Consider the following 576716-nt stretch of genomic DNA (forward strand, 5'->3'; position numbering starts at 1 on the left):
TTTTAGCACATATAAAGAATTAGAATTTTTAAAACTGCTATGTCAAAGCAGTTTTGAACGGTTCTATTTGACTCTCATATATCATGTGCATGCACCAAATTGACTTTTTAGTACCTAAAGAATTAGAATTTTTAAAACTGAAATGTAAGCACATTATTTGACGGTTCTATTTGATTTTCAGATATGAAGTGCAGGCACCAAATTGACTATTTAGCACCTAAAGAATTTGAATTTTTAAAAGTGAAAATAAGCACAGTATTTGACAGTTCTATTTGACTCTCAGATATGAAGTGCAGGCACCAAATTTACTTTTTAGCAGCTAAAGAATTTGAATGTTTAAAACTGTGCTGTAAGCACAGTATTTGACAGTTCTATTTGGCTCTCAGATTTGAAGTGCAGGCACCAAATTGACTTTTTAGCAACTAAAGAATTTGAAATTTTAAAACTGCTATGTCAAAGCAGTTTTTGATTGTTCTATTTGACTCTCAGATATGATGTGCAGGCACCAAATTAACTTTTTTGCACCTAAAGAATTCGAATTTTTAAAACTGCAATGTAAGCACAATATTTTACGGTTCTTTTTGACTCTCAGATATGAAGTGCAGGCACCAAATTTACTTTTTAGCACCTAAATAATTAGAATTGTTAAAACGGCACTGTAAGCACAGTATTTGACGGTTCTATTTGACTCTCAGATATGAAGTGCAGGCACCAAATTTACTTTTTAGCACCTAAAGAATTAGAATTGTTAAAACTGCGCTGTAAGCACAATATTTGACAGTTCTATTTGACTCTCAGATTTGAAGTGCAGGCACCAAATTGACTTTTTAGCACCTAAAGAATTAGAATTTTTAAAACTGCTATGTCAAAGCAGTTTTTGACGGTTCTATTTGACTCTCATATATCATGTGCAGGCACCAAATTGACGTTTTAGTACCTAAATAATTAGAATTGTTAAAACTGCTATGTAAGCACAATATATGATGGTTCTATTTGACTCTCAGATATCAAGTGCAGTCACCAAATTTACTTTTTAGCACCTAAATAATTAGAATTGTTAAAACGGCACTGTAAGCACAGTATTTGACGGTTCTATTTGACTCTCAGATATGAAGTGCAGGCACCAAATTTACTTTTTAGCAGCTAGAGAATTTGAATGTTTAAAACTGTGCTGTAAGCACTGTATTTGACGGTTCTATTTGACTCTCAGATATGAAGTGCAGGAACCAAATTAACATTTAGCAGCTAGAGAATTTGAATTTTTAAAACTGCTATGTAAGCACAATATTTGATGGTCCTATATGACTGTCAGATATCAAGTGCAGGCACCAAATTTACTTTTTAGCAACTAAAGAATTAGAATTGTTAAATCTGAAATGTAAGCACAGTATTTGACGGTTCTATTTGACTCTCAGATATGAAGTGCAGGAACCAAATTGACATTTAGCAGCTAGAGAATTTGAATTTTTAAAACTGCTATGTAAGCACAATATTTGATGGTCCTATATGACTCTCAGATATCAAGTGCAGGCACCAAATTTACTTTTTAGCAACTAAAGAATTAGAATTGTTAAATCTGAAATGTAAGCACAGTATTTGACGGTTCTATTTGACTCTCAGATATGAAGTGCAGGCACCAAATTGACATTTAGCACCTAGAGAAATTGAATTTTTAAAACTGCTATGTAAGCACAATATTTGATGGTCCTATTTGACTCTCAGATATCAAGTGCAGGCACCAAATTTACTTTTTAGCACCTAAAGAATTAGAATTGTTAAAACTGCACAATAAGCACAGTATTTGATGGTTCTATTTGACTCTCAGATATGAAGTGCAGGCACCAAATTTACTTTTAAGCACCTAAAGAATTCGAATTGTTAAATCTGAAATGTAAGCACAGTATTTGACGTTTCTATTTGACTCTCAGATATGACGTGCAGGCACCAAATTAACTTTTTTGCACCTAAAGAATCAGAATTTTTAAAACTGCAATGTAAGCACAATATTTTACGGTTCTTTTTGACTCTCAGATATGAAGTGAAGGCACCAAATTTACTTTTTAGCACCTAAAGAATTTGAATTTTTAAAACTGCTATGTAAGCACAATATTTGATGGTTTAACTTTAATCTCAGATATGAAGTGCAGGCACCAAATTGACTTTTTTGCACCTAAAGAATTAGAATTTTTAAAACTGCAATGTAAGCACAATATTTTACGGTTCTTTTTGACTCTCAGATATGAAGTTAAGGCACCAAATTTACTTTTTAGCACCTAAAGAACTTGAATTTTTAAAACTGCTATGTAAGCACAATATTTGATTGTTTAACTTTAATCTCAGATATGAAGTGCAGGCACCAAATTGACATTTTAGCACCTAAAGAATTAGAAATGTTAAAACTGCACTGTAAGCACAGTATTTGACGGTTCTATTTGACTCTCAGATATGAAGTGCAGGCACCAAATTGACTTTTTAGCAACTAAAGAATTTGAAATTTTAAAACTGCTATGTCAAAGCAGTTTTGACGGTTCTATTTGACTCTCAAATATGAAGTGCAGGCACCAAATTAACTTTTTTGCACCTAAAGAATTAGAATTTTTAAAACTGCAATGTAAGCACAATATTTTACGGTTCTTTTTGACTCTCAGATATGAAGTGCAGGCACCAAATTTACTTTTTAGCACCTAAACAATTAGAATTGTTAAAACGGCACTGTAAGCACAGTATTTGACGGTTCTATTTGACTCTCAGATATGAAGTGCAGGCACCAAATTTACTTTTTAGCACCTAAAGAATTAGAATTGTTAAAACTGCGCTGTAAGCACAATATTTGACAGTTCTATTTGACTCTCAGATTTGAAGTGCAGGCACCAAATTGACTTTTTAGCACATATAAAGAATTAGAATTTTTAAAACTGCTATGTCAAAGCAGTTTTGAACGGTTCTATTTGACTCTCATATATCATGTGCATGCACCAAATTGACTTTTTAGTACCTAAAGAATTAGAATTTTTAAAACTGAAATGTAAGCACATTATTTGACGGTTCTATTTGATTTTCAGATATGAAGTGCAGGCACCAAATTGACTATTTAGCACCTAAAGAATTTGAATTTTTAAAAGTGAAAATAAGCACAGTATTTGACAGTTCTATTTGACTCTCAGATATGAAGTGCAGGCACCAAATTTACTTTTTAGCAGCTTAAGAATTTGAATGTTTAAAACTGTGCTGTAAGCACAGTATTTGACAGTTCTATTTGGCTCTCAGATTTGAAGTGCAGGCACCAAATTGACTTTTTAGCAACTAAAGAATTTGAAATTTTAAAACTGCTATGTCAAAGCAGTTTTTGATTGTTCTATTTGACTCTCAGATATGAAGTGCAGGCACCAAATTAACTTTTTTGCACCTAAAGAATTCGAATTTTTAAAACTGCAATGTAAGCACAATATTTTACGGTTCTTTTTGACTCTCAGATATGAAGTGCAGGCACCAAATTTACTTTTTAGCACCTAAATAATTAGAATTGTTAAAACGGCACTGTAAGCACAGTATTTGACGGTTCTATTTGACTCTCAGATATGAAGTGCAGGCACCAAATTTACTTTTTAGCACCTAAAGAATTAGAATTGTTAAAACTGCGCTGTAAGCACAATATTTGACAGTTCTATTTGACTCTCAGATTTGAAGTGCAGGCACCAAATTGACTTTTTAGCACCTAAAGAATTAGAATTTTTAAAACTGCTATGTCAAAGCAGTTTTTGACGGTTCTATTTGACTCTCATATATCATGTGCAGGCACCAAATTGACGTTTTAGTACCTAAATAATTAGAATTGTTAAAACTGCTATGTAAGCACAATATTTGATGGTTCTATTTGACTCTCAGATATCAAGTGCAGTCACCAAATTTACTTTTTAGCACCTAAATAATTAGAATTGTTAAAACGGCACTGTAAGCACAGTATTTGACGGTTCTATTTGACTCTCAGATATGAAGTGCAGGCACCAAATTTACTTTTTAGCACCTAAATAATTAGAATTGTTAAAACGGCACTGTAAGCACAGTATTTGACGGTTCTATTTGACTCTCAGATATGAAGTGCAGTCACCAAATTTACTTTTTAGCACCTAAATAATTAGAATTGTTAAAACGGCACTGTAAGCACAGTATTTGACGGTTCTATTTGACTCTCAGATATGAAGTGCAGGCACCAAATTTACTTTTTAGCAGCTAGAGAATTTGAATGTTTAAAACTGTGCTGTAAGCACTGTATTTGACGGTTCTATTTGACTCTCAGATATGAAGTGCAGGAACCAAATTGACATTTAGCAGCTAGAGAATTTGAATTTTTAAAACTGCTATGTAAGCACAATATTTGATGGTCCTATATGACTCTCAGATATCAAGTGCAGGCACCAAATTTACTTTTTAGCAACTAAAGAATTAGAATTGTTAAATCTGAAATGTAAGCACAGTATTTGACGGTTCTATTTGACTCTCAGATATGAAGTGCAGGAACCAAATTGACATTTAGCAGCTAGAGAATTTGAATTTTTAAAACTGCTATGTAAGCACAATATTTGATGGTCCTATATGACTCTCAGATATCAAGTGCAGGCACCAAATTTACTTTTTAGCAACTAAAGAATTAGAATTGTTAAATCTGAAATGTAAGCACAGTATTTGACGGTTCTATTTGACTCTCAGATATGAAGTGCAGGCACCAAATTGACATTTAGCACCTAGAGAAATTGAATTTTTAAAACTGCTATGTAAGCACAATATTTGATGGTCCTATTTGACTCTCAGATATCAAGTGCAGGCACCAAATTTACTTTTTAGCACCTAAAGAATTAGAATTGTTAAAACTGCACAATAAGCACAGTATTTGATGGTTCTATTTGACTCTCAGATATGAAGTGCAGGCACCAAATTTACTTTTAAGCACCTAAAGAATTAGAATTGTTAAATCTGAAATGTAAGCACAGTATTTGACGTTTCTATTTGACTCTCAGATATGACGTGCAGGCACCAAATTAACTTTTTTGCACCTAAAGAATCAGAATTTTTAAAACTGCAATGTAAGCACAATATTTTACGGTTCTTTTTGACTCTCAGATATGAAGTGAAGGCACCAAATTTACTTTTTAGCACCTAAAGAATTTGAATTTTTAAAACTGCTATGTAAGCACAATATTTGATGGTTTAACTTTAATCTCAGATATGAAGTGCAGGCACCAAATTGACTTTTTTGCACCTAAAGAATTAGAATTTTTAAAACTGCAATGTAAGCACAATATTTTACGGTTCTTTTTGACTCTCAGATATGAAGTTAAGGCACCAAATTTACTTTTTAGCACCTAAAGAACTTGAATTTTTAAAACTGCTATGTAAGCACAATATTTGATTGTTTAACTTTAATCTCAGATATGAAGTGCAGGCACCAAATTGACTTTTTAGCACCTAAAGAATTAGAAATGTTAAAACTGCACTGTAAGCACAGTATTTGACGGTTCTATTTGACTCTCAGATATGAAGTGCAGGCACCAAATTTACTTTTTAGCACCTAAAGAATTAGAATTGTTAAAACTGCGCTGTAAGCACAGTATTTGACAGTTCTGTTTGACTCTCAGATTTGAAGTGCAGGCACCAAATTGACTTTTTAGCACCTAAAGAATTATAATTTTTAAAACTGCTATGTCAAAGCAGTTTTTGACGGTTCTATTTGACTCTCAGATATCATGTGCAGGCACCAAATTGACTTTTTAGTACCTAAAGAATTAGAATTTTTAAAACTGAAATGTAAGCACATTATTTGACGGTTCTATTTGATTTTCAGATATGAAGTGCAGGCACCAAATTGACTATTTAGCACCTAAAGAATTTGAATTTTTAAAAGTGAAATATAAGCACAGTATTTGACAGTTCTATTTGACTCTCAGATTTGAAGTGCAGGCACCAAATTAACTTTTTAGCAGCTAAAGAATTTGAATGTTTAAAACTGTGCTGTAAGCACTGTATTTGACGGTTCTATTTGACTCTCAGATATGAAGTGCAGGCACCAAATTGACTTTTTAGCAACTAAAGAATTTGAAATTTTAAAACTGCTATGTCAAAGCAGTTTTGACGGTTCTATTTGACTCTCAAATATGAAGTGCAGGCACCAAATTAACTTTTTTGCACCTAAAGAATTAGAATTTTTAAAACTGCAATGTAAGCACAATATTTTACGGTTCTTTTTGACTCTCAGATATGAAGTGCAGGCACCAAATTTACTTTTTAGCACCTAAATAATTAGAATTGTTAAAACGGCACTGTAAGCACAGTATTTGACGGTTCTATTTGACTCTCAGATATGAAGTGCAGGCACCAAATTTACTTTTTAGCACCTAAAGAATTAGAATTGTTAAAACTGCGCTGTAAGCACAATATTTGACAGTTCTATTTGACTCTCAGATTTGAAGTGCAGGCACCAAATTGACTTTTTAGCACATATAAAGAATTAGAATTTTTAAAACTGCTATGTCAAAGCAGTTTTGAACGGTTCTATTTGACTCTCATATATCATGTGCATGCACCAAATTGACTTTTTAGTACCTAAAGAATTAGAATTTTTAAAACTGAAATGTAAGCACATTATTTGACGGTTCTATTTGATTTTCAGATATGAAGTGCAGGCACCAAATTGACTATTTAGCACCTAAAGAATTTGAATTTTTAAAAGTGAAAATAAGCACAGTATTTGACAGTTCTATTTGACTCTCAGATATGAAGTGCAGGCACCAAATTTACTTTTTAGCAGCTAAAGAATTTGAATGTTTAAAACTGTGCTGTAAGCACAGTATTTGACAGTTCTATTTGACTCTCAGATTTGAAGTGCAGGCACCAAATTGACTTTTTAGCAACTAAAGAATTTGAAATTTTAAAACTGCTATGTCAAAGCAGTTTTTGATTGTTCTATTTGACTCTCAGATATGAAGTGCAGGCACCAAATTAACTTTTTTGCACCTAAAGAATTCGAATTTTTAAAACTGCAATGTAAGCACAATATTTTACGGTTCTTTTTGACTCTCAGATATGAAGTGCAGGCACCAAATTTACTTTTTAGCACCTAAATAATTAGAATTGTTAAAACGGCACTGTAAGCACAGTATTTGACGGTTCTATTTGACTCTCAGATATGAAGTGCAGGCACCAAATTTACTTTTTAGCACCTAAAGAATTAGAATTGTTAAAACTGCGCTGTAAGCACAATATTTGACAGTTCTATTTGACTCTCAGATTTGAAGTGCAGGCACCAAATTGACTTTTTAGCACCTAAAGAATTAGAATTTTTAAAACTGCTATGTCAAAGCAGTTTTTGACGGTTCTATTTGACTCTCATATATCATGTGCAGGCACCAAATTGACGTTTTAGTACCTAAAGAATTAGAATTTTTAAAACTGAAATGTAAGCACATTATTTGACGATTCTATTTGATTTTCAGATATGAAGTGCAGGCACCAAATTGACTTTTAGCACCTAAAGAATTTGAATTTTTAAAAGTGAAAATAAGCACAGTATTTGACAGTTCTATTTGACTCTCAGATATGAAGTGCAGGCACCAAATTTACTTTTGAGCAGCTAAAGAATTTGAATGTTTAATGTTTGAATGTTCTATTTGACTCTCAGATTTGAAGTGCAGGCACCAAATTTACTTTTTAGCAGCTAAAGAATTAGAATTGTTAAAACTGCGCTGTAAGCACAATATTTGACAGTTCTATTTGACTCTCAGATTTGAAGTGCAGGCACCAAATTGACTATTTAGCTCCTAAAGAATTTGAATTTTTAAAAGTGAAAATAAGCACAGTATTTTTTTTTTTTTTTTTTTTTAAATTCTTTATTTTTATTGTGCTTAGAATAACAAAACACGCTTATATTGCCACAACAGCAAATACAAGCCGATGGAATGAAACAAGAATATCAATAACATGGCAATCATTAACAGCACATTTTTTTTTTAAAACAAGAGGAGTCAGGCTAGGTAAAACAAACTGTAGTTGTAGGTTCGTTCATGCTGGTAACTTTGTGAAGCAATATATATACTCGCTTTTTCGAGTAGTATTTACAAACACCTCTAAAGCGTGCAAGTATGTATAAACGCAGGTACATTAAACAGTGGCACGGTTTAATTGCACATTTCAGTTGTATACACACATATGTATCTTGTCTGATATGTAGGATGCTTGAGTAGCCTATGTAGTAGGATTAGCGAGACCTGTGTATGGTGTACTAGCGAAATGGCGTATGTAATGCAAGTTAAGTGGATCAGGCTTGTACCACGTGAGGTCTATCTGTGGTGTCCTATTAGCGTCTTGTATAGTAGCTTTGACGAGTTGTAGGGTCGGATGTATGTGCCTAAGTGTACAATAAATGCTAGGCTCGTCGTGCTTATATACATAAACGTGTGACAATAGGCTTATGAAGCATGCTAGACAGGCTCTGTACAAGCTTAACGAAGTTGTGCCGCGTATTAATAGCAGGTTAGCTCTAAAACGCTTATTACAAGGCAATGTATACAGGTTTAAACTAATAATAAAACAGGCGTATACGAGTCAAGAACATATGGTGGGTTGAACAAGCTTGTACTATTTATGACTTATTAAGAGGCAAACAGGCTGATATGTTCTGTGGCATGTTTAGATATAGGGAGATAGAGGGTGCCTTCTCATGTCTAATAGCTAACAGGATATTAGCGTCCATGAATCAAGTACAATTCGGTCATGCATGCACTACAGAACTGCAGGAACGCGGCAGAGATAGGGACGGGCAGATCACTTTCTTTGGGCTGACCGGCAGAGAGATGAGTTGTCCTGGTTCCACGGCAAGGTGTAGTGTGCTGCGGTCGGTCTCCTGGTCGTGACCCCAGGTGAGTAGTTTGCTTGAAGTTTTCCACCTATGCCTTGTTGGGGCTGTGCTGGTCCCTGCCTCGGGTGCCGATGCTGTCGCGTGTCCCTGCAGTGAGGCTGAGGGCGTGATGGATGCCGTTTGGGTGAGTCAGTAGACAAGGCGCTCATACAGACAGCTTGATCACGGTTATGCTTTACATGCATAACCTCCGTGGGCCCCTCTCGCCGACGCTTTCCTCCTTCTCCATCCCCATCCCGCTCACCATGTAGGAAGGCGGGTTCGTGTGCGGGCTTATTTGGGTAGGGGTGATGCTCAGCCAGGTGGTTCCGTCTGCAGACAGGAGAGGTTGTGTCGGCCATTGTGGATCGTGGCGCCGCCATTTTAGTGCCCTGGCTCGTGGCGCCTAACGCTTGTTGTAGGGCGGTGTTTCCCTCCGATGGGGACCGGGATAACCCCCCCGGTCCATGGGGGGGGAAGCGAGTCCTGCGAGGCGCATCCCAAGGCTGTCGCACAGCGGCCAGGCTCACAAGCAGGACGGCGGCCGTCCGTCCCGCTCTCCACCCCCATAGGCCGCAGGCCCCAAAGTCCCATGTCGCTCACTGGGGGCACTGGAACTCCCGATCTCAGGGACTGCGGTGGCCCTGGCTTCTGCCTGGGTGCTTAAGACGGCCTCTGGTCACTCAGGTTGCTTTGATGGTCAATTTTTGCGCCATTGGGGACCAAAGTCGTCAGGAGCCCCTCCAGCCTGCGACCGGTCAGCATGGCGGTCAAGCCCCGCCCCCCCAATAAGCACAGTATTTGACAGTTCTATTTGACTCTCAGATATGAAGTGCAGGCACCAAATTTACTTTTTAGCAGCTAAAGAATTTGACTGTTTAAAACAGTGCTGTAAGCACTGTATTTGACAGTTCTATTTGACTCTTAGATATTAAGTGCAGGAACCAAATTAACTTTTTAGCACCTAAAGAATTTGAATGTTTAAAACAGTGCTGTAAGCACTGTATTTGACAGTTCTATTTGACTCTCAGATATGACGTGCAAGCACCAAATTGACTTTTTAGCACCTAAAGAATTAGAATTTTTAAAACTGCTATGTCAAAGCAGTTTTTGACGGTTCTATTTGACTCTCAGATATCATGTGCAGGCACCAAATTGACTTTTTAGTACCTAAAGAATTTGAATTTTTTTAATCCATAAAGGGCAGAAATCACCTAACATTCCTAAATCACAATGGATATGGATTGACACCTTGACATATGGATTGACACCTGTCCTCAGAGACCCTGATGCACACGGACACAGAGCAGAATAGGGACTGTTCCCACTACATAGGGTCACTTGGCAGTTATGGATTGACACCTGTCCTCAAAGCCCCTGATACACACTGACACAGAGCAGAATAGGGACTGTTCCCCCTACATATTGTCACTTGGCTGATATGGCGTGGTCGTGGGAGGAAGAGGATGACTTTCACCTCATCCCCTGTTAGATTCCCGTTGTGTTGTGACATCACCCTTATACGCTGTATAAAGCATACTTTTTAATTTATTTTGCAAATGCTGCATCCTTTCTGACTTGTAATTCGGTAACATTTCCGCCACTGTCTGCTTATACCGGGGGTCTAGTAGCGTGGACACCCAGCACAGGTCGTTCTCCTTCAGCCTTTTCATACGAGGGTCCCTCAACAGGCACGACAGCATGAAAGACCCCATTTGCACAAGGTTGGATGCCGAGCTACTCATTTCCTGTTCCTCCTCCTCACACAGAGCAGAATAGGGACTGTTCCCCTTACATAGGGTCACTTGGCAGATATGGATTGACACCTGTCCTCAGAGACCATGATACACACTGACACAGAGCAGAATAGAGACTGTTCCCCCTACATAGGGTCACTTGGCAGATATGGATTGACACCTGTCCTCAGAGACTATGATACACACTGACACAGAGCAAAATAGGGACTGTTCCCCCTACATAGGGTCACTTGGCGGATATGGATTGACACCTGTCCTCAGAGACCATGATACACACTGACACAAAGCAGAATAGAGACTGTTCCCCCTACATAGGGTCACTTGGCAGATATGGATTGACACCTGTCCTCAGAGACCATGAAACACACTGACACAGAGCAGAATAGAGACTGTTCTCCCTACATAGGGTCACTTGGCAGATATGAATTGTCACCTGTCCTCAGAGAACATGATACGCACTGACACAGAGCAGAATAGAGACTGTTCCCCCTACATAGGGTCACTTGGCAGATATGGATTGACACCTGTCCTCAAAGCCCCTGAAACACACTGACACAGAGCAGAATGGAGACTGTTCCCCCTACATAGGGTCACTTGGCAGATATGGATTGACATCTGTCCTCAAAGCCCCTGATACACACTGACACAGAGCAGAATAGGGACTGTTCCCCCTACATAGGGTCACTTGGCAGATATGGATTGACACCTATCCTAATGATCCCTGATACACACTGACACAGAGCAGAATAGGGACTGTTGCCCCTACATAGGGTCACTTGGCAGATATGGATTGACACATATCCTAATGATCCCTGATACACACTGACACAGAGCAGAATAGAGACTGTTCCCCCTACATAGGTTCACTTGGCAGATATGAATTGTCACCTGTCCTCAGAGAACATGATACGCACTGACACAGAGCAGAATAGAGACTGTTCCCCCCACATAGGGTCACTTGGCAGATATGGATTGACACCTGTCCTCAAAGCCCCTCATACACATTGACACAGAGCAGAATAGAGACTGCTCCCCCTACATAGGGTCACTTGGCAGATATGGATCGACACCTATCCTCAGATTGTCAGGATCGGGACAGGGATCCAACACGCAGAGTACAGACAGTAGAAAGGTACGTATACCGGACCTTAGAATGGCCGGACTAACGTACGGAGATAGAGAGAATGGTCAAAGGCAAGCCGAGGTCGAGGGAACGAGAAGACAGGTAAGTGAGGAACAAGCCGAGTCAAAGGGTAACAGAGATAAGCAGAGTAATACAAACAAGCCGGGTCGGAACCAAAGGGATAACTGGAATACAAGAGCGCTGAGTGACTAGACAGGCTAGAACCACGACAGGGCAATGAGCAAATGAGAGAAGCACTGTTAAATACCATGGCTCAGGAGAGTAGACACGCCTCCGACGAGTCCTGATTAGTTTCCAGACAATTGAGTGACAGGTCGGTCCGGGTTGGCGTCATGACGTCGACTACTGAGCGTCGTGTTACAAAAGGAAGTGGATCCCTCGCGGCCGGCGTGTAAATGACCGGGAGGACCGCGAGGGACGGAGGAAACAGCCCTTCTGGACGGATAAACTTCTAAGTCTCTACCTCTCTCAAAGGTAGAGACTTCAGGTACCCTGACACAGAGACCATGATACACACTGACCAAGAGCAGAATAGAGACTGTTCCCCCTACATAGGGTGATTGACACCTGTCCTCAAAGCCCCTGATACACACTGACCAAGAGCAGAATAGAGACTGTTCCTCCTACATAGGGTCACTTGGCAGATATGGATTGACACCTGTCCTCAAAGCCCCTGATACACACTGACACAGAGCAGAATAGGGACTGTTCCCCCTACATAGGGTCACTTGGCAGGTATGGATTGACACCTGTCCTCAGAGACCATAATACACACTGACACAGAGCAGAATAGAGACTGTTCCCCCTACATAGAGTCACTTGGCAGATATGGATTGACACCTGTCCTCAGAGACCATGATACACACTGACACAGATCAGAATAGAGACTGTTCCCCCTACATAGGGTCACTTGGCAGATATGGATTGACACCTGTCCTCAAAGCCCCTGAAACACGTGGGCAAAGATAGACTTTCTCACGCTTCCGCCCTCTCCACTCTACAGAGACTGCCCTTATCAAAGTCACTAACGACCTAATCGCAGCTAAATCCAAAGGCCACTACTCCATACTAATTCTTCTTGACCTCTCAGCGGCCTTTGACACCGTTGATCATGCTCTCCTTCTTCAAACTCTTCAATCGCTTGGTCTCTGTGACTCTGTCCTCTCGTGGTTTTCCTCTTATCTCTCCCAACGCTCATTCAGTGTCTCCTTCTCTAATGATACCTCCTCCCCTCGCCCTGTCTCGGTTGGTGTCCCCCAAGGCTCCGTCCTTGGTCCCCTTCTATTTTCTCTTTATACTGCCTCTCTTGGCAAACTTATTACCTCTTTTGGATTCCACTACCACGCTGATGACACCCAGCTATATCTCTCCTCCCCGGACCTCTCCCCTGCCGTCCTGCAACGTGTCACTGCTTGCCTTTCTTCCATCTCTGACTGGATGTCCTCCCGCTTTCTGAAACTCAATCTCTCAAAAACTGAGCTCCTTGTCTTTCCTCCTCCTAATACTGATCCTCCTCTTTCGCTCTCCCTTCAAGTTTGTGGTACCAACATCAGTCCATCCTTGCAAGCGCGCTGTCTTGGCGTCATACTTGACTCTGGTCTCACCTTTGAGCCTCACATCCAGCATGTTGCCAAATCCTGTAGATTTCATCTTAAAAACATAGCCCGCATCCGCCCCTTTCTTGCACCAGATACTACCAAGGAGCTTGTCCATGCTCTAGTAATTTCCCGCATGGATTACTGTAACCCTCTCCTGATTGGTCTTCCCAAAAGCCGTACTGCACCCCTACAGTCCGTAATGAACGCTGCTGCTAGACTGATTTTCCTCTCTAGTCTTTTCTCTCACACCTCACCCCTCTGCCAGTCCTTACATTGGCTTCCTGTATGCTATAGGAGTCAATTCAAGGTACTTACTCACACCTATAAAGCACTGAACAACTCTAGCCCCTCTTATATCTCCTCACAGACCCATAGGTATGTCCCTTCTCGGTCTCTCCGCTCTGCCCGTGATCACCTCCTGTCCGTTGTCCGCACTCGTACGGCCAACTCGCGCTTGCAGGACTTCTCGCGGGCGGCTTCCTTCCTATGGAATAGCCTGCCTACCGCCATCAGACTCTCCCCTAGTCTTGCATCTTTTAAGAAGTGCCTTAAAACCCATCTCTTTAGGAAAGCTTATGGCCTCCAAGACTAACCAATACCTCACATACCTGTCTCTTGCCCTCTCCTAAAGGGCAGTCCACCTTATTTGATTGCAAATTCCTGTCCTAATGTGTTTTACACCCCACCTCCTATAGAATGTAAGCTCGATCGAGCAGGGTCCTCTTCAACCTATTGTTCCTGTAAGTTTATTTGTAATTGTCCTATTTATAGTTAAATCCCCTTCTTAATATTGTAAAGCGCTACAGAATCTGTTGGCGCTATATAAATTGCAATAATAATAATAATAATAATCACGCCTCTGTTTCTCAGCTACCGTTGAACGATGAGATTCCCGTCCAATGCACCAAACTATACCGGAGAAAATGACGGAAGCCAAGCACATAGAGATGGACACAGGTTTCTTCAGGAAGGAAGAGATCTTTATTCGATTCACCGACCGGGACTCAGAGGGACTAATGTCACCAAAAACTGCTAAAATCTGAGTCCTGATCGTACAGTGTAGGTCCCTTATATACACATATAGCTCCTCCTATAATCAGTTCCACCTACGTGTACTCTAACCCAATCAACAGAATAAAGACTAAATTTTCTGTTTGACCACTTGGCTTGCCCAGCACAATGGAGGAGGGGAATACTCGTATATCCTGTATTCCTGCACATGCTCCTTACACTACTGATTGTATCGTTGCCACGTGCAACCAACCGACCGATACATCAGCATATGCACGTGCACATACCACGTGGCAATCTCGGCCTACTAAATTTATTTTTACAGAGATTCCACCACAATTTATTTAATTTTCTTCGATAGTTAGGTTATTTAGTTCATTTTGACTTAGTTTATTTGTATTTTTATTTTAATGTAATAGTGCACTTCCAATAACCTCCTCATAAATAGATACACCAATTGAGAAAATGGTGGCAATAGGTTAGAGGAACAACATTAATTGTACAAATTATGATAACATCTGAATTATTCCCTTGTCCACTAAACAAAGACAGAGCTTTGATGGAGTAATAAAATTGTTTATTATATTGGAAAGTGCATCTGTAAATTATAACTTAGTTATTTTTAACAAAAAATTGTTTATATACTGTACTTAGTTACAATTTGAATACATAACATACATATATTGTATTCTCTTGTTGCTATAAGCTTGCTCGATGTTCCCCCATTGTTAGATTAGCTTGTAATGACTTCATTAATTAGTTAGAAATTATATATTATATACACATGTGGCGAAAATAACCTCGCCACTGGGTTTTGGAGGGGCCTGTTTGCCAGCCTTTTGCCCCAGGATTATGGGCCCTGCAAAAAGACATGCTAAAATGTCTATTTGGGCTTAATGGATTTTAAAACACTTTGTATGCCCCTTTAAATCCATGGGAAAATGTGCCTCTTCCCCTCCCCCTTTTTCCTGTCCTATTGTTCTCCAGCAGGGCGTTGTCCCAGGGATACTGCCAGTTGTTATCCTTACGTGGGGTTGCAATATTTAAGGACACCAAATAAGGCAGCTATCTACTAAACACATACAAAGAGATACACATAATCACATATATACACAAACACAATCACAGACCCACAATCACATACACACACACAAACATTACATACATACACACATTTAATAATTAAGAGGTCCAAGCCTGGCCAGCCCTGGTGGCACCCCCCTACCTGATGGCACCCCCACTCTTGTACATGTTTTATGGTGTTTTCAAAAGTTACAGAGTCAAATATAAGGCTTGCGTTTCTGTTTTTTCACATTGAAATTCGTCAGATTGGTTACGTTGCCTTTGAAACCGTATGGTAGCCCAGGAATGAAAATTACCCCCGTGATGGCATACCATTTGCAATAGTAGACAACCCAAGGTTTTGCAAATGGGGTATGTCCAGTTTTTTTTAGTAGCCACTTGGTCACAAACACTGGCCAAAATTGGCGTTCAAATTAGTTTTTTTAATTTTTCACACACAAACAAATATTAACACTAACTTTGGCCAGTGTTTGTTACCAAGTGGCTACTAAAAAAGACTGGACATCTTGGGTTGTCTTGTATTGGAAAAGGTATGCCATCATGGGGGTTATGTAAAAAATTGAACATGCTATATTTGACCCTGTAACTTCCCAAAACACCATAAAACCTGTGCATAGGGGGTACTGTTTTAGACGTGAGACATCGCAGAATACAAATATGTGTATTTATTTGCAATAAAAGCAAACCGTATTGACATTCACAGTTAAAATGTCATGCAGAGCTAAAAATATTTTTTATTTTCTTCCATTTTTTTATATTTCATTCATATTAAATTGTTTCATACCTAAATATTTGATGTTAAATGAAAGCCCTGATATAAATATTGACCTGAATAAAAAGATGTATAATAAGTGTGGGTGCACTTAATTTGAAAGAGGGGAATTACGGTTTAACCCCTTAACGCCGTTACGGCGTTCTATGCCGTCGCGGCTTTAAAGGGCTTTAAAGCCGTTGCGGCGGCATAGAACGCCGTAACGGCTTGCAGCCCAGGAGGTCCGGCGGTACTCACCTCCGCCGCGATCCTCTTCTGGGGGGCTGCCTCAGAGCCCAGGCAGCCCCCCCACGGCAAATCAGGCCCCCGGGGGCCATGTGATCGCTCTCAAAGAGCGATCACATGGCCCCCTATAGCTGGCTGTGGATCTGCCAGCAGGGGGGCTGTCTGAAATATCAGACAGTCCCCCTGCTGGTGGGAAGAATTAAAAAAAATAATAAGACATGTGTAAAATTAAAATAAATGCATTTTTATATATATAATATATGTATATATATTATATATATAATATATATACATATTATATATATGTAACGTCATGCATAATGTATTTTAATAGTAATATTAGTATATATATTAGTATTAAAATACACTTAGTGACGTTACATATATATAATATGTATATATATTATATATATAATAGATATATACACATATATTATATATATATATACATACAATTACAATAATAAATAAATACAATTATTAAATAAATAAATAAAATATTGAAACAAAATTTAAAATAAATTATATATTCATATGTAATTTTATTCTAACTGTATTTTGTTATTAAAAGATATATATTGGTAACAAAATACACTTAGAATGACATTCTATATGTATCTATCTATATATAAAATACAAATAACCGCAAATATATATAGAGAGATAAATACATATAATTACATAATAGATTACATTAGTATACACGTAGAATTTAAATACCTATAAATGCATGTATATTAAAATTCTACGTGTATATTTAAGTAATCTTTTAACATAATTATGTCATTTGATTAATTAAAATTTGATTGACATGCCTGACAACACAGGGAGAAAGTGCAGAGAATTTAATTCGCAAGCACTATATTTGACCCTGTAACTCTCCAAGACATCATAAAACCTGTACATAGGGAGTACTGTTTTACTCAGGAGACTTTGCTGAACTCAAATATTACTGTTTAAAACTGGTAAATTATATTACAATGATGATATTTTAAGTAAAAGTGAAGTTTTTTGCATTTTTTACAATCAAACGGCACTTTTATGGACTATATTATTGTTGTAATATGTTTTACTGTTTTAAAACACTAATATTTGTGTTTAGTGAAGTCTCCCGAGAATAACAGTACCCCCCATGTACAGGTTTCATGGTGTTTTGGAAAGTGAGAGAGTCACATATAAGGCTTGCATTTCATTTTTTTCACATTGAAATTTGCCAGATTGGTTATGTTGCCTTTGAGAGCGTATGGTAGCCCAGGAATGAGAATTACCCCCATGATGGCATACCATTTGCAAAAGTAGACAACCCAAGGTATTGCAAGTGGGGTATGTCCAGTCTTTCTTAGTAGCCACTTAGTCACAAACACTGGCCAAATATTTGTTTTTTGCTTTTTTAACACAAAAACAAATATGAACGCTAACTTTGGCCAGTGTTTGTGACTAAGTGGCTACTAAAAAAGACTAAACATACCCCACTTTCAATACCTTTGGTTGTCTACTTTTTCAAATGGTATGCCATTAGGGGGGTAATTCTCATTGCTGGGCTACCACACCGTCTCAAAGGTAACATTACCAATCTGGCAAATTTCTATTTGAAAATGGAACATTCTATATTTGACCCTGTAACTTTCCAAAACACCATAAAACCTGTTAATGGGGGATACTGTTGTACTCGTGAGACATCGCTGATTACAAATATGTGCATTTTTGTGCAGTAAAACTTAACATTATTATGACATTCACAGCTAAAATGTCAGACGGAAATACAAATTTACAAAAAAAATCTTATTTTCTCACATTTTTTTTAATTTTATTCATAATGAATTATGTTCCATATATGAATAGTTAATGATAGATCAAAGCCCTGTTTCTCCTGAACAAAATGATATATAATAAGTGTGGGTGCATATAATATGAAAGAGGGGAACTATGGGTGAACAGACATATAGCGCAAATTCCAGTTTTTGTTTACGTTTTGTTTTGATCAGAACGTGCACTATTGACTCCGTCCTGAAGGGGTTAATAACCTTTCAAATATTTTACCAGCCACAGAAGTTAAGCTCACAGGTCTATAATTTCCAGGCAAGCATTTCGAACACTTTTTTTAATATAGGAACCACATCTGCCTTCCTCCAATCCTCCGGAACACTTCCTGAAAGAAAAGAATCTTGAAATATTAAAAACAGAGGTTCACTTATTTCTACACTTAGTTCCTTAAGTACACGTGGATGGATACCGTCAGGCCCTGGAGCTTTGTTTATATTAACTTTCTTTAGTTGCTGCAGCACCTTGTCTTGAGTTAACCAATTACAATTATTCTGCAAGTTTTTAGTAGCAATCATTTGCACATCTATTGCCATGGGTTCTTCCTTAATATATACGGAGGAGAAATAGTTATTTAAAATTCCGGCCTTTTCCTGGTCTTCATTAACTAACACCCCAGTTTCAGTTTTTAGTGTACCTACACTTTCATTTTTTTTTTTTTTTTTTATAATTTATGTACTTAAAAAATGCTTTGGGGTTGGTTTTGCTCTCTATAGCTATCATTTTTTCATTTTGAAGTTTAGCAAGCCTTTTTGCACGCATTATTTGCTTCCTTATATCTTTTATAAGATGCATCTGATTTGTCCGATTTAAATGCTTTAAATGCCCTTTTCTTATTTTTAATCTCTTGTTTTACTTCTCTACTAAGCCACATTGGTTTTAATTTGTTTCTTTTATATTTATTTCCCAATGGTACATACTGAGAAATGTACCTTTCTAATATTTGTTGGAAGATGATCCATTTATCCTCAGTATTCTTTTCACTAAAGAGTTTATGCCAGTCAATATATTGTAAAGCTTCCCTTAACTTATTGAAATTGGCCTTTTTAAAATTATATGTTTTAGTATACCCCATGTGCTTTTGTTTTTTTGAGTTTATTTCAAAGGACACTATATTGTGATCACTATTTCCCAAGTGCTCACCTACTTGAATGTTTGTCAAAAGATCAACGTTGTTTGTTAAAACCAGGTCCAGACAAGCGTCCAATCTAATTGGTGCTTGTACTAGTTGTGACATGAAGGTGTCATTTAACAAGTTTAAAAACCTAATTCCCTTTGCTTAGCTACTAGTCCCTCTGTCCCAATTTATGTCCGTTTTTATATATGTTTACTCCTGGTTTTTGTATTAGACTGTGGTCGTTTTGCTTTTTTATATTTTCTATTCTGAGCTCAGAGATTCATTTTAACCAGTTGTATAGGAGATATATATATTTATCAGACCATTTTTTATTCCCTTCTATCTTGTTGACCGAGAGGGATTATCTGTTTTTCTATACATTCCCTCTCTGGTTCTACAAGTTATTTATTCACCTTACTTTCATTATTTCTATTTTTTTAAAAATTATTTTTATTGCCTAATAAATTCCTTTTGTAATTGATTTAGCTCTTATCACATGTGATGCAAAACTGGTTCTTAAGAAAATATCTTTTTTTTTTTTTTTAACTGACCATTTCATGTTACCCTTATTACCATATATGACATATATAACATAATGTAAAATTATTTAAAATTACTTACAGTGCTCTTATGTCAAACAAAAATATGTTACAGATCAAAATGATTGTAAGTCTTTGTATAAAATAAATGTATTTAAGCATAGGAAATGCACATTGGATGTTAATGCAGTCTCCCTGTGTAACTATGCTTCAGTTTGTTCCAGTTTCCTTTATTACTGTGCGAGCATAGTTAAATCACAGAGGGGACATCTGGTATCACCAAAAGGTGGGAGCATTCATATCATCTGCCATATGGCTTATAATATGCTCTGAAATCATCTGTTAGACATATTCTGAAGTGAACCTGGTGGGTGGCATTATGTTGATGCTAGAAGTCTTACAGAAAGTCACAATATTTGTTGCAAATTGATATTTAAGGCATTTTGATTACATTGATGTAGCATAACATGATTATTTTTAGATGTTACATTTTGTATCACTGACACAGAAATTGAAAGAATAAACTAATTATTTCATTAATGCCCTTTTTTACCATATTGCAATGCATGTTTGCATGTCTAAAACATAAATGGAGCAAGCCAGATGACAGAATTAAATAATGCCAAAACAGCAACACAGAAGGGTAATGTTAACGAATATGCATTCTTATAAGTTATGAAACATTACTTAGTAGATGACAATGTAAGGCTATCATAACATGTATATATAAGCTATTATTGTTCTTCATTATTTACTTTGATTAACCCCTTAGTGACCAGATCGTTTTGAAATTTTTTTTTACCATTAAGGACCAGGGCTGTTTTTACATTTCTCCAGTGTTTGTGTTTAGCTGTAATTTTCCTCTTACTCATTTACTATAGCCACACATATTATATGCAGTTTTTCTTGTCATTAAATGGTCTTTCTAAAGATACCATTAATTTCAGCATATCATATAATTTACTTTTAAAATAAATAAATAAAATATAATGAAAACATTTCAAAAAACACACTTTTTTCTAACTTTGACCCCTAAAATTTGTTGGGCATGTACAACCACCAAAAAACATCTGTGCTTAATAGTTTCTAAATGTTGTCCTGAGTTTAGAAATATGCAATGTTAACATGCTCTTAGCTTTTTTTTTGTGTGCTAGTTATAGGGCAATAAGTAGCACTTTTTTTTTTATTTAACGAAAGTTACATTGTAACACTGAAATCTGTCAGGAATGCCTGAATGACCCTTCTCACACACACACACACACACACACACACACACACACACACACATATATATATATATATATATATATATATATATATATATATATATATATATATATATATATATACATATATATATACCATCGAGATTATAAAACTAATCAAGTGAGAAGTTGTTCTAAATATAATAAGTACTCAGAGAGACATAATGAGGAAAAATAAGAAATACAATTCCAAGAGAGAGAGCCTACATATATGTTTTAAAAGAAGACAACGTACAATATTGAACTTGGAATATTTTCACTCTTTTCATGCAACCATTTACCATCAATCTATGCCAAATGTAAAAAAAAAATATATAATTGGTGATATTTTTGACACACATAGCAATTTAAGAATACATGTACTGAGAACTTTGAGGGTTACTTCCAAAGAACACCCCAATATGTTTAAGGTATTTTAAAATGCCAACCTTTGATAAAGATATAATGAGCTTTATGGATGAATGGAATATTATGCTGGAAGGGTTTGCTATAAATACCATAAACCTGATTGTTAAAAGACGAAAGGAAAATTTAAAAGAACTTGATACAGAAATAAGTAAATGCCAGAATGACATATTAAATGTGTTAAATCAAGAAGAATTTAATGAAGCCACCCAGGAAATCAAAGATAATTTGGATAAATTAGAAAAAGAGGTAATAGAAACTAAAAAAGCAAATACCATTGAGATATTAGAGATTATAAAACTAATCAAGTGAGAAGTTTTTCTAAATATAATAAGTACTCAGAGAGACATGAGGAAAAAAGAAGAAATACAATTCCAAGAGAGAGAGCCTACACCTAAAACATTAAAAAGACAGGAAAGAAAAAAGACTCCTACTAGACAAATACAAACACCTAGGAGAAATAAAGATCTGAGAGTTAGAGAAAACCAATACAACCATTTTAATAATAATAATAAGTATCATTACCAAAATTCCTGTCCATATAATACTTGGAAAAATAGGAGAATTCCCTAATGGCAACAAAAAGAACAAAGAAAGAGAGTATAATATGAAAGGGAAAGACCAGAAATGAGAGACAAGAAAGAAGATACGAACATAGACAGGAAAAAGAAAGATTTCATACTAACTATCAATATAACCTATAGAAAGGAAGAACCAATCAAAGTAAGTAATCAATTCAAAGTATTATACGAATATGAAGACCAGGATTTTTGGAGGAGCAAGGGAAGAGAAAGACACAAACGGGAGGAAGAACATCTGAATACTACCTATTCCAAAAGAAGAAGAAATTCGAGTTTAGAGGCACAAGAGGAGGAAAATATACCCAAGAAAGAAAGAAGAGAAAGAGCATCTAGGAATCTACATCAATGAAAGGGATACATAATCTAAGTAATAGGATTCTTACAGAAGACCAAAAGAAAGTTCTAAAAAAGGTCTTAAATTTGCCCCTAATAAACCCCTTAACCAATTTGAATTCTATGTGGACCTTAACAGATTTAAAAGAAATGTATGCCTAAATTTTTTTTTCCATTAAAAACTCTATAGAACATCAATTAACTTCAGAAAATAAAACCTATACTGATCTAAAACAGAAATCCCAATTTTATCTAAAACAAATGATCTCAGAAAAGATGACCATGTTTGAGACTATGGTAATAACAGATGTAAAAAAATTGGAAAAAAGATAGTACTTATAAAAATTTCAACGAGAATTTGACTATAAAAGAACGTAAGGCACTTAAAGAATTAAAAAAATGATTCAGATCTAATTATAAAACCCGCGGATAAGGGAGGAGGGATAGTCCTAATGTCTAAAGAATTTTATCAGAAAGAAGCAGAGAGAATTTTAAATGATGAAAGCACATACAAAAAGTTGAGTAATGATCCAAGTAACGAAATTAAGATGTTTACTACATATTTTAATAAGGGACTACACTTAGAAATTTTAAATCAAAAAGAGTTACATTTTTTAAACAATGTATTCCCAAAGATTCCTGTGTTTTATTTTTTACCAAAAGTACATAAAGATACGACTAATCCCCCAGGAAGGCCGATTGTGGCAGGTATCGATTCCGTATCCAGTAGGCTGTCACAATATGTGGATGTACATTTACAGCCTATTGTTAAAAAAAATAAAGCATACATTAAAGATACTATAATGGTATTGAAGTTATTGGAAAATTGTGAATGGAATGATAAATGTATCCTAGTTATGTGTGATGTAGCATCCTTGTACAGCAATATTCCCCACAATTATGGAAAGGAAGCAGTAAAATACTTTTTAGATAACCATTCAGACCTTATCCCCATAAAAATAGAATTTATCATGGAAGGGATAGAACTGATTTTAACTATTTCTGCTCCCCTCCCCCTTATTTTATTGATACCCACCCGAATGTCTTGCTTGTCCAATCCTCACTTCTCTGTGCATCTCCATTCCATAGCTTTTATTGCAGTCCTGTTTCGACCCTATCATCTGTCTTCCACAGTCAGAGTTTTAAAAGACCACTTCCAGCAAACCTGAACAGTGCTCAGATTCCTGCCCACCCCTACCCTCACCACCCCAACCCAAGTTCCTTACTACATTTATAGATAGAATCACACACACAACTTTAGATAATTCCAAATAACAGCTGCAAACACTACCAGTAATGAGCACAATCCACCTTCTTAACCCCTAACACTCAGTCCTTCTCCTTACTTCTGCTCATTCCTCTAATTACCTACCCATCAGAGCAATGCTCTATATACTCCTCCTCTCCTTCTCTCTCATCTCCCTCAGGATCAAAATATCCCATTCCACCCACTTCCCTCAACAACACATTCACATTTACATTAATTCCCCTTTGCTACTCTCCCCCCTTCTCTCATCTCAAGCCCTGCACTCATTTCTCTATTCTCTCTCTCCTGCTCTAAACCAATCTCACCCTAGTCGCCGCCCATATAAAACCCATTCACACCTCCTGTCACTATCTCTCCTCCTACTTCTGGCAGCTGGTGACGTCTCTCCCAATCCAGGGCCCCTCACCTCATCTGCTCACACTAAAATAACCAGAAACCATGCAAACCTCCTCCAAATACCCTGCAGTTTATCCTCCTCTACGAAAATTCAGTGTGCACTTTGGAACGCTCGCTCCATTTGTAGTAATATCAAATCTACAGCTATACATGACCTCATCATCTCTAACTCACTCACAATACTGGCACTCACTGAGACCTGGCTGTCCCCATCCAATACCGCTACTCCTGCTTCTTTATGTTTCGGTGGTCTACAGTTCTCCCATACTCCTAGACTCGACTGTAAAGGAGGTGGTGTAGGTATCCTTCTCTCCCCTCAATGTACCTTTCACCCTATCCTCCCTGCCCCTGCCCTATCCTTTACTTCCTGTACGCCTTTTCAAGACCACATCTTTAAGAATTGCCATCATCTGTCACCCCCCCCCCCCCCCCGGTCACCCTAAACTATATATTGAACACTTTTCCTCCTGGTTACCCCACTTTCTTTCCTCTAGCACTCCCTCTCTCATACTTGGGGACTTCAATATCCCTATCAACAATCTCAACTGCTTCTCGTCTGCTCTCTGTAACTTCCTCTTTTGGACTCACACAGATTTCTTCCTCAGCAACTCACACTGCAGGAAACACTCTTGACCTCATCTTCACAAATCTCTGTACCACCTCTGATCTCTCCACTGTTCCATTTGCTTTGTCTGACCACCATCTGCTAACATTTAACATTTGCATACCCCATACCAAAATTTCACCACCATCAACTCTCCAACCTCGCAGAAACCTCAACTCCCTCGATCTCTAGCACTTCTCCACCAAACTCCAAACACTCCATTTACCCATCTCAAATCTCAATTGCCCTAACTCTGCAACTTCACTCTACAACTCCACTCTCTTCTCTCAACTTGACATCATGGCACCTCCTACAGTTAAATGCAGCAAGCGCCCCCAACTACAACCCTGGCACACCAAGCTGACCAGTTACCTCCAAAAATGTTCCAGAACTGCTGAACGCTGCTGGAGAAAGTCTCACTTTGCATCTGACTTTGTCCACTATAAATTTATGCTGCGCTCCTACAGCATGGCTCTTTCCTCTGCAAAAGTAAACTACTTCAAAACCCTCATAAGCACACTGTCCCATCAACCCAAACACCTTTTGATGCTATTCTTCGCCCTGTGACTCCCCCTCCTTCCACCACCTTGTCCGCCACAAACTTTGCATCTCATTTCACTGAGAAGATCTCTACAATCAGGAAAGAGATCTCTAATCTCTCTCCTACCCCTATCAATACATCACCCAACCCCACTCCCCCTGCCATCATATGCTCATTTGCACCTGCTACAGCACAAGAGGATTCTGCTCTGCTCCTGTCCTCCCACCCCACCACCTGCTCCCTCGATCCTATTCCTTCGCATCTCATCCACACTTTGTCTTCCTCTCTTGCTCTTGCTCTCGCTAGCATTTTCAATCTCTCCCTTTCCTCTGGCACATTTCCCTCACCCTTCAAACATGCAACCGTAACCCCGATTCTGAAAAAGCCCAACCTTGATCCCAACTCCCCATCCAACTACCGCCCTATCTCGCTACTGCCATTTGCATCCAAGATCCTCAAGAGAGTTGTGTACGCCAGATTGACAGACTTTCTCGAATCCAACTCTCTGCTTGACCCCCTTCAGTCTGGATTCCACGCTGGTCACTCTGTCCAAACTGCTGTTACCAAAGTATCCAACGATTTAATTGCTGCTAAATCTCACGGCCAATACTCTATCCTAATCCTCCTTGATCTTTCTGCTGCCTTTGACACTGTTGATCATCAACAGCTTCTTCACATTCTTTGTAACTTTGGTCTACGGGATACTGCTCTCTCCTGGTGCTACTCCTACCTCTCCCAGCGCTCTTTCAATGTTTCTTTCTCTGGTTCTGCCTCTTCTACCCAACCCCTCTCTGTCGGCGTCCCCCAAGGTTCTGTCCTCGGCCCCCTGCTGTTCTCTATCTATACTGCCTCCCTTGGTAAACTCATCAGCTCCTTTGGCTTCCAATATCATGTATATGCAGATGACATGCAAATCTACCTGTCCTCCCCTGATCTCTCTCCGCCCACCTTGACTCGTGTTTCTGACTGCCTCTCTGCTATTTCCAACTGGATGGCTGCTCACTTCCTTAAACTCAACCTGTCCAAAACAGAACTTCTAGTTTTTCCTCCCTCAAGTGCTGCTACTCCTGTGTCTGTCTCCATCCAAGTCAACGGTGCTACTATCACCTCTACCTTGCAGGCTCGCTGCCTAGGGGTTCTTTTTGATTCTGACCTCTCTTTTACTCTCCATGTCCAATCGATGGTAAAATCCTGTTGCTTCCAACTCAAGAACATAGCGCGCATCCGCCCATATCTAACGCCGGACGCGGCTAAGATACTGGTTCATGCTGTTGTTCTCTCTCGCCTCAACTACTGCAATCCCCTTCTCACCGGTCTTACATGTTCCCAGCTTGCACCACTGCAATCTATAATGAATGCGGCTGCAAGGCTTATTTTCCTGTCCGGTCGCACCTCCCACGCCTCCATGCTCTGTCAGTCCCTGCATTGGCTTTCAGTTAGATATAGGGCCCAATTCAAAATTCTGGCGCTTGCTTACAAATCCCTACATAATGCTGCGCCAACATACCTATCCTCCCTCATACACAAGTATGTCCCGGATCCCCATCTCTGACGCTCGCCTTCAAGACTTCTCCAGGGCTGCACCTATTCTGTGGAACTCCCTTCCCTCCTCAATCAGACTTTCACCCAGCCTCCACTCCTTCAAAAAATCTTTGAAAACTCACTTCTTCATTAAAGCGTATCAATTAAACTGTCAGCAGGCTTCTCATTACCCACCCCATGACTCCTTTCCTGCAACTGTCAAAAATGACCTACCAAGCACTCAATAATCCCTTCTCTAACTGTGATGAGACCAATCTCGCCACATTGCATTGGAGGAGCCTGGTTGCCCACCTGTTGCTGCTGGACTATGGCCCTGGGAGATTGGGCCCTTTAAAGACAGTGTTCTCCCATACCAGAATGTATGTCACTCATTCTGGCCCGTTAAATACTGTTGGGGAAGGTTTGGCACTTTTTATATGGCACTTCGGATTCAGCCGAAGTGCTGAAGTTGTCGGAGTTGTCGAAGTGGCCGCCATTCGACAAAGGAACACGTGGCGGCGGCCATTTTAATTTAGTCGAACGTGGTCAGCGGTGTATGCCAAAGAATCTGTGGAACTAAAATCGGCTACGCAAATACACGAACACCGCCGACGCTTACCGTCGCATCCACTTCAACACTTCGGTAAAAGTTGAAGTACGTTCGACAAATCGAACATCCTGTTTTAATGTGTTATTTGCACGAACGGACCTACTCGTGCCTTCGAATAGGACTTAGCCGTTTTTCTACAGGAAATTGACTGACCGTAGAGCCCAAATCTATGGAACTGTTTTGGGCAGGAAAATGTGCTTGCGGTCGGTCATAAAGGACTTCCGGCAATCTTTTTGTCCACCGGGGGGATTTGTATGATTTTTGAAAGTGTTTATGTTTAACGTATGCTGAGTTTAAATATGTAATTTTTATGGAGATTGGGTGTATGGTTTTAAAGTTACAGGGTATGTGGAAAAACTGTATTTTTACTGCCTGTGATAATTATGTTAAAGCATTGTGTAACATAATTGTATCACAGGCAGAGGGGAGGATTTTGTGTGCAAATGCTGGGAGTGTCTTCTGTAATGTACGTGTATGATTGGTTATTTTGTAACACCCTGTGGGTGGTCCTACCTAAGGGAAACTGTCATAAAAGAAGGTTCTTTTGGTGCCATTAAACAGACCACTGCTTGACCCTCAACACGGAGCCTTGTCTCATTCTTGGGGGGGATTCACTGTATGCTATTAGAGACTGATTGCCAGGAGTGTAAGCTGATTGTCTGCTTTTCCTGTTCGTCTGCTAGCAGCTATTTGTTTCCAGTTCGGGAGGTGGAGTGCTATTTTGTATCCAGTTCGGGAGTTTGTAGTTCTGCAGTAGCTGTGCCTGTGTCTCTGGAGGTGGAAGATCTCCCAAATGGCGGTTTAACCCCTTTTATGCCCGGGGTGACGTTACACTAACAAACTATTTAATTCCCCTACTTTAACCCATTGTGTCACTATACCCCACTCCCCCTAGCATGTAAGCTCATCGAGCAGGGCCCTCAACCCCCTCTGTTCCTGTACGTCCAGTGGCCTGATCTCAATTATGTGTCTGTTAGTCCACCCATTGTACAGCGCTATGGAATTTGTTGGCGCTATATAAATAATAAAATAATAATAATAATAACGAAAAATTTCTGGTATGGGGAAGAATTCTTCCTTCAAACTAAAGGGTCGGTCATGAGGACCAAGTTTGCCCCCAGTTATGCAAACCTTTTTTATGGCCCATTGGGAAAACACATTTATATATGGGCAGCATGACTGGGTGGAAAACTTGGTCACCTATGGCCGGTATATAGATGACAACTTTTTTATATGGGAAGGGAGGGAGGAAGATTTATCCTCCTTTTTAAACTATATAAACACTAACACATGGGGGATTCAATTAACATGTACATGGAGCAAGCAAGAAATATTTTTTTTAGACCTTCATATATATATTGAAAATAATATTATTAAAACCAAAAACCACTTTAAAGCAGTGGAAGCAAATAGCTTTATAGGCAGAGACAGCTGCCATTTTTCATCGTGGTTAGAAAATGCACATAAGGGGCAATTCCTGAGGATAAGGAGAAATTGCACCGATATAGAGAACTTCAATGTACAGTCTTGTAACGGATCGCCTGGCACCCCGACTGGGCACCTCCGTTAATGGATGCTCCTAGCGTTTCCTGAGGACTCCAAGCACTCTGGCAGACACCACAATCACCAAACCGGAGAAGCATATGAATGCTGTAGACCGTTTAATAGGAACCATACGAATAGGCTTACACTCCTAGCAGTCAACTGGAACAGCATGCAATAAATCCTTCCCCCAATAATGAGACGACACTTCACTTTGAGGGTAAAACAGGAACTCTGGACTGGCTCATCCAGCCTGGCTTTTATTACACTTGTACACTTACAGGCCACACCCAGGGGGAGGCATAAAATAACCAATCACTTACATGGTTCAACCCACACATCCCCTCCCCTCAGATAACAGTAAACCCAATTATACGGTACACATTTTTAGCCAAGTTCTAGATGTACCCCAAAAACAGGGGTACACCTTTAAATCCAGCATCGCTGGATAGCCCTTATTCAGGGGGACAACATATCCAAGAATCAGTTCATTCGGATAAACGGTTCGGGAGATATGGGGTTCCAAAGATTTGACCGACCGCATGGGTAAAGTATCCGAAAACAGTTCCATGCATTTTGGCCCTGCGGTCGGTCACAGACAAGGGAATGAAAACAGACGAATTGCCTGGGTTATGGAGCCTAAGGGGAATTCGAATGAATCCCCTTGTTTGTGGGGTTCTTTCTACCGAACGGCGGGCCATTCGGTAGTTTCTATACGAATTTCTGGAAGTATGGAGGTCTCAGTGGTGTTTGCCTAGTCGAGTGTCCGATTTTAGTTCCAGACACTCGACGGCAAAACACCGCTGTTCGGGAGTTTAAGATGGCCGCCGCCACGTGTTCGTTTCCCGAATGGCGGCCACCCAGAGGACAAAGAATACATTACACTGATTGCCAATTACCCGTTTGCAACATTGTTGCAAACGGTAATCCGTTTGCAACATTGTTGCAAACGGTAATTGGAGGCACACTTATTCCTGGGTGGTCTGGTTGTTCGGTAGTTTCACTCAGTATAATGAATGGAGTGATTCTACCGAACAATCAGATGAATGCTGCATACATATAGCCCAGGTTAACTGAACACATAAATACATACATGATATTAAAGGCAGTATTACTGTAATATGCTTCACAGTCTTAAAGGTACAGTATCCCAAAAGTCCCAATATGTCCACAGATGATTTTAAAAGGGCCAGCAGCAGCAATATAAAGTACAACATGCCCAAATATAGTGCTTTAAACGTACCAATATTCCAGGGGCCATAGTCAGCAGGTAAGAGGCAGGCAGCCAGGCCCCTCCAATACCCAGTGGCGAGGCGGGTTCCGCCACATTTCTCCCCTTTCCCATTTAGACTATCCAGACTCCAGACCTCCAGTCGGTCTGGGGCTCTGATAGTCGGCTGGCCTTTCTCACAGGGTGTAGTTGTCCAGATGGCCCCCTGCCACTTGTGTCCAGTTGTAGGTCCATGGCTTGGGGAAAAAGTAACCAGGGTGTCCTCTCCCCTGGTTGAACAAAGCTGTTGTTGGGGAAAAACGACTGTCTCCCCTTCCGATATTTTGTCTGGCTGTTGGGGACCAGGACCGACTGTCCCTATCCCCAGTGGTGTAGGTGCAGAGACTACGGTTCCATCTGCACGGTTGTGGGGCTTACTGTCTCCCCTTGGTGTGCTAATCTGCCGCTGGGGAGAGGGAATAACAACCTCCTCTCCCTGAACCGTAGACTGCCGCTGGGGAGCAAGGACGACTCCTTCAGCTCCCTGTAACTTGGGCGCAGAGACCACGGTCCCATCTACACTGGTGAGGGGCTTACTGTCTCCCCTTGGTGAGCTGTGCTGCCGCTGGGGAGAGGGAATAACAACCTCCTCTCCCTGAACCGTAGACTGCCGCTGGGGAGCAAGGACGACTCCTTCAGCTCCCTGTAACTTGGGCGCAGAGACCACGGTCCCATCTGTGCTGGTGTGTGGCTTACTGTCTCCCCTTGGTGTGTTAGGCTGCCGCTGGGGAGCAAGGATGGCACCTTCAGCCCCCTGTAACACACACTGCCGCTGGGGATCTGGGCCAACTGCCCAGCCTCCCTGTAGGGCCGGTAGAGAGATCTCAGTCCCATCTCCACCTGCCATCTGTGGGTCTTCCCAGGACCAGTCGATAAGGTCCCTCATTTCTGGGGCTGGTTGGGTAGTAGGAGGTACTAAATGCAGGTCTCCTACTGACGGGCTTAGTTGTTGGGGAGGGGAAACAAAACTCACCGCTCCCAATGGTGTACAGTCCATAAGCCCCATCAGGTTAGAGACAGGCGGTGTCACTGGATCATATAAGTCCGCATAATTCTGTTCGATCTCCCACTGCTCTGGTGGTACTTGCGGGGTATAGGGTAACTGACTGGCGCTGAACAGGTGCTGGTAATCCTGCTCCAGCTCCCATTCCTGGACAGCCAGTTCAGTCAGGTCTAGCCTTAGGTCCTCGGCCATAGGGAGATCCAGCACGGCTTCTCTGTAGTCAAATATGTCCCAAAGCCGTGACTCTGCCGCACTCCCAAATTCCGGTTCTGCAAATGTCCCCCATAATAAGCCAGGGCCATTATAATCCATGCCCTCGGGTTTGTCAAATTTGGCCATTCCAGGAACCCGCTGAACCGCGTACCAACGTAGCGCTTGGTATGCATCCTCGAGACCCAGTTCTCTCCATGTCAGTGAATCAAGTTGTATCACCCATTCCTCCTGAGCCTGTTCTCCCAGCATAGGTATCCGTAGGGCCACTCTGGCTTGTAATCGCTGCGCCTTGCTGGAAAGACGCTCACCTCGCCAACGCTGGACACCCTCTAGGGTTTCTTCCCACATCTCTTGTCGGGCGCTCTCACTGCAGTCCAACCTGGTTGCCTCTACTATTGGCTTTACCAGTGGCGCCAAGAGGTTCTGTAACCTCCGGTTAAACTCCTCTTCCACCTGGAGCACTGTCCAGGGACTCGCTGGTTCTATGCCACTCCATAATAATTCCTGTGTCTCCAGGGTGTTGTTCCTCTCACACCAGGACGCCATCCCACCGCTTGCCACCAATGTAACGGATCGCCTGGCACCCCGACTGGGCACCTCCGTTAATGGATGCTCCTAGCGTTTCCTGAGGACTCCAAGCACTCTGGCAGACACCACAATCACCAAACCGGAGAAGCATGTGAATGCTGTAGACCGTTGAATAGGAACCATACGAATAGGCTTACACTCCTAGCAGTCAACTGGAACAGCATGCAATAAATCCTTCCCCCAATAATGAGACGACACTTCACTTTGAGGGTAAAACAGGAACTCTGGACTGGCTCATCCAGCCTGGCTTTTATTACACTTGTACACTTACAGGCCACACCCAGGGGGAGGCATAAAATAACCAATCACATACATGGTTCAACCCACACATCCCCTCCCCTCAGATAACAGTAAACCCAATTATACGGTACACATTTTTAGCCAAGTTCTGGATGTACCCCAAAAACAGGGGGTACACCTTTAACCCCTTAAAGACACATGACATGTGTGACATGTCATGATTCCATTTTATTCCAGAAGTTTGGTCCTTAAGGGGTTAAATCCAGCATCGCTGGATAGCCCTTATTCAGGGGGACAACATATCCAAGAATCAGTTCATTCGGATAAACGGTTCGGGAGATATGGGGTTCCAAAGATTTGACCGACCGCATGGGTAAAGTATCCGAAAACAGTTCCATGCATTTTGGCCCTGCGGTCGGTCACAGACAAGGGAATGAAAACAGACGAATTGCCTGGGTTATGGAGCCTAAGGGGAATTCGAATGAATCCCCTTGTTTGTGGGGTTCTTTCTACCGAACGGCGGGCCATTCGGTAGTTTCTATACGAATTTCTGGAAGTATGGAGGTCTCAGCGGTGTTTGCCTAGTCGAGTGTCCGATTTTAGTTCCAGACACTCGACGGCAAAACACCGCTGTTCGGGAGTTTAAGATGGCCGCCGCCACGTGTTCGTTTCCCGAATGGCGGCCACCCAGAGGACAAAGAATACATTACACTGATTGCCAATTACCCGTTTGCAACATTGTTGCAAACGGTAATTGGAGGCACACTTATTCCTGGGTGGTCTGGTTGTTCGGTAGTTTCACTCAGTATAATGAATGGAGTGATTCTACCGAACAATCAGATGAATGCTGCATACATATAACCCAGGTTAACTGAACACATAAATACATACATGATATTAAAGGCAGTATTACTGTAATATGCTCCACAGTCTTAAATGTACAGTATCCCAAAAGTCCCAATATGTCCACAGATAATTTTAAAAGGGCCAGCAGCAGCAATATAAAGTACAACATGCCCAAATATAGTGCTTTAAACGTACCAATATTCCAGGGGCCATAGTCAGCAGGTAAGAGGCAGGCAGCCAGACCCCTCCAATACCCAGTGGCGAGGCGTGTTCCGCCACAAGTCTACTAAAAAAGACTTCCTAGAAAAGCGATATGAAGAAAACAAATTGGAAAAATCAAGACTAGAGATTAAGGAAATAGAAAGGAAAGATCTTATACAGTATAAAGAAAAAAAGAATGATGAAATGGGTAAAATCCCATTTATATGCACCTTCAGCTCCGATAATCATAAAGTAAGGAAAACCGTATCGAACTATTGGTTAGAGAAAAATTTATGAAGCAGTATATAAAGTAGCTGGACAGAAATATTAGGGGTTAACCCATAGAACCTTTTTTTTACCCCTTGAAGAGCCGCATACAGGCGAAACGCGCTTCGGGGCTCCTTATTGTAGCTTTATTTTACTAGTTGCTTTCGATTATTTCTAGTTAATCATCCCATTCAGCATTAGACTAGCTATTAGATATCCCATATTATTTATTTCAGGCTTAGTTAGTCTAGTGTTTCTGTAATCCGGCAATCTTACGCTAGATCAGCTCTCCCTATCAGTGAGATATTTTAGGTTAGAGAGCTTTGTATCTAAGTGATGAATATCTTCCGTTTTTAAGTTTAGCAACTTGTAATCATACTTACCTCAGGCTCTGGCAGGTATTATAGCCACGGTTAGGAAATAACGGCCATTCTCCTCTCTCTAACCCAGCTTGATCGTTTATATATTACAGCTACACGTTATTAGCTAGTCCAGGACAGATTAGTAATCCTCTCTGACAGGGTTAATTTATTACTAATTTATTACTATCTTATTATTAGTATTGATATTATTATATCTTAGTATTTGTACTATCCTGGGCTACTATATATTTAATTTATTGATTTTTTTCCAGGTCATTAGTCTAGGTCTGTGTAACCAATTTTGCTGCAACCCCAAGTCACTGTTTAGACATTCGGGGCCACCTTTGCATAGGTTACAGTCAGACTTAGCTTCTACTTGGGCATTTTTTATTGTCTCAGTCTGACACTAAGATATTGGGAATTTAGAACTGTCAATCTCTCGTTTTTCCTCTGGCTAATCAGATACTCTGTTTAGAAGATTAATGTCTCTAAAAACTGAGACTTTGTTTCATCTTCTATTTAACAGCATATAACATTGTAGCACATAGGGAATTAGACATTACCTTTTTCTGTTTCTATTTATTAGTATAATAGAGACAATACTTACAAGATTTTTGTTTTATTTTATATTAATTTCTCCCTTTCTATACCCTCTCTGTTTTCCCTTCTCTCTCTGATTGGGTCTATGCAGTACCTAATATACGTATTTGTCCTAAACTAGGTATTTTTCCAGCTTTTTTAAATTTTGAATCTAATAAAAGTTAATTTGTAAGCACAATTTTGGTCACTGGACAGCTTAGTTTCCTTCTGTTTGTTACGTATCGAAATATTGGCCAATTTTACTTCCAGACTCTATTCTCAAAATCTTTCTCCCCGATAAACCTCATTTTATACATAGGGGAATTAACAATTTAAAAGATTCCCTAACATCAAGTTATATAAAAGAAAAACCTAAAAACAATAGCACTCTTTTTAACACAGAAAAAGGGTTTTACAGATGTGGGCAATGTCTAGCCTGTAAAAGAACCAATAACAAAAAGGCAAATACATTTTTTTTTAAGTCAAATGAAGGTACAGAATATAAAATTAAAGAATTTATTACTTGTTATTCCAAGAATCTAATCTACCTCATACAATGTCCCTGTGGCCTAAATTATGTAGGAAAAACTACTAGACCATTACATATAAGGATAGAGGAACATGGCCGCAATATAAGTAAGGGATTTGAAAAACATAGTGTGTCTTTACATTACAAGAACCATCATGATTGTGAATTAAAAGGTACAATCTTTTTAGGAATTAACAAAATAACTAAAGATTGGAGAGGAGGAAATTTTAATCAAAAGCTAAGTAAAATAGAAATGGAATGGATATTCAAACTTAATAGTCTCATTCCAAATGGTCTAAATGCAGACTTTGAAATGTGCCATTTTCTCTTTTAATTCATAAACAATTGTCTTATATATTTTTATGTATCTTTTACATATTTTTCAGTATATAATACCAGCTCTACATTATATTATAACCTTTACTCTTTTTATAGTTCTCATATTAGAAACCCCTATTTATATACATTTATTAAATATATTTATCCTCTTTTTTACATATTATTATAATATATTCACTCTTAATTAAGATATACTCAATTGCCACCTTTTTATTCAAATATTTTTTAGAAGTATATACATTCCTTTTTTAATTAATGTATTCAGCACAGTTGAATACTTTTGGGATTTTAAATATTAAGGAACTACATACTTTTAGTTTAATTTTGAATATCTTATCATCAATTTAAATTAAGAACCCCTCTATATATCCCTAAATAATCCTATAAAATGTTTGATGCTATTAAAATACCAGAATTATGTTATTACACTAGAAGGTTTTTTTATTGATGTAAGCTTTTCATAATGAATGTCTCTTTAAATGAATTAATGAATAATGTTAAAATAAATGCAACGTTAAATATAATATATATCATTTTATATAAATATTAACAGTGTTAATAATGAAATTACTTGTGTGATGAAGATTCAAATAATTGATAGATCTCTAATACACATTTGTTATCTTGCAAATGTTATAAAAAAAAACATCGTTAAGCAATCAAGGACAGACAGCATACTGAATAACGCATAGCACTGAAAAAGCCGAAACCGGAAGTGACGTATCAGCTTTCAATGAGGAAGTAAAAAATGGACTGAAGAGAAGCTTGGAACGCACGGTATCTCCATTACCATGGAGAATACCCGCGAAAATCTAAGCACACACAGCTGTTTCTACAATCAAGATGGAGATTTAAAGCAGGAAAGAGGTCCATAGAAGTAACACAGATTTTTCCAGCAGAGACTTTTTTGGACTCTATTGGACTTTTAGCCGAATAAGTGTTTAGTTATATATACTTTTTAATATATTTTTTATTGTTGAATAAATTTTAAATAGTCAATAAATTATATATTTTGATACACTTATGGCTTTTTTTCCTGCTAATATAAAGAGGGAATGTGGTCCTTAAACCACATATGCGCACTGAAGTGAGCCTGTATATCGGCTCTGGGTTTGTGAGTACCTAATTCACTATTTCACATATATTGTTTATAGTACAGACAATACTGCACTATATACCCCCTTCTGTACTTATATAGGATTGGATTGCAGAAATAAGAAGGTAGAGGATCGCCTACACGGACCCTAAGGCGCTAAAATCTGAGCTAGATTCAAAAGCTCAGAAAAGTGTGAGTTGCCCATTTGCATTTATTCATAAATATATTTATTTTTTATATACAGTTTGCACTATGTTGTGTATCTCTTTTTGTTTTATTTAAAGGTTAACAAGAAACTATTGACAACGTAAAAAAAGAAAAATAGTTGGGTAAAAGGTTTACATTCTCCCATATTTATTTCATTTTATATATAAGCGCTTCACCGGTACTCCTTTCTATTTTTTTCACCCTTGTTTAAAAAAAAAAAAAATAATAATAATATTCATGGTGATATAGCAGCTACTCAGATTCTATATATATACTAAAAATACACACTACTCAAATAGCGCTAATACATTCCTATTTTTTACACCCCAATATGTGTTCAGCAACATCTCCTGAGTACAGTGATACCTATGCATAGTTTTGTTGGGTTGTTTGGGGGGGGTACAATGCCAAACCTCTGACATGTGTTTTTGAAATTTTACATATCTTCTTTGCCTATCTTCTTTTTGTGGGCCTTTTTACATATCCCTATTTATTTTCTTGCCATGAACGTGCATATATTTGAAAAGTTGACACCTCAAGGTATTGTATATGGAGTGTTTTGATGCCTTGGTGCAACCGATTTAGCCAAAACAAATGGAGAAAATGTGTGGATGTAATTTTTTTTTTTTTTTTACACACACATTTGTGTGTGATTTATTGCAAGAAAACACTCCAGGTTGTTTTCTTCAAGGCATCCTAAAAACATGCATGCCCCCATGCATAGGTTGAACTTGATCATAAAAATAGTATGGCACAGTAAAAGTAAAAAAAAAATAAACTCAGGAACAGTAAACATAACCAAAAAAAAACTGAACAGCAAATGTAAACAAAAAATAAAAAACGGGCCAGTGTGTGATATCGCTTGAAGAGGTCCCCAATGCAGAATTCAGGCTGTCCAGGGCAATCAGGACAGTAAAAGACGGTGTCCTTTCTCTGCCCCCTCTTAAAACAGAGTCTGCATCTTTTTTTTGAGGATTCTGCTTTGCAGCAGTAGGGGGGATTGTAAAAATAAAGTGGGTAGCCCCAACTCTGCTCTCTTCCATCACCGACTGGGAAGCAGGCTCATCTTGGTACAAAACCACAAAATTATCTGGAGCTGAAACTGTAAAAAAGTAAGTTTCATTCCGGGGCTTTCTTATTTGAACAACAAAAAAGTGTTGTGGGTTGCAATCTGCATTAAGTAAGTTGCAACCTTTTTGTACCAGGCCGTTGTCTTCCATGTAATTAGGTAGGGCTGCGGCAGCTGATCTGCCAGATCAACCCCACCCATATGCTGGTTATAGGTGTTGATGCACACCAACTTCCTTGTGCTCTCAGCTCTGCCATGTTCAGAGACCTCCACAGTCCTCTCAATGTGGATGGTGGTAAGAAGGTACACATCCTTCTTGTCTCTGTACTTAACTGCCAACAGCTCCTCTTGGCGCAGAGCTGTGGTCTCCCTTCTTCGTAGCCGGGTGCTTGCAAGTTGTCCTGGGAAACCTGTGCGGTTCTTTCTGATTGTACCGCAAGCTAATGTATCAAAACAATACAGTAGCTTGAACAAAGGGACACTTGTATAAAAATTGTCTTTGTTCATCAGGGGGAATATCAGGTGTAACGGAGCTCCGTGTACTCCGACTGAGTACCCTCCGTTGATGGATGCTCCTAGCGCTCTCAGAGGACTCCAAGCACTGCAGACGACACCACAACCACCGCAGGCTCCACAACCGCCGTAGCTTAACTGGAGCCGCGCCGTCTTCCTTCCACCCTGGATCGGCTTCTGTCCTCCAGGACCGTGTGGGGAAGACCTCTCCTCCAGGAGAGCGTATCCGGAACGAGCTCTTACAAGAGCTAAGTGATTAAGAGCTCAGGGGAATATGCAGCGCATAGCAGTCCCCAGTGAGATATAGCAGTTCCCTCCAATAACGAGACACGGCTACGTATTGAGGGTCAGAAGAGGTCTGAGGACTGGAACACCCAGCCTGCTTTTTATTAGGATAAGGTACACACAGGACACTCCCAGGGGGAGGATGAAATTAACCAATAACAGCATAGTACCGCCCACTCATCCCCTCCCCTCAGATAAACAGTTAAACCAATTATTACATACAATAAAAATACAGTTTTTACACACACACTGTAACTTTAAAACCATACATCCAATTTCAATAAAAGTTGCATATTCAGACTCAGCATACATCAAACATAAACACTTCCAAAAATCAGCCAAATCCCTCCAGTGGATCAAAAGTTAGCTGGAAGTCCTTTATGACCGACCGCAAGCACAATTTCCTGCCCAAAACAGTTCCATAGATTTGGGCTGTGCGGTCGGTCAATTTCATGCCGAAAAAACGACTAAGTCCCATTTCGAACGGGACTTAGTCTCTGGAGCTGCAAGTTCCGTATGGGAGAAGGTAAGGGTCAGCGGTGTTCGGCAGAATGTGTAGCCGATTTTAGTTCCACAGAATCTTTAGCATACACCGCTGACCGCATTCGAGGAAACCAAGATGGCCGCCGCCACGTGCAATTGACCGGCAGTAACCTCACAGCCTGGGAGGTAAATTGCCTGCACACTTTAACTTCTGGGTGGTCTGCCTGTGTGGTACTTGGTTCAGTAAGCCCTATTTACTGAACCAAGTGGGGGAAAGCCAGGGGCAAGTTATTTTACCGGTCTGGGGACATAGTCTTAAAGGGGCATTGTTCAGCAAAGTCACAATATGTCCCCAGACGGTTCTTAAAGGGCCATACACACCCAATTAAAGTTAATACATTTTCAGGGGCACAATCTTCCAGGGGCCATAGTCATGAGGCAGGAGGCTGGCAAACATGCTTCTCCACAATCCAGGGAAGCAGGGCACTTTCTCATTTAAAGGGCCAGTTACAAATAGCGATTTGTAACACATCTCCCCTTTGGGGGGAAGACTAACCAGGCACCTGACCTTCTGTCGGTCAGTGCCTCCGTTAGTCGATCCACCAACCCACAATAACCAAATGCCAGAGTAGCCCACCCACAACAAACAGGTACAAGGGTGACCCACCCACAAGACACAATTACTGCACCTGGGTATTTTGCTGTGGTGATGTGGTAACATGCTGTGGGGACTTGTGGGAGGGCAGAGGCCAGCGGCGCTCTGCCCTGATGCCAGCTCTTCTGCTGGGGTAGCCTGCAGGACATCAGGCTCTGGACCAGGGACAAAGGTAGGGCAGAGGCCGACTGCACTCTGCCCAGCTGCCAGTTCTTCCGCTGGGGTAGCCTGCAGGACATCAGGCTCTGGATCAGGGACAAAGGTAGGGCAGAGGCCGACTGCACTCTGCCCAGATGCCAGCTCTTCTGCTGGGGTAGCCTGCAGGACATCAGGCTCTGGACCAGGGACAAAGGTAGGGCAGAGGCCGACTGCACTCTGCCCAGATGCCAGCTCTTCTACTGGGGTAGCCAAGGGAACATGGACGTCAGTAGGGGTTAACATCGCCTCTGTTAACCCTGGTGCCACGCTAGGAGTTACCTGGGGAGGGGAATTTGTACTTACCCCCTCCCCTGGTTGTCCCGGTGAGGGTAGTTGGGGATCTGGAAAGGCTGTCCAGCATCCCTGTAGGTCAGGCACAGAGACCACGGTCCCATCTGCGCCGTCTGGGGGATTGGTGTCTCCCCTTGTTAGGGTAAGCTGCCGCTGGGGAGAGGGGGTGCTGTGCTCCTTTCCTGGAAACACAGGCTGCCGCTGGAGAGGGAGACCGCCTGTCTCCACTCCCGTAACATTGTCCTGTTGCTGTAGAGAGGGACCAACTGTCTCTGCTCTCTGTAGGACACACTGCTGCTGGGGGGGAAGGTCGGCACCTTCGGCCCCCTGGGGTACCCACTGCCGCTGGAGAGGGAGACCGCCTGTCTCCACTCCCTTACCATTGTCCTGTTGCTGTAGAGAGGGACCAACTGTCTCTGCTCTCTGTAGGACACACTGCTGCTGGGGGGGAAGGACGGCACCTTCGGCCCCCTGGGGTACACACTGCCGCTGGGGAGGATGGACGACATCATCAGCTCCCTGGGTTACACACTGCCGCTGGGGATCTGGGCCGACTGCCCAGCATCCCTGTAGGGCCGGTAGAGAGACCTCGGTCCCATCTCTACCTGCCATCTGGGGTTCATCGCCGGACCAGTCAGGGAGGTCTGGTTCTGCTTGTCGGGTAGGTTGGGGCTGCACGAAGCTGAGTAGGTGTATGTAGTCCTGCTCCAGCTCCCACTCCCTTGTTGCCAGGTGGGTCATGTTTTTTCTCACCTCGCGTTCGTCAGCCCAGACATACATGCCCATCCGGTAGTCGTAGATGTCCCAAAACCTAGACTCCTCCGTGCTGCCGAAATCAAGATCCTCCTCCATGGCATCCATAAGTAGACCAGGACCATCATAATCATCCCCCTCCGGTAGGTCGTGCTCGGCCGTCCAGGGAGTAAGTCGAATGGTATGCCACCAGAGGGCCTGGTAGGCGTTGTCTAGCCCGATCTCTCGCCATACCAGGGTCTCTAGTCTTGCCACCCACTCATCCAGGGGCTGCTCCCCCAATAGACATATTCGCATTGCCACACGCTTCTGTAGCCGCTGCTCATCACTGGGGAGGCCCTCACCTCGCCGCCACTGGGCGTCTTCCAGGGCATCATACCAGATTTCCTTTCTGGCTGCATCCCTGTAATCTGCGGCCTCCTCCTCCTCCTCATCATGGAACGCTGTCCGCAAACCAGCTGATTCCATCCTGCTGTAGCCAGGGGCGCTGCCCAATGGCTAGCGTTGCCCTCAATTGGAACTCCAAACGTTACCAGTGTCTCTGAGCTGCTTCTCCTCGCACTAGGACGCCATCCCACCGCTGCCACCAATGTAACGGAGCTCCGTGTACTCCGACTGAGTACCCTCCGTTGATGGATGCTCCTAGCGCTCTCAGAGGACTCCAAGCACTGCAGACGACACCACAACCACCGCAGGCTCCACAACCGCCGTAGCTTAACTGGAGCCGCGCCGTCTTCCTTCCACCCTGGATCGGCTTCTGTCCTCCAGGACCGTGTGGGGAAGACCTCTCCTCCAGGAGAGCGTATCCGGAACGAGCTCTTACAAGAGCTAAGTGATTAAGAGCTCAGGGGAATATGCAGCGCATAGCAGTCCCCAGTGAGATATAGCAGTTCCCTCCAATAACGAGACACGGCTACGTATTGAGGGTCAGAAGAGGTCTGAGGACTGGAACACCCAGCCTGCTTTTTATTAGGATAAGGTACACACAGGACACTCCCAGGGGGAGGATGAAATTAACCAATAACAGCATAGTACCGCCCACTCATCCCCTCCCCTCAGATAAACAGTTAAACCAATTATTACATACAATAAAAATACAGTTTTTACACACACACTGTAACTTTAAAACCATACATCCAATTTCAATAAAAGTTGCATATTCAGACTCAGCATACATCAAACATAAACACTTCCAAAAATCAGCCAAATCCCTCCAGTGGATCAAAAGTTAGCTGGAAGTCCTTTATGACCGACCGCAAGCACAATTTCCTGCCCAAAACAGTTCCATAGATTTGGGCTGTGCGGTCGGTCAATTTCATGCCGAAAAAACGACTAAGTCCCATTTCGAACGGGACTTAGTCTCTGGAGCTGCAAGTTCCGTATGGGAGAAGGTAAGGGTCAGCGGTGTTCGGCAGAATGTGTAGCCGATTTTAGTTCCACAGAATCTTTAGCATACACCGCTGACCGCATTCGAGGAAACCAAGATGGCCGCCGCCACGTGCAATTGACCGGCAGTAACCTCACAGCCTGGGAGGTAAATTGCCTGCACACTTTAACTTCTGGGTGGTCTGCCTGTGTGGTACTTGGTTCAGTAAGCCCTATTTACTGAACCAAGTGGGGGAAAGCCAGGGGCAAGTTATTTTACCGGTCTGGGGACATAGTCTTAAAGGGGCATTGTTCAGCAAAGTCACAATATGTCCCCAGACGGTTCTTAAAGGGCCATACACACCCAATTAAAGTTAATACATTTTCAGGGGCACAATCTTCCAGGGGCCATAGTCATGAGGCAGGAGGCTGGCAAACATGCTTCTCCACAATCCAGGGAAGCAGGGCACTTTCTCATTTAAAGGGCCAGTTACAAATAGCGATTTGTAACATCAGGTTCCAGACAATTTTGCCACTGTTTTCCCATATGTTCTGGGCAATCTGGATGGTCGAGTTGGCTATCCTTTCCCTCAAACACCCAGAAGGCCTTAGTATACCCAGTCTCACTCTCACAGAGCTTATGCACCTTTACACCATACCTGGAGTGCTTGGAAGGAATATACTGCTTGAATCCCAACCTTCCCTTATACTTCATCAGGGTATCATCCATGCATATATTCCTTCCAGGTGTATAAAATCTTGCAAACCTAGCAACAAAGTGGGTAATCAAGGGGTGGATTTTATACAGCCTGTCAAAATTAGGATGCTCCATAGGGGGGCACAGACTGTTGTCACTGGGTAATTTCATACCTCTTCCTCAACATACACTGGGAGTAAATTGGCGTAGAGCAGATAGAGCATAATCAACGCCCAGATTTTTTTTTTAATTCTGGCACATCGATGGGGGCCCATTTCTGCTTTGCGAAAAAAGAAACAGGCTTTGAAACACAGAACTGATAGGCATATAAATTAGTTTGTGTGGCAATGTTCCCCAATACATCATCACCCAGAAACACCTCCATAAACTGTGGGTGGGCTAAATCCTGCAACATCCACCTTGATGCCAGGATTTGCAGTGAAGGGTGGAATATCTGGCCTCAGGCAATGAGAAACTACGCACTTCTCAGCAGCACTGCCAGCTGGAGCAGCACGTCTCCTTCTGGCAGCTGAGGTATGTGCTGCTCTTGACATGGAATTGTGCCGAAACGCGCATCGTGCTGACTTTTGCGATTATTTATTGTGAAGGATTCTAGTTATGCATTTTCTTGAGACTCTATGATGCTGTTTGATTGTTTTTTCTAATTGTCTGTTAGATCAGGGGGACTGCCTTGAAGCAGTAAGCATTGGGGGAGGACTGGTTTGGCTGTTATATTCATTAGTTCCATTCAGTGTTGGTACATCTCTCAAAATAGACTACTTTTTTTTTCATTACTGCAGTTATGGCTTATGACCACTCATTTTTTCTAATAAACATCACCTACTTGTAGCAGGCTGAATAGAAGATGTGCACCTTAATTGCTGGCTACATTTATGTAATCAAATTAATTAGGGATAACCACAGATCTAAATTCATGCCTTGTTGTTATTGATAACTGATATATCAAAGCTTTTGTCAAGATTTGATTATTTTTATATCGTGGTTAAACTAATTAACAAACTAATTGTTAGCTTTTCCAGGACTTTTATGTTCTCTTAAAGGGGTTTGGAATATGCTGCATTTTCTAGTCACAGATGCTTCGCTAATGTGTAGTCACTTCTAAGATCCCCTTTGTAATATAAGAAATCAAATAGTAGTATCTATTTGACTCATTCAGGAGTTATTGTGTCTCAGTTAATGTAAGAGAGTATTCTTTTATCCATATACAATTTATCACTTTAAATATGTGTGACGGACTGCCTGGTACCCTGACTGGGTGCCTCCACCAATCGCTGCTTCCTAGCTGTCGCCGAGTACCATAAGCACCATAGCCCCTTAGCTTCTGCAACCTGGCTAGGGTCTTGCTGTCCCTTCTCACCCTGGACCAAACTCCTGGATCCAGCTCCCAGTGAGAAGATCTCTCCTCCAATAGAGTATAGCAGGTATAGCTTTGTAGCTCTAACAAGAGCTAGTGATTATAGAAATCCAAAAAACAATCCCAAGAGCAGGGATTGTAGCTGGTATAGCTTTCCCCTACAGGCACGAGACGAGGCTCTGTGTTGAGGGTAAACCGGAACTCATTTACTGGTAGCCACAACTGGCCTTATATGCAGGTCCCCATGCAAGGGGCACTCCCCCCTTGACCTTAGAGTAGACTACAGTAAAAACATACACATGATTTTATTGGCTCTCAGGTCCAGGGCACTCCCACATAAAACAAGATAATCTCTCCTCTGTGCCTGGGAGATAATTGAGTCAAGCACTGTATTAAACTCAATTATCCCCAGGCACAGAAAACATAAATTTTTAGAACCCCCCAAAATACCTCTAAACACACAAAACCCGCACAAAAGTTACATCCCCTGATAGTCCCGATCTGGGTAACCAACATATCCAAATATCACCCAGATTGGTTCACGGGTTCAGGAATGCCTGCATTCGCAGGAACAAGATGGCCACTACCTCATGGTCATTCATGCGAATAGCTGCCACCCAGACGAACACTTAGAACACTGGGGTGGAAAGTGTTACAAACTGTCAGTTAGGCTTAACAAGCTCCCAGGTGGTCTCGGTTTGTGGGCTGTTCAGGAACCGTACCATGTAATCCCAATTGCACAAACAGAGCCTTTTTAAAGTATTTTAGCCAGGTCTATGGCAGGGGGCCATAGTCCTGAGGTAGGAGACTGGCAAGCAAGCCCCTCCAAGAACACGTAGCAGAGGCATTTCTGCCACAATATGTATTAATAGAAATATAATGCGAATAAGGTATATGGGTCTGTAAATTCAATTTTAGAAACTCTCTACTGCTTTTGTGGATCCCTTGATTTTAATTTACACTGGATCACTTATTGTTTTTTCTCAGTGGATTTTGTTTTCATTTAAATTATGTTTAATTATTAGTGTCTTTTTTTCAACAGAAGACGAAATTGAGGGCCTGAAACAAGGCCTCCAAGCACTAGGGGAGACGATACAACACCTACACTCCACACAAGCAACCCTGTCCCGACAAGTCAACCTACTAGATGACAGGGGACGATGTAAAAATGTAAAGATCAGAGGGGTCCAGGAGTCAGTGCCGCTGGAAGAGCTACCACACTTCATCAGGCGCCTAGCTAAATCCCTGCAAGCACCTAACAAAGTTATAAACAATACACTTAATGTGTTTCTCCTTGGATAGGCTTTATCACTATTTTATAACTTTTTTTATCACTATTTTGTTTTATCATATATTGTATTACTTCTATTTTTTTTTAACATTAAAGTACTTTTTAAGTTGGACGTAACTTTGGATTGTTTGGAGCTACATCCCTGGTGGGGATCATACCACCCAAGCGCTTTAGATTGAGCAAACCGGAACTTGCTCTTTAGCTTATAACTTAACTTATAACTTATTTATTTCTGCTTACACTTCTTTTTACAGTGTACACTATTGTGGTTCTGTTTGTTTATCTCCTCATATATTATTTGTGGACATTGAGATATATGGACTATATATCCTGACATTCATGTGTGGTAAAGATGAAGGGAGGTTGATGCCGAGTTCCGACACATCACTTCCGGCAAACATCGAGATGGTCAGATGCCCTTGAGGAAAATGGCCACGACGAAACCGGAAGTGACGGAAAACGGTACCACACATATCGTTTCTACACAGACACCCGTAATTGAAGATCATTAAGAGCAACAAATTTGATCATATGTTAGGGTAATGATCAATTTGAACAGACCAATGAGAATACAAGATGAAGGCATGTTAAAATAAAAGGAAGCGGATGAAGGTGCACACTGATTGAGAAAGCCCAAGGTACTACGAGAAACGTGTCTCTGCGAGAGGAGTCTAATCTGGGACATTTCAGTTTTACTATTTTATTTTTGTTTATTTGTAATATAATTCTTAGTCCTACTCAGACTACCTGTACTACTGCCTTCTAAAAGAAGGGTGGTGCCCTCTTTATAGGCACCTAAGTGAATACACCCAGAGCCAGGTCATATAGGCTCTGGAAAAGGTGAGCACACCATTTATTTGTCTATTGTCATCTTTATATAAACACTGTATACTTCACTATGGAGGTTTTCCATTTCTGTGTTTTTTTCTGAGGGCAACTCTCCACGTTATCAGAGGGTAAGGTGCCACCAGACGGCACATAAGCGCAAGAGATTTGAGCCTGTCCTAACAGAGGCTCTTCTTAATGTGAGTTGACATTATTCACTCTTACCACTTCTTGCATAAATTCCACACAGATATATGCTATGTTATATTTTCTCTTTTCCATTCATGTTATGAACATATCCAACGTGTATTGGGTGTAAGTGTATATTATCATTCTATTCACTATCTCCAGCACTCCACTTAATATATGCCACAGGGGAGAAGCTAATTCATAACCTGGGCATATATAATATTACATTTTATAGTTTTTACCTACCTTTGCTTCATAGCTCTACATACTTCACCATATACATCTTTTATTTTACCTATCACCACTACAGTTTTAAATACTACATTATTATTTCTTCTCTGGTTCTCTTCACATATACCTTGTCAAGGATTACTGAAGTGCTGCACCTACCACCCTGTTTTTATCAAGTTTTCTGATCAGAAAAGAGAGAGAGACTCTGTATTGGTGTTCAAGCTGCTTTTGGACTATTATTAATTTGCTTCCGCGCTGAATTAATTTTTGTGTGATTGTGTATATATTTATACACACACACACACAGTTTTATTTCCTATATATGTATAATGTATTATAAAATGATTTAATTATTTTATAATATATTATACATATATAATACAGACACTCCTCACTTACCGACGAGTTCCCTTCCTATGACCCGGTCTTAGAATTAATCGATCAGTAGGTAAGGAGTTAAGGGATTCCCTGCTCTGGTGCATTCGTCTATGTTTCAGGAAACTTTCTCGAACATAGATGACCCTTTTTTGTTGGACGTAACTAGTTCGTCCTCGGTCATTAAAGGGAAATTATACATAGATATAGATATATATAATTTAATTCTAAGTGTATTTTGATATAAATAAATAAATAAATATATATATATATATATATATATATATATATATATATATACATACATACATACATACATACAGATGCAAGAAAAAGTATGTGAACCCTTTGGAATGATATGGATTTCTGCACAAATTGGTCATAAAATGTGATCTGATCATCATCTAATTCACAACAATAGACATTCACAGTCTGCTTAAACTAATAACACACAAAGAATGAAATGTTGCCATGTTTTTATTGAACACACCATGTAGACATTCACAGTGCAGGTGGAAAAAGTATGTGAACCCCTAGACTAATGACATCTCCAAGAGATAATTAGAGTGAGATGTCAGCCAACTGGAGTCCAATCAATGAGATCAGATTGGAGGTATTGGTTACAGCTGCCCTGCCTTATAAAAAACACACACCAGTTCTGGGTTTGCTTTTCACAAGAAGCATTGCCTGATGTGAATGATGCCTCGCACAAACGAGCTTTGTTGACTTGCATAAAGTTAAGAATTGTTGACTTGCATAAAGCTGGAAAGGGTATCTCCAAAAGCCTTGCTGTTCATCAGTCCACGGTAAGACAAATTGTCTATAAATGGAGAAAGTTCAGCACTGCTACTATTCTCCCTAGGAGTGGCAGTCCTGTAAAGATGACTGTAAGAGCACAGCGCAGACTGCTCAATGAGGTGAAGAAGAATCCTAGAGTGTCAGCTAAAGACTTACAAAAGTCACTGGCAAATGCTAACATCCCTGTAACACACTAAACAAGAATGGATTTCATGGGAGGATACCACAGAGGAAGCCACTGCTGTCCAAACGAAACATTGCTGCACGTTTACAGTTTGCACAAGATCACCTGGATGTTCCACAGCAGTACTGGCAAAATATTCTGTGGATAGATGAAACCAAAGTTGAGTTGTTTGGAAGAAACACACAACACTATGTGTGGCGAAACAGAGGCACAGCACACCAACATCAAAACCTCATCCCAACTGTGAAGTATGGTGGGGAGGGCATCATGGTTTGGGGCTGCTTTGCTGCATCAGGGCCTGGACGGATTGCCATCATCGAAGGAAAAATTAATTCCCAAGTTTATCGAGACCTTTTGCAGGAGAACTTAAGGCCATCTGTCTACAGAAGCTCAACAAAAGATGGGTGTTGCAACAGGACAATGACCCAAAGCATAGAAGTAAGTCGTGTTGAGTCCTGACCTCAACACGATTGAGATGCTGTGGCATGACCTCAAGAAAGCGATTCACACCAGACATCCCAAGAATATTGCTGAACTGAAACAGTTCTGTAAAGAGGAATGGTCAAGAATTACTCCTGACCGTTGTGCATGTCTGATCTGCAACTACAGGAAATGTTTGGTTGAAGTTATTGCTGCCAAAGGAGGTTCAACCAGTTATTAAATCCAAGAGTTCACATATTTTTTCCACCTGCACTGTGAATGTTTACATGGTGTGTTCAATAAAAACATGGCAACATTTAATTATTTGTGTGATTTAAGTTTTAGCAGACTGTGATTGTCTATTGTTGTGACTTAGATGATGATCAGATCATATTTTATGACCAATTTGTGCAGAAATCCATATCATTCCAAAGGGTTCACATACTTTTTCTTGCAACTGTATATATATATATATATATATATATATATATATATATATATATATATATACACACATATATATATATATATATATACACACATATATATATATATATATATAATATTAATATCAAATATTAATATTAGTATATATATAATTTTTTACAATTATTTTTACAGTTTATTTTTAATTATTTATTCATTATAATACATATAGTTATTATATATATTATATATACGTGTGTAATTTTACTCTTAAGTGTATTTTTATAATAATACATGTATATATTAATAAAAAAAATACTCTTAGTATGACATTATATATAATGTCAGTTCAGGCAGTCCCCCTGCTGGCAGCACAATGTACACCTATGGTGGCCATGTGACCACTCTTTTAGAGCATTTAAAACCCTGACTTCAATAGGCCCTAATTATTATGATCTCAATCCGTTATTATAGACATTGTCATATTGGTTTTAATTTTTGGATTTTAACTATTTTTTTGTTTTTGCAGATTATTCTTAGTCTGTGATACTGGTGCTGGGGACATATCTACTAAATGCACATAAATGATTTCTGGACCAGTCAGGTCTTTATCTCTTAAAATTGAATGACTTTGATTACTTAATATAGATCTCTGATAGATTTATTGAATAAATTCTTTAATATGATCGTTTTTCACTTTATGCACTTTATCTAAGAAAAATGGGTTTTACACCTGCTTTTTATATTTGGTTATATAGTTACTTTTTATTGTGATATTTCATATAATACACTTCAACACTTAAAATATAATTATGAACTAGAACTACTCACAGCTTTGGAATCTGTCTATTAACATGTACACTGTCTATCCAAATTCTGTAGACCTTTCTATATATACAACACGTCTCTTTATGTGTGTACATATAACTTTTGGAACACATATACTGATTGTTTATCTTTATCACTTTTATATATGTTCTTTTTTTTTTTTTACATTCGTATATATTCTATATTATATATGTCAGAGAATCAAATATTATCATACTAAAGTTATTAATAGTAATGCTTGAGGAGAAATTGGACTCGATCTGGCTTTGATTCATTTTATTGTTTATTACTGTGATATTTACATTTTAATTTTTTTCTAATTCTGTCTCCATATCCCAGGGATGGTACTGATTGAGAAAGCTTCCAATTGAGTTAATTGACACTCGTGACACAGCTGTTAGCCTTTACTATCAATGTGGCCATTCTGGGGGTTGTAGATGGATGTCATTTTAACTAATTGTTTGATGCGATATTGTTAATCACTTGTATTCCTATAAAAATGAATGTATACATGCACTTAGTAGCTTGACAAAGACCGTGTAGGTCGAAACGTTGCGATGGAGTGGGTTCAATAAAATTGCCTGATTTGTACCTTGGAGTGCCTCGACTTTTCTATTTTGTTATTCAGCATTTTGGTCTCTGGTACTGAGACTGTCTGAGTTGCACCCAGCTACATACTGCTTAAAGGGATAGAGTGCAGTTCCACACCCTACCATAACCACTCTTTTAGAGCAGTCACATGGCCCCTGGGGGTCCTAAATTGGAGAGGGGCTCAATCCAGAGAGTCCCCCAGAGAAGTAGATTGATCGGCGGTGATCGGTAAGTACATGGGGGGGAGGGAGGGTAGGCGTTAATTTCTTTCTTTATTTTTTAATTACATTTTTTTTTTTTACTATTACTGAGTGCCTCAACCCCTCGAGGCACTCAGTAAAGGTAAGAGCATCTGAAGCCTGCGGATGGCTTCAGATGCTCTTCCCTACACTGCCAGGAATCAGGTGCTGCAATCTGTAAGTGATCACTCGGGTCCCCGGCAGTGTGGGGGTTATTACACGATGCCTCAATATCAAGGCATCGTGCTTTCAGAGCTCAAATTCTCCATGGATGTATCTTTTTTTTTCCACACAAATGTATTTCTTTTATATCTATTTTTATATGGAATTTTTATCCCAGTAGTTAATTTGCAGTATCACAAATTGTTTTGATATTTATGTATTAAGGCTGTTAGACCTGTATTTGTAGGAGGAGTTTAACCTATAAACCTCCCATACACCCTCTTACCTGGGCAGTTCTGCTCCAGGTCATCCTCACCTGATCACCTCAGACTTCTGCTCCAGTTCCCCGTCTCTTGCAGTCCCCCCGACCGTAATTGCTGCGGATCGCTGGTCCAGGGCTCCTAATTGTCGGGGTTCCCCATTTTCTTCAAACCAAAACTCTCCAGATTTGCCTTCTTTGCTCCTCTCTTTGGATAATTTTTTTTACATTCAACAATTTTACCCTTTTCACTAAAAACTAAAAGACAAATCTAATTTAACTGACTCTGACAACCCCACACATAAAAAAAAAAATAAGTGAATTGCTCAAAATAAATTGTGCCCTTTCAGAAAACAATTTATATCACTGTACACCAGTACAGTACAAATTTAGAAAAAATATACACTTCAGATGCCAGCAAAAATAGAACCATTTCAGTTTGCTATTCATATTTATTAGAAAACAGGAAACAATTTGATTCAATGATTGTTTGGGAAAAAGATTTAAAAAATAATTGGATATTACAGAATTGTTTGAATGTGCGGCTGCACTAAGTGTGTGGCAAATTTAAAGTCCCACTTCAAAGTCATTCATTGGTATCTCAACCCTTCTAGACTACATACATTTTAATGATCTAATTCAGACAAATGTTGGAGGGCGTGTGGACAAGTGGGCTCATTAGTATCTGTAACAAACCACTGGGATTGTGTTCCTTGTATGTATATAGTGGGGAATTGTGATGCAGCCTAGAACAAAAACTAACCCCATTCAACCCCCCAATAACGACAGACCACTTAATATGGATGAACAGGCCACAGCATTTATTATCACAAACTAAATTGCTGCATAACACATCCATAACTTTATTTATTACATTTCTTTCTTTTTCTGTAACCAAATAAGTTAGACATAAATAAGCATAAATTAACATATATGCATATATAACTCCACACAGTGTTATACAGTGACCCAACCGTCCTTGCCAATAAACATACAGTGGTTCCTAATCACCACTTCCTCTCACCTCCCCCCTCGTCATTAAAATCATATCTTTCCAATGCCCGCCATCAGCCGACCTTATCCACGCTCGATGGGCACGACACCTCAGGCAACCGAATGTTAACCTTTTGAAGCAGGGGGAGGTTGAGACCTTAAAAACTTGTTCATCTCATTCCATATACTTAAACATAACCCCTCAAACTCAATTGGCAAGGACATACCCCCGGCTAGCTGTGACTAAATATACTAATAGGGTGGGCGGTAGGGAAGCTGTTTTCTGGCCCGAATCCCAAGTGGCACTGAGGTAAGACCTCCCCCACACTAACTTACACAGAACATAATCCCACCCACACACTGTTTCCCAACCAATCCCATGCATCTATCCCCACACTCCTACATGTGCCCTTGTCCGCTTAGCTGCGCTATCTCCCCTGGGCCTTGTATGTATGTAGTGGGGAATCGCGATGCAGCCTAGAACAAAAACTAACCCCATTCAACCCCCCAATAACGAAAGATCACTTAATATGGATGAACAGGCCACAGCATTTATTATCAAAAACTAAATTACTGCATAACACATCCATAACTTTATTTATTAAATCTATTCTTTTTCTGTAACCAAAAACGTTAGACATAAATAAGCATAAATTAACATATATACATATATAACTCCACACAGTGTTATACAGTGACCCAACCGTCCTTGCCAATAAACATACAGTGGTTCCTAATCACCACTTCCTCTCACCTCCCCCCTCGTCATAAAAATCATATCTTTCCAAGACCTTAAAAACTTGTTCATCTCATTCCATATACTTAAACGTAACCCCTTAAACTCAATTGACAAGGACATACCCCCGCCACAACCCCGCTGTTTTACACCTAAAATCAGCGGGGGACCCCACCACAACCAGCCATGGCCTGTTCCACCACCTCTTGCAGCGCTAGATTAACATAGGCCTAGTCCGACCTCCAGCAAGTGCACCCATCCCCTCAAGATAACTAGGCCATCCTAAGGCGAACTGGAATCCCCCAAGCCAAACCTAGAGACCCATCTCGTTCGATTACCGACAGCAGCGCACCAGGGCACCCACATTGCTGAGCGCACTGCCAACAGGAACTGGCGATAGCCCCAGCCCAGCCCTTGAGAACATCCGAGAAGAAAACAGAACGTGTAACATGTCCAGATTTAAGATCAATCCCAAATCCCAAATGATCACCGAACCGAGGTCATTCCACCCAGATGGATGACAAAAAAAACCCAGTACCCTCAGGAGGCGGGACAGCTGACCCAGGACGCGTAGGAGCCACACCCCTTCAAGCATTTGGTGCCAGAACACCGAACCTTCGCTCAAGAAGGCGTAAGATCCAACCACTCGCCGCCCGCCTCCTGGCCCAAATGACATATGAGCATCACACCATCCCTATTCCGGGGGGGGGGGGAGGGGACCGTAACTGCAGAGAAATCAATTCCGGAGCTGGCAAGGTGAACCTAAGGAACCTACCACCCTGGCTCCTCGCATTTGAGCCTTTGAACCATCGGCGCTGGCTTGCCAAGCCTAACAGTGTCAGCAGCTGCCCCTACCGGTGTGAATGCCCCTTGAACTCCGCACCATCCCTAAATAGGAACTCGAGCCATAAATGGAACACCCCAACGAAACTGGGCAGGAGAGAAAATCCGTCATCGAGAACCAAACAAGGGGTGAGGAGGCTGAATAATCCAGGGGACGGAATAGCACTCACCTAAGGAAAACCGGACAAATGTCGGAACCCGGCACCACCCCCAATCGGAACGGTATATTTCAGATCATCCTGGGTACCTAGCACAACATGCTAGGAGCCCAACTATTACCCTGTGCATTCCATCTACCTCTGGAGAATGCGGAAGGGCCAGGTTATGTCAACCCCGCAACTTCCAAGAAATGAACAGATGCTATTGATGGATCAGCCAACCGCAACCAACTCACCCTTCCCAAAGACAGCCGCCGTCGAGCGGCAAAACCTGAAGGAAGTCCATTCCGATGCCCACTCAACCCACAAAAAACACCCTCCCACCTGCAGATGACCGTAACATGAACGGGAAACCAAGCCCTGCAAATCGAAGAACTCACCAATGAGGACTACACCCAGCCCACAACGCCCTTAAGGGACGGAACAAAACAGGTAGACGAGCAGTCTAATCCTGGAAGCCCGATCACTCGCACCTTACTGTAGCGGGCCCCCCTGCGGCCTCAGAGATCGACCCACGGACCAGCCTCATCAGACCGCTCGACCAAGCGACCACATCATCACTGCCCTATAATTAAGCCCCTGCCTGAAGTACGTCCCACAGTGAACAAGATAGAGCATCACATCGTGAACCCCTGGGAAACCCCACCTGACCAGACATCAGCAGACTCAACGGCGCCGAGCCAGGCGCACGACCAGAGTACCACTAGGGTGGAGGACACCGTCATATGACAAACAGACTGCACCACCCCAAGATCGCCACAAGGGAAGAACTACCCACCCTATCGTGAGTTGGGTACCCCCTGCCTACCATGCCACCAGAATGGGGGAAGAGCTCCAAGACAGCCTGAGGCTGCAAGAGCCCTGATGCTTGCCATCTAACTGGGCAAGAGCCAGCACACCATTAAGAGCCCAAAATGGCCCCAAACCCCCAAAACCTGTTGCAGCGGTAAACAGGCGGAAGTCAGAGGAAGGGACCTACGGGGCCTGCTGCACAAGCTACCGTTATGGAAGGCCAAGAAGGAACCCCATACCATCCCAAGGGCAACTTACCAGCTTACCCAGGATAGCCCACGGGTAGCGCAGCTGAAACCCAGAACACCCCCAAAACCACCGACACCTCCCGTCCGATGTCGTAAACTTAAGTCAGGGGCACCCGACGGTCCCCCGCCCTGGAATCGAACCCACTATCCAGGAAACCACAGCCCATATCCCGCCGAACCACTACCCCAATAAAACGCAGCAGCAGCAGAGCGCGGACTTGCAACACTGACGGCCCCACACAGGAGTGACATCGCAAGCAACCCTTGTGGAGGCACATAGTCGCCTAACACAGACCGTCAGAAATATAGCCTGGAAAACAATAACCCGCCGGGCGCACCGGCAGCAGCCGGAAACCCGATCCCACGGTTGCTGTCGTCAGCAAGGCCCCAGGGCCCCGCTGCCCTAACCACTCGGACCGCTATGTCTTGCCACACCACCCCATACCTAACCCCATGGAGGGAACGACAAATTAGCAAATAAGGAATCAGGCAAAATCGCCCCCCCCGCTCCTAAATGGGCACCATATCCCAAGGGACTTCGGGGGCACACTAAAAACGGTCGAGAGGTAAGCTCATCAAGCTTCTCAATAGGCTGCTCCCGCACCGATTGAGGTCACATATGGACTTAAGGTCTTGCACAGAGAGCACCCATGTCCCCCCTGCAACCGGAGCCCTCGTGCTGGAATGGCACGAGGGGCCATAAAGGAAAACCAGAGGCCTAAGTCCATCCGGTCTCAGGCCAAGAAGGGTTGCACGCCAACCGTGAATGAAAGTGCAAGATGTACATTCACCAACCCAGCTCATCCTAGGGACGACAAGCAGAACAACGCTCTCACCCCGACAATGCTATCCATAACATACGATGTCCGGACACAATTCCCGCACGTCATGGGGTGTATCCGGGTACGGTACACCTAACTCCAATAACCCTTCCCCAATCTGCTCCCTAGTAATTTGCGAGAAGCGCAAATCAAGCGGGCCATACTAGCGCACATCAGCAGCGCCCAGAGCCACATGAAACGTGTATATGGGAGGCATCACCAGCGCTATTAGCTGCGCAGGACGCTGCAGGAAACAGTACTAAAGCATACAATAACTATTGAGAAGGAGGAGGGGTAACCAGAGTGGACTCCCTGGTAAGCGGTGTCCGTGTACTGTTTCTTTCATGTTTTTTTTTTATCGATTCATTTTCTTTTCATTTATTTATTTTATGAATTTTTATTTTCATTTATTTATTTATTTATTTTATTTTTTATTGTATGTTTTCGGTGTATAGCGCTAAGACCACCCCACCCTCCCAGGGACCCGATTGGAGAAAAGAAGGAAAAACATACTCATCAGCCAATGCTCGGTGTATCGCCTGCAGCATAACAAGCGGAAAAGGTCCAGACAGAAGACACTGAATTCAGCTTCCACCGTGGTCTTCCAAGGGGCTCCAGGCGCCACCTTCTGGGCATTTCTATGAATTGCAGCCAGGATCTGTGAGAAGAGCAACGGTGAGAAGGTCGGATCAACAGGGGGCTGGGGGGGGGGGGGGGGACAGGGGAGCCTACCTAACAGGCCGAGGAGGCTCCCGGCCCACCAGAGGTCCTCCCCCTGTCCTGGACGGCGGTACCGGAGTACCCTGCGCGGCCCTGTCGGGCCTACTCATAGTTGGGAGCCCTTCACACAGCCCCGCCGTCCCACCCGCCGCGGGTGGATTAAAACGGGCGATGGGCAGCCGCACGCCATTGAGAACGTGCAGCCCACCATCCGCCACCCCGGCCATGGACGCAGGCCGGGTAGGCAGCACTTCCCGCGCGGTACACGAAGGCTGCGCATCCTAAGGTAAAGATGCAGGCCGCGTGTCTGGAGCCCCCAGACACGCGGTCCTGGCAATGCCTCGGGTCCGGGCTCCCACAGCTCAACCAGGCCTGAGGAGGAGTGGCAGGGTATCCCCTGGAAGAGGCAGGATACCCCCTTTGGATGTGGCAGGGTACCCCCCTTTGGATGTGGCAGGGTATCCCCACGCAGTCCTCTGGCCTTGAATGCCAGCCAGGCCGGCCCCCAGGAGCAGGGGCAACAGGGAAGGACCCCACAGAGACACAGGCCGCGGGGGGGGGACCCACGCCGGCAGCCATACCTGGGGTGAGGATATCACCTGGATCATGGAGTCGCCGGCAGCTCTGAAGGAAGCCAGAAAGCCTCAACCTCCATCCCTCAAGCTGTGTAAATCTGCAGGCTCAGGCAAACAGGAGCAGGAGGACAGGAAGCTGTTTGCTGGCCCGAATCCCAAGTAGCTATCTCCCCAGGGCCTAAAACTCAGCTGCAGTAACAGCTCTCACTTACAAGCACAATCTACAGAGATCCTGAGGTTGAGAACAGAATTCTGTTGGTTCAGTGATGGCACGGGGGCTTTAATAAAAAATAACAGAAAAAATCCAATGCAAAGGTATCCGAAGAAGGGTCAGGCAGAAATCAGAGTCAGACGGTCCAGAGGTCAGGGCTGGCGGCAATTAGCAAACTCCAGAGAGCAGGCAAAGTCAGAAAACCAGCATGGACCGGAAACACAGAGAAACAAATGCTACGAGTTCTGAGGCAGGCAACAAAACAACCAAGCACTGACTGAAAGGTGTGCTCTGCTTATAAAGGTGTGGCTCAATCACATAACCTGGTCTCACCTGTAGGAGGAGTTACCTGAGGTCAATGTGACTGACTGTGGGACTTAGCCCTATCTTGGATGCATCATTGTCCTGGCTCCGCTCCTCAGCCACACCTCCTCCAATTTCTGTCCTGCAGACCAGTCTCCTAATGCAGTGGCTGCCATCTTGGAATGCTGGAGCAATAATGTGAATTGAGGTACAGATTAAGAGAAATAGTGAAAACTGAATGTGGGGAACACTCACATACAATGAGTGTGGACCAAATCCGTCTTCATGAATTATATACCTCAAAATAGTGGAAGTCACATATAAAGGGAGGGGGGAAGGGAAAAGTGGGTAAACCTTTATTAAGAAGACAAATACAATTTAAAGTTAAAAGATGGCCACAAAAAATGGCCACAATAAGTGCCAATACACACTAGGACCTAAAAGGTGGGCAAATAAATTGTCATAGAGTTGATACTAATGAGGGGCCAAAAGCTCCAAGGTATAGATATCTGAATAAAGGGAAACCAAAAGGGGGGCAGGAGAGAAAGAGCAAAAAATTATTATATTCTTATAAGTACTATAAGCCCCTGTCTCCGGGGTGTTAACACAAAAATTGTGTATATAGCACTATATACATGAAAGTACATAAACTTGTCATAAGGGGTATAGAGGGCTATGGTTACTGCCAAAAGGCAGGTGTGTAGAAAGTGGGATACACAGGAGCGAGGGAAATGCTCCAACAAAAGGAGACACAATCTTACTGCTACACAATGCAGCTAGTGTCCATACCTTTCCCACAAACCCCACAAAACGTCTCAAGCTTGCCCTAGGATAGCTGTCTAACTCACATCTGTGAGTATCAGGACTAACTGCTACTTCGAGGCAGCCTCAAGATATCCCTATATCCCCATATATTAATACCCTTTTGGAGTAGCTATTTAATTCCTGGTTGAATCCAGTATTTGAAATTCTACTATATTGAATGATTTGTTATGCTTATGTTTATTTTCAGTAATTCTACTATATTAACGTCCTCATCAGATATACCTTCTTGGATAGAAGATCCGTCAAATTAATGTATTTTTGTATTTTCTTATTATAAAGAATTTTTGTACACATCATATTTTTGGGGGGATTTTTTCTTCTCTCACTATAATTAGTGGGACCATGTTTGATCGGGATTTGTTTGGTTTCCTTCTCCCATATAATTTTTGGCAACATAATATTTAGGCTTTTGCTTATTCCCTATTTTGCTCTCCTTTGAGTATCACTATTACCCCTTATTGAAAGTACAAATAACAGTAAACATGGGAATAATATTATCTATCCGTTGCCTATGGGTTTGGTACATCCACATTGTGCGCTTTGTTAATAAAATCGTTGCACGACATATTCGCGCATCTTTTATGAATATTTTAAAAAAACCTTTGGTTCTCCAAGTCTATTAAATACCGCCCACACTATATATTATATACCTACCGGGATACATAACGTATTATACCATTAGATTGATGGCGTCAGGCACTATACTGAGCCATTTTTCCTCACCTCAAAAGACTAATTCCACTAAGGAGTTAACTAATATAATTTCTGAGGCTTGGCCCGATTAGCACTGTTTAGGAGATCTTTACCGGTTTCCCCTGTGCACATTTATGGTCCGATGTACTTTGGATCACTATTTGCACACCGAGACCTCTCTTATGGCTTTATATATCGAGTTTAATATGTATCTAATGCGATTCTAACTAATGTAAATGTGTATAATATATTGGGATTTACTGGTATACTTATTCTAACTTTAGATCCAAACAGAGTTTTTGATCTCTCCTCCCCCGCCCCTCCCTTTCTCCTTCGGAGTGGCTGATACCTAAGGGAGGAGGGAACCAGCACAACGTGGTGTAACCCCGTAACGCCCCCTACACACTGATTGGTGAGTTTCCACCAATGGGAGGGCATGTGCGAGGGAACCCACGTGGGGCGCTTTGGGAACGCCCCCTGCACAGTGATTGGCGGCTTTCCGCCAATGGGAGCACATTTTCCCCTTCAAAACCGGCAACTGGCCTGCCGCCTTTTCAGCTCTTGACAAAGGCGTGTAGATACGCCGAAACGCGCGTTGAGCGTTTATTTTGAGCCGATGCTCACATCTAGATTCTCTACTTTAAACATGGAATGATTTGAGCCAATGCTAACTCCTTAGATTGAGTCTAATACCTTATTTATACCTTTTTATTTCCTATCTGGATGGGCCAATATCCTGAATGTTTGAAATTTCCACTATGTGGTTTATCTACTAAGGGGTGGGAGAGATTTTGATATACTTTTGCATGTCGTACTGTTTGGGGATATAGGGATATCTTGAGGCTGCCTCGAAGTAGCAGTTAGTCCTGATACTCACAGATGTGAGTTAGACAGCTATCCTAGGGCAAGCTTGAGACGTTTTGTGGGGTTTGTGGGAAAGGTATGGACACTAGCTGCATTGTGTAGCAGTAAGATTGTGTCTCCTTTTGTTGGAGCATTTCCCTCGCTCCTGTGTATCCCACTTTCTACACACCTGCCTTTTGGCAGTAACCATAGCCCTCTATACCCCTTATGACAAGTTTATGTACTTTCATGTATATAGTGCTATATACACAATTTTTGTGTTAACACCCCGGAGACAGGGGCTTATAGTACTTATAAGAATATAATAATTTTTTGCTCTTTCTCTCCTGCCCCCCTTTTGGTTTCCCTTTATTCAGATATCTATACCTTGGAGCTTTTGGCCCCTCATTAGTATCAACTCTATGACAATTTATTTGCCCACCTTTTAGGTCCTAGTGTGTATTGGCACTTATTGTGGCCATTTTTTGTGGCCATCTTTTAACTTTAAATTGTATTTGTCTTCTTAATAAAGGTTTACCCACTTTTCCCTTCCCCCTTCCCTTTATATGTGACTTCCACTATTTTGAGGTATATAATTCATGAAGACGGATTTGGTCCACACTCATTGTATGTGAGTGTTCCCCACATTCAGTTTTCACTATTTCTCTTTTTTTGACTTCCCTGGGGTTAAGCCCCTTATATACCTCTAGTAACCTATTTGGAGTGTGTGGGAGCTGGTGAGTCCAACTACACTCACTCCTCTTTTTCAATTTATGAGGTACAGATTATGCAGACTGGGCTGCAGCAGCAACAGGCACTATAACTGCTGCAGACTGACTTCCAGGGCATTGTGAATGCCCTGGGACAGGTGAGTACCATCGGGGAATGTGACAGTCACATACTGTGTGTGTGTCCCAAGGTGGGCTCATATTGGAAATCAATTCACAAATGAATATATACAATTACTGATTAAATTCCCCAACTGACCCCTGAAATGTGTCTCTTTAAAACACATCATTCATTCAGCCCAGCTATTGCTTATCTCTTTATTTTAGTTCTTGAAACTGCATGTATTGTCAAGTTATTATATGTTTGTCACATGATTTTATACTTTTACTTGTTTCACTGAAATAAATTTTAGGTAATGTAATCCATTTCTGGACTAATAACAATAATAATTGTCTAGTGCATCAATGCACATTGGTATTTATTTTTCACTCCACTAAATGGGTCCCTGTTACTCACCCTTTTAGCTTTACAATATATACTTTTCTGCTTATAACCATTGTAACGGAACCTTCCGTTGATGGATGCTTCCTAGCTTGCGCCGAGGACCACAAGCACCGCACTGGACACCACAACCACCACATACTCCACAACCACCGTAGCTTAACTGGAGCCTCGCTGTCTTCCGTCCACCCTGGATCAGCTTCTGTCCTCCAGGACCATGTGGGGAAGACCTCTCCTCCAGGAGAGCGTATCATGAACAAGAGTTCTTACAAGAGCTCAGTAGCTAAGGGGCAGAGCATAGCAATCCCCAGTGTGATTATAGCAGCTCCCTCCAATAACAAGACAAGGCTACATATTGAGGGTCAAACAGGATCTCAATTACTTGGCACCAAAGGGCCTTCTTTTATGCAGGTTTTCCCTACATAGGATCACCCACAGGGTTTTACAGAACAACCAATAACACACATTACAGAAAACACTCCCAGCAATTATACACAAAATCCTCCCCCTTTGCTGCCTGTGATATAATTATGGTACACAATGGGTTAACATAATTATCACAAGCAAGAAAAATACAGTTTTTATACATGTACTATAACTTTAAAACCACACATCCAATCTTCATAATATTATGAACATATTATTAATTAGCATACTTGAAATGTGAACATACTCAAAAAATCATGCAAATCCTTCCATTAGTTCAAAAGTTAGTCGGAAGTCCTTTTGTGACTGACCGCAAGCACATTTTCCTGCCCAAAACAGTTCCATAGATTTGGACTGTGCAGTCGGTCAATTTCACACTGAAAAAATTACTAAGACCCATTCTAATGTGTGTTCGAATCTTCGAACGGGACTTTTTCTCTGCAGCTGAAAACAGAGTGTAGGAGAAGGTAAGGGTCAGTGTGTTCGTTGAAATGTGTAGCCGATTTCAGTTCCATGGATTTGGCTACACATACCGCTGACCTCGTTCGAATGAACAATGATGGCCGCCGCCACGTGTTCGTTTGTCGAATGGCAGCCACTTTGACTACTTCGGCACTTCGGCTGCATCCGAAGTGCCAATTTAAAGCTGCAGTTCCAATACAATTTAAAGGGGCAGCAAGAGTCTTTTAAAATCCAATCTGCTAAAATAGTCTTTAACAGGCAATATCTTCCAGGGGCCATAGTCTTAAAGGGGCATTGTTCACCAAAGTCACAATGTGCCCACCACCGAAGGGCCATACACAGTCCAATAAAAGTCCATAAGCCCAAATGCTGGTTTAAGAGGGTACAATCTCCCCGGGGCCATAGTCACAGGGGAGGAGGCAGGCAAGCTACAATTGTTTGACTTCACTCAGTATGGCTCAGGCTTTTCTCTACTGTGACTTTGCAGTTGTTATTGGGTTAGTATCCTGCTTTGTTATTACGCTGTTTCAGAGGTAATGGTAGGTAAATATCTTAAAGGTTACTATTATTTTAGTTACAATTGCCTACTTTTTGGTTTATGTTAACATTGTATAATCCCCCTCTCTTTGATCACTCTTGCAAGCACGCAACTACTTCACTATAGGTTAGTTAATTTCTTATATATCAGTTTCTTCACCTTTTATTAAGACATTAGTTAATACTTATATTTACATCTTTAGGTGTCTTCCACTTCACATTACCAGCACCAGTGATCCTCTAGGTATATACCTTCCTCTTGTTAAGTTTCTATGTTTTCAGCCCTTGTATAGGGAAATTCAACTGGCTTTGATGGTGAGGTACTTGCCCTTAGTTTAGCTTAACTTATATTCGGTCCATCAAGGCCAACTCCATACCTGAACACAACCTCAACATGAGTTTTTCACCAATCGGACCCATGCCATATTTATTGCCTTGCATTTACTCTTCTTGATGGTCATAGTCAGGGCCTCACCTGTCACGGCCACAGGTTTTGTCACCAAGAGGCCAACATCCACCTCCAGGTCCTGCACTTCCCATCATGCAGGGTACTACTTCTTTTTTTCCTCCCACTCCCTCTACATCATTACTCCCACTCACTAGAACCCTCCTTGTATTGGGAAAGACCTTTTAGATGGGAAGGATGTTAACCTTGCATCTTTGCTCAATGCTTCACAGGACTTGGTGGAAAATAAGCCATGCAGCTATGGTTGGATACAGAGCTGTTCTGCTGGCATTTTGCAGGCGTGAAGCCTCCTTCTTGCTCCATCTTGTGCCATTTGTTTATCCCATTCCACCAATCTGTCTCCTGTAAAACAGACCCTTCCACTTCTGGTGCTTTCCCTAGGTCCTCTAACAAGCCTGAACAACATGGCTTGAAAGACAAACTGAGATGCCCCATTGGAATCTTGGGCAAAGCACAGGTTTACAATAATTTGAACGCTGGCACGTGCACCTTAGGTGCCTGTATATTGTTGCACATCTGCTCACAATGTTTCAGAGGTCATGCAAATCCATGTGCCCAGCCAAGCTATTTCCGGTAGGCACACTGGAATGTTCCAATGTACTGTCAGCCATGAACTCACGTTTGACACATTAGTCGAGAATGAAATTCACCAGGGTTTTATGCTAGGTCCCTTTTCACCCCCTTTACTCTTCCTAGCGGACAAACCCATTGGTGTAGCCACAAGTAAATTTTTAAATAATAAAATATTGTTCATTGATCTCTCCACTCCTTATTTATCACTCACACCCAGCATTAGTTAACTGATCCCTTCTCATTTTTAGTTTTTGCTCCAGTATGCCACCATTGATAATGCCATCCAGGCAATCTTGAGGGCAGGTGGAGACGTATGGCTTAGTAAGACTGACATCTCCAATGCTTTCAAGTTACTTCCTATCACTCCTGCTTTGTGGCATGTTCACGGTGTTAAGTGCAGATAAAATTATTCTATTGCTACTAAACTCACCATCGTTGCAAAGAGTAACCCAAAGCTCTTTGACATATTCAATGATACACTCTGCTGGCTGCTCCTTAATGTTGCCAGATGTCCCACAGTGATACACTACTTAGATGATTTTCTGTTGGTAGAGGAAGCTAGTGTCACTCCACAAATTATACACAGGACCACTGCACTTTTTTCCACACTGGGGGTCACACGACAAGACCATAGGCCCTGCTACCAAATTGGTGTTCTTGGGTAGTTTTTTAGACTCCTTTCTCGTGCAGTCCAACCTCCCCAATGAAAAAACGAATACGCATCTACGAAGATTTGGACAGATTCCTTAGCAAAGATTCCTGTACAAAAAGGGATCTACAGTCCTTATTAGGTTCACTAAATTCACAATGCGGATTATTCCACAAGGCAGATCATTTATACTGTGTCTTTTGCTCGGACTGATGGACAATATGCCAATTTTAATGGATCCCCCCGCTAAACCTGATTTGATCATGTGACCCAGTCAGACTTCCATCTAAGTCTCACAATTCACAACATTAAAAAAAATCACAGACTATTAAGTAATCATTCTTAAATATTATAAAAACAATCAAACCAGCCAACCATTGGAATTACCAATATATCCCACCATGAATCATTGGTGCCCTTTCAAGATTTTAGACATGTATCTGGAAAAGTTTAAAGAAAAACTTAAAGAAACCTCACAATACATCACTAGTCACTCTTCATGGATACCCACTCGCTTCTTCAAACTGTATGTTTTATATCAGGCCTATGCTATTAAGACTTGGCCAAAACCCTTCCTCTTTCTCTGGTCATTCTTCTAAAACCGGGGTAGCATCAGCAGCTTTCAAAACAGACACCCCGGTTCATATAATTAAAAGATTAGGGTGATGGAAATCATCAGTTTATAATAGATGCCTACCTCATCCAGAGAAAGAGTTGCGGAAAGCATTTAGGAAGCTTGCTATATAAATTGTATAATAAAGTGTGCTTTTCTTTTGCATCCTTTCCCCTTCTTTTATTTACAGGCCTACTCGGACATTGTTTTAGGCACACCACAACCGACTCTAGTTTGATAATTGCACATTATGGCTTTATATTACCAACCACATGTATTAAGGATGTTAGGCCTGTATTTGTGTGAGTGGTTTACCTATTAACCTATAAATGCCCCATACACCCTCTTACCTGGGTTGTTCTGTTCCAGGTCATCCCACTTCTCCCCTTTTTCAAGTACTTCCCTCGTGGGCCATCTTTTATTTACCGGCCTACCCAGACGTTGGTTTACGCACACCACAACCCGCTCTTGTTCGATAATTTCACGTTACATATATATATATTTGTGCTCGGAATTTTAATATGTAATGGATAGTATCTGTGAGCAAAGTTGGTTGTGGTGTGCCGAAACCAACGTACGAGTGAGCCTGTAAATAAAAGAGGGCCCACCAAGGAGAATGTAGTTATAACTGGGTGTAGGTGGGTGGGGACAATCAGCTGAACGGCAGAGGTGAGTAGGGCCTGGGAGTTTAAGTAGGGGACTTACTCCTCCCACAAATTCAGGCCTAATGGCCTTTCTACTTGTGCTCGGAATTTTAATACGTAATGGATAGTATCTGTGAGCAAAGTTGGTTGTGGTGTGCCGAAACCAAAGTACGAGTGGGCCTGTAAATAAAAGAGGGCAAAAGATAAATTTCGAGAAAATACACACTTTATTGCATTTTTACAAGACCAAGTTCCTGAAAGCTTGGCAAAGTTCTTTCTCCGGTTGTGGAATATATGCGTTATATATGGAGGATTTCCATCGATCCAGTCTCTTGATGATGTGGACCGGTGTGTTTGTGCTAGAGGCTGCTGAGGCGGCTCCTATATGGAAGGAGTGCCCGGAGAATGCAGCCGGGTTGTGTCCGAGCTTAGATAACAGAGTTCTGACATGCAACATCAATTTTGCCGTGGTCAGTGGGTGCCCTTGTAGTGTTAAGAGCGGAGAGTCTGGTAGGTGTGCTTGAAGAGTTGACCGTAAGTGGTCTAGTACCTTTACCGGACACCAGGCATTATCAGTAGGGAAGAGAGGAATTATTGTAGGGTGTAGTGACTGGTTGTTTTTTATTGTAAGGATCGAAAGTAGGTAGTGATCCTCTATCTTAGTGAGGTGTGATTTTTTAAGGCTTAATGTGATATCTCCTTGACACACCACGGTGAACTCTCTAGGTCTGAGAAAACCATAAAAAGCGAGATATATAGCAGATTTGATCACCGTATTAGTGTTGCTATTGAATGGGGCTGTGTCAAGGAGGTTGCTAAGTGACCTGAAGATATGCCCGTCTATAGGTAATCTAGTGATAGTGAGTGGAGGTGAAACCTTAGATATGCCTTTCAAAACCTTTTTAATGGGGTATGATGACAGGAAAGGAGTGTTGTTAGGAAAAGTGGTGAGGCTGTGGTGCTGAACCCCGGTGAGGTAAAGTTTAATGGTGTTGTGAGAAAGTTTAAGGTGTAGGTGGCAGGGCCGCCATCAGGGGGTGACAACCATAACAGTTGTCACGGGCCCGGCGGCCCTGGGGCGCCCGGCCGCCCTGGCCCCACGTGTGGGGCCCATCGGGTGGCCCACACACTTAGGGCCACCCGATGAGCCCCCTCCTTCAGGGGCCCGGTCAGCGCTGTGGCCCTTGTATAGCGCGACCGGGCCCCTTTAAAAAAAAAAAGCAGCCGCAAGTGCTGCTGGGAGGAAGTGCTCACGCCCAGCCGTGAAGAGGGAGAGCCAGGCAATGAAGAGGGAGCAGCGCCGACTCCCATCATCCCCAGCCACCCTCCTGCAAAGAAAAGGTAAGAGACAGGAGGGTGGCTGGAAAATGAGCTGTGTGTGTGCATGTATGTATGTATGTATGTCTGTGTCTGTCTGTATGTATGTATGTGTATGTATGCATGTCTGTCTGTCTGTATGCCTCTCTGTCTGTATGCATGTATGTCTGTCTGTATGCATGTATGTCTGTCTGTATGCATGTCTGTCTGTATGCATGTATGTCTGTATGCATGTATATATGTCTGTATGCATGTATGTCTGTCTGCATGTCTGTCTGTCTGTATGCATGTCTGTCTGTATGCATGTCTGTCTGTCTGTATGCATGTCTGTCTGTCTGTATGCATGTCTGTCTGTCTGCATGTCTGTCTGTCTGTCTGTATGCATGTATGTCTGTATGCATGTATGTCTGTATGCATGTATGTCTGTCTGTATGCATGTATGTCTGTATGCATGTATGTCTGTATGCATGTATGTCTGTATGCATGTATGTCTGTCTGTATGCATGTATGTCTGTCTGTATGCATGTATGTCTGTCTGTATGTGTATGTCTGTCTGTATGTGTATGTCTGTCTGTATGTGTATGTCTGTATGCATGTATGTCTATGTATGTATGTCTGTCTGGATGCATGCATGTCTGTCTGTATGTCTATGTCTGTCTGTATGCATGTATGTCTGTATGTATGTATGTCTATGTACGTATATAGCTCATGGTGGAAATCCAGCAGGTTTAAGTTTTATGGCTATCGAGAAGGTAGAGACCAATTGGAGGGGAGGTGATCTGGAAAAAAGTTTAGACCAAAAAGAAGCTAAATGGATCTTTACTCTGAACTCCCTAGTACCCAACGGTCTTAATATTGACTTCGAGCTTAATGCTTTTTTATAAAAAATGTATAAAAAAATTTAAAAACTTTTTTTTTTTTTTTTAGGTATATTTGCTATTTTAATATATCCTGTTTTTAGCTCTAACTCTAGTCTTGGTAGATATGTTCCAATTTTAGAGGGTTTTGATAACACTTTATTCTCCCTTTAGCATGTATGGCTCTCTTCCCATGGAGAGTGTCCCATAATAATCCATTAAGTGTCTATTATCTATTCTATTTCATCTTATTTTTCTATTTCTATCTCTATATTTATTTTTATTTATTTTTATTCTTTGAATGACCTTAAATGTGCCGAGTATATTCTTTAAGTTAAGGGTGCCGGTTGGTCATTCAGTTATTACATTGTTGCTAATGTGATGGTCTCAGTCTAATGAGTTTAATAGCTCTAATCAGCACCTCCTAAGTGTGTGTATTTCTTAACCAGCCAATTTTCTCCCGATATTTGTCCTTTTAATATGGTCTTTGTAATATGGTCTTTCTAATATGGTCTTTTTAATATGGTATTTTTAATATGGTCTGTCTAAATTAATATTATCATAATATGTATGTTATATTCCATTTATTAAGTTTGATGTTCCCCAAAAGGTATGCTTAATTATTATTATTATAATATGAATGTTATTTTCATTCTGTTTAATTAGAGAAGAAGTGAAGATAAGTATTAAGTTTCCATCTAGGTCCTTTTGATGTTATTCTCCTGAGCCACAGGGATGTGTTACATTGCACTATTATATTTATATGTGATTTACACTTAGTGATAAAATGACATATATCGCATCCCTGCACTGTTTATGGCTTATTATAAGCTGATCATGTATTTTTGATTTCTATTCTTATTTATTTATGCCTAATACTTTTTATTTTTATTTTATTTTATGTTATATCTAAATTTCTTTATTTCTTTATTTCATCTATGTATGTTTTTTTCCGCATTTGATTGAAATGTCTTATTTGCAAATTGCTATTTCTTTATTTCATCTATGTATGTTTTTTTCCGCATTTGATTGAAATGTCTGATTTGCAAATTGCCAATTACTGACTTGTAGGTTTGTAGATATATATACTGGTATTAAGCAAGGTACTGATATGCCTCTGATGAAATTGGGCAATACCCTTTGAAACGCGTAAGGCTACAATCCACATTGGAAAGGTTTGAGAACTAAGGCCTGTTTGGAGAAAGCATCTGTTGGCTATCTACTGTTTCTGCCTGACATCACCGAGATGGCTCACCTATCGATGTGAGGTCGGAGGTGGACTAACCAAGACTGCGGACGCCGTCCTCACCGGTTGCTGCAACACCCACTTGGTAGAAGACGAATATCATCCACAGCCATCCAGTATCATCAGTCAGGTTATTTAGCCAATTTTGCTTGCTTTCTTCTTTTTTGGAGCAGTTCTATAATATTTTATTCACCTATATTTAGATGATTTACCTTTTTTAATTAAATAAAATAACACTCTATTTTTCACCTACAAGTTTTTATCTTTTATTGGCATTACACGGATTATACACGGATCCTGTCACGACTTTAACACAATATATTTTTTATCTTTGATTGCTACAGCCACAATTATCACTCTCAGGCTGTCAGCCCAGATTTTTTTTTCGGTGAGAGACTAAGCATTTTGGCTGTTAGTCAGCAATACTAATTAGCCCTTATTTTATTTCCATTTACATTTTTATGTTTTGGTTTATTTACTGACATTTTGGATCTATTTTTTTGAATTATCACTAATTTTCTACTTTTGCACTCGATCTTTCTTGTATTGAAAGTATATAAATTCATAAATACCCCAGTTGATCTTGCTATTTCATCCAGCAGATCAAAGGTGGTTTATGATACACACTCTAAAAGACTGGTATATATTATTCATCCAATTTGGGACTTATATATTTATACTTGGACTATTTGCTGCTATGAAACATAATGCTGTGATTTTATACTGAGTATAACTTTGTCTGCCTGAGTACACACATTTGCATTTTAAGAATTTCCTCATTTTTAGAAGTTAGAATTTTATTGTGTAACTATAAGGCATTCTCTTCTTTTTATTGTAAAAGCTCCTGGATAAATTGTATCTTTTCTACGTTAATCCTTGGGATTTGGTGAAACCCCACTCACTCAAGTTTTCGAGCTTCCACGTATTACTCTGTCTTGTTCCCTCTTGTTTTCTGATAGCCATTACTTTTGTCTTTCAGTTTTGTTTATTTAATGTATATCTGTATGTCATTATATATGTATGTCTGTATGTCCGTATGAATGTATGTCTGCATATTATTATGAACGTAGGTCTGTGTGTATGTGTGTATGGATGTCTGTATGTATGTCTGTCAGTATGTCTGTATATATGCATGTATGTCAGTCTGTATGTCTGTATGCCATTATGAATGTATGTGTGTATGGATATCAGTGTCTGTATGTATGAATGTGTGTGTATGTATGTATGTATGTCGGTGTCTGTATGTATGTGTGTCTGTATGTATGTTATTATGTGTCTGTCTGTCACTATGTATGCCTGTGTGTATGTCTGTTTCAGTATGTGTGTCTGTTAGTATGTATCTGTCCTTTTGTATCAGTGTGTGCGTTTGTGTCTGTGTGTGGACCCAGTGGGCGGTATTTGGAGGCGGGCCCCAGGGGGCCCAGGCCCTGAGCTGAGTTAGGGGCCCCCAAATTTCTGGTGGCGGCCCTGGTAGGTGGCAAAAAGAGGCAAAAGCCACCATGGTTTGGATAGAAAAGTCACCTTGTAGACCGAATTCTGCAGTGAATTTGTTAAATATTTTAAGTGCCCTATTGTAAGTGATAGTGGTGTTGGGTGATAATGCTTGGTGAGTGAGTGTTCTAGCGTGATGCAAGAGTGTGCTTAATCCAAGATTAGTTTGTGAAACCGTGGTGTCCTGGATGGATGTTGGTGAGCCGTTGGGAGTGCCTGAGAGAATGCCTGGAATTGAGAACGAGAGAGCGTCAGCGGCCGTATTGTGAATACCCGGGATGTGAAAAAATACTAAGTGAAACTGACCGGATGCTGCCAACCAGGTCAGCTTGCAAATCAGACGCATGATGGTCAGGGATGATGAGCACCCTTTGTTAATGATTTTGCAAGCGGCCGAGTTGTCTGAGTAGCATTTTACAGCCATGACAGACCAGAGATGACCCCAGGTGTGTGCGGCCGCCACAATGGGATACATTTCGAATAGTGCTGAGGTCTCCCTGAATCCTGGCAAGGCATCCGTCTCAGTGGGCCAGTGGCCCCTAAACCAGTGGTTTCCAAAAATGGCAGCAACACCGGTGTTGGCTGCTGCGTCTGTGTGGATGATGGGTGAAGAGGGGGATAAACATGGGGGGATAAACATGGAGATACCATTCCAGTCTCTCAAAAACTTCCCCCACATAGCTAAGTCAGCCTTGGCGTGGGGGTCCAAAGAGACTGTGCCGGAGTCCGGAACTCCATGGAGCAGGCAAAGAAGTCTGGATATGAAAGACCTTCCCTGCGGGATGATGCGCATGGCGAAGTTCAGGGATCCGAGAAGTGACTGAAGTTCTCTCCTGGTGCAAACATCATTCCGCCGGAACATGTCTATCTCCCCTCTCAATCGTGACAGTTTGTCGTGGGGGAGGCTAGCTCTGTGGTGAACAGAGTCCAGCTCCATCCCCAGAAAGGTCAATTTAGTTGTGGGGCCTATAGTTTTGGCTGGGGACAAAGGGACACCAAGTGTAGAAAAAAGTGCTGTAGTACTTCTGATTGCTGTGGGTGTTGATGACCCTGGCTCTATCAGTAGAAAGTCGTCTAGGTAGTGAATAACGGAGTGACACCTGATGACGTTCAGAAGCAGCCAGCATAGTGACTCGGCGAAAATGTCGAACAGTTTGTGGCTGCTTCGAGAACCGAAAGTGAGTCGTGTTGAGAAGTAATATTTCCCTCACCATTTAACACCGTGTAAGTGCCAGAGTGAGGGGTGCATGGGTAGTAATTTAAACGCGTTTGTAATGTCTGTTTTGCTGAGCCAGGGTCGATTACCAGAGGATATGATGGACTGTATTGCGTCGTCGATGGTTACGTACTGAAGTGAAAATTCATCTGCTGGAACGAGTGCGTTTATGCTTGGAACAAAAGAGGAGTGCGGTGCCGATAAATCAATAATTAGACGTTTTTTATTAGAATATTTGTGGATAGCAATACCAATGGGGTTTGTGCACCAGGAGGAAAATGGTGATGAGGTGAAGGGCCCGATCATGAAACCGTTTGTGATTTCAGAGGAAATTAGAGTGTCTATGGAGACTGGGTCTAAATGTGCTGACTGGAGATTAGGACATTCGAGTGTACCTGGGGGAACATGCCCGTGAGAAACCCTTGTGTGAACCCTGTGGTGAGATATTCCACCAAGTGCCTGCTAGGGTGAGACCTTAGGTAAAAAACCAGGTTTCTAAAAAAAAAAAACCAATAGATTCTAATAAAGTTTTGTTATTTTGGCTACTATACTACTGCTGAGATTGGACTGGGTCTTTATCCTTCTTGGTTTTCTTCCTTCTTTATCTACAATTTCTAGGGTTATCCCCTTCAACCCAGTCTAGGTGACCTTTGTACTCTGGAGGCACGGGAGTGGGGTACGGGGGTGTTTTTTATTCCCTCCCCACTTTCCGGCCCCTTGAGTTTCCCTTTTTCGTTATTTTATTATATTGGTGTTATTCACCGTGTGGTCACCATCATTATTAATTATCAATTTTATAATTTTTTTCTAAACCATAATGGCAGGCTTTCTATCCAATAAGCCTAGTGCAAGTACTTGGTGTGCGGACATTGACTCTGTGTTCAGTACTGAAAGTACATTAGATACACTGTCTCCCCCAAATATCCATACTAGTTTTAACAAGCTTACTAAACTGTTCAAACAACAGATTAAGATAAGCTGGGAAGTCTCTACCCTCAAAAAGTACATTTCTAAAAATATTATACCAAGAGGGCTAAGATTTCAGATGTATCCAGCAAGACAAGTTGAGATGGAAGAATTTTATAAAGAATGGGATGAGGCAGCTACTAAATGCTCAAATACCTTTATGAGTATCATTTGTAAATATGAGTCCATAAAACTATCCAATGTCCAACTAGAATTGGATAAAGAGATTGAGGTGGCCCAGGGGTTTAAAGTTGAACCACAATTTGAAACACTAGAGATAAAACTTAAATCCAATCAGGACAAATTCTCTCACATTATAAAAGTGAGGAAACACCAGAAATATATGAGAGACATAAAGGACTTTGAACAAGGCAGAGTCTACCTTTCCTTTAAAAAGAGGTCTAAAGTAGACTCTGATCAATTCAGTACATCTGAATACAAATCAACTGACACCGTAACTGAAAAATCCCAAACCCCTACTCCTAGGAATCCAACCAAAAGTATTCTTAAAAAGGGGGTGGATTTTTTAGGCTTAAGACAAGCGGACCTAACTCAGGGTCCGCACACCAGATACAGAGGCAGGGGTCAGAGACGACGCAGGGAATGAGAGCATCCTCTCTGCGTATTATTAACCTCTCAGACACTATCCTTGGTCCGACTAAGCTTAGCGTGTTGGAGAAGTGGCTTTAATTTGTACCCATTCCGACATTTAGCAAGTTCAACTGGACTAAGGATGTAAATCTTTTTGTGAGAAAGTTGGCCTTGTATAAATACCATGCAGTACGAAAAGAAACAAAGGCCCAAAGTTTGGGTTTATCACCAAACGATCTGGAGTGCTTAGACACTCTTGTGGAGTTACTTAACTCTGGGGATGGTACTATACAACACGATATTCCACATACTAATTTGAAACCCAAGAGTAAGTTCACCCCCCATTTTCAGGATTATAAAAATTTGGAGGTATTTCTTGAAATGGTTACTAGGGAAATAGAAAAGATAAAAGTGGATGATTTTGATCTATCCCCCAGTGGCAATCTTAACACTCAGGAAATAATAGCCCTGAAAAAACTACAGGGCTATACGAATTAGATTTTTAAACTCTCCGATAAAGGGGGCAATGTGGTGATACTCGACAGAGACCACTATATTTGTATAGCTGAAAGACTGTTATCCGATAAAAATACTTACCGTATACTAACAAAAGACCCTACAAAAGTGTTCCAAGTTGAGTTAAAAACTATACTTACTAAGGCTGTGAATCATCAACTCATCAATCAAGATGAGTTTGCATTTATGTGCACCAAACAACCATGTCTATCTACTTTTTATTGTTTGCCCAAAGTGCACAAATCATTAACAGACCCGACCGGTAGGCCGATAGTCTCCGGCTGCGATAATCTAACTCAAAATGTAAGCATTTATGTGGATACAATCTTGTCTCCAGTAGTACAGAAGCTACCATCTTTTCTTAGAGATACTAAGCAAATGCTTATTGACCAACTTAACTTTACCTCCAAATGCTATCCTGTGCAGCCTCGATGTGGAGGCCCTGTACAGTTCTATTCCCCATAACCTAGGTATCAAACATACCCGTGAACTGTTGAACCTTGAAACCGACCTACCCGAACATTATGTGAACTTTGTGATGGAATTACTTGAATTTATTTTGACTCGGAACATCTTTCTTTTCAATGGAAATTTTTTCCATCAGACCACTGGTACAGCTATGGGGACGTCTTGCGCGCCCTCATATGCTAATCTCCATCTAGGCTGGTGGGAGAGATGTATTAGGGCAGACCCCAAGCTGAAATCATACATCAATCAGATTTTTTATTGGAAAAGATACATCGATGATGTGTTTTTGATTTGGCTTGATACATCAGAAAGATTCAATGAATTTGTATGTCTGCTGAATAGCAAGACTTTAACTTACGATTGACCAGTGAAGTAGGGGGTCAAAACCTTTGCTTTCTGGATCTAACACTACAGGTATCTAAAGGAGGCAAAATTGAAACAACATTGTACAGAAAGAAGACAGCCTCAAATAACCTGTTATGTTGGTCCAGTCATCACCCCATATCACTCAAATCCGGTATCCCGATAGGCCAATATTTGCGATTTCGCCGAAACTGCTCCACTATGGAGGAGTTTAAATCAAAAGCGAATGTTTTGCGTCATATGTTCAAGGCCAAGGGTTACCCTAATAGGGTTTTGAAAAGAGCCTATCTTAGGGCAATCCATACTGAACGGGAAACCCTAATCACGGATGGGGGTCGTAAGACCAAGGAAATAAAATACACTGTATCGGTACATATGATGCAGGATGGGATACTATGTTGAATGTTTTTCAAAAGTTCTGGCCTATCCTTCAATCAGATAAGCATCTAAAGGAAGTTTTGCCATCATTTCCTTCGATTACAGCATGGAGGGGTAAAAACCTGAGAGATATTTTAGCACCCAGTCATCTCTCGACTACCTCTCCTTCAGGTTATTTCCAAAAATACTTACCAATGGGTACGTTCCAATGTGGTCATTGTAGTGCATGCCCGTTTATCAATCTAAGAGGGCCTCTGACAGTAATGATTTGAAGAATTTCAAACCTCGTTCCTTTTTCAACTGCAATACAACAGGAGTAGTTTATCTACTGTCTTGCTTCTGTGGCCTAAAATATGTAGGCAAGACTTTTCGCCATTTTAGGCTAAGGATACGAGAACATGTTAACTCTGTCAAAAGACATTTGGAAACGCCTGTTTCAAGGCATTTACATCTATACCACAATCATTCCTCGGCATGTATTCATTTCATGGGTCTGGAACATGTACCACAACCACCTAGGAAAGGGAACTGGGACCTAAGACTAAGACAAAGAGAGACGTTTTGGATTTATCATCTCAAAACGCTGTCTCCACTGGGGCTGAAGGGTTTTCATACTCCCCGTTCATTTAATGTACTGCCATAATTCTGATATGAAATGGTATCTCGAGTTAAGCCTGTATATATGTATATATTTCTTTATTAATTTCTATTAGTTTCCCGGTGGTAATATGTCCATCATGCAGTGTTGGTGGTATATCCACTTTACTTGTGTGCTTAATATTTATCCCTGTTTAGATCCAAGAGGTGGTTGATTTTATGTCTGTATGTATACATTGTTAACAGGCAAATTGTCCATCTTATATACGGATACATTTTGAGTAGTAACAGAATGTTCTATTTGTTTGCTCTCACAAATATTTACCCATATAGCCATTTCACCCATTCTTTATAAGTTACAACTTATATGAGTGGTTTCTTTAATGTATTACAGTGCATTGTTGGGCTATGGATATAGTCATTTGGGCATTGTAAGAGTTAATCCACCTACACTTTGATCTGTGAGATACATCGTTTGGGCATTCTAAGGGTTAATTGTTAGGCAATTGATGCAGCTACTTTCCGTGCGATACAACGTTAGGGCACTCCTAGGGTTAATCCCCTTGTGCTTGATTGAGTTCGGTGTTTTCCGGCCACCTATGACGCGGTAATGTGGGTGGGTACTGTGATGAGCTACACCACACCCCCACAGCCCCATTCGCAGGATGACCTGGATTGCTCGAGCACAAGGATTGGCTGGCACAAGGATTGGATTGCAATAAGTTATGGATATAAATTTACCGCCGGGACACCCTCTCCTCTCTGTTGATACCCCTGAGGACGGTGTGTGGTCACGCCGAAACGCGCGTCGGGTTTAGCCTTGTTTTAAAGCACTTTGCTTTGAGCACTTCTACACTTATGTTTGTTTAGCGTTTTTGTGTAACTGGGACTTCAGATGTTTAGACAGTTTACAGATTAGAACACCCACGAAGGTGTTACATAGGAGATAGGGGATTAGTATAGTGAGACAGTATTTGTTGGGAGTATGTTTTTCTCCCTCTCCTTGATTTCTCCTACTGCCTCTGTACCCTGAGCAATGTATGGTGGTACATACTGTATCCCCTCCCCTCTTTTTCCTGTGAGGGCTTTTCTACTATTGGGCTTATTATGAGCCGTTTTTCCACCATACATGTTCCTCCTTATGTGATTCTGTCTATCACTGTTTTTTCCCAGAATTTTTAATAGATTCTAATAAAGTTTTGTTATTTTGGCTACTATACTACTGCTGAGATTGGACTGGGTCTTTACCCTTTTTGGCTGTCTTTTTGTAAGATATCCTTCTTGGGTTTCTTCCTTCTTTATCTACAATTTCTAGGGTTATCCCCTTCAACCCAGTCAAGGTGACCTTTGTACTCTGGAGGCACGGGAGTGGGGTACGGGGGTGTTTTTTCTTCCCTCCCCACTTTCCGGCCCCTTGAATTTCCCTTTTTCGTTATAAAAAAAACAGGTTGTCGATGTTTATGTCGGTTAGTCATTTGTTTGGTGACAACCTGGCCGGACACATGGTCTTAGTATGTGCCCTGAAACATATGGAGCAGATGTGCAATAATCTACAGGCGCTGAAACTGCAGGAGCCTGCATTGAAATTATTGCACACCTGCACTTTACCTAAAAAGGAGATGGGCCTACCCAGCTTATCCCTTAGACCACCCGCTGGTTTGTTGTGAGGGGTGAAAGTAGAGTGAGGTGTGAAAGTGGAGTGTGGGGTGGGAGTGGAGGTGGTGGCATCTTCTTCGACGGGAGATAAGTCCGCCATGTGGGATGTCGAATTACATATGGCACAAGCCGGGGGCCTGAGTCCAGCGAAGTGGCGACAGAAGAGTTCTGTGTCCATCTGACCCCAGTTAATTTTTATATTGAACTGCTTCAGATGGGTCACCGCCTTCGCTGAAACTGACTTGTGATAGTCATAGAAAGAAGAGCCCCCGTACTTGATGCCTAGATCCTTGTGAAGATAGAGGTCTAACTCTTCTCTCCTGTGGGGATATACCATGCAAATAACGTCACGGTATATCCCAAAAGCTATGACGAACTGGGGGATAGACAATTTGTTATTGAGCCTGGGATCCCTCGTTTTGAGCACCACTGAGATGTCACCATAGTTGTATGCCTTATTCTCGAGTATATCCTGAGAGGCTATGAGCAGAGACACCAGACACACGTCCTTCCCATCTAGGATATCTTTCCTGATAGAGTCTGGGACAGAGTGTGCTGGTGACTCGAAGGGTGTAATAACTGTGCCTGGTGCTGGAGGGGGGAGTATAGGAGGGCATGATGGTATAGCGGGTACAGCCGTGGTGGAGACTGGGACTTCCATGGTAGTACCTGGGGAGGAGATGGCGCTCTCCACCTTAGATAGCCTGCTATTGAGTGTCTGCAGGTTGGCCAAGATAGCTGCCAGGGTATCCTGGGTGGCCGTGCTGTTGCCTGGTGGTTGTCCTTGAGAGCTTGTGCCTGGCCTAGGCTCGGGGGCTTGTTGGGTAAGCAGCCTGTAAAGTTCTGCCTTTCTAGCTGTGGCCGGAAAGGGGATTCCCCTGAGCCTAAGCTCAGCCGTAATTTTGGGAATAGTCCATGCTCTCAAGGACGTGGGGGTTGAAAGGGTTAGTGATTCGCCTGGAGATTGCCTGGTGGTTGTCCTTGAGAGCTTGTGCCTGGCCTAGGCTCGGGGGCTTGTTGGGTAAGCAGCCTGTAAAGTTCTGCCTTTCTAGCTGTGGCCGGAAAGGGGATTCCCCTGAGCCTAAGCTCGGCCGTAATTTTGGGAATAGTCCATGCTCTCAAGGACGTGGGGGTTGTAAGGGTTAGTGATTCGCCTGGAGACTCGGGTCTGGTTGGCGTGAATAGTATCTCTTCTGTCAATTCTTCGGTTGGAATTGGTTCTTGGGACATTCTAAAAAGGAATTATGTGAAGATATATTAGCAAGGGAGTTAGGTAAGTTGGTGGTGTATATGGACTGTAATGCTGGATGCCGAAGCGAAAAACTTAACTGTTGAATGTTTGGGTAGGTGAGGCCCTGCTGATGCCAAGTGGCGGTGAGAGGCTCTACCTATGATTTGGCTTATGACGTAGTTGCCACAGACGTGGTGGCGGGATGTTGGCCTCTCGGTGACAGTAAAGAGAGATCAAAAACGTGTGGCCGTGACAGGTGAGGCCCTGAATAGAGCCCTAGTAGGGCATGCGAGGCTTATAACTATGATTTGGGCGTGGGGCCGTACCTCCGTGTTGAGGTGGGGTGGGGGTGGAAGGCCTCGCGGCATCGGATTTCCTAATAGGGTGAGCCAAGGCATTAGCCTAGACTCTGTAGCCAGTTCGATTGTATACTAAAGGGTATAGTGAGAGGACTGGAGTGGTGTGTGGATACTAACCTTGACTGGTTGCAAATGGTCTCTGGAACCTTCTGGTAGTATTAAATGTAGTGAGTCTTGTCTTGTTGCTGGCCTTGAGGAAGAATCCTGGGGATTAAGACAGGTGTTGATGTATTTATGCGTATCATGGTGGCGTATGATTTGTATTGGGAGTTGGTTTGTTAAGTGCGCAACGTGAGATCCTGCGTTGAGGGATCTGGAAGGTTTAGGGTGTGTGAATGGGATGATTTAGATATTTGTTGAGAAGGCTGAATGAGGCCTTGGGTTGGACAATGGAAGTATTTGGGTAAGGACGTAAGTACTTGAAGGTATGGCTGAGTACCGGGTCAGGTTTTGGTGTTTTTTCCAGAGCCTGAAGGCCGTATGACCGTATGTCTGGGTAGAAGATAATAAATAGTGATGTACCGAACTGTCCGCCGGCGAACAGTTCCCGGCGAACTTAGCGTGCGGACACAGGCGCAGTTCGATCCGCCCCCTATTTGTCATCATTGGGCAAACTTTGACCCTGTGCCTCTCGGTCAGCAGACACATTCCAGCCAATCGGCAGCACTCCCTCCCTTCCACACCCTCCAACCTCCCTCCCAGCATCCATTTTCGATTCATTCTGAAGCTGCATTCTTAGTGAGAGGAGGGAAAGTTTAGCTGCTGCTGATTAGATAGGGAAATTGATAGCTAGGCTAGGGTATTCAGTGTCCACTACAATCCTGAAGGACTCATCTGATCTCTGCTGTAAGGACAGCACCCCAAAAAGCCCTTTTTAGGGCTATAACATCAGGCTGCTTTTTTTTCCCTGTGTAATGTAATTGCAGGTGCCTGCCTGCCAGCTTCTGTGTGAGGTTCACATTGGATACTGTGCCTACTTGCCCAGTGCCACCACTCATATCTGTTTTTACAATAGGTTAAGCTTTACATTTAAAATAAATACCTTTTTTTCACTGTAATAGAAGAGCAGTTGCCTGCCTGCCAGCTTCTGTGTCAGGTTGGATGCCTTGCCCATTTGCACAGTCAGTGCCACCACTCATATCTGTTTTTACAATAGGTTAAGCTTTACATTTAAAAGAAATATTTTTTTTTCACTGTAATAGAAGAGCAGTTAGCTGTCTGCAAGCGTCTGGGTGTCAGGCATACTTCAGCGTGTGCTCTGCAGACCTGTGCCAGCGTGCTTTGACAGTTGCCAATCATATCTGGTGTCTCTATAGCGTGCTTTTACAAAGAAAAAAGGTTTCCAGTGTAAGCTAATAGCAGCCAGTCAGTGTCCTTTTAAGCGGCTCTGTCAGGCCTTCCTTCAGCGTGTGCCCTGCACAACCCTGCCAGCGTACTTTGACAGTTGCCACTCATACCTGGTGTCTCTATAGCGTGCTTTTACAAAGAAAAAAAGTTTCCAGTGTAAGCTAATAGCAGCCAGTCAGTGTCCTTCAAGCGCTCTGTCAGGCCTTCCTTCAGCGTGTGCTCTGCAGACCTGTGCCAGCGTGCTTTGACAGTTGCCAATCATATCTGGTGTCTCTATAGCGTGCTTTTACAAAGAAAAAAGGTTTCTAGTGTAAGCTAATAGCAGCCAGTCAGTGTCCTTCAAGCGGCTCTGTCAGTCCTTCCTTCAGCGTGTGCTCTCCAGAACTGTTCCAGTGCACATTGCCAATCATATCTGGTGTCTCTATAGCGTGCTTTTAAAACCCAAATTTTTTTTTCACTGTTATAGATTGAATAGCAGTTACTTGTCTTCAAGCGGGTGTGTCAGGCCTACAGTGTGTGCTCTGCAGAACTGTTACAGTTCACATTGCCAATCATATCTGGTCTCACAGTAGCTTGCACGCATAGTACCACTAATCCCCCAAAAAATGACAGGCAGAGGCAGGCCACCCCGCAGGGGCCGTCGTGGTGCTGTGATTCCCTTTTGCCCTAGAATAATGCCCAGTTTTCAGAAGCCACGTACCCTGAACTTGAAAAGTTCTGAGGACATAGTTGACTGGCTAACACAGGACACCCAATCTTGTACAGCCTCCGCTCGGAACCTTGACGCACCATCCTCCTCCAGCTTAGCTTCAGGCACCTCTCAAGATACCACTCACCCGCCTGCCGCCACCACCAAAACTAGCACCACAGCCGCTTTACTTGGTATGTCAGAGGAGTTATTCACACACCCGTTTGAAGAAATTAGTGATGCGCAACCATTATTGCTAGAGGATGTAGATAACAGGGATATGTCTCAGGCAGGCAGCATTAAACACATGGAGGTACGGTGTGATAATGATGATGTTGTACCCGCTGCTGCTTCCTTTTCTGAGTTGTCAGATACAAGCGAAGCGGTTGATGACGATGCGTCCATGGATGTCACGTGGGTGCCCGCTCGGCAAGAAGAAGAACAGGGCGAAAGTTCAGATGGGGAGACAGAGGAGGAGGAGACGAGTTGGAAGCAGGGGGGGGTCGTCGCAAGGAGCTAGTGGCACAGTCAGACAGCATGCATTGGCACCCGGGGTCAGCCCGACAGCACGCCAATCAACGCATGCTGTGTCCACCACCAGAATGCCGTCATTGCAGAGCTCAGCAGTGTGGCATTTTTTTTGTGTGTCTGCCTCGGACAACAGCGATGCCATTTGCAACCTGTGCCAAAGGAAACTGAGTCGTGGGAGGTCCAACACCCACCTAGGTACAACTGCTTTGAGTAGGCACATGATCTCACATCACAAACGCCTATGGGATCAACACATGAGTACAAGCAGCACGCCTACTCTAAGTCGCCATCCTCCTCCTGGTCTAGCATCTTCAGCCACGTCAACCACTGCTGTCCTTCTTGCCCCCTCTCAACCATCCGCCACTCCGTCTCCCGCCTTGAGCAGTTCCCGCTCATCTGCCCACAGTCAGGTGTCTGTCAAGGACATGTTTGAGCGTAAGAAGCCAATGTCACCAAGTCACCCCCTTGCCCAGCGTCTGACAGCTGGCTTGTCCGAACTATTAGCCCGCCAGCTTTTACCATACAATCTGGTTGAGTCTGAGGCGTTCCAAAAATTTGTAGCTATTGGGACACCGCAGTGGAAGGTACCCGGACGGAATTTCTTTTCACAAAAGGCAATCCCCAACTTGTACTCGATTGCGCAAAAGGAAGTCATGGCATGTCTGGCACACAGTGTTGGGGCAAGGGTCCATCTGACCACTGATACCTGGTCTGCAAAGCATGGTCAGGGCAGGTATATCACCTACACTGCGCATTGGGTAAACCTGCTGACGGCTGACAAGCAAGGAATGCGTGGCATTGCAGAGGAGTTGGTGACACCGCCACAAATTGCAGGCAGTCCTGCTGCCACCTCCTCTACTCCTCCTACTCCATCCTCTTCCATAACCTCCTCGGCTGAGTCCTCTTGTGCTGCTGCGTCTTGCTCCACATCAACGGCACCCCCCCAGCTCCCCAGGTACTATTCCACATCCCGGATACGGCAGTGTCACGCCGTCTTGGGTTTGACTTGCTTGAAAGCAGAGAGTCACACTGGACAAGCACTCCTGTCCGCCCTGAACGCACAGGTGGAAAAGTGGCTGACTCCGCAGCAACTGGATATCGGCAAAGTGGTGTGTGACAACGGAAAAAAATTGATAGCGGCATTGAATTTGGGCAAGTTGACACATGTGCCGTGCATGGCACATGTGTGTAATCTGATCGTACAACGCTTTGTGCATAAGTACACAGGCTTACAGGACGTCCTGAAGCAGGCCAGGAAGGTGTGTGGCCATTTCAGTCATTCCTACACGGCCATCGCTCACTTTGCCGATATCCAGCGGCGAAACAACATGCCAGTGAGGCGCTTGATTTGCGACAGCCCTACACGTTGGAATTCAACACTCCTAATGTTCGACCGCCTGCTCCAACAAGAAAAAGCTGTTAATGAATATTTGTATGACCGGGGTGCTAGGACAGCCTCTGGGCAGCTGGAAATTTTTTTGCCACGTTACTGGACGCTCATGCGCAATGCCTGTAGGCTCATGCGTCCTTTTGAGGAGGTGACAAACCTAGTCAGTCGCAACGAAGGCACCATCAGCGACATCATACCATTTGTTTTCTTCCTGGAGCGTGCCCTGCAAAGAGTGCTGGATCAGGCTGTAGATGAGCGTGAAGAGGAAGAGGAAGAGTTGTGGTCACCATCACCACCAGAAACAGCCTTATCAGCATCGCTTGCTGGACCTGCGGCAACGCTGGAAGAGGATTGTGAGGAAGAGGAGTCAGAGGAGGATTGTAGCTTTGAGGAGGAGGAGGAGGAGCAAGACCAAACACAACAGGCATCCCAGGGTGCTCGTTGTCACCTATCTGGTACCCGTGGTGTTGTACGTGGCTGGGGGGAAGAACATACCTTCAATGACATCAGTGAGGAGGAGGAACGGGAAATGAGTAGCTCGGCATCCAACCTTGTGCAAATGGGGTTTTTTTTATGCTGTCCTGCCTGTTGAGGGACCCTCGTATAAAAAGGCTGAAGGAGAACGACCTGTACTGGGTGTCCACGCTACTAGACCTCCGGTATAAGCAGAAAGTGGCGGAAATGTTACCGAATTACAACAAGTCGGAAAGGATGCAGCATTTGCAAAATAAATTATAAAGTATGCTTTACACAGCGTATAAGGGTGATATCACAGCACAACGGGAATCTAACAGGGGGAGAGGTGGAAGTCATCCTCCTCCTCCTCCTCCCACGACCACGCCGGCAAGGACAGGACGCTTTAAAGACGTGTTGTTGATGGAGGACATGCGGACCTTATTAAGTCCTACGCATCGCCACAGCCCTTCGGGATCCACCCTCAGAGAGCGACTCGACCGACAGGTAGCAGACTACCTCGCCTTAACTGCAGATATCGACAATCTGAGGAGCGATGAACCCCTTGACTACTGGGTGTGCAGGCTTGACCTGTGGCCTGAGCTATCCTAATTTGCAATAGAATTTCTGGCCTGCCCCGCTTCAAGTGTCCTGTCAGAAAGGACCTTCAGTGCAGCAGGAGGTATTGTCACTGAGAAGAGAAGTCGCCTAGGTCAAAGTCTAGATTACCTCACCTTTATTAAGATGAATGAGGGATGGATCCCGAAGGGACTGACACTGGGCGATACATTCGATTAAAAAAGGCCTGATGAGATGAGCTGCCTTGGGCTAAAAATGGTCCACACGCTGCTGTATTTTAGCTCTGAATGACGTTTGACTTGCGTGACTTATCCGCCACCAACTAGGGTTCAAGCCGCCATGTTTTAGGGCACTTTCTGCCTGTGAAACAAAGAAATTTTTCTGGCAACAATACCAAATTTTTCAGGCATGTGTACATGCCTATTTTTTAGGCCCACTGGTGCAGCACTGTGGCTTCAAAAACCAAACCAAAAAAAAATCCTCCAAGATGGCACCAATATACCAGTGGTCTAAGCATCTTCCCACCTTGGCCTAAAAAGGGGAGGTGATTCAACAATTAAAAATCTCTGCCATTTACACGTCCACTGATAGGAGACGCGGAAGGTATTAAACTGATATGAACAATACTAATCTCACCACTCCTATCTGGTGGCACATTAGCTTGCCCGGGCAGTGCCCCCAATTTCAAGTAAGAGGACCGACCAAGCATCTTCTTCCATCTCTCTGTTACATAAATCAATGCCGTATCCATAGAAATTGTAGAGCATATCCAGGATAGTTTTACAGGGCCAAATCATGTCGCCTGTTGAAAGAGGTGACCTTGCTCGGGTCCCAGTTGTGCGGTTCCTAAAATGGCTGCCATATACATGTCCACTGATAGGAGACGCGGAAGGTATTAAACTGATATGAACATTTACTAAACTCACCACTCCGAGTGCTGTTATTTATTTAATTTTTTTGTGGTGAGGCTTTACAGGACAGAGTGCTTCTCCACGGGACATGTTAACTCACGGGCAGCTGGCTCATCAAGGAACCAGAGCAGCTTGAACGAGGTGACCTTGCTCAGGTCCCAGGTATGCGGTTCCTAAAATGGCTGCCATATACACGTCCACTGATAGGAGACGCGGAAGGTATTAAACTGATATGAACAATACTCCACTCCTATCAGTAGGTCCGTCCCATTGTGATTTATGCCCCCCACGCACCGCGCAGGGATGGGGGCCGGGGGGGAGGAAAGTAGGCCCCCCCATTGTGATTTATGGCCCCCACCCACCGCGCCGTCCAAGGCATTGCCAGCAGAGGGAGTGCCTGTAATGACAGGTACTCCCCATGTTGCCTAAAAAAAAATTGTAGATTATGCTAGCTTTAGTGTACCTATAATCTTCATTTTATTAATGACAGGAGGCGAGTATTTGCTTAAGACTTTCTTTACTTAAGCTTCACAGCAGCACTTTTTACTTAGTAACAAGTTAACCAATCAGAAAAAAGGGATAACAAGGTATATAGGTATAAGTCCCTCCCAGTGATGTCATTTCCTCTTTCTGGCTGCGAACAAAATGAACCGGAACTGAAGGGACCAGATGAGGGATTCAGGATGCCAGATGAAAAGCGTGATGCTTGAGAGGGAAACAGGAACGTAGACTTGAATTCTTGAAGAGTAGAGAAGAAGCCTGTGGTGGAACAGCAACTAGGCTTGACCTCTTAAGGGAGCTTTATGCTGAAACTAGAGAGCAGAGTCGAAACCAAGGATTAATCCGTGAATTGGACTTTGAAATTATGATAACCAGTTGATATGAAACATATATAATAGTTCACTAGATGTTAAACTATACATCATAGAAAATAACTCCCATGGAAGAAAGGCATAGAGTGTTTGTTTTCATCTTAGAAACTTACCTACAGAGGCGACCCTAGGGTGGGAAAAAACGAAGATAAAAGTGGTGGGAAATACTCGCCTCCTGTCATTAATAAAATTAAGATTATAGGTACACTAAAGCTAGCATAATCTACAATTTTATAACATGACAGGAGGCTTCTTATTTGCTGTTTTAACGCTCCCCGAGAAGGGCCAAGGAAGCGTGCACAGCCGGACGAAAATAGAAGTTGCGGAAAGTCTGTTCTCGGGACCAATCTGCGGATTGAAGAATGTCTCGAAGCGAGGCTCCAGCACTGAATGCCCCCGATGCCGCCGCCCCTCTGATGGAGTGGGCTCCGAAAGAGGCTTCAATCCCGGCTAGGGAGAGCAACCACCTAACCCAACGGGCAAGGGTTGTGGTTGACACTGGTTTATGAGGCTGGATGTATGAGACCAATAATTGGCTGGAAGACGTTGGACGAAGAGAGGAGGTGAGTAATAAATAACGAGAAAGGAGAGACACCACACACAGCTTCGGGTGGTTAGGGAAGTAGGGGTAAAATATAGAAGAGGAGTTCGATTTTGTCCATCTGGAGACGGTAAAGGAGACAGCCTCTGGAGAGAAATTGATAGCATCATGGTCAAATGCCCGAACATCCGATACTCGTCGGAAGGACACTAAGCAGAGTAATAGGGTGAATTTTGCCAAGAGTTGACGGAGGGATAGATCCTCATTGCTCGGCCAAGTCTCGAGGAAACGAATCATGACATTAACGTCCCACAGATGGGAGTATTTTGGTTTAGGGGGGCGAGCCAGTTTGATGCCCCATAACAGTCTACAAACCAGCTGGTCTTGGCCCACCGGAACTCCGTCCAGAGGAACATGGGCTGCCGAGATGGCTGAACGGGAAACGTTGATAGATCTGTAGGAACGGCCTAGATCGAATAAATGAGAGAAGAAATTCAAAATGAACTGTCTAGGGGCCGTAAGGGGATCGGTATTCCGTTCCAGGCACCAATTGCACCAAGCGTTCCAGGAGGATAGGTAGCATCTTCTAGTTCCAGGGGCCCACGAATCCCAGAGGAGTTCTTTAGATCTCTGCGATAGTCCTCCGAAGTGCCAGGTTCCCCTGAAAGAGTCCAGGCTACAAGGTGGAGGTGTCCTTGTGATATCATTGGATGAGGGTTCCCTTGAGTGTCCTCTAGGAGATTGGGCCATGGAGGCAGGAGGAGGGGATCTTGGCAGGAGAGATCCAGAAGATCCGGAAACCATGCTTGGCCCCGCCAGAGTGGGGTGAGCAGTACAAATGTGATCTGTTGTCTGCGAACCTGGAGAAGGATTCTGGGAATCATCGCAAATGGAGGAAAAGCATAGGCTCCCATCGTCGGCCAACTCTGCAGGAAGGCATCTACAGCCAAGCATTCTGGGTCTGGAAGCCAGCTGAAAAACCATGGGACTTGAAAATTCGTCCGGGAGGCGAAAAGGTCTAGGGTAAAGGGGCCCCTGAGTTTGGAGATGTGAAGGAAGATCGTCCTGTGAAGGCGCCAGTCGCTGCCGTCTCTCCAATGTCGGGAGAACCAATCCGCGGTGATGTTCGATTCCCCTGGGAGATATTCTGCCCGGAGAGTAATGTTGCGTTGGAAGCAAAACTCGTAGATGTCTTTTGTCACTTCGGAGAGGATGCGAGATCTGGCCCCGCCCAATTTGTTGATGTATTGGACAGCTGAGATATTGTCCATCCGTAGGAGAATACAGCAGTTTGAGAGGTGATTGATCAAACTGCGAATCGCGAATGAGCCTGCGATTAACTCCAGACAACTGATGTGGAGAAAGTGTTCTGAGGTGGTCCATGGTCCCCCGGTGGAGGTTGTATGACAGGTTGCGCCCCAACCCTGGAGGCTCGCATCTGATTCCACTACATAGTCTGGAGTGGGACCGAAAATTGCCTTGCCGTTCCAGGCCGACATGTGACGGAGCCACCAAAAGAGTTCTTCTCTCACCTCCGAAGTGATCGGGACCCTCTGGTCGATTGCTTGCAAATGTTGGTCTTGATTCGAAGCCTCCATAGTAACAGTGTTGGAACCTATGGGGCAGAATAGGCCAGTGTTAGAGTGTATTTAAGGCCGTCACTGAATATAACAGTATGTTATTATTTCATATTGCAAGCTGGAATTGGGGGTCACCCAATATAAATCACCTCAGGGAATACTTTTTCAAACCCTTATAGAGGTATAGCGGCACAGACAAAGTGGGCCAATCATGGGCTGTATATGCAAACAGCAATCATAAATTAGTTTTATACGTTTAATCTTATACACATGCACAATGCAGATATTAGTTGAAATAATCCCAAAGTATATTTGGAAAAATGTCTAATAAAACACTTCAGGAAAAGTGGATCCAGTTATAAGTTGGAATATATATTGAGTGGATAAAGGTAAAAATACCTGCAGTATATATAATCCTCCACTAGAGGGAAGCAGAGTGGGACCGTGATTAAATTGTGTGGAGTTAAACTCCTTCCTTAGTAGAAGGAGTAAGTCGAAATACCACTCTTTTATAAATAAAACAAACGAACATCGTTATAGATGAATTTGTAAATGAATTTATGAAGGCTTATAACAGACAAAGAACGTAGTTTGTAAGTTATTTAAACCGCTGTGATAAGCGGTGTAATGGCCGCCGCACGGCCGGAGTAAATGGAGATCGCGGCTCCAAGAAAATGGCCGCCGGGATCTCGCGCATGCGCACAAGTGAAGGGAGGCAGCCGTTTGGATCCCGCGGAGGAGCGCGAGATCCAAGATGGCCGCCGTGCGCGCTGGGGACCGTTGGAGGCGTACTCCACGGACCAAAAAGCCCGGGAAAAACGGGGCAAGAATGCCGCCGAAGAAACCGGGCTAAAGAAGGTAAAAACAATAATAAAACGATCAGAAATGTTATAAAAAACTGAAAAGAGAAAGTAACGAAAAATCAAAGTGTTAGAAAGGTGTGGAAAATAAATTTTTATCAGATGTGAGGTAAAGTAAATATATAGAAAATAAATAAATAAAAGCAAAGATATAATATATAGAGGAAAATATATATATATATATATATATACATACTGTAAGGAAATATGAATTAAACAAGTGACAGATACAATAATAGGTAAACCACAGAAAACACAGAAGTAGACAGTGCCACTCTGACCTGTACTGGTGTGAAGCAGCAAAGAAAGAGGAAATGACATCACTGGGAGGGACTTGTATACCTTGTTATCCCTTTTTTCTGATTGGTTACCTTGTTACTAAGTAAAAAGTGCTGCTGTGAAGCTTAAGTAAAGAAAGTCTTAAGCAAATACGAAGCCTCCTGTCATGTTATAAAATTATGTTTAAAACAGTGTAAAATGTAATTATATATATACTGATATCATATATATATTTATTCTATATATGATCTAAGTATATATATACACATATACATACATACATACATACACATAAATACAAATACACTGTCACAAGTGTATTTTAATATTAATATATATATATATATATATATATATATATATATATATATATATATATATATATATATATATAGTTCCAATTGCTTGCACTCCTGGATTAACAGAAAAAAAGCCTGGTGCTTCACAGCCAAATAACTGAAATAAAGGAAAGTTCCTTAGAGAACTGAAACGTTGATCTTCTGTGGCAGATGCCTGAATAAAAAGCTACGTTTTTTTCACGATATTTTTGAAGTCCTTGGAGTGCTATCATTACTATATATATATATATATATATATATATATATATATATATAATATCAAAATACACGTAGAATTATATTGATTTTATATATATATATATATATAATTATCATTATATATATTTATATATAATATGAAATAAATAATTATGCAATTATGCAAATACGTAAAAAAATGAAATAAACAAAATAATAAAAAAATATATATGTGTGTAATTTTGTTCTAACTGTACTTTAAAATTTATATATATATATATATATATATATAGATATCAAAATACACGTAGTACGAAATAATATATATATCTATATACATAAGTATATACGTATATATCACTATATATATACGTATATACAAATAAAATAATTTTTTATATATATATATATATATATATATATATATATATATATATATAATGTGGTGAAGGCTTGGCACTCTCCTTACAAAAAAGAAGAAACATAAATCTATTGCCTGGGTGCAGATCGCTGGCGTCCAATATATAAACAATAGAAAAACAAGATGCACTCACAGGTCTTCAGATACGTGAAAAAAAATGGTGCTTTATTAATCCATAGAGTATACAAAAAAATCAACCTATGGTATGTATGTATATATATATATATATATATATATATATATATATATATATATATAAATAATTCTACGTATATATTTTTGTAATCATTTTACATAATTAGGTCATTTTATTAATTACAATTTTTTTGACCTGCCTGACAACCCAGGCCGAAAGTCCAGGGAATTTACCGTATATACTCGAATATAAGCCGAGGCCCCTAATTTTACCCCAAAAAAACTGGGAAAACTTATTGACTCGAGTATAAGACTAGGGTGGGAAATGCAGCCGCTACTGGTAAATTTCTAAATAAAGTTAGATCCTAAAAAAAATATATTAATTGAATATTTATTTACAGTGTGTGTGTGTGTGTGTGTGTGTGAATGCAGTGTGTGTGTGTATATGAGTGCAGTGTGTGTATGAGTGCAGTGTGTGTAAGAGGGCAGTGTGTGTAAGAGTGCAGTGTGTGTAAGAGTGCAGTGTGTGTATGTATGATTGCAGTGTGTGTGTATGTATGCAGTGTGTGTGTATGTATGCAGTGTGTGTGTGTGTATGTATGCAGTGTGTGTGTGTAGGAGTGCAGTGTGTGTGTGTAGGAGTGCAGTGTGTGTGTGTAGGAGTGCAGTGTGTGTAGGAGTGCAGTGTGTGTAGGAGTGCAGTGTGTGTAGGAGTGCAGTGTGTGTAGGAGTGCAGTGTGTGTAGGAGTGCAGTGTGTGTGTGTAGGAGTGCAGTGTGTGTAGGAGTGCAGTGTGTGTAGGAGTGCAGTGTGTGTGTGTAGGAGTGCAGTGTGTGTGTGTAGGAGTGCAGTGTGTGTGTGTAGGAGTGCAGTGTGTGTGTGTAGGAGTGCAGTGTGTGTGTGTAGGAGTGCAGTGTGTGTGGGAGTGCAGTGTGTGTAGGGGTGCAGTGTGTGTAGGAGTGCAGTGTGTGTAGGGGTGCAGTGTGTGTGTGTGTGTAGGAGTGCTGTGTGTGTGTGTGTGTGTGTGAGATGTAGAGTGTGATGCAGAGCCTTGGTGGGGGGGGGCATTTTTATTATTTTTTTATTATTGTAATATTAATAGTTTTTTTGTTATATTATTTTTTTTTAAATTATTATAATTTTTTATTTTATTATTTATATATTATTATTTTTATATTTTTTTTCGTCCCCCCTCCCTGCTTGATACATGGCAGGGAGGGGGGCTCTCACTCCCTGGTGGTCCAGTGGATGGGCACTGTGTAGGAGGGGGGCTGGCAGAGCCTTTACTTACCTTTCCTGCAGCTCCTATCAGCTCCCTCCTCCTCCATGCCGGTCCGGTCAGCTCCCTCTGCAAGTCCCACTTTAAGTCTCGCGAGAGCCGCACTATGACCCCGCGGCTCTCGCGAGATCTTCACTGGGAGCTGACAGGGGTGCTGAACGGACCGGCGCGGAGGAGAAGGGAGCTGACAGGAGCTGCAGTAAATAAGTAAGTAAATGCTCTCTACCAGCCCCCACAGCCCCCTGTCTGAATTATGGCAATGTAAATTGCCATAATACAGACAGCGACTCGAGTATAAGCCGAGTTGGGTTTTTTCAGCACAAAAAATGTGCTGAAAAAACGACTTATACTCGAGTATATACTGTAATTTGCTTGCACTATATTTAACCCTGTAACTTTCCAAGACACCATAAAACCTGTACATGGGGGGTTCTGTTTTACTCTGAAGACTTCGCTGAACACAAATATTAGTGTTTCAAAACAGTAAAATGTATTACAATGAGCCAAATGTACACGTTGTGATCAAAACAAAACGTAAACAAAAACTTGAATTTGCGCTATATGTTTGTTCAGGCGTAATTCGCCTCTTTCATATTATGTGCACCCACACTTATTATATATCATTTTATTCAGGGGAAACAGGGCTTTCTTTTACCATCAAATATTTAGGTATAAAACAAAATTTAATATCAATAAAATATAAAAAATTGAGAACAAATAATTAAAAAAAAAATGTTTAGTTCTACGTGACATTTTAACTGTGAATGTCATAATACTGTTTGCTTTTACTGCAATAAAATACACATATTTATATTCAACGATGTGTAAAACAGTACCCACTATGTACAGGTTTTATGGTGTTTTGGGAAGTAACAGGGTCAAATATAGCATGTTAAATTTTTCATTTTTTTCACATTGAAATTCGCCAGATTACTACTTTGTTGCAATCCTTAGAGGTCTGGGAGGAAATTAAGAAAATTCTGTGTTTTTGTCAACTTATACCATGATCGACTAGACTTAAGCTATTAGAGATAAATATTGAACATCTTTCGTTAAGCCACTGGGAAGATACCAAAAAGATAAGAATTTCCGACCTCTTGATAGCTGACAATATAATACCTTTCCAGCAGATTGTTGATACTTTACATATTTCACGTCGGGAAATGTTTACCTACCTTCGAATTAAAAATTATATTGATAAAAATGTCATAAGAAGTTCTTTGCCACTTTCAATTCATATAGAACATATTTTCAATTATAAGTCTTTAAACAAGGTTACTTCCGCTGCAAACCATATGGTAGATTTATTAAATATCATTCCCTATAAACTTATTAAAACATGGGAACAGGAGTTAAACATTGAGATTTCTGAGGTGGATTGGTGTATTTCATTAACTCATATTGCCAAACATATCCATTGTTTAAACTTGGTGGAATACCATTTTAAACTTCTCTTTAAATGGTATTTCACCCCAGTAAGAATTGCCAAGATGTATGAGAACTATGACCCCACATGTTGGAGATGTGGAAGCCACACAGGGTCTTACATACACATACGGTGGTCCTGTCCGATAGTTCGCCCTTTATGGGCTTGGGCTTTTTCTATTTTTCAAACATTGTCTCACAGATCATTAGAGCAAAACCTTTAAATTAACAAAAGATTTTTCGATTGCTACCCATTGTTTTGTGGCCGTTAAAATCTTAATTGCCAGAAATTGGAGATCATCTACTTATTTCCAAAAATCTCTCTTAATTAAGCAAATTAGGTTCCAGTTGACAATGGAAAAAGGTTTAATAAATAATATAGGACTTTGTTCAAAAAAAGAAGATATGTACTCTGGACTATTATCAAAGCTCTCCTAAATACAAGGCCAATTGGTTTTGATAACGGTTTATTTGTGGGAATCGATTAGGGACGTAACTATTATAAACAACTATATTAATTCTCGGCCACATATATACTTATTGGTGACAGATGTGATCTCAAGACATATGGTTGGTCGCAACTGGTATGTGAATTACTTGTCAGTCTGTGGATAGAATCTTGATATGACATACTTAGCCATTTTCTCCTGCTCTGATGGGGTGTGGGTGTGTCTGTTTGTTTAGTAAAAAAAAAAAAAAATTGCCAGATTGGTTACGTTGCCTTTGAGACCGTATGGTAGCCAGGAATGATAATTACCCCATGATGGCATACCATTTGCAATACTAGACAACCCAAGGTATTGCAAATGGGGTATGTCCAGTCTTTTTTAGTAGCCTCTTGGTCACAAACATTGGCCTAATTTAGTGTTAATATTTGTTTGTGTGTGAAAAATGCAAAAAACTAATTTAAACGCCAATTTTGGCCAGTTTTTGTGACTAAGTGGCTACTAAAAAGACTGGACATGCCCAATTTGCAATACCTTGGGTTGTCTACTTTTGCAAATGGTATGCCATCATGGGGGTAATTTTCATTCCTGGGCTACCATACGGTCTCAAAGGCAACGTAACCATAGGTGTGCGCAGCCTATTGCATTAGGGTGTGCACCCTCAAGCACAAGCACACGCGGCGTGTGTATATATATATATATATATATATATATATATACACACACACACACAGCTGTGTGTGTGCTGTGTGAGGGTGCTGTTAGTGTGATGTGTGTGTGTGCTGGTAGTGTACTATGTGGGTGAGGGTGTTTGTGTGTGCGTGCTTGTGAGGGTGCTGTGAATGTACTGTGTGTCAGGGTGCTGTTTGTGTGTGTGTGTGCACTTGTGAGGGTGCTGTAAATGTACTGTGTGTCGGGGTGCTGTTTGTGTGAGAGGGTACTGGTAGTGTTTTGTGTGTGTGTGTGTTTGTTAGGGTCCTATTTGTGTTTGTGTGGGTGCTGTGTATGTCTGTGGGTGTGCTGTGTATGTCTGTGGGTGTGCTGTGTATGTCTGTGGGTGTGCTGTGTATGTCTGTGGGTGTGCTGTGTATGTCTGTGGGTGTGCTGTGTATGTCTGTGGGTGTGCTGTGTATGTCTGTGGGTGTGCTGTGTATGTGTGTGGGTGTGCTGTGTATGTGTGTGGGTGCTGTGTATGTGTGTGGGTGCTGTGTATGTGTGTGGGTGGGTGATTGTGGGGGTTGGAGGTTGTGGGGGGTGGAGGGATACTTAATATCCCCCCTCCCTTCTTACTTATGTGGGGAGGGGGGATTCTTGTTCCTTGTCCCTGGTGGTCCAGTGGAGGTGGGGGCAGATCAGTTATCCCCCCTCCCTTCTTACCTTATGCCTGGGAGGGGGATCCTGCTGCCGCCATCCATCCCTGGTGGTCCAGTGGAGAGTGAACTCTAGCCCCGCAGGGCTAGAGTTCACTCACGCGAGATCTGAGCGTTGCCGCGGCAACGCTCAGATCTCGCGAGAGGAACCCGGCGGAGCTGCTGGCAATAGCTCCCTGGGTCCTCTCCTGCCTCCCTCCCTGCCTGTGAGCCGGTGAGGGGAGGCTGAGAGCAGAGCCGGCGCTCGGATAGCGCCGGCTCTGCATGAGCCGGCAGGGGAGATCCTGAGATCTCCCCTGCCGGTCTCACTCCATAGGCGTGCCGCGGGGATTAGGGTGTGCCCAGGCACACCCGGCACACCCCGTGCGCACGCCTATGAACGTAACCAATCTGACGAATTTCAAAACTGAAAATGCAAGCCTTATATATGACTCTGTAACTTTGGAAACCACCATAAAACCTGTACATGAGAGGTACTGTTATACTCAGGAGACTTCGCTAAACACAAATATTAGTGTTTCCAAACAATAAAACGTATCGCAACAATTATATCATCCGTGTAAGTGCCATCTGTGTGTGAAAAATGTGACATCATTGTTGTAATACATTTTACTGTTTTGAAACACCAATATTTGTGTTCAGCGAAGTCTTCCAAGTAAAACAGTACCCACCATGTACAAGTTTTATGATGTCTTGGAAAGTTACAGTGTTAAATATAGTGCTAGCAAATTAAATTCCCTGGACTTTCGGCCTGGGTTGTCAGGCAGGTCCCGCATATTGTAATTAATAAAATGACCTAATTATGTAAAATTATGACATAAATATATACGTAAAATTATTATAAAAAAAATGTTTGGACTGTAATAGATTGAATAGCAGTTAGTTGTCTGCAAGCATGTGTCAGGCCTACAGCGTCTACTCTGCCAACTTCTGTCAGTGCACAGTGCCACTCATATCTGTTGTCACAGTAGCTTGCATGCATAGTACCACTAATAGGAAAAAAAAATGACAGGCAGAGGCAGGCCACCCCGCAGGGGCCGTCGTGGTCGTGGTGCTGTGATTCCCTTTGGCCCTAGAATAATGCCCAGTGTTCAGAGGCCACGTATCCTGAACTCAAAAAGTTCTGAGGACATAGTTGACTGGCTAACACAGGACACCCAATCTTCTACAGCTTCCACTCGGAACCTTGACGCACCATCCTCCTCCAGCTTAGCTTCGGGCACCTCTCAAGTTACCACTCGCCCGCCTGCCGCCACCACCAACACTAGCACCACAGCCACTTCACTTGATCTGTCAGAGGAGTTATTTACACATCAGTTGGAAGAAATGAGTGATGCACAACCATTATTGCCAGAGGATGTAGATAACAGGGATATGTCTCAGTCAGGCAGCATTATACACATGGACGTATGGTGTGATGATGATGATGTTGTACCCGCTGCTGCTTCCTTTGCTGAGTTGTCAGATACAAGTGAAGCAGTTGATGATGACGATGCGTCCGTGGATGTCACGTGGGTGCCCGCTAGAAGAGAAGAAGAACAGGGGGAAAGTTCAGATGGGGAGACAGAGAGGAGGAGGAGACGAGTTGGAAGCAGGGGGAGGTCGTCGCAAGGAGCTAGTGGCACAGTCAGACAGCATGCATCGGCACCTGTGGTCAGCCAGACAGCACGCCAATCAACACATGCTGTTGCCACCACCAGAATGCAGGCATTGCAGAGCTCAGCAGTGTGTCATTTGTTTTGTGTGTCTGCCTCTGACAACAGCGATGCCATTTGCAACCTGTGCCAAAAGAAACTGAGTCGTGGGAAGTCCAACACCCACCTAGGTACAACTGATTTGCGAAGGCACATGATCGCACATCACAAACGCCTATGGGATCAACACATGAGTACAAGCAGCACACAAACTCAAAGCCGCCATCCTCCTCCTGGTCCAGCATCTTCAGCCACATCAACCACTGCTGTCCTCCTTGCCCCCTCTCAACCATCCGCCACTCCGTCTCTCGCCTTGAGCAGTTCCCGCTCATCTGCCCACAGTCAGGTGTCTGTCAATGACATGTTTGAGCGCAAGAAGCTAATGTCACAAAGTCACCCCCTTGCCCGGCATCTGACAGCTGGCTTGTCTGAACTCTTAGCCCGCCAGCTTTTACCATACAAGCTGGTGGAGTCTGAGGCGTTCCAAAAATGTTTAGCTATTGGGACACCGCAGTGGAAGGTACCCTGTGCGAAATTTATTTGCACAACAGGCAATCCCCAACCTGTACTCGATTGTGCAAAAGGAAGTAATGGCATGTCTGGTACACAGTGTTGGGGCAAGGGTCCATCTGACCACTGATACCTGGTCTGCAAAGCATGGTCAGGGCAGGTATATCACCTACACTGCGCATTGGGTAAACCTGCTGATGGCTGCCAAGCATGGAATGCGTGGCTCTGCAGAGGAGTTGGTGACACCGCCACGACTTACAGGCAGGTCTGCTGCCACCTCCTCTACTCCTCCTACTCCATCCTCTTCCATAACCTCCTCGGCTGAGTCCTCTTCTGCTGCTGCGTCTTGCTCCACATCAACGGCACCCCCCCAGCTCCCCAGGTACTATTCCACATCCTGGATACGGCAGTGTCACGCCGTCTTGGGTTTGACTTGCTTGAAAGCAGACAGTCACACTGGACAAGCACTCCTGTCCGCCCTGAACGCACAGGTGGAAAAGTGTCTGACTCCGCAGCAACTGGATATCGGCAAAGTGCTTTGTGACAACGGAACAAATTTGTTGGCAGCATTGAAGTTGGGCAAGTTGACACATGTGCCGTGCATGGCACATGTGTGTAATCTGATCGTACAACGCTTTGTGCATAAGTACACAGGCTTACAGGACGTCCTGAAGCAGGCCAGGAAGGTGTGGCCATTTCAGGCGTTCCTACACGGCCATGGTGCACTTTGCAGATATCCAGCGGCAAAACAACATGAAACAACGTAAGGCGCTTGATTTGCGACAGCCCGACACGTTGGAATTCAACACTCCTAATGTTCGACCGCCTGCTCCAACAAGAAAAAGCCGTTAATGAATATTTGTATTACCGGGGTGTTAGGACAGACTCTGGGGAGCTGGGAATTTTTTTGCCATGTTACTGGATGCTCATGCGCAATGCCTGTAGGCTCATGCGTCCTTTTGAGGAGGTGACAAACCTAGTCAGTCGCACTGAAGGCACCATCGGCGACATCATACCATTTGTTTTCTTCCTGGAGCGTGCCCTGCGAAGAGTGCTGGATCAGGCCGTAGATGAGCGTGAAGAGGAAGAGTTGTGGTCACCATCACCACCAGAAACAGCCTTATCAGCATCGCTTGCTGGACCTGCGGCAACGCTGGAAGAGGATTGTGAGGAAGAGGAGTCGGAGGAGGAATGTGGCTTTGAGGAGGAGGAGGAAGACCAACCACAACAGGCATCCCAGGGTGCTCATTGTCACCTATCTGGTACCCGTGGTGTTGTACGTGGCTGGGGGGAAGAACATACCTTCATGGAGATCACTGAGGAGGAGGAACGGGAGATGAGTAGCTCGGCATCCAACCTTGTGCAAATGGGGTCTTTCATGCTGTTGTGCCTGTTGAGGGATCCTCGTATAAAAAGGCTGAAGGAGAACGACCTGTACTGGGTTTCCACGCTACTAGACCCCCGGTATAAGCAGAAGGTGGCTGAAATGTTACCAAATTACAACAAGTCGGAAAGGATGCAGCATTTGCAAAATAAATTAAAAAGTATGCTTTACACAGCGTATAAGGGTGATGTCACAGCACAACGGGAATCTAACAGTGAAAGTAATCCACCTCCTCCCACGACCACGCCGGCAAGGACAGGACGCTTTACAGACGTGTTGTTGATGGAGGACATGCAGAGCTTTTTAAGTCCTACGCATCGCCACACCCCTTCGGGATCCACCCTCAGAGAACGACTCGACCTACAGGTAGCAGACTACCTCACCTTAACTGCAGATATCGACACTCTGAGGAGCGATGAACCCCTTCAATACTGGGTGTGCAGGCTTGACCTGTGGCCTGAGCTATCCCAATTTGCGATAGAACTTCTGGCCTTCCCTGCTTCAAGTGTCCTGTATGAAAGGACCTTCAATGCAGCAGGAGGTAATGTCACTGAGAAGAGAAGTCGCCTAGGTCAAAAAAGTCTAGATTACCTCACCTTTATTAAGATGAATGAGGGATGGATCCCGAAGGGACTGACAGTGGGTGATACATTCGACTAAAAAAGGCCTGATGAGATGAGCTGCCTTGGGCTAAAAATGGTCCACACGCTGCTGTATTTTAGCTCTGAATGCCGGTTGACTTGCGTGACTTATCCGCCACCAACTAGAGTTCAAGCCGCAATGTTTTAGGGCACTTTCTGCCTGGGAAACAAACATAAATTTTTCTGCAACAATACCTATTTTTTCAGGCATGTGTGCATGCCTAATTTTTCGGGCCTCTGGTGCTGCACTGTGGCTTCAAAAATCAAACCAAAAAAAAGGCACATAACAGGGATTAAACTGATAGGAATAGTACTACTTAACACTCCACTCCTATCTGGTGGCACATTAGATTGCACGCGCAGTGCCCCAAATTTGAAGTAGGAGGACCGACCAAGCATCTTTTTCCATCTCCCGGTTCCTAAAATCGATGCCATATACACGTCCCCTGATAGGGCACCAGCTCGTTATTCTCTTTGGCGCCAGCTCGTTATTCTCTTTTTCACTTCACTAGGGACACTTTACTGCACTATGGGCACTTAGACCCACTCTTTGTCTTGCACAGTGTTATTCCTAGCCAGCATCTGTGATAGGAAATCAGGCAGTCATCTAAACGTTTAGATTGAGCTTTAGCTTAGAACACCCTTGAAGGTGTTTAAGGAGATTAGGGCTAGTTTAGAGGATTCTTCTTAGACCTCTGAGTCTTTATAGCCCTTCTACCTATACAGCATTTCTGGAAACTAGAGAAAGGGTGGCTGTGTGTCTGTGATACATTTAACTTGATATCACCTTATTGACACTTTTTATGACCGCATCACTCCGGTCTCCATACTCTCTGCATATACCCATCTATTTAGAGGGAATTTCCTTGCCCCTGGCAATATTATATAATAGGTAATAGTATTACCATTATTACACAATTAGCCACTATAGGGGAATGAGTATAGTATCCCTTTGTTATTTATAGATGATACAATAAAGACTTTTGTCCATTACTCAATTTACTTTAACAAAGGGTACTAACCACGGTATTAGGAAGCATTACTCTGCTTTCCCTTTCTCCCTCTATTATACACCTATGCTCACTAGGATTTGTAGGTATCACTTTATTATAGTTGTCTCACCTTTTCCTATGCCAGTTTTAGATCTCCTTCTTGGGAGATGTTTTCTTTTTTCAGTTTATTAGCATACCTGGGTACAAGCCCTCAGTGGGGCTGGCACCACCACCTGACCACATTTCCTCGTTTCTTCCACTCATACCGCTTTTTCCATCTTTGAAGGGGTTTGGCGAAACAAGGAAATAGTCCTCTACTCGTAACAGGGATTAAACTGATAAGAATAGTACTACTTAACACACCTTATAATAACACAGAGAGAGGCAACGCAGAGAAAGGAGTCTGAAGAAGAGGAGTCAGAGGAGGAAGGTGGCTTTGAGGAGGTGGAAGACCAAACACAGCAGGCGTCCCAGGGGACTTGTTGTCACCTTTCAGGGACCCTTGGTATTGTACGTGGCTGGGTGGAGGAAGAGACCTTTAATGAAATCAGTGAGGACAAGGAACGGGACATGGCTAGCTTGGTATCCAACCATGTGCAAATGGGGAGTTTGCGGTTGTGCAAATGGACTGTTTGCGGTTGTTTGCGGTGCGTTAAACGGGGAGTTTGGTCTGTCACTGTGAAGCAGGCGGAACCCTTACACTACCTGATCAATACAACATCATACAGTAGGTCCCCCCCCTCATTATTTTTATGGCCCCCACCCACCGCTCACGGGTGGGGGCGGGCGGGAGGAACGTAGGTCCCCCCCATTGTGATTTATGGCCCCCACCCACCATGTAGGGGTGGGGGTCGGGGGGGGGGGGGCAGTAGGTCACCCCCCTTATCCTTATTTACTGAATATTCCCCTGTATAACAATGTTTGGCATTTAGTGAATATTCCCTATTCTGCTCTGTGTCAGTGTGTATCAGGGTCTCTGAGGACAGGTGTCAATCCATATCTGCCAAGTGACCCTATGGAGGAGGAACAGTCCCTATTCTGCTCTGTGTCAGTGTGTATCAGGGTCCCTAAGGACAGGTGTCAATCCGTATCTGCCAAGTGACCCTATGTAGCGGGAACATTCCCTATTCTGCTCTGTGTCAGTGTGCATCAGGGTCTCTGAGGACAGGTGTCAATCCATATGTCAAGGTGTCAATATGTGAAATGTCAGGTGTCAATCCATATCCATTGTGATTTAGCAATGTTAGGTGATTTATGCCCTTTATGGATTAAAACCAGACTCTGCATCAACTGTGTAATTTTCCATGGGAGATTTGCCATGGATCCCCCTCCGGCATGCCACAGTCCAGGTGTTAGTCCCCTTGAAACAACTTTTCCATCACTATTGTGGCCAGAAAGAGTCCCTGTGTGTTTTAAAATTCGCCTGCCCATTGAAGTCAATGGTGGTTCGCCCGGTTCGCCGGTTCGCGAACATTTGCAGAAGTTCACGTTCGCCAGAGCAGATTGAACTTTAACCCAGGTATCACGGATGGAAGCCAGACGGTCATCCAAAGCAGGAATAGCCGTATCAGAAAAAACAGCCGTTAGGTTTGACGGTAGTAATCTGTATCACCGTCCAATATTCCCTTTTTCCCAATAGTAGAATATTCCCAATAATCCACAGGAATAAATATTGCTGGTATCGCCAAATAATCCACACATGAGCCAAAGCTTAATGCTGGAACAAGACTGATTTACTGGAAGCAACAGGCATTAAATGTATACAATAGCAGACTCCTCCTCTTGGCCAGGCTAGATAATTGAGTTTCAGCAACATACTAAACTCAATTATCTGCTGGCCAGAAATATTACAATTTTTAACATTGTTAGAAAAGTACTTTCTGCATAACATACAAATATAACAATTACATCCCTGGGTAGCTGAGGATACTGGGAGTCACATATCCAAATCTCACGAAAATCTGTTCGCTTGTTTCCGTGTCGCATCATGTTGAAGTTTGACTGGCTCACCATGTGGTGGTATCTGATTTAGAGTTCCATGAAATCAGCAGTGAGAGCCGGTCTCCGTTCGCGCCTAATTACATGAAAACTACCAGACGAATGTTGAAGCTTATTATATGAAAATGCTCCCCTTGTTCGGTAGATTCAAACTCCTGAATGCCGGTTTGATTTGTTGAATGGAAAGTAGTCAGCCGGGACTTCCATAATGACCGGTCGTTCACGTGGTTGCCATGCTGAAAACAGTTCCAGGCAATTCATGCGTAAGTCCCGCTGACCGCATTCGGGAGATTTAAGATGGCCGCCTTCCTTTGTTCTCGCCACGTGTTTGTATGCCGAATGGCGGCCACCTAGGAACATTGAATTAAGTTGCGGTTTTCTCAATGTTCCAAATTCTGATTGCTACCCAGGGTGGTCTCCGTTCGGTAGAACGAATACATTTCTCGAACACATAGTAAAAAAAAAAAAAAAACGGTTGAAAGCATTTAAACAGCAGGGAGAGGATATAACCGAAGGCACACAGGTAAGTGTATGGAAATCCTTGACAGTAGGATGCCTACCATTATTGACAAAAAATGGACTATGCCCAGAGGAATCATGGTCAGCATTGATCCTAGCAAACTCGGCCCATGGTAATAATTTGGACCAATTGTCTTGAGTGCTATTAACAAAACAACGCAAGTATAACTCCAAAGACTGGTTAGCCCTCTCAGCTGTACTATTAGTCTGGGGGTGGTAAGAGGATGAAAAAGACAATTCAATCCCCAATTGCTTATTAAAAGCCCTCCAAAACCGGGATACAAACTGAGAACCTCTATCAGATACAATATTGTGAGGAATGCCATGCAGACGGACAATCTCACGGATAAAGATCAGTACCAGGTCTTGAGATGACGGTAATTTCTTGAGAGGAATAAAATGAGCCATTTTAGAAAAACGGTCCTCAACCATGAGAATGGTGGTATAACCGTTTGAACTAGGAAGTTCAACAATGAAGTCCATGGACAAGTGGGACCATGGGACCTCAGGAATAGGAAGAGGTTGTAACAAGCCACAAGGGAGTTTATGAGGCACTTTGGAAACCGCACAAACAGAACAAGCCTGCACATATTCCTTTACATCCTTCCTGAGGGAATCCCACCAGAATGACCTCATGACAGCAGAAGTGGATTTATTAATACCTGGGTGACCAGCAGACACATTGTCATGAAACATCTTCGTGATATTAACCCTTTCCCCCAATGGAACGAACAGTTTGTCCCGAGGTTTACCGCAGGGCGCCTGAGACTGAGCCTCCATGATGGAGCCAAGCAGTAGAGAGGACAATGAAAGGACAGTGGACGCAATGATACATTCTGGGGGAATGATATGGGACGTTTCTTGCTCTAGTATAGCCTCAGTATCAAACTGCCTGGACAAGGCGTCGGCCTTGACATTTTTAGAACCAGGTCTGTAGGTGATTAGAAAATTAAAGCGAGAAAGAAATAGAGACCACCTAGCTTGTCTAGAAGATAATTGCTTAGCATCTCCTATGTAAGCAAGGTTTTTGTGATCAGTAATGATCAAAAGGGGGTCCTTGGAACCCTTTAAAAGATGTCGCCACTCCTTGAGAGCTAGAATAATGGCCAACAATTCTCTATTGCCAATATCGTAATTGTGCTCAGCAAGAGACAACTTTCTAGAAAAGTAACCAGAAGGATGTAACAGAGTTTCCTGGCTCTCCCTCTGGGAGAGAACTGCCCCTACCCCTGTCTCTGAAGCATCAACTTTTCCGCTCTCTGGCTTGATGTCGTCGCCGTTCGAGATACGAATTTAGCCCGCCGTGAAGGGGCACTTAACCTGCGGTTAACCGCAACATCCCACATTCTAATTGAGGCCACATGTGTCACGTTTAACATTTGTTATGAAGGAACACAACTGCAGGTTTCTTAGAGCTTGAATATTTATTAGAACAAATTAGAAGATATTGTGACTTTGAGTTCAGAATTACAGGCACTGTAGCTTTAAATAATAAACGGTTGCTTAAGTCCAGAATTACAGGCACTGTAGCTTTAAATAATAAACGGTTGCAATTAGCAGGTTCTGAATCATTTAGAGTCTGTTAGTTGAGTTAACAAGTTAGGTGATAAGCAATTACAATAGTTTGTTCCATTAGCATTTATCTGAAGCAAGACAGGTGCAGCTAACTTGAATAGTGGAGAGGTTGAAGATAGCTGTAGCTGGTTTGGTTGATAATAAGACTTTGGTAACAGGCAATAGAGGCTTTAGATATGTAACTCTTATCACAGAGGTTTAATGTTACTTAGCTTCCGGTAAAGAGTAAACAGGTTCCCAAGTTCTCCTCAGAGGCGGTTATATCCGATGATATGTGTGTAGAGAGTTCAGGCTTTAGTCGAGGATGAGGAGAGGTGAAGGGGACGTGAGTAGTCTTCCCGTCCGGTCCGGTAACAGATGGCTTTCACAGAGAAGTTTGTAGCCGGTTCGTGAGTGCGGTACGTAGTTCAATAATCCAGCATCTATCAGCTGGTGCGGTCGCATTAAGTAAGGAGACCGTGTCATAAGGGGGTGTGGCTAAGCTCCGTGGAACCCGGAAGTAAGAGGATACCAGGATTAAGGCATGACAGTACCCTCTCCTTAATGAGCAACCTCTGGGTGCTATTGACATGGTTTAGAAGGGTAGCGTTTGTGGAAAACGGAAATTAACTTGTCAGCATGAATGACAGAGGAGTTTTCCCAAGTATCGTCATCAATTCCATATCCTTTCCATCTAATGAGGTATTGTAAAGAGCCACGATGAATCCTTGAATCCAGTATTCTTTGAATTTCATATTCTTCTTCACCCTGGACCAATACAGGATCAGGAGAAGTAGTGACATCTCTATGGAAAGGGTCAGGATGATGAGGTTTAAGCAAGGACACATGGAAAACAGGATGGAGTTTCAAAGTAGGTGGAAGCTTCAATTTAACAACATTACGGTTGATAATCGATATTATTGGAAAAGGACCAAGAAAAAGGGAACTTAACTTCTTTGATGGACGGTTTGTGGAGATGTTTTTTGAGGAAAGCCAGACAAGATCACCAATTACATAAGAGGGAGGAGGTTGTCTTTTTGTATCAAAAAACTTCTTTTGATTGGATGACGCCAATTCCAGATTTTCATGTAATTTCTTGAATAAAGAGGACATGTGAGAGATTTGATTCGAAACGGAGGGGTTAGATGAAGAAACTGTCTGAGCAGGAAATGAGGAGGGATGAAATCCATAATTGGAAAGAAATGGAGTAATTTTGCTACTGGTATGAAAAGAGTTGTTGTATGCAAATTCTGCCATGGGTAACCATGTTATCCAATCATCTTGTAAGTGAGAACAATAACATCGTAGATATTGCTCTAAGCATTGGTTGACTCTTTCAGTTTGTCCATCAGTTTGAGGATGATATGCGGATGACAGTTTACGTTGGATATGAAGAGAAGCACATAATGCGTTCCAAAATTTAGAGGTAAACTGAGTTCCTCGGTCTGAAATGATTTCGTCTGGCAGTCCATGAAGTTTCACTATATTGTCGAGGAATATTTTTGAGAGTTCAGAGGATGAAGGTAACTTCTTTAACCCCTTAAGGACACATGACATGTGTGACATGTCATGATTCCCTTTTATCCCAGAAGTTTGGTCCTTAAGGGGTTAAAGGAATATAATGAGACATTTTCGTGAAGCGGTCCACTACCACTAAAATGGTGGTATGATATTGAGAAGGGGGTAGTTCCACCAAGAAGTCCATAGAAATGGATTGCCAAGGCCTTTCAGGAATCGGTAGATTCAATAATTGACCGAATGGGTGATGATGTACATGTTTGGATCTTTGGCAGGTAGAACAAGATTTGACATAAGATTCAATGGTTTTGTCTTGGCGAGGCCACCAATAGTATCTCTTAGACAATTCAAGGGTCTTTTTTATACCTGGATGACCTGCCAGAGGAGAATCATGAATATTTTCGAGTATTTTTGTTCTGAAAGAGGGAGGTACGTAAATCCGGTCATTGAAATAGTAGAGACCGTCTTTCTTGGATAATTGAACTGATTTAGGAAGTTTAAGAGCATCTTCACTGAGGTCTTTAATGTCGTCAATAAGGGAAGATAAGATTCCAACGACTGTATGAGCAGGAGGTTCCAATTCAGTGTCTTTATGGATCCTTGAAAGGGCATCTGCCTTTTTGTTCCTAGACCCAGGTCTAAAGACGATTTGGAAATTGAACCGGGAAAAAAAGAGATTCCATCTTACTTGTCGAGCAGAAAGAGTCTTGTTGGAGTGAAGATATTCAAGGTTTTTATGGTCAGTATACACAATTAAAGGGGTTTGAGCACCCTCAAGAAGGTGTCTCCAAGTTTCTAAAGCCACTTTGATACTTAATAATTCTTTTTCCCCTATAGGATAATTCTTTTCGGCAGGAGATAATGAGCGTGAGAAGAAGGCGACTGGATGAAGAGGTTCTTGAGGAGTTTTATGTTGAGAGAGGACAGCTCCAATTGCAGTTTCCGAAGCATCCGTTTCAAGGACATAAAGATATGAAGGGTTTGGAAGTTGAAGAACAGGAGCTGTTGTAAACTTTCTCTTTAATTCATCGAAGGCAGTTTGAGTCTTCTCGTTCCAATTGAAGGGATGTTTTTTACTGTTAAGTTGATTGAGTGGGTGAGCTACCTCCGAGTAGTTTTTAATACATTTTCTGTAGAAGTTGGCGAACCCTAGAAACCGCTGCAATTCTTTTACTGTAGAGGGAACAGGCCAATTGATTATACAATCGATTTTTGAATTATCCATGCTTATTGAATGAGGGGAAATAACGTAACCTAAAAAGGTTATTTCATTGACGTGAAAAATACATTTTTCGGGTTTAGCGAATAGTTTATGAGTTCTGAGTCTGGATAACACCCATCTGACATGTTTTTTGTGTTCGTCAGGAGTGTTGGAGTATATGAGAATGTCATCTAAATAAATGATAACACAGACGTCCAATAGATCTCTAAAGATGTCATTTATAAAATGTTGAAAAGTTGCAGGGGCATTGCAGAGGCCAAAAGGCATCACCAGATATTCGTAGAGGCCATATCTTGTTCGGAAAGCAGTTTTCCATTCATCGTTAGCCTTTATCCTGATGCGGTTATATGCCCCGCGAAGGTCAAGCTTAGTGTAGATGGTAGCAGTTTTTAATCGTTCAACCAGTTCATTGATCAGGGGAAGAGGATAACGATTTTTAACTGTTATTTTGTTTAAAGCTCTGTAATCAATGATGGGACGTATAGTCTGGTCCTTATTTCTCACAAAAAAACATACTTGAGGCAGCAGGTGAACTGGAGGGTCTAATAAACCCTTTCCGTAGGTTTTCATCCAGGTATTCTTTGAGAATTTGTAATTCAGACTCAGAGAGAGGGTAGATGTGCCCGAAAGGTACGGGGGCACCAGGTATGAGGTCTATAGGACAATCGTAGGAACGATGAGGTGGGAGCGTTTCAGCTTCCTTTTTACTGAATACGTCTGAAAAGTCTGAATAACAAGAAGGTATAGTTGGTTCTTTTGAGATCTGAAAGATTGGAATTTGTTGTAAGCATGTTTCCTTACAATAATTGGAGTTAAAGGTGAGAGAGAATGGAGACCAAGACATTTGAGGGTTGTGGTTCCGTAACCAGTTGATCCCTATTATAACGGGATAGAGAGGTGATGGAATAACATCAAATTTTAGATATTCAGTATAAATATGATTGGTGGTTACTTTTAGAGGGATGGTTTCATGAAGAATCGGTCCCGGGGAGATAAGGGAGCCGTCAATCACTCTAATAGGAACAGAAGTGTTTTTACGAACACAAGGAATTTTATTCTTTGTCACAAAGGTTGAATCGATGAACACACCATTTGCACCAGAATCGATGATGGCCTCAGTCATAATTCTTTCCTTATCCCACTGTAGTATGAGAATTATAGGAGTGAATTGAGAGGTTGGTGTAGATGGGAGTGCACTTAGGATAGCAGAGGCATAGGCTTGCCAACCGCCCTTTGTCCGTTTCAACAAAGGACAATCAGGGACTAAGTGAACTTGAGAGGCACAATACATGCAGAGGTTTAATAGACGTCTTCGGTTCTTCTCTTCAGGAGTAAGAGGACTTCTAATTACCCCTATTTCCATAGGTTCGCTTGGTAAGGATGTTTTATCAGGAGTCCTTGAAGGAGTGAAAGGTTTTCTTTCTTTTGAACTTGAGAGGGCTTTTTCGGCCTTTCTTTCTCTAAGTCTTCTGTCAATGCTGATTGATAGGTGAATCAGAGCGTTCAAAGTAGTAGGGAGTTCTGTTCTAGATAGTTCATCTTTTACAGCTTCAGATAAGCCGATTCGAAACTGGTTGCGCAATGCGATGTCATTCCATTGCGTTTCTACTGCCCATCTTTTAAATTCAGCAATATAATCTTCAACGGGCCTATGTTTTTGTAGCAAGGTTCTAATTGTTAATTCAGCAGTATTTTGTTTGTATGGATCTTCATAGAGAAGAGACATGGCTTTAAGGAATTCCTCCAGTGAATCTAAGATGGGGTCATCATTGTCCAAAAAGGAATGGGCCCAGGACATAGGTTCACCTCTCAGAAATGAGAACTGAAAAAACCTTAGATCTTTCTGTGGGATAAGATCTAGGTTTTAAAGCAATCAATAATTTGCAGGAATAAAAAAACTCCTTATATTTGGAACGATCACCATAGAATTTTTCAGGGTTACATACAGCAGGATCGCTAAGTGAGTGCAGAACAGTATGAGGAGGATGTCTCTGTAAGTCTTTGACATAAGTGAGAATTCTTTCATTAGTAACTTGCAGGTCTTGCACACCTTGGGCTAGTGTATCGACTCGTTGATTCAGCGTAGTTATCGTAGAATCAAAATCTGCTGGATCCATTACAAGGGCTGGATTATTCTGTCACGTTTAACATTTGTTATGAAGGAACACAACTGCAGATTTCTTAGAGCTTGAATATTTATTAGAACAAATTAGAAGATATTGTGACTTTGAGTTCAGAATTACAGGCACTGTAGCTTTAAATAATAAACGGTTGCTTAAGTCCAGAATTACAGGCACTGTAGCTTTAAATAATAAACGGTTGCAATTAGCAGGTTCTGAATCATTTAGAGTCTGTTAGTTGAGTTAACAAGTTAGGTGATAAGCAATTACAATAGTTTGTTCCATTAGCATTTATCTGAAGCAAGACAGGTGCAGCTAACTTGAATAGTGGAGAGGTTGAAGATAGCTGTAGCTGGTTTGGTTGATAATAAGACTTTGGTAACAGGCAATAGAGGCTTTAGATATGTAACTCTTATCACAGAGGTTTAATGTTACTTAGCTTCCGGTAAAGAGTAAACAGGTTCCCAAGTTCTCCTCAGAGGCGGTTATATCCGATGATATGTGTGTAGAGAGTTCAGGCTTTAGTCGAGGATGAGGAGAGGTGAAGGGGACGTGAGTAGTCTTCCAGTCCGGTCCGGTAACAGATGGCTTTCACAGAGAAGTTTGTAGCCGGTTCGTGAGTGCGGTACGTAGTTCAATAATCCAGCATCTATCAGCTGGTGCGGTCGCATTAAGTAAGGAGACCGTGTCATAAGGGGGTGTGGCTAAGCTCCGTGGAACCCGGAAGTAAGAGGATACCAGGATTAAGGCATGACAACATGCCAGATTGAAGGTGGTCCCCGTTCGTGCCTCTTTCGGTAGTTTAACCATCGGTAGGTAAGGCACGAACGGATATATACTAGGGCCGTCAATTAGCCTGCGGTTAACCGCAAACCGCAACCCCTGGGTGATCAATTGGTGGCACACGCTCTCAGCTGGGTGGTCGACCGTTCGGTAGTTTGAGAGGTGACCGGGGTTAAGTGGCGGCACACGTCAGGAGCCGGATGGTCGGTTGTTTGTTTGACGAACTAGGGGAATATATATTCCAGTCGGGAGAGGGTGCAGCATTCAAGTACCGAAGTCATAAGATACAAAATAGTCAGTATAATCCTGGTTGGTAACAGTCTTGTAACATTACCATCAAAATGCAGGGGAGGAGATAGGGAGATAGTAGGTGCCTTGTGTACTATAGCTGGAGGTACACAAGGTGGAGGTGAGGCCGCAGGTTGCAGATGCGCTGTTCGGGTAAGAAGCATACTGAAGGCCTCGGCAAATTGATCCATGCAGTGATCATTATCCTCCAGTTTCCTTTCACAAGCAGCTATGTGCTTACACAATTCTACAGGATCTATGGCCATGTCGTAATGTCAGGATTACAGAATGATCCAGCATGTAGAATTGTGTAACACAGAGTACTGATAGATCACGTATACCGGACCTTAGAATGGCCGGACTAACATACCAAAGAATAGTCAGGAATAGCCGAGGTCAAGGAAAACAGAAAGAGACACAACAATAAGGAAAAGCCAGGAGTCAGGGATGCCAGAAAACAGGAAAGTCAAAAACAATACCAAAGTCAAATAACCAGAATAACCAGAATCAATAACGTGCTCTCGGACAACCAAAATGGAAACCACGACAGGGCACTGAGCAGGATGAGAACTGGGCCTAAATACCCCTCCTCTAGATCTGATAGGCTGTAACCGGCCTTTGACCCCAAAGGCAGTTACCAGGTTCCCATTTGCATAATTGCTGCTCAGCATTAACCCTTCTGTGGATTTGGTTGCTGCTCGGCACAACTTTTCATGTGTGGACAGTAAATGCCATTAACCACATTTTTATAAGTGGATAAATACGTGACAGTTCCCTATTAAGGGTTAATAAGTATATAGGGGTTTATAAAAAAAAAATACCCCTCTCTGTCTCATTAGAGATATCTTTGCCAGAAGCTCAAGGAAGCAGGCTGAAGGGTTAGTGTAGGACCCGCTTTAGGGGGGTCTGGCTTGACCTTGGCAGGCGCGCATTCCCCCCAATGGCCATTGGAGCAACTAAATGAGCTCCATAGTGCAGGTAACTTTTTATTTTCTTTGGTTTTTACTATATATATATATATGGAAGGCGTGGCCTGAAGTTGTGGGAGGGGCTTGGTTCCCCTTCTTAAGGAGCACCAACCCTTCCCTCATTACCTCTTAATTCTGGCGAATGGTGTGGAGAGAGGTCGTCACTTCCGGTCTGTCCTCACGCCGTTCTGTTTCCTGTATCGCTGTGGTCTGCTTCCAGTGTACTGTTTTTCCTCCGGTTTCGTCTGACTGGTTTCATCCTTAGGCTGGGCGGTCACGGTGTTTCGTTGCGGCTAATCGTGAGTTATACGGCCGTCGTAAATTTTAGTCGTGGCCGTGTTACGTCATCTTAGTACGGCTATAATAAACACAGTAGCATTTCGGTAAAAGTACACGAACGACGGCATTCGGTTACGGCGCTTATACAGCATATAACTATGTTAAAATGTATTTATGCGGGGCAATTCGTCATGTTTGCATATAGCACAATTCGTTCACATTTGGTCACCTTATGACCATTTGTTTGCCGAATCTCATTTCAATTCTATTGTATACTTATGATAGGCACTAGGGCGACCTCTGGTGGCTGGTTTCAGTACTGATTTTTTATTTATTTATTTTTTGTTTGTTACACAACCGCTGGTGGTCAGAAGGGTTATACCCACGGCATAAATGGCATTTTTTTGTTTGTTTGTATGATTACAGTATTGGTAGACCTGTGTTATGTGCACCATATGAGTATCAATATATACGGGACATATTGTCACAAACATGCTTAACGGTCAATTGATTATGGACCTCTTGTGTTTGCAGTGTTCTACAGCAATTCCACTGTGTTCTGCTACTCCACCAACTTTGTCACTCGACATAGGTCAGTAATCACTATTTAATTATACCTTAAGGGGCACGCTAGACCAGAATCCTCATATGTATTTTCTGTATTACTAGGTATAGGCATCCTAGCACTTTTGAGTATTTTGGTTCCAGTCCCCTAACTGTTGGAATAATTACTGGTAGGTATCTGATTAGCAGGGGGTAGAGGGCTACTGTGACGAAGTGCCCTTCGCCACTTTGTCCTGGAGAGGCCTGCTTGCCTGCCTCCTCCCCTGCGACTATGGCCCTGGAAGATTTGGCCCTTTAAAAACAGTATTCGGCCCTAACAGAGAGCATGTCACTCATTCTGGCCCTTTAAATACAGTGGGGCCATTCGGTACTTGCCCTGTGTGAGCGGTGATACCCCAGATAGCTATGCCATGGAGCCTATTCATATAATGAAAGACTATGGGAAAGACTTTAGCTCCATGGCAATTGAACTGTGTGAATAGGATCTGCGCGCTATTCGGTAGTTTTGTGTGCTCAGATCCCAGCTATCTGGGGATATGTGAAATGTCTGTGTGTTATGTGTAAAAGGGGACTTTATGTATTTTAAAGTGTTTTACTGTCTTTGTGTCCCCATGTGCTCAATGGAGTCTGTCTCTGTCCTGGGAGGTAATTGGATTACTTCTACCTTGTCTCCAGGAGAGAAGACTCTTTAAAACCGGTCTAAACTGGAAAGCCATGCTGACAGGGGTTTTAAAAGATACTTTACTAACTTTTGAACCCCTGGTCTGATTCATGCCATTTTTTAATATGTTGTTCCCCTGAATGGATTGATTGTGGATATGTATTTTTATGTGAATGTGATGTATGGTTTTAAAGTTACAGAGTATGTGTGGAAACTGTATTTTTACTGTATGTAATAATTATGTTAATTGCTTATCTGAGGGGAGGGGATGTGTGGGTTGTACTGTTACTTGATTGGTTGTTTTATGCCTCCCCCTGGGTGTGTCCTGTATGTGCACAACTGTAATAAAAAGCAGGCTGGGTGTTCCAGACCTCAGACCTCTTCTGACCCTCAATACGTAGCCTTGTCTCGTTATTGGAGGGAACTGCTATATCACACTGGGGATTGCTATGCTCTGCATATTCCCCTGAGCTTAATCACTTAGCTCTTTTAAGAGCCTGTTCTGGATACGCTCTCCTGGAGGAGAGGTCTTCTCCACACGGTCCTGGAGGACAGAATCCGATCCAGGGTGGAAGGAAGACGGCGAGGCTCCAGTTAAGCTACGGCGGTTGTGGAGCCTGCGGTGGTTGTGGTGTCGTCTGCAGTGCTTGGAGTCCTCTGTAAGCGCTAGGAGCATCCATCAACGGAGGGTACTCGGTCGGAGTACACGGAGCTCCGTTACAGCTACATATTTTAACCCTTACAAACTTATGTTACTCTCGTAGGTTACTACAGATCACCTGGGTCACGTTGTCATACTTTCTGCAAACTTCACTACTAGTGAAGAACTACTGGTAGGTATCAGATTAGCTGGGGATTTAGGGGCATATATTTTACCCATACAAACGTCATTTACTCTTGTAGGTTACGACAGATCGCCTGTACACTCCTTTTCATACTATCTGGCAACTTGCTCATCAGGTACGTCACGTTTTCTCGACTACTTCTCCCTCCCTACCTACCCTTTCGGGTTTTATACAGATACTGGCATACTAAAATAGGACCCACTAGGTATGTTTTTCTGGCCTTCTACGCCTTACGTTAGTGGTCCCGCGAGGCCAACATCCATCCTCAATTCGGAGGTACGGCATCCCCTCGGGCCCATTCATAACTAGCCGCTTCGCTTGGTTGCATAGGGAGGGCCTCACCTGTCACTCCCATTCTGTCTTATGCTTTTACAAGTCACAGAGAGGCCATCACCCCGCCATAATGCCAATGGCCACGTACCCCACACGAGCCAAATCATAGATAGTGCCTCGCAAAGCCGCGTGGCTACTAGCAGGGCCTCACCTGTCACGTTGCTTAGTAATTCTTCGCCGCTTGGCATTAGTAACAATAGCCAGATGAGTAGCACCCCAGGTAACATATTATTTTATGTTGTAGCATGTCACAAGTTCCTGAAGAAAGGGAAGATGTGTCCATAGCCAGTACACCGGCTAGATCGGTCACTCCATCTCGGGGTGACGACAACGCGAGCCCTGCATCACTCAGGGCATGGACTATTGCAAGGATCACGGCTGAATTAAGGAAGATAAATATTCCTTTCCCTGCTACGGCTAGGAAAGCTGAGTTGTACAGACTATTGAATACACAGACTGATAACGTTGGGGTGGGGGAAGGGTTCAGCGGGAACCAGTCTTCAGATCTGCAGTCGGTTTTGTCCTCAGTCCTGACCTCTTTGGGTCGTATTACGGACAGACTCAACAAAATGGATGCAGATAGCCAGCAAAGGTCGCCTGCTGCTGCAGGGAATCCGGTTGCTTCTGTGCGCTTGGACCCCCTACCTGGTAATTTACCAACTAGTTTTAAAGACCCGCATATAATTAACCCCGCACACATGGTGCCTGCTAAAACCAAAAAGGGCATCTTGGAAGGAAAGGATATCAATCTGGTATCACTTCTGATAGCCTCACAAGATGTCCTTGAGAATAAGACCTATGCATATGGGGATGTGTCGGTGGTTTTAAAGTCCAGAGATCCCAGGTTGAATCAGAAGCTATCGATTCCAGAATTTGTACTGGCTTTTGGGATATACAGGGATGTGCTATGCTCAGTATATCAGAATAGGAGGGAGGAATTGGACCTTTACCTCCACAAGCTGGTGGATTTGGGGCACAAGTACGGTGGTACCTCTTTTTACGACTACCACCGCGCTTTTTCCGCAAAGGCGTCGGCCACGCTATCATAGTTCAATATTCAAGCTGATTGGGGTGTGCTTGATACAGAGCTGTTTTTCCGGCACTTTGCGGGCCTAAAAACTCCAGCTTGTGCCATTTGTTCGTCCAATTCCCACACGGATAATTTGTGCCCTAATTCTCCTGAGGTGAATGCTGTTTTTTCACCTATTAATGTGGTACCCACAGGGAGATCTGGCAGGGTGCTTGAAGACAAACTAGGCCGTGATATAGTGTTCTTGGGCAAATCGCAGGTCTGTAACAATTTCAACACCGGCACTTGCGGTTATAGTGCCTGCAGACTTCTGCATGTCTGCTCAATATGTTTCAGGGCTCACGCCAAGGCAATGTGCCCCAATAAATTATTCCCTAAGCAGTATCTATCGCCTCTTCATGTCTCCCTACTGAAAGAACTTTTATATGATCACCCATCTCGTTGACTTTTTGGTGGCAGGGTTTACGATGGGGTTTCACACGGGTATTGTTCACATGCCTACGGGGATCTTGGAATGTAAAAACTTACAGACAGCCCTAGCAGCACCCGACACTATTGACCTACTCCTACAGAAGGAAATAGACCAAGGTTTCTTGTTAGGCCCTTTTGACTCCCCGCCGTTCACGGTCTGGAGAACTAATCCCATAGGACTGGTCACTAATTAATCCTCAAATAAACAAAGGCTAATTCTCGACCTGTCAGCCCCCCATGCATCTCCTACTCCAAGTCTAAATTCACTAATACCATCTGAAGAATTTTCCCTCCAATATGCCAACATAGATAATGCAGTCACAGCCATCCTCTCGGCCGGGGTAGGGGCATGGCTAAGTAAAATGGATATTGTGAACGCTTTCAAACTACTCCCTATTCATCCATCCCTATGGCATTTACATGGGGTTAAGTGGCAAGGCTCGTATTACTTTTTCACACGTCTCACATTTGGTTCAAAAAGCAGCCCCAGGATTTTTGATATATTTGCTGAGAAGCTGTGTTGGATGCTACTTAACGTTTGTAAATGCCCCACTGTTATCCATTACCTGGACGATTTCCTGACCATAGAAAGTAACTTAGCACCTCCTACTAGCCTCCAGTCAATCACACGACTGTTCACACAATTAGGAGTTTCTGTATCACCAGCAAAGACTGAAGGTCCAGATACGATAATCAACTTCTTAGGGGTAGTGCTGCACTCTGTGAACATGCAGGCTAGCCTCCCCAGGGAGAAGATTGAACGCATCCTGGCAGCCATCAACCTTTATTTGGGAGGAGGCTCATGTAATAGGAAGGAATTGCAATCCCTGTTGGGTTCATTAAACTTCGCAATGAAAATTATTCCACAGGGAAGAGCATTAATTTCCAGGTTACTTAGCCTGTTTCCAATGTTGCAATCTGACGCATCCCGCATTACCTTAGACGTACATGCCACCGCTGACCTACATATGTGGAAGGAGTTTTTGCTAAACTGGAACGGGAAAAGCATTTTTATCCCGGTTTGGTCAGAGAAGTCGGTATCACTCTGGACGGATGCCGCAGCCACTTCAGGATTTGCTGCTATTTGGGGCAACGAATGGATGTATGGTAAATGGCCAGGGGAGATTGCTGAGATCCCCAGGTTTAAAGAAACTTCAGCATTATTTGAGCTCTATCCTATCGTAGCGGCAGCAGTTAAGTGGGGAGCAGGCTGGTCTGGGAATACGGTTAGTTGCTTCTCGGACAACATGGCTACATGCCATGTTGTAAATAAGGGACGTTCCTCTTCCCTGGCCATCATGCGGTTAATGAGGACTCTCACATGGATAGCCGCTAAACACAGTTTTCTTTTGTCTTGCATTCATGTGCCTGGGGTTCTCAATATTGCAGCTGATCACTTATCACGGTCTCGGTTTCAGGAGTTCCGGGAAGCTCTACCAACAGCTACCCTAATACCAACTCCGGTACCACAGTGGCAGGAGATGGTCTGGGACTAAAAGAACTGCTATGTCACGGGCAGCAACTCTCACAGCTCGGTGTTTCTGCTAACACTAGGAAGGCATATGGTAGAGCTTGTTTCCAATAAATTCTTGTTGGACTTTAATGTCATTGACCAGTTTTCCATGGAAACCATTATTGCTTTCATTTCTTTTTGCCACCTTCGTCTAACATTATCGTACAACACCATTAAATTGTATATCACAGGTATTCAACACCACATACTCACTATTTGGCCTAACAGACAACGCTTTCTGTCATCCTACCAAGTTAAGGCTATTCTTAAAGGTATCAAAGACTCCACTCCTATACCCGCACCAGCTAAACTACCCATCCACGATTTATTATTCCAGGCACTATCAAATCTACTAGACACCTCACCATTTGAAGCCCATACCAATTGTGTAATTAAAACAGCCATCTATCTGGCGTTTTACGGTTTTCTGCGGCCCAGAGAATTCACCACTACTAGCGTTAACTCGCCCACCTTCTTCACAAGATCAGATCTGGTAAAGGTTCAAGATCACTATTGTAGCGGAGTAGAGGTATTATCCAAGGTATCTCCGCTGCTAGACAGGAAAGGTAATCCAAGACAGGTACAAGACAGGTAGCGTAGTTACAATGCCTTCCCTCCAAGAACTAGACAACACATAGCTTGGAGGTCAACTGATAATTTTTATTCACGGCTCCAGGAGTAAACTGCCAACTGTCAACTTTTAAATGTTCTGCAATGCAGTAATAGCAAGACGCCATAGACCTGCAATACATTACACACGCATACCCTTGGTTCTTAAAGTGGTACATACATATTAACGAAAATACAGTTTTAAAGATGGCTGCTGCTGCCACAATGCTCCCCCAGAACCAAGCCGGCATACACAGTCTGATCTCAACGGATCGGCTTGGGGATGTCCAAAGGAGTACCCACAGATCACTTGTCCAGTTAAGTTTGTCGGGATAACCCGTCTGCATTTCCATTTAGCTTTCCTGGGCGATACTGGATGGTAAAATCAAATGGCTGCAGCGCTAAACTCCAGCGCAGCAGCCTGGCATTGTCCCCTGACACCCGGTTCAGCCAGACCAACGGGTTGTGATCCGTGAGTAGCAAAAAAGTTTGTCCATACAAATAGGGCTGCAGTTTCTTGAGGGCCCACACCACGGCAAGGCATTCCTTTTCGATGGAGGTGTAGCTTACTTCTCGGGGTAAAAGTTTTCTGCTTAGGTAAGCTACCAGATGTTCGCCGCCATCTGCTCCGACGTGGCTCAGTACTGCTCCCAATCCAAACATAGAAGCGTCTGTATGAACGAGAAAGCGTTTAGTTGGATCAGGAGCAGCAAGAACAGGTGCGTTAACCAGAGCAGTTTTCAAGAGTTGGAATGCCTGTTCACACTCTGGGGCCCATTCTACTAACTTAGGGAGGTTCTTGTGGGTTAGATCGGTGAGGGGTTTGGCTAGGGTACTGTAATTAGGTACAAACTTCCGATAATACCCTGCGGTACCCAAAAATGCTAGAACCTGGGTTTTAGTGTGGGGGTTGGCCATTGGGCTTCTGGTTCTGGCTTCTGTCGGCCACTGCCTACTCGGTGTCCTAGGTATTGGACTTCTGCCATCCCTATATGGCATTTACTGGGTTTAAGGGTTAACCCTGCCTCCCGGATACGGTCCAAGACGGCCCCTATATGGCTCAGGTGATCAGTCCAGGAATAACTAAAAATCGCTATGTCGTCCAAATAGGCGTACGCGTATTCCTGGAACCCATCTAATAGTCGGTCCACCATCCTCTGGAAGGTGGCCGGGGCATTTTTCATCCCAAATGGCATGACCCTAAACTGGTACAGGCCAAATGGGGTGACAAAGGCCGACTTGGGAATGGCGTCCTCGGCTAACGGGATTTGCCAATACCCCTTGCAAAGGTCAATGGTGGTTAGATATTTACCCCTGGCCATCTTGTCTAATAACTGGTCTATCCGGGGCATGGGATAGGCGTCGGACACTGTTTTATCATTGAGCCTCCTATAATCTACGCAGAAGCAGGTTGTTCCATCCCGCTTCGGCACTAGTACCACTGGGGATGCCCATGGGCTATCCGAAGGCTCAATTACTCCTAACTGCAACATTTCCTTAAGTTCTTTGTACATATTCCCCCTAACTGCTTCGGGAATGCGGTAGGGCGGCTGACGGAGAGGTGTTTGGTCTGGGGTTTCCACCCAGTGGGTGGCTAACTGGGTATATCCGGGGAGGTTGGAAAAGGTAGCTCCTTTTTCCCTAATTAACCTTTGGGCCTGAGCTTTCTCCTGGGGGTTCAAGCGCTCTCCTAACTGTACGGCGGCTAGATCCTCCTGGTGGGTTTCCCTGGCGGGAAGGTCAGGCAGGGGTAGGTTATCTGCGTCCTCTGCGGCCGAGGCACAGATGGGGGATACCTCCTCCGTGCGCTCGTGGTAGGGCTTCAGCATGTTCACATGGAGCATGCGTCTGCCCCCTGCCCCGGCGCAGGGGCCAATTATATAGGTGGTATCGCAGACTTGCTCTACCACCTTGAATGGGCCCTGCCAGGACGCCTGCAGCTTGTCAGTAGGGACAGGTCGTAGAATTAATACCTTCTGGCCGACCTGAAAGCTGCGGTCCCTGGCTCCCCTATCATACCATCGGCGCTGTCGTTGCTGAGCCGCTTGGAGGTTGGTACGTACAGCCTGGGTTAAAGCCTCCAAGCGGTCCCGGAATTCTAGCACATAGGGTACAATAGGAGTACCATTAGTGGTCGTTCCCCCCTCCCAGTGTTCTCTGATTAAATCTAGGGGGCCCCTCACTCTCCTTCCGAACAACAATTCGAAAGGGGAGAACCCCATGGATTCTTGGGGGACTTCTCTGTAAGCAAACAGTAAGTGGGGTAAAAACCGCTCCCAGTCTTTTTGTGTGTCTACGAACGTTCGGATCATTTGTTTCAGCGTTCCATTGAAACGTTCGCAGAGACCATTAGACTGAGGGTGGTACGGGGAGTTAAGGATAGCTTTCACCCCGCATACTTTCCAAAGCTGGTGAGTGACCTCGGCCGTGAATTGGGTGCCTCTATCCGAAATAATCTCCCGGGGTAATCCCATGCGGGAGAATATGCGCATAAGGGCATCCATTACGGTCTCGGAATGTACATTGGTTAGGGCCACCGCTTCGGGGTACCTGGTGGCGTAGTCCACTACGGTCAAGATATACTTCTTGCCGGAGGGACTAGGTTTTTTCAGCGGTCCTATTATGTCTACTGCTATTCTACTAAAGGGCTCCTCTATGATGGGTAGGGAGTGGAGTTTGGCCTTGTATCGGTCCCCCCTTTTCCTGACTCTCTGACAGGTATCACAGGTATTACAATAGTGTCTAATATCCTGGGATATCCCTGGCCAGAAGAAATTTTGCGTCAGCCGATGTTTGGTTCGGCTGATTCCTAGGTGACCTGATAGTGGTATGTCGTGGGCTATTCGCATTAGCTCCTGCCTGTACTTCCGAGGCACAATTAACTGTTTTATAGGAATGGGGATAGATCCAGCTACTACTTTCTCAGCGTACCGGTATAATAACCCCTTATCCCAAGCATCTCTCTCCCCTTCTAGGCCTGCCTGGTTCTTATCTATCCGGTCTTTGTAAACCTGCAGGGACGGGTCTAGGGCGACCTCGCTACCAAATTCTAACGGGGCATCCCAGGGTAGGACAGTGTGATTAAGAGGGGCCGGGCTTACCTGAGCCTCAGAGTTGGTGGGTGGTGCCGTGGTGCGAGCCTGTTGACGGGTGATGACTGGGTAAGCCTCCTGTGGGGTTGGTTGTGTAACAAAAGCGGAGGTTAGCTCCCCCAAGTCATTCCCCAAAATAACATCCGCAGGCAAGTCCTGCATCATCCCCACTTCCACTTGCCCTGCCCCTGCTCCCCAATTCAAATGTAGTTTGGCAGTGGGGACCTTGTAAATGGCTCCCCCTGCCACCCGTACTGCTATACAGTCTCCCGTGAGATGTTCCTTTGCCACTAGGTGGTTCCGGACCAAAGTGATGGTGGCCCCGGAATCTCTCAACCCTTCCATCCACTTTCCTTCGATATGGACCACTTGTCGATGACCTTGGCGGTTGTCAGAGGCCGCTTGCACCGGGTTCACTTTGTGGAGGGTGCCTAGTGGTTCTTCCATCTGGGTGGGGGTGGAAGGCTGGACAAATGCTCCTGTCTGATAGCAGTGTACTGCTGCTCGAGGGACAGGTGGTTGTCTTTGATGGGGCCAGGATGGTTGGGCCCTGTTTCGGGGACAATCCCTTTGTACATGTCCCAGCTGGTTGCAGGTATGGCATCGAATATGTGCCCGGTTGTTGTATCTGGGAGGCTGCTGATGGTAGGTCCCTCCTGGCCAGGGAGGATCGACCAGGGTAGGTCGGGGAAGGATTGGCTGAGAAGATACTTTATGTGATGAGCGCTGTTCCCGCCTGGTGTCCTGGTGCTCATCAGCTAGTTTAGCGGCTTCTTGTAAGGTACAGGGTTTACGATCCCTTACCCAGTTCTGTAGTTCTGGTAATAAGCTCGTGTAGAACTGTTCCAGTAGCAATAACTGCATGATATCCTGCTGAGTGGTGGCTTTTGCTGCCTCAACCCACCCGGTGGCTGCTCGCTGTAGACGGTGTGCGAACTCAGCGTGTGAGTCCTTCTCCTGTTTTTTCAGTTCCCGGAACTGCAGTTGGTATGCCTCAGGTGTAATGGCATATCGTGCTAGGAGGGCTAGTTTTACCTTCTGATAGTCCCTGCTGTCCTCTTCAGGCACGGCTCGGTACGCTTCTGCTGCGCGGCCTGATAGGTTACCAGCTAGCAAGGGTACTTGATCTTGAGGGCTGATCGCATGCAGCGTGCATAACCGTTCAAAGTCCTGCAAATAGCCATCAATGTCGCCCTCTGTATCCGTAAAGGCTTTAAACGCTTGGTATGGAATCTTTGTTTTCCCTGGCAGGGTAGGGACAGGCGTTGTGACTCCCTCCCCCGCTTGCTGGTTCATCTGCGACCTTCGAAGCATGATGTAGTCCTGCACATCTGTATAAACCCTGTCAGCCATCTGTTCAGCTAGGGCTGGTGGGAATAAAGCCATCATGCTCCTATATTCTTTAGCAAATTCGGTTTGCTCCGCCTCCCTTGGAGGTGCTGCAGAAGCTGCGGCTCTGTCTGACTTCCATGAGCTCTGCGATTAGAACAGCCTTTGCTTTGTTGCTTGCTATTCTCCCTCTCGCTTCCAGTAATTCCTTTAATGTGTTCCGTTTCAAAAGGGTATAATCCGTTTCCATTCACCGGCTGTTCGTGTGTTTCTCTGTATTCCCGGTTTCATCTGGTTTCATCCGAATGGTTTAACTCACGGATTATTGCTTCTTCCTTTCAGTTCTTTTAAATTCCTGCCGAACGCTTCTTGCTGTGTAGTTAAGATCCCGTCACTTGCCACCAATTGTAGCGGAGTAGAGGTATTATCCAAGGTATCTCCGCTGCTAGACAGGAAAGGTAATCCAAGACAGGTACAAGACAGGTAGCGTAGTTACAATCCCTTCCCTCCAAGAACTAGACGACACATAGCTTGGAGGTCAACTGACAATTTTTATTCACGGCTCCAGGAGTAAACTGCCAACTGTCAACTTTTAAATGTTCTGCAATGCAGTAATAGCAAGATGCCATAGACCTGCAATACATTACACACGCATACCCTTGGTTCTTAAAGTGGTACATACATATTAACGAAAATACAGTTTTAAAGATGGCTGCTGCTGCCACAACTATCAACTATCCCTACACCATACCAAAACTGGCGCCAAAGGTCAGACAGTCATTATCCCCTATTTCCCCACTAGTAATACATGGTGTCCGGTGGAAGTTTTCGACACTCTTCTGGCTTTCTGTAATATGGCTCCGTCACAACCACCCCTATCCTTGCACGGTGATAAGCTCACTACGAGCAAATTCATGATATATGTTAGGATGTTGTTGATCCGGTTAGGTATGAACCCGGCCAGCTATTCTGGACACTCTTTCCGGATAGGAGCCGCCACTACCGCTTCAAAGAAGAATATACCGGCTCACATTATTAAGATATTAGGCCGATGCAAATCCACAGCATACACCAGATACATCCCTCAGCCTGTCATTCAAAACTATGAATATGTAATGTGTATTGTTGGGTTATAGAACGAATAAATGGTTATATCTTTTTGCCCTCTTTTATTTCAGGCCTACTTCCACGTCAGTTCCGGCACTCCACAACTGACATTTCCATTCTATGTTTGTCTTATGTAAATAATACTACGGCTTATGACATGACCACAAATGGAAGGCATGGCCTGAAGTTGTGGGAGGGGCTTGGTTCCCCTTCTTAACCCCTTAAGGACCAAACTTCTGGAATAAAAGGGAATCATGGCATGTCACACATGTCATGTGTCCTTAAGGGGTTAAGGAGCACCAACCCTTCCCTCATTACCTGTTAGGTCTGGCAAATTGTCCCACCCACCACACCGCTTTCATAAGCTTTTATAAGGTAGGCCCTCTTTTATTTCAGGCCTACTTCCACGTCAGTTCCGGCACTCCACAACTGACATTTCCATTCTATTTTTGTCTTATGTAAATAATACTACGGCTTATGCCATGACCACAATATATATATATATATATATATATATATATATATATATATATATATATATATATATATATATATATATATATATATATATATATATATATATATATATATATATATATATATATATATATATACGTGATGACGCGTGTGCGTGCGTCGTTGCCAAGCAACGAACCTAAAACAAAACATAACCTCCGATGGAATGTATATTCCGCAAGCTGCAACCAGCTCTAGGGGGGATCAGAAGTGATCGTAAGTGCCCAGTGACTAGGTGTTAAGCGCCAATGATAATTGGCAAAACCAATCCCTATTACCCCATGGAGGAATGAGAAAAATCGTAATCTAAACTGTCGGAGAGGAGAAAGAGGACTATAAAAACTGAACCTAGTGATGTCACCCGTGAGAAATTATTGAAGTGAAAGTGCTGATGAAAACATTGACTAATAAGCAAAATAAAAAGTCCTACCGGATCCTCCTCGGACAGTTATACTAAATCTTACTCTAAGAATACTCTAGTGCCTATTCTGTAATATGTGTTGCTATGTGCATATATAATGCAACTTTCTTACCCATGTTTTTTCGTTTACTAGTAAATAACCGGAGCATATATTACGTGCCAATATATAATACCAACTTAATACACATATTTTTACAGATAGTAACTAACTAAAACATATGATATTACCCATACAACTTTGTAAAAATAAATATCAACCTATCGTACTGCAGAGTACATAATCATAAACAATATTAGGCCATAATTCAATTCTATTGTGTGCCTGCTGAATATATGATCATAGACACAATTAAGCCATACTTCAATTCTATAATATACCTGATAAATACCTCACTCGTTACATAATTTTGTTACTTGAGGTATCGAATCAATTATTAAATCAAGTAATAAATTATGGTACAAGGGACTTGGATATTGGACCCACTGCGTCCTTGTACTTGTGATCTCATAGATGTATAAATCATAATACTTCATCCCACATAATACTCAAGCAAATCGCTATAGTTACAATACTGTCAAATGTTATTACTGGACTGAGCATGCCACAAACATCTATATTACCAGGTTATTTTCAAACATAAACCAAGAGTGGCGAAATTTCTGGTAACAAACGGGACTCCAATGCTGAACTAAAATAGAATACCAGAGATGCTTGCTTATAATTTACAGAAACATAGAATATGTATTATATTCGTTCAAGCCTCGAGGTGTGACTGTGTCCAAAGTAAAAATCCAATATGCTTCCCTTGTATTATGTGGTATTATGTGGGATGAAGTATTATGATTTATACATCTATGAGATCACAAGTACAAGGACGCAGTGGGTCCAATATCCAAGTCCCCTGTACCATAATTTATTACTTGATTTAATAATTGATTCGATACCTCAAGTAACAAAATTATGTAACGAGTGAGGTATTTATCAGGTATATTATAGAATTGAAGTATGGCTTAATTGTGTCTATGATCATATATTCAGCAGGCACACAATAGAATTGAATTATGGCCTAATATTGTTTATGATTATGTACTCTGCAGTACGATAGGTTGATATTTATTTTTACAAAGTTGTATGGGTAATATCATATGTTTTAGTTAGTTACTATCTGTAAAAATATGTGTATTAAGTTGGTATTATATATTGGCACGTAATCAGTGGTGTATCCTGGTTTTGTGCTGCCCTAGGGGGTTATTTATTTAACCCCCCCTCCCCCCCCAGCCTCCTTACCTTTGGGAATGCTGGGGAGGGGGGTGTCTCTTCCTCCCTGGTGGTCCAGTGGCTGCTGGGCGATCGGGCGGGCGGCCAGCCGGCGAGGGAGCACTTCCCCTGAGCTGTCTGCTCAGCTCCCTCGCGCGCCTCAGAGTGAGGCTGGGAGCCGGAATATGACGTCATATTCCGGCTCCCAGCCTCACTCTGCGGCTGGCGAGGGAGCTGAGCAGACAGCTCAGGGGAAGTGCTCCCTCGCCGGCTGGCCGCCCGCCCGCCCGGCAGTGCCGCCCAATCGCCCAGCAGCCCGCCGGCATGTCTGTTAGCCGCAAGGCTAACAAGACATTTGCCTTGGGCATTTGGGGGCGGCTTTTTTTGCCGCCCCCTGGAAAATGCCGCCCAAGGCAAATGCCTTGTTTGCCTCGCGGCTAATACGCCCCTGCACGTAATATATGCTCCGGTTATTTACTAGTAAACGAAAAAACATGGGTAAGAAAGTTGCATTATATATGCACATAGCAACACATATTACAGAATAGGCACTAGAGTATTCTTAGAGTAAGATTTAGTATAACTGTCCGAGGAGGATCCGGTAGGACTTTTTATTTTGCTTATTAGTCAATGTTTTCATCAGCACTTTCACTTCAATAATTTCTCACGGGTGACATCACTAGGTTCAGTTTTTAGAGTCCTCTTTCTCCTCTCCGACAGTTTAGATTACGATTTTTCTCATTCCTCCATGGGGTAATAGGGATTGGTTTTGCCAATTATCATTGGCGCTTATCACCTAGTCCAGGGGTAGGCAACCTTTTAACAGCGCTGTGCCGATATAGGATTGTGATGTCCCGTATCATGCCGGTCCTATTTTTTTTAAATTGAGGTGTGTATGCTGCCGTATTCTGCTTGTGTTATTTTTTACTGTAATTGCTTTGTATCGTTGTATTTGTGCGTATATGAGCTATTATATTGTATATGTTCAGGAGTAGTCTGTGGTATCGTGTATGATACCTATGAATGTGGGCTGTGTATGAGGGCTGCTTGTGGGATTGTGTGTGTGGATGGATATGCCACATTGTGTGTTTGGTAGTGTGTGTATGTGTGGGGGCTGTTTGGGGTATTGCATGTGAGAGGCTGTGGGGTTGTGTGCATGTATGTGGATTATTAGCGGGTTACGTTTGTGCGGATTATATGTATGTTTGTTTGTGGGCTGTTCGTATTATTTGTATGAGGGGAGGGTTATTAGGCATTTCTGTGTAAATCTAGCAGTGTGGGTGGCTTCCCTGGCTTCCAGTGGAGATCAGGCTGGCCAGGTACAGGTGAAGGACAGGAGCTGCAATATCCGCTGCAGGCTGCTCTACCACAGTGTGGATTCCCATTCACAAGTGCTGGGAGGATGTGATCTGAGATCCCTTACTCTATATCCTGCAATGCATAAATTGAGGATTGACCTTCACCACCTTTTCATATAAGCAGATACCTGAAGTTTCACTGTAGCAGCCTTGAGTGCCGTGTAAAGACACCTTGAGTGCCGTGCATGGCACTAGTGCCGTAGGTTGCCTACCCCTGACCTAGTCACTGGGCACTTACGATCACTTCTGATCCCCCCCTAGAGCTGGTTGCAGCTTGCGGAATATACATTCCATCGGAGGTTATGTTTTGTTTTAGGTTCGTTGCTTGGCAACGATATTTTCTTCACATGTAATTCACTTCTCAGAATAAAAGTAAGTTATTGAAAAAGTCCTGTGAGTGCACCTTATTACAACATTGGAATATATATATATATATATATATATATATATATATATATGTATTAAGGCCTTTTGGCCTGTAATTGTGGGAGGGGCGTATGACACACCTCTTCCCTACTTAAGGGACACCCCTTACCTGGCTCCATATCGTTCGAGGTCAGCGCTGCATCATTTCCACTTCCGGGTCATCCAGACGCCATTTTACCTGATTACTCCATGAGGTTTTTTAAGCAGAGCTGTGTCAGGAATCCAGCCACAGGCTTTTCCGGCCTACCACCTTCTTTCTTCAATCCATCGCCGTGGATGGTGTCCAAGTGACTCACAAACTGTAAGTCAACCTACCCGTTATGCCAGGCATCAGTCCCACGGCACCATGCACGGGCCAGGTCCTCACTTTACGGCTGCATTTTGTCTAAGTCTGTTCTAAAACCATTGCATGTTCATGCATATCATTCGTTTAAACCCCCTACCGGTCTTTGGGTGTACTACAGGCTTCTTAGACATTATCGCATTTCATGTACAAACCAACGAACCACTGCATTTTCGCCTACACACTGACCCCTACCGGTCATTCGGTGTACTACAGGCTTCTCAGACATTATTGCATTTCATGTACAAACCATCGAACCACTGCATTTTCGCCTACACACTGACCCCTACCGGTCATTCAGTGTACTACAGGCTTCTCAGACATTATTGCATTTCATGTACAAACCAACGAACCACTGCATTTTCGCCTACACACTGACCCCTACCGGTCATTCAGTGTACTACAGGCTTCTCAGACATTATTGCATTTCATGTAAAAACCAACCTTGCTTCATTTAAACGATTGTCATTTCGGTTTGTGTTTTCTGGTCGGCACTTATTCATAGTTTATTCTATGCACGATTGCTGTTCGCATTAAAATGCATACGGTTAAGCTATTCATGCTAACTTCTATTTCCCTTCATACTAAGATTCGGTTATTCTGCTATGTATTCACATAGATCTTTTTCGTGAGTTACATTTCATCATTTCATGTATTTACATTTGGTTAAAAAGTTGCTTGGTTAAATAGACAGACCATTTTCATGCTATTTTTAAGGTATCACTTATTACATCAAGGGTATGAAACCAGCTAACATTTCTGTATAGACATTGGACTCCCACGCTTACTGGAATTTTTTTTTTTTTTATATAATTATCCATTTCATTACAATTAAATCAGCCTACGTTACAGGCCTCATTTCTTTGTTAACCATGACACAAGGATTTAATTCCTTTTCATGCATACTCGGGTTGAATCACACGTACTGATCCAACCAATCATACGTTTCCTGCACAGTAATTGGTTAAACTTTCAAATACTTATTTTACACGATCTTAGGTTGTCTATTTTGTTTCAGTTTGCTTATTATATATATATATATATATATATATGGTTTTAATAATAATAGTTATTTTATTTTACAATGCAGATATTACATGTATATTACTGTTATGGTTAGCCTACATTACGGCTCCTTTTTCTGTCATGCTCGTACGACATACCACGAGTTCACATACACACGGTCCTATTTTCAAAGAGTATAATGGAGATATGATGTTATTACAACCATGTACATTACGATTACATGGCACTAACTATTCAGGCCATTTCTTATCATGCTCATACGATATACCACGAGTCAGGGCTGCCATCAGAAATTTCGGGGCCCCTGACACAGTTCAAAGTGTGGGCCCCCTGGGCCCGCCCCCGAGGGCCCATTCTGAGTCCACCCACAAGGATGGCCTGTGTGGTGTGTAAAATGGATACAGATTGCACATTTGTATAATTAATGTAGTTTTGTGTGTTTTAGATAAACTGTGTGTTTGTGTGGTGAATGCAGAGTGTTTGTGTTGTGGTTTTAGTGTGTGTGTGGTGAATGCTGTGTGTGTTTGTGTTGTGGTTTAAGTGTTTGTATGGTGAATGCAGTGCATGTTTGTGTTGTGGTTTAAGTGTTTGTATGGTGAATGCAGTGCATGTTTGTGTTGTGGTTTTAGTGTGTGTATGGTGAACGCAGTGCATGTTTGTGTTGTGGTTTTAGTGTGTGTATGGTGAATGCAGTGTGTTGTGGTTTTAGTGTGTGTATGGTGAATGCAGTGTTTGTGTTGTGGTTTTAGTGTGTGTATGGTGAATGCAGTGCGTGTTTGTGTTGTGGTTTTAGTGTGTGTATGCAGTGTGTGTGTGTGTTGTGGTTTTAGTGTGTGTATGCAGTGTGTGTGTGTTGTGGTTTTAGTGTGTGTATGCAGTGTGTGTGTGCTGTGGTTTTAGTGTGTGTATGCAGTGTGTGTGTGTTGTGGTTTTAGTGTGTGTATGCAGTGTGTGTGTGTTGTGGTTTTAGTGTGTGTGTGTGTTGTGGTTTTAGTGTGTGTATGCAGTGTGTGTGTTGTGGTTTTAGTGTGTGTATGCAGTGTGTGTGCTGTGGTTTTAGTGTGTGTATGCAGTGTGTGTATGCTGTGGTTTTAGTGTGTGTATGCAGTGCGTATGTTGTGGTTTTAGTGTGTGTATGCAGTGTGTGTGTTGTGGTTTTAGTGTGTGTATGCAGTGTGTGTGTGTTGTGGTTTTAGTGTGTGTATGCAGTGTGTGTGTGTTGTGGTTTTAGTGTGTGTATGCAGTGTGTGTGTTGTGGTTTTAGTGTGTGTATGCAGTGTGTGTGTGTTGTGGTTTTAGTGTGTGTATGCAGTGTGTGTGTGTTGTGGTTTTAGTGTGTGTATGCAGTGTGTGTGTGTTGTGGTTTTAGTGTGTGTATGCAGTGTGTGTGTGTTGTGGTTTTAGTGTGTGTATGCAGTGTGTGTGTGTTGTGGTTTTAGTGTGTGTATGCAGTGTGTGTGTGTTGTGGTTTTAGTGTGTGTATGCAGTGTTTGTGTGTTGTGGTTTCAGTGTGTGTATGCAGTGTTTGTGTGTTGTGGTTTCAGTGTGTGTATGCAGTGTGTGTGTTGTGGTTTTAGTGTGTGTATGCAGTGTGTGTGTTGTGGTTTTAGTGTGTGTATGCAGTGTGTGTGTGTTGTGGTTTTAGTGTGTGTGTTGTGGTTTTAGTGTGTGTGTGTTGTGGTTTTAGTGTGTGTGTGTTGTGGTTTTAGTGTGTGTATGCAGTGTGTGTGTGTTGTGGTTTTAGTGTGTGTATGCAGTGTGTGTTGTGGTTTTAGTGTGTGTAAATGTGGGGGCTTTATGTAAAATAGGGGGCTGCATAACAGGGTGTGGGGTGAGAGGGGAGCTTTTTTGGTGGCATTTTATTCCCCCCTCCCTGCTTCTTACCTGGCCAGGGAGGGGGGAGATCGCATCCCTGGTGGTCCGGTGGTCTGGTAGAGGGAGCCAGCCGCTGTAGAATGCAGACGGGGACCAGCCAGCACATCCTTACTCTCCAGCAGCTCCTGCTTGTAAGTCTCGCGAGCTGTGCTTTTGCCGCGCGGAGCGTTGCCATGGCAACCCGTGACGCTCTGCCGGCCGCGGAGCTCGCGAGAGTTACGGGCAGGAGCAGCTGGAGAGTTAAGATGTGCTGTCTGGTCCCCGTCTGCATTCTACAGGTAGCCGGGGCCCGAGGTGAACATATAGATAGCGATAATCGCTATCTATATGTGCACAAATAGAATGTGGGGCCCGGGACTCCCAGAGCAGTCCGGGCCCCCCAGGACCGCCGGGCCCATGACAACCGTTATGGTTGTCATGCCCTGATGGCGGCCCTGCCACGAGTATATAAGAACACGGTCCTACCTTCCACAGAGGGTTTCGGGTTGAATCACACGCATTGGTTCAACCACTCATACGTCACGTTACAACATTTTCTGCATAGATTGTCATTTCACATGGCATTTACAAACTCAGGCCTTTTCTTGACACACTCAGACGACGTAACACGAGTATTCAAGAACACGGCATATACGTCTCACAAGACTTTCGGTTTTTGAATCACACGTTCTGGTTCATACATTCATACGTCACTTTACAGCAACATTTATGATTCTGCATATTGTCACTTCACATTAAAAAGTCCCTTGCATTCCCAGATCAGTTTAGTGACATGCATATCATCTGATCACCTTCCATATATACACATTACACGGCCAATCCCCCTGCTGCCAGGTATCGGACTCAGCGTAACGCTTGTCACCTAGCATTGGCAGTCATGTCACTATCATACTCATAGATTTTACACCTCCCACACATACTGCTAGAAGCCCTAATCCCAGCCTATACAGATTACACAGGTCTCACAGGATCCATTCTCACTCTATCCCTTTTTAGGTTTATCCAGGTTTTCATACCTGTCGAATCTCAAAACTTCATACATACTACCAGGTACGTAAGCCTGCTCACGTTGTAGTTCACATACGTTTCATTCTTCTAGGCCATAGAGTACTGGCAAGTTAGGGGTATAGGCCCAAATAGGTACCTCCCTTCTTGGCATTTCTGCCTATCGTTTAGTGGTCCGCGAGGCCAACACCCCGCCTCAACGTTTTGGAGGCAAACGCCATCGGGCCACACGTGAGTTAGCCGCCTCGCAATATTATAGAGAGGGCCTCACCTGTCACTCCCTCCCCCTGTTTTCTTTTACTATCACTGAGAGGCCTACGATTCCTGCCACTACGACCGGTGGCCTCAATAACCCCTCGCGCCAACTCATAGAGCCTCTCATAGCCACTTGGCAACTAGCAGGGCCTCACCTGTCACAAAACAAGATTAATTTTTCGCCTTTCAGGCCTAGTTAGCCTGCCAGTATCACCCCTGGGGAATCGGTCACTACACCCCTTACCATGGCTGGGTCGGCCGCTGCGACCCCTCCAGCACTGGTTGAGTTGCAATCACTTTCTCCAGCCATCTGTTTCAGGGCACATGCTAAATCTGTGTCCAAATAAAATGTATCCCAAAACTATACGTAACATCAATAAACATTTCTGTACTTACGACATTACTGCCACATCATCCATCTAGACATTTGGTGGAATTCATTATCTCGGGTCTATCAGAAGGATTCACACATGCCTTCCGGAATCCTGGAATGTCCTAATTTACAATCCGCACAACAAACCCTACAGCGGTGGAGACACTCATAGCCAGGAAGTGGCAGAGGACTTCCTATGGGGGCCCTTCCAGTCCCCTCCGTTCACCACATAGCGGACAAACCCCATCGGTATTGTCACGGGGAAATCTTCTCACAAACAGAGACTTATCATTGATCTATCAACACCTCACACCTCTGACACTCATCTGAACTCCCTCATACCCTCTGAGGAATTTTCACTGCAATATTCCACCATAGATCACGCCATTACGGCTATCATGCAGGCAGGGGCCGGAGCATGGCTCAGTAAGACTATCACAATGCTTTCAAGTTACTGCCTATCCACCCTACACTGTGTCACCTGCATGGTATCAAGTGGGCAGGGAACTACTGTTTTGCTCACGTTTAACATTTAGGTTCCAAAGTAGTCCGGCCATTTTCGACGTATTCGCCGAAACCCTATGCTGGTTTTATTAAATATAGCCAGACGCCCTACAGTTATACATTATCTGGATGATTTCTTACTGGTCGAGGAGAATATTTCCCCTCCCAGTAGCCTAAAAGAAACCATCAGTCTATTCGAACAGGTGGGTGTCCCAGTCTCCTCCACCAAGACTGAAGGACCAGATACCTTCATCACATTCCTGGGTATCATACTAGACTCAGCCACCATGCAAGCTAGCCTGCCACGCCCAAGGTAGAAAACATTCTGATCAACATAATCTCTACATACAACTCGGTACTTGCAACCGCAAGAATTACAGTCTCTGCTTGGGTCACTGAATTTTGCCATTCACATCATACCTCAAGGCCGGGCTTTCATCTCACAACTCCTTTCCATGTTTCCCACTTTTAGACATGATGGACACAGGTCACCCCTGGATACCCAAGCCACGGCAGGCGTAATTATGTGGAGAACATTTTTAACCACCTTGAATGGTAAAAGCATGTTCCTTCCAAAATTGTCTGACTCCTCACCTACCATTTGGTCAGACGCGGCGTCTACCACAGGTTTTGCAGCAATTTCTCAGGAACGAATGGCTTTGGGGCAGCTGGCCTTCAGAAGTTTCAGGACCTGGAGGGTTTTTCCACTACCTCAGCTCTGTTTGAGATATATCCCATCGTGATGGTTGCCGTGGCATGGGTGCATTTATGGGCAGGTTCGTCTGTACGTTGCTACTCAGACAACCAAGTAACTTGTCACATTATAAACAAGGCCGATCCAAATCACTGACTATTATGAGATTCTTGAGGAAACTCACTTGGCTGGCTGCATGTCATAATTTTCTCTTGTTTTGTATTCATGTTCCAGGTGTATGTAACACTGCTGCTGACAATTTGTCTCGCTTTCATTTCCAGGCTTTTCGTCAAATACTCCCGTCAGCCGCACTCACAGCCACGAACACCCCACTATTCCACCATCTAGTAATGGACTAGATGCTATTATGCAACATAGCAGAACATTGTCCCAATTAGCACTGTCTACTAATACCCGGGAAACTTACGATAGAGCTTTCATTTGATTTAAAGATTCCTTTCTGAACACAACATCTTACAACCTTTCATCGTGACATCATGGTTGGGCTTTGCTTCTTTTTGCCACCTCAAACTCAAACGATCATACAACACAATCAAACCATATCTGACAGGCATCCAACATCACATGCTAACTTTACAACCAGACAAATCAAGTGTCCTCCTACCAATTAAGAACATCCTTAGGGGTATTCAGAGATCCGAACCCCCACGTACGGCCCAGAGGCTACCCATAGATTTCCATATTTTTAAAGACTTATACAATTCACTAGATTTAAACCCTTTGCCAACAACACAAACCTCATCGTTAAAACCGCCATATACGTAGCCTTGTTTATGGTTTCTTGAGACCAAGAGAATTTACCGCCATCAGCACAACACAGTCCACTCACATCCTACTTCATTCACACTTAACAAAACACATGGACTATTATATCTTGACTCTGCCTCACTCCAAAACCAGTCAACATGCACTTTCAGTAGAGGTTAAGTACTATCCTACTCACAACAGGTGGAGCCCCGTCAAACTACTGGACTCATATACCCAGCATAACAACGAACCACCATCTCAACCACTTTCAGTCTACAAGGTTCGGTACTCACTACCACCACCTTTACTTACACAGCTGGGCCTCAAATCAGCTAACTATTCGGGCCACTCCTTCCGCATAGGAGCGGCCTCCACAGCATCCAGTGCAAACATTCCAGTTCATGTTATCAAGTCACTAGGGCGCTGGAAATCATCGGCTTACTCTAGATACATACCTAACCCGGTACAAGAAGTAAGAAATGCCTTTCAAGACATGTCTGGTTAAAGTATGTATATTGCTGGTATGTAATAAATTTGATTTTCTACTTTTGCCCTCTTTATTTACAGGCCTACCTCATCGTCGGTTCCGGCACACCACAACCGACTTGCTCTTTTAATACCATCCTACACTTATCAGTGTTTGTATCTTCTGTACTATCATGAGCCCTTAACACAAATATATATATATATATATATATATATTTATTTATTTTTCTTTAAATGGGGTAGCCCCCAAAATATTGGGACATATAAAAAAAGACAACTCTGTTCCCGCAGAGCGACTGACCCATGTGTGCCGCAGCTGAAACTCCACTATCGCCTGCTGCTGCTCGCAAAGTCTCATGAGGCAGTGAGCGGGAAGGCTGAAGTTACGCTGCAGCGCAGACAGGTGAGCAGCAGCAGGAGATGAGGAGGAAGTGCGCAAGGTGGTGTAACGGCACCTGGCATATAACCTGGCATATCACCCTCAGAGGTGATTGTCAGCAGGACCCTTTTGGAGGTGCAAGCCTTGCCAATAGACAGAGGGTGACCTCCATGAACCCAGATGAAGGAAGAATGGAGCAGAGGGTGCCAGGAAGCACATCCACCCAAGAACACAAGCTACCATACAATGCCTTCACAGAGTTCAAGGAAGCAGAAGAAGGCATTGATTACTTTTTACAAGACTTTGAGCGCAAGTGCCTACTCCAAGACGTGGACCCCAGCGACTGGGTCACCATCCTGGCCAGCAAACTAGTGGGGAAGGCAGCAGATATTTACCGAGCTGTACCAGAAGAGCAGATCACTATCCCTTTATTATCCAAATCCTCCTGGCCTGGGATGCGGTCACCCCCGAGCAATACCGCCGAAAGTTTAGGGAGACCCGGACAGGGGATAAGGACTCCCATGCAGAGTAGGCATGCCGCATCACAAGGGCCACCCAGAACTGGCTCAACTCCCATCAAGCCAAGTTCTCAGAGGAGATCACCCAGCTCATCATGCTAGAGCACTTTTTTAATGGGCTCCCCGACGACAAGGCGACGACGCATTCGTATGTCATCCATATCAACTTTCGATGCCAATTTCTGCGCCTACCATGGTGAACACGGGTAACGGGGAATCAGGGTTGGATTCCGGAGAGGGAATCTGAGAAACGGCTACCACATGCAAAGAAGGCAGCAGGCAGGCAAATTACCCACTCCCGATGCGGGAAGGTAGTGACGTCAAATAACAATACAGAAATCTTTAGAGGCCCAGTAATTGTAATGAGTTCACTTGAAATCCTTTAACTCTGATCAATTGGTGGGCAAGTCTGTTGCAGAGTGACTGACCCGTGCGTGCTGCAGCTGAAACTCCACTATCGCCTGCTGCTGCTCGCACAGTCTCTCCAGTATGTGCAAGGTGGAGTTCCACCTTGTGGGCACGTTGCATATGAGGCAGTGAGTGGGAAGGCCAAAGTAATGCTGCAGCGCAGACAGGCGAGCAGCAACAGGGTGAGAACTCCGAAAGCGCGCACAGCCGCTACAGTGAATGTCACATCCTGTTCCAAGTTGCGGATCAGTCTGGTGATGGCTTTTGGTATCCAGTACTCTTTTTACTGAAGCTGCATCAGGGTCCTTGTATGTGGCCACACAAACGCTGGTGCTCAACACCAGGGGGCGAGCGGTTACCCTGCACCAGACCCTGCTAATCCATTTCACACTGTGACTCCTAATACTGGGTCACGGTCGTCCGACGCTGCCCAGACAGTGTATGGGTCCCGGTCACCGGACTGCACTCCTGACTGTGAAATTGCAAATAGCTCGTTAAATCAATTATGCTTCCTTTTATCGCTCCATCTGTTACTTGGATAACTGTGGGAATTCTAAACATAATAGATGCCGTCGAGCGCTAGGGGCTGGCCGCTCCGCTTTTGCACCCTGCTCCTCTTATGCTGTACTGGTGCCTCTGTGCGACCAGTGCCTCTTCCTCCAAACTGCACACGTCACTCGCAGACCTTGATTCCATGTGGGGACTAGGACCACATCATCCTCCACATCATCTTCCACCCACTCCTCAACCCTGCCCTCCTTGATAGTCTGCACACTGCAGAAAGCCACAGCAGTTGACACCTGTGTTTTTCCAGCATGTAAACTCTGCTAAGGACATATGGAATTGTTTTAGAATTGTATCCAGGCAACAGTTTTCCCTATAAACTGACCTCTCAGTTTGACTTGTGAGGGTATTGCCCTCGAATTACAATATTGTTATATTGGTATTTGACACTTCTATTTGACTGTCAGATATGAAGTGCAGGCCGCAAACGTACTTTTTAGCAGTTTAACACCAAAACAATTAAAATGTTTACAACTGCGCAGTAAGCGCACTATTTGACGCTTATATTTGACTCTCAGATATGAAGAGCACACCGAAAATTTACTATTTAGCACTTTAGTAGCAAAACAATTAGAATGTTTACAACTGCACTGTAAGCATACTATTTGACGCTTCTATTTGACTCTAAGATATGAAGTGCACCCCCAAAATGTACTATTTAGCACTTTAGCAGCTAAAGCATTAAAATTTTTACAACTGCACAGTAAGCGCACTATTTGAAGCTTCTATTTGACTTTCCGATATGAAGAGCACGCCGAAAATTTACTATTTAGCAATTTAGCAGCAAAACAATTAGAATGTTTACAACTGTGCTGTAAGCGCACTATTTGATGCTTCTATTTGACTCTATGATATGAAGTGCACCCCCAAAATGTACTATTTAGCAGATTAGCAGCAAAACAATTAGAATGTTTACAATTGAGCTGTAAGCACACTATTTGACGCTTATATTTGACTCTCAGATATGAAGTGCACCCCCAAAATGTACTATTTAGCAGTTTAGCACCAAAACAATTAGAATTTTTACAACTGCGCAGTAAGCGCACTATTTGACGCTTCTATTTGACTCTCAGATATGAAGAGCACACCGAAAATGTACTATTTAGCACTTTAGCAGCAAAACAATTAGAATGTTTACAACTGTGCTGTAAGCGCACTATTTGAAGCTTCTATTTGAAGCTTTTGAGTCTTAGATATGAAGTGCACCACAAAAATTTACTATTTAGCAGTTTAGCAGCAAAACAATGACTGTTTATATTCGGGGTGGGTCTATTTTGTATTGGGAAGTTGGGGATTGGCAATGGAAGATCACCTGATCTTTGCCTTTTTTTAGAACAACCTCGAAATACCCTATTTGGTATTCCAATTATCATACCTGTCCAAATTTGTGCAAATTATATTTGGTATATAACAGAGGACTCAAACTCAGTGGAAACATGCACCTGAGGATGCCTGTTCCTGGCCAAAACAAGTTGTGCTTATTATTTTACCCCTTATCCCAAGATAAGTTACAAAGGTCTATTCTTACCCATATATTTTTGCAGTTAAAATTTGTATAGCCAAGGCCTGGAAAAAAACAACTCCTATTCCATGGAGGTAGATTATGGATTAGATCGATTTTCAATATAAGATGGGGCATAATTTTGTTCTAGCTCAGGTACTTGGACATCCTACTCAAAATTGTGGTTAGCCTTGGCAACCTATAGAGATAGCCTATTATAGATTTCAAGGCTGAGATTTGGCCCCATGTCGAGCTCTTGCTATTGGTTTTGTCAAAATAAAAAGAGAAAAGGAGAAAGGAAACTTATGAACTTTATATATCTGTCTAAATATGCATGATGGGTACTTAATATTCCAATATTCTGTCTCTGACTTTTTCAGATTGTGTTTGTGTTTATGTTGACTGATTACATTTTTTTGCAAGAGCCGCGCGCGCATTCCGTCAGTCCATAGGAAAGCATTCTCAATGCTTTCCTATGGACGCTGGCGTCTTCTCACTGGGAAAATCACAGTGAGAAGTGCCTCTAGCGGCACTTTGCAATGAAACTGCAATGTTTACAGCAGGCAGGGTTAACCCTAGATGGACCTGGCACTCAGACCACTTCATTAAGATGAAGTTGTCTGGGTGCCTATAGTGGTCCTTTAAGGAAGTTTGCCATGAGTTCTTGGAGGGGCCTGCTTGCCCACCTCCAGCCCTGTGACTATGGCCCCTGGGATGTATTGCCCTTTAAAAGCGTTATTTGGGCATATTGGATTTTTTATGGGAAAGGATTTGTACTTTTGAAATTGCACTTCGAATGCAGCCGAAGGGCCGAAGTAGTCGAAGTGGCCGCCTTTCGACATACAAACACGTGACGGTGGCCATTTTAATTCAGTCGAACACCTTCAGCGTGTTGGGCCATCGAGTTCATGGAACTCAAATCGGACACTCAACGGCACGAACATCGCTGAACTTTACCTTCTCTGAACTTCAACTCTTCGGCTAGAGTCGAACGCGGTTCAACAATTTGAACTGCATTTAACATTGGAAATAGACCAGCCGCACAGCCAAATTCTCTGGAACTGTTTTGGGCATGACATCATGTGTGCGGTCGGTCAAAAGAGACTTCCACAGTACTTTTGAAACCCTGCTCTGATCTGGGTGATCTTTGGATATGTTTTTCACCCAGATCAGGGCTATCCAGGGATATAAATTTATGGGGAAATGTTGTATTTTGGGGTACTTTTTGGGGTTAGTTAAAATGTATGTTTTTTTCTGCCTGTGGATAATTGTTATTCCAATAGCTAGCTTAATTATATCACAGGCAGGGAGGAGCGCTTGCTGACTGTATATGGGAGTGTTTGGGTGTTAATTATTGTTTCTATTGGTTTTTGTAACTTTGTGTCCTGTGTTCCAAAAGGTCCACGTGGGTGGTAACCTTGTGGGGAAAAACTGTATAAAAGCAGCAGCTGTATCATTAAACCTTCAGTTCTACTTCACCCTCAATTTAGAGTCCTGTCTCTTATTGGGGGAAAACAGCTTCAAAAGATTGCTATGCTCTTTATACTCCCTTGGATAATCACTAAGCTCTTTTAAGTGCTTGTTCCTGCTTCACTCTCTGGGGAAAGATAGGTTCACCCACTGGAACCTGGAGCCTCGTCGTAGGTCCAAGGTGGGTAGGAGACGGCGAGACCCCAACCAAGCTGCGGCGGTTCTTGGGGTCTGCGGTGGTTATGGTCTCTGGTGGAGTGCTTGGAGCCCTCAGGAAGCGCTAGGAGCATCCTTCAACTGAGGTACCCAGTCAGGGTGCCAGGTGATCCATTAAAGGAAGTGTATTCAGAATTATGGGGGTGTGGCCGACTGCTGAACTGATTGGCCCTGCAATAGCTCAGCTCTCACCTACTCGAGTAGCCCATCCATGATAATCGGAGACAATCTACACAAATGGGGAATGCCAAGAAGCAAAACAACCCCCACAACAGTTCGGGGAAGACCCCTGCTGGAAAATCTAGCGCTTTGTCAAAGTTTTTCAAGGATACCTCGGAGGCTGAGACCAATGAATCTAAGATGGCACCAACGGCCTCCCAATCGGACTTCACTCCTGCGAGTCCAGCGCCCTCTTAGTGCTCAATAGCCTTTCAAGATCTGGACATCAGGGACCTACTAAGAAACCTTCCCTCGAAAGCAGACCTTGCCAACATACTATGTAAGTTATAATCGTCCTTACAATCAAAATTTGCTTTCACTGGCTCAGCTGGCTGAAAGCAATATACTCCACTCCCACAGCTCGCATGCACATAAATGGACAGCTTTCCAACCCTGTCAAGAGCTATAATGGCACGACACAGGGGTGCCCCTTGTCACCATTTATTTTCATTTTAGTGCTAGAACCTTTTCTACAGGGAGTCAAGGACAACCCACACACTTGGGGCTTGAGGGCAGGAGATGAGGAACACAAAATCTCCACGTTGCAGATCTACTCTTTACAGTATCCGACCCGGTACACTATTTCCCATTTATAATGGAAGAGATGTCTCTATACAAGAGCATTTCCAACTTCCAATGTATCTAACTCCCCCCTGGACCTGGGAGTAAACCACAGTATGAACAATTACACAACCACATTGGCCCTCAGATCCAGAACACTCCCATACATAATCAGATAATCCCTCCTCTCTACCTGGGAGATAATTGAGTCATGGACTGTACTAACTCAATTATCTCCAGGCAGAAAAACAAACATTTTTATTAAAAACCCAAAATACCTTTAAAATATACAAAACCCCCACACAAGTTACAGCCCCTGATAGCCCTGATAGTGCGGTTGTTCAGTAGTCGAACGGGGTAATGTTAGAATAGGAGGGGAATGCAATCTAACGAACAGAATAGCAAAAAGGCATAAACTTGGTCTTTTATGAGCCTTTTTGCATAGCCTATAGTCCTGCGGCAGGAGGCTGGCAAACAGGCTCCTCCAAGAACTAGTGGCAAGGTTACTTTCGCAACAGACCTCAGTATGGTTGGTTCTGCAGACTTAACATTCTGAAGATGAATGTACTGCCAAGATTATTATATGTGCTACAGGCATTACCGATTACGCTACCCACATACTTCTTTACCAACACTAGAAAGATGATCACAACCTTTCTATGGTTGCATCAACAACCACACCTATGCAGGCACCACTTGGAGGGGGGTCTGGGACTCCCCAATGCAGAGCTATAACACAAAGCAGTACACCTGATCAGACTCTATGAGTAGACAAACAGTAAAAACACCCATCAATGGGTCAAAATTGAAGCCTCATTTTTAAATGTCCCCTTCCTACAATCCTGTGGCACGACTCCCACCAACAGTTATTGCACCATAGGGCTCACTCGACCATTGTCACCACTTTATGCATATGGTCGCGCATGAGACAAATGGGGAATATATCTCCTAAGCCCTCTCCCCTTTACCCTCTCTCACACAACCCACTACTAAGGGAGGACGAGTCAGGCAGATCCTACAGGGACTATCACTCCACTACATACCTCACACTACAGTCGATCGCTGATGATAAGGGGATTAAACCACTGACGATGATTCTTAATAACCTCGAGCCTACAGGCCTACAACACCTCAACAACCAATTGATCAATTTTTTTCAATGTAATAATCTGTGGGTCAGGCCCCAAACTTGAACAACTCTGCTCAACCAATGCCCTGAAGAAGAAACTATTCTCCACAATGCACAACTTAATACAGTTAATACAAGACCAGGCCCTCCCACCTTGCATGTCCAAATGATTGAAGGAGTTGCCAATCACCCTCTCGGTGGAGCAAAGCAAACAATATTTCTCCAGGCACATAAATCCACCACAAACCTAAATACACAAGAAACAACTACAAATATCTAACACGCTGGCACTATACACCGGCGAAAATCCATAAACACTACCCTCACACTGATGACTCCTGCTAGCTATGCCACCACCCTGATGCCCACAGCTCACATATATGGTTGGCAGTGCTCTCTGATTTCCAACTTCTGGAAACGCATTCACACTTTAATCCAATCCATTACCAACACACAGATCCCACATACGCCGGAAAGCATGATGTTCCTCATAATGCCCCCGTCCATAGCAAGGTGGAAATTGCTCCTGGTAATGCTTCTTCTCACAACAGCAAACCTGCTCATCCCTTCTCAATGGAAACGAGCAGACATTCCATCATTAAGGGTGGACAAAATGTGGAATCCATACGGGTGGTGGAATATATTGCATACGCGTCTCTAAAAAATATACTAGATACACAGATATTTGGGGACCCTGGTTGACCTTTAAATGCTGTAGTATCTGCTCTAATAATGCAACAGATACTTCCTAATACCTCACCTTATGTCCCCCCAAGCTCACATTCCCGCATACCTAACTACTTCGCATAGGGAGATGCCTTAGGCACATATTGTATAACTGCCACCAAAAATAGCTACATTGAATCCTTTTTGTTAGCTGCACTTTATCCAGAGGTTATAACTGTTTAGTGGAATAGCACATGCACCATTATTTAAAGGTGCACTACCCACTCTTTACAGATACCTCAATTAAACTAATTTCCAATGCAGCTATTTGTTCCAACAAGCCGGTCTTTGGACATTGCTGAACATTGTGGTATATGATGTGCATATATAGGCGATAAGCCCTTATCACGCCATCACGACGCACACAGCATATTCCAACAATCAGGCATTTTTATAGTGACCAGTTTCCCAGTGACCGACCTCACAAGCTCAGAGCGACTAGACTTGACCATATATAGTTAATTAAAGTCTCTAGTCAGCCGCCAAGGAAGAGTATAGTGAGTTCGTACTTATCACTGGGATAGCTGGAGGTAAACCACTAAGGCTCAGATTACACTTCACCATTGTGTTTCAGTACATTGGTACATTGATATATTTACTTGCATTATCTAATCTGCATTATATTCCAGTCTTCACTCAGTGAGGTTGGCTTTCCCAACTTTCTGAGCATATAAACCTTCCTATAGTTTTGCACAAATGTTATCGTTCATTGCTGTACTAGGCGATAAATGTTCATATGTCATGTATTATAAATAGCAATGTACTGTTATTGCAAACTAACATTTAATAAAAAATAAAAAAATAAATCAGAATTAATTCCAGAATCCAGCCAGACTTGCATCAAAAAACTCCTATAAGTATAAAACACAAAAGCAACCAAAAGTATTTTTTTATAGTGAAACATGTCAGCGAACATTGGAGCATCCTGGTGAGCTGTTCAGAGCGACTATTGTCCCCATCCCAAAGGCAGATAAAGACCCAGAACTGATTGGCAATTATAGACACATTTCACTAGTGATGTACCGAACTGTTCGCTGGCGAATAGTTCCTGGCGAACATAGCGTGTTCACGTTCGCCACGGCGGGCGAACACATGCACGGTTCGATCCGCCCCCTATTCGTCATCATTGAGGAAACTTTGACCCTGTGCCTCACGGTCAGCAGACACATTCCAGCAAATTAGCAGCAGGCCCTCCCTTCCAGACCCTCCCACCTCCTGTACAGCATCCATTTTAGATTCATTCTGAAGCTGCATTCTTAGATAGAGGAGGGAAAGTGTAGCTGCTGCTCATTAGATAGGGAAATTGATAGCTAGGCAAGGGTATTCAGTGTCCACTACAGTCCTGAAGGACTCATCTGATCTCTGCTGTAAGAACAGCACCCCCAAAAAGCCCTTTTTAGGGCTAGAACATCAGTCTGCTTTTTTTCCTGTGTAATCTAATTGCAGTTGCCTGCCTGCCAGCTTCTGTGTCAGGCTCACAGTGGATACTGTGCCCACTTGCCCAGTGCATTTAAAAAGAAACATTTTTTTTTCACTGTAATAGATTGAATAGCAGTTAGTTGTCTGCAAGCGTCTGGGTGTCAGGCCTTCAGTGTGTGCTCTGCCAACCTCTGCAAGTGTACTTTGCCACTCATATCTGGTGTCTCTATAGCGTTCCTTTAAAAAGAAAAAAAGTTTTTCACTGTAAGCTAATAGCAGTCAGTGTCCTTAAAGCGGGTGTCAGGCCTTCAGCGTGTGCTCTGCCAACCTCTGCCAGTGTACTTTGCCACTCATATCTGGTGTCTCTATAGTGTGCCTTTACAAAGAAAAAACGTTTTTCACTGTAAGCTAATAGCAGTTAGTTGTCTGCAAGCGTCTGGGTGTCAGGCCTTCAGCGTGTGCTCTGCCAACCTCTGCAAGTGTACTTTGCCACTCATATCTGGTGTCACAATAGCGTTGATTTAAAAACAAAAAAATTGTTTTCCCTGTTATAGATTGAATAGCAGTTAGTTAGCAGTTCACGGTCAGGCCTTCAGCGTGTGCTCTGCCAACCTCTGCAAGTGCACTTTGCCACTCATATCTGGTGACACTATAGCGTGCCCTTAAAAATAAACAAAGTTTGTCACTGTAAGCTAATAGCAGTCAGTGTCCTTCAAGCTGGTGTGTCAGGCCTTCAGCGTGTACTCTGCCAATCTCTGCAAGTGCACTTTGCCACTCATATCTGGTGACACTATAGCGTGCCCTTAAAAATAAACAAAGTTTGTCACTGTAAGCTAATAGCAGTCAGTGTCCTTAAAGCGGGTGTCAGGCCTTCAGCGTGTACTCTGCCAACCTCTGCAAGTGCACATTGCCACTCATATCTGGTGTCACAATAGCGTTGATTTAAAAACAAAAAAATTGTTTTCACTGTTATAGATTGAATAGCAGTTAGTTGTCTTCAAGCGGGTGTGTCAGGCCTACAGCGTGTACTCTGCCAACCTCTGCCACTGCACAGTGCCACTCATATCTGGTCTCACAGTAGCTTGCATGCATAGTACCACTAATCCAAAAAGAAATGACAGGCAGAGGCAGGCCACCCCGCAGGGGCCATCGTGGTCGTGGTGCTGTGATTCCCTTTGGCCCTAGAATAATGCCCAGTTTTCAGAGGCCACATACCCTGAACTTGAAAAGTTCTGAGGACATAGTTGACTGGCTAACACAGGAACCCAATCTTCTACAGCTTCTGCTCGGAACATTGACGCACCATCCTCCTCCAGCTTAGCTTCGGGCACCTCTCAAGATACCACTCACCTGCCTGCCGCCACCACCAACACTAGCACCACAGCCGCTTCACTTGGTATGTCAGAGGAGTTATTCACACATCCGTTTGAAGAAATGAGTAATGCGCAACCATTATTGCCAGAGGATGTAGAGAACAGGGATATGTCTCAGTCAGGCAGCATTACACACATGGACGTACGGTGTGATGATGATGATGTTGTACCCGCTGCTGCTTCCTTTGCTGAGTTGTCAGATACAAGTGAAGCGGTTGATGATGACGATGCGTCCATGTATGTCACGTGGGTGCCCGCTCGGCAAGAAGAAGAACAGGACAAAAGTTCAGATGGGGAGACAGAGAGGAGGAGGAGGAGACGAGTTGGAAGCAGGGGGAGGTCGTCGCAAGGAGCTAGTGGCACAGTCAGACAGCATGCATCGGCACCCGGGGTCAGCCCGACAGCACACCAATCAACGCATGCTGTGTCCACCACCAGAATGCCGTCATTGCAGAGCTCAGCAGTGTGGCATTTTTTTTGTGTGTCTGCCTCTGACAACAGCGATGCCATTTGCAACTTGTGCCAACACCCACCTAGGTACAACTGCTTTGCGTAGGCACATGATCGCACATCACAAACGCCTATGGGATCAACACATGAGTACAAGCAGCACGCAAACTCAAAGCCGCCATCCTCCTCCTGGTCCAGCATCTTCAGCCACGTCAACCACTGCTGTCCTCCTTGCCCCCTCTCAACCATCCGCCACTCCGTCTCTCGCCTTGAGCAGTTCCCTCTCATCTGCCCACAGCCAGGTGTCTGTCAAGGACATGTTTGAGCGTAAGAAGCCAATGTCAGAAAGTCACCCCCTTGCCCAGCGTCTGACAGCTGGCTTGTCCGAAATATTAGCCCGCCAGCTTTTTTTTTTTTTTTTATTCTTTATTTTTGCAGTGCAAAAAATCATAACAGCAGGTGTGTGGTGCCCCAATAGCATTCCTGACGCTGATCATCAACATTTTTAACAATGTGGTTTTCATAAATCCGTGCACATTTTTTAGTTATTTATGTCGAGATTGTCCACGTTTACACATTACACTGGGTATACAATTAAAATGTGGTCCTAGTTTAGCTGAGCAGGTCTAACGAAACCTTGGCGGCACAATGCGTTATAAACTTTATGGAGCATTCAATCTAGGCACTGACTTATCTAACTGATCTAGGACACTTGAATACAAATGTAACATCGCTAACTATAGTATAAAATATTCAAAGATCTTGTTACCCTGACTAGGCACAGGAAAAGCATTGAAAAGTAGTTAACAGCTGACTGATGATTAGTATAGTAGTACCTAGTTGGAATAATACTTATAAAAGTTAAACTATGTGTACACAGCTAGGGGGCGTCATACAGCAGTTAGCATTGCTAATTGTGCATAGGGAAATCACAGCTGGCTTTCAATACCATAACAGCTAGGAAAAGCATTTTTCGTTGATATGCATTTTTATTTCTTCTTAGATAACCAAAAAATTCTGAGACGACATTGGCAGGGCTATTCACTTGTGTGATCTGTCATGAATTGTAATTTGAATGTTAATTTGAACTGTGGGGCACAAGAACTTGAATAGAAAACATATTTAAGCCAACTATGTTTTCACTAAGCTTAGTGAATAACTAACATTAACGAGTTAAACGCACTCTGCACTCGAGGTATGATCTGTTCAAATGACCCCACTCTGGGCCCTAAATGGTAAAAGGTTTCACATGGGCATACGAAAGGTACACATGTCAATTAAAATCAGAAAATATGTAAAACATTTTTAGATATACTGGAAATTAGTACAGCAATACGATTAAGCACGTTGATTAATAAAATAAAGAAATGTTAATCTATCAAAGAGGCTTGAGAAAATAAATGTTTAAAAAGATACAAAAATATCAAAATCTGCCTATAAAAAAGAAATACTGCCTTAAAATTCAAAATGCAAGTATGAATATTAGCACACACAAGCTATCTACCAAATGTGAAAACTATTATTTAGCTTTTCTGGCAACTAAAACTAACATACTACAGAGTTTACTATATTCATTGCAATATTTAAAGGAAGTACTGGCTAAAAAATTCAATGCAAAACTAGCAAAGTTGTAAAAAAACTGTATTAAGTTGGTTGTTTTCTTTTTATCTGGTGAATAAAATGTTTCTACATTATATCACACAGCTATTTGTCGTCTTCAAAAAATTCTTCTTGTGATTTTGTCTTTCTGTACTTTCAGGGTTAATGTTTGCAGGGTTTTTTTCAGAATTTGCCAGGAATCTATTTTTGAAGTTGTTCCCCTCCTCTTGACACGATCAATGACCTGAGAGTCTCCGTAAGCAGGGTTGACCTGTTAGTCCCGTTTTCCATTCAAGTTGCGCATGATGTCCCGGCTAGGTTTCTAGGGACAAATGTTGGAGCCTCGGCGTTGCCCCAATATGGAGGGAGCGTGGAGTTTGTTGGAGGCTTCGATGTGAGTAGCGAGTCCGGGGGGAGACACAGTTGCCCCAGGATTCCCTCTGCCTCCTGCATATTGCGTACGGTATGCCTGGCGTCATCCTTGGAATGCGTGGCTCTGCAGAGGAGTTGGTGACACCGCCACGACTTGCAGGCAGGCCTGCTGCCACCTCCTCTACTCCTCCTACTCCATCCTCTTCCATAACCTCCTTGGCTGAGTCCTCTTCTGCTGCTGCGTCTTGCTCCACATCAACAGCACCCCCCCAGCTCCCCAGGTACTATTCCACATCCCGGATACGGCAGTGTCACGCCGTCTTGGGTTTGACTTGCTTGAAAGCAGAGAGTCACACCGGACAAGCACTCCTGTCCGCCCTGAACGCACAGGTGGAAAAGTGTCTGACTCCGCAGCAACTGGATATCGGCAAAGTGCTTTGTGACAACGGAACAAATTTGTTGGCAGCATTGAAGTTGGGCAAGTTGACACATGTGCCGTGCATGGCACATGTGTGTAATCTGATCGTACAACGCTTTGTGCATAAGTACTCAGGCTTACAGGACATCCTGAAGCAGGCCAGGAAGGTGTGTGGCCATTTCAGGCGTTCCTACATGGCCATGGCGCACTTTGCAGATATCCAGCGGTGAAACAACATGCCAGTGAGGCGCTTGATTTGCGACAGCCCGACATGTTGGAATTCAACACTCCTAATGTTCGACCGTCTGCTCCAACAAGAAACAGCCGTTAATGAATATTTGTATGACCGGGGTGCTAGGACAGCCTCTGAGGAGCTGGGAATTTTTTTGGCATGTTACTGGACGCTCATGCGCAATGCCTGTAGGCTCATTCGTCCTTTTGAGGAGGTGACAAACCTAGTCAGTCGCACCAAAGGCACCATCAGCGACATCATACCATTTTCTTCCTGGAGCCTGCCCTGCGAAGAGTGCTGGATGAGGCCGTAGATGATCGTAAAGAGGAAGAGGAAGAGTTGTGGTCACCATCACCACCAGAAACAGCCTTATCAGTATCGCTTGCTGGACCTGCGGCAACGCTGGAAGAGGATTGTGAGGAAGAGTAGTCAGAGGAGGAATGTGGCTTTGAGGAGGAGGAGGAAGACCAACCACAACAGGCATCCCAGGGTGCTCGTTGCCACCTATCTGGTACCCGTGGTGTTGTACATGGCAGGGGGGAAGAACATACCTTCATTGAGATCACTGAGGAGGAGGAACGGGAAATGAGTAGCTCGGCATCCAACCTTGTGCAAATGGGGTCTTTCATGCTATCGTGCATGTTGAGGGACCCTCGTATACAAAAGCCTGAAGGAGAGCGACCTGTACTGGGTGTCCACGCTACTAGACCCCCGGTATAAGCAGACAGTGGCGGAAATGTTACCGAATTACAAGTCGGAAAGGATGCAGCATTTGCAAAATAAATTAAAAAGTATGCTTTACACAGCGTATAAGGGTGATGTCACAGCAGAACGGGAATCTAACAGGGGTAGAGGTGAAAGTCATCCTCCTCCTCTCACGACCACGCCATATCTGCCAAGTGACCCTATGTAGGGGGAACAATCTCTATTCTGCTCTGTGTCAGTGTGTATCAGGGATCCTTAGGATAGGTGTCAATCCATATCTGCCAAGTGACCCTATGTAGAGGGAACAGTCCCAATTCTGTCCCTATTCTGCTCTGTGTCAGTGTGTATTATGGTCTCTGAGGACATGTGTCAATCCATATCTGCCAAGTGACCCTATGTAGGGGGAACAGTCTCTATTCTGCTCTGTGTCAGTGTGTATCATGGTCTCTGAGGACAGGTGTCAATCCATATCTGCCAAGTGACCCTATGTAGGGGGAACAGTCTCTATTCTGCTCTGTGTCAGTGTGTATCATGGTCTCTGAGGACAGGTGTCAATCCATATCTGCCAAGTGACCCTATGTAGGGGGAACAGTCTCTATTCTGCTCTGTGGCAGTGTGTATCATGGTCTCTGAGGACAGGTGTCAATCCATATCTGCCAAGTGACCCTATGTAGGGGGAACAGTCTCTATTCTGCTCTGTGTTAGTGTGTATCAGGGATCCTTAGGATAGGTGTCAATCCATATCTGCCAAGTGACCCTATGTAGGGGGAACAGTCTCTATTCTGCTTTGTGTCAGTGTGTATCATGGTCTCTGAGGACAGGTGTCAATCCATATCTGCCAAGTGACCCTATGTGGGGGAACAGTCTCTATTCTGCTCTGTGTCAGTGTGTATCAGGGATCCTTAGGATAGGTGTCAATCCATATCTGCCAAGTGACCTTATGTAGGGGGAACAGTCCCTATTCTGCTCTGTGTCAGTGTGTATCAGGGATCCTTAGGATATGTGTCAATCCATATCTGCCAAGTGACCCTATGTAGGGGGAACAGTCCCTATTCTGCTTTGTGTCAGTGTGTATCAGGGGCTCTGAGGACAGGTGTCAATCCATATCTGCCAAGTGACCCTATGTAGGGGGAACAGTCTCTATTCTGCTCTGTGTCAGTGTGTATTCGGGATCCTTAGGATAGGTGTCAATCCATATCTGCCAAGTGACCCTATGTAGGGGGAACAGTCCCTATTCTGCTCTGTGTCAGTGTGTATCAGGTTCTCTGAGGACAGGTGTCCATCCATATGTCAGGTGTCAATCCATATCCATTTTGATTTAGGAATGTTAGGAGATTTATGCCCTTTATGGATTAAAACCAGACTCTGCATCAACTGTGTAATTTTCCATGGGAGTTTTGCCATGGATCCCCCTCCGGCATGCCACAGTCCAGGTGTTAGTCCCCTTGAAACAACTTTTCCATCACTTTTGTGGCCAGAAAGAGTCCCTGTAGGTTTTAAAATTCGCCTGCCCATTGAAGTCAATGGCGGTTCGCCCGGTTTGCGAACGTTTGCGGAAGTTCCCGTTCGCGAACCGAAAATTTCGTGTTCGCGACATCACTACATTTCACTGATTAAAACCGATATCAAAATATTATCCTCTATTCTTGCTGACAGAATTGAAATAGTTATACCACAGTTAATTAATAATGACCAAGTTGGTTTTATACCAGGGAGGTCCTCAATCAATACTCTCAGAAAAATAATTAACATACTAGAAGAAACAGAGAACAATGGAACCCCTCTAATGTTACTGTGAATAGACACAGAGAAAGCCAGGGTTTTATGGGGTTTCATGTTTGGTATCACTGGTCCAATATTACAAGCTATGTCCATTCTTTACAGCTCTCCATCAGCAAAGGTAATAGGGTCAGGTTTTACATCACAAAATTTCAATTTTAAGAATAGGACTAGACAAAGGTGCCCTCTGTCCTCTTTATTGTATATAATGGTGCTAGAACCCCTTACGATTTCAATAAAGCAAAACAACAAAAAATAAAGGTTTACTAATGCAGTAGGACAAATAAAATTAAACATATATGCAGACGATATCTTACTAACATTAGACATCACTGTGCCTAGATACATATCCTTCTCCCTCAGCTTTACTCTATTTCCGCTCTGATTCTGACTGACCTCTTACCCCTCCCTTCTTTTATTGATATGTTTGTTTTTATTTGAATAACCATGCCTTCATCTCTGTGCCTAAATACATATCAGCCTCCCTCAGCTTTATTGCAAGCCTATCTGACCCTCACATATCTTCATTCAACAGCCTAATTTCCAAACTATCAAGCCCCAATACTGCTGAAAGAAATCAGTGCTCCATTAGCTGATTGTCTGCAATAAGCAAAGCCTGATTTCCAAACTATCAAGCCCCAATACTGCTGTAAGACAGTCAGTGGTCCATCAGCTGATTGTCTGCAATAAGCAAAGGTAGCCTTCTGGAAAACATTATCCTGCACAGCATCATTTATATTTAATTTAACCACCCTGTACATTTTTTTATTTCACATACTTCAAGCCCTAATACTGCTGTAAGAAAGTCTGATACCCACCCTCCCCTCCCCTCACTACCCCACCTCATGCTCATTATTACATTTATGGATTGTCTGTCACACCCAAATTTTAGAAAAGTAAAAATAACAGGTGTACACACTGCCTCTTATTAGTACACTCCTGCACTTTCTTTTCCCCTCACTTACCAACATTCAGTGTGCTCTCTGGAACACCCGCTCCATCTGCAGTAATTTAAAATCAACAGCCATACACAACTTTTTCATCTCAAACTCACTCACACTACTTGCACTTACTACTTTCTGTCCCCCTCTGATAGCGCTACTCCTGCCTCTTTTTGTTTTGGTGGGCTACAATTTTCTCACACTCCCAGACTCAATGCAGCTTTCAATCAATCATAACCCCCACTGCCCTATCCTTTTCTTCACACTGTCCGCCTAGTTAAACCCACTCCTATGGAATTGCTATCATCTAGCACTCTTTCCCTTATTCTTGGGGATTTCAATATCCCAATCAACAATCCCAACTGCACTGATGCCTCTCGTCTGCTCTCTGAAACCTCCTCCTTTGGACTTATGCAATGGTCCAATTTAGCAACCCATACAGCGGGAAACACTCTTGATCTCGCCTTCACCAATCTCTGTACCGTCTCTAATCTCTCCAATATTCATTTTCCTCTATCTGACCACCAACTGCTGACTTTTGACATTGGCATACCTAAGACCCAATTAACACCACTGTCTGAAGATCAATCTCACAGAAACCTCCAATGTCTTGACACCCACTACTCCTTCACAGCACGTAATCACAAGCACATAATACAAAAGTGCAAAGTGCAAATGTTAAAAAGTCCGCTTTTACCAAGTAACAAGGTTCTTTGATAGGGCTCTACGTGTTTCGTCGAGCCAACTTCCTCAGGAGCCTCTGTCTTCTTCTCGGTCTTCTTTCTTTTAAATCTGCCGGTTCATGCGTCTAATCACGTCACTGCGCATGCGTCGGACGCAACGTCACACATCATGACGTACGGGTGGCTAATTTGCGCATGCGCGGTCAAGCTGGAATGCACCTAAACTTTATTGATAATCTACACAACCGCATTCTGAACATCTAAACGTTTGTGTTTACATTCCTGCCTTATCATATCTATATTCTAATAAAGGAGAAACTAACAGCCCAAAGCATAAATCCAGAAATATATAAATAGGACTCAATGTGAAAAAGACAAAAGAAATATATATATAACAATTATTATAAATGGATTAAAATATGAAATATGTGTTGTATGAAAATTGTCCATTTATATACCTATACACAACAGCTAAGATTTGTACCTTAATTTATTGGATCACATACCCATAAAAAGGGGTGTTAACATATTTAACAGGATCAAATATATTTAAATGAAACATTCTAAATATTTAGTGTTTCCATTAATTCGAAAATGGATGCTAATCTGGTTTAGAAAGCCACGACACTTCTCCGGTGACCCGCCATAACGTACTGGTGGGGTAATACGGGAAGAAGCACCTACAGTGGCTACCTCTAGACCTGAGACTGCAGGAGAGATAGAAGGAGTACGTGTCTCCTCAGGTGGATTACTAGCACGAGACAAAAGTGCCTGTAGTGCCAAAGCCATCTGATCCATCCTATGTTCCATGGCGTCAAACCTGGGATCCGAAGAACCAAGCTGACTGTTTGTACCTGCAGGATCCATTGGCCCTGTCGTAATGTCAGGATCGGGACAGGGATCCAACACGCAGAGTACAAAGAGTGGAAAGGTACGTATACCGGGCCTTAGAATGGCCGGACTAACGTACCGAGAGTAAAGAATAGTCAGAGACAAGCCGAGGTCGAGGGAAGGAGAAGACAGATAAGCGAGAGACAAGCCGGGTCAAGGGATAACAGAGAAGCAGGGTAGTACAACGAGCCGAGTCAAAACCAATAGAGCAAACTAGAATACCAGAGCACTGAGTGACTAGACAAGCTAGAACCACGACAGGGCAATGAGCTGAAGTAAGGAGTAAGCTTAAATACCCTGGCTCTGGATGGAAATCACGCCTCTGACAAGTACCGATTGGATATCGGACACTTGAGTGACAGATCGCTCGTGATAGCGTCATGACGTCACGTATTGAGCGTCCTGCTAGAAAAGGACGTGGATTCCTCGCGGCCGGTGTTTAAGTGACTGGATGAACCGCGAGGAACGGAGGAAACCGCTCGCCTGGACGGATACACCACCAAGTCTCTACCTCCCTTAGAGGTAGAGGCCTCAGGTACCCTGACACCCGCACATCATAACGTGTGACATTGCTTCCGACGTACTCTGTGCATGCGCAGTGACGTAATTAGATTCACAAATTAGCAGATTAAAATAAAGAAGATCGGGAAGAAGACAGAAGCTGCTGAGGAAGTCGGATCGATGAAACGCGTAGAGCCCTATCAAATAACCCTGTTACTAGGTATAAGCAGTCTTTTTAACATTTGCACTTTTGTATTATGTGTTTGTGATTACGTGCTGTGAAGGAGTAGTGGGTGTGAGCTGCTATTATAGCAACTGTAACGGAGCTCCGTGTACTCCGACCGAGTACCCTCCGTTGACGGATGCTCCTAGCGCTTCCTGAGGACTACAAGCACCGCACTGGACACTACAACCACCGCAGACTCCACAACCGCCGTAGCTTAACTGGAGTCGCGCCGTCTTCCTTCCACCCTGGATCGGCTTCTGTCCTCCAGGACCGTGTGGGGAAGACCTCTCCTCCAGGAGAGCTTATCCGGAACAAGCTCTTAAAAGAGCTAAGTGATTAAGCTCAGGGGAATATGCTGAGCATAGCAATCCCCAGTGTGATACAGCAATTCCCCCCAATAACGAGATGAGGCTACGTTTTGAAGGGTCAAGAAGAACTGAGGACTGGAACACCCAGCCTGCTTTTTATTACGGTTGTGCACATACAGAACACACCCAGGGGGAGGCATAAAATAACCAATCAAATAACAGTACAACCCACACATCCCCTTCCCTCAGATAAGCAGTTAACATAATTATTACAGACAGTAAAAATACAGTTTTCACACATACACTGTAACTTTAAAACTATACATTCAATCTCCATAAACATAAACACTTCCAAAAATCAGCCAAATCCCTCCAGTGGATCAAAAGTTAGCTGGAGGTCCCTTTATGACCGACCGCAAGCACAATTTCCTGCCCAAAACAGTTCCATAGATTTGGGCTGTGCGGTCAGTCAATTTCATGCAGAAAAACGACTAAGTCCCATTTTCGAACGGGACTTAGTCTCTGGAGCTGAAAAACGAAGTGTAGGAGAAGGTAAGTGTAACGGACCGTTTCACTTACAAGAGGATAAAACCCAGTTTAAGCGATAATCCCCTTTTCTTAGAAAGACACAGCTCCTGCAGAACATCAAAACTCACGAACTGAATATAGGTGAATAAGGTAGCACTCCAGCTGGAACCTCACAAATAGCTCCCCCTTTCCAAAAAGACTAACAGGGTACCTGACCTCCTGCCGGTCGGTGCCCTTGTTAGTCCAGCAACCCACCCACAAAGCAAAAAAAACAGTACAGCCCACCCACAATAAATAGTTACTACACCTGGGTAGAGGAGAAGTCTGTCCATGTCCAGGTGCCTCACCATGGCTGTGTAGGGGACTGGTAGGCTGCCTTGGTGGTTTGCTGAGTGGGCAGAGACCAGCGGTACTCTGTCCTGGTGCCAGCACTACCACCGGAGTAGTCTGGTTGGAGCCCGGTTGCTGGAGACGGACTGTCTCCCCCTTAGTTGCATAGCTCTGCTGCTGAGGGTGGAGACCGGTTGTCTCCCCCTTGGATACACAGCTCTGTCGTGGGGGGGTAGGACCGACCATCCCTACCCCCTGTGTGGTAAGTGCAGAGACCACGGTCCCATCTGCACTGGTGCAGGGTTTACAGTCTCTCCTCCCACTGGGGTGGGAGGAGTTTCGCTACTGCTGCTGGGGAGTGGAGCTGTGCTTGCCTGCTCTGGGTGTTCCCAGGAACTCTGAGTGTGTTTGTATCAGTTTTTTGAGCTCAATTACTGGGCTAAGGACTACTGCAGCAGGGGGCTCTGCCTGGGCCTAGGCAGCATGGCCCTCGGGCCTTCCTCCCCAGCCTGGGGATGGAAGGTCAGGCTGGACGAGCTGCAGGCTGAGCTGGCCTTTGGGGAAGGTAAGGCAGATACCAGGGGCCTGTCCTGGACTGAACACCAGGCCCTCTCCCGGCAAGTCCGGAACCAGGTCTCCCTGTTGGAGGAACTGGCGGGGGGGATGTCCAGGAAGCTTGGTGCATGGAAAAGGGGAGTGGTGGTCCCCCAGGGAGCCACGGCCCACACCAGGGCCGATATCCAGCTGCTCTCTGGGCTGCTGGCTGAGTGCCGTGAACTTGCCAGCAGTGGCCTCCACTTCCTAGAGCAGCCCCCCCCCCGTCCCTGGAGGTGGGAGAGGGTACCGAGGAGAATGTAGTCCCTGAGACCCCCCCTGAGGTGGCTAGTACCAGCAAGGCCCCTCAGGCCTCCCTCACCTATGCTGAGGCTGCAAAAGGTGAGGGGGTTGAGGCTAGGGTCTTTTCGGGGCTACCTTCTGACAGGCTCCGGGGTCTGCTTGTGTCCCTGAAGGCCCAGCATGCCGAGGCAGACTCGGGCCTAGCTGGGGTCCAGGCGGAGCTAAGGGAGCAGAGGGAAATATCAAACAGGACCTCTAATTACAAAAGACGTCCTTTGAGGGCCGCTATAGCTGAGAAAAAATTAGTGGAGCAGCATCTATCCTACACCCTGCTCCAGACTGAAAAGAAAATAGCAGACATCCAGGCCATCCTGCAACAGAGAGCCAAGGACGCTGCGAGGTCCAGGAGGCAGAGGGCTATGGAGGGCAGGAGGGAAATGTCCCCAGGTGAGGAGTCCAGCAAGGACTTGGATTCCATCTCCCATCACTCACCTGGGGAGCCATGTACCTCTGTCCTTGCTACTCCAGGGGGCACTGCTGAGACGGAGAGGAGGGCCAGAGAGAAGGACAGTGAAGAGGAGTGGGACGGAGAGAAAGGTGAAGAGTGGCAGCTGAAAGTGCAGGACAGAGGTCAAGGGCTGATTAAGGAGTCTCTCCTCAAGTTTGGAAACGAACTTGGGGAGGGCTCCGTAAAGGACAAAAAGAAGAAAAAGAAGAATAAGAAAAACATCGCCCGGCGTCAGCCTGAGACCTCTGTCAGGGGGTCTGGAGATTCCACAGAGGAGGGTGAGTGCTCAAATACTGAGTATATGTACAATGATGATGTTCAGGCCTTGCAGAAGCCTGGGGCCAGGGATACTAACCCTATAGGTGGCAACACCTTTATGCCCCAGAAACCTGCACAACCTGCCTCTGTGGAAGTATCTGGGCCCCCCGCCGCCCTCCATGGTGACAGGGAGACCATCCCCGCCGGTACTATGGCGTGTACCGGTGATCCCATGGAGGGGCCCTTCCCTTACTCCCTTTCCACTCCCTCCCTTACCTGCCTTCCCTCTGACCTTCCTCTCCGTGTGGTTGCGTCCCCTGGGGTGGCTGGTACCTCTGCCTCCTGTCCTCAGGCGGCTGCTGGGCAGGATGGCACTGGATGGAACAGTCTGGAGCAGGGTGTAGATGGCTGCTCCATGAAAGGTGCTGCCGCAGTTCCCGGCGCTATGCGGCCTGTTGGGGGGGAAAGACGGTGTCGCTGGACCCTCCATGGTGGTTGCTCCTGAAGCGGGGCGTCCCTGTGGGGGAATAGCGGCACTGTTGGACCTTCCATGAAGGTTGCTGCAGCTGCTGGGGCTGTGCAGCACCAAACATTTCTGAGTAGTGGCCCTCCTTTTCCCTCTTCTCCCTTGGAGCAAGCTCCACTGCTCTCCCCTGCCAGCAAGTCTCCTCCCCTGTTTGTCTCCCAGTCTGTTTCCCTGGATGTGTCCAAGTTTGTCTTCCAGTCTGTTCCCCCTGCTTCCCTATGTGTTCCCCTTATGTCTGCATGTGTAACTGGTCCCCCTGTTGTTCCTGGTGCCCCTGGTGCCCCTGTTGCCACCGGTACCGGTGCCGCGGGTGCCACTGGCGCTATGGAAGACAGGACTGCAGGAAACTCCCATCATCCTCAGCCAGCAGTCCATACTGAGGAAACCGCCAGTGGAGGTAAGAAAAGTATGACTAACATTGTGTTTGACTCCACTGGTGGTTTGGGGATGGCTGAGGATGATGGGAGTATGGATGTAACTGTAAATGTAATGATGGGACCCATTGACCTTAGTAAAAAGGTCCACAGCCAGCCTGTTTGTATTAATGATGTTGCCCCTGCCCCTGGTGTTGTTGCCCCTGCCCCTGGTGTTGTTGCCCCTGCCCCTGGTGTTGTTGCCCCTGCCCCCGGTACTATTGCCCCTGGTGTTGATGCCCCTGCCCCTGGTGTTGTTGCCCCTGCCTCTGGTTATGTTGCCCCCGCCCCCAGTACTATTGCCCCTGGTATTGTTTCCCCTGCCCCTGGTTATGTTGCCCCCGCCTCAGGTTATGTTGCTCCTGCCCCTGGTTCACTGGAGTTAGTTGATACACAGGTGGCGGGCACGAGCACGGGTACAGGCACCCTAACAAAGGGTGCCGCGGTTATAAATAGTTTAGACGCACCAGCAGGTACACGGGTTCCCCTTAGGCACTCCCAGGTTGTCACCCAGGGTTCTGGTGTGACCGAGGCCTCTGGTTCAGCGAGGGGAGTCCGCCCGAATCATTCCCAGACGGCGGGTCCCGGTGCGCCCAATGCTTGGGCATCTGGGCCACCTCGCCTATCTGCGGACGAGCCTGCTACGCGTCCTCAGGTTTCCTTTGGGAACAGGAGGAACATGGTATGGCTCGTCTGTGGGGGTGAGACCCAGGTGCCTGACAGACGGTGGCTGGTGACCCGGCTAAAGGATATGGGATTTGCGCCCGTGGACCTGTACGCGCTCATCCATGCCTCGGGCACCCGGGAGTTCGACGTCTCCTTTATGACGTCGCAGCTCCTGGATCGCTTCTGGGCTGGGTGGGAAGCGGCCAGGTCTGCACAAGGTACAAAGTGGGCAGGATTCACCGCTGTGGCCATTTCTCGCCAGGGTCTTAAGAAGGTCACCTTCCTGGTGAGAAATGAATCCATCCCCATAGCAGACATCCTTGTTTGGACTAAGAGGTTTGGGGATGTTAAATCCTCACCAGTTAAGATTTTAGATGAGGATGGGATTTGGACAGGCGGATGGACTGTTTCAGTGTTGCTGTGAGAGATTCAAGGTGTCACACAGCATATGCCTAATAGTTTTTTTTATCGGGGCTGACCGGGTATCCTGTTTTTACCCTGGTCAGCCCAGGGTATGCCACAAGTGCGGATCGTACAGGCATTACAGCTATGCCTGTACGGTCCTCAAATGCACTATGTGCGGCGCTGTGGGGCACCTCCGGTACAGCTGCAGGGAGATCCGGTGTCATCTATGTTCAGAGATGGGCCACACGTACCGCACCTGCCCCGAAGCCCAGCACAATATCGAGTCCATCTGGAGTCAGGAGCCGGTGGAGATGGACTCTGCTGGGTTAGGGGTTCAGGTAGTGAGTTCAACTACGGTGCCCATCTTTGGCACAGGGGTTTCCCTGCCCCAGCAACAGCCCATCCTCCCCTCGGTCTCTGCACCATCTCAGGACCCTGGGAAGGCAGCAAGTTCACGTCCCCTCACGAAAAGTATACGTAGAGAAAGCACTACCTCCACAGCCATTATGGCTCCCCCTAGGCCCCCTCCCCCTAGGCCCCCCCCTCCTAAACTCTCCACGGTGAAGGTTACCCCCACTGAGAAGTCCCCAGATGCACATTCCTTAGATGCACAGTCCCTTGAGTGGAGCACGGTGAAAGGTAAGAAACCCCCCCCCTCCAAGACCTCGACGCTGCCCTCACCCCGGAAGACCGCCATACCCCCTGTGGCGAAACCCCCGAAAGGGGGAGACGCCACTTATAAGGGTGGTGTGGCAAGGGCGTCATCCTCCTCTTCGGGCTTGCAGGAGGCCCCGGTGCCCGTATCTAACAGGTACGAGGCACTGTCCTCCAGCTGGGCCGACTGTGAGTTCGAGGAGGAGATGGCGAACCTCCCCGAGGTGGTGGCAGAGGTTGAGGTGGGACAGGAGGTGCTTCTGAGAGACGACGGGCCACTATATCCCGGAGTCTCAGTGAAGAGGTTCCTCGGTTCTGACACGGAGGAGGAGGGGTATCGCAGAAGGAAGGGAAAGTCTCCTTATACTTAATGCCCTTATGGCGACTTTTCCTGTACTCTCTGTGGCTACGGTGAATGTAAACAGCATTAAGTCCAGCAGGGCCCGCTTTTTGGTTTACGACCACCTCAGCCGGGCTCCGTACAATGTCATCTTGGTACAGGAGGCCCGGCTGGAAGCCCTCGCGGCCCTGCACGCTGCAAAGCGGGACTGGAGATGGGGGCCCTCCTACTTCTCTCTAGCCACAGAGAGATATGGGGGAATCGCCATCCTATTTAAGGACGTTGATGTTAGCATCAACAGGGTTATTGAGTTGCAAAAAGGAAGGTGTGTGGTTTTAGATGTCTCACTGGGCAGGCAACCTTTCAGGATAATTAACATCTATGGCCCCCAATCTAAGTGGGAGAGGAAGCGCCTGTTTATTGAGATAGAGCCTTACCTTTATACATCCCAGCAAATCCTGTTTGGCGGTGACTTTAACACCATAACTAGGCCTCAAGACAGGAGAGACGCCACTCAGAGGCTGGGGTATGACTCCTATTTTTTAAATAAGATGGTTAGTCAGGCTGGATTGGTCGATGTGTACCTTCATCACACTCCCAATCCCACGGGTGGGTACACTTATCACAGAGGTAGCTGTCAGAGTAGGATAGATAGGTTTTTCTTTAAGGAGAATTTCCTGGTGGCGGCACCCGTGCTTACACCGGTGGAGTTCTCCGATCATCACATTTTGTCTTGCGAGTTGAACGTCCATAGTACCCCACCTAAGGGTAGGGGGATCTGGCGGCTAAATTCAGACCTCCTGGTGGAACAGAGAGTTCAGCAAGCCTTCATGGAATTCTTTCACGATCAGATGACATTGGCCGACTTAGGCCAAACGAAGTCTGAGTGGTGGGAGATGGTGAAGGCCAGAACTCAACGGCTGTTTCGCAATCTCGCCCGAAACATGCAGTCCTCCAGGTACAAGATGTATCTGGGCCTGCTTGGGAGGTTAGACATCCTGATCTCGCAGGGAGGTGACCCCGAGGACATTGCGGCGGTTAAAGACCTGATGAGGAGTTATCAGTATGACAGGTACGCCTCCCTTGTAAAAGAGAGGGATCATGGGCCGTACCGCTCGCCCGATCCTTGTCTTAGCTGCAAGCGGAAGGAAGGTACCAAGTCCATCCCTAGTCTGCGGGGCACCGACGGGACCCTCGAGGAGTCTCCTCGCGGGATTCTGAAGGTGGTCCGCGACTACTATATTGAGCTCCTTGGAAAGGGCAGCCCCCAATGTAGCGAGGCGGGAACCTCCCACGGGAGAAGGGTGGATGACTTCTTAAGCGAGCTCACGCTCTCTGAGCATAGCGACCTCTCTTTTGACGAGTTGGTCAGCGAGATCACCATAGAAGAGGTCACAGAGAGTATCCAACAGCAGAACAAGTGTAAGTCGCCAGGTCCTGATGGTCTGACGGCTGAGTTTTACCAACAGTTCTGCGACCTCTTGGCCCCTCATCTGACCGAGGTGTTTAATGAGAGCTTGGCTCAAGGATTATTGCCACCCTCGATGAGGACTTCTGCCCTGATCTTGCTGTCCAAGCCGAACGTGCTCGACACAGCAGATGTGGGGAACTGGCGCCCCATATCCCTGTTAAATGTCGACAGGAAGGTCCTGGCAAAGATTTTGATGAAACGAGTGCAGGGCCTAGCGAGGCGTGTCCTATCCACCTCCCAGTACTGTTTAATCAGGGGCAGAACTGTCTTTGATGCCGTTTTCGAAGTCAGGGAAGCCCTCGAGAAGTGCAGGGCCGGAGAAAGGGGGATATACCTTCTGGCACTTGATCAGTCCAAAGCTTTTGATCGGGTAGATCACCGTTATCTGTGGTCAGTCTTGCGGAAGTATGGCTTGCCGGGAAAATTCATCAATTGGATAATCACCTTGTACAGAGGGGCCGAAAGCTTCGCTCTTGTGAACGGTTGGAGGGGCAGGACGTTTAGGATCCGATCCGGGGTCCGGCAAGGCTGTCCTCTCAGCCCACTCTTGTACGTGTTTGCAGTCGATCCCTTCATCCGAAGGGTCGAGGCGAGCACGTTACAGGGAGTGGCTAGGGCTCCGGAGAGGCCTTTACGGGTTGTTGCCTACGCTGATGACATCTCCATAGTGGTCTCCGATACTCGGGAGGCCACGGAGGTGGATGATTTAATCCTAGCGTATTCTGCCGCTTCAGCCTCTCGTGTCAACAGGGACAAGAGCGTAGTTTTCTGGTGCGGGAAGGAGGGGGACCAGTTCCCTCTTCCAGACGGTTTCCCGAGGGCCCAGCCTGAAATTAAGATCTTGGGGGTGGTGTTCGGATCAGGGGATCTGGCTCTCAGGAACTGGACCGAACGGCTTGCCATAGCGTCCAGCAAGGTGGAGGAGAGCCACAGGTGGAAACTGACGTTCAGAGAACGGGTGAACTTGATCAAAACCTATGTTCTGACCGTATTCGGCTACGTCAGTAACATCTTCCTTTTGCCCAGGTCCCTCCACGCTCGGATGTTTGCGCTGTTCTTCCGCATGTTGTGGGGGAACAGGCTGAACCTCATCAAAAGAGAGGTCACTTACCTGGCCAGAAAAGACGGGGGTCTGGCCATGGTCAACCCCATCGTCTTTTTAACTAACAACTTCCTGAAAAGGAACTTTGGGGCTCTCCTGAAGGATGAGCAGCCTGGCTGGGTATGTATATTCAGGGAGTGGGTCACACCTTTCCTGGTAGACTGGTTTCAGGGTGGGAGGGTGAAGAGCATGAGAGTTCGACATTCTAGCTATCTTCCGACTTCGGTCATCGAGGGAGTGGGAATTCTGCGCAGGTGGAACGTCACGGTGGAGGAGGTTCGGGACACTCCCAAGAAGCTTCTCGACGGGAGGGTCCTGGCCACCCACTTTGGCATTCAGCTTGCTTTGAAGGACTGCCCGCCAAGTACTCTCGCCTCGGGGTTGAAAAACATCAACTCCAGGCGCCTTCCGGAGAAATACCGAGACGTGGCGTTTCTCTCCTTCCACGGTAGACTTTACGTTCGAGGGAACTTGAAGTACAGGAACATAACGGATCGCGGTTGTCCTCGGGTGGAATGTTCCGGGGAGGTGGAGTCCATGGACCACTTCCTCCTCGAGTGCCCCTTTAACGTACAGGTCTACAAAGAGGTCTCAGCCGCCTTGGGCATCCCCTGCTTATCCCGCTGGACTTACGCGGAGTGGGCGTACGGGACGTCCAACTCACGGAGGAGGACTTTTGATTTGGGCACTCTTTATGTAGTCAGTTCAGTGGTTAAGTATTTCACTTGGATGGCACGGTGTCAGGTTTCCCTTCAACGTAAAGACCTTTCCTGTCAGGTGGTGGTAGCAGACATTCTGAGGGCGGTTCGTGGGATCTATACCACCGAAAGGGCCTCTATGGATTCGTCCATTTGGCAGCGTTTGTGGCGAAATCTCAAGGTCCACCCGCCTTGAACCGCTCCATGGGCGCCCTTGTCTTGGTAAAGAGAATTCCAAATCTGTTTTCACCTTTCCCCCTTAGATTTTGAACTGTTTTTTCCTTTTCATGGAAGGCTACCACACTTTAGCAGACGAGTACCTTCCTCTGCGTATAGGTAGGGTAGTGTAGGGTAGTTAGGTTATGGTAATGGTTTTGCACGGTTTTTGGTACTGTTTGGGTTAGGGTGGGTTTTGTGTGTGATTTTGTAATATGGACAATTGAACATTCTGCTTTTGGGTGGGGGTAAAACACTAAGGGTGTCTTATGGACGGAGGGATGGACTCCTTGAGGGTGATGGGTTTGAACAAAATGGTTTTCATGTGGGTGGTGGGTTTATGGACAAGAATTTCATGCGGGTGGTGGGTTTTGTGTGTTTTGAACTGAGAAATGGACTCCTTGCGGGTGGTGGGTTTATGGACTTGATTTCATGTGAGTGGTGGGTTATGGGTTTATGGACAAGAATTTTCATGTGGGTGGTGGGTTTATGTGGTTTGAACAGAAAAATGAACTCCTTTTGGGTGGTGGGTTATGGACTTGTTTTCAGGTGGGTGGTGGGTTGTGTGGTTTTGAACTGTTTTGAACTGAGAAATGGACTCCATGTGGGTGGTGGGTTATGGTGATGGACAGAGAAATGGACTCCAAGTGGGTGGTGGGTTTTACTAGGTTTATTATTATGTCTATTATTATGTTTTGGTATGTGGTTATGTTTAGCTGGCTGTGGACTTGAGGTCAATTGGGTCCTGTCCCCCCCTTGTCCCCTTGTTATGTAGACCCCCTTAGAGACATTTTCAGCCTTTCTCCTCCCCTTCCCAGTGCTCCATGATGTAATGGAGCCCCCCGCCTTTTAAATTTCTCCCCTTATGATTTAGTCCCCCCCCCCCCCCCCTTTATGTTAATCCCTCTCCCTGTTATTTCCCAGTTATTTAATTTTGGTATGGGTTTAGTGCCCCTTCCAGAGTTTATTTCAGTATTTATGTTTAATTTTTGGGTATTTATGTTTCATTTGGTATTATGTTTGAGTTGGTTGCTATTGTTATTTTGTTATTCTGTTTAATTTTGGAAGCATTTTACAAAACTAAATAAAACATCTACAGTCTCCCCCTGGTACATTAAGCTGCCGCTGGGGAGAGGGGGTAACAAGCTCCTCTCCCATACATATTTCTAGTCTTTGCGGAGGGAGACCGACTGTCTCTCCTCCCAATACAGAGTCCTGCCGCTGGGGAAAGGAGACAGGGCTCTCTATTGCCTGCTGGATACTCTGCCGCTGGAGAATGGAGACTGGGCTCCCAATTCCCGAAAAATCACGCTGCCGCTGGGGAGGGAGGACGCTGCTCTCCTCTCCCTGTTTTCCACATTGCCCTCCTGGCATATCACTCTGCTGCTGGGGGGCAGGAACAACTACCTCTGCCCCCTGTAACTCAGCCTGCCGCTGGGGAGGGAGGACGCTGCTCTCCTCTCCCTGCACTTCACATTGCCCTCCTGGCATATCACTCTGCCGCTGGGGGGCAGGAACAACTACCTCTGCCCCCTGTAACTCAGCCTTCCGCTGGGGAGGGAGGATACTGCTCTCCTCTCCCTGCACTTTACACTGCCGCTGGGGAATGGAGACTGGGCTCCCAATTCCCTGCCGGACCGGTGGAGAGACCTCGGTCCCATCTCCACTGGCCACCTGGGGTTCTTCCCAGTAAAACTGTACAATATCTTCCCAGCTGAAGGGGTCTGGATCTGGGTCTGCGCTTCCCTGTTGAGCCTTCTCACTGGAGTGGAACAGATTTTGGTAGCCCTGTTCCAGCTCCATCTCTCGGGTTACTAGGTGGACCAGGTCTTGCTCTATCTCCTGAGTGTCGTCCCAGTCATACCTGCTCTCCCTCCACTCAAAGAGATCACTGAACCGAGCTTGTGTGGGGCTCTCAAATTCAGGCTCTGAGAAAGACTCCCATAACAAGCCAGGACCATCAAACTCCTCTCCCTCTGGCTTGTCATGCTCGGCTGTCCAGGGCAGGTGCTGTGCAACATACCACCAAAGCGCATGGTAGGCATCCTCCAGCCACATCTCCTGCCATACCCAGAGCTCCAATTCTTTTACCCATTCCTCCCTGGGCTGCTCTCCCAGGAAGGGCATCCGCAGGGCTAGTCGCTCCTGCAAACGCTGATCTTCCTTGGGAAGTCTCTCACCTCGTTGGTATTCCACAATGCCCAGTGCCTGGTACCAGATGCTTTTCCTTAATGCCTCCCGGTCATCCATGTCACCCTCATCGTACTCCACTGCTGGTTCCATGCTGTTGCTTTTAGGGTCGCTGTACTGGGACATGCGTTGCCCTCAAATTGTAAAAATCCAAAGCAATGGTGTTCTGTAGCTGTCCTTCTGGCTGTAGGAACGATCCCGCCGCTGCCACCAATTGTAACGGACCGTTTCACTTACAAGAGGATAAAACCCAGTTTAAGCGATAATCCCCTTTTCTTAGAAAGACACAGCTCCTGCAGAACATCAAAACTCACGAACTGAATATAGGTGAATAAGGTAGCACTCCAGCTGGAACCTCACAAATAGCTGCTAGCAGATGAATAGGAAAAGCAGACATCAGCTTACACTCCTTAGCAATCAATCTCCAACAGCATACAGTGAATCCCCCCAAGAACGAGACAAGGCTCCGTGTTGAGGGTCAAGCAGTGGTCTGAGGTGCTGGGCACCCAGCCTGGTTTTTATTACATGAGTACACATACAGGCCACACCCAGGGGGAGGCATAAAATAACCAATAACATAGATGTTACCTCCCACACATCCCCTCCCCTTAGTGTGACACTTAATCCCATTATGTGTACAGTTCAAAATGTACTTTTACATAACTTTCATAACTTTACAACCATACTTCACATTCACATAAAAATACATATCCTCAATCAATCCATTCAGGGGAACAACATATTAAAAAATGGCATGAATCAGACCAGGGGTTCAAAAGTTAGTAAAAGTTTTATTCCCCCTGGCTCAAACAGTAAAAGTAAAACATCCCCACAATGCATCCTGGCTTCCTCCCTTCTGCCCTGGAGATAATTGGAGAAGGAATCTAATTATCCAGGACTAGAGGCAGACTCCATTAACCACATGGTTGCAAAACAACATAAAACTCTTTAAAATACATAAAGTCACACTTTATACATTAAACACAGACATTTAACATATCCCCAGACAGCTCAGGTCTGCGTGCCAATTATTAGGTGAATGGCACGCAGACCACACAAATACAGTCTAATTGCCATGGAGCCAAAGTCTTTCCCATAGTCTTTCATTATATGAATAGGCTCCATGGCATAGCCATCTGGGGGGTATCACTGCTCACACAGGGCAAGCACCGAATGGCCCCACTGTATTTAAAGGGCCAGAATGAGTGACATGCACTCTGTTAGGGCCGAATACTGTTTGTAAAGGGCCCAATCTCCCAGGGCCATAGTCCAAAGGCAGCAGGCAGGCAACCAGGCTCCTCCAATACAAAGTGGCGAGATTGGTTTTGTCACAGTAAGGGTCAGCGGTGTTCGGTAAAATGTGTAGCCGATTTCAGTTCCACAGAATCCTTAGCATACACAGCTGACTGCGTTCCACTGAACAAAGATGGCCGCCGCCACGTGTTCGTTTGCACGAACTGCGGCCACCCAGTGGTCGGCAATTAACTTGCAGTAACCTCACAGCCTGGGAGGTAAATTGCCTGCATACTTTAACTTCTGGGTGGTCTGCCTGTGTGGTACTTGGTTCAGTAAGCCCTATTTACTGAACCAAGTGGGAGAAAGCCAGGGGCAAGTTATTTTACAGGTCTGGGGACATAGTCTTAAAGGGACATTGTTCACCAAAGTCACAACATGTCCCCAGACGGTTCTTAAAGGGCCATTGTGACGAACCCTGCTGCATAGACCTGTATTGCTGGTTCGTCTGTTTGCATTGGATTCATGGATTTCCTGTCCGTATGCTTTTGTTCGTACGTTTTCTAAAGTACCGATTGAAACTACCGAACATCGGCCACCCAGGAGAGGAGTGTGCGGCTCATTAACACCTTGACCACAAATTAGAACGTTGTGGTTAACCGCAAACACCTCTCCATTCCATCCGTACGGGTGGTCGTCGTTCGTATGCCGAACACGAGGCGGCGGCCATTTTGGACACGAGGCGAATCAGCGGTGTTCGGTGCAAAACCCATGGATCTAAAAACGGACTCTTTATCTACCGAACACCGCTAGAGACGGCCGTCTCCCCTTCTATTCCCTTGGAGGCATACAAACACTGTTCCGTTCGGGAGTTTCTTTCATCCGTATGAACTTACCCAGATAGCCGTCCCATGGAGTCATTCGTATACCGAAGGACTTATGAGAGACTTTGACTCCATGGCGATTGGACTGTGTACATCGGACCTGAGCGCTATTCGGTAGGAATATGCCCTCAGCTCCAGGCTATCTGGGGATATGTTGCACGAACACTATATAGTCGGTACTTTTGATTTTATGTATTTTATTGCATTTTTTGTGTTTGATTTTAAAATGGCGATGGTTCCTATCCTCGGAGTTAATTAGGTTTCTCTCTAATTATCTCCGGGATAGGAAAAGATGTATTATGGGTAAAATGGGAAGGGCTTGTGTTATAGCCACTGCGATTGGCTACTGTCTAATATATTTTACAGTCTTCCACCAGGTCCCCTAGGGGAGTGTCTACCTGGTGGAGACCTGCATAAATACTGGGCAGGTAGCCCCCATTAAACACATTACTGCTTGACCTTCAAAACGGAGCTTTGTCTCGTTTGTGGAGGGATTGACTATTGGGACAGCGCTTTCGTTTATTTCTAGCTGTGGAAGGATTTCGGATGGATTGCTGATCGGGAGTTACCGCATTCGTATGCTCCGTTCGGGAGTTTTATGATCGGTTATACTGGAATTGCATTTCTGGAGAAAGGGGATTATCGACTAAACGGCGGCTTCATTCCCCAGGCGGTGAGTGTCGTAACAATTGGTGGCAAGCGACGGGATGAATCCCACCGCCCTGAAGGCCAGCTACACACCCCGGATTGGAAATGCAATATGAGGAATTAAGGCGTGCTACCCTTAAAGACATTTTGGAGCGCAGAGGACGATCAGCGAGCAATCTCAAGAAAAGAGAGATTATTGCTATATTGGTAGAGATGGATACGGCACAGGGAATGGAGATAGCTAATGTGCCGGGCCTGCTGGACTTAACACCCGTGGAGATAGCGTTTAACCGGGAAGTTCAGATAAGGCTGGCACATTTTGGCCCCAACCCTGCAGCGGATATTGTGGTGCAAGTACAAGCCGCAGTGACAGCACAACATGCGCTCCAGAGGAGAGGAGCTGCAGCAGCAGAGGTACCCCATAATAATAATGGAAAGAAAAAGGTACCATTTGCTGCTTTTAGAAGTTTTATTGAGACTGAAGGAGAGATAGACGGGTTCCTGGCGGACTTTGAACGACAGTGTGCTTTACACCAGGTGCCCGCAGAAGAATGGGTTCCTATCCTCTCTGGGAAATTATCCGGCCGGGCCAGTGAAGCTTTTCGGGCCATCCCAGAGGAGGAACTCACTAGCTACCGGGCAGTAAAAGATGCCCTTTTGGCCCGGTACGCTGTTACACCTGAGGCGTACCGGAGGCGATTCCGGGGCACTAATAAACAGGCTGGTGATTCCTATGTGGAATGGGCATGCCGGGTACACCGCACGGCAGCCCACTGGATGACAGGGTGCCGAGCGGTAACTGGGGAAGAGGTGCTGCAAGTGTTCCTGCTAGAACATTGTTTTGACAAGTTACCTGCAGGAGTTCGTGAGTGGGTCAGGGACCGTAAACCCGCTACCTTCCATGAAGCTGCTCGTCTGGCCGACGAATACACTGATGCACGTAAGCTAGATCAGACAGCAGCCAAGGTCCCTGCCCGAGTGGAGTACAAACCGGCAGCACCTCCAACCACCAATGTATACCACCCCCCAGCACAACGTACCCCCACTATGCCACCAGCAACCAACCATGGGCAGTCAGCCCGATTCAACAACCGGGGTTACTCCAACCAGATCCAGTGCTATGGATGCAAGCAGATGGGGCATAAACGACCAGAATGCCCCTTAAACAGTGCCAACCAAGCACAGTCCTGGAGAAAACCAGCCGGCGGAGCCCAGCAGCCACCTCAGCCTTCTGCTCACTGCCTTGAGCAGGAGGAGTTTTGGGGTTTTCTTCACGAAGCAGACCCAGTACAAGCAGCTCAGCAGGACAACCGCCAACACCACAGGCAGACCGTTAAGCTGAATGGGAAAGTGGTCACTGGTCTAAGAGACACTGGAGCTACTATGACCCTGCTCCAAAAGAACCTGGTTTCGGAACACCAACATACCGGGAATACTGTAGCAGTAAGGGTGGCAGGAGGCGCCGTGTTCCGCCTGCCTGTTGCCCGGGTTCATTTGGACTGGGGAGTGGGAGCTGGACATGTGAATGTGGGGGTTATGAAGGACTTGCCTGCTGATGTTTTGCTGGGAAATGATTTGGCCCCTCTGATTTCTGCCTATGCTTCCATGGGACCTGCCGAAGCCAATCCAATGACTACCCGTGCTCAGACCCGTGCTGCTGGAACCGGCCCACCTGCTGCTGAGACCCAGGTAAGAACCGATTCCCCGACTGACACCCCAGGGCAGACTTTAGCTAGTACGGATTCCCCAGAGGAGTTCGGGAGGGAAACCCAGACAGATCCATCTCTCCAGAGGTATAGGGGCAGAGCAGACACTGGAGAAGAAGGAGCAGAGGGGGAGCGGTATGAGTGGGTGGGGGACAGGTTATATCGGATCCCTAAGCCGTCCCAGAAAAGTGTTGCCCCTCCGCCGAATCGACAGCTGGTAGTGCCCACGAAATACCGGCAGGAGATTCTGCGGATAGGGCATGATGTTCCACTAGCCGGACATCTAGGGTCCCGCCTCACAGGCCATAGGATTATGCAGAACTTTTTTTGGCCAGGGATTAACCAGGCTGTGCGGATCTATTGTAGCACGTGTGACACTTGTCAACGGGTAGGGAAGCGGGGGGACCACCCAAAAGCTAGGCTTATGTCAATGCCTATTATTGGGGAGCCATTGATATTGTGGGTCCACTGGCCAGGGCTAGTCCATCTGGTAAGAAATACATTCTCACCGTGGTGGACTATGCCACTCGCTATCCAGAGGCAGTAGCGCTGTCTAACATAGAGGCAGAGACAGTTGCTGATGCCCTGGTTAGAATTTTTACCAGGGTTGGGTTCCCTAAAGAGATCCTCTCTGACCAGGGAACCCAATTTACCGCTGTGCTCACCCAGCAGCTGTGGAGGGTATCCGGCATTAAACCGATACTTAGTTCCCCATACCATCCACAGACTAACGGTCTCTGCGAGTGATTTAATGGCACCCTCAAACAGATGCTGAGGACCTTTACTGACACTTGCCGAGACTGGGAGCGATTCCTGCCTCATCTGTTGTTTGCCTACAGAGAGGTGCCCCAGGAATCTACTGGGTTCTCCCCCTTTGAGCTGCTTTATGGGAGAAGGGTCCGCGGACCCCTAGATCTCATTAGAGGCCACTGGGAGGGGGAGACGGAGCAGGAAGGGACCCCCATAGTGCCATATGTTCTGGAACTTCGGGACCGCATGGAGAAACTGTCTCTGATGGTAAGAGAGAACCTCCAGGTGGCCCAGGGGAGACAGAGGGAATGGTACGATCGTGGTGCCCGGCAGCGAGTATTCCAGGTTGGGCAGAAGGTGCTAGTGCTCAAACCTGTGAAGGCGAACAAGATGCAGGCATCTTGGCAGGGCCCGTATAAAGTGTTAGCTCAGGTGTGTGATACTACCTACCTTATAGCCAGCTGTTCAGATGACAGGATCCAGCGATCCTTTCATGTGAACATGCTAAAGGAGTATCAGGAATGACCTGAGGATGTAGCTGCAGTATGTGCCCCCGCTGCAGACGATACCGAAAGCTTACCCTTACCCGACTTATTAGCAAGAGGTTCCCAGACGGATCTGACTGACCTCGTACAGCTAGGGGACAGGCTAAGCCCCGCAGAGAAAGGACAGGCGAAACAGCTTCTGTGGGAGAAGCAGGCGACATTCTCCCAAGAACCCGGCTACACTACCCTAGCTGTACATAAGGTAGAGACCCCTGGACAGAACCCCTTACGGCAGCCCCCTTACCGTATCCCTGAAGCAGTCCGAGAAGGAATGCGGAAGGAGATAGAGGAGATGACCCAGCTTGGGGTCATCGAGCACTCCAATAGCCCTTGGGCCTCCCCTGTAGTCCTGGTGCCTAAGAAAGATGGGACCACCCGGTTCTGTGTGGACTACAGGAGGCTCAACGAGCGGACCACCACTGACGCCTACCCGATGCCCCGGGTAGACGAGTTGCTAGACCGCATTGCCAGGGGACGCTATCTGACCACCATAGACCTGTGTAAGGGCTACTGGCAGATTCCCCTGGCCAAGGACGCTATCCCCAAGTCGGCCTTCGTCACCCCATTTGGCTTATACCAATTTAAGGTTATGCCATTTGGGATGAAAAATGCCCCAGCTACCTTCCAACGTATGGTGGACAGGCTCCTTGATGGATTCCAGGAATTTGCTTGTGCATACCTGGATGATATTGCGATCTACAGTGGGTCCTGGGAGGAACACCTGGTGCACGTAGGGGTAGTACTGGATAAAATTCGGGCTGCTGGCCTGACATTGAAGCCAGAGAAGTGTCATCTAGGCATGGCTGAGGTACAATACCTGGGTCACAGGGTGGGGTGTGGGAGCCAGAGACAAGAGCCAGCCAAGATAGAAGCAGTAGCGAACTGGCCCACACCTATCACTAAGACCCAAGTATTGGCCTTCCTAGGGACAGCAGGGTATTATAGACGCTTTGTCCCCGACTACAGCTCTATAGCTAAACCCCCGACAGACCTGACTAAGAAAAACCTCCCTAAACAGGTCCTGTGGTCTCCAGCTTGTGAAGCTGCGTTTCAAGCACTTAAGCAGGCTCTCGTGAATGCCCCTGTCCTGGCTGCCCCAGTTCCTAACAAACGTTTTCTCGTCCATACAGATGCTTCCATGTATGGACTGGGGGCTGTGCTAAGCCAGGTCGGGGAGGATGGAGGAGAACACCCTGTCGCATATCTCAGTCGAAAGCTGTTACCCCGGGAAGTGAGTTATGCGGCAGTGGAGAAAGAATGTTTGGCCCTGGTCTGGGCATTGAAAAAATTGAGTCCCTATTTGTATGGACAGGAATTTTCCCTTATCACGGACCACAATCCCCTTGTCTGGCTTAACCGGGTCTCAGGAGACAATGGTAGACTGCTGCGGTGGAGTTTAGCCTAACAACCATATAACTTCACCATCAGCTACCGACCCGGTAAGCAGAATGGGAATGCAGATGGGTTATCACGGCAAACCGACGTTCTTGCTACCTCCTAGTCCGGTCATCCCCAAGTTGACCCGCTAAAGGGCCAAGCCGGGTCTGCCGGAGTGTTCCACAAGGGGGGAGCCATGTGACGAACCCTGCTGCATAGACCTGTATTGCTGGTTCGTCTGTTTGCATTGGATTCATGGATTTCCTGTCCGTATGCTTTTGTTCGTACGTTTTCTAAAGTACCGATTTAAACTACCGAACATCGGCCACCCAGGAAAGGAGTGTGCGGCTCATTAACACCTTGACCACAAATTAGAACGTTGTGGTTAACCGCAAACACCTCTCCATTCCATCCGTACGGGTGGTCGTCGTTCGTATGCCGAACACGAGGCGGCGGCCATTTTGGACACGAGGCGAATCAGCGGTGTTCGGTGGAAAACCCATGGATCTAAAAACTGACTCTTTATCTACCGAACACCGCTAGAGACGGCCGTCTCCCCTTCTATTCCCTTGGAGGCATACAAACACTGTTCCATTCGGGAGTTTCTTTCATCCGTATGAACTTACCCAGATAGCCGTCCCATGGAGTCATTCGTATACCGAAGGACTTATGAGAGACTTTGACTCCATGGCGATTGGACTGTGTACATCGGACCTGAGCGCTATTCGGTAGGAATATGCCCTCAGCTCCAGGCTATCTGGGGATACGTTGCACGAACACTATATAGTCGGTACTTTTGATTTTATGTATTTTATTGCATTTTTTGTGTTTGATTTTAAAATGGCGATGGTTCCTATCCTCGGAGTTAATTAGGTTTCTCTCTAATTATCTCCGGGATAGGAAAAGATGTATTATGGGTAAAATGGGAAGGGCTTGTGCTATAGCCACTGCGATTGGCTACTGTCTAATATATTTTACAGTCTTCCACCAGGTCCCCTAGGGGAGTGTCTACCTGGTGGAGACCTGCATAAATACTGGGCAGGTAGCCCCCATTAAACACATTACTGCTTGACCTTCAAAACGGAGCTTTGTCTCGTTTGTGGAGGGATTGACTATTGGGACAGCGCTTTCGTTTATTTCTAGCTGTGGAAGGATTTCGGATGGATTGCTGATCGGGAGTTACCGCATTCGTATGCTCCGTTCGGGAGTTTTATGATCGGTTATACTGGAATTGCATTTCTGGAGAAAGGGGATTATCGACTAAACGGCGGCTTCATTCCCCAGGCGGTGAGTGTCGTAACAGCCATACACACCCAATAAAAGTTCATCAGTTTTGAGGGGCACAATCTACCAGGGGCCATAGTCATAGGGAAGGAGGCTGGCAAACAGGCTTCTCCACAATCCAGGGAAGCAGGGCAATTTCTCATTTAAAGGGCCAGTTACAAATAGCAATTTGTAACAGCGACTTATTGAGCACCTTGCACTTTCCCTTTATTAAGAATCTTTGCACTTTAGCACTTGCACTTTATTATTATTTTTTGTGTTATGTTATATAAAGCTGCTATCCTGAAGGGTCCTTTTGCCTATTCTAGCTTATAAATTGCAATTATTGCACATGTATTGTGCTATTGCTTAATCTGTTATTTTATTGTCAATAAATTGTATGTTATTATTTTATTGATTGTTTCTTTTTTCTCCACTTTTTGTGAGAATATCCCATAGAAGTTGGCAACTAGAGTGACTGTGGTGCCCTGTTATCTGGTATTGATTTTATCTTTGCAGTTGTATTTTATGCTTACTAAAGATTAGGAGTGACCTTTAGACAGAGGCTTGCCTGCACTTTTTTTTTCTGATATCGATCTTTCCACCCATCTATTTCTGTTATTTATTGAGATAGGTAAAAGAAGAGTTTGGAAACCTCACCTGTCCTAGCTCTGCAACCTCCTTCTACAATTCCACCCTCTCCTCTCAACTAGACATCTGGCACCTCCTACATATAAACGCAGCAAGCGCCCCCAACAACAAACTTGACACAGCAAGATGATTTGATACCTCCAAACATGCTCCAGAACTGCTGAACTCTGTTGGAGAAAGTCTCACTGTGCATTTTACTTTTTCCACTATAAATTTATGCTGTGCTCATACAGCTTGGCTCTTTCCTCTGCAAAAGTAAATTATTTAAATGACCTCATAACCACACTCTGCTGCAAACCTAATTGACTATTTCACACATTTAACTCTCTTCTTCAACCTATTGTTCCTCCTCCACCTACTAACTTGACCGCCTCAAACTTTACAACTCACTTTACTGACAAGATCTCTACAATCAGGGAAGAGATATCTGATCTTTCTTCTTCCCCTTACAATACTTCCCATAACCTCACTCCCTCTGCTTTTTTATGTTCATTCTCACCCGCTACAGCGGAAGAGGTTTCGCTCTGCACCAATCTCTGGCATATTTCCATTGCCCTTCAAACATGCAACTATAACCCCAATTCTAAAGAAGCTCAACCTTGACCCTTGCTTCCAATCCAACTACCATCCTATCTCGCTACTGCCTTTTGTATCCAAGATCCTTGAAAGAGTTGTGTATGTGAGATTTACATACTTCCTCGAGTAGAAGGAATGTGTGACATGTCATGAATCCCTTTTATTCCAGAAGTTTGGTCCTTAAGGGGTTAAAAGCATATAGTTAAAAGGGTGGGGTAAGAGTTTCACTCACATGACTCAGAGCCATCCCAGGCTCTGTATTATACACTGTAGCGTGCCACTAAGGGCTATACAATCCAGTTCCAAGGATCACCCAAAAGAAGAACTGTATGATGGATCCTCAATAATCTCCAAAATAAGTTTATCGAGTATAAAAACAAGTAAATAATATATATACAATATATGTGAAATTGGATCCTATAAATAGAGTGCTAGTAAAAAGAACGCAATTGGTTACACTTACCAGATATTAGTAACCCAAAACAAAGATATAAAGTGCATAGACAGCAGACGCATTTCGGGAAATGTAGCCTTCTTCCAGTGCTGGGGTTAGTGTCTTCTTCCATCATTAAAGCACATCATATACTAGTGTTGATTAAGTGTCTGGGTTAAGCACATCATATATTAGTGTTGACAACTTTTTCACTTTTGAAGCGCCTGACACACTTATTCTTTTCATTTATTGTTTATACTTCCTCGAGTGCAACTCTCTACTAGACCTGCTTCAGTCTGATTTCCGCACTAAGCACTCTGTGGAAGCGGCACAGACTGAAGTATCAAATGATCTACTCACTGCAAAATCTCATGTCACTACTCTATCCTAATTATCCTTGACCTTTCTGCAGCTTTTGACACTGTTGATCATCAACAGCTTCTTCTCATCCTCCGCAATATTGGTCTACAAGATATTACGCTCTCCTGGTGCTCCTTCTACCTATCCCGGAGCTCTTTAAGTGTTTATTTCTCTGGCTCTGTTTCTTCTCCCCAACTCCTCTCTGTTGGTGTCCCCCAAGGTTCAGTCCTTGGTCCCCCACTGTTCTCCATCTATACTGCCTCCCTTGGTAAACTCATTAGCTCCTTTGGCTTCCAATATCATTTTTATCTGTCGTCTCCTGATCTCTCCCCGTCCCTCTTGACTAGTGTCTCTGATTGCCTCTCTGCTATTTCTAACTGGATGGCTGCCCACTTCTTTCAACTCAACTTGACCAAAACTGAAATTCTGGTCTTTTCTCCTTTAAGTGTTGCTACTCCTCCAAGTCAATGGTGCTACCATCAGCTCCACCATGGAGGCTTGCTGCCTAGGTGTTCTCTTTGACTCCGACCCCTCCTTCACGCCTCATGTTTAGTCTATCGCCAAATCCTGCTGCTTCCATCTCAAAAATAATCCGACCCTACTTAATGTCAGATGCGACTAAGGTGCTGGTCCATTCCACAGTCCTTTCTCTCCTTGACTATGGTAATCCGCTTCTCAGTGGTCTTACAAGCTCCCAACTTGTGCCATTACAGTCCATAATGAATGCGGCGGCAAGGCTCATCTACCTGTCCGCCCGCACCTCCCATGACTCACCCTTCTGTCAGTCCCTGCATTGGCTTCCTGTAAGATATAGGGCTCAATTTAAAATTCTGGTTCTTGCTTTCAAATCTCTTCATAATGCTTCTCCCACCTATCTATCCTCCCTTATACACAAGTATGTCCCATCTAGGCCCTTATGCTCTGCTGAAGACTTACGTCTATCTTCTGTTCGTACTCCCACCTCTGATGCTCGCCTTCAAGATTTTTCAAGGGCTGTGGAACTCACTTCCCTCCTCCATTAGATGCTCACCCAGTCTCCACTCCTTCAAAAAATCATTAAAAACCCACTTCTTCATAAATGTGTATCAATTAAACTGTTAGTAGCTCCCGACTGATTCCTCTCTTGCAACTGTCATTAGTCTAATACTATCCTTACCTTTTGTGTCACTTTACTCCACTCCCTCTAGCATGTGAGATCATTGATCAGGGCCCTCAACCCCTCTGTTCCTGTGTGTTCAACTTGTCTGGTTACAACGACATGTTTGTTTGTCCACCCACTGTTAAGCGCTGTGGTATTTGTTGGCGCTATATACATAATAACATAATAATAATAATAATAATAATAATACGAGACCGGGGCCAGCTCCCTTAAGATGGCGGAGATGGATCTGGGCCTAGATCCACAACCCAACAGCCCATCGGTGTCTGAATGTTCCCACAAAACGACAGACTCTGCTACAGAGTCGGATATTAGAGAATTATTGAAAAACCTACCTTCTAAAAATGACTTACAGAGGATGATCGGGAAGCTCGAGGCCACATTTATATCAAAAATGGAAGCCATGTGCTCCGAGGTTCAGCAACTCACACTCCGGGTCACAGATCTGGAAGAAGAAAAAGACACGTTACAAGTGCAAATCACAAACATCATATCGACAGTAGAATCTCATATCCTCCATCTATCTACAACCCAAAGACATATTGATGACCTGGATAACCGGGGAAGAAGAAATAATTTGTGCATCAGGGGCCTCCCGGAGACTCAAGGAGAGAACTTGGTAACTCTCATGTGTGACATGTCATGATTCCCTTTTATTCCAGAAGTTTGGTCCTTAAGGTGTTAACCTAATCCAAGGTAACCCCAGCGACAATATATTAATATTCGACAGGGCTCACCAATCTCTACGCCCAAGGGGTCTGTCCCCTGACGCCCCTAGAGATGTCATTTGCCGAGTGCACTATTTTACAGTAAAGGACAATATACTGAAATTATTAAGAGATACCACACAACCTTTACTGTTTCACAGCCATCCCATACAGATCTATCCAGATCTCTCTTGGTACACGTTATAGGCGAGAAGGGCCTTAAAACCTACGGAACAACTGCGGAGCAGGAACATAAAATACAGATGGGGATTCCCATTCGCTTTGATCATCACCAATAAGGGAAATGTGCTAACAATCACCTCTCCACTGGACATCCCCCCTTTCCTGAGAGCGCTGGATCTCCCAGATACTCCAATAATAGATTGGAATTCACCACAGCCGTGCCTGGATACCACTGGACTCCCGCAAAGGCAACTCTTACTGACTCCAGCAAAAAAAAGAAGAAATGAGCAAAGATTTCTTTCTCTGCGACAACGTTTTTGGAGGACCCCTTTAGAAAGCAACAGTCGCCAAAGAATGGACAACACAAACACAACGTAAACCCTGATATCGTACTTACAAGGGTACAACTCCCCGCCGCAAAGATTAGATCTAAAACAAACCATGGACATAGCATCTTACATCCACTAAAATTCCCCTAAACTTTGCATTATTCTGTTCTCCTAAATTCCGCCACCCCTCCCTCATCCTACCCCTACCTTCTCATGAAGACATTCTGCTCAACGGACTATTGGACGACACTGCCATTTTTCTTGCTTCTTCAACGACTGACAGCCTCGATATACTACGCACACAAGACCTGGGATCTACTCTTTGTCCAACGCTTTCCATTTCGAGACCCACCATATTCTCAACATAGAAAATCATCACCGCGGGTCGAAGATCGCAACTCTTTCGAGGACCACTCCACAAACTATGATCCCAAGCCTACAGACCTGCACTGAACACCTGCATAGTCCCCTTTCAATTACGGACTCATATATCCACATATGTCTCGTTACTCTTTATCCCAACGAACTTGACAAACAGTCAATTGTCCAGGTTTACATATCCTGAATGTCAACTGACAGGTCGTATCAATATTATTTCTAACATGTAACTGAACTCCTATTATATTATGCCTCACCATTTTGGTTTACAGAATCTCATGCAGTAACACGGCCCCGCAAATTAGGTCATCCCACTTTTCAAGTAGCGGCCCTCACACTCAACCTCTCCTGATAACTCCTGGAATAAAAAAAAAGAGGTTAGGGAGTTCACATATCTATAAATACCTACCGAAGTTTTTCTTTGGTCGTCCATACCCCCCTTCCCCCACCTCTAACCCCATTATACTCAACTGCACTATGGGGAACGCCTAGTACACCTTCAACATTTAAAACTCTCCATCAGAGAAAACTAAGTTAATAGGATTCCCTAGACCCGGGTCCTACTTCCATAACCGCAGCCACACTACCCCAAGTGAATTTGGGTTCTATCCCTAGCGTTGAGATAGAACACTTACCTCCCTTACTTCTTTCCGTGATCTCCATAACACACGGAGTTCACCCCCCACCTAGTCCCCTTCCCCTCTCCCGTGCCCAGTCATCTGGTTGCACCGGATCTGACCTAGTAAATTTAGCAGTGCTTTGGCATACCCACTTAGAACACCACTCTTAATAATACTCTGATTTTACTTAATTCACCCACTGGAACACCTCCCAAGACGCACCTAGGTGTATGCCAAGCACTTCAGTACATCCCTGAACATAACTGAAGGGTCTTCGATTATTTGATGTTTTTTCTTGATTTAGGTTTTATCAATGCAACTGTAAATAAGTTATCTTATTCTCAATAACGCAGAAGTCACAAAACAGATCCAAGATATAGCCAACACAAAGATATAGAGAACACAAATCCAGATACCTCCCCTGCTCTAACCTGGGAGGCGCACAAGGCGGTAATGAGAGGAGAGCTAATCCGCATAGCATCATTCTTAAAATGTAAAAGGTAACAAAGGATCACCCAACTAACACAAGAATTGAAAGCCCTAGAAAACAAGCACCACAAACAGAACACATCCCGGGAGGCATATAATTTGCTCCTGAAAAGGAACTCACAACACTATTACTCCTACACACTAAACGTAAAATATCACTAACGAAACATACTTACTACACCAAAGAAGGAAAGGCAGCCAAACTGTTGGCACAATCCCTTCAACAAGACAAACAAACCACTTTTATCTCAGAAATCCAACAAGATGGAGGAAGACCGACAAAACACATGCCAGACATTATTCAAGCATTTCATAAATTCTACACAAATCTCTACAACCTCTCCCACACACAACAAACCACCAAAGACATCCTCAAATTCCTCAGGCCCAAGATAAAAAAGACCCTCCCATCCAACAAAGTAGAGTATCTAGACGAGCCTATCACACAAAAATAATTTTTAAAAGTGGTTAAAACACTCCCACTTGGCAAGAGCCCAGCCCGATGGTTACACAGGTAAATTATTACAAAATAATTTCCCACATCTTGTCCAAACCTTTCACAAAGGCATTCAACTCACAACAATTAGCATCAACTTTACCCAAGTCATCCTTAGAGGCAACTATCACATTACTACTAGTGATGTCCCGAATGGTTCGCTGGCGAATAGTTCCTGGAGAACATAGCGTGTTCGCGTTTGCCGCGGACGGCGAACATATGTGATGTTCGGTCCGCCCCCTATTTATTTATTTATTTTTGTGGTCTTTCAGCCAAATTTACTAATACTAAGTAAACATTACTTAGTATTAGTAAATTGTGCCCCTACTCGCAATACCGCGAATAGGGGCATGTCTATTAAACAGAAACAAGAGAGAAAGGAGAGTCTGTCACTCAAGATAGTAGAAATAACTATATGTGGTGAAGTAGGTAAAGCAGTTAAAAATTATACTTTAATACTTTAATAATACAAAAAAACATAGAAAATAGGTACAAACATAAAGATAATCAAAATAGCCCAAACTATTACTGACGGTCTAGTATGGAGTAAACAACTGTAGTTACATAGAAGGGAAAGACAAAAAAGAGATGATACAAAATCATCAATACCTAGAGGAATAAGTTGGGAAATGTGTGCTAAATATAGCCACAGTAATAACCTCAAGGTCTATCTGCGCAAATAGAGTTTGTATCCAAACTCTGTATCGATCTCAAATTACTGTTAAGATGCTGGCAGTCTTCAGTGTGCTCACGTGACTGAGAGTGTCACAATGTGAGGCAGGTGAAATGGTAAACCTGCACCAGATACTATGAGGCAGCAGACCGGTTTATCTCATATAACCTAAAAGTATATCTGCGCAACAAAAATGTATCAAAGCAATGTGTCACTGTAAAGTAACTAATGAAACACAGACAGAATACAGTATATTCATGAGATAGAGAGTGGAACGATATATGGCAGGTGGAATAGAGAACCTGTACCATAAGGTTTAAGGCAGCAGATAGGATAGTCTGATCCAAAGGTCAGTCACTCTAGTTAGGAGTAGTGAGTAGTGTTGTCGCGAACCCGGAATTTTCGGTTCGCGAACGGCGAACGCGAACTTCCGCAAATGTTCGCGAACCGGCGAACCGCGCGAACCGCCATTGACTTCAATGGGCAGGCGAATTTTAAAAACAACAGGGACTCTTTCTGGCCACAATAGTGATGGAAAAGTTGTTTCAAGGGGACTAACACCTGGACTGTGGCATGCCAGAGGGGGATCCATGGCAAAACTACCATGGGAAATTGCACAGTTGATGCAGAGTCTGCTTTTAATCCATAAAGGGCAGAAATCACCTAACATTGAAACCTGTCCTCAAAGCCCAGCCCTGATACACACTGACACAGAGCAGAATAGAGACTGTTCCCTGTCCAAAGAGACCATGATGCACACTGACACAGAGCAGAATAGGGACTGTTACCCCTACATAGGGTCACTTGGCAGATATGGATTGACACCTGTCCTCAAAACCCCTGATACACACTGACACAGAGCAGAATAGGGACTGTTCCTCCTACATAGGGTCACTTGGCAGATATGGATTGACACCTGTCCTCAAAACCCCTGATACACACTGACACAGAGCAGAATAGGGACTGTTCCCCCTACATAGGGTCACTTGGCAGATATGGATTGACACCTGTCCTCAAAACCCCTGATACACACTGACACAGAGCAGAATAGGGACTGTTCCTCCTACATAGGGTCACTTGGCAGATATGGATTGACACCTGTCCTCAAAACCCCTGATACACACTGACACAGAGCAGAATAGGGACTGTTCCCCCTACATAGGGTCACTTGGCAGATATGGATTGACACCTGTCCTCAAAACCCCTGATACACACTGACACATAGCAGAATAGGGACTGTTCCCCCTTTATAGGGTCACTTGGCAGATATGGATTGACACCTGTCCTCAAAACCCCTGATACACACTGACACAGAGCAGAATAGAGACTGTTCCCCCTACATAGGGTCACTTGGCAGATATGGATTGACACCTGTCCTCAAAACCCCTGATACACACTGACACAGAGCAGAATAGAGACTGTTCCCCCTACATAGGGTCACTTGGCAGATATGGATTGACACCTGTCCTCAAAACCCCTGATACACACTGACACAGAGCAGAATAGAGACTGTTCCCCCTACATAGGGTCACTTGGCAGATATGGATTGACACCTGTCCTCAAAACCCCTGATACACACTGACACAGAGCAGAATAGGGACTGTTCCTCCTACATAGGGTCACTTGGCAGATATGGATTGACACCTGTCCTCAAAACCCCTGATACACACTGACACAGAGCAGAATAGGGACTGTTCCTCCTACATAGGGTCACTTGGCAGATATGGATTGACACCTGTCCTCAAAACCCCTGATACACACTGACACAGAGCAGAATAGAGACTGTTCCCCCTACATAGGGTCACTTGGCAGATATGGATTGACACCTGTCCTCAAAACCCCTGATACACACTGACACAGAGCAGAATAGGGACTGTTCCCCCTACATAGGGTCACTTGGCAGATATGGATTGACACCTGTCCTCAAGACCCCTGATACACACTGACACAGAGCAGAATAGAGACTGTTCCCTGTCCACAGAGACCATGATACACACTGACACAGAGCAGAATAGAGACTGTTCACCGTCCACAGAGACCATGATACACACTGACACAGAGCAGAATAGGGACTGTTCCCCCTACATAGGGTCACTTGGCAGATATGGATTGACACCTATCCTAATGATCCCTGATACACACTGACACAGAGCAGAATAGAGACTGTTCCCCCTACATAGGGTCACTTGGCAGATATGGATTGACACGTGTCCTCAAAACCCCTGATACACACTGACACAGAGCAGAATAGAGACTTTTCCCCCTACATAGGGTCACTTGGCAGATATGGATTGACACCTGTCCTCAAAACCCCTGATACACACTGACACAGAGCAGAATAGAGACTGTTCACCGTCCACAGAGACCATGATACACACTGACACAGAGCAGAATAGAGACTGTTCACCGTCCACAGAGACCATGATACACACTGACACAGAGCAGAATAGAGACTGTTCCCTGTCCACAGACACCATGATACACACTGACACAGTGTCCGCGTGAAATAGGGCCGTGAGTAATGACGTCACGGGTAGCCTGCCCATAGTATCGCATAGTGTGGAAGAGCTGATAGGACATCTGGAACGTATTGGGATGGAGATGCTTAATTGTTCTCCAAAATGCTTGACACCACCCCATAGTGAATCTCTGCAAACTTTAATACCATCAGAGGAGGAAGAATGTGGCAGCCCACTGGGATTATTCGAAAAATTTCAAATTGATGATTTTCCAGACCCTGGGGTTGACATTAGTCCAGATTTACATCTTGTGACCCATGAGGATGTTCCAGGCACTACTTGTGAAATAAAAGAAAGATAATAAAGTGAATGATCCTTCTCCTTGGGACTTGCACCCTGTCGTTGAAGGTGGAGTAGGCAATGGCAAGAGCATGCTGTGGGTAGTCAGTGCAAACACTCTCTTCCCGGTGAATAATGAGGAGACTAACTATGATGACGTAATTTGCGTTGAAAGTAATGATGCCAGAGATCTTTTGAAACCATATGGAAGGAACAAATTGGTTAAAAGAAAGGCAAGAGACCACCTGCATATAGACAAGAATACGCATAAGAGAAAGAAGAGAACAGGTGAAAGAGAAGCTGCAGACTGCCTATCTGCAAATAGTTGAGTTATGTCCTGAAGATGTCCGTGTTACCACAGTGCAGACTCTGTTTGATACACTACTGAGGAGAGTCAGAGAAACCCCAGATCTTCACGTATTGGATGAGTCGGTGCGTGGAGTTGCAGAGAACGTAGAACAAGAAATATTTAAACTTTTCCTGTGTACTGACAGCAGATATACATAGGGTTACTTGGCAGATATGGATTGACACCTGTCCTCAAAACCCCTGATACACACTGACACAGAGCAGAATAGAGACTGTTCCCTGTCCACAGAGACCATGATACACACTGACACAGAGCAGAAGAGGGGCTGTTACCCCTACATAGGGTCACTTGGCAGATATGGATTGACAAATCCCTGACAAACAGCTACCACATGCAAGGAAGGCAGCAGGGGCGCAAATGACCCACTCCCGACGCGGGAAGGTAGTGACGACAAATAACAATACAAGACTCTTTAGAGGCCCTGTAATTGTAATCAGTCCACTTGAAATCCTTTAACTTTGATCAATTGGAGGGAAGTCTGGTGCAGAGCCACTGACCCATGCGCAGGGCCAGCCTTAGGCCTTTGGGCGCCCTGTGCAAGAAATCTTCACCCTGTCACACCCATGTGCAAGAAATCTTCACCCTGTCACACACACACACACAGGCAGACAGCCATACACACGCACACACACAACTGCGACTGACTAGGTTTGTCACCTCCTCAAAAGGACGCATGAGCCTACAGGCATTGCGCATGAGCGTCCAGTAACGTGGCAAAAAAATTCCCAGCTCCCCAGAGGCTGTCCTAGCACCCCGGTCATACAAATATTCATTTACAGCTTTTTCTTGTTGGAGCAGGCGGTCGAACATTAGGAGTGTTGAATTCCAACGTGTAGGGCTGTCGCAAATCAAGCGCCTCACTGGCATGTTGTTTCGCCGCTGGATATCGGCAAAGTGAGCCATGGCCGTGTAGGAACGCCTGAAATGGCCACACACCTTCCTGGCCTGCTTCAGGACGTCCTGTAAGCCTGTGTACTTATGCACAAAGCGTTGTACGATCAGATTACACACATGTGCCATGCACGGCACATGTGTCAACTTGCCCAACTTCAATGCCGCTATCAAATTTTTTCCGTTGTCACACACCACTTTGCCGATATCCAGTTGCTGCGGAGTCAGCCACTTTTCCACCTGTGCGTTCAGGGCGGACAGGAGTGCTTGTCCGGTGTGACTCTCTGCTTTCAAGCAAGTCAAACCCAAGACGGCGTGACACTGCCGTATCCGGGATGTGGAATAGTACCTGGGAGCTGGGGGGGTGCCGTTGATGTAGAGCAAGAAGCAGCGGCACAAGAGGACTCAGCCGAGGAGGTTATGGAAGAGGATGGAGTAGGAGGAGTAGAGGAGGTGGCAGCAGGACTGCCTGCAATTCGTGGCGGTGTCACCAACTCCTCTGCAATGCCACGCATTCCTTGCTTGTCAGCCGTCAGCAGGTTTACCCAATGCGCAGTGTAGGTGATATACCTGCCCTGACCATGCTTTGCAGACCAGGTATCAGTGGTCAGATGGACCCTTGCCCCAACACTGTGTGCCAGACATGCCATGACTTCCTTTTGCACAATCGAGTACAAGTTGGGGATTGCCTTTTGTGAAAAGAAATTCCGGCCGGGTACCTTACACTGCGGTGTCCCAATAGCTACACATTTTTTGAACGCCTCAGACTCAACCAGATTGTATGGTAAAAGCTGGCAGGCTAATAGTTCGGACACGCCAGCTGTCAGACGCTGGGCAAGGGGGTGACTTGGTGACATTGGCTTCTTACGCTCAAACATGTCCTTGACAGAAACACATGACTGTGGGCAGATGAGCGGGAACTGCTCAAGGCGGGAGACGGAGTGGCGGATGGTTGAGAGGGGGCAAGAAGTTCAGCAGTGGTTGACGTGGCTGAAGATGCTGGACCAGGAGGAGGATGGCGGCTTAGAGTAGGCGTGCTGCTTGTACTCATGTGTTGATCCCATAGGCGTTTGTGATGTGAGATCATGTGCCTACGCAAAGCAGTTGTACCTAGGTGGGTGTTGGACCTCCCACGACTCAGTTTCCTTTGGCACAGGTTGCAAATGGCATCGCTGTTGTCCGAGGCAGACACACAAAAAAAATGCCACACTGCTGAGCTCTGCAATGACGGCATTCTGGTGGTGGACACAGCATGCGTTGATTGGCGTGCTGTCGGGCTGACCCCGGGTGCCGATGCATGCTGTCTGACTGTGCCACTAGCTCCTTGCGACGACCCCCCCCTGCTTCCAACTCGTCTCCTCCTCTCTGTCTCCCCATCTGAACTTTCGCCCTGTTCTTCTTCTTGCCGAGCGGGCACCCACGTGACATCCATGGACGCATCGTCATCATCAACCGCTTCACTTGTATCTGACCGTACCTCCATGTGTTTAATGCTGCCTGCCTGAGACATATCCCTGTTATCTACATCCTCTAGCAATAATGGTTGCGCATCACTCATTTCTTCCAACGGGTGTGTGAATAACTCCTCTGACATACCAAGTAAAGTGGCTGTGGTGCTAGTTTTGGTGGTGGCGGCAGGCGGGTGAGTGGTATCTTGAGAGGTGCCTGAAGCTAAGCTGGAGGAGGATGGTGCGTCAAGGTTCCGAGCGGAGGCTGTACAAGATTGGGTGTCCTGTGTTAGCCAGTCAACTAAGTCCTCAGAACTTTTCAAGTTCAGGGTACGTGGCTTCTGAAAACTGGGCATTATTCTAGGGCAAAAGGGAATCACAGCACCACGACCACGATGGCCCCTGCGGGGTGGCCTGCCTCTGCCTGTCATTTTTTGGGGGATTAGTGGTACTATGCGTGCAAGCTACTGTGAGACCAGATATGATTGGCAATGTGCACTGGAACAGTTCTGCAGAGCACACGCTGAAGGAAGGACTGACAGAGCCGCTTGAAGACAAGTAACTGCTATTCAATCTATAACAGTGAAAAACAAATTTTGGTTTTAAAAGCACGCTATAGAGACACCAGATATGATTGGCAATGTGCACTGGAACAGTTCTGCAGAGCACACACTGTAGGCCTGAGACACCCGCTTGAAGACAAGTAACTGCTATTCAATCTATAACAGTGAAAAATAAATTTTGGTTTTAAAAGCACGCTATAGAGACACCAGATATGATTGGCAATGTGCACTGGAACAGTTCTGCAGAGCACACGCTGAAGGAAGGACTGACAGAGCCGCTTGAAGACAAGTAACTGCTATTCAATCTATAACAGTGAAAAACAAATTTTGGTTTTAAAAGCACGCTATAGAGACACCAAATATGATTGGCAACTGTCAAAGCACGCTGGAACAGGTCTACAGAGCACACGCTGAAGTAGGCCTGACACCCAGACGCTTGCAGACAACTAACTGATCTTCTGTTACAGTGAAAAAAAATTATTTCTTTAAAATCTAAAGCTTAAGCTATTGTTAAAACAGATATGAGTGGTGGCACTGGGCTAGTGGGCACATTATCCAATGTGAACCTCACACAGAAGCTGGCAGGCAGGCAACTGCTCTTCTATTACAGTGGAAACTAAATTTTGGTTGTAAAAGCACGCTATAGAGACACAAGATATGAGTGGCAACTGTCAAAGCACGCTGGCAGGGTTGTGCAGGGCACACGCTGAAGGAAGGCCTGACAGAGCCGCTTGAAGGACACTGACTGTCTGCTATTAGCTTACACTGGAAACCTTTTTTCTTTGTAAAAGCATGCTAAATAGACACCAGATATGAGTGGCAACTGTCAAAGCACGCTGGCACAGGTCTGCAGAGCACACGCTGAAGTAGGCCTGAAACACAGACGCTTGCAGACAACTAACTGCTCTTCTATTACAGTGAAAAAAAAATATTTATTTTAAATCTAAAGCTTAACCAATTGTTAAAACAGATATGAGTGGTGGCACTGGGCTAGTGGGCACAGTATCCAATGTGAACCTCACACAGAAGCTGGCAGGCAGGCAACTGCTCTTCTATTACAGTGGAAACAAAATTTTGGTTGTAAAAGCACGCTATAGAGACACAAGATATGAGTGGCAACTGTCAAAGCACGCTGGCAGGGTTGTGCAGGGCACACGCTGAAGGAAGGCCTGACAGAGCCGCTTGAAGGACACTGACTGTCTGCTATTAGCTTACACTGGAAACCTTTTTTCTTTGTGTAACGGATCGCCTGGCACCCCGACTTGGTACCTCCGTTAATGGATGCTCCTAGTGCTTCCTGAGGACTCCAAGCACTCTGGCAGACACCATAATCACCGAATCCGAGAAACCTTTAAATTCTCCCAAGCGTATGAATGCTGTAGACCATTGAATAGGAACCATACGAATAGGCTTGTACTCCTAGCAGTCAACTGGAACAGCATACAATAAATCCTTTCCCCAATAATGAGACGACACATCACTTTGAGGGTAAAACAGGAACTCTGGACTGGCTCATCCAGCCTGGCTTTTATTTCCAACTCACACATACAGGCCACACCCAGGGGGAGGCATAAAAGAACCAATGACATAGATGTTACCTCCCACACATCCCCTCCCCTTAGTGTGACACATAATCCCATTATGCATACAGTGTAAAATATACTTTTACACAACTTTCATAACTTTAAAACCATACATCACATTCACATAAAAATACATATCCACAATCAATCCATTCAGGGGAACAACATATTAAAAAATGGCATGAATCCGACCAGGGGTTCAAAAGTTACTAAAAGTATCTTTTGTTCCTTTCTAGCTGGCAGAAAAACATCCCCACAATGCACCCTGGTTTCCTCCCTTCTGCCCTGGAGTTAATTGGAGAAGTAATCCAATTACCCAGGACTAAAGGCAGACTCCATTAACCACATGGTTGCAAAACAACATAAAACACTTTAAAATACATAAAGTCACATTTACACATAACACACAGACATTTCACCTATCCCCAGATAGCTGGGATCTGCACGCACAAAACTACCGAATAGCGTGCAGATCCTACTCACACAGTACAATTGCCATGGAGCTAAAGTCTTTCCCATAGTCTTTCATTATATGAATAGGCTCCATGGTATGGCTATCTGGGGTATCACATTCCCATAAAGTCTGGTCCATAGTCCAAAGGCAAGAGGCGGGCAATCAGCCCCCTCCAAGGACACGTGGCGAGGTCGGTTTCGCCACACTTCTCCCCTTTACCCCCCAGACTAACAGGGTATCTGACCTCCTGCCGGTCAGTGCCCTGGTTAGTCCAGCAACCCACCCATGAAGCACAAACAGCAGTACCTCCCACCCACAATAACTGGTTACTACACCTGGGTAGAGGAGAACTTTGTCCAGGTCCAGGTGCCTTACCACGGCTGTGTGGGGGACTGGTAGTCTGCCTTGGTGGGTTGCTGAGTGGGCAGAGACCAGCGGTACTCTGCCCTGGTGCCAGCGCTACCACTGAAGTAGCCTGATTGGAGCCTGGTTGTGGGAGGGGGAGACCGACCGTCTCCCCTCTGGGTACACAGCTCTGCTGCTGGAGACAGACTGTCTCCCCTTTGGCTAAACAGCCCTGTCGTGGGGGGGCAGGACCGACCGTCCCTACCCCCTGTGCTGGAAGTGCAGAGACCACTGTCCCATCTGCACAGGTGTGGGGCTTACAGTCTCCCCCTGGTACATTAAGCTGCCGCTGGGGAGAGGTGGTAACCAGCTCCTCTCCCATTAGAACACTCTGCCGCTGGGGAATGGAGACTGGGCTCTCTATTCCCTGTACATTAATGATCCGCCGCTGGGGAGAGGTGGTAACAATATCCTCTCCCATACATACTTCCCGTCTCTGTGGAGGGAGACCGACTGTCTCTCCTCCCAGCACAGAGTCCTGCTGAGGGGGAAAGGGGGCTGGGCTCTCCATTCCCTGCTGGATACTCTGCCGCTGGGGAATGGAGACTGGGCTCCCAATTCCCAACAAATCACACTGCCGCTGGGGAGGGAGGACGGCCCCTTCAGCTCCCTGTAACTTGGGCGCAGAGACCACGGTCCCATCTGCGCTGGTGTGGGGCTTACTGTCTCCCCTTGGTGTGCTAAGCTGCCGCTGGGGAGAGGGGGTAACAAACTCCTCTCCCTTACACACTTTCAGCCGCTGGGGAGCAGGGCTGACCCTCTGTACTCCCTGTAGGCAGGGCGCAGAGACCACGGTCCCATCTGCGCTGGTGGGGGGCTTACTTTCTCCCCTTGGTGAGCTGTGCTGCCGCTGGGGAGAGGGAATAACAAACTCCTCTCCCTTACACACCTTCAACCGCTGGGGAGAGGGGATAACAGGCTCCTCTCCCTGCACCGTAGACTGCCGCTGGGGAGCAAGAACGGCACCTTCAGCTCCCTGTAACGCACACTGCCGCTGGGGATCTGGGCCGACTGCCCAGCATCCCTGTAGGGCCGGTAAAGAGACCGCAGTCCCATCTCCACCTGCCATCTGTGGGTCTTCCCAGGACCAATCCGTGAGGCCCCTCAACATTTGTGAGTAAGGGCCACCTGCTTCCCCACCTGGCAACTCTGGCTGCTGCTGGGGATCTGGGCCGGCTGCCCAGCATCCCGGTGGAGAGACCTTGATCCCATCTCTACCTGCCTGTTGTGGTTCCTCACAGGACCAGTCTATGAGGACCCCCACTTCGGGTTCCTCCCGCCGCCTCAGGGAAAGACGGCTAACCTCCTTGGATGCAGCCTCTACTCGGCTGCTGTAACGCTCCTGCTGCTGAGCATACTTCCTCTCTTTCGCCAACCGGAATTCTCGGTCCAGCCTTGTGTTTCGCTCGGCCATGACCTGGTTCCAGATCACTCGGCGTGTCTCCATGGGTATATCATCCCCATACTCGGCCACTCGCTGCCTCACCTCGGCCAGCCAATCATCTCCAGAGCCAGAACCTTCCATACTAGTCTGCTCCCAGGGGCGCTGCACGAGTGCTAGCGTTGCCCTCAATTTGTAAATCCAAACAGTGTCTCTGAGCTGCTTTACCTCGCACTAGGACGCCATCCCACCGCTTGCCACCAATGTAACGGATCACCTGGCACCCCGACTGGGTACCTCCGTTGATGGATGCTCCTAGCGCTTCTTGAGGATTCCAAGCACTCTAGCCGACAACACAACCACCGCAGGACGAACCTCTCTTCCTTCCAGAGCGAAGCAGGAACGAGCTCTTAAAAGAGCTTAGGAGTGATTATAGCAAGGGAATATGCAGAGCATAGCAATCCCTTGTAGCAGATTCCCCCAATAAGAGACAGGACTCCAAATTGAGGGTGAAGTAGAACTGACAAAATCTTTATTTTACTTGGGACTAGCCCATTTGGTCATTACATTAACATTGCTGTGAAAACTCAATAAAATTACAAACAGTCAAATCATAGCAGGCAACATTCAGTGACTTATTATAACATAATTACATATTTATAAATAGGTGGGGAAGACCATAATTAACACAAATGTCTCTCCTGCATGCAGAATTAGCGATATGCAAATCTACCCGAATATGCAAATTACCAGTCTTGCTATTCAGGTAGTGCATATTACTGTTGCTACCAACAGAGGGCACTACACAAGCTCCATAGCCAAATCCACCTAAGGGGTAGCAATCCTCAGCAGTACAGGAGAGCAGGCAATACATCTCAGGGGCCATAGTCACATGGCAGGAGGCTGGCAATCAGTCTTCTCCAATGCCCAGTGGCAAGGCTGGTACCGCCACATTTCTCCCCTTTTCCAAACAGACTAACAGGGTATCTGACCTCCTGCCGGTCAGTGCCCTGGTTAGTCCAGCAACCCACCCACGAAGCACAAACAGTAATACAGCCTACCCACAATACATGGTTACTACACCTGGGTAAAAGATTAGCTTGTCCATGTCCAGGTGTCTCAACAAGGCTGTGTGGGGTACTGATAGGCTGCCTTGGTGGGTTGCTGAGTGCCAGCACTACCACGGGAGTAGCCTGGTTGGAGCCATGCTGAAAAGAAGAGTTGGTAGGCTCCTCTCTCGGGATCTGGGGCTGCTGCTGGAGGGGGAGACCGACTGTCTCCCCTTTGGTTACATAGTCCTGCTGCTGGAGGGGGAGACCGACTGTCTCCCCTTTGGCTAAACAGCCCTGCTGCTGGTGGACAGGACCGACCGTCCCTACCCCCTGTGCTGGAAGTGCAGAGACCACTGTCCCATCTGCACAGGTGTGGGGCTTACAGTCTCCCCCTGGTACATTAAGCTGCCGCTGGGGAGAGGTGGTAACCAGCTCCTCTCCCATTAGAACACTCTGCCGCTGGGGAATGGAGACTGGGCTCTCTATTCCCTGTACATTAATGATCCGCCGCTGGGGAGAGGTGGTAACAATATCCTCTCCCATACATACTTCCCGTCTCTGTGGAGGGAGACCGACTGTCTCTCCTCCCAGCACAGAGTCCTGCTGAGGGGGAAAGGGGGCTGGGCTCTCCATTCCCTGCTGGATACTCTGCCGCTGGGGAATGGAGACTGGGCTCCCAATTCCCAACAAATCACACTGCCGCTGGGGAGGGAGGACGGCCCCTTCAGCTCCCTGTAACTTGGGCGCAGAGACCACGGTCCCATCTGCGCTGGTGTGGGGCTTACTGTCTCCCCTTGGTGTGCTAAGCTGCCGCTGGGGAGAGGGGGTAACAAACTCCTCTCCCTTACACACTTTCAGCCGCTGGGGAGCAGGGCTGACCCTCTGTACTCCCTGTAGGCAGGGCGCAGAGACCACGGTCCCATCTGCGCTGGTGGGGGGCTTACTTTCTCCCCTTGGTGAGCTGTGCTGCCGCTGGGGAGAGGGAATAACAAACTCCTCTCCCTTACACACCTTCAACCGCTGGGGAGAGGGGATAACAGGCTCCTCTCCCTGCACCGTAGACTGCCGCTGGGGAGCAAGAACGGCACCTTCAGCTCCCTGTAACGCACACTGCCGCTGGGGATCTGGGCCGACTGCCCAGCATCCCTGTAGGGCCGGTAAAGAGACCGCAGTCCCATCTCCACCTGCCATCTGTGGGTCTTCCCAGGACCAATCCGTGAGGCCCCTCAACATTTGTGAGTAAGGGCCACCTGCTTCCCCACCTGGCAACTCTGGCTGCTGCTGGGGATCTGGGCCGGCTGCCCAGCATCCCGGTGGAGAGACCTTGATCCCATCTCTACCTGCCTGTTGTGGTTCCTCACAGGACCAGTCTATGAGGACCCCCACTTCGGGTTCCTCCCGCCGCCTCAGGGAAAGACGGCTAACCTCCTTGGATGCAGCCTCTACTCGGCTGCTGTAACGCTCCTGCTGCTGAGCATACTTCCTCTCTTTCGCCAACCGGAATTCTCGGTCCAGCCTTGTGTTTCGCTCGGCCATGACCTGGTTCCAGATCACTCGGCGTGTCTCCATGGGTATATCATCCCCATACTCGGCCACTCGCTGCCTCACCTCGGCCAGCCAATCATCTCCAGAGCCAGAACCTTCCATACTAGTCTGCTCCCAGGGGCGCTGCACGAGTGCTAGCGTTGCCCTCAATTTGTAAATCCAAACAGTGTCTCTGAGCTGCTTTACCTCGCACTAGGACGCCATCCCACCGCTGCCACCAATGTAACGGATCGCCTGGCACCCCGACTTGGTACCTCCGTTAATGGATGCTCCTAGTGCTTCCTGAGGACTCCAAGCACTCTGGCAGACACCATAATCACCGAATCCGAGAAACCTTTAAATTCTCCCAAGCGTATGAATGCTGTAGACCATTGAATAGGAACCATACGAATAGGCTTGTACTCCTAGCAGTCAACTGGAACAGCATACAATAAATCCTTTCCCCAATAATGAGACGACACATCACTTTGAGGGTAAAACAGGAACTCTGGACTGGCTCATCCAGCCTGGCTTTTATTTCCAACTCACACATACAGGCCACACCCAGGGGGAGGCATAAAAGAACCAATGACATAGATGTTACCTCCCACACATCCCCTCCCCTTAGTGTGACACATAATCCCATTATGCATACAGTGTAAAATATACTTTTACACAACTTTCATAACTTTAAAACCATACATCACATTCACATAAAAATACATATCCACAATCAATCCATTCAGGGGAACAACATATTAAAAAATGGCATGAATCCGACCAGGGGTTCAAAAGTTACTAAAAGTATCTTTTGTTCCTTTCTAGCTGGCAGAAAAACATCCCCACAATGCACCCTGGTTTCCTCCCTTCTGCCCTGGAGTTAATTGGAGAAGTAATCCAATTACCCAGGACTAAAGGCAGACTCCATTAACCACATGGTTGCAAAACAACATAAAACACTTTAAAATACATAAAGTCACATTTACACATAACACACAGACATTTCACCTATCCCCAGATAGCTGGGATCTGCACGCACAAAACTACCGAATAGCGTGCAGATCCTACTCACACAGTACAATTGCCATGGAGCTAAAGTCTTTCCCATAGTCTTTCATTATATGAATAGGCTCCATGGTATGGCTATCTGGGGTATCACATTCCCATAAAGTCTGGTCCATAGTCCAAAGGCAAGAGGCGGGCAATCAGCCCCCTCCAAGGACACGTGGCGAGGTCGGTTTCGCCACACTTTGTAAAAGCATGCTAAAAAGACACCAGATATGATTGGCAACTGTCAAAGCACGCTGGCACAGGTCTGCAGAGCACACGCTGAAGTAGGCCTGACACCCAGACGCTTGCAGACAACTAACTGATCTTCTATTACAGTGAAAAAAAATGATTTCTTTAAAATCTAAAGCTTAAGCTATTGTTAAAACAGATATGAGTGGTGGCACTGACTGTGCAAATGGGCAAGGCATCCAACCTGACACAGAAGCTGGCAGGCAGGCAACTGCTCTTCTATTACAGTGAAAAAAAAATATTTATTTTAAATCTAAAGCTTAACCAATTGTTAAAACAGATATGAGTGGTGGCACTGACTGTGCAAATGGGCAAGGCATCCAACCTCACACAGAAGCTGGCAGGCAGGCAACTGCTCTTCTATTACAGTGAAAAAAATGATTTATTTAAAATCTAAAGCTTAACCAATTGTTAAAACAGATATGAGTGGTGGCACTGACTGTGCAAATGGGCAAGGCATCCAACCTCACACAGAAGCTGGCAGGCAGGCAACTGCTCTTCTATTACAGTGAAAAAAAAATATTTATTTTAAATGTAAAGCTTAACCTATTGTTAAAACAGATATGAGTGGTGGCACTGAGCAAATAGGCACAGTATCCAATGTGAACCTCACACAGAAGCTGGCAGGCAGGCACCTGCAATTACATTACACAGGAAAAAAAAAAAAAAAGCAGCCTGATGTTATAGCCCTAAAAAGGGCTTTTTGGGGTGCTGTCCTTACAGCAGAGATCAGATGAGTCCTTCAGGATTGTAGTGGACACTGAATACCCTAGCCTAGCTATCAATTTCCCTATCTAATCAGCAGCAGCTAAACTTTCCCTCCTCTCACTAAGCATGCATCTTCCGAATGAATCGAAAATGGATGCTGGGAGGGAGGTTGGAGGGTGTGGAAGGGAGGGAGTGCTGCTGATTGGCTGGAATGTGTCTGCTGACCGAGAGGCACAGGGTCAAAGTTTGCCCAATGATGACGAATAGGGGGCGGATCGAACTGCGCATGTGTCCGCCCACCGCGGCGAACGCGAACACGCTAATTTCGCCGGGAACTGTTCGCCGGCGGACAGTTCGGTACATCACTACTCACCAGTATTCTGTGTTAGAGTTGAGCGGACACCTGGATGTTCGGGTCTGGCGGGTTCGGCTGAACTTTGGAAAAAAAGTCTGGGTTCGGGCTCAAACTTGACAGGCAAATTCAGTGCGTTTATATTTTCCTAGTGTTCTACGGTTTTGACTTGGATGTTTCTTGACTTTGCTTTCCTCTCCTATCCTTACTCGGCCCGGCTTACGCTTACCTGTCTTCTCGTTCCCTCGACCTCGGCTTGTCCCTGACCATTCCTTGTTTGCTTGACGTTAGTCTGGCCACTCTAAGGTCTGGTATACGTCTTTATAGTTTTAGTACACTGCATGTTGGATCCCTGTCTTGATCCTGACATTACGACAGGGCCATGGATCCTGCAGGTACTAATTCCCAGGGCTCCTCTCAGGACTAGATTTGAAGCCATGGATCAAATGGCTATGGCTTTACAGTCACTATTATCTCGGCCAAGTCTGCAGCTTCCTCCCGGGTTACTTCACCACTACGTTATGGAGGTTCACCAGAGACTTAACGGGGTTTTTTGAACCAGATTAGCATTCATTTCGAATTACAACCACGGGCCTATCCTTCTGACAGAGCTAAGGTCGGATTTATCATAACCTTACTGATAGATAGGGCGCTTAGGTGGGCTAATCCGTTATGGGAAAATGATAACCCACAAGTGTATAACTATAATGCATTCGTGGAAGCATTTAGGAGAACTTTCGATCCTCCAGGAAGAAGGGCTAACACCGCTAAAACGTTGCTACGTCTCAGGCAAGAAACCAATACTCTGGTGAATTACGCATTAGAATTCAGATCTTTGGCCTCTGAGGTAAAATGGAATGAACAAGCCTTTATGGATGTTTTTCTAAATGGCTTATCTGATGACATTTTAGATGAGGTGGCCACTAAAGAACTTCCTGAAAATTTGGAGGATCTGATTTTGTTTATTTCTCGTATAGATGAACGTATGAGACAAAGACAGAACACCAGAGAGAGAATCCGTAGACCATCCATTAGATTAGCTCCCTCATTCCAGAATTCTGATTCTATGGATGTTTTTCTAAATGGCTTATCTGATGAAATTTTAGATGAGGTGGCCACTAGAGAACTTCCTGAAAATTTGGAGGATCTGATTTAGTTTATTTCTCATATAGATGAACGTATGAGACAAAGACCGAACACCAGAGAGAGAATCCGTAGACCATCCATTAGATCAGCTCCCTCATTCCAGAATTCCGATTCTATGGCGCTAGCACTACCTGAGCCAATGCAGTTAGGGGTTACTCGCTTAACTGAACAAGAGAGACAATACAAGAGAAGGGAGGGTCTTTGTTTATATTGTGGACAGAGGGGTCATCTACGCCTTACATGCCATACTAGGCCGGGAAACGCTCGCACCCAAGTACCTCCAGAGAACAGGCCTTGGGTGATGCGATCTCGTCCTCTATACATAAACAGAAAGACCCTTTCTCAGTGATCTGGGAGAAGAGTTCAGTTAAAATGTTTGCCCTGATAGATTGTGGACCAGCAGAAAGCTTCATGGATCTCACCTTTGCCAAGAGACAACTCCTTCCTTTTCATTTAAGAGAAACACCCTTGGCCGTTGAGGCCATAGATGGTAGACCACTATCAGAGCCCGTGATTTCTCATGAGACCATACCAATCAATGCTACGATTGGCGCATTACAGAAATAAATTATATCCTTACTGTTAATTTCTTCACCTTCATTCCCTGTAGTTTTGGGGTACCCATGGTTAAGAAAACACAATCCTGCCATTGACTGGGAACTAGGAGAGATAACGTCATGGGGTTTAGGTTGTAAGGGCAGATGCTTGCAACAGATCACTCCAGCTCCCAGAGCAGACATACCTACTAACTCTTCCCAGGTCTCTGATTTACAGATACCTCTCTGTGAAGGAATTCCCCTGTTTGGCGTTGGGGTGACAGTTTGTATTCCCTTGTTTCATGTTGGCAGTTGACTCCTTGAGCCTGATTTTTAAAAAAATTGTCAGTTGACTCCCTGTACTGTGCTTCGTCTGGTTACTGGGGGATTTGGGGATTTTTACCTGATTTACCAGCGGAGATACGTATGCTGTTTGGGAGTTTGTGTGTCTTACTGAGGGAATTATCCAGGGACACTATTGAAATTACATGGGGATTCGTGTACCATAACTACTGAACGGAGGGCTATGTTCACTAGGTTCTGGTGGTTCGGGAGGAAACTACCGATCGAGGTTTAAATACACTTCGTTTCCTTACAACTTGTCAATAAATCTTCAGTTCAACTTTGTACCCTTCTTCTGTCTACGTATGCTGTTTGGGAGTTTGTGTGTCTTACTGAGGGAATTATACAGGGACACTATTGAAATTACACGGGGATTCGTCTACCATTACTACCGAACGGAGGGCTATGTTCACTAGGCTCTGGTGGTCCGGGAGGAAACTACCGATTGAGGTTTAAATACACTTGGTTTCCTTACAACTGGTGGCAAGCGGCGGGATTCGAATCCTAAACGGACGTTTTAAACAAGCAAAGGAATGAATGGCTCAGCAGTACCGACAGCTTAAGAGAGCCACACTTAAGGATTTATTGGAAGCTCGAGGCATAATAGCAAGCAACAAAACAAAAGCCACGTTAATTGCAGAGCTGTTACAGAGCGACAGATCCAGCACTACAGAAATGGAGCGTGAGGATGAAACTGAAATGCAGAAAGACATCAGATGGATGCTCAGTTTATTGGGACCTAACCCAGCAACAGAAGCGGTTTTGCAGGTCATGGCGCAAGCCAGGCAATCGCAGAAGGAGCGAGATGACCGTGACAGTCTGCTACAGGGAGATCTGCTGCACTCCCCGGGAAGTACAAATGACCTACCAAAGAAGGTAAATTATGCTGCATTTAAAACCTTTAATGACAATGAAATGGAGATTGATAGTTATCTGCAGGATTTTGAAAGGCAATGTGCACAGGAGGGATTAGACTCCACCAAATGGGCCGCAGTACTGAGCAGCAAGTTATCAGGCAGAGCAGCAGAAGCGGCACGAGCAGTACCTGATGAGGACATTCACAATTATGGGAAAATAAAAGACATTTTGTTGGCTAGATATGCAGTTACCCCTGAGGCATACAGCAAGAAATTCAGGGAACTGAGGAAAACAGGGAAGGATACCCATACTGAATGGGCATTCCGGCTACACAGGGCAGCCCGAAATTGGATGAAGGGCTGCCAAGCAACCACTCTGGAGGATGCTTTACAACTCATCCTATTAGAACAATTTGTTAACCATACAGCAGAGGACATTAAGGACTGGGTAAAAGACAGGAAGCCTAAATCTGTGGAGGAGGCTGCAAGACTAGCAGATGAATACCAGGACAACCGGAGGCGAGAACAAGGGGTGAGCCGACCTGCGTTTAGGCAGCCGTATTCAGCCCCAACCACGACTGCACCACCCAGAGGCACCCTGAGTAATCCGCCGCCCAGCTCAACAGCAGCACCACGGCAACCTGAAGTGTGTCACTACTGTAAACAGCCGGGACACTACAAAAACCAGTGCCCACGTTTAAACCGGGGAAGCTGGGAGAGGCCGCCACCACAGTCCCAACCCAGGGCCGCTACTCATTGTGTACAGCAGTAGAGTACACCAGTGTTCCCTACCCACGAGGAACAATGGAGTGTGTTGCACGAAGTTAACCCCGTGCAAGCAGGAGGCGATAACCGGGACCACCACCGTCAGTGGATTACAGTAGATGGGGATTGGGGCCCGCGCTTTAAGAGACTCTGGGGCCACGTTAACTGTGGTTCAACCCCACACTGTCAAGGCCCAAGCTCACACGGGCCGCACTGTGGCAGAAAGGGTAGCCGGGGGTGCCATTCACAAACTACCCACGGCTAAAGTCCTTGTGGATTGGGGCTCGGGATCTAAACAATTGGAGGTTGGCATTATGCAGGGACTACCAGCCGAAGTACTGTTGGGGAATGATGTGGGCTGTTTAACTTCCCAACTAGCCCGAGATCCTGCGTCCGAAGCCTACCTGGTTACCACCCGAGCTCGAGCCAGACTGGAAGCACCGCCGCACTCTGAGGAGACCCAGGTAGGAGTTGAAATACCCCCTTTACCCGACCCCCCTTCCCCATTCTGGGATACTCCCCAGGGGTTTGAGCAGGAACAGAGGACGGACCCCACACTGGAAGGGTATAGAAAAGCAGTAGGGCATAATAGGGGCGACAACCCACACGAAAGGTTTGAGTGGCACAAGGGACTGTTGTATAGGGTCACAGATGGGGCAGGACGCAGGACTGCCCAGGTTACTAAGAGGCAGCTAGTAGTACCCCGCAAATTCCGGGCAGAGTTATTAAGACTCAGCCACGATATTCCCTTAGCCGGACATTTAGGGGTGAAGAAAACTAGAGACCGACTGACCCAAACCTTCTTCTGGCCCAGGGTCACTCAAGATCTTAAATACTACTGCAGGACCTGTGACGTTTGCCAGAAAATAGGGAAACGGGGTGACCACCAGAAAGCGAAGCTCCACCCGCTACCCATCATAGAGGAGCCATTTCACCGGGTAGCGGTGGATTTAATAGGACCCCTCAGTCGACCCAGTCAGTCGGGTAAAAAGTTTATACTCACCGTAGTGGACTATGCCACTCGGTACCCCGAAGACGTGGCTCTCCCCAATATAGAGGCCGAAACCGTAGCCGAGGCCCTGGTCAAAATATTTTCCCGGGTAGGTTTTCCCCAGGAGATCCTATCCGACAGAGGGACTCAATTCACAGCTCTCCTGACACAACAGCTGTGGCAGAGCTGTGGAGTGAAAGCCCTATTTAGCACTCCATATCACCCTCAGACCAATGGTCTCTGTGAACGTTTTAATGGCACGCTCAAGCAAATGCTAAAAACGTTCGCAGAGTCCTGCAAGAACTGGGAGAAGTATCTTCCCATCTTCTGTTTGCCTATCGTGAGGTGCCCCAGGCATCCACAGGGTTCTCCCCCTTTGAACTCCTGTTCGGGAGAAAAGTTCGGGGCCCCCTGGATCTCGTACGGGAGCACTGGGAGGGCAACACAGATAATGGGGGGGATCCCTATCGTACAGTACGAACTGGAGTTCCGCGACCGGCTGCGGACTCTCACCGAATCAGTTCGGGAGAATCTGCAGGTGGCTCAGGACTGTCAAAAGAAGTGCTACGACAGGGGTGCCCGAGACAGAGTCTTAGACTTAGGCCAAAAGGTGCTAGCCCTGAGACCCGCCAAGAAGGATAAGCTCCAGGCAGCATGGCAGGGACCTTTTAAGGTGGTGGAGCGAATAAGCGGTACCACCTACATTGTAAGTAAATGTTCGGATGAAAGACTGACCAAAGTCTTTCATGTAAACATGTTAAAGCCCTACTACGAGCGAACGGAAGATGTCGGCGCCGTATGCGCCCCCTCTTCTGAAAATAGTGATGGGGCTCCCCCTCCCCGATCTGCTAGACCCCTCGCCCTGTAGTATTGACCAGGTCAGCCTCGGTCAGAACCTACAACCCCTAGAGCGAGGAGAAGCGTACGGCCTACTCCGGGAATACCAGGATATGTTTTCCGCCATTCCCAGCTATACCTCCGCTGCGGTACACAGAGTAGAAACCCAGGGAGAGATGCAACTACGGCAGCAACCATACCATATTCCCGAGGCCGTGCGTGAGAGCATGCTGTCGGAAATTACCGACATGCTCAAGTTAGGGGTAACAGAACCCTCTTGTGGTGGAATCTCGGTAAAAATAAATTTAGTAGGCCGAGATTACCACGTGGCATGTGTACGTGCATATACTGGTGTATCGGTCGGTTGGTTGCATGTGGCAAAGATACGATCAGTAGTGTACGGAACATGTGCGAGAATACCGGATGTAGTATTCCCCTCCTCCATTGTGCTGGGCAAGCCATGCGGTCAAACAGGAAGTTAGTTCTTGTTCGATTGATTGGGCAAGAGTATGTGTGGGTGAAGCTTATTATGGGAGGAGTTACATGCCTATATAAGGAAGCTACACTATTGTCCGGGGCTCAGATCTTGTTGTATTTTGGTGACATTAGCCCCTCTGAGTCCCGTTCTGTGAATCGAATAGAGAATCTCTTCCTTCCTGAAGAAACCTGTGTCCATCTCTCTGTGCTTGGCTTCCGTCAGTTTCTCCGGTATCATTTGGTGCATTGGCCGGGAAGCTCATTGTTCAACGGTAGCTGAGAAGCAGAGGCGTGAGACGGTCTATCTTTGCCCACGTTCTCTACGGCTGCACCCCTGAACTTTTGTGTGGACCTCCCTTCGTCTCGGCGCCACTGGTCTGTTGTCCAGGAGATCATCGGCCTCTACGTAGTAAGTGCTGGGGTGTCCCCGTCGATGAGTGTGAACTCAGGTTCAGGAACGAGGAGGTAAGACGACCGCTGTTTTAGACGGTGGACCCACTAGGGGTATTGGATACCGATTGTGCGGTAGGCCCATAAGGGGTTATTTGGAATCTGCCCCCTCCAGTGGAAGGAAGGAGCGAAGGCGCACCGCTCAATTAAACGCCCTTTAGTAAGCCCGTTTAATTTTGGTTTGGAGTCAGGCGGGGTTCTGGTGTAAATAGCCCTAGCCGGACACCGGTGTCTTGTCTAGACTAGCGTTCTAGGGTGTATATTTTGTTCGCTAGGTCGGAGGGACTGGGAGACTAAGCGGCGCCTGTGTAAATTCGGTTCGCTAGATCTCAACCTATCTTGGCTAAGTTACATAGTTACATAGTTAGATAGTTGAAAAGAGACTTGCGTCCATCAAGTTCAGCCTTCCTCACACCTGTTTTTTGCTGTTGATCCAAAAGGAAAAAAAAACAAAAAAAAAACCCAGTTTGAAGCACAATTTTGCAACAAGCTAGGACAAAAAATTCCTTCTTGACCCCAGAATGGCAGTCAGATTTATCCTTGAATCAAGCAGTTATTACCCTACATTGAAAGATTATATCCTTGAATATTCTGTCTTTGCATGTATGCATCTAGTAGCGGTTTGAACATCTGTATGGACTCTGATAAAACCACTTCTTCAGGCAGAGAATTCCACATCCTGATTGTTCTTACAGTAAAAAAACCTTTCCTTTGCCTTAGACGAAATCTTCTTTCTTCCAGTCTAAACGCATGGCCTCGTGTCCTATGTAAAGTCCGGTTTGTGAATAGATTTCCACACAATGGTTTGTATTGGCCCCGAATATATTTGTATAATGTTATCATATCCCCTCTCAGGCGACGTTTTTCTAAACTAAATAGGTTTAAATTTGCTGATATGTTCCATTCCTTTTATTAATTTTGTAGCCCGCCTCTGCACTTTTTCTAGTGCCATGATATCCTTCTTTAGAACAGGTGCCCAAAATTGCACAGCATATTCAATATGTGGTCTTACCAGTGATTTATAGAGAGGCAAAATGATATTCTCGTCCCGAGAATGAATGCCCTTTTTCATGCATGACAATACCTTACTGGCCTTGGCCACTGCTGATTGGCATTGCACATTGTTGCATAGTTTGTTGTCTATAACAATTCCCAAGTCCTTTTCGTGTGTTGTTATCCCTAATTCGCTTCCATTAAGGGTATACGTTGCTTGTGTATTCTTTACGCCGAAGTGCATAACTTTGCAAGTGGGAAGGTGTGTAAATTTGGAACCCACTAGACTATTGATAGAGTAGATAGACTAAGAGGGTACTGTTGTAAATTCCGCCCTCTAGTTCGCTATATGTGGTGCTTGGGCAGTGTGGCTAACCAAAACGTATGTAGATAGTTTTAGGTAGTCCATCAAGGTACTGGCCAATAGATTAGTTGGGAATTGTAAATGTGCTAAAGATTGTTGTAGTGTTTTGGATCAAAGAAAACTTTGATTATTTGTTTATCTACTCCTTCCAAATTGATTGATTAATGCGTGCACGCTTTCCCTAGAAGTAATTCACACCGGTGACAAAGGTTCTGATCAGTGAAATACTAAGGAATGCTTTATTCCCCAGAGTGGGGGTCTCCTTCTTAAAGCAAAAATACGTCACAGTTTAAACATACAGTATCAATTCAACAATTGGTTAACAGTCTAAAAGGGTCCCACCCTACAGGATGTGATGTCATCATTACAGAGCTCTTCCCCCCATATTCCAGCTACAGTAGTAGCGTGTATATCTTGCTAGATAGCGTGAGCTCTGCCGTCTAGCGAGAGTGTGAATAGTGTGTAACTGTATTATAGCGCACGGTACCATAACCATGTATAATTACTGATACTGTGAATAAGTACTAATAACTGTCGCCTATGTTGCATGTTTAACACCATAACCACTACTAATTGAACTGTGACTTTAAATTGTACTCTAACCAATGCTAACCGTACTATAACTACTGTTTGTAAAGACGATGTTACTGGGGTATGTTATAGACGGGTAATTCAGGTATAGGGAATTATAGCGTGGGTGACTGTATAGTTTCGCCAAAGGGCACAGTATTAGTTATTTAGTGAAATGAAAAATGTCAGCGCTATATACGGTAGCCTATTCAGTGAGGCAACCTATAAAAATGTGCAAAAAAATCAAACAGGTCTCTGTGAGTTAGTGGTATACAAATAGAAACACTTAAATCCCACAGTAGTTTAAATTTATGCACAAAAAGATAGCAAAAACTTGCTTAAGAGTCCATATAGTCTTATAAGAGAGTCTTGAAGGGATTAATCCTGTGTTGTAGTGGGAGATACACTGTAGCTTTTACCTTCAAAAGATACAAAAGAAAACTTGCATAGTGTAAAACCGTTTTAATAAATCACAAGATACCCTTACCCCCCAAATAGGAACCCTTACTTTAGCAAGTGGTGATACTTGTTTCCAAGATATCACGAAATACACATTTGTAAAGTCAGAGGCTGTGCAGCCGTTTACCGTCCGCTGCTCTCAGCAGTTTCAAAGTTCCCGCCCGATCTCAGCGCTGATACGGTGGGTTCTAGCCTGCAGAATGGGAGCATCAGCGTGTGGATGATTCTAAGCCGGCTGTAAACATCAGACCTCTGCACCCGATGACACTTCAACGCGTTTCGCCCGCTTTGCTGGGCTTTTTCAAGATAGTGTATCGGATAAGAACAGCATCTTTAAATACATTTTCTTTTGATCAGCTAATAATCAACTGCTGATCGACTAATAGTCTTTAACATATTAAATGCAGAGGATAAACAGGATCCTGTCATTGCTTAACAATTTAAAAATGTAGATAGCATACACATAGTTCATATTAGTTAATAAAATATTGAAACAACATTTAAAAAAACATTGTGGAGGAAACATTATAATACAAAGGTTGTGCTAATTCAAAGAAGATTAGAGTATATTGTAAAACATGAGGTAGATGATATGTCATTTAAACATTATACAGTTGCTTATAGTAGCTATTGGGCTTCCCTCATTCACACCCATTAGTGAAAAAGGGCGCATACATAAATGGAATGAGGGGAAAAAAATCTTAATAATCCAAAAAGATCAGCGCGAGAAAAAAATCATATTATTAAGAAAATATTCATCAATTATTAAATGAAAGGTGAATAGAGAGACACTCTTAAAAAGTAATCCACAAAAAGAAGAAATACGCACTAAAAAGATTTTCTTTGCCACAAAAGAAAATCTTTTTAGTGCGTATTTCTTCTTTTTGTGGATTACTTTTTAAGAGTGTCTCTCTATTCACCTTTCATTTAATAATTGATGAATATTTTTCTTAATAATGTGATTTTTTTTCTTGCGCTGATCTTTTTGGATTATTACGATTTTTTTCCCCCTCATTCCATTTATGTATGCGCCCTTTTTCACTAATGGGTGTGAATGAGGGAAGCCCAATAGCTACTATAAGCAAATGTATAATGTTTAAATGACTTATATCATCTACCTCATGTTTTACAATATACTCTAATCTTCTTTGAATTAGCACAACCTTTGTATTATAATGTTTCCTCCACAATGTTTTTTTAAATGTTGTTTCAATATTTTATTAACTAATATGAAGTATGTGTATGCTATATACATTTTTAAATTGTTAAGCAATGACAGGATCCTGTTTATCCTCTGCATTTAATATGTTAAAGACTATTAGTCGATCAGCAGTTGATTATTAGCTGATCAAAAGAAAATGTATTTAAAGATGCTGTTCTTATCCGATACACTATCTTGAAAAAGCCCGGCAAAGCGGGCGAAACGCGTTGAAGTGTCATCGGGTGCAGAGGTCTGATGTTTATAGCCGGCTTAGAATCATCCACACGCTGATGCTCCCATTCTGCAGGCTAAAACCCACCGTATCAGCGCTGAGATCGGGCGGGAACTTTGAAACTGCTGAGAGCAGCGGACGGTAAATGGCTGCACAGCCTCTGACTTTACAAATGTGTATTTCGTGATATATTGGAAACAAGTATCACCACTTGCTAAAGTAAGGGTTCCTATTTGGGGGGAAGGGTATCTTGTGATTTATTAAAACGGTTTTACACTATGCAAGTTTTCTTTTGTATCTTTTGAAGGTAAAAGCTACAGTGTATCTCCCACTACAACACAGGATTAACCCCTTCAAGACTCTATTATAAGACTATATGGACTCTTAAGCAAGTTTTTTCTATCTTTTTGTGCATAAATCTAAACTACTGTGGGATTTAAGTGTTTCTATTTGTATACCACTAACTCACAGAGACCTGTTTGATTTTTTTGCACATTTTTATAGGTTGCCTCACTGAATAGGCTACCGTATATAGCGCTGACATTTTTGATTTCATATACTAGGGCATGATCGTTAAGGAGTTTTGCTTTATGTCTAGCTGCTAATTTTTATACTAACACGTTTTTATTATTTGTATTTTATTTATATCTACTTTTTAAAGGTGCGCTCTCCTGTATTTTATAATTAGTTATTTAGTGACTGGTGTAACAGCTGTGTGTGTACGGGAATTCCCTGAGTGTTTTGTTGTGTGCGTTTCGCTTAGTAACTGTACCACGTGGTGCTGTTGCCGGTGTGACCGTTGGAAGAGTGTTTGTGTAGTTTCTGTTGGAGACGACGCTCCATTGTTAAGTATGGGCACGTCAGATTCAACGATTTTGGATCCCTTAGGATGTATGATAAAAAACTTTAAAAAGGGATATACTGCATGTGATTTTGGGGTAAAGATGTCTCCAGCACACCTGACTACTTTGTGTAGTAGGGAATGGCCTACTTTGGTTGCCTCATGGCCACCACGTGGCAGTTTGGATCCTAATCTGGTACAGCGTGTACACGTGGCTATATCAGGTAGGCCTGAACTTTACGGCCAGTTTCCATATATTGATTGTTGGAGGCAGGCCGTAAATGACTCGCCAAAATGGATCCGAGTATGCCACGAGGAACAATGTCGCCTCATGGTGGCCAGGACTCGCTTGTCCACTAAGGCCGTAATCACGCCCATTTTGGCCACGCCCCCTGAGTCTGAGATCCCCATGCCGCCCCCTTACTCCTCCACCAGAAGAGGAAGAGGAGGTGCTGTTGGAAACGCTCCTCCCCTTGCCCCGTTGTCCCCACCTACTCCCTCCTCTAGCTCAGAGCCCAACCCCCTTGTTTTAAACCCTCCCCTTCCGATACCTACTTCCGTTAACTCCACTTACCCAGATTTGGCGCCATATCTAGTTTCCGGTCAGGCTCCTCCTAGCCCGGCCCGGAATATTCTACTCACTAACCTTCCCCTTAGTAAAGCGTCCCCATCCCCTTGTCTTACTACCCCTCGACTGGAACCCCTAACTGACGTATCTCAACGAAGCGCCATACTAACCCAACGAATGACTGGTATCCTACAACCCCGACATTATCAAATGCCTCTTCGATTGACTCCTGGCTCGACACACATTAACGATGACGGCCAGATACAATATGCTGATCCAGTCTACGTCTATGTCCCTTTTACAACCACCGATCTCTTTAATTGGAAGACCCATAACTCCTCTTACACCAAAAAGCCTCAAGCCATGACGGATTTGTTTACCTCAATAGTCCAGACACACAATCCCACTTGGGCTGATTGCCAGCAATTGTTGATGACATTGTTTAATAATGAGGAAAGGACAAGGATAAATTAAGCGGCAATTAAAGCGCTGGAAGAAGAGGCCCGTACACAAAATCAGGCCAACCCAGCAGCATGGGCCGCAGCCCATTATCCAAACACCGATCTAAATTGGAACGTCAATGGCGCAGACATGGTCCATTTAAAAGCTTATAGGGACGCTATTATTGCTGGCATGAAAGCTGGAGGAAAGAAGGCGATTAACATGTCTAAGATGGCTGAGGTATTACAGAAATGTGATGAATCGCCCAGTGTCTTTTATGACCGATTATTGGAGGCATACCGTTTGTATACCCCCTTTAATCCGGAGGCTCCTGAGAATTCCCGAATGGTTAACTCTGCCTTTGTCAGCCAAGCCTATGGAGATATAAAGCGCAAGCTACAAAAGTTAGAAGGGTTTGTAGGGATGTCCATAACCCAACTAATGGAGGTAGCAAACAAGGTATATATGAATAGGGAAACTGAGACAAAGAAGGAGGAAGAGCGCAAGATGCGTAGAAAGGCAGATATGCTAGCGGTAGTGATTGCAGGCGTAGATAGAAGGGAAAAGGAAGTGTATAGGAGAACGGATAAAGGCGAAAGTAAATGGAATAGGGAACCCTTGAGTAGGAATCAATGCGCATACTGTAGGGAAGAAGGGCATTGGAGAAGTGAGTGTCCACAAAGGGAACAGTATGAGAGAGACAGACCTAGGGCAGTTAGTGGAGACAGGTACTACCCAGCAGCGCAGAGACCCCGCGATAGAGAAGATAGGGACTTTGTAGGTTTGGCGGACACAGTCATGGAGGACTATTGATACCGACCGGGCTCCATCCCCCTTGGCCGAGCGGAGCCTATGGTCGATGTAGCAATAGGGGGAAAAAGGAGTGCTTTCATGATCGATACTGGTGCTGAACATTCGGTGGTGACTGACCTAGTTGCTCCTCCATCTGGAAGAACTATCACCGTAATAGGAGCAACTGGAAGGAGTGCTGCTAAACTGGTTCTTAAAAGTCGATTCTGTACATTGGGAGGCCACGTAGTGAAGCATCAATTCCTTTATATGCCTGAATGTCCAGTCCAACTGCTAGGACGTGATTTGTTGTCAAAATTACAAGCACAGATAATGTTTCTACCTAATGGAACAACATCTTTAAAGTTCAATGGACCTTCAGGTATAATGACAATATCTGTACCAAAGGAAGAAGAGTGGCGACTTTATACAGTGTTGACTAGCAAAAACCCTAAGAGTGATGAATCCTTGTTCAATATACCAGGAGTGTGGGCAGAGAACAACCCACCAGGACTTGCTCGCAATATTCCACCAATTCGAATTGAACTAAAACTTGGGGTTTATCCAGTGAGCTTAAGACAATATCATATCCCACAAAAGGCCAAGAAGAACATACAATCATATTTGGATAAGTTCATAAGGTATGGTATCCTAAAATTCTGTACTTCCCCCTGGAACACCCCATTGTTGCCTGTTCAAAAGCCCGGTACAGATGAGTATCGCCCTGTGTAGGACTTGAGAGCAGTCAATGATGCGGTCGTAAGTATACACCCAGTTGTGCCCAATCCATATAACCTGCTTGCTTTAATTCCGGGCGGGGCTACCTATTTCCCTGTCCTAGATCTCAAAGATGCCTTCTTTTGCCTTCGGATTGCTGCGGGCAATTCCAATGGGAAAATGCTGTAAAGGGCTCGAAACGCCAGATGACTTGGACAAGACTGCCCCAAGGGTTTAAAAATTCACCTACCCTATTTGGATCAGCTTTAAGTCAAGACTTACTGGATTTCAAGTCCATCCCAGGAGAGAGTGTACTATTGCAATACGTAGATGATTTGTTGATAGCGGCAGTTACTAGAGAAATATGTCAGCAAGCAACACATGATTTACTACACATTCTCTGAAAGGCAGGATACAAGGTGTCCAGGAAGAAAGCTCAGTTGTGTCAGCCAACTGTCAAGTATCTGGGATTCCATATCTCTGAAGGTCAAAGAATAATGGGGCCAGAGAGAAAAGAAGCTGTATGCCAAATACCAATACCCAAGAATAGAAGACAAGTGCGGGAATTCTTGGGAGCAGCAGGCTTCTGTAGGATATGGATTCCCAGTTATGCGATATTGGCGAAAACTCTTTATGCAGCTATAAAAGGTACAGAGCACGATCCCTTCCTGTGGACCCCTGAACAGCAAAAGGCATTTGAAGATGTGAAGAAGGCTTTGATGAGTGCCCCAGCATTAGGTCTACCTGATCATACACGCCCATTCTACTTATATGTACACGAGCAAAGAAGAATGGCTTTGGGGGGATTGACACATTACTTGGGATCATGGCAACGACCTGTTGCATATATGTCTAAACAACTGGATGCAGTGGCCAGTGGTCTTCCACCTTGTCTAAGAGCCGTAGCTGCTGCCGCCCTGCTGGTAGCCGAAGCTGATAAACTCACTCTGGGTCAGGAACTCTATATGTGAGTTCTGCACGCAGTACAAACGTTGCTAGACTATAAAGGCAATCATTGGTTTAGTAACAGCCGCATGACTAAGTATCAAGCTATGTTGTGTGAGAACCCAAGAGTGCATCTAGAGACTGTTAACACCTTAAATCCAGCTACCCTTTTGCCACAACCTACTGAGAGTCAACATGATTGCCTGGAGGTGATGGATGAAGTGTTCTCAAGTAGACCAGATCTTCATGACTTTCCCATCCAGAACCCTGATGTCCAGTACTATACGGACGGCAGTAGTTATGTGAAAGAAGGGATTCGCTATGCAGGATATGCAGTAACAACCATAGACAAGGTGATAGAAGCTCGGCCATTGTCAAAAGGAACATCGGCACAGAAGGCAGAACTAATTGCACTAACACAAGCGTTACAATTGGCAGAAGGTTTAAGAGTAAACATCTACACGGACTCCAAGTATGCGTTTTTAACCACTCATGCTCATGGAGCTTTGTATAAAGAAAGAGGATTATTGAATTCAGAGGGTAAAGAAATCAAGTACGCAGCTGAGATATTACAACTACTGGAAGTCGTGTGGGAACCGAAAGAAGTTGGTATCATACATTGTCGGACGCATCTGAAAGGAGATGGTGATGTAACCAAAGGAAATCGGATGGCAGATAATGCAGCTAAGCGTGCCGCTGAATCAGGAAGACAGGAGTATGTGGAACATATAGCTGCTCTTATACCGACTCCACTGTCTCAATGGACTCCAGTTTATACAGCTCAAGAAGAAGAGTGGTTAAAGACTGAAGCTGGAAAGTACCTGGAGAACAAATGGTATCAGTTAGAAGATGGAAGAATAGTTATTCCAGCATCACTAGCTGTAGAAATTGTCCAGAACTATCACAACGGGACACATTCTGGAAGAGATAGTATGGAAGAATCTCTCAGGAAACATTTCTACATACCAAGATTGTCCAACTTGACTCAAGCCATTGTACGAAGATGTGTGATATGTGCCAAGAATAATGCAAGGCAAGGACCAGTGAAACCACCGGGAGTCCAGTATATGGGGGGACTCCCTATGTCCGATCTTCAAATAGACTATACGGTAATGCCTAAATCCGGTGGACACCGCTACCTACTAGTAGTTGTGTGTACCTACTCAGGTTGGGTAGAAGCATGTCCTACTCGTACAGAGAAAGCAGGAGAAGTTGTACGATTCCTGTTGCGAGAAATAATACCCCGATATGGACTACCATGCTCTATAGGATCGGATAATGGTCCAGCCGTTCACCAGTGCCTACAACAACTGACTCATGTGCTTGGTATTAAGTGGAAGCTTCATACGGCATATAGACCTCAGAGCTCTGGTAAAGTAGAAAGGATGAACAGAACTATTAAGAACCAATTGGCAAAGATGTGTCAAGAGACTCAGCTTAAGTGTAATGTTCTTTTGCCCATAGCTCTGTTGCGTATTCATAGTACACCTACCAGAAGGATGGGTCTCTCACCTTTTGAAATCATGTATGGGCGTCCACCTCCCGTACTTGGTAACTTAAGGGGGGATTTGAGTCAGTTGGGAGAAGGAATTACCCGGCAGCAGGTTGTAGAGTTGGGTAAAACTATGGAGGAGGTACAGAAATGGGTACAAGATAGATTACCTGTGAATATGTATCCCCCTGTTCATAGTTATCATCCAGGAGATCAAGTATGGATTAAAGAGTGGAACAGTGTACCGTTAGGGCCTAAGTGGAGGGGTCCTTATGTTGTTCTTTTGTCTACCCCTACAGCTATAAAGGTGGCTGAAGTGACTCCGTGGATTCATCACTCCAGGGTTAAACCAGCATCAGTAGATTCTTGGCAAGCTACACCAGATCCAGAGAAATCCTGCAAGATCCGGTTAAAGCGCACGACTCAGTCGGAGTGACGAGGAGATATCGGGATTTCAAGTGTGTTTAGAGAGATCAGCAAGTGAGTGTTTTAACGGCCATAATAAAGCCTGACCACTTACCCACGTGTCATAGCCAGGGTGTCTTGAAGGGACCTCTGTGAAGGGAAGAGAGGACCTGCAGAACTCCATTCCTTGCAGCCCTTACATCCAGGGCCAGTGCAAGGATTTTTGCCGCCCTAGGCAAAAAAAAATTTGCCGCCCCCCCATATGTCCTGCCCACCATGTGACATCACAATGCCCCGCCCATATGCTCTGCCATATGGGCCAACGCCAGTCTTCACAAAGTGTCTTTTATCTGCAAAGACAGTGTGTTTACATTAAAAAGCCTACAGGCACAGGCTATAGACACCAGAACAATTACATTATGCTCTAGTGCTTCTGGTGACTATAGTATCCATTTAATGTGAGGTAAATTAGAGATTAGTGCCACTAATAATATATTGGATTGCCTACTTACCACCAGATGAGGACAAGAGGCTGATGATGGGCTCAGTCTGGCTCCACAGGTCTGGTGTAGAAGAGGCTCTCTGGAGACTGTTTTTAACAGTGCTCACAACAATTAACGAACAGGAAGCATCTCCATTTTTTAGGGCCCCTTACACAGCTCAAGGTCTGGGCCCCCAGGGGGCATACGCCTACAATGCCCACCCATAAATCCACCTACATGGCCCATCCATGAGTTGGGGATGTTTTATGTGTGCAATTTGTGTAAGGGATGTAGTGTGTTTATAGGGGATGTAGTGTGTGTTTGCGTGTAAGGAATGCATTGTATGTTTCTGTGTGTGTGTGTGTGTGTGTGTGTGTAAGGGGTGCAAGGTTTGTTTCTGTGTATGTAATTGAATGCAGTGTGTGTCTGTAAGGGGTGCATTAATTATGTAAGAGAACGTAAGGGATGCATTGTGTGTTTCGGGTGTGTCTGTGTGTGAGTAGGAATGCATTGTATGTTTCTGTGTGTGTGGGGGGGGGAAGCATTGTGTATGTGTGTAGTGTAAAAGAGAGGGTTTGTAGGGTAGGATAGGGACTGAGAGGGGAACAGCTCTTTATTTTATTTTTAAAAATTCATAGTGCTCTCCCCTCCGGTCAATTATTGATTTCCCCTTCCTTTCTGTCCCTCCGTGTTCTCCCCTTCTGTCACTTAGTGCTCTCCCTTGGCCCCCTGTCCCTCTGCAGTCCCCCCCCTTGGTGGTCTTCTCACTCCCCCCCTTAGTGGTCCTCCCTCTCCCAAACCCCTTAGTGGTCCTCCCTCTCCCAAACCCCTTAGTAGACCTTCCCCTACTCCCCCACCCCCTTAGTGGTAATCTCCCCCCCCCTCAGTGGTCCTCACCCTCCTCCCCTCTCCTTAGTAGTCCTCCTTCCTTACCCCCCCTTCAGTGGTCCTTCCCCCCTTAGTGGTCCTCCCTCTCCCAAACCCCTAGTGGACCTCCCCACCCCTGTTCCCCCTGTGTTCCTTCACCCCACTCCCCCAGTGGTCCTGACTCACCCCTCCCCTAGTGGTCCTTACCCTCCCCTCCCCTAGTGGTCCTTACTTCCCCCTCCCCTCCCCTAGTGGTCCTTACCCTCCCCTCCCCTAGTGGTCCTTGCTCCCCCCTCCCCACCCCTACTGTTCCTTACCTTCCCCTCCCCTTGTGGTCATTACTCCCCCCTCCCCTAGTGGTCCTTATCCCCCTCCCTCCCCTAGTGGTCCTTATCCCCCCTCCCTCCCTCCCCTAGTGGTCCTTATCCCCCCTCCCTCCCTCCCCTAGTGGTTCGTATCCCCCCCCCTAGTGGTCCTTATCCCCCCTCCCTCCCTCCCAGAGTGGTCCTTATCCCCCCTCCCTCCCTCCCCTAGTGGTTCTTATCCCCCTCCCCTAGTGGTCCTTACCCCCCCCCCAACCTCCCATAGTGGTCCTTATCCCCCCCACTCCCTCCCTTAGTGGTCCTTAACCCCCCCCCCTCCCCTAGTGGTCCTTAACCCCCCCTCCCCTAGTGGTCCTTAACCTCCCTCCCTCCCCTAGTGGTCCTTAACCCCCCCTCCCTCCCCTAGTGGTCCTTATACCCCCTCTCTCCATAGTGGTCCTTATACCCCCTCCCTCCCATAGTGGTCCTTATACCCCACTCCTTCCCATAGTGGTCCTTATACCCCCCTCCTTCCCATAGTGGTCCTTATACCCCCTCCTTCCCATAGTGGTCCTTATACCCCCCATCCCTCCCCTAGTGGTCCTTATACCCCCCTCCCCTAGTGGTCCTTATACCCCCATCCCTCCCCTAGTGGTCCTTATACCCCCCTCCCTCCCCTAGTGGTCCTTATATCCTCCCCCTCGTAGTCCTTATACCCCCTCCCTCCCCTAGTGGTCCTTATACCCTCCCCCCCTCATAGTCCTTATATCCCCCCTCCCTCCCTCCCCTAGTCGTCCTTATACCCTCCCCCCCTCATAGTCCTTATACCCCCCTCCCCTAGTGGTCCTTATACCCCCCTCCCTCCCCTAGTTGTCCTTATACCCCCCTCCCTCCCCTAGGGGTCCTTATACCCCCCCTCCCCTAGTGGTCCTTATACCCTCCCCCCCTCGTAGTCCTTATACCCCCTCCCTCCCCTAGTGGTCCTTATACCCTCCCCCCCTCGTAGTCCTTATACCCCCGAATCCCTCCCTCCCCTAGTGGTCCTTATACCCCCCTCCCTCCCCTAGTGGTCCTTATACCCCCCTACCTCCCCTAGTGGTCCTTATACCCTACCCCCTCGTAGTCCTTATACCCCACCTCCCTCCCTCCCCTAGTGGTCCTTATACCCTCCCCCCCTCATAGTCCTTATACCCCCCCTCCCTCCCCTAGTGGTCCTTATACCCCCCCTCCCCTAGTGGTCCTTATACCCCCCCCTCCCCTAGTGGTCCTTATACCCCCCTCTCCTAGTGGTCCTTATACCCTCTCCCCTCGTAGTCCTTATACCCCCCATCCCTCCCTCCCCTAGTCGTCCTTATACCCTCCCCCCCTCGTAGTCCTTATACCCCCCTCCCCTAGTGGTCCTTATAACCCCCCTCCCTCCCCTAGTGGTCCTTATACCCCCCTCCCTCCCCTAGTGGTCCTTATACCCCCCCTCCCCTAGTGGTCCTTATACCCTCCCCCCCTCGTAGTCCTTATACCCCCTCCCTCCCCTAATGGTCCTTATACCCTCCCCCCCTCGTAGTCCTTATACCCCCCATCCCTCCCTCCCCTAGTGGTCCTTATACCCCCCTCCCTCCCCTAGTGGTCCTTATACCCTACCCCCTCGTAGTCCTTATACCCCCCTCCCTCCCTCCCCTAGTGGTCCTTATACCCTCCCCCCTCATAGTCCTTATACCCCCCTCCCTCCCCTAGTGGTCCTTATACCCCCCCTCCCCTAGTGGTCCTTATACCCCCCCCTCCCCTAGTGGTCCTTATACCCCCCCCTCCCCTAGTGGTCCTTATACCCCCCTCTCCTAGTGGTCCTTATACCCTCCTCCCCTCGTAGTCCTTATACCCCCTCCCTCCCCTAGTGGTCCTTATACCCTCCCCCCTCGTAGTCCTTATACCCCCCATCCCTCCCTCCCCTAGTGGTCCTTATACCCCCCTCCCTCCCCTAGTGGTCCTTATACCCCCCTCCCTCCCCTAGTGGTCCTTATACCCCCATCCCTCCCCTAGTGGTCCTTATACCCCCCTCCCTCCCCTAGTGGTCCTTACACCCTACCCCCCTCGTAGTCCTTATACCCCCCTCCCTCCCCTAGCGGTCCTTACCCTCCCTTCCTGCCCATGTAGCGTGGCCGCCGGAATAGCGTGGCCGCCGGAATGACAGGAAGTGCTTTTGATAATGTATATATTTGTGATTTTAATTATTCAGGAAGGTAGAGGTACTGACACGCCTAGCTGTGAGGTTTGCATTAAGACTACTATAACAGGTAATCATATATCCCAGACCCTTATTTGGCATTCACAATATGAGTGTAAAGGATATGTATCTAGGTGTAGATACCTAGGTATAGATTATAGTGTATGCCATTTAGGAGTAGGAGAAATGCTTTTGATAATGTATATATTTGTGATTTTAATTATTCAGGAAGGTAGAGGTACTGACACGCCTAGCTGTGAGGTTTGCATTAAGACTACTATAACAGGTAATCATATATCCCAGACCCTTATTTGGCATTCACAATATGAGTGTAAAGGATATGTATCTAGGTGTAGATACCTAGGTATAGATTATAGTGTATGCCATTTAGGAGTAGGAGAACCTAAGTGCTTCAGTCCAGAGTATCAACCCCGTACAATTTGGTTGACCCTCCGGAATGGAGACCCACAGGGGACCCTAATAAATAAAACTGTATTAGAAACCGTACATTCTTCGGGTGTTCTGCTATTTGATGCATGTAAGGCGATATCAAGTGGTAGAAAACCGTGGAATGTATGCGGGGATCTTAAGTGGGAGAGAACGTATGGGTCTAATGATAAGTATATTTGTCCCAGTAGTAAAAACAAGTACGTAAGTCCAAAATGCCCAAATAGGGATTATAATTATTGTCCATATTGGTCTTGTGTGGGGTGGGCAACTTGGGGACAGACAGTAGATAAGGATATGATTGTTACTAAGTTGCCTACCAAACCATATTGTAAGTCTATGGAGTGTAACCCAGTCAATATACTTATTAATAATCCTGAACAATTTATAGATAGGTTCGGAAACTTATTTGGGTTCCAGATATATGGGACGGGTTTGGATCCTGGGACAATATTATTTATAGGGATAGAGACTGTGGCGAAACCAACCTCGCCACTATGGGCTGGAGAAGCCTGGTTGCTCGCCTGCTTCCTTTGGACTATGGACCAGACTTTAAAAAGCTTTATTTTACCTGCAGAAAGGCATATTCGTGCCTTTCAGCCGGGGTGTTCAGTAGATTCCAGCTACCGAACAAACTACCGTATGAGGGACCACCTAGGAGATGGAGTGTGCCGTCAATTAACCGCCCAGAAGCTGCGGTTAACCGCAGCTTAATTGATGAACGCTGGGTGGCCTTTGTTCGTTTGCCGACCACGAGGTAGCGGCCATTTTAATCGTGCGAAAGACCAGCGGTGTTCGGCGAGGATTCTATGGAACTATAAACGGACACTTAATTGCACGAACACCGCTGAGCCGTCTGTCGCCTGGGTCCTATCGTACAAGGTTAACCGAACACTGGAATTCGGTATTTCTATGGGAATTGTAGTAACCCAGATAGCTATACCATGGAGCCTATTTGTGTGATTAAAGACTTTGGCTCCATGGCGATTAAACTGTATTCGTGTAGTCTGGGTGCCAGTCACTTAATAATGTGCACCCAGACCTGAGCTATCTGGGGATATGTAACATGTCTGTGTTGGGTGGAATAAAAGTGACTTTATATATTTTAAAGCATAATACTGTATTTAGATCCCCACATGTGTAATGGAGTCTTGTCTTTGTCCTGAGAGGTAATTGGATTACCTCTACAATTATCTCCAGGGCAGAAGAGAGGAAACCAGGATGCATTGTGGGAATGTTTACTGCTGTGTGTCTGTAATTGGTTTATGTCTGTCCTTTGTTACAGTCTTCCATTTGGTCCCCTAGGAGAGTGTCCACCAGGTGGGAGACCTGCATAAATACTGGGCAGGTAGCCCTGAGTAAATGAGTTGCTGTTTAACCCTGAAGCTGGAGTGTGTCTCTTTCTTGGGGGGAAGGGGACTGTATGCCGACTGCCAGGAGTGTAAGCTGTCCATATTGCTTTTCCTGTTCGGCTGCTTCCAGGGTTCGTGTGTCTGCTGTTCGAGAGTTGGTGAATTCGTGCAGTTTGGGAGTTCGGGAAGTTGGTGCTTATGGTAGCTGCTGGTCTATGGAAAAGGGGATTATCGCCTAAATGCATTTTTCCCCTTTTATGCTGAAACGGTCCGTTACAATTGGTGGCAGCGGTGGGATCGTTCCTACAACCAGAGGGACAGCTACAGACAACACCATTCCTGGATTACAAAGTGAGGGCAACGCCAGTACCCGTACAGCGCCCCTATCTACAAGGAACCAACTGCAGCAGAGCAAGCATGGCACCCAGCTACACGCAGGAGGAGTTTGACAAAGAGCTGAGATCACGACTGATTTTCTTCGGACCCAACCCCCCGGAGAAATGCGTGCGACTTGTGAGTGGACATGTAGATGAGTACCTGCGGTTCATGGCAGATCCAGCCAAGGGTATCGGTCGCCCTATCCGGCGGCAGAGTGCGTTTCGGGGACTCAAAGGTGTACCCCAGGGAGATGATGGTGTCGTCCATCCTCCCCAGCAGCCGTGTGTGTCCCAGGGAGCCGAAGGTGCAGTCCTTCCTCCCCAGCGGCAGGCTGAGTTACAGGGGGCAGAGGTTGTTGTTCCTGCCCCCCAGCAGCAAAGTGAGATGACAAGAAGGCAGTGTGAAGTGAAGGGAGAGGAGAGCAGCGTCCTCCCTCCCCAGCGGCCGTGTGTGCCCCAGGGAGCTGATGGTGTCGTCCATCCTCCCCAGCAGCCGTGTGTGTCCCAGGGAGCCGAAGGTGCAGTCCTTCCTCCCCAGCGGCAGGCTGAGTTACAGGGGGCAGAGGTTGTTGTTCCTGCCCCCCAGCAGCAAAGTGATATGCCAAGAAGGCAGTGTGAAGCGAAGGGAGAGGAGAGCAGCGTCCTCCCTCCCCAGCGGCAGTGTGTGCCCCAGGGAGCTGATGGTGTCGTCCATCCTCCCCAGCGGCAGTGTCTGTCCCAGGGAGCAGAAGGTGCAGTCCTTCCCCCCCCAGCGGCAGTGTGTGTCCCAGGGAGCAGAAGGTGTCGCCCTTCCTCCCCAGCGGCAGTGTGTACCCCAGGGAGCTGATGGTGTCGTCCATCCTCCCCAGCGGCAGTGTGTCCTGCCGGGAGCAGAGACAGTCAGTCTCGCACCCCAGCAGCCGGACAAGAGAATGAAAGGGGAGACAGCTGGTCCCCCTTTCCACCAGCAGAGAGAGTGGCAGGGAGAGAAGCCTGCTACCCCCTCTCCCCAGCGGCAGTTTACCGTCCAGAGAGAGGAGCTTGTTACACCCTCTCTCAAGCGGCAGCATAACCCACCAAGGGGAGATGTTAAGCCCCACGACTGTGCAGATGGGACCGTAGTCTCTGTACTTACAGCCCAAGGGGTAGGGACAGTCGGTCCTGTCCCCCAGCCACAGAGCGATGTATCCAAAGGGGAGACAGTCGGTCTCCCCCTCCGGCAGCCGAGCTATGCACCTAAAGGGGAGACAGTCAGTCTCCAGCAACCAGGCTCCAACCAGACTACTTCCGTGGTAGTGCTGGCACCAGGACAGAATACCGCTGGTCTCTGCCCCCTCAGCAACCCACCAAGGCAGCCTAACTGTTCCCCACACAGTCATGGTGAGACACCTGGACCTGGACAAGTTTGTAATTTTTTCAGGTGTAGTACCCAGTTATTGTGGGGGGGCTGTACTAATAGTTGTGTTTTGTGGGTGGGTTGCTGGACTAACCAGGGCACTGACCGGCAGGAGGTCAGGTACCCTGTTAGTCTAGTTGGTAAAGGGGAGAAGTGTGGCGAAACCAACCTCGCCACTATGGGCTGGAGAAGCCTGGTTGCTCGCCTGCTTCCTTTGGACTATGGACCAGACTTTAAAAAGCTTTATTTTACCTGCAGAAAGGCATATTCGTGCCTTTCAGCCGGGGTGTTCAGTAGATTCCAGCTACCGAACAAACTACCGTATGAGGGACCACCTAGGAGATGGAGTGTGCCGTCAATTAACCGCCCAGAAGCTGCGGTTAACCGCAGCTTAATTGATGAACGCTGGGTGGCCTTTGTTCGTTTGCCGACCACGAGGTAGCGGCCATTTTAATCGTGCGAAAGACCAGCGGTGTTCGGCGAGGATTCTATGGAACTATAAACGGACACTTAATTGCACGAACACCGCTGAGCCGTCTGTCGCCTGGGTCCTATCGTACAAGGTTAACCGAACACTGGAATTCGGTATTTCTATGGGAATTGTAGTAACCCAGATAGCTATACCATGGAGCCTATTTGTGTGATTAAAGACTTTGGCTCCATGGCGATTAAACTGTATTCGTGTAGTCTGGGTGCCAGTCACTTAATAATGTGCACCCAGACCTGAGCTATCTGGGGATATGTAACATGTCTGTGTTGGGTGGAATAAAAGTGACTTTATATATTTTAAAGCATAATACTGTATTTAGATCCCCACATGTGTAATGGAGTCTTGTCTTTGTCCTGAGAGGTAATTGGATTACCTCTACAATTATCTCCAGGGCAGAAGAGAGGAAACCAGGATGCATTGTGGGAATGTTTACTGCTGTGTGTCTGTAATTGGTTTATGTCTGTCCTTTGTTACAGTCTTCCATTTGGTCCCCTAGGGGAGTGTCCACCAGGTGGGAGACCTGCATAAATACTGGGCAGGTAGCCCTGAGTAAATGAGTTGCTGTTTAACCCTGAAGCTGGAGTGTGTCTCTTTCTTGGGGGGAAGGGGACTGTATGCCGACTGCCAGGAGTGTAAGCTGTCCATATTGCTTTTCCTGTTCGGCTGCTTCCAGGGTTCGTGTGTCTGCTGTTCGAGAGTTGGTGAATTCGTGCAGTTTGGGAGTTCGGGAAGTTGGTGCTTATGGTAGCTGCTGGTCTATGGAAAAGGGGATTATCGCCTAAACGCATTTTTCCCCTTTTATGCTGAAACGGTCCGTTACAGAGACCGATACCGTAGCATCCCAAACTCATCAGGTTTTCCATTCTTTTTATGAAGAGATGAGTGTAGAAAATAAGATTCCCCATAATGCTAAAAACCTGTTTATTGATCTAGCTGAGAGTATTGCTGGTAGTCTTAATGTGACCAACTGCTATGTGTGTGGAGGTACTAACATGGGAGACCAATGGCCCTGGGAAGCAAAGGAGGTAATGTATTCTGGTTCTGAGACAATTGAACAAATAATATCTTCTCAAGCCGATTATCAAATGAGTGTTAGAGGTAAATCTGCGTGGCGATTAAAGACCTCCATTATAGGTTATGTTTGCATAGCAAGGAAAGGAATAATGTTTAATACATCTGTAGGAGAACTAACTTGTCTAGGGCAAAAAGCTTATGATGAGAATACAAAGAATACCACCTGGTGGTCGGCTTCAAATGTCTCAGAACCACCTAACCCGTTTGCAAGTTATGCCAATTTAAAGGACGTGTGGTTTGATCTATCAATCACATCTAGTTGGAAAGCCCCAGCAAATTTGTACTGGATCTGTGGTAAGAAGGCCTATTCGGAATTACCACAGGACTGGGAAGGGGCATGTGTGTTAGGTATGCTCAAACCATCCTTCTTCTTGTTGCCTATTGAAACAGGAGAGACTTTGGGAGTTAAAGTATATGATGTGAATCATAGGAAGAAAAGAGGACCCCTAGAGATAGGTACCTGGGAAGATAATGAATGGCCTCCCCAGCGTATTGTAGATTATTATGGGCCAGCTACATGGGCATAGGATGGTACTTTTGGATATAGAACCCCAATATATATGCTCAACCGTATTATAAGGTTACAGGCGGTGGTTGAGATAATGACCAATGAGACATCACAAGTGCTCAATCTCCTAGCGAAGCATAATACTAGGATGAGGACAGCCGTTTACCAAAATAGATTAGCTTTGGATTACCTATTGGCAGTAGAGGGAGGTGTATGTGGGAAGTTTAACCTAAGCAATTGCTGTCTTCAAATAGATGATGAAGGGCAAGCAATAGCTGAGCTTACTAGCCATATGATTAAACTAGCGCATGTGCCTACTCAGGTATGGAAAGGATATAATCCAAGTAGTTGGTTTGGTAATTGGTATGAGCAGTTTGGAGGACTTAAGGCATTGGTAGGTGGAGTCATGCTAATCTTAATGCTGTGTCTTCTCCTACCATGTCTTGTTCCTTTGGTAGTTAGGTCTGTGCAGGGCATTATAGAAAATATAGCAGAAAGAAAGGCTGCTGCACAGATAATGGCCATATATAGATATGAGGCTCTAAATCAGGTAAAACCAGTGCAGGAAGAGGAATGTTGAGGGATTCATGTAATTTAATCGCAAGGTCTGGTCTGGTTCATGGCAACCTGAGGTATATGCAAACTATGGTTAAATGATGCCTCTGGAATTGTGAAAATATCAGAAGCATCAAAGGGGGGAATGTGGTGGAATCTCGGTAAAAATAAATTTAGTAGGCCGAGATTACCACGTGGCATGTGTACGTGCATATACTGGTGTATCGGTCGGTTGGTTGCACGTGGCAAAGATACGATCAGTAGTGTACGGAACATGTGCGAGAATACCGGATGTAGTATTCCCCTCCTCCATTGTGCTGGGCAAGCCATGCGGTCAAACAGGAAGTTAGTTCTTGTTCGATTGATTGGGCAAGAGTATGTGTGGGTGGAGCTTATTATGGGAGGAGTTACATGCCTATATAAGGAGCCTACACTATTGTCCGGGGCTCAGATCTTGTTGTATTTTGGTGACATTAGTCCCTCTGAGTCCCGTTCGGTGAATCGAATAAAGAATATCTTCCTTCCTGAAGAAACCTGTGTCCATCTCTCTGTGCTTGGCTTCCGTCAGTTTCTCCGGTATCACTCTCAGAGCCCTTGGGCATCTCCGGTAGTACTGGTACCGAAGCGTGACGGCACCACACACTTCTGTGTATACTACCGGAGGCTCAACGACCGCACCATAACGGATGCCTATCCCATGCCCAGAATAGATGAGATGCTGGACCGTATGGCTGGGGGTAGTTACTTGACCACCCTGGATTTGTGCAAAGGATACTGGCAGATCCCCTTGGAGGCGGCGGCCGTCCCCAAGTCGGCATTTGTCACTCCTTTCGGGCTCTACCAGTTCAGGGTTATGCCCTTTGGAATGAAGAATGCCCCCGCTACCTTTCAGCGGATGGCTGACGGGCTCCTGGAGGGACTCCAGGACTTCCCATGTGCGTATTTAGACGATATTGCTGTCTACAGCCGCACATGGGGAGACCACCTAGGGCCACAGGGTAGGGTCAGGTAAACAGCGGCCTGAGCCTGCCAAAATAGAAGCCATAGCTAATTGGCCCCAACCCCGGACTAAGACCCAGGTCTTAGCCTTCTTAGGAACAGCCGGCTATTACCGGAAATTCGTCCCCGACTATAGCACCCTGGCCAAACCCTTCACTAACCTCACCAAAAAGGCCCTTTCCAAACAGGTTACCTGGACCCCAGAGTAAGCAGCAGCCTTCCAGAAACTGAAAGCAGCATTGAGTGAGGCTCCTGTGTTGGCAGCACCCGCCTACTCTAAAAAATTTCTCGTCCACACAGATGCCTCCATGTTTGGGCTGGGAGCCGTGTTGGGAGACAACGGCATGGAACACCCGGTGGCCTATCTCAGCCGTAAACTTTTGCCCCGGGAGGTCAGCTATGCCACCGTGGAGAAGGAGTGCCTAGCCCTGGTGTGGGCGCTTAACAAACTCCAACCTTATTTGAACGGACGGCCATTTACTCTGATGACCGACCACAACCCGTTGGTGTGGTTAAACCGGGTAGCTGGCGACAACCCCAGACTCTTATGGTGGAGCCTAGCCCTTCAACCGTACAACTTCACCATGCAGTACCGTCCGGGCAAACAAAATGGTAATGCAGACGGTTTGTCCCGCCAAATGGAACTGGATGTTTAACTTAGACCTTTCTTCTTTTTTTTTTCTCGGACATCCCCAAGCCAGCCCGTCACTGTCTTGGTGGGTATGCCGACCTATGGACATATAGGGGAGCAGTGTGAAGGAATTCCCCTGTTTGGCGTTGGGGTGACAGTTTGTATTCCCTTGTTTCATGTTGGCAGTTGACTCCTTGAGCCTGATTTTTTTTTTTTTTTTTTTTTAAATTGTCAGTTGACTCCCTGTACTGTGCTTCGTATGGTTACTGGGGGATTTGGGGATTTTTACCTGATTTACCAGCGGAGATACGTATGCTGTTTGGGAGTTTGTGTGTCTTACTGAGGGAATTATCCAGGGACACTATTGAAATTACATGGGGATTCGTCTACCATAACTACCGAACGGAGGGCTATGTTCACTAGGCTCTGGTGGTCCGGGAGGAAACTACCGATTGAGGTTTAAATACACTTCGTTTCCTTACAACTTGTCAATAAATCTTCAGTTCAACTTTGTACCCTTCTTCTGTCTACGTATGCTGTTTGGGAGTTCGTGTGTCTTACTGAGGGAATTATACAGGGACACTATTGAAATTACACGGGGATTCGTCTACCATTACTACCGAACGGAGGGCTATGTTCACTAGGCTCTGGTGGTCCGGGAGGAAACTACCGATTGAGGTTTAAATACACTTGGTTTCCTTACACTCTCCAATACCAGGATCTTAAGACAGTCTTTGATAAGGGGAGAGCTTACTCCTTACGTCCCCATAAGTCATTTGACTGCACTATTAAACTTCTACCTGGTACGATGCCTCCAAGAGGTACTCTGTATCCATTATCCACTAAGGAGAACCTAGTACTAGAGGCATATATCAAGGAAAATTTGGACAAAGGCTTTATCAGAAGGTCTACATCACCAGCGGGGGCTGGATTTTTCTTTGTCACTAAGAAGGATGGTACTCTGAGGCCATGCATAGACTACCGGGGTTTGAATAAAATAACAATTAAAAATGCTTATCCTATTCCTCTGATTACCGAGTTATTCGATAGACTCAAGGGTTCCCAAATCTTTACCAAGTTGGACTTACGAGGAGCGTATAACTTGGTTAGAATCCGGTAGGGTGATGAATGGAAAACTGCATTCAATACCCATTACGGTCACTATGAATACACAGTTATGCCATTCGGGCTATGTAATGCCCCAGCTGTCTTTCAGGAGCTAATCAATGAGGTGTTGAGAGAATTCCAAGAGGACTGTATAGTATACTTGGACGATATACTAATACATTCCAGAGACAAGGAGATTCACCACAGACAAGTCAGAAAAGTGTTGCGCAAACTTTTACAACACGGGTTGTAAGAAGTGTTGGAGAAGTGTAGTTTGACCAATCCCAGATAGATTTTCTGGGTTATGTAATTTACGATGAAGGTTTCAAGATGGACCCTGGTAAACTTCAGTCTATTTTAGACTGGCCTTTGCCCACTGGACTCAAAGCCATACAAAGGTTTATCGGATTCTCCAACTATTATAGGCGCTTCATTAACGGGTTTTCTTCCACAATAGCACCCATTACTAACATGACTAAGACTAAGACCAAAGTTTGGTCTACGGAAGCTTCGGCTGCCTTCAAGACTCTCAAGGAGACTTTTGCTTCTGCCCCGATTTTGGTTCACCCTGACACTTCTTTACCTTTTTTGCTAGAGGTTGATGCATCTGAGACTGGTATAGGGGCTGTACTGTTGCAAAGACAAGGTTTGGACAAACCTTTGCATTCTTGTGTTGTTTTTTCTAAAAAATTGTCTGACACGGAGAGAAGATATGACATTGGAGATAGAGAACTATTGGCTATAATATCAGCCTTGAAGGAATGGAGGCATTTGTTAGAAGGAACTCTACATCCAGTTGCTATTCTAACTGATCATAAGAATCTATCTTTCATCGGAGAGGTCAGACAGGCTTGTTGGTCCCTGTTCCTTGCCTATTTTAATTACATACTTACCTACAGACTGGGCTCCAAGAATACCAAGGCTGACGCTCTCTCACGCCAACACGAACCTGCCACTTTCGAGGAAGTCCCTATGTCGTCTATTGTTCCCAAACAGTATATTATAGCTAACACCAGTCTGAAAGTGCACTCTCCATTGCTACTAAAGATTGAAGGGGTTCAATGCACGGCACCTATGCCTGCTCCAGAGGGAAAATATTTTGTGCCCCCCAATCTCCGGAGCGAATTACTTTCATGCTTTCACGACAGTAAGATTGCCGGACATCTGGGCATTCATAAGACCCATTCTCTAATTTCCCAAAGTTTTTGGTGGCCTTCCTTGCGTAAGGATGTTAGGGAATATGTTATGGCTTGTGTGGTCTGTGCTAAGAATAAACAGCCTCACGCCCTTCCTTGTGGTCTACTTCAACCTTTAGAAATTCCTAAAACACCATGGTCCAGTCTGGACTTTATTGTTGAATTACCAGTATCCAATAAACAAACAGTTATTCTCACGATTGTTGACAGGTTTACTAAAATGTCTCACTTTATCCCCTTACCCAAGCTCCCTTCTGCACCCGAATTAGCTGATATTTTTGCTAGGGAAATCTTTCGATTGCATGGCATCCCTGCAGATATTGTCTCTTACAGAGGTCCCCAGTTTGTCTCTCGTTTTTGGAGATCCTTCTGTTCCCAGTTGGGTATTACATTGAATTTTTCTTCGGCCTACCATCCCCAATCTAATGGGGCTGCCGAACGTACCAACCAGAAGATCGAACAATATTTGCGCTGTTTTGTGTCTGAACATCAAGATAATTGGGTTGATTTGATTCCTTGCGCGGAGTTTGCGCACAATAACTTGGTTTTGCGAGTCTACTCATAATAGCCCCTTCTTCATGAATTATGGCTTCCATCCTACCATTCTTCCGTCGGTGTCCTCTTCACAGGGTATACCGATGGTTGATGTCGCCAATCTGAGGAGGTTGTGGGATCAGATTCACCATGTTCTTGGTCACACTTCAGCCTTATTTAAACAACATGCTGATAAACGCAGAAGGCCTGCTCCTATTTTTTGCCAGGGGATAAGGTATGGTTAAGTACCAGACACATAAGGTTGAAAGTTCCTTCCATGAAATTCGCCCCTCGTTACATTGGACCTTACAAAGTCTTACGGAGGATTAACCCAGCTGCTTATCAACTTGCTCTTCCTCCTGGTTTACGCATTCCTGATTCTTTTCATGTTTCGCTCCTGAAACCTCTCGTTTGTAACAGATACACCTCTGCCCCGATTCCTCCCTCTTCTGTTCAGGTTGAGGGTCAGGAGGAATTTGAGGTTAATTTTATTCTTGACTCCCGCATCTCTCGTGGGGCCTTACAGTATCTCGTTGACCGAAGGGTGTTCCTAAGAGGGGGGGTACTGTGATGGTACCTGCCACTGACACCTCCTTCTCCTCCAGCAATTTCGGCACTTTGGCCGCCGGCCGCGATAGCCCCGCCCCCTTTTATGACGCGGCGCAACTGCGCCGACATCATGACGTCAATGACGTCACGACCCGCGGGAAATCTCAAACCAGGACATTCTGGGAGCGTGGATATCAATTAAAGAGACAGGGTATAAAAGGTACTCACTTACTGTGAGTCATTGCCCTGTCGTGGTTTCAGCTTGCCTGTCCCTTCAGTGTGTTTATATTCTCCTAGTGTTCTACGGTTTTGACTTGGCTTGTTTCTTGACTTTGCTTTCCTCTCCTATCCTTACTTGGCCTGGCTTATGCTTACCTGTCTTCTCGTTTCCTCGACCTCGGCTTGTCCCTGACCATTCCTTGTTTGCTTGACCTTAGAGTCCGGCCACTCTAAGGTCCGGTATACGTCTTTATAGTTTTAGTACACTGCGTGTTGGATCCCTGTCTTGATCCTGACACATTGCTTCTGGGTAGCGAGTCACATAGTCCACCATGGTAAGGATATACCTTTTCCAGGATGGACTAGGAGTGGCCAGTGGCCCCACTAAATCGATGGCGACCCGGCTGAATGGCTTCTCTATAATGGGCATATTCACCAGGTGTGCTTTGGGGTGGTCTCCCCTCCTCCCCACCCGCTGACAGACATTGCAGGTATTACAATATGCCCTCATGTCCGCATGCACCCCCGGCCAGAAGAAGGCGTGGGTGATGCGGTGGAGGGTACGGGTCATGGCTAGGTGGCCAGCTAAGGGAATGTCATGGCCCACCCGGAGGATCTCCCGTCTATATTTGTGGGGAATGACTAGTTGGCGTCTACGGTGGGCCTTCTTTTCAGTATCCATAAATATTCTGCCTCGTTCCCACACAAATGTCTCATGGTCTAATCCTCCAGGCCCAGTGTCTGCCCTTTCTCTATACTTTTGGAGGGTCAGGTCCGTTTTGGTCTCAGTTTCAAAAGCTGCGGGGGTGTCCCAGGGAACGGGGGGTTGGGGATTGGTCACAGTCGGGGTTGGTCTTACCTGAGTGTCCCACACTGGTGAAGGGTCTTGTTGTGTCCTTGCTTGCGCTCGAGTGGTCACAGGATGAGCCTCAGTGCTGTAAGAGAGGGTATAGGCTAAATTCTTTGGACCTAGGTCGTTGCCCAACAGGACCTCGGCTGGCAGATTATCCATTATTCCCACATTCACAAATCCTTTCCCTGCTCCCCAATCCAAATGCACCTTAGCGGTAGGTAATTTGTATACATCCCCCACGTCTAGTCGGATGGCCACAGGGTGTCCTGAACGTTTATGCTCGGGGACTAGGCGAATCTGGACCAGGGTGATGGTAGCGCTTGTATCCCTGAGTCCCTGAGCGGTGCGACCCTCCAACCATATTCTTGTCTGTGATGCTGGCGGTTGTCAGCAGCTGCATACTCAGGGTCGGCTTTGTGTTGGGGCCCCAGTTATTCCTCCATAGGGGTCTCTCTGTCCACACAAAGTGCTCGGGCTGGTCGGGAAGGTCCGGATGAGGTTGAATTGTAGTTTCTGGAAGGGTAGCTGTTGTTGAGGGGGCAACTGGCTATGAGGTGCCCTGGTTGCTTACACTTAAAACAAGTAGGTAGTGGGCGGTCTTGTGGGTTGTTGTTGGGTGGTCCAGTGTATCGAAAGTCATTTAGAGTTGTTGCTCTGTAACTTTCTCTGGTTTCCGTTTGGCTTACCGGTCGGGGATATAGGGACTCCTGCAATCGTAAGTCCTGATGATCGTCAGCCAAATTTGCTGTCTCGTTGAGGGTGGCTGGTTTCCTGTCTTTGAGCAATTCCCTCTCTTTCTGTTCTATGCCATTGAAAAAGTGTTCCAACAGAAATAGTTCCAGTATCTCTGAAGCGGTTACTGCCTGGCATCCGTTGATCCAATGTGTGGCAGCCCTCTGCATCCCATTCGGTATGTGTATCGTTCGGGTTCTTTTTCGTATTCCGAAACTGCCTGCAATACATGTCGGGGGTAACAGTATAACATCTAAGTAGGGTATCTTTAATTACTGCATATTGAGTCACTTCCTCTGTAGTGAGTGACCGGAATGCGTCCAAGGCTTGCCCCGATAATTTCCCAATCAGTATGGTGGACCATTCTTCACTAGGAATCTGGTGGAGTGCGCATTGCCTCTCGAAATTAGTCGATTCCTGTCTCACTCTCTTGGAAGGGCTTGAATGCTGCAATTTTTCGCTTCCCAGTGGTCTCTGAAGGGGTGGTTGTCGTGGGGCCATGACTAGCGGTGATTACGCTGAGTTTGTGGGCTTTAATCTTTTGTATGTCCGCCTCTGCCGCGGCCATCAGCTGCTGTATTAGTTCCATAGAGGGGTTTTGGCCCATATAGTGAGAGCCTTTCTCGGACAATCCTCATTTTTTCATCACCAGCCATCACTGGGGTCTCTGCAATGGTGAACCTCTAGTCTAGCTCCGTTAACTCTGCAAACAGCTCCCTCCTAGGGCGATTGCTAGCGGTTCCACCTCGGCTATCCAACAGATCCTTTAAGGTGGTGCATTTCAACTTGTCGTAAGCACTCTCCATCCGCTCTGTGTCTCTCCTAGGAACTCCAGGATGATCCCGCCGCTGCCACCAAATGTTACGGTTGCCTCCGGGCTAGCTGAAAGTTGGACCGCTTGGATATCCTGGTTCCCGATCTTGGAGAGTGATAGCGCCACTCCGATCAGCATACAACAATAATTCCTGGAAATGTAGAAAATCCCAATAGCTATTAGCAAAGCTAGGATAACACCTTTCCCTACAACACAAGTTGAGGCTGCAAGTTGAGGGTAAAACGAACTGGTTTAATGGGTACACATGCACGGCTTAAATACAAATTTTAAGGCCAGAGGACCACCCACCTGGACCTGATGGTACACAGGACAATACAGTGTCACAGCCAATAGGGACTAAGTGCATTTTATGAAACACTCCCCCGCTAGCCTGGAGATAATTGGTCTCAACGGTTACAATAACTCCATTATCTCCAGGTACATGAAATACCCACGTTTTATTTCACACAAGAAAACAGAATAAAAACAAATAACTTTCAAATTATAATTTCTGTTCTTTAGGTACGAATGGTGACCACCCTGATGACAGCCAATTAGGTTGTGGTTAACTACAAGCCGCAACTACGGGTGGTTAATTGCCGACACACTCCTCAGGTAGGGCCAAGGGCCGGGTGGTCAGTCATTCATGGATACGAATTGCCTATAAAGGGTGTTCGCATAAAAACAAGGTATCCAAATAGAAGCAAAAGTATCCGTATGTAGCAGACAGAGGGGATCTCTGTAACAGCTAGGTATCATGGTTTTAATAACCATATTGATTATAAAAGGAAAAAGAGTCTAACAATAGAAGACAAAGAAGTGGGAGAAACATACAAAAAATGAAAGAGAGAGTAAATAATCCCCCCATAACAGCTACAAAACCCGGGCCCGGCATTTTTAACGTATCCAGTAGAATTAATGCTACAGAGGTAGCAGTTCAAAACAAAGGTCTAAAATATGCCCCCACCCAGAAATTTAACAAATTCTCAGCTTTCATTGATGTGAATACATTTGTAAGGAAAGCCTCGCTGAAAAGATTTTATACAAGCAAAAATAGTGATAACACGAGTAATGATCCTGTATGACCTCAAAACCCAGTAGAAAGTAAATACACTGAACTCAAACCTACTTCCACCTTTTACCCCTCAAATTTAAAATCTAGTAGTCTAGACACCTTTGAAAAGCTGGTTATCAGAGACCTTAAAAAAATTACTACTAGCAGATTCGACAAATACAATATGACAAAAAAAATAAAAAAAATCGCTCTTGAAAATTAAAAAAATGAAAGCATTGTCCTTTAACTAGCTGATAAGGGAGGAGGACTAGTGATTCTCCCAACAGATATGTATATTAATGAAGCTTTATCACAATTAAACAACACAGCCGTATATCAAAAACTCTTATCAGATCCTACATCTAACATTAAAAACATTTTAACCAATTTTGTAAAGAAATTACAAGTCCAAGAAATGTTAAATGTTAAATAAAAATGAATACACATATATGAACGCTGGATTATTGAAAGGCTTCAACCTCGAACCTCAAACCCGGCTAGAATTATTCCACTTACTTTACGTGTACCGGACCCGGAATGGAATTCGTTGACTCACTCTCTCCTCACCTCGACCACGGATAGTATCACGGACCAACTCTTACCTGCTAAGAAACTTTCTGGAGAAACGCTAAAAGCAAGCCTGGAACTATCTCCCACTAAAAAGCTAAGTAGTATTCTTAGTTCAAAATTGGATTCTGCCTGCTTGCAAGTCTGCTGCTGCTTGTTCCGTTTATCAACTTCCAAATATTTAAAGCTACAGTACCTGTACTATTTAATACATTATCTCCAATCTTATTCATTAAACAAAACCATCCGTTATCTGCAGTTGTGTTCCATATATCAATCCAAGTACGCATTACAGAATAATCCAGCCTTTGTAATGGATCCAGCAGATATCAATTCCCAAATGTCTGCCTTGACTCAAAGAGTAGATACACTTGCCCACGGCATGCAAGATCTACAGATTGCAAACAAAAGAATCCTTACTTATGTAAGAGACTTTCAAATGCATACTCCCCAAACGGTTCTGCACTCTGCTAGCGACCCTGCTGTCTGCAACCCTGAAAAGTTTTCTGGAGATGGATCCAAATACAGGGAGTTCCTTAATTCCTGCAAATTATTAATTGCCTAAAACCCAGATCTTATCCCACAGAAAGGTCTAAGATTTGTTCAGTTATTTCTTTTTTGAGAGGTGAACCGATGGCCTGGGCTCACTCCTTTCTGGAGAATGATGACCCCATATTAGACTCATTGGATGAATTATTTGAAGTGATGTCCCTTCTTTATGAAGATCCTAATAAACAAGCTATAGCGTACAGGGCCGGACTGGGAATTAAAAGCAGCCCTGGAAAAAAATTATTTACCAGCCCCATAATGCGTCACGCCAGCATAGTGTGCAGATCCAGAGTTAGAAAAGATAACTTAAAATTAAAATTATTACTCCAACGTGAAAAAAGCACATATAGGCTTAAAAAAAAGAGTGCAGATTTATTTTAAGCAGAAGTGCCTTTGCATATAACCAATGTTTCAGTCCAACTACCATGACATATTAAGGAAAGCTTGGTAATGGGACTGAAATGGTGAATGTATGTAGGGCACAACTGTAAAAAATGACGTTATCTTGTTTATTTTGAGGCCTTGTGGGTGCACTCTTCACTTTAAATATGTTATTGTGCTGGATTATGCACCTAGCAACAAGACTGGGCCAATATCTGCTTATTACATATTGTACATATCAATGACATTTCTTAGTGTATTATGCATATATAAATGTACATTAATATATGTGTAAATATAATAGGCATAATTATATATATATATATATATATATATATATATATATATATATATATATATATATATATATATATATATATATATATAATATAAATCAGTGGCGGATCCAGAGCCTGATCTCAGGAGAGGCACCTATAGATTATTTAAAGAAATAATCCATGCACAATAACCACTACTGCTCTGTGTAGTGGGTATGGTGCCAGGAGTGCCGGGACCCGCTCCCAGAGTAAGTAGTCAAACCGTTTAAGTACAGTTTGACAACTTACCTGGGGTCTGCTGGGATATGGGGCTGTAGTAGGGTATAGGAGCAGTGGTGCAATGTGTGAGGGGTGCAATGTGTGTGAAAGGTTCAGTGTGTAGGGTGCGTGGGGCAATGTGTGTATGGGTGGCTGTGTGTGTAGGGGAATGTGTTTATGGGTGTCTGTGTGTGTGTGTATGGGGGGGCAGTGTGTGAATGTGTATGGTGTGTGTGGGCAGTGTTTGTATGGGGCTAGAGTTCACTCTCACCACTTGGACCACCAGGAATCCCTGGTGGTCGCAGTGGTGAGAGTGAACTCTAGCCCGTAGCTCCAGGGCTAGAGTTTCCCTGTGGCACTCTCCCTCCCCCTCTGTCTCTCTCTATTTACGCCTCTTTCTCCCCTTGTGTCTCACTCTCCCCCCTCTGCCTCTTTCTCCCTCCTTTCCCTGTGGCACTCTCCCTCCCCCTCTGTCTCTCTCTATTCACCCCTCTTTCTCCCCTTGTGTCTCACTCTCCCCCCTCTGTCTCTTTATCCCCCCTTTCCCTGTGGCACTCTCCCTCCCCCTCTGTCTCTCTCTATTCGCCCCTCTCTCCCCCCTTGTGTCTCACTCTCCCCCCTCTCCCTGTGGCACTCTCCCCCCCCTCTGTCTCTCTCTCTATTCACTCTCTCTCTATTCACCCCCCCTCTGTCTCTCTCTCTTTTCACCCCCCCACTGTCTCTCTCTCTATTCACCCCCCTCTGTCTCTCTCTCTATTCACCCCCCCACTGTCTCTCTCTCTATTCACCCCCACTGTCTCTCTCTCTATTCACCCCCCGACTGTCTCTCTCTCTTTTCACCCCCCCACTGTCTCTCTCTCTATTCACCCCCCACTGTCTCTCTCTCTCTATTCCCCCCCTCTGTCACTCTCTCTCTATTCACCCCCTCTGCCTCTCTCTCTCTATTCACCCCCCCGCCTCTCTCTCTCTATTCACCCCCCCGTCTCTCTCTCTATTCACCCCCTCTGTCTGTCTCTCTCTATTCACCCCCTCTGTCTCTCTCTCTCTTCACCCCCCTCTGTCTCTCTCTCTCTTCACCCCCCTCTGTCTCTCTCTCTCTTCACCCCCTCTGTCTCTCTCTCTTCAGCCCCCTCTGTCTCTCTCTCTCTTCAGCCCCCTCTGTCTCTCTCTCTCTCTTCATCCCCTCTGTCTCTCTCTCTCTTCACCCCCTCTGTCTCTCTCTCTCTTCACCCCCCTCTGTCTCTATCTCTCTTCACCCCCCTCTGTATCTATCTCTCTTCACCCCCCTCTGTATCTATCTCTCTTCACCCCCTCTGTATCTCTCTCTTCACCCCCCTCTGTCTCTCTTCACCCCCCTCTGTCTCTCTCTTCACCCCCCTCTGTCTCTCTCTCTCTTCACCCCCCCTCCGTCTCTCTCTCTTCACCCCCCTCTGTCTCTCTCTCTCTTCACCCCCCTCTGTCTCTCTCTCTTCACCCCCCGTCTCTCTCTCTCTTCACCCCCCGTCTCTCTCTCTTCACCCCCCTGTCTCGCTCTCTCTTCACCCCCCTCTGTCTCTCTCTCTTTTCACCCCCCCATGTCTCTCTCTCTCTTTTCACCCCCCCCTCTGTCTCTCTCTCTCTTTTCACCCCCCCCTCTCTCTTTTCACACCCCCCCTCTCTCTCTCTCTCTATTCACCCCCCCACTTCCATCCCCCCCCACCCACCTGAGAGGAGTCAGGGGGCCGGCCGCATTGCACGCTGCAGCCTCACCGGTCGGGCAGCACTGTTAATGCTGAGGGCTGTAGGGGAGGGAGGAGCATGTCTCTCTACCATGCTCCCTCGCGGTTCCCACAATCCCCAGCACGGATGCTGCTGGGGATTGTGGGAACCGCGAGGGAGCATGGTAGAGAGACATGCTCCTCCCTCAGCCCTCAGCATTAGGTGTGCAATGCGGCCGCCTGCCGGCCAGCCCCCTCAAAGTGTGTGCCACCGGACCGGCCACTCGGTGGCACATATTGCCAGAGCAGCCCCCAGGTGCCGCGGCCCACCGGGAAATTTCCCGGTATCCCGGTGGGCCAGTCCGGCCCTGATAGCGTATTTAACCATTAGAACCTTACATCAAAGAAACAGACCCGTCGAAGATTATATTGCTGAATTTAAAAGATGGACAACAGAAACTCAGTGGAACTACATAACTATACACAACGTATCGGGTTATCCGAAGCAGTAAAGGATGAACTCTCAAGAACTGAACTCCCTCCTACTTTAAACACACTGATTCAACTTTCAATCAGCATCGATAGACGAATTAGAGAAAGAAAGACTGAAAAAGCTCTCTCCAGTTCATTTTGGAAAAAAACATTCACTCCTTCAAAGATGCCTGAAAAACCATCACTAAAAAGAACATATGGACATAGGGGTAATAAGAAGTCCTCTTACTCCAGAAGAGAGAACAAGAAGAAGACAATTAAACCTCTGCATGTACTGCGCCTCACAAGATCATGTGATTCCAGAATGTCCTTTACTGAAACGTCCAAGAGGCGGTAAGCATGCTCCTATTACTTCTGTACTGAGTGTACTTCCTCCAAATTCAACCACTCACTTTTCCTCCATATCTCTCATATTGCAGTGGGACAAAGAAAGAATTACGACTGAGGCCATAATCGATTCGGGTGCTAATGGGGTGTTCCTCGATTCCTCCTTTGTAACAAATAATAAAATCCCTTGTGATCGTAAAAGTACTTCTGTCTCTGTCAGAGTTATTGATGGCTCCTTCATATCCGCAGGCCCCATAAGAAATTAAAACATTCCTTTAAGAATGACTACTAACAACATTCATTCCGACCCCCAGGAGCAGGGGCCACAGGGAAGGCCCCAGATGGATGAAGACAGGCCGCGGGGGGAAAAACCCACACCGGCAGCCAGCCAGGGGCCACAGGGAAGGCCCCAGAGGGACCCAGGCCGCAGGGGGGAGCACCCACACTGGCAGCCACCATGGGAGAGGGGGGCAGGGGCCACAGGGAAGGCCCCAGAGGAACACAAGCTGTGGGGGGTGAACCCACACCAGCAACCAGGGGAGAGGAGTCAGGCAGCCACCCAGTGGAGAGGAGAGCATGGGCTACAGGGAAGGCCCCAGATAGAGAGAGGCCACGGGGCAGGGAGCACCCACACCAGCAGCCACCCAGGGGAGAGGATCCAGGAGAGGAGTGCACCTGAATCAGGAGTTGCCAGCCACCATCCATGCTGCAGCAGCTCTGAGGGAAGCCAGAAAGTCTCAACCTCCATCCCTCAAGCTGTGTAAAACTGCAGGCCCAGGCAAACAGGAGCAGCAGGACAGGAAGCTGTTTGCTGGCCCGAATCCCAAGTGGCACTGAGGTAAGACCTCCTCCACACTAACTTACGCAGAACATAATCCCACCCACACACTCTTTCCCAACCAATCCCATGCATCTATCCCCACACTCCTACATGTGCCTTTGTCCGCTTAGCTGCGCTATCTCCCCAGGGCCTTTATCCACATTGCCTGTACCTAAAGAAAGACTATGTCTGGCCCTTTAACTATTTTTGGACAAAGGATTGGTACATTTGATATGGCATTTCGGATACAGCAGAAGTGCCGAAGTAGTCGAAGTGGCCGCCATTAAACAGTCGAACACGTGGCAGCAGCCATTTTAATCCAGTCGAACGTGGTCAGCGGTGTGTGCCGTCAAATCCCTGGAACTGAAATCGGCCACACAATTGCACGAACACCGCTGACCTGTACCTTCCCCTGCCCTTCGACGCTGCAGCTGGAGACTAAGTCCCGTTCGAAGATTCGAACACCCGTTTGAATGTGACTTTGTCATTTTGGCGTAAAATAGACCTACATTAGACTATTGAACACTGCTACAACGCGCCCCCGGTTCCACTTCAACACTTCGACAGAAGTCGAAGTGAGTTCGATGATTCGAACGCCGCCTTCGGATGGGACTTTGTTATTTTCAAGGCAGAAATAGACCGACCGCACAGCCTGAATCTGTGGAACTGTTTTGGGCATGCAAACAGGCGTGCGGTCGGTCCAAAGAGACTTTTTAATATTTCTGGAACCACTGGACGGATTTTCACGAATTTTAAATATGTTGTTCCACACGTTATGTTGTTCATGAAAATGTAAGTTTTATTCCTGTACGAAGTAAAATGGGAAAGTTATAAAAATGCATAAAAAATATAAGTTTTAGCTTGGAGATAATTGAGTAGATACAGTAAGAAACTCAATTATCTCCCAAGCAGACGGGAAGGAATCTGTGGGTTGTAACCATTGTTTGATTGGTTAACGTCTAATTGGTTGTGGGTGTCTCCCTTGCATGGGAGCACTGCATGAAAGGAGAATCCCTGTCATTAAACCTCAGTTCTACTTTACCCTTCAAAACGTAGCTTTGTCTCATTATTGAAAGGGAACCTGCTCATCTAAATCACTACCTCTTTTAAGAGCTCTACCTCTCTCTCTCTACTTGGATCCAGCTGATAGAAAGAAGGCTACTCCATTACTGCACAGCATCTTGCCGGGAAAAAGGACGTCTCCAACGGCTGATACCCCCTCTCCACTGGGGTAACCGTTACAGAAGGTATGAGGCCCTCATTATCAGCAAGCCTCGGATGACTGCTTTGTGTGTTTGCCAGATGTTCGCCTGGGTGGTCTCGTCAGGCTTATTATCCAAGAAGAACAGTCTCATCTGAATTATGCACTGAGGAGTGGAACGTAAAGGCTTTTTCGCTAGTGTGTAGTAGTCTCCACACGTCATATAGATGGTATGCATGGAGCAATTTATGTATTTCCTTGCATTGCCTTTTTAAGGGTCTAAATCTGGGACTGTGTGCAGGGAGAGTAATATCCATAGATGGGTCTAAGACACGGCATATAGACCTCAGAGTTCTGGGAAAGTGGAAAGGATGAACAGAACTATTAAGAACCAATTGGCAAAGATGTGTCAAGAGACTCAACTTAAGTGGAATGTTCTTTTGCCCATAGCTCTGTTGCGCATTCGTAGTACACCTACCTGAAGGATGGGTCTCTCACCCTTTGAAATTATGTATGGGCGTCCACCTCCCGTACTTGGTAACTTAAGGGGGGATTTGAGTCAGTTGGGAGAAGGAATTACCCGGCAGCAGGTTGTAGAGTTGGGTAAAACTATGGAGGAGGTACAGAAATGGGTACAAGATAGATTACCTGTGAATATGTATCCCCCTGTTCATAGTTATCATCCAGGAGATCAAGTATGGATAAAAGAGCGGAACAGTGTACCGTTGGGGCCTAAGTGGAGGGGTCCTTATGTTGTTCTTTTGTCTACCCCTACAGCTATAAAGGTGGCTGAAGTGACTCCGTGGATTCATCACTCCAGGGTTAAACCAGCAGCAGTAGATTCTTGGCAAGCTACACTAGATCCAGAGAATCCCTGCAAGATCCGGTTAAAGCGCACAACTCAGTCAGAGTGACGAGGAGATATTGGGATTTCAAGCGTAATTAACCCCTTAACACCGCAGCCAAATGTACAAGTTGTGAACGAAACAAAACGTAAACAAAACCTGGCATTTGCGCTATATGTCTGTCCAACCGTAATTCACCTCTTTTATATTAAATGCACCCCCCCTTATTATATATCATTTTATTCAGGGGAAACAGGGCTTTCATTTAATATCAAATATTTAGCTATGAAACATAATTTAATATGAAAAAAATGGGAGAAAATAAGATTTTTTTTTATTTTTTTCGTTCTTCATGACATTTTAACTGTCAATGTCATAATACTGTTTGCTTTTACTGCAATAAAATACACATATTTGTATTCAGCAAAGTATCACGTGTAAAACAGTACCCCCTATGTACAGGTTTTATGGTGTTTTGGGAAGTTACAGGGTCAAATATAGCGTGTTACATTTGAAATTGAAATTCGCCAGATTGGTTACGTTGCCTTTGAGACTGTATAGTAGCCCAGGAAATAAATTTACACCCATAATGGCATACCATTTGCAATAGTAGACGACCCAAGGTATTGCAAATAAGCGATGTCCAGTCTTTTTTAGTAGCCATTTGGTCACAAACACTGGCCAAAGTTAGCGTTTGTATTTGTTTGTGTGTGAAAAATGCAAAAAACGCCAATTTTGGCCAGTGTTTGTGACTAAGTGGCTACTAAAAAAGACTGGACATACCCCATTTGCAATACCTTTGGTTGTCTACTATTGCAAATGGTATGCCATCATAGGGGTAATTTTCATTCTTGGGCTACCATAGGGTCATAAAGGCAACGTAAGCAATCTGGCGAATTTTAATGTGAAAAAAATGAAACACAAGCCTTATATTTGACGCTGTAACTTTTGAAAACACCATAAAACCTGTACATGAGGGGTACTGTTGTACTCAGGAGACTTCGCTGAACACAAATATTTGTGTTTCAAAACAGTAAAAAGTATTGCAGCAATAATATCGTCCCTGTAAGTGCTGTCTGTGCGTGAAAAATGCAAAAAACTTCACTTTTACTGGCGATATCATGGTTGTAATACATTTTACTGTTTTGAAACACTAATATTTGTGTTCAGCGAAGTCTCCCGAGTAAAACAGTACCCCCCATGTACAGGTTTTATGGTGTCTTGGAAAGTTATAGGGTTAAATATAGTGCTAGCAAATTAAATTCCCTATACTTTCGGCATGGGTGGTCAGGCAGGTCCCGCTAATTGTAATTAATTAGGATACCTAATTATGTAAAATTATTACATAAATATATGTGTAGAATTAATATATGTATATATATACATATGTGTATATATACGTATATATATATATATATTTTTTTAATATTTTTATTTATATATAGGTATATATATAGTGATATATACGTATATATTTATGTATATAGATATATATATTATTTCGTTATAAGTGTATTTTGATATAAATATATATATATTAATATCAGAATACAGTTAGAACGAAATAAAACACATCTATATATTTTTTAATATTTTATTTTTAATTATTTTTTTTATTTAATTTTTTTACGTATTTACATATTAATTTTTTTTATATTATTTATAAATATATATATAACAATAATTATATATATATTTAATCAGTATCAGTCTACGTGTAATTTGATATTAATATATATATATAATTATATATATATTAATATTAAAATACACCTAGACGGTGTATGTGTATGTGTGTATATGTGTATATATATACTTAGATCATATATATATAATATATATATATGATCTAAGTATATAATTTTTTTTTTTTACACTGTTTTAACATTTTATTATTTTATTTTCAGCCAGCAGGGGGACCAACTGTCATTACAGTTGGTCCCCCTGCTGGCAATGCAGCAGGCAGCTATACCGGCCATGTGATTGTGAGGTCCTCGCAAGGACCTCACTCTCACATGACCGGGAGGCACCGGAGGAGGAAGATGTGCCGCGGGGGGGCTCCCTGGGAGTCCCCCGAACCGCGATCGCCGGCGTGGGACCGCCAGCGACCGGGTAAGTTACTAAAAACCGGAGGGCGTACTATTACGTCCGGCGGCGTTTAGAGCCGCTTTTAAAAGGACGTAATAGTACGCCCTCCGGACTTAAAGGGTTAAAGAGATCAGCAAGTAAGTGTTTTGACGGCCATAATAAAGCCTGACCACTTACCCACGTGACATAGCCAGAGTGTCTTGAAGAGACCTCTGTGAAGGGAAGAGAGGACCTGAAGAACTCCATTCCTGACAGCCCTTACATCCTGGAAGCTGAGGTGCCATCGCACGGACGAAGAATTAGGATAAAGGTGTCGGGAGAAATGCATTTGATAATGTACATATTTGTGTTTTTAATTATTCAGGAAGGTAGAGGTACCGACACACCTGGCTGTGAGGTTTGCATTAAGACTACTAAAACAGGTAATCATATTTCCCAGACCCTTATTTGGCATTCACAATATGAATGTAAAGGATATGTATCTAGGTGTAGATACTTAGGTATAGACATTTAGGAGTAGGCGAACCTAAGTGCTTCAATCCAGAGTATCAGCCCCGTACAATTTGGTTGACCCTTCGGAATGGAGACTCACAGGGGACCCTAATAAAAAAGACAATACTAGAAACCGTACATTCTTCGGGTGTTCTGCTATTTGATGCATGTAAGGCGATATCAAGTGGTAGAAAACCGTGGAATGTATGCGGGGATCTTAAGTGGGAAAGAACGTATGGGTCTAATGATAAGTATATTTGCCCCAGTAGTAAGAACAAGTATATAGATCCAAAATGCCCAAATAAGGATTATAATTATTGTCCATATTGGTCTTGTGTAGGGTGGGCAACTTGGGGACAGACAGTAGATAAGGATATGATTGTAACTAAGTTGCCTACCAAACCATATTGTAAGTCTATGGAGTGTAACCCAGTCCATATACTTATTAATAGTCCTGAACAGTTTATAGATAGGTTAGGAAATTTATTTGGGTTCCAGATATATGGGACGGGTTTGGATCCTGGGACAATATTATTTATAGGGATAGAGACCGATACCGTAGCATCCCAAACTCATCAGGTTTTCCATTCTTTTTATGAAGAGACGAGTGTAGAAAATAAGATCCCCCATAATGCTAAGAACTTGTTTATAGATCTACCTGAGAGTATTGCTGGTAGTCTTGATGTGACCAACTGCTATGTGTGTGGAGGTACTAATATGGGAGACCAATGGCCCTGGGAAGCAAAGGAGGTAATGTATTCTGGTTCTGAGACAATTGAACAGATAATATTTTCTCAAGCCGATTATCAAATGAGTGTTAGAGGTAAATCTGAGTGGCAATTAAAGACCTCCATTATAGGTTATGTTTGCATAGCGAGGAAAGGAATGATGTTTAATACATCTGTAGAAGAGTTGACTTGTCTAGGGCAAAAAGCTTATGATGATAATACAAAGAATACATGGTCGGCTTCAAATGTCTCAGAACCACCTAACCCGTTTGCAAGTTATACCAATTTAAAGGACGTGTGGTTTGATCTATCTACTACATCTAGTTGGAAAGCCCCAGCAAATTTGTACTGGATCTGTGGTAAGAAAGCCTATTCGGAGTTACCACAGGACTGGGAAGGGGCATGTGTGTTAGGTATGCTCAAACCATCCTTCTTCTTGTTGCCTATTAAAACAGGAGATACTTTGGGAGTTAAGGTATATGATGTGAATCATAGAAAGAAAAGGGGACCCCAAGAGATAGGCAGGGCCGGTGCAAGGATTTTTGCCGCCCTAGGCAAAACATTTTTTGCCGCCCCCCCATATGTCCTGCCCACCATGTGACATCACAATGCCCCGCCCATATGCTCTGCCATATGGGCCAACGCCAGTATTCGCAAAGTGTCTTTTATCTGCAAAGACAGTTTGTTTACATTAAAAAGCCTACAGGCCCAGGCTATAGGCACCAGAACCACTACATTATGCTGTAGTGCTTCTGGTGACTATAGTATCCATTTAATGTGAGGTAAATTAGAGATTAGTGCCACTAATAATATATTGGATTGCCTACTTACCACCAGATGAGGACAAGAGGCTGATGATGGGCTCAGTCTGGCTCCACAGGTCTGGTGTAGAAGAGGCTCTCTGGAGACTGTTTTTAACAGTGCTCACAACAATTAACGAACAGGAAGCAGCTCCATTTTTTAGGGCCCCTTACACAGCTCAAGGTCTGGGCCCCCAGGGGGCATACGCCTACAATGCCCACCCATAAATCCACCTACATAGCCCATCCATGAGTTGGGGATGTTTTATGTGTGCAATTTGTGTAAGGGATGTAGTGTGTTTATAGGGGATGTAGTGTGTGTATGCGTGTAAGGAATGCATTGTATGTTTCTGTGTGTGTGTGTGTGTGTGTGTGTGTGTAAGCGGTGCAAGGTTTGTTTCTGTGTATGTAATTGAATGCAGTGTGTGTCTGTAAGGGGTGCATTAATTATGTAAGAGAACGTAAGGGATGCATTGTGTATTTCGGGTGTGTCTGTGTGTGAGTAGGAATGCATTGTATGTTTCTGTGTGTGTGTGTGTGTGGGGGGGGGTGATGCATTGTGTATGTGTGTAGTGTAAAAGAGAGGGTTTGTGGGGTAGGATAGGGACTGAGAGGGGAACAGCTCTTTATTTTTTTTTTAAATATAATTCATAGTGCTCTCCCCTCCGGTCAATTATTGATTTCCCCTTCCCTTCTGTCCCTCCGTGTTCTCCCCTTCTGTCACTTAGTGCTTTCCCTTGGCCCCCTGTCTCTCTGCAGTCCCCCCTTGGTGGTCTTCTCACTCCCCCCTCCCCCCTTAGTGGTCCTCCCTCTCCCAAACCCCTTAGTGGTCCTCCCTCTCCCAAACCCCTTAGTAGACCTTCCCCTACTCCCCCCACCCCCTTAGTGGTAATCTCCCCCCCACTTAGTGGTCCTTACCCTCCTCCCCTCTCCTTAGTAGTCCTCCCTCCTTACCCCCCTTTGGTGGTCCTTCCCCCCCTTAGTGGTCCTCCCTTTCCCAAACCCCTAGTGGACCTCCCCTCCTCCTCCCTCAGTGGTCTTACCTGCCCACCCCCGTTCCCCCTGTGTTCCTTCACCCCCCTCCCCCAGTGGTCCTGACTCACCCCTCCCCTACTGGTCCTTACCCTCCCCTCCCCTTGTGGTCCTTACCCTCCCCTCCCCTAGTGGTCCTTGCTCCCCCTCCCCTCCCCTACTAGTCATTACCTTCCCCTCCCCTAGTGGCCCTTACTCCCCCCCCTCCCCTAGTGGTCCTTATTCTCCCCTCCCCTAGTGGTCCTTATCCCCCCTCCCTCCCCTAGTGGTCCTTATCCCCCCTCCCTCCCCTAGTGGTCCTTAGCCCCCCTCCCCTAGTGGTCCTTATCCGCCCTCCCTCCCATAGTGGTCCTTATCCCCCCTCCATCCCCTAGTGGTCCTTACCCCCCCCCTCCCTCCCCTAGTGGTCCTTACCCCCTCCCTCCTAAAGTGGTCCTTATCCCCCTCCCTCCCATAGTGGTCCTTATCCCCCTCCCTCCCATAGTGGTCCTTATCCCCCTCCCTCCCATAGTGGTCCTTATCCCCCTCCCTCCCATAGTGGTCCTTATCCCCCCCCTCCCATAGTGGTCCTTATCCCCCCTCCCATAGTGGCCCTTATCCCCCCTCCCTCCCCTAGTGGTCCTTATCCCCCATCACTCCCTCCCCTAGTGGTCCTTATCCCCCCTCACTCCCTCCCCTAGTGGTCCTTATCCCCCCTCCCTCCCAAAGTGGTCCTTATCCCCCCCTCCCTCCCATAGTGGTCCTTACCTACCCCCCTCCCTCCCATAGTGGTCCGTATCCCCCCTCCCTCCCCTAGTGGTCCTCATCCCCCCTCCATCCCCTAGTGGTCCTTACCCCCCCTCCCTCCCAAAGTGGTCCTTATCCCCCCTCCCTCCCATAGTGGTCCTTACCTACCCCCCCTCCCTCCCCTAGTGGTCCTTATCCCCCCTCCCTCCCCTAGTGGTCCTTATCCCCCCTCCCTCCCCTAGTGGTCCTTATCCCCCCTCCCTCCCATAGTGGTCCTTATCCCCCCCTCCCATAGTGGTCCTTATCCCCCCTCCCTCCCCTAGTGATCCTTACCCTCCCCTCCCCTAGTGGTCCTTATGCCCGCCTCCCTCCCCTAGTGGCCCTTATCCCCCCTCCTCCCCTAGTGGTCCTTATCCACCTTCCCTCCCGTAGTGGTCCTTATCCCCCCTCCCTCCCCTAGTGGTCCTTATCCCCCCTCCCTCCCATAGTGGTCTTTATCCCCTCCTCCCTCCCATTGTGGTCCTTATCCCCCCCTCCCTCCCATAGTGGTCCTTATCCCCCCTCCCTCCCCTAGTGGTCCTTATCCCCCCTCCCTCCCCTAGTGGTCCTTATCCCCCCTCCCTCCCATAGTGGTCTTTATCCCCTCCTCCCTCCCATTGTGGTCCTTCTCCCCCCCTCCCTCCCATAGTGGTCCTTATCCCCCCTCCCTCCCCTAGTGGTCCTTATCCCCCCTCCCTCCCCTAGTGGTCCTTATCCCCCCCTCCCTCCCTCCCATAGTGGTCCTTATCCCTCCCCTCCCTCCCCTAGTGGCCCTTATCCCCCTCCCTCCCTCCCTCTCCTATTGGTCCTTATCCCCCCCACACTCCTTTTAGTGGTCCTTATCCCCCCTCCCTCCCATAGTGGTCCTTATCCCCCCCTCCATCCCCTAGTGGTCCTTATCCCCCATCCCTCCCCTAGTGGTCCTTATCCCCCCTCCCTCCCTCCCCTAGTGGTCCTTATCCTCCCCCCTCCCATAGTAGTCCTTATCCCCCCCCCTCCCTCCCCTAGTGGTCCTTATCCCACCTTCCCTCTGAGCACTTCCTGTCATTCCGCCGGCGTTCCAGAGTTTCCTGTCCCGCGTTCCGCGCCGCCCGGCCACGCTACATGGAGAGACCGGCAGGAGAGAGCGCTCGGCAGGTAGCGCCGGCCCTGGAGATAGGTACCTGGGAAGATAATGAATGGCCTCCCCAGCGTATTATAGATTATTATGGGCCTGCTACATGGGCAGAGGATGGTACTTTTGGATATAGAACCCCAATATATATGCTCAACCGTATTAGAAGGTTACAGGCAGTGGTTGAGATAATTACCAACGAGACATCGCAAGCGCTCAATCTCCTAGCGAAACATAATACTAGGATGAGGACAGCCGTTTACCAAAATAGATTAGCTTTGGATTATCTATTGGCAGTAGAGGGAGGTGTATGTGGGAAGTTTAACCTAAGCAATTGCTGTCTTCAAATAGATGATGAAGGGCAAGCAATAGCTGAGCTTACTAGTCATATGGTTAAACTAGCGCATGTGCCTACTCAGGTATGGAAAGGGTATAATCCAAGTAGTTGGTTTGGTAACTGGTATGAGCAGTTTGGAGGACTTAAGGCATTGGTAGGTGGAGTCATGCTAATCTCAATGCTGTGTCTTCTCCTACCATGTCGTATTCCTTTGGTAGTAAGGTCTGTGCAGAACATTATAGAAAATATAGCAGAGAGAAAGGCTGCTGCACAGATAATGGCTATATATAGGTATGAGGCTCTAGATCAGGGAGAATTAGTACAGGAAGAGGAATGTTGAGGGATTCATGTCCTTAGGGAGTCGCAAAGTCTGGTCTGGTTCATGGCAACCTGAGGTATATGCAAACTATGGTTAAGTGATGCATCTGGAATTGTGAAATATCAGAAGCATCAAAGGGGGGAATGTGGTGGAATCTCGGTAAAAATGAATTTAGTAGGCCGAGATTGCCACGTAGTATGTGTACGTGCATATACTGGTGTATCGGTTGGTTGGTTGCGCGTGGCAAAGATACAATCAGTAGTGTACGGAGCATGTGCAAGGATACAGGATATAGTATTCCCCTCCTCCATTGTGCTGGGCAAGCCATGTGGTCCAACAGGAAGTTAGTTCTTGTTCGATTGATTGGGTAAGAGTATGTGTGGGTGTAGCTGATTATGGGTGGAGTTACATGCCTATATAAGTGGCCTACACTATTGTTCGGGGCTCAGATCTTGTTGTATTTTGGTGACATTAGTCCCTCTGAGTCCCGGTCGGTGAATCGAATAAAGAATCTCTTCCTTCCTGAAGAAACCTGTGTCCATCTCTCTGTGCTTGGCTTCCGTCAGTTTCTCCGGTATCACTACTTTACCCTTCAAAACGTAGCTTTGTCTCATTATTGAAAGGGAACCTGCTCAGCTAAATCACTAGCTCTTTTAAGAGCTCTACCTCTCTCTCTCTACTTGGATCCAGCTGATAGAAAGAAGGCTACTCCATTACTGCACAGCATCTTGCCGGGAGTAATATCCATAGATGGGTCTAAGACAGGTGGTGTCTTTTTACCGGGGCGTTTAGTCCCCTTACCTTGTGTGTACATATCTTCATGGGGTCTAAACCCCGTTGTGAATATCAGAGCTAGGTTTAGCAAATGAGTTCTATTAGAAGGCGCTGCATGTCCTAGTTGCAACAAACAATGCAGCCCACCTCTCGGTGTTATTCCATCTGTGCAGTGTACCCAATGGATGCAATGTTTTGTTTCAGGTGTAGGGTGCGTCTCCCTTGTCTCAGAGAAAGGATGGGGTGTGGTTAGGGGGTTGGCCAGAACAAGGCCTAAGTATGAGAAAAGGAAAAGAAAGTATGTACAAACGCCGTGCGCAGGGCTACCTGCCACGGTAAAGTGAAGGCACTCTGTGTAACAGAGCTCCCCGTTCTCCGACCGAGTACCCTCCGTTAATGGACGCTTCCTAGCTTGCACCGAGGACCACAAGCACCGCACTGGACAACACAACCACTGCAGACTCCGCAACCGCCGTCTTCCTTCCACCCTGGATCAGCTTCTGTCCTCCAGGACCATGTGGGGAAGACCTCTCCTCCAAGGAGAGCGTAACAGGAACAGCTCTTAAAAGAGCTAAGTGATTCAAGCTCAGGGGAGTATGCAGAGCATAGCAATCCCCAGTGTGATTATAACAGCTCCCTCCAATAACGAGACAAGGCTACGTTTAGAGGGATCAAGAAGAACTGTCTAAAACTTTATTTTACTTGGGACTAGACCATATGGTCATAACATTAACATTGCTGTAAAAACTCAATAAAATTACAAACAGTCAAATCAAAGCAGGCAACATACAGTGACTTATAACATAATTGTTAAGACCCCTCTGGCATAAAGGAGTAAAACCACCATTTAGTTAAGCTTCCCCTTTCGCAATAATGCAAACTCCATTCCTATACTCCAACCGTACGAACTGCAACCAGGGGAATGTACCAGTCTCCCGACCGGGACCCGTACGGATCCCAAAACTCACGAATAAGAAATCCACCAATCGCGGCTAACAGCCGATCAAATATAACATCCAAGCGGCTTACGTTTCCAGTAATCAGTCGCTAACCGTGTAGTAAATCTCCCCTCCAGTAACGAGACCAAGCTCTGCACTGAGGGTAAAATAAGAACTGGCTTTACTGTGGGCTACCCGCCCGTATTTATGCAGGTCTCCCACTTGGTGGACACTCCCCTAGGGGACCAAATGGGAGACTGTAATGACAGAGAGACATAGGGCACTTTTAGACATACAGGCACAAAATATTCCCACAATGCATCCCGGTTTCCTCCCCTCTGCCCTGGAGATAATCAAGAAGTAATTCAATTATCTCCAGGACAGAGGCAAATCGACATTTTAAATTAGACACAAAAACCGTATAAAATTGTATAAGTTTACTTTTACCGAACATATTACATTTGTGCAAAGTATCCCCAGATAACCTGGATCGAAGTGCATATTCTTAGCCAATAGCGCTCAGATCCCATACGTACAGTTCAATCGCCATGGAGTCAAAGTCTCTTACAGTCTTTCGGTATGCGATTTACTCCATGGGACAGCTATCTGGGTTAAGTCCATCCGTGTAATCCAAACTCCCAAACGGCCGGTGGTCGCATGCCTTGTCGACTGAGAAGGGCGGTCGGTAATTTCAGCGGTGTTCGTCAGAAAGAGTGTCCGTTTTTAGTTCCATAGAATCTGCGCCGAACACCGCTGGTCTTTCGCATGGTGTAAAATGGCCGCCGCCTCATGGTCGGCATACAGACCCGGCTTGACCCTTTGGCGGGTCAACTTGGGGATGACCAGACTAGGAGGTGGTAGGGATGTCAGTTTGCCGGGACAATCCATCTGCATTCCCGTTCTGCTTATCGGGTCGGTAGCTAATGGTGAAGTTATAAGGCTAGAGGGCTAAACTCCACCACAGCAGTCTACCATTGTCTCCTGAGACCCGGTTAAGCCAGACAAGGGGATTGTGGTCCGTTACAAGGGAAAATTCCTGTCCGTATAGATAGGAGTTCAACTTTTTCAGTGCCCAGACCAGGGCCAAACATTCTTTTTCCACTGCCGCATAACTCACTTCCCAGGGTAGTAACTTTCGGCTGAGGTATGCGACAGGGTGCTCTCCTCCATCTTCCCCGACTTGGCTTAGCACAGCCCCCAGTTCATACATGGAAGCATCTGTTTGGACAAGAAAGCATTTGTTAGGGACTGGACAGCCAAGATAGGGGCATTCACAAGAGCCTGCTTCAGTGCCTGAAATGCGGCTTCACAAGCTGGAGACCACAGGACCTGCTTAGGGAGGTTCTTCTTAGTCAGGTCAGTCAGGGGCTTGGCAATAGTGCTGTAGTCGGGGACAAAATGTCTGTAGTACCCTGCCGTCCCCAAGAAGGCTAGCACCTGGGTCTTAGTGATATGTGTGGGCCATTTAGCCACTTCCTCTACCTTAGCTGGCTCTGGTCTCTGGCTTCCAATCCCCACTCTGTGACCCAGGTACTGCACCTCAGCCATACCTAGATGGCACTTCTGTGGCTTCAATGTCAGGCCAGCGGCCCGAATCTTATCCAGCACTATCCCTACGTAGGGAACCAGGTGTTCTTCCCAGGACCCACTGTAGATCGCAATGTCATCCAGGTATGCACAGACAAATTCCTGGAAGCCATCAAGGAGCCTATCCACCATTCGCTGGAAGGTAGCCGGGGCATTCTTCATCCCGAAAGGCATGACCTTAAATTGGTACAGGCCAAACGGGGTGACGAATGCCTACTTGGGGATAGCATCCTCGGCCAGGGGGATCTGCCCTTACACAGGTCTATGGTGGTCAGATAGCGCCCCCTGGCAATACGATCTAATAATTTGTCTACCCGGGGCATCGGGTAGGCGTCAGTGGTGGTCCACTCGTTGAATCGCCTGTAGTCCACACTGAACCGGGTGGTCCCGTCTTTCTTGGGTACCAGAACTACAGGCGAGGCCCAAGGGCTATCGGAGTGTTCTATGACCCCAAGCTGGGTCATCTCCTGTATCTCCTTCCGCCTTCCTTCTCGGACTGCTTCAGGGATACGATAGGGGGGCTGTCGCAGGGGAGTCTGTCCAGGGGTCTCTACCTTATGTACAGCTAGGGTAGTATAACCTGGCTCCTGGGAGAATGTCACCTGCTTCTCCCACAGCAGCTGCTCCGCGGACCCTTCTCCCATAAAGCAACTCAAAGTGGGAGAATCCAGTAGATTCCTGGGGCACCTCTCTGTAGGAAAATAACAGATGAGGTCAGGAACCTCTCCCAGTCTCTGCAAGTATCTGTAAAGGTCCTCAGCATTTGCTTGAGGGTGCCGTTAAAGCGCTCGCAGAGACCGTTAGTCTGTGGATGATTAGGTGAGCTAAGCAGCGGTTTAATGCCGCACACCTTCCACAGCTACTGGGTGAGCACAGCGGTAAATTGGGTTCCCTGGTCGGAGAGGATCTCCTTAGGGAACCCGACCCTAGTAAAAATCCTAACCAGGGCATCAGCAACCGTCTCTGCCTCTATGTTAGAGAGCGCTGCTGCCTCTGGATAGCGAGTGGCATTGTCCACCACAGTGAGAATATATTTCTTACCGGATGGACTAGCCCTGGCCAGTGGACCCACTATGTCAACGGCTATGCGAGAAAAGTGTTCCCCTATAATAGGCATCGACAATAGCTTAGCCTTAGGGTGGTCCCCCCGCTTTCCTACCCGTTGACATGTGTCACACGTACTAAAGTATACCCGCACAGCCTGATTAAAATTGGGCCAGAAGAAATTATGAGTGATCCTATAGGCTGTGTGGCGAGACCCTAGATGTCCAGCTAATGGAACATCATGCCCAATCCACAGAATCTCCTGCCGATATTTCGCAGGTATCACCAGCTGTCGATTCGGTGGAGGGGCAACACTTTTCTGGGAGGCTTAGGGATTCTATACAGCCTGTCCCCCACCCACTTATACCGTTCCCCATCTACTCCTTCCTCTCCAGCATCTGCTCTATCCCTAGTACTTCTGGAGAGTCGGGTCTGCCCGGGTTTCCCTCCCAAACTCCTCTGGGGAATGCCAGCTACAAGGTGCCTGATCTAAGGTACCAGTTGGGGAATCGGGTCTTACCTGGGTCTCAGCAGCAGGTGAGCCAGTTCCAGTAGCACGGGACGGCTATCTGGGTTAAGTCCATCCGTGTAATCCAAACTCCCAAACGGCCGGTGGTCGCATGCCTTGTCGACTGAGAAGGGCGGTCGGTAATTTCAGCGGTGTTCGGCAGAATGAGTGTCCGTTTTTAGTTCCATAGAATCTGCGCCGAATCAAGATCCCGAGTACATGTAATCTTGATATTTTTATTCCTTTTTTACTGTCAAATTTTACCTAAATGTCTGGTCACATGATCTATGATGTCACTAATTAGAATGATGTCAGTTATTGCAATGCTATTTAAACAGGTTAGGCCTAGTATGCTGTAACACTTTGAAAAAGCCTTGCTAACAGGTGAAACGCGTGTTTTTTTTATTTTATTAATCTCCAATAAAGATAGCGAATGTTAGCTATTTTGAAGCCTTCCAGCCTATCCTTTTTAACATCAAAATTTCATCATTAAGAACATGAGGACTCGCAAGTGATATCCTTGGTGGGGATTATTCTACCTACGCTTCCTATACTGAACAATATTCACTTTGCTCCCCGCTTGTGAGTATACCTCCACTTTTTTATCCTAGTTATTTTCCAGACTGTACAGAGAGCACTATATTGTGTTTTTATTTCTCCTCCTATACACTGAGGATACCGGTTTGTGGAACTGACACAAGAACACCCTGACCCCAAAGAAGCCTCTGAGAGTACACCAGGACCACCATCATATCCTTATACGGGGATTGTACCATCCAGGCGCATATATCTAGAGCTGAATATAAGCTCCAGAAAATTGTAAGTGCAATATTTTTCTTTATTTATCACTATCAAGCAATTCAACATACTACACTACATCCGTGGCTTCTCCTCTCTCTCCTATATTTCACTGAGCTTGAGAAGACTACGATAGGTGCTGCTTCCTGACACTACCTTCCATATTGGTTATATGTTCGAAAGGTGACGTATCTAACAAATCGGATAATGATTGGAATATCTTACTATGGATGGGTAGTATTTTAGTGGGTAAAGGCGTGTCTGATTTTTAGATTTCATTCAGCAAGGTTTTGATTTGGTATGATGATAGGAATCCTGTTTTATTAGGGTGTTATAAGGGCATAGGGTGTTGAATGCCCGTTAGATAGAGTTTGATTGTCTTAAAAGATCATTTTAACTAGGCATGTGCATGGGGAAAATATTCGGCTCGGATCGGCATTCCGAAATTCAGTCCCCCCCCTATTGGTATTTAGGGCCCCCACCCACTGCTCAGGGGTGGGGGTCAGGGGGGTGGACAATAGGTCCTCCCCCCTTTTTTTACTTTAGGGCCCCCACCCGCTAAGGGGGGGACCCTTTTTTTTTTTTAACAGTGAGCAGCCACAGGCTCCCCCTGATGAGCCTCTAATCCAGGCGAAACCCGCGTCGGGTGTTCTACAGTGTATCACTTACATGATAGTGATACATTCCCGGCTCCTCTCGCTACTAATCATCCAGCGCTGAGAAGTTATTTTCAATTTCTACTACTGTTCCTCGGGTGTTACGGGCATTCTCATATAGCCTCCCGGGTACTTCTCTGCATTGTTGACGGCTGACAGCCATCCTCAGCCTGAGTGCTTAGCCGGCTACTGATCATGGTTCTGATCCTGATCGTTAACTTTTAACATACAGGATTCTTTTATAACCACATATGTATTTCGAGCTACCTTACTCTAATACCTCTTTTTCATATGCTTTCCTCTATATCTAGTGCCCATGAAGGCACTATTCCATCTATTTCTCACTCTTTAAAGGGAAACTCCAGTGCCAGAAAAATGATCAGTTTTTCTGGCACTGGAGGGTCCCTCTCCCTCCCACCCCCCAATCCCCGGTTACTTAAGGGGTGAAAACCCCTTCAGTCACTTACCTGGGGCAGCGGCGATGTCCCTCGCCGCTGTCTCCTCCTCTTCTTACTACGTCGGCCGGTGGGCGAGACTGATCTCGCCCACCGGCCGAGGAGACCTAATGCGCATGCGCGGAAATGCCGCGCATGCGCATTACGTCTCCCCATAGGAAAGCATTGAAAAATAATTTCAATGCTTTCCTATGGGGTTTTGAGCGACGCTGGAGGTCCTCACACAGCGTGAGGACGTCCAGCGACGCTCTAGCACAGGTTTCCTGTGCTAGAACCCAGGAAGTGACCTCTAGTGGCTGTCTAGTAGACAGCCACTAGAGGTGGAGTTAACCCTGCAATGTAATTATTGCAGTTTATGAAAAACTGCAATAATTACAGTTGCAGGGTTAAGAGTAGTGGGAGTTGGCACCCAGACCACTCCAATGAGCAGAAGTGGTCTGGGTGCCTGGAGTGTCCCTTTAACCTTTTCATTTGTGTCAGGTTAATTTGTTTAGATGGGGACGGGTACTGATGATTGCAGCCCCCGTCCCTAGTATCATAAGAGGAAATTGCTGGAGGGAGTTTTATGGCGATATATTTCCATACTACTATTTACTTATAGTGCGGATTGTGCACTTTTGCAAGTTATGGTTAACTTGCAAGTTACATTAATACTCACTACTAGTGATATACCGAACTGTCCGGCGGCGAACAGTTCCCGGCGAAATTAGCGTGTTCGCGTTCGCCACGGCGGGCGGACACATGCGCAGTTCGATCCGCCCCCTATTCGTCATCATTGGGCAAACTTTGACCCTGTGCCTCTCGGTCAGCAGACACATTCCAGCCAATCAGCAGCACTCCCTCCCTTCCACACCCTCCAACCTCCTTCCCAGCATCCTTTTCGATTTATTCGGAAGATGCATGCTTAGTGAGAGGAGGGAAAGTTTAGCTGCTGCTGTTTAGATAGGGAAATTGATAGCTAGGCTAGGGTATTCAGTGTCCACTACAATCCTGAAGGACTCATCTGATCTCTGCTGTAAGGACAGCACCCCAAAAAGCCCTTTTTAGGGCTATAACATCAGGCTGCTTTTTTTTTTTTTTTTCCTGTGTAATGTAATTGCAGGTGCCTGCCTGCCAGCTTCTGTGTGAGGTTCAGATTGGATACTGTGCCTATTTGCCCAGTGCCACCACTCATATCTGTTTTAACAATAGGTTAAGCTTTACATTTAAAATAAATATTTTTTTTTCACTGTAATAGAAGAGCAGTTGCCTGCCTGCCAGCTTCTGTGTGAGGTTCACATTGGATACTGTGCCCACTAGCCCAGTGCCACCACTCATATCTGTTTTAACAATTGGTTAAGCTTTAGATTTAAAATAAATAATTTTTTTTTCACTGTAATAGAAGAGCAGTTGCCTGCCTGCCAGCTTCTGTGTCAGGTTGGATGCCTTGCCCATTTGCACAGTCAGTGCCACCACTCATATCTGTTTTAACAATAGCTTAAGCTTTAGATTTTAAAGAAATCATTTTTTTTCACTGTAATAGAAGATCAGTTAGTTGTCTGCAAGCATCTGGGTGTCAGGCCTACTTCAGCGTGTGCTCTGCAGACCTGTGCCAGCGTGCTTTGACAGTTGCCAATCATATCTGGTGTCTCTATAGCGTGCTTTTACAACCAAAATTTAGTTTCCACTGTAATAGAAGAGCAGTTGCCTGCCTGCCAGCTTCTGTGTGAGGTTCACATTGGATACTGTGCCTACTTGCCCAGTGCCACCACTCATATCTGTTTTAACAATTGGTTAAGCTTTACATTTAAAATAAATATTTTTTTTTCACTGTAATAGAAGATCAGTTAGTTGTCTGCAAGCGTCTGGGTGTCAGGCCTACTTCAGCGTGTGCTCTGCAGACCTGTTCCAGCGTGCTTTGACAGTTGCCAATCATATTTGGTGTCTCTATAGCGTGCTTTTAAAACCAAAATTTGTTTTTCACTGTTATAGATTGAATAGCAGTTACTTGTCTTCAAGCGGGTGTCTCAGGCCTACAGTGTGTGCTCTGCAGAACTGTTCCAGTGCACATTGCCAATCATATCTGGTGTCTCTATAGCATGCTTTTAAAACCAAAATTTGTTTTTCACTGTTATAGATTGAATAGCAGTTACTTGTCTTCAAGCGGGTGTCTCAGGCCTACAGTGTGTGCTCTGCAGAACTGTTCCAGTGCACATTGCCAATCATATCTGGTGTCTCTATAGCGTGCTTTTAAAACCAAAATTTGTTTTTCACTGTTATAGATTGAATAGCAGTTACTTGTCTTCAAGCGGCTCTGTCAGTCCTTCCTTCAGCGTGTGCTCTGCAGAACTGTTCCAGTGCACATTGCCAATCATATCTGGTCTCACAGTAGCTTGCACGCATAGTACCACTAATCCCCAAAAAAATGACAGGCAGAGGCAGGCCACCCCGCAGGGGCCGTCGTGGTCGTGGTGCTGTGATATCCTTTTGCCCTAGAATAATGCCCAGTTTTCAGAAGCCACGTACCCTGAACTTGAAAAGTTCTGAGGACTTAGTTGACTGGCTAACACAGGACACCCAATCTTGTACAGCCTCCGCTCGGAACCTTGACGCACCATCCTCCTCCAGCTTAGCTTCAGGCACCTCTCAAGATAGCACTCACCCGCCTGCCGCCACCACCAAAACTAGCACCACAGCCGCTTTACTTGGTATGTCAGAGGAATTTTTCACACACCCGTTTGAAGAAATGAGTGATGCGCAACCATTATTGCTAGAGGATGTAGATAACAGGGATATGTCTCAGGCAGGCAGCATTAAACACATGGAGGTACGGTGTGATGATGATGATGTTGTACCCGCTGCTGCTTCCTTTTCTGAGTTGTCAGATACAAGCGAAGCGGTTGATGATGACGATGCGTCCATGGATGTCACGTGGGTGCCCGCTCGGCAAGAAGAAGAACAGGGCGAAAGTTCAGATGGGGAGACAGAGAGGAGGAGGAGGAGACGAGTTGGAAGCAGGGGGGGGTCGTCGCAAGGAGCTAGTGGCACAGTCAGACAGCATGCATCGGCACCCGGGGTCAGTCCGACAGCGCGCCAATCAACGCATGCTGTGTCCACCACCAGAATGCCGTCATTGCAGAGCTCAGCAGTGTGGCATTTGTTTTGTGTGTCTGCCTCTTACAACAGCGATGCCATTTGCAACCTGTGCCAAAGGAAACTGAGTCGTGGGAGGTCCAACACCCACCTAGGTACAACTGCTTTGCGTAGGCACATGATCTCACATCACAAACGCCTATGGGATCAACACATGAGTACAAGCAGCACGCCTACTCTAAGCCGCCATCCTCCTCCTGGTCCAGCATCTTCAGCCACGTCAACCACTGCTGTCCTTCTTGCCCCCTCTCAACCATCCGCCACTCCGTCTCCCGCCTTGAGCAGTTCCCGCTCATCTGCCCACAGTCATGTGTTTCTGTCAAGGACATGTTTGAGCGTAAGAAGCCAATGTCACCAAGTCACCCCCTTGCCCAGCGTCTGACAGCTGGCTTGTCCGAACTATTAGCCCGCCAGCTTTTACCATACAATCTGGTTTCTGGAGTCTGAGGCGTTCAAAAAATTTGTAGCTATTGGGACACCGCAGTGGAAGGTACCCGGACGGAATTTCTTTTCACAAAAGGCAATCCCCAACTTGTACTCGATTGTGCAAAAGGAAGTCATGGCATGTCTGGCACACAGTGTTGGGGCAAGGGTCCATCTGACCACTGATACCTGGTCTGCAAAGCATGGTCAGGGCAGGTATATCACCTACACTGCGCATTGGGTAAACCTTCTGACGGCTGACAAGCAAGGAATGCGTGGCATTGCAGAGGAGTTGGTGACACCGCCACGAATTGCAGGCAGTCCTGCTGCCACCTCCTCTACTCCTCCTACTCCATCCTCTTCCATAACCTCCTCGGCTGAGTCCTCTTGTGCCGCTGCTTCTTGCTCCACATCAACGGTACCCTCCCAGCTCCCCAGGTACTATTTCACATCCCGGATACGGCAGTGTCACGCCGTCTTGGGTTTGACTTGCTTGAAATCAGAGAGTCACACCGGACAAGCACTCCTGTCCGCCCTGAACGCACAGGTGGAAAAGTGGCTGACTCCGCAGCAACTGGATATCGGCAAAGTGGTGTGTGACAACGGAAAAAATTTGATAGCGGCATTGAAGTTGGGCAAGTTGACACATGTGCCGTGCATGGCACATGTGTGTAATCTGATCGTACAACGCTTTGTGCATAAGTACACAGGCTTACAGGACGTCCTGAAGCAGGCCAGGAAGGTGTGTGGCAATTTCAGGCATTCCTACACGGCCATGGCTCACTTTGCCGATATCCAGCGGCGAAACAACATGCCAGTGAGGCGCTTGATTTGCGACAGCCCTACACGTTGGAATTCAACACTCCTAATGTTCGACCGCCTGCTCCAACAAGAAAAAGCTGTTAATGAATATTTGTATGACCGGGGTGCTAGGACAGCCTCTGGGGAGCTGGGAATTTTTTTGCCACGTTACTGGACGCTCATGCGCAATGCCTGTAGGCTCATGCGTCCTTTTGAGGAGGTGACAAACCTAGTCAGTCGCAGTTGTGTGTGTGCGTGTGTATGGCTGTCTGCCTGTGTGTGTGTGTGTGACAGGGTGAAGGTTTCTTGCACATGGGTGTGACAGGGTGAAGATTTCTTGCACAGGGCGCCCAAAGGCCTAAGGCTGGCCCTGCACATGGGTCAGTGGCTCTGCACCAGACTTCCCTCCAATTGATCAAAGTTAAAGGATTTTAAGTGGACTGATTACAATTACAGGGCCTCTAAAGAGTCCTGTATTGTTATTTGTCGTCACTACCTTCCCGCGTCGGGAGTGGGTCATTTGCGCCCCTGCTGCCTTCCTTGCATGTGGTAGCTGTTTGTCAGGGATTTGTCAATCCATATCTGCCAAGTGACCCTATGTAGGGGTAACAGTCCCTATTCTGCTCTGTGTCAGTGTGTATCATGGTCTCTGTGGACAGGGAACAGTCTCTATTCTGCTCTGTGTCAGTGTGTATCAGGGGTTTTGAGGACAGGTGTCAATCCATATCTGCCAAGTGACCCTATGTATATCTGCTGTCAGTACACAGGAACAGTTTAAATATTTCTTGTTCTACGTTCTCTGCAACTCCACGCACCGACTCATCCAATACGTGAATATCTGGGGTTTCTCTGACTCTCCTCAGTAGTGTATCAAACAGAGTCTGCACTGTGGTAACACGGACATCTTCAGGACATAACTCAACTATTTGCAGATAGGCAGTCTGCAGCTTCTCTTTTTCACCTGTTCTCTTCTTTCTCTTATGCGTATTCTTGTCTATATGCAGGTGGTCTCTTGCCTTTCTTTTAACCAATTCGTTCCTTCCATATGGTTTCAAAAGATCTCTGGCATCATTACTTTCAACGCAAATAACGTCATCATAGTTAGTCTCCTCATTATTCACCGGGAAGAGAGTGTTTGCACTGACTACCCACAGCATGCTCTTGCCATTGCCTACTCCACCTTCAACGACAGGGTGCAAGTCCCAAGGAGAAGGATCATTCACTTTATTATCTGTCTTTATTTCACAAGTAGTGCCTGGAACATCCTCATGGGTCACAAGATGTAAATCTGGACTAATGTCAACCCCAGGGTCTGGAAAATCATCAATTTGAAATTTTTCGAATAATCCCAGTGGGCTGCCACATTCTTCCTCCTCTGATGGTATTAAAGTTTGCAGAGATTCACTATGGGGTGGTGTCAAGCATTTTGGAGAACAATTAAGCATCTCCATCCCAATACGTTTCAGATGTCCTATCAGCTCTTCCACCCTATGCGATACTATGGGCAGGCTACCCGTGACGTCATTACTCACGTCCCTATTTCACGCGGACACTCTGTGTCAGTGTGTATCATGGTGTCTGTGGACAGGGAACAGTCTCTATTCTGCTCTGTGTCAGTGTGTATCATGGTCTCTGTGGACAGGGAACAGTCTCTATTCTGCTCTGTGTCAGTGTGTATCAGGGGTTTTGAGGACAGGTGTCAATCCATATCTGCCAAGTGACCCTATGTAGGGGGAACAGTCCCTATTCTGCTCTGTGTCAGTGTGTATCATGGTCTCTGTGGACGGTGAACAGTCTCTATTCTGCTCTGTGTCAGTGTGTATCATGGTCTCTGTGGACAGGGAACAGTCTCTATTCTGCTCTGTGTCAGTGTGTATCAGGGGTTTTGAGGACAGGTGTCAATCCATATCTGCCAAGTGACCCTATGTAGGGGGAACAGTCCCTATTCTGCTCTGTGTCAGTGTGTATCAGGTGTTTTGAGGACAGGTGTCAATCCATATCTGCCAAGTGACCCTATGTAGGGGGAACAGTCTCTATTCTGCTCTGTGTCAGTGTGTATCATGGTCTCTGTGGACAGGGAACAGTCTCTATTCTGCTCTGTGTCAGTGTGTATCAGGGGTTTTGAGGACAGGTGTCAATCCATATCTGCCAAGTGACCCAATGTAGGGGGAACAGTCCCTATTCTGCTCTGTGTCAGTGTGTATCAGGGGTTTTGAGGACAGGTGTCAATCCATATCTGCCAAGTGACCCTATGTAGGGGGAACAGTCCCTATTCTGCTCTGTGTCAGTGTGTATCAGGGGTTTTGAGGACAGGTGTCAATCCATATCTGCCAAGTGACCCTATGTAGGGGGAACAGTCTCTATTCTGCTCTGTGTCAGTGTGTATCAGGGCTGGGCTTTGAGGACAGGTGTCAATGTTAGGTGATTTCTACCCTTTATGGATTAAAAGCAGACTCTGCATCAACTGTGCAATTTTCCATGGGAGTTTTGCCATGGATCCCCCTCTGGCATGCCACAGTCCAGGTGTTAGTCCCCTTGAAACAACTTTTCCATCACTATTGTGGCCAGAAAGAGTCCCTGTTGGTTTTAAAATTCGCCTGCCCATTGAAGTCAATGGCGGTTCGCCGGTTCGCGAACATTTGCGGAAGTTCGCGTTCGCCATTCGCGAACCGAAAATTTCGGGTTCGCGACAACACTACTGGTGAGACCTCACTTGGAGTATTTTACTATATATAAAAAAGGAAAAACTACCACAACAAAAGGACATAGTCTTAAATTAGAGGGGCAAAGGTTTAAAAATAATATCAGAGAGTATTACTTTACTGAGAGGGTAGTGGATGCATGGAATAGCCTTCCAGCTGAAGTGGTAGAGGTTAACACAGTAAAGGAATTTAAAGGGAAACTCCAGTGCCAGGAAAAATCAATTTTCCTGGCACTGCAGTTCCCCCCTCCCTGCCACCTCCCATCCCCTGGTAGCTGAATGGGGTGAAAACCCCTTCAGGTTACTTACCTGAGACCCCGCCGATGTCCCTCGGCGGTGGTTTCTACTCGCCGCCGCTCCTCCCAGTCATTACGTCGGCCGGTGGGCGAGACTGATCCCGCCCACTGGCCAGGGAGACCTAATGCGCATGCACGGCAATGCCGCGCATGTGCATTAGAGCTCACCATAGGAAAGCATTGAAAATGCTTTTCAATGCTTTCCTATGGGGAATTGAGCGACGCTCTTGCACAGTTTTTCTGTGCTGTAGAGCATGAAGTGCCCTCTATAAAAACTGCAATAATTACACTTGCAGGGTTAAGGGTAGTGGGAGTTGGCACACAGACCACTCCAATGGGCAGAAGTGGTTTGGGTGCCTGGAGTGTCCCTTTAAGCATGCGTGGGATAGGCACAAGGCTATCCGAACTATAAGATAAGGCCAGGGACTAGTCACATAGTTACATAGTTACATAGCTGAAAAGAGACTTGCGTCCATCAAGTTCAGCCTTCCTTACATTTGTTTTTTGCTGTTGATCCAAAAGAAGGCAAAAGCAAACAGTTTGAAGTACCGTATATACTCGAGTATAAGTCGAGTTTTTCGGCACATTTTTTGTGCTGAAGAACCTCAACCCGACTTATACTCGAGTCAATGTCTGTATTATGGCAACTTACATTGCCATAATACAGACAAGGGGCTGTGGGGGCTGCAGAGAGCGTTTACTTACCTCTCCTGCAGCTCCTGTCAGCTCCCTTCTCTTTCCTCTGCGCCGGTCCGGTCAGCTCCCCTTTCAGCTCCCAGTGTAAGTCTCGCGAGAGCCGCGGGGTCATAGCGCGGCCGCGAGACTTACACTGGGACTTGCAGAGGGAGCTGACCGGGCCGGCGCGGAGGAGGGAGCTGACAGGAGCTGCAGGAGAGGTAAGTTACAGTTTCCTTCCCGCCCCCTCCACTGAACTGCCAATGCCACTGGACCACCAGGGAGTGAGAGCCCCCCTCCCTGCCATGTATCAAGCAGGGAGGGGGGGGGACGAAAATACATACATATATATATATATATATATATATATATATATATATATATATATATATATATATATATATATATATATAAATAATAATAAAATGAAAAATAATAATTTAACAAAAAAAATTATTAAAATAAATTAAAAAAATAATAATAAAAATGCCCACCCCCCACCAAGGCTCTGCAACGCATACACAAACACACACTGCATCACACACACACACTGCACTCATACACACATTGCACTCATACACACACTGCACTCATACATACACACACTGCACTCATACATACACACACTGCACTCATATACGCACACTGCACTCATACACACACACTGCATTCATACACACACTGCACTCATACACACACACTGCACTCATATACACACACACTGCACTCATATACACACACTGCACTCATACACACACACACTGCGCTCATACATACACACACTGCACTCATACACACACTGCACTCATACACACACTGCACTCATACACACACACACTGCACTCATACACACACACACTGCACTCATACACACTCACACACTGCACTCATACCCACACACTGCACTCATACACACACTGCACTCATATACACACTGCACTCATATACACACACTGCACTCATTATATACACACACTGTAAATAAATATTCAATTAATATAATTTTTTTAGGATCTAATTTTATTGATAAATTTACCAGTAGCTGCTGCATTTCCCACCCTAGTCTTATACCCGAGTCAATAAGTTTTCCCAGTTTTTTGGGGTAAAATTAGGGGCCTCGGTTTATATTTGGGTCGGCTTATACTCTAGTATATACGGTAGTTCCAATTTTGCAACAAGCTAGGAAAAAAATTCCTTCTTGACCACAGAATGGCAGTCAGATTTATGCTTGGATCAAGCAGTTATTACCCTACATTGAAAAATTATGTCCTTGAATATTCTGTATTTGCAATTATGCATCTAGTAAATGTTTGAACATCTGTATGAACTCTGATAATACCACTTCTTCAGGCAGAGAATTCCACATCCTTATTGTTCTTACAGTAAAAAAACCTTTCCTTTGCCTTAGACAAAATCTTCTTTCTTCCAGTCTAAACGCATAACCTTGTGTCCTATGTAAAGTCCGGTTTGTGAATAGATTTCCATACAATACAAGTTTGTATTGGCCCCGAATATATTTGTATAATATTATCATTTCCCCTCTCAGGCGACATTTTTCTAAACTAAAAAGGTTTAAATTTGTTAACCTTTCTTCATAGCTGATATGTTCCATTCCTTTTATTAATATTGTAGCCCGTCTCTGCACTTTTTCTAGTGCCATAATATCCTTGTTTAGAACAGGTGCCCAAAATTGCACAGCATATTCAATATGTGGTCTTACCAGTGATTTTTTTTTTCCAATGTCTAATTTTTATTGAATTTTGTTGTGCGACATCTAAAACAGAGGTAACTTTGGGATACAGAAAGAAGAAAAAGGGGTAGGGGTGAGCAATATATATCAACTTAAGTGCAACGCAGAGCACCAGATCGATTGATCATTTCTCATAGTTCACATTGATCTCCATTTACCATTTAACAAAGCTATACATGATACCAATTGGGGGTGGGGGGATGTATGCCCCATTGCACTCATAATAGTCACCAACCTAGTTTGTTATGGCTGTGTTGTTTGTGTGTGTAGGGTGTGTAGCCGGCAAGCTGCCCAGCTGGCCCATTCTCTTATGTGTAGTTCCTCCCTGCCCCTAATTCTGCTCGCCATGCGTTTGTATTCATCCGTGGAGTCTACCCTATTCCAAATTTCTGATATTGATGGCACATTTTCTACCTTACAGCGGCTTGCTATACTGATTTTCACTGCCATTAGTACGTGTATAGCAACTACTCTTTGGTAAGCCGAGAAGATGGTTGGAGAAAGGTGTAGGAGGTAGCATTCTGCTGTAAACGGAACTGGAGTTGGCATGATTCATTGGAGAACTTTCTCGACTTTCTGCCAATAAGGTGTTAAAATGGGGCAGTCCCTAAAGATGTGTTTAAGTGATCCTATGTGTGTTCCACATCTCCAGCATAGAGGTGAGGCGCTTTGGTACATATGAGTCAGTCTAACTGGGACTAGGTACCACCTCATCAGGATCTTGCAGTATGCTTCCTAGTGAGACAAGTTTTGTGATGGGGTTTTGGTGAGCTGTATAGCTTGGTGCCAAATAGGTAGAGGCGTCGAGATATTCAATTCCTCCTCCCATTGGCTCATATAACTATGGCGTGAGAGTGGGTCCGCATCATTTATGGCATTCGGTTGGGCTGTAAATTTGTCGTCTTTAAGATTATATAAGTTATGTTAGTATTGTAAATACAAAAAGAGAAGTCCTGCGCTCACTCCCATTACTACTGGGCCAAGAGCAAGGACTACAATACACATCAGCCCCAATATATAGGGATTAAGGAGAGAGCGCAGGTAACTTTTTCTTTTCTTTTCTTTTCTATGTTAGTATTGTGCCAATTCATTTCTCTTCTGGGTTGTATAGTTTGCCTTTGGAGTGGGACTGAATGTATAGGATTTTTGAAGGGAGATGTTTGGTTTTGAGTTTGTTTGCTAAGAGTTTACCTGCTTTATTGCCTTGTGAATAGTATGTGAGTTGTAATGCTCTCATCCGGCGTTCGGTAGTTAGCAAGGATAGAGACTGTAGTTCGTTCTGGAGTTCGCTTATCTTCTTAGATATCACTTTGGAGGGATTCAATTTGTTTTGGGTGTCTAGACTCCTAATGTCTTGTATCAGTTTGTTATGTGCGACTGCGGTTATTTTTTTCCGTTTCGAACCCTCCCGCATGTACCTCCCATACTGTACTAATTGGGATGTTGTCTGATGTATTAACCTGGAAGTATGAAACGGCTTCGTTTGTGACAGTTTGTAACACTTGTGCTACGTCTAGCAAGCCTTTGTTGAGCCTCCATTTCCCCCTGCCTCTGGAAGGATAAAGTGCCCCTAAAGTGATTATAACTGGCGCATGGTCTGACCATGTCCTCGTGTTACGGTTACTCCCAGGCTGGCTGGAAGCTGGACCGCTTGGATAGTCTGGATCCCCGATGTAGAGAGAGAAAGGAGTCGCTTCAGCTAGTAGACCATAAGAATCCTGTAAGTGTAGAACAATACCACTAGCTATGGTACAGCTAGAATACCCTTTTGCCCACAAAACGAGTTGAGGCTGCGATTTGAAGGTCAAGCAAGAACTGTCTTTAATGGCACACAGGTATCACTATTTATGCGAAATCTCAGGTCCAGGGACATCCCCCTCTGGACCTGATGGGATACAGGGACAATACAAGTGGTTAACCAATCAGAACACAATGTATCTTTTGAAATTGTTACCACCCAGCTTGGAGATAATGAATCCAACGGCTATAACAATACAATTCTCTCCAAGCGCCCAAAATACCACGTTTTCTTGCAACATACAAAACAGGATAAAAATACATAACTTTAACAGTTTCATATATAATTCGTGCATTCTACCATTCATTATGTAGCCCCGGTCTGAGCGAAACAGTTAGTCGAAGAGCGCTCAGAACTCACGAACGGTATGCTTAGCTTAACAAACAATAAAGCAAACACCATTCCCTCACACAGTGGTAAAATGGTGTTCAAGAGTGGAGCACTTAAATCATACACTTACCCCTTGGGGTTAAAGAGGAGTATACAACAGTAGTGAAATCCTAAAAAATATATAGAGTACAAATATAGAGTAGCACTGTACAACAAATGTACTATATAGATGTTTAATAAGGACGCACTCACGTGATTCAGAGCCTATGGATGATCGGCTCTGATCTTGTATGCAGACGTGTACTTTAAGGTGACACACACCTATCTTGCGTAAATCATAACCTCAGAAAGGGAAAAAAACGGAAGAAACAGGGAAGCAAAGCCGACCCTGGTGTAGAGACCTTCAGTGTATTCAATATATATAATATTAATACAGGTAATTGCTCACCTTCTAAAGAGCCTATAACTTGGCTCTCAGCGTATGCGCAAATATATCAATTCAGGGTGATATTAGCCCTTCTTGGTAGCAGAAAGTAGAGTTCCTTCAGACCAGCTTGCAATAAAATGTAAACATTTATTCAATAAAATAAAAATACATACAAATGATGCTGGTATCGGGAACCCGTCCAAAACGCGTTTCACTGATTCAATTCAGCTTTATCAATTGGTAATTCATTCTCTGCTACACATAGTTTAAATAACTCCCACATTCACATTATTGGTGGGTCAGGCCAATAGTTTAGCCAATCACAGATTATTATTACCCCACCTGTCAGGTGGTGTTAATAGTGCGTGATCTGTCCCCCTTGTGATGACATCACGCACCATACGCCGTGCGGATGACAGCACATATGGGACGCTGATCCTACGTTCTTCTGGACCCGGAAGTGGAAATTCTCGACGATCGCAATCGCCGTCTCTTCATTAGCTGGTCTTTAATATTGTAACGGAAAGTCCGGTTTCTTCATATAGGTAGTAGCCATCTTTGTTTCTGGCATAGTCCATTTTCTTAACAGTATAGATATGTGTGGAGTAGCTCATTCATGAATGTTAAATTGGAATGAGGAATGAGAAATAAGAAACAATAATAAAAATTACAATAATGTTAATTCATTAAAAATGAATAAATAAATATAATGTTGTCTGAAATCTAATAACAGGTACCTCTATGACAATATTGTCGATATATGGATATAATAGTATTGAAAGACGACCCCGTGCTGATGTATATATAAAAAAGACTAAAAATACTATAAATCTATAAATAACAAAATGTACAGTTATAGAAAATGACATAGCTCGAAGTCGTCGTTCAATCCATATGTTTGCATGGTATCCAAGTTGAAAATCCATTTCATTTCTGCTCTTCCTATAGTCTTGATTGGATCACCACCCCTCCAATTGGTATACATTTTTTGTATACCTAGAAACTCCTATACAACTAGGATCACAGTTGTGATGGTCCCTAAAATGAAGGGACACACTATGTTTGTCAAAGCCTTTTTTCACATTCCGCACATGCTCCTGTATTCTAGTATTTAGTGCTCTTGTAGTTCTTCCAACATACACTAAACTACAGGAACATTTAATCATATATACGATTTTAGTAGAATGGCATGTAATCAACTCATTGATTTTAAACTTTCTCATATTGTCTCTGGGATGTTGGAAGTCTCTTATAACACGTTTTTTACTATTTGTGTTTTTGCATGCTGTACAGGAGCCGCAACCATAGAATCCAGTTGCTTCATTAAAGTATTGTTTCATTTGTATCTTAGGGGGAATGTGGTTATGAACCAAGTTACTCTTTAGACTCGGTATACCCCTATATGTGATCATGGTTTTTTCTGGTAATAAAGGGTAGAGAGTAGGATCATCCCTCAAAATTGACCAATGCCTTTTGATTATTTTTTGCAGTTGTCTATTATCACTATTAAAATCACAAATAAAATTAAAGTTAAAATTCAGAAATTCTGTGTTGGTATTTCTTTCTTTATACTGTATTAGTTCCAATCTGTTTGTTTGTTCTACTTCCACATAAGCTTTATTTAAAAGGGTCTGTTGGTAACCTTTTTGTTTGAAATCATTGATTATCCTAAGTTATTGTTCCTGAAACTTACTCTTATCCGTACAATTATGTTTCACCCTCAAAAGTTGTGCCTTGGGGGCGTTAAGCAGCCACGGGGAAAAGTGACAGCTTGTTTCCCCTATATAGCTGTTGACATCAACTTTTTTAAAGAAGGTGCAAGTCTTTAGTGTGTTATCTTCTACGTATATTTTAAGATCAAGAAATTCAACTGAATTTTTACTGTAATTACTACTTAATTTGATCCCCCAATTGTTATTATTTAGATGTGATAAAAAAAGGTTCAGGGATTCCTCACTCCCTTTCCAAACGAAAAAAATATCATCTATGTAACGGCGATAGGTCACGAGGCTCGCACCCCACTCATGGCCATGGTAAACAAATTCTTGTTCCCATAATGCCATGAATAATTTGGCATAACTGGGCGCGAACCTCGTGCCCATCGTCGTCCCACAGATCTGTAAAAAAAACTGTTCACCAAACCAAAAATAATATGCTTAGCTTCCTCATTATAAAGTCTGTTCGTGTCTTTTGTCCTGGACTTGAGATGGCGGCCATGTTTTCAAGTGCGTTAATAGACAGCGGGACCTCAACCTCAAACTCGTGGAATGAATAACGGCTAGGGGTTTGCACGAATCCCCGCTCTTTTAATGGTTGTCCCAGCTGTTCGGGAGACGAATGGAGACCGCCGGGAAGGGGTACTTAACCTGCGGTTAACCCCAAAAACCAACGTTGTAATGGAATCCACACGCCAGTCCATAGGTGGTCCTTGTTCGTGAACCTTTCGGTAGTTTGAGTTCGGGACATAGGGCACAAACGTAAATGCTCTGAGGCCGTCAATTAGGTTGTGGTTAACCGCAGACCGCAACTCTCTGGGTGATTAATTAGGGACACGTTCCGCTCTTAGGGTGGTCGGCCATTCGGGTATTGGAAAGGTGACCAGGGTTAAGTGGCAGCACACGCCAGGGACCGGGTGGTCCGTTGTTCGTATAACGAATGAGTAGCAGGCTATCAGTTCGGGAGTTGGGGTATAAAATTACAGTACCGAAGCAAGTTTCTGTGTGAAACATAGGGAAGAGCAACGTTGTAACTGTCTGTAGCGGTCCCGTAACACCTCATTCCTATGGTCACCTCCAGCACATTTAGTAGTGTAGTAGAGTGGACTACACACAGGTCTATATGAGAGTAGGTCATATGAACTGGGGAAAAGTACATATAGTCCTTTTCTTTGGGGGTATTTAGAATGCCAGGTGTCATACAGATTGTTTTCAAAGAGCAGGGTGGAAAAAAGGGAGCTTTAGAATTTGCTTGTGTTGTGGGTGTTTGATCGATTCTCTACGAATATCCAGTTCGGGGTTAAGGGTGCAATTAAAGTCACCGCAGATGAGAACATGCCCTTTTTTCATTGTATTAATTTTTTTCAGGGATTGTAGGATAAATGTTATTTGGTCTTCATTGGGGGCATAAAGGTGTCAGGGTCTTACCTGAGTTGGGAGTCTGTAGCACAGATTTGTTGCTCACCCTTGCAGATAGCCAAAGGCCAAGGTGGTCAGGTAAGAATTCACCCGGCCAGTGGGTCTGTGCACGGGGGCTGTGCAGGATGAAGTACCAATACGCAGTACAGGCAAGGACTGAACCAGCAGGATTGTCGAGGGATAGCCGAGGTCAAAGGATGCCAGAGGACAGGAACAACAAGGAGTAACCAAAGTCAAGGGATGCCAGAGGTCAGAGTAAACATAGTCAGAAGCCGGGGTCAATAATACGAAGCAGATGAAACAATAGGAACACTGGTACGAAACAGGATCAAAGACTTGACCCTGAGCACAGGGCGAGGCTGAGTTTAAATACCCTGCTGATGACTGATCAGGGTCAGGTGAAACACAGCCAACTCAAGGTGCAGCCCCCAGAGTAGTAGACAAGCCAGGATGAACAGGACCGGAATCAGTAGTCACTGTATAAAGCTGCTGTGGCTCACAGGTAGAAAGCAGGCCCAGGACTGAGAAGTTCCCTGGTTCAAGTCCCCTGTTGGGAACTCCAGGAATGACCACGTCTGTCTGTCGGGTGAGAACCGTGACAAAAGGGAAGCTATAGTGACCAAAAAGCCATTTAGTGATCCTACTAACACCAGTAGTCTGCCTACTATCTGTGAAGAGTGATGTTTCTTGTTTAGTTGGGGGGGATTACGATCGCAAAAGTGAGTTTCTTGAAAACATACTATTGTCGCTTTAGACTTTACCATTTCTTGTGTAGCCAGGCGACGCTTATGCGCGCTATTCAGACCCTTCACATTAAGGGATAGAATTTTAAATATGGGAGCCATAGGTTTTCCATTATGTCTGTGTAGTAAACGTTGCTTTGTGATTGGTATACATTGACCTATTCATATATTGGCTATATGGGAGTTGTGGTGGCATCAGGTCCGTAAATTGTGGTTATATTGTCACTATAGTGATCATGTCTCGGTCAATTTTTGCGATCTCATGCTCATGAGGGGGATGTGGGATGAGGGGTAGGGATATAGAAATAAAAAAAATTACAAAAGCTGAACTATATAGAGAAGAACATAGGTATATAACATCTTTGCGTGAATCGCAAAGTATGCAACCTGGGTGTGGGTCCAGGGCCGCCATCAGGGCATGACAAGCGCAACGGTTGTCATGGGCCCGGCGGTCCTGGGGGGCCCGGACTGCTCAGGTCGTCCGGGCCCCACATTCAGTGGGTACATACCGGGTCGCAGAGGGCCCTGCGACCCCGGTATGTACCCACTGGGCCAGCCTCTTCTCCTGGGGGGCCCAGCAGCCGGTTACCTCAGGGCCCCCCAGAGGCTACATGGCGTCATCTTCCGGCTCCGGCATCAGTACGCGGCACGCAAGGGAGCTGAAGAGGAAGCACTCAGCCAGGGAGAGTGCTCCCTCGCGCCCGCCGGGTGTCAGGGAGGAAATTTGAGTGAGTGGGGGTGGGGGAGAGGGAGGGAGGAAATTTGAGTGAGTGGGGGTGGGGGAGAGGGGGAGAGGGAGGGAGGAAATTTGAGTGAGTGGGGGTGGGGGGGAGAGGGAGGAAATTTGAGTGAGTGGGGGTTGGGGGAGGGAGGGAGGAAATTTGAATGAGTGGGGGGGAGAGGGAGGGAAGGGAGGAAATTTGAGGGAGTGGGGGGGAGAGGGAGGGAGGAAATTTGGGGGGGAGAGGAAGGGAGGAAATTTGAAGGGGGGAGAGGAAGGAAATTTTGGGGGGGGAAGGTAGGAAATTTGAAGGGGGGAGAGGAGGAAATTTGAAGGGGGGAGAGGAAGAAATTTGGGGGTGGAGAGGAAGGGAGGAAATTTGAAGGGGGAGAGGAAGGAAATTTGAGGGAGGGGAGGGAGAGGTAGGAATTTGAGGGGGGGAGGAAGGGAGGAAATTTGAGGGGGGAGAGAAAGGGAGGAAATTTGAGGGAGGGGGGAGAGGAAGGGAGGAAATTTGAGGGAGGGGGGAGAGGAAGGGATGAAATTTGAGGGAGGGGGAGAGGAAGGGAGGAAATTTGAGGGAGGGGGAGAGGAAGGGAGGACATTTGAGGGGGAGAGGAAGGGAGGAAATTTGAGGGGGGAGGAAGGAAATTTGAGGGAGGGGGGAGAGGAAGGGAGGAAATTTGAGGGAGGGGGGAGAGGAAGGGAGGAAATTTGAGGGGGAAGAGGAAGGAAATTTGAGGGAGGGGGAGAGGAAGGAAATTTGAGGGGGGAGGGAGGAAGGAAATTTGAGGGGGGAGGGAGGAAGGAAATTGGTGGGGGGAGAGGAAGGAAATTGGAGGGGAGAGGAAGGAAATTGGAGGGGGGAGGAAGGAAATTGGAGGGGGAGAAGGAAGGAAATGAGAGGGAGGGGGAGAAGAAGGAAATTGGAGGGGGGAGAAGCAAATGAGAGGGAGGGGGAGAAGAAGGAAATTGGAGAGGGGGGGAGAAGAAGGAAATTGACGGGGGTAGGGGGAGAGATTGACATCCATCACACACACACACACAATGCACCCCTTGCACACAGAAAAACACACAATGCATTACACACAGACACACATACACAAGCAATGCATCCCTTACACACAGCAACACACAATGCACCCCTTCCACACACTCAATGCATCCCTTACAGACACACACACTGCATCCCATACATACACAAACTCACCTTGCAGCCCTTACACATAAAAACACAGATTCACACAATGCATTCCTTACACACATCAGGACACCACCACCCCCCCCCCCCCCCCCCCCCCACACACACACACACACACCCCTGTGAACAAACTCATTGGTGGAACATGAAGGTGGACCCTGTGTCATGCCTTAACTATGGTATCCTCTTACTTCCTGGTTCCACGAAGCCTAGCCACACCCCTTTATGACACGGTCTGCCTATTTAATCTGACTGCACCAGCTGATCAGGGCTGGATTATTGAACTACGTTCATTACTCACAACCCGGCTACAACTTCACTACCTTCACTATGGGCTACCCACCCATACAATGCCCTAACTATGTGCTTGCGGCTACAATATGTGTAGTGGTAGTCTTTTTGGTCGGAATAAGGTAGTATATATTTAGGCATAATAAACATAACATTTCTGAACTTTTCATTAGGCAACTAGATTACCCACTGCTTGTTCAAATGAGCATGGAGGTGATTCGATAGTGATACAAATAACGTTTACAGTATTATTGATACTGAGTAAGCAAAGAGTTACTGAGGGTCGCATGTGTAACCTGACTATGCCTCCTTTTTGAGTGGAGGTTGCGGGATTTGTTTAGCTGTAGGTTACGAGTTCCCAGTATCACGGAACATCATGTGAAACCTAACTCAATAGATCGGCATAAGTTCTTACTCACTCGGGCACAGACACATCAAGTTTCTAAACTTTTAAATGAAATATTTAAGTTACTCATTACTTGCTTATGTGAACATGGAAGGAATTTGATAATGGTGCAAATAACATTAACCTTAACAGTTATAGTGTCGTTGAAGACAGGTTTTGTAGTTGGTTAACCCCCTAAGGACCAAACTTCTGGAATAAAAGGGAATCATGACATGTCACACATGCCATGTGTCCTTAAGGGGTTAAAGTATACAGGAATAATAAAAGGTAGTGAGATAACGAGAAACAAATTATACTTAAGTTATCCGTGCGTAGGTGGAAGATTCTTGTAAAAGATTACTCCATGGATTCGGAGGATTGTTTCACTGGTGAGCTGGCATTCCGACCTTAACTTCTTTGGTGGGGGCTTTTGTGATGCAGAGTGTTCCATGGTGTGATGTAGGCCCCATTCTTTGAGCTTGGCCAGGCCCACTTCAGGTTCCAGTATGGTCACCATTTTCCCCCTGTACCAAATCAGCAGCTTCGTCAAGTAACCCCATCTATAGGATATATCGTGGTTTTAAAGCGTTTTGGTGATGTCTATGAACTCTTGTCTTCGGGCCATGGTATATATCTTGGTAGGGTTCCGGCAGAGTCGGAGATTTCCTTGCTGCTTTAACCCCTTAAGGACACATGACATGTGTGACATGTCATAATTCCATTTTATTCCAGAAGTTTGGTCCTTAAGGGGTTAAGGAGTTCGTCTTTAGATCCATAGTAGTGGAAGCGAGCAATAGTGTCCTTAGGAGTGTCCACAGTGAATCTGGCAGGCCTTGGTAGGTGATGTTAATTCCTCTTGATACACTGAGTCTGCTATGCCCCTAAAGCGTAAGTTGTTCCGACGAGTTCTATCTTCCATATCTGCAAGTTTTAGTTTCATTGTGGATTGCTCTTCCTCTAGGTTTTGAATTGTGTTCACAAGCTCATTATGTGCGACGATAAGTTTGTATGTTTTTGATTCTAACTGGCTTGTGCGGCCTCCCAACTCCTTAATATCGCGTCTCAGGTCAGCTGTGATTTGGCCTAGATCTGCCTTGAGGGGTCCCTTGAGATCCTGCAACATCATATGAAGACTCTTGTTTGTCACCGGGTAAGCATCTTGTGCATTGGAATTGTCGTCTAGGTCGGCTGTGCCATCTGACATGGGTGATTGCGGCGTGGAGTCGTCACCATCTTGGATTTGTCTCACTCGGTTTTTCCCGGTTTGGCGTACCGGATCTGTGATTTTTGTTTGTTTGGAGGGTGCCATGTCGTTCACTGATATTGTCTGCCACCGAAAATGCTTTGTCTGCCTCCGAAAGTAGCTTTTGGGCACGGTGGATCTAAGAGCAGTCACTCCATGCATCTACTATGTTCAGCAACGCCCCCATTACCAGTCATTTATAAAGAGGAAAATTATATTCTCATCCTGAGAATGAATGCCCTTTTTAATGCATGACAATACCTTACTGGCCTTAGCCACTGCTGATTGACATTGCACATTGTTGCATAGTTTGTTGTCTATAACAATTCCCAAGTCCTTTTTGTGTTGTTGTTATCCCTTATTCGCTTCCATTAAGGGTATACGTTGCTTGTGTATTCTTTACGCCGAAGTGCATTGTAACGGATCGCCTGGCACCCCGACTGGGTACCTCCATTAAAGGATGCTCCTAGCGTTTCCTGAGGACTCCAAGCACTCTGGCAGACACCACAATCACCGAACCGAAGAAGCATATAAATCCTCTCAAGCATATGAATGCTGTAGACAGTTGAATAGGAAACCATACGAATAGGTTTACACTCCTAGCAGTCAAACTGGAACAGCATACAATAAATCCTCCCCCAAGAATGAGACGACACTTCAGCTTGAGGGTTAAAACAAGAACTCCAGATTTATTCACACACTGTCCTTTAAAGGATTCTCCCATGCAAGGGAGGGATTTACAATACACCAATCACACAATAGTTACATCCCACAGATTCCCTCCCCTTAGCCTGGGAGGTAATCCAATTATACATACATTTTAAAACATACTTTTTACCCAACATAACTAAAACCATACATCACATTCACATACAAATTACATATTCACAATCAATCCATTCAGGGGAACAACATATTAAAAAATGGCATGAATCAGACCAGGGGTTTAAAAGTTAGTAAAATATATTTTGGGCCCTGGCTGGCACATGGCTATCTGGCCCAGACCGGTTTCAGAGTCTTCTAGTCTGGAGATAATTGAGAAGTAATTCAATTATCTCCCAGGACAGAGACAAGACTCCATTATGCACATGGTGAGCACAAAGCATTAAAATACTATAAAATACACAAAGTCACATTTTATACATAAAACACAGACATGTCACATATCCCTAGATAGCGGGGATCTGAGCGCACAAAACTACCGAATAGCGCTCAGATCCTATTCACACAGTTCAATTGCCATGGAGCCGAAGTCTTTAACTACACGAATGGGCTCCATGGCATAGCTATCTGGGTTAACACATTCACATAAAGTCGGGTCCATAGTCCAAAAGGCAAGCAGCCCCCTCCAAGGACACGTGGCAAGGTCGGTTTCGCCACATGCATAACTTTGCATTTTTCAACATTAAATTTCATCTGCCATTTAAGGTGCACAGTCCCCCAGTCTATCTAAATCCCTCTGCAGCAAAGTAATATCTTGGTCACATTGTATTATTTTACAGAGTTTTGTGTCATCTGCAAACACTGAAACATGACTTTAAATGCTTTTTTCAAGATAATTTATAAATATGTTAAATAGAAGGGGTCCCAGAACAAAACCCTCTGTCCAGCTTGACAATTTACTATTAATGACAACTTTTGTACTCTATTTTTAAGCCAATGTTCTACCCAAGAACAAGCATTTTCATCTAGAACAATTTCCTTGAGTTTGAACACTAATATATTGACTAATAGAAGTAAAATTGGGCAGACTAGATGGGCCGAATGGTTCATTTCTGCTGTCACATTCTATGTTTCTATGTTTCTAAAGTGTGAGAAGGAAAGATAGGGCAAGAGGTTATGCTGAAAAGAAGCATATTGGGTACAAGAGTTGGATACTTGCACGCTCCCTGAAGTAATTCACACCAGACACAAGTTTCAGGTTAATGAAGAACTTGAGGAATGTTTATTCAGAGGGGCAGGCGACCCCTTATAAAGCACAATTAAATCAGTAATTGGTTAAGTGTTAAGTGGTTCATTCAAAGCACGTCCTACTGGGTGTGCCATCTTATGTCATTACTGTCGTCATGAAGTTCTCCCCCGGATTCCAGCACCATCTTGAAAATGAGAGTGTTTAGTCGATGGGTGGGGTACTCCTGAGTGACATCTAGTGGTCATTTTAGTAATTTTTTTAATAATACTGATTGTAACGGACCGTTTCAGCAGACAAGGGGTTAAAATCCATTAAGGCGATATGCCCCTTTCTGAGAGACAGGTACAGCTACTGCAGAACACCAAACTCCCGAACTGGATACAAAATAGCACTCCAAACTGGAACCTCACGAATAGCTGCTAGCAGACGAACTGGAAAAGCAGACATCAGCTTACACTCCTAGCAATCAATCTCCAACAGCATACAGTGAATCCTCCCAAGAACGAGACAAGGCTCCGTGTTGACGGTCAAGCAGTGGTCTCAGGTCTGGAACACCCAGCCTGCTTTTTATTACAGTTGTGCACATACAGGACACACCCAGGGGGAGGCATAAAACAACCAATCAAGTAACAGTACAACCCACACATCCCCTCCCCTCAGATAAGCAGTTAACATAATTATTACATACAGTAAAAATACAGTTTCCACACATACTCTGTAACTTTAAAACCATACATCACATTCACATAAAAATACATATCCACAATCAATCCATTCAGGGGAACAACATATTAAAAAACGGCATGAATCAGACCATGGGTTCAAAAGTTAGTAAAGTATCTTTTAAAACCCCTGTCAGCATGGCTTTCCAGTTTAGACCGGTTTTACAGAGTCTTCTCTCCTGGAGACAAGGTAGAAGTAATCCAATTACCTCCCAGGACAGAGACAGACTCCATTGAGCACATGGGGACACAAAGACAGTAAAACACTTTAAAATACATAAAGTCCCCTTTTACACATAACACACAGACATTTCACATATCCCCAGATAGCTGGGATCTGAGCGCACAAAACTACAGAATAGCGCGCAGATCCTATTCACACAGTTCAATTGCCATGGAGCCGAAGTCTTTAACTACACGAATGGGCTCCATGGCATAGCTATCTGGGTTAACACATTCACATAAAGTCGGGTCCATAGTCCAAAGGCAAGAGGCGGGCAAGCAGCCCCCTCCAAGGACACGTGGCAAGGTCGGTTTTGCCACATGCATAACTTTGCATTTTTCAACATTAAATTTCATCTGCCATTTAAGGTGCACAGTCCCCCAGTCTATCTAAATCCCTCTGCAGCAAAGTAATATCTTGGTCACATTGTATTATTTTACAGAGTTTTGTGTCATCTGCAAACACTGAAACATGACTTTAAATGCTTTTTTCAAGATAATTTATAAATATGTTAAATAGAAGGGGTCCCAGAACAAAACCTTCTGTCCAGCTTGACAATTTACTATTAATGACAACTTTTGTACTCTATTTTTAAGCCAATGTTCTACCCAAGAACAAGCATTTTCATCTAGACCGATTTCCTTGAGTTTGAACACTAATCTATTGACTAATAGAAGTAAAATTGGGCAGACTAGATGGGCCGAATGGTTCATTTCTGCTGTCACATTCTATGTTTCTATGTTTCTAAAGTGTGAGAAGGGAAGATAGGGCAAGAGGTTATGCTGAAAAGAAGCATATTGGGTACAAGAGTTGGATACCATTAGCCCTAGGGGATTACATATAGAGTATGATGTGCCACCTTTTATCTGAAGCTGATGTTAGTATAGGAAATTTCCCTTATTATTTTAACTATTTTGATATATATTAACTTTATTGTTTTTTTCTTTACTGATTTTCCACGTGTGTAAGGTGCCGGTGGTTCTTTCTTTCATCCATTTCTATAATCCTCTACTAGGTGTTACTACATGCAACACCTTAATTTTTACATAAGATATTTAGTTTTCTTATATAATTTTTGTGAAGGAACTCACAGCACCATTTGGTTATTTCCACTCCCTGCTATCTACTTCCCTTGTTATTTCGATTTATTTCTTCATCCGTTCGGTAAATCATTTGTATTTGTGTAGCAATACAAAAACAGCAGACTAATTGAATGCTCCTAGGTGGCCACCATTTCGTGCATACGAACGCACGTGGTGAGAACAATGGACGGCGGCCATCTTGTCTCCCGAACGCAGTTAGTGGGTCTTAGTCATCGAGTGCCTGGAACTGTTTTGGGCATGGCACTCGCACGAACCCCGGTCTATATGGAAGTCTCCTACATCCTATTTCCCAAGACAGTAGACGAACAGCGTTCAGGAGTTTGAAACAGACGGACAACAGGAGCATTCTACATGAAACAGCTTTACTTCATCTATTGCGGTTTTCGTATAAATCCACACGAACGGAGACTGACTCTTGCTACAAATTCTCTGGAACTCTTTTTCGGATCCAACCTCTTGGCAGACCGGTCAACCTTCCACACGGTGCCGTTTGAAAACCACCAAACGGATTGGGCTGAATTTTTAATATGTTTCTCCCATCAAGCTCAGCTACTCAGGGATATTTTGTAGGGTTTGTATGTATTTTTGGGCCAGCAGAACTCCAAAACTCAATTTCCAAAACTCAATTATCTCGCTGGCTCAGAGGAGGAGTTATGTGTTGTTTAAATTTAATGCCCTTGCTTGCCATTAAACCAGTCTTGTTCCAGCATTAAGCTTTGGCTCATGTGTGGATTATTATGCGACACCATCGATATTGTAACCTTGGGATTATTGGCGATATGCTTGACGGTGATAACTATTCAGATCGTCACAATAATTTTATAGTTTTTATATAGTTTTTTATATAATATGTGACTTATTTCTTTGGCGTGAGACAGTCCAATACTATATTATCCGTGACTATGCTCTTCTATGAAGCAATTATGCACTTTCATTTTTGTCTTGAGCTTTAATAATTTTACACATTTTGCACTTTCTTTCAATACTAATTGGTAATATGTCTTCTTTATATAAAGGTTAACTCTATATGCAACTTATTTGCGACATCTTTTCTTATATTACTACATATTTTATATATCGGAATGTTCTGGGTCTTAAGCCAGGCAGTTTAAGCGGCCTTGCAGCCACGCAGTTTAAGCGGCCTTGTGGCCGCGCCTTATGCAGAAAATGGGGGACTCTATGTATCTCCATCCTCTGTGGAACCCTCCCCACCCACCAGCACCCAGAGAGTTCACCGGCCAGGGCTCCTTTATGAACTTTGAGCCGTCATCAGATTCCCCCTGAGAGAAACCAAAAGGCATAGTGGTGGGCTCCTACTTTGGTCTATTTATTTTGTTGGTTTTTTTTTTGTTCTTGGGGTTGTTGGGGCTTTATTTCTTGAATGCCTGGCAAACATGTGTCATGTTGAAGCATTTGACAGAGGTTACAATGACTATTGAAAATGCATTTTCACATAACACTACATGTCAGTTATATGATAATAATAATTGTGAGGATGGTCATTGTCACAATCTTAATACGAGCTAGGATTGAGAATTTGCACATTTGAAGTAAGATTAGTTATGGCTTGCATGATTTGTGAAGTGGAAATCAATCAATAAATTGATTATTTTGTGTATCTGCCCCTGGCCAAATTAAAGAAACAGTGCGTGCACGCTCCCTGAAGTAATTCACACCAGACACAAGTTTCAGGTTAATGAAGAACTTGAGGAATGTTTATTCAGAGGGGCAGGCGACCCCTTATAAAGCACAATTACATCATAAGCATTGTCAGAGATAACATAGAATTATAAATCAGTAATTGGTTAAGTGTTAAGTGGTTCATTCAAAGCACGTCCTACTGGGTGTGCCATCTTATGTCATTACTGTCGTCATGAAGTTCTCCCCCGGATTCCAGCACCATCTTGAAAATGAGAGTGTTTAGTCGATGGGTGGGGTACTCCTGAGTGACATCTAGTGGCCATTTTAGTAATTTTTTGAATAATACTGATTGTAACGGACCGTTTCAGCAGACAAAGGGTTAAAATCCATTTAGGCGATATGCCCCTTTCTGAGAGACAGGCACAGCTACTGCAGAACACCAAACTCCCGAACTAGATACAAAATAGCACTCCAAACTGGAACCTCACGAATAGCTGCTAGCAGACGAACAGGAAAAGCAGACATCAGCTTACACTCCTAGCAATCAATCTCCAACAGCATACAGTGAATCCCCCCAAGAACGAGACAAGGCTCCGTGTTGAGGGTCAAGCAGTGGTCTCAGGTCTGGAAACACCCATCCTGCTTTTTATTACAGTTGTGCACATACAGGACACACCCAGTGGGAGGCATAAAACAACCAATCAAGTAACAGTACAACCCACACATCCCCTCCCCTCAGATAAGCAGTTAACATAATTATTACATACAGTAAAAATACAGTTTCCACACATACTCGGTAACTTTAAAACCATACATCACATTCACATAAAAATACATATCCACAATCAATCCATTCAGGGGAACAACATATTAAAAAATGACATGAAACAGACCAGGGGTTCAAAAGTTAGTAAAAGTATCTTTTGTTCCCCCTGGCTGGCAGTATTTTAATCTGGCTCAAACAGTAAAAGTAAAACATCCCCATAATGCATCCTGGCTTCCTCCCTTCTGCCCTGGAGATAATTGGAGAAGTAATCCAATTGTCTCCCAGGTCAAAGACAAAACTCCATTACACATGTGGGGACCTAAATACAGGATTATGTTTTAAAATATATAAAGTCACTTTTATTACACCAAACACAGACATGTTACATATCCCCAGATAGCTCAGGTCTGGGTGCACATTATTAGGTGAATGGCACCCAGACCACACGAATACAGTTTAATCGCTAAAGTCTTTCCCATAGTCTTTCATTATATGAATAGGCTCCATGGCATAGCTATCTGGGGTATCACCGCTCACACAGGGCAAGTACCGAATGGCCCCACTGTATTTAAAGAGCCAGAATGAGTGACATGCACTCTGTTAGGGCCGTATACTGTTTTTATAGGGCCCAATCTCCCAGGGACCAAAATCACAAGGCAAGAGGCTGGCAAGCAGTCCTCTCCAGGCCCAAGTGGCGAAGGGCACTTTGTCACACTGATTATAACTAAATGGAGTAAATAGGCATTTTATTAACTAAAATTAGGGTAATATTTCATTTCCACAACAGTCCCCCCTTAAAATGACTATTTACTAAAAAGACAACTACAGTAAGCATTCACAAATCTAAAACAAGCCATAAAACAGACAAGGAGAGCAAGGAAAATGAACATTTAGAAGACAGCCACGCCTAACTGGGTCAGAACCTTTTGCTAGCCATTCATCCATCAAACCATCTACCCTATGAATAAATGGTTCCTGAAATCCTTTTAATTCTTCAGAGGGGCACCCTAGCTTCTCTATTGTCAAGGTTATGTTACCATATGAACCTGTGGTATCTTGAATGTAGGTACAACATGTCATGTCATAGTATCTGGGAGTATGTTACATATTCCTCTTTTCTTCGCAAAAAAATTGTGTCTAGGGCCATCTGGGCTGTGTCTTGTAAGAGTTAAGCCAGCTCTTGTAAGGCATCTCTAGTATAATTAACAAAGCGCTGTTGGATGTAGTAAATATAGTAAATGCAAATCAAAATATCATTAGCAGTGATGGTTGGGGAAATGGACTCAAACCTCGTCTTTTACTGTGAAATCATCTGGTACCCCCTTGGCACACCTATGGCATCAATATATATGTGTGGGTCAAACTTCCCTTTACAGGGGTGCTCCTTTTTGTCCTGAAGCATGAATGTGGTATGTCAAGAGTACCTTGTCATGTATTATGTGTATGGACATAATAACCTTGGCTAGGGCACATTTACTTATTCATCATAGTATGAAACCTGTCCCATGCTACGTCAGTGTAGGTGGACTCAAATCATTTAGTCAATATTAATATCACCACAAACTCAAGATGGGCAGATAATCCTAAAGAAGCGTGCCGTCTGAATCTCTTTAGCTTCACAAGGTCTCCTTTTGGGGTCCTTGGCTTTCCATCGATGGCAGGTGGTCAGGCGTTATTATGACCATCAAAACACCTACTTGTTGATATCTTTTTTTTTTTCCCTAACAAGTAACTTTTCCTTTAGAGTCAAGGGTTTGTCAAGATCAACAAATGTTACTTTCCATGTAGCAGAGATAGACTTGAATCTGGAATGGTGAATCCACTGAGTGATCTCTGCAACCTTCATGATGCACTACTGGGTATATGGTCTTGGTTGTGTCAGGATCGGGACAGGGATCCAACACGCAGAGTACAAAGAGTAGCAGATACGTATACCGGACCTTAGAATGGCCGGACTTAACGTAATTCTACGTATAGAATGGTCAGGGACAAGCCGAGGTCGAGGGAACGAGAAGACAGGTAAGCGAGAGACAAGCCGGGTCAAGGATAACAGAGAAGACAGGTAAGTAATAACAAAGCCGGGTCAGAACCAAAAGACAGGAGAATACAAGAGCACTGTGTGACTAGGCTGGCTAGAACCACGACAGGGCAATGAACAAATGCTGAGAGCTCCCTTAAATACCCTGGTTCTAGAGACTAATCACGCCTCCGCCGAGATCTGATTCGTGTCCGGGATTTGACTGACAGGTCGGGCTAGAATAGCGTCATGACGTCGACTATTGAGCGTCACGTTACAAAAAGGCATAGTTCTCTCGCGGCCACAGTACCCCCCCTCTCAGAAACGCCCACCGGGCGGAAGGAACCGGGACGAGATGGAAAGCGGGAATGAAAAGCCCTGCGAAGACGAGGAGCATGGACATCCTCCTGTGGTACCCAGGTCCTCTCTTCTGGACCATATCCCTTCCAGTCAACCAGGTATTGAATTTTCCCCCGGGAGATTCGAGAATCGATGATGGAGTTGATTTCGTACTCCTCCTGACCCTCAACCTGAACAGAGTGAGGAGAGGAGACCTTGGAGGAGAATCTGTTACAGATCAGGGGTTTTAGCAAGGAAACATGAAAGGAATTAGGAATAAGTAAGGCAGAGGGGAGCGCTAGGTGATACGCAACAGGATTAATTCGATTCAGGATCCTATAGAGTCCAATGTAGCGAGGAGCGAATTTCATAGACGGTACTTTCAAATGAATGTTTCTAGTACTCAACCATACCCTATCACCAGGAACAAAACTAGGAGCCGGCCTTCTGCGTTTGTCAGCGTGTTTTTTATACAGTATAGAATTATGTAGGAGAATTTGTCGAGTCTGATCCCACAACTTCTTCAGATTGGCAACATGAGTATCAACCGACGGTACCCCCTGGGAAGAAGGAACCGACGGAAGAATGGAAGGATGAAAACCATAATTCATGAAAAAGGGGCTAGAGCGAGTTGAATCGCAAACAAGATTATTGTGTGCGAACTCTGCCCAAGGAATCAGACCGACCCAATCGTCCTGGTGTTCAGAAACAAAACAACGCAGATATTGTTCAATCTTTTGATTGGTACGTTCAGCGGCTCCGTTAGACTGAGGGTGATAAGCAGAAGAAAAATTCAATTTAATGCCTAGTTGAGAACAGAATGATCTCCAGAAACGTGAAACAAACTGGGAACCTCTATCAGAAGTAATCTCGGAAGGTATCCCATGTAAGCGAAAGATCTCTTTAGCAAAAATCTCCGCTAATTCAGGTGAAGTCGGAAGTTTAGGTAAAGGCACGAAATGAGCCATCTTGGTAAACCTATCCACCACTGTGAGAATAACAGTGTGCTTTTTCGAAACAGGCAAATCCACAATAAAATCCATCGCCAAACAGGACCAAGGTTTTTCTGGAACTTCCAGGGGATGTAAGAGACCACAAGGAAGCGAATGAGGTAGTTTAGTCTTAGTACAGACCTCACAGGCTCCGATAAAATCCTTAATATCCCTCCGTAAAGAAGGCCACCAGAAATCCTTAGAGATCAAGGAATATGTTTTGCGAACGCCCGGATGACCAGCCACCTTACTCTCGTGAAGACACTGTAAGAGCTCCAGTTGGAGTTCAGGAGGAACGAAGTGTCTAGACGCAGGAGTCAGATGCTGCAAGCTCCTGATCTGATCCAGAAGCGGAGAATGGATTTTGAGAGTTGTGTTAGCGATGATGTTACACTTAGGTACTATAGAGGATAAAACCGGCTCAGATATGGCAGAAGGTTCATGTTGGCGAGACAAGGCATCAGCTTTAGAATTCTTAGAACCAGGCCTATATGTGAGTATGTAATTGAAGTGAGTGAGGAATATAGACCAACGGGCCTGTCTCGATGATAATCGTTTAGCCTCCCCAATATAGGATAAGTTTTTATGATCCGTCAAAATGGTAACAGGATGCAAAGTCCCCTCCAATAGATGTCTCCACTCCTTTAAAGCCATGATAACCGCTGGGAGTTCCCTGTCACCAATGTCATATCTGCTCTCAGTACCCGATAATTTTTTGGAAAAATACCCACATGGATGTAATGGTTTATCCAGACCCAACCTTTGGGACAGGATGGCACCTATACCCGTCTCAGAAGCGTCAACTTTGAGTAGGAAAGGCAGAGTAGTATCAGGGTGAACTAAAATTGGTGCGGAAGCAAACAGCTCCTTGAGAGTCTTAAAAGCCAGAAGTGCTTCAGTAGACCAATTCTTAGTGTCAGCCCCTTGTCTGGTCATATTGGTGATAGGAGCAATAATAGAGGAGTAACCCTTAATGAAACGTCTGTAATAATTAGAGAAACCAATAAATCTCTGAATGGCCTTGAGACCCTTAGGTAAAGGCCAATCTAAAATGGATTGGAGTTTCTCCGGATCCATTTCAAACCACTCTCCAGAAATCACGTAACCAAGAAAGGTAGTCTGGGATTGGTCAAAGCTACATTTCTCTAATTTGCAGTACAAGCCATGTTGAAGAAGTTTGTGCAAAACCCTTCTGACCTGTCCGTGGTGAGTCTCAATCTCCCTGTTATGTATAAGTATATCATCGAGGTATACAATAACACAGTCATGTTGAAACTCCCTAAGAACTTCATTAATTAGATCCTGAAATACCGCCGGGGCATTACAGAGACCAAAAGGCATTACAGTATACTCATGGTGCCCATAACGAGTATTGAACGCAGTCTTCCACTCGTGTCCCTGATGAATTCTCACCAAGTTATAAGCACCTCTGAGGTCTAACTTAGTGAAAATCTTGGAACCCTTTAATCGATCAAAAAGTTCGGTGATCAAGGGGATCGGATAGGCATTTCAAATGGTTATCTTGTTCAAACCTCGGTAGTCAATGCAAGGTCTTAAAGAACCATCCTTCTTTTTAACAAAAAAAATCCAGCCCCAGCAGGGGAGGAGGATCTCCTAATGAACCCTTTGTCTAGGTTTTCACGAATATACTCCTCTAAGACTAAGTTCATAGACAAAGGGTATACATGGCCCCTGGGAGGCATAGTATCAGGAAGTAAATTAATTTTGCAATCAAAAGGCCTATGTGGTGGCAAGGTATCAGCCTTTCCTTTGTCAAATACCGCCTTTAAATCTAGATACAAGGACGGTATCTCTACTTTGGTAGAGTCGGTAGAGTTATTAAGTGTGTTAACAATACAAAGGGGTGACACTCTCTTTAAACATCTCTGTTGACAACCCTGACCCCACGAGACTATTTCCCCTGATTTTCAATCTATAATGGGGTTATGTCTCTTCAGCCAGGAGTATCCCAGGACTATGGGAACAGAAGGAGATGAAATGAGTAGTAGAGATATCTCCTCCTTGTGTAGAATGCCAGTAGTTAAGTTAAGAGGTGTAGTCTCCCGGAAAATCACAGGCTCAACTAAAGGTCTACCATCTATGGCCTCAACAGCCAAAGGTGTCTTCCTTAACTGGGATGGGATAGCGTGTTTGGTGAGAAAAACTTGGTTGATAAAGCTCTCAGCAGCTCCGGAGTCTATCAATGCCACAGTCTCTAAAGTTCCCTTCTCCCAAGTTAAAGAGACGGGTAATAGAAGCCTGTGTTCTTTGTAGTTATGAGTAGAGGACAAAATAGAAACACCCAAGGCCTGTCCTCTAGAGAAACTTAGGTGCGAGCGTTTCCCGGGCGATTGGGACAATTCAAACGTAAGTGACCTCTGACTCCACAATACATACACAGTCCCTCCCTTCTCCTGTACTGTCTCTCCTCTTCTGAGAGGCGAGTAAGGCCTATCTGCATAGGTTCTGGAAACTGTGGAGTTTTGGTTTCAGGACTTTGAAATGAAGGAGCTAGTCTAAAGGAAGGTCTACCGGTTCTATCTCGAGTGTTCTGCCTCTCTCTTAGATGTTCGTCAATGCGAGAGATAAAGGAAATTAAGTCCTCCAAATTCTCGGGAAGCTCTCTCGTCGCTACCTCGTCAAGTATTACATCGGATAATCCGTTTAAAAATACGTCTATATAAGCCTGTTCATTCCACTTAACCTCTGCCGCCAAAGACCTGAACTCTAGTGCGTAATCCACAAGTGTTTGGTTCTCTTGTCTAAGGAGCAACAGTAATCTAGCTGCATTGACCTTTCTGCCAGGGGGGTCAAAAGTTCTTCTAAAAGCAGCTACAAAGGCATTATAGTTATAGACTAACGGATTATCATTCTCCCACAACGGATTAGCCCATCTCAGAGCCTTCTCAATGAGTAAGGTGATAATAAGTCCCACCTTTGCCCTATCAGTAGGGTAGGAACGGGGTTGTAGCTCGAAATGGATACTGATCTGGTTCAAAAAGCCACGACACCTTTCAGGAGAACCAGCATAACGTACAGGTGGGGTAACTCGGGAAGAAGCACCTACAGTGGCTACCTCTAGCCCTGAACTCACAGGAGGATTAGAAGTGTTACGCATCTCCTCAGGTGAATTATTAGGACGTGATAGTAACGCCTGTAGTGCTAGTGCCATCTGATCCATTCTATGATCCATGGCGTCAAACCTAGGATCAGGAGAACCAAGCTGACAGTTTGTACCTGCAGGATCCATTGGCCCTGTCGTAATGTCAGGATCGGGACAAGGATCCAACACGCAGAGTACAAAGAGTAGCAGATACGTATACCGGACCTTAGAATGGCCGGACTTAACGTAATACTACATATAGAATGGTCAGGGACAAGCCGAGGTCGAGGGAACGAGAAGACAGGTAAGCGAGAGACAAGCCGGGTCAAGGATAACAGAGAAGACAGGTAAGTAATAACAAAGCCGGGTCAGAACCAAAAGACAGGAGAATACAAGAGCACTGTGTGACTAGGCTGGCTAGAACCACGACAGGGCAATGAGCAAATGCTGAGAGCTCCCTTAAATACCCTGGTTCTAGAGACTAATCACGCCTCCGCCGAGACCTGATTCGTGTCCGGGATTTGACTGACAGGTCGGGCTAGAATAGCGTCATGACGTCGACTATTGAGCGTCACGTTACAAAAAGGCATAGTTCTCTCGCGGCCGGCGTTTACATGCGCGAGGGGACCGCGAGGAACGGGAGAATCATGCCGTCTGGATGGAAAAACGTCTAAGTCTCTACCCGTCTCAGGGGTAGAGACTACAGGTACCCTGACAGGTTGTCACATTGATGACCGACTAGGCCCCTGGCCATCCTGTCAAAATGTCTATTATAACTAGTGCATATTTGAGCCGGTAGCTCTTTGGCACCTGGATATAGTCACTTGGATTCTTGAAAGGGATAGTGAAGTTTAGCTAGATGCTTAGGACTTTCCTCCTTTTTCTGCCTGAGTTGTCCTTGGCACAAATGGCACAGGATCGGCAGTAACTGTTGATCAGAGGGGTAATTCTAGGTGCTTCAGAGTATTTATTGATCAAAGAGTTCATGAGGGTCCCACTGGACCACTGCCCAGTACATGTTTTTGGGTAAACAGAACTTGAAAGTGTTGGAGTACAGCCCGTCTTTAATGGTTGCCCCTTTCTGTTTCCAGCTTTGTATTTCTTCAGGGTCAGCAGCTGCTTGTCATTCTTTCAGGAGCTTGAGATCTGTGGATACGATCTACATGGTGAATATAGAAGTTTCTTCAGCGGACACTCTTCTGTCCACTTCCCTGCACTTGCGGCTTGTTTGGCAGCTTGGTCGGCTGAGCAGTGCTTCTTCTAAATTCGGTTTTCTGTGGGCCTTCACCTTCAGTATGGCCACTTCTTCAGAAGGAGTAGGGCATTCACCAACTTCTTAATAGCCGTGCTATGCTTAACTGGCGTGCCAGTCGCTGTGTGAAATCTTCTTGTCTTCCAGATTGATCCCAAATCATGTGCCACACCCAGGGCATATCTTGAGTCAGTGTAGATATTAGCACGTCTTCCTTCAGACATTTTGCATGCCACTGAGAAGGCTGTCAATTCAGCATCTTGAGCAGATGTGGGTGAGGAAAGTGAAGATGCTTGACGTACCAGATCTTCTGTAGCAACAGCAAATCCAGTATGGTACCTTCCCTTTTCATCCGCAAATCTAGAGCTATCCACAAACAGAGTGGAGTCAGGATCTGGCAAAGCTACTGCATGCACTGTTGAGAGGTGTCTTGTTTCCTATTTCATCTGTTCAAAGCAACCATGAGGAGCAGTATCACCTATTTCTGTGTGATATTGAGGGTATCTGTCTTTCCATTCACAGTTCTCTTGCTGACCCCCCTCTGTAAAGAGCTGATATTGATTTTTAGTGTTCCATGTTTTTTTAGTTTTTTTCCTAATGAGCCAAGTTCCTTTCATGAGATTTCTGGGGACTTAGTGAAGAAAACATGAGGGACAGCCACCTCCCAGTGATGATACATGTGTCTTACTTCCATGGGTATCTGGATCAGGACCGCACTATTTCCTTGAGAGTCCCCAAAACAGGTCTGTCATGATGAGGCGTACCTCCACCAGTCTGAATAATTCTTTTTCATAGTGTGGATCTGGTCCTGGACGTCAGGGTCTATGTCAAGACTGTACCAATAGTGTGGTATTCCACCCTGGGAAGTGGCAGAAGAGTGGCCGGAGTAACATTTCTTCGAAATATGACGTTGTCAGGTAGAGACAGAGTTGTCTGTGGGCGGAATAGTCTTAGAGAGGTAAGGTGCTTTGGCTGGATACAATAGAGAATAGAATTAATATCATGAGGAGCAAGAATCATAAGCTTGTGTCCAAACATAAAGTTGTATTATTCAGGAGTTTGCATGCTGTAAAGATTGCCCACAGGCAGCAGGGGCCTCCTTGTGCCACCGGGTGCAGCTGACAGGAGTAGAGTTAATAGGACGCTGGCAGGAACCAAGAGATAGTGTGAGTACCCCAGAGTCATGATTCAGTCTGTCAGAGGCAAACAGTTTAAAAGGTGTCTGGTAATTGAGGAGGCCCAGAGTATGGGCTGTGGAGTTAACAAGTTGCAAAGCACAGTAGCCGTAATAGGCTTCATGGGACAAGGAAAAAGTTCAGTCTTTGGGGTATTATACAGATAAAGTCCTTAGGTAACCAGGCACTTCAGTAGGAGATGAGGAGCACAAAGGCATGGAGGGCTTGTATAAAACTGTATAAATGATTGTGAATTCCCTCGCTCAGCTCTAGGTGAGGTGAGGGTGCCATGGGAAAAACAACGTCCTAAGAAGACCACTAAGGGCCGGCACCATGGTGGTATCCTTATTCAACAAGGTTGTAGAGTGAGACAGGAGCATGTGGGCTTAAGTACAATAGAAATGTCCAGGACAGTAGCTTTATTAACAGTCTCGTAATTTTATGAGTCATCTTTGCAGAATTCCGAATGACAGGGAACAGCTAGGTATAGCAGGGAGAAACACAGGGGCCCAGGACACCAGTTGACACCAGAACAGGGCCTGTAGATCTCAAAGCAATGCATATGCTTTTCCATGTGGAGCAGAGGGCTGAAGTATCAGCAGCAGAGAGTGGTGCGGACTTTTGAATCTGGCCATTTGGCGTAACAGTGATAGCAGCATGCAACCGGTTGGAAGATATCTGCACCTAGTAAATTGGTTAAACAGGAAGAGGAGACCACAGAGCAATGCTTAGTTAGCAGGCCACTCCAAAGAGTGTCATCTACACCTATACAGGAGACAACAATATTAGGTAGAAATGAGGAGGCAGGTAGGATTCTCTTCCGCTATGGAGGCCGCAAATAGCCCATTTACAACAACTACTAACTGACCCTACGCTTTCCCTATAGAAAAATAATAAAAGGCTAACAAGCACATCTATCTGAACAGGCCTCGAACGCTTCACTCCGTGGGTATCCCGCAGTGGCTAACCCACTACATCTCCCATGACAGACTTTTGCCTGTGGAGACAGACGCTATCCCTGACTCTCTCCCTTTTTTTATATGACATATCTCAAAATATAATTCTTACATACATCACAAATATACATTATCACAATTTTATGTCTCGCAAAAGGGATAAAACTTATTTTACTCTTCACTGATAATGTATTAAAACATACAAAATAGACAAATAACATTGTTTTCTGCGAGATAAATGAAAAAGATAATGGAGATTTTTGTTAAGCTTTATAAATAGCTATACATTAATTTACCTTTTTTGGTTTCCAGTTTCTGGCTGCTAATATTTGCTGCTTGTAACAGATGTGGAATCAATACATTATAATGCCCAAAGTCTCGACTTATATGTATATGCAATAATAAAATATCTGGACTTACGTCAAAATTTATGTTAATCAGTTTTTGAATCTTGGAGGCTATCCTTTTCCAATAAAGACAGATTGGAGCACACTCCCACCTTTTCCATTCTTCATAGTTTCTGCTAGTACCTAAATCCTTATTCCATTTGTAAATAGTTAGGCTTATAATGTTTTCTGGTTCCTTTTCAATTAGATCAAAACATTTTGAGACCAATCATTTAACTGTATTACCATTTGTTCAAGAAATCTTTGTTTATTAGAAATGTCTTTGGGTAAATATTCTTTAAGATAACCCTTTATTCTTATGTAATTAAAGATCTCTTTGTCCTCTAACTTATATTCTTCCATTAAACTATCGAAACTCAAATTTTTCCCTTTTCCAGCATATTATCAATTTTTGTACACAAAGTTAAAACACATTTGTAACTTACACGTGAATCGATATATATGTATACATTTTCCTCATCATTAATTATCATTGTCACAGACACATTTCTGATACAGGGAAACAAGTAGCAGGATTGTTTTAGTAATTATAACTTTCCTGTTCATAATATGTAGAGTTCAAGGAAAACAGCATATCTTAAGATAGGGCGAGCATGATAGGGGTAGGCCTCATGATGGAGGCAGCCATGACAGGGGCGGGGAAGGAAAGGATGGCAAGGGTGGAAGTGACGACCATAATATGTGTGGGAAAGGAAGAGACAGGAGGTGGGGGCATGGTAAGGGTGGAAGTGACGACCATGATATGTGTGGGAAAGGAAGAGACTGGAGGTGGGGGCATGGTAAGGGCGGAAGTGACATTACTTTAGGAGCGTATGTGACTGTAGATAATGGTAATTAGGTGGAGGTCACGGGACTGGCAGGGCCAACCTCCTTCTGTACTAGGCGCCATCTTTTAGGGTGGTGGCTGACGTACTTTCAACATTACACTATATTATAACTAATAAAATAAGTCAGATAAGCAACATTCTGTTCTGCAAAATGAAATACTAAACTATAAACAAACCTGGCAGGTTAAATAAGACAGTCAAGAACATTATGCATGTAACAGCCCATAAAGCTGTCCATAGAAACACGTACTTTAGAAGAACATGATGCAAAATAAACCCACGGAATTCAACCAATTTCCCTTATCATCCAACAGCCATTAAACTCTTTCCTCTTCACAAACTAACTTAGCTATTTCGCATATTCCCTCTATCCACATTGCATAGTATTGCAACAAATCACACTTGCCTTTTACACTTAATACGTCCAAATATTCCTCTATTCTTGTATCAGATTCACTTTCCTAAACTCCGTAATCAACACTGAGTTATACCCCGACTCCCTGTCTTATACAGCAGTCTCGGAGAAAATACTTTGCACCACGAAAGAAAATACAGCGCCTCAGAAAGGTGGGATGCATTCTTGTGAGCGAGTCTCCCCCACAATCTTCACTGCCTTATCACAAAACACAATATGGAATAGCTGAGCAACTGTGATATTTCACTGAACACAGATTTGCCACATTCCTCACTGAAGGGTAAGGGGAGGGGGATTGAGAGAGAGAAACGAGAAAAACTGCAGGCATGAAGTTTAACCATGTCAGCGCCGTAAAGTAACAAGACATAAGGACAGTTACGTTACAATTATTGCGAGCAAAGAGGCACAAAAACACAATATTTAGACAATGCACCACACACAATATAACTACATCACATTTGAAAACCAGAAATCTTTGCTAACTTCTTCATTTTCAGCAAAGCTTCTTCTCCTGCCCTCTCTTTAACAATATCTCAAGCCAAATAACCTTTGAAGGTCTAGCATGTTCTTGTCCCATTTTAACCAAACAAAGAGCTCAACGTGATAGGGACAGAGGGAGAGAGAAGAAGAAGAGTCTACAGTGCTCGACTGCCACGAGGACCTGAGTCCCGTGCGTCTTCCCTAAACATAGACTAGTCACGGGGGTCCGAGAGGTAGAGAACAAGTGAAAAGATGAACGTGGAGAGGCTAATCAAAAAACCATTTACAGAAATCACAGATATAGAGATGTGCACAGATTCCGGAATCAAGGACGAGCCACACAACGCACACACACACACCTAGGGTACCCACACTATAGCAACAATTGAAAAAAATCCACAGAATAGCAGAAAGTCATATAGTCATGTACATATTAGAACAATGTGCATAAAACAATAAAACACAGCAAATAACCCCTGATCCATTCAGGTCAATACATGAATAATCCCAGCCTTTCTCTAGGCTGTCACCCAACCCTTCACCGGGTCGTCAACAATAACATAGTAATAATCACAATCTAAAAACCCCAACCCTCTACTAGGGTGGTCCCCAGCCTCTACCGGCTGTCACAATATCAAAACCCCAACCCTCTACTAGGGTGGTCCACAGCCTCTACTGGCTGTCACAATATAAAAACCCCAACCCTCTACTAGGGTGGTTCCCAGCCTCTACTGGCTGTCACAATATAAAAACCCATACCCTCTACTAGGGTGGTCCCCAGCCTCTACTGGCTGTCACAATATAAAAACCCCAACCCTCTACTAGGGTGGTCCCCAGCCTCTACTGGCTGTCACAATATAAAAACCCCAACCCTCTACTAGGGTGGTCCCCAGCCTCTACTGGCTGTTGCGTTCCCTGCCCGCTAGGCAGTCAAGCTAAATTTCTTAAAAATGCGTCCCCTGCCCGCTAGGCAGTCAAGCTAAATTTCTTAAAAATGCATCCCCTGCTCGCTAGGCAGTCAAGCTAAATTTCTTAAAAATGCGTCCCCTGCCTGCTAGGCAGTCAAGCTAATTTTTTTTTTAATGCGTCCCCTGCCCCCTACCTCTCACACTCACATACGAACACTCAAGAGGCAGATAGACAATCAACAGGTTCGTTCAAAGAGGCACCGGATAAGAGATTACCTGTCTTGTAGCCTTCTGGAAGCCGGAAGTGGACACGGAGACAGACCGACACAAAACAGGAGAATATAGACAACGGCTGTATTTTGGAGGTGATCAGGCTCCGGTTGTCCCACTTTCTGTGGGTCCGCTCCGGTCCTTGGTTTATGGCCGTCCAAACCGGCAAATCCGGTGCCTCTTTGAACGAACCTGTCGATTGTGCCATGCACGGCACATGTGTCAACTTGCCCAAATGCAATGCCGCCAACAAATTTCTTCCGTTGTCACAAACCACTTTGCCAATCTCCAGTTGGTGCGGAGTCAGCCACTTTTCCACCTGTGCGTTCAGGGCGGACAGGAGTGCTTGTCCGGTGTGACTCTCTGCTTTCAAGCAAGTCAAACCCAAGACGGCGTGACACTGCCGTATCCGGGATGTGGAATAGTACCTGGGGAGCTGGGGGGGTGCAGATGATGTGGAGCAAGACGCAGCAGCAGAAGAGGACTCAGCCGAGGAGGTTATGGAAGAGGATGGAGTAGGAGGAGTAGAGGAGGTGGCAGCAGGCCTGCCTGCAAGTCGTGGCGGTGTCACCAACTCCTCTGCAGAGCCACGCATTCCATGCTTGCCAGCCATCAGCAGGTTTACCCAATGTGCAGTGTAGGTGATATACCTGCCCTGACCATGCTTTCCAGACCAGGTATCAGTGGTCAGATGGACCCTTGCCCCAACACTGTGTGCCAAACATGCCATTACTTCCTTTTGCACAATCGAGTACAGGTTGGGGATTGCCTTTTGTGCAAAGAAATTTCGGCCGGGTACCTTCCACTGCGGTGTCCCAATAGCTACACATTTTTTGAATGCCTCAGACTCCACCAGCTTGTATGGTAAAAGCTGGCGGGCTAAGAGTTCAGTCAAGCCAGCTGTCAGATGCCGGGCATGGGGGTGACTTTGTGACATTGGCTTCTTACGCTCAAACATGTCCTTGACAGACAGCTGACTGTGGGCAGATGAGCAGGAACTGCTCAAGGTGAGAGACGGAGGGACGGATGGTTGAGAGGGGGCAAGGAGGACAGCAGTGGTTGACGTGGCTGAAGATGCTGGACCAGGAGTAGGATGGCGGCTTTGAGTTGTGTGCTGCTCGTACTCATGTGTTGATCCCATAGGCGTTTGTGATGTGCGATCATGTGCTTTCGCAAAGCAATTGTACCTAAGTGGGTGTTGGACTTCCCACGACTCAGTTTCTTTTGGCACAGGTTGCAAATGGCATCGCTGTTGTCAGAGGCAGACACACAAAGAAAATGCCACACTGCTGAGCTCTGCAATGACGGCATTTTGGTGGTGGCAACAGCATGCGTTGATTGGCGTGCTGTCTGGCTTACCCCGGGTGCCGATGCATGCTGTCTGACTGTGCCACTAGCTCCTTGCGACAACCTCCCCCTGCTTCCAACTCGTCTCCTCCTCCTCCTCTATGTCTCTCCATCTGAACTTTACCCCTGTTCTTCTTCTCTTCTAGCGGGCACCCACGTGACATCCACGGACACATCGTCATCATCAACCGCTTCACTTGTATCTGACAACTCAGCAAAGGAAGCAGCAGTGGGTACAACATCATCATCATCACACCGTACGTGTATAATGCTGCCTGATTGAGACATATCCCTGTTATCTACATCCTCTGGCAATAATGGTTGCGCATCACTCATTTCTTCCAACTGATGTGTAAATAACTCCTCTGACATACCAAGTGAAGCGGCTGTGGTGCTAGTGTTGGTGGTGGCGGCAGGCGGGCGAGTGGTAACTTGAGAGGAGCCCGAAGCTAAGCTGGAGGAGGATGTTGCGTTGAGGTTCGGAGCGGAAGCTGTAGAAGATTGGGTGTCCTATGTTAGCCAGTCAACTATGTCCTCAGAACTTTTCAAGTTCAGGGTACGCGGCCTCTGAACACTGGGCGTTATTCTAGGGCCAAATGGAATCACAGCACCACGACCACGACGGCCCCTGCGGGGTGGCCTGCCTCTGCCTGTCATTTTTTTTTCGATTAGTGGTAGTATGCGTGCAAGCTACTGTGACAACAGATATGAGTGGCACTGGTGTGACACTGTGCCCTGGCAGGCCCTGAAACGCACACTCGTGAAGGAAACTGACTACTATTATATTACAGTACAAAAAGTTTAGTTTTTTTTAAATGCAAGCTATTGGAACACCAGATATGAGTGAGTGGTGGCACTGGGCAGGCCCTGAAACGCACACTTTTGAAGGAAACTGACTGCTATTATATTACAGTCCAAAAAGTTTAGTTTTTTTTAAATGCAAGCTATTGGGACACCAGATATGAGTGAGTGGTGGCACTGGGCAGGCCCTGAAACGCACACTCATGAAGGAAACTGACTGCTATTATATTACAGTCAAAAAAGTTTAGTTTTTTTTAAATGCAAGTTATTGGGACACCAGTGAGTGAGTGGTGGCACTGGGCAAGTGGGCACAGTATACGCTGTGAGCCTGACACACACGCTGGCAGACAACTAGCTGCTATACAATTTATTACAGTCAAAATTGTATTTTTTTTAAAAAATGTACACTACTGTTACACCAGATATGAGTTGCACTGGTGTTACACTGTGCCCTGGCAGGCCCTGAAATGCACACTAGTGAAGGAAACTGACTACTATTATATTACAGTCCAAAAAGTTTAGTTTTTTTTTTTTAAATGGAAGCTATTGGAACACCAGATATGAGTGAGTGGTGGCACTGGGCAGGCCCTGAAACGCACACTCGTGAAGGAAACTGACTGCTATTATCTTACAGTCAAAAAAGTTTAGTTTTTTTTAAATGCAAGCTATTGGGACACCAGTGAGTGAGTGGTGGCACTGGGCAAGTGGGCGCAGTATACGCTGTGAGCCTGACACACACGCTGGCAGACAACTAGCTGCTATTCAATCTATTACAGTCAAAATTGTATTTTTTTCTTTAAAAATGTACACTACTGTTACACCAGATATGAGTTGCACTGGTGTGACACTGTGCCAGTTAGTGAGTGGTGGCACTGGGCAGGCCCTGAAACGCACACTAGTGAAGGAAACTGACTGCTATTATATTACAGTCAAAAAATCTATTGCATCTATTGTGACACCAGTGAGTGAGTTGTGGCACTGGGCAAGTGGGCACAGTATATGCTGTGAGCCTGACACACAGGCTGGCAGGCAGGCAACTGCAATTACATTACACAAAAAATAAATAAAAAGCAGACTGATGTTCTAGCCCTAAAAATGGCTTTTTGGGGTGCTGTCCTTACAGCAGAGATCAGATGAGTCCTTCAGGACTGTAGTGGACACTGAATACACTAGCCTAGCTATCAATTTCCCTATCAAATCAGCAGCAGCAACACTGTCCCTACTCTCAAGAATGCAGCTTCACAATGAATGTAAAATGGATGCTGTCCAGGAGGTGGGAGGGTCCGGGAGGGAGGGTCTGCTGCTGATTGGCTGGAATGTGTCTGCTGACTGTGAGGTACAGGCAGGATCACAGTTTACTCAATGATGATGAATAGGGGGTGGACCGAACAGCGCATGTGTTCGCCATCCGTGGCGAACGCGAACAAGCGATGTTCGCCAGGAACTATTCGCCAGCGAACAGTTCGGGACATCACTAATGGTCAGTTAGTGTCACCGGAGCTGACCTGGGGAGGTGTGTCTCCTGAACGAGAACAATATCCACTCTTCTTGCTTTCAGGTCCCTTAAAAGGAATTGCTTTTTAGGGGCATTAAGGCCCTTAACGTTAAGGGATAGGAGTTTTAGAGCCATACCAGTCACCAGGGTGACAAGCTATGTTATCAATCTGTCTACTCAGCAGGAGAATGCCCAGTATAAATGTTGGAATAGAGGCTTTCACCTGCTTTATGTGTTATTATTATTTTATTATTATTACTGCTATTTATAAAGCGCCAACAGATTCCGCAGCGCTGTACAACTAGTGGAGAAACGTACAATATACACAGACAAATACAAGAGGTAGAGGTGTTCAGAAGAAGTCCCTGCCATCATGGATAAAAAAAAAAAAAAAAAATTAACAACTTGAACATAAAAGGAAAACAAAATGAATCTATGTACAATTCTGGTCTTACACTTTGCCAGAGTGGTTCGAGGTTTTTTTGTGGATTTTTTCTATTTGCTTTTTCGTTTTCCTTCCGAAGCAATGTCCGAAGAAACAATCCTGTTAAGCAGTGCATTATATTTTCCCTCCTGCACCTTGTCCTTCTCTCCCTCTATGGTTCAGCACCACTTATTGTGGCCTGTCTTCCTCTGAGAACCTAAGGCCTGCGGCCTATTCCATTGGACCTAAATTTCTTTTCATTCCCCCCAAAGAAAAGGACTGAGAAGGAGTTAAAGGGGCTGATTTTGGCTGGAGTAAATTAGGTGCCAGTGAGTCCAGGTATTAAATAGTAATGCAGGAACAAGAAATTAATCCAGGATGAACAGCAGCAATAACAAATAAAATAATCCAGTAATATCCCATCATGATTCCCAATAACTGGACGACGCACAGTATCAGGAGCAGAACTGATATTTTATTCGACATGCTCATATGCATCTCTCCCATGCAAGGGAGATACCCACAGTAATTAGTACAGTAACCAATCATTTACACATTACCTCCCACACATCTCCTCCCCTCCACTTCACAGATAATTCACTTATACAGTACATTGTTTTCCCCTGTTTTTGGATGTACCCCAAATATACCAGTTAGACCCCTACATTTGGTATCCCTTGATAGTCCTGATCTGGGTGAACAACATATTCAAAAATCACCCAGATCGGACCAGGGGTTTGAGTTAGGTGGAAGTGTTTGTTTGACCGACCACACAAGAGGCAGTAGCCGAAATCAGTTCCATACATTTTGGCCTTACGGTCGGTCTTTGCTTGTGGGGTAAGAGATACGGAAATCCTTGACATCCATGGCTGTAATGATGTTCGTATGAATCCCCTTGTTCCTGGGATTAGCCGAATGGCGGGCTGTTCGTGTGTTTAGTTCGGCAATTATGGAACTCTGGAGGTCTTAGCGGTGTTTGCGTAGTCGAGTGTCCGATTTGAGTTCCAGACACTTGACGACCAAACAACGCTAGGCATTTGTATGGCAAGATGGCCGCCGGCACGTGTTCGTATGCCACCCAGGGAACATACACAGAGCATTCGTCTAATTGCCAATTAGACTGTGGTTAGCACCGATTATGGGGGTAAACTAGAGGCACACTTCTCTCTGGGTCGGTCTGATTGTTCGGTAGTTTGTTCGTATGCCGAACGGAGTGGTTTTACCGAACAATCAGTCAAAATGCTTCATATAATACATATATATAGAAAACGCATGAAACGAAAATGACCTTATTAGCATGAATATTTAAAGACAGCCCAAAACAATCCACTACACTCTCCAATCAACCCTGCCGCTCTACTTGTAGCATGCAGAAGGGGCCCTTAAACTGTTAATTAGGTGTTTGTGGTGGGAGATATAGTAAAGCGTCAATCCCTACTGTCCAGAATCGGTGTGTAATCCGGTTTATACCACATCAGAGGTTGCTCATCGTGAGCCACAATGTATAACTGCATGGGTGGAGGCAGTCCTCACCAGAGCTACCTGTCCTATTCCAATTCACCGTTATGTAGGGCCTCAACTGTGTCCTGGTGACATCATGGAACTGTATCCCAATCTGGGGGCACCATATTGAACCTCTCACCCCATCCCACCACACCTTACCCCGATCCCCTCAACCCCCACCCTGAACTTAGCAGTACAAGTAAGTAAGGAATCAGTATAATGTGTGGTGATCGGTGTAATTAATCAGCTTAGAGTACCTTTGTGTTGAAGAGTTATTCAGGCATGTAGTTCCACGTCTTCTTCAGCAGTATACCAGTCTCGAGGTAGGGTGATGATTTGTAGGTGCAAAGGTCCAGGCAAGGCAAAGTCCAGCAGAGGCACAATGTCCAAGTGACCGAAGACAGCTTGGTCAGTTCCTGGTAACAGGGCATAGATGTGCCCTGCTTTGAAAGATATGATTTTGAAGGGGTGTCCCCAAGTGAAGCAGATATCATGAGATCAAAGCAGGTCAGCTACAGGTTTCCATCATCTTCGCCTTTGTAGTGTAGCAGGTGCAAGATCTTGATAGAGGGAGATAGTTGCATTTTGTTAGGTCAGTCCCTGCAATATTTTAGTACAGCTTCTTTGGTAGAGTAGAAATTAAAGCATATGATCACATTTTTTTTTTTTCGTTGGGCTTGAAGGACCCTGTGGGCTCTATCAATCTCCCATTTCACTTCTGGGATATCTAGGAGGAGTATCTTGAAATATTATTCCATCTTAATAGATAAAAGGCCTTCATTTGGAGCCCCTGATTTGTAAATTGTAGCCTTGTGAGTGATTAGATAGGTCCTCAACCATCATCTTAAGGCTATCCAGTAGTTGTCCCATGGGTAAGGAGTGGGAGACCATGGTTTTGTGGGCATCGACGACTGTTTCCACTTGGGTCTCGAGTTCTGAGGTGCAAATCCCTAAGGCTTGTATTTCAGACTTCACCTCTCTGGAGTTTCAGAGGCTTTTTTGCTCCAAATAATTGTGTACCTCCAATAGCTTTGTTAATATTTGCGTGGTCCCTCCAGGCTGAAGATCGTATGCTTTGCTGTCCATGCAGGCTCATGTGGCAGCCATCTTGGGCTACCTGTGTGGGTTGCGAGGTGACAAACATGTCAGCCACAAATAAAGGGGAATTTTGTAAAAGGTTTCTGCAGTTTGTGTGCTGCGATGCTTATGGCAAGTGCTTGATGTGGAATGGATTAGTAGGAGCTCTCAATCTACATTGCCCATAAGGTTGGAAGGTTTTTTGCTTTTATATTGCGCCATTGTTTTTATTTTATATCATTAAAACTATTCCCTAATTGCTGCCAAACTTGATATTTGAGTTGAGTGAATAAACCTTGTATGTACGTAGTGGGGAATCGCGATGCAGCATAATACAAAAACTAACCCCATTCGACCCTCCAAAATAATGACAGACAACGTAGTATGGATGAAACAGGCCACAGCATTTATTATAACATATGATAAAATACTGTATAACACATCCATAATTTATTCAATGATTTCTCTTCTTTTCTGTAACTAAAACGTTAAACATAAATAATCATAACTTAACATATATACATATTACTTAAACACATAGTGTTATACAGTGAACCCAACCATCCTAGCCAATAAACAGACCATGCTCCTATGTCCACTTACTCTCACCTCCCCCCTTGGCATAAACTAATTTCCTTCCAGTGCCTGTCACCAGCCAAGCTTATCCACGCTCGATGGGCACGACATCCCAGGTAACCTAAGGTTAACCCTTTTGAGCAGGGGAGGTTGAGACCTGCAAACTTGTTCAACTCATTCCATATCCTTAAACATAACCCCTCAAACTTAATTGGCAAGGACATACCCCCGGCTAGCTGCGACTAACTATACTAATGGGGCGGGTGGTTGGGAAGCTGTTTGCTGTCCCGAATCCCAAGTGGCACTGAGGTAAGACCTCCCCCCCACTAACTCACATAGAACATAATCTCTCCCACACATTCTTTCCAAACCACTCCCAAGCATCTATCACTACACTCATACATGTGCCTTTGTCCGCTTAACTGTGCTATCTTCCCAGGGCCTAAACATATATGTTATGCTTAATCAATTTGTGGTATGTAAACATAATAATGATGTACATAAAGGGTTGAAATATTATAGCATTGCTATTTTCCATCCATGTTAATAGTGAAGGGTTAATGAAGGTATCAAAAGCTACAAGAATGAAAATCAAAATCTAAACATATTTTTAATTTATCCAATTAGCAAAAACAAGTACGTAAATGTAATCACTCTTTCTTTATGCATTTCACTTTTTTCTGCTGATTTTACAAACCATGACTAAAAGACTACCAATTATTTTGTTACTATTTGCAAAGCATTTTAATGCCACAATACTGTCTAATTAACAAAATATATACCATGCACATCGGGTGTCATTTATCTTTGTAAAACTGGGTCAAATCATAGATAATGGAATTGCCCTATATATATATGTCAACTGAAAGAGAATCTTCCTGGTTCCATGTAACACTTTTTGTTGATAAATAAGAAGTAACCAGTTTGTTCTGGAATATTTCTATAAATAAATACAAAGATGTATGGTGTTCAGAATTAAAATTCCATTATCAGATTCCTAAACATGTTGAAAGTACTATGATCATGTCTTCATCAAACACATATTTTCCATCACAAAATAGCTAAACAAAGTATTTTAAATAAAATACTTTGTAAATGTTTTCATTTAAAATGTGAGTTTGCATATGATGTGTGTATATACACGAACAATGAATAGTAGTGAGATTAAATCAAGTAGTAAAATTCAGGCAAATGCCCTGTAGTCATAGCTTAGCTATTTTAACTTATGATTTGCATACAGTGCTCAGTGTTTAATATACATAGATATACAATGGGGCTACTCATTAAACAGGTAAATGCATGTTATTAGTCATACTTTTTTTTTTTAATTAGAAGAAAGTAAACAAATGTAACCATGTAAACATTAGACCCAAAATTCATAAAATTATTAGAACCACCAAGAAAAAATGTACTAAAGCAAGAGTTCAAAGTGAAGGGAATTTTTAAATTTGAGGCTAGAGTAGCTGAACTGAAAGTATAGCTGACTTAGAATTGTTCCAGTACTTTCACCTTAAATGTAACATTTACTTAAAGGGACACTCCTGGCACCCAGACCACTTCTGCTCATTGGAGTGGTCTGGGTGCCAACTCCCACTACCCTTAACCCTGCAAGTGTAATTATTGCAGTTTTTTTTAAACTGCAATAATTACCTTGCAGGGTTAAGTCCTCCCCTAGTGGCTGTCTATTAGACAGCCACTAGAGGGAACTTCCTGCTCTTTAGCACAGGTTTTCTGTGCTAGAGCGTCGCTGGACGTCCTCACGCTGTGTGAGGACCTCCAGCGTCGCTCTGTTCCCCATAGGGAAGCATTGAAATTCATTTTCAATGCTTTCCTATGGGGTGCGCTAATGCGCATGCGCGGCATTGCCACGCATGCGCATTAGGTCTCCTCGGCCGGCGGGCGGGATCAGTCTCGCCCACCGGCCGACGTAAGCAGAAGGAGGAGCGGCAGGGGAGGATGAAGCAGCGACATGGGACATGTCGCTGCCTTTGGTAAGTGACTGAAGGGGTTTTCACCCCTTCAGTAACCGGGGATTGGGGGGTGGGAGGGAGAGGGACCCTCCAGTGCCAGGAAAACGGATCGTTTTCCTGGCATTGGAGTTTCCCTTTAAGTGAATAACCCTGATGAAGTATTTCTTGAGCTTTTCTTATCTATAGGTCTACTATTCTTAATAGAATAAAAAAAAAAACCATAGAATGTGATGGCATTCGGCCCATCTAGTCTGCCCAATTTTCTAAATACTTTCATTAGTCCCTGGCCTTATCTTATAGTTAGTAGAGCCTTATGCCTATCCCATGCATGCATAAACTACTTTACTGTGTTAACCTCTACCACCTCAACTGGAAGGCTATTCCATGCATCCACTACCCTCTCAGTAAAGTAATGCTTCCTGAAGTGATTTTGTTTCCCCTACAAAGGAATTAAGACAATAGTGCTGTTCTCTAGGTAAACAAAACAAAAAACACAACGTAATGTAACAATATATCATGCAAAGAAGCTAAATTCTTATAAAAAATACATGAATGTATTAGGCGTTCAGAAACGAGTACATAACATATGGGCTAATTGAAATGAATGTAAAAGAAAAAGTTTGAGACATGGATTTGAGGAATAATATGGGAACGACAGAATTAGATGTATGCATTGTCTAAAAGGTCACTGATCCATTCTGTGTATGTAAAAAAATATGTTGTATTTACCTATTTAGCATTTTACTGTGGCAATAAGACTTTTATTATATATGTATATACAGCTCTTATGTTCTTAGTTTGCACTTATACATTGTAAACTGATGGTAAGCCTATTTCACATAAAAATGCATGAGCACAGGTGATTTGTTATGCTCTATTATACCTAAGAAATATGGTAAATGTATTTCACTTCCTGAATTAAGTATAAATAATACAGCAATTACATTAAATGGTTAACGCCAACTTTGATGACCACTTCTGCTTTTAGAAGTGGTTAAAGTGGATGTGCATATACGGGGGGCGGGGCCTGACCGCTAGCGGGATCAGACGCATTTTTCTGAGCTCCTGCTCCAAGGGCCCGAAAGTCGGAGCAAATTGGAGGTTTACCGCGACCAACAGACCACACAGATGTCCACACAGACCCCCGGTCTGCAGGGGCACCAACCAGCGTACTGACCTGGGCCTAAACAACCACCCTGGCGAGGAACATCAACCGGGCGACAATCCACAAGATGGCCGCTGGCCATGTGCGCAAGCTGCCAGAGAGATCGAGCTGTCGCTTGCTCACAAATGAGATAGCCAACAAAACTGAAGAAAAAGCACCCACTATTGTTCTACCAGCCTATTACAAAGCAGTAAAGCTGCTGGACGCTGCAACAGGGATCAAGCCGCACTTTCATGGAAGCAGTGGCGGATGCGGGGGGAAAGTGCAGCATGATGACAGGGCTTTCCGGTGATCCTGCTTTGCTGCTGCTGCACTTCTATCTACAGCCCTTGTACATCGGCAGCACCAGTCTCCGCCCCCTCGCGACAGGCTCCAGCCATGTTTAGGCCCCGCCCCCGCCCAGATCCTTACCTCTGCGGCTGCTGGAAGGAACTGTCTGCACAGCAGCACATCTCCAACCGGACCAACAGGGAACAGGATTCCCCCATCCCTGACCCAAGGTAAGCCTCAGGAGGGGGGAATACACTATTGTTTTTTTTCAGCCCCCCTATGTGCAGCCCCTATGCCCTAATACACCCCTTACCATCCACTAGAGCCCCATAACATCCCCTTCTAAAGCCCCTTACTACACCCCTAACCCCCACTACAGCCCCTAACACCCCCTTCTAAAGCCCCTTACACCCCTTCTAATGCCCGTTACTCATTACTACAGCCCTAATCCCCCCACTACAGCCTCTAGCACCCCCTTCTAATGCCCCTATTCCTTACTACACCCCTAACCCCCACTACAGCCCATAACCTCACTTACTAAAGCCCCTTACTACATCCCTAAACCCCGATTACATCCCCTAACTGTAATGGATCACCTGGCACCCCGACTGGGTACCTCCGTTGAAGGATGCTCCTAGCGCTTACAGAGGGCTCCAAGCGCTCTGCCAGACACCACAACCACTGTAGACCCCACGAACCGCCGCAGCTTGGTTGGGGTCTCGCCGTCTCCTACCCACCCTGAACCTACGACAAGGCTCCAGGTTCCAGTGGGTGAACCTCTCCTCCCAGAGAGTGAAGCAGGAACAAGCCCTTACAAGAGCTTAGAAGTGATTATCCAAGGGAGCATGTAGAGCATAGCAATCCCTTGTAGTGATATAGCAATTCCCCCAATAAGAGACAGGACTCTAGATTGAGGGTGAAGAAGAACTCTTGTTTAATGGCAGGTACTCTGCTTTTATGCAGTGCTCCCCTGCAAGGGAGACGCCCACAGGCAAATAGGCATTAAACAACCAGATAACGGTTACATCCCACAGATTCCCTCCCCTCTGCTTGGGAGATAATTGAGTTTCTTACTGTAAAATAGGCATTAAACAACCAGATAACGGTTACATCCCACAGATTCCCTCCCCTCTGCTTGGGAGATAATTGAGTTTCTTACTGTATCTACTCAATTATCTCCAAGTTACAACTTATACTATTTTATGCATTTTTATAACTCCAAAACTATACATCCAATATTAATAGCACACTTTACTTACAAACATGTCCAAAATTCAGCCAATTCCATCCAGGGGTTAAAGAGTTAGCTGGAAGTCCTTAATGACCGAGTGCAAGCACATTTTCCTGCCCAAAACAGTTCCATGGATTCTGGCTGTGCGGTCGGTCTATTTTACAAAGAAAATGACCAAGTCCCATTCGGACTTAGTCTCCAGCCGCGTGTCGAAGTAGGTACGGGTCAGCGGTGTTCGTGCAATTGGGTAGCCAGAAACAGTTCCATAGATTTGGCTGCACACACCGCTGACCGCATTCGAATAAGTTAAAATGCCCGCCGCCACGTGTTCGTTTGTCGAATGGCGGCCACTTCGACAACTTCGGCACTTCAACGACTTCGGCACTTCGACTGCATCCGAAGTGCCAGTTTAAAAGTTGTAACACTGCTCCAAAGTAAAGGGCCAGGAACAGCATTATACAAATCAATTATGCCCAAATGTAGTTCTTAAAGGGCAATACATCCCAGGGCCATAGTCGCAGGGCAGGAGGCTAGCGATCAGTCCTCTCCAATGCCCAGAGGCAAACGGCAGTTTGTCACAATACATATAACTCAACACATAGTGTTATACAGTGACCCAACCGTCCTTGCCAATAAACATACATTGTTCCTAATTAACTTCCTCTCACCTCCCCCTTGTCATAAAATCATATCTTTCCAATGCCCGCCATCAGCCGACCTTATCCACGCTCAATGGGCACGACACCTCAGGTAACCTAATGTTAACCCTTTGAAGCAGGGGAGGTTGAGACCTGCAGACATATTGAAACTTACACCATCCTTAAACATAATCCTTCAAACTAAATTGGCAAGGACATACCCCTGCCACCAGACGCGCTGTTTTACCCCTAAAATCAGCGGGGAACCCCACCAAAACCACCCATGGCCTGTTCCACTGCCTCCTGTAGAGAGAGATTAAAAAGGTTGAGCCCGACCTCCGTTAGGTGTACACCATCCTCCCGAAAAAAATTGTCCACCTCCCGCTCAAAAACCCTATGGCGGACATGGATCCCCCAAACCACCAAAACAAACTGGGAAACACACCTGTTTAACTTGCGTTGGCAATGCTCCATGGCACTCTGGCTCCAGGCGCCACGCCAATAGTTACGGGCAATGACCTCCGACCTGACCAAGCGCATGTTGGGGAACAAAACCAAAATGCAGGCTAAGTTCAGCTTCACTGCCGAAATCAAATCTCAAATGGGATCAAATCCCCCCCCAGTTGGATCACCAGGACACTCGGCACCCCCAGGAGATGGGACAGCTCAGGGGGGAGCCAAACCCACCTCATACCCCTCACACCGAGCCATCGAACCTCTGTTTCAGAAGGCGTGAAACCCAACCGCTTGCCTCCAGGCTGAACTGCCGCACGCTGCCCAGCCCAGTAAACATAAGAGTGCCCGATGATCCAAATCCTGGGGGAACTGAAACTGCGGAAAGAAATTACGTCAGTAAACTAGCCGGACGAACATAGGAAACATAGCGTCTCGATTCCCACCTACCAATCCTCTGAACTACCTGAGCTGGCATGCCAAGCCTAGAGGCCTAGGTAGCCACCCCAATATGGAACGAATGGTCCCCAAACTCCCTGCTATCCAATCCCATGGCTTCCAGACCCAAACGAAACACTCTAATAAACTGGAAATGGGAAGGGAAACTACCATCCCCATGCACCAGGAGGGGCAGCAAGGGAGAAGGGCGCAAGGCGCAATATTCCCCAAAGGACAAAACAGGACAAATGCCAGAACCCGGCACGGCCCCCAACCGGACCCACTTTCCCCTCCCGAAGACATCCATCTTAGAGCGGTGGATCCTGAATGAGATCTGATCTGTGGTGCACGAAACATCCCAAAATAGCAACCCCCCACCTGCTGCAGGCTGGGGCACACCAGCTCCCCAATCTGCATGGCACCAAAGAATACCAGGGAAAAGGCCAGGCGAAAGAGCCAAACCTCGAAATCCGAATGGCAAACCCCGTTCAACACCTCACACAAATTAGTTAGGAGCGTGCCTGAGACAGGACGCCTCGAGTCTCGTGCAGACACCCTCCCCCGCCTCAAACCCTTTAGCGCCTGGCGTACCATAAATGTCGTCCCAACCCCGCAACTTAAACAGGAAGCTGAGCCCCATCAAGCGCGCCAAAATGGCAGAGGGAGACAACCCCGCGGTCTCCCAGTCCCCCAAGAGAAGAACCAGACCCTGCAGGCGAGTGGTCGAGTCCCGGAAGCCCCCGTGGGATCTCTCCCACTCATCCCATTCCTTCCAAACCTTGTTATAGCGGTCCCATGTGGCCGCAGCGACCGACCCACGGACCAATTCCATTAGTCTGTCAGACCCAAGGACCACATCTCTGTTGGACACGGGACACCCTCCAATTTCGCCTGCGGAGCCACTGCCCGAAACACGTCCCACTGTGAACGAGAGAAAGCATCGGCCATCACATTGCAAACACCTGGGACGTGTACAGCCGTACAATACACATTCAGCTCCAGACAGCGCAGAACAAGGCGCCGCAGCAAGCGAACCACGGGGGGAGAAGGGAGGAAGAAGTAGGTAGTTGGTTAATAGCCTGCACAACCCCCACATTTTCACAATGGAAAATCACCCATCTATCCACCAGCAAGGAACTCCATACCTCCAAAGCTACCAGAATAGGGAAGAGCTCCAGAAATGCCAAGTTCCAAGTGAGCCCTGCCTTATGCCAGGCCTCCGGCCACGAGTCAGCGCACCATTTGGATCCCAGAATGACTCCAAAACCGGCTGAGCCAGCCGCATCGGTAAACAAATGGAGGTCCTCATTAGAAACCTCTAGGGCCTGCCAGAGAACCCACAGCAGGAGGGCACAGACGTGTGACTCCGCCGGCCCTAAACACAGCTACATAGTTTCATACATAGTTACATAGCTGAAAAGAGACTTGCGTCCATCAAGCTCAGCCTTCCTCACATATGTTGTTGCTGTTGATCCAAAAGAAGGCAAAAAACCTAGTCTGAAGCACTTCCAATTTTACCACAAACTAGGAAAAAATTCCTTCTTGACCTCAAAATAGCAGTCAGATGTCTCCTTGGAGCAAGCAGCTATTACCCCACTAATTAGAAATTATATCCCTGTATGTTATGTTTTTGTAAGTATTTACCGAATTGCAGCCACGGGTAAGTTCAGCTCCCAGTGCTGAAGGCAAGGACACCTATTAAGGCAAAACTGTGAATGGCTGGATAGCTCAGTGGCAAAAGAGCAGGAAGCCAGAGTCCAGGGTTCAAAACCTGCCAAAGCCACCAGGAAGATAAATCCAGCTGACTTTACACATGTCACGATGGAGATCGTGACATTACCCCCTCCTCAAAGTCACCCGCAGGGCGTGAACAGGAACTCTATCTCCTCTTTTTATTAGACTTAGAGGAGACATTATCTTTAGCGATTTTCTTAGAGGAGGCGTTCGCTGCTTGCAATGCTTTGTCAAGCTTCTCAAGATTCTGCTTACACATTATAGTGCCATTAGAAGCAGAGTCCACCAGGTCAACATCACCATCATCAGGTAAGAAATCAAATATGTCATCTAGCAGAGGGTAGATTTTCCCATAAGCATCCATGCCATAGGTACATCCTTCTTCGAATGTCTGGGAAGCTAAAGCACCTGTAGCGGACCTGAATTCCAAGTTTCCATTTTTCTGTGGTTCAGGTAAGAGCTTTGCCTTGTCAGGTGGTAGCGAAGACTCTTCTGGAACAAGAGGTGGAGAATTCTCATGAGCACCGATTATGTGTTCTTGAGAGACACTGGCATCAGTAGACTCTTCTGCGTCACTGAATGTGGAAACATCTGACAGTACCCTTGACATTTTTCTGGCTGTGTTGCCGGAATAACAGGATGAAGCTAAGTAGTACCTACTTGAAGAGGCTTAGGCCGAGTTGGGTGAATAGGGCAGTGGGAGATAAAGTGCCCTCCTTCTCCACAATAGAAACAGAGACAACAAGCCCTTCTTCGGTCTCTTTCTCTAGATTGCAGTCTTGTTCTAGTGAGGACAAAGCCGATCTCCATGGGTTCGTCCTTGTCCTTTAGATTGCCAAGTTCCGCATGGGTAACGTAATGATGACAAGGCAGGTCCCTGGAGGTAGGTTTAGACTGTAGCAAGATGGGATTCTTGTATTCATAAAATAATTCCTCTTCTCTAGGCAACCGGGTTCTGCGAGGACCTGAAGTAGGCTTGGGAGTGGCTTTCCTTGATGCAAAGCACTGAGAATCCATTGCCGACATAAACAACTCCCAGGAGTCCAAGACAGTACTTCTCTCCTGCAGCTTCTGGTGTGCCCACGCCTTAATCCGCCCAGTGCACAGGTTAATAGCCGAGCAGACTTTGATAAGGTTTCAGGGCAAACAGTAGCTCACAATCCTTCTTGAACATCGGGAAAGCAGAACGGGAACCGTCGAACCTGTCAGGCATAATGACATAGGGTTCTGGGTATGTATGTTCCGGGATTGGATGTACTGCTCCTTTAAATGCCAAAGAACCTCTCTGCATATCCATAACATTCTGGGACAGGTTGGAGACTTGCTCAGCCAGGGAGGTGAGTAATTTGCAGACTCCATAAGGTCAGTTTATTATGTCAGGAGTCTTACCTGATGGGGAGTCCGGCTTGCAGAGTTATACACTCACCCTTGCAAAGTAGACACAGTCCAGGGTGACTAGGTAAGATGCAAACTGACCTGTGAGTCTGTGCATGGGGGCTTTCCATGAATAGTGCTCCAAGTAGCAGTACAGCAGGGATTAGCAGATGCATAGTCAAGGAAAGCCAAAATCAGGGGAAGCCAGAGATCAGAGTAATCTAGGAGGAAAGCTAGAATCAGAAGACAGAATCAGTCAGGAAATACTGGAATGCTGATACGGAGAGACAGGAACCAAACAAGGGAACCAGAGTCAATGAACTGACACCCTTCCCAGGGTGAGGCAGGCTTTTATATCCAGCCAATCAATATGGGTTACAGGTGTGCTAGAGCAGCCACGGGTAAGTTCAGCTCCCAGTGCTGGAGGCAAGGACACCTATTAAGGCAATACTGTGAATGGCTGGATAGCTCAGTGGCAAAAGAGCCAGAGTCCAGGATTCAAATCCTGCCAAACCCACCAGGAAGGTAAATCCAGCTGGCATTACACATGTCACGATGGAGATCGTGACAGTATCCTTTCTTCCAGCCTAAATGTGTGACCTCGTGTTTTTGAATGGATTTCCAGATAAAGGTTTGTACTGGCCCCGAATATATTTGTATAAAGTTATCATATCCCCTCTCAGGCGCTGTTTTTGCAAACTAAACAGATTTAATTTTTTTTAACCTTTCTTCATAACTAAAATGCACCATTCCTTTTATCAATTTTGTAGCTCATCTCTGGACTTTTTCTAGTGCCATGATATCTTTCTTTAGAACAGGCTCCCAAAATTGCACAGCATATTCAAGGTGTGGTCTTACCAGCGATTTATAAAGAGGCAAAAATATATTTTCTTCCCGAGAATTTATGCCCCTATTTATACATGATAAAACCTTACTGGCCTTAGCAACTGCAGATTGACATTGCATATTGCTGCCTAATTTGTTGTCTATAACAATTCCCAAATCCTTCTCGTGTGTGGTTATCCCTAATTTACTACCATTTAGTGTGTAAGTTGCTTGTGCATTCTTAAGCCCAAAGTGCATAACTTTGCATTTCTCTATGTTAAATTTCATCTGCCATTTTAGTGCCCAGTCCCCCAATCTATCCAAATCCCTCTGCAGCAAAGCGATATTCTGCTCACATTGTATTACTTTACAAAGTTTTGTGTCATCTGCAAACACTGATACATGGCTTTCAATGCCTATTTCAAGATCATTTATAAATATGTTAAATAGAAGTGGTCCCAAAACAGAACCCTGAGGGAAACCACTTACCACTTTTGTCCAGCCTGAAAATTTACCATTAATTACAACTCGTTGTACTCTATCCTTTAGCCAATGTTCTACCCAAGAACAAGAATATTCATTTAGACCAATTTCTTTCAGTTTGAAGACTAACCTATTGTTAGTAACCGTATGAAATGCCTTAGCAAAATCCAAGTAGATCACATCCACTGCAACACATTGATTTATACTTCTACTTACTTCTTCGTAGAATGCAATTAGGTTAGTTTGACATGACCTATGTTTCATAAAACCATGCTGATTATTGCTAATAACAAAGTTCTTCCCAATGAATTCCTGAATATTATTCCTTAATAGCCCTTCAAATATTTTCCCAGATCGTGTCCTGATAACAGAAAAGTGCAGAGCACTTCTGGGAAGACTTCTCCCCCATCACGCTGGCCAAAATAGAGAATGCCCAAATCCAATTCCCAAAGGATTTGGGAATTTTTCAAAAACTGTACCTTTCCCTATCCTTTTCTGACTCATTACTGTCCTTGTCCGCCACGGGAGGAGCTTCCTCCAGCGACAGGAGAAAAAATATCTCCACAAATTCCCCTTTTCAAATCTTTTCCTTCATCTCCTGCTTCATGTGCAAGTCCAGAACCCCAGACCAGCACATGTAAGCAGCACGCCGTGCCACGACCGAATCCCCCCCTTCAAGTCAAGTGTCACCGGAGGCGGAACCAACACTGGCCACCGCAGGCGCAGGGGAACACAGTGGCACCGTACCACCACCCACCGCAGGCAGGGGCCCAGGAGGGGGAGAAGACTGAACATTAGGAGGGAGCGTTAAACATAAATAATCATAACTTAACATATATACATATAACTTAAACACATAGTGTTATACAGTGAACCCAACCATCCTTGCCAATAAACAGACCATGCTCCTATGTCCACTTTCTCTCACCTCCCCCCTCGGCATAAACTAATTTCCTTCCAGTTCCTGTCACCAGCCAACCCTTTTGAGCAGGAGAGGTTGACACCTGCAAACTTGTTCAACTCGTTCCATATCCTTAAACATAATCCCTCAAACTTAATTGGCAAGGACATACCCCCGGCTAGCTGCGACTAACTATACTAATGGGGCGGGCGGTTGGGAAGCTGTTTGCTGTCCCGAATCCCAAGTGGAACTGAGGTAAGACCTCCCCCCCACTAACACACAAAGAACATAATCTCTCCCACACATTCTTTCCAAACCACTCCCAAGCATCTATCACTACACTCATATATGTGCCTTTGTCCGCTTAACTGTGCTATCTCCCCAGGGCCTAAACATATATGTTATGCTTAACCCCATAAGACCGCAGGGCGTTCTATGCCGTCCCCATTTTGCTGGCTCTAAACGCCGCAGGGCGGCATAGAACGCCCTGCGATCTTTTCTACTTACCCGGTCGCCGGCGATCCCACACCGGCGATCGCGGAATGGGGGACTTACCTGGGAGCCCAGGGAGTCCCCCTCTGTCCTCTTCAACCCCCAGGGCCATGTGATCGCGAGGTCCTGTAATGACAGGTACTCCCCCTGCTGCCTGAAAAAAATAAAAAATATATTAAAACAGTGTAAAAATAAGATTATATATACTTAGATCATATATATATTTATTATATATATATGATCTAAGTATATAGATACACAAATACACACATACACATAAATATACATACACTTTCTACGTGTTTTTTAATATTAATATATATTTTCTCCCATTTTTTTACATTTTTTCATATTAAATTATATTCCATACCTAAATATTTTATGTTAAACGAAAGCCCTGTTTCCCCTGAATAAAATGATATATAATAAGTGTAGGTGCATTTAATATGAAAGAGGTGAATTACGGTTGGACAGACATATAGCGCAAATGCCAGGTTTTCTCTACGTTTTTTTTGGATCAAAACTTGTACATTTGGCTGCGGTCTTAAGGGGTTAATGAATTTGTGGTATGTAAACATAATAATGATGTACATAAAGGGTTGAAATATTATAGCATTGCTATTTTCCATCCATGTTAATAGTGAAGTGTTAATGAAGGTATCAAAAGCTACAAGAATGAAAATCAAAATCTAAACATAATTTTAATTTATCCAATTAGCAAAAACAAGTACGTAAATGTAATCACTCTTTCTTTATGCATTTCACTTTTTTCTGCTGATTTTACAAACCATGACTAAAAGACTACCAATTATTTTGTTACTATTTGCATAGCATTTTAATGCCACAATACTGTTTAATTAACAAAATATATACCATGCACATCGGGTGTCATTTATCTTTGTAAAACTGGGTCAAATCATAGATAATGGAATTGCCCTATATATATATGTCAACTGAAAGAGAATCTTCCTGGTTCCATGTAACACTTTTTGTTGATAAATAAGAAGTAACCAGTTTGTTCTGGAATATTTCTATAAATAAATACAAAGATGTATGGTGTTCAGAATTAAAATTCCATTATCAGATTCCTAAACATGTTGAAAGTACTATGATCATGTCTTCATCAAACACATATTTTCCATCACAAAATAGCTAAACAAAGTATTTTAAATAAAATACTTTGTAAATGTTTTCATTTAAAATTTGAGTTTGCATATGATGTGTGTATATACACGAACAATGAATAGTAGTGAGATTAAATCAAGTAGTAAAATTCAGGCAAATGCCCTGTAGTCATAGCTTAGCTATTTTAACTTATGATTTGCATACAGTGCTCAGTTTTTAATATACATAGATATACAATGGGGCTACTCATTAAACAGGTAAATGTATGTTATTAGTCATACTTTTTTTTTTTAATTAGAAGAAAGTAAACAAATGTAACCATGTAAAATCATATACATACAATGGGTGGAATGGTTCGGTTCAGGGTAAAAGATGGTAGTACAGAGGCAGAAGAGGTAACTGTGGAGATAAAATTGTATACAGGCACCTAGTGCAATATCAAACTGTATAGCAATAAGTCAGCATAAAGTGTATGATTCAGTACTCACAAGGATGGAGCCAATTGGAAATGGCTCAATCCAGACGCCTGTGGGATAGTTAGAAGGGATCCCACTCCCTTCCAAGGTGCAGGTAGTGCTTCACAGCTCTCAAAAAGGAATGTCCACTAGAGCTGTGAAGCACTACCTGCACCTTGGAAGGGAGTGGGATCCCTTCTAACTATCCCACAGGCGTCTGGATTGAGCCATTTCCAATGTTCAGTCTTCTCCCCCTCCTGGGCCCCTGCCCGGGGTGGGTGGTGGTACGGTGCCACTGTGTTCCCCGGCGCCCGTGGTGGCCAGTGTTGGTTCCGCCTCCGGCGACGCTTGACTTGAAGGGGGGGATTCGGTTGTGGCACGGGGTGCTGCTTACATGTGCTGGTCTGGGGTTTTGGGCTTGCACTTGAAGCAGGAGATGAAGGAAAAGATTTGGAAAGGGGAATTTGTGCAGATATTTTCTCTCCTGCCGCTGAAGGAAGTTCCTCCCGTGGCGGACAAGGACAGTAAGGAGTCAGAAAAGGATAGGGAAAGGTACCGCTTTCGAAAATACTGAAAATATCTTACAGTATCTTGGCCTTCTTACCACAGATCCAGTACAAATTTGCTGGGGCTTTCCAACTAGATGTAGCAGATAGGTCAAACCACACATCCTTTAAATTGGTATAAATTGCAAACGGATTAGGTGGTTCTGAGACATTTGAAGCTGACCACCAAGTTGTATCTTTTGTACTATCATTATGAGCTTTTTGCCCTAGACAAGTCAATTCTCCTACAGATGTATTAAACATTATTCCTTTCCTTGCTATGCAAACATAACCTATAATGGAGGTCTTTAATCGCCACTCAGATTTACCTCTAACACTCATTTGATAATCAGTTTGAGAAGATATTATCTGTTCAACTGTCTCAGAACCGGAATACATTACCTCCTTTGCTTCCCAAGGCCATTGGTCTCCCATATTAGTACCTCCACACACATAGCAGTTGGTTACATTAAAACTACCAGCAATGCTTTCGGCTAGATCTATAAATAAGTTTTTCGCATTATGGGGGATCTTATTTTCCACACTAATCTCCTCATAGAAGGAATGAAAGACCTGATGAGTCTGGGTTGCCACAGTATCGGTCTCTATTCCTATAAATAATATTGTTCCAGGATCCAAACCTGTTCCATATATCTGGAACCCAAATAAGTTCCCAAACCTATCTATGAATCGTTCTGGGTCATTGATAAGTATATGGACTGTGTTACACTCCCTAGACTTACAATATGGCTTTGTAGGCAACTTAGTGACGATCATATCCTTATCTACTGTCTGTCCCCAGGTTGCCCACCCTACACAGGACCAATACGGACAATAATTATAATCTTTATTTGGGCATTTTGGATCTATGTATTTGTTCTTACTACTGGGGCAAATATACTTATTGTTAGACCCATAAGTTCTTTCCCATTTAAGATCCCCACATACATTCCACGGTTTTCTACCACCTGATATTGCCTTACATGCATCAAATAGCAAAACACCTGAAGAATGTACGGTTTCTAGTATGGTCTTATTTATCAGGGTCCCCTGTGAGTCTCCATTCCGAATAGTCAACCAAATTGTACGGGGTTGATACTCTGGACTGAAACACTTAGGTTCTCCTGCTCCTAAATGGCATACACTATACTCTATTCCCAAGTATCTACACTTAGATACATGTCCTTTACACTCATATTGTGAATGCCAAATAAGGATCTGAGAAATGTGATTACCTGTTTTTGTAGTCTTAATGCAAACCTCACAGCCTGGTGTGTCGGTACCTCTACCTTCCTGAATAATTAAAAACACAAATATACACATTATCAAACACATCACTCCTGACATCTTTATCATAATTCTTCGACCGTGTGATGGCACCTCAGCTTCCAGGGAGTGAGGGCTGCAGGAAATGGAGTCCTTCCTGATCCTCACTTTTCTTCACAGAGATCCCTTCAGGACACTCTGACTATGTAACGTAGGTAGGTGGTCAGGCTTTATTATGGCCGTCAAAACACCTACTTGCTGATCTCTTTGATTACTCAAGAAGTCCCAATAGTTCCTCGTCACTCCGACTGAGTTGCATGCTTCAACCGGATCTTGCAAGGATTCTCTGGATCTATAGTAGCTTGTCAGGAATCTGCCGCTGGTTTTTACCCTAGAGTGATGAATCCACGGAGTCACTTCTACAACCTTTACAACTGTTGGGGTAGATAAAAGAACAACATAGGGACCTCTCCACTTGGAACCTAATGGAACAGTGTTCCATTCTTTTATCCACACTTGATCCCCTGGATGGTAAGAATGAACAGGTGGATATATGTTCACAGGTAACCTATCTTGCACCTATTTCTGTACCTTCATCATAGGTTTACTCAACTCAGCCACCTACAGCCGAGTAATTCCATCATCAAACTGACATAAATCTCCTCCTAAATTACTGAGTATGGAAGGTGGATGCCCATACATAATTTTTCAGCAGTACCCCAGAAACAAAAGAAAGCATCTTTGAGGTCTAGGAAGGTATAGTAGGTTGCCCCACCTGGTATTAAAGCAAGCAGATTATAGGGGATGGGTACCACTGGGTGTATATTAACTACTGCATTATTAACTGCTTTTAGATCTTGTACAGGATGATACTCATCTGATCCCGGCTTCTGAACAGGTAATAATGGAGTGTTCCAAGGGGAGGTACAGAATTTTAGGATGTCATACTTTACACACTTATCCACATAGGTTTGTATATTTTTCTTAGCCCTCTATAATATATGGTACTGACTAAGGCTAACAGGATACGTTCCAAGCTTTAATTCAATGTGTATTGGTGGAATATTGCAAGCAAGTCCTGGAGGATTATTCTCTGTCCATATTCTTGAAATGTCAAATAAGGATCCATCACTCTTAGGGTCTGTATTTGTTATTATAGAGTAGAAGTGCCATTCTTCTTCCCTTTGCACCGATACTGATATTATGCCTGGTGATCTATTAAACTTCAGAGACGTTGATCCGTTGGGTTTAAAAGTTATCTGGGCTTGAAGCTTTGATAATAGATCTCGTCCTAGAAGCTGAACTGGACACTCCAGCATATATAGGAACTGGTGCTTAACAAAATGGCCTCCTAGAATACAAGTATGACTCCTGAGCATTGGTCTAGCAGCGCTTTTCCCAGTAGCTCCTATCATAGTTATAGTCTTCCTGAAGGAGGAGCAACTAGGTTAGTTACCACAGAGTACTCAGCACCAGTGTCAATCATGAAAGAGCTCCTCTTTCCCTCTATTAATACATCGACCATAGGCTGCACTCGGCTAATGGGGGATAGAGCCCAGTCGGTATCAATAGTCTTCCATGACAGTGTCAGCCAGACCGACAAAATCTCTATCTTCTCTATCCCTTAATCTCTGGGTAGGGGAATAGTATCTACTTCCCTGAACACCTCCTCTGTTACTACTGTCATTCCCTCCAAGACTTTCTCTATAGCCACCTCTGTAACCATCTCGTAACCTTCTCTCTTGTCTTATCTATAACTTGCTTTATATTCCCTCTGTGGGCAGCAATTTTCCAATATCCTTCCTCTCTACAATACGCACAGGGATTCCTACTTCCTCCCTTACTCAGCCTATTCTCAACTCCTCTATTCAACTCCCTTCCCTGTCTCTCTACACTTATGATAGCTACAGCTAGCATATCTGTCTTCATCCTCATTTTACGTTCTTCCTCCTGCTTTGTTTCAATCTCCCTGTTCATATACACCTGACTTGCAATTTCCATTAACTGTGATATGGACATTCCTACAAATCCCTTTAACTTTAGCAATTTTCTTTTGATATCACCTTGGGTCTGGCTGACAAATGCTGAGTCGTTCATTCGAGAGTTCTCAGGGGGCTCTGGATTAAAAGGAGTATATAATCTACATGACTCCAGCAATCTCTCATAGAAAGCACTAGGTGACTCGTCGGCTTTCGTAAAGGAATTATGGGTCTTCCAATTAAACAGATCAGTCATGGTGAAAGGGACATAAACAAATACAGGGTCTGTCAACTGTAATTGACCATTAGTATCAATGTGTGGTGGACCAGGGGTAAGCTGCAGTGGCATTTGTAAATGCCAAAGTTGGAGGGCACCGGTCATTTGTCAGGTTAGGGTCGGACTTAGATAGGGTTGTTTAGTCATAGGTTCCGGTCGGGGAGTGGTGAGGTAGGTGGAAATGGATAAATTAATTTCACTGTCAGTAACTTGGTTAACAAAATGTTTCGGACAGGGCTAGGAGGAGCCTGACCAGTAACCAAAAATGGTAAACCAAAAATGGTAAACGTGTATTCCAGCGTCCTATACCATCCAGTTATATTTCAAAACTAATTTACTGTTACTAAAGGCACAGAAGGCTCAGTAATTATAGCGTTATGTCAGTGGTTATGGTGTTTCAGTGGTTATGGTATTATCAGTGGTTATGGTGTTTTCAGTGATTATGGTATTGTCAGTGGTTATGGTATAGTCAATGGTTATGGTATTGTGTAATTGCTGAGAATTATCTGATTCAGTGGACTCAATTACTGTTATTAAGAATTCTCCTCACAATTTTGACTGCTAATAATAAAACTGAACAATAATAAAAAAACACTAAAATACCCTTCCACCAAAAAGGGTCTCAGGGTACAAAGAACCAGTTGGGGGGTAGGTAGGCACAGAAATAGGAGGGCTTAAAGCAAGGGGACAGGCATCTGAGAGCAGGGACAATAGAGCACAGGGACATACCAGCTGAACCAGTTCTTGCTAAAGAATTTAGTTGAGGGATGGTCAGATGGGTCAGATTCCATTGGGGATGGACAAACCAGTTTTGGTAACCATCTAGTAACACAAACTGTTTAACAGTCAAAATATGGAAACTGGTCATAGAATTCAAGCATAATAGATACAGCCACATGTACACGCTGCACTAGATTTAAATCAAGACAGATTACCACAGAGGCCATTCTCTACTACATAAGGTAGTCAGGTGATTTGGAGCCAATTTAACCCCAAAATCACACACATTATATCCCTTTTTAAAGTTATTTAGCATACATTCTAAGGGATCAACCATCTTTGAATCCGGTGCACCCATACTTAACAATGGAGCGTCTAATTCAAAGAAACACAACAAACACACGTCCAACAGTCACACTCATTTCCTTGGCAACAGCACCATGTGGCACAGTTACTAGGTCAAACTCATACAACAAAACATACAGGGAATTCCCGTACACACACAGCTGTTACACCAGTCACTGAATAACTATTACTGTGCCCTTTGGCAAAACTATACAGTCACCCACATTATAATTCTCAATATTTAAATTACCCGTCTATAACACACCCTAGTAACATCGTCTTTACAAACAGTAGTTATAGTACGGTTAGCATTGGTTAGAGTACAATTTAAAGTCACAGTTCAGTTAGTAGTGGTTATGGTGTTAAACATACAACATAAACGACAGTTATTAGTAGTTATTTACAGTATCAGTAATTATAATACATGGTTATGGTACCGTGCGCTATGATACAGTTACACATTATTCACACTCTCGCTAGACGGCAGAGCTCACGCTATCTAGCAAGATATACACTCTACTACAATCTTTAACACATTTACAATTTCCCAACTAATCTATTGGCCAGTACCTAGATGGACTTCCTAAAACTATTTACATCCGTTTTGGTTAGCCAGCTCTGCCCAAACACCACATATAGCGAACTAGAGGGCGGAATTTACAACAAAACCCTTTTAGTCTATGTACTCTATCAATAGTCTAGTGGGTTCCAAATTTACACGCCTTCCCACTTGGCCAAGATAGGTTGAGATCTAGCGAACCGAATTTACACAGGCGCCGCTTAGTCTCCCGGTCCCTCCGACCTAGCGAACAAAATATACACCCTAGATCGCTAGTCTAGACAAGACACCGGTGTCCGGCTTGGGCTATTTACACAGGACCCAGCCTGACTCCAATACCAAAATTAAACGGGCTGACTACAGGGCGTTTAATTACGAGCGGTGCGCCTTCGCTCCTTCCCTCCACTGGAGGGGGCCAATTCCATACACAATTCAAACCCCTTATGGGCCTACCGCACAATCGGTATCCAATACCCCTAGTGGGTCCACCGTCTAAAACAGTAGCCGTCTTACCTCCTCGTTCCTGAACCTGAGTTCACACTCATCGACGGGGACACCCCAGCACTTACTACGTAGAGGCCGATGATCTCCTGGACAACAGACCAGTGGCGCAGAGATGAAAGGAGGTCCACGCAGAAGTTCAGGGGTGCAGCTGTAGGGAGCGTGGGCAAAGATAGACCGTCTCACGTCTCTGCTCTCAGCTACCGTTGAACGATGAGATTCCCGGCCAATAGCACCAAATGATACCGGAGAAACTGACGGAAGCCGAGCACAAAGAGATGGACACAGGTTTCTTCAGGAAGGAAGAGATTCTTTATTCGATTCACCAACCGGGACTCAGAGGGACTAATGTCACCAAAAAACAGCAAAGTCTGAGCCCAGAACTGACTGTGTAAATGCATGATATAGACATATAGCTCCTCCTATAGTTAACTCTACCCACATATAGAACATTGGCTTAAAAACAGAATACAAAGAGTTGTCGTTAATGGTAAATTTTCAAGCTGGACAGAGGTGGCAAGTCCCTCAGATACTGTACCAACTTCCCTACGACCTGACGGCACTGACCTATGACACTTACGCCTTCGTATAAGGTAAGACACTATAGGCCTCACGGAACCACCAGTGACACGGACCGATCACCACACACTAAGGTATACGCACCACCAGCTTACATGCCTGCCGGCGACTCTGTTAGAGAGACCGCCAACCCCAGACAACACAACACCACCAGGGTAAGAATACCCACGGAGCGGCTAGACGCTCACCCCCATTCCCTACTGGCCACACTATAAGCCCAGTAGCTCACCCCCCCCCCGACTTTTCGTTTACCCTTCACCGTCCCTTCCTCCCCGGCCTCCCCCCCCTCCCTTCCCCCCTTTGGGAACAGAGGGCTAGAGCCCCCCCCCTTCTCTTCCTCTCTCCCTTCCCCTCAGCCCCACAGCCTTGGACCGCCCGGGCGCGGACCCCACGCCCGCTCACACTCCACACCCGGCTACCACTCACGAGCACCACTAGCACAATGCCCACACACCTACGCTGCGTATCCATTAACGCAAAAGGCCTAAACTCACCCACCAAACGCCACAGCAGACTCAGATGGGCACATAAACAAAACATAGACATCCTGCTTATTCAAGAAACTCATTTCACAACCCAACGAGCCTTTCCCTTAACAAATAGATACTACACGAAAAGCTATATGGCTACGTCCCCAGACTCCAAAACAAAAGGAGTTGCCATTCTACTAAAAAGCCAATTGCCCCCTCTCTGATATAGTATGCAACAGGGACCCACAGGGACGCTACGTCACGATACAAGGGAGGGTGGGCACCACGGCCTATGCCTTCTCCTCAGTTTATGCACCCACAATACCAGATACATAATTTTGGCAACAATTAACGACACACTTCAACACCTATTCCACTGCATGCCTCATCATAGGAGGAGACTGCAATGCAGTCCATACCCCGGCCATCGACAGGACGCATCCCCATAACACGCGCACCCGCCCATCGCAGAATGACACTTTATTCTACCAATTCCTAGCATCACAAAACCTGATCGACATATGGAGAGCGCAACACCCAACAACCAGAGACTATACATTTTACTCCCACCCACACGGCACGTATTCCCGTATAGACCACTTCTTAGTGACCCCTAACCTAGTACCCCAGGTCACCAGATCAGAAATAGGCTCCATATCATGGTCAGACCATGCTGAGATCGCTATTACTTTGACCCTGCCGACCATCCACAAACATTGGACATGGAGGCTAAACCCTCTCCTCTTACACGACGACCTAATCAAAGACAAAATCACCAAGGAATTGAAGGACTACTTCGACCTCAATACACGGGCAGACACCGCACCCGCGACAATATGGGCCGCACACAAAACGGTCATTAGAGGCACCCTTATCAGCTTAGCTTCACATAAGAAAAAACGATCGCAACAGCAAATCACAGACGCAATGACGGAGCTCCGTCACCTAGAAACCCTACACAAAAAGAACCCACACCCCAACACGCTAACTAAATTGACAGCGCTTGGCGACTTACTCAAAAGCCTTACCCAAAAAGACACCGCCAAAGCCTTGATGTGGCTAAAACGCACTTTCTATGAAAAAGGGAACAAGGCGGACACAATGCTGGCCCGCCGCCTCAAGCAACGAATCGAAGCTAAACGGATCTCCGCTATACGCACCGCAGAAGGTGATACAAGCAATTGCCCGACACACATAGGTCGTATCTTCCAAGAATACTACACTGACCTCTATAACCACTCCCGACATCCCCAGAACAACCTAGACTCCTTACACGCCCGTATAGATAAATTCCTGAACCTAGGATCCCTAATCCACCCAGATCAGGTGGGATTTATCCCCCACAGACAGGCCGCGGACAACACCCGACGAGCAGTGGACCTTATATGGCTCGCTAACCATAGACAGATCCCGACTGCAGTAATATCACTCGACGCCAAAAAGGTGTCAGGGTACCTGTGGTCTCTACCTCCGAAAGAGGTAGAGACTTAGCTGTTCCTCCATCCAGACGGTCTGATGGCTCCCTTCTCCGCGGTCTATCCGGTCATGCTAGGCCGGCCGCGAGGGAGTGACTGCCTTTTACAGCATCTAGGCAGGAAGTAGTCATCAGGACACTCCCCCGGAACAACCTGTCAGTCAATGGCTGCAGGACCAATCAGGACGCCTTGGAGGCGTGGTTACTGCTCTGAACAGGGTATTTAACAGAGCTTCTTTCATTAGCTCATTGCCCTGTCGTGGTTCTAGCTTGTTCTAGTCACTCAGTGCTTGTGTATTCTATTATCCCTTTTGGTTTTGACCCGGCTTGTTTACCTTACTCTGCTTATCTCTGTTACCCTTGATTCGGCTTGTCTCTCGCTTACCTGTCTTCTGTTACCCTCGACCTCGGCTTGTCTTTGACCATTCTATACTGTACTACTTACGTTAGTCCGGCCATTCTAAGGTCCGGTATACGTATCTGGCTACTGTTTGTACTCTGCGTGTTGGATCCCTGTCCCGATCCTGACATTACGACAGGGCCAATGGATCCTGCAAGTACAAACAGTCAGCTGGCTGCTCCTGATCCTAGGTTTGAAGCCATGGATCACAGAATGGATCAGATGGCGCTTGCGCTACAGGCTCTATTAGCTTGTGCCAATAACCCACCAGAGGAGATACGTAATACCCCTGTTTCTCCTGTCGGTTCAGGTCTAGAGGTAGCCACAGTGGGTGCTTCTTCTCACATTACCCCCCCAGTACGCTATGGTGGGGCTCCTGAGAAGTGTCGTGGTTTTTTAAACCAAATTAGTATCCACTTTGAATTGCAACCTCGCTCTTATCCTACAGATAGGGCAAAAGTAGGATTTATTATCACCCTACTCATTGAGAAAGCTCTGAGATGGGCCAACCCACTATGGGAGAACGATAATCCATTAGTTTATAACTATAACGCATTTGTAGCTGCTTTTAGAAGAACATTTGACCCTCCAGGTAGAAAGGTTAATGCAGCCAGATTACTGTTGCGCCTGAGACAGGAGAACCAAACACTGGTGGATTATGCACTAGAGTTCAGGTCTCTGGCGGCAGAAATCAAGTGGAATGAGCAGGCGTATATGGATGTATTTTTGAATGGCCTATCTGATGTAATCCTTGATGAGGTTGCTACCAGAGAACTCCTTGAGAATTTAGAGGATTTAATTTCGTTCATCTCTCGTATAGATGAACGTCTAAGAGAGAGACAGAACACTCGAGAGAGGAACCAGAGACCTTCTTTTAGGTTAGCTCCCGCTGTTCCAAGTCCTGACTCCACGATATCTTTGCTTACTGAACCTATGCAGATAGGGTATACCCGCCTCTCTGAGGAGGAAAGACAGCACAGGAGAAGAGAGGGTTTGTGTATGTATTGTGGAGCCAAGGGTCATTTACTCTCGAACTGTTCTAACCGCCCGGGAAACGCTCGCACCTAAGTCTCTCTAGAGGACAGGCCTTGGGTGTTTCTATTTTGTCCTCTACTCCTGATTATAAAGATCACAGGCTTCTGCTACCGGTTTCCTTAACTTGGGGGAAGGAAGTAGTAAGGGCTATGGCATTGATAGATTCCGGTGCTGCTGAGAATTTTATCGACCAAGCCTTTGCTAGTAAGAACAATTTCCCATCCCAGCTAAGGGAGACACCTTTGGCCGTTGAGGCCATAGATGGTAGACCACTACTAGACCCTGTTATCTTTCGTGAGACCATACCCATTAATTTAAATGTGGGTATCCTACACGTGGAGAATTTATCTCTTCTGCTCATTTCGTCTCCTTCCGTTCCCATAGTTCTGGGGTACCCATGGTTGAAAAAACATAACCCTATTATCGATTGGGAGTTAGGAGAGATACTCTCGTGGGGCCAGGGCTGCCAGGATCGGTGTTTGTGCAAGGTTTCTCCATTAGCTAATATTAACATACCGGAGAATCCTACTCAGTCCACAGAAAGACAAATACCAGACCTTTACCTAGACTTAAGGGCAGTGTTTGACAAGAAGAATGCCGATTCTTTGCCTCCACACAGGTCATTTGACTGTAAGATTAAGCTTCTACCCGGCACTATGCCTCCGAGGGGCCATGTATATCCTTTGTCTGTTCAGGAAAACTCAGTTCTAGAGGAGTATATTCGGGAGAATTTAGAAAAGGGATTCATCAGGAGGTCTTCTTCTCCGGCCGGGGCTGGGTTCTTTTTCATTAAGAAGAAGGATGGCACGCTGAGACCTTGTATCGATTACCGAGGCTTGAATAAAATAACTGTCAGAAATGCCTATCCTATGTACTCCAACGTTAGGGCACAGATTCAAATTTCGGGAGCGCGAGTCGAACCGTTCCACCTGAGCAATGGTACGAGGCAGGGTTGCCCTCTTTCACCGCTGCTATTCGTGCTCTCGCTGGAGCCCCTCATGCAGGCCATACGAGAAGCTCCTGATGTTAAGGGTATCTTGGTGGGAGACACACAATACGTTGTTTCGGGTTTCGCAGATGACGTCTTGTTGACGTTAACAGAACCGGAGGCCTCCATGGAGGCACTGACTAGGATGCTGGAAGCATACGGGGAGGTGTCGGGATATAAGGTCAACCTGCATAAATCGAGCGCGATCCCCTTAGGTATGACGGACGAAGACGCAGCGTCTATAGGGAGGACCTATCACCTACGGATAGAGAAGGACCAGATTAAATACCTGGGCATTTGGTTGACAGCGGACCCCTCTCAACTCCATAGGCAAAATTATATCCCACTGATTAGACAGTTGATAGCTGACATGGAGACATGGGTAGACAAGCCGATCTCGTGGATCGGAAGATTGCATTCAGTAAAAATGAATGTGCTGCCTAGGATACTTTTTTTGTTCCAGGCTCTGCCAGTCCACTTGAGTAAATCCGCCTTGGGACCGCTTCAACAGGCCATAGGAAGGTTTATCTGGCAGAATAAAAGGCAAAGGGTTTCCCGCAACGTCCTGTATAGGGCAAAAGACAGGGGAGGCCTTGGTCTCCCGAACTTATATTTTTATTATGTGGCGGCTCAATTGACTCAGATTGCACTGTGGCACTCCCCCCCAGGGGAGCGGAGGTGGGTGGATCTGGAATCCACCATGATGGGCCCAGATAGACCCCAATTTCTTATGTGGATTCCTAAGGAACATAGACCAGCAGATCGAGTGGATTGCGCAGCGATTCACACTTCCCTTAGGGTCTGGGACGCTGCAGTACTTAAATACAGACTGGCTTCTGTACCATCACCCATGACCCCATTTTTGCGAAATAAAAAGTTTATACCGGGCATGTGCCCTCGAGATTTCCAGGGTATAGAAAACTCAGGATTACAGCGGTTGTGCGACCTCTTTGAAAACGGCACCTTCATCACATTCGATGCACTACAGAGCAGAGCTCCTCTGCGTCCCTTTGATTACTTCCGGTACTTGCAGCTCAGAGATTTTGCCCGGGGTTCCAGGATCAAGGCGGCTGCAACGATGCAATTAACATTCTTTGAAAAAATGTGTAAGAGGGAACAGTTCCCTACGGGCCTGATCTCGTGCTTGTATTCCCACTTGAGCACAAGTACGCTAGAATGGGGTGACATCACATACATACATAGGTGGGAGGCAGATCTTAACGAGGTATTGGAAGGAATAGAATGGCAAGAGATATGGGAGGCCGCGGCAAAATCGTCGGTGTGCGTCTCGCTGCAGGAACAATCCTATAAGACGATATTCAGGTGGTACACAACCCCAGTAACGCTGCACCGGATGGGCAAAAACCCGATGGATCTCTGTTGGAGAGGTTGCGGTCACAAGGGCACGTATATCCACATGTGGTGGGAGTGCCTGGAGGCGCAAGCCTATTGGAAACGAGTAGCTGCTTTACTGAGGGAAATTTTAGGCAGGGAGGTGAGGCTAGACCCGTGGGTGTTCCTACTGTCTAGATCCATGGATGGTTGGACGAAAATGGAACAGGCCCTTGTCCAAAAGATAAATCTGTCGGCTAGGAGAGCTCTGGCGCAGGTATGGCTACAGGGGGAGACCCCTACGATAGCGACGGTGATACAAAAAATAAAAGACACCTTTCTGATGGACAAGTTGACAGCTCGGGTGAGGGGGACAACGAAGAAATTTGACAAACTTTGGGGCCCCTGGATAGATTGCACTGTCAGCGATTAAGACGGTAGGGACTGATTGGGGCGTCTAGATGTCACTAGGGGACCTCTGTGTTAGGCGGTTTTTTAGGCGGACTAGATACGACCTACAGGGAGAAGAACTAATTAATCCTGTATGAGATAGTGGTGAGCGGGCATCATACCCCTCACGAGGCTTCGTGAGGGGCTTCACTCCTCGGATACCCCCCCCTCCCCCCCCCTCCTCCTTCTCTCTCTATCCCATTCTCTAAGGCCCCGACCTCTTGGGCTCTACCTTTCATCTTTCTCTTTTCTCCTGTCTCTTAATCTTCTTACGGCTGAGCCGCACGTAGCGGAACTATTTTTGAGTGACGCTAATGCTACAGGAAAGGTAGTACGCTGGGGTGCTAAACTCTATCGAGATGCTTCTTTCCTCAAATTTGCGATGGAGGTGCGGCCGACCTTATTCATCGGTTAACCGATTACTGTTTTATATAATAACAAAAATGCCAGGCGGAACATCCAAGCTCCTGTGGGGTTTTTGATTTCTATGGTGAACGGGAGATGGGCATGCTTATGGGGATACGAGACAGGGTGACCTGGAAATTCATGCTAGTTCACTCTTCTTGTTGGTATTTCATGTAACGGTATCAATATACTTGCTTTATGTTTGGAATTTCTGTATTACTGTGCATGTATTGCTTGTGATGTTTTGCACTGGAATAAATAAAGAATTAAAAAAAAAAAGAAATGCCTATCCTATCCCACTGATTACTGAGTTATTTGATCGTCTTAAGGGCTCCAAAATCTTCACCAAGTTAGATCTCAGAGGGGCTTACAATTTGGTGAGAATCCAGCAAGGTCACGAGTGGATGACGGCATTCAATACCCGGTATGGCCATTACGAATACACTGTTATGCCATTTGGACTATGCAATGCTCCTGCAGTATTTCAAGATTTGATTAATGAGGTACTTAGGGAGTTTCAGCATGATTGTGTTATTGTTTACCTGGACGACATACTAATACACTCTAAGGAGATTGAGACTCACCATAGACAGGTCAGAAAGGTATTACACAAGCTGCTGCAACATGGTCTATATTGCAAATTGGAGAAGTGCAGTTTTGATCAGTCTCAGGTAGACTTTCTTGGATACGTGATTTCTGGGGAGGGTTTTAAAATGGATCCTGTAAAACTTCAATCTATTTTAGACTGGCCCTTGCCCAAAGGACTCAAGGCTATCCAAAGGTTTATTGGTTTTTCCAACTACTATAGGCGCTTCATTAAAGGATACTCCTCTATCATTGCGCCTATTACCAATATGACCAAACAAGGGGCTGATACTAAGTTCTGGTCTAAGGAAGCTCTGGGTGCTTTCAAGACTCTCAAGGAACTTTTTGCCTCGGCTCCCATTCTAGTCCATCCTGATACGACTCTGCCTTTCTTGCTCGAGGTCGATGCCTCTGAGACAGCAGTTGGGGCTGTTCTGTCTCAAAGGTTAGGGGTGGATAAACCGTTACACCCTTGTGGTTTCTTCTCTAAGAAATTTTCTGGGCCTGAGAGCAGATATGATATCGGGGAAAGGGAACTGTTAGCAGTCATTAAAGCCTTAAAGGAGTGGAGACATTTGTTGGAGGGGACCCTACACCCTATTACGATTTTGACGGACCACAAAAACTTGTCCTATATTGGGGAGGCTAAGCGCTTATCCTCTAGACAAGCTCGTTGGTCCTTATTCCTGACTCACTTCAATTATGTACTGACTTACAGACCTGGTTCTAAAAACTCTAAAGCCGATGCATTATCTCGCCAATATGAACCTTCTACTGTACCTGAACCAGTTATTTCTTCTATAGTTCCGAAATGCAATATCATTGCTAATACGAATCTCAGGATTCATTCTCCATTACTGGCCGAGATCATTAAGTTGCAACATCTAGCACCTAAACAGACTCCTGCGGGCCGTCATTTCGTTCCTCCTGCTCTTCAACTGGAACTTTTACAGTGTTTACATAATAGCAAGATGGCGGGACATCCTGGTATTCGCAAAACTTACGCGTTGATCTCTAAGGACTTCTGGTGGCCTGCTTTACGGAGGGATATTGAGGAGTTCATCGCTGCATGTGAAGTTTGTACTAAAACCAAACAACCCCATACGCTTCCATGTGGATTCCTGCAACCCTTGGAGGTTCCAGAAAAACCATGGTCCTGTTTGGCCATGGACTTTATTGTCGATCTACCTATCTCTAAAAGACAGACTGTTATCCTCACCGTGGTTGACAGGTTTACTAAGATGGCACACTTCATTCCCCTGCCTAAACTCCCGTCTTCTCCCGAATTGGCAGAGATATTCGCTAAGGAGATTTTTCGCCTACATGGGATACCCTCTCAAATTGTATCGGACAGAGGCTCCCAATTTGTTTCCCGCTTTTGGAGGTCCTTCTGCTCTCAACTTGGTATTAAATTAAACTTTTCTTCTGCCTATCATCCTCAGTCTAACGGAGCTGCTGAACGTACCAACCAGAAAATAGAACAATATTTACGATGCTTTGTTTCTGAACACCAGGATGATTGGGTCGGTTTGATTCCTTGGGCGGAGTTTGCACACAACAATCTCGTTTGCGATTCTACTCATTCAAGCCCCTTCTTCATGAATTATGGTTTTCATCCGTCTATTCTTCCTTCGGATTCCCCTTCCCAGGGGGTGCCATCGGTTGATGTTCATGTTGCCAATTTGAGGAAGTTGTGGGATCAAACTCGACAAATCCTTGTGCACAACTCTATGTTGGTCAAGAAACACGCTGATAAACGTAGAAGGGCGGCTCCGGTCTTTGTTCCAGGTGATAGGGTATGGCTGAGCACGAGGAACATCCGTTTAAAAGTGCCCTCCATGAAGTTCGCTCCTCGTTATATTGGACCCTACAGGGTGCTGACCCGTATCAATCCAGTTGCGTATCGTTTAGCTCTTCCTAATACCTTACGCATCCCGAACTCGTTTCACGTTTCATTGCTGAAACCACTCATATGTAACAGATTTTCCTCCACAATAGCCCCTCCTCGCCCCGTTCAGGTGGAGGGTCAGGAGGAGTATGAGGTTAACTCTATTATTGATTCTCGAATCTCCCGGGGGAGAGTACAATATCTGGTTGATTGGAAGGGATATGGTCCTGAGGAGAGGAGTTGGGTACCTCAGGAGGATGTTCATGCTCCCCGTCTCCGCAGGGCGTATCACTCTCGCTTCCCATCTCGTCCCGGTTCATTCCGCCCGGTGGGCGTATCTGAGAGGGGGGGTACTGTCAGGGTACCTGTGGTCTCTACCTCCGAAAGAGGTAGAGACTTAGCTGTTCCTCCATCCAGACGGTCTGATGGCTCCCTTCTCCGCGGTCTATCCGGTCATGCTAGGCCGGCCGCGAGGGAGTGACTGCCTTTTACAGCATCTAGGCAGGAAGTAGTCATCAGGACACTCCCCCGGAACAACCTGTCAGTCAATGGCTGCAGGACCAATCAGGACGCCTTGGAGGCGTGGTTACTGCTCTGAACAGGGTATTTAACAGAGCTTCTTTCATTGCCCTGTCGTGGTTCTAGCTTGTTCTAGTCACTCAGTTCTTGTGTATTCTATTATCCCTTTTGGTTTTGACCCGGCTTGTTTACCTTACTCTGCTTATCTCTGTTACCCTTGATTCGGCTTGTCTCTCGCTTACCTGTCTTCTGTTACCCTCGACCTCGGCTTGTCTTTGACCATTCTATACTGTACTACTTACGTTAGTCCGGCCATTCTAAGGTCCGGTATACGTATCTGGCTACTGTTTGTACTCTGCGTGTTGGATCCCTGTCCCGATCCTGACAAAAGGCCTTTGACCGCCTAACATGGCCTTTTTTACACCACACCCTAACGCACATAGGACTACCACCGGAATTCACCTCATTCTTGCAGGCGGTATACGCTTTAAAGACGTGTTGTTGATGGAGGACATCGCCACAGCCCTTCGGGATCCACCCTCAGAGAACAACTCGACCGACAGGTAGCATACTACCTCGCCTTAACTGCAGTTATCGACACTCTGAGGAGCGATGAACCCCTTGACTAAAGGGGGTGCAGGCTTGACCTGTGGCCTGAGCTATCCCAATTTGCGATAGAACTTCAGTGCAGCAGGAGGTATTGTCACTGAGAAGAGAAGTCGCCTGGGTCAAAAAAGTCTAGATAGAATGAGGTACACCTTTATTAAGATAAATGATGGATGGATCCCAAAGGGACTGACAGTGGGCGATACATTCAACTAAAAAAGGCCTGATGAGATGAGCTGCCTTGGGCTAAAAATGGTCCACATGCTGCTGTATTTTAGCTCTGAATGCCGGTTGACTTGCGTGACTTATCCGCCACCATCTAGGGTTCAAGCCGCAATGTTTTAGGGCACTTTCTGCCTGGGAAACAAACATCAATTTTTATGGCCGCTGCCACAGCAGCGGCTGCAACAACACCTAATTTTTCAGGCATGTGTACATGCCTAATTTTTCGAGCCTCTGGTGCTGCACTGTGGCTTTAAAAAACAAACCAAAAAAAAGGCACATAACAGGGATTAAACTGGGAATAGTACTACTTAACATACCACTCCTATCTGGTGGCACATTAGATTGCACGCGCAGTGCCCCAAATTTGAAGTAGGAGGACCGACCAAGCATCTTTTTCCATCTCCCGGTTCCTAAAATCGATGCCATATACACGTCCCCTGATAGGGCGCCAGCTCGTTATTCTCTTGGGTGCCAGCTCGTTATTCTCTTTTTCACTTCACTAGGGACACTTTACTGCACTATGGGCACTTAGACCCACTCTTTGTCTTGCACACTGTTATTCCTAGCCAGCATCTGTGATGGGAAATCAGGCAGTCATCTAAATGTTTAGATTGAGCTTTAGCTTAGAACACCCTTGAAGGTGTTTAAGGAGATTAGGGCTAGTTTAGACGATTCTTCTTAGACCTCTCTGAGTCTTATAGCCCTTCTACCTATCCAGCATTTCTGGAAACTAGCTAAGAGAAAGGGTGGCTGTGTGTCTGTGATACATTTAACTTTATATCACCTTATTGACACTTTATCACTCCGGTCTCCATACTCTCTGCCTATACCCATCTATCTAGAGGGAATTTCCTTGCCCCTGCCAATATTATATCATAGGTAATAGTATTACCATTATTACACAATTAGGTCTCTGAGGACAGGTGTCAATCCATATCTGCCAAGTGACCCTATGTAGGGTGAACAGTCCCTATTCTGCTCTGTGTCAGTGTGTATCAGGGGCTCTGAGGACAGGTGTCAATCCATATCTGCCAAGTGACCCTATGTAGGAGGAACAGTCCCTATTCTGCTCTGTGTCAGTGTGTATCAGGGGCTCTGAGGACAGGTGTCAATCCATATCTGCCAAGTGACCCTATGTAGGGGGAACAGTCCCTATTCTGCTCTGTGTCAGTGTGTATCAGAGGCTCTGAGGACAGGTGTCAATCCATATCTGCCAAGTGACCCTATGTAGGAGGAACAGTCCCTATTCTGCTCTGTGTCAGTGTGTATCAGGGGCTCTGAGGACAGGTGTCAATCCATATCTGCCAAGTGACCCTATGTAGGGGGAACAGTCCCTATACTGCTCTGTGTCAGTTTGTATCAGGGGCTCTGAGGACAGGTGTCAATCCATATCTGCCAAGTGACCCTATGTAGGAGGAACAGTCCCTATTCTGCTCTGTGTCAGTGTGTATCAGGGATCCTTAGGACAGGTGTCAATCTATATCTGCCAAGTGACCCTATGTATGGCGAACAGTCTCTATTCTGCTCTGTGTCAGTGTGTATCATGGTCTCTGAGGACAGGTGTCAATCCATATCTGCCAAGTGACTCTATGTAGGGGGAACAGTCTCTATTCTGCTCTGTGTCAGTGTGTATCAGGGATCCTTAGGATAGGTGTCAATCCATATCTGCCAACTGACCCTATGTAGGAGGAACAGTCCCTATTCTGCTCTGTGTCAGTGTGTATCAGGGTCTCTGAGGACAGGTGTTAATCCATATGTCAAGGTGTCAATATGTCATATGTCAGGTGTCAATCCATATCCATTGTGATTTAGGAATGTTAGGTGATTTCTGCCCTTTATGGATTAAAACCAGACTCTGCATCAACTGTGTAATTTTCCATGGGAGTTTTGCCATGGATCCCCCTCCGGCATGCCACAGTCCAGGTGTTAGTCCCCTTGAAACAACTTTTCCATCACTTTTGTGGCCAGAAAGAGTCACTGTGGGTTTTAAAATTCACCTGCCCATTGAAGTCAATGGCGTTTCACTACAAATTTGTGTTCGCGACATCACTACTCAGTATATGTGACTAATATATCTGTGCATAAAGCGCTGTTAGAAACATCCGCAATATATGTGATTGATATAATCTGTATACAGGTTGGTAGTATTATATAACCCCAATTTATACACAGCATTGGTAGATTTAATATATACAAATGAGCTAAGGTCTGTTTTGCGCTGAAATGTAGCACTGCCCAATTCTAGCAAATACAAATGCACTGTTGTACTGGGTAAGTAACTATTGCCTACTGTGGATTTTCTATTTCAGTTTTTAAATGAAGTAGATAAGGGAACATACTGCTTTTGACTTTGTATTAGATTCCTTCTCCCACAGGTGTTTCAGGATTAGCAATTAACACATTTTACCTCCTCAGATAGATTACAGGTGTTACTGAACCTGTCTGAGTGCCACTCCCAGGAGAGAATCAGACCTGTGTTTCCAAAATGGAGCATGGGAATGTTTAACCCCTTAAGGACTTAGGACGGTTCAGGACCGTCATCGGCATTTTTGCGTTGCCGACCGATGACGGTCCTGAACCTTCCTAACTTTAAGATGTACTTACCCGATCGCCATCGTTCCCCCGGCGGCGATCGGCGGTGCTCCCGTTGTGGGGAGACTGCCTGCAGCCCAGACAGTCTCCCCATGGCGAATTAGGACCCCTGGGGCCATGTGATCGCTCAACAGGGCGACCACATGGTCACATTAGGTGTCCATGTTTCTGCCTGCAGGGGGACTGTCTGTGCTGACTGGCAGTCTCCCTGCAACTGTAAAATCATAAAAATAAAATAAAATTAATGTTAATAAAAAAATAATAATTATATATATATGTATATATATATGATATATAGACATATATTATATTTATATAATATATGTCTATATATCATATATATAATGTCATGCTAAGTGTATTTTTATATTAATATGTACATATATTAATATAAAATACACTTGTAATTAAATTACACACGTATATATAATATATATATATATATATATATATAATAACTATATATATTGTATATATATATTATTATAAAATACAAATAATAAGTAAATTAAATTAAAAAAAATTAAAATAATAATAATTTTTTTTTAAAACATTATATATCTCTATGAAATTGTATTCTAACTGTATTTTTTTTTTTTTTAAATCTTTATTTATAAGTTCATGCATGTCTATTTGATATAACATACTTATAGGGTATATGCTTGTATGGTTATACAGACAAAAATTACTAGCCAGTGGTACAAATATACAATGATCAATGAGATGTTCCATACCAGGTTACACAAGACTGGTCTAGCCAATGCAATTATGAACAGTAATGGGAGTTTATCCTTCAATATACATTAGTTTACCATCCTGGTTTTGTGAGGTAAGGACAATCGATCTCTCTCGAGGATATGTCTTCGGCCTCTGTTCTAGCTCAGATGCTAGTTGCTATCCACGTGTAGACCTTTCTTTATCTCTGTGTATCAATATACTCTATACATTTGCGGCCTGTGGCCTTGTATCTGTGTCTTATACACCCTATCATGACATGAACAATTTTATGATATGACCCGAGAGTGGGTCGGGGTGAAAAGTAGAGAAGTTTGGGAGGAGAAGAGAGGGGAGGGGAGAGGGGGGGAGGGGTAGTACAGGGTTGTGTCCGTGTGGAATGGGCATCCATGAGATCGGGGTGGCCGGCACCGGTGGCCATCTCCAAAACGTGTGTACCTGAAAATTCGTCACTGTGTCTATGTCATTCTCAACTATCAGTATAGTCCTCCCACGGCTCCCATGTCTTGATGAATTGAGGATATGTGTCCCTTATTTGTGCTGTCAATTTATCCATAAGGTGTGCCTCTTTGATGTTGTGGATGACTTTTTCTATTTGTGGCATGTCAGTTTGTAGCCAGGTATGCGCCAAGGCTCGCCTTGCGGCCAGGGATATCTTATTGAACAATCTTTGTTCTTTGTTGGTTAGGCCGTCAACTGGTCTGGCTATCAGGAAGGACCATGGGTCCGGGGTCAGTGTTTTGTGTAGTACTTCTGTCATACGGTGGGCTATTCCTTCCCAGTATGTCATTACCTTGGGACACGTCCACCACATGTGTAGGTACGTACCCTTCTCCCCGCACCCCCTCCAGCATGTGTCAATGGGTGTTTTACCCATGCGGTACAGTTTAACCGGTGTGGTGTACCACCGCATAAGAGTTTTATAGCATTGTTCTTGATGGAGTACACAGATGGATGTTTTTGCTGCTGCTTCCCAGATATCTTGCCACTCTCCCCCCTCTAGTGTTTGTTGTAGATCGGTTTCCCATTGTGTGACATAAGCGGGAGTGTATGTCTTGTCTGTTGGTGCGCTTAATTGGGTGTAGAGGAGGGTGATTAGGCCGGTACGTGGCTCTTCGGATATGCACAATTTTTCAAAGAATGTTGGTCTGGTATGAGCGGCCTCCCTCACCTGTGTCTTACCCGCAAAGTCCCTGAGCTGAATATATCTGAAGTGGTCCTTTGTGGTTAATGGGGCCAGGGTGGCGAGGTTTTCGAAGGTTCTGAGAGTACCTGCCTGGTATAGCTGGTGATATCTTTGGATTCCCGTGTTCTCTATTCCCCGAAAGTCTCTAGCTGTCAGGCCAGGTGGAAAGGCGTTATTGCGTAGGTACGGTGTTAGGGGTGAGATAGGGTGTGTTAAGGCGTGTTTGTGTGCCGTGGCGTCCCAGATCCTGAACGAGTTCAGGATTGCTGGGCAGGTCGTAGAGATAACCGGTCTGTCCAGCTTGGGGACCCAGATCCAATATTGCGGTAGGTCCGTGTTCATGATCATTGTTTCTAGATCGACCCATCTGTGGGTGTCAGGTGGCGAATGCCACTCTATTATTTGCGCTAATTGTGCAGATAGGTAGTAGGCGTGGAGATGGGGTAGCCCGAGACCGCCCCTGCTTTTGGGTGTATATAGGGTTTGTCTCGCTATCCTGTGCCTCTTCCCTGCCCATATGAAGTCGTCTATTGCTGTTTGAATTGGTTTTAGGTCTCCTTTAGTGACCCGTACCGGTAGGGCTTGGAAGAGGAACAGGAGGCGCGGCAAGATATTCATCTTGACGCTGTGTAGTCTGCCTATCCATGAGATGGGTTTTTCATGCCATTTGGTAATGTCTTTTATCAGTGTGGTTATCAGTCTTTTATGGTTTTCCGCATACAGGTCCTTAGGGTCGGGGGGAGTGCCACTCCTAGGTATTTAATTGGGCGGCTGCTAATGTTCAGTGGGTATGTGTTGGCCAGCCATGCGATGTCTGAGTCTGAGAGTCCGATGGGCATGCCCACCGATTTGTCAACATTTATCTTGTACCCTGAGACGCGGTTATATTCGTCGAGTAGATCAAGAAGGTTTGGCACTGAATCTTTCGGGTTGGTGAGGGTCAGCATGATGTCATCGGCGTAGACCGAAACTTTAAACTCCTCTGACGCTACCCTGACACCTCTGATCCCCGGGTGTTCCCTAATGAGCCGCAAGAGCGGTTCCAATGCTAATATGAATAGGAGGGGGGACAGGGGGCATCCCTGTCGCGTGCCATTTTTAAGGGCAAAGGGGCGTTGTGTTGTTCCAGGTACTAGTGTTTGTGCTCTGGGGTTCGCGTATAGGGCCTGGATTGCGTTGATAAATGTGTCTGGTAGGTGCATGTCGCGCAGTAATGTGAAAAGAAAGGGCCAGAGGACCCGATCAAACGCCTTCTCCGCATCCAGAGAGAGGATCAGAGAAGGCGTCTGTTTCTTGCCCGTCCTCCATATGAGGTCCACCGCTCTTCGTGTGTTCTCATACAACTGTCGCGTGGGGACGAAGCCCACTTGGTCGGGGTGTATACATGCTGTGAGGAGCGGGTTCAGCCGGTTGGCTAGTAGTTTTGCGTAAGCTTTGAGGTCAAAATTTATTAGGGATATGGGCCGGTAATTGGTGATGCTGGTGGTATCCTTATCAGGTTTGGGGATTAGGGTGATGTCTGCTGTCGAAAGGTCTTGGTGTGGCATTTCGCCTTGTGTCCAGCATTTGTACATGTTGGTTAGGTATGGCATTAAGTCGTCCTTGAATGTCTTGTAGTATGTGCCGTCAAATCCATCAGGGCCTGGGGCTTTGTTCCCCTTAAGCCCTGCGACAGCCGCGACTACTTCGTCCATTTCTATTGCGTTTCCCAGGGGCTCTGTCAGGTCTGTGGCAAGTTTCGGGAGTCGGGCCCTGGCTAGGAATGCCTGAAGCTCCGACATGTATTCGGTATTGGACTCTGTCAGGGTGGGGGAGTGGTTATATAGTTGTGCATAGAACTGTGTGAATTAATCGTTCACCTCACTGGGGTTGGTAAGAACCGTTCCTTGTGCGTTTTTGACGATGATTGTCGTGGTTTTATGTGCTCTAGGTCGTAGGGCTCTTGCGAGAAGGGTGTCCATTTTGTTGGACTTCTCGTAGAAGAGTCTTTGTGTGTGGCGCATGTCATTGCTGACCTCGTCCACCGTCAGCTCTCTGATCATCCGTCTAAGTTCCTGTAAATCTCTATATGTTGTGGGTGTAGCATTTTGTTTATGTTGCTGCTCTGTTCTGCGTAATTGCTTGAGTAGGTCCGTAAGCTTGTCGTATTTCTGCTTCTTGTGTTGTGTGGCTAGCTTAATAAGAAGGCCTCTGATAACGGGCTTATGGGCCGCCCATAGGGTTGTGGGCGATATGTCCGGGGTGTCGTTGGCTTGGAAATATCGTGTTAGTTCGCGTCTAACACTCTCTTGGACCTGTAGGTTCTTAAGAAGGGAGGGGTTCATTCTCCACTTCCAGGGTGTGCGTGTGCCCGCAGTTTTAAGGGTTATTTCAATATCTGCGTGGTCTGACCAGGAGATTAGGTTAATCGCAGTAGTTTTGACCCACTGCATGCCCAATTTGTTTGTGAGAAATAGCTTGATGCGCGATTGGATGGCATGGGAAGCAGAGTAGAACGTGTAATCACGTTTACTCGGGTGGTGGATACGCCAGGGATCTAGTAGTCCCGTGTTGAGTATGAAGTTGTTTAGGAGTTTGTCCTGTCCCCCTCTGTATTGTGATCGTGGGAGGTGTTGCCCGCCTCCCCGGTCCGTCGCTGGACAGGGTGTCGCATTAAGGTCCCCCCCTAGTATCACTATGCCCCTTGGGAGGGTGGAGATCCTTGTCTCGAGTTCTGCCCAGAACCCTGGTGTGGGAGTGTTCGGGGCATATACGTTAATTAAATGATATGTGTTGGAGTGAATTGTGCCTGACAGGACCACGTACCGGCCCTCTGTATCAGTTTGTATATTTGTGATCTGTATGGGGCATTTTTTATGGATGAGTATCTCTACTCCGTTTTTTTTCCATGAGGCTCGGGATGCGAATGCCCTTGTATATACGTGATCAGTTAAGGCTATGTGGGAGCTGTTAGGTATGTGGGTTTCTTGTACGAATGTGACATCTGCCCTCTGTCGTTGCACTTCTCTGAGAAGTAGTCTTCGTTTGTTGGGTATATTTAACCCATTCACGTTCAGTGAGGTTATCTTTAGGTCCATGTCTGTGTGTGGGATATGGTGCGTCTGCTTACCTGACCTAGGGCGAGATGTCAGTCTATCTCGTGCTCAGGTCGAAACCGGCGCCATCCACCCCAGCAGATGCGTCCTCAGGTGCTAATCTCCTCCAAGTCGCTTGTGTATGCGTGCGGAACGGGGGAAAGGGGAGGGTGGAGAGATTGAAGTGGGTAGGTAGAAAGAGGAGGTTGTAGTGAAAATACAACCTACGAAGAAGCAAATGAATAATTAATTAAACAGTACAATATGCAGTGTGAACCAACCAAGTTCACAATGAGCGTAATATAGTGAAACAATAAATTAAATTTAACTTATCCGGGTCTTACCAGTCGCCAGGAGCTATAGGGGGTGGGCATCCACCGCGCTGAGGGTATCTCCTCTAACGGGGGGGAAACTCAGCCGATATGCACCCTGCCGAGGCTCGGCCAAAGAATAAACAACCTGCGTCTGCTGAGTATCTCGGGGGGGGGGGGAGAGGGGTCGTCCACTCGTATATTCCTTGCCTGATCAAGCCCTTTGCGCTCTACGTTACTATGCCTTATTTCGGTTTTCTGGTCTGGGGGGGGGATACCCCAGTCGAAGCGTGGAGTAAACTGCTTATGTATTATGGTGGAGGGGTGGCGTCAGGGAGTGTGCTGCCTTGTGCGGGTTCAGAAGTCCCCCGGGTTCTGGCTATGTACACCACCCATGGTTTTTCTGCTATGTTGCGGCTAACAGGGATCCTGATTTCTTCCCTCCGGGAGAGTGCGGTCATGCAGTATGGGGGTGGGGAAGTGGCACCCTTGTAATGTTTGGTAACGTCTATTCCTTTCTCTTATCCTTACGTTCCTGTCTCCGATTTAGGCGGGAGCACCAGGTCTCCTGACCCGAAATTCCCGCTCTTCGGACAGCGGTCTATTGCAGTTACTGGACACTGTCCTGCCTTCCCGCCCCATTATTCCCTGTAAGCTTGCATTTCCCTCCATCCCATAAATGCAGTTTATTTTTATTTCAGTTATTATTATTGTTTTTCAATTTTTAGTTTTTTTATGCTTTTTTCCATTTTTTTTTTTTTCCCCTCCTGTTGCTTCGTACCCCCCCTTCTTGTCCCAGTTATGGCCTATCACAATGTGTGGTAACGTATTGCCTGGGGCCCCGTTGGTCGCCCCCTCCTACCCATGTTTCTTTAGTTAGTGGACCCCACTTGTCACCCTCCCACACACCCCCTGCCTCAGCCTCAACCCCTGAGGCCGAAATGTGACCTCAAAACCCCTCTAACATGCTCTAACCGTGAGCGATTATATTGCATTTAATAAAATGGCTGCTATGATGCGTGTGCAAGTCCAGAGTCAGTTAATACATTACTGGTTTGCTACAGTCCGATCACTCAGTCCAAGTGGGAGTCGCGATCTTCCCAGCTAGCTGGCAATGGTGGCAGGTCCGTGGTGCCCGTCACCGGGAGTTGCAGATCCTCTGGGAGCAGTATATCCAGGTCTTTTAGAAAATCTCGGACGTTTGTTGAAGGTAGCAGTATGGATGGTGAGGGCCCATGGAAGACGATGATCTTGAAGGGGTACCCCCAGGCGAATCTGATTCCCTTCTGGCGCAGTAGATCTGTAACTGGTTTCCATGCCCGCCTTCTGAGGAGGGTTGCAGGAGCGATGTCTTGGTACAGTTGCAGTTCGGCGTCTTCATGCTGGAACGGTTTTGTTCTGCTCTGTTTAAGTATGGCTTCCTTTGTCTGGAAATAGTGCCATCTTACAATGACGTCCCTTGGCGGACTGGACTTCGGGCCTTTGGCCCTGAGGGCTCTATGTGCTCTGTCAATCAGCCAGAGGTGATCCGGTATGTTAGGCAGGTGCTGTTGGAAAGTTTGTAATAGTACCTGTTCTAGGTCTTCGTCTCTCACAGCTTCTGTTAGGCCTCTGACACGTAAGTTATTGCGTCTTGACCGGTTAGATATATCCTCCAATTCGATCTCTAGGTCAGTAATTTTTTGCTGGAGGGTGTTGGTGGCCTTAGCGGTGTCGTTCTGCGCAGTGACCATCTGGGCTACTCTGCGCTCCGTTTCGGTTGTGCGGGCCCCAATGGCGGCAATCTCTGCCTTCACTTCCGCCGCTGTGCGGCTGATTTCAGCTGCGAGATATCCTTTTACCTCCGCCAGCGATTTAAGGATGGCGCGGGAAGAGGCCTCTGGGGCTGTTAGTGCGGCGGTGGAGGCTGCTTCAGGCTGGTGTGTTTCACTGGGGCCCGTGTCGGTAGCAGTGCCACGTGGCGATGGTCTCTGGGCCGTGAACATCTCCGCCACTGATGGCGCTTCCTTTTGGCCCTTTTTGGCGGGTTTGCGGCTGGACATCCGCGATCGGTGCGGGCTGGCAGCTTAGGGTTCGCTGGGGCTGAGTCTGGGCGAGTTTGGATCAGGTTGGTGCTGATTATAGTGCTAGTTTAAGAGCCTCTGGTGCGGAGCTCCGGCTTTAGGCGGCCATCTCTGTCGGCAGTCAGACCACGCCCCCTCTAACTGTATTTTGATATTAAAATATATACATTTAGATCAAAATACAGTTAGAATGAAATTGTATATATATCTATGTATATATAAATAAATAAAAATAATACGAAATATACATTTGTTTAAATACAAAATTACATAAATAATTATATAAATATACACGTAGACTTCAAATATATAAATGTGCATATATATTTAAATTCTACGTGCGTATTTATGTAATATTTTGACATAATTAAATAATTTTAGTAATTGCAATTTGAGGGACCTGCCTGCCAACCCAGGCCGAAATTGCAGAGAATTTAATTTGCTAGCACTGTATTTTACCCTGTAACTTTCTATGACACCCTAAAACCTGTACATGGGGGGTACCGTTTTACTCGGGAGACTTTGCTGAATTCAAATATTAGTGATTCTAAACAGTAAAACCTATCACAGCGAATATATTGTCAGTGAAAGTGACTTTTTTCTAATTTTTCACACACAAACAGCACTTTTACTGATGATATAATTGTTGTGATACGTTTTCCTGTTTTGAAACACTAATATTTGTGTTCAGCAAAGTCTCCCGAGTTTAACAGTACCCCCATGTACAGATTTTATAGCGTTTTTGAAAGTTACAGGGTCAAATATATGGGTCAAATATTTTTACATTGAAAATGGCCAGGTTGGCTACATTGCCTTTGGGAGCGTATGGTAGCCCAGGAATGAGAATTACGCCCATGATGGCATACCATTTGCAAAAGAAGACAACCCAAGGTATTGCAAATGGGGTATGTCCAGTCTTTTTTAGTAGCCACTTAGTCACAAACACTGGCCAAAATTAGCGTTCAATTTAGTTTTTTACTTTTTCACACACAAACAAATATGAACGCTAACTTTGGCCAGTGTTTGCGACTAGGTGGCTACTAAAAAAGACTGGACATACCCCATATTGAATACCCTGGGTTGTCTACTTTAAAAAAAAAATATGTACACGTGGGGTGTTATTCAGATAATTTTGACAGATAATAGTGTTACAATGTCACTATTGATAAATTTGAAAAAATTTATGTTTTGAAACCACAATATCCTACTTGTACCTATAGCCTTATAACTTGCAAAAAAAAGCAAAAAAGCATGTACACACTGGATATTTTAAAACTCAGGACAAAATTTTTAATCTATTTAGCAGTTTTTTTTTATTCGCTTTTGTAGATGAGTAAAAGATTTTTCAAGTAAAAGTCAAAAAACATGTATTTTTTTCATTTTTTTCATGATATTTTTTTTTTAATTAAATTACATGAGATTATATAAATAATGGTATGTAAAGAAAGCCTTTTTTTGTCCTGAAAAAAACAACATATAATTTGTATAGGAACAGTAAATGAGAGAGTGGAAAATTACAGCTAAACACAAACACCACAAAAGTGTAAAAAGAGGCCTGGTCGCAAATGTACAACATCGCAAAAACAGTCCAGTCCTTAAGGGGTTAACACAATCAATGTTTGTTTGTTTTTTGTGTGTGCACTCCTATGTATTGATACATTCTACAAACATTTTGCTATTGCCAGGCATCCTCTCCTCTCTGTTCAAGATAGGGAATGTTTTTTCAATTGGTGGCAGTGTTTTACCTTCAGATATATGCTGATTACTTATGCACAGCTTAGTAGATCATACTGGTTGCAGGAGCACGAATTGGTCTATTAATTGATCTCATAAGTAGGTAACACTGAAGCCATTACCTGATTTAAAAGCTGTTAATACAGGTTTTTCTTTCACCTGGTCATAACCTTTTTTTCTTTAAATCTGAATTAATTTCCTCAAAGCATACATTTTTTTTGATATTAAGTATTCTCTTGTATCCCTTGGGGACCTGAAAGTTTGGCTATCTCTTTAGTATATGTCAGGAGTGGCATGCTTCTGGTTCATAATGAGTTAATGACCATAAAACCTCTGACCGATTCCCTTTTTGTGTAGGGGAACATTATAATTTCCTTTCTGCAATAAAGGTATTCTTTTAAGCTCATAGGATCCAGGTAACTTTGATGCTGTGTATTACAAGTATTTTAAGGTCTTTACAGTTCCCAGACCATTCTACCAGGTTTACTATTTCAGATAAAATGCACCTGCTGCCTGAACTATAGAGGAAATCTCTAAAACTGACTGTGAGGCACAGGGTCAAAGTTTACTCAATGATGATGAATAGGGGGTGGATCGAACCGTGCATATGTTCGCCCGCCGTGGCGAACGTGAACACGCTATGTTCGCCAGGAACTATTCGCCGGCGAACCGTTTGGTGCATCACTACTTGTGGATTATATGCTTAGATTGGTGTTGATATCTTGCAGATATAACAAACTGCTTATTATCGTCATAGGCTCTGCCATAAGTACTTCATCACTATCTGAAGATAAGGTAAGAGTAAGTATGTGGTTGTTGTTCTCATAAGGATAACTGAACATCTTCTACTATCCTGTAGATATTGGTGCGGTGTAAGTGACAAGGACCTACACCTATAAGTGGAGCGCTCAAACACAGATAAATCTTACCAAAACGTAGTCTCATTCAATGGTAAAATATGGGGTACATGTCAAAGTAAAATACAGAAAATACAATATAGTGTAGATGGTACTGAAAAATGGCTTCACAGTGATTATAATGATATCGTGCTGAATATTACACTCACATTTCAAGGAGCCTGTATGTAGAAAACACTGGCTCCGTATAAAGGCTTGTGTGCTGTTATGGTAGCACCACCCTCCTACTTCGGCTTGAAGAATTTCTCGGGAACACGAAAAAGAAGGGAAGAAATCAGACCAATGTGTAGACTTATGGTGATAAATGACACAGATATGTGTTCAACTGGTCCTGAGCCTACGAATCCCGGCTCTAGGTGTGTAGGTTTTGTGCCAATTTGAATGGGGATGGCACCTCCCCTGTGAGTATTCCTTGGAGGCTCCAAAAAGGACTTGGATGAGGTTTTGAATAAAAATAGTGAATTTATTAGTTTAAAACAAACATAAAAACAAAGATGATAAAAGTCCTCAAATAAAAGTCCTTTAAAAATGGCCAAATTTTTTACTATACTGCTTATTATGTGTCTGTTGCCACAATGTATCATGTGCCTCTGGTTACCACCTTCCCATCAGTATCTTGCCTATTATATATATCTCTTCCTTATGTTGCACTACAGTCTCTAATAAATTTGATTATACTGTTTAGCATAATCTGTACTATTTACAATATGTTTATATTTGAATGTAGGTGCTGACATGGTTGGCCTCCTTATAATTTTGTAGTTGCCACAAATTCTATGGTTCATACCAATATTTTTTTTTTCTCAACTAATCTGTATATGACTCTTCTTGCCTTTTCCTAGTAATGTTATTGGTTTATTCCTCTCCTGTGACTGATCATTGCTGTATCAATTCATCCTCCGTGTGAGGTATTGTGAATCTGAATTTTGCAACATCGGGTCATTGTTGCAGTGTTTTAATAACAGGCTCTTATTTCTCTACTAGGCTCTGCCTCTTTCTGACAGGCAGATGTTGATTTTGTTCCTGTATCTTCAGGTAAGTAGTTCACAAGGCAAGAGGAAGCAGTGTGAATCGTATTTAATAAATACATCCAGAAAGTAGTAGGATTCTCAGTGTAATTCTCCCCGTGTTTAAACCGCATGGTATGTCCGTTCTCATCCAACATCATCTGTTTGTTCCAGTATAATCTCTGGAAGTTTATGCCTTTGTCAAGGTTCTGATTTGTTGATATCAATTTGGTTTTAAAATTTATATCAGAATGACATTATCCTTCTCTAGCTTATGCTATCATAGCTTTAATTCCTATCTGACACTCTATATTTATTCAGAATATTTCAGATATTGAATGCCAGGAGGTTGCTGACCTTGCAGCCTCTAGGAAAAATTAGCTTGTTTGAGCAGATTTTATGACAATTTCCTATTGATTCTAGTTTGGCTTTTTTAAAGTCTTCTAAGATTTATACAGCTCAATAATGGTTTTACAGCTATTAGCTGTTTTTGAACTCTGTCCCTCCCCATATATATATATATTGCTTGGGTATTACCCATGAGTAAATGCTGCCATGAATAATGGTCAGGAAAACAGAAAATTGTTTCATACATGCTGTAACTTTCTTTTCCAAAATTTATGTTCAAATTAGTTTTTTGCATTTTCAAATATTAACACTAACTTTGGCCAGTGTTTGGCCAGTGTTTGTGACCAAGTGGCTACTAAAAAAGACTGGGCATACCTCATTTGCAATACCTTGGGTTGTCTACTTTTGCAAATGGTATGCCATCATGGGGTATTCTCATTCCTGGGCTACCATACGGTCTCAAAGGCAATGTAACCAATCTGGCGAATTTCAATGTGAAAAAAATGAAAAATGTAACATGCTATATTTGACCCTGTAACTTCCCTAAACACCATACAACCTGTACATAGGGGATACTGTTTTACACGTGAGACATCGCTAAATACAAATATGTGTATTTTATTGCAGTAAAATCAAACAATATTATGACATTCACAGTAAGAATGTCACGTAGAACCAAATATTTTTAATAATTCTTATTTTCTCCCATTTTTGTATATTTTATTCATATTAAATTATGTTTCATACCTAAATATTTGATGTTAAATGAAAGCCCTGTTTCCCCTTAGTAAAAATGATATATATAATAAGTTTGGGTGCACATAATATGAAAGAGGTGAATTATGCCTGAACAGACATATAGCGCAAATTCAAGTTTTCTTTTGTTTTGTTTTGATCACAACGTGTACATTTGGCTGAGTCCTTAAGCATGAAGTGCTAATTGGTCTGCACTTGTCCCACCTTCCTTAGACTACATGTCAATCATGACCATTGTGAGGATATTTATGGGGTGATAAATATTAAAAATAATATTTTCATAAAAATTCATTACATCAAAATTATTACATCAAAAATTTATATCTTGGCACTGTTTCTCCGATTAATGATTTAAAGCTGAGAATGACCCACTTTTTAAATTCTTTTCAGAAGATTTTTACTTCACACATTAGTCACAAATTAATTATAAAAATATAATTTATTGTGACAATAATAATAATAATAATAATATATGTAACATGCGTGACAATCAGTGAATATTTAGGTATAACATAATGTAACGGCACCCCCAGGCATAAAAGGGGTTAAACCGCCGTTTAGTAGATCTTCCCTTCCAGAGACACAAGCACAGCTACTGCAGAACACCAAACTGGATACAAAATAGCACTCCACCTCCCGAACTGGAACCTCACAAATAGCTGCTAGCAGATGAACAGGAAAAGCAGACAATCGGCTTACACTCCTGGCAATCAATCTCTAACAGCATACAGTAAATCCCCCCAAGAACAAGACAAGGCTCCGTGTTGAGGGTCAAGCAGTGGTCTGTTTTAATTAACACTCACAGACTTTTATGCAAGTCCCCATGCAAGGGGACATCCCACAGGGAGGGACAACATGTAACCAATCCTGTACAGTAAAACATAAAACACACCCAGCACAAACACATAAAATCCTCCCCTCTGCCTGTGATATAATTACTGAACACAATGGGTTAATGTAATTTATCACAGGCAGGAAAAATACAGTTTTTATAACTTATTCATAACTTCTAAAATATACATCACAAATTATATATTCACAATTAATCCATTCAGGGGAACAACATATAAAAAATGGCATGAATCAGACCAGGGGTTCAGAAGTTAGTAAAGTATATTTTGGGGCCTGGCTGGCAGCATGGCTATCTGGCCCAAACCGGTTTTACAGAGCCCTCTATCCTGGAGACAATGGGGAAAATAATCCAATTATATCCAGGGATAGAGGCAGACTCCATTGAGCACATGTTACCAGTAAAACACAAAAGGACACAAAAATACATAACTCCTATCATACTGAATTGAACGGGCCAAATCTCCCAGGGTCCATAGTGGTACTTACCCTTTCCAGGGGCCGGCCGCAGTCCTCTGTTCGAGCCGCGCGCGGTCCTGCTGCTGCTCGAGCCACACGTAGCTCATCCGATTGCTGTAACAGGAAGGCGGGCAGTGACCGCGAGAAGCGGTCACGTGTCCCGTCTGACTCTAAGACCGTGCTGCGGGTCTCGGGCACGCTCTTAAAGGGACAGTGGGAGCCTAAATTGGCAAAGGTCTCCAATTGGTCCCTGTCATGCCACACTCCCCATACACTTACCTTTTGGGGGGGTGGATATGACAGGGGCCAATCAAAATAGATGTTAAGGTATATATACTGACCTTTTTCCCTTAGTTCCTTGCCCTATCGTGGTTTCTGTTACAGTTCCCTTTAGCACTTGTTGTGTTCAGTTGTGTTCCTTCGTACTTGACCTTGGCTTTGTTTCTGACTACGTTATCTCTTTATCCTTATCTGTTCTGTTTGCCGGCTTGCTGTGTACCAGACCCGGGCTAGTCCTAGTTTACACTGTCTCTTTGTGCCCTTGACCTCGGATCGCTCCTGACCCTGTACTCCTCTCATATACGTGGAGTCCGGCCATTCTAAGGTCCGGTAGACGTATCTCCCCCCTGTGTTGTCTTCTGTTGAGTTGAATCCGGCGTGTTGGGGTATATTTTCGTTACATTACGATAGGGCCATGGACCCCGCAGATTTAGCTCAGCAGATGGCTTCTCATGAGGCAAGATTTGTAGAGCAAGATCACCGTATGGATCAGATAGCCCAGGCTCTCCAGACGCTCTTATCTAGAACTATTCCAGCAACCACACCTAACCCTCCTAAACCTCTTCTTCCTGAAGTATCTACTTTGCCTAATACTTCGGCCCATGTAACACCTCCTCCTAGGTATGGAGGGGACTCTAAGACATGCAGAGGTTTCATTAATCAAATAGAATTCCACTTTGAGATGTATCCACGTTCCTTTCCCACAGATAGGTCTAAAGTGGGGTTCCTTATGCACCAACTTACCGATAAAGCACTTGAGTGGGCAAATCCTATTTGGGAGGCTAATGGACCTATGGTGCATAATTTCAATAGTTTCCTTACACCTTTTCGTAGATCTTTTGACACAACTAAAAGGTCAAAGAATACCGCCAGAACATTATTGAGAATTAAACAGGGTTCTAGGTCTGTTGCAGATTATGCCATTCAGTTTCGTACCCTTGCTTCACAGGTAGATTGGACCAACAATGGGTTAACTACTGCATTCATGGAAGGTTTATCTGACACTATATTGGATGAGGTAGCAGCTAGGGAGCTTCTATTGCATTAGAGGACCGTATTGACTACCTCATTGATATAGATAATAGGATTCATGACAGGCTCTATACTAAAAACAGGAATAGACGTTTGGTTACACCTATTAACCCCAGAGTTGATAAACCTGAGAGTGTCAAAGTATCTGAGGAGGAACCCATGCAATTAGGGGTTGCCAAACTCTCTGATACTGAAAAATTGCATAGGAGAAGGGACCTGACTATACTGTGGTAGGAGAGACCATATGATAAAAGAATGTCCCGTGCTTCCCGGAAAACTCTCGCACCTAAGACCTTATAGGGGACTGGCCTTGGGTGTGATATCTAAGTCTCCTAAATTGCCTCCTAACCATTTGCTTCTCCCTGTTTCTTTGCATATGGCAGAGAGTTGCATAGCTGAGCACATACAAGCCATGGTTGACTCCGGGGCAGCTGATAATTTCATAGACTCTGGTTTTGTTAAGAAAAACAACATTCCCATCAGAGAGAAGGAGATACCCTTGGCCGTTGAGGCCATAGATGGTAGACCATAAAGTTCTCCAGTTGTTACTCATGAAACTGTACCGTTACACATGTATACAGGGGTTTTACACTTTGAAACCATTCGCTTCCAGGTCATCACCTTTCCCGCTTCTCTCGTCGTGTTAGGGTACCCATGGTTACGTACTCACAATCCCATTTTCGACTGGGTGTCAGGGCAAATAAAATCATGGAGCAAAGCCTGCCACGAGTCTTGTACTATTGAAGTCACCCCTTTGAATTCTATTAATGTTCCTACTACTCCTCCTTTTTCTACTTTTATACCCCCTCAGTACTTATTTCTCAAGACTGTCTTCGATAAAAGGGAGGCTGACAAATTACCGCCTCACATACCCTACGATTGTGCTATCGATTTATTGCCTGGCACTATACCTCCAAAGTGCAGGGTGTACCCTTTATCTGTTCAAGAAAACCGTGTCATATTAAGGAATCACTAGTAAAGGGGTTTATTAGGAGATCCTCTTCTCTGGCTGGAGCAGGGTTCTTCTTTGTATCGAAGAAAGAAGGTGATTTAAGACCGTGTATCGATTATAGAGGTCTAAATAAAATCACCATCAAAAATGCATACCCTATACCTTTAATCACGGAATTATTTGACAGGCTCAAACATGCTACTGTATTCACTAAATTGGATCTTAGAGGTGCATACAATTTAATACGTATTAAGAAAGACCACGAATGGAAGACAGCATTCAACACTAGATCTGGCCATTACGAATATACTGTTATGCCATTTGGTCTATGTAATGCCCCAGCAGTATTTCAAGAATTTATTAATGACGTCTTAAGAGACTTTATTCACACATTTGTAATTGTGTACTTGGACGACATATTAATATACTCTACAGATTTACACACTCATCACAGACATGTTACAACAGTTCTGAAGACCCTTCTTGATAATGGTCTTTATTGTAAACGGGAAAAATGTCTATTTGACCAATCCGAAGTCCAGTTTTTGGGGTATTTGATTTCCGCTAAAGGTTTTCGTATGGATCCCCAGAAGCTTTCTGCTGTCATAGAATGGCCGCTACCACAAGGTTTGAAAGCCATTCAGCGTTTTCTTGGTTTCTCTAACTATTATAGACGCTTTATTAAAGGTTTTTCCTCTATTGTAGCGCCTATCACCCGTATGACAAAAAAGGATGGCAATACTCGTGTCTGGTCTCCATAGGCACTTCAGGCTTTTGAATTTCTTAAAACTACGTTCGCCTCTGCACCTATTTTACAGCATCCTGTCCCCTCACTGCCCTATATTCTTGAAGTTGATGCTTCTGATATCGGGGTAGGTGCTGTCTTATCCCAAAGAGAGTCGCCTGAAAAGCCATTGCATCCTCATGGCTTCTTTTCCAAACAAATGTCCAAAGCAGAAAAGAATTATGATGTGGGTAATCGCGAACTCATTGCTATTATTTTAGCACTTAAAGAATGGAGACATTTGTTAGAAGGAACTAATGATCCCATCCTCATATTTACAGATCACAAGAACCTATCCTACCTTAGTGAGGCTAAAAGATTGTCTTCTAGGCAGGCTAGGTGGTCACTGTTTTTGTCTCATTTCAATTATATTATCACCTATAGGCCAGGTGATCGCAACACTAAAGCAGACGCTCTGTCCAGACAGTTCGAAACTGCTGACAAACAGGAGATTGATGTTACTCCTGTCATTCCCCCAGACAGGATAATAGCTACTACTATTTTGTCTATTTCCTCGTCTCTCTTGCAGGCCATACAAGCGAAACAAAGCATGGCACCTAGCGAGAGGCCTACTGATAAACTGTTCGTTGATGTTCCCGAGAGACGGGATATTCTGTCATTGTATCATGACACTAAGACTGCTGGACATCCTGGTATTTCCAAAATGGTGTCAGCTGTTTCTCGTTTTTTTTGGTGGGATTCCTTACGCAAAGATGTCACTGACTATATAGGTGCTTGTACTACTTGTGCCTGTATGAAATCTTCTCGTAGAGTTCCTTGTGGGCTGTTGCATCCGTTACCCGTTCCCGAGATACCTTGGTCTAACCTGTCCATGGATTTTATTGTTGAATTACCCCCTTTGCATGGTAACACAGTTATCCTAATGATAGTAGATTGGTTTTCCAGGATGGCTCACTTTGTGTCTCTTCGCAAGCTGCCCACGTCTTGGGAACTGGCACTTATCTTCGCTAGAGAGGTGTTTCGGTTGCATGGCATTCCCGTATCTATTGTGTCCGATAGGGGTAGCCAAATTATTTCCAGGTTCTGGAAAGCCTTTTGTTCGGAAATGGGTATTTCTCTCTCATTTTCTTCCGCTTACCACCCCCAGTCTAATGGAGCTGCTGAACGTGCCAATCAATCTCTGGAGCAGTACCTTTGTTGTTTCGTATCCCACCATCAGAACAATTGGGCTGACCTTCTTCCTTGGGCTGAGTTTGCTCGGAATAACGCTACTCATGATTCTTCTGGCAAAAGTCCTTTTTACGTTGTCTATGGCCAGCATCCTTTTGTTCTTCCGGCTGCTTCCTCCTCACAGGGCATGCCAGTTCTGGATGAGCATTTGGCTGGTTTGCGTAATACTTGGGAGCAGGTTCAGCGTTCTTTGGTGGCTTCCGCTGCTCGCCAGAAGGTGCAGGCTGACAAGCATCGCAGGGCGGCTCCTTCTTATGTCGTGGGGGACAGGGTTTTGCTTTCCACGCAAAATAATCGCCTCTGGGTGCCTTCTATGAAATCGGCTCCCCGCTTTATTGGTCCTTATCATGTTTTGCATAAGGTTAATCCTGTTTCGTATGCCTTGGGTCTTCTTAAGAATCTGCATATTCCTAATGTCTTTCACACCTCGTTGTTGAAGCCTTACGTATGCAACCGCTATACCCGGCATACTCCTCCTCCCCCTCCTGTCTCTGTGAAGGGTCATGAGGAGTTTGAAGTTTCTGCTGTTCTTGACTTTCGTTTCCTTAGAGGTCGACTTCAGTACCTGGGGGGCTATGGGCCTGAGGAGCACAGTTGGATTTCCGCTGACGCTGTTCACGCTCCTCGCCTTGTGCGTTCTTTCCATTCTCGTTTTCCTGCCAGGCCTGGCCCTCCCCACCCAGAGGGCGTGTCCTCGGGGGGGGGGGGGGGGTACTGTAGCGGTACTTACCCTTTCCAGGGGCCGGCTGGGGTCCTGCTGCTGCACGAGCCGCACGCGGTCCTGCTGCTGCACGAGCCGCACGCGGCTCATCCGACGGCTGTAACAGGAAGGCGGGCAGTGACCGCGAGAAGCGGTCACGTGTCCCATCTGACTCTAAGAGCGCGCCGCGGGTCTCGGGCGCGCTTTTAAAGGGACAGTGGGAGCCTAACTTGGCAAAGGTCTCCCATTGGTCCCTGTCATGCCACACTCCCCATACACTTACCTTTTGGGGGTGTGGATATGACAGGGGCCAATCAAAATAGATGTTAAGGTATTTATACTCACCTTTTTCCCTTAGTTCCTTGCCCTATTGTGGTTTCTGTTACAGTTCCCTTTAGCGCTTGTTGTGTTCAGTTATGTTCATTCGTACTTGACCTTGGCTTTGTTTCTGACTACGTTATCTCTTTATCCTTATCTGTTGTGTTTGCCGGCTTGCTGTTTACTGTGTACCAGACCCCGGCTAGTCCTAGTTTACGCTGTCTCTTTATGCCCCTGATATTTTCATTACACCTCCAATGCAATGTGGCGAGATTGGTCTTGTCACATCTCTCCCCTTTTCCAAACAGACTAACAGGGTATCTGACCTCCTGCTGGTCAGTGCCCTTGTTAGTCCAGCAGCCCACCCACAAAACACAATCAGCCGTACAGCCCACCCACAATAAATGGTTACTACACCTGGGTAGAGGAGAACTTTGTCCAGGTCCAGGTGTTTCACCACATCTGTGTGGGGGACTGGTAGGTGGCCTTGGTGGGTTGCTGAGTGGGCAGAGACCAGCGGTACTCTGCCCTGGTGCCAGCGCTACCATGGAAGTAGCCTGGTTGGAGGGGGAGACCGACTGTCTCCCCTTTAAATACCTAGCTCTGCTGCTGGAGACCGACTGTCTCCCCTTTAGATACACAGCTCTGCTGCTGGAGACCGACTGTCTCCCCTTTGGCTAAACAGCTTTGACGTGGGGGGCAGGACCGACCGTCCCTACCCCCTGTGCTGTAAGTCCCATCTGCACGGTTGTGGGGCTTACTGTCTCCCCCTGGTATGTTAAGCTGCCGCTGGGGAGAGGGGGTAACAAGCTCCTCTCCCATATATACTTCCAGCCGTGGGGGAGGGAGACCGACTGTCTCTGCTCCCAATACAGAGTCCTGCTGTTGAGGAAAGGAGACTGGACTCTCTATTCCCTGTAGGATACTCTGCTGCTGGGGAATGGAGACTAGGCTCCCAATTCCCTGCTGTATCTCCCGCTGGGGAATGGAGACTGGGCTCCCAATTCCCTGCTGTATCTCCCGCTGGGGAATGGAGACTGGGCTCCCAATTCCCTGGAATTCACTCTGCTGCTGGATGACAGAAGCAACTATCTCTGCCCCCTGTATCTCAGCCTGCCACTGGGGAATGGAGACTGGGCTCCCAATTCCCAATACATCACTCTGCCGCTGGGGAATGGAGACTGGGCTCCTAATTCCCAATAAATCACACGGCCGCTGGGGAATGGAGACTGGGCTCCTAATTCCCAAAAAATCATGCTGCTGCTGGAGGGCAGGAACAACTACCTCTGCCCCCTGTAACTCAGCCTGCCGCTGGGGAGGGAGGACGCTGCTCTCCCCTCCCTGCACTTCACACTGCCTTCCCGGCATACCACTCTGCTGCTGGAGGGCAGGAACAACTACCTCTGCCCCCTGTAACTCAGCATGCCGCTGGGGAGGGAGGACGCTGCTCTCCCCACCCTGCACTTCACACTGCCTTCCCGGCATACCACTCTGCTGCTGGAGGACAGGAACAACTACCTCTTCCCCCTGTAACTCAGCCTGCCACTGGGGAGGGAGGACGCTGCTCTCCTCTCCCTGCACTTCACACTGCTGCTGGGGAATGGAGACTGGGCTCCCAATTCCCTGCAGGACCGGCGGAGAGACCTCGGTCCCATCTCCACTGGCCACCTGGGGTTCTTCCCAGTAAAACTTTACTCTCTCGTCCCAGCTGAATGGGTCTGGCTCTGGGTCTGTCACTCTGCTCTCCTGCTGAGCCTTCTCACTGCATTGAAACAGCTGCTGGTAGCCCTGTTCTAGCTCCATCTCCCGGGTCACCAGGTGGACCAGGTCTTGCTCAATCTCGTGAGTGTCGTCCCAGTCATACCTGCTCTCCCTCCACTCCAAGAGATCACTGAACCGGGCTTGTGTAGGGCTCCCAAATTCGAGCTCTGAAAAAGACTCCCATCAAGCCAGGACCATCAAACTCCTCTCCCTCTGGCTTGTCATGCTTGGCTGTCCTGGGCAGGTACTGTGCCCCATACCACCAGAGCGCCTGGTAGGCATCTTCCAGCCATATCTCCTGCCATACCCGGAGTTCCAATTCCTTCACCCATTCCTCCAGGGGATGCTCTCCCAGGAAGGGCATCCGCAGGGCTAGTCGCTTCTGCAATTGCTGGTCTTCCTTGGGGAGTCTCTCGCCCCACTGGTACTCTGCAATACCCAGTGCCTGGTACCAGATGCCTTTGCGAACTGCATCTCGGTCATCCATGGCACCCTCATCGTACTCCACTGCTGGTTCCATCCTGGTGCTGTCAGGGTCGCTGTACTCAGAAATGCGTTGCCCTCAAATTGTAAAATCCACGGAATGGTGTCTTCTGTAGCTGTCCTTCTGGCTGTGGGAACGATCCCGCCGCTTGCCACCAATTGTAACGGCACCCCCAGGCATAAAAGGGGTTAAACCGCCGTTTAGTAGATCTTCCCTTCCAGAGACACAGGCACAGCTACTGCAGAACACCAAACTGGATACAAAATAGCACTCCACCTCCCGAACTGGAACCTCACAAATAGCTGCTAGCAGACGAACAGGAAAAGCAGACAATCAGTCTCTAACAGCATACAGTAAATCCCCCCAAGAACGAGACAAGGTTCCGTGTTGAGGGTCAAGCAGTGGTCTGTTTTAATTAACACTCACAGACTTTTATGCAAGTCCCCATGCAAGGGGACATCCCACAGGGAGGGACAACATGTAACCAATCCCGTACAGTAAAACATAAAACACACCCAGCACAAACACATAAAATCCTCCCCTCTGCCTGTGATATAATTACTGAACACAATGGGTTAATGTAATTTATCACAGGCAGGAAAAATACAGTTTTTACAGCATATTCATAACTTCTAAAATATACATCACATTCACATAAATTATATATTCACAATCAATCCATTCAGGGGAACAACATATCAAAAAATGGCATTAATCAGACCAGGGGTTCAGAAGTTAGTAAAGTATATTTTGGGGCCTGGCTGGCAGCATGGCTATCTGGCCCAAACCGGTTTTACAGAGCCCTCTATCCTGGATACAAAGGGGAAAATAATCCAATTATATCCAGGGATAGAGGCAGACTCCATTGAGCACATGTTACCAGTAAAAAGGATACAAAAATATCATACTGAATTGAACGGGCCAAATCTCACAGGGTCTATAGTCACAGGGCAAGAGGCGGGCAACCAGGCTCCTCCAATGCAATGTGGCGAGATTGGTCTTGTCACACAGGCCCGGACTGGCCATCGGGCAAACCGGGCAAATGCCCGGTGGGCCGTGATGGCCATGGGCTGAGGCCGGCAGGAAAGATCAAGAGCTCTCCCCTGCCGGCCCATGCGCAGCAGCACCGGCCCCAAGATGGAGGTCTATCCCATCATGGGCCGGAGGGAAGTGAGCCAGTCTCCCTCCACGCACGCCGAGCAGCTTCCGTTCACTTCTTCTCGCGAGCTCCGAGATTATCAGAGCGTTGCCATGGTAACCGGCGGCAACGCTCTGAAAAAACGGTGCTCGCGAGAGGGAGAGAGAGAGATGGTCTGTACCCTGCGGGGTACAGACTGAATTACCTGCTGCTGGACCACCAGGGATCGGTGTGTGGCGTAGCCCCCCCTCACTGGACCACCAGGTATGTGAATGCTCCCTCCCCCCTGCAAAGTTAAAAGGGGGAATAAATTTAAATTTTTTTTTACTTTTTAATAATAATAATTAAAGGACATATACACACACAAACACATTACACACACTGCACCCCTGCACTAACACTCACTGCACCACTAACACACACATTCTGCTCCCCTGCACTAACACACAAACACACACTGCACTAACACTCACTGCACCACTAACACACACATTCTGCTCCCCTGCACTAACACACAAACACACACTGCACTAACACACACTGCACCACTAACACACACACATTCTGCTCCCCTGCACTAACACACAAACACACACTGCACTAACACTCACTGCACCACTAACACACACATTCTGCTCCCCTGCACTAACACACAAACACACACTGCACTAACACACACTGCACCACTAACACACACACATTCTGCTCCCCTGCACTAACACACACACACATTCTGCTCCCCTGGACTAACACAAACACACACTGCACTAACACTCACTGCACCACTAACACACACACATTCTGCTCCCCTGCACTAACGCACTAACACACACTGCACCACTAACACACACACATTCTGCTCCCCTGCACTAACACACACTGCAGTAACACACAAACACACACTGCACTAACACACACTGCAGTAACACAAACACACACTGCAGTAACACACAAACATACTGCTCCCCTGCACTAACACACACTGCACTAACACACACTGCACTAACACACAAACATACTGCTCCCCTGCACTAACACACTGCACACACAGCACCCCCTGCACTAACACACTACACACACAGCACCCCCTGCACTAACACACAAACACACTACACCCCCTGCACTAACACACAAACACACTGCATACACTCTATACCCCTACATACACACTACAGCCCCTGCATTAACACACAATACACACTCTATACCCCTATATCCACACTGCACCTCCTGCACTTACACACAAACACACTACACACACTCTATACCCCTTATATACACACTATTCCCCTGGTACTCACATACACACTCTATACCCCAAAAACCTACACTACACTCCCTGCACTCTCATACGTTATACCCCTATAAACACACACATTACACCCCCTGCATGCATCCACACTAATTTATATCCCCTATAAATACAAATTCTGCACCCCCTGTACACACTACACCACCTATGCATACATTATCCCCCCTATACACATGTGCTCTACAGCTCCTATGTGCAAACACACACTAGAGCCCCTAGATACACTCACAAACACACAGTACAGCTCCTTACATGCACACACTCCACAGGCCCTATATAAATACACACACACAAACAGCCATACTTTACAACCCAGAGACACACACACTACAGCCCCTAGCCACATGCAGTACGCCACAAACAGACCCCTTCACACACACAATTGCTCTACACACATGCAACGTCCAAACATATACAACAACACAAGGAACATCCCCACCCATGCACAACACTCTTTAACAGTCCGGTTCCTGTTTTGATCTCTGGTATCCACTATTGAGGACACCAGAGACAAATCGCCAGCAAACGCAGCACAAACTCAACCCCCCTCCTCCCCTCCCCCCCCCCAAAAAAAACCATGGCATTTATTTTAGCCAGGAGCACTGGATGCTCTGGAGGAGCGTCACATTAACATACTCATTTGGTGGGGGGAAGGGGGTGTGCGTGTCAATGGTGGTGACATGACATGCCCCCTTTCTGGCCCCGCCCCTAATAGTGGGCTGCTCTGCCTTTAATTGCCCGGGCTGAATTTTTGTCCCAGTCCGGCCATGTTGTCACACATAAGTATACAATACGGCAGTGGTTTAACACAATATAGATAGCTAAAAGCAAACTGTATGCAACAATTGTTGACAAGATTTATGATAGGACAATTCTTTGAAATAAACTTAACAAAGAACACAGCATTTCACAGCTGCACAGCGTAAAGCAATAAAAACTGTGGCTGACAGTCAAATCACACTGAATTAACTTTTTCACTGCTGGCTACAATCCTCATAGGCAAGATATCCTATTATATTGCGATTTTACAAGTACAATAATTCTCATACCAGATCATCCACCATTCCTATGTTCATCCAATAAGAATAATTCTAACTAGCTTTTACGTTTACAGAATTTTAACTTTCCTAATTAAGATTCTCTAAATTACGTAAGCTAATATATCTGGGTAATTGCCTGGCATTCTATTTTTAAAGTTAAAAGTAATATAGAGTTCATTGGTCCACCTGCAGGAATGGAATTCCAAATTCTATATATTATTAACGAATCATGACTCCTTAAATGTTGGAATTACCAGCTTTTATCCACGTATATTCTGCTTTTTAGTAAAATCAATGAATGTAATTTTATTAAATTAAGTAAAACCAGCATAATTACCAGTTAGGTCAGAGGTAGGCAACCTACGGCACTAGTGTCGTGCACGGCACTCGAGGTGTCTTTGCACGGCACTCAAGGCTGCTAGAGCCAAACAGGCTCTGGCCTATCAGGAGTCCCAGTAAAACTTAAAATATCTGCTAATACGAAAAGATGGTGAAGAACAATCCTCTATTTAAACATTGCAGCACATAGAGGAAATGATCTCAGATCACTTCCTCCAAGCACTTGTGAATGGGAATCCACAACGTAGTATAGCAGCCTGCAGCTGCTTTTGCAGCTCCTGTCTTTGACCTGTACCAGGCCAGCCTGGTCCCCACTGGAACCCAGGGAAGCCAACCATACTGCTAGATATACACAGATATTGTGGATCAAACCAAGTGTTTATCTGCGTATCTGCTCCTTTCCAAATTGTTAAAATAAATGCGTGCACGTTTTGAAGTAAATTACACTGAGACACAGGTATCAGATTAATGAAAAACTTCGTAATGTTTACTCAGGGGGCGGCAAGCCCCGTATAAAGGCTAAAATACATCATATGCAAAAATGTAGATAACAGAGAGAATACATCTCTAATTGGTTAGGTGTTAAGTGTCTTATCTAATGCACATCCTACGAGGCGTGATGTCACCATCATCCCGGGATTTTACTCCGGATGTAGGCGCCATCTTGTTATACGAGGTAGTTAGTCAGTGGGAGCGGGTGCTCTAGCAGCCATTTTGAGTAGATAATGAATACAGGTATACACAGTAAATAGACATTTTTACTATCACTAATTTACATTCATAACACAGAAATGAAGAATAACCCTCCCCTTATACAAATAATACGAACAGCCCACACACACTACCTGCACAATCGTAACCCACTAACAATCCACATACATGCACACAAACCCCACATGCAGCCTTTCACATGCAATACCCCAAACAGCCCACACACACTACCAAACACACAATGTGACATATCCATCCACACACAATTCCACAAGCAGACCTCATACACAGCCCACATTCATATGTATCATACACGATACCATAAACTACTAATGAACATATACAATATAATAGCTCATATACGCACAAATACAATGATGCAAAGCAACTGCAGTAAAAATAACACGCAGAATACGGCAGCATACACACCTCAATTTTAAAAAATAGGACCGGCACGCTACGGGACCTCACAATCCTATATCGGCACAGTGCTGCTAAAAGGTTGCCTACCCCTGAGTTAGGTTATAGATCAGATGTGTAGATATGTCCCAGGAATTTTGAATGCAAGTATGATGTATAGAGAATTGTATGGAAATAGAAGAGTTCTGAAGTAGTTAGAAAAGTATAAAGAGTTAGGTGTGTCCAGCTTTGGCTCCAGATGTCGGAGTGTCCAAGAGAGTATTAGAGAGTCTGAAAGTGGGAGCCTTGAGTCCAGTCCAAGAGTCAGAATGTGTAAGTCAGTCTTTTAGAGTGTTCCCTCTTCCCTTTGTCCTTAATTTTTAAAGGACTAGTTCCCTACACAGCACTAGTTAATAGTAACAAATAGCGAACTGTGGGCGTGTCTTCCCTATCATCTAGATTTTGGTCAGTAGGTGGCGCAATGACATCACCGAAAATTCTTTCAGGGGGTCCATTTACCTTTTTTTATAATGGGTTAACTGGATTTAGTGATACGTTTTACGTCATTGTCGTTATCTCTCATGTCTACTATAGATCGCAGAACCTGTCATCTTCAAAGCGTTTGGTTGGTTTTCATCCAAAATTAATTACTTAGTGTTATCTGTCATTTGATGTCTGGTTGTCTTGTGTGAAACTGTAATTAAGATTACACATATTCCACTAACATTAGTAAATAATAGGACATTTCTTCATTGATATTCTATCCATGAATATTCTATATTATTAACATAGTACTAATTATGTCAACTAAGCATGCCATTTTGTAACGTCTTGTCTTGTTTACATAAGTCACATTCCTTAGCTCAGACCTGAATGAATAGTTACAGAAAGAGAAGTACCTGAATGAATAGTTACAGAAAGAGAAGTACAGTATACACTTTTAATTTCTATCTTAACACAACATGTCTGCCAGTATAAAAATACTGACACCATGTTATCGCAATCATGATGACTAAATAAACCTTGGGAAGTTTAGTTTTTTTTTCCCTTATATATCGATGTCTTAATGTTTTGATGATTTTAAGACTATTTTGTAATTGAAGCTTATATTCTGTATTAACACATATAGTGTTTTAAATAGATGTTTGTACAACAACTGTGTTTTTTTATGATATGCAATCAGTTAATAAATGCAATATATATGTGAGTGAAGGTCATGTGACCTAATGATGTCATATTTCTGCGACTGTTCTTGAAAATGATCATTTATCTCAAAACCCTATAAATAGGAATACATGCAGGACCTGATTTTAGCACTTTTTTTTAGGACTTTTTTTAAAATCTGTTTTTATTTTGTGTGGTATATTACAGTAAACATTGTTTTTACCCTCAAAACTTTGTTTATTTTTTATGTATTTTTCATCCTGCATTTTATTTTATTAATGTAAAGGAACCTCCATGTCTACCTACATACACCCTGTTCAAAATTATTATGCAAATTCTATTTAAGTGTCACAAACATTAAATATTTTGTTTTTCAGTTTAACTCCTGGATGGCATTCTGTCTAAGGGCTCTTTTGATCATTGATAACAATCTCAGACATCTGTGATAATTAGATTGCCAGGTGAGCTGAATTTAAAGAAAAACTACTAAAGGATGGTGTTCCACATTATTAAGCAGAGCATCATTTTCATGGGGGAAGAAAAAGGATCTCTCTGCTGCTGAAAAGAGTGGAATAGTTCAATGCCTTGGACGAGGTATGAAAACAATAGATATTTCACAAAAACTTAAGCGTGATCATCGCACTATTAAGAGATTTGTGGCTGATTCAGTGCACAGACGGGTTTGTGCAGATAAACGCACATTGAGGAAGATTTCTGCCAGATCCATGCATTGGATCAAGAGAGCAGGAGAGCAGCTGCTAAAATATTATTACATAGCAGTAGACAGATATATGAAGCTGCTGGTGCCTCTGGAGTCCCACGGACATCAAGGTGTAGAGTCCTCCAGAGTCTTGCAACTGTGCATAAACCTTCTATTCGGCCACCACTAACCAATGCTCACAAGCAGAAATGGCTGCATTGGGCAGAAAAATACATGAAGACTAATTCTCAAACAGTCCTGTTGACTGATGAGTGCCGTGCAACCCTGGATGGTGCAGAAGGATGGAGTAGTGGATGGTTGGTGGAAGGCCACCCTGTTCCAACAAGGCTGCGACGTCAGCAAGGAGGTGGTGTAGTCATGTTTTGGGCTGGATCATAGGAAGAGAGATGGTCGGCCCTTTTAGGGTCCCCGACGGTGTAGAGATGACCTCTGCAAAGTATGTAGAGTTTCTGACTGACCACTTTCTTCCCTGGTACACAAGGAAGAACTATGCTTTCCGTAATAAAATCATCTTCATGCATGACAATGCACCATCTCATGCTGCAAAGAATGCCTCTGCATCAATGGCTGCTATGGGGATAAAAGGAGAGAAAGTCATGATGTGGCCTCCATCCTCCCTGACCTCAATCTTATTGAGAGCCTTTGGAGCATCCTAAAGCAAAAGATCTAGGAGGGTGGGAGGCAGTTTACATCCAAACAGCAGCTCTGAGAGGATATTCTGACATCTTGCAAACAAATTCAAGCAGAAAATGTACAAAAACTCACAAGTTCAATGGATGCAAGATGGCTGCTATCAAATAATGGGTCCTATGTTAAAATGTAACGTGACCTGTTAAAATGTTTAAAAAGTTAAAATGTTGTTATAAGTTTGATTGAAATAGCTTTTGATTTCAGTAAATATGTTGCAAACACAACAAATGACAATTTTCAGTTCTTTACAACCTATAAAGTGTTTTGAAACTTACTGTGCGTAATAATTTGGAACACTGCATTGTAAGTTTTTTATGTTTAAAAAATACTGTTATCATTAGGAGGTTTGATCAATAAAATTTGAATTGTACTCTTAATAGTTGATAACTAGTGATGTACCGAACTGTTCGCAGGCGAATAGTTCCCGGCGAACATAGCGTGTTCGCGTTCGCCGCCGCGGGCGAACACATGCGCAGTTCGATCCGCCCCTATACGTCATCATTGAGCAAACTTTGACCCTGTGCCTCACAGTCAGCAGACACATTCCAGCAAATTAGCAGCAGGCCCTCCCTTCCAGACCCTCCCACCTCCCTCCCAGCATCCATTTTAGATTCATTCTGAAGCTGCATTCTTAGTGAGAGGAGGGAAAGTGTAGCTGCTGCTCATTAGATAGGGAAATTGATAGCTAGGCTAGGGTATTCAGTGTCCACTACAGTCCTGAAGGACTCATCTGATCTCTGCTGTAAGAACAGCACCCCAAAAAGCCCTTTTTAGGGCTAGAACATCAGTCTGCTTTTTTTTTGTGTAATGTAATTGCAGTTGCCTGCCTGCCAGCTTCTGTGTCAGACTCACAGTGGATACTGTGCCAATTTGCCCAGTGCCACCACTCATATCTGGTGTCACAATAGCTTAAGCTTGACATTTAAAAAGAAAACATTTTTTTTTCACTGTAATAGATTGAAGAGCAGTTAGTTGCCTGACAGCTTCTGTGTCAGGCTCAGTGGATACTGTGCCCATTTGCCCAGTGCCACCACTCATATCTGGTGTCACAATAGCTTAAGCTTGACATTTAAAAAGAAAAAAATGTTTTCACTGTAATAGATTGAATAGCAGTTAGTTGTCTGCCAGCTTCTGTGTCAGGCTCAGTGGATACTGTACCCATTTGCCCAGTGCCACCACTCATATCTGGTGTCACAATAGCTTAAGCTTGACATTTAAAAATAAAACATTTTTTTTTCACTGTAATAGATTGAAGAGCAGTTAGTTGCCTGACAGCTTCTGTGTCAGGCTCAGTGGATACTGTACCCATTTGCCCAGTGCCACCACTCATATCTGGTATCACAATAGCTTAAGCTTGATATTTAAAAATTATTTTTTTTTTCACTATAATAGATTGCATAGCAGTTAGTTGTCTGCCAGCTTCTGTGTCAGGCTCAGTGGATACTGTGCCCATTTGCCCAGTGCCACCACTCATATCTGGTGTCACAATAGCTTAAGCTTGACATTTAAAAAGGAAAAAAAATGTTTTCACTGTAATAGATTGAATAGCAGTTAGTTGTCTGCCAGCTTCTGTGTCAGGCTCAGTGGATACTGTGCCCATTTGCCCAGTGCCACCACTCATATCTGGTGTCACAATAGCTTAAGCTTGACATTTAAAAAGAAAAAAAATGTTTTCACTGTAATAGATTGAAGAGCAGTTAGTTGCCTGCCAGCTTCTGTGTCAGGCTCAGTGGATACTGTGCCCATTTGCCCTGTGCCACCACTCATATCTGGTGTCACAATAGCTTAAGCTTGATGTGACGAAACCAATCTCGCCACATTGTATTGGAGGAGCCTGGTTGCCCGCCTGCTGCCTCTGGACTATGGACCGGCAGCTAAAGGGTTAATTTTACTGTGCAGAAGGATTTATTTCTCCCTTTCTGCACAGCAGTTCGGTAGATTTCATCTACCGAACAAACAGCCGTTCACCAACCTCCCCAGAGCCGTGGGAAGCCGGCCGGCGTTGTTAATTGGCCACCCAGGAGCTGGAGTGTGCTGCCAATTTACCTCCCTGAAGCTGCGGTTAACCGCAGCTTAATTGCCTGTTAACTGTGTGGCCGCTGTTACACTTAGCGGCCGCTAGGTGGCGCTGTTCTGGAGCTCCCCGGGCAGCCAGCACTTTTCTGCCCGGCTTTCATGCACCAAAATCGGACACTTTTCCGTGCAGGCACCGCTGAACCTCCAGCCCCTGGTTCTCATTCGTATGAATTTGGTGAATGCAGGGAAATTCGGTATTTTATGTTTTATGTGAACTGTAGTAACCCAGATAGCCATGCCATGGAGCCTGTTCGTATAATTAAAGACTTTAGCTCCATGGCAATTAAAATGTATTTGTGTGATCTGGGTGCCATTCACCTAATAATGTGCACCCAGACCTGAGCTATCTGGGGATATGTTACATGTCTGTGTTTTATGTATAAAATGTGTCTTTATGTATTTTAAAGTGATAGTCTGTTTCTGTGTCACCATGTGCATAATGGAGTCTGGCCTTTGTCCTGGGAGATAATTGAATTACTTCATTAATTATCTCCAGGGCAGGGAGGAGGAAACCAAGATGCATGGTGGGAAAGTATTGTGGCTGTGTGTACGAAAATGATACATGTCTGTCTGCTGTTTCAGTCTTCCATCTGGTCCCCTAGGGGAGTGTCCACCAGGTGGGAGACCTGCATACATACAGGGGCAGGTAGCCCTGAATAAACAGACCACTGCTTGACCTTCAACACGGAGCCTTGTCTCGTTCCTGGGGGGATTCACTGTATGCTGCTGGAGATTGACTGCTAGGAGTGTAAGCTGATGTCTGCTTTTCCTGTTCGTCTGCTAGCAGCTATTCGTGAGGTTCCAGTTTGGAGTGCTATCTTATTCCCTGGTATGCAATTCGGGAGTTTGATGTATTCACCTATATCCGAATTCGTGAGTTTTGGTGCTTTTACAGTAGCTGTGCCTTTTTGTGAAAAGGGGATTATCGCCTAAACTGATTTTTCCCCTTTTATGCTGAAACGGTCCGTAACATTGGTGGCAGCGGTGGGATCGTTCCTACAGCCAGGAGGACAGCTACAGGAGACACCATTGCTCTGGATTTTACAATTTGAGGGCAACGCATGTCTCAGTACAGCGACCCTGACAGCATCAGCATGGAACCAGCAGTAGAGTTCGAGGAGTATGCCATGGAGGACCGAGATGCAGTCCGTAAAGGCATCTGGTACCAGGCACTGGGCATTGTGGAATACCAACGAGGTGAGAGACTTCCCAAGGAAGATCAGCGTTTGCAGAAGCGACTAGCCCTGCGGATGCCCTTCCTGGGAGAGCAGCCCAGGGAGGAATGGGTAAAAGAATTGGAGCTCCGGGTATGGCAAGAGATGTGGCTGGAGGATGCCTACCAGGCGCTCTGGTGGTATGGGGCACAGTACCTGCCCTGGACAGCCGAGCATGACAAGCCAGAGGGAGAGGAGTTTGATGGTCCTGGCTTGTTATGGGGGTCCTTTTCAGAGCTTGAATTTGGGAGCCCTACACAAGACCGGTTCAGTGATCTCTTGGGGTGGAGGGAGAGCAGGTATGACTGGGATGACACTCATGAAATTGAGCAAGACCTGGTCCACCTGGTGACCCGGGAGATGGAGCTAGAACAGGGCTACCAGCAGCTGTTCCAATATTATGAGAAGGCTCAGCAGGAGAGCAGCAGGACAGACCCAGAGCCAGACCCATTCAGAGGGGACGAGATGGTACAGTTTTACTGGGAAGAACCCCAGGTGGCCAGTGGAGATGGGACTGAGGTCTCTCCACCGGTCCTGCAGGGAATTGGGAGCCCAGTCTCCATTCCCCAGCGGCAGTGTAAAGTGCAGGGAGAGGAGAGCAGTGCCCTCCCTCCCCAGCGGCAGGCTGAGTTACAGGGGGCAGAGGTAGTTGTTCCTGCCCCCCAGCAGCAGAGTGATATGCCAGGAGGGCAATGTGAAGTGCAGGGAGAGGAGAGCAGCCTCCTCCCTCCCCAGCGGCAGGCTGAGTTACAGGGGGCAGAGGTAGTTGTTCCTGCCCCCCAGCAGCAGAGTGATATGCCAGGAGGGCAATGTGAAGTGCACGGAGAGGAGAGCAGCCTCCTCCCTCCCCAGCGGCAGGCTGAGTTACAGGGGGCAGAGGTAGTTGATCCTGCCCCCCAGCAGCAGAGTGATATGCCAGGAGGGCAATGTGAAGTACAGGGAGAGGAAAGCAGCATCCTCCCTCCCCAGCGGCAGCATGATTTTTTGGGAATTGGGAGCCCAGTCTCCATTCCCCAGCGGCAGTGTGATGTGCCGGGAATTGGGAGCCCAGTCTCCATTCTCCAGCGGCAGAGTATCCAGCAGGGAATAGAGAGCCCTGTCTCCTTTCCCCAGCAGCAGGACTCTGTATTGGGAGGAGAGACAGTCGGTCTCCCTAAGCAAAAACTAAAAGTATGTATGGGAGAGGAGCTTGTTACCACCTCTCCCCAGCGGCGGATCATTAATGGGCAGAGTGTTCTATCGGGAGAGGAGCTTGTTACCCCCTCTCCCCAGCGGCAGCTTAATGTACCAGGGGGAGACTGTAAACACCCCACCAGTGCAGATGGGACCGTGGTCTCTGCACTTACCAACAGGGGGTAGGGATGGTCGGTCCTACCCCCCCCACGACAGAGCTGTGTATCCAAGGGGGAGACAACCGGTCTCCCCACTCAGCAGCAGAGCTATGCAACTAAGGGGGAGACAGTCCGTCTCCAGCAACCAGGCTCCAACCAGACTACTCCGGTGGTAGTGCTGGCACCAGGACAGAGTACCGCTGGTCTCTGCCCACTCAGCAACCCACCAAGGCAGCCTACCAGTCCCCTACACAGCCGTGGTGAGGCACCTGGACATGGACAAACTTCTCCTCTACCCAGGTGTAGTAACTATTTATTGTGGGTGGGCTGTACTGTTTTTTTTTGCTTTGTGGGTGGGTTGCTGGACTAACAAGGGCACTGACCGGCAGGAGGTCAGGTACCCTGTTAGTCTTTTTGGAAAGGGGGAGAAATGTGACGAAACCAATCTCGCCACATTGTATTGGAGGAGCCTGGTTGCCCGCCTGCTGCCTCTGGACTATGGACCGGCAGCTAAAGGGTTAATTTTACTGTGCAGAAGGATTTATTTCTCCCTTTCTGCACAGCAGTTCGGTAGATTTCATCAGATTTCATCTACCGAACAAACAGCCGTTCACCAACCTCCCCAGAGCCGTGGGAAGCCGGCCGGCGTTGTTAATTGGCCACCCAGGAGCTGGAGTGTGCTGCCAATTTACCTCCCTGAAGCTGCGGTTAACCGCAGCTTAATTGCCTGTTAACTGTGTGGCCGCTGTTACACTTAGCGGCCGCTAGGTGGCGCTGTTCTGGAGCTCCCCGGGCAGCCAGCACTTTTCTGCCCGGCTTTCATGCACCAAAATCGGACACTTTTCCGTGCAGGCACCGCTGAACCTCCAGCCCCTGGTTCTCATTCATATGAATTTGGTGAATGTAGGGAAATTCGGTATTTTATGTTTTATGTGAACTGTAGTAACCCAGATAGCCATGCCATGGAGCCTGTTCGTATAATTAAAGACTTTAGCTCCATGGCAATTAAAATGTATTTGTGTGATCTGGGTGCCAGTCACCTAATAATGTGCACCCAGACCTGAGCTATCTGGGGATATGTTACATGTCTGTGTTTTGTGTATAAAATGTGTCTTTATGTATTTTAAAGTGATAGTCTGTTTCTGTGTCACCATGTGCATAATGGAGTCTGGCCTTTGTCCTGGGAGATAATTGAATTACTTCATTAATTATCTCCAGGGCAGGGAGGAGGAAACCAAGATGCATGGTGGGAAAGTATTGTGGCTGTGTGTACGAAAATGATACATGTCTGTCTGCTGTTTCAGTCTTCCATCTGGTCACCTAGGGGAGTGTCCACCAGGTGGGAGACCTGCATAAATACAGGAGCAGGTAGCCCTGAATAAACAGACCACTGCTTGACCTTCAACACGGAGCCTTGTCTCGTTCTTGGGGGGATTCACTGTATGCTGCTGGAGATTGACGGCTAGGAGTGTAAGCTGATGTCTGCTTTTCCTGTTCGTCTGCTAGCAGCTATTCGTGAGGTTCCAGTTTGGAGTGCTATCTTATTCCCTGGTATGCAGTTCGGAAGTTTGATGTATTCACCTATATCCGAATTCGTGCGTTTTGGTGCTTTTACAGTAGCTGTGCCTTTTTGTGAGGGGATTATCGCCTAAACGGATTTTTCCCCTTTTATGCTGAAACGGTCCGTAACACTTGACATTTAAAACAAATTTTTTTTTTCACTGTAATAGATTGAATAGCAGTTAGTTGTCTGCCAGCTTCTGTGTCGGGCTCAGTGGATACTGTGCCCATTTGCCCAGTGCCACCACTCATATCTGGTGTCACAATAGCTTAAGCTTGACATTTAAAAAGAAAAATATTTTTTCACTGTAATAGATTGAATAGCAGTTAGTTGTCTGCCAGCTTCTGTGTCAGGCTCACAGTGGATACTGTGCCCATTTGCCCAGTGCCACGACTCATATCTGGTATCACAATAGCTTAAGCTTGACATTTAAAAAGAAAAAACCTCTGCCAGTGTACTTTGCCACTCATATCTGGTGTCTCTATAGCGTGCCTTTACAAAGAAATTTTTTTCAGTGTAAGCTAATAGCAGTCAGTGTCCTTCAAGCGGGTGTCAGGCCTTCAGCGTGTGCTCTGCCAACCTCAGCAAGTGTACTTTGCCTCTCATATCTGGTGTCTGTATAGCGTGCTTTTACAAAAAAAAACTTTTTCACTGTTATAGATTGAATAGCAGTTAGTTGTCTTCGAGCGGTTGTGTCAGGCCTACAGCGTGTACTCTGCAGACCTCTGCCATTGCACATTGCCACTCATATCTGGTGTCACAATAGCGTGCATTTAAAACCCAAAAACTTTTTTCACTGTTATAGATTGAATAGCAGTTAGTTGTCTGCAAGCGTCAGAAACTCACCCCCTTGCCCGGCGTCTGACAACTGGCTTGTCTGAACTATTAGCCTGCCAGCTTTTACCATACAAGCTGGTGGAGTCTGAGGCATTCAAAAAATTTGTAGCTATTGGGACACCGCAGTGGAAGGTACCCGGCCAAAATTTCTTTGCACAAAAGGCAATCCCCAACCTGTACTCGACTGTGCAAAAGGAAGTAATCGCATGTCTGGCACACAGTGTTGGGGCAAGGGTCCATCTGACCACTGATACCTGGTCTGCAAAGCATGGTCAGGGCAGGTATATCACCCACACTGCGCATTGGGTAAACCTGCTGACGGCTGCCAAGCATGGAATGCGTGGCTCTGCAGATGAGTTGGTGACCCCGCCACGACTTGCAGGCAGGCCTGCTGCCACCTCCTCTACTCCTCCTACTCCATTCTCTTCTATAACCTCCTCGGCTGAGTCCTCTTCTGCTGCTGCGTCTTGCTCCACATCAACGGCACCCCCCCCAGCTCCCCAGGTACAATTCCACATCCCTATTCTGCTCTGTGTCAGTTTGTATCAGGGATCCTTAGGATAGGTGTCAATCCATACCTGCCAAGTGACCCTATGTAGGGGGAACAGTCCCTATTATGCTCTGTGTCAGTGTGAATCAGGCGCTTTGAGGACAGGTGTCAATCCATATCTGCCAAGTGACCCTATGTAGGGGGAACAGTCTCCATTCTGCTCTGTGTCAGTGTGTTTCAGGGGCTTTGAGGACAGGTGTCAATCCATATCTGCCAAGTGACCCTATGTAACAGTCTCTATTCTGCTCTGTGTCAGTGTGTATCATGGTCTCTGAGGACAGATGTCAATCCATACCTGCCAAGTGACCCTATGTAGGGGGAACAGTCCCTATTCTGCTCTGTGTCAGTGTGTATCAGGGATCCTTAGGATAGGTGTCAATCCATATCTGCCAAGTGACCCTATGTAGGGGGAACAGTCTCTATTCTGCTCTGTGTCAGTGTGTATCAGGGTCTCTGAGGACAGGTGTCAATCCATATCTGCCAAGTGACCCTATGTAGGGGGAACAGTCCCTATTCTGCTCTGTGTCAGTGTGTATCAGGGATCCTTAGGATAGGTGTCAATCCAAATCTGCCAAGTGACCCTATGTAGGGGCAACAGTCTCTATTCTGCTCTGTGTCAGTGTGTATCAGGGTCTCTGAGGACAGGTGTCAATCCATATCTGCCAAGTGACCCTATGTAGGGGGAACAGTCCCTATTCTGCTCTGTGTCAGTGTGTATCAGGGGCTCTGAGGACAGGTGTCAATCCATATATGCCAAGTGACCCTATGTAGGGGGAACAGTCTCTATTCTGCTCTGTGTCAGTGTGTATCATGGTCTCTGAGGAGAGGTGTCAATCCATATCTGCCAAGTAAACCTATGTAGGGGGAACAGTCTCTATTCTGCTCTGTGTCAGTGTGTATCATGGTCTCTGAGTACAGGTGTCAATCCAAATCTGCCAAGTGACCCTATGTAGGGGGAACAGTCGGTATTCTGCTCTGTGTCAGTGTGTATCAGGGTCCCTGAGGACAGGTGTCAATCCTTATCTGCCAAGTGACCCTATGTAGGGGGAACAGTCTCTAGTCTGCTCTGTGTCAGTGTGTATCATGGTCTCTGAGGACAGGTGTCAATCCATACCTGCCAAGTGACCCTATGTAGTGGGAACAGTCCCTATTCTGCTCTGTGTCAGTGTGTATCAGGGTCTCTGAGGACAGGTGTCAATCAATATCTGCCAAGTGACCCTATGTAGGGGTAACAGTCTCTATTCTGCTCTGTGTCAGTGTGTATCATGGTCTCTGAGGACAGGTGTCAATCCATACCTGCCAAGTGACCCTATGTAGGGGAAATAGTCCCTATTCTGCTCAGTGTCAGTGTGTATCAGGGTCCCTGAGGACAGGTGTCAATCAATATCTGCCAAATGACCCTATGTAGGGGGAACAGTCCCTATTCTGCTCTGTGTGAGGAGGAGGAACGGGAAATGAGTAGCTCGGCATCCAACCTTGTGCAAATGGCGGTCTTTCATGCTGTCGTGCCTGTTGAGGGACCCTCGTATAAAAAGGCTGAAGGAGAATGACCTGTGCTGGGTGTCCACGCTACTAGACCCCCGGTATAAGCAGACAGTGGCGGAAATGTTACCGAATTACAAGTCGGAAAGGATGCAGCATTTGCAAAATAAATTAAAAATTATGCTTTACACAGCGTATAAGGGTGATGTCACAGCACAACGGGAATCTAACAGGGGAAGAGGTGAAAGTCATCCTCCTCCTCCCACGACCACGCCATATCTGCCAAGTGACCCTATGTAGGGGTAACAGTCTCTATTCTGCTCTGTGTCAGTGTGTATCATGGTCTCTGAGGGCAGGTGTCAATCCATACCTGCCAAGTGACCCTATGTAGGGGTAACAGTCTCTATTCTGCTCTTTGTCAGTGTGTATCAGGGGCTTTGAGGACAGGTGTCAATCCATACCTGCCAAGTGACCCTATGTAGGGTGAACAGTCCCTATTCTACTCTGTGTCAGTGTGTATCAGGGTCTCTGAGGACAGGTGTCAATCCATATGTCAGATGTCAATCCATATCCATTGTGATTTAGGAATGTTAGGTGATTTATGCCCTTTATGGATTAAAACCAGACTCTGCATCAACTTTGTAATTTTCCATGGGAGTTTTGCCATGGATCCCCCTCCGGCATGCCACAGTCCAGGTGTTAGTCCCCGTGATACAACTTTTCCATCACTTTTGTGGCCAGAAAGGGTCCCTGGGGGTTTTAAAATTCGCATGCCCATTGAAGTCAATGGCTGTTCGCCCGGTTCGCCGGTTTGCGAACGTTTGCGGAAGTTCCCGTTCGCCGTTCGCGAACCGAAAATTTTGTGTTCGCAACATCACTATTGATAACATGAGAATTATGCTGACTATTATTTACATCAATTATTTAGGTAAATGAGAAAAATATCATTTGCATAATAATTTGGAACAGGGTGTATATCCTTGGTGGGGATCATACCACCCAAGTTGATATCATGGAGCAAAAGGTGCTCTTGAAATTGTGAGTAGATTATATATATATATATATATATATATATATATATTATTTTTTTTTTTTTAAGTACTATATGGTTTAAAACAGTAAGCACTATATCTCATTGTATTCCTTTCATATGCCGTTTACACTGTGAACATCAAAAGAGGACAGCTCCAGATGTATCCTTGAGCAGGGATTGTGGGAAAAAAATCTACTTTTCAGTTCACCAGGCTCCTGATGAAAGTTCCGTGGTGAACAGATTTTTTGCTGCCAATCACTGAATAAAAGCTAAGTTTTACTTGTTATATTATAGTAAGTCTCTTGAGTGCTGTTTTTTGGAATTGAGCTATATTTTTTGCCATGTATATAGGGCATGTATATATTTTGCAATACTGGAGTGCAAGTAACTGTATGTGTGTGTGTATATATATATATATATATATATATATATATATATATATATATATATATATATATATATTTATTTCCTGGCCATATCCATGGCAGCACAACATTGGGTAGCTCCTCTCTATCCCTAATGAGACAGGAACTAATTAAAATAAATATATACCCCCCCCTCCTCCCTCAGTCTTTTTGTTCCTGTCCTATCCCTGTAGGACAAGTTAGTCTTTGTACTAAACACATTTTTATGGCTTACCTGAGGATATTCATTTTCCTCTGGCCCCTTGGGAGTTCAGCCTCTCTTCCATGGGAAGTCTCCAGTACACAGCCCTGCGCAAAGGTGACCCCCTGGAGAAACCCCTTTATTAACCATGGGTTTTTACGTACAGTGACCCAAGGGATAGCAAGATTATATGTCAAGGCCCTTTTAGTGCAGTGATCCAAGGGGTAGCATTATGGCAGGCTCCTTTGGGAAATCCCTAAAAAACCCTTTAAAACAAGACAGATAAAAACAAGATAAAAGAGGGCTGCACCACAATAAATAGTGAATAAATAAGCAATGTCCAATTCCAATAATGGAAGCAAATATAAAAGAAAGTCCAATCTAAGTATTCTCACTGTCGTCTTAGCGTGTTGAATACAGGAACAAGGTCTTCAGATGTAGTTATGATTAGAGATGTCCCGAATAGTTTGATGGCGAATAGTTCCTGGCGAACATAGCGTGGTCGCGTTCGCCACGGATGGCGAACATATGCAATGTTCGGTCCGCCGCCTATTCGTCATCATTGAGTAAACTTTGCCCCTGTACCTCACAGTCAGCAGACACATTCCAGCCAATCAGCATCAGATCCTCCCTCCCAAACCCTCCCACCTCCTTGACAGCATCCATTTTAGATTCAATCGGAAGCTGCATACATTTTTTATTTTTTTTTATTCTTTATTTTTGTAGTGCATGGAGGTATAACAAATGAGCATGTGGTACCCCAACGGCATTCCTCATGCTTTTCAAGTAACAATTGGGTATAGGTTAATACGTGCACATTTTATATGTTAAATTATTATGAGGTTTGTCAGTCAGATTCAACAACTTGGTAGTGTTTAGACAGGCTTAGACAATTTAAGAACATCTTTGAATTTAAACAGGCTTAAGCTTACGTCATAGTGAATACGTTATATTAAGCAGTGCGTGAGTATATAAATCTACATACTGAGAACCAGGGTGAGGCTATCTATGTCTGAAGTGGTTAACTATGATTGGCCCTGACATGTTTGTTAGTCTGGCCTGCATGGTTGTCTGGCATGAATAAAAGTAGCATGTTTCAACTATATTAATAGTTAGACTAGTTTGCACTAAAACATGGAAGACATCCTAGTATGAATCGTGATCAACCGCTCTCAGAGACTATGCATTGCGACATGTATATGATGTGGAAAGGTTAACTGTTATGACTGTCTATAGACGAAGTGGCTTTAGCTGCACCCGTATCTCTGCGACTGCTATTCAGGAGCCATAGATTGCCGGGTATTGTTGCCAATGCTATTCAGGAGCCATAGATTGCCGGGTATTGTTGCCAATGCTATTCAGGAGCCATAGATTGCCGGGTATTGTTGCCAATGCTATTCGGTGGGTGAGTCCTGTAGCCTCCTGGTGGGCTAGAGTGCATAAAGCCCAGTGCTGGACCTCCAAAGTCATGGTACTGCCCAGTCATCCTATGCCCGTTCGGGGCCTGGGTCTGGGGCTGGCGCATGAAGCAGCACTGCAGTGCTTGGTAAGGATTCCGGTCCGGTCTCGTACCTGCAGAAGGGGCTGTAGCATCCTGTGAGGGGTTTGTAGTCTGACAGGGCTCTGGGTCGGCCCCGGTGTTTTCGGCTGCTGGGCCCGTTCGGTCCGTCTCGCGGGTCCGGTGCCTCTCGTCTCCGCGTGTGCCTCAGAAGCCTTTTTATCATGGGCTTGGGAGCTCGTCTCCTCTGGTGGCGAGGGGTTCGCTTGCGGCGTGTGCGGTACATCGGTGTGGGCCCTCTGCCACCCTTACGACTGGATGAGCTGTTTGTTTGTACAGCAGGAGCTTGGGGATGAAGTGTGCTCATGGTGTGTCACCCTCCCATTCCCTGCTCCTTTACCTCCTGGGTTGTTGGGGGTGGCGGTTGTTCCAATCGCTTGTATAGTTTGACCCAGAAGTCATTGAATATCTTGTTAAGGCTTTTGAGCGCATCTTCCACGTAGTTGCCGTCTAGAGGCTGAGGAGTTGGCCTAACCGACCAGGACGCGGCCGACATTTTATTTGTCTCGGTGCCGTTCCCATCGGCTCCCCGGGGGATGGCAGGATGCGGTATAGTCGTGTGTTCTTGGTCGGTGGGGACCGGGATGACCCCCGCCGGTTCATGGGGGGGGAACGGGGTTCCACACTGGCATGTTCAGCTTGGTGTGCTGGTTGGGGAGCGGCCGTCTCCCTCACACCATCCCTGCTGGTAGGCCGCGGCTTCCAAGTTCGTGGGTCCGGTGAGTAACACCACATGTTTGGTATCTACATATAGTACTCCTGGTCATCTGTCGTTTGGGCTGCAATTTGAGTCCGGTTTTGGCCTTTGTCAGTGCGGATTACACAAGATTGGGCTTAGCATGTACAGCGGTATAATCTGCAGCCCCAGACAAACACGTCTGTTCAGCTCTGCAGTTAGGCCCCGACTCCCGGAAGCTGCATTCTTAGTGAGAGGAGGGACAGTGTAGCTGCTGCTGATTTAATAGGGAAATCGATAGCTAGGCTAGGGTATTCAGTGTCCACTACAGTCCAGAAGGACTCATCTGATCTCTGCTGTAAGGACAGCACCCCAAAAAGCCCTTTTTAGGGCTAGAACATCAGTCTGCTTTTTTTTTTCTGTGTAATCTAATTTCAGTTGCCTGCCTGCCAGCGTGTGTGTCAGGCTCACAGCGTATACTGTGCCCACTTGCCCAGTGCCACCACTCATATCTGGTGTCACAATAGCTTGCATTTAAAAAAACAAAAACTTTTTGACTGTAATATAATAGCAGTCAGTTTCCTTCACACGTGTGCGTTTCAGGGCCTGCCAGGGCACAGTGTCACACCAGTGCAACTCATATCTGGTGTAACAGTAGTGTACATTTAAAAAAAAAAAAAAAACTTTTTTGACTATGAAATAATAGCAGTCAGTTTCCTTCACACGTGTGCGTTTCAGGGCCTGCCAGGGCACAGTGTCACACCAGTGCAACTCATATATGGTGTAACAGTAGTGTACATTTTAAAAAAAAAATAGCAGTTAGTTGTTGCAAGCGTGTGTGTCAGGCCTACAGCGTCTACTCTGCCAACTTCTGCCAGTGCACAGTGCCACTCATATCTGTTGTCACAATAGCTTGCACACATAGTACCACTAATCGAAAAAAAATTGACAGACAGAGGCAGGCCACCCCACAGGGGCCGTCGTGGTCGTGGTGCTGTGATTCTCTTTGGCCCTAGAATAATGCCCAGTGTTCAGAGGCCACGTACCCTGAACTCGAAAAGTTCTGAGGACATAGTTGACTGGCTAACACAGGGCACCCAATCTTCTACAGCTTCCGCTCGGAACCTTGATGCATCATCCTCCTCCAGGTTAGCTTCGGGCACCTCTCAAGTTACCACTCGCCCGCCTGCCGCCACCACCAACACTAGCACCACAGCCGCTTCACTTGATCTGTCAGAGGAGTTATTTACACATAAATTGGAAGAAATGAGTGATGCGCAACCATTATTGCCAGAGGATGTAGATAACAGGGATATGTCTCAGTCAGGCAGCATTACACACATGGACGTACGGTGTGTTGATGAAGATGTTGTACCCGCTGCTGCTTCCTTTGCTAAGTTGTCAGATACAAGTGAAGCGGTTGATGATGACGATGCATCCGTGGATGTCACGTGGGTGCCCACTAGAAGAGAAGAAGAACAGGAGGAAAGTTCAGATGGGGAGACAGAGAGGAGGAGGAGACGAGTTGGAAGCAGGGGGAGGTCGTCGCAAGGAGCTACTGGCACAGTCAGACAGCATGTATCGGCACCCGGGGTCAGCCAGAAGGCACGCCAATCAACGCATGCTGTTGCCACCACCAGAATGCCGTCATTGCAGAGCTCAGCAGTGTGGCATTTTTTTTGTGTGTCTGCCTCTGACAACAGCGATGCCATTTGCAACCTGTGCCAAAAGAAACTGAGTCGTGGGAAGTCCAACTGCTTTGCGAAGGCACATGATCGCACATCACAAACGCCTATGGGATCAACACATGAGTACAAGCAGCACACAAACTCAAAGCCACCATCCTCCTCCTGGTCCAGCATCTTCAGCCACGTCAACCACTGCTGTCCTCCTTGCCCCCTCTCAACCATCCGCCACTCCGTCTCTCGCCTTGAGCAGTTCCTGCTCATCTGCCCACTGTCAGGTGTCTGTCAAGGACATGTTTGAGCCTAAGAAGCCAATGTCACAAAGTCACCCCCTTGCCCGGCATCTGACAGCTGGCTTGTCTGAACTCTTAGCCCACCAGCTTTTACCATGCAAGGTGGTGGAGTCTGAGGCGTTCCAAAAATTTGTGAGAGGCAACGCAGAGAGAGGAGTCTAAAGAAGAGGAGTCAGAGGAGGAAGGTGGCTTTGAGGAGGTGGAAGACCAAACACAGCAGGCGTCCTAGGGGGCTTGTTGTCATCTTTCGGGGACCCTTGGTGTTGTACGTGGCTGGGTGGAGGAAGAGACCTTCAATGACATCAGTGAGGACAAGGAACGGGACATGGCTAGCTTGGTATCCAACCTTGTGCAAATGGGGAGTTTGCGGTTGTGCAAATGGACTGTTTGTGGTTGTTTGCGGTGCGTTAAACGGGGAGTTTGGTCTGTCACTGTGAAGCGGGCGTAACCCTTACACTACCTGATCAATACAACATCATACCCGATGTTTTAAAGCACGTTATTCCAAACAATTTAGGAATGTTAGGTGATTTATGCCCTTTATGGATTAAAACCAGACTCTGCATCAACTATGTAATTTTCCATGGGAGTTTTGCCATGGATCCCCCTCCGGCATGCCACAGTCCAGGTTTTAGTCCCCTTGAAACAACTTTTCCATCCACCAGAAAGAGTCCATGTGGGTTTTAAAATTTGCCTGCCTATTGAAGTCTATGTCGGTTCGCCCGTTCGCGAACATTTGCGGAAGTTCGCGTTCGCCATTCGCAAACGGAAAATTTCATGTACGCGACATCTCTAGTTATGATTCCAATTATATGGAAAATAATAGAGAGGAACAACCAATAGTGCAATATGTATAGCTCAAATAAAAATAAATTGGAGTAATGGTAGAGAACTCACATTTATAAGAGCTTATATCCAGCTCTAGGGTAAAGCACATACAGCGGTATAATCCCCGCTTATGGGATATGTGGTGAGTACCTCTTCGTCGCTGGTGTCCAATACTCAGAAAATAGAAGATAAAAGAGACAACCAATAGTGCTCTCTGTTTAACTGTCTCAATGGAAATTAATTAAAATCGTACTTACAAGTGGAGAGCAGACCGACTGCTCTTTGGTGTCAGCGTTGGTGGAATATTCCCCACCTAGGATTTCTTGGGGTGCAGGAAACTTCCAAGGGTTATAAAACCAGAATAGTAAAAAATTGAATAAAAAGCAGAATAATAAGAGGCCAGGATAAAGTAAAAAAATGTGTATATGAAAAAAGGATAATTGGCACAAACAAATGACCAAAAAACTTTTAATTCAAAAATACACAATATAAAATTTCCATAACGTGTTTCGTCAACAGACTTTATCAAATGGAATAAAATACAATACCTGGCAAGTGGTGTTTTATAAGAACACAGTTAATTGAAAGATTGGCGCCAAAATAATCCGGCCAATCAGAGTGAGGTAAAGTTTGACAAGAATAAATATACATAAATAACTTGGCTAAACATAGTGAATTGAATCCATATTATGAAGGGCAGGGTTTAACCTTATCTAATTGCCAAAATACATACTAAGAACCATCTTTTATTATGGCGAAAAGCAGGGAAAAAACCCTGCTGAATGAGAAAGTATCACTAAACAGAAAATAAACTACATATTAATGAATAGTTATTAGGTAAAGTGACTTATAATTCACTTAAAAATAATAAATAAATAAATATTACCACTTAATTAGATATTAACAATGTAAGTTAAAAAGCCATAGATAATAAAAATACACATTAAAGAATAAGAAATAAAAGTGAAAAAAGAAAGTGCAAACATAATCTCTAATTATTATAAAAAGTTATGCAGATCAAAGTCTGCATTAAGACCATGGGGTATAAGAGTCTGAAGATTATACGCCCATTCCATTTCAGTTTTTCCAAGTAGAGCATTTTTTTATACCAGTACATTTGAGTAAGTGTGGATCTTTATTGTGTATAATAAATAATCTTTATTGTGTAAATAAATAATAATTTATTTATGGCGGACTGGGAAACCAAAGCCATTTGTGGTAACCATGCATGGCGGGCAAACCTAGTCTCATACTTTAGATATATAGATGACATCTTTTTTTATTTGGGAAGGGACAGAAGAAAGTCTTATTGCTTTTATCAATAATTTAAATATTAACAATAGGGGTATTATTCTTACATATGAATATAGCAGGGAATCCATCAATTTTTTAGACCTCAACCTTTTTATCAAAGAAGGACAATTGCAAACAAAAACCTTTTTAGAAAAAGTTTGTGTAAATACGGTCATAGACAAATCTAGTTGTCATTACAAGCCATGGCTTGAAAGCGCCCCAAAGAGCCAATTCCTACACCTTCATAGGAATTGCTCAGAAATGGGAGATTTTAATGAACAAGCAGAGGTTTTAAAAAATAAATTTATTGAAAAAAAATATTTAGAATCAGATTTATACAACACGGTTAATACCCATCCAAATATTGTTTTTAGAGGAGCACCCGATTTTAAATCTATCTGAACTACCAATTTTACTAAGAAATCTCCTATTAAGAATATTTCCTTTTTCCCCAGACAAAAGGTTTCCATAAATGTAAACACTGTATAGTGTGTAGAACCACAGATTCCTCTGTTCCATCGAAAGTAACCCAATTTATGTCTAATAGAACTAAAAAAGTGTATAATATTTATGATTTTATTTGCTGCAATACAAAAATTTTTATCTATCTGCTTGAATGCCCATGTGGCCTCCGTATTGTGGGGATGACCACAATGTGCCTAAAGATAAGACTTAGCGTACACTGCAGAAATATTAAAAATGGATACTTAAACCATACAGTATCCAAACATTTTATTATACACAATAAAGATCCACACTTACTCAAATGTACTGGTAATATCCGACATTACTGTAGGTGAAAGTTTAGGATCAAGTGATCATCAATCAGTGTGATTTAATATAAGAACAGTGATTGAGTCACACCACACAAAAACAAAAGTTTTAGACTTTAGAAGAACAAACTTTTCTAAAATTAGAATATGTGTAAAGGAGTTATTATCAGACTGGAGCAATTTAAATGGCGTCCAAGAGAAATGGGATTATTTAAAAGTTGCACTACTGAAGGCAACAGAAAATTGCATTAGGCTTGTCAGTAAAAGCAAAAAATTCAAGAAACCACTGTGGTACTCCGCAGATGTGGCCAAAATAGTAAAAAACAAAAAGTTAGCATTTAGTTATTATAAAAAAAACAGAGTGAGGAAGACAGAATGATCTATAAGATTAGGCAGAAAGAGGCTAAGCAAGTTATAAGAGCTTCCAAATCACACACAGAAGAGAAAATAGCAGTCAGTAAAAAGGGGGACAAAACTTTTTTTAGATACGTAAATGAGAAAAGAAAAGTAAAACAAGGATTAGTTAGATTAAAAACAAAAGAAGGAAGGTATGTAGATGAGGATAAAGGTCTAGCTGACTGCCTCAATGAATATTTTTGTTCGGTATTTACAGATGAAAATGAAGGAGAGGGACCTCAGTTAAGAAAAAGGATAAATTAGTTATTTATTACACGTGAGTTTACAGAGGAAGAGGTTCTAGTTCAACTGTCAAAAGTAAAGACAAATAAGTCAATGGGACCTGATGGAATACACCCAAAGCTATTTAAAGAGCTTAGTGGGGGGCGGAGCCTGACTGCTGGAGTGGACGGTCGCATGCTGCCCGAGCTCCGGGCCCAAGACCAGCAAATCGACGGCACACCAAGCCACAACTATCGACAAATCGCTCCACTCACCTACTGGGCACTAGTAAGCAGCCCGGGGACGCGGTGCATGCAGTAAATCCGACGGTCAGCTACTCCACGATGAAGCAACCACGTGGCCTACGGGAGGCCGAGGCGGGGGGAGACGGCCGCTCTCCTTGCACTCCGGTCGACCACAGAGCCCATAATTGCTCCCACCCTCCCCCTTATGGACCGGCGGGGGTCATCCCAGTCCCCCAGAAGGCACAGGCATGCTCACCCCGTCCTAGCCTGAGGGGCCCTGCAGAATCGGATTCACACACGGAAGGAGCCAAGATGGCCGCCGGACCAAAACCCATCTCACCTCGAACCGCCAAGGTACGGGCCACCCAGGGGGATGGTATCGCCAGGGCCTTTGATGCATTCTGGGCCAAATACCAAGAACTAACCTTGCAGAGAGAGGCAAAGTATGCTACCGAAGAACCGACCCACAGCAGTAGATGGAATGACATGAATCTAAGCCAGGCAGACCCTAAGCAAGCAACAAGGAAACTGGAGGGAAAGTGGAAACACCACAACAGGTGGAGTGCCTCCCAGGGCCTGACCCGGTCTCACCCACCAGTCCAACTGCAGCCTACCTCCACCCGCACTCCTTACAGCACCTCCAGACATACACTTAGGGCACAGAGGCCTCTCTCCACACGAGACCATCAGGCCGGTCACCATCACAATCACCGTCCACCCAAACACCCACCGGGAGACCTGGGGAATACGCCACGATGGAACAAACATAAGCAGCAGCCCACACCAGGAAGGGGCCAAACCACCGCATGGAAAGCGGGGAGAAGGTGGGAAACCCGATACAAGCCCCTGCAGGTCGGCAACAGCCCACCAGCGGTGAGTCACCTAACTGAAAGGAGACAAACCCCAGGACTATCCACCCAAACACCCCCTCCCCGCACTGTGATCACAACCCCACCTGGGCAAAGACACCATGGCGGAGACCACCAAACTCCCAGGCGCAGCCCAACCCAGTACCACTACCTAAAAGTGCTGTGGCGCGATGGGGGACCTCCTCATACTCACCAAACTGCCTTAACAGAGGATACCAATCACCATAAGACCCACTGTCCCCACCAGGGACAACAAGCCCACGACATGCTCATCACAAGACAGGGGACTTATGCAACCATACCATCTGACTAAATCCCGGCTGGACACTGGAAGAACACTGACTGGGGGGACCCCCACCGCCTACTGCTCCGGGCACTAACCCGACGGCTGATGGGGATCGGTTAGACCACACAGGCTGGACATTACGTTACCTCATACAGATGCAGACCACTAAGCTTAACACAATATGTGCACTCAATTTTTTCTTAATTTTTTTTTTTTTTGCCTATACCTGAGCTGGCCATCTTGCAAGCAAGCTACATATTATATATAATTATTAGCGCTAGTGGAATCTTAACAATCTAGAATTTGTTAAACAAATGTCACTATACCTCTCACTCATGCATACTATGCATGAGTGAATGCCTTAATCTATAGTGCTAAATGTATGATCTTTAGCTATGTCTATACTCGTATCTTACCTTTTCTGTTGAGCAGCATAGAAGAACATTACTATATAAAAAAAATGTGCAGTACTCTTTCATGCCTAACCAATGTACCTATATGTTAGCAAACTGCTTACCCTAGCTGTTGTGGCATTGTAAGCCTGATGTGATATATCCGTGCACAAATAAAATAAAGAATTAAAAAAAAAATAAGAGCTTAGTGGTGTACTAGCAAAACCATTAACAGATTTATTTAACCAATCATTGATAACAGGAGTAGTCCCAGAAGATTGGAAGTTGGTGAATGTTGTGCCCATTCACAAGAAAGGTAATAGGGAGGAGTAGGGCAACTATAGGTCAGTAAGCCTTACTTCAGTAGTGGGGAAAGTTATGGAAACCATGTTAAAGGATAGGATTGTTGAACATCTAAAAACACATGGATTTCAAGATCAGAGACAACATGGGTTTACTTCAGGGAGATCATGCCAAACTTATATTATTGATTTTTTTTGATTGGGTAATTCAAATTATAGATCAGGGTGGTGCAATAGACATTGCTTACCTAGATTTCAGTAAGGCTTTTGACACTGTTGCACATAGAAGGCTTATCAATAAACTGCAATCTTTAAGTTTGGATTCCAATATTGTTGAATGGGTGAGGCAGTGGCTGAGTGACAGGCAACAGAGGGTTGTAGTCAATGGAGTATATTCAAAGCTTGGGCTTGTCACCAGTGGGGTACCTCAGGGATCTGTACTTGGACCCATTCTCTTTAATATTTTTATTAGTGATTTGATGGTCTTGATGGTAAGGTATGTCTTTTTGCTGATGATACTAAGATATGTTTATTGCTTGAACAAGGAGCACAACCACAAAAGTATATGGAAAAAAAGTTTATTACATGTGTCAAAATAATAGGCTCTCATAAACAGTATCAATGCATACAAAAGACAATAAATGTGCAGAGGAGAGTACAATGCAATATCTATAAGTTCTTAAGTTGCATATAAGCAAACTGCATAGTGCATAAAGAATTAGATATGAGTATACAAGACAGCTATATGAGATGCCAAATTCAATAACCCCAGAAAAAATAATTAATTACACAAAAAAATAAAGACAACATACCAGACCTAGTGAGAAGAGGGACAAGAGTCAACCAATACACCCCCAACGTTTCAGCAAAATGCCTTTATCAAGGGAGCCTGTACTGAAGGAGTGAACACCACCCTTATATACCCCTACACAGAAAATAAAACGAAAAACACCTGAAGGAATGGGTGGCCACCCATCAAGATTGAGATCCTCCCAACCATAAACAGCTGTTACTTATGATTGCCAAGGAAATCAATTGACAAAACATAAACAAAAAAATAATAAATGAGAAGTTTATAGAAGTCCTGAAAATGTCCAAAAATGCATATGGAAAACATAAAACATGAAAAAGCAAAAGAGAATTATATCGAAAGAATAGAAAATGAAACATGAAAAATCCACGAAACACACATAATCCGACAACATAGCCCAAGGAGACAACCACACTAGTAAGTGGTGAACATCCCAGTCATAAACTAGGGTATGATGTTAAAAGAAAACCAGTCATCTCCCCTTATATGATATCAGAAGTCCAAGCAGTGGCAGTAAATAAATCAAACACGACTCAAGATCAGGGAAGCATGCAAAACTAGTCAATGCTCCTCCTGACTAATATAAGATTGCTGGACCCCCAGAACTATAGGTGCCATATATGTAGCTAGTCACCCAAAAGTACACAATAAAAAAATAAAAAATTTCCCCAGGAAGTCACTGGTATCACGAATGTATGATCTCATCTGTAGCACCAACACTTGCAAAAAGGCATCAACATATGATGCCAAAGGCTGTAACAGTGAACCACACCCCGACACTATCGGCCTGCTGGGTGGGTTCATAAGATCCTTGTGGATCTTCGGAAGCAAATATAAAAATGGTACTCGAGGCACAGAAACATTCAGGAATTCAAAGATCCTCTTATTAATTAAGCCCTGATTAAGGGCTCCCAGAGAAATGACACCAATTCTTTCCTGGAACATAACCGTTGGATCACCTGGTAGTTTCTCATAATGAACAGGATTGGACAATTGTGCCATTGCTTCTGCATTATATTTATCAATATCCATGACTACAATTGCCCCACCCTTATCCGCAGCACGGACAAGGATGGAGTCATCATGTCTCAGGGCACCCCATTCCTCCTTTGTCAAATTGGAGGAGCTTCTCTTAGACCAGTTAATTTTAGAAATCTCCAGTTGAAATGTAATAGGGTTGATGTTCCAGGAGGGATAAGCCAAATGGCTAATGATTTAGGTAAACTAGAAAAATGGTCAGAGTTGTGGCAACTAACATTTAATGTGAATAAGTGCAAGATAATGCATCTTGGACGTAAAAACCCAAGGGCAGAGTACAGAATACTTGATAGAGTCCTAACCTCAACATCTGAGGAAAGGGATTTAGGGGTGATTATTTCTGATGACTTAAAGGTAGGCAGGCAATGTAATAGAGCAGCAGGAAATGCTAGCAGAATGCTTGGTTGTATAGGGAGAGGTATTAGCAGTAGAAAGAGGGAAGTGCTCATGCCATTGTACAGAACACTGGTGAGACCTCACTTGGAGTATTGTACGCAGTACTGGAGACCGTATCTTCAGAAGGATATTGATAGCTTAGAGAGAGTTCAGAGAAGGGCTACTAAACTGGTTCATGGATTGCAGGATAAAACGTACCAGGAAAGGTTAAAGGATCTAAACATGTATAGCTTGGAGGAAAGATGAGACGGGGGGATATGATAGAAACATTTAAATACATAAAGGGAATCAACACAGTAAAGGAGGAAACTATATTTAAAAGAAGAAAAATTACCACAACAAGAGGACATAGTCTTAAATCAGAGGGACAAGGGTTTAAAAATAATATCAGGAAGTATTACTTTACTGAGAGGGTAGTGGATGCATGGAATAGCCTTCCAGCTGAAGTGGTAGAGGTTAAAACAGTAAAGGAGTTTAAGCATGCGTGGGATAGGCATAAGGCTATCCTAACTATAAGATAAGGCCAGAGACTAATGAAAGTATTTAGAAAATTGGGCAGACTAGATGGGCCGAATGGTTCTTATCTGCCATCACATTCTATGTTTCTATGTTTCTAAAAAAAAATGCTCTACCACTTGGCGTGGAGGGGATATAAAAAAGATACCTGTAAAAACTAAAATGGAATGGGTGTATAATCTTCAGACTCTTATACCCCATGGTCTTAATGCAGACTTTGATCTGCATAACTTTTTATAATAATAAGAGATTATGCTTGTACTTTGTTTTTTCGCTTTTATTTCTTATTATTTAATGTTTATTTTTATTATCTATGGCGTTTTAACTTACATTGTTAATATCGAATTAAGTGGTAATATTTATTTATTATTTTTAAGTGAATTATTATATTATATAATTAAGTGAAGTCACTTTCCCTAATAACTATTCATTAACCCCTTAAGACAGGAGGGCGTACAATTACGCCCTATTTTAAGAGGCTCTAAACGCCGCCGGGCGTAATTGTACACCCTCCGGCCTTTTGTTACTTACCCGGTTGCCGGCGATCGCAGTTGGGGGGACTCCCAGGGAGCCCCCCACGGCACGTCCGTCCTCTTCAGCCTCCCCGGGCCATGTGAGAGTGAGGTCCTTGCGAGGACCTCACAATCACATGGCCAGGTTAGCTGGCTGAGGCATTGCCAGCAGGGGGACTAACTGTAATGACAGTTAGTCCCCCTGCTGGCTGGAAATCAAATACAAAAATGTTAAATAAGTGTAAAAAAAAATATATATACTTAGATCATATACATATATGATCTAAGTATATATATACACATATACACACACACACATACACCGTCTAGGTGTATTTTACTATTAATATATATATATAATTTTATATATATATATATTAATATCAAATTACACATAGACTGATACTGATTAAATATATATATATATATATATATATATATCACAGTTTCTTAGAGTTTTGAGGTACAACACGGAAATAGAAAAATGTGATGATCAGATTAAAGAGATGTGGGAGAGATTCAGAGAGTGAGGATATCAACCACATATATTGAAGGTGGCACACACCAGAGCACTAGACATCTGGAATCGGGAGAAATCTACATCCAGAACCGTCAAAATATTGAAAAAACCCAAGATCTATCTGCCCATCACTTTTCATACAGGGACCGCTAAAATCAGAGAATCCATTTACAAACATTGGGGAATGCTGCGGTCGGATAAAACATTACCCAAGATGTTTCAAGACACCCCGATTATAAGCTACAAAAGAAATAAAAATTTGAAGGACCTGCTGGTGAAGAATGACCCGGTAGCAAGTTACCGTAAAACCAAACAGATCTCTAAGAAAGGGTGCTATAAATGCACTGGCTGTGTAACCTGTGGCCACATGATCAGTGGTACAACCTTTGCTCATCCTCATAGTGGCTTAAAAATCAAAATACCTCATTACATTACATGTACCACTGATCATGTCATATACATGATTACCTGTCCATGTGGCCTGTCATACGTGGGGAAAACTGACTTGACCTTACGGGATCGAATATGAGGACACAGATCCACGATTATGACGGCATTTAGGGATCAACACAGCGACAAACCTGTTGCCAAACATTTTTTAAACATGGAACACAGACTACCTACTTTAAGATTTGTGGCCATAGATCACATCCCCCGATGCCGAGAGGGGGTGACCGATCGAAGATGTTGTTACAACGGGAAGCCCAATGGATACACCGATTGGACACTGTGGCCCCGAAGGGGCTTAACGAGAACATAGTTTTTTCCATGTTCTTATAATCTGAATATTTACCGGTTTTCCTTAAGTGTATATAAGCTGTTTATTTTTGTTCTTTAATTTGTGAACATAGCCTTGTGCCCGTTAGGGGCAGATCCCTTCTGCACAGGGTTTGAATTACGTCTCTTTAGCCAGTACCTATATCAGAGGCAGTCTAACTATAGATATATCCCTTCGGGGATAAACAGCCCCTACCTTATATCTTTATAGTTTTATATTTTTCTATTTTTTTATTTTTCTGGTTCGGGACGGATACTTGTCCCTGATGTTACTGTTTGTTTTCTGTTTGGGTTCTGTTCTCTCCTCTTCTTCCTTTTTTTTGCATCTTTTTTTACTTGTGTTTATCCATTTATAATGGAGATCTCGACCTGTTTCTTATGTTTCCTTACCATTTGGCGTATGGGATAATGGATCCATTTAATAATTGTAATATTTAACTTATGAATATTCATTCTTAGTCTACTTTTTAGACAGAGCCTGTATAGATCGATAGGGATAAACAGTTGTTTATGGTTGGGGGGGTCGTTGGACTCCCTCTATATTTGGATTTATTTTGGTATATTTTGGTATATTTGGATAATTGTATTACTTTTAAAGTCACAAATTTTTTTTTGCCATATAGTAATGCCATTTATGGTCGTCTTTGCATACAGAATGTTTGAATCATGCCTGTCTTTCATTGTATTTTTAGAAATATTGTATATGTATTTTTAGAAATATTGTATATGTTTTTCACAATTTATAAGGTATATTATATACACAGGATTGTGCACATATCTTTCAGAGGAGATCACCACTATTTTTTCACCGGCTCACTGGTTTTAGTTTTTATTCACCTATTTTGTGTTTACACACTCTTCAACACGTTTATACATAACATGCACTGATCACCTAGTGCCTTATTTTATATAACTGTGTATAGCTTTGGATATTGCTACAGATATTCTTTATTGCACATACTGTGCACACATATTTTTATTTCTCCCCTATGTCCTGGGAGAGATGCACTCGCTATTCAATCAATTGTTACACTGGTTTCTTAGCAACAATTTGGCACGTCAGCACGCACGAATCACGGCCAATTACGTTATGTCACATGATCGCGAGTACACTTCCGGGTATACACGACGGAGGTGAGGGAACTGTATCACGATTGGTGAGTACATTAGTTACTTTCTCTATATATTTGTTATATTTGTGGGGGTACATTGATCCTGAGGAAGACCCTAAGGGGTCGAAACGTTGATCGGATAATGCTAACCTTGTTTGGAAAATAAAATACTGATTTATTATTTATCAAGATCTGAGAGTGCATCTCTTATTCCTTCATATATATATATATAAATATGTAATTTTTGTTATATATATATTTAAAAATATGTAAATATTGTTAAATAAAAAAAATAATTAAAAATAAATAATTAAAAAATATATAGATGTGTGTTATTTCATTCTAACTGTATTGTGATATTAATATATATATATATATATATATATATATATTTATATCAAAATACACATAGAATGAAATATATATAACTATATACATAAATATATACGTATATATCACTATATATACCTATATATAAATAAAACTATTTAAAAAAAAATATATATATATATATATACATATATTAATTCTACACATATATTTATGTAACATTTTTACATAATTAGGTATACTAATTAATTACAATTAGCGGGACCTGCCTGACAACCCATGCCGAAAGTATAGGGAATATAATTTGCTAGCACTATATTTAACCCTATAACTTTCCAAGACACCATAAAACCTGTACATGGGGGGTACTGTTTTACTCGGGAGACTTCGCTGAACACAAATATTAGTGTTTCAAAACAGTAAAATATATTACAACGATGATATCACCAGTAAAAGGGACGTTTTTTGCATTTTTCACGCACAAACAGCACTTACATGGATGATATTATTGCTGTGATACTTTTTACTGTTTTGAAACACAAATATTTGTGTTCAGCAAAGTCTCCCGAGTACAACAGTACCCCTCATGTACAGGTTTTATGGTGTTTTCAAAAGTTACAGCGTCAAATATAAGGCTTGTGTTTCATTTTTTTTTACATTAAAATTCGCCAGATTGCTTACTTTGCCTTTGTGACCTTATGGTAGCTCAAGAATGAAAATTACCCCTATGATGGCATACCATTTGCAATAGTAGAAAACCCAAGGTATTGCAAATGGGGTATGTCTAGTCTTTTTTAGTAGCCACTTAGTCACAAACACTGGGCAAAATTGGCGTTTTTTGCATTTTTCACACACAAACAAATACTAACGCTAACTTTGGCCAGTGTTTGTGACCAAATGGCTACTAAAAAGACTGGACATACCCCATTTGCAATACATTGGGTTGTCTACTATTGCAAATGGTATGCCATTATGGGTGTAAATTTATTTCCTGGGCTACTATACAGTCTCAAAGGCAACGTAGCCAATCTGGCGGATTTCAATTTCAAATGTAACACGCTATATTTGACCCTGTAACTTCACAAAACACCATATAACCTGTACATGGGGGGTACTGTTTTACATGTGAGACTTTGCTGAATACAAATATGTGTATTTTATTGCAGTAAAAGCAAACAGTATTATGACATTGACAGTTAAAATGTCACATAGAACTAAAAAAAAATCTTTTCTCCCATTTTTTCATATTAAATTATGTTTCATAGCTAAATATTTGATATTAAATGAAAGCCCTGTTTCCCCTGAATAAAATGATATATAATAAGGGTGGGTGCATTTAATATGAAAGAGGTGAATTACGGTTGGACAGACATATAGCGCAAATGCCAGGTTTTGTTTACGTTTTGTTCTGTTCACAACGTGTACATTTGGCTCAGTCCTTAAGGGGTTAATATGTAGTTTATTTTCTGTTTCGTGATACTTTCTCATTCAGCAGGGATTTTCCCCTGCTTTTCGACATAATAAAAGATGGTTCTTAGTATGTATTTTGGCAATTAGATAAGGTTAAACCCTGCCCTTCATAATATGGCTTCAATTCACTATGTTTGCCCTTCCCAAGATGGCCGCGTCCTCTCTCCTGTTTTCCCCGCTTTCATGGCCGCAATCACCACCGCTATGGGAAACTACATTACCCATGCGGCTATGCGGCCAAGCTTCAGAAACGCGGAAGCGAGTCACGTGTTATAATTCTTTCGTTTTATATAATACTTTCTCATCTTCGTTTTTAATTAAAAACTATTAGAAATGTTTCATTAAATCATTTATTAACCTTAGCCAAGTTATTTATGTATATTTATACTTGTCAAATTTTACCTCACTCTGATTGGCCGGATTATTTTGGCGCCAATCTTTCAATTAACTGTGTTCTTATCAAACACCACTTGCCAGGTATTGTATTTTATTCCATTTGATAAAGTCTGTTGACAAAACGCGTTGATACCGGAAAAACTGACGGAAGCCAAGCACAGAGAGATGGACACAGGTTTCTTCAGGAAGGAAGAGATTCTTTATTCGATTCACCGAACGGGACTCAGAGGGACTAATGTCACCAAAATACAACAAGATCTGAGCCCCGGACAATAGTGTAGGCTCCTTATATAGGCATGTAACTCCTCCCATAATAAGCTCCACCCACACATACTCTTACCCAATCAATCGAACAAGAACTAACTTCCTGTTTGACCACATGTCTTGCCCAGCACAATGGAAGAGGGGAATACTACATCCTGTATTCTCACACATGCTCCGTACACTACTGATTGTATCTTTGCCACGTGCAACCAACCGACCGATACACCAGTATATGCACGTACACATGCCACGTGGTAATCTCGGCCTACTAAATTTATTTTTACCGAGATTCCACCACATTCCCCCCTTTGGTGCTTCTGATATTTTCACAATTCCAGAGGCATCACTCAACCATAGTTTGCATATACCTCAGGTTGCCATGAACCAGACCAGACTTTGCGACTCCCTAAAGACATGAATCCCTCAACATTCCTCTTCCTGTACTGGTTCTCCCTGATTTAGAGCCTCATATCTATAAATGGCCATTATCTGTGCAGCAGCCTTTCTCTCTGTTATATTTTCTATAATGCCCTGCACAGACCTAACTACCAAAGGAACAAGACATGGTAGGAGAAGTCACAGCATTAAGATTAGCATGACTCCACCTACTAATGCCTTAAGTCCTCCAAACTGCTCATACCAATTACTAAACCAACTACTTGGATTATACCCTTTCCATACCTGAGTAGGCACATGCACTAGTTTAACCATATGGCTAGTAAGCTCAGCTATTGCTTGCCCTTCATCATCTATTTGAAGACAGCAATTGCTTAGGTTAAACTTCCCACATACACCTCCCTCTACTGCCAATAGGTAATCCAAAGCTAATCTATTTTGGTAAACGGCTGTCCTCATCCTAGAATTATGCTTCGCTAGGAGATTGAGCGCTTGCAATGTCTCATTGGTAATTATCTCAACCACTGCCTGTAACCTTATAATACGGTTGAGCATATATATTGGGGTTCTATATCCAAAAGTACCATCCTCTGCCCATGTAGCTGGCCCATAATAATCTATAATACGCTGGGGAGGCCATTCATTATCTTCCCAGGTACCTATCTGTAGGGGTCCCCTTTTCTTCCTATGATTCACATCATATACTTTAACTCCCAAAGTCTCTCCTGTTTTAATAGGCAACAAGAAGAAGGATGGTTTGAGCATACCTAACACACATGCCCCTTCCCAGTCCTGTGGTAACTCCGAATAGGCTTTCTTACCACAGATCCAGTACAAATTTGCCGGGGCTTTCCAACTAGATGTGATAGATAGATCAAACCACACGTCCTTTAAATTGGTATAACTTGCAAATGGGTTAGGTGGTTCGGAGACATTTGAAGCCGAATACAAGGTTGTATTCTTTGTATTATCATCATAAGCTTTTTGCCCTAGACAAGTCAGTTCTCCTACAGATGTATTAAACATTATTCCTTTCCTTGCTATGCAAACATAACCTATAATGGAGGTCTTTAATCGCCACTCAGATTTACCTCTAACGGGGGGCGTGGCCTGACTCTACATGTGAACGGTCGCATCTTTGCAGAGCTCCCGTTCCTCCGAGTAAATTTAAGCCGCCGAGCGACTAAATCATACAGCTATGGGTAACAAAAAGAAGCAGCAAGCCTCCGTGGACACACCGGGCTCTGTTTCCAACAAAAAAACGGGAGATCTAGACCGATACTTCCGAGACAAAGTGAAAGCGCTAGCAGAGACGGACTCAGCGGCGCCGCCATCTTCGCCACGTGTCTCTCCGCCGGCAAGCCCTGCCAGCTCCGAATCTCTCTGCCCGATTGGGCCCACGACACTTCAAGATCTACTACAAATCTTACCTTCGAAAGAGGACATAGCATCAATGCTAGCGAAGATGGAATCCTCCATGAATGAGAAGCTGTCCTCGGTCGCCACAGAGGTACGCCAGATAGGGCTCCGGGTGGGAGACCTAGAAGGGGATAGAGATAACATACAGCTTAAGATACACAACATTGAACAGAGACAAGAAGCGCAGGAGCTCAAAATAATCCAGATAATGCGCCACACAGAAGACCTAGATAACAGGAGCAGGAGAAACAACCTCCGTATCAGGGGAGTGCCTGAGATGCAAGGGGACTCTGAAAATGTTAAAGGCATACTCCAAACCCTCTTCAATGATATCCTACAGAGGGCCCCAGAAACTCCATTGCTGCTGGACAGGGCACACCGAGCAGCAAAACCTAGGGGATTACCCCAAGAGACCCCAAGAGATATAGTATGCAGAGTGCATTACTACACCACAAAAGAGGACATACTTAGACAAGCGAGGAACTCACCCGCCTTAAATACATCTGACTCCCGTATACAAATACTCCCAGACCTGGCATGGCAGACGCTCCAAGGGAGGAGAGCACTGAGGCCTATCGTCCAAGCTCTCCAGGCCAAAGACATTAGGTACCGGTGGGGATACCCGTTTTCCCTAAACGTCTCACACCAAGGGGTGCAACACAGCATTGCAACTATACAAGACGTGCCTGATTTTCTAAAAGCGTTCGATATTCCACATATGGGGATCCAGGACTGGTATGACCCCTGGTCGCAAGGAGCTACACAAGCCTTACCTCAACGAGCAAGATGGAGGGGAACGGTGGAGAAGAGGAGGACACCCGGGAAAAGGCTACCTTTTACACCAACCTCCAGACCGCGGGCAGTGGGTCACGACACATGAATAGCACACTCTTCATCTGGAACTTATGATCTACCCACTATTTACCCACCCAGACACCTTTCGGTACAGAACTCTCTCCCATTCTACCATCCCCCCAGAGGGAGGCCCCCGGACTCAAATTCGGACTTACTGTAATCCCATCAGCAACGACCCTCGAGGGGCATGCACCTATGGATGCAAGTATTATATCCTTTCACAGAGTGCTATCTGGTGGGGAATGGGCATTTGTACCTTACATCACATTTTTATGTGGGGCCCCCTACAGTAATAAATAACCTAAAGGAAGGGAAGATCGGGGCAGTTGGGGTTGGAGTGAGGGCACTGAAGGGTTAAACTCCCCTTTGTCTATGCTGCTTTAGTAAATAAGGTTGTAGGGGAATGTGGGACGCAGTTAAGAAGTTGCAGAAAATACCTTCCATATTTGTTTATATTACCGTATATACTCGAGTATAAGCCGACCCGAATATAAGCCGAGGCCCCTAATTTTATCCCAAAAAACTGGGAAAACTTATTGACTCGAGTATAAGACTAGGGTGGGAAATGCAGCAGCTACTGGTAAATTTCTAAATAAAATTAGATCCTAAAAAAAATATATTAATTGAATATTTATTTACAGTGTGTGTATAATGAATGCAGTGTGTGCGTATGTGTGTGTGTATGAGTGCAGCGTGTGTGTATGAGTGCAGCGTGTGTATGAGTGCAGCGTGTGTGTGCATGAATGCAGTGTCTGTGTGCATGAATGCAGTGTGTGTGTGTATGAATGCAGTGTGTGAATGCAGTGTGTGCAGGGCCGGTGCAAGGATATTTGCCGCCGTAGGTAGGCAAAAATAAATTTGCCGCCCCCTCCCCCCCCCATATGTCCTGACTTCCCCTCCTCCTCCCTCAGTGGTCCTTACCTCCCCACCCCCGTGTTCCTTCACCCCCCCCCCAGTGGTCCTGACTCACCTCTCCCCTACTGGTCCTTACCCTCCCCTCCCTTAGTGGTCCTTATCCCACCCCCATCCTCTCATAGTGGTCCTTATCCCCCTTCTCCCTCCCATAGTGTTCCTTATCCCCCCCATAGTGGTCCATATACCCCCCTCCCATAGTGGTCCTTATACCCCCCCTCCCTCCCATAGTGGTCCTTATCCCACCCCCTCCCATAGTGGTCCTTATACCCCCCCTCCCTCCCATAGTGGTCCTTATACCCCCCTCCCTCCAATAGTGGTCCTTATCCCCCCTCCCTCCCATAGTGGTCCTTATACCCCCCCCTCCCTCCCATAGTGGTCCTTATACCCCCCTCCCTCCCATAGTGGTCCTTATCCCCCCCCCCTCCCTCCCATAGTGGTCCTTATCCCCCCTCCCTCCCATAGTGGTCCTTATCCCCCCTCCCTCCCATTGTGGTCCTTATACCCCCCTCCCTCCCATAGTGGTCCTTATCCCCCCTCCCTCCCATAGTGGTCCTTATGCCCCCCCTCCCTCCCATAGTGGTCCTTATACCCCCCTCCCTCCCATAGCGGTCCTTATACCCCCTCCCTCCCATAGTGGTCCTTATACCCCCCTCCCCCCAATAATGGTCCTTATCCCCCCCTCCCTCCCATAGTGGTCCTTATCCCCCCCTCCCTCCCATAGTGGTCCTTATCCCCCCCTCCCTCCCATAGTGGTCCTTATACCCCCCTCCCTCCCATAGTGGTCCTTATCCCCCCCCCTCCCTCCCATAGTGGTCCTTATCCCCCCCCTCCCTCCCATAGTGGTCCTTATCCCCCCCTCCCTCCCATAGTGGTCCTTATACCCCCCTCCCTCCCATAGTGGTCCTTATCCCCCCCCCCTCCCTCCCATAGTGGTCCTTATGCCCCCCCTCCCTCCCATAGTGGTCCTTATACCCCCCCCTCCCTCCCATAGCGGTCCTTATACCCCCCTCCCTCCCATAGTGGTCCTTATACCCCCCCCCCTCCCATAGTGGTCCTTATACTCCTTTTTTTATTATTATTATTTCTTATTTTATTTGTATATATTTTTTTTCGTCCCCCCTCCCTGCTTGATATAGGGCAGGGAGGGGGGCTCTCCTTCCCTGGTGGTCCAGTGGGGGGGAGAGGGGGGCTGGCAGAGCTGTAACTTACCTGTCCTGCAGCTCCTGTCAGCTCTCTCCTCCTCCGCGCCGTCCGTGCAGCTCCCTCTGTCAGCTTCCAGTGTAAGTCTCGCGAGAGCCGCGGCTCTCGCGAGACTTACACTGGGAGCTGACCGAGGTGCTGAACGGACGGCGCGGAGGAGGAGAGAGCTGACAGGAGCTGCAGGACGGGTAAGTACAGCTCTGCCAGCCCCCCTCTCCCCCAGTCTGTATTATGGCAATGCAAATTGCCATAATACAGACCTTGACTCGAGTATAAGCCGAGTTGGGGTTTTTCAGCCCAAAAAATGGGCTGAAAAACTCGGCTTATACTCGAGTATATACGGTACTTTATATTTCTTGGTATATATTTTGGTATTCGCTACTGTTACAAGGACAGAGATATTCAGCTGCACATGTTATGCACAATGGTCATATACGGAAAGACAAAACACATAAAAAAAAAAAATAATAAAAAAAAAAATAAATAAAATAAAAAATAAAAAAAATAAAAACAAACACGTATTTCTATATATGATTCTGATAAGACTACTGCATTGTACAGCCCTAACTAACAGATGTAATTCACTAAACCACTCACTGCTAGACTCAAACACGTCATTTCACGCGCTTGGCGGCGCTAAAATATAAGTGTAATTCGAACGGTTGCAGAGAACCGTTACACAAAACTTATAAATCAACAGGCATATACAGTTAGAAGCCACAATTTCACTCTTTGCTTCTACAAAACTTGTTTTCTCATACCCCTGGTAACCGCTCAAGGTTACGAGCGGTGCATTAACGACAGTAAAATTTCGGATACGTAGTCCCGACTCAGCTACAGAGGCTGACGGAGTAAGTCATATAGCACCGACTCCTAGATAGTTAGTGGATATACTAATTGTTATAAGTGGTTTCAGGACTTAGAAATCACAGTTCTTTAAATTCCTTGTTAACCGGTTATATTACATATTAGTTTAGTTATTTTTATTCTTTACTTCATTTCGCATACATCGCTAAGCTACTTACTGCTGGACATTGGCCAAGGCCACAAAGGTGGTTACCATGACCACCTTCACAACAAACCCACCTCTAATAGACACTATAAAAATACTCTCATATAATGTACGGGGACTTAATTCTCCTGAAAAAAGGAATATGGCACTTAGGGAGTTCCACAGAATGCGAGCAGATGTGGTTTTCGTGCAAGAAACGCACTTTAAGGGTTCAGGAGCACCCAAACTATCCAACAGACAATACCCCCAAGCTTACTACAACAACTTTACACAAAGCAAATCTCGCGGTGTGGCAATTTTGATTGGGGCCACGATACCATTCGTATATAGCAACCATTACATAGATGGCTCAGGCCGATACATTATTTTACAAGGCCTGATTAGCAATTCTCCAGTCACATTAGTGAACATATACCTCCCTAATCAGCACCAGTGCTATACTTTCCGTAGAATATTAAATAAAATTCAACAACTCACTACAGGGACATTAATCATAGGAGGTGACTTTAATATTTCTATAGACGCCCAAAAGGACAGCACTGCAAGACACCCCAACCATCTACATGCGACTAGGACACAACTCAAACGACTTCTACACGACCATCAATTAGTGGACTGCTGGAGAGCGCTCCATCCCACCACAAAAGACTATACATTCTATTCGAGACCGGCCTCCACGTACACAAGGATAGACTTCTTCCTCACCGCACATAGAGACCTCTCACTGATAACCTTAGCATCAATTGGCAATATCACATGGTCGGACCATGCACCGATCCATATACAACTTAAAATCCCCTCCTTAGCCCAAGGCAAAGGTCAGTGGAAGCTAAACACAACAATCTTACAGGACACAACAGTGAAAAAGGCTATTGCCAACACCATTTCCCAATACTTCAAAGAAAATGCCACACAAGACACAACCCCTTTTCTCCAGTGGGAAGCACATAAATGTGTAGTAAGAGGGGAATTAATAAAATGGGGATCATATCTTAAAAAACTAAAACTTAAAAGACAGACGGAGTTGTTAGCGGATATCAAAAACTTAGAGGAAGCACATAAGAATTCTATGTCTGAATCTGTCTATCGAACACTCTTATCCCTCAGGTCGGAACTGTCCATCCTGTTACAATCACAGGCCAAAAAATCACTGGTATGGACTAAACAAACCTTTTATGCTCACGGGAACAGGTGTGGGAAACTTTTGGCTAACGCGTTAAAGCGCCAGCAGGTGAGAACTTACATCCCCCAAATCAGAACGGGGAATCACAATATTGTACAATCAAACGAGGAGATAGCAAAAACATTTAAGGAGTTTTACAACTCACTTTATAACATAACAAAATCCTCTCAAGACAAGGCTAGTATAGAAACATATTTGCTGGATAAATTTGACAGAGTCCTACCCCAAGCAGTGTCAAAGTCCCTAGACGAACCCTTCACGCTCACTGAACTTATACATGCAATCAAAACTACCCCTTCAGGCAAAAGCCCAGGTCCGGATGGTTATTCAGCTACCTATTACAAAACGTACATACAGGAGCTTGGTCACCACCTGCTACACGCAATTAACTCCATAAGCCCAGACAAGCCCATCCCCAAACCCAGCCTGGAAGCCAATATCACTCTGCTCCACAAGGCCGGGAAGGATCCTGATATGTGCAGTAATTATAGGCCAATTTCGTTAATTAACGTAGATATAAAAATCTTTACAAAAATGTTAGCACTGCGTTTAAAACCTATGCTCCCAACCTTAATACATCCTGACCAAGCGGGATTTGTCCCCTCACGGGAAGCCAAAGATAATACTACGAAAATTATCGACCTAATCCATGGAGCCCATGGAAACCGAGCCCCATCTATTTTACTAGCTATTGACGCGGAAAAGGCGTTCGACAGGGTGGACTGGGATTTCCTCCTGTCAACGCTGGAGGCATTAGGCTTTGGGAAAAGGTGGATGCAATGGATCCAAGCAATCTACTCTCACCCCTCAGCAAGGCTGAAGATCAATGGTGTAATGTCTGACCCCTTCCAAATAACAAACGGCACGAGACAGGGGTGCCCCCTGTCACCATTGCTGTTCATTCTGGGTTTGGAACCGCTATTGAATGCGGTAAGGAATAATATGGACGTGGAGGGGATAGAAGTAGGTAAACTCCAGTACAAGGTATCGGCATTTGCAGATGATTTGTTATTCACACTCGCTAACCCACATAAGTCCCTTCCCAAGCTATTAGGACTCCTGGACGTCTATAGTACTCTGTCAAATTTTAAAATAAATATAGACAAATGTGAAATATTAAATCTCACACTGCCAGACGTGGACAAAGCACGACTACAGGCACAATATGCTTTTAGATGGGCGCCAAAATCCATCAAATACTTGGGAGTCAATATCACTCCCCACAACAAACTTCTATACGGAGCTAACTTTCCACAACTACTGGGAACCATCAGTGCAGACCTGGAATCCTGGAATAAACCTCATTTCCGGTGGTTCGGAAGAGTTAACATTCTCAAAATGAATGTCCTTCCTAGACTGCTATATTTATTGAACGCCCTCCCCATTGCTATTCCGCGAACCTTCTTTAAAAAAATCCAGACCTTATTTACACGTTTCATATGGGCCAAAAGACGCCCTAGAATAAGATATAACATACTCACTAGACCCAAAGAGAAGGGGGGAGTAGGATTGCCGGACATGTGGCTATACTATCAGGCAATACACATTGGACGAATCATAGACTGGTCCTACCAGCCTGCCTCCAAATTATGGGTCACATTAGAACAAACTCAGGTTGGGGAATCTTTGAAGGCAATACCTTGGCTGATGACTGTAACGGATCGCCTGGCACCCCGACTGGGTACCTCCGTTGAAAGATGCTCCTAGCGCTTCCAGAGGACTCCAAGCACTCCACCAGACACCATAAGCACCGCAGGCTGCAGCTATCTCCCTTCAGAACGAAGCAGGAACAAGCTCTTACAAGAGCTCAGTGATTATAGCAAGGGAATATGCCTAGCATAGCAATCCCTTGTAGCAGATTCCCCCAATAAGAGACAGGACTCAAGTTGAGGGTAAAAATAGAACTCTCTGGCTGCTAGCTTGCAGCCCTTTTTATTCACAATCCACAAAACCTAGTACTGCTCACAGGGTTTTGCAGAACAACCAATAAACACATTACAACACATACAATGCAAGTACAGCAGCCAATCAGACACAATGGGACAATAGAAACACACCCAGCATATTCCTCCCCTCTGCTTAGGAGATAATTGAGTCAATTACTGTATCTACTCAATTATCTCCAAGCTGAAAAGTTACACTTTTTATACATTTTTATAACTTTGTGAGTTAACATCGTACATACATAAAACTTATATTATTTTAACCAGTATAACTTGGGGACAAACATATCCAAAATTCACTTGAATAGGTTCAGGGGTTTAACGGTTAGGTCGAAGTCCTTTGTTTTCACTTGCAAGCATGGCTTTTCCTTGTCCCTGGGACAACACCCTGCTGGAGAACAATGGATCCGGGGGAGGGGAAGAGGAAGTGTCCAAAAAGTTTCAGTATGTCCATACACTGTTTTTAAAAGGCCAGCACAGTACAATAAAAGTCCATTCACTGTGCTTAAAGGGCCAGTAGCCGCACGATAAAACACAGTATGCCCAAATACCGTGCATAAAGGGCCAAATCGCCCAGGGACCGTAGTCACACGGTAAGAGGCGGGCAAGCAGCCCCCTCCAAAACACAGTGGCGAAGTGGCTTTCGCTACAATGACATCGGTCACTGACTGGACGACACCACCACATCCGACAGTGACTCCAACCACACGAATCTGGAAGAAGGTAAACAATCTCCCAGACATAGCTCCGACACCATCCCCGAACTACCCTATCACAAATAACCCCACTTTCATAGCAGGGAAACATGGACTAATATTATCACCACAGGGAGGGGGACACAAGAAGACGCACATAACTCTGACTCACGTGATGAAGGAAGAGGGACTGATACCAATTACATCCTTGACGAATGGGAAAGATCCCACGCTCATGCAGAGGTTTCAATATGAACAAATACGACATTTCCTATCCGCGCAGGGTCTACTAACCTGGACCCCGAGAGAAAAGACCAAGTTTGAACTGTTATGCTTGGGGGACAAAATGCCCTCTAAGCCAACATCCCTTTGCTACAAGCTGCTGCAGACCCAGACTTGTACACAATTACCATATTTTACCAGACTGTGGAGGGAACACATAGACATAGACCTAGAAGAAGGAGATTGGAAAAATATTTTCCGAACAATCTTTCACGCACATTCTAGCATACCACTACAGGAAATTAATTATAAATTCATCTCCAAGTGGTACACCACCCCAGTAGAAATCCACCGCTTTGACTCTAATTCCTCCCCTATGTGTTGGAGGTGCAATGCAGAAAAAGGCACTTTCCAACACATGTGGTGGTCATGCAAGGCAGTGTCTAGGTTCTGGAGAGAGGTCTGGAACACTGTGTCAGGATCGGGACAGGGATCCAACACGCAGAGTACAAACAGTAGCCAGATACGTATACCGGACCTTAGAATGGCCGGACTAACGTAAGTAGTACAGTATAGAATGGTCAAAGACAAGCCGAGGTCGAGGGTAACAGAAGACAGGTAAGCGAGAGACAAGCCGAATCAAGGGTAACAGAGATAAGCAGAGTAAGGTAAACAAGCCGGGCCAAAACCAAAAGGGATAATAGAATACACAAGCACTGAGTGACTAGAACAAGCTAGAACCACGACAGGGCAATGAGCTAATGAAAGAAGCTCTGTTAAATACCCTGTTCAGAGCAGTAACCACGCCTCCAAGGCGTCCTGATTGGTCCTGCAGCCATTGACTGACAGGTTGTTCCGGGGGAGTGTCCTGATGACTACTTCCTGCCTAGATGCTGTAAAAGGCAGTCACTCCCTCGCGGCCGGCCTAGCATGACCGGATAGACCGCGGGGAAGGGAGCCATCAGACCGTCTGGATGGAGGAACAGCTAAGTCTCTACCTCTTTCGGAGGTAGAGACCACAGGTACCCTGACAGTACCCCCCCTCTCAGATACGCCCACCGGGCGGAATGAACCGGGACGAGATGGAAAGCGAGAGTGATACGCCCTGCGGAGACGGGGAGCATGAACATCCTCCTGAGGTACCCAACTCCTCTCCTCAGGACCATATCCCTTCCAATCAACCAGATATTGTACTCTCCCCCGGGAGATTCGAGAATCAATAATAGAGTTAACCTCATACTCCTCCTGACCCTCCACCTGAACGGGGCGAGGAGGGGCTATTGTGGAGGAAAATCTGTTACATATGAGTGGTTTCAGCAATGAAACGTGAAACGAGTTCGGGATGCGTAAGGTATTAGGAAGAGCTAAACGATACGCAACTGGATTGATACGGGTCAGCACCCTGTAGGGTCCAATATAACGAGGAGCGAACTTCATGGAGGGCACTTTTAAACGGATGTTCCTCGTGCTCAGCCATACCCTATCACCTGGAACAAAGACCGGAGCCGCCCTTCTACGTTTATCAGCGTGTTTCTTGACCAACATAGAGTTGTGCACAAGGATTTGTCGAGTTTGATCCCACAACTTCCTCAAATTGGCAACATGAACATCAACCGACGGCACCCCCTGGGAAGGGGAATCCGAAGGAAGAATAGACGGATGAAAACCATAATTCATGAAGAAGGGGCTTGAATGAGTAGAATCGCAAACGAGATTGTTGTGTGCAAACTCCGCCCAAGGAATCAAACCGACCCAATCATCCTGGTGTTCAGAAACAAAGCATCGTAAATATTGTTCAATTTTCTGGTTGGTACGTTCAGCAGCTCCGTTAGACTGAGGATGATAGGCAGAAGAAAAGTTTAATTTAATACCAAGTTGAGAGCAGAAGGACCTCCAAAAGCGGGAAACAAATTGGGAGCCTCTGTCCGATACAATTTGAGAGGGTATCCCATGTAGGCGAAAAATCTCCTTAGCGAATATCTCTGCCAATTCGGGAGAAGACGGGAGTTTAGGCAGGGGAATGAAGTGTGCCATCTTAGTAAACCTGTCAACCACGGTGAGGATAACAGTCTGTCTTTTAGAGATAGGTAGATCGACAATAAAGTCCATGGCCAAACAGGACCATGGTTTTTCTGGAACCTCCAAGGGTTGCAGGAATCCACATGGAAGCGTATGGGGTTGTTTGGTTTTAGTACAAACTTCACATGCAGCGATGAACTCCTCAATATCCCTCCGTAAAGCAGGCCACCAGAAGTCCTTAGAGATCAACGCGTAAGTTTTGCGAATACCAGGATGTCCCGCCATCTTGCTATTATGTAAACACTGTAAAAGTTCCAGTTGAAGAGCAGGAGGAACGAAATGACGGCCCGCAGGAGTCTGTTTAGGTGCTAGATGTTGCAACTTAATGATCTCGGCCAGTAATGGAGAATGAATCCTGAGATTCGTATTAGCAATGATATTGCATTTCGGAACTATAGAAGAAAGAACTGGTTCAGGTACAGTAGAAGGTTCATATTGGCGAGATAATGCATCGGCTTTAGAGTTTTTAGAACCAGGTCTGTAAGTCAGTACATAATTGAAGTGAGTCAGGAATAAGGACCAACGAGCTTGTCTAGAGGATAAGCGCTTAGTCTCCCCAATATAGGACAAGTTTTTGTGGTCCGTCAAAATCGTAATAGGGTGTAGGGTCCCCTCCAACAAATGTCTCCACTCCTTTAAGGCTTTAATGACTGCTAACAGTTCCCTTTCCCCGATATCATATCTGCTCTCAGGCCCAGAAAATTTCTTAGAGAAGAAACCACAAGGGTGTAACGGTTTATCCACCCCTAACCTTTGAGACAGAACAGCCCCAACTGCTGTCTCAGAGGCATCGACCTCGAGCAAGAAAGGCAGAGTCGTATCAGGATGGACTAGAATGGGAGCCGAGGCAAAAAGTTCCTTGAGAGTCTTGAAAGCACCCAGAGCTTCCTTAGACCAGAACTTAGTATCAGCCCCTTGTTTGGTCATATTGGTAATAGGCGCAATGATAGAGGAGTATCCTTTAATGAAGCGCCTATAGTAGTTGGAAAAACCAATAAACCTTTGGATAGCCTTGAGTCCTTTGGGCAAGGGCCAGTCTAAAATAGATTGAAGTTTTACAGGATCCATTTTAAAACCCTCCCCAGAAATCACGTATCCAAGAAAGTCTACCTGAGACTGATCAAAACTGCACTTCTCCAATTTGCAATATAGACCATGTTGCAGCAGCTTGTGTAATACCTTTCTGACCTGTCTATGGTGAGTCTCAATCTCCTTAGAGTGTATTAGTATGTCGTCCAGGTAAACAATAACACAATCATGCTGAAACTCCCTAAGTACCTCATTAATCAAATCTTGAAATACTGCAGGAGCATTGCATAGTCCAAATGGCATAACAGTGTATTCGTAATGGCCATACCGGGTATTGAATGCCGTCATCCACTCGTGACCTTGCTGGATTCTCACCAAATTGTAAGCCCCTCTGAGATCTAACTTGGTGAAGATTTTGGAGCCCTTAAGACGATCAAATAACTCAGTAATCAGTGGGATAGGATAGGCATTTCTGACAGTTATTTTATTCAAGCCTCGGTAATCGATACAAGGTCTCAGCGTGCCATCCTTCTTCTTAATGAAAAAGAACCCAGCCCCGGCCGGAGAAGAAGACCTCCTGATGAATCCCTTTTCTAAATTCTCCCGAATATACTCCTCTAGAACTGAGTTTTCCTGAACAGACAAAGGATATACATGGCCCCTCGGAGGCATAGTGCCGGGTAGAAGCTTAATCTTACAGTCAAATGACCTGTGTGGAGGCAAAGAATCGGCATTCTTCTTGTCAAACACTGCCCTTAAGTCTAGGTAAAGGTCTGGTATTTGTCTTTCTGTGGACTGAGTAGGATTCTCCGGTATGTTAATATTAGCTAATGGAGAAACCTTGCACAAACACCGATCCTGGCAGCCCTGGCCCCACGAGAGTATCTCTCCTAACTCCCAATCGATAATAGGGTTATGTTTTTTCAACCATGGGTACCCCAGAACTATGGGAACGGAAGGAGACGAAATGAGCAGAAGAGATAAATTCTCCACGTGTAGGATACCCACATTTAAATTAATGGGTATGGTCTCACGAAAGATAACAGGGTCTAGTAGTGGTCTACCATCTATGGCCTCAACGGCCAAAGGTGTCTCCCTTAGCTGGGATGGGAAATTGTTCTTACTAGCAAAGGCTTGGTCGATAAAATTCTCAGCAGCACCGGAATCTATCAATGCCATAGCCCTTACTACTTCCTTCCCCCAAGTTAAGGAAACCGGTAGCAGAAGCCTGTGATCTTTATAATCAGGAGTAGAGGACAAAATAGAAACACCCAAGGCCTGTCCTCTAGAGAGACTTAGGTGCGAGCGTTTCCCGGGCGGTTAGAACAGTTCGAGAGTAAATGACCCTTGGCTCCACAATACATACACAAACCCTCTCTTCTCCTGTGCTGTCTTTCCTCCTCAGAGAGGCGGGTATACCCTATCTGCATAGGTTCAGTAAGCAAAGATATCGTGGAGTCAGGACTTGGAACAGCGGGAGCTAACCTAAAAGAAGGTCTCTGATTCCTCTCTCGAGTGTTCTGTCTCTCTCTTAGACATTCATCTATACGAGAGATGAACGAAATTAAATCCTCTAAATTCTCAGGGAGTTCTCTGGTAGCAACCTCATCAAGGATTACATCAGATAGGCCATTCAAAAATACATCCATATACGCCTGCTCATTCCACTTGATTTCTGCCGCCAGAGACCTGAACTCTAGTGCATAATCCACCAGTGTTTGGTTCTCCTGTCTCAGGCGCAACAGTAATCTGGCTGCATTAACCTTTCTACCTGGAGGGTCAAATGTTCTTCTAAAAGCAGCTACAAATGCGTTATAGTTATAAACTAATGGATTATCGTTCTCCCATAGTGGGTTGGCCCATCTCAGAGCTTTCTCAATGAGTAGGGTGATAATAAATCCTACTTTTGCCCTATCTGTAGGATAAGAGCGAGGTTGCAATTCAAAGTGGATACTAATTTGGTTTAAAAAACCACGACACTTCTCAGGAGCCCCACCATAGCGTACTGGGGGGGTAATGTGAGAAGAAGCACCCACTGTGGCTACCTCTAGACCTGAACCGACAGGAGAAACAGGGGTATTACGTATCTCCTCTGGTGGGTTATTGGCACAAGCTAATAGAGCCTGTAGCGCAAGCGCCATCTGATCCATTCTGTGATCCATGGCTTCAAACCTAGGATCAGGAGCAGCCAGCTGACTGTTTGTACTTGCAGGATCCATTGGCCCTGTCGTAATGTCAGGATCGGGACAGGGATCCAACACGCAGAGTACAAACAGTAGCCAGATACGTATACCGGACCTTAGAATGGCCGGACTAACGTAAATAGTACAGTATAAAATGGTCAAAGACAAGCCGAGGTCGAGGGTAACAGAAGACAGGTAAGCGAGAGACAAGCCGAATCAAGGGTAACAGAGATAAGCAGAGTAAGGTAAACAAGCCGGGTCAAAACCAAAAGGGATAATAGAATACACAAGCACTGAGTGACTAGAACAAGCTAGAACCACGACAGGGCAATGAGCTAATGAAAGAAGCTCTGTTAAATACCCTGTTCAGAGCAGTAACCACGCCTCCAAGACGTCCTGATTGGTCCTGCAGCCATTGACTGACAGGTTGTTCCGGGGGAGTGTCCTGATGACTACTTCCTGCCTAGATGCTGTAAAAGGCAGTCACTCCCTCGCGGCCGGCCTAGCATGACCGGATAGACCGCGGGGAAGGGAGCCATCAGACCGTCTGGATGGAGGAACAGCTAAGTCTCTACCTCTTTCGGAGGTAGAGACCACAGGTACCCTGACACACTGTCAATCTGGTAACAGACACATCCTTACCCTTCGGCCCAGAGGCTCTTCTCCTCTACCATTTTAATATACCACAACGTAAACTTAAACACTCTCTAGTGTACTTCATGCTGACAGCAGCTAAGAGCTCACTGGTAAATCGCTGGAAGTCAACGACTCAGCCCAATAACAAAGATTGGTATGTTAGAATAGAACAATTTCATGTGATGGAGGAACTAAGATGGGGATCACTAGACAAATATTATAGGTATAAAGAAATTTGGCAACCGTGGAAAGATTTCCTGGGAAGAAGTCAGACTTAAACTAGTGCTATTTCGAGCGACCAGAAAGGGGGAGGCAAGTTAGGAGGGGGCCGAGGAATAACGAAGGATAAGTACGGGAGGACCAGGGTTGCCCTCTCTTTCCCCTCTGTAGCAGGTAATTAACATAGATAAGTCAGACTGAGAAAACTAAATGAGATTCAGAAAGAAGAGAATGTCATTCTTGTGACATAGATTAAGTGCACTAACATAGACACCAAAGGAGGATACTCATTATTCCTTTTTGATTTATATGAAGGTTATATGTGACCTAGGCCAAACACGATTGTTACTGAAAATGTATTAGCTGTATGTGATGATGCGACAATTAGTTCTTGATTGTTTTTTTTGTTTTTTTTTTTCTCTTCTCTTTCTATTCTTTTCTTTTCCTTTCTTCTCTTCTCTTATATTTGATATCTGTATTTATTATGCATATGTTACAAGATACTTACAGGATATTGTTTTACTATGGTTATTGAACTATGGAGAAATTTCTCCAAGACCAAAAAACTAAGAAAAATAAAATATATAAAAAAAAAAAGATTTACCTCTAACACTCATTTGATAATCGGCTTGAGAAGATATTATTTGTTCAATTGTCTCAGAACCAGAATACATTACCTCCTTTGCTTCCCAGGGCCATTGGTCTCCCATATTAGTACCTCCACACACATAGCAGTTGGTCACATTAAGACTACCAGCAATACATTCAGCTTAATCGATAAACAGGTTCTTAGCATTATGGGGGATCTTATTTTCTACACTCATCTCTTCATAAAAAGAATGGAAAACCTGATGAGTTTGGGATGCTACGGTATCGGTCTCTATCCCTATAAATAATATTGTCCCAGGATCCAAACCCGTCCCATATATCTGAAACCCAAATAAGTTTCCGAACCTATCTATAAATTGTTCAGGATTATTAATAAGTATATGGACTGGGTTACACTCCATAGACTTGCAATATGGTTTGGTAGGCAACTTAGTAGCAATCATATCCCTATCTACTGTCTGTCCCCAAGTTGCCCACCCCACACAAGACCAATATGGACAATAATTATAATCCCAATCTGGGCATTTTGGATTTAAATACTTGTTTTTACTACTGGGACAAATATACTTATCATTGGACCCATACGCTCTTTTCCATTTAAGATCCCCACATACATTCCACGGTTTTCTACCACTTGATATCGCCTTACATGCATCAAATAGCAGAACACCCGAAGAATGTACGGTTTCTAATACTGTCTTATTTATTAGGGTCCCCTGTGGGTCTCCATTCCGGAGGGTCAACCAAATTGTACGGGGTTGATACTCTGGATTGAAGCACTTAGGTTCTCCTACTCCTAAATGGCATACACTATAATCTATACCTAGGTATCTACACCTAGATACATATCCTTTACACTCATATTGTGAATGCCAAATAAGGGTCTGGGAAATATGATTACCTGTTATAGTAGTCTTAATGCAAACCTCACAGCTAGGTGTGTCGGTACCTCTACCTTCCTGAATAATTAAAATCACAAAAATATACATTATCAAGAGCACTTCTTTCGACGTCTTCATCCTCATTCTTCGTCCGTGCGATGGCACCTCAGCTTCCACGATGTAAGGGCTGCAAGGAATGGAGTTCTGCAGGTCCTCTCTTCCCTTCACAGAGGTCCCTTCAAGACGCTATGTCACGTGGGTAAGTGGTCAGGCTTTATTATTGCCAAGAATCTACTGCTGCTGGTTTAACCCTGGAGTGATGAATCCACGGAGTCACTTCAGCCACCTTTATAGCTGTAGTGGTAGACAAAAGAACAACATAAGGACCCCTCCACTTAGGTCCTAACGGTACACTGTTTCACTCTTTAATCCATACTTGATCCCCTGGATGATAACTATGAACAGGGGGATAAATATTCACAGGTAATCTATCTTGTACCCATTTCTGTACCTCCTCCATAGTTTTACCCTTCTCTACAACCTGCTGCCGGGTAATTCCTTCTCCCAACTGACTCAAATCCCCCCTTAAGTTACCAAGTACGGGAGGTGGACGCCCATACATGATTTCAAAAGGTGAGAGACCCATCCTTCTGGTAGGTGTACTACGAATACGCAACAGAGCTATGGGCAAAAGAACATACCACTTAAGCTGAGTCTCTTGACACATCTTTGCGAATTGGTTCTTAATAGTTCTGTTCATCCTTTCTACTTTACCAGAGCTCTGAGGTCTATATGCCATATGAAGCTTCCACTTAATACCAAGCATATGAGTCAGTTGTTGTAGGCACTGGTGAACAAAGGCTGGACCATTATCCGATCCTATAGAGCATGGTAGTCCATATCGAGGTATTATTTCTCGCAACAGGAATCGTACAACTTCTCCTGCTTTCTCTGTACGAGTAGGACATGCTTCTACCCAACCTGAGTAGGTACACACAACTACTAGTAGGTAGCGATGTCCACCGGACATCGTATAGTCTATAGACCGTATAGTCTATTTGAAGATCGGACATAGGGAGTCCCCCCATATACTGGACTCCCGGTGGTTTCACTGGTCCTTGCCTTGCGTTATTCTTGGCACATATCACACATCTTCGTACAATGGCTTGAGTCAAGTTGGACAATCTTGGTATGTAGAAATGTTTCCTGAGAGATTCTTCCATACTATCTCTTCCAGAATGTGTCCCGTTATGATAGTTCTGGACAATTTCTACAGCTAGTGATGCTGGAATAACTATTCTTCCATCTTCTAACTGATACCAATTGTTCTCCAGGTACTTCCCAGCTTCAGTCTTTAACCACTCTTCTTCTTGAGCTGTATAAACTGGAGTCCATTGAGACAGTAGAGTCGGTATAAGAGCAGCTATATGTTCCACATACTCCTGTCTTCCTGATTCAGCGGCACGCTTAGCTGCATTATCTGCCATCCGATTTCCTTTGGTTACATCACCATCACCTTTCAGATGCGCCCGACAATGTATAATACCAACTTCTTTCGGTTCCCACACGGCTTCCAGTAGTTGTAATATCTCAGCTGCGTACTTGATTTCTTTACCCTCTGAGTTCAATAATCCTCTTTCTTTATACAAAGCTCCGTGGGCATGAGTGGTTAAAAACGCATACTTGGAGTCCGTGTAGATGTTCACTCTTAAACCTTCTGCCAATTGTAACGCTTGTGTTAGTGCAATTAGTTCTGCCTTCTGTGCCGATGTTCCTTTTGACAATGGCCGAGCTTCTATCACCTTGTCTATGGTTGTTACTGCATATCCTGCATAGCGAATCCCTTCTTTCACATAACTACTGCCGTCCGTATAGTACTGGACATCAGGGTTCTGGATGGGAAAGTCACGAAGATCTGGTCTACTTGAGAATACTTCATCCATCACCTCCAGGCAATCATGTTGACTCTCAGTAGGTTGTGGCAAAAGGGTAGCTGGATTTAAGGTGTCAACAGTCTCTAGATGCACTCTCGGGTTCTCACACAACATAGCTTGATACTTAGTCATGCGGCTGTTACTAAACCAATGATTGCCTTTATAGTCTAGCAACGTTTGTACTGCGTGCGGGACTCGCACATAGAGTTCCTGACCCAGAGTGAGTTTATCAGCTTCGGCTACCAGCAGGGCGGCGGCAGCTACGGCTCTTAGACAAGGTGGAAGACCACTGGCCACTGCATCCAGTTGTTTAGACATATATGCAACAGGTCGTTGCCATGATCCCAAGTACTGTGTCAATACTCCCACAGCCATTCTTCTTTGCTCGTGTACATATAAGTAGAATGGGCATGTATGATCAGGTAGACCTAATGCTGGGGCACTCATCAAAGCCTTCTTCACATCTTCAAATGCCTTTTGCTGTTCAGGGGTCCACAGGAAGGGATCGTGCTCTGTACCTTTTATAGCTGCATAAAGAGGTTTCGCCAATATCGCATAACTGGGAATCCATATCCTACAGAAGCCTGCTGCCCCCAAGAATTCCCGCACTTGTCTTCTATTCTTGGGTATTGGTATTTGGCATACATCTTCTTTTCTCTCTGGCCCCTTTATTCTTTGACAGTCGGCTGACACAACTGAGCTTTCTTCCTGGACACCTTGTATCCTGCCTTCCAGAGAATGTGTAGTAAATCATGTGTTGCTTGCTGACATATTTCTCTAGTAACTGCCACTATCAACAAATCATCTACGTATTGCAATAGTACACACTCTCCTGGGATGGACTTGAAATCCAGTAAGTCTTGACTTAAAGCTGATCCAAATAGGGTAGGTGAATTTTTAAACCCTTGGGGCAGTCGTGTCCAAGTCATCTGGCGTTTCGCGCCCGTTACAGCATTTTCCCATTGGAATGCGAAGATACACTGGCTTTCCGCAGCAATTCGAAGGCAAAAATAGGCATCTTTGAGATCTAGGACAGTAAAATAGGTAGCCCCGCCCGGAATTAAAGCAAGCAGGTTATATGGATTGGGCACAACTGGGTGTATACTTATGACCGCATCATTGACTGCTCTCAAGTCCTGCACAGGGCGATACTCATCTGTACCGGGCTTTTGAACAGGCAACAATGGGGTGTTCCAGGGGGAAGTACAGAATTTTAGGATACCATACCTTATGAACTTATCCAAATATGATTGTATATTCTTCTTGTGTATATAGGATATAGAATGCACACCATAACAATCTCAAAAAAATATTTAAATTTTATTATGTACAAAAAAGTACCAGAATGTAAACATATAAGAAAAAATAAATATAAACAAAGTAACAGAAGTAAAGGCAGATACAATAAAATAATAGTAATAAATTACCACAAAAATCCTTACAAGCCTCAGACAGAAACACGAGTCACCAAACCCCCCCAACGTTTCGGCACCAACTGGCTGCCTTTATCAAGGGTACCAGTTGGTGCCGAAACGTTGGGGGGGGGTTTGGTGACTCGTGTTTCTGTCTGAGGCTTGTAAGGATTTTTGTGGTAATTTATTACTATTATTTTATTGTATCTGCCTTTACTTCTGTTACTTTGTTTATATTTATTTTTTCTTATATGTTTACATTCTGGTACTTTTTTGTACATAATAAAATTTAAATATTTTTTTGAGATTGTTATGGTGTGCATTCTATATCCTATATACATTTGAATATTTAAAGCACTTGAGGGAGTGCTTATATGGTTTGCACCTGGCTGTTTTTATATTGTTTTGTCTCTCCATGTGCTGTTGATTTGTGTATATTCTTCTTGGCCTTTTGTGGGATATGATATTGTCTTAAGCTCACTGGATAAACCCCAAGTTTCAGTTCAATTCGAATTGGTGGAATATTGCGAGCAAGTCCTGGTGGGTTGTTCTCTGCCCACACTCCTGGTATATTAAACAAGGATTCATCACTCTTAGGGTTTTGGCTAGTCAACGCTGTATAAAGTCGCCACTCTTCTTCCTTTGGTACAGATATTGTCATTATACCTGAAGGTCCATTGAACTTTAAAGATGTTGTTCCATTAGGTAAAAACGTTATCTGTGCTTGTAATTTTGACAACAAATCACGTCTTAGCAGTTGGACTGGACATTCAGGCATATAAAGGAATTGATGTTTCACTACGTGGCCTCCCAATGTACAGAGTCGACTTTTAAGAACCGGTTTAGCAGCACTCCTTCCAGTTGCTCCTATTACGGTGATAGTTCTTCCAGATGGAGGAGCAACTAGGTCAGTCTCCACCAAATGTTCAGCACCAGTATCAATCATGAAAGCACTCCTTTTTCCCCCTATTGCTACATCGACCATAGGCTCCGCTCGGCCAAGGGGGATGGAGCCCGGTCGGTATCAATAGTCCTCCATGACTGTGTCAGCCAACCCCACAAAGTCCCTATCTTCTCTATCGCGGGGTCTCTGCGCTGCTGGATAGTACCTGTCTCCACTAACACTTCCTCTATTGTTACCACTATTCCCTCCAGGACCTCCTCTACCTCTCGCTCTGCCTCTATAATTACTATATCCTGCCCTAGGTCTGTCTCTCTCATACTGTTCCCTCCGTGGACACTCACTTCTCCAATGCCCTTCTTCCCTACAGTACGCGCATTGATTCCTACTCAGGGGTTCCCCATTCCATTTACTCTTGCCTTTATCCGTTCCCCTATACACTTCCTTTTCCCTCCTATCTACGCCTGCGATCGCTACCGCTAGCATATCTGCTTTTCTACGCATCTTACACTCTTCCTCCTTCTTTGTCTCGGTTTCCCTATTCATGTATACCTTGTTTGCTACCTCCATTAGTTGGGTTATGGACATCCCTACAAACCCATCTAACTTTTGTAGCTTGCGCTTTATATCTCCGTAGGCTTGGCTGACAAAGGCAGAGTTAACCATCCGGGAATTCTCAGGAGCCTCCGGATTAAAGGGGGTATACAAACGGTATGCCTCCAATAATCGGTCATAAAAGACACTGGGCGATTCGTCACATTTCTGTAATACCTCAGCCGTCTTAGACATGTTAATCGCCTTCTTTCCTCCAGCTTTCATGCCAGCAATAATAGCGTCCCTGTAAGCTTTTAAATGGACCATGTCTGCGCCATTGGCATTCCAATTTGAATCGGTGTTTGGATAATGGGCTGCGGCCCATGCTGCCGGGTTGGCCTGATTTTGTGTACGGGCCACTTCTTCCAGCGCTTTAATTGCCGCTTGATTTATCCTTGTCCTTTCCTCATTATTAAATAATGTCATCAACATTTGCTGGCAATCAGCCCAAGTGGGATTGTGTGTCTGGACTCTTGAGGTAAACAAATCCGTCATGGCTTGAGGCTTTTCGGTGTAAGAGGAGTTATGGGTTTTCAATTAAAGAGATCGGTGGTTGTAAAAGGGACATAGACGAAGTCTGGATCAGCATATTGTATCTGGCCGTCACCGTTAATATGTGTCGGGCCAGGAGTCAATCGAAGAGGCATCTGATAATGTCGGGGTTGTAGGGTACCAGTCATTTGTCGGGTTAGTATGGGGCTTCGTTGGGATGCGTCAGTTAGGGGTTCCGGTCGAGGGGTAGTAAGACAAGGGGATGGGGACGCTTTACTAAGGGGAAGGTTGGTGAGTAAAATATTCCGGGCCGGGCTAGGAGGAACCTGACCGGAAACTAGATATGGCGCCAAATCTGGGTAAGTGGAGTTAACGGAAGTAGGTATCGGAAGGGGAGGGTTTGAAACAAGAGGGCTGGGCTCTGAGCTAGAGGAGGGAGTAGGTGGGGACAACGGGGCAAGGGGAGGAGCGTTTCCAACAGCACCTCCTCTTCCTCTTCCGGTGGAGGAGGAGTAAGGGGGCAGCATGGGGATCTCAGACTCAGGGGGCGTGTCCAAAATGGGCATGATTACGGCCTTAGTGGACAAGTGAGTCCTGGCCACCATGAGGCGACATTCTTCCTCGTGGCATACTCGGATCCATTTTGGTGAGTCATTTACGGCCTGCCTCCAACAATCAAAACTGGCCGTAAAGTTCAGGCCTACCTGATACAGCCACGTGTACACGCTGTACCAGATTAGGATCCAAACTGCCACGTGGTGGCCATGCAGCAACCAAAGTAGGCCATTCCCTACTACATAAAGTAGTCAGGTGTGCTGGAGACATCTTTACCCCAAAATCACATACAGTATATCCCTTTTTAAAGTTTTTTATCATACATCCTAAGGGATCCAAAATCGTTGAATCTGACGCGCCCATACTGAACAATGGAGCGTCGTCTCCAACAGAAACTAAACACACACTCTTCCAACGGTCACACCCGTTCCCTCGGCAACAGCACCACGTGGTACAGTTACTAAGCGAAACGCACACAACAAAACACTCAGGGAATTCCCGTACACACACAGCTGTTACACCAGTCACTAAATAACTAATACTGTGCACTTTGGCGAAACTATACAGTCACCCACGCTATAATTCTCTATATCTGAACTACCCGTCTATAACATTCCCCAGTAACATCGTCTTTACAAACAGTAGTTATAATACGGTTAGCATTGGTTAGAGTACAATTTAAAGTCACAGTTCAATTAGTAGTGGTTATGGTGTTAAACATACAACATAGACGACAATTATTAGTACTTATTTACAGTGTCAGTAATTATACATGGTTATGGTACCGTGCGCTATAGTACAGTTACACACTATTCACACTCTCACTAGACGGCAGAGCTCACGCTATCTAGCAAGATATACACGCTACTACAACAATCTTTAACACATTTACAATTCCCAACTAATCTATTGGCCAGTACCTTGATGGACTACCTAAAACTATCTACATACGTTTTGGTTAGCCACACTGCCCAAGCACCACATATAGCGAACTAGAGGGCGGAATTTACAACAGCACCCTTTTAGTCTATTTACTCTATCAAAAATCTAGTGGGTTCCAAATTTACACGCCTTCCCACTTAGCCAAGATAGCTTGAGATCAAGCGGACCGAATTTACACAGATGCCGCTTAGTCTCCCGGTCCCTCCGACCTAGCGAACAAAATATACACCCTAGAACGCTAGTCTAGACAAGACACCGGTGTCCGGCTAGGGCTATTTACACCAGAACCCCGCCTGACTCCAAAACAAAATTAAACGGGCTGACTACTGGGCGTTTAATTGAGCGGTGCGCCTTTGCTCCTTCCCTCCACTGGAGGGGGCAGATTCCAAATAAACCCTTATGGGCCTACCGCACAATCGGTATCCAATACCCCTAGTGGGTCCGCCGTCTAAAACAGCGGTCGTCTTACCTCCTCATTCCTGAACCTGAGTTCACACTCATCGACGGGGACACCCCAGCACTTACTACGTAGAGGCCGATGATCTCCTGGACAACAGACCAGTGGCGCCGAGACGAAGGGAGGTCCACGCAGAAGTTCAGGGGTGCAGCCGTAGAGAACGTGGGCAAAGATAGACCGCCTCACGCCTCTGCTTCTCAGCTACCGTTGAACGATGAGCTTCCCGGCCAATGCACCAAATTATACCGGAGAAACTGACGGAAGCCAAGCACAGAGAGATGGACACAGGTTTCTTCAGGAAGGAAGAGATTCTTTATTCGATTCACCAAACGGGACTCAGAGGGACTAATGTCACCAAAATACAACAAGATCTGAGCCCCGGACAATAGTGTAGGCTCCTCATATAGGCATGTAACTCCTCCCATAATAAGCTCCACCCACACATACTCTTACCCAATCAATCGAACAAGAACTAACTTCCTGTTTGACCACATGGCTTGCCCAGCACAATGGAGGAAGGGAATACAACATCCTGTATTCTCGCACATGCTCCGTACACTACTGATTGTATCTTTACCACGTGCAACCAACCGACCGATACACCAGTATATGCACGTACACATGCCACGTGGTAATCTCGGCCTACTAAATTTATTTTTACCGAGATTCCACCACATTGTTATGGACATTTTATATTTTGTATTTTTGAATTAAAAGGTTTTTGGTCATTTGTTTGTGCCAATTATCCTTTTTTCATATACACATTTTTTTACTTTATCATGGCCTCTTATTATTCTGCTTTTTATTCCATTTTTTACTATTCTGGTTTTATAACCCTTGGAAGTTTTTCTGCACCCCAAGAAATCCTAGGTGGGGATCATCCACCAACGCTGACACCAAAGAGTCTGCTCTCCACTTGTAAGTACGATTTTAATTAATTTCCATTGAGACAGTTAAACAGAGAGCACTATTGGTTGTCTCTTTTATCTTCTATTTTCTGAGTATTGGACACCAGTGATGGAGAGGTACTCACCACATATCCCATAAGCGGGGATTATACCGCTGTACGTGCTTTACCCTAGAGCTGGATATAAGCTCTTATATATGTGAGTTCTCTACCATTATTCCAATTTCTTTTTATTTGAGCTATACAGATTGCACTATTGGTTGTTCCTCTCTTTTATTTTCCATGTAATTGGAATCATAACTACATCTGAAGACCTTGTTCCTGTATTCAACACTCTAAGACGACAGTGAGAATATTTAGGTTGGACTTTCTTTTATATTTGCTTCCATTATTGGAATTGGACATTGCTTATTTATTCACTATCTATTGTGGCGCAGCCCTCTTTTATCTTGTTTTTATTTCCTATGGAATGGACGTTTGTGCTCACTTACGAAAAAAAATTATGCAGAGCAGTTTTATCCATCTTTAAATATTCCTTTCTGGCTATTTTACAGGTGTTCTTATGTTTTAGGACCTGGTCTAAAGGTTAGTGAACTATTATTTTGTTCTTTGAATCAGGCATTTGGCTATACGAACGCGAAGGCACAGACATTTGTCTGTTCGAACGCGCAGGGGCCCGGCGTTCGTCTGTGTGAAAGTGCAGAGGTTCGGCTATACGAACACGTATGCTGTCGCAAAAGGTTTTTTTTATGGCATGTATTCTAATACATGCCTACGGTCCATAATTCGCACATGCTCGTTCGACCATCAATGATTTCAAGCGCCAAAACCCAATTTCAAGTGGGAAAGTAGTTTCTTCCTTGTATACTGTCATGAACGCACCCTACTCCAAGAGTGTGCGTGACGTAGTTGTGGTGGTGAAAGGGTTAAAGTACACTATTTGTCTGCACTAGACCGGAAATAATGACAAAATCCCCCTTTTTAACACCACCCACACTTAAACATAATAATATAACTATTACTATTTTAACGCTGCCACCACCAAGACAATTTATAAATGGGGTGCCTTGGTCCCCCAGGTAAATCAACAATAAAACCCACCAAATTTTACTTAGTACAATATTTAAGGAATTACAAAAATACTAACTAGTCTCTTCAGGTAACGTGATTCTTAACCAGACAAAGGTAGAACTTAATAAATTAATGTTTATTATGAGCAAAAATAGTCACAGTGCATATAACAATATATAATAAACAAATTATTTACACCAACAGCATTTAAAAACAAAAAGGATAAAATAACAGAAGTCCTAATTGCTCACTTAGGTTTTCAAAGTACAACTTCTGTCCAGGGGGTCTCTGGCAAGGAAGGATGATGGTGACTCACTCAAAATTAGATCTTGGCCCCAAGCAAGTACACCACCACCCTTCAGGATCACAGGAGATATACCCGGTGGATTATCGCACCTCACCCAGGGGCGTACCTATAGTGATTCTAAGTGACCACCTCCTTTGTTCCAGAAACAACAAGCCAAATATAAACTTTTGGTTTTATCTCCTCTATTGTACTTGCCACAGAAATAATAATTGCCTCTATGAATTTGTTATTGTTTTCCCATTCCATAGACATGTTGCACGCCCACCTAGTCCAGATATACTACACTATTATTTCCATTATATCTCATTCCCTGTAGATTTTTCTACAATTACATCCCTTTATATAAGGGTGAGTTGACATATTCTTTAGCGCTCCACTGGGTCCTGTTTGTTGTGTTTTGCATGTTGCACGCCCTGCCCACGATCCAATAGGACAGACATCACAACTCCTGCCACACGGTTTAAGTTGTGCAACTCATGTTTAGGCTTAATTAAGAGATTGGGCTTGTCCCATTCCAAATATAATAAAAATGAGGCTTTATTATTATTCCGTGGGGTAAATATGAATGTTTTTGTCCTTCCTTTGGATATGATACTGGAACAAAGCTAATGGCATGTACATATCAAAGAGATTTACTCATCACTTACAAGGTACATGCCAAATGGATGAAGAGACATTCAGACTTTTTCCAAGTGTAGAACCTCACACCTTGCAGAGCCTTAATTACTTCCCGTCCATATAGTAAACTCCTTTTCACATTCCTATGCCATTCATACTACCCCTTCTGTCATCTGACCTCTGTGGGGGTTCCAGCTTCAAAAGATGTAACCCCTGTTGACCTCAGCAATAGCATCTCTGTAATTTGTGCCATTTACTACACAAATTACATTAAAGGATAATATTTCATAGTGTAATAATAAATTATGCACCCTTGCCGTGACATATACCTCTTACCTTTTTATTGATTTGGTTGATCTTGACAGCTTTGGGCTGATTCTTTTCTATCAAGGTAAGATGTCTTAAAGGTATATCCTTATTTCAAAATGATATTCATTTTCAGAATTTAAATTTGAGGATTTTTTTTTTTAATCTTATATAGACAGAGAAAGATCTTGCTCCCAGAATTCAGATTCCTCTCCTCAACATAAATGGTCACATTCTAAAACATATAGGTAAGCCATGTTCTTCCTTGTGTGTGCCATTAATATAATCCTATAGTTCTAAAGGAACCAGAGCCTCAGGATCGTCCAAATGGAAGTCGCCCAGAAGGATGTAATGCAAAGCCTGTGATAACAGAGCCCTGGAAGGTAAATGTCTCTGTACAGACTGTTTATCAGCTGTTGCAGGCCCATCTCAAATTGCTCCTGATATAATGCAATGTATCAAACAAGTGGTCACTCAAGGGATAAAAGAGGCAAAGCAAAGAGTCGGAGAGAAAGCGCACAAAAGACCAAGATATTCTGATCCTTCAGTATTCTCCAGATGATTCAGAGGAGGAGTTTATAGATACTGAACCTTTTGAATATTTTGCCTCCTCTTCAGAGGAGGATGTTTTACTAGTTCCAGAGTGCGAAAAGCACTAAACCTTAAAGAGTCCTCAAAGGTAGAGCCTTCTACCTCCAGTCGTCATTTTGCTGACCTTAGGAGAAAAAGTGCCCCTTTTCCAGTCCACAAAACAATAAGAGACCTTATTAGAGATGAATGGTCCAGAACAGACAGAAAACCCTCAGCTAACGGACATTTTTCCCTCTTTTATCCATTTGACAGCAAAGAGTAGGAGTCTTGGGACTTTGCCTCTAAAGTGGATGCAGAAGTAGTTAAAATAGCAAAGCGCACTACTTTACCTGTTGATAATGCAGGATCATTTAACCCCTTAAGGACAAAACTTCTGGAATAAAAGGGAATCATGACATGTCACACATGTCATGTGTCCTTAAGGGGTTAAAGACCCAATGGATAAAAAGATGGACTTTAATCTATCCAAGGTATATGTGGCAGCAGGTACAAGTCTTCATCCGGCTATGGCCCTTACCTCAGTCACTAGGGCACTGAAAGTATGGATGGAAAATTTGGAGGAGGACATTAAAAATGGCAGAAGTAGGCCTGAGGGACATGAAACTAGCTATTGACCTTTCATCCGGAGTAGCAGCGGATCTAGTTAGACATTTAGGAAGAAATATGAGTCTTTCGGTTTCTACCAGAAGAGTTCTTTGGTTCAGATCATGGGAGGTGGATGCTTTCTCCAAAAGCAGTCTGTGTTCCCTTCCTTTTCATGGGGATATGCTATGTGGCAAAAACCTGGACAAGTGTTTAAAGAGAGCAACAGAAGGTTAAAGAGCCTTTTTACCCCAGAAATACAGATTCAAAGGACCTTACTGTTCCAAAAGACAATATTACCCATTTCGAGGTACAGACCAGGAAGGGAGTATGGAACAAACCCATCATAGCGAAGGGGACAGTCCGGCACCAGAGGAGGAAATTCATTAGGTACTTCATCAAAAAATTATAGAAGTTTGTGACGGGATTCTCTCCCAGCCAGGAGGAGTAGGGGCACGTCTGTTTCTATTCCAATCTGCTTCCAACTCGTCTCCTCCTCCTCTCTGTCTCCCCATCTGAACTTTCCCCCTGTTCTTCTTCTCTTCTAGCTGCCACCCATGTGACATCCACGGACGCATCGTCATCATCAACCGCTTCACTTGTATCTGACAACTCAGCAAAGGAAGCAGCAGCGGGTGCAACATCATCATCATCACACCGTACATCCATGTGTGTAATGCTGCCTGACTGAGACATATCCCTGTTATCTACATCCTCTGGCAATAATGGTTGCGCATCACTCATTTCTTCCAACTGATGTGTAAATAACTCCTCTGACAGATCAAGTGAAGCGGCTGTGGTGCTAGTGTTGGTGGTGGCGGCAGGCGGGCGAGTTTTAACTTGAGAGGTGCCCGAAGCTAAGCTGGCGGAGGATGGTGCCTGCCTGTCATTTTTTTTTTTTGATTACTGGTACTATGCGTGCAAGCTACTGTGACAACAGATATGAGTGGCACTGTGCACTGGCAGAAGTTGGCAGAGTAGATGCTGTAGGCCTGACACACACGCTTGCAGACAACTAACTGCTATTCAATCTATTACAGTCAAAATTGTATTTTTTTTTTTAATGTACACTACTGTTACACCAGATATGATTTGCACTGGTGTGACACTGTGCCCTGGCAGGAAACGCACACGCGTGAAGGAAACTGACTGCTATTATTTCACAGTCAAATTTCTAGTTTTTTTTGTTTTAAATGTACACTACTGTTACACAAGATATGAGTTGCACTGGTGTGACACTGTGCCCTGGCAGGCCCTGAAACACACACGTGTGAAGGAAACTGACTGCTATTATTTCACAGTAAAAAAAGTTTTTTTTGGGTTTTTTTTAAATGCAAGCTATTGTGACACCAGATATGAGTGGTGGCACTGGGCAAGTGGGCACAGTATCCACTGTGAGCCTGACATACACGCTGGCAGGCAGGCAACTGCAATTAGATTACACAGGATTTTAAAACCCACAGGGACTGTTTCTGGCCACAAAAGTGATGGAAAAGTTGTTTGAAGGGGACTAACACCTTGACTGTGGCATGCCGGAGGGGGGTCCATGGCAAAACTCCCATGGAAAATTACACAGTTGATGCAGAGTCTGGTTTTAATCCATAAAGGGCAGAAATCACCTAACATTCCTAAATCGCAGTGGATATGGATTGACACCTGACATATGACATATTGACACCTTGACATATGGATTGACACCTGTCCTCAGAGCCCCTGATACACACTGGCACAGAGCAGAATAGGGACTGTTCCCCCTACATAGGGTCACTTGGCAGATATGGATTAACACCTGTCCTCAGGGACCCTGATACACACTGACACAGAGCAGAATAGGGCCTACATAGGGTCACTTGGCAGATATGGATTTACACCTATCCTAAGGATCCCTGATACACACTGACACAGAGCAGAATAGGGACTGTTCCCCATACATAGGATCACTTGGCAGATATGGATTGACACCTATCCTAAGGATCCCTTATACACACTGACACAGAGCAGAATAGGGACTGTTCCTCCTACATAGGGTCACTTGGCAGATATGGCGTGGTCGTGGGAGGAGGAGGATGACTTTCACCTCTTCCCCTGTTAGATTCCCGTTGTGCTGTGACATCACCCTTATACGCTGTGTAAAGCATACTTTTTAATTTATTTTACAAATGCTGCATCCTTTCCGACTTGTAATTCGGTAACATTTCCGCCATTGTCTGCTTATACCGGGGGTCTAGTAGCGTGGACACCCAGTACAGGTCGGTCTCCTTCAGCCTTTTTATACGAGGGTCCCTCAACAGGCACGACAGCATGAAAGACCCCATTTGCACAAGGTTGGATACCGAGCTACTCATTTCCCGTTCCTCCTCCTCACACAGAGCAGAATTGGGAGTGTTCCCCCTACATAGGGTCACTTGGCAGATATGGATTGACACCTGTCCTCAGGGACCCTGATACACACTGACACAGAGCAGAATAGGGACTGTCCCCCCTACATAGGGTCACTTGGTAGATATGGATTGACACCTATCCTAAGGATCCGTGATACACACTGACACAAAGCAGAAAAGGGACTGTTCCCCCTACATAGGGTCACTTGGCAGATATGGATTGACACCTATCCTAAGGATCCCTGATACACACTGACACAGAGCAGTAGTGATGTACCGAACAGTTCGCTGGCGAATAGTTCCTGGCGAACATAGCGTGTTCGCGTTCGCCACCGCGGGCGAACACATGCGCGGTTCACATGCGCGGTTCAATCCGCCCCCTATTCGTCATCATTGAGCAAACCTTGACCCTGTGCCTCACGGTCAGCAGATACATTCCAGCAAATTAGCAGCAGACCCTCCCTTCCAGACCCTACCACCTCCCTCCCAGCATCCATTTTAGATTCATTCTGAAGCTGCATTCTTGGTGAGAGGAGGGAAAGTGTAGCTGCTGCTCATTAGATAGGGAAATTGATAGCTAGGCTAGGTTATTAAGTGTCCACTACAGTCATGAAGGACTCATCTGATCTCTGCTGTAAGAACAGCACCCCAAAAAGCCCCTTTAGTATAGCACGCTTTGGTATATTTTTGTCTATGTAGTGTAAAAACTGTGGGAGGAGTTAGGGTGGCAAATTTGGCTATAATAATAATAATAATAATATATATGTGAGATAACAGTAAGTGGTCTTGCTATGCAAGAACACTTAATAATAATATATATGCGAGATAACATTAAGTGGTCTTGCTATGCAAGAACACTTAATAACTAGAAAAGCTACAATTTCTGGGGAAATTGTGTGAAGTGTTCTTGCCTCCACCAGTAGTCTACAACTGGAGTGGGCGGAGTAACCTTTATCATTTATATAGCACATTTAATTGCAATGTTGTTGCACAGTTACATTAAATTTTGCTACAAGATCGATGATATTCCGTGAACCATTCAGCGAAACGTTCCACAAAGTAATAGCAATCCGATCGGGAACAATCTGCACGTTTTGGTATATTTTTGTCTATGTAGTGTAAAAACTGTGGGAGGAGTTAGGGTGGCAAATTTGGCTATAATAATAATAATAATAACTAGAAAAGCTACAATTTCTGGGGAAATTGTGTGAAGTGTTCTTCCCTCCACCAGTAGTCTACAACTGGAATGGGCGGAGTAACTGTTATTGTTTATTTATATAGCACATTTAACCCCTTAACGCCGTTACGGCGTTCTATGCCGTCGCGGCTTTAAAGGGCTTTAAAGCCGTTGCGGCGGCATAGAACGCCGTAACGGCTGAAGCCCCCAGGAGGTAAGCTATACTTACCTCCGCCGCGATCCTCTTCTGGGGGTCTGCCTGAGAGCCTCAAAGAGCGATCACATGGCCCCCTATAGCTGGCTATGGATCTGCCAGCAGGGGGACTGTCTAAAATATTAGAGAGTCCCCCTGCTGGTAGGTAGTGTAAAAAAAAAAATTAAATACACATGTTAAAATAAAATAAAAGTATTTATATATATATAATATATGTATATATATTATATATATAATATATATACATATTATATATATGTAACGTCATACGTAATGTATTTTAATATTAATATTAGTATATATATTAGTATTAAAATACACTTAGAATGACGTTACATATATATAATATGTATATATATTATATATATAATAGATGTACATATATATATTATATATATATACGTATAATTACAATAATAAATAAATAAAATAATAAAATAAATAAATAAAATATTGAAACAAAATTTAAAATAAATTATATATTCATATGTAATTTCATTCTAACTGTATTTTGTTATTAATATATATATATTGGAAACAGAATACACTTAGAATGACATTCTATATATATCTATCTATATATAAAATACAAATAACCGCAAATATATATATAGATAGATAAATACATATAATTACATGAAAGATTACATTAGTATACACGTAGAATTTAAATACCTATAAATGCATATATATTAAAATTCTACGTGTATATTTAAGTATTTTTTTAACATAATTATGTCATTTAATTAATTAAAATTTGATTGACATGCCTGACAACACAGGGAGAAAGTGCAGAGAATTTAATTCGCAAGCACTATATTTGACCCTGTAACTCTCCAAGACACCATAAAACCTGTATATAGGGGGCACTGTTTTACTCGGGAGACTTCGCTGAACTCAAATATTAGTGTTTCAAACTGGTAAATTGTATTACAACGATGATATCTTAAGTAAAAGTTACGTTTTTTGCATTTTTTACAAACAAACGGCACTTTTATGGACTATATTATTGTTGTAATATGTTTTACTGTTTTAAAACACTAATATTTGTGTTTAGTGAAGTCTCCCAAGAATAACAGTACCCCCCATGTACAGGTTTTATGGTGTTTTGGAAAGTTAGAGAGTCACATATAAGGCTCGCATTTCATTTTTTTGACATTGAAATTTGCCAGATTGGTTATGTTGCCTTTGAGACCGTATGGTAGCCCAGGAATAAGAATTACCCCCATGATGGCATACCATTTGCAAAAGTAGACAACCCAAGGTATTGTAAATGGGGTATGTCCAGTCATTTTTAGTAGCCACTTAGTCACAAACACTGGCCAAATATTAGTTTTTTGCTTTTTTCACACAGAAACAAATATGAACTCTAACTTTGGCCAGTGTTTGTGACTAAGTGGCTACTAAAAAAGACTAAACATACCCCACGTTCAATACCTTGGGTTGTCTACTTTTTCAAATGGTATGCCATTATGGGGGTAATTCTCATTCCTGGGCTACCACACCGTCTCAAAGGTAACATTACTAATCTGGCAAATTTCAATTTGAAAATGGAACGTTCTATATTTGACCCTGTAACTTTCCAAAACACCATAAAACCTGTTAATGGGGGGTACTGTTGTACTCGTGAGACATCGCTGATTACAAATATGTGCATTTTGTTGCAGTAAAACCTAACAGTATTATGACATTTACAGCTAAAATGTGAGGCGGAACTACAAATTAAAAAAAAAAATTCTAATTTCTTACAGTTTTTTTTTATTTTATTCATAATAAAGTGTTTCATATATAAATATTTTATATGAAATGAAAGCCCTGTTTCTCCTGAACAAAATGATATATAATAAGTGTGGGTGCATTTAATATGAAAGAGGTGAATTACGGTTGAACAGACATATAGCGCAAATTCCAGTTTTTGTTTACGTTTTGTTTTGATCAGAACGTGCACTATTGACTCCGTCCTGAAGGGGTTAATTGCAATGTTGTTGCCCAAAGTGCTTCACAGTTACATTAAAACATACATTTATAAAAACATTAGCAGGCCCTGTCTATGACATCACTTGCTGCTGCAGCCTTGCACAGGCCAGAGTTTTTTCGCGGTTGCCATCTTCAAACGGTTGTGTTTTAAAAACTATTAATTCTACAGCAAAGAGCTTTATAGTGTGAGAATCACAAGACCCAGACCTACATTTTGATGTATAGTATGTCTCTGAGATATTAACAATGAAGGCACAGTCGCAGTTTAGAAATTGCCCTTCAAATGTGAGCTTTGCAGAGTGGAGTTTCAATGAATGTCAATGGAAGGCGTGAGTTGCAAACAAATGGTCATATTGTGAAAACTATCAGGACTATGGCTTAGCCGTGGACATTTCTAGTGGCAGCAGGGATAGCTGAACGTTTTGATATAAGATTTGTGTAGGTGGGCCTGAAAATGAGGGAGTGGTGGCAGTTTAGAAATCATGTCCTGATTTTTCAGCTTTTGCCAGCTCCCACTCTAGCTTTGCCATTCATTCCTATGGGAAAAATTTTGCCACAAGAACGACGATATTCCGAGAACCATTCGGCGAAACGTTCCACAAAGTAATAGCAATCCGATCGGGAACAATCTGCACGTTTTGGTATATTTTTGTCTATGTAGTGTAAAAACTGTGGGAGGAGTTAGGGTGGCAAATTTGGCTATAATAAGAATAATAATAACTAGAAAAGCTACAATTTCTGGGGAAATTGTGTGAAGTGTTCTTGCCTCCACCAGAGGTCTACAACTGGAGTGGGCGGAGTAACTGTTATCATTTATATAGCACATTTAATTGCAATGTTGTTGCACAGTTACATTAAATTTTGCTACAAGATCGATGATATTCCGTGAACCATTCAGCGAAACGTTCCACAAAGTAATAGCAATCCGATCGGGAACAATCTGCACGTTTTGGTATATTTTTGTCTATGTAGTGTAAAAACTGTGGGAGGAGTTAGGGTGGCAAATTTGGCTATAATAATAATAATAATAACTAGAAAAGCTACAATTTCTGGGGAAATTGTGTGAAGTGTTCTTCCCTCCACCAGTAGTCTACAACTGGAATGGGCGGAGTAACTGTTATTGTTTATTTATATAGCACATTTAATTGCAATGTTGTTGCCCAAAGTGCTTCACAGTTACATTAAAACATACATTTATAAAAACATTAGCAGGCCCTGTCTATGACATCACTTGCTGCTGCAGCCTTGCACAGGCCAGAGTTTTTTCGCGGTTGCCATCTTCAAACGGTTGTATTTTAAAAACTATAAATTCTACAGCAAAGAGCTTTATAGTGTGAGAATCACAAGACCCCGACCTACATTTTGATGTATAGTATGTCTCTGAGATATTAACAATGAAGGCACAGTCGCAGTTTAGAAATTGCCCTTCAAATGTGAGCTTTGCAGAGTGGAGTTTCAATGAATGTCAATGGACTGCGTGAGTTGCAAACAAATGGTCATAATGCGAAAACTATCTGGACTATGGCTTAGCTGTGGACATTTCTAGTGGCAGCAGGAATAGCTGAATGTTTCGATATAAGATTTGTGTAGGTGGGCCTGAAAATGAGGGAGTGGTGGCAGTTTAGAAATCATGTCTTGATTTTTCAGCTTTTGCCAGCTCCCACTCTAGCTTTGCCATTCATTCCTATGGGACAAATTTTGCTACAAGATTTATGATATTCCGTGAACCATTCGGCGAAACGTTCCACAAAGTAATAGCAATCCGATCGGGAACAATCTGCACGCTTTGGTATATTTTTGTCTATGTAGTGTAAAAACTGTGGGAGGAGTTAGGGTGGCAAATTTGGCTATAATAATAATAATAATAATATATATGTGAGATAACAGTAAGTGGTCTTGCTATGCAAGAACACTTAATAATAATATATATGCGAGATAACATTAAGTGGTCTTGCTATGCAAGAACACTTAATAACTAGAAAAGCTACAATTTCTGGGGAAATTGTGTGAAGTGTTCTTGCCTCCACCAGTAGTCTACAACTGGAGTGGGCGGAGTAACTGTTATCATTTATATAGCACATTTAATTGCAATGTTGTTGCACAGTTACATTAAATTTTGCTACAAGATCGATGATATTCCGTGAACCATTCAGCGAAACGTTCCACAAAGTAATAGCAATCCGATCGGGAACAATCTGCACGTTTTGGTATATTTTTGTCTATGTAGTGTAAAAACTGTGGGAGGAGTTAGGGTGGCAAATTTGGCTATAATAAGAATAATAATAACTAGAAAAGCTACAATTTCTGGGGAAATTGTGTGAAGTGTTCTTCCCTCCACCAGTAGTCTACAACTGGAATGGGCGGAGTAACTGTTATTGTTTATTTATATAGCACATTTAATTGCAATGTTGTTGCCCAAAGTGCTTCACAGTTACATTAAAACATACATTTATAAAAACATTAGCAGGCCCTGTCTATGACATCACTTGCTGCTGCAGCCTTGCACAGGCCAGAGTTTTTTCGCGGTTGCCATCTTCAAACGGTTGTGTTTTAAAAACTATAAATTCTACAGCAAAGAGCTTTATAGTGTGAGAATCACAAGACCCAGACCTACATTTTGATGTATAGTATGTCTCTGAGATATTAACAATGAAGGCACAGTCGCAGTTTAGAAATTGCCCTTCAAATGTGAGCTTTGCAGAGTGGAGTTTCAATGAATGTCAATGGACGGCATGAGTTGCAACAAATGGTCATATTGTGAAAACTATTCGGACTATGGCTTAGCCGTGGACATTTTTAGTGACACCGCGGATAGCTGAACGTTTTGATATAAGATTTGTGTAGGTGGGCCTGAAAATGAGGGAGTGGTGGCAGTTTAGAAATCATGTCCTGATTTTTCAGCTTTTGCCAGTTCTCACTCTAGCTTTGCCATTCATTCCTATGGGACAAATTTCGCCACAAGAACGACGATATTCCGAGAACCATTCGGCGAAACGTTCCACAAAGTAATAGCAATCCGATCGGGAACAATCTGCACGTTTTGGTATATTTTTGTCTATGTAGTGTAAAAACTATGGGAGGAGTTAGGGTGGCAAATTTGGCTATAATAATAATAATAATAACTAGAAAAGCTACAATTTATGAGGAAATTGTGAAGTGCTCTTGCCTCCACCAGTAGTATACAACTGGAGTGGGCAGAGTAACTGTTATTATTTATTTATATAGCACATTTAATTGCAATGTTGTTGCCCAAAGTGCTTCACAGTTACATTAAAACATACAGTTATAAAAACATTAGCAGGTGTAAAAGGCTTTGTCTATGACATCACTTTCTGCTGCAGCCTGGCACAGGTAAGAGTATTTTTGCGGTTGTTATCTTCAAACGGTCATATTTTTAAAACTATAAATCTTACAGTGAAGAGCTTTATATTGTGAGAATCACAAGACCCATACCTACATTTTGATGTATAGTATGTCTCTGAGATATTAACAATGAAGGCACAGTCGCAGTTTAGAAATTGCCCTTCAAATGTGAGCTTGGCAGAGTGGAGTTTCAATGAATGTCAATGGACTGCGTGAGTTGCAAACAAATGGTCATATTGTGAAAACTATCAGGACTATGGCTTAGCTGTGGACATTTTTAGTGGCAGCAGGGATAGCTGAACGTTTTGATATAAGATTTGTGTAGGTGGGCTTGAAATTGAGGGAGTGGTGGCAGTTTAGAAATCATGTCTTGATTTTTCAGCTTTTGCCAGCTCCCACTCTAGCTTTGCCATTCATTCCTATGGGACAAATTTTGCTACAAGATCGATGATATTCCGTGAACCATTCGGCGAAACGTTCCACAAAGTAATAGCAATCCGATCGGGAACAATCTGCACACTTTGGTATATTTTTGTCTATGTAGTGTAAAAACTGTGGGAGGAGTTAGGGTGGCAAATTTGGCTATAATAATAATAATAATAACTAGAAAAGCTACAATTTCTGGGGAAATTGTGTGAAGTGTTCTTGCCTCCATCAGTAGTCTACAACTAAGTGGGCGGAGTAACTGTTAGTATTTATTTATATAGCACATTTAATTGCAATGTTGTTGCCCAAAGTGCTTCACAGTTACATTAAAACATACAGTTATAAAAAATTAGCAGGTGTAAAAGGCTTTGTCTATGACATCACTTGCTGCTGCAGCCTTGCACAGGTCAGAGTATTTTGGCGGTTGCCATCTTCAAACGGTCGTATTTAAAAAACTATAAATCCTACAGTGAAGAGCTTTATATTGTGAGAATCACAAGACCCAGACCTACATTTTGATGTATAGTATGTCTCTGGAATATTAACAATGAAGGCACAGTCGCAGTTTAGAAATTGCCCTTCAAATGTGAGCTTTGCAGAGTGGAGTTTCAATGAATGTCAATGGAAGGCGTGAGTTGCAAACAAATGGTCATATTGTGAAAACTATCAGGACTATGGCTTAGCCGTGGACATTTCTAGTGGCAGCAGGGATAGCTGAACGTTTTGATATAAGATTTGTGTAGGTGGGCCTGAAAATGAGGGAGTGGTGGCAGTTTAGAAATCATGTCCTGATTTTTCAGCTTTTGCCAGCTCCCACTCTAGCTTTGCCATTCATTCCTATGGGAAAAATTTTGCCACAAGAACGACGATATTCCGAGAACCATTCGGCGAAACGTTCCACAAAGTAATAGCAATCCGATCGGGAACAATCTGCACGTTTTGGTATATTTTTGTCTATGTAGTGTAAAAACTGTGGGAGGAGTTAGGGTGGCAAATTTGGCTATAATAAGAATAATAATAACTAGAAAAGCTACAATTTCTGGGGAAATTGTGTGAAGTGTTCTTGCCTCCACCAGAGGTCTACAACTGGAGTGGGCGGAGTAACTGTTATCATTTATATAGCACATTTAATTGCAATGTTGTTGCACAGTTACATTAAATTTTGCTACAAGATCGATGATATTCCGTGAACCATTCAGCGAAACGTTCCACAAAGTAATAGCAATCCGATCGGGAACAATCTGAACGTTTTGGTATATTTTTGTCTATGTAGTGTAAAAACTGTGGGAGGAGTTAGGGTGGCAAATTTGGCTATAATAATAATAATAATAACTAGAAAAGCTACAATTTCTGGGGAAATTGTGTGAAGTGTTCTTCCCTCCACCAGTAGTCTACAACTGGAATGGGCGGAGTAACTGTTATTGTTTATTTATATAGCACATTTAATTGCAATGTTGTTGCCCAAAGTGCTTCACAGTTACATTAAAACATACATTTATAAAAACATTAGCAGGCCCTGTCTATGACATCACTTGCTGCTGCAGCCTTGCACAGGCCAGAGTTTTTTCGCGGTTGCCATCTTCAAACGGTTGTATTTTAAAAACTATACATTCTACAGCAAAGAGCTTTATAGTGTGAGAATCACAAGACCCCGACCTACATTTTGATGTATAGTATGTCTCTGAGATATTAACAATGAAGGCACAGTCGCAGTTTAGAAATTGCCCATCAAATGTGAGCTTTGCAGAGTGGAGTTTCAATGAATGTCAATGGACTGCGTGAGTTGCAAACAAATGGTCATAATGCGAAAACTATCTGGACTATGGCTTAGCTGTGGACATTTCTAGTGGCAGCAGGAATAGCTGAATGTTTCGATATAAGATTTGTGTAGGTGGGCCTGAAAATGAGGGAGTGGTGGCAGTTTAGAAATCATGTCTTGATTTTTCAGCTTTTGCCAGCTCCCACTCTAGCTTTGCCATTCATTCCTATGGGACAAATTTTGCTACAAGATTTATGATATTCCGTGAACCATTCGGCGAAACGTTCCACAAAGTAATAGCAATCCGATCGGGAACAATCTGCACGCTTTGGTATATTTTTGTCTATGTAGTGTAAAAACTGTGGGAGGAGTTAGGGTGGCAAATTTGGCTATAATAATAATAATAATAATATATATGTGAGATAACAGTAAGTGGTCTTGCTATGCAAGAACACTTAATAATAATATATATGCGAGATAACATTAAGTGGTCTTGCTATGCAAGAACACTTAATAACTAGAAAAGCTACAATTTCTGGGGAAATTGTGTGAAGTGTTCTTGCCTCCACCAGTAGTCTACAACTGGAGTGGGCGGAGTAACTGTTATCATTTATATAGCACATTTAATTGCAATGTTGTTGCACAGTTACATTAAATTTTGCTACAAGATCGATGATATTCCGTGAACCATTCAGCGAAACGTTCCACAAAGTAATAGCAATCCGATCGGGAACAATCTGCACGTTTTGGTATATTTTTGTCTATGTAGTGTAAAAACTGTGGGAGGAGTTAGGGTGGCAAATTTGGCTATAATAAGAATAATAATAACTAGAAAAGCTACAATTTCTGGGGAAATTGTGTGAAGTGTTCTTCCCTCCACCAGTAGTCTACAACTGGAATGGGCGGAGTAACTGTTATTGTTTATTTATATAGCACATTTAATTGCAATGTTGTTGCCCAAAGTGCTTCACAGTTACATTAAAACATACATTTATAAAAACATTAGCAGGCCCTGTCTATGACATCACTTGCTGCTGCAGCCTTGCACAGGCCAGAGTTTTTTCGCGGTTGCCATCTTCAAACGGTTGTGTTTTAAAAACTATAAATTCAACAGCAAAGAGCTTTATAGTGTGAGAATCACAAGACCCAGACCTACATTTTGATGTATAGTATGTCTCTGAGATATTAACAATGAAGGCACAGTCGCAGTTTAGAAATTGCCCTTCAAATGTGAGCTTTGCAGAGTGGAGTTTCAATGAATGTCAATGGACGGCATGAGTTGCAACAAATGGTCATATTGTGAAAACTATTCGGACTATGGCTTAGCCGTGGACATTTTTAGTGACACCGCGGATAGCTGAACGTTTTGATATAAGATTTGTGTAGGTGGGCCTGAAAATGAGGGAGTGGTGGCAGTTTAGAAATCATGTCCTGATTTTTCAGCTTTTGCCAGTTCCCACTCTAGCTTTGCCATTCATTCCTATGGGACAAATTTCGCCACAAGAACGACGATATTCCGAGAACCATTCGGCGAAACGTTCCACAAAGTAATAGCAATCCGATCGGGAACAATCTGCACGTTTTGGTATATTTTTGTCTATGTAGTGTAAAAACTATGGGAGGAGTTAGGGTGGCAAATTTGGCTATAATAATAATAATAATAAATAGAAAAGCTACAATTTATGGGGAAATTGTGAAGTGCTCTTGCCTCCACCAGTAGTATACAACTGGAGTGGGCAGAGTAACTGTTATTATTTATTTATATAGCACATTTAATTGCAATGTTGTTGCCCAAAGTGCTTCACAGTTACATTAAAACATACAGTTATAAAAACATTAGCAGGTGTAAAAGGCTTTGTCTATGACATCACTTTCTGCTGCAGCCTGGCACAGGTAAGAGTATTTTTGCGGTTGTTATCTTCAAACGGTCATATTTTTAAAACTATAAATCCTACAGCGAAGAGCTTTATATTGTGAGAATCACAATACCCAGCCCTACATTTTGATGTATAGTATGTCTCTGAGATATTAACTATGACGGCACAGTCGCAGTTTAGAAATTGCCCTTCAAATGTGAGCTTTGCAGAGTGGAGTTTCAATGAATGTCAAAGGACTGCGTGAGTTGCAAACAAATGGCCATATTGTGAAAACTATAAGGACTAAGGCTTAGCTGTTGAAATTTTTAGTGGCAGCAGGGATAGCTGAACGTTTTGATATAAGATTTGTGTAGGTGGGCCTGAAAATGAGGGAGTGGTGGCAATTTAGAAATCATGTCCTGATTTTTCAGCTTTTGCCAGCTCCCACTCTAGCTTTGCCATTCATTCCTATGAGACAAATTTTGCCACAAGAACGACGATATTCCGTGAACCATTCGGCGAAACGTTCCACAAAGTAATAGCAATCCGATCGGGAACAATCTGCACGTTTTGTTTAATTTTTGTCTATGTAGTGTAAAAACTGTGGGAGGAGTTAGGGTGGCAAATTTGGCTATAATAATAATAATATATGTGAGACTAGAAAAGCTACAATTTCTGGGGAAATTGTGTGAAGTGTTCTTGCCTCCACCAGTAGTCTACAACTGGAGTGGGCGGAGTAACTGTTATTATTTATTTATATAGCACATTTAATTGCAACGTTGTTGCCCAAAGTGCTTCACAGTTACATTAAAACATACAGTTATACAAACCATTAGCAGGTGCAAAAGGCCCTGTCTATGACATCACTTGCTGCTGCAGCCTTGCACAGGTCAGAGTATTTTTGCGGTTGCCATCTTCAAACGGTCGTATTTTAAAAACTATAAATCCTACAGTGAAGAGCTTTATATTGTGAGAATCACAAGACCCATACCTACATTTTGATGTATAGTATGTCTCTGAGATATTAACAATGAAGGCACAGTCGCAGTTTAGAAATTGCCCTTCAAATGTGAGCTTTGCAGAGTGGAGTTTCAATGAATGTCAATGGACTGCGTGAGTTGCAAACAAATGGTCATATTGTGAAAACTATCAGGACTATGGCTTAGCTGTGGACATTTTTAGTGGCAGCAGGGATAGCTGAACGTTTTGATATAAGATTTGTGTAGGTGGGCTTGAAATTGAGGAAGTGGTGGCAGTTTAGAAATCATGTCTTGATTTTTCAGCTTTTGCCAGCTCCCACTCTAGCTTTGCCATTCATTCCTATGGGACAAATTTTGCTACAAGATCGATGATATTCCGTGAACCATTCGGCGAAACGTTCCACAAAGTAATAGCAATCCGATCGGGAACAATCTGCACACTTTGGTATATTTTTGTCTATGTAGTGTAAAAACTGTGGGAGGAGTTAGGGTGGCAAATTTGGCTATAATAATAATAATAATAACTAGAAAAGCTACAATTTCTGGGGAAATTGTGTGAAGTGTTCTTGCCTCCATCAGTAGTCTACAACTAAGTGGGCGGAGTAACTGTTAGTATTTATTTATATAGCACATTTAATTGCAATGTTGTTGCCCAAAGTGCTTCACAGTTACATTAAAACATACAGTTATAAAAAATTAGCAGGTGTAAAAGGCTTTGTCTATGACATCACTTGCTGCTGCAGCCTTGCACAGGTCAGAGTATTTTGGCGGTTGCCATCTTCAAACGGTCGTATTTAAAAAACTATAAATCCTACAGTGAAGAGCTTTATATTGTGAGAATCACAAGACCCAGACCTACATTTTGATGTATAGTATGTCTCTGGAATATTAACAATGAAGGCACAGTCGCAGTTTAGAAATTGCCCTTCAAATGTGAGCTTTGCAGAGTGGAGTTTCAATGAATGTCAATGGAAGGCGTGAGTTGCAAACAAATGGTCATATTGTGAAAACTATCAGGACTATGGCTTAGCCGTGGACATTTCTAGTGGCAGCAGGGATAGCTGAACGTTTTAATATAAGATTTGTGTAGGTGGGCCTGAAAATGAGGGAGTGGTGGCAGTTTAGAAATCATGTCCTGATTTTTCAGCTTTTGCCAGCTCCCACTCTAGCTTTGCCATTCATTCCTATGGGACAAATTTCGCCACAAGAACAACGATATTCCGTGAACCATTCGGCGAAACGTTCCACAAAGTAATAGCAATCCGATCGGGAACAATCTGCACGTTTTGGTATATTTTTGTCTATGTAGTGTAAAAACTGTGGGAGGAGTTAGGGTGGCAAATTTGGCTATAATAAGAATAAGAATAAGAATAATAATAACTAGAAAAGCTACAATTTCTGGGGAAATTGTGTGAAGTGTTCTTGCCTCCATCAGTAGTCTACAACTAGAGTGGGCGGAGTAACTGTTAGTATTTATTTATATAGCACATTTAATTGCAACGTTGTTGCCCAAAGTGCTTCACAGTTACATTAAAACATACAGTTATAAAAAATTAGCAGGTGTAAAAGGCTTTGTCTATGACATCACTTGCTGCTGCAGCCTTGCACAGGTCAGAGTATTTTGGCGGTTGCCATCTTCAAACGGTCGTATTTAAAAAACTATAAATCCTACAGTGAAGAGCTTTATATTGTGAGAATCACAAGACCCAGACCTACATTTTGATGTATAGTATGTCTCTGGAATATTAACAATGAAGGCACAGTCGCAGTTTAGAAATTGCCCTTCAAATGTGAGCTTTGCAGAGTGGAGTTTCAATGAATGTCAATGGAAGGCGTGAGTTGCAAACAAATGGTCATATTGTGAAAACTATCAGGACTATGGCTTAGCCGTGGACATTTCTAGTGGCAGCAGGGATAGCTGAACGTTTTGATATAAGATTTGTGTAGGTGGGCCTGAAAATGAGGGAGTGGTGGCAGTTTAGAAATCATGTCCTGATTTTTCAGCTTTTGCCAGCTCCCACTCTAGCTTTGCCATTCATTCCTATGGGAAAAATTTTGCCACAAGAACGACGATATTCCGAGAACCATTCGGCGAAACGTTCCACAAAGTAATAGCAATCCGATCGGGAACAATCTGCACGTTTTGGTATATTTTTGTCTATGTAGTGTAAAAACTGTGGGAGGAGTTAGGGTGGCAAATTTGGCTATAATAAGAATAATAATAACTAGAAAAGCTACAATTTCTGGGGAAATTGTGTGAAGTGTTCTTGCCTCCACCAGAGGTCTACAACTGGAGTGGGCGGAGTAACTGTTATCATTTATATAGCACATTTAATTGCAATGTTGTTGCACAGTTACATTAAATTTTGCTACAAGATCGATGATATTCCGTGAACCATTCAGCGAAACGTTCCACAAAGTAATAGCAATCCGATCGGGAACAATCTGAACGTTTTGGTATATTTTTGTCTATGTAGTGTAAAAACTGTGGGAGGAGTTAGGGTGGCAAATTTGGCTATAATAATAATAATAATAACTAGAAAAGCTACAATTTCTGGGGAAATTGTGTGAAGTGTTCTTCCCTCCACCAGTAGTCTACAACTGGAATGGGCGGAGTAACTGTTATTGTTTATTTATATAGCACATTTAATTGCAATGTTGTTGCCCAAAGTGCTTCACAGTTACATTAAAACATACATTTATAAAAACATTAGCAGGCCCTGTCTATGACATCACTTGCTGCTGCAGCCTTGCACAGGCCAGAGTTTTTTCGCGGTTGCCATCTTCAAACGGTTGTATTTTAAAAACTATACATTCTACAGCAAAGAGCTTTATAGTGTGAGAATCACAAGACCCCGACCTACATTTTGATGTATAGTATGTCTCTGAGATATTAACAATGAAGGCACAGTCGCAGTTTAGAAATTGCCCTTCAAATGTGAGCTTTGCAGAGTGGAGTTTCAATGAATGTCAATGGACTGCGTGAGTTGCAAACAAATGGTCATAATGCGAAAACTATCTGGACTATGGCTTAGCTGTGGACATTTCTAGTGGCAGCAGGAATAGCTGAATGTTTCGATATAAGATTTGTGTAGGTGGGCCTGAAAATGAGGGAGTGGTGGCAGTTTAGAAATCATGTCTTGATTTTTCAGCTTTTGCCAGCTCCCACTCTAGCTTTGCCATTCATTCCTATGGGACAAATTTTGCTACAAGATTTATGATATTCCGTGAACCATTCGGCGAAACGTTCCACAAAGTAATAGCAATCCGATCGGGAACAATCTGCACGCTTTGGTATATTTTTGTCTATGTAGTGTAAAAACTGTGGGAGGAGTTAGGGTGGCAAATTTGGCTATAATAATAATAATAATAATATATATGTGAGATAACAGTAAGTGGTCTTGCTATGCAAGAACACTTAATAATAATATATATGCGAGATAACATTAAGTGGTCTTGCTATGCAAGAACACTTAATAACTAGAAAAGCTACAATTTCTGGGGAAATTGTGTGAAGTGTTCTTGCCTCCACCAGTAGTCTACAACTGGAGTGGGCGGAGTAACTGTTATCATTTATATAGCACATTTAATTGCAATGTTGTTGCACAGTTACATTAAATTTTGCTACAAGATCGATGATATTCCGTGAACCATTCAGCGAAACGTTCCACAAAGTAATAGCAATCCGATCGGGAACAATCTGCACGTTTTGGTATATTTTTGTCTATGTAGTGTAAAAACTGTGGGAGGAGTTAGGGTGGCAAATTTGGCTATAATAAGAATAATAATAACTAGAAAAGCTACAATTTCTGGGGAAATTGTGTGAAGTGTTCTTCCCTCCACCAGTAGTCTACAACTGGAATGGGCGGAGTAACTGTTATTGTTTATTTATATAGCACATTTAATTGCAATGTTGTTGCCCAAAGTGCTTCACAGTTACATTAAAACATACATTTATAAAAACATTAGCAGGCCCTGTCTATGACATCACTTGCTGCTGCAGCCTTGCACAGGCCAGAGTTTTTTCGCGGTTGCCATCTTCAAACGGTTGTGTTTTAAAAACTATAAATTCTACAGCAAAGAGCTTTATAGTGTGAGAATCACAAGACCCAGACCTACATTTTGATGTATAGTATGTCTCTGAGATATTAACAATGAAGGCACAGTCGCAGTTTAGAAATTGCCCTTCAAATGTGAGCTTTGCAGAGTGGAGTTTCAATGAATGTCAATGGACGGCATGAGTTGCAACAAATGGTCATATTGTGAAAACTATTCGGACTATGGCTTAGCCGTGGACATTTTTAGTGACACCGCGGATAGCTGAACGTTTTGATATAAGATTTGTGTAGGTGGGCCTGAAAATGAGGGAGTGGTGGCAGTTTAGAAATCATGTCCTGATTTTTCAGCTTTTGCCAGTTCCCACTCTAGCTTTGCCATTCATTCCTATGGGACAAATTTCGCCACAAGAACGACGATATTCCGAGAACCATTCGGCGAAACGTTCCACAAAGTAATAGCAATCCGATCGGGAACAATCTGCACGTTTTGGTATATTTTTGTCTATGTAGTGTAAAAACTATGGGAGGAGTTAGGGTGGCAAATTTGGCTATAATAATAATAATAATAACTAGAAAAGCTACAATTTATGGGGAAATTGTGAAGTGCTCTTGCCTCCACCAGTAGTATACAACTGGAGTGGGCAGAGTAACTGTTATTATTTATTTATATAGCACATTTAATTGCAATGTTGTTGCCCAAAGTGCTTCACAGTTACATTAAAACATACAGTTATAAAAACATTAGCAGGTGTAAAAGGCTTTGTCTATGACATCACTTTCTGCTGCAGCCTGGCACAGGTAAGAGTATTTTTGCGGTTGTTATCTTCAAACGGTCATATTTTTAAAACTATAAATCCTACAGCGAAGAGCTTTATATTGTGAGAATCACAATACCCAGCCCTACATTTTGATGTATAGTATGTCTCTGAGATATTAACTATGACGGCACAGTCGCAGTTTAGAAATTGCCCTTCAAATGTGAGCATTGCAGAGTGGAGTTTCAATGAATGTCAAAGGACTGCGTGAGTTGCAAACAAATGGCCATATTGTGAAAACTATAAGGACTAAGGCTTAGCTGTTGAAATTTTTAGTGGCAGCAGGGATAGCTGAACGTTTTGATATAAGATTTGTGTAGGTGGGCCTGAAAATGAGGGAGTGGTGGCAATTTAGAAATCATGTCCTGATTTTTCAGCTTTTGCCAGCTCCCACTCTAGCTTTGCCATTCATTCCTATGAGACAAATTTTGCCACAAGAACGACGATATTCCGTGAACCATTCGGCGAAACGTTCCACAAAGTAATAGCAATCCGATCGGGAACAATCTGCACGTTTTGTTTAATTTTTGTCTATGTAGTGTAAAAACTGTGGGAGGAGTTAGGGTGGCAAATTTGGCTATAATAATAATAATATATGTGAGACTAGAAAAGCTACAATTTCTGGGGAAATTGTGTGAAGTGTTCTTGCCTCCACCAGTAGTCTACAACTGGAGTGGGCGGAGTAACTGTTATTATTTATTTATATAGCACATTTAATTGCAACGTTGTTGCCCAAAGTGCTTCACAGTTACATTAAAACATACAGTTATACAAACCATTAGCAGGTGCAAAAGGCCCTGTCTATGACATCACTTGCTGCTGCAGCCTTGCACAGGTCAGAGTATTTTTGCGGTTGCCATCTTCAAACGGTCGTATTTTAAAAACTATAAATCCTACAGTGAAGAGCTTTATATTGTGAGAATCACAAGACCCATACCTACATTTTGATGTATAGTATGTCTCTGAGATATTAACAATGAAGGCACAGTCGCAGTTTAGAAATTGCCCTTCAAATGTGAGCTTTGCAGAGTGGAGTTTCAATGAATGTCAATGGACTGCGTGAGTTGCAAACAAATGGTCATATTGTGAAAACTATCAGGACTATGGCTTAGCTGTGGACATTTTTAGTGGCAGCAGGGATAGCTGAACGTTTTGATATAAGATTTGTGTAGGTGGGCTTGAAATTGAGGAAGTGGTGGCAGTTTAGAAATCATGTCTTGATTTTTCAGCTTTTGCCAGCTCCCACTCTAGCTTTGCCATTCATTCCTATGGGACAAATTTTGCTACAAGATCGATGATATTCCGTGAACCATTCGGCGAAACGTTCCACAAAGTAATAGCAATCCGATCGGGAACAATCTGCACACTTTGGTATATTTTTGTCTATGTAGTGTAAAAACTGTGGGAGGAGTTAGGGTGGCAAATTTGGCTATAATAATAATAATAATAACTAGAAAAGCTACAATTTCTGGGGAAATTGTGTGAAGTGTTCTTGCCTCCATCAGTAGTCTACAACTAAGTGGGCGGAGTAACTGTTAGTATTTATTTATATAGCACATTTAATTGCAATGTTGTTGCCCAAAGTGCTTCACAGTTACATTAAAACATACAGTTATAAAAAATTAGCAGGTGTAAAAGGCTTTGTCTATGACATCACTTGCTGCTGCAGCCTTGCACAGGTCAGAGTATTTTGGCGGTTGCCATCTTCAAACGGTCGTATTTAAAAAACTATAAATCCTACAGTGAAGAGCTTTATATTGTGAGAATCACAAGACCCAGACCTACATTTTGATGTATAGTATGTCTCTGGAATATTAACAATGAAGGCACAGTCGCAGTTTAGAAATTGCCCTTCAAATGTGAGCTTTGCAGAGTGGAGTTTCAATGAATGTCAATGGAAGGCGTGAGTTGCAAACAAATGGTCATATTGTGAAAACTATCAGGACTATGGCTTAGCCGTGGACATTTCTAGTGGCAGCAGGGATAGCTGAACGTTTTAATATAAGATTTGTGTAGGTGGGCCTGAAAATGAGGGAGTGGTGGCAGTTTAGAAATCATGTCCTGATTTTTCAGCTTTTGCCAGCTCCCACTCTAGCTTTGCCATTCATTCCTATGGGACAAATTTCGCCACAAGAACAACGATATTCCGTGAACCATTCGGCGAAACGTTCCACAAAGTAATAGCAATCCGATCGGGAACAATCTGCACGTTTTGGTATATTTTTGTCTATGTAGTGTAAAAACTGTGGGAGGAGTTAGGGTGGCAAATTTGGCTATAATAAGAATAAGAATAAGAATAATAATAACTAGAAAAGCTACAATTTCTGGGGAAATTGTGTGAAGTGTTCTTGCCTCCATCAGTAGTCTACAACTAGAGTGGGCGGAGTAACTGTTAGTATTTATTTATATAGCACATTTAATTGCAATGTTGTTGCCCAAAGTGCTTCACAGTTACATTAAAACATACAGTTATAAAAAATTAGCAGGTGTAAAAGGCTTTGTCTATGACATCACTTGCTGCTGCAGTTTTGCACAGGTCAGAGTATTTTGGCGGTTGCCATCTTCAAACGGTCGTATTTTAAAAACTATAAATCCTACAGTGAAGAGCTTTATATTGTGAGAATCACTAGACCCAGACCTACATTTTGATGTATAGTTTGTCTCTGAGATAATAACAATGAAGGCACAGTCGCAGTTTAGAAATTGCCCTTCAAATGTGAGCTTTGCAGAGTGGAGTTTCAATGAATGTCAATGGACTGCGTGAGTTGCAAACAAATGGTCATATTGTGAAAACTATCAGGACTATGGCTTAGCTGTGGACATTTTTAGTGGCAGCAGGGATAGCTGAACGTTTTGATATAAGATTTGTGTAGGTGGGCTTGAAATTGAGGAAGTGGTGGCAGTTTAGAAATCATGTCTTGATTTTTCAGCTTTTGCCAGCTCCCACTCTAGCTTTGCCATTCATTCCTATGGGACAAATTTTGCTACAAGATCGATGATATTCCGTGAACCATTCGGCGAAACGTTCCACAAAGTAATAGCAATCCGATCGGGAACAATCTGCACACTTTGGTATATTTTTGTCTATGTAGTGTAAAAACTGTGGGAGGAGTTAGGGTGGCAAATTTGGCTATAATAATAATAATAATAACTAGAAAAGCTACAATTTCTGGGGAAATTGTGTGAAGTGTTCTTGCCTCCATCAGTAGTCTACAACTAAGTGGGCGGAGTAACTGTTAGTATTTATTTATATAGCACATTTAATTGCAATGTTGTTGCCCAAAGTGCTTCACAGTTACATTAAAACATACAGTTATAAAAAATTAGCAGGTGTAAAAGGCTTTGTCTATGACATCACTTGCTGCTGCAGCCTTGCACAGGTCAGAGTATTTTGGCGGTTGCCATCTTCAAACGGTCGTATTTAAAAAACTATAAATCCTACAGTGAAGAGCTTTATATTGTGAGAATCACAAGACCCAGACCTACATTTTGATGTATAGTATGTCTCTGGAATATTAACAATGAAGGCACAGTCGCAGTTTAGAAATTGCCCTTCAAATGTGAGCTTTGCAGAGTGGAGTTTCAATGAATGTCAATGGAAGGCGTGAGTTGCAAACAAATGGTCATATTGTGAAAACTATCAGGACTATGGCTTAGCCGTGGACATTTCTAGTGGCAGCAGGGATAGCTGAACGTTTTAATATAAGATTTGTGTAGGTGGGCCTGAAAATGAGGGAGTGGTGGCAGTTTAGAAATCATGTCCTGATTTTTCAGCTTTTGCCAGCTCCCACTCTAGCTTTGCCATTCATTCCTATGGGACAAATTTCGCCACAAGAACAACGATATTCCGTGAACCATTCGGCGAAACGTTCCACAAAGTAATAGCAATCCGATCGGGAACAATCTGCACGTTTTGGTATATTTTTGTCTATGTAGTGTAAAAACTGTGGGAGGAGTTAGGGTGGCAAATTTGGCTATAATAAGAATAAGAATAAGAATAATAATAACTAGAAAAGCTACAATTTCTGGGGAAATTGTGTGAAGTGTTCTTGCCTCCATCAGTAGTCTACAACTAGAGTGGGCGGAGTAACTGTTAGTATTTATTTATATAGCACATTTAATTGCAATGTTGTTGCCCAAAGTGCTTCACAGTTACATTAAAACATACAGTTATAAAAAATTAGCAGGTGTAAAAGGCTTTGTCTATGACATCACTTGCTGCTGCAGTTTTGCACAGGTCAGAGTATTTTGGCGGTTGCCATCTTCAAACGGTCGTATTTTAAAAACTATAAATCCTACAGTGAAGAGCTTTATATTGTGAGAATCACTAGACCCAGACCTACATTTTGATGTATAGTTTGTCTCTGAGATAATAACAATGAAGGCACAGTCGCAGTTTAGAAATTGCCCTTCAAATGTGAGCTTTGCAGAGTGGAGTTTCAATGAATGTCAAAGGACTGCGTGAGTTGCAAACAAATGGTCATATTGTGAAAACTATAAGGACTATGGCTTAGCCGTGGACATTTCTAGTGGCAACAGGGATAGCTGAACGTTTTGATATAAGATTTGTGTAGGTGGGCTTGAAAATGAAGGAGTGGTGGCAGTTTATAAATCATGTCCTGATTTTTCAGCTTTTGCCAGCTCCCACTCTAGCTTTGCCATTCATTCCTATGGGACAAATTTTGCCACAAGAACGACGATATTCCGTGAACCATTCGGCGAAACGTTCCACAAAGTAATAGCAATCCGATCGGGAACAATCTGCACGTTTTGGTACATTTTCGTCTATGTAGTGTAAAAACTGTGGGAGGAGTTAGGGTGGCAAATTTGGCTATAATAAGAATAATAATAATAATAATATATATGTGAGATAACATTAAGTGGTCTTGATATGCAAGAACACTTAATAATATATATGTGAGATAACAGTAAGTGGTCTTGCTATGCAAGAACACTTAATAATAATATATATGCGAGATAACATTAAGTGGTCTTGCTATGCAAGAACACTTAATAACTAGAAAAGCTACAATTTCTGGGGAAATTGTGTGAAGTGTTCTTGCCTCCACCAGTAGTCTACAACTGGAGTGGGCGGAGTAACTGTTATCATTTACATAGCACATTTAATTGCAATGTTGTTGCACAGTTACATTAAATTTTGCTACAAGATCGATGATATTCCGTGAACCATTCAGCGAAACGTTCCACAAAGTAATAGCAATCCGATCGGGAACAATCTGCACGTTTTGGTATATTTTTGTCTATGTAGTGTAAAAACTGTGGGAGGAGTTAGGGTGGCAAATTTGGCTATAATAAGAATAATAATAACTAGAAAAGCTACAATTTCTGGGGAAATTGTGTGAAGTGTTCTTCCCTCCACCAGTAGTCTACAACTGGAGTGGGCGGAGTAACTGTTATTATTTATTTATATAGCACATTTAATTGCAACGTTGTTGCCCAAGGTGCTTCACAGTTACATTAAAACATACATTTATAAAAACATTAGCAGGTGTAGAAAAGGCTTTCTCTATGACATCACTTGCTGCTGCAGCCTGGCACAAGTCAGAGTATTTTGGCGGTTGCCATCTTCAAACGGTCGTATTTTAAAAACTATAATTCCTACAGTGAAGAGCTTTATATTGTGAGAATCACAAGACCCAGACCTACATTTTGATGTATAGTATGTCTCTGAGATATTAACAATGAAGGCACAGTCGCAGTTTAGAAATTGCCCTTCAAATGTGAGCTTTGCAGAGTGGAGTTTCAATGAATGTCAATGGACTGCGTGAGTTGCAAACAAATGACCATATTGTGAAAACTATAAGGACTAAGGCTTAGCTGTTGACATTTTTAGTGGCAGCAGGGATAGCTGAACGTTTTAAAATAAGATTTGTGTAGGTGGGCCTGAAAATGAGGGAGTGGTGGCAGTTTAGAAATCATGTCCTGATTTTTCAGCTTTTGCCAGCTCCCACTCTAGCTTTGCCATTCATTCCTATGGGACAAATTTCGCCACAAGAACGACGATATTCCGTGAACCATTCGGCGAAACGTTCCACAAAGTAATAGCAATCCGATCGGTAACAATCTGCACGTTTTGGTAAATTTTTGTCTATGTAGTGTTAAAACTGTGGGAGGAGTTAGGGTGGCAAATTTGGCTATAATAAGAATAAGAATAACTAGAAAAGCTACAATTTCTGGGGAAATTGTGTTAAGTGTTCTTGCCTCCACCAGTAGTCTACAACTGGAGTGGGCGGAGTAACTGTTATTATTTATTTATATAGCACATTTAATTGCAACGTTGTTGCCCAAAGTGCTTCACAGTTACATTAAAACATACAGTTATAAAAACATTAGCAGGTGCAAAAGGCCCTGTCTATGACATCACTTGCTGCTGCAGCCTGCCACAGGTCAGAGTATTTTGGCGGTTGCCATCTTCAAACAGTCGTATTTTAAAAACTATAAATCCTACAGTGAAGAGCTTTATATTGTGAGAATCACAAGACCCAGACCTACATTTTGATGTATAGTATGTCTCTGAGATAATAACAATGAAGGCACAGTCGCAGTTTAGAAATTGCCCTTCAAATGTGAGCTTTGCAGAGTGGAGTTTCAATGAATGTCAATGGACTGCGTGAGTTGCAAACAAATGGTCATATTGTGAAAACTATAAGGACTATGGCTTAGCCGTGGACATTTCTAGTGGCAACAGGGATAGCTGAACGTTTTGATATAAGATTTGTGTAGGTGGGCTTGAAAATGAAGGAGTGGTGGCAGTTTATAAATCATGTCCTGATTTTTCAGCTTTTGCCAGCTCCCACTCTAGCTTTGCCATTCATTCCTATGGGACAAATTTTGCCACAAGAACGACGATATTCCGTGAACCATTCGGCGAAACGTTCCACAAAGTAATAGCAATCCGATCGGGAACAATCTGCACGTTTTGGTACATTTTCGTCTATGTAGTGTAAAAACTGTGGGAGGAGTTAGGGTGGCAAATTTGGCTATAATAAGAATAATAATAATAACTAGAAAAGCTACAATTTCTGGGGAAATTGTGTGACGTGTTCTTGCCTCCACCAGTAGTCTACAACTGGAGTGGGCGCAGTAACTGTTATCATTTATATAGCACATTTAATTGCATCTTTGTTGCACAGTTACATTAAAATATACATTTATAAAAACTCTAGCAGGTGTACAAAAGGCTTTGTCTATGACATCACTTGCTGCTGCAGCCTTGCACAGGTCAGAGTATTTTGGCGGTTGCCATCTTCAAACGGTCGTATTTTAAAAACTATAAATCCTACAGTGAAGAGCTTTATATTGTGAGAATCACAAGACCCAGACCTACATTTTGATGCATAGTATGTCTCTGAGATATTAACAATGAAGGCACAGTCGCAGTTTAGAAATTGCCCTTCAAATGTGAGCTTTGCAGAGTGGAGTTTCAATGAATGTCAATGGAAGGCGTGAGTTGCAAACAAATGGTCATATTGTGAAAACTATCAGGACTATGGCTTAGCCGTGGACATTTCTAGTGGCAGCAGGGATAGCTGAACGTTTTGATATAAGATTTGTGTAGGTGGGCCTGAAAATGAGGGAGTGGTGGCAGTTTAGAAATCATGTCCTGATTTTTCAGCTTTTGACAGCTCCCACTCTAGCTTTGCCATTCATTCCTATGGGACAAATTTCGCCAGAAGAACGACGATATTCCGTGAACCATTCGGCGAAACGTTCCACAAAGTAATAGCAATCCGATCGGGAACAATCTGCACGTTTTGGTATATTTTTGTCTATGTAGTGTAAAAACTGTGGGAGGAGTTAGGGTGGCAAATTTGGCTATAATAAGAATAATAAGAATAATAATAATAATATATATGTGAGATAACATTAAGTGGTCTTGCTATGCAAGAACACTTAATAATAATATATGTGAGATAACATTAAGTGGTCTTGATATGCAAGAACACTTAATAATATATATGTGAGATAACAGTAAGTGGTCTTGCTATGCAAGAACACTTAATAATAATATATATGCGAGATAACATTAAGTGGTCTTGCTATGCAAGAACACTTAATAACTAGAAAAGCTACAATTTCTGGGGAAATTGTGTGAAGTGTTCTTGCCTCCACCAGTAGTCTACAACTGGAGTGGGCGGAGTAACTGTTATCATTTACATAGCACATTTAATTGCAATGTTGTTGCACAGTTACATTAAATTTTGCTACAAGATCGATGATATTCCGTGAACCATTCAGCGAAACGTTCCACAAAGTAATAGCAATCCGATCGGGAACAATCTGCACGTTTTGGTATATTTTTGTCTATGTAGTGTAAAAACTGTGGGAGGAGTTAGGGTGGCAAATTTGGCTATAATAAGAATAATAATAACTAGAAAAGCTACAATTTCTGGGGAAATTGTGTGAAGTGTTCTTCCCTCCACCAGTAGTCTACAACTGGAGTGGGCGGAGTAACTGTTATTATTTATTTATATAGCACATTTAATTGCAACGTTGTTGCCCAAGGTGCTTCACAGTTACATTAAAACATACATTTATAAAAACATTAGCAGGTGTAGAAAAGGCTTTCTCTATGACATCACTTGCTGCTGCAGCCTGGCACAAGTCAGAGTATTTTGGCGGTTGCCATCTTCAAACGGTCGTATTTTAAAAACTATAATTCCTACAGTGAAGAGCTTTATATTGTGAGAATCACAAGACCCAGACCTACATTTTGATGTATAGTATGTCTCTGAGATATTAACAATGAAGGCACAGTCGCAGTTTAGAAATTGCCCTTCAAATGTGAGCTTTGCAGAGTGGAGTTTCAATGAATGTCAATGGACTGCAAGAGTTGCAAACAAATGACCATATTGTGAAAACTATAAGGACTAAGGCTTAGCTGTTGACATTTTTAGTGGCAGCAGGGATAGCTGAACGTTTTGATATACGATTTGTGTAGGTGGGCCTGAAAATGAGGGAGTGGTGGCAGTTTAGAAATCATGTCCTGATTTTTCAGCTTTTGCCAGCTCCCACTCTAGCTTTGCCATTCATTCCTATGGGACAAATTTCGCCACAAGAACGACGATATTCCGTGAACCATTCGGCGAAACGTTCCACAAAGTAATAGCAATCCGATCGGTAACAATCTGCACGTTTTGGTAAATTTTTGTCTATGTAGTGTTAAAACTGTGGGAGGAGTTAGGGTGGCAAATTTGGCTATAATAAGAATAAGAATAACTAGAAAAGCTACAATTTCTGGGGAAATTGTGTGAAGTGTTCTTCCCTCCACCAGTAGTCTACAACTGGAGTGGGCGGAGTAACTGTTATTATTTATTTATATAGCACATTTAATTGCAACGTTGTTGCCCAAAGTGCTTCACAGTTACATTAAAACATACAGTTATAAAAACATTAGCAGGTGCAAAAGGCCCTGTCTATGACATCACTTGCTGCTGCAGCCTGGCACAGGTCAGAGTATTTTGGCGGTTGCCATCTTCAAACAGTCGTATTTTAAAAACTATAAATCCTACAGTGAAGAGCTTTATATTGTGAGAATCACAAGACCCAGACCTACATTTTCATGTATAGTATGTCTCTGAGATATTAACAATGAAGGCACAGTCGCAGTTTAGAAATTGCCCTTCAAATGTGAGCTTTGCAGAGTGGAGTTTCAATGAATGTCAATGGACTGCGTGAGTTGCAAACAAATGGTCATATTGTGAAAACTATCAGGACTATGGCTTAGCTGTGGACATTTTTAGTGGCAGCAGGGATAGCTGAACATTTTGATATAAGATTTGTGTAGGTGGGCCTGAAAATGAGGGAGTGGTGGCAGTTTAGAAATCATGTCCTGATTTTTCAGCTTTTGCCAGCTCCCACTCTAGCTTTGCCATTCATTCCTATGGGACAAATTTCGTCACAAGAACGACGATATTCCGTGAACCATTTGGGGAAACGTTCCACAAAGTAATAGCAATCCGATCGGGAACAATCTGCACGTTTTGGTATATTTTTGTCTATGTACTGTAAAAACTGTGGGAGGAGTTAGGGTGGCAAATTTGGCTATAATAAGAATAATAAGAATAATAATAATATATATGTGAGATAACATTAAGTGGTCTTGCTATGCAAGAACACTTAATAACTAGAAAAGCTACAATTTCTGGGGAAATTGTGTGAAGTGTTCTTGCCTCTTATCAGTAGTCTACAACTAGAGTGGGCGGAGTAACTGTTAGTATTTATTTATATAGCACATTTAATTGCAATGTTGTTGCCCAAAGTGCTTCACAGTTACATTAAAACATACAGTTATAAAAAATTAGCAGGTGCAAAAGTCCTTGTCTATGACATCACTTGCTGTTGCAGCCTTGCACAGGTCAGAGTATTTTGGCGGTTGCCATCTTCAAACGGTCGTATTTTTAAAAACTATAAATCCTACAGTGAAGAGCTTTATATTGTGAGAATCACAAGACCCAGACCTACATTTTGATGTATAGTATGTCTCTGAGATATTAACAATGAAGGCACAGTCGCAGTTTCGATATTGCCCTTCAAATGTGAGCTTTGCAGAGTGGAGTTTCAATGAATGTCAATGGACTGCGTGAGTTGCAAACAAATGGTCATATTGTGAAAACTATAAGGACCGTGGTTTAGCCGTGGACATTTTTAGTGGCAGCAGGGATAGCTGAACGTTTTGATATAAGATTTGTGTAGGTGGGCCTGAAAATGAGGGAGTGGTGGCAGTTTAGAAATCATGTCCTGATTTTTCAGCTTTTGCCAGCTCCCACTCTAGCTTTGCCATTCATTCCTATGGGACAAATTTCGCCACAAGAACGACGATATTCCGAGAACCATTCGGCGAAACGTTCCACAAGTAATAGCAATCCGATCGGGAACAACCTGCACGTTTTGGTATATTTTTGTCTATGTAGTGTAAAAACTGTGGGAGGAGTTAGGGTGGCAAATTTGGCTATAATAAGAATAATAATAATAATAATAACTAGAAAAGCTACAATTTCTGGGGAAATTGTGTGAAGTGTTCTTGCCTCCACCAGTAGTCTACAACTGGAGTGGGTGGAGTAACTGTTATTATTTATTTATATAGCACATTTAATTGCAATGTTGTTGCCCAAAGTGCTTCACAGTTACATTAAAACATACAGTTATAAAAACATTAGCAGGTGTAAAAGGCTTTGTCTATGACATCACTTGCTGCTGCAGCCTGGCACAGGTCAGAGTATTTTTGCGGTTGCCATCTTCAAACGGTCATATTTTAAAAACTATAAATCCTAAAGTGAAGAGCTTTATATTGTGAGAATCACAAGACCCAGACCTACATTTTGATGTATAGTATGTCTCTGAGATATTAACAATGAAGGCACAGTCGCAGTTTAGAAATTGCCCTTCAAATGTGAGCTTTGCAGAGTGGAGTTTCAATGAATGTCAATGGACTGCGTGAGTTGCAAACAAATGGTCATATTGTGAAAACTATAAGGACTATGGCTTAGCCGTGGACATTTCTAGTGGCAACAGGGATAGCTGAACGTTTTGATATAAGATTTGTGTAGGTGGGCTTGAAAATGAAGGAGTGGTGGCAGTTTATAAATCATGTCCTGATTTTTCAGCTTTTGCCAGCTCCCACTCTAGCTTTGCCATTCATTCCTATGGGACAAATTTTGCCACAAGAACGACGATATTCCGTGAACCATTCGGCGAAACGTTCCACAAAGTAATAGCAATCCGATCGGGAACAATCTGCACGTTTTGGTACATTTTCGTCTATGTAGTGTAAAACTGTGGGAGGAGTTAGGGTGGCAAATTTGGCTATAATAAGAATAATAATAATAACTAGAAAAGCTACAATTACTGGGGAAATTGTGAAGTGTTCTTGCCTCCACCAGTAGTCTACAACTGGAGTGGGCGGAGTAACTGTTATTATTTATTTATATAGCACATTTAATTGCAATGTTGTTGCCCAAAGTGCTTCACAGTTACATTAAAACATCCAGTTATAAAAACATTAGCAGGTGTAAAAGGCTTTGTCTATGACATCACTTGCTGCTGCAGCCTTGCACAGGTCAGAGTATTTTTGCGGTTGCCATCTTCAAACGGTCTTATTTTAAAAACTATAATTCCTACAGTGAAGAGCTTTATATTGTGAGAATCACAAGACCCAGACCTACATTTTGATGTATAGTATGTCTCTGAGATATTAACAATGAAGGCACAGTCGCAGTTTAGAAATTGCCCTTCAAATGTGAGCTTTGCAGAGTGGAGTTTCAATGAATGTCAATGGAAGGCGTGAGTTGCAAACAAATGGTCATATTGTGAAAACTATCAGGACTATGGCTTAGCCGTGGACATTTCTAGTGGCAGCAGGGATAGCTGAACGTTTTGATATAAGATTTGTGTAGGTGGGCCTGAAAATGAGGGAGTGGTGGCAGTTTAGAAATCATGTCCTGATTTTTCAGCTTTTGCCAGCTCCCACTCTAGCTTTGCCATTCATTCCTATGGGACAAATTTCGCCACAAGAACGACGATATTCCGTGAACCATTCGGCGAAACGTTCCACAAAGTAATAGCAATCCGATCGGGAACAATCTGCACGTTTTGGTATATTTTTGTCTATGTAGTTTAAAAACTGTGGGAGGAGTTAGGGTGGCAAATTTGGCTATAATAAGAATAATAAGAATAATAATAATAATATATATGTGAGATAACATTAAGTGGTCTTGCTATGCAAGAACACTTAAAAATATATATGTGAGATAACATTAAGTGGTCTTGATATGCAAGAACACTTAATAATATATATGTGAGATAACAGTAAGTGGTCTTGCTATGCAAGAACACTTAATAATAATATATATGCGAGATAACATTAAGTGGTCTTGCTATGCAAGAACACTTAATAACTAGAAAAGCTACAATTTCTGGGGAAATTGTGTGAAGTGTTCTTGCCTCCACCAGTAGTCTACAACTGGAGTGGGCGGAGTAACTGTTATCATTTACATAGCACATTTAATTGCAATGTTGTTGCACAGTTACATTAAATTTTGCTACAAGATCGATGATATTCCGTGAACCATTCAGCGAAACGTTCCACAAAGTAATAGCAATCCGATCGGGAACAATCTGCACGTTTTGGTATATTTTTGTCTATGTAGTGTAAAAACTGTGGGAGGAGTTAGGGTGGCAAATTTGGCTATAATAAGAATAATAATAACTAGAAAAGCTACAATTTCTGGGGAAATTGTGTGAAGTGTTCTTGCCTCCACCAGTAGTCTACAACTGGAGTGGGTGGAGTAACTGTTATTATTTATTTATATAGCACATTTAATTGCAATGTTGTTGCCCAAAGTGCTTCACAGTTACATTAAAACATACAGTTATAAAAACATTAGCAGGTGTAAAAGGCTTTGTCTATGACATCACTTGCTGCTGCAGCCTGGCACAGGATAGAGTATTTTTGCGGTTGCCATCTACTAACGGTCATATTTTAAAAACTATAAATCCTAAAGTGAAGAGCTTTATATTGTGAGAATAACAAGACCCAGACCTACATTTTGATGTATAGTATGTCTCTGAGATATTAACAATGAAGGCACAGTCGCAGTTTAGAAATTGCCCTTCAAAAGTGAGCTTTGCAGAGTGGAGTTTCAATGAATGTCAATGGAAGGCGTGAGTTGCAAACAAATGGTGTTATTGTGAAAACTATCAGGACTATGGCTTAGCCGTGGACATTTCTAGTGGCAGCAGGGATAGCTGAACATTTTGATATAAGATTTGTGTAGGTGGGCCTGAAAATTAGGGAGTGGTTGCAGTTTAGAAATCATGTCCTGATTTTTCAGCTTTTGCCAGCTCCCACTCTAGCTTTGCCATTCATTCCTATGGGACAAATTTCGCCACAAGAACGACGATATTCCGAGAACCATTCGTCGAAACGTTCCACAAAGTAATAGCAATCCGATCGGGAACAATCTGCACGTTTTGGTATATTTTTGTCTATGTAGTGTAAAAACTGTGGGAGGAGTTAGGGTGGCAAATTTGGCTATAATAAGAATAAGAATAAGAATAAGAATAAGAATATATATGTGAGATAACATTAAGTGGTCTTGCTATGCAAGAACACTTAATAATAATAACTAGAAAAGCTACAATTTCTGGGGAAATTGTGTGAAGTGTTCTTGCATCCACCAGTAGTCTACAATTGGAATGGGCGGAGTAATTGTTATCATTTATATAGCACATTTAATTGCAACGTTGTTGCCCAAAGTGCTTCACAGTTACATTAAAACATACAGTTATAAAAACATTAGCAGGTGTAAAAGGCTTTGTCTATGACATCACTTGCTGCTGCAGCCTGGCACAGGTCAGAGTATTTTTGCGGTTGCCATCTTCAAACTGTCATGTTTTTAAAACTATAAATCCTACAGTGAAGAGCTTTATATTGTGAGAATCACAAGACCCAGACCTACATTTTGATGTATAGTATGTCTCTGAGATATTAACAATGAAGGCACAGTCACAGTTTAGAAATTGCCCTTCAAATGTGAGCTTTGCAGAGTGGAGTTTCAATGAATGTCAATGGACTGCGTGAGTTGCAAACAAATGGTCATATTGTGAAAACTATAAGGACTATGGCTTAGCCGTGGACATTTTTAGTGGCAGCAGGGATAGCTGAACGTTTTGATATAAGATTTGTGTAGGTGGGCCTGAAAATGAGGGAGTGGTGGCAGTTTAGAAATCATGTCCTGATTTTTCAGCTTTTGCCAGCTCCCACTCTAGCTTTGCCATTCATTCCTATGGGACAAATTTCGCCACAAGAACGACGATATTCCGTGAACCATTCAGCGAAACGTTCCACAAAGTAATAGCAATCCGATCGGGAACAATCTGCACGTTTTGGTATATATTTGTCTATGTAGTGTAAAAACTGTGGGAGGAGTTAGGGTGGCAAATTTGGCTATAATAAGAATAATAATAACTAGAAAAGCTACAATTTCTGGGGAAATTGTGTGAAGTGTTCTTCCCTCCACCAGTAGTCTACAACTGGAGTGGGCGGAGTAACTGTTATTATTTATTTATATAGCACATTTAATTGCAACGTTGTTGCCCAAAGTGCTTCACAGTTACATTAAAACATACAGTTATAAAAACATTAGCAGGTGCAAAAGGCCCTGTCTATGACATCACTTGCTGCTGCAGCCTGGCACAGGTCAGAGTATTTTGGCGGTTGCCATCTTCAAACAGTCGTATTTTAAAAACTATAAATCCTACAGTGAAGAGCTTTATATTGTGAGAATCACAAGACACAGACCTACATTTTGATGTATAGTATGTCTCTGAGATATTAACAATGAAGGCACAGTCGCAGTTTAGAAATTGCCCTTCAAATGTGAGCTTTGCAGAGTGGAGTTTCAATGAATGTCAATGGACTGCGTGAGTTGCAAACAAATGACCATATTGTGAAAACTATAAGGACTAAGGCTTAGCTGTTGACATTTTTAGTGGCAGCAGGGATAGCTGAACGTTTTGATATACGATTTGTGTAGGTGGGCCTGAAAATGAGGGAGTGGTGGCAGTTTAGAAATCATGTCCTGATTTTTCAGCTTTTGCCAGCTCCCACTCTAGCTTTGCCATTCATTCCTATGGGACAAATTTCGCCACAAGAACGACGATATTCCGTGAACCATTCGGCGAAACGTTCCACAAAGTAATAGCAATCCGATCGGTAACAATCTGCACGTTTTGGTAAATTTTTGTCTATGTAGTGTTAAAACTGTGGGAGGAGTTAGGGTGGCAAATTTGGCTATAATAAGAATAAGAATAACTAGAAAAGCTACAATTTCTGGGGAAATTGTGTGAAGTGTTCTTCCCTCCACCAGTAGTCTACAACTGGAGTGGGCGGAGTAACTGTTATTATTTATTTATATAGCACATTTAATTGCAACGTTGTTGCCCAAAGTGCTTCACAGTTACATTAAAACATACAGTTATAAAAACATTAGCAGGTGCAAAAGGCCCTGTCTATGACATCACTTGCTGCTGCAGCCTGGCACAGGTCAGAGTATTTTGGCGGTTGCCATCTTCAAACAGTCGTATTTTAAAAACTATAAATCCTACAGTGAAGAGCTTTATATTGTGAGAATCACAAGACCCAGACCTACATTTTCATGTATAGTATGTCTCTGAGATATTAACAATGAAGGCACAGTCGCAGTTTAGAAATTGCCCTTCAAATGTGAGCTTTGCAGAGTGGAGTTTCAATGAATGTCAATGGACTGCGTGAGTTGCAAACAAATGGTCATATTGTGAAAACTATCAGGACTATGGCTTAGCTGTGGACATTTTTAGTGGCAGTAGGGATAGCTGAACATTTTGATATAAGATTTGTGTAGGTGGGCCTGAAAATGAGGGAGTGGTGGCAGTTTAGAAATCATGTCCTGATTTTTCAGCTTTTGCCAGCTCCCACTCTAGCTTTGCCATTCATTCCTATGGGACAAATTTCGTCACAAGAACGACGATATTCCGTGAACCATTTGGGGAAACGTTCCACAAAGTAATAGCAATCCGATCGGGAACAATCTGCACGTTTTGGTATATTTTTGTCTATGTACTGTAAAAACTGTGGGAGGAGTTAGGGTGGCAAATTTGGCTATAATAAGAATAATAAGAATAATAATAATATATATGTGAGATAACATTAAGTGGTCTTGCTATGCAAGAACACTTAATAACTAGAAAAGCTACAATTTCTGGGGAAATTGTGTGAAGTGTTCTTGCCTCCATCAGTAGTCTACAACTAGAGTGGGCGGAGTAACTGTTAGTATTTATTTATATAGCACATTTAATTGCAATGTTGTTGCCCAAAGTGCTTCACAGTTACATTAAAACATACAGTTATAAAAAATTAGCAGGTGCAAAAGTCCTTGTCTATGACATCACTTGCTGTTGCAGCCTTGCACAGGTCAGAGTATTTTGGCGGTTGCCATCTTCAAACGGTCGTATTTTTAAAAACTATAAATCCTATAGTGAAGAGCTTTATATTGTGAGAATCACAAGACCCAGACCTACATTTTGATGTATAGTATGTCTCTGAGATATTAACAATGAAGGCACAGTCGCAGTTTCGATATTGCCCTTCAAATGTGAGCTTTGCAGAGTGGAGTTTCAATGAATGTCAATGGACTGCGTGAGTTGCAAACAAATGGTCATATTGTGAAAACTATAAGGACCGTGGTTTAGCCGTGGACATTTTTAGTGGCAGCAGGGATAGCTGAACGTTTTGATATAAGATTTGTGTAGGTGGGCCTGAAAATGAGGGAGTGGTGGCAGTTTAGAAATCATGTCCTGATTTTTCAGCTTTTGCCAGCTCCCACTCTAGCTTTGCCATTCATTCCTATGGGACAAATTTCGCCACAAGAACGACGATATTCCGAGAACCATTCGGCGAAACGTTCCACAAGTAATAGCAATCCGATCGGGAACAACCTGCACGTTTTGGTATATTTTTGTCTATGTAGTGTAAAAACTGTGGGAGGAGTTAGGGTGGCAAATTTGGCTATAATAATAATAAGAATAATAATAATAACTAGAAAAGCTACAATTACTGGGGAAATTGTGTGAAGTGTTCTTGCCTCTACCAGTAGTCTACAACTGGAGTGGGTGGAGTAACTGTTATTATTTATTTATATAGCACATTTAATTGCAATGTTGTTGCCCAAAGTGCTTCACAGTTACATTAAAACATACAGTTATAAAAACATTAGCAGGTGTAAAAGGCTTTGTCTATGACATCACTTGCTGCTGCAGCCTTGCACAGGTCAGAGTATTTTTGCGGTTTCCATCTTCAAACGTTCTTATTTTAAAAACTATAATTCCTACAGTGAAGAGCTTTATATTGTGAGAATCACAAGACCCAGACCTACATTTTGATGTATAGTATGTCTCTGAGATATTAACAATGAAGGCACAGTCGCAGTTTAGAAATTGCCCTTCAAATGTGAGCTTTGCAGAGTGGAGTTTCAATGAATGTCAATGGAAGGCGTGAGTTGCAAACAAATGGTCATATTGTGAAAACTATCAGGACTATGGCTTAGCCGTGGACATTTCTAGTGGCAGCAGGGATAGCTGAACGTTTTGATATAAGATTTGTGTAGGTGGGCCTGAAAATGAGGGAGTGGTGGCAGTTTAGAAATCATGTCCTGATTTTTCAGCTTTTGCCAGCTCCCACTCTAGCTTTGCCATTCATTCCTATGGGACAAATTTCGCCACAAGAACGACGATATTCCGTGAACCATTCAGCGAAACGTTCCACAAAGTAATAGCAATCCGATCGGGAACAATCTGCACGTTTTGGTATATATTTGTCTATGTAGTGTAAAAACTGTGGGAGGAGTTAGGGTGGCAAATTTGGCTATAATAAGAATAATAATAACTAGAAAAGCTACAATTTCTGGGGAAATTGTGTGAAGTGTTCTTCCCTCCACCAGTAGTCTACAACTGGAGTGGGCGGAGTAACTGTTATTATTTATTTATATAGCACATTTAATTGCAACGTTGTTGCCCAAAGTGCTTCACAGTTACATTAAAACATACAGTTATAAAAACATTAGCAGGTGCAAAAGGCCCTGTCTATGACATCACTTGCTGCTGCAGCCTGGCACAGGTCAGAGTATTTTGGCGGTTGCCATCTTCAAACAGTCGTATTTTAAAAACTATAAATCCTACAGTGAAGAGCTTTATATTGTGAGAATCACAAGACACAGACCTACATTTTGATGTATAGTATGTCTCTGAGATATTAACAATGAAGGCACAGTCGCAGTTTAGAAATTGCCCTTCAAATGTGAGCTTTGCAGAGTGGAGTTTCAATGAATGTCAATGGACTGCGTGAGTTGCAAACAAATGACCATATTGTGAAAACTATAAGGACTAAGGCTTAGCTGTTGACATTTTTAGTGGCAGCAGGGATAGCTGAACGTTTTGATATACGATTTGTGTAGGTGGGCCTGAAAATGAGGGAGTGGTGGCAGTTTAGAAATCATGTCCTGATTTTTCAGCTTTTGCCAGCTCCCACTCTAGCTTTGCCATTCATTCCTATGGGACAAATTTCGCCACAAGAACGACGATATTCCGTGAACCATTCGGCGAAACGTTCCACAAAGTAATAGCAATCCGATCGGTAACAATCTGCACGTTTTGGTAAATTTTTGTCTATGTAGTGTTAAAACTGTGGGAGGAGTTAGGGTGGCAAATTTGGCTATAATAAGAATAAGAATAACTAGAAAAGCTACAATTTCTGGGGAAATTGTGTGAAGTGTTCTTCCCTCCACCAGTAGTCTACAACTGGAGTGGGCGGAGTAACTGTTATTATTTATTTATATAGCACATTTAATTGCAACGTTGTTGCCCAAAGTGCTTCACAGTTACATTAAAACATACAGTTATAAAAACATTAGCAGGTGCAAAAGGCCCTGTCTATGACATCACTTGCTGCTGCAGCCTGGCACAGGTCAGAGTATTTTGGCGGTTGCCATCTTCAAACAGTCGTATTTTAAAAACTATAAATCCTACAGTGAAGAGCTTTATATTGTGAGAATCACAAGACCCAGACCTACATTTTCATGTATAGTATGTCTCTGAGATATTAACAATGAAGGCACAGTCGCAGTTTAGAAATTGCCCTTCAAATGTGAGCTTTGCAGAGTGGAGTTTCAATGAATGTCAATGGACTGCGTGAGTTGCAAACAAATGGTCATATTGTGAAAACTATCAGGACTATGGCTTAGCTGTGGACATTTTTAGTGGCAGCAGGGATAGCTGAACATTTTGATATAAGATTTGTGTAGGTGGGCCTGAAAATGAGGGAGTGGTGGCAGTTTAGAAATCATGTCCTGATTTTTCAGCTTTTGCCAGCTCCCACTCTAGCTTTGCCATTCATTCCTATGGGACAAATTTCGTCACAAGAACGACGATATTCCGTGAACCATTTGGGGAAACGTTCCACAAAGTAATAGCAATCCGATCGGGAACAATCTGCACGTTTTGGTATATTTTTGTCTATGTACTGTAAAAACTGTGGGAGGAGTTAGGGTGGCAAATTTGGCTATAATAAGAATAATAAGAATAATAATAATATATATGTGAGATAACATTAAGTGGTCTTGCTATGCAAGAACACTTAATAACTAGAAAAGCTACAATTTCTGGGGAAATTGTGTGAAGTGTTCTTGCCTCCATCAGTAGTCTACAACTAGAGTGGGCGGAGTAACTGTTAGTATTTATTTATATAGCACATTTAATTGCAATGTTGTTGCCCAAAGTGCTTCACAGTTACATTAAAACATACAGTTATAAAAAATTAGCAGGTGCAAAAGTCCTTGTCTATGACATCACTTGCTGTTGCAGCCTTGCACAGGTCAGAGTATTTTGGCGGTTGCCATCTTCAAACGGTCGTATTTTTAAAAACTATAAATCCTATAGTGAAGAGCTTTATATTGTGAGAATCACAAGACCCAGACCTACATTTTGATGTATAGTATGTCTCTGAGATATTAACAATGAAGGCACAGTCGCAGTTTCGATATTGCCCTTCAAATGTGAGCTTTGCAGAGTGGAGTTTCAATGAATGTCAATGGACTGCGTGAGTTGCAAACAAATGGTCATATTGTGAAAACTATAAGGACCGTGGTTTAGCCGTGGACATTTTTAGTGGCAGCAGGGATAGCTGAACGTTTTGATATAAGATTTGTGTAGGTGGGCCTGAAAATGAGGGAGTGGTGGCAGTTTAGAAATCATGTCCTGATTTTTCAGCTTTTGCCAGCTCCCACTCTAGCTTTGCCATTCATTCCTATGGGACAAATTTCGCCACAAGAACGACGATATTCCGAGAACCATTCGGCGAAACGTTCCACAAGTAATAGCAATCCGATCGGGAACAACCTGCACGTTTTGGTATATTTTTGTCTATGTAGTGTAAAAACTGTGGGAGGAGTTAGGGTGGCAAATTTGGCTATAATAATAATAAGAATAATAATAATAACTAGAAAAGCTACAATTACTGGGGAAATTGTGTGAAGTGTTCTTGCCTCTACCAGTAGTCTACAACTGGAGTGGGTGGAGTAACTGTTATTATTTATTTATATAGCACATTTAATTGCAATGTTGTTGCCCAAAGTGCTTCACAGTTACATTAAAACATACAGTTATAAAAACATTAGCAGGTGTAAAAGGCTTTGTCTATGACATCACTTGCTGCTGCAGCCTTGCACAGGTCAGAGTATTTTTGCGGTTTCCATCTTCAAACGTTCTTATTTTAAAAACTATAATTCCTACAGTGAAGAGCTTTATATTGTGAGAATCACAAGACCCAGACCTACATTTTGATGTATAGTATGTCTCTGAGATATTAACAATGAAGGCACAGTCGCAGTTTAGAAATTGCCCTTCAAATGTGAGCTTTGCAGAGTGGAGTTTCAATGAATGTCAATGGAAGGCGTGAGTTGCAAACAAATGGTCATATTGTGAAAACTATCAGGACTATGGCTTAGCCGTGGACATTTCTAGTGGCAGCAGGGATAGCTGAACGTTTTGATATAAGATTTGTGTAGGTGGGCCTGAAAATGAGGGAGTGGTGGCAGTTTAGAAATCATGTCCTGATTTTTCAGCTTTTGCCAGCTCCCACTCTAGCTTTGCCATTCATTCCTATGGGACAAATTTCGCCACAAGAACGACGATATTCCGTGAACCATTCGGCGAAACGTTCCACAAAGTAATAGCAATCCGATCGGGAACAATCTGCACGTTTTGGTATATTTTTGTCTATGTAGTTTAAAAACTGTGGGAGGAGTTAGGGTGGCAAATTTGGCTATAATAAGAATAATAAGAATAATAATAATAATATATATGTGAGATAACATTAAGTGGTCTTGCTATGCAAGAACACTTAATAATATATATGTGAGATAACATTAAGTGGTCTTGATATGCAAGAACACTTAATAATATATATGTGAGATAACAGTAAGTGGTCTTGCTATGCAAGAACACTTAATAATAATATATATGCGAGATAACATTAAGTGGTCTTGCTATGCAAGAACACTTAATAACTAGAAAAGCTACAATTTCTGGGGAAATTGTGTGAAGTGTTCTTGCCTCCACCAGTAGTCTACAACTGGAGTGGGCGGAGTAACTGTTATCATTTACATAGCACATTTAATTGCAATGTTGTTGCACAGTTACATTAAATTTTGCTACAAGATCGATGATATTCCGTGAACCATTCAGCGAAACGTTCCACAAAGTAATAGCAATCCGATCGGGAACAATCTGCACGTTTTGGTATATTTTTGTCTATGTAGTGTAAAAACTGTGGGAGGAGTTAGGGTGGCAAATTTGGCTATAATAATAATAATAATAACTAGAAAAGCTACAATTTCTGGGGAAATTGTGTGAAGTGTTCTTGCCTCCACCAGTAGTCTACAACTGGAGTGGGTGGAGTAACTGTTATTATTTATTTATATAGCACATTTAATTGCAATGTTGTTGCCCAAAGTGCTTCACAGTTACATTAAAACATACAGTTATAAAAACATTAGCAGGTGTAAAAGGCTTTGTCTATGACATCACTTGCTGCTGCAGCCTGGCACAGGATAGAGTATTTTTGCGGTTGCCATCTACTAACGGTCATATTTTAAAAACTATAAATCCTAAAGTGAAGAGCTTTATATTGTGAGAATAACAAGACCCAGACCTACATTTTGATGTATAGTATGTCTCTGAGATATTAACAATGAAGGCACAGTCGCAGTTTAGAAATTGCCCTTCAAAAGTGAGCTTTGCAGAGTGGAGTTTCAATGAATGTCAATGGAAGGCGTGAGTTGCAAACAAATGGTGTTATTGTGAAAACTATCAGGACTATGGCTTAGCCGTGGACATTTCTAGTGGCAGCAGGGATAGCTGAACATTTTGATATAAGATTTGTGTAGGTGGGCCTGAAAATTAGGGAGTGGTTGCAGTTTAGAAATCATGTCCTGATTTTTCAGCTTTTGCCAGCTCCCACTCTAGCTTTGCCATTCATTCCTATGGGACAAATTTCGCCACAAGAACGACGATATTCCGAGAACCATTCGTCGAAACGTTCCACAAAGTAATAGCAATCCGATCGGGAACAATCTGCACGTTTTGGTATATTTTTGTCTATGTAGTGTAAAAACTGTGGGAGGAGTTAGGGTGGCAAATTTGGCTATAATAAGAATAAGAATAAGAATAAGAATAAGAATATATATGTGAGATAACATTAAGTGGTCTTGCTATGCAAGAACACTTAATAATAATAACTAGAAAAGCTACAATTTCTGGGGAAATTGTGTGAAGTGTTCTTGCATCCACCAGTAGTCTACAATTGGAATGGGCGGAGTAATTGTTATCATTTATATAGCACATTTAATTGCAACGTTGTTGCCCAAAGTGCTTCACAGTTACATTAAAACATACAGTTATAAAAACATTAGCAGGTGTAAAAGGCTTTGTCTATGACATCACTTGCTGCTGCAGCCTGGCACAGGTCAGAGTATTTTTGCGGTTGCCATCTTCAAACTGTCATGTTTTTAAAACTATAAATCCTACAGTGAAGAGCTTTATATTGTGAGAATCACAAGACCCAGACCTACATTTTGATGTATAGTATGTCTCTGAGATATTAACAATGAAGGCACAGTCACAGTTTAGAAATTGCCCTTCAAATGTGAGCTTTGCAGAGTGGAGTTTCAATGAATGTCAATGGACTGCGTGAGTTGCAAACAAATGGTCATATTGTGAAAACTATAAGGACTATGGCTTAGCCGTGGACATTTTTAGTGGCAGCAGGGATAGCTGAACGTTTTGATATAAGATTTGTGTAGGTGGGCCTGAAAATGAGGGAGTGGTGGCAGTTTAGAAATCATGTCCTGATTTTTCAGCTTTTGCCAGCTCCCACTCTAGCTTTGCCATTCATTCCTATGGGACAAATTTCGCCACAAGAACGACGATATTCCGTGAACCATTCAGCGAAACGTTCCACAAAGTAATAGCAATCCGATCGGGAACAATCTGCACGTTTTCGTATATATTTGTCTATGTAGTGTAAAAACTGTGGGAGGAGTTAGGGTGGCAAATTTGGCTATAATAAGAATAATAATAACTAGAAAAGCTACAATTTCTGGGGAAATTGTGTAAAGTGTTCTTGCCTCCATCAGTAGTCTACAACTAGAGTGGGCGGAGTAACTGTTATTATTTATTTATATAGCACATTTAATTGCAATGTTGTTGCCCAAAGTGCTTCACAGTTACATTAAAACATACAGTTATAAAAACATTAGCAGGTGTAAAAGGCTTTGTCTATGACATCACTTGCTGCTGCAGCCTGGCACAGGATAGAGTATTTTTGCGGTTGCCATCTACTAACGGTCATATTTTAAAAACTATAAATCCTAAAGTGAAGAGCTTTATATTGTGAGAATAACAAGACCCAGACCTACATTTTGATGTATAGTATGTCTCTGAGATATTAACAATGAAGGCACAGTCGCAGTTTAGAAATTGCCCTTCAAAAGTGAGCTTTGCAGAGTGGAGTTTCAATGAATGTCAATGGAAGGCGTGAGTTGCAAACAAATGGTGTTATTGTGAAAACTATCAGGACTATGGCTTAGCCGTGGACATTTCTAGTGGCAGCAGGGATAGCTGAACATTTTGATATAAGATTTGTGTAGGTGGGCCTGAAAATTAGGGAGTGGTTGCAGTTTAGAAATCATGTCCTGATTTTTCAGCTTTTGCCAGCTCCCACTCTAGCTTTGCCATTCATTCCTATGGGACAAATTTCGCCACAAGAACGACGATATTCCGAGAACCATTCGTCGAAACGTTCCACAAAGTAATAGCAATCCGATCGGGAACAATCTGCACGTTTTGGTATATTTTTGTCTATGTAGTGTAAAAACTGTGGGAGGAGTTAGGGTGGCAAATTTGGCTATAATAAGAATAAGAATAAGAATAAGAATAAGAATATATATGTGAGATAACATTAAGTGGTCTTGCTATGCAAGAACACTTAATAATAATAACTAGAAAAGCTACAATTTCTGGGGAAATTGTGTGAAGTGTTCTTGCATCCACCAGTAGTCTACAATTGGAATGGGCGGAGTAATTGTTATCATTTATATAGCACATTTAATTGCAACGTTGTTGCCCAAAGTGCTTCACAGTTACATTAAAACATACAGTTATAAAAACATTAGCAGGTGTAAAAGGCTTTGTCTATGACATCACTTGCTGCTGCAGCCTGGCACAGGTCAGAGTATTTTTGCGGTTGCCATCTTCAAACTGTCATGTTTTTAAAACTATAAATCCTACAGTGAAGAGCTTTATATTGTGAGAATCACAAGACCCAGACCTACATTTTGATGTATAGTATGTCTCTGAGATATTAACAATGAAGGCACAGTCACAGTTTAGAAATTGCCCTTCAAATGTGAGCTTTGCAGAGTGGAGTTTCAATGAATGTCAATGGACTGCGTGAGTTGCAAACAAATGGTCATATTGTGAAAACTATAAGGACTATGGCTTAGCCGTGGACATTTTTAGTGGCAGCAGGGATAGCTGAACGTTTTGATATAAGATTTGTGTAGGTGGGCCTGAAAATGAGGGAGTGGTGGCAGTTTAGAAATCATGTCCTGATTTTTCAGCTTTTGCCAGCTCCCACTCTAGCTTTGCCATTCATTCCTATGGGACAAATTTCGCCACAAGAACGACGATATTCCGTGAACCATTCAGCGAAACGTTCCACAAAGTAATAGCAATCCGATCGGGAACAATCTGCACGTTTTCGTATATATTTGTCTATGTAGTGTAAAAACTGTGGGAGGAGTTAGGGTGGCAAATTTGGCTATAATAAGAATAATAATAACTAGAAAAGCTACAATTTCTGGGGAAATTGTGTAAAGTGTTCTTGCCTCCATCAGTAGTCTACAACTAGAGTGGGCGGAGTAACTGTTAGTATTTATTTATATAGCACATTTAATTGCAATGTTGTTGCCCAGGGTGCTTCACAGTTACATTAAAACATACAGTTATAAAAAATTAGCAGGTGTAAAAGGCCCTGTCTATGACATCACGTGCTGCTGCAGCCTGGCACAGGTCAGAGTATTTTTGCGGTTGCCATCTTCAAACGGTCTTATTTTAAAAATTATAAATCCTACAGTGAAGAGCTTTATATTGTGAGAATCACAAGACCCAGACCTACATTTTGATGTATAGTATGTCTCTGAGATATTAACAATGAAGGCACAGTCGCAGTTTAGAAATTGCCCTTCATATGTGAGCTTTGCAGAGTGGAGTTTCAATGAATGTCAATGGACTGCGTGAGTTGCAAACAAATGGTCATATTGTGAAAACTATCAGGACTATGGCTTAGCTGTGGACATTTTTAGTGGCAGCAGGGATAGCTGAACGTTTTGATATAAGATTTGTGTAGGTGGGCCTGAAAATGAGGGAGTGGTGGCAGTTTAGAAATCATGTCCTGATTTTTCAGCTTTTGCCAGCTCCCACTCTAGCTTTGCCATTCATTCCTATGGGACAAATTTTGCCACAAGAACGACGATATTCCGTGAACCATTGGGCGAAACGTTCCACAAAGTAATAGCAATCCGATCGGGAACAATCTGCACGTTTTGGTAGATTTTTGTCTATGTACTGTAAAAACTGTGGGAGGAGTTAGGGTGGCAAATTTGGCTATAATAAGAATAATAATAATAACTAGAAAAGCTACAATTTCTGGGGAAATTGTGTGAAGTGTTCTTGCCTCCATCAGTAGTCTACAACTAGAGTGGGCGGAGTAACTGTTAGTATTTATTTATATAGCACATTTAATTGCAATGTTGTTGCCCAAAGTGCTTCACAGTTACATTAAAACATACAGTTATAAAAAATTAGCAGGTGTAAAAGGCTTTGTCTATGACATCACTTGCTGCTGCAGCATTGCACAGGTCAGAGTATTTTGGCGGTTGCCATCTTCAAACGGTCGTATTTTAAAAACTATAATACCTACAGTGAAGAGCTTTATATTGTGAGAATCACAAGACCCAGACCTACATTTTGATGTATAGTATGTCTCTGAGATATTAACAATGAAGGCACAGTCGCAGTTTAGAAATTGCCCTTCAAATGTGAGCTTTGCAGAGTGGAGTTTCAATGAATGTCAATGGAAGGCGTGAGTTGCAAACAAATGGTCATATTGTGAAAACTATCAGGACTATGGCTTAGCCGTGGACATTTCTAGTGGCAGCAGGGATAGCTGAACGTTTTGATATAAGATTTGTGTAGGTGGGCTTGAAAATGAGGGAGTAGTGGCAGTTTAGAAATCATGTCCTGATTTTTCAGCTTTTGCCAGCTCCCACTCTAGCTTTGCCATTCATTCCTATGGGACAAATTTCGCCACAAGAATGACGATATTCCGAGAACCATTCAGCGAAACGTTCCACAAAGTAATAGCAACGCGATCGGGAACAATCTGCACGTTTTGGTAAATTTTTGTCTATGTAGTGTAAAAACTGTGGGAGGAGTTAGGGTGGCAAATTTGGCTATAATAAGAATAATAAGAATAATAATAATAATAATATATATGTGAGATAACATTAAGTGGTCTTGCTATGCAAGAACACTTAATAATAATAATAATATATATGTGAGATAACATTAAGTGGTCTTGCTATGCAAGAACACTTAATAATATATATGTGAGATAACATTAAGTGGTCTTGCTATGCAAGAACACTTAATAATAATAATAACTAGAAAAGCTACAATTTCTGGGGAAATTGTGTGAAGTGTTCTTGCCTCCACCAGTAGTCTACAACTGGAGTGGGTGGAGTAACTGTTATTATTTATTTATATAGCACATTTAATTGCAATGTTGTTGCCCAAAGTGCTTCAAAGTTACATTAAAACATACAGTTATAAAAACATTAGCAGGTGCAAAAGTCCCTGTCTATGACATCACTTGCTGCTGCAGCCTGGCACAGGTCAGAGTATTTTTGCGGTTGCCATCTTCAAACGGTCATATTTTTAAAACTATAAATCCTAAAGTGAAGAGCTTTATATTGTGAGAATCACAAGACCCAGACCTACATTTTGATGTATAGTATGTCTCTGAGATATTAACAATGAAGGCACAGTCGCAGTTTAGAAATTGCCCTTCAAATGTGAGCTTTGCAGAGTGGAGTTTCAATGAATGTCAATGGAAGGCGTGAGTTGCAAACAAATGGTCATATTGTGAAAACTATCAGGACTATGGCTTAGCCGTGGACATTTCTAGTGGCAGCAGGGATAGCTGAACGTTTTGATATAAGATTTGTGTAGGTGGGCCTGAAAATGAGGGAGTGGTGGCAGTTTAGAAATCATGTCCTGATTTTTCAGCTTTTGCCAGCTCCCACTCTAGCTTTGCCATTCATTCCTATGGGACAAATTGCGCCACAAGAACGACGATATTCCGTGAACCATTTGGCGAAACGTTCCACAAAGTAACAGCAATCCGATCGGGAACAATCTGCACGTTTTGGTATATTTTCGTCTATGTAGTGTAAAAACTGTGGGAGGAGTTAGGGTGGCAAATTTGGCTATAATAAGAATAATAATAATAATAATAACTAGAAAAGCTACAATTTCTGGGGAAATTGTGTGAAGTGTTCTTGCCTCCACCAGTAGTCTACAACTGGAGTCGGCGGAGTAACTGTTGTCATTTATATAGCACATTTAATTGCATCGTTGTTGCCCAAAGTGCTTCACAGTTACATTAAAACATACAGTTATAAAAACATTAGCAGGTGCAAAAGTCCCTGTCTATGACATCACTTGCTGCTGCAGCCTGGCACAGGTCAGAGTATTTTTGCGGTTGCCATCTTCAAACGGTCATATTTTAAAAACTATAAATCCTAAAGTGAAGAGCTTTATATTGTGAGAATCACAAGACCCAGACCTACATTTTGATGTATAGTATGTCTCTGAGATATTAACAATGAAGGCACAGTCGCAGTTTAGAAATTGCCCTTCAAAAGTGAGCTTTGCAGAGTGGAGTTTCAATGAATGTCAATGGAAGGCGTGAGTTGCAAACAAATGGTGTTATTGTGAAAACTATCAGGACTATGGCTTAGCCGTGGACATTTCTAGTGGCAGCAGGGATAGCTGAACATTTTGATATAAGATTTGTGTAGGTGGGCCTGAAAATTAGGGAGTGGTTGCAGTTTAGAAATCATGTCCTGATTTTTCAGCTTTTGCCAGCTCCCACTCTAGCTTTGCCATTCATTCCTATGGGACAAATTTCGCCACAAGAACGACGATATTCCGAGAACCATTCGTCGAAACGTTCCACAAAGTAATAGCAATCCGATCGGGAACAATCTGCACGTTTTGGTATATTTTTGTCTATGTAGTGTAAAAACTGTGGGAGGAGTTAGGGTGGCAAATTTGGCTATAATAAGAATAAGAATAAGAACTAGAAAAGCTACAATTTCTGGGGAAATTGTGTGAAGTGTTCTTGCCTCCACCAGTAGTCTACAACTAGAGTGGGCGGAGTAACTGTTATTATTTATTTATATAGCACATTTAATTGCAATGTTGTTGCCCAAAGTGCTTCAAAGTTACATTAAAACATACAGTTATAAAAACATTAGCAGGTGCAAAAGTCCCTGTCTATGACATCACTTGCTGCTGCAGCCTGGCACAGGTCAGAGTATTTTTGCGGTTGCCATCTTCAAACGGTCGTATTTTTAAAACTATAATTCCTACAGTGAAGAGCTTTATATTGTGAGAATCACAAGACCCAGACCTACATTTTGATGTATAGTATGTCTCTGAGATATTAACAATGAAGGCACAGTCGCAGTTTAGAAATTGCCCTTCAAATGTGAGCTTTGCAGAGTGGAGTTTCAATGAATGTCAATGGAAGGCGTGAGTTGCAAACAAATGGTCATATTGTGAAAACTATCAGGACTATGGCTTAGCCGTGGACATTTCTAGTGGCAGCAGGGATAGCTGAACGTTTGGATATAAGATTTGTGTAGGTGGGCCTGAAAATGAGGGAGTGGTGGCAGTTTAGAAATCATGTCCTGATTTTTCAGCTTTTGCCAGCTCCCACTCTAGCTTTGCCATTCATTCCTATGGGACAAATTTCGCCACAAGAACGACGATATTCCGAGAACCATTCGGCGAAACGTTCCACAAAGTAATAGCAATCCGATCGGGAACAATCTGCACGTTTTGGTATATTTTTGTCTATGTAGTGTAAAAACTGTGGGAGGAGTTAGGGTGGCAAATTTGGCTATAATAAGAATAAGAATAATAACTAGAAAAGCTACAATTTCTGGGGAAATTGTGTGAAGTGTTCTTGCCTCCATCAGTAGTCTACAACTAGAGTGGGCGGAGTAACTGTTAGTATTTATTTATATAGCACATTTAATTGCAATGTTGTTGCCCAAAGTGCTTCACAGTTACATTAAAACATACAGTTATAAAAAATTAGCAGGTGCAAAAGTCCTTGTCTATGACATCACTTGCTGCTGCAGCCTTGCACAGGTCAGAGTATTTTGGCGGTTGCCATCTTCAAACGGTCATATTTTTAAAACTATAAATCCTACAGTGAAGAGCTTTATATTGTGAGAATCACAAGACCCAGACCTACATTTTGATGTATAGTATGTCTCTGAGATATTAACAATGAAGGCACAGTCGCAGTTTAGAAATTGCCCTTCAAATGTGAGCTTTGCAGAGTGGAGTTTCAATGAATGTCAATGGAAGGCGTGAGTTGCAAACAAATGGTCATATTGTGAAAACTATAAGGACCGTGGTTTAGCCGTGGACATTTTTAGTGGCAGCAGGGATAGCTGAACGTTTTGATATAAGATTTGTGTAGGTGGTCCTGAAAATGAGGGAGTGGTGGCAGTTTAGAAATCATGTCCTGATTTTTCAGCTTTTGCCAGCTCCCACTCTAGCTTTGCCATTCATTCCTATGGGACAAATTTCGCCACAAGAACGACGATATTCCGTGAACCATTCGGCGAAACGTTCCACAAAGTAATAGCAATCCGATCGGGAACAATCTGCACGTTTTGGTATATTTTTGTCTATGTAGTGTAAAAACTGTGGGAGGAGTTAGGGTGGCAAATTTGGCTATAATAAGAATAATAAGAACTAGAAAAGCTACAATTTCTGGGGAAATTGTGAAGGGTTCTTGCCTCCACCAGTAGTATACAACTGGAGTGGGCGGAGTAACTGTTATTATTTATTTATATAGCACATTTAATTGCAATGTTGTTGCCCAAAGTGCTTCACAGTTACATTAAAACATACAGTTATAAAAAATTAGCAGGTGTAAAACGCTTTGTCTATGACATCACTTGCTGCTGCAGCCTTACACAGGTCAGAGTATTTTGGCGGTTGCCATCTTCAAACGGTCGTATTTTAAAAACTATAAATCCTACAGTGAAGAGCTTTATATTGTGAGAATCACAAGACCCAGACCTACATTTTGATGTATAGTATGTCTCTGAGATATTAACAAGGAAGGCACAGTCGCAGTTTAGAAATTGCCCTTCAAATGTGAGCTTTGCAGAGTGGCGTTTCAATGAATGTAAATGGACTGCGTGAGTTGCAAACAAATGGTCATATTGCGAAAACAATCAGGACTATGGCTTAGCCGTGGACATTTTTAGTGGCAGCAGGGATAGCTGAACGTTTTGATATAAGATTTGTGTAGGTGGGCTTGAAAATGAGGGAGTAGTGGCAGTTTAGAAATCATGTCCTGATTTTTCAGCTTTTGCCAGCTCCCACTCTAGCTTTGCCATTCATTCCTATGGGACAAATTTCGCCTCAAGAATGACGATATTCCGAGAACCATTCAGCGAAACGTTCCACAAAGTAATAGCAACGCGATCGGGAACAATCTGCACGTTTTGGTAAATTTTTGTCTATGTAGTGTAAAAACTGTGGGAGGAGTTAGGGTGGCAAATTTGGCTATAATAAGAATAATAAGAATAATAATAATAATATATATGTGAGATAACATTAAGTGGTCTTGCTATGCAAGAACACTTAATAATAATAATAATATATATGTGAGATAGCATTAAGTGGTCTTGCTATGCAAGAACACTTAATAATATATATGTGAGATAACATTAAGTGGTCTTGCTATGCAAGAACACTTAATAATAATAATAACTAGAAAAGCTACAATTTCTGGGGAAATTGTGTGAAGTGTTCTTGCCTCCACCAGTAGTCTACAACTGGAGTGGGTGGAGTAACTGTTATTATTTATTTATATAGCACATTTAATTGCAATGTTGTTGCCCAAAGTGCTTCAAAGTTACATTAAAACATACAGTTATAAAAACATTAGCAGGTGCAAAAGTCCCTGTCTATGACATCACTTGCTGCTGCAGCCTGGCACAGGTCAGAGTATTTTTGCGGTTGCCATCTTCAAACGGTCATATTTTTAAAACTATAAATCCTAAAGTGAAGAGCTTTATATTGTGAGAATCACAAGACCCAGACCTACATTTTGATGTATAGTATGTCTCTGAGATATTAACAATGAAGGCACAGTCGCAGTTTAGAAATTGCCCTTCAAATGTGAGCTTTGCAGAGTGGAGTTTCAATGAATGTCAATGGAAGGCGTGAGTTGCAAACAAATGGTCATATTGTGAAAACTATCAGGACTATGGCTTAGCCGTGGACATTTCTAGTGGCAGCAGGGATAGCTGAACGTTTTGATATAAGATTTGTGTAGGTGGGCCTGAAAATGAGGGAGTGGTGGCAGTTTAGAAATCATGTCCTGATTTTTCAGCTTTTGCCAGCTCCCACTCTAGCTTTGCCATTCATTCCTATGGGACAAATTGCGCCACAAGAACGACGATATTCCGTGAACCATTTGGCGAAACGTTCCACAAAGTAACAGCAATCCGATCGGGAACAATCTGCACGTTTTGGTATATTTTCGTCTATGTAGTGTAAAAACTGTGGGAGGAGTTAGGGTGGCAAATTTGGCTATAATAAGAATAATAATAATAATAATAACTAGAAAAGCTACAATTTCTGGGGAAATTGTGTGAAGTGTTCTTGCCTCCACCAGTAGTCTACAACTGGAGTCGGCGGAGTAACTGTTGTCATTTATATAGCACATTTAATTGCAACGTTGTTGCCCAAAGTGCTTCACAGTTACATTAAAACATACAGTTATAAAAACATTAGCAGGTGCAAAAGTCCCTGTCTATGACATCACTTGCTGCTGCAGCCTGGCACAGGTCAGAGTATTTTTGCGGTTGCCATCTTCAACCGGTCATATTTTTAAAACTATAAATCCTAAAGTGAAGAGCTTTATATTGTGAGAATAACAAGACCCAGACCTACATTTTGATGTATAGTATGTCTCTGAGATATTAACAATGAAGGCACAGTCGCAGTTTAGAAATTGCCCTTCAAAAGTGAGCTTTGCAGAGTGGAGTTTCAATGAATGTCAATGGAAGGCGTGAGTTGCAAACAAATGGTGTTATTGTGAAAACTATCAGGACTATGGCTTAGCCGTGGACATTTCTAGTGGCAGCAGGGATAGCTGAACATTTTGATATAAGATTTGTGTAGGTGGGCCTGAAAATTAGGGAGTGGTTGCAGTTTAGAAATCATGTCCTGATTTTTCAGCTTTTGCCAGCTCCCACTCTAGCTTTGCCATTCATTCCTATGGGACAAATTTCGCCACAAGAACGACGATATTCCGAGAACCATTCGTCGAAACGTTCCACAAAGTAATAGCAATCCGATCGGGAACAATCTGCACGTTTTGGTATATTTTTGTCTATGTAGTGTAAAAACTGTGGGAGGAGTTAGGGTGGCAAATTTGGCTATAATAAGAATAAGAATAAGAATAAGAATAATAATATATATGTGAGATAACATTAAGTGGTCTTGCTATGCAAGAACACTTAATAATAATAACTAGAAAAGCTACAATTTCTGGGGAAATTGTGTGAAGTGTTCTTGCATCCACCAGTAGTCTACAATTGGAATGGGCGGAGTAATTGTTATCATTTATATAGCACATTTAATTGCAACGTTGTTGCCCAAAGTGCTTCACAGTTACATTAAAACATACAGTTATAAAAACATTAGCAGGTGTAAAAGGCTTTGTCTATGACATCACTTGCTGCTGCAGCCTGGCACAGGTCAGAGTATTTTTGCGGTTGCCATCTTCAAATGGTCATATTTTTAAAACTATAAATCCTACAGTGAAGAGCTTTATATTGTGAGAATCACAAGACCCAGACCTACATTTTGATGTATAGTATGTCTCTGAGATATTAACAATGAAGGCACAGTCGCAGTTTAGAAATTGCCCTTCAAATGTGAGCTTTGCAGAGTGGAGTTTCAATGAATGTCAATGGACTGCGTGAGTTGCAAACAAATGGTCATATTGTGAAAACTATAAGGACCGTGGTTTAGCCGTGGACATTTTTAGTGGCAGCAGGGATAGCTGAACGTTTTGATATAAGATTTGTGTAGGTGGGCCTGAAAATGAGGGAGTGGTGGCAGTTTAGAAATCATGTCCTAATTTTTCAGCTTTTGCCAGCTTCCACTCTAGCTTTGCCATTCATTCCTATGGGACAAATTTCGCCACAAGAACGACGATATTCCGAGAACCATTTGCCGAAACATTCCACAAGTAATAGCAATCCGATCGGGAACAACCTGCACGTTTTGGTATATTTTTGTCTATGTAGTGTAAAAACTGTGGGAGGAGTTAGGGTGGCAAATTTGGCTATAATAAGAATAATAATAATAACTAGAAAAGCTACAATTTCTGGGGAAATTGTGTGAAGTGTTCTTGCCTCCACCAGTAGTCTACAACTGGAGTGGGTGGAGTAACTGTTATTATTTATTTATATAGCACATTTAATTGCAATGTTGTTGCCCAAAGTGCTTCACAGTTACATTAAAACATACAGTTATAAAAACATTAGCAGGTGTAAAAGGCTTTGTCTATGACATCACTTGCTGCTGCAACCTGGCACAGGTCGGAGTATTTTTGCGGTTGCCATCTTCAAACGGTCATATTTTAAAAACTATAAATCCTAAAGTGAAGAGCTTTATATTGTGAGAATCACAAGACCCAGACCTACATTTTGATGTATAGTATGTCTCTGAGATATTAACAATGAAGGCACAGTCGCAGTTTAGAAATTGCCCTTCAAAAGTGAGCTTTGCAGAGTGGAGTTTCAATGAATGTCAATGGAAGGCGTGAGTTGCAAACAAATGGTGTTATTGTGAAAACTATCAGGACTATGGCTTAGCCGTGGACATTTCTTGTGGCAGCAGGGATAGCTGAACATTTTGATATAAGATTTGTGTAGGTGGGCCTGAAAATTAGGGAGTGGTTGCAGTTTAGAAATCATGTCCTGATTTTTCAGCTTTTGCCAGCTCCCACTCTAGCTTTGCCATTCATTCCCCCCCCGACAAATTTCGCCACAAGAACGACGATATTCCGAGAACCATTTGCCGAAACATTCCACAAGTAATAGCAATCCGATCGGGAACAACCTGCACGTTTTGGTATATTTTTGTCTATGTAGTGTAAAAACTGTGGGAGGAGTTAGGGTGGCAAATTTGGCTATAATAAGAATAATAATAATAACTAGAAAAGCTACAATTTCTGGGGAAATTGTGTGAAGTGTTCTTGCCTCCACCAGTAGTCTACAACTGGAGTGGGTGGAGTAACTGTTATTATTTATTTATATAGCACATTTAATTGCAATGTTGTTGCCCAAAGTGCTTCACAGTTACATTAAAACATACAGTTATAAAAACATTAGCAGGTGTAAAAGGCTTTGTCTATGACATCACTTGCTGCTGCAGCCTGGCACAGGTCAGAGTATTTTTGCGGTTGCCATCTTCAAACGGTCATATTTTAAAAACTATAAATCCTAAAGTGAAGAGCTTTATATTGTGAGAATCACAAGACCCAGACCTACATTTTGATTTATAGTATGTCTCTGAGATATTAACAATGAAGGCACAGTCGCAGTTTAGAAATTGCCCTTCAAAAGTGAGCTTTGCAGAGTGGAGTTTCAATGAATGTCAATGGAAGGCGTGAGTTGCAAACAAATTGTGTTATTGTGAAAACTATCAGGACTATGGCTTAGCCGTGGACATTTCTAGTGGCAGCAGGGATAGCTGAACATTTTGATATAAGATTTGTGTAGGTGGGCCTGAAAATTAGGGAGTGGTTGCAGTTTAGAAATCATGTCCTGATTTTTCAGCTTTTGCCAGCTCCCACTCTAGCTTTGCCATTCATTCCTATGGGACAAATTTCGCCACAAGAACGACGATATTCCGAGAACCATTTGCCGAAACGTTCCACAAAGTAATAGCAATCCGATCGGGAACAACCTGCACGTTTTGGTATATTTTTGTCTATGTAGTGTAAAAACTGTGGGAGGAGTTAGGGTGGCAAATTTGGCTATAATAAGAATAATAATAATAATAACAATAACTAGAAAAGCTACAATTTCTGGGGAAATTGTGTGAAGTGTTCTTGCCTCCACCAGTAGTCTACAACTGGAGTGGGTGGAGTAACTGTTATTATTTATTTATATAGCACATTTAATTGCAATGTTGTTGCCCAAAGTGCTTCACAGTTACATTAAAACATACAGTTATAAAAACATTAGCAGGTGTAAAAGGCTTTGTCTATGACATCACTTGCTGCTGCAACCTGGCACAGGTCGGAGTATTTTTGCGGTTGCCATCTTCAAACGGTCATATTTTAAAAACTATAAATCCTAAAGTGAAGAGCTTTATATTGTGAGAATCACAAGACCCAGACCTACATTTTGATGTATAGTATGTCTCTGAGATATTAACAATGAAGGCACAGTCGCAGTTTAGAAATTGCCCTTCAAAAGTGAGCTTTGCAGAGTGGAGTTTCAATGAATGTCAATGGAAGGCGTGAGTTGCAAACAAATGGTGTTATTGTGAAAACTATCAGGACTATGGCTTAGCCGTGGACATTTCTTGTGGCAGCAGGGATAGCTGAACATTTTGATATAAGATTTGTGTAGGTGGGCCTGAAAATTAGGGAGTGGTTGCAGTTTAGAAATCATGTCCTGATTTTTCAGCTTTTGCCAGCTCCCACTCTAGCTTTGCCATTCATTCCTATGGGACAAATTTCGCCACAAGAACGACGATATTCCGAGAACCATTCGGCGAAACGTTCCACAAAGTAATAGCAATCCGATCGGGAACAATCTGCACGTTTTGGTATATTTTTGTCTATGTAGTGTAAAAACTGTGGGAGGAGTTAGGGTGGCAAATTTGGCTATAATAAGAATAAGAATAATAACTAGAAAAGCTACAATTTCTGGGGAAATTGTGTGAAGTGTTCTTGCCTCCATCAGTAGTCTACAACTAGAGTGGGCGGAGTAACTGTTAGTATTTATTTATATAGCACATTTAATTGCAATGTTGTTGCCCAAAGTGCTTCACAGTTACATTAAAACATACAGTTATAAAAAATTAGCAGGTGCAAAAGTCCTTGTCTATGACATCACTTGCTGCTGCAGCCTTGCACAGGTCAGAGTATTTTGGCGGTTGCCATCTTCAAACGGTCATATTTTTAAAACTATAAATCCTACAGTGAAGAGCTTTATATTGTGAGAATCACAAGACCCAGACCTACATTTTGATGTATAGTATGTCTCTGAGATATTAACAATGAAGGCACAGTCGCAGTTTAGAAATTGCCCTTCAAATGTGAGCTTTGCAGAGTGGAGTTTCAATGAATGTCAATGGACTGCGTGAGTTGCAAACAAATGGTCATATTGTGAAAACTATAAGGACTGTGGTTTAGCCGTGGACATTTTTAGTGGCAGCAGGGATAGCTGAACGTTTTGATATAAGATTTGTGTAGGTGGGCCTGAAAATGAGGGAGTGGTGGCAGTTTAGAAATCATGTCCTGATTTTTCAGCTTTTGCCAGCTCCCACTCTAGCTTTGCCATTCATTCCTATGGGACAAATTTCGCCACAAGAACGACGATATTCCGAGAACCATTTGCCGAAACGTTCCACAAGTAATAGCAATCCGATCGGGAACAACCTGCACGTTTTGGTATATTTTTGTCTATGTAGTGTAAAAACTGTGGGAGGAGTTAGGGTGGCAAATTTGGCTATAATAATAATAATAATAATAATAATAATAACTAGAAAAGCTACAATTTCTGGGGAAATTGTGTGAAGTGTTCTTGCATCCACCAGTAGTCTACAATTGGAGTGGGCGGAGTAATTGTTATCATTTATATAGCACATTTAATTGCAACGTTGTTGCCCAAAGTGCTTCACAGTTACATTAAAACATACAGTTATAAAAACATTAGCAGGTGTAAAAGGCTTTGTCTATGACATCACTTGCTGCTGCAGCCTGGCACAGGTCAGAGTATTTTTGCGGTTGCCATCTTCAAATGGTCATATTTTTAAAACTATAAATCCTACAGTGAAGAGCTTTATATTGTGAGAATCACAAGACCCAGACCTACATTTTGATGTATAGTATGTCTCTGAGATATTAACAATGAAGGCACAGTCGCAGTTTAGAAATTGCCCTTCAAATGTGAGCTTTGCAGAGTGGAGTTTCAATGAATGTCAATGGACTGCGTGAGTTGCAAACAAATGGTCATATTGTGAAAACTATAAGGACCGTGGTTTAGCCGTGGACATTTTTAGTGGCAGCAGGGATAGCTGAACGTTTTGATATAAGATTTGTGTAGGTGGGCCTGAAAATGAGGGAGTGGTGGCAGTTTAGAAATCATGTCCTGATTTTTCAGCTTTTGCCAGCTCCCACTCTAGCTTTGCCATTCATTCCTATGGGACAAATTTCGCCACAAGAACGACGATATTCCGAGAACCATTTGCCGAAACGTTCCACAAGTAATAGCAATCCGATCGGGAACAACCTGCACGTTTTGGTATATTTTTGTCTATGTAGTGTAAAAACTGTGGGAGGAGTTAGGGTGGCAAATTTGGCTATAATAAGAATAATAATAATAACTAGAAAAGCTACAATTTCTGGGGAAATTGTGTGAAGTGTTCTTGCCTCCACCAGTAGTCTACAACTGGAGTGGGTGGAGTAACTGTTATTATTTATTTATATAGCACATTTAATTGCAATGTTGTTGCCCAAAGTGCTTCACAGTTACATTAAAACATACAGTTATAAAAACATTAGCAGGTGTAAAAGGCTTTGTCTATGACATCACTTGCTGCTGCAGCCTGGCACAGGTCAGAGTATTTTTGCGGTTGCCATCTTCAAACGGTCATATTTTAAAAACTATAAATCCTAAAGTGAAGAGCTTTATATTGTGAGAATCACAAGACCCAGACCTACATTTTGATTTATAGTATGTCTCTGAGATATTAACAATGAAGGCACAGTCGCAGTTTAGAAATTGCCCTTCAAAAGTGAGCTTTGCAGAGTGGAGTTTCAATGAATGTCAATGGAAGGCGTGAGTTGCAAACAAATTGTGTTATTGTGAAAACTATCAGGACTATGGCTTAGCCGTGGACATTTCTAGTGGCAGCAGGGATAGCTGAACATTTTGATATAAGATTTGTGTAGGTGGGCCTGAAAATTAGGGAGTGGTTGCAGTTTAGAAATCATGTCCTGATTTTTCAGCTTTTGCCAGCTCCCACTCTAGCTTTGCCATTCATTCCTATGGGACAAATTTCGCCACAAGAACGACGATATTCCGAGAACCATTTGCCGAAACGTTCCACAAAGTAATAGCAATCCGATCGGGAACAACCTGCACGTTTTGGTATATTTTTGTCTATGTAGTGTAAAAACTGTGGGAGGAGTTAGGGTGGCAAATTTGGCTATAATAAGAATAATAATAATAATAACAATAACTAGAAAAGCTACAATTTCTGGGGAAATTGTGTGAAGTGTTCTTGCCTCCACCAGTAGTCTACAACTGGAGTGGGTGGAGTAACTGTTATTATTTATTTATATAGCACATTTAATTGCAATGTTGTTGCCCAAAGTGCTTCACAGTTACATTAAAACATACAGTTATAAAAACATTAGCAGGTGTAAAAGGCTTTGTCTATGACATCACTTGCTGCTGCAACCTGGCACAGGTCGGAGTATTTTTGCGGTTGCCATCTTCAAACGGTCATATTTTAAAAACTATAAATCCTAAAGTGAAGAGATTTATATTGTGAGAATCACAAGACCCAGACCTACATTTTGATGTATAGTATGTCTCTGAGATATTAACAATGAAGGCACAGTCGCAGTTTAGAAATTGCCCTTCAAAAGTGAGCTTTGCAGAGTGGAGTTTCAATGAATGTCAATGGAAGGCGTGAGTTGCAAACAAATGGTGTTATTGTGAAAACTATCAGGACTATGGCTTAGCCGTGGACATTTCTTGTGGCAGCAGGGATAGCTGAACATTTTGATATAAGATTTGTGTAGGTGGGCCTGAAAATTAGGGAGTGGTTGCAGTTTAGAAATCATGTCCTGATTTTTCAGCTTTTGCCAGCTCCCACTCTAGCTTTGCCATTCATTCCCCCCCCGACAAATTTCGCCACAAGAACGACGATATTCCGAGAACCATTTGCCGAAACATTCCACAAGTAATAGCAATCCGATCGGGAACAACCTGCACGTTTTGGTATATTTTTGTCTATGTAGTGTAAAAACTGTGGGAGGAGTTAGGGTGGCAAATTTGGCTATAATAAGAATAATAATAATAACTAGAAAAGCTACAATTTCTGGGGAAATTGTGTGAAGTGTTCTTGCCTCCACCAGTAGTCTACAACTGGAGTGGGTGGAGTAACTGTTATTATTTATTTATATAGCACATTTAATTGCAATGTTGTTGCCCAAAGTGCTTCACAGTTACATTAAAACATACAGTTATAAAAACATTAGCAGGTGTAAAAGGCTTTGTCTATGACATCACTTGCTGCTGCAGCCTGGCACAGGTCAGAGTATTTTTGCGGTTGCCATCTTCAAACGGTCATATTTTAAAAACTATAAATCCTAAAGTGAAGAGCTTTATATTGTGAGAATCACAAGACCCAGACCTACATTTTGATTTATAGTATGTCTCTGAGATATTAACAATGAAGGCACAGTCGCAGTTTAGAAATTGCCCTTCAAAAGTGAGCTTTGCAGAGTGGAGTTTCAATGAATGTCAATGGAAGGCGTGAGTTGCAAACAAATTGTGTTATTGTGAAAACTATCAGGACTATGGCTTAGCCGTGGACATTTCTAGTGGCAGCAGGGATAGCTGAACATTTTGATATAAGATTTGTGTAGGTGGGCCTGAAAATTAGGGAGTGGTTGCAGTTTAGAAATCATGTCCTGATTTTTCAGCTTTTGCCAGCTCCCACTCTAGCTTTGCCATTCATTCCTATGGGACAAATTTCGCCACAAGAACGACGATATTCCGAGAACCATTTGCCGAAACGTTCCACAAAGTAATAGCAATCCGATCGGGAACAACCTGCACGTTTTGGTATATTTTTGTCTATGTAGTGTAAAAACTGTGGGAGGAGTTAGGGTGGCAAATTTGGCTATAATAAGAATAATAATAATAATAACAATAACTAGAAAAGCTACAATTTCTGGGGAAATTGTGTGAAGTGTTCTTGCCTCCACCAGTAGTCTACAACTGGAGTGGGTGGAGTAACTGTTATTATTTATTTATATAGCACATTTAATTGCAATGTTGTTGCCCAAAGTGCTTCACAGTTACATTAAAACATACAGTTATAAAAACATTAGCAGGTGTAAAAGGCTTTGTCTATGACATCACTTGCTGCTGCAACCTGGCACAGGTCGGAGTATTTTTGCGGTTGCCATCTTCAAACGGTCATATTTTAAAAACTATAAATCCTAAAGTGAAGAGCTTTATATTGTGAGAATCACAAGACCCAGACCTACATTTTGATGTATAGTATGTCTCTGAGATATTAACAATGAAGGCACAGTCGCAGTTTAGAAATTGCCCTTCAAAAGTGAGCTTTGCAGAGTGGAGTTTCAATGAATGTCAATGGAAGGCGTGAGTTGCAAACAAATGGTGTTATTGTGAAAACTATCAGGACTATGGCTTAGCCGTGGACATTTCTTGTGGCAGCAGGGATAGCTGAACATTTTGATATAAGATTTGTGTAGGTGGGCCTGAAAATTAGGGAGTGGTTGCAGTTTAGAAATCATGTCCTGATTTTTCAGCTTTTGCCAGCTCCCACTCTAGCTTTGCCATTCATTCCTATGGGACAAATTTCGCCACAAGAACGACGATATTCCGAGAACCATTCGGCGAAACGTTCCACAAAGTAATAGCAATCCGATCGGGAACAATCTGCACGTTTTGGTATATTTTTGTCTATGTAGTGTAAAAACTGTGGGAGGAGTTAGGGTGGCAAATTTGGCTATAATAAGAATAAGAATAATAACTAGAAAAGCTACAATTTCTGGGGAAATTGTGTGAAGTGTTCTTGCCTCCATCAGTAGTCTACAACTAGAGTGGGCGGAGTAACTGTTAGTATTTATTTATATAGCACATTTAATTGCAATGTTGTTGCCCAAAGTGCTTCACAGTTACATTAAAACATACAGTTATAAAAAATTAGCAGGTGCAAAAGTCCTTGTCTATGACATCACTTGCTGCTGCAGCCTTGCACAGGTCAGAGTATTTTGGCGGTTGCCATCTTCAAACGGTCATATTTTTAAAACTATAAATCCTACAGTGAAGAGCTTTATATTGTGAGAATCACAAGACCCAGACCTACATTTTGATGTATAGTATGTCTCTGAGATATTAACAATGAAGGCACAGTCGCAGTTTAGAAATTGCCCTTCAAATGTGAGCTTTGCAGAGTGGAGTTTCAATGAATGTCAATGGACTGCGTGAGTTGCAAACAAATGGTCATATTGTGAAAACTATAATGACTGTGGTTTAGCCGTGGACATTTTTAGTGGCAGCAGGGATAGCTGAACGTTTTGATATAAGATTTGTGTAGGTGGGCCTGAAAATGAGGGAGTGGTGGCAGTTTAGAAATCATGTCCTGATTTTTCAGCTTTTGCCAGCTCCCACTCTAGCTTTGCCATTCATTCCTATGGGACAAATTTCGCCACAAGAACGACGATATTCCGAGAACCATTTGCCGAAACGTTCCACAAGTAATAGCAATCCGATCGGGAACAACCTGCACGTTTTGGTATATTTTTGTCTATGTAGTGTAAAAACTGTGGGAGGAGTTAGGGTGGCAAATTTGGCTATAATAATAATAATAATAATAATAATAACTAGAAAAGCTACAATTTCTGGGGAAATTGTGTGAAGTGTTCTTGCATCCACCAGTAGTCTACAATTGGAGTGGGCGGAGTAATTGTTATCATTTATATAGCACATTTAATTGCAACGTTGTTGCCCAAAGTGCTTCACAGTTACATTAAAACATACAGTTATAAAAACATTAGCAGGTGTAAAAGGCTTTGTCTATGACATCACTTGCTGCTGCAGCCTGGCACAGGTCAGAGTATTTTTGCGGTTGCCATCTTCAAATGGTCATATTTTTAAAACTATAAATCCTACAGTGAAGAGCTTTATATTGTGAGAATCACAAGACCCAGACCTACATTTTGATGTATAGTATGTCTCTGAGATATTAACAATGAAGGCACAGTCGCAGTTTAGAAATTGCCCTTCAAATGTGAGCTTTGCAGAGTGGAGTTTCAATGAATGTCAATGGACTGCGTGAGTTGCAAACAAATGGTCATATTGTGAAAACTATAAGGACCGTGGTTTAGCCGTGGACATTTTTAGTGGCAGCAGGGATAGCTGAACGTTTTGATATAAGATTTGTGTAGGTGGGCCTGAAAATGAGGGAGTGGTGGCAGTTTAGAAATCATGTCCTGATTTTTCAGCTTTTGCCAGCTCCCACTCTAGCTTTGCCATTCATTCCTATGGGACAAATTTCGCCACAAGAACGACGATATTCCGAGAACCATTTGCCGAAACGTTCCACAAGTAATAGCAATCCGATCGGGAACAACCTGCACGTTTTGGTATATTTTTGTCTATGTAGTGTAAAAACTGTGGGAGGAGTTAGGGTGGCAAATTTGGCTATAATAAGAATAATAATAATAACTAGAAAAGCTACAATTTCTGGGGAAATTGTGTGAAGTGTTCTTGCCTCTACCAGTAGTCTACAACTGGAGTGGGTGGAGTAACTGTTATTATTTATTTATATAGCACATTTAATTGCAATGTTGTTGCCCAAAGTGCTTCACAGTTACATTAAAACATACAGTTATAAAAACATTAGCAGGTGTAAAAGGCTTTGTCTATGACATCACTTGCTGCTGCAGCCTGGCACAGGTCAGAGTATTTTTGCGGTTGCCATCTTCAAACGGTCATATTTTAAAAACTATAAATCCTAAAGTGAAGAGCTTTATATTGTGAGAATCACAAGACCCAGACCTACATTTTGATTTATAGTATGTCTCTGAGATATTAACAATGAAGGCACAGTCGCAGTTTAGAAATTGCCCTTCAAAAGTGAGCTTTGCAGAGTGGAGTTTCAATGAATGTCAATGGAAGGCGTGAGTTGCAAACAAATTGTGTTATTGTGAAAACTATCAGGACTATGGCTTAGCCGTGGACATTTCTAGTGGCAGCAGGGATAGCTGAACATTTTGATATAAGATTTGTGTAGGTGGGCCTGAAAATTAGGGAGTGGTTGCAGTTTAGAAATCATGTCCTGATTTTTCAGCTTTTGCCAGCTCCCACTCTAGCTTTGCCATTCATTCCTATGGGACAAATTTCGCCACAAGAACGACGATATTCCGAGAACCATTTGCCGAAACGTTCCACAAAGTAATAGCAATCCGATCGGGAACAACCTGCACGTTTTGGTATATTTTTGTCTATGTAGTGTAAAAACTGTGGGAGGAGTTAGGGTGGCAAATTTGGCTATAATAAGAATAATAATAATAATAACAATAACTAGAAAAGCTACAATTTCTGGGGAAATTGTGTGAAGTGTTCTTGCCTCCACCAGTAGTCTACAACTGGAGTGGGTGGAGTAACTGTTATTATTTATTTATATAGCACATTTAATTGCAATGTTGTTGCCCAAAGTGCTTCACAGTTACATTAAAACATACAGTTATAAAAACATTAGCAGGTGTAAAAGGCTTTGTCTATGACATCACTTGCTGCTGCAACCTGGCACAGGTCGGAGTATTTTTGCGGTTGCCATCTTCAAACGGTCATATTTTAAAAACTATAAATCCTAAAGTGAAGAGCTTTATATTGTGAGAATCACAAGACCCAGACCTACATTTTGATGTATAGTATGTCTCTGAGATATTAACAATGAAGGCACAGTCGCAGTTTAGAAATTGCCCTTCAAAAGTGAGCTTTGCAGAGTGGAGTTTCAATGAATGTCAATGGAAGGCGTGAGTTGCAAACAAATGGTGTTATTGTGAAAACTATCAGGACTATGGATTAGCCGTGGACATTTCTTGTGGCAGCAGGGATAGCTGAACATTTTGATATAAGATTTGTGTAGGTGGGCCTGAAAATTAGGGAGTGGTTGCAGTTTAGAAATCATGTCCTGATTTTTCAGCTTTTGCCAGCTCCCACTCTAGCTTTGCCATTCATTCCTATGGGACAAATTTCGCCACAAGAACGACGATATTCCGAGAACCATTCGTCGAAACGTTCCACAAGTAATAGCAATCCGATCGGGAACAACCTGCACGTTTTGGTATATTTTTGTCTATGTAGTGTAAAAACTGTGGGAGGAGTTAGGGTGGCAAATTTGGCTATAATAATAATAATAACTAAAAAAGCTACAATTTCTGGGGAAATTGTGTGAAGTGTTCTTGCATCCACCAGTAGTCTACAATTGGAGTGGGCGGAGTAATTGTTATCATTTATATAGCACATTTAATTGCAACGTTGTTGCCCAAAGTGCTTCACAGTTACATTAAAACATACAGTTATAAAAACATTAGCAGGTGTAAAAGGCTTTGTCTATGACATCACTTGCTGCTGCAGCCTGGCACAGGTCAGAGTATTTTTGCGGTTGCCATCTTCAAATGGTCATATTTTTAAAACTATAAATCCTACAGTGAAGAGCTTTATATTGTGAGAATCACAAGACCCAGACCTACATTTTGATGTATAGTATGTCTCTGAGATATTAACAATGAAGGCACAGTCGCAGTTTAGAAATTGCCCTTCAAATGTGAGCTTTGCAGAGTGGAGTTTCAATGAATGTCAATGGACTGCGTGAGTTGCAAACAAATGGTCATATTGTGAAAACTATAAGGACCATGGCTTAGCCGTGGACATTTTTAGTGGCAGCAGGGATAGCTGAACGTTTTGATATAAGATTTGTGTAGGTGGGCCTGAAAATGAGGGAGTGGTGGCAGTTTAGAAATCATGTCCTGATTTTTCAGCTTTTGCCAGCTCCCACTCTAGCTTTGCCATTCATTCCTATGGGACAAATTTCGCCACAAGAACGACGATATTCCGAGAACCATTTGCCGAAACGTTCCACAAAGTAATAGCAATCCGATCGGGAACAATCTGCACGTTTTGGTATATTTTTGTCTATGTAGTGTAAAAACTGTGGGAGGAGTTAGGGTGGCAAATTTGGCTATAATAAGAATAATAATAATAACTAGAAAAGCTACAATTTCTGGGGAAATTGTGTGAAGTGTTCTTGCCTCTACCAGTAGTCTACAACTGGAGTGGGTGGAGTAACTGTTATTATTTATTTATATAGCACATTTAATTGCAATGTTGTTGCCCAAAGTGCTTCACAGTTACATTAAAACATACAGTTATAAAAACATTAGCAGGTGTAAAAGGCTTTGTCTATGACATCACTTGCTGCTGCAGCCTGGCACAGGTCAGAGTATTTTTGCGGTTGCCATCTTCAAACGGTCATATTTTAAAAACTATAAATCCTAAAGTGAAGAGCTTTATATTGTGAGAATCACAAGACCCAGACCTACATTTTGATTTATAGTATGTCTCTGAGATATTAACAATGAAGGCACAGTCGCAGTTTAGAAATTGCCCTTCAAAAGTGAGCTTTGCAGAGTGGAGTTTCAATGAATGTCAATGGAAGGCGTGAGTTGCAAACAAATTGTGTTATTGTGAAAACTATCAGGACTATGGCTTAGCCGTGGACATTTCTAGTGGCAGCAGGGATAGCTGAACATTTTGATATAAGATTTGTGTAGGTGGGCCTGAAAATTAGGGAGTGGTTGCAGTTTAGAAATCATGTCCTGATTTTTCAGCTTTTGCCAGCTCCCACTCTAGCTTTGCCATTCATTCCTATGGGACAAATTTCGCCACAAGAACGACGATATTCCGAGAACCATTTGCCGAAACGTTCCACAAAGTAATAGCAATCCGATCGGGAACAACCTGCACGTTTTGGTATATTTTTGTCTATGTAGTGTAAAAACTGTGGGAGGAGTTAGGGTGGCAAATTTGGCTATAATAAGAATAATAATAATAATAACAATAACTAGAAAAGCTACAATTTCTGGGGAAATTGTGTGAAGTGTTCTTGCCTCCACCAGTAGTCTACAACTGGAGTGGGTGGAGTAACTGTTATTATTTATTTATATAGCACATTTAATTGCAATGTTGTTGCCCAAAGTGCTTCACAGTTACATTAAAACATACAGTTATAAAAACATTAGCAGGTGTAAAAGGCTTTGTCTATGACATCACTTGCTGCTGCAACCTGGCACAGGTCGGAGTATTTTTGCGGTTGCCATCTTCAAACGGTCATATTTTAAAAACTATAAATCCTAAAGTGAAGAGCTTTATATTGTGAGAATCACAAGACCCAGACCTACATTTTGATGTATAGTATGTCTCTGAGATATTAACAATGAAGGCACAGTCGCAGTTTAGAAATTGCCCTTCAAAAGTGAGCTTTGCAGAGTGGAGTTTCAATGAATGTCAATGGAAGGCGTGAGTTGCAAACAAATGGTGTTATTGTGAAAACTATCAGGACTATGGATTAGCCGTGGACATTTCTTGTGGCAGCAGGGATAGCTGAACATTTTGATATAAGATTTGTGTAGGTGGGCCTGAAAATTAGGGAGTGGTTGCAGTTTAGAAATCATGTCCTGATTTTTCAGCTTTTGCCAGCTCCCACTCTAGCTTTGCCATTCATTCCTATGGGACAAATTTCGCCACAAGAACGACGATATTCCGAGAACCATTCGTCGAAACGTTCCACAAGTAATAGCAATCCGATCGGGAACAACCTGCACGTTTTGGTATATTTTTGTCTATGTAGTGTAAAAACTGTGGGAGGAGTTAGGGTGGCAAATTTGGCTATAATAATAATAATAACTAAAAAAGCTACAATTTCTGGGGAAATTGTGTGAAGTGTTCTTGCATCCACCAGTAGTCTACAATTGGAGTGGGCGGAGTAATTGTTATCATTTATATAGCACATTTAATTGCAACGTTGTTGCCCAAAGTGCTTCACAGTTACATTAAAACATACAGTTATAAAAACATTAGCAGGTGTAAAAGGCTTTGTCTATGACATCACTTGCTGCTGCAGCCTGGCACAGGTCAGAGTATTTTTGCGGTTGCCATCTTCAAACGGTCATATTTTTAAAACTATAAATCCTACAGTGAAGAGCTTTATATTGTGAGAATCACAAGACCCAGACCTACATTTTGATGTATAGTATGTCTCTGAGATATTAACAATGAAGGCACAGTCGCAGTTTAGAAATTGCCCTTCAAATGTGAGCTTTGCAGAGTGGAGTTTCAATGAATGTCAATGGACTGCGTGAGTTGCAAACAAATGGTCATATTGTGAAAACTATAAGGACCGTGGCTTAGCCGTGGACATTTTTAGTGGCAGCAGGGATAGCTGAACGTTTTGATATAAGATTTGTGTAGGTGGGCCTGAAAATGAGGGAGTGGTGGCAGTTTAGAAATCATGTCCTGATTTTTCAGCTTTTGCCAGCTCCCACTCTAGCTTTGCCATTCATTCCTATGGGACAAATTTCGCCACAAGAACGACGATATTCCGAGAACCATTTGCCGAAACGTTCCACAAGTAATAGCAATCCGATCGGGAACAACCTGCACGTTTTGGTATATTTTTGTCTATGTAGTGTAAAAACTGTGGGAGGAGTTAGGGTGGCAAATTTGGCTATAATAAGAATAATAATAATAATAATAATAATAACTAGAAAAGCTACAATTTCTGGGGAAATTGTGTGAAGTGTTCTTGCCTCCACCAGTAGTCTACAACTGGAGTGGGTGGAGTAACTGTTATTATTTATTTATATAGCACATTTAATTGCAATGCTGTTGCCCAAAGTGCTTCACAGTTACATTAAAACATACAGTTATAAAAACATTAGCAGGTGTAAAAGGCTTTGTCTATGACATCACTTGCTGCTGCAGCCTGGCACAGGTCAGAGTATTTTTGCGGTTGCCATCTTCAAACGGTCATATTTTAAAAACTATAAATCCTAAAGTGAAGAGCTTTATATTGTGAGAATCACAAGACCCAGACCTACATTTTGATGTATAGTATGTCTCTGAGATATTAACAATGAAGGCACAGTCGCAGTTTAGAAATTGCCCTTCAAATGTGAGCTTTGCAGAGTGGAGTTTCAATGAATGTCAATGGAAGGCGTGAGTTGCAAACAAATGGTCATATTGTGAAAACTATCAGGACTATGGCTTAGCCGTGGACATTTCTAGTGGCAGCAGGGATAGCTGAACATTTTGATATAAGATTTGTGTAGGTGGGCCTGAAAATTAGGGAGTGGTTGCAGTTTAGAAATCATGTCCTGATTTTTCAGCTTTTGCCAGCTCCCACTCTAGCTTTGCCATTCATTCCTATGGGACAAATTTCGCCACAAGAACGACGATATTCCGAGAACCATTCGTCGAAACGTTCCACAAAGTAATAGCAATCCGATCGGGAACAATCTGCACGTTTTGGTATATTTTTGTCTATGTAGTGTAAAAACTGTGGGAGGAGTTAGGGTGGCAAATTTGGCTATAATAAGAATAAGAATAATAACTAGAAAAGCTACAATTTCTGGGGAAATTGTGTGAAGTGTTCTTGCCTCCATCAGTAGTCTACAACTAGAGTGGGCGGAGTAACTGTTAGTATTTATTTATATAGCACATTTAATTGCAATGTTGTTGCCCAAAGTGCTTCACAGTTACATTAAAACATACAGTTATAAAAAATTAGCAGGTGCAAAAGTCCTTGTCTATGACATCACTTGCTGCTGCAGCCTTGCACAGGTCAGAGTATTTTGGCGGTTGCCATCTTCAAACGGTCGTATTTTAAAAACTATATATCCTACAGTGAAGAGCTTTATATTGTGAGAATCACAAGACCCAGACCTACATTTTGATGTATAGTATGTCTCTGAGATATTAACAATGAAGGCACAGTCGCAGTTTAGAAATTGCCCTTCAAATGTGAGCTTTGCAGAGTGGAGTTTCAATGAATGTCAATGGACTGCGTGAGTTGCAAACAAATGGTCATATTGTGAAAACTATAAGGACCATGGCTTAGCCGTGGACATTTTTAGTGGCAGCAGGGATAGCTGAACGTTTTGATATAAGATTTGTGTAGGTGGGCCTGAAAATGAGGGAGTGGTGGCAGTTTAGAAATCATGTCCTGATTTTTCAGCTTTTGCCAGCTCCCACTCTAGCTTTGCCATTCATTCCTATGGGACAAATTTCGCCACAAGAACGACGATATTCCGAGAACCATTTGCCGAAACGTTCCACAAGTAATAGCAATCCGATCGGGAACAACCTGCACGTTTTGGTATATTTTTGTCTATGTAGTGTAAAAACTGTGGGAGGAGTTAGGGTGGCAAATTTGGCTATAATAATAATAATAATAATAACTAAAAAAGCTACAATTTCTGGGGAAATTGTGTGAAGTGTTCTTGCATCCACCAGTAGTCTACAATTGGAGTGGGCGGAGTAATTGTTATCATTTATATAGCACATTTAATTGCAACGTTGTTGCCCAAAGTGCTTCACAGTTACATTAAAACATACAGTTATAAAAACATTAGCAGGTGTAAAAGGCTTTGTCTATGACATCACTTGCTGCTGCAGCCTGGCACAGGTCAGAGTATTTTTGCGGTTTCCATCTTCAAACGGTCATATTTTTAAAACTATAAATCCTACAGTGAAGAGCTTTATATTGTGAGAATCACAAGACCCAGACCTACATTTTGATGTATAGTATGTCTCTGAGATATAAACAATGAAGGCACAGTCACAGTTTAGAAATTGCCCTTCAAATGTGAGCTTTGCAGAGTGGAGTTTCAATGAATGTCAATGGACTGCGTGAGTTGCAAACAAATGGTCATATTGTGAAAACTATAAGGACTATGGCTTAGCCGTGGACATTTTTAGTGGCAGCAGGGATAGCTGAACGTTTTGATATAAGATTTGTGTAGGTGGGCCTGAAAATGAGGGAGTGGTGGCAGTTTAGAAATCATGTCCTGATTTTTCAGCTTTTGCCAGCTCCCACTCTAGCTTTGCCATTCATTCCTATGGGACAAATTTCGCCACAAGAACGACGATATTCCGAGAACCATTTGCCGAAACGTTCCACAAAGTAATAGCAATCCGATCGGGAACAATCTGCACGTTTTGGTATATTTTTGTCTATGTAGTGTAAAAACTGTGGGAGGAGTTAGGGTGGAAAATTTGGCTATAATAAGAATAAGAATAATAATAATAATAACTAGAAAAGCTGCAATTTCTGGGGAAATTGTGTGAAGTGTTCTTGCCTCCACCAGTAGTCTACAACTGGAGTGGGTGGAGTAACTGTTATTATTTATTTATATAGCACGTTTAATTGCAATGTTGTTGCCCAAAGTGCTTCAAAGTTACATTAAAACATACAGTTATAAAAACATTAGCAGGTGCAAAAGTCCCTGTCTATGACATCACTTGCTGCTGCAGCCTGGCACAGGTCAGAGTATTTTTGCGGTTGCCATCTTCAAACGGTCATATTTTTAAAACTACAAATCCTAAAGTGAAGAGCTTTATATTGTGAGAATCACAAGACCCAGACCTACATTTTGATGTATAGTATGTCTCTGAGATATTAACAATGAAGGCACAGTCGCAGTTTAGAAATTGCCCTTCAAATGTGAGCTTTGCAGAGTGGAGTTTCAATGAATGTCAATGGAAGGCGTGAGTTGCAAACAAATGGTCATATTGTGAAAACTATCAGGACTATGGCTTAGCCGTGGACATTTCTAGTGGCAGCAGGGATAGCTGAACGTTTTGATATAAGATTTGTGTAGGTGGGCCTGAAAATGAGGGAGTGGTGGCAGTTTAGAAATCATGTCCTGATTTTTCAGCTTTTGCCAGCTCCCACTCTAGCTTTGCCATTCATTCCTATGGGACAAATTGCGCCACAAGAACGACGATATTCCGTGAACCATTTGGCGAAACGTTCCACAAAGTAATAGCAATCCGATCGGGAACAATCTGCACGTTTTGGTATATTTTCGTCTATGTAGTGTAAAAACTGTGGGAGGAGTTAGGGTGGCAAATTTGGCTATAATAAGAATAATAATAACTAGAAAAGCTACAATTTCTGGGGAAATTGTGTGAAGTGTTCTTGCATCCACCAGTAGTCTACAACTGGAGTCGGCGGAGTAACTGTTGTCATTTATATAGCACATTTAATTGCAACGTTGTTGCCCAAAGTGCTTCACAGTTACATTAAAACATACAGTTATAAAAACATTAGCAGGTGCAAAAGTCCCTCTCTATGACATCACGTGCTGCTGCAGCCTTGCACAGGTCAGAGTATTTTTGCGGTTGCCATCTTCAAACGGTTGTATTTTTAAAACTATAAATCCTAAAGTGAAGAGCTTTATATTGTGAGAATCACAAGACCCAGACCTACATTTTGATGTATAGTATGTCTCTGAGATATTAACAATGAAGGCACAGTCGCAGTTTAGAAATTGCCCTTCAAAAGTGAGCTTTGCAGAGTGGAGTTTCAATGAATGTCAATGGAAGGCGTGAGTTGCAAACAAATGGTGTTATTGTGAAAACTATCAGGACTATGGCTTAGCCGTGGACATTTCTAGTGGCAGCAGGGATAGCTGAAATTTTGATATAAGATTTGTGTAGGTGGGCCTGAAAATTAGGGAGTGGTTTCAGTTTAGAAATCATGTCCTGATTTTTCAGCTTTTGCCAGCTCCCACTCTAGGTTTGCCATTCATTCCTATGGGACAGATTTCGCCACAAGAAGGACGATATTCCGAGAACCATTTGCCGAAACGATCCACAAAGTAATAGCAATCCGATCGGGAACAATCTGCACGTTTTGGTATATTTTTGTCTATGTAGTGTAAAAACTGTGGGAGGAGTTAGGGTGGAAAATTTGGCTATAATAAGAATAAGAATAATAATAATAACTAGAAAAGCTACAATTTCTGGGGAAATTGTGTGATGTGTTCTTGCCTCCACCAGTAGTCTACAACTGGAGTGGGTGGAGTAACTGTTATTATTTATTTATATAGCACATTTAATTGCAATGTTGTTGCCCAAAGTGCTTCACAGTTACATTAAAACATACAGTTATAAAAACATTAGCAGGTGTAAAAGGCTTTGTCTATGACATCACTTGCTGCTGCAGCCTGGCACAGGTCAGAGTATTTTTGCGGTTGCCATCTTCAAACGGTCATATTTTTTAAAACTATAAATCCTAAAATGAAGAGCTTTATATTGTGAGAATCACAAGACCCAGACCTACATTTTGATGTATAGTATGTCTCTGAGATATTAACAATGAAGGCACAGTCGCAGTTTAGAAATTGCCCTTCAAATGTGAGCTTTGCAGAGTGGAGTTTCAATGAATGTCAATGGAAGGCGTGAGTTGCAAACAAATGGTTATATTGTGAAAACTATCAGGATTATGGCTTAGCTGTGGACATTTCTAGTGGCAGCAGGGATAGCTGAACGTTTTGATATAAGATTTGTGTAGGTGGGCCTGAAAATGAGGGAGTGGTGGCAGTTTAGAAATCATGTCCTGATTTTTCAGCTTTTGCCAGCTCCCACTCTAGCTTTGCCATTCATTCCTATGGGACAAATTTCGCCACAAGAACGACGATATTCCGTGAACCATTCGGCGAAACGTTCCACAAAGTAATAGCAATCCGATCGGGAACAATCTGCATGTTTTGGTATATTTTTGTCTATGTAGTGTAAAAACTGTGGGAGGAGTTAGGGTGGCAAATTTGGCTATAATAAGAATAATAAGAATAATAATAATAATATATATGTGAGATAACATTAAGTGGTCTTGCTTTGCAAGAACACTTAATAATAATATATATGTGAGATAACATTAAGTGGTCTTGCTATGCAAGAACACTTAATAACTAGAAAAGCTACAATTTCTGGGGAAATTGTGAAGTGTTCTTGCCTCCACCAGTAGTATACAACTGGAGTGGGCGGAGTAACTGTTATTATTTATTTATATAGCACATTTAATTGCACCGTTGTTGCACAGTTACATTAAAACATACAGTTATAAAAACATTAGCAGGTGCAAATGGCCCTGTCTATGACATCACTTGCTGCTGCAGCCTTGCACAGGTCAGAGTATTTTTGCGGTTGCCATCTTCAAATGGTCGTATTTTAAAAACTATAAATCCTACAGTGAAGAGCTTTATATTGTGAGAATCACAAGACCCAGACCTACATTTTGATGTATAGTATGTCTCTGAGATATTAACAATGAAGGCACAGTCGCAGTTTAGAAATTGCCCTTCAAATGTGAGCTTTGCAGAGTGGAGTTTCAATGAATGTCAATGGACTGCGTGAGTTGCAAACAAATGGTCATATTGTGAAAACTATAAGGACCATGGTTTAGCCGTGGACATTTTTAGTGGCAGCAGGGATAGCTGAACGTTTTGATATAAGATTTGTGTAGGTGGGCCTGAAAATGAGGGAGTGGTGGCAGTTTAGAAATCATGTCCTGATTTTTCAGCTTTTGCCAGCTCCCACTCTAGCTTTGCCATTCATTCCTATGGGACAAATTTCGCCACAAGAACGACGATATTCCGAGAACCATTTGCCGAAACGTTCCACAAGTAATAGCAATCCGATCGGGAACAACCTGCACGTTTTGGTATATTTTTGTCTATGTAGTGTAAAAACTGTGGGAGGAGTTAGGGTGGCAAATTTGGCTATAATAAGAATAATAATAATAATAATAATAATAACTAGAAAAGCTACAATTTCTGGGGAAATTGTGTGAAGTGTTCTTGCCTCCACCAGTAGTCTACAACTGGAGTGGGTGGAGTAACTGTTATTATTTATTTATATAGCACATTTAATTGCAATGCTGTTGCCCAAAGTGCTTCACAGTTACATTAAAACATACAGTTATAAAAACATTAGCAGGTGTAAAAGGCTTTGTCTATGACATCACTTGCTGCTGCAGCCTGGCACAGGTCAGAGTATTTTTGCGGTTGCCATCTTCAAACGGTCATATTTTAAAAACTATAAATCCTAAAGTGAAGAGCTTTATATTGTGAGAATCACAAGACCCAGACCTACATTTTGATGTATAGTATGTCTCTGAGATATTAACAATGAAGGCACAGTCGCAGTTTAGAAATTGCCCTTCAAAAGTGAGCTTTGCAGAGTGGAGTTTCAATGAATGTCAATGGAAGGCGTGAGTTGCAAACAAATGGTGTTATTGTGAAAACTATCAGGACTATGGCTTAGCCGTGGACATTTCTAGTGGCAGCAGGGATAGCTGAACATTTTGATATAAGATTTGTGTAGGTGGGCCTGAAAATTAGGGAGTGGTTGCAGTTTAGAAATCATGTCCTGATTTTTCAGCTTTTGCCAGCTCCCACTCTAGCTTTGCCATTCATTCCTATGGGACAAATTTCGCCACAAGAACGACGATATTCCGAGAACCATTCGTCGAAACGTTCCACAAAGTAATAGCAATCCGATCGGGAACAATCTGCACGTTTTGGTATATTTTTGTCTATGTAGTGTAAAAACTGTGGGAGGAGTTAGGGTGGCAAATTTGGCTATAATAAGAATAAGAATAATAACTAGAAAAGCTACAATTTCTGGGGAAATTGTGTGAAGTGTTCTTGCCTCCATCAGTAGTCTACAACTAGAGTGGGCGGAGTAACTGTTAGTATTTATTTATATAGCACATTTAATTGCAATGTTGTTGCCCAAAGTGCTTCACAGTTACATTAAAACATACAGTTATAAAAAATTAGCAGGTGCAAAAGTCCTTGTCTATGACATCACTTGCTGCTGCAGCCTTGCACAGGTCAGAGTATTTTGGCGGTTGCCATCTTCAAACGGTCGTATTTTAAAAACTATATATCCTACAGTGAAGAGCTTTATATTGTGAGAATCACAAGACCCAGACCTACATTTTGATGTATAGTATGTCTCTGAGATATTAACAATGAAGGCACAGTCGCAGTTTAGAAATTGCCCTTCAAATGTGAGCTTTGCAGAGTGGAGTTTCAATGAATGTCAATGGACTGCGTGAGTTGCAAACAAATGGTCATATTGTGAAAACTATAAGGACCGTGGTTTAGCCGTGGACATTTTTAGTGGCAGCAGGGATAGCTGAACGTTTTGATATAAGATTTGTGTAGGTGGGCCTGAAAATGAGGGAGTGGTGGCAGTTTAGAAATCATGTCCTGATTTTTCAGCTTTTGCCAGCTCCCACTCTAGCTTTGCCATTCATTCCTATGGGACAAATTTCGCCACAAGAACGACGATATTCCGAGAACCATTTGCCGAAACGTTCCACAAGTAATAGCAATCCGATCGGGAACAACCTGCACGTTTTGGTATATTTTTGTCTATGTAGTGTAAAAACTGTGGGAGGAGTTAGGGTGGCAAATTTGGCTATAATAATAATAATAATAATAACTAAAAAAGCTACAATTTCTGGGGAAATTGTGTGAAGTGTTCTTGCATCCACCAGTAGTCTACAATTGGAGTGGGCGGAGTAATTGTTATCATTTATATAGCACATTTAATTGCAACGTTGTTGCCCAAAGTGCTTCACAGTTACATTAAAACATACAGTTATAAAAACATTAGCAGGTGTAAAAGGCTTTGTCTATGACATCACTTGCTGCTGCAGCCTGGCACAGGTCAGAGTATTTTTGCGGTTTCCATCTTCAAACGGTCATATTTTTAAAACTATAAATCCTACAGTGAAGAGCTTTATATTGTGAGAATCACAAGACCCAGACCTACATTTTGATGTATAGTATGTCTCTGAGATATAAACAATGAAGGCACAGTCACAGTTTAGAAATTGCCCTTCAAATGTGAGCTTTGCAGAGTGGAGTTTCAATGAATGTCAATGGACTGCGTGAGTTGCAAACAAATGGTCATATTGTGAAAACTATAAGGACTATGGCTTAGCCGTGGACATTTTTAGTGGCAGCAGGGATAGCTGAACGTTTTGATATAAGATTTGTGTAGGTGGGCCTGAAAATGAGGGAGTGGTGGCAGTTTAGAAATCATGTCCTGATTTTTCAGCTTTTGCCAGCTCCCACTCTAGCTTTGCCATTCATTCCTATGGGACAAATTTCGCCACAAGAACGACGATATTCCGAGAACCATTTGCCGAAACGTTCCACAAAGTAATAGCAATCCGATCGGGAACAATCTGCACGTTTTGGTATATTTTTGTCTATGTAGTGTAAAAACTGTGGGAGGAGTTAGGGTGGAAAATTTGGCTATAATAAGAATAAGAATAATAATAATAATAACTAGAAAAGCTGCAATTTCTGGGGAAATTGTGTGAAGTGTTCTTGCCTCCACCAGTAGTCTACAACTGGAGTGGGTGGAGTAACTGTTATTATTTATTTATATAGCACGTTTAATTGCAATGTTGTTGCCCAAAGTGCTTCAAAGTTACATTAAAACATACAGTTATAAAAACATTAGCAGGTGCAAAAGTCCCTGTCTATGACATCACTTGCTGCTGCAGCCTGGCACAGGTCAGAGTATTTTTGCGGTTGCCATCTTCAAACGGTCATATTTTTAAAACTACAAATCCTAAAGTGAAGAGCTTTATATTGTGAGAATCACAAGACCCAGACCTACATTTTGATGTATAGTATGTCTCTGAGATATTAACAATGAAGGCACAGTCGCAGTTTAGAAATTGCCCTTCAAATGTGAGCTTTGCAGAGTGGAGTTTCAATGAATGTCAATGGAAGGCGTGAGTTGCAAACAAATGGTCATATTGTGAAAACTATCAGGACTATGGCTTAGCCGTGGACATTTCTAGTGGCAGCAGGGATAGCTGAACGTTTGGATATAAGATTTGTGTAGGTGGGCCTGAAAATGAGGGAGTGGTGGCAGTTTAGAAATCATGTCCTGATTTTTCAGCTTTTGCCAGCTCCCACTCTAGCTTTGCCATTCATTCCTATGGGACAAATTGCGCCACAAGAACGACGATATTCCGTGAACCATTTGGCGAAACGTTCCACAAAGTAACAGCAATCCGATCGGGAACAATCTGCACGTTTTGGTATATTTTCGTCTATGTAGTGTAAAAACTGTGGGAGGAGTTAGGGTGGCAAATTTGGCTATAATAAGAATAATAATAACTAGAAAAGCTACAATTTCTGGGGAAATTGTGTGAAGTGTTCTTGCATCCACCAGTAGTCTACAACTGGAGTCGGCGGAGTAACTGTTGTCATTTATATAGCACATTTAATTGCAACGTTGTTGCCCAAAGTGCTTCACAGTTACATTAAAACATACAGTTATAAAAACATTAGCAGGTGCAAAAGTCCCTCTCTATGACATCACGTGCTGCTGCAGCCTTGCACAGGTCAGAGTATTTTTGCGGTTGCCATCTTCAAACGGTTGTATTTTTAAAACTATAAATCCTAAAGTGAAGAGCTTTATATTGTGAGAATCACAAGACCCAGACCTACATTTTGATGTATAGTATGTCTCTGAGATATTAACAATGAAGGCACAGTCGCAGTTTAGAAATTGCCCTTCAAAAGTGAGCTTTGCAGAGTGGAGTTTCAATGAATGTCAATGGAAGGCGTGAGTTGCAAACAAATGGTGTTATTGTGAAAACTATCAGGACTATGGCTTAGCCGTGGACATTTCTAGTGGCAGCAGGGATAGCTGAAATTTTGATATAAGATTTGTGTAGGTGGGCCTGAAAATTAGGGAGTGGTTGCAGTTTAGAAATCATGTCCTGATTTTTCAGCTTTTGCCAGCTCCCACTCTAGGTTTGCCATTCATTCCTATGGGACAGATTTCGCCACAAGAAGGACGATATTCCGAGAACCATTTGCCGAAACGATCCACAAAGTAATAGCAATCCGATCGGGAACAATCTGCACGTTTTGGTATATTTTTGTCTATGTAGTGTAAAAACTGTGGGAGGAGTTAGGGTGGCAAATTTGGCTATAATAAGAATAAGAATAATAATAATAACTAGAAAAGCTACAATTTCTGGGGAAATTGTGTGATGTGTTCTTGCCTCCACCAGTAGTCTACAACTGGAGTGGGTGGAGTAACTGTTATTATTTATTTATATAGCACATTTAATTGCAATGTTGTTGCCCAAAGTGCTTCACAGTTACATTAAAACATACAGTTATAAAAACATTAGCAGGTGTAAAAGGCTTTGTCTATGACATCACTTGCTGCTGCAGCCTGGCACAGGTCAGAGTATTTTTGCGGTTGCCATCTTCAAACGGTCATATTTTTTAAAACTATAAATCCTAAAGTGAAGAGCTTTATATTGTGAGAATCACAAGACCCAGACCTACATTTTGATGTATAGTATGTCTCTGAGATATTAACAATGAAGGCACAGTCGCAGTTTAGAAATTGCCCTTCAAATGTGAGCTTTGCAGAGTGGAGTTTCAATGAATGTCAATGGAAGGCGTGAGTTGCAAACAAATGGTTATATTGTGAAAACTATCAGGATTATGGCTTAGCTGTGGACATTTCTAGTGGCAGCAGGGATAGCTGAACGTTTTGATATAAGATTTGTGTAGGTGGGCCTGAAAATGAGGGAGTGGTGGCAGTTTAGAAATCATGTCCTGATTTTTCAGCTTTTGCCAGCTCCCACTCTAGCTTTGCCATTCATTCCTATGGGACAAATTTCGCCACAAGAACGACGATATTCCGTGAACCATTCGGCGAAACGTTCCACAAAGTAATAGCAATCCGATCGGGAACAATCTGCATGTTTTGGTATATTTTTGTCTATGTAGTGTAAAAACTGTGGGAGGAGTTAGGGTGGCAAATTTGGCTATAATAAGAATAATAAGAATAATAATAATAATATATATGTGAGATAACATTAAGTGGTCTTGCTTTGCAAGAACACTTAATAATAATATATATGTGAGATAACATTAAGTGGTCTTGCTATGCAAGAACACTTAATAACTAGAAAAGCTACAATTTCTGGGGAAATTGTGAAGTGTTCTTGCCTCCACCAGTAGTATACAACTGGAGTGGGCGGAGTAACTGTTATTATTTATTTATATAGCACATTTAATTGCACCGTTGTTGCACAGTTACATTAAAACATACAGTTATAAAAACATTAGCAGGTGCAAATGGCCCTGTCTATGACATCACTTGCTGCTGCAGCCTTGCACAGGTCAGAGTATTTTTGCGGTTGCCATCTTCAAATGGTCGTATTTTAAAAACTATAAATCCTACAGTGAAGAGCTTTATATTGTGAGAATCACAAGACCCAGACCTACATTTTGATGTATAGTATGTCTCTGAGATATTAACAAGGAAGGCACAGTCGCAGTTTAGAAATTGCCCTTCAAATGTGAGCTTTGCAGAGTGGAGTTTCAATGAATGTCAATGGACTGCGTGAGTTGCAAACAAATGGTCATATTGTGAAAACTATAAGGACCGTGGTTTAGCCGTGGACATTTTTAGTGGCAGCAGGGATAGCTGAACGTTTTGATATAAGATTTGTGTAGGTGGGCCTGAAAATGAGGGAGTGGTGGCAGTTTAGAAATCATGTCCTGATTTTTCAGCTTTTGCCAGCTCCCACTCTAGCTTTGCCATTCATTCCTATGGGACAAATTTCGCCACAAGAACGACGATATTCCGAGAACCATTTGCCGAAACGTTCCACAAGTAATAGCAATCCGATCGGGAACAACCTGCACGTTTTGGTATATTTTTGTCTATGTAGTGTAAAAACTGTGGGAGGAGTTAGGGTGGCAAATTTGGCTATAATAAGAATAATAATAATAATAATAATAATAACTAGAAAAGCTACAATTTCTGGGGAAATTGTGTGAAGTGTTCTTGCCTCCACCAGTAGTCTACAACTGGAGTGGGTGGAGTAACTGTTATTATTTATTTATATAGCACATTTAATTGCAATGCTGTTGCCCAAAGTGCTTCACAGTTACATTAAAACATACAGTTATAAAAACATTAGCAGGTGTAAAAGGCTTTGTCTATGACATCACTTGCTGCTGCAGCCTGGCACAGGTCAGAGTATTTTTGCGGTTGCCATCTTCAAACGGTCATATTTTAAAAACTATAAATCCTAAAGTGAAGAGCTTTATATTGTGAGAATCACAAGACCCAGACCTACATTTTGATGTATAGTATGTCTCTGAGATATTAACAATGAAGGCACAGTCGCAGTTTAGAAATTGCCCTTCAAAAGTGAGCTTTGCAGAGTGGAGTTTCAATGAATGTCAATGGAAGGCGTGAGTTGCAAACAAATGGTGTTATTGTGAAAACTATCAGGACTATGGCTTAGCCGTGGACATTTCTAGTGGCAGCAGGGATAGCTGAACATTTTGATATAAGATTTGTGTAGGTGGGCCTGAAAATTAGGGAGTGGTTGCAGTTTAGAAATCATGTCCTGATTTTTCAGCTTTTGCCAGCTCCCACTCTAGCTTTGCCATTCATTCCTATGGGACAAATTTCGCCACAAGAACGACGATATTCCGAGAACCATTCGTCGAAACGTTCCACAAAGTAATAGCAATCCGATCGGGAACAATCTGCACGTTTTGGTATATTTTTGTCTATGTAGTGTAAAAACTGTGGGAGGAGTTAGGGTGGCAAATTTGGCTATAATAAGAATAAGAATAATAACTAGAAAAGCTACAATTTCTGGGGAAATTGTGTGAAGTGTTCTTGCCTCCATCAGTAGTCTACAACTAGAGTGGGCGGAGTAACTGTTAGTATTTATTTATATAGCACATTTAATTGCAATGTTGTTGCCCAAAGTGCTTCACAGTTACATTAAAACATACAGTTATAAAAAATTAGCAGGTGCAAAAGTCCTTGTCTATGACATCACTTGCTGCTGCAGCCTTGCACAGGTCAGAGTATTTTGGCGGTTGCCATCTTCAAACGGTCGTATTTTAAAAACTATATATCCTACAGTGAAGAGCTTTATATTGTGAGAATCACAAGACCCAGACCTACATTTTGATGTATAGTATGTCTCTGAGATATTAACAATGAAGGCACAGTCGCAGTTTAGAAATTGCCCTTCAAATGTGAGCTTTGCAGAGTGGAGTTTCAATGAATGTCAATGGACTGCGTGAGTTGCAAACAAATGGTCATATTGTGAAAACTATAAGGACCGTGGTTTAGCCGTGGACATTTTTAGTGGCAGCAGGGATAGCTGAACGTTTTGATATAAGATTTGTGTAGGTGGGCCTGAAAATGAGGGAGTGGTGGCAGTTTAGAAATCATGTCCTGATTTTTCAGCTTTTGCCAGCTCCCACTCTAGCTTTGCCATTCATTCCTATGGGACAAATTTCGCCACAAGAACGACGATATTCCGAGAACCATTTGCCGAAACGTTCCACAAGTAATAGCAATCCGATCGGGAACAACCTGCACGTTTTGGTATATTTTTGTCTATGTAGTGTAAAAACTGTGGGAGGAGTTAGGGTGGCAAATTTGGCTATAATAATAATAATAATAATAACTAAAAAAGCTACAATTTCTGGGGAAATTGTGTGAAGTGTTCTTGCATCCACCAGTAGTCTACAATTGGAGTGGGCGGAGTAATTGTTATCATTTATATAGCACATTTAATTGCAACGTTGTTGCCCAAAGTGCTTCACAGTTACATTAAAACATACAGTTATAAAAACATTAGCAGGTGTAAAAGGCTTTGTCTATGACATCACTTGCTGCTGCAGCCTGGCACAGGTCAGAGTATTTTTGCGGTTTCCATCTTCAAACGGTCATATTTTTAAAACTATAAATCCTACAGTGAAGAGCTTTATATTGTGAGAATCACAAGACCCAGACCTACATTTTGATGTATAGTATGTCTCTGAGATATAAACAATGAAGGCACAGTCACAGTTTAGAAATTGCCCTTCAAATGTGAGCTTTGCAGAGTGGAGTTTCAATGAATGTCAATGGACTGCGTGAGTTGCAAACAAATGGTCATATTGTGAAAACTATAAGGACTATGGCTTAGCCGTGGACATTTTTAGTGGCAGCAGGGATAGCTGAACGTTTTGATATAAGATTTGTGTAGGTGGGCCTGAAAATGAGGGAGTGGTGGCAGTTTAGAAATCATGTCCTGATTTTTCAGCTTTTGCCAGCTCCCACTCTAGCTTTGCCATTCATTCCTATGGGACAAATTTCGCCACAAGAACGACGATATTCCGAGAACCATTTGCCGAAACGTTCCACAAAGTAATAGCAATCCGATCGGGAACAATCTGCACGTTTTGGTATATTTTTGTCTATGTAGTGTAAAAACTGTGGGAGGAGTTAGGGTGGAAAATTTGGCTATAATAAGAATAAGAATAATAATAATAATAACTAGAAAAGCTGCAATTTCTGGGGAAATTGTGTGAAGTGTTCTTGCCTCCACCAGTAGTCTACAACTGGAGTGGGTGGAGTAACTGTTATTATTTATTTATATAGCACGTTTAATTGCAATGTTGTTGCCCAAAGTGCTTCAAAGTTACATTAAAACATACAGTTATAAAAACATTAGCAGGTGCAAAAGTCCCTGTCTATGACATCACTTGCTGCTGCAGCCTGGCACAGGTCAGAGTATTTTTGCGGTTGCCATCTTCAAACGGTCATATTTTTAAAACTACAAATCCTAAAGTGAAGAGCTTTATATTGTGAGAATCACAAGACCCAGACCTACATTTTGATGTATAGTATGTCTCTGAGATATTAACAATGAAGGCACAGTCGCAGTTTAGAAATTGCCCTTCAAATGTGAGCTTTGCAGAGTGGAGTTTCAATGAATGTCAATGGAAGGCGTGAGTTGCAAACAAATGGTCATATTGTGAAAACTATCAGGACTATGGCTTAGCCGTGGACATTTCTAGTGGCAGCAGGGATAGCTGAACGTTTGGATATAAGATTTGTGTAGGTGGGCCTGAAAATGAGGGAGTGGTGGCAGTTTAGAAATCATGTCCTGATTTTTCAGCTTTTGCCAGCTCCCACTCTAGCTTTGCCATTCATTCCTATGGGACAAATTGCGCCACAAGAACGACGATATTCCGTGAACCATTTGGCGAAACGTTCCACAAAGTAACAGCAATCCGATCGGGAACAATCTGCACGTTTTGGTATATTTTCGTCTATGTAGTGTAAAAACTGTGGGAGGAGTTAGGGTGGCAAATTTGGCTATAATAAGAATAATAATAACTAGAAAAGCTACAATTTCTGGGGAAATTGTGTGAAGTGTTCTTGCATCCACCAGTAGTCTACAACTGGAGTCGGCGGAGTAACTGTTGTCATTTATATAGCACATTTAATTGCAACGTTGTTGCCCAAAGTGCTTCACAGTTACATTAAAACATACAGTTATAAAAACATTAGCAGGTGCAAAAGTCCCTCTCTATGACATCACGTGCTGCTGCAGCCTTGCACAGGTCAGAGTATTTTTGCGGTTGCCATCTTCAAACGGTTGTATTTTTAAAACTATAAATCCTAAAGTGAAGAGCTTTATATTGTGAGAATCACAAGACCCAGACCTACATTTTGATGTATAGTATGTCTCTGAGGTATTAACAATGAAGGCACAGTCGCAGTTTAGAAATTGCCCTTCAAAAGTGAGCTTTGCAGAGTGGAGTTTCAATGAATGTCAATGGAAGGCGTGAGTTGCAAACAAATGGTGTTATTGTGAAAACTATCAGGACTATGGCTTAGCCGTGGACATTTCTAGTGGCAGCAGGGATAGCTGAAATTTTGATATAAGATTTGTGTAGGTGGGCCTGAAAATTAGGGAGTGGTTGCAGTTTAGAAATCATGTCCTGATTTTTCAGCTTTTGCCAGCTCCCACTCTAGGTTTGCCATTCATTCCTATGGGACAGATTTCGCCACAAGAAGGACGATATTCCGAGAACCATTTGCCGAAACGATCCACAAAGTAATAGCAATCCGATCGGGAACAATCTGCACGTTTTGGTATATTTTTGTCTATGTAGTGTAAAAACTGTGGGAGGAGTTAGGGTGGCAAATTTGGCTATAATAAGAATAAGAATAATAATAATAACTAGAAAAGCTACAATTTCTGGGGAAATTGTGTGATGTGTTCTTGCCTCCACCAGTAGTCTACAACTGGAGTGGGTGGAGTAACTGTTATTATTTATTTATATAGCACATTTAATTGCAATGTTGTTGCCCAAAGTGCTTCACAGTTACATTAAAACATACAGTTATAAAAACATTAGCAGGTGTAAAAGGCTTTGTCTATGACATCACTTGCTGCTGCAGCCTGGCACAGGTCAGAGTATTTTTGCGGTTGCCATCTTCAAACGGTCATATTTTTTAAAACTATAAATCCTAAAGTGAAGAGCTTTATATTGTGAGAATCACAAGACCCAGACCTACATTTTGATGTATAGTATGTCTCTGAGATATTAACAATGAAGGCACAGTCGCAGTTTAGAAATTGCCCTTCAAATGTGAGCTTTGCAGAGTGGAGTTTCAATGAATGTCAATGGAAGGCGTGAGTTGCAAACAAATGGTTATATTGTGAAAACTATCAGGATTATGGCTTAGCTGTGGACATTTCTAGTGGCAGCAGGGATAGCTGAACGTTTTGATATAAGATTTGTGTAGGTGGGCCTGAAAATGAGGGAGTGGTGGCAGTTTAGAAATCATGTCCTGATTTTTCAGCTTTTGCCAGCTCCCACTCTAGCTTTGCCATTCATTCCTATGGGACAAATTTCGCCACAAGAACGACGATATTCCGTGAACCATTCGGCGAAACGTTCCACAAAGTAATAGCAATCCGATCGGGAACAATCTGCATGTTTTGGTATATTTTTGTCTATGTAGTGTAAAAACTGTGGGAGGAGTTAGGGTGGCAAATTTGGCTATAATAAGAATAATAAGAATAATAATAATAATATATATGTGAGATAACATTAAGTGGTCTTGCTTTGCAAGAACACTTAATAATAATATATATGTGAGATAACATTAAGTGGTCTTGCTATGCAAGAACACTTAATAACTAGAAAAGCTACAATTTCTGGGGAAATTGTGAAGTGTTCTTGCCTCCACCAGTAGTATACAACTGGAGTGGGCGGAGTAACTGTTATTATTTATTTATATAGCACATTTAATTGCACCGTTGTTGCACAGTTACATTAAAACATACAGTTATAAAAACATTAGCAGGTGCAAATGGCCCTGTCTATGACATCACTTGCTGCTGCAGCCTTGCACAGGTCAGAGTATTTTTGCGGTTGCCATCTTCAAATGGTCGTATTTTAAAAACTATAAATCCTACAGTGAAGAGCTTTATATTGTGAGAATCACAAGACCCAGACCTACATTTTGATGTATAGTATGTCTCTGAGATATTAACAAGGAAGGCACAGTCGCAGTTTAGAAATTGCCCTTCAAATGTGAGCTTTGCAGAGTGGCGTTTCAATGAATGTCAATGGACTGCATGAGTGTCAAACAAATGGTCATATTGCGAAAACAATCAGGACTATGGCTTAGCCGTGGACATTTTTAGTGGCAGCAGGGATAGCTGAACGTTTTGATATAAGATTTGTGTAGGTGGGCTTGAAAATGAGGGAGTAGTGGCAGTTTAGAAATCATGTCCTGATTTTTCAGCTTTTGCCAGCTCCCACTCTAGCTTTGCCATTCATTCCTATGGGACAAATTTCACCACAAGAACGACGATATTCCGAGAACCATTCAGCGAAACGTTCCACAAAGTAATAGGAACGCGATCGGGAACAATCTGCACGTTTTGGTAAATTTTTGTCTATGTAGTGTAAAAACTGTGGGTGGATTTAGGGTGGCAAATTTGGCTATAATAAGAATAATAATAATAATATATATGTGAGATAACATTAAGTGGTCTTGCTATGCAAGAACACTTAATAATATATATGTGAGATAACATTAAGTGGTCTTGCTATGCAAGAACACTTAATAATAACTAGAAAAGCTACAATTTCTGGGGAAATTGTGTGAAGTGTTCTTGCCTCCACCAGTAGTCTACAACTGGAGTGGGTGGAGTAACTGTTATTATTTATTTATATAGCACATTTAATTGCAATGTTGTTGCCCAAAGTGCTTCACAGTTACATTAAAACATACAGTTATAAAAACATTAGCAGGTGTAAAAGGCTTTGTCTATGACATCACTTGCTGCTGCAGCCTGGCACAGGTCAGAGTATTTTTGCGGTTGCCATCTTCAAACGGTCATATTTTTTAAAACTATAAATCCTAAAGTGAAGAGCTTTATATTGTGAGAATCACAAGACCCAGACCTACATTTTGATGTATAGTATGTCTCTGAGATATTAACAATGAAGGCACAGTCGCAGTTTAGAAATTGCCCTTCAAATGTGAGCTTTGCAGAGTGGAGTTTCAATGAATGTCAATGGACTGCGTGAGTTGCAAACAAATGGTCATATTGTGAAAACTATAAGGACTATGGCTTAGCTGTGGACATTTTTAGTGGCAGCAGGGATAGCTGAACGTTTTGATATAAGATTTGTGTAGGTGGGCCTGAAAATGAGGGAGTGGTGGCAGTTTAGAAATCATGTCCTGATTTTTCAGCTTTTGCCAGCTCCCACTCTAGCTTTGCCATTCATTCCTACGGGACAAATTTCGCCACAAGAACGACGATATTCCGAGAACCATTTGCCGAAACGTTCCACAAAGTAATAGCAATCCGATCGGGAACAATATGCACGTTTTGGTATATTTTTGTCTATGTAGTGTAAAAACTGTGGGAGGAGTTAGGGTGGCAAATTTGGCTATAATAATAATAATAATAATAATATATATGTGAGATAACATTAAGTGGTCTTGCTATGCAAGAACACTTAATAATAATATATATGTGAGATAACATTAAGTGGTCTTGCTATGCAAGAACACTTAACTAGAAAAGCTACAATTTCTGGGGAAATTGTGTGAAGAGTTCTTGCATCCACCAGTAGTCTACAACTGGAGTGGGCGGAGTAACTGTTATCATTTATATAGCACATTTAATTGCAACGTTGTTGCACAAAGTGCTTCACAGTTACATTAAAACATACAGTTATAAAAACATTAGCAGGTGTAAAAGGCCCTGTCTATGACATCACTTGCTGCTGCAGCCTGGCACAGGTCAGAGTATTTTTGCGGTTGCCATCTTCAAAGACCCAGACCTACATTTTTTTATTTTTTTTATTTACAGTTTATATGGTACAAAGACAGTATATACAATTTACATTTTCAGCATTGTGCAGAGTTGTGACTGAACATATACAGTTAATAGTAGCTTTCGTGATATTTATATCCCATATTCCTGTGGTGTATTTCAGGTCCATAGTACCTCATGTCATTCTTATGGTCAGTATTGGGATTTTCAACTCTGTCGGGTTTGTTGTTTTCCCGCTGTCACTTTGTACCAATTTTATATTGTATAGTCGTGCTATAGGTGTAACTTAGGAGAAACGGTTAGGCGGGGAAGGGTTGGTGAGGAGGGGAGGAGGGGGGGAAACTTGGAAGGGGGGGGTCTGTTGTTCCCATTGGATTAGCCTTGTCTCTGTTGTTGTTGTTGTTGGGTGAGATTTAGGGTGTCGTGGTTTGTCTCTCACTGCCCATGCTTTGGCCTCCGGCCTGGAGGGTCCTGTAGTCATCCCATAATTCCCACGCTTCCACCCAGAATCTTTTGGGGGTTTGAAAAGCCCTAGTTTTGCACTCGTAAATGCGTGTCAGGTCTAGGTGTTCCATACATGTTTCTATGAGAGGTGCCTCCTTCTTAAGCCATGTCTTGGCGATAGCTGAAATAATGGCTACTGTTACATGGAAGATAAGATACCTATGTGTTTTGGATATTTCCAGTGGGAAGTGCTGTAATAGGAAAATTTCTGGTGAAAGTGGGATCTTTATGCCCCCAACATTTTGTATGAGTGCTTTAGCGGAATCCCAGAGTTTTGCTATGTCTGGGCAGCTCCACCACATGTGCCAAACGTCTCCCACGGCATGCCCACATCTCCAGCAAGCCCCCGAATGTTTAGGGTCTATGACATTCATTTTGGCTGGAACTATGTGCCATCTATATAGCATTTTTCTTGAAATTTCTGTGTGAGCGGTACATAGGGAGAATTGTCTATTGGCCGTAAAGATCCTCTTCCATTCTACGTCCGGTATCTGCCTACCTATATCTTGCTCCCATTTCCTTATAAAGGTCAATTTGCGCAACTCTATATGTGGTTGATAACTATGGTAGATTCTGGACATTATACCCACGGATGTCTTCGTGGTTTGGCATAATAGTTCTATCTCCCGTATTTTGTCAATTGGTAGTGAAGCATGTTTGGTCGTTGTATGTTTTGAAATCCATGAAATTATTTGTCTATATGCAAATTCTGCGTTGTTTGGGAGATTGAAGTCCTGTCTTAGTTTTGGATAGGGAGTGGGGTCCCCTTCTTTTATTATTTGATGGGTGAATTTCAGCCCCTTATCATGCCACCCTTTGATGTTGATATGTGGAATTAATAATTCAAAGGATCTGAGCAACATGAATGGGAGTATCCCATCATTTGGGTTAGCAATTTTCATGTATTTGTCCCATTCTTTCAGTGTTAGAGATGTCGTAGAACACATATGTGGGAATTTTCGCCTGAATCGTTTGTTTATCCCTGCTATAGTGGCGATTTCAAATCCCTCGGTATGAGCCGCTTCTATCTGTACCCATTGTGGAGGGGAGGAATGGGGCCGAAAGGCTGTCACTAGGGGGGTGATGAGTGCTGCCCTGTAATAATGCTCTATGTTCGGGATACCCATACCTCCTTTCTGTTGGGGTTGATATAACGTGGATGCTGCCACTCTGGGTCGTTTATTGGCCCAGATGAATTTGCCAAGGACACTTTGGATTTCTTTTAGATAAGTGGCTGGAAGAGGCATGGGGATGGTTCTAAACAGGTATTGCAGTTTGGGTAGTATCAGCATTTTTACTGCGGCTATTCTACCTGTCCATGATACATATTTATTTTTCCAGTTCAGTATTTGGTGTTTAATCGTATGGAACAGAGGGAGATGGTTGGCCTTAAATATTTTCTGTGTGAGTTTCGGAAACTTTATTCCAAGGAATGTTAAGTGGTCTTGCCTCCACTCAAAGTGAAATGAATGTTGAAGGTTTTTTTCTAAGTCAGCTGAAGTGTGGAAGCACATGGCTTGGGTCTTTGTAACGTTCAATTTATAGTACGAACATGCGCTGTAAGTTCCTAATAATTTGTGGAAGGCTGGCAGTGACACCATTGGGTTGGTTAGTGATAGCATTATGTCATCTGCGAATGCAGTGATTTTATATTCCTCATCTCCTTTTGAGATACCTGTTATTTGTTTATCTTCCCTTATTGCTTGTAATAACGGTTCCAACGCCAGGATATATAGAATTGGGGATAGCGGACAGCCTTGTCGCGTGCCGTTTGTTATCTGGAATGGCTGTGACGCAAATCCGCCGTTTGTTACTCTAGCTGAGGGAACGGAGTATAGTGCTGATATTAGATTGAGCAATTTATTCGGGAATTGGAATTTGTTCAGTACTGCCTTGAGGAAGTCCCAGTGCAACCTGTCAAACGCTTTTTCTGCGTCTAGTGACAGGTGCACACAAGGACCCCTCTTTTTTTGTTTGGAGTATAGTAGGTCATACAGTTTTCGTGTACCATCTGCCCCTTGCCTTCCTCTAACAAAGCCCACTTGGTCATTTCTGATGATCTTAGGGATCACAGATGCCATTCGATTGGCAAAGAGTTTAGCCAAGATTTTTGTGTCTGTGTTGAGTAATGATATGGGGCGGAGGTTCTGTGGCTTGTTTGGTGGCTTTCCTGGTTTGGGCAGAGTCACTATGTTTGCCATCAGCATGTCCTGTGGCATGATTCCTGTGGCAAGTATCTGGTTGAACGATTCCACCAAATGTGGGCCTAGGGTAGCGCTAAATTTTTTATAATAGGAGTTGGTTAAGCCGTCCGGCCCCGGCGATTTGCCGTGTGGTAGTGATTTAATAACTTGTTGAATTTCAGTTATGGTTATCGTTTCATTTAGCGTGTGTTGTTGTTCTAGGGATAGTGTGGGTAACTTTATCCGCGATAAGAAGTTTTGTATCTCTATATCATTTGGTTGATGTGTTAGGGGGTCCTGTTTCAAATTATATAGGGAGGTGTAGAACTCTGCCATTTCCGCTAGAATTTCTTGCGGGTGGTACGTCCTACTCCCTGCTTTAGTGTGCATGTATGCTATTTTAGAGTGGGATTGCTTTTGTCTGAGCAAGGATGCTAATGCTTTCCCAGCTTTGTTTCCCTGCGTATAGTGGCCTAGTTTTAGTTTTTGGAGGGCATAAGCTGTGTCCTCCACTAGTATTTCGTTGATTAATTTGGTAGTTTTATCAATTTCCAGCAGATTGTCTGGTGAGGGCGTTACAATTTGGGTGGACTGTTTCTCCTGTAATGTTTTTAATAAGTCTCGGTATTTGGATTCTCTAGCTTTTTTGAGATAGGTCGCTCTACTGATGAGCGAACCCCTAATTACTGCTTTGTGCGCCTGCCATGTAGTTATGGGTGTGAGCTCTGGGAGCGAATTGTTATGGAAGTACTCCTGAAGTTCTTTATTGAGTTGTAGACCGAACTTTTCATTTTGTATTAGTGCATCGTTCAGTCTCCAAGGGGCCCTACCTCTGTGGTCTATAGTGGACTGAAGTGTTATGGAGGTTGGGGCGTGGTCGGACCATATTATGTCCCCTATCCCGCTGTGCTTGACCTTTTGCAGTATGGCATTGGTAACTAGGATCATGTCAATTCTGGAAAATGACTTGTGTACCTGGGAAAAGTATGTGTATCCTTTTTCGGTGGGGTGTTGTATTCTCCACACATCATAAAGGTTGTGGTCTGACGTTAACTTAGAGATTGCTTTACATTGTTTTAGTAGATACTTGGCCCTGGGTGCATTAGGGTTTAGCGATGTATCAGCAAGCGGATGCATGACATGGTTGATGTCTCCACACAGTATTGTTGATGCCCTTTGTGGGGATGGGATTTTATTAAGGACCTTAAGTAAGAAGTTTCTTTGGTTTGAATTGGGGCTGTATACTCCTACCAGTGTATATGTGGTCGTATTGATGATGCAATGTATTATAATATACCTGCCGTGCGTATCTTTCTTAATTTGTAACAGTTCAAAGGTGAGTGACTTATGAAAAAAAAGGGATACCCCCCGTGATTTAGAGGAGTGTGTTGCGTGGTATTGGGACGGGTAGTCCTTCTGACCAAATTCCGGGACCCTGTTATGCTTGAAATGGGTTTCTTGCACACACATTACATCTACGAGATCTTGTTTCATGGATTTAAGAAGCAACCTCCTTTTGTGCGGCGTGTTAAGTCCCCTTACATTAAGTGTCTGAATTTTCATACTAAGTGGAGTATATTATGAGGGCGCTTGTGCCGTATAACATCTGGACTCGGGTATGTTCACTGGTTTTGGGGTTTTGTTTTGTTGCATATATGCGTGGCCCCCTGTGGTGCGGAGCTCGTGGCCTACAACAGGGCATGAGGTTTTGTGTTTTTCTTTGGTTAAACAGTGTCTGTTTCTTTTGGTGGTTTGTTAGGGTAGTTGATGGGAAACAAGGCTTTTCCCAGTTGCAATGTATCGAGTTCGGCCAACTGGGCCATTTTAGAACTGTAGGAAGGGTTATAACTGAGGAAAGGGTAAGGGTGGGGTATATACAAAACTCCCCTAGGGGAGGCTGGGTATTAGTATTTAGTACCATGGGGTAAGGAACTGGTGGTTCCAGTTAGTGGCTTTGGGTCTATCTATGCGTTTGTTAGGGCGTTGAGGAAGAGCCTCTATATGACATCATTGTCCCTTCAACTTGTAGGGCCTGGTGCCAGTGATAGGTAATGCTGGGGATCTATATTGGGCTCTAGTGGTCTTCACAACCTTATTCCGTCTGAGGGTTATATCAGTCTGTTCACATCATAAGCATACATATCATATTTGCTGGAGAATCATATTCTGTACCTTGTGTATATATATATACACTCCTATCTATGCCCTGGTGTCTCTAATTCTGTGTGATACTTAAGTCCCCTTACATTCCAGCGCCGTATTTGACAGCTAAGTTTCCCGCCTTTTTTTAGCTATCTACACATTTTGTTCATTAGAATTCTCGTCCCCACCGTGGGGATAACTGGAGATATTTTGTCAGTTTGCTCTTCTATCATAGCCTGTGACTTTGGGGTGCAGGTAGAATGATAGCCTATCTGCCTGTAGTCACTGTGGTGCTAATGTTAACCTATTATGAAGCACATGTTATCTATCTTTTTACATTAACATATATCAGTGCAAACAGGGAACTTATGGAGCAAAATTATAAAACAGTTAGAGCATCAAAGTTTACAACTAAACAGTGGGTATTAAAGTCCCGGAAGATTTGAAACATAGTGCTGTCTGGCTGTAGAAATTAGTATGATGCAGAATACTTGCGGGTTAGATCTCTCCTCGCCGCGGTGAAGCAGGCTTCCACTCCAGCGGCAGTCGGTCTGTCGGGTTTACCGTGGGCTCCGGTACGTGCTCTGTCAGTCCCCATGCTCGTAGTTTGCGGAGGCCCTCTTCTGGTGAAGCGAAGCTGTGTAAGGTTCCTCCTTTGGTGACCAGCATCTTCGTCGGGTATCCCCAACGAAAGCGTAATCCTTGCGCCCTCAGTATGTCCGCGACCTGGGAGAAGTCTTTCCGTCTGCGTAGAGTGGAGGCTGATATGTCCGGAAATATCTTGATGTCCGGATAGTCCTCCGGCGGCGTTCCATTGTTGCGGCTGGCTTTCAAAATTAATTCCTTAATATGAAAGTAATGTGCACGTAATAGCACATCTCTCGGTGCTGTGTCTGGCAGGAACTTCGGTCTGGGTAGACGATGAATTCTGTCTATTAACATCATGTCGGCCGGTATATCCGGCGCGTAGGCCTTGAACAGGCCTCTTGCGTATGCTTGTAGATTTTCTGGTGTTATATTCTCGGGGACTCCTCGTAGGCGCAAATTGTTCCTACGTGCCCTGTCTTCAAGGTCTGTGAGTTTGACCTCTGTTGCCTCCAGTTTTTTTTCCAGTTTCTCTACATGGGAGGCCAGATCATTGTGAGCTGTGGCAAAGGTCTCCATTTTGGATTCCACATGTGAAGTGCGTTTCCCCAGTTCTTGGACATCTTTTCTCAAGGAGTCCACTGAGTGTTGCCAGTTCGTAATTAATTTCTGTGATTGTTCTTCCAGCGCTGCTTGCAAGAAAGTTTTGGTTATTTTATCCTGGTCCAGGGCGTTCTCTGTGTGTCCCTGTGCCTCGAGGCCGTCTTTGCTGGCGTCGCCATCTTGCGTCGACGCTCGACGGGTGTCCGGCTCTGTATAGTTTTTACTACCAAAAAAATTCATTTTTTCGGCTTTGCCGGCATTCTTCTTGGTCTTCTGCTGTGCCATAGCAATATTTTGCGATGATTTCGTGCCCTATATCGTCGGATGCTTGTGGATTAACTACCCTGCTTGCCGGAGCTCGGATCTATGCGTCCATTACTCTCGGCAGTTGGCCACGCCCCCCCAGACCTACATTTTGATGTATAGTATGTCTCTGAGATATTAACAATGAAGGCACAGTCGCAGTTTAGAAATTGCCCTTCAAATGTGAGATTTGCAGAGTGGAGTTTCAATGAATGTCAATGGACTGCGTGAGTTGCAAACAAATGGTCATATTGTGAAAACTATAAGGAATACGACTTAGCTGTGGACATTTTTAGTGGCAGCAGGGATAGCTGAACGTTTTGATATAAGATTTGTGTAGGTGGGCCTGAAAATGAGGGAGTGGTGGCAGTTTAGAAATCATGTCCTGATTTTTCAGCTTTTGCCAGCTCCCACTCTAGATTTGCCATTCATTCCTATGGGACAAATTTTGCCACAAGAACGACGATATTCCGTGAACCATTCGACGAAATGTTCTACAAAGTAATAGCAATCCGATCGTGAACAATCTGCACGTTTTGGTAAATTTTCGGCTATGTAGTGTAAAAACTGTGGGAGGAGTTAGGGTGGCAAATTTGGCTATAATAAGAATAATAATAATAATAATAATAATAATAACTAGAAAAGCTACAATTTCTGGGGAAATTGTGTGAAGTGTTCTTGCCTCCACCAGTAGTCTATAACTGGAATGGGCGGAGTAACTGTTATTATTTATGTATATAGCACATTTAATTGCAACGTTGTTGCCCAAAGTGCTTCACAGTTACATTAAAACATACAGTTATAAAAAATTTAGCAGGTGCAAAAGTCCCTGTCTATGACATCACGTGCTGCTGCAGCCTTGCACAGGTCAGAGTATTTTTGCGGTTGCCATCTTCAAATGGTCGTATTTTAAAAACTATAAATCCTACAGTGAAGAGCTTTATATTGTGAGAATCACAAGACCCAGACATACATTTTGATGCATAGTATGTCTCTGAAATATTACAAATAAAGGCACAGTCGCAGTTTAGAAAATTCCCTTCAAGTTTGAGCTGGCTAGAGTGAAGTTTCAATGAATGTCAATGGACGGCGTGAGTTGCAAACAAATGGTCATATTGTGAAAACTATGAGGACTATGGCTTAGCTGTGGACATTTCTAGTGGCAGAAGGGATAGCTGAACGTTTTGATATAAGATTTGTGTAGGTGGGCCTGAAAATGAGGGAGTGGTGGCAGTTTAGAAATCATGTCCTGATTTTTCAGCTTTTGCCAGCTCCCACTCTAGCTTTGCCATTCATTCCTATGGGACAAATCTCGCCACAAGAACGACGATATTCCGTGAACCATTCGGCAAAACTTTCCAAAAAGTAATAGCAACGCGATCGAGAACAATCTGCACGTTTTGGTAAATTTTTGTCTATGTAGTGTATAAACTGTGGGAGGAGTTAGGGTGGCAAATTTGGCTATAATAAGAATAACTAGAAAAGCTACAATTTCTGGGGAAATTGTGTGAATTGTTCTTGCCTCCACCAGTAGTCTACAACAAGAGTGGGCGGAGTAACTGTTATTATTTATTTATATAGCACATTTAATTGCAACGTTGTTGCCCAAAGTGCTTCACAGTTACATTAAAACATACAGTTATACAAACCATTAGCAGGTGCAAAAGGCCCTGTATATGACATCACTTGCTGCTGCAGCCTTGCACAGGTCAGAGTATTTTTGCGGTTGCTATCTTCAAACGGTCGTATTTTAAAAACTATGAATCCTACAGTGAAGAGCTTTATATTGTGAGAATCACAAGACCCAGACCTACATTTTGATGCATAGTATGTCTCCGAGATGTTAACAATGAAGGCACAGTCGCAGTTTAGAAATTGCCCTTCAAATGTGAGCTTTGCACAGTGGAGTTTCAATGAATGTCAATGGACTGCGTGAGTTGCAAACAAATGGTCATATTGTGAAAACTATAAGGACTATGACTTAGCTGTGGACATTTTTAGTGGCAGCAGGGATAGCTGAACGTTTTGATATAAGATTTGTGTAGGTGGGCCTGAAAATGAGGGAGTGGTGGCAGTTTAGAAATCATGTCCTGATTTTTCAGCTTTTGCCAGCTCCCACTCTAGCTTTGCCATTCATTCCTATGGGACAAATCTCGCCACAAGAACGACGATATTCCGTGAACCATTCGGCAAAACTTTCCAAAAAGTAATAGCAACGCGATCGAGAACAATCTGCACGTTTTGGTAAATTTTTGTCTATGTAGTGTATAAACTGTGGGAGGAGTTAGGGTGGCAAATTTGGCTATAATAAGAATAACTAGAAAAGCTACAATTTCTGGGGAAATTGTGTGAAGTGTTCTTGCCTCCACCAGTAGTCTACAACAAGAGTGGGCGGAGTAACTGTTATTATTTATTTATATAGCACATTTAATTGCAACGTTGTTGCCCAAAGTGCTTCACAGTTACATTAAAACATACAGTTATACAAACCATTAGCAGGTGCAAAAGGCCCTGTATATGACATCACTTGCTGCTGCAGCCTTGCACAGGTCAGAGTATTTTTGCGGTTGCTATCTTCAAACGGTCGTATTTTAAAAACTATGAATCCTACAGTGAAGAGCTTTATATTGTGAGAATCACAAGACCCAGACCTACATTTTGATGCATAGTATGTCTCCGAGATGTTAACAATGAAGGCACAGTCGCAGTTTAGAAATTGCCCTTCAAATGTGAGCTTTGCACAGTGGAGTTTCAATGAATGTCAATGGACTGCGTGAGTTGCAAACAAATGGTCATATTGTGAAAACTATAAGGACTATGACTTAGCTGTGGACATTTTTAGTGGCAGCAGGGATAGCTGAACGTTTTGATATAAGATTTGTGTAGGTGGGCCGGAAAATGAGGGAGTGGTGGCAGTTTAGAAATCATGTCCTGATTTTTTCAGCTTTTTCCAGCTCCCACTCTAGCTTTGCCATTCATTCCTATGGGACAAATTTCGCCAGAAGAACGACGATATTCCGAGAACCATTCGGCGAAACGTTCCACAAAGTAACAGCAATCCGATCGGGAACAATCTGCACATTTTGGTATATTTTTTTCTATGTATTGTAAAAACTGTGGGAGGAGTTAGGGTGGCAAATTTGGCTATAATAATATATATGTGAGATAACATTAAATGGTCTTGCTATGCAAGAACACTTAATAATAATAATAATATATATGTGAGATAACATTAAGTGGTCTTGCTATGCAAGAACACTTAACTAGAAAAGCTACAATTTCTGGGGAAATTGTGTGAAGTGTTCTTGCCTCCACCAGTAGTCTACAACTGGAGTGGGCGGAGTAACTGTTATTATTTATTTATATAGCACATTTAATCGCAACGTTGTTGCCCAAAGTGCTTCACAGTTACATTAAAACATACAGTTATAAAAACATTAGCAGGTGTTTAAAAGGCTCTATCTATGACATCACTTGCTGCTGCAGACTGGCACAGGTCAGAGTATTTTGGCGGTTGCCATCTTCAAACGGTCGTATTTTAAAAACTATACATCCTACACATCCTGGGGGGAGGGGGAAGCTCAGAACAGAGGAGGTATGTAATATTGATGCACAAAAAGTACAAATGACTCATGGTAATATTAAATGTATGCTTTCTAATGCAAGGAGCCTATATAACAAAATGGGGGAACTAGAGGCAATAGCATACACTAAACAATACGATATAATAGGCATAACAGAAACATGGTGGGATGAGACACATGACTGGGCAGTTAACTTAAATGGGTACACATTATTTAGGAGGGATAGGAAAAACAAGAAGGGTGGTGGGGTATGTTTGTATGTCAGCCATGAGTTCAAGTCAAATCTTAGGCATGTGGAGTGTGACGAGGAAAATGTGGAAGCTTTATGGGTAGATATTTGCTTGGGGCAAACAAAGGGAAATACGTTATTGGTTGGGATATGTTATAAACCACCAAATGTAAATATTAATGAGGAAGAACTGCTGTTAGAGCAAATTGGTGAAGCTGCAAATTGGGGGAACACATGAATTATTGGAGATTTTAATTACCCGGACATAAATTGGGATAGAGGGACTAGTACTTTAGCTAGGGGAATCCGTTTTTTGAATGTGTTAAATGACACCTTTATGTCACAACTGGTGCAAGGACCAACTAGAAAGGATGCTTGTCTGGATCTCGTTATAACAAACAATGTTAATCTTTTAACCAACATTCAAGTAGGGGAGCATTTGGGAAATAGTGATCACAATATAGTAACTTTTGAAATAAACTCAAAAAAGCAAAAGCATGTGGGGTATATTAACCCCTTAAGGACCAAACTTCTGGAATAAAAGGGAATCATGACATGTCACACATGTCATGTGTCCTTAAGGGGTTAAAACGTATAATTTTAAAAAAGCCAATTTTAATAAGATTAGGGCAGCTCTACAACATATCGACTGGCATAAACGCCTTAGTGATAAAAACACTGAGGAAAAATGGAAACTATTCAAACAAATATTAGAAAGGTACATTTCACAGTATGTACCATTGGGTAATAAATATAAAAGAAACAAATTAAAACCAATGTGGCTTAGTAGAGAAGTAAAACAAGAGATTAAAAATAAGAAAAGGGCTTTTAAAGCGTTTAAATCGGACCAATCAGATGCATCCTATATAAGATATAAGGAAGCCAATAATACTTGCAAAAAGGCAATTAAAGTGGCTAAACTAGAAAATTAGAAATTGATAGCCAAAGAATGCAAAACCAACCCCAAACATTTTTTCAAGTACATTAATTCTAAAAAAACAAAAAATGAAAGTGTGGGTACACTGAAAACCGAGATGGGTCTGTTAGTCTATGAAGACCAGGAAAAGGCAGAAATTTTAAATAACAATTTTTCTTCGGTATATATTAATGAGGATCCTATGGCAAGAGATATGCATATGATTGCTGCAACAAACTTGCAGATAACTTGTGATTGGATAACTCGAGACAAGGTGCTACAGCTATTAAAGAAAATTAATGTAAAAAAAGCTCCGGGGCCTGACGGTATCCACCCACGAGTACTTAAGGAGCTAAGTTGGGAAATAAGTGAACCTCTGTATTTAATTTTTCAAGATTCTTTTGTTTCAGGTATTGTACCGGAGGATTGGAGGAAGGCAGATGTTGTTCCTATATTTAAAGAGGGTTCAAAATCCTTGCCTGGAAATTATAGACCTGTGAGCTTAACTTCTGTGACTGGGAAATTATATGAACGGCTATTAAGGGATAATATTCAGGAATTCATTGGGAAGAACTGTGTTATTAGCAATAATCAGCATGGTTTTATGAAACATAGGTCATGTCAAACTAACCTAATTGCATTCTATGAAGAAGTAAGTAGAAATATAGATCAGGGTGTTGCAGTGGATGTGATCTACTTGGATTTTGCCAAGGCATTTGATACGGTTCCTCACAATAGGTTAGTCTTCAAACTAAAAGAAATTGGTCTAGATGAATATTCTTGTTCTTGGGTAGAACATTGGCTTAACCCCTTCACGACGGGTGACGGACGAGGTCCGTCATCCAGGGGATACCCTTAACGACGGATGACGGACCTCGTCCGTCACGCGGTAAAATTAACCCCAGATCGCCGCAATCGCGGCGATCGCGGGGTTAATGGTGCTCCGGTCTGCCTCTGTATTAGAGGCAGACCGGGAGCACCGGATCGGGCTGTCCCAGCACATGTGCCCGCTCTGACAGCATGTCTGAGCGGGCACATGTGCTCTGCATACTCACCTCCGCCTCCCTGCACTTCCGGGTTCAGTGTGAAGTGCAGGGAGACGGATCTTCAGTGATCCTGCCCCCTGGTGTGTAAAAAAAAAAGTTAAATTAAAATCCCACCCCCCTTTACCCATATTAATAAAAAATTAACCCCTTCCCTGCCAATTGATCACTGACTACAGTGATCAATTGGCAGGGATTACATTTTAATATGATCTGATTTTTTTTTTAACCCCTGAGGGTTAATTATTTTTTTTTTAACCCTCAGGGGTTAAATTTATTTTATTAATTAATTTAAATATTTTAAAATTATAAATTTAGCTAGCTGGGGAGGGTGGAAGTTAGTGGGGAATTGGGAGATTTAGTGTTAGGCTAACTAGGGGTTAACGTTAAAAAAAGTTTTAAAATAAGCTTTAAAAAGTTAAAAAATTAAGTTAAAAAAAGTTTTAATAACGTTTAAGTAAAAAATAAAAAAAAAATAAACCCTTTACCCAGTCCAAATAAAAATTAACCCCTTCCCTGCCAGTCTATCACTGCCTACAGTGATCAAAATACAGATCACGGTATTATACTGTGATCTAATTTTTTTTTTTAACCCCTGACGATTAACTTTTATTTATTTTTTAACCCTCAGGGGTTAAATTAATGTAATTAACTAATTTAAATATTGTATAATTAAATATTTTGCTAGCTGGGGTGGGTGGGAGTTATGGGAAAATGGGGAATTTACTGTTAGTGCTGCTTACTGCTAGTTAGGGGTTAACGGTAAAAGAAAAAGCTTAGAAAAATGTTAAATCTGTAAAAAAAAGTTTTACGAAAGTTTAGGAAACTTTAAAAAAATGAATAAGCAAAACAAAAGTTTAAAAAATAGTTTTAAAAAGTAAAAAAAGTTTTAAAAAGTTAAAACATTAATTTAATAACGCTCATTACCACTACACCTGGTACAAGCTAGCGGAAAAATGATGCCACGCTAAGGTTCAAAATATGCCTTTTGAAATACCCTGGGATGTCTTCTTTAAGAAATGGTATGGCTTTATGGGGTATTTGGATTATATAGCCTGGTAAAATACTCTAAAATGGGACATGGGCACAGCGTAAAAATTAAAGTTTGAAAAAAAATGGAATGGCTGTGTCCCAAATGTGCCCCTCCGATGTCCACATATACCTGGCAAAGGTACATACGGGGGTATTTTTGTACTCAGCCGACATAGCTGAGCAACATATAAAGTATTATAGAGTGGTGGTACACATAAGGTTTGCAAAATATACTGTGCAAACTCACTTTGTGTGTCAAAAAGGCAGAAAAAACGCTTATTACCACTACACCTGGTACAAGCTAGCGGAAAAATGATCCCACACTAAGGTTCAAAATATGCCTTTTGAAATACCCTGGGATGTCTTCTTTAAGAAATGGTATGCCTTTGTGGGGTAGTTTGAATTATATAGCCTGGTAAAATACTCTAAAATGGGACATGGGCGCAGCGTAAAAATTTAAAGTTTGAAAAAAACTGGAATGGCTATGTCCCAAATGTGCCCCACTGATGTCCACATATACCTGGCAAAGGTACATACGGGGGTATTTTTGTACTCAGCTGACATAGCTGAGCAACATATGAAGTATTATACAGTCGTAGCACACATAAGGTTTGCAAAATATACTGTGCAAACTCACTTTGTGTGTCAAAAAGGCAGAAAAAACGCTTATTACCACTACACCTGGTACAAGCTAGCGGAAAAATTATACCACGCTAAGGTTCAAAATATGCCTTTTGAAATACCCTGGGGTGTCTACTTTAAGAAATGGTAGGCCTTTGTGGGGTAGTTTGAATTTAAAACTTACGAAGATGCTTGGAAATTGCACATAGGCCCAGCGTCAAAATTCAAAGTTCTGTAAAAACTGATATGGCTTGGTCTCCAATATGCCACTGTAGCTTCACAAAATAGTGCCAAAGACATTCATTGGGGGTGTCTTTTTACTCAGAAGACTTAGCTGAGCATAATTTGGAGGTTTTGAACTTAGTGGCACATATGAAATATACAAAATGCCCAGCAAAAATGCAATCCGTATGTCAAAAAATGCACAAAATTGTTTTTTACCACATACTTTGGCATATATTGGTGAAAAAATGGGGGCATGCTAAGGCACAAAATGCACCTTATGATATACCCTGGAGTGTCTACTTTTACAAATGGTAGGCCTTTGTGGGGGTTTTTTGAACAGTCAAACTGTTATAATACCCCAAATGGAAGCATAGGCTCATTAAATCCGTCTCTCAAAATTCTACTGTGAATACTGAAAAGGACAGGTCTCCTGTATGGCACTGTAGCTTCACGAAATAGTGCCATAGACATACAATGGGGGTGTCCTTTTACTCAGAAGACTTAGCTGAGCATAATTTGGGGGGTTTGAACTTAGTGGCACATATGAAATATACAAAATGCCCAGCAAAAATGCAATCCGTATGTAAAAAATGCACAAAATAATTTTTTACCACATACTTTGGCATGTAATGGTAAAAAAATGGGGGCATGTTAAGGCACAATATGCACCTTATGAGATACCGTGGAGTGTCTACTTTTACAAATGGTAGGCCTTTGTGGGGGTTTTTGAACAGTCAAACTGTTATAATACCCCAAATGGAAGCATAGGCTCATTAAATCCGTCTCTCAAAATTCTACTGTGAATACTGAAAAGGACAGGTCTCCTATATGGCACTGTAGCTTCACGAAATAGTGCCAAAGACATACAATGGGGGTACCGTTGTACTCAGCAGAAGTAACTGAACACATAATAAAACTTTGTACAGGAATAGCACACACCAACTTTACAAAATACACATGAGAAGTTCTTTGTTATACGTTTGTGTGCGAAAACCCCCAAAAAACACAATTTTACTCCAATATTTAGCAGAGGTTGGCGGTAAAATGGCTACGTAGAAAGTGTCAAAACAACCTTAGGTAAATAGCCTGTGATGTCTACTTTATATAAATATATACTTTTGTGTGGCAATTTTGTTTTATTTTATGGCTATTAGGCTTACAAGACAAACATACCAAATTCTAAAATCGCTCCACATTAAAATTTTATTTTACTCCTTGTGCTTTGTGACCTGTAACTACCAAAAAAAACTGAAAATCCCAGACACATTATATATTCTGTAAATCAGAACAAATAAATTAATTTATTTTTAATTACTTTCCTTAACCTGCACTAATTATGAACACATTATGATTGCAAAAACTGTAAAAAAAAAACAATATTTTTCATTTTTTTTGCATTTTTCTGTATTTTTTTTATAATAAGTAAGCATTTATATATATATATATGTTATATCAAATTAAAGCCCTCTCTGTCCTTTAAAAATCAGTATATAATATGTGTCGGTGCAATAAATGAGAGAGATGCAAATTGCAGTTGAACGCAAACAGCAAGAAAATGCAAAAATTGCTTGTGTCATTAAGCGTAAGTCAAGCTTCTGAAGCTCTGTCCTTAAGGGGTTAAGGATAGAGTACAGTGAGTTGTCATAAATGGTAAATTTTCACGCTGGACAAAAGTGGTAAGTGGTGTCCCTCAGGGTTCTGTTTTGGGACCACTTCTATTTAACATATTTATAAATGATCTTGAAATGGGCATTGAAAGCCAGGTATTGTATCAGTGTTTGCAGATGACACAAAACTTTGTAAAGTAATAAAATGTGAGCAGGATATTGCCTTGCTGCAGAGGGATTTGGATAGCTTGGGGGACTGGGCACTAAAATGGCAGATGAAATTTAACGTAGAAAAATGCAAAATTATGCACTTCGGGGTTAAGAATGCACAAGCAATTTACACCCTAAATGGTAGTGAACTAGGGATAACCACACATGAGAAGGATTTGGGAATTGTTATAGACAACAAATTAGGTAGCAATATGCAATGTCAATCTGCCGTTGCTAAGGCCAGTAAGGTTTTGTCATGTATAAATAGGGGCATAAATTCTCGAGATGAAAATATAATTTTGCCTCTTTATAAATCGCTGGTAAGACCACACCTTGAATATGCTGTGCAATTTTGGGCACCTTTTCTAAAGAAGGTATCATGGCACTAGAAAAAGTGCAGAGACGAGCTACAAAATTGATAAAAGGAATGGAGCATTTTAGTTATGAAGAAAGGTTAAAAAATTTAAATCTCTTCAGTTTGGAAAAACGGCGCCTTAGAGGGGATATGATAACATTATACAAATATATTCGGGGCCAGTACAAACCATTATCTGGAAATCTATTCATAAACAGGGCTATACATAGGACACGAGGTCACACATTTAGGCTTGAAGAAAGGAGATTTCATCTAAGGCAAAGAAAAGGTTTTTTTTTACAGTAAAAGCAATAAGGATATGGAATTCATTGCCGGAAGAGGTGGTTTTGTCAGAGTCTATACAGATGTTTAAATTGCAATTGGATAAATACTTGCAAAAACATAACATACAGGGATAGAATTTCTAATTAGTGGGGTAATAGCTGCTTGATCCAAGGAGACATCTGACTGCTATTTTGGGGTCAAGAAGGAATTTTTCCCTAGTTTGTTGCAAAATTGGAAGCCCTTCAGACTGGGTTTTTTGCCTTCTTTTGGATCAACAGCATATGTGAGGAAGGCTGAACTTGATGGACGCAAGTCTCTTTTCAGCTATGTAACTATGTAACTATGTAACAGCGAAGAGCTTTAGATTGTTAGAATCACAAGACCCGGACCTGGCAGTTTAGAAATCATGTCCTGATTTTTCAGCTTTTGCCAGCTCCCACTGTAGTTTTGAACATTTTGCCATTCATTCCTATGGGACCAATTTCGCCACAAGAACGACGATATTTCAAAAACCATTCAGCGAAACTTTCCACAAAGTCATAGCACACCAATCGGGAACAATCTGCACATTTCGGTATATTACTGTCTATGTAGTGTAAAAACTGTGGGAGGAGTTAGGGTGGTAAATTTGGCTATAATAAGAATAATAATATATATGTGAGATAACAGTAAGTGGTCTTGCTATGCAAGAACACTAAATAATATATATGTGAGATAACATTAAGTGGTCTTGCTATGCAAGAACACTTAACTAGAAAAGCTACAATTTCTGGAGAAATTGTGTGAAGTGTTCTTGCCTCCACCAGTAGTCTACAACTGGAGTGGGCAGAGTAACTGTTATTATTTATTTATATAGCACATTTAATTGCAACGTTGTTGCCCAAAGTGCTTCACAGTTACATTAAAACATACAGTTATAAAAACATTAGCAGTTGCAAAAGGACCTGTCTATGACATCACTTGCTTTGCAGCCTGGCACAGGTCAGAGTATTTTGGCGGTTGACATCTTCAAACGGTCGTATTTTAAAAACTATAAATCCTACAGTGAAGAGCTTTATATTGTGAGAATCACAAGACCCAGATCTACATTGATGCATAGTATGTCTCTGCAATCTTAATAATGAAGGCACAGTCTCAGTTTAGAAATTGCCCTTCAAATGTGAGCTTTGCAGAGTGGAGTTTCAATGAATGTCAATGGACGGCGTGAGTTGCAAACAAATGGTCATATTGTGAAAACTATCAGGACTATGGCTTAGCCGTGGACATTTTTAGTGGCAGCAGGGATAGCTGAACGTTTTGATATAATATTTGTGTAGGTGGGCTTGAAAATGAGGGAGTGGTGGCAGTTTAGAAATCATGTCCTGATTTTTCAGCTTTTGCCAGCTCCCACTCTAGCTTTGCCATTCATTCCTATGGGACAAATTTCACCACAAGAACGACGATATTCCGTGAACCATTCGGCGAAACGTTCCACAAAGTAATAGCAATCCGATCGGGAACAATCTGCACGTTTTGGTATATTTTTGTCTATGTAGTGTAAAAACTGTGGGAGGAGTTAGGGTGGCAAATTTGGCTATAATTAGAATAATAATAACTAGAAAAGCTACAATTTCTGGGGAAATTGTGTGAAGTGTTCTTGCCTCCACCAGTAGTCTACAACTGGAGTGGGCGGAGTAACTGTTATTATTTATTTATATAGCACATTTAATTGCAATGTTGTTGCCCAAAGTGCTTCACAGTTACATTAAAACATACAGTTATAAAAACATTAGCAGGTGTAAAAGGCTTTGTCTATGACATCACTTGCTGCTGCAGCCTGGCACAGGTCAGAGTATTTTTGCGGTTGCCATCTTCAAACGGTCATATTTGTAAAACTATAAATCCTATAGCGAAGATCTTTTTATTGTGAGAATCACAAGACCCAGACCTACATTTTGATGTAAATTATGTCTCTGAGATTTTAACAATGAAATCACAGTCGCAGTTTAGAAATTGCCCTTCAAATGTGAGCTTTGCAGAGTGGAGTTTCAATGAATGTCAATGGAAGGCGTGAGTTGCAAACAAATGGTCATATTTTGAAAACTATCAGGACTATGGCTTAGCCGTGGGCATTTCTGGTGGCAGCAGGGATAGCTGAACGTTTTGATATAAGATTTGTATAGGTGGGCCTGAAAATGAGGGAGTGGTGGCAGTTTAGAAATCATGTCCTGATTTTTCAGCTTTTGCCAGCTCCCACTCTAGCCTTGCCATTCATTCCTATGGGACAAATTTCGCCACAAGAACGACGATATTCCGAGAACCATTCGCCGAAACGTTTCACAAAGTAATAGCAATCCGTTCGGGAACAATCTGCACGTTTTGGTATATTTTTGTCTATGTAGTGTAAAAACTGTGGGAGGAGTTAGGGTTGCAAATTTGGCTATAATAATAATAATAATAATATATATGTGAGATAACATTAAGTGGTCTTGCTATGCAAGAACACTTAATTATATATATGTGAGATAACATTAAGTGGTCTTGCTATGCAAGAACACTTAAATATATATGTGAGATAACATTAAGTGGTCTTGCTATGCAAGAACACTTAATAATATTAATAATAATAATATATATGTGAGATAACATTAAGTGGTCTTGCTATGCAAGAACACTTAATAATAATAATAATATATATGTGAGATAACATTAAGTGGTCTTGCTATGCAAGAACACTTAATAATATATATGTGAGATAACATTAAGTGGTCTTGCTATGCAAGAACACTTAATAATATATATGTGAGATAACATTAAGTGGTCTTGCTATGCAAGAACACTTAACTAGGAAAGCTACAATTTCTGGGGAAATTGTGTGAATTTTTCTTTACTCCACCAGTAGTCTACAACTGGAGTGGGCGGAGTAACTGTTATTATTTATTTATATAGCACATTTAACCCCTTCAGGACGGAGTCAATAGTGCACGTTCTGATCAAAACAAAACGTAAACAAAAACTAGAATTTGCGCTATATGTCTGTTCACCCGTAGTTCCCCTCTTTCATATTATATGCACCCACACTTTTTATATATCATTTTGTTCAGGAGAAACAGGGCTTTAATGTATCATTAACTATTCATATATGGAACATAATTCATTATAAATAAAACTTTAAAAAAATGTGAGAAAATAAGATTTTTTTTTAAATTTGTATTTCCGTCTGACATTTTAGCTGTGAATGTCATAATACTGCTAGGTTTTACTGCACAAAAATGCACATATTTGCAATCAGCGATGTCTGACGAGTACAACAGTATCCCCCATTAACAGGTTTTATGGTGTTTTGGAAAGTTACAGGGTCAAATATAGTACGTTCCATTTTCAAATAGAAATTTGCCAGATTGGTAATGTTACTTTTGAGATGGTGTGGTAGCCCAGCAATGAGAATTACCCCCATAATGGCATACCATTTGAAAAAGTAGACAACCAAAGGTATTGAAAGTGGGGTATGTTTAGTCTTTTTTAGTAGCCACTTAGTCACAAACACTGGCCAAAGTTAGCGTTCATATTTGTTTGTGTGTTAAAAAAGCAAAAAACGAATATTTGGCCAGTGTTTGTGACTAAGTGGCTACTAAGAAAGACTGGACATACCCCACTTGCAATACCTTGGGTTGTCTACTTTTGCAAATGGTATGCCATCATGGGGGTAATTCTCATTCCTGGGCTACCATACGCTCTCAAAGGCAACATAACCAATCTGGCAAATTTCAATGTAAAAAAAATGAAATGCAAGCCTTATATGTGACTCTCTAACTTTCCAAAACACCATGAAACCTGTACATGGGGGGTACTGTTATTCTCGGGAGACTTCACTAAACACAAATATTAGTGTTTTAAAACAGTAAAACATATTACAACAATAATATAGTCCATAAAAGTGCCGTTCGTTTGTAAAAAAATGCAAAAAAACTTCACTTTTACTTAAAATATCATCATTGTAATACAATTTACCAGTTTGAACACTAATATTTGAGTTCAGCGAAGTCTCCCGAGTAAAACAGTACCCCCCATGTACAGGTTTTATGTTGTCTTGGAGAGTTACAGGGTCAAATATAGTGCTTGCGAATTAAATTCTCAGCACTTTCTCCCTGTGTTGTCAGGTATGTCAATCAAATTTTAATTAATCAAATCACCTAATTATGTTAAAAGATTACTTAAATATACACGTAGAATTTTAATATATATGCATTTATAGGTATTTAAATTCTACGTGTATACTAATGTAATCTTTTATGTAATTATATGTATATATATATATTTGCGTTTATTTGCATTTTATATATAGATATACATATATATATATATATAGAATGTCATTCTAAGTGTATTTTGTTACCAATATATATATATATTAATAACAAAATACAGTTAGAATGAAATTACATATGTATATATAATTTATATTAAATTTAGTTTCAATATTTTATTTATTAATTTTATTATTTTATTTATTTATTATTGTAATTATACGTATTTATATATATAATATATGTGTATATATCTATTATATATATAATATATGTATATTTTATATATGTAACGTCATTCTAAGTGTATTTTAATACTAATATATACTAATATTAGTATTAAAATACACTATGTATGACGTTACATATATATAATATACATATATATTATATATATATACATATATTATATATATATAAATATATTTATTTAAATTTTACACATGTGTAATATTTTTTTTTACACCTCCACAGCCAGCTATAGGGGGCCATGTGATCGCTCTTTGAGAGCGATCACATGGCCCCTGGGGGCCTGATTTGCCGTGGGAGGGCTGCCTGGGCTGTGAGGCAGTCCTCCCGAAGCGGAGCACCGGGAAGGTGAGAATACCGGGCGCTCCAGGGGCTTCAGCCGTTACGGCGTGCTATGCCGTCACAACGGCTTTAAAGCCCACTTAAACCGTGACGGCATAGCACGTCGTAACGGCGTTAAGGGGTTAATGGCAATGTTGTTGCCCAAAGTGCTTCACAGTTACATTAAAACATACATTTATAAAAACATTAGCAGGTGTACAAAAGGCCCTGTCTATGACATCACTTGCTGCTCCAGCCTGGCACAGGTATTTTGTCGGTTGCCATCTTCAAACGGTTGTATTTTAAAAACTAGAAATCCTACAGTGAAGAGCTTTATATTGTGAGAATCACAAGACCCACACCTACATTTTGATGTATAGTATGCCTCTGAAATATTAACAATGAAGGCACAGTCGCAGTTTAGAAATTGTCCTTCAAACTTGAGCATGAGTTGCAAACAAATGGTCATATTGTGAACATTATCAGGACTATGGCTTAGCCGTGGACATGTTTAGTGGCAGTAGAGATAGCTGAACGTTTTGATATAAGATTTGTGTAGGTGGGCTTGAAAATGAGGGAGTGGTGGCAGTTTAGAAATCATGTCCTGATTTTTCTGCTTTTGCCAGCTCCCACTCTAGTTTTGAACATTTTCCCATTCCTATGGGACCAATTTCGCCACGAGAATGACGATATTCCGTGAACCATTCGGCGAAACGTTCCACAAAGTAATAGCAATCCGATCGGGAACAATCCGCACGTTTCGGTATATTATGGTCTATGTAGTGTAAAAACTGTGGGAGGAGGTAAATTTGGCTATAATAAGAATAATATATATGTGAGATAACATTAAGTGGTCTTGCTATGCAAGAACACTTAATAATATATATGTGAGATAACATTAAGTGGTCTTGCTATGCAAGAACACTTAATAATAATATATATATGTGAGATAACATTAAGTGGTCTTGCTATGCAAGAACACTTAATAATAAAGAATATAAAGGGAAAAATAAAGTACAATTTACTACCTTTCACAAAGAGTCATTCTACGTACAATTCCTGAATTCAGACCAAAGGTGAACTCAGCTTTTCACATTAATGAGTATATTGTCCTTCCAACTCTAAATCCAGAAACAGAGGACAAGGGAGAGGAAAGAGATTTTCCAACTATAAACTTCGTTAGATGTCTAAAGATTTAAATTGACTGGACAGTGGCTTGGCACTCTTCCCAGAGTCTCTTTGTCCTACCTAACAGAGCGAGGAAAGGTATGCAAGCTCTTAAGACGACCATTAGCAGATGAATAGTGTCAGCTATTATCCAAGCATACCAAGTCTCAGAGTTTCCGGAGTTTCCGGTTCCAGATGGACTCAAGGCTCATTCTACTGGGTCTCTTTCCTCCTCATGGGCAACCGCTGCTAATGTCTCTACGGAACTGATTTGCAAAGCAGCCACTTGATCCTTAGCCAATACTTTCATTTAACACTATGAAATTGATGTCAGAGATGGACTTTCAGATCAATTTGGGAAAAGTGTCCTTTCAGTTTCTAAATCTTGATGGTTATTTGGTGTGGTCACTTGGTTTGTTGTGTTAAAACACTTTGCATCTATAAAATTGATGTCTATGTTTATTTATTTCCCTCCCTTAGTTATTGCTTGGGTATTACCCATTGTTGTGCTCAGGGCCGGCCTTAGTGGTGTGCGAGCTGTGCGGCCGCACGGGGCGCCATGGATCAGGGGGTGCCATGTGGCCGACTCAGCTCGCACATGGCTGGTGTCAGGGAACTAAAACAGATACCTGGGTGGAGGAATAATTATTCTCCACCCGGGTCTATTTAAAAAAAAAAAAAATCGTGGCAGCGGGGGCAGGGCTTATCATGATGCCAAGGCGGAGCCAATACCTACCCGAAGCCCCAAGTAACTGCTGCACAGGAACTGCATCCACTCCCCCTTCCAGCCATAATGAACAGAGGTAAGTCTGTGTGTGTGACTGCCTGGCTATTTGTGACTGTTTGCCTGTGTGTGACTGTGTGACTGACTGCCTGCCTGTGTGTGGGACTGCCAGCCTGTGTGTGTGTGACTGTGTGTGTGACTGCCTGCCTGTGTGTGTGTGACTGTGTGTGTGACTGCCTGTGTGTGTGTGTATGTGTGTGAGACACTGTCTGTGTGTGACTATCTGCCTTTAACTGAGTGTGTGCGTGTGCCTATCAGCGTGTGAGTGTCTGCATGCCTGTAACCGAGTGTGTATGACTGCTTGTAATGGAGTATGTGTGACTGTCTTCTTGTGACTGTGTGTGTGATTGTGTGCCTGTAACTGTGTGTGACTGTCTGGCTTTAACTGTGTGTTTGGCTCTGTGACTGTCTGCCTGTAACTGTGTTTGTGTGTGACTATCTGCCTGTAACCAAGCGTGCCTGCCGGTGCCTGTGTATGTGACTGTATTTAGGCAACTTGGTCATGGCGGGGCGCCGTAAAGACTTTTCGCACCGGGCACCTAATGGCCTAAGCCCGGCCCTGGTTGTGCTGCCATGGATATGGCCAGGAAAGAGGAACATTTAATCATACTTGTAATGGCACCCCCAGGCATAAAAGGGGTTAAAAGCCGTTTATGAGATAGTCCCCTTCCAGATATACAGGCAGCTACCAAATCCACCGAACAGGAAACCATATGAATGCCGTAAACAGCTGAAAAGGAAAAACCATACGAATAGGTTTACACTCCTAGCAGTCGAACTGGAAAAGCATACAATAAATCCCCCCAAGAACGAGACAAGGCTCTGTTTTGAGGGTCAAGCAGGAACAGACAGAGCTGTGGGTTTATTATTCATATATACACATTCTTACAGGGTTTTGGAAAACAATCAAAAAACACATACACTACACTCAGACACTCCCACACAAAATCCTCCCCTCTGTCTGTGATACAATTACCTTACACAATGGATAATGTAATTATCACAGGCAGAGAAACAGTTTTTTCCACATTATTCATAACTTTAAAAGTATGCATCACATTCACATAAACTTACATTTTCAGAATCAGCATACTCCAAATACAAACATATGTCAAAATCATATAAATTGGTCCAGTGGTTCAAAAGATAGATCGTAGTCCTTTGTGACCAAATGAAGCCTGGCTTTTCTGCCCAAAACCAGTTCCACAGAGTCTTCTATCCTGGAGATAATTGAGAAGTAATCCAATTATCTCCAAGGACAGAGGCAAAACTCCATTGAACACATGGCAGCAAAAGACAATAAAATACATAAAACTATATAACTGTGCAGCCATTGCATAAAATAGGTACATTCAACATATCCCCAGATAGCTCAGATCTGAGCGCACATTATTACTGAATGGCGCTCAGATCACACACATACAGTTCAATTGCCATGGAGCCAAAGTCTTTCCCATAGTCTTTCATTATACGAATAGGCTCCATGGCATAGCTATCTGGGGTATCACCGCTCAAACAGGGCAAGCACCGAAGCATAGTCTAAAGGCAGCAGGCGGGCAACCAGGCTCCTTCAATGCACAGTGGCGAGATTGGTCTCGTCACAATACTTACCGTAATTTTACTTTCCTGGTCATAGGCCATGGCAGAACAAAGATCCCAACCTGGGATATTGCTGTAAATAAGACTGAGGGAGGAGGGCATAGGTGGAGGTACATATACTTTTATTTTAAGTGGTTCCTGTCTCATTAGGGATAGGTAGGAGCTACCCATTGTTGTGCTACCATGGCCTGTGACCAGGAAAGGAACATTACGGTAAGTATTATTAAAATTGCCTCTCTCTGTATGTGTATAATATATATATATATATATATATATATATATATATATATATATATATATATATACACACATATATACACACGTATACATATATATATATATATATATATATATATATATATATATACACACACACATATATATATATATATATATATATAAATATATATATATATATATATATATATATATATATATATATATATATATATATATATATATATATATATATAAAAGGATGAAGATGGAAAGCACTCCAAGGACTTTGTTAAAATTTAACTTTTATTCGATTTCCAAAATAAAAAGGCCAACGTTTCAGCTTGATATTCTCAAGCTTTCCTCAGGACACAGTGCTCTGTGTCATTTTACACAGCATGGGAAAGTTCAATTTTCCCACGCTTGGAAAATGACACAGAGCACTGTGATTGGATGGATTTAAAGCCATCCAATCACAGTGCTCTGTGTCATTTTACACAGCGTGGGAAAGTTCTTTGGAATTTTCCCACGCTGTGTAAAATGACAAAGAGCACTCTGATTGGCTTAAACCAGCCAATCAGAGTGTTCTTAGCAAGGCTTTATAAGCCTTCCCCCGCCCTGCAGAGCTCAGTCTGCGCGGAGCCCTCCATGGGTGAAGATGGATTTTTTTTTATTGCGTCGGTTATTATGGTTTTTTATTTGGCCTTTTTTGGGGCTGAAAAAAGAAGATTTTAGAAGAAAGAAAACATCGAATGGTAAGTTGATTTTATCTAATTTTTTATTACAGGTTTTTAGTTAAAGGTCCCCTCTCATTATTTTTAGGGTGAGGGGGGTAGGTAGGGGGATATTTTTTGAGGGGGGAGGAGGGGTGACTAGGGTCCCACCCCTTTGTATTTAGGACCCCCACCCACCGCTCAGGGGTGGGGGCCGGGGAAGACAATAGGTCCCCCCCTTATTGTTATTTTTAGGGACCCCACCCACCGCTCAGGGGTGGGGGCCGGGGGGACAGCTCTATTCCCATGATTCCAGCCCAAAACATGACTCCACCACCGCCCTACTGACATCGCAGCCTTGTTGGAACAGGGTGGCCGTCCACCAACCATCCACTACTCCATCCATCAACCATCCACTACTCCATCCATCTGGACCATCCATGGTTGCACGGCACTCATCAGTGAACAGGACTGTTTAAAAATTAGTCTTCATGTATTTTTCTGCCCAATGCAGCCATTTCTGCTTGCAAGACTCTGGAGGACTCTACACCAGCAGCTTCAAATATCTTTTTGCTGCTATGTAATGGTATTTTAGCAGCTGCTCTCTTGATCCAATACATGGATCTGGCAGAAATCTTCCTCAATGTGCCTTTATCTGCACAAACTAGTCTGTGCTCTGAATCAGCCACAAATTTCTTAATAGTCCGATGATCACGCTTTTCGTGAAATATCTAATGTTTTCATACCTCGTCCTGGCAGAGGTTGGCAGAGTACACGCTGAAGGCCTGACACCCGCTTGAAGGACACTGACTGCTATTAGCTTACAGTTAAAAACTTTATTTCTTTTTAAAGGCACGCTATTGTGACACCAGATATGAGTGGCAAAGTACACTGGCAGAGGTTGGCAGAGTACACGCTGAAGGCCTGACACACCCGCTTGAAGGACACTGACTGCTATTAGCTGACAGTGAAAATCTTTTTTTCTTTTTAAAGGCACGCTATTGTGACACCATATATGAGTGGCAAAGTGGACTGGCAGAGGTTGGCAGAGTACACGCTGAAGGCCTGACACACCCGCTTGAAGGACACTGACTGCTATTAGCTTACAGTGAAAAACTTTTTTTCTTTTTAAAGGCACGCTATTGTGACACCAGATAAGAGTGGCAAAGTGCACTGGCAGAGGTTGACAGAGTACACGCTGAAGGCCTGACACACCCGCTTGAAGACAACTAACTGCTATTCAATGTATAACAGTGAAAAAAGTTTTTTGGTTTTTAAATGCACGCTACTGTGACACCAGATATGAGTGTCAAACTGCAGTGGCAGAGGTTGGCAGGGTAGACGCTGAAGGCCTGACACCCACTTGAAGGACACTGACTGCTATTAGCTTACAGTGAAAAACTTTTTTTCTTTTTAAAGGCACGCTATTGTGACACCAGATATGAGTGGCAAAGTGCACGGCAGAAGTTGGCAGAGTACACGCTGAAGGCCTGACGCTTGCAGACAACTAACTGCTATTCAATCTATTACAGGGAAAACATTTTTTTGTTTTTAAATGCAAGCTATTGTGACACCAGATATGAGTGGTGGCACTGGGCAAGTGGGCACAGTATCCACTGTGAGCCTGACACAGAAGCTGGCAGGCAGGCAACTGCAATTAGATTACACAGGAAAAAAAAGCAGACTGATGTTCTAACCCTAAAAAGTGCTTTTTGGGGCTCTGTCCTTACAGCAGAGATCAGATGAGTCCTTCGGGACTGTAGTGGACACTGAATACCCTAGCCTAGCTATCCATTTCCCTATCAAATGAGCAGCAGCTACACTTTCCCTCCTCTATCTAAGAATGCAGCTTCAGAATGAATCTAAAATGGATGCTGTACAGGAGGTGGGAGGGTCTGGAAGGGAGGGTCTGCTGCTAATTGGCTGGAATGTGTCTGCTGACTGTGAGGCACAGGGTCAAAGTTTACTCAATGATGACGAATAGTGGGCGGATCGAACCACGCATATGTTCGCCCGACGTGGCGAACGCAAACACGCTATGTTCGCCAGGAACTATTCGCCTGCGAACCGTTCGGTACATCACTACTTCTGAGTATGTCTATATCCAGAATCAGTCGGTCATAGGGGAGATCTACCACTATCACCGGGTGTCTAAAGGATTTGTTACCTATTTTAAATTTTAACCAGGTATTGCCAATAACATGAAGGGCATTTTCTCCTACACTCAACAGAGCATTAGGGAAATCTCTTAGCTTTGGCTTATCCGCTGATAAGTCCATTACCTGCTGGTATCTATTAACCCTTTGAAAGGCTGGGGTAGCGAATCCTGTATTTCTACAGACATGTAGTACCTTCCTTCATGTTCTTCTAATTCACATAAGAAATTAGAATGTGTCAACATATCACTCGTTTTCCGGTTACCGGTCACAGCAGTAGTTTCTACCTGTACTGAGGAATGCTCAGTCTTACCCACAGGCCCATCCTTCTTAGGAATATTTTAAACTGTCAAGCGGGAACTAGTGGTCGGCATCTCATCAGTTAACCCTTTCAGGTCTGGATCCTGGAAACTAGTGGCTGCTGGGGCTATTTTAGCCTTAAAACCTCAGAATAGGTCCTCTTTTTTGTTAGGTTTCTAAACCTAACTGAATTTTATTCTCTGACTCCATTTTATCACTAGGTTTCTTAACCTTTGGCTGATTTTCGTCATGTGCATGGTGTATAGTATACAATTTCATGCACTGACTGACTAGCCATTCTAATATTAACTTACAATCATAATCTCTTGCGAGATTCATTTGTATGTTTACCGGCATGGCATGAAAATACAGATCTTTGTAGTCTGTACTTTCACACCTGGGTTTCCTTTGGGCCACGGAATATGCAGTTTTAAGAATTATTAAAAATTATCTGGGGCTTTAATCTGGACGGCACCTTAAGTTATAAAGCGCTTTCTTAGCAGAAGCAATGGTCTTATACTTACCATATTCCATGATTATTTCATATTTCATCTTGGACCAGGACATTAGCTGTTTAGCTTGAAGACTTTCTAGAATGGTACTTTGATCAAAGGTCCACGTGATGAACCATTTCTTCCAGATTTCATCATATATGTCCAATGGATTCATGGCTCTTTCATTATTTTCCAGATGTTCAGATATGTTTCCTGAACTTCTAGAAAATTGTAGGACTGTCTCTTTGAGGAATTTAATAACTTTTGGCATTTCATAGAAAGGTGTCGTTGATTTACAATCGTTTCTACTTTCCTTTCTTTTTGGTAAACGTCTATGTGATCTGGCTGCTGAAGAGGAATTAGATATGTACAACAGGGCAGATAGCATATCAGTCACATGGCCTTCAGAGTGGACTGTGCAATCACTTTCACTCCCATCACTCTGAGCTTCTCGTTCACTGTCACAATTCTGATCAGCATCAGACTTCTGCCAGTGCACAAAACCATGTCTGTTTTCATTCCTATCACCTTGAACCTGATTCCCTCTGTCAAGTTTGGCCAAGACAGTCTTTTCAATCTGTTCTGCCCAAGATTGCCATGATTGTTTGGCAATATCATGAGATGGGGAATCCTGTTCCACATGTGTTTTCTCTGAATTACTCACATCTTTTCTTTGAGATTGGTTTATAAAACCTGGTTTGGAGTGGGAAAATTATAATAAGGAGGGGATTTACAGGTAGCTCTTTCTTGCATTTTTGTGCAACATTTTGGCACACAATGATGACTACTAACCTCACTGTCTGATTTCTGACTCTTCTTTTCATATTCGTCTATTTGCTTTTTAAGCTGATTTATTTCCTGTGCATATTTATCCGTCAAAGCTTTCAGTTCTTTTTCATGATCAGCCTGACGGGTTTCATATATAGCTTGGTTGCTTCATCTAAGTGTTGCTTCTAAGTGTGTGTGTGGTTGGAGATATTCTGGAGAGTTTTACAGAAGCTTCAACTGTCTAAGAGTTGTGCTAAGAGTTCTTTTTTACTGTTGCAGGTAAGATTCATCTGTAGGAAAAGGTTACTGACTGCACAAGGTTTGATTTCCTGTTGGTAATTATAAGGCATTTGGTTGGATTAGGTAGCTACTTGCTATTGATTGCTATTTAAATTAGCTATTGTTTGCTAATAAGCAGAGGCCTACCCAGGTGTTAAACATTCCTAGTGGGAGGTGATTTTAGGAGTATATAAGGGTAGTTGTCATTAGCTTGGCTAATATAGCTTGGTTGCTTCATCTAAGTGTTGCTTCTAAGTGTCTGTGGTTGGAGATATTCTGGAGAGTTTTACAGAAGCTTCAACTGTCTAAGAGTTGTGCTAAGAGTTCTTTTTTACTGTTGCAGGTAAGATTCATCTGTAGGAAAAGGTTACTGACTGCACAAGGTTTGATTTCCTGTTGGTAATTATAAGGCATTTGATTGGATTAGGTAGCTACTTGCTATTGATTGCTATTTAAATTAGCTATTGTTTGCTAATAAGCAGAGGCCTACCCAGGTGTTAAACATTCCTAGTGGGAGGTGATTTTAGGAGTATATAAGGGTAGTTGTCATTAGCTTGGCTAATATAGCTTGGTTGCTTCATCTAAGTGTTGTTTCTAAGTGTCTGTGGTTGGAGATATTCTGGAGAGTTTTACAGAAGCTTCAACTGTCTAAGAGTTGTGCTAAGAGTTCTTTTTTACTGTTGCAGGTAAGATTCATCTGTAGGAAAAGGTTACTGACTGCACAAGGTTTGATTTCCTGTTGGTAATTATAAGGCATTTGATTGGATTAGGTAGCTACTTGCTATTGATTGCTATTTAAATTAGCTATTGTTTGCTAATAAGCAGAGGCCTACCCAGGTGTTAAACATTCCTAGTGGGAGGTGATTTTAGGAGTATATAAGGGTAGTTGTCATTAGCTTGGCTAATATAGCTTGGTTGCTTTATCTAAGTGTTGCTTCTAAGTGTCTGTGGTTGGAGATATTCTGGAGAGTGTTGCTTCTAAGTGTCTGTGGCTGGAGATATTCTGGCGAGTGTTGCTTCTAAGTGTCTGTGGTTGGAGATATTCTGGAGATAACCTGGTGGTACAAAAAAGAGAAATGTACAGGCACTCTTCCATCTGATAGGTGCTGGATATCTGGGTAACCCACTCCTGGTACCTCAAAATAATATATACAACATCAAATGATACCGCACTCTGTATTAAATAATGCTATAGAGCTGATTTTTTGTAAATATAAATTTATGTAAAGATAATGACAAATCTTAAAGAGTATAATTAATGAAAAACATATCTATAATCTCACCCTGACACCTAAACAATAATAATAAATATAAATATAAATATATACATAGAGCCCCCAATAGACTCCGAAAAAAGACAATCCAGCTACGTGCACAAAGTCACTACATGATAGAGAGCCCTCTATCTATTATGCAAAAATGTACACTAGAGTCCATCAACAATGTTGAAAAAATGTATGTGAAAAAAGCAATATATCCCAAAAAAGAAAAAATAAGGGAAAAAAGGAAAGAAAAAAGAAAAAGAAAAAATATAAAAGAAAAATATTTGCAGTCCAGAAATGTGTACACTGATAGTTGTATGTGAGTGTTGCTCCAAATGCTAAATGGTTAGATCTCACCAATGCATAAAGCTAGCGGATTCTCTCTATCACGTCCTGGTTGTATCCAAGAGATTTCCTCCAGTCTGTGAACAAGTAAGGGAACAGTGAGTCCTACTCAATCTTCCTATGTTTGCTGGATGATGGATGCTGTAGAGGGTCTCTGTGTTTGATCGAAGGGGTGCTGAAACAGGCTGAAACGGGCTTACCTGATGGTAATCCGAGGTATTCAGGAGGATAAATAAAAAGTTAAGGTTTGTTTGATTTAAATTATTCACCTCATTGGAATGGCAGACTTAGTTCAGTGTAATAGTTGCTTTGCATTTGTTTCACGTTCCCCTTTTTGGAGGTTTGGTTGTTGTCTAATCTGTAGACAGTTCTCTATCTTGCGGCAGGAGATTGTATTTTTGAAGTCTGAGATTTGTAAATTATCTGGTAAACAAACTCAGGCTGGAACTGCTGCAAAGCCACTGCCACAGAGACATACTAGGAATGGCAGATGGATTACTGTAGGATCTGGTAGACTTTGAGTTGTGGATAAAAGGCATATTGCACAGTCTGTTGCTCTACATAATTCATTTTCTGCACTTTCAGAGTGTAGTGGTGTCGTGGAGAGAGGCACTGAGGCTAGTGGTGTTGTGCAGAGAGGCACTGAGGCTAGTGGTGTTGTGCAGAGAGGCACTGAGGCTAGTGGTGTTGTGCAGAGAGGCACTGAGGCTAGTGGTGTTGTGCAGAGAGGCACTGAGGCTAGTGGTGTTGTGCAGAGAGGCACTGAGGCTAGTGGTGTTGTGCAGAGAGGCACTGAGGCTAGTGGTGTTGTGCAGAGAGGCACTGAGGCTAGTGGTGTTGTGCAGAGAGGCACTGAGGCTAGTGGTGTTGTGCAGAGAGGCACTGAGGCTAGTGGTGTTGTGCAGAGAGGCACTGAGGCTAGTGGTGTTGTGCAGAGAGGCACTGAGGCTAGTGGTGTTGTGCAGAGAGGCACTGAGGCTAGTGGTGTTGTGCAGAGAGGCATTGAGGCTAGTGGTGTTGTGAAGAGAGGCATTGAGGCTAGTGGTGTTGTGAAGAGAGGCATTGAGGCTAGTGGTGTTGTGGAGAGAGGCACACAGGCTAGTGGTGTTGTGCAGAGAGGCACAGAGGCTAGTGGTGTTGTGAAGAGAGGCACAGAGGCTAGTGGTGTTGTGAAGAGAGGCATTGAGGCTAGTGGTGTTGTGAAGAGAGGCATTGAGGCTAGTGGTGCTGTGAAGAGAGGCATTGAGGCTAGTGGTGTTGTGGAGAGAGGCACAGAGGCTAGTGGTGTTGTGCAGAGAGGCACAGAGGCTAGTGGTGTTCTGAAGAGAGGCATTGAGGCTAGTGGTGTTGTGGAGAGAGGCACAGAGGCTAGTGGTGTTGTGCAGAGAGGCACTGAGGCTAGTGGTGTTGTGCAGAGAGGCACTGAGGCTAGTGGTGTTGTGCAGAGAGGCTTGAAGACTATGGTGAGGCCTAATAGAAAGCAGTTGTTGGTGGGGGATTCCATCATAAGAGGTGTGGAGATGGACAATGGTGGTCTTGTGAGGTGTCTTCCCGGAGCTACTGCTCACAGAGACAGGAGACGTATCTGTAATATTGTTAAGCAAGCAAAGCAGAAAGGGGAATTGGATGTACTTGTCCATTTAGGGACAAATGACTTGGCTTGCAATGAGGTTTCAGAGGTTAAGGAAGTTTTTAGTGTTTTTGCCAATGATATACGGCAGGTTGCTTCCACATTGTCATTCTCTGAAGTTCTGCCTGTGCATAACACTCAGAATGACAGGCGGATGCGTATTAGGGACTTTAACTTGTGGCTTGGTGAATGGTGTCGGGAGCAAGGATTTGGCTTTATTGCTCATGGTAGCTCTGTTTGGAATGGAAATAAACTGTACAAAAAAGATGGTTTGCATCTTTCTCAAAAGGGAGCAAATGTTCTCAGTGAGCAGTTCAGAGGTTTTGCTAGGATGTATTTAAACTAGGAGGGGGGGCAAAAGGGTGATAAAACATCAATCCAATTGTCCCCCAAAACAAGGACAGAAGGTGCCTGTAGCAAGTGTGTTAAAAAATGATAAGCTTAGAGTCATGTCTACAAATGCTCGCAGTTTAGGGAATAAGATCCATGAACTTGTGGCAATAATGGCAACTGATAGTGTAGATTTAGTCGCTGTTACTGAGACATGGTATAATGAGAAAAATGACTGGGACATAGCAATACCAGGGTACTCTTTATATAGAAAAGACAGGGAAGGCAAGAAAGGGGGAGGGGTGGCCCTGTATGTAAAGAATAGCATAAAATCTAGTCTAATAAAGGTTATTGAGGCGAACATAGAGTCCGTTTGGGTTACGTTAGAATTTGGTAATCACACAGTAACTCGTGTAGGTGTGATTTATAGGCCCCCAGGACAAATTGAAGAGTTAGATAATCTACTAGTTGAAGAAATAGCTAAAATTACAATGAAGGGGGAAGTTATCATCATGGGTGACTTTAATCTTCCTGATGTAAATTGGAAAACAAAAATAGCTACTTGTGCCAGGAGCACACATATTCTAAACTCCCTACTGGGATTGTCTCTAAAACAAGTCGTTGAGGAGCCAACTCGTAAAGAGGCCATACTAGATTTAGTGTTAACAAATGGAGATTTGGTATCAGATATTACTGTAGGTGAAAGTTTAGGATCCAGTGATCATCAGTCAGTGTGGTTTAATATAAGAACAGTGACTGAGTCATACCACACAAAAACAAAAGTTTTAGACTTTAGAAAAACAGACTTTTCCAAAATTAGAATATGTGTAAAGGAGTCATTATCAGACTGGAGCAATTTAAATGGAGTCCAAAAGAAATGGGATTATTTAAAAGTTGCACTACTGAAGGCAACAGAAAATTGCATTAGGCTTGTCAGTAAAAGCAAAAAATTCAAGAAACCACTGTGGTACTCCACAGTGTAGCCAAAATAGTAAAAAACAAAAAGTTAGCATTTAGTAATTATAAAAAAAAACAGAGTGAGGAAGACAGAATGACCTATAAGATTAGGCAGAAAGAGGCTAAGCAAGTTATAAGAGCTTCCAAATCACACACAGAAGAGAAAATAGCACAGTCAGTAAAAAAGGGGGACAAAACCTTTTTAGATACATAAATGAGAAAAGAAAAGTAAAACAAGGATTAGTTAGATTAAAAACAAAAGAAGGAAGGTATGTAGATGAGGATAAAGGTCTAGCTGACTGCCTCAATGAATATTTTTGTTCGGTATTTACAGATGAAAATGAAGGAAAGGGACCTCAGTTAAGAAAAAGGATAAATGAGTCATTTATTACACGTGAGTTTACAGAGGAAGAGGTTCTATTTCAACTGTCAAAATTAAAGACAAATAAGTCAATGGGACCTGATGGGATACACCCAAAGCTATTAAAAGAGCTTAGTGGTGTACTAGCAAAACCATTAACAGATTTATTTAACCAATCATTGATAACAGGAGTAGTCCCAGAAGATTGGAAGTTAGTGAATGTTGTGCCCATTCACAAGAAAGGTAATAGGGAGGAGTCGGGCAACTATAGGCCAGTAAGCCTAACTTCAGTAGTGGGGAAAGTGATGGAAACCATGTTAAAGGATAGGATTGTTGAACATCTAAAAACACATGGATTTCAAGATCAGAGACAACATGGGTTTACTTCAGGGAGATCATGCCAAACTAATCTTATTGATTTTTTTGATTGGGTAACTAAAATTATAGATCAGGGTGGTGCAGTAGACATTGCTTACCTCGATTTCAGTAAGGCTTTTGACACTGTTGCACATAGAAGGCTTATCAACAAACTACAATCTTTGAGTTTGGATTCCAATATTGTTGAATGGGTAAGGCAGTGGCTGAGTGACAGGCAACAGAGGGTTGTAGTCAATGGAGTATATTCGAAGCTTGGGCTTGTCACCAGTGGGGTACCTCAGGGATCTGTACTTGGACCCATTCTCTTTATTATTTTTATTAGTGATATTGCAGAAGGTCTTGATGGTAAGGTGTGTCTTTTTGCGGATGATACTAAGATATGTAACAGGGTTGATGTTCCAGGAGGGATAAGCCAACTGGAAAATGATTTAGGTAAACTAGAAAAATGGTCAGAGTTGTGGCAACTGACATTTAATGTGAATAAGTGCAAGATAATGCATCTTGGACATAAAAACCCAAGGGCAGAGTACAGAATATTTGATAGACTCCTAACCTCAACATCTGAGGAAAGGGATTTAGGGGTGATTATTTCTGATGACTTAAAGGTAGGCAGACAATGTAATAGAGCAGCAGGAAATGCTAGCAGAATGCTTGGTTATATAGGGAGAGGTATTAGCAGTAGAAAGAGGGAAGTGCTCATGCCATTGTACAGAACACTGGTGAGACCTCACTTGGAGTACTGTACACAGTACTGGAGACCCTATCTTCAGAAGGATATTGATACCTTAGAGAGAGTTCAAAGAAGGGCTACTAAACTGGTTCATGGATTGCAGGATAAAACTTACCAGGAAAGGTTAAAGGATCTTAACATGTATAGCATGGAGGAAAGACGAGACAGGGGGGATATGATAGAAACATTTAAATACATAAAGGGTATCAACACAGTAAAGGAGGAGACTATATTTAAAAGAAGAAAAACTACCACAACAAGAGGGACAAAGGTTTAAAAATAATATCAGGAAGTATTACTTTCCTGACAGGGTTGTGGATGCATGGAATAGCCTTCCAGCTGAAGCATGCGTGGGATAGGCATAAGGCTATCCTAACTATAAGATAAGGCCAGGGACTAATGAAAGTATTTAGAAAACTGGGCAGACTAGATGGGCCGAATGGTTCTTATCTGCCGTCACATTCTATGTTTCTATGTTTCATGCTCAGCAAGTAAATCTTGGTATTTCCCATTTTGAATGCCCAGATCATCACTGTATGTGTCCAATCTGGTATCAGTGCCTTGTTTTCATCTAACGCCTTTAGAAGTCCTGTCATAAAGAAAGGCCAAGAGTGTATGATGAATGCCATTTTTTGTCTGTTAGTTTGTCCACCAACTGCTTTAAGATGTGCTATTATGGGTGAATCACTTAGAATGTTTTTTTTAGCTTCCCATTCTATGCCCTTCAACCAATCTTCATAGCATAAATAATTCTTCATATGTTTATGGCTGTGAATTAGAGCATTTTTTCTTAGGTCTTCAATGATTTCAGCATTGTCTGATGCAGATGGATCGCTGGCCATATTTCTATACACTAATTTAATCTCAATGCAAAACTCTTTTCTATATCAAGGTTAATATTGCATGAATTACATCAATAGCAATGCCTCAAAATTATTGTATGGAATATAATTTCAACTTAATGATCTCAGCAGTGTGCCTCCAATTTCTGGGGATATTTATGGGATGATAATATTATACAGTTGAGAATTGCCCACATTTATGGGATGATAATATTATACAGTTGAGAATTGCCCACTATTTTAATTCTCTTAGATCTTAGAGATCGTCATCATGTAAGTGAAATGTATTCCATGAAAATAAAATCACAATTTGTTATAAAAATAGATCATTTATTGTGACAAATAAAATAATAATAATATTAGGCAGCATGCATGATAACAATCAGTGAATGTTTAGTATAACATTGTATACAATGGCAATGGCTAAACACAGTACAAAGCTACAGCATAAACTGTCAAGACTTACAAGATTTATGAGGGTACTTCACAGACACAGAAAACAAAACTTCACACAGCACAGCAAAAAGCCATAAAATCTTGGCTCACAGTCAGATACACTGAGTAACCCTTTCAATGCTGGCTAGATCATTATAGCATATAATATCTGTGGCGAAACCGAACTCGCCACGTGTTCTTGGAGGGGGCTGCTTGCCCGCCTCTTGCCTTTGGACTATGGACCCGACTTTATGTGAATGTGTTAACCCAGATAGCTATGCCATGGAGCCCATTCGTGTAGTTAAAGACTTCGGCTCCATGGCAATTGAACTGTGTGAATAGGATCTGAGCGCTATTCGGTAGTTTTGTGCGCTCAGATCCCAGCTATCTGGGGATATGTGACATGTCTGTGTTTTATGTATAAAATGTGACTTTGTGTATTTTATAGTATTTTAATGCTTTGTGTTCACCATGTGCATAATGGAGTCTTGTCTCTGTCCTGGGAGATAATTGAATTACTTCTCAATTATCTCCAGGATTGAAGACTCTGAAACCGGTCTGGGCCAGATAGCCATGTGCCAGCCAGGGCCCAAAATATATTTTACTAACTGTTGAACCCATGGTCTGATTCATGCCATTTTTTTAATATGTTGTTCCCCTGAATGGATTGATTGTGAATATGTATTTTTTATGTGAATGTGATGTATGGTTTTAGAGTTATGAAAGTTGGTTAAAAAGTATGTTTTAAAATGTATGTATAATTGGATTACCTCCCAGGCTAAGGGGAGGGAATCTGTGGGATGTAACTATTGTGTGATTGGTGTATTGTAAATCCCTCCCTTGCATGGGAGAATCCTTTATAAGACAGTGTGTGAATAAATCTGGAGTTCCTGTTTTAACCCTCAAGCTGAAGTGTCGTCTCATTCTTGGGGGAATTGGATTGTATGCTGACTGCCAGGAGTGTAAACCTTTCGTATGGTTTTTCCTGTTCGGCTGTTTCCAGGTTCGTGTAGTTTGCAGTTCGGGAGATTGGTGCTTACAGTAGCTGCCTGTGTATCTGGAAAGGGGGATATCGCCTAAACGTTTTTTATCCTCTTGTGGGTCGAAACGGTCCGTTACAATATCCTATTCTCATGTAATTTTCAATTAAAATAACATTCAAACCAGCTCATTAATCATTTCCTGGAACCATCCAATAAGAATAATCTACTAGATTTTTACAAGCCGAATTTAACTCTACCTAAGATATACGATCTTATTTTAAGGCAAATCAATACACCTGGATAAAAACAGCGGTATACTAACATGTTATAATAATATCACCCATATATATAATTATTCTTGATTCAAACTGCAGATCGCAATTTAGATTTTTGGTCCATAGAGGGCACTCTCGCCTCACTAAACATTCCTATACAGGAAAGAGTTAACTTTTCTTGATGACGATTTTGACATCTTTTGGCTTATCTAAAATTTGTAACTTAAATTTGCTGTCAGTTCAAAGCGTTTCTTTGGATTTTCTCCAGACAGCGCGTCGACAATTCCTGTTGTAATTTATAAAATTGACTCAATTTCACCCCTTACTTACAATGGGACCTTGTAAGATTTAGAAAGTAAAATTAATTACCGAGTCTTCTCTGTCTCTAGTGTCTGTGATTAAAATTATTTCTATTCCATTAACATTTAAACAGAGCATTCCATCCCCCTGCTTCATTGCTTATCACTTGGCTTGTTTACATAATGCATTCCTTAGCTTAGGCTGATGGCTAGTGTTACTGAAAGCAAGGAAATACATTTTGTGCCCATCATGCCTGAAGATAGCAAAATGGAGTCCGCTTTGTTCTGAGTGACTCTGGCAATATACACTTTTAATTTCTATCTTAGCACAAAATGTCTGCCGATATAAATATCCTGACAACTCGCAGATATGAAGAGCACGCCCCAAATGTACTATTTAGCAGTTTAGCACTAAAACAATTAGAATGTTTACAACTGCGCTGTAAGCACAGTATTAGACGCTTCAATTTGACTCTCAGATATGAAGAGCAGGCCCCAAAATGTACTATTTAGCAGATTAGCACTGAAATGGATTAATGACACAATTGATTAAGTCATGTTAGGATGCTCTATTATAACAGCTGGCCTTTGATCCTGATTTGTATCTTCTTCTTGTTTCCCCCCCTGCACTGCATATCCTGTTAACACCTTGTCTTTGTGACTATTGGAAAGTGTTTGTGTAATCAAGTAACAGCTTTTGACCAGCTAATGCCAAGTGTGCTTTAAGTTCTTTGAATATGCAATTGACAGGACATGACTGTATTATGTAAAGACAACCCCTTTTGGATGTGTTCAGAGATTTGTTATAAGATCTGTGTTTTCCCCCTAATGTACTAGTTTGCAGAATTCTTTCCTAAGCTGTCCCTCACAGTGGCAGCATCCTCTCCCTACAGTAATAAGACCTCATGTGCGTGCGGCGCTACGCGACTCCAGCTTATATATAGAGGCTGGGTCACATGCTGCACTGACCAATCAGTGGCATATTAGTAGGCATGGCTGTGATGGCTTGTAAGGGCACACGAGTCAAACGCTTGTTGATTGGCTGCCCTGCAGCCTTTCAAAACGCGCCATTAAACCGATGAACACCGAACTCCAACCCGAACATACAGTGATATGTCCGTGTTCGGGTCCGGGGTCCAAAAAACTTAATGTTCGGTATGAACCCGAACTTTACAGTCCGGGTTTGCTCAACTCTATCCGTGAGCAACCCCGGAGATCCCCAAGCCGATCCGGGAAGGATCAGACTGTGTATGCCGGCTTGTGTCACGGGAAGCAGTGTAGCGGAATGGCTTCACCACAGTATTTGTTTTTCACTAACGGATGTCCAACCCCCATTTTGTTGCTTTATTTCCTAATAGAAACAAGTAACAAAATAGTATCTGGTAGTGTTAGTCTGGTTGTTCAGTAAGAATCCCCTGTTCAGCTAATTTCCACCTTAGAGTTCGACAAATGAACTATATACCAAACAACCAGGCCACCCAGAAGAGGAGCGCCAATTGACCTCCCTAACCTAGTTCACACTTCCCAATTGCCGACACATGAACAGAGTAGGTGATCCACCTGTGTGGCCGCCGTTCGACATATGAACACGTGGCAGCGTCCATCTTTGAATACGAATTACACCAGTGGTGTTTGGTCATCGAGTGTCTGGAACCCAAACCGGACACTCATCTGCACGAACACTGCAGAGACTTCCATCTTCGTATACGTTCGTGAAAACTCAATTGAACAGTGTGGCATTCTGTGAAAGGAATCACACGAACGAGAGGAATTGAACGAACTAAGGCAAGAACCATGTTTGTATGTATTTTCATGCATTTCAGACTTCTGAACAGAGACCGACTGCACAGCCCAAACACAAGGAACTATTCTCGGCTTACACCTCATGTGCGATTGGTAAAACTAAGACCTCCATAAAACTGTCAAACCCCTGAACTGATCTGGGTGATTTTTCAGTATGTTGCATTATAAGTGTATGACATGTTTTGGGGGTATTTCTCGAAAAGTATGAAAATTTAGATTTTTCTGTTTGGAGATAATTGAGTTGATACAGTAATTAACTCAATTATCTCCTAAGCAGAGGGGAGGGATTGTGTGCAATGTATTGGAGTGACTTATTACCTGACTGTCTGTATTGGTTATTTTATGTTTTTATTGGTGAAACACAAGGTCCACCTGGGTGATAACTTTTTGGGCAAAACCTGCATAAAAGGCCAGCCTTGCCATTACAGTTCAGTTCTGCTCCTAATACTGAGTGCCGTCCAGTTATTGGGAAGGGTGATGGTTTATTCGTGTATTATCTTATACTTATGCCTTGAAGTTTCCTGTTTGTTACTGAGTAACTATTGGAGTAACCAGAGAAGAAGCCCTGCTACCATCACTCTCCGCTACAGGGGGGTCAGTCAGTGTTTATATTGGTCAGTCTGTGTGTGTATGGGTCAGTCTGTGTGTTTATTGGGCAGTCTGTGAGGAGGTCAGTCTGTGTGGGGGGGGGCAGTCTCTGTGTGTGTGTGTGTGTGTGTGTCGACTGTGTGGGGGGCGGTCAGTCTGTGGGTTTGTGTCAGTCTGTAAGTACCTGGGCTCCTAGAGAGATACTTCCCATCTTGTGACCCCCCTGCAGGGAAAAGGGAATATTGTTTTTTTTAACTCTTATTGAAGAACAAAGGACATCCTCACAGACAGTGAACCCCCACATACAATACACTAACATCCACACAGATTACACCTTTGCATACACACACAGTGCACCCTTCACACACTTCATCCCACACATTATCACCCACAGGCACACTTCATCTCCATACACATTCACCCCCATGCACACAAACATACATACTTCACCCCATTACACACGGAATCATACACACACACACACACACACTACAGCTTGATAAGCACACAATTCAACCCCAATACACATTGTTACAAAGTACCCTCTGTCTGCCATTTTTGCTACACTGTTTGTTTGTTTTCCCCAAATAAAACCACGAAAAGCCTTCACCAGGTCATCCGTATGAACGAATGACCGACCACCCGGCATATGGAGTGTGCTGCCTATTAACTGCCTAGAAGCTGCGGTTCTCGCTTGTTAACCCTGTTCACCTTTCAATTACCGAACAAACTGCTGAACGACCGACCACCCTGCATGAGGAGTGCGCCCCTTATTAGCCGCCCAAAAGCTGCGGTTTGTGGTTAACCTCAGCTTAATTGACGAATGGCTGGGTGGCCGTCGTTTGTATGCACGAACACGTGGCTGCGGCCATCTTTAACTGCCAAACGCCCAGCGGGACTTGGTCGTCGACCTCCTGGTACAATTATCGGACACTATTATTCACGAATCCCGCTGGGATCCCCAGACCACTGTCCGTTCGTGTGTAAACAAATGAACACCGTGCTGTTCGGTACTTTGAGACTCTAAAAGCTAGACCAACTCTATGCCTGAACATTGTGGAGCTAATTCTGGGATGACCTTTGCCGAACGGCCCGGGAGACAAACTTTATCCCCATGGCGTTCCCACTATATTCGTGAGATCTGAGCGCTTTTTGGACATCTTGTGCGCTCAGATCCAAGCTATCTGGGGATATGTGGGACATATAAGTTAAATACTGTATTATATGAGTTATGTTTTTTTTTGTGGTTTTAGTTATATATTCAACTCCAGAATATTTCCTCTACCTGGAGATAATTAAGTTACTGTAACCATTTAAGCTAATTATCTCCAAGATAGAGGGGAGGGTTAAGAAAGATGCACTTTGTTCTTATTGGTTAAAGGAACACTATAGTCACCTAAATTACTTTAGCTAAATAAAGCAGTTTTAGTGTATAGATCATTCCCCATGCAATTTCACTGCTCAATTCACTGTCATTTAGGAGGTAAATCACTTTGTTTCTGTTTATGCAGCCCTAGCCACACCTCCCTGCATGAAAAAAAAAACTGGTTTCACTTTCAAACAGATGTAATTTGCCTTAAATAATTGTATCTCAATCTCTAAATTGAACTTTAATCACACACAGGAGGCTCTTGCAGGGTCTAGCAAGCTATTAACATAGCAGGGGATAAGAAAATCTTAATTAAACAGAACTTGCAATAAATAAAGCCTAAATAGGGCTCTCTTTACAGGAAGTGTTTATGGAAGGCTGTGCAAGTCACATGCAGGGAGGTGTAACTAGGGTTCATAAACAAAGGGATTTAACTCCTAAATGGCAGAGGATTGAGCAGTGAGGCTGCAGGGGCATGTTCTATACACCAAAACTGCTTCATTAAGCTAAAGTTGTTCCGGTGACTATAGTGTCCCTTTAATGTCCCTTGTAACATTGTGTTCCATCATGTCCAGAGGGTGTAACGGATCACGATCACCTGTTCCTCGACCGATTACCTACCGTTGACGGACGCTTCCTAGCTTGCACCGAGGACCACAAGCACCGCACCGGACCAGAGGTGGCTCTCTAATTAGTGACTGAGGTCCCAACAACAGAAGGGTGAGGGGGGTTGATGGTGGAGGGGGTTGATGGTGAGGGGCGGTGATAGTGAGGGTGGTGGTTGGTGATGCGGAGGGTGGTGATGCTGACCATGTAATCTCGCGGCAATGCTCTGATTGGCGAGTTCTTGTGAGACACATGGTCTGCAGCTCTGCTCACTGCAGAGCTGCAGACCAGTGTCTGCGATGGTGGCCGGGCAGATAGAAGGGGCCTCGCACCCGGCAGGCATACCGGGCGAGATTACATGGTCAGCATCACCACCCTCCGCATCACCCTCCCTCTTCACCCTCACCATCAACCCCCCTCCACCATCAACCCCCCTCCACCATCAACCCCCCTCCACCATCAACCCCCCTCCCTCATCACCCAACCAACAACCCCCTCACCATCAACCCCCCTCCACCATCACCCTCCTCCATCACCCCCCTCCTTCTCACATTACCCCCTCTCTCTCTCACATTACCCCCTTCTTCCTCTCATCACCCATCTCACCATCACCCCTCTCACCATTACCCCCCACACCATCACCGCAGCTTGTGGTTAACCGCAGCTTAATTGACGAACGGCTGGGTGGTCATCGTTCATATGCACGAACACGTGGCTGCGGCCATCTTTAACTGTCACCATCACCCGCCTCTCCCTCTCACCATCACCCCCCATGAACACAACACACTTCAAGCAGCTACCCCATACACATAGGGACAAAAACACAAACATGCTCACAGAGGCATACATTCACACACAAGGATACTCTCTGTCAGACAAACTCTCAGGCACATTCACAGGTAAACTGTGCATCAATGTGTATATGTGACACTTTTTTTGTTAGTGGGGCCTTATGTTTGAGTTTCGCCTAAGGCCTCATAAAGTCTAGAGCCACCTCTGCACCGGACACCACAACTACCACAGACTCCAAAACCGGCGTAGCTTAACCAGAGTCTCTCCGTCTTCCTTCAACCCTCTATCAGCCTTTGCCCTCCAGGACCGTGTGGGAAAGACCTCTCCAAGAGCAAGTGGTGAAGGGCACTTCGTCACACATCTTCCCTTTGGGGGAGAGACTAACCAGGTACCTGACCTTCTGCTGGTCAGTGCCTGAGTTAGTCGGACAACCCACCCACAATAAACAAGTACAAGAGTAGCCCACCCACAACAAACGGTTACTGCACCTGGTGATTCCTATTGGCCGGCTCTGGCCTGTATGTCCCAGGTTGCTGGGGGGGGGTCACCCCCAATCACCCCCAATCCCTCTGGTGTAACTAAGCAAAACGCTGTGGGGACATGAGGGGCAGAGGCCAGCTGCGCTCTACCCCAATGCCAGCGCTTCTGCTGGAATAGGCTGGATGAAACTTGGCTGGGGAGGAGAGACATTGCTTACCTCCTTCTCCTGGTATTCCTGCGAGGGTAGTTGGGGATCTGGATGGTCTGTCCAGCATCCTTGTAGGTTGGGTGCAAAGACCACGGTCCCATCTGCTTCATCTCGGATATTAGTGCACCTCTCCCTGAAACACTTGCTGCCGCTGGAGAGTGAGACCAACTGTCTCCACTCCCAATAAATAAATAAAATAAATTGTTGTGCTGGCTCTGCCGACTGGCTCTACTCCCTGTAGAACACACTGCTGCTGGGGGGAAAGGACAACACCTTTGTCCCCCTGGGATGCATACTGCTGCTGGGGAGGAATATCTCTTGTCTCCGCTCCCAATACGATACTCTGCCGCTGTGGAGAGAGGCCGGCTGCCTCTTCTCCCTGAAGAATACACTGCTGCTGGGGAGAGAGACCGGTTGTCTCCTCTCCCTGAAACTCACCCTGTCGCTGGGAAGTGAGACAGATTGTCTCCACTCTCTGTAGGGAACACTGCCGCTGGGCAGAGAGGCCGGCTGCCTCCTCTCCCTGCAGAATACACTGCTGCTGGGGAGAGAGACCAGTTGTCTCCGCTCCCTGAAACTCACACCATGGTTAGGGATCTTGGTCGGCTGGCCAACATCCCTGTAGTGGCGGTAGAGAGATCTCAGTCTCATCTCCACCTGCCGACTGGGGGTCTTTCTGGGACCAAGCTATGAGGTCCTGGTACTCCTGCTCCAGATCCCATTCCCTGATGGCCAAATTAATCAGGTCTGGCTCTAGGTCTTCAGCCATAGGGAGATCCGGCACGGCTGCTCTGTATTCATGTATGTCCCAGAGCCGTGACTTTGCAGCGTCTCCGAACCTCGACCTGGCTAAGGCGTCCCATAATAGGCCAGGGCCATTGTAATCCTCGCCCTCCGGTCTGTCGTACTTAGCTATCCCGGGAACACGCTGAACCGCATACCAACGTAACACCTGGTATGCGTCGTCGAGCCACAGTTCTCTCTGTGCCAGGGAATTAAGCTGCCTCACCAACTCCCACCTGGTCTTTTCTCCCAGCATAGGCATCCGCATTGCCACTCGGATCTGTAGTTGTTGCTCCTCACTGGGGAGACGCTTACCTCGCCAATGCTGGAACCCTCCAGGGTTCTGTCCCACATCTCCTTTCTGATGCACTCTCTGCAGTCCAACTGGGTCACCTTTGATACTGGCCCACTGGAGGCTCTGTAACCTCCAGTCAAACTCATCCTCCACTTCGAGCGCTGTCCAGGGACTAGCTGGCTCCATATCACTCCGTAATACTTCCGGTGTCTCCATGATGCTTTTCCTCTCACTAGAAAGCCATCCCGCCACTGCCACCAACGTAACGGATCACCTGTACTCCGACCAAGTACTTTCCATTGACGGACGCTTCATAGCTTGCGCCGAGGACCACAAGCACCACACCGGACATCAGAATCACCGCATACTCCACAACCGCCATAGCTTAACGAGTTGAAAGGGTAATCCAGACGTGGACCCCCTGCTCACGGTGCCTAGAGAGATATTAGCTATGCCTCACTGATGATGCCTAACAAGGCTGAAACGATCGTCTGGGGTTGCTGTATCTCTCGTGCAGAGAGAACTTGCTGGCATTTCGGATCTGGACTACCCGTATGGGTGGGACCAGTCTGATATGCTTCAGATATGTTCTCTCTGTAATGGCACAAGATGAGCTAAAACCAGCTTGAGTTCTGAGCGGGGACCTACCGAAGGGCAGGCTATTTCAGTTGCTGTCCGTTCTCAGAATACTCTTGCGACCCGTTTTTTCTCTCCATAAGTTTAAAGGGTAATCCAGACGTGGACCCCTTGCTCACGGTGCCTAGAGAGATATTAGCTATGCCTCACTGATGATGCCTAACAAGGCTGAAACGATCGTCTGGGGTTGCTGTATCTCTCGTGCAGAGAGAACTTGCTGGCATTTCGGATCTGGACTACCCGTATGGGTGGGACCAGTCTGATATGCTTCAGATATGTTCTCTCTGTAATGGCACAAGATGAGCTAAAACCAGCTTGAGTTCTGAGCGGGGACCTACCGAAGGGCAGGCTATTTCAGTTGCTGTCCGTTCTCAGAATACTCTTGCGACCCGTTTTTTCTCTCCATAAGTTTAAAGGGTAATCCAGACGTGGACCCCTTGCTCACGGTGCCTAGAGAGATATTAGCTATGCCTCACTGATGATGCCTAACAAGGCTGAAACGATCGTCTGGGGTTGCTGTATCTCTCGTGCAGAGAGAACTTGCTGGCATTTCGGATCTGGACTACCCGTATGGGTGGGACCAGTCTGATATGCTTCAGATATGTTCTCTCTGTAATGGCACAAGATGAGCTAAAACCAGCTTGAGTTCTGAGCGGGGACCTACCGAAGGGCAGGCTATTTCAGTTGCTGTCCGTTCTCAGAATACTCTTGTGACCCGTTTTTTCTCTCCATAAGTTTAAAGGGTAATCCAGACGTGGACCCCTTGCTCACGGTGCCTAGAGAGATATTAGCTATGCCTCACTGATGATGCCTAACAAGGCTGAAACGATCGTCTGGGGTTGCTGTATCTCTCGTGCAGAGAGAACTTGCTGGCATTTCGGATCTGGACTACACGTATGGGTGGGACCAGTCTGATATGCTTCAGATATGTTCTCTCTGTAATGGCACAAGATGAGCTAAAACCAGCTTGAGTTCTGAGCGGGGACCTACCGAAGGGCAGGCTATTTCAGTTGCTGTCCGTTCTCAGAATACTCTTGCGACCCGTTTTTTCTCTCCATAAGTTTAAAGGGTAATCCAGACGTGGACCCCTTGCTCACGGTGCCTAGAGAGATATTAGCTATGCCTCACTGATGATGCCTAACAAGGCTGAAACGATCGTCTGGGGTTGCTGTATCTCTCGTGCAGAGAGAACTTGCTGGCATTTCGGATCTGGACTACCCGTATGGGTGGGACCAGTCTGATATGCTTCAGATATGTTCTCTCTGTAATGGCACAAGATGAGCTAAAACCAGCTTGAGTTCTGAGCGGGGACCTACCGAAGGGCAGGCTATTTCAGTTGCTGTCCGTTCTCAGAATACTCTTGCGACCCGTTTTTTCTCTCCATAAGTTTAAAGGGTAATCCAGACGTGGACCCCTTGCTCACGGTGCCTAGAGAGATATTAGCTATGCCTCACTGATGATGCCTAACAAGGCTGAAACGATCGTCTGGGGTTGCTGTATCTCTCGTGCAGAGAGAACTTGCTGGCATTTCGGATCTGGACTACCCGTATGGGTGGGACCAGTCTGATATGCTTCAGATATGTTCTCTCTGTAATGGCACAAGATGAGCTAAAACCAGCTTGAGTTCTGAGCGGGGACCTACCGAAGGGCAGGCTATTTCAGTTGCTGTCCGTTCTCAGAATACTCTTGCGACCCGTTTTTTCTCTCCATAAGTTTAAAGGGTAATCCAGACGTGGACCCCTTGCTCACGGTGCCTAGAGAGATATTAGCTATGCCTCACTGATGATGCCTAACAAGGCTGAAACGGTTGTCTGTGGTTGCTGTATCTCTCGTGCAGAGAGAACTTGCTGGCATTTCGGATCTGGACTACCCGTATGGGTGGGACCAGTCTGATATGCTTCAGATATGTTCTCTCTGTAATGGCACAAGATGAGCTAAAACCAGCTTGAGTTCTGAGCGGGGACCTACCGAAGGGCAGGCTATTTCAGTTGCTGTCTGTTCTCAGAATACTCTTGTGACCCGTTTTTTCTCTCCATAAGTTTAAAGGGTAATCCAGACGTGGACCCCTTGCTCACGGTGCCTAGAGAGATATTAGCTATGCCTCACTGATGATGCCTAACAAGGCTGAAACGATCGTCTGGGGTTGCTGTATCTCTCGTGCAGAGAGAACTTGCTGGCATTTCGGATCTGGACTACACGTATGGGTGGGACCAGTCTGATATGCTTCAGATATGTTCTCTCTGTAATGGCACAAGATGAGCTAAAACCAGCTTGAGTTCTGAGCGGCGACCTACCGAAGGGCAGGCTATTTCAGTTGCTGTCCGTTCTCAGAATACTCTTGCGACCCGTTTTTTCTCTCCATAAGTTTAAAGGGTAATCCAGACGTGGACCCCTTGCTCACGGTGACTAGAGAGATATTAGCTATGCCTCACTGATGTTGCCTAACAAGGCTGAAACGATCGTCTGGGGTTGCTGTATCTCTCGTGCAGAGAGAACTTGCTGGCATTTCGGATCTGGACTACCCGTATGGGTGGGACCAGTCTGATATGCTTCAGATATGTTCTCTCTGTAATGGCACAAGATGAGCTAAAACCAGCTTGAGTTCTGAGCGGGGACCTACCGAAGGGCAGGCTATTTCAGTTGCTGTCCGTTCTCAGAATACTCTTGCGACCCGTTTTTTCTCTCCATAAGTTTAAAGGGTAATCCAGACGTGGACCCCTTGCTTACGGTGCCTAGAGAGATATTAGCTATGCCTCACTGATGATGCCTAACAAGGCTGAAACGATCGTCTGGGGTTGCTGTATCTCTCGTGCAGAGAGAACTTGCTGGCATTTCGGATCTGGACTACCCGTATGGGTGGGACCAGTCTGATATGCTTCAGATATGTTCTCTCTGTAATGGCACAAGATGAGCTAAAACCAGCTTGAGTTCTGAGCGGGGACCTACCGAAGGGCAGGCTATTTCAGTTGCTGTCCGTTCTCAGAATACTCTTGCGACCCGTTTTTTCTCTCCATAAGTTTAAAGGGTAATCCAGACGTGGACCCCTTGCTCACGGTGCCTAGAGAGATATTAGCTATGCCTCACTGATGATGCCTAACAAGGCTGAAACGATCGTCTGGGGTTGCTGTATCTCTCGTGCCTAGAGAACTTGCTGGCATTTCGGATCTGGACTACCCGTATGGGTGGGACCAGTCTGATATGCTTCAGATATGTTCTCTCTGTAATGGCACAAGATGAGCTAAAACCAGCTTGAGTTCTGAGCGGGGACCTACCGAAGGGCAGGCTATTTCAGTTGCTGTCCGTTCTCAGAATACTCTTGCGACCCGTTTTTTCTCTCCATAAGTTTAAAGGGTAATCCAGACGTGGACTCCTTGCTCACGGTGCCTAGAGAGATATTAGCTATGCCTCACTGATGATGCCTAACAAGGCTGAAACGATCGTCTGGGGTTGCTGTATCTCTCGTGCAGAGAGAACTTGCTGGCGTTTCGGATCTGGACTACCCATATGGGTGGGACCAGTCTGATATGCTTCAGATATGTTCTCTCTGTAATGGCACAAGATGAGCTAAAACCAGCTTGAGTTCTGAGCGGGGACCTACCGAAGGGCAGGCTATTTCAGTTGCTGTCCATTCTCAGAATACTCTTGCGACCCGTTTTTTCTCTCCATAAGTCTTTGTCCACCAGGACCGTGTGGGAAAGACCTCTCCAAGAACAAGTGACGTCGGGCACTTCGTCACAGTGTATATAAGCAATGCCTTTCTGTTCAGTAAACCAGACTTCTTACCCTCAACTTGCAGCCTCGACTCATGTTGTAGGGAAATGCTGATCACATAAGATTGTTAGGTGCTGAATTGGAACTTTCTACCGCTCTCCATGATCGGGAACAAGGACATCCAAGCGGTCCAACCCTCAGCTAGCCTGGGGCAAAGGGAACACACATACACTCACACTGCAGTCCCTAGATGTATACACACACACTTTACAGTCCCGCTCAGCACACACACACAATCTCAAAAGCTCATATACTTGAGCATGTGCTCACACTACAGCCCCTAGATACACATACTACACCATAAACTCATATATACACACACACACACACACTTTACCACAGCCCCTTCTAAACTCCATGGAAAATGATCTTGCTTCTCCTGAAAAGGTGTCTTGCCTGTAATAAGGTGCAGAGGTGGAAGTACAGGCAGTGCTAATGTTGTGTTTAAACTGGGGCCCATCGAGTGGCCCATGTACTTAGGGCCACCCCGCGGGCATGTGTCTTCAGGGGCCCAAACATTTTTTGCAACAGGGCCTATGTTAGTTCTGCCACTGTTCAGCAGCTTCCCCCGCACTCAGGCTCTGCCCCTGGAAGATCGCCGCCCCGAACACAAGCCCCACCCCCACATGTAGCTCTGTCCCGTCTCTCTAGCAGAGGACCTTGCTGCAGAAAAAGGCCCAATAATAGCCTCCCAGTTCTCCCACAGCCACAGCCTCCAGTGCCGGGTAGGCTTCCAATACTTAGCATGACAAAGTGATCATGTATGTGCCTGCTACTTAGTGAGCTCTTGTGTGTGTCAGTGAGCTTGTGTGTGTTTCAGTGAGCTTGTCTGTAGTGAGCTTGTGTGTGTCTCAGTGAGCTTGTCTAGTGAGCTTGTGTGTGTTAGTGAGCTTGTCTGTAGTGAGCATGTGTCAGTGGGCTTGACTGTAGTGAGCATGTGTGTCAGCTCTGTGTATGTATCTCTATCTCTCAATATATAGATATATAATGTGCAAGTAGAGATTGTAGCCATATTAGTCCAATAAAAAAGGTACAAGATACGAATTTTATCTATTTGTAACATATATATGTACTCACACACATATAACTGCCCCCTGCTTTTGTCCTTGGCCCCTCATGTGCCCCCCCTAAATATGAATCCTGGAGACGCCACTGCTTGGGAAATCTTCTGGGACCACCTTGTGACGAAGTGCCCTTCACCACTTGGGCCTGGAGAGGACTGCTTGCCCGCCTCTTGCCCTGTGACTATGGACCCTGAGAGATTTGGCCCGTTCAATTCAGTATGATAGGAGTTATGTATTTTTGTATCCTTTTGTGTTTTACTGGTAACATGTGCTCAATGGAGTCTGCCTCTATCCCTGGATATAATTGGATTATTTTCCCCATTGTCTCCAGGATAGAGGGCTTTGTAAAACCCGTTTGGGCCAGATAGCCATGCTGCCAGCAAGGCCCCAAAATATACTTTACTAACTTCTGAACCCTGGTCTGATTCAGGTCATTTTTTGATATGTTGTTCCCCTGAATGGATTGATTGTGAATGTATAATGTGAATGTGATGTATATTTTAGAAGTTATGAATATGCTGTAAAAAGTATATTTTTCCTGCCTGTGATAAATTACATTAACCCATTGTGTTCAGTAATTATATCACAGGCAGAGGGGAGGATTTTATGTGTTTGTGTTGGGTGTGCCTTCTGTTTTAGTGTACGGGATTGGTTACATGTTGTCCCTCCCTGTGGGATGTCTCCTTGCATGGGGACTTGCATAAAAGTCTGTGTGTGTTAATTAAAGTCAGATCATCTTGAACCTTTCTTGAAGCCTTGGCTCATGCTTGGGGGATGGGATAACTACACTCTGGGGATTGCTATAATCACATACTCCCCAGAGTCAGCTCTTGATTTGTTCCTGCTATGCTCTCTGAATTTAGGAGAGGGTCACCCACTGAGAGCTGGATACTGGTCGTGGATCCAGGGTGGGTGGAGAGGGCGAGACCCCGGCACAGCTGTATCGCTGGAAGTGGGGTCTGCAGTGCTGATGGTGTCGATTGGAGTGCTTGGAGTCCTCAGCGAGAACTAGGAGCATCGATTGGCGGAGGTACTCAGTCGGAGTGCCAGCGTTCCGTCACACACCTCAGAATGAGTGGTTTTGTGAAGTCTCTTCTTGATCCCGGAACTATAGAATCGGGTGACTATATTTTTATTTATCTTACATTTCATTATTTTTGTGCTAAATTTGAATACACAATCAATAAAGTGAATTAACAAACAGGGATCAACTTTAATCAGTATTTTCACTTTAACCAATGCAGCCTGGCATTTTTATCATTAAAATCATCCTACAGGTTCAAACTTCCCCATAAAGTCTGTTGATATATATTTTTTTTAAAAGTCATTGGGATGCACAGATTAACTTTGTATATGGGACTTGCTTCATTTCGCATTATTTTTCCTATGCATGTCTAGACAATTATTGATTGGGTAAAATATTATTATTAATACTAGTGATGTCCCGAACGGTTTGCTGGTGAATAGTTCCTGGCGAACATCGCATGTACGCGTTCGCCACGGATGGCGAACATATGCGATGTTCGGTCTGCCCCCTATTCGTCATCATTGAGTAAACTTTGACCCTGTACCTCACAGTCAGCAGACACATTCCAGCCAATCAGCAGCAGACCCTCCAACCCAGACCCTCCCACCTCCTAGACAGCATACAATTTAGATTAATTCTGAAGCTGCATTCTTTTTTTTTTGTGTTTGTGTTTATTATACATTATCTTCCATAGCCAGTAACCAGTGTTTATTATACATTATCCCCCCATAGCCAGTAACCTGTGTTTATTATACATTATCCCCCCCCATAGCCAGTAACCTGTGTTTATTATACATTATCCCTCCCATAGCCAGTAACCTGTGTTTATTATACATTATCCTCCCATAGCCAGTAACCTGTGTGTATTATCCATTATCCCCCCATAGCCAGTAACCTGTGTTTATTATACATTACCCCCCATAGCCAGTAACCTGCCATAGCCAGTAACCTGTGTTTATTATACATTATCCTCCCCATAGCCAGTAACCTGTGCTTATTATACATTATCCTCCCATAGCCAGTAACCTGTGTTTATTATACATTATCCCTCCCATAGCCAGTAACCTGTGTTTATTATACATTATCCCCCCCTATAGCCAGTAACCTGTGTTTATTATACATTATCCCCCATAGTCATTTATCGTTGGACCTAGGCAGCATGATGTCTTAGGCTGGCCCAGAGAGTGAATGAGTGAATAATATAATATATATGTTCAGAAACATATTAGTAATATATGTAAATCAGGTTCATGCAAAGAGGGTGAAAAGGTATTAAAGAAAAACACACTGATTGTATCAAATTTACAAAGCCAAACTTTTAAAAGCTTTCCTCATTTCTTTCTCAGGATGAGGAATATATCGGTTGTAGACTGAGGATTTCCATCTGCCCAATCTTTTAATAATATGCACTGGAGTGTCAGTGTTGAAGGAGACCGAAGCTGCCCCTATTCTAAATGAAAGACCCGAGACATGGATACAACCCAATCTTAGGAGTAGTGTTCTGATGTAGAAGATGAATTTAGCCGTAGTCAGAGGGATTCAGTGAGAGTAGTGGTGAAATGTGTGTGGCATGAGTGAGTGTGGGTAAGTAAGAGTCAAGTATTTTAACTGGGCACTAGTTCTAGGTGGGATAAAGTGGTATAGCGGATGCATGAATAGTTTGGTTTGTTTTAGAGGTTTGTACAGAAAGTATATAGTGATCATGATTTTGAGCGATATCCAATATTTTTAAGGTGGTCCCAGTGCCACCACTCATATCTGGTATCACAATAGCTTGCATTTAAAAAAACAAAACTTTTTTGACTGTAATATAATAGCAGTCAGTTTCCTTCACACGTGTGCGTTTCCGGGCCTGCCAGGGCACAGTGTCACACCAGTGCAACTCATATCTGGTGTAACAGTAGTGTACATTAAAAAAAAATACAGGGGGCTTGTTGTCACCTTTTCAGGACCCTTGGTGTTGTACATGGCTGGGTGAAGGAAGAGACCTTCAATTACATCAGTGAGGACAAGGAACGGGACATGGCTAGCTTGGTATCCAACCTTGTGCAAATGGGGAGTTTGCGGTTGTGCAAATGGACTGTTTGCGGTTGTTTGCGGTGCGTTAAACGGGGAGTTTGGTCTGTCACTGTGAAGCGGGCGTAACCCTTACACTACCTGATCGATACAACATCATACCTGATGTTTTAAAGCATGTTATTCCAAACAATTTAGGAATGTTAGGTGATTTATGCCCTTTATGGATTATAACCAGACTCTGCATCAACTATGTAATCTTCCATGGGAGTTTTGCCATGGATCCCCCTCCGGCATGCCACAGTCCAGGTGTTAGTCCCCTTGAAACAACTTTTCCATCACTATTGTGGCCAGAAAGAGTCCCTGTGGGTTTAAAAATTTGCCTGCCTATTGAAGTCTACGGCGATTCGCCGGGTTCGCCCGTTCGCAAACATTTGTGGAAGTTTGCGTTAGCCGTTCGCGAACGGAAAATTTTATGTTCGCGACATCACTAATTAATACCAATGTTATTATAATTAGTATTGTGATTAGTTGTAGTAGTAGTAGTATCAGTGGTAGTATTTTACAAAACAAAGATTTGAAAGACAGGTTCATATTCACACATGTATTTAGAAATAAAAAAAATTGAAGGTTATAAATTCAACTGTTTATTCTTTGTTGCATTCACTCGGTAGTTTATTGGTGGAAAGTAGCTAGTCTCCAGAGTAACCAAGCCTGACACGTTCTTTTAGCATACGAGTGACCATTCCTGATAGATAACGGTTTATTTGTCAACTATTTTTGACTGTTTCTATTTAACAATCTTGTGGAGACTATTTTAATGATGCATTTTTAACTGTAACCTGTACTGTGCTACTCAAACCTGTATCTAGCAGCAAATGAATACATGTATAATGACCTACAACTGAAAAATATATATAATTTTTTAATGACTTGTACATTTTTATTGTAGAATTTATAACAAGACAGCATTGTATTTCCTGCTATAATAGTTTAACCCCTTAAGGACACATGACATGTGTGACATGTCATGATTCCCTTTTATTCCAGAAGTCTGGTCCTTAAGGGGTTAAAGAATAACTTGGGAAATATACTGCCTCTAGCTATGTCTTCATTTGGAATTAGGTCAAGTGAAAAAACAAATAATCAAACAAGGTATATGTGACGGACCTGCTGGCACTCCGCCGAGTACCTCCGCCAAGCGATGCTCCTAGTGCTTGCTGAGGACTCCAAGCACTCCAACCGACACCATTAGCACTGCAGACTTATCTCATCCCCCAAGAATGAGCCAAGGCTTCAAGAAAGGGTCAAGCAGATCTGTTTAATGAGCACACATAAGCAACAGCACTCATGCAGCAAAACAACTCCTCCTAAGAGGAAAACAAAATGACAGTTAAGTTCAGTCAGTGTTTGAATATATGACAGTTACAATGTCAGACAGAGTTTGAATGTAACAAGGTATTACCGGTTTAACTGGTGTTCTAGGAGGAGGGAGGGGGGGGGGGGGAATCAGGGTTTTTCTTCACAATTTAAAGCTGCAGACTGCTCCAATATAATGTAAAAGGGCAGACAGAGTACAATAAAATCCAATATGCCCAAATAACGTTTTTAAAGGGCAAAATCTTTCAGGGGCCATAGTCGCAGGGCAGGAGGCTGGCAATTAGTCCTTGTGGCGAAACCAACTTCGCCACTGTGAACTGGAGAAGCCTGGTTGCTAGCCTCCTGCCCTGCGACTATGGCCCCTGGACATATTGTACTGGAAAAACTATATTTGGGCATGTAATAATTTATATTGCTGCTACTGGCCCTTTAAAATCAGCGATGGACATATTGGGACTTTTGGGACTAATGTCCCTTTAAGACTTTGTAACATATCACAGTAATACTGTCTTAAATATTATGTAGGTATTTATGTGTTCAGTTAAACTGGGGATATGTAGAAATGTGTGTTTTATGTGTTAAATGTATCAGTATGTAATTTTATGTCTTTTACTGTCTTTTTGCAACCATGTGGTTAATGGAGTCTGACTCTAGTCCTAGATAATTGGATTACTTCTCCAATTATCTCCAGGGCAGAAGGGAGGAAGCCGGGATGCATTGTGGGGGATGTTTTACTTCTGTTTGAGCCAGATTGTGCCATGCTGCAAGCCAGGGCCCAAAATATACTTTTAGTAACTTTTGAACCCCTGGTCTGATTCATGCAATTTTTGAGTATGTTGTTCCCCCGAATGGATTGATTGTGAATATGTATTTTTATGCGAATAGGATGTATGGTTTTGAAGTTACAGATATTGTGTAAAAGTTATGTTTTAAACTGTATAATAAGTGGATTATCTCTCAGGCTAAGGGGAGGGGATGTGTGGGTTGTACCATATCTCGGATTGGTTATTTTATGCCTCCCCCTGGGTGTGGCCTGTATGTGGATTATTGTAATAAAAGCCAGGCTGGAGGAGCCAGTCCTGAGTTCCTGCTTAACCCTCAAAATGAAGTGTCGTCTCGTTCTTGGGGGGAATTGGATTGTAAGCTGACTGCCAAGAGTGTAAGCGGATTGTATGCTTTTCTTGTTCAGCTGTTCCAGTTCGGAGTGTTATTTCGTATCCAGATCGGGAGTTTGGTGTTCTGCAGTAGCTGTGCCTGTCTCTAGAAAAGGCGATTATCGCCTAAACGGATTTAACCCCTCATATGCTGAAACGGTCCGTTACAATTGGTGGCAAGCGGCGGGATCGTTCCTACAACCAGAGGGACAGCTACAGACAACACTATTCCTGGATTACAAAGTGAGGGCAACACCAGTAACCGTACAGCGCCCCTATCTACGAAGGATTTTGGGGAAATGGGCAACACGCACACCTGGGCAACACACACACCTGAGGAAGAGAGTGAATTAGAATGGAGAGATAATGCCCGGATAAGATTATGGTATGATGCCCGGGAAGAAGTCCAGTATCAACGGCAGCAGCGCTTTCCTGGTACCGCATACCTGTTGGAGGAACAAATGGCCTGGCGGATGCCGCTTCTGGGGGACCAACCCGGAGGGGAGCGGGTAAGACAACTTGAGTACCTCATGGAAAGGGAACTGAGCCTGGACGTCTCATACCGGGCACTGTGGTGGTGCACTGTCCAGCCAGAGACGTGGAGGGCAGAGGGCATCCAGCCGGAGGGGGATCACTACACTAGCCCTGGCCTGTTGTGGAAGGCCCTAACAGAAGACGCCGACTTCGGCAGTCCAGCAGAGTCACGGTACTGGGCTATCGTGCATTACCGGAGTGAGATGTTACAGGGCCCGAGATCTATTGGACTGGGACGAGACCTCCGCCGTTTCGCTGCCATGGAACAAGGGCTGGAGATGGACTATGTAGAACTATTAAATTCCGGCCCAGATCCCCAATGGCAGTGTGTGTCCCAGGGAGCAGAAGGTGCAGTCCTTCCTCCCCAGCGGCAGTGTGTACCCCAGGGAGCTGATGGTGTCGTCCATCCTCCCCAGCGGCAGTGTGTGTCCCAGGGAGCAGAAGGTGCCGTCCTTCCTCCCCAGCGGCAGTGTGTACCCCAGGGAGCTGATGGTGTCGTCCATCCTCCCCAGCGGCAGTGTGTGCCCCAGGGAGCAGAAGGTGCAGTCCTTCCTCCCCAGCGGCAGTGTGTACCCCAGGGAGCGGATGGTGTCGTCCATCCTCCCCAGCGGCAGTGTGTAACCCAGGGAGCGGATGGTGTCGTCCTCCCTACCCAGCGGCAGGCTGAGTTACAGGGGGCAGAGGTTGTTGTTCCTGCCCCCCAGCAGCAAAGTGAGATGCCAAGAAGGCAGTGTGAAGTGAAGGGAGCGGAGAGCAGCGTCCTCCCTCCCCAGCGGCCGTGTGTGTCCCAGGGAGCAGAAGGTGCAGTCCTTCCTCCCCAGCGGCAGGCTGAGTTACAGGGGGCAGAGGTAGTTGTTCCTGCCCCCCAGCAGCAAAGTGATATGCCAAGAAGGCAGTGTGAAGTGAAGGGAGAGGAGAGCAGCGTCCTCCCTCCCCAGCGGCAGTGTGTACCCCAGGGAGCTGATGGTGTCGTCCATCCTCCCCAGCGGCCGTGTGTGTCCCAGGGAGCCGAAGGTGCAGTCCTTCCTCCCCAGCGGCAGGCTGAGTTACAGGGGGCAGAGGTAGTTGTTCCTGCCCCCCAGCAGCAAAGTGATATGCCAAGAAGGCAGTGTGAAGTGAAGGGAGAGGAGAGCAGCGTCCTCCCTCCCCAGCGGCAGTGTGTACTCCAGGGAGCTGATGGTGTCGTACATCCTCCCCAGCGGCAGTGTGTCCTGCAGGGAGCAGAGACAGTCAGTCTCGCACCCCAGCAGCCGGACAAGAGAATGAAAGGGGAGACAGCTGGTTCCCCTTTCCACCAGCAGAGAGAGTGCCAGGGAGAGGAGCCTGCTAACCCCTCTCCCCAGCGGCAGTTTACCATCCAGAGAGAGGAGCTTGTTACACCCTCTCTCCAGCGGCAGCCTAACCCATCAAGGGGAGATGTTAAGCCCCACAGCTGTGCAGATGGGACCGTAGTCTCTGCACTTACAGCACCAGGGGTAGGGACGGTCGGTCCTGTTCCCCAGCCACAGAGCGATATATCCAAAGGGGAGACAGTCGGTCTCCAGCAACCAGGCTCCAACCAGACTACTCCTGTGGTAGTGCTGGCAACAGGACAGAGTACCGCTGGTCTCTGCCCCCTCAGCAACCCACCAAGGCAGCCTACCAGCCCCCCACACAGCCGTGGTGAGGCACCTGAACCCGGACAAGATCCTCCCTCACCCAGGTGTAGTAACTATTTATTGTGGGTGGGCTGCTCTACTATTTCTGTTTTGTGGGTGGGTTGCTGGACTAACCAGGGCACTGACCGGCAGGAGGTCAGATACCCTGTTAGTCTAATTGGTAAAGGGGAGAATTGTGGCGAAACCAACTTCGCCACTGTGAACTGGAGAAGCCTGGTTGCTAGCCTCCTGCCCTGCGACTATGGCCCCTGGACATATTGTACTGGAAAAACTATATTTGGGCATGTAATAATTTATATTGCTGCTACTGGCCCTTTAAAATCAGCGATGGACATATTGGGACTTTTGGGACTAATGTCCCTTTAAGACTTTGTAACATATCACAGTAATACTGTCTTAAATATTATGTAGGTATTTATGTGTTCAGTTAAACTGGGGATATGTAGAAATGTGTGTTTTATGTGTTAAATGTATCAGTATGTAATTTTATGTCTTTTACTGTCTTTTTGCAACCATGTGGTTAATGGAGTCTGACTCTAGTCCTAGATAATTGGATTACTTCTCCAATTATCTCCAGGGCAGAAGGGAGGAAGCCGGGATGCATTGTGGGGGATGTTTTACTTCTGTTTGAGCCAGATTGTGCCATGCTGCAAGCCAGGGCCCAAAATATACTTTTAGTAACTTTTGAACCCCTGGTCTGATTCATGCAATTTTTGAGTATGTTGTTCCCCCGAATGGATTGATTGTGAATATGTATTTTTATGCGAATAGGATGTATGGTTTTGAAGTTACAGATATTGTGTAAAAGTTATGTTTTAAACTGTATAATAAGTGGATTATCTCTCAGGCTAAGGGGAGGGGATGTGTGGGTTGTACCATATCTCGGATTGGTTATTTTATGCCTCCCCCTGGGTGTGGCCTGTATGTGGATTATTGTAATAAAAGCCAGGCTGGAGGAGCCAGTCCTGAGTTCCTGCTTAACCCTCAAAATGAAGTGTCGTCTCGTTCTTGGGGGGAATTGGATTGTAAGCTGACTGCCAAGAGTGTAAGCGGATTGTATGCTTTTCTTGTTCAGCTGTTCCAGTTCAGAGTGTTATTTCGTATCCAGATCGGGAGTTTGGTGTTCTGCAGTAGCTGTGCCTGTCTCTAGAAAAGGGGATTATCGCCTAAACGGATTTAACCCCTCATATGCTGAAACGGTCCGTTACAGTCCTCTCCAGGCACAAGTGGCGAAGGTGGCAATTCGTCACACATCTTCCCTCTGGGGGGGAGACTAACCAGGTACCTGACCTTCTGTCGGTTGGTACCTGAGTTAGTCGAGAGGCCCACCCACAACAAACAGTTAACAGAGTAGCCCACCCACAATACACCATTACTGCACCTGGTGATTCCTGGTGTCCGGCTCTGGCCTGTATGTCCCAGGTTGCTGAGGGGAACTAGTGGACAGAGACCAGCGGTGCTCTGCCTGGATGCCAGTGCTTCTGCTGGGTTGGCCGGTGGGTATTCAGGTTCTGAACAAGAGGGCAAGGGAGGGCAAAGGCTGACTGCGCTCTGCCCAGATTCCAGCTCTTCTGGTGGAAGGGGGTCAGTGGGTATTGCAGACTCCTCCACTGCCCACAGGACTCGGTTGAGAATTAGCTGGGGAGAGGAGGGCTCGCTTACCTCCTCCAGGTATCCCTGCGGAGATGGTTGGGGATCTGGACCGGCCGTCCAGCATTCCTGTAGGACCGGCACAGAGACCGTGGACCCATCTGTGCCAGTGGGGTTAGGGTTGCTTTCCCCCTGTAGTTGAGCTATGGAATCAGGTGTTCCCTCTCTCGGTATCTCTGGCTGCTGTTGGGGTTTGAGGCCGGTTGCCTCCACTCCCCAGGAGGCTGGTTGCTGTGAGGTAGAGGGATCAAGCATCTCCTCCTCCTGGAACTCAGGCTGCCGCTGGGGAGGGAGACTGGTTGTCTCCTCTCCCTGTGAGATGCACTGCCGCTGAGGATCTGGGCCAGTTGCCCTGCATCCTTGTAGGGCCAGTAGATAGACCTCTCTACACCTGCCATTTGAGGTTCCTCTCAGTGCCAGTCCATGAGATCCCCCAGGACTTGGGAATAAGGACCACCTGCCTCCTCTCTCTGTAGCTCTGGCTGCAACTGGGGATCTGGGCTGGCTGCCCAGCATCCCTGTAGGGCCAGTAGAGAGACCCCGGTCCCATCTCCACCTTCCATTTGAGGTTCCTCCCAGTGCCAGTCTATGAGATCCTCCAGGACTTGGGAATAAGGACCACCTGCCTCCTCTCTCTGTAGCTCTTGCTGCAACTGGGGATCTGGGCCGGCTGCCCAGCATCCCTATAGGGCCGCTAGAGAGGCCTCGGTCCCATCTCCACCTGCCTGTCCTCCCAGAACCAGTCAATGAGATCCGCTGCCTCGGCTACCTCTTGCTGCTGTTGGAGGGAGAGCCCGGTTGCCTTCACTCCCCAGGACGCTGGTTGATGTAAGGTGGAGAGATCGACCATCACCTCCTCCTGGGGGGAGAGACCAGTTGTCTGCAGCCCCAATCTCCACAATCTGAACTCACATTCCCGTGCTGCTTGGTTCTCTTCATCCAACTCGTGCATGATTCGGACGATCACCTCTTCCGAAGGATCTGGGCCTTACCCGGCTAGCCGCCTCTTTACCTCTGCAAGGTAAGCATCGCCCTCATAGCAATACGTCATGTTCACTCAGCCCCCACGCTGGGCCACTAGCGCTCTGATCCACGACTTTTCGGATTCTCTGTAGACAAGGGTGCTGCACGAGTGCTAGTGTTGCCCTCAATTATAGCTCCGTAACGTTACCAGTGTCTCTGAGTTGCTTCTCCTCACACTAGGATGCCATCCCACTGCTGCCACCAAATGTGATGGACCCACTGGCACTCCGACCGAGTACCTCCGCCAATCGATGCTCCTAGTGCTTGCCAAGGACTCCAAGCACTCCAACCAACACCATGAGCACTGCAGACTTTCAAGAAAGGGTCAAGTAGGTCTGTTTAATGAGCACACAAAAGCAACAGCACTCATGCAGCAAAACAACTCCTCCTCAGAGGAAAATAAAATGACAGTTAAGTTCAGTCAGTGTTTGAATATATTACAGTTATAAGGTCAGACAGAGTTTCAATGTAACAAGATATTAAGGGTTTAACTGGTGTTCTAGGAGGTGGGGGGGATAAAACAGGGGGTTTCTTCACAATTTAAAGCTGCAGACTGCTCCAATATAATTTAAAGGGGCAGACAGATACAATAAAATCCAATATGCCCAAATAAAGTTTTTAAAGGGCAAAATCTTCCAGGGGCCATAGTCGCAGGGCAGGAGGCTGACAATTAGTCCTCTCCAGGCACAAGTGGCGAAGGGCACTTCGTCACACAATATGTCCTACAAACCATGCATTTGAGAATTTAAAAATGAATTGGCTCATGGTACAGCCTTCACCAGATTAAAAAGTTATTGTTCATTATAAGTATTGGCAGGCCCGTTGCGACCAGGCAAGCAAACTTTTAGGAGCAATAATAAATCTCAGTGTGCACTTCCTGTCAGTCCGTCCGGGAACAGGAAACTGAATTTCCTGTACCGCGCGGTACCCGGACGGACTGACAGGAGGAAGAGGAGCTCAGCCACGCTACAGGGAAGTGGAGGAGACTAGAGAGGTATTGCTGCAGCCGCCTGAGGCTCTCTATAGAGCGCTCAGGCGGCTGCAGCCTTATAGGAAACGCCAGCCCTGCTTGGGGCCCCAGTCCAGCGATTCGTTTCCTTGCCTGGTCGCGATGGACCCTGGTAGTTTTAGTTGAACAAATCGTCAAACCAGGTTCTCCTAGCTTGCCGCAGCCAGAAGCAGACATTTGTGTGTTTTGACCAGTGTTCGAGTTGTCGAGTGGCCGCCTCAGAGTTCCAGGCATTTGACGACCAAGTCCTGCTGCCTACGTTCTTGCGACAAGATGGCCGCTGTTTTCTTCACCATGTGGCGTTCGGCTATATGAACAGCAGCCACACAAAGAGAACACTGCATTCTTGTGTTTCGTTTCAACTTAACGAGCCATGAGGGTGTTCGGTGATTAGTTTGGCAAACAAAATAAGAAGGGAAATAGTACATAAAACAAGGGCAAGGATACACACAAAATAGGGGGATTTTGTCACACTCTGGTCTTTGGCTTGTCAGATAAGTGACTCAAATTGAAATTAAAAATGAAAATCCGGGGGGGCGGAGCTAGCAGAGCAACGTAGCGGTCGCACTTCTGTGAGATCCGACTCAAACTTACGCTAAAGAACCCTTTTCATGGTTGTACCCGACCTAAAAGTACGCACACAACTACCTGTACCTCACCGCACACCATGGGCCGAAAAAATAAGAAGGCAAAAGCAGAAAAAGGTACCCACGGCAGAGATATCGGAGATATGCTGCGGAACACACAACAGGCCGCATGGTCCAAGATGGCGCTGGCGAACGACCTCTCCTCTAGAGTAAGGGCCGTGGTGACCGACTCAAGTTTCTCCAGCCTGGAGTTGACCTTGCTCATGGACGCCATGAGTGAGGATAACATGGCATCTATGTCTCCTGGGTTGGACTGGCTAGGTCCTTCTTTCCTTGCTGTAGCGTGGTAGGGGATTTGTCATCTCCTCAATTCTGTGGTTATACGCAGGATCGTCCAGGATCTGATCGATGCTGGACTAGCTAGCTCTCCTCCTTGTGTGGGAGTGACAGCTCTAGCCAGGGTTCTAGGCAGGGAGAAATCCTCTACCCCTTCCTGAAACATACTATAAACAAAAACAATTAATTAGTATATGAAACCACCAAATTGTACTGGTAGGCTAGCAAAGCCGGATGGCGAAACATTATACTTGTTTGGTGACAGATGAGCCCCTGCTAATTGCCAAGCGGCTTGATAGGCTCTATCTATGCGTTGGCGCGAGGGGTTATTGAGGCCACTCGTCATAGTGGCAGGAGTTTTAGGCCTCTTGGTGACTGTAAGACAGAAAACAGGGGAAGGGAGTGACAGGTGAGGCCCTCTCTATGCAACATGCGAGGCGGCTAGCTAACGTGTGGCCCGATGGGTGTTTGCCTCTGAAACGTTTGAGGCGGGGTGTTGGCCTCGCGGGACCACTAACTGATGGCGACTGCCAAGACGGGGTAAATACTTATTGGGAAGCCTGTGACCCTATTGCCAGCACTCTAACCTAGGGGGACGCAATGAAATGTATGGTAGAATACCATATGAGCAGGTGTACGTACCTGGTAGTATGACAAATTCACAGGAAAAAAACGTGTGGAGCAAATATATATAAGCTTGACAGCCTGAAATGGGTAAAAGAGAGTAGTATGATGAGTGTGGATTGTTGGAAAAAAAACAGACTTATAGCCTGTAGCAGCAATGTTTTTATGGTTTGCTGGTGTATGATTGAAAATAAAATGTTGATACCATGGGAATAGATATGTGTTACTCAGAAATGTTGTCATGGCTTTAATAAGACATCTGAGGGAGGCCGTGGTCTATGTACCAACAACATATGTGTTTTATAATGATGGTGTGTAAGGGAAACATAAAATGTAAGTTATATATATATATATGTTGTAACGGAGCTCCGTGTACCCCGACCGAGTACCCTCCGTTGATGGATGCTCCTAGCGCTCTCAGAGGACTCCAAGCACTGCAGACGACACCACAACCACCGCAGGCTCCACAACCGCCGTAGCTTAACTGGAGCCGCGCCGTCTTCCTTCCACCCTGGATCGGCTTCTGTCCTCCAGGACCGTGTGGGGAAGACCTCTCCTCCAGGAGAGCGTATCCGGAACAAGCTCTTACAAGAGCTAAGTGATTAAGAGCTCAGGGGAATATGCAGCGCATAGCAATCCCCAGTGTGATATAGCAGTTCCCTCCAATAACGAGACAAGGCTACGTATTGAGGGTCAGAAGAGGTCTCTGGACTGGAACACCCAGCCTGCTTTTTATTAGGATCAGGTACATACAGGACACTCCCAGGGGGAGGATGAAATTGACCAATCACATGCATGGTAACACCCCCACGTCTCCTCCCCTCAGATAAGCACATAACCCAATTAAAACATACATTATTTTACCCAGTTTCTGGATGTACCCCAAAAACAGGGGGTACAGCTTTAAATCTGGTATCCCCAAATAGCCCTTGTTCAGGGGAACAGTCTGTCCAAAAATCAGCCCATTCGGATGGATGGTTCGGGAGATACAGGGCTCCAAAGTTTTGACCGACCGCACAGACCAACTAGCCGAAAATAGTTCCATGAGTTTTGGCCTTGCGGTCGGTCTCCGTTCGCACGGTAAAATAGACGAAATTCTTGCCATCCATTCGCCTCTTTGTGGTCGCTAGAATCCCCATACTAAGTTAAGTATAACTACCGAACGGCCGGTCGTTCGGTAGTTTCCGTGCGAAGTTCTGGATGTCTGGAGGTCTTAGCGGTATTCGCCTGTTTGCGCTGCCGATTTCAGTTCCATGCGTTCACAGGCAAACACCGCTGTTCGCACGCAAGATGGCCGCGAACACGTGGAAAAGTCCCGAAATGGCGGCCACCTATTCAGAGCACAAAGAATTCGCATGAAATCATGCGAACGGCTGTATTCTCCAGTAATGTGATTCTTATGCAATATATTCGCCTAAATCTCCTGGCTGTTAGGTTATTTTAGTAGTCCAAACCTACAGCATAGATAAAGGGAAAAAGACAGTCTAATACAAGTCCATATGCCTGAATACAGGGTTTACAGTGCAATATAGTCCAGGACCATAGTCGCAGGGGAGGAGGCAGGCAAGCAGGCCTCTCCAGGACAAAGTGGCGAAGGGCACTTCGTCACACATCTCCCCTTTGGGGGGAAGACTAACCAGGCACCTGACCTTCTGTCGGTCAGTGCCTCCGTTAGTCGATCCACCAACCCACAATAAACAAATGCCAGAGTAGCCCACCCACAACAAACAGGTACAAGGGTGACCCACCCACAAGACACAATTACTGCACCTGGGTATTTTGCTGTGGTAATGAGGCCACATGCCGAGGGTACTTGAAGGGCAGAGGCCAACTGCACTCTGCCCAGATGCCAGCTCTTCTGCTGGGGTAGCCTGCAGGACATCAGGCTCTGGACCAGGGACAAAGGTAGGGCAGAGGCCGACTGCACTCTGCCCAGCTGCCAGCTCTTCTGCTGGGGTACTGAGACCATAATCCGGCTCAGTAGTTAAGGGAACCTGGACGTCAGGAGGGGTTAGCATCGCCTCCGTTAACCCTGGTGCCACGCTAGGAGTTAGCTGGGGAGGGGAATTTGTACTTACCCCCTCCTCTGGGTGTCCCGGTGAGGGTAGTTGGGGATCTGGAAAGGCTGTCCAGCATCCCTGTAGGTCAGGCACAGAGACCACGGTCCCATCTGCGCCGTCTGGAGGATTGGTGTCTCCCCTTGTTGGGGAAAGCTGCCGCTGGGGAGAGGGGGGGCTGTGCTCCTTTCCTGGAAACACAGGCTGCCGCTGGAGAGGGAGACCGCCTGTCTCCACTCCCTTACCATGGTCCTGTTGCTGTAGAGAGGGACCAACTGTCTCTGCTCTCTGTAGGACACACGGCTGCTGGGGGGGAAGGACGGCACCTTCGGCCCCCTGGGGTACACACTGCCGCTGGAGAGGGAGACCGCCTGTCTCCACTCCCTTACCATGGTCCTGTTGCTGTAGAGAGGGACCAACTGTCTCTGCTCTCTGTAGGACACACTGCTGCTGGGGGGGAAGGACGGCACCTTCGGCCCCCTGTAACTCACGCTGTTGTTGGGGCGCAGGGACGGAATACTTTGCCCTCACTGCCCGATATTCTGCTTCCATCTGCAGATACTCCGCCAGTTCTCTCCTCACTATCGGTACAACTTCCTCTGTTAGGAGGGGCCCGTAGATAGCCAACCGCCGCTTCAGCATAGCGTCAAACTGTACGTGACTATACCAATAGTCCAGTTTTGCTTGGTGTTCCCAGGATGCTGTTCCTCGCACTAGGGAAGCCATCCTGTTGTAGCCAGGGGCGCTGCCCAATGGCTAGCGTTGCCCTCAATTGTAACTCCAAACGTTACCCGTGTCTCTGAGCTGCTTCTCCTCGCACTAGGACGCCATCCCACCGCTGCCACCAATGTAACGGAGCTCCGTGTACCCCGACCGAGTACCCTCCGTTGATGGATGCTCCTAGCGCTCTCAGAGGACTCCAAGCACTGCAGATGACACCACAACCACCGCAGGCTCCACAACCGCCGTAGCTTAACTGGAGCCGCGCCGTCTTCCTTCCACCCTGGATCGGCTTCTGTCCTCCAGGACCGTGTGGGGAAGACCTCTCCTCCAGGAGAGCGTATCCGGAACAAGCTCTTACAAGAGCTAAGTGATTAAGAGCTCAGGGGAATATGCAGCGCATAGCAATCCCCAGTGTGATATAGCAGTTCCCTCCAATAACGAGACAAGGCTACGTATTGAGGGTCAGAAGAGGTCTCTGGACTGGAACACCCAGCCTGCTTTTTATTAGGATCAGGTACATACAGGACACTCCCAGGGGGAGGATGAAATTGACCAATCACATGCATGGTAACACCCCCACGTCTCCTCCCCTCAGATAAGCACATAACCCAATTAAAACATACATTATTTTACCCAGTTTCTGGATGTACCCCAAAAACAGGGGGTACAGCTTTAAATCTGGTATCCCCAAATAGCCCTTGTTCAGGGGAACAGTCTGTCCAAAAATCAGCCCATTCGGATGGATGGTTCGGGAGATACAGGGCTCCAAAGTTTTGACCGACCGCACAGACCAACTAGCCGAAAATAGTTCCATGAGTTTTGGCCTTGCGGTCGGTCTCCGTTCGCACGGTAAAATAGACGAAATTCTTGCCATCCATTCGCCTCTTTGTGGTCGCTAGAATCCCCATACTAAGTTAAGTATAACTACCGAACGGCCGGTCGTTCGGTAGTTTCCGTGCGAAGTTCTGGATGTCTGGAGGTCTTAGCGGTATTCGCCTGTTTGCGCTGCCGATTTCAGTTCCATGCGTTCACAGGCAAACACCGCTGTTCGCACGCAAGATGGCCGCGAACACGTGGAAAAGTCCCGAAATGGCGGCCACCTATTCAGAGCACAAAGAATTCGCATGAAATCATGCGAACGGCTGTATTCTCCAGTAATGTGATTCTTATGCAATATATTCGCCTAAATCTCCTGGCTGTTAGGTTATTTTAGTAGTCCAAACCTACAGCATAGATAAAGGGAAAAAGACAGTCTAATACAAGTCCATATGCCTGAATACAGGGTTTACAGTGCAATATAGTCCAGGACCATAGTCGCAGGGGAGGAGGCAGGCAAGCAGGCCTCTCCAGGACAAAGTGGCGAAGGGCACTTCGTCACATATGTATATTACTGTGCAGGAAACATATGATTGGTTGGATCAGTACGTGTGATTCAACCTGAGTATGCATGAAAAGGAATTAAAGCCTTATGTGTCATGGTTAACAACAAAGAAATGAGGCCTGTAACGTAGGCTGATTTAATTGTAATGAAATGGATAATTTATAAAAAAAACTCCTGTAAGCGTGGGAGTCCAATGATCCATACAGAAATGTTAGCTGGTTTCATGCTACCTTAAAATAGCAATGAAAATGGTCTGTCTATTCAAACAAGCAACTATTTAACCGAATGTATATACATGAAATGATTAACCCCTTAAGGACAGAGCTTCAGAAGCTTGTCCTTCACTTTATGACAACAGTATTTTTTGAATTTTTTGCTGTTTGCGTTCAACTGCAATTTGCATTTTACTAATTTATTGCACCGACACATATTATATATCGTTTTTTAAAGGACGGAAGGGGCTTTAATTTGATGTAACACATATATATATATATATATATATATAAATGGTTATTTATTATAAAAAAAAATACAGAAATATGCAAAAAAATTAAAAATTTTGTTTTTTTTTACAGTTTTTGCAATAATAATGTGTTCATAATTAGTGCAGGTTAAGGAAAGTAATTAAAAATAAATTAATTTAGTTGTCCTGATTTACAGAATATATGATGTGTCTGGGATTTAAAGATTTTTTTGGTAGTTACAGGTCACAAAGCACAAGAAGTAAAATAAACTTTTATTGTGGAGCGATTTTAGAATTTGGTATGTTTGACTTGTAAGCTTAATAGCCATAAAAGAAAACAAAATTGTCACACAAAAGTATATATTTATAGAAAGTAGACATCACAGGCTATTTACCTAGGGTTGTTTTGACACTTTCTACGTAGCCATTTCACCACAAACCTCTGCTAAATATTGGAGTAAAATTGTGTTTTTTTTTTGTTTTTGGCATAACAAAGAACTTCTTGTGTGTATTTTGTAAAGTTGGTGTGTGCTATATCTGTACAAAGTTTTATTTTGTGTTCAGTTACATCTGCTGAGTAAAATGACACCCCCATTGTGATACCGGAGAAACTGACGGAAGCGAAGCACAGAGAGATGGACACAGGTTTCTTCAGGAAGGAAGAGATTCTTTATTGGATCACCGATCGGGACTCAGAGGGACTAGCGTCACCAAAATACCACAAGTTCTGAGTCCCGGACAATAGTGCAGGCTCCCTATATAGGCACATAACTCCTCCCATATTAAGCTCCACCCGCACATTCTCTTGACCAATCAATACAAATAAGAATTAACTTCCTGCTTGACCGCATGGCTTGTCCAGCACAATGGAGGAGGGGGAGTACTACATCCTGTATTCTTGCACATGCTCCGTACACTACTGATCGTATCTTGCCTCGTGCAACCAACTGATCGATACGTCAGCATATGCACGTACACATGCCACGTGGTAATCTCGGCCTACTAAATTTATTTTTACCGAGATTCCACCACATTCCCCCCTTTGATGCCTCTTGATATTTTACAATTACTTGAGGCATCACTTAACCTGGGTTTGCATACACCGCAAGTTACCATGAACCAGACCAGACTTTATCTATGATGTGAATCTTCAACACTCATCTTCCTGCATTGGTTCTCCCTGATCTAGAGCCTTATACTTATAAATCGCCATTATCTGTGCAGCAGCCTTCCTCTCTGCTATATTTTCTATCAGGCTTTGCACAGACCTAACTACTAAGGGTATAAGACACGGCAGGAGTAGACACAACATTAAAATCAGTAGGACTCCACCTACCACTGCCTTAAGCCCTCCAAACCACTCATACCAGCTACCAAACCAACTACTTGGATTATACCCTTTCCATACCTGAGTAGGCACATGCGCTAGTTTAACCATATGGCTAGTAAGCTCCGCTATTGCTTGCCCTTCGTCATCTATTTGAAGACAGCAATTGCTCAGGTTAAACTTCCCACATACACCTCCCTCTACTGCCAAAAGGTAATCCAAGGCTGATCTATTTTGGTAGACTGCTGTCCTCATCCTGGTATTATGCTTCGCTAGAAGATTGAGCGCTTGTGATGTTTCGTTAGTAATAATCTCAACCACCGCCTGTAATCTTATAATACGGTTGAGCATATAAATAGGGGTTCTATAACCAAAGGTCCTCTGCCCACGTGGCTGGCCCATAATAATCTATAATACGCTGGGGAGGCCATTCATCATCTTCCCAGGCGCCTATCTCTATGGGTCCCCTTTTCTTCCTATGATTCACATCATACACTTTAACACCTAAAGTCTCACCTGTTTCAATCGGTAACAAGAAGAAGGATGGTTTGAGCATACCCAACACACATGCCCCTTCCCAGTCCTGTGGCAACTCCGAATAGGCTTTCTTACCACAGATCCAGTACAAATTTGCTGGGGCTCTCCAGGTAGATGTGATAGATAAATCAAACCACACATCCTTTAAATTGGCGTATCTAGCAAACGGGTTAGATGGTTCTGAGACATTTGAAGCCGACCACCAAGTTGTATTCTTTGTATCATC

Source organism: Pelobates fuscus, chromosome 3 (assembly GCF_036172605.1).
Source record: "Pelobates fuscus isolate aPelFus1 chromosome 3, aPelFus1.pri, whole genome shotgun sequence".
Lineage (NCBI taxonomy): Eukaryota > Metazoa > Chordata > Amphibia > Anura > Pelobatidae > Pelobates > Pelobates fuscus.